Source organism: Pelodiscus sinensis, chromosome 7, assembly GCF_049634645.1.
Source record: "Pelodiscus sinensis isolate JC-2024 chromosome 7, ASM4963464v1, whole genome shotgun sequence".
Lineage (NCBI taxonomy): Eukaryota > Metazoa > Chordata > Testudines > Trionychidae > Pelodiscus > Pelodiscus sinensis.
In genome coordinates, this window is record NC_134717.1 from 11,739,716 (window position 1) to 12,316,431 (window position 576,716).

General features: G+C 44.0%; 12 protein-coding genes, 2 long non-coding RNA genes and 1 pseudogene across 52 annotated transcripts; 5 read left to right on the forward strand and 10 right to left on the reverse strand.

Annotated features, from left to right (window-relative positions):
- Positions 1 to 7,515: 7,515 nt before the first annotated feature.
- Positions 7,516 to 65,382, forward strand: LOC102457599 (TGF-beta receptor type-2-like). Of its 2 annotated transcripts, none has more exons than XM_075933186.1 (7): positions 7,516 to 7,794; positions 40,186 to 40,336; positions 49,425 to 49,627; positions 55,193 to 56,007; positions 56,943 to 57,084; positions 59,456 to 59,580; positions 64,473 to 65,382. In XM_075933186.1, the coding sequence occupies exons 1-7, from the start codon at positions 7,743 to 7,745 to the stop codon at positions 64,683 to 64,685; spliced, it is 1,701 nt and encodes a 566-aa protein (XP_075789301.1). In that variant the 5' UTR covers positions 7,516 to 7,742; the 3' UTR covers positions 64,686 to 65,382. The 2 variants fall into 2 exon arrangements, with proteins under 2 accessions (XP_075789301.1, XP_006137720.1); XM_006137658.4 differs by having other exon boundaries at positions 7,517 to 7,794; positions 59,453 to 59,580.
- Positions 65,383 to 68,284: 2,902 nt separating this feature from the next.
- On the reverse strand, positions 68,285 to 157,532 carry OSBPL11 (oxysterol binding protein like 11). 4 transcript variants are annotated; one of them, XM_075933184.1, is made up of 17 exons: positions 157,514 to 157,532; positions 157,305 to 157,418; positions 156,590 to 156,718; positions 154,369 to 154,411; positions 152,130 to 152,237; positions 110,518 to 110,586; positions 109,437 to 109,612; positions 108,536 to 108,615; positions 104,045 to 104,227; positions 94,314 to 94,515; positions 88,064 to 88,209; positions 86,280 to 86,420; positions 81,445 to 81,943; positions 79,417 to 79,603; positions 76,568 to 76,750; positions 74,145 to 74,298; positions 68,285 to 69,974 (listed from the first exon to the last, which is right to left on the reverse strand). In XM_075933184.1, the coding sequence occupies exons 6-17, from the start codon at positions 110,577 to 110,579 to the stop codon at positions 69,897 to 69,899; spliced, it is 2,091 nt and encodes a 696-aa protein (XP_075789299.1). In that variant the 5' UTR covers positions 110,580 to 110,586; positions 152,130 to 152,237; positions 154,369 to 154,411; positions 156,590 to 156,718; positions 157,305 to 157,418; positions 157,514 to 157,532; the 3' UTR covers positions 68,285 to 69,896. The 4 variants fall into 4 exon arrangements, with proteins under 4 accessions (XP_075789299.1, XP_075789297.1, XP_075789298.1 ...); XM_075933182.1 differs by lacking the exons at positions 154,369 to 154,411; positions 157,514 to 157,532 and having other exon boundaries at positions 157,305 to 157,507; XM_075933183.1 differs by lacking the exons at positions 152,130 to 152,237; positions 154,369 to 154,411; positions 157,514 to 157,532 and having other exon boundaries at positions 157,305 to 157,507.
- Positions 128,600 to 201,530, forward strand: LOC102456685 (glycerol-3-phosphate dehydrogenase [NAD(+)], cytoplasmic-like). Of its 4 annotated transcripts, XM_075933188.1 has the most exons (11): positions 128,600 to 128,698; positions 156,603 to 156,737; positions 177,047 to 177,238; positions 182,135 to 182,338; positions 186,536 to 186,713; positions 189,930 to 190,070; positions 190,817 to 190,955; positions 194,345 to 194,457; positions 196,262 to 196,495; positions 197,092 to 197,198; positions 198,908 to 201,530. In XM_075933188.1, exons 5-11 carry the CDS (start codon positions 186,606 to 186,608, stop codon positions 199,002 to 199,004), a joined length of 939 nt encoding a protein of 312 aa, XP_075789303.1. In that variant the 5' UTR covers positions 128,600 to 128,698; positions 156,603 to 156,737; positions 177,047 to 177,238; positions 182,135 to 182,338; positions 186,536 to 186,605; the 3' UTR covers positions 199,005 to 201,530. The 4 variants fall into 4 exon arrangements, with proteins under 4 accessions (XP_075789303.1, XP_006137715.2, XP_025034598.2 ...); XM_006137653.4 differs by lacking the exon at positions 182,135 to 182,338; XM_075933187.1 differs by lacking the exons at positions 128,600 to 128,698; positions 182,135 to 182,338 and adding an exon at positions 130,235 to 130,373.
- A 62-nt stretch (positions 201,531 to 201,592) lies between these two features.
- Positions 201,593 to 229,883, reverse strand: LMLN (leishmanolysin like peptidase). The gene is made up of 17 exons (XM_075933185.1): positions 229,717 to 229,883; positions 228,127 to 228,224; positions 228,019 to 228,049; positions 227,537 to 227,619; positions 226,810 to 226,927; positions 225,624 to 225,802; positions 221,760 to 221,865; positions 221,447 to 221,541; positions 221,021 to 221,138; positions 219,337 to 219,444; positions 217,535 to 217,611; positions 216,368 to 216,478; positions 213,907 to 214,039; positions 213,077 to 213,236; positions 210,588 to 210,718; positions 209,756 to 209,966; positions 201,593 to 207,938 (listed from the first exon to the last, which is right to left on the reverse strand). Exons 1-17 carry the CDS (start codon positions 229,876 to 229,878, stop codon positions 207,838 to 207,840), a joined length of 2,022 nt encoding a protein of 673 aa, XP_075789300.1. The 5' UTR covers positions 229,879 to 229,883; the 3' UTR covers positions 201,593 to 207,837.
- A 5,558-nt stretch (positions 229,884 to 235,441) lies between these two features.
- PARP14 (poly(ADP-ribose) polymerase family member 14) lies at positions 235,442 to 265,682 on the reverse strand. Its single transcript, XM_075933190.1, has 17 exons — positions 265,428 to 265,682; positions 262,009 to 262,148; positions 261,876 to 261,909; positions 260,948 to 261,196; positions 259,898 to 260,134; positions 256,387 to 258,677; positions 254,881 to 255,117; positions 254,256 to 254,477; positions 253,131 to 253,191; positions 252,185 to 252,334; positions 251,610 to 251,672; positions 249,165 to 249,332; positions 248,182 to 248,388; positions 247,481 to 248,089; positions 241,172 to 241,317; positions 239,456 to 239,630; positions 235,442 to 237,359 (listed from the first exon to the last, which is right to left on the reverse strand). The coding sequence occupies exons 1-17, from the start codon at positions 265,612 to 265,614 to the stop codon at positions 237,070 to 237,072; spliced, it is 5,466 nt and encodes a 1,821-aa protein (XP_075789305.1). The 5' UTR covers positions 265,615 to 265,682; the 3' UTR covers positions 235,442 to 237,069.
- Positions 265,683 to 266,969: 1,287 nt separating this feature from the next.
- Positions 266,970 to 320,279, reverse strand: LOC102456104 (protein mono-ADP-ribosyltransferase PARP14). Its single transcript, XM_006137650.4, has 19 exons — positions 319,987 to 320,279; positions 317,370 to 317,509; positions 317,229 to 317,262; positions 312,031 to 312,081; positions 310,382 to 310,570; positions 305,077 to 305,343; positions 303,120 to 303,356; positions 298,330 to 300,605; positions 290,023 to 290,259; positions 289,479 to 289,700; positions 288,082 to 288,175; positions 286,265 to 286,414; positions 284,013 to 284,075; positions 282,422 to 282,589; positions 280,659 to 280,877; positions 279,954 to 280,559; positions 276,682 to 276,827; positions 274,514 to 274,688; positions 266,970 to 271,508 (listed from the first exon to the last, which is right to left on the reverse strand). The coding sequence occupies exons 1-19, from the start codon at positions 320,171 to 320,173 to the stop codon at positions 271,219 to 271,221; spliced, it is 5,751 nt and encodes a 1,916-aa protein (XP_006137712.2). The 5' UTR covers positions 320,174 to 320,279; the 3' UTR covers positions 266,970 to 271,218.
- A 13,395-nt stretch (positions 320,280 to 333,674) lies between these two features.
- DTX3L (deltex E3 ubiquitin ligase 3L) lies at positions 333,675 to 341,924 on the reverse strand. Its single transcript, XM_075933214.1, has 5 exons — positions 341,695 to 341,924; positions 340,062 to 340,288; positions 337,531 to 339,039; positions 335,803 to 336,020; positions 333,675 to 333,800 (listed from the first exon to the last, which is right to left on the reverse strand). Exons 1-5 carry the CDS (start codon positions 341,882 to 341,884, stop codon positions 333,731 to 333,733), a joined length of 2,214 nt encoding a protein of 737 aa, XP_075789329.1. The 5' UTR covers positions 341,885 to 341,924; the 3' UTR covers positions 333,675 to 333,730.
- A 30-nt stretch (positions 341,925 to 341,954) lies between these two features.
- Positions 341,955 to 370,626, forward strand: PARP9 (poly(ADP-ribose) polymerase family member 9). Of its 14 annotated transcripts, none has more exons than XM_075933191.1 (13): positions 341,955 to 342,213; positions 342,308 to 342,375; positions 345,851 to 346,333; positions 347,145 to 349,685; positions 351,717 to 351,756; positions 353,621 to 354,459; positions 357,416 to 357,643; positions 357,730 to 357,948; positions 360,216 to 360,291; positions 363,063 to 363,437; positions 364,766 to 364,917; positions 366,610 to 366,784; positions 368,459 to 370,626. In XM_075933191.1, the coding sequence occupies exons 4-13, from the start codon at positions 349,593 to 349,595 to the stop codon at positions 368,869 to 368,871; spliced, it is 2,610 nt and encodes an 869-aa protein (XP_075789306.1). In that variant the 5' UTR covers positions 341,955 to 342,213; positions 342,308 to 342,375; positions 345,851 to 346,333; positions 347,145 to 349,592; the 3' UTR covers positions 368,872 to 370,626. The 14 variants fall into 14 exon arrangements, with proteins under 14 accessions (XP_075789306.1, XP_075789312.1, XP_075789313.1 ...); XM_075933197.1 differs by lacking the exons at positions 345,851 to 346,333; positions 347,145 to 349,685 and adding exons at positions 350,683 to 350,718; positions 352,352 to 352,484; XM_075933198.1 differs by lacking the exons at positions 345,851 to 346,333; positions 347,145 to 349,685 and adding an exon at positions 352,352 to 352,484 and having other exon boundaries at positions 342,308 to 342,383.
- A 144-nt stretch (positions 370,627 to 370,770) lies between these two features.
- Positions 370,771 to 382,773, reverse strand: FAIM (Fas apoptotic inhibitory molecule). Its single transcript, XM_075933216.1, is given in 6 exon segments — positions 370,771 to 371,604; positions 373,207 to 373,256; positions 375,473 to 375,701; positions 377,661 to 377,796; positions 382,507 to 382,582; positions 382,585 to 382,773. Coding segments are annotated over 6 exon segments (687 nt in total). The 5' UTR covers positions 382,631 to 382,773; the 3' UTR covers positions 370,771 to 371,454.
- A 20-nt stretch (positions 382,774 to 382,793) lies between these two features.
- Positions 382,794 to 436,099, forward strand: CEP70 (centrosomal protein 70). Of its 11 annotated transcripts, none has more exons than XM_075933206.1 (19): positions 382,794 to 382,896; positions 386,372 to 386,446; positions 390,213 to 390,320; positions 392,094 to 392,193; positions 392,347 to 392,470; positions 394,572 to 394,752; positions 395,189 to 395,358; positions 396,714 to 396,773; positions 397,561 to 397,660; positions 397,976 to 398,064; positions 400,219 to 400,293; positions 402,397 to 402,496; positions 405,240 to 405,410; positions 406,538 to 406,681; positions 407,191 to 407,359; positions 409,443 to 409,560; positions 410,418 to 410,497; positions 411,711 to 411,793; positions 435,996 to 436,099. In XM_075933206.1, exons 2-18 carry the CDS (start codon positions 386,438 to 386,440, stop codon positions 411,770 to 411,772), a joined length of 1,860 nt encoding a protein of 619 aa, XP_075789321.1. In that variant the 5' UTR covers positions 382,794 to 382,896; positions 386,372 to 386,437; the 3' UTR covers positions 411,773 to 411,793; positions 435,996 to 436,099. The 11 variants fall into 11 exon arrangements, with proteins under 11 accessions (XP_075789321.1, XP_075789318.1, XP_075789326.1 ...); XM_075933203.1 differs by lacking the exon at positions 435,996 to 436,099 and adding an exon at positions 412,236 to 413,304; XM_075933211.1 differs by lacking the exon at positions 435,996 to 436,099 and adding an exon at positions 412,236 to 413,304 and having other exon boundaries at positions 410,430 to 410,497.
- Positions 413,567 to 478,858, reverse strand: ESYT3 (extended synaptotagmin 3). The gene is made up of 22 exons (XM_075933202.1): positions 478,366 to 478,858; positions 469,152 to 469,193; positions 466,811 to 466,945; positions 465,941 to 466,017; positions 453,388 to 453,454; positions 452,050 to 452,139; positions 447,664 to 447,719; positions 443,162 to 443,282; positions 440,955 to 441,116; positions 437,838 to 437,920; positions 433,748 to 433,796; positions 433,017 to 433,106; positions 430,684 to 430,746; positions 425,733 to 425,795; positions 422,703 to 422,789; positions 422,077 to 422,226; positions 420,627 to 421,039; positions 419,107 to 419,205; positions 418,373 to 418,504; positions 415,839 to 415,944; positions 415,151 to 415,200; positions 413,567 to 413,702 (listed from the first exon to the last, which is right to left on the reverse strand). The coding sequence occupies exons 1-22, from the start codon at positions 478,702 to 478,704 to the stop codon at positions 413,666 to 413,668; spliced, it is 2,511 nt and encodes an 836-aa protein (XP_075789317.1). The 5' UTR covers positions 478,705 to 478,858; the 3' UTR covers positions 413,567 to 413,665.
- Positions 478,859 to 484,749: 5,891 nt separating this feature from the next.
- On the reverse strand, positions 484,750 to 576,337 carry CFAP221 (cilia and flagella associated protein 221). 8 transcript variants are annotated; one of them, XM_075933219.1, is made up of 25 exons: positions 576,143 to 576,337; positions 569,715 to 569,899; positions 569,154 to 569,254; positions 562,145 to 562,231; positions 561,937 to 562,032; positions 561,092 to 561,192; positions 558,200 to 558,303; positions 553,841 to 554,000; positions 553,249 to 553,372; positions 553,031 to 553,142; positions 552,641 to 552,749; positions 552,047 to 552,134; positions 551,159 to 551,248; positions 544,771 to 544,866; positions 544,050 to 544,146; positions 543,192 to 543,328; positions 540,278 to 540,358; positions 537,444 to 537,551; positions 537,170 to 537,346; positions 535,209 to 535,367; positions 534,405 to 534,505; positions 532,651 to 532,743; positions 532,340 to 532,426; positions 530,376 to 530,441; positions 484,750 to 485,236 (listed from the first exon to the last, which is right to left on the reverse strand). In XM_075933219.1, the coding sequence occupies exons 2-25, from the start codon at positions 569,851 to 569,853 to the stop codon at positions 484,975 to 484,977; spliced, it is 2,775 nt and encodes a 924-aa protein (XP_075789334.1). In that variant the 5' UTR covers positions 569,854 to 569,899; positions 576,143 to 576,337; the 3' UTR covers positions 484,750 to 484,974. The 8 variants fall into 8 exon arrangements, with proteins under 8 accessions (XP_075789334.1, XP_075789332.1, XP_075789333.1 ...); XM_075933217.1 differs by having other exon boundaries at positions 484,960 to 485,236; positions 543,192 to 543,331; XM_075933218.1 differs by having other exon boundaries at positions 484,960 to 485,236; positions 543,192 to 543,331; positions 576,177 to 576,334.
- On the reverse strand, positions 518,073 to 522,019 carry LOC142830151 (uncharacterized). Its single transcript, XR_012905130.1, has 3 exons — positions 521,917 to 522,019; positions 521,428 to 521,518; positions 518,073 to 518,801 (listed from the first exon to the last, which is right to left on the reverse strand). It is a non-coding gene; the product is annotated as an uncharacterized LOC142830151 (long non-coding RNA).
- On the forward strand, positions 551,874 to 562,130 carry LOC106732993 (uncharacterized). Of its 2 annotated transcripts, none has more exons than XR_001369226.3 (4): positions 551,874 to 551,924; positions 559,785 to 559,883; positions 560,899 to 561,006; positions 561,901 to 562,130. It is a non-coding gene; the product is annotated as an uncharacterized LOC106732993 (long non-coding RNA). The 2 variants fall into 2 exon arrangements; XR_012905129.1 differs by lacking the exon at positions 551,874 to 551,924 and adding an exon at positions 558,345 to 559,528.
- Positions 566,204 to 566,321, reverse strand: LOC142830328 (5S ribosomal RNA; annotated as a pseudogene).
- Positions 576,338 to 576,716: the final 379 nt, after the last annotated feature.

The following is a 576,716-nucleotide window of genomic DNA, read 5'->3' on the forward strand; positions in this document are numbered from 1 at the left end:
TTGGGTTGCTGTGTGCGAGTCTGTGGGGCGCTTTCTTCTGAAGATGAGCTTGGCAAAGTTGGGGAGTTGTTTGAAGACCCAATTGTCATTTCTCCAGCTATCATTTCTGCTGACACTAGCTGTCTCGATAAGAAAGTGTCATGATGCAAGGTGATTGAGTGGAAGCTTAGTGGGAGAAACTAAGATTCCACTGTGCTTTATTATTGGACAAACATTCACTGAAGAAACTTGACTACTTTACAATTACACATTTGGGGCTGGATTTTCTCTGGCAGACGCTGCGAGGTACCAATTATCCCTTTCTGTACCAGCTGATTTTCTTTGCACCAGGGGGAGGAAGAGTGATTCACATTAAGGAAAGGCCTGGCTATTCATAGATTGACCACTGAGAGCTTCTGCTAACATCTCTCACAGCTGCTCTATGACCAGTCCCAGACAGTACTGCCCACTGGGTGGTTGTCCGCTCTGATGGAGGGGAAATTGAAGCCACTTTTGCCACAATCTCTTCCAATTTTTTTTATTGCTAGCTTCTCTAGTTCCCCCAGCAGAACCCTGAACTGAACCTGGCCCTTTGTTTAAACACACAACACATTGTTTCAGGTGTCTGAAGTCTGATTCGGGTTCTCCAGTAAAATGTCTTTTAATTTTTAAGGGAGAACTCAGGGGGAAAAAAAACACTCCCACGATGTAATTTAAAATGATGCTGCAGAAATAGTTTTGACTGAGCTTTAACTCCAGCCTTCAGTATGTCCTGAGTTATGAGGTTGTCCAGACCTCTAAGAGAAGAAGAGGGGAGTTTACACCAAAAGGCATAAACAAGTCAACAATTTTAAAAAACCCACCATTTATCTCCTCCTCCCCAGTGTCTTGTTCCAAAGTTCATTGTGTTCTGTCACTGAAGCAAAGCCGTGGAACATAAATTAAAGCCCTTTGGACCAAATCCTGAAGATGTAACTCACTGAGCCAGGCAAAGCTCCCAGTGATTGTGGAGCATTTTTTCCCCTTGTATAATATTGAAAATTACGTGAGGATTTCAGCCTGGAGCTATTTGTTAGACGGAGGCCTGATCTAGTGGTTTGTGCAGAGAGCCAAAAAAGTACTGGCTCTGAAACCCATTCACTCCATGGCCTTGGGAGAGTAACTTCATCTCTGGTTCTCAGTTTTCTCATTTGAAAAATATGTGAAAAAGATTTTGCTTGTCTACACAGTGAGTTAGTGCACAGAAAACCAGGGTAGGAACCTACGTCACACGTGGCTGCAGCTACCAGCGTTGTCATGCTGTGTGGACAAGCCCTGACGGACAATCAGTAGCATCCTCTCAGCAGACATACATGTAAAATGTAGGTTATTGGAGGACTTCATCTAAGCTTCTGAAAACAAACACCTGAAAGCAGACAAAATTGTCAAGGCCACACACACTCAGGAGCAATGCAGGCTGCGGGCCCTAGGAGTAGGAGGTTTGCCTATAAAGAAGCTGTGTAGCATTGGCCACTTACAAACTGCACTGTGCCAAGAGCTAGGGAAAATCTGCATGAACACAGCATTAGAAATAGGCAGGGTAGCCCCAGGAGAAGCTGGGCCAAGCTGGATGTTGCTGGATGTTGCTTTGAGTCAGCAAGTCTTCCAGACAACTTCCCTCAGCCGGGCTATTCCACAACGCCAATTTGATCTGAATGTTATCCCACTGGAGAACCAGCTGCTCTTCATCCAGGGTCAGCACCTCCCCCCCTTTTCCAGCTGGGGAGAGGGGGTGAACTGAACCCAGCCATCTTATCCTAAAATTATATTGCATGACCATATCGTTATGTGTTTTCCTGTACGCCAAGCCCTTGCCCCTTAAATCCCAGCTATTTCCTATTTTTAGTTTGCAGAAGAGATGAGCTGAAACTGTAAAATCTGGATCTGGGCTTGGAATGCTCCTAAGCATAGTAGCACTCACAGCAGGGTTTGTTTTGGCTCATAAAAAGTTAGGGATCATTTAGATTCACATGCAGGTTCTGATTTCAAACATGCTTGTACTGTGGGGGTATTTTGATCTAGGCCTCTAGTTCAGGCCCGTCACTAGTTTCCCAGCTTCTGATCATTAAAAAAATTTAAAAATTCCATTGCTGCAATTTTGCTGTACTCCAAGCTACTGATCGTAGAGTGACCTTGTCTTGTCAGTGCCCACCACCGTTTAAAGATCTTTTGGATTCCTGCTGGGGACTTTGTTTCTCTCCAAGTTTTCCTTCTCTGCAGGAGATTCTTCCTGGTTTTAAAGAGTTTTAACATCTATCATGAATCATCTGTGACATTTCCAACAAAAGCCTGCCTCTGACTTTCACGCACACAAAAAACACACAATGCGCAAGCCTGGAAACTCGAAGGCCAAACAGAAATCCGCTGTGGCCCTTGAGAACTGCCCTAATTCTGAAATAAGAGGGAGTCTTCTCAAAAGAACCATTGGGTAAAAATTCAGTATCTCAATATATAGATTGGAGGACAATCATTCTTTTTTTAAAGGTTATTAAACCTATTAAAGCTTTTACTCAGACATACAGGGCTTGAGCCCCAGAAAACCTCAGTTATTATAAAAACTATACCAATTTACAACTGCTAATGATCTGACACAGTTTACTCGTAAGCAGGTTCATAGTCTCAAGTTTATATTTCTTGGGAAAGTTCTCCATGGTTTCAAGTATCAGAGGGGTAGCCGTGTTAGTCTTTGCCCATGAAAGCTTATGCTCCTACACTTCAGTTAGTCTATAAGGTGCCACAGGACTCCTCGTCGCTTCTCCATGGTTGTACATCTCTGCATATTTAGATATCCACCCCAAGGAAAGAATTCTAAATATTTCAGCCCCCAGTTCAAAACTTCCTTCCTAACTGCACAGATTTTAAGGCCAGAAGAGACCATAATGGTTATGAAGTCTGACTTCCTGCAGAACACAGACCATACAATTTCACCCAGCAATTCCCGAATCAAAGCCACAACTTCTGGTTGGGCTACTGCAGCATATCTTGCGGAAAGATAGCTATTGCCTTTTGAACATTTCAAGTGCTGAAGAATAATTTTTACTTCTACCATCAGTGCTTCTCTAGGATTCAAATCCACACAGCTAAAAGCAACATACCTTCTGTTAAGTTAGGCAACTCTTCATAGACTCACTCCTGCTGCATCATAAACTTTGCTTCTATGTACCTTTCCCAGGCCCCTCTCTTTATCCAGTTTGACCCCCCTTCTTCCTTTCCAGCTCTGATCCATTTTACCACTATTAGTCCTAGAGAATTCTCTGCAGTTCCTGCTGTCTCTCTAGTTGGTCAACCATTTCTATCATTTCAGTGTCTGTCAGGGTTTTTGTGACATCTGGAATCTTGATCAACAATTACCTACTCTTCCGCTCCATTATCCTACAGTTTAGCGAATACTGCATGCAGATGTGGTTGCCTCATCTCAAAAAAAGATACCCTGGCATTGGAAAAAATGCAGAAAAGGGCAACAAAAATTATTAGGGGTATGGAACAACTGCCATGTGAGGAGAGATGAATAAGACTGGGACTTTTCAGCTTGGAAAAGAGATGACTAAGAAGAGTATGATAGAGGTCACAACTATAAAATCACAACTGGTGAGGAGAAAATAAATAAGGAAAAGTTATTTGCTTGTTCCCATCACATAAGTACTTACCAATTGAAATCAATATGAAGCAGGTTTAAAACAAACAAAGTAAAATATTTCTTCACACAATGTACTGCCAACCTGTGTAACTCCTTGCCAGGGGGTGTTGTGAAGACCAGGACGTTAACAGAGTTCAAAACAAAGCTATAAATTCATGGAGGATAGGTCCATCAAAGATATTAACTAGGATGGGCAAGTATGGTGTCCCAAGCCTCTGTTTGCCAGAAGCTGGGAATGGGCAACAGCAGATGGATCACTTGATTACCTGTTCTGTTCACTCCCTCTGGGGCACTGGCCTTGGTCACTATCAGAAGACAAAATATTGGGCTAGTATGGCTGTTCTTATGTGATGGACCTTGAATGTAAAGACAAGTACAGTACAAGCTTTGTTATCTGGCATTCTTGGGGAATGAGGGTTGCTGGTTAATCAAATGTGCTGATTACTGAAGTGTTTTCAACAAAGGCAAAAATGTTTAAGAAATGAAATAATCTTACTTAACACTGCACCTTTTAACACTATTGCTGTATACAGTACCTCAATTTACTGCTCCTCTACTGCCTCAGGGTCATCAATATCAATAACTTCTACTGCCTCAGGGTCATCAATATCAATAACTTCTGTTGTCAATGATGACGGTGCTGAACCAGTGACACAAGGTGCAGAAGCTTTTTGAAGCATCTAGCGAGGTCTGCCTGCCTGAAAGTCAGTTGCTTTTTCTTGAGGAAACTGCTGTGGATAACGTGCAGCTGCATGACTTCCTAAGCAGAATAAGACGACTGCTGCTCGACAAACTTCTCCAAAGTTTCCAGACACTGTGCAGCAGTAGCCCAAGAGGCTTTGGTTTCTTCACTATGGTCTTCTTCCTCTGAACCTATTTCATCTGCAGTACAGATACTTCTCTCTGGATGGACAACCATTTCTATAATTTTCAATGTCTGTCAGGGTTTTTGTAACATCTAGATCTTGATCAACATCTATCCACTCTTTAACTTTGTTATCTTTCAGTTCAGTGATTGGGTTTGTGGGGTCACCATTTTAGAGGACATCAAGTATCTCTCTGTAGCACTCTCCTTTTCGGTCTTACATTGAAGCCTAGAAATTCATCTTCATCAGAGGACCCCTCCACAATATCACTTGTGCCCACAATTTCTCCATGCTCTCTTTAAAGTTGTAGGCTTGACAGCCGACCACACATGTGCTGCAGTAAAGACTGCAGCCTTGATGTTGTACCATGACTGAAACGCTTGGACTGTTCCTTCAGAGTTGAGCAACTTCCCCATAAAATCCCTTCTGCAACTGACTTTTAGGTTTTGAATAATTCCTTGATCCATTGGCTGAATAAGTGAGATGACATCTGCAGGCAGGAAGACAGTGAAAATATTGCCAGACATAAGCTCTGCTTCAGAAGAGTGAGCTTGACAGTTGTCTATAACCAGAATAACCTTTGTGTCTTCTGGCACTCCAAATTCTTTCGGATGCTCTTTTACAGCAGTAACAAAGATATGGTGGAACCAATACAAAAATATTTCCTTGTCCATCCATGCATAAGGCTGTGTCTTGTACCCCACTGGCAGATGGACAGTATCCTTGAATATTCTTGGCCATTTGAATTTCGAAACCACTAGCAACTTGATTTTGTGTGTGCCAGCAGCGTTTGAACATGTAAGCAGAATGATGCAATTTTGTTCCTCTTGCATCCAGGTGCACCAACCTCACCTGTACCAGCAAGGGTAGAAGATGGCAGGCAATGCCAAGAATCCTGTTTCCTCAGCACTGTGGATGTTCTCTGGGGTTATGCCATGTTCCCCAATCAACATCTGAAAAAATAAACAATATCTTTCTGCAGCTTCATGCATCAGCAGACTGTTTCTCTCCAGAAATATCAGGCCTTCTGATATCATGTCACATCTAAAAACATTCCATCCAACCATCAGAAAAAACACAGGTCTCAGTCATTTTCATCTGTTGATAAAAGTATTTGGCCTTTTCGATCAACATTGGGCCAGAAATGGGAGCTTCCTCAGAACTCTTCAAGGAAAAGCATTTGTAGAGCATGTAGTTTAACTGCTCCAATTTTGATTTGTGCAAAGTACAGCATTTCTCAATTGCTTTGCTCATCTCAGCACTGGACACAAATTTCATCAGATCTGCCTTCTGAACCTTAATATCTTAGATTGTCAATGAGAACGCCAAACTCATGCGTCACTTGGTTCTATTGTCTCCTTTCTCAAGATGCCTAATTAGGCCCAATTTCTGGCTACTGTCAGCATAACCCGTTTTCTTTTCTGTCCTTTGCCTGTTGATGGTATATTGCTAGCCATAACTGCAGCATGGGCCAGATGATATCCGTTGATGGTACTGTATCATACTCAGAAGCACAACAAGAACAGCCTTTACTGCTGCAAGTTTACAAACACAACTTCTACAAGAGCTGGAAAATTATGCCAGATGGCTATCAGATTTTTTCTGGTTAACTGAAGGAGGAATTGTATTGCAGACTATGACAGATGCTGGTTAACCAAGTTTTCTGGATATTAAAGTGCCAGATAACAAGACTTGTACTTTATAAGGACCCAGTTCTTCATTGCTGATTGAAGCTAAACTGCAGCTGCTATATATCATCAGCAACACACACACAAAATGAACTGTAAAATAGCAAGTGAAAAATCATTACATTACAGTGTATACACTTAGTACTATGTATAGGTCTTCAAATTTATGGCTGCATCACTTAATAGCTGCAGAACATTAGCCCCCGGTTAGAGTAACTTTTGGGCTGTAAAAGAATGGACATCGTTTCTCTCTCTGCCATAGTAAATTACATTGGTCACTCCTTTAGCCTATTTTAAGGGCAGTGTGTTTCAGGATATAGAATATCTTCATTTGGGGTCAGAAGACTTGAGTTTTATTCCCATTTTCTCACAGACTGCTGGTCCTGGTAACTTGGACAAGCCCGATCTTTTCTAGGTACTAGAGGAGGGGTGAACCAATAGCAGCCCACCAGCCGAATCCAGTTTGCCAGAGCTAGCTCCTAGCAGGCCCCCACTGCTATATTTACCTGCACAGCAGGTTCCGGCAACTGCAGCTTCCATTGGCCGCAGATCTCCATTCCTGGCCAATGGGAGCTGTGGGAAGCAGTTTCCCCGGTCTGCACCGCCTCCCACTGCTCCTGTTGTCCAGGAATGGTGAGTCACAGCCAATGGGAGCTGCAATCATCAGTACTTGCAGCCATGCCGGTAAATAAAATGGTGGCAGCCCACCAGGGGCGAACCCTGGTGAACTGCCACTGTGTTATTGCCCACGCTATCCTAGAGTTTTGTCATTTGCAAAGTGGGAAGAACATTGTCTACACATCATCGTAAAACAGTTTGAGAGCTTGGGAAGAAAAATGCTGCATAAATGCTAAGAATTATTACTTTAGCTTCTGATTCAGGAACGCATTTTAGTCTATGCTTAAGTCCCATTGAATCTTTATGCTTGAAGTGAGGCATGCACTGAAGTGCCCTTTCTGGTATGTTGGTAGGTATGTTGTCCTGAGTCCTGCAAGTAAGCTTTATTCAATTTACAAATGTATTGACAAAAGGACAGCTAAGGTAAGAAAAATGGTAGATTAGCAATTACTCTGTGTACCGAACTGCCACTGTGTGGGTTTTATTCGAATGAAAGGGATGTGTTGTGGTAAACACAACATTTTGATTAGATGCCCGCAAAAAAATTGAGGTGCTCTTCAAAGATCCGTGGGACGATCTGGAGCTGGAAGCAGCTGAATGTTGTCATCAGAAAATCAGACTCTGCTCTCAGAGCCAAAGCTCTTCCCCCAGGCTTCCCCCTCCCATATTTGTATATAGTCAGAGGAGAGAGAGTCAGGCTTAGTTTGTTCATAAACTCCAGTTCCTGGGCGGACCCCACACACAGCTGGATTTGAAACAGCTGGATCCGCCTTCCCTGCACGTTCAGCCAGGAGCCTCACAAGCCTGGGAGATTTGGTTTGGGGAGCAAAATAATCAGAGACTGCCTGAACTGGTGGAGGATGAATTGATCAACACTGTGAGGCTGGTTTTCCAGTTGCTGGCAGAATCCAGAGAATGGGTTACTGGAAGAGGCTGGGTCTGATTTCTCTACTGTTGCTGTCCTTCCGTAAGTAGAAAAAAAGTTTCTAGTAAGCAATGCTAAGCAGTATATTCTTAAACGTTCATTTGTGTTTCCTTCCTCTTTCCAGCAGATAGATAATCATTGATTTCTACCTTAATGGCCATTAGCTCAAAGGTTTGAAATAGAGTAGCGTACCAAAATCTGAGCTAACAGAAACACTGGCTTGGAAAGCAGCTGTATATTTCTCTTCTAACAAATGGTAAACATTTGACTTGGCTGTAAGTTTCTGCATGCATTCTCGGAACTGCTCAGAAATGTCAGTGTTTACAGTACAGAAATATATATAGGCCAGTGTTACTGGTCGGAAGGTTTTATTTTATTAGAATAGAATAAAAACAACCCAGGCAAACTGCTGAATGGTTTAACTTCAGCAGTGTCCAGAGGCTGAGATGTTTGCAGTGTAGAATATTTTTTTTTATCAGCTTCAGTTTTGTGTGTAGGATTAATCAAACTATTAAAAACAGGGGGTGGGGAGTTTCTGCAGCAACATCTGGCTATTCAGCAAACTATTCCAATGCTTGCGGAAAGATTTCTTGGTAATAAATACTCTGTCTGAGAGTTTCTGTTACACTCTTAATACTGCAGATAAACTTCCTAAACCAGGATTTGAAAATGTACCTCTCTGTGTTCTCAATTCCCTTGTTTAAATCTTAATGATGGCTTTATGATAAGGAATAGAGTTGGACATAAATGGATGTTCTATACACATCCAGTAAGTATGTATGCATGTCCCTCTGTATATACAGCACCTATATATATATGTCTCTATATAGTGTATATTTACGTATTTGCAGAGACACTAGAACTTTCTTATGGTGAAATCTTAAAAACAGAATAGTTTTACTCAATGTGTAAGTTTCACTGTTACTGGAATTGCTCTTTCCTCAATACAGTGAGACACTGGGATTCACATTTCACTTTGTTCACATTCAAGAAAACTGGATGTGGGACTCTATTTCTAAATTCCCTTTTTGTGGGTCCCCATGTCTATAGAAAAGGGAATGAAAAAACCTAGATCAATAGACAGACAAACTTGTGCATTCAACTATGACGTCATTGCAACTAATAAATCCTAGAGAGACAAGCCAGGGAATTGAGTCTATATTGTTGAAGTAAAATTTTCAGTGTTGCACAAAATATTACTTGTGATACTAACAATAATTGGACAGATAAAACCTTAAACTATTTCTATGAACACATTGGGGACAGGATGACACATTGGAAAATGACTGCTAAAATAAATCAAATTCTTAGCTGAACTAACTGAAGTATTACAAGGTATTATTTTAATCAGTGTATTGGATTATTTGTGGTAAGAAAGGAAACCACTAATTATACTTGAGCAATGCCCAATTTTAAAGTTATTCAATTCATTTTCCTCTTTAAAAAAGCAAATTTTTTATCTGAAAGGAGTCAAACCAAAGTATATTGACATTACTAAATTAATCTGAAAGGTTAAGTGGCTGATATGTCAACAAAGTGAATGTTATTCAATTAATTTTGAGTGTTTAAATTTATAGTTCTCAGCAAAGAAAAAGCCAGAATCTCTGTTATTGGGATTTAATTCAACAATACTATTTTTGCATTCTATGATGCATACAGTTATAATCAGCTGCACATTAAGGCTAAGATTTTCAAAGGGGTTTTAAGAAAACTAGTGCCCAAATCCCATTGTTATTAATCAGAACTGGGCACCTAACACCCTTTGGGTCCTTTGAAATTCCCAACCCAAATTACCAAAAAATGTATTTGATTTAAAATATGCATTTGATCACTCCTAAAGTGACAAATTCCAAAACCCACATTGATTAATTGTAAAAGGGCATCTGGATTAACTGTTTAATGACAACTGGAAAGTAACTCCTCAGCATAAATGACACACTTAAAGAAAGAAAATGGGGATTGGATTCCATATCAGTTACACCAGAGTAATCTCATGAATTTCAGTCTTTATTATCACAAAATAATAGAAATGTGGGGTTGGGAGGGACATCAAGAGGTTGTGTAGTCCACGTTAGAGACATTATTGTGGATTTACACCGGTATTGCTGAGAACCATGTTTAGTGCATTATTAGCTTCTAACTGTCCTTTTCATATCTCTTTCAATCAATCACATGGCTGAATGGTCACTCAGCTTAATTGAATATTTTCATCTGTATATGCTGAAAGCAAGGACTATAGTTTGAGATAGTTAAAAATTTAATAGAGGGTTTCCATAATTCTCACTAGTAAGTTATACAGTACAAAGATGCACAAGATTCTTCTAAAATAAATTATCTTTAACATCATTTTTTTCCCTTCTTGTGGCTGCTTTTGAGGAGTAGTTTGTTTTTTTTTAAAAAAACTGAATGTGAAGACAGGAAACTTCTCAGTGGCATGCCAGCAAAATTTTATACTAGACTACATTGTTCTGGAAACCTAGGGATCCTTTGCACATGGAGTTCGGGGTTGTGTCCAGTTCTGGAATCCAGATTTTTAAAGGAACATAGGCAGAATAAAAAGGGCTCAGAAGAGAGCTACCAAGAATGATTCAACATCTGAAGAACCTGCCGTACAGCAAGAAACTAAAGAAGCTCCATCTATTTAGTTTATTGAAGTTCAGAGACAATTAAGAGATGACTTAGTTTGTAATGGAGAAAAAACTTCTAATAGTAGAAGACTTTAACCCAGCTGAAAACCATAATGAGATCCACTTGCTAGAAACTGAAACTAAACACATTCAAAGAGAAATAAAGGGCAGATTTTGTAATGTGAGGGTATTACCCATTGGAATAATTTACCTAAGGATGCGGTGGATTCTCTTGATTATTTAAATTAAGATTGGATTTCTTTCTACAACATATGCTGTAGCTCAACCAAAAGTTATGGGGTAGATGGAGAAATGACTGGATGAAATTCTAATACATATTGTTATACAGGAAGTCAGAATAGTTTATCATAATGGTTCCTTCTGGTCTTAAAAATCTATTAACATGTTATTGGAAATATATAACTAGTGTAGTGACTTCTGCCTGCATTTGCAATTGGGCATCTGAGCAGCCCACAAAGGAATCAAGCTCAAGAAGTCCAGTAGGAGATGCGTGCCTCACCAAGAGAAAGCCAAGCTGAGCTCATACGTATTCTTGGATCTCACCGATGGCAAACTAAGCCCAAGGATTCCAGTGAGTGTGCATGATCATACTTGAAATTTCTGTACAAACGTTATGAGATTGATGAAGAATGTTGTCTAATGTGGCCAGAGCTCATTTTGTCTCTGGAACTTAGAAAAGTATCACACTGCCTTCTCCTCTGATTCAACTTGAGGGTATATTTTGGATGCTTTTATTATGAACACCACCCAGCTTACTTCACAATTGTGTCACAAAGACTCCAGAAGCAGTGTATTTCTAATACTGAGTCAGCTCAGGCTATTAATGAACTCAGACCATTTGCTTGTTTGACAGAAGACAGCATACGAGCGTATATTTTCATCCTTAAACCTATTGAAAAAGGGCTGGATTCCAATGAAAGTTGCTGATGCTCAGCAGTTCAATGCCTTAAATAATCAGGTTATTGTCATCCCCCAGGTGCATCTACACAGCAGGGCAAAACTTGAATTAAACTATGCAACTTGAGCTATGTCAATTGCATAGCTGAAATCAAAATACCTTAATTTGGCTTGTGGTGCTGTCTACACAGCAGGAAGTCGAAGGAAGAACACTCTTCCTTCGAATTTCCTTACTCCTTGTGAAATGAGGGTTACAGGAGTCGGAGTAAGAAGTCCTCCAGCTCGACATTATTTTGAAATAGACACGCTCTTCGTTATTTTGGAATAATGTCAGTTATTCTGAAATAACACTGCTATGCAGACATAACCTCAGTGTTGTCTCATGATAGTCACTTTCATGGTCCTTTCTTCTCCTGCTTAGTCCCATTTCAGTATTCTGCCTACAGTGAGTGTCAGATACATATTTTTCTTTTCGCTAACTCAGCTTTCTGATTTTAAATCTCAGCATAGTCTACGGTGCATTAGTGTAACATTTTTTATTCATTTTAATTGTGCATTTCTCTGATTTTGGTAATTTAGAGCCACATTGACCCTTACATTGGAATAATTCATATTAAAAAAAGAAGAATCAGGTCCAGGGAGTTTCCATGCTCACCTATACTAGTGTAAAACTGGCATGACTCCTCTGACCATGCTGATACCTACCTGCACCTGGTGACAGCCTGAAATAGTAACTCAGAGATGGGGCAGGGCCGGTCCTAACCAATTGGCAGCCCCGGGCGACTGCCCAGCTCACCAGTAGGGTTGCCAGATGGTTTCAAAAAAACATCCTGGACAAATATTTTGTCAAGAAAAAAAACTTGCCCTGGTCGGGGAGTAACTAGGGAAACCTGGGGGGAGGATTTGGGAGGTGAGGCCAAAATGCGGTACTGGTCCACTCCTAAGACCGGCTCTGGACAGAGGGACTTCACCTAACCATCCCAATTAGATGTTACCTCTGAAGCCTAATACCAACAGCACAAATGTCAACCTTTTAAAGTATTTCATGGATGATCACAGCATAGGATCTCCTGTGCAAGGACGTCACTCACTTGGCTCCAAGTCAAGGCACTGTCATCTGTGTAGCAGTCCTAGGTTTTACCAAGAGTCATGGGACTATTGGAACCTTGGGAAGGGGGTTTCTAGCAAGATGTTGGGTACCAAGTTAAAGAATCTGTGCGGTGCCTCCAGCTAGCAAAGCAGTCGGTACACCCCGAGTGTGCCCTTGAGTTCCACCCCCAAAACTTAATTTGCAGGGAAACCCCACACCCCACTTACATTAATGGGAGCAACCTGATTTGTGAATAAGATGCACAAATGGACAAGGGAAAGCTACAGGAGGTGGGCAGTCCACCCTGGAGGGCTTTGTATAAGGGGTAAAAAATTGAAAATAGGTTATTTTAATTTAAAAAAAAAGGCTGAATGCCTTTCCTGCACCAGGTTATTGTAGCAAACATTCGGATCTCCACAAGGCCCACCTACCTCCCACAATCACTCCGCTGAATGGGTCTCCCTTATGCAGACACACATTACAGGTTGGCTAAGCATCCTGACTATTCAATGGCAAGAAAACTATCAGTCAGAAATGTTCAGAATTGGCCTGGGTCTCTAGGCTACTGTCCTGTGGATTAGCTGTGTTTCCCCAGAAAGACCACCTAGGTTTGAGCACCTGAGTTCTTACCTTCAGGAGTCTGGATTATAGTGACCCAAAATGAAAAGTATAGTTTAATCTTAATAGTAAGGTCAAAAATGGCATAAGAGAAGCAACAAAATGTCTACCAGCAGGACTATCTTTCTGCAGACCCCTAATGTCTGGGGGTCTAGGTCTCATTCTGTTCCTCTTAACTCTCCTTTTCTTGAGTGTCTTTTAAAATCCAGCTGAGCAGCCTTTGGGCAGTAGAATAAAAAGAGCCTGTTAAACTGAGAACAACGTGGTGCGCTCAGAAGGATATTGGTGATGGAATTTTAGTGTGAAGGCGCATGCGTTGTACCTCAAGTATTGGGAGCTGTTTGACTAGCTGAAGCCACTGTTCTCTTTCCTGCCTACACACAGCCAGCTTCTTCTTGAATGAACCCCACATTTTCACATGGCAAACCCTCTTACAACAAGCAGCCAGCCATATAGAATACAGAGTATTCATAAATTACCACAGCCCTCTCCAAAGCTGTCACAGAAACATCCCTACTATTTGTTCAGAGATCTCTGGTGACCTATTCCAGGCTCCTCTCAGGCTGCTTTCTGAAGAGGAGGGGGTCTTGTTTTTATGGCAGTTGGAGCCAAAACCAGTTTTCCAATAAGGCTTTGGACACAATTTGTGCCCTGGATTCACTGTTGCAAGTTTATATGGCAACCCTTTCCCACATCTCTGCAAGGAAACACTAGCAGGGTGCACAGGCTAACCCCATCTATTCCCAGTGGCATCTCATTTTGATGCCATAAGTGAGCGGGCTTTGGGATTTAGGTGCAACTTAGGCAAGGAGATGTTTTATTTTGTAAAACAGGTTGAAATCTGTTAGTATTGTAATTATCTTAATACATTTAGCGGTATTCTCTGTCTCAGCCTGATGGCTGAATGTGTCCATTTGTACTGGCGCCCTCTATGCTTATTAAGGCACAAAAGAAGGCAAAAGAGGGATTCAAATGATTATTTGTGGATTTTTTTAAAGGTGGGAGATCAAAACAGAACCAACTAATTTTACTAATAAAGGGGTGAGAATAGTTTGTGGGTGGGAAGGAGAATGGGGGTGTTTTATTTTTGGTACACGTGAATTTGTTTTTGGTTTTTGCCAAGGGAGGTGTAACTCTTACATAGATTTGATTTGGGGGGGGGGGCTATTACATTAATACCCAGAAATGACCAAGAACAAAGTAGCACCATCAGATCTTTCAGTGATTCTTCCTTCAGGCTGCTAATAGAATAAAGGTCCAATGATTTCTGCCCAAAGTTAGCTTTGCCTTCCTGGAGGAGAAAAATATTTCATTCTAGGTGCAGCTTCTGCCCCCTCGTGAAGAAAACCTGATTCAGACTTTTCAGAAAATCTGTGTAAGAGCTAGGTTGCAACAGTAGTTCTCAGGTAAGCTAATAAAAGAAAGCAACCTATTCAACACTTCAGGAAAAAGCTTGAAGATGCCTGGCCAGATTCATGAATCCATCCAGGTTAAGACTGACTCAAGAACCAGTAGGACAACGGTAGGCAGTTCTAACTTATCTTTATGTTCCATCCTCCTTCCCCCCATTCTGAAGCCAGACATAGAGGCTATGTCTACACTCGCGTCTTCTTGCGCAAGTAATATGCAAATGAGGCTAAGCGTGCTGAGCCTCATTTGCATACCTAATGAGCCACCATTTTTTTCAGAAGAGGCTCTTGCGCAAGAAGGAGCATCTACACTGCCCCTTCTTGCGCAAGAGGGTTTTTCTTGCACAATGCCGTTACACCTATTACTTTTCAGGAAGAATGGCATTGCACAAGAGGGCTTTTCTTGCGCAAGAAGGGGTAGTGTAGACGCTCCTCCTTGCGCAAGAGCCCCTTCTGAAAAAAATGGTGGCTCATTAGATATGCAAATGAGGCTCGGCGATATTCCACGCTTAGCCTCATTTGCATATTACTTGCGCAAGAAGCCGCGAGTGTAGACATAGCCAGACTGTTTCAGCCCTTGGTATAACTTAGAGCAGCCTCAGGACTGCCCTGAATTACTCTGACGGTAATGCTTCCCTAGCACTGTTCTAATTGGCCCAGGATTGCTGGAGTGCAATTTCCTCCCCCTCCCTTATGCCTGCAGAATACCCTAGAATTGTGGGGCAGGGAGCAGGTGGTTATGTTCGCTCAGGAATTTCCCTCCTGCCTTTCTAGCTTTTGTGTTCTCTGAGCAAAGCAACACAACCAGAAACTGGAATGAGGTCTTGCCTGATGTCTAGATTTGAAGCAGGATGGTCACTACTGGTCTGTCTATACAGCAGGGCTAAAGTTGGAATAAACTATGCAATTTAAGCTACGTCAATTGCATAGCTTAAGATAAAATAGCTTATTTTGGCTTTTGGCGCTGTCTATACAGCAGGAAGTTGAAGAAAGAACACTCTTCCTTTAACTTCCCTAATTCCTCATGAAATGAGGGGTACCATGAGTCGGACATTATTTTGAAACAAAGGCGTATAGTGTAGACGTGCTCTTTTGTTTCAGTATTTTGCAATAATGTCAGTTATTACAAAATAATGCTGCTGTGTAGACATATCCTATGAGATCTTTGGAAGATTTTTTTTTCTAATTTGTTAAAAGAAAATAAAAAAATGAAGATTTTCATTTTTGTAGAAAATCTCTACCAATTGTCTCAGGTTTACAAGAAAATAAAACTCAAACCTCTATTTTTGTTTGTTTTTGATAACCAAAAACTGGAGAAAAAAATTAAACATTTTCAACATTTGCAATTAATACAAGTCATTCTTTCACCAAAAATGTTCAGACAATTCATAGTTACAATACAATGCCATATCAAACAAAGTCCATGATGTGTTTATTCCTCATATTCACTGATCATGAAATGAGCAATCACTGACATAAAAAATAAAAACGAAAAAGGACACTTCATTCTGAAGCATTGCCAACGCCTGTTGTCTACCCTGATTTATGTAGTTCCACCATTTGTCCAGTTTGTTTCTCTGGAGATGTTTTTTTCTCCCTCCTTGCAGTGATGATTCATCAACATCATGTCTGCTTTCAGTCCAGTCCTTTATGCATTTGTATTGTAATCTGGAATAAAATGAATACACCCAGTGTGGAGTGTCACGTTTTATGAGATGGGCAACGTTCCACATTGTCTTAAAAAAAACAAGTACTTCCAGTACACCTTTAAGCATAGCTCAGAAAACAGCCCTAATGGGGACAGAGGTGAAAATCAGGGTGTATGTCTCGGAACAGCCTCTGAACTACACCATCTTGCTCCTATGTTTAGGAGGTTCAGGCTACTTCTAGACTCAGGCTTCTTTCAGAAGAAGCTTTTCTGGAAAAGATCTTCCAAAAAAACTTCTTCCAAAAGAGAGCGTCTACACTGCGAAAGCACATTGAAAAGGTGATTTGCTTTTTCGAAAGATAGTGTCCACACTGAATGGATGATATCTCACATTAAAATTGTGATTACTATGAACGGAGTAGCCACCAGGGCACCTGTGCTTTTTCCTCTTCTTCCGAAAGAACTCCCTCTTCCCTGTCCATACACACCTTTTTCCAAAATTGCTCTTTTGGAAAAAGGCTTCTTCCTCGTAGAAAGGGGATTATCAATGCTGGAAAAACCCCTCTGTTCTTTCGATTTTCTTGCAAAAGAACACGATTGCGGTGTGGACATAATTGACTTTATTTGGAAAAACAGCCGTTTTTCTGGAAAAAAACCCTCTGTAGTGTAGACATGTCCTCGGTACCAAATGTGAGAGAAACAACAAAAATAAAACCTACCTCTAGGAAAGACAAGCACTTATTAGGAACCATTGACCAGCCAGCCAATGGCATTATGAAATCTGTAGCACCAAAAGAAGATAGTTGTAGCCGGACTAATGTCCCCTCTGTTACCCAGGAACTCAGTAACAATAGTACAATGTAGTTTAAACTAGGATCTGATCTTATGGTTTTTGTTCCTGACGCCAGAAGCACAGGTCCCCTGACAACTGTATCTACCACCAGTGGATTTCTTATGGCCCCAATAAAAACACAACTCAAATATAAATTTAACCCATCTATTAAAGAATTAAAACAGTATACAGCATATGGTAACACAGAACAAATTAACCCCAGTACAACCAGTAAACGGTAAACCAACCCCACAACCTTGAACCAGAAGAGAAAAGAAGATGGAAAAGAATTCCCCAATACAACAAGGTAATTTAAAATACTTTACAGGTGTCTGTCTGGCTTAGGTGACAGATGGTATTCAATGGATGTGGAGGGAAGAAGCAACCCTAGGACCTTCTACCATTCAGCAGGGGAACCTGCTGTCTGGGAGGAACACTAGGTCATCCCACGATGTTATTCAGGCTCAGGTCAATTACGGAGTCAGGTCTGGCTTACAGAGGGCTTTTACCACAGGGACCAGGCCAGGATTCCGGAATGGGCAAAGGAACCTAGGAGCTCTGCTGGGTGTCCCCTAAACACAAATCCCCACACCCTTCGGCGGAGGCTGTGAAGGGAGGCACCCACAGCAGCTCGGAGATTCCTTTCCCTCAGTAAGGCAGCCGGAGGGTAGGCCTCACTTGAGCCTTTGCCACGGAGTGACAGCAGGACAGGCAAGAAGCAGCAGCAGACCAAGGGCCGAAGGATCAAGCAGCAAGACTGTTCAGGAGGAGCAGCCCCGCCCTTCAGAGCGACAGTCCTTATATTGTTCCTTGTGCGGGAAAAGCAGCAAGGGTGCTGAGTGCACTGTCTCTGTGCCATGTGCAAAATGTCTCGTGCCGTCAGGGGCGGACTGGCCCGGCAGGATACCAGGAATTTCCCGGTGGACTGTCGTACGGTGGGCCGTCGTGTCCACACACATTGCTCCTCACTCCGAGCGGCTCCGCGTCCGCCGGACATGACGCAGGGGGCGGGGCTTGAGGGGTATGCAGGGGTGCCTGCGCCGCATGCCAGACATGACGCCGGGGGCGGGGCTTGAGGGGCACGCAGAGGTAACGTCATGGGAAGGGCCGTTCTCAACCCATTTCCCAGGTCTATTTTGATTGCCAGTATGCTCCCGCGTGCTGTGTGCAGCGTAGTGCACATCCGAGATAAATAATGTCCTTGGCGGGGAAATCCAGTTGGAACCAGTTCTGTTTACTTCTCCAGCAGTCCCGAAGACAAAATGGAGTCTATATTTTCAAGATGGAGCCCATCACAATAATAAAGAGTCTTTAGTCTTTACAAAAGCTGCGAGGAGTCCTGTGGCACCTTATAGACTAACTGAAGTGTAGGAGCATAAGCTTTCGTGGGCAAAGACCCACTTCGTCAGATGCATGTAGTGGAAATTTCCAGAGGCAGGTATAAATATGCAGGCCAGGATCAGCTGGAGATGACGAGGTGGATCCAATCAAGGAGGATGAGGCCCACTTCTAGCAGCTGATCTGGAGGTGTGAATTCCAAGAGAGCAGAAGCTGCTTTTGTAGTTAGCGAGCCATTCACAGTCTTTGTTTAATCCAGAGTTGATTGTGTCAAACTTGAAGATGAACTGTAGCTCAGCAGTTTCTCTTTGAAGTCTGGTCCTGAAGTTTTTTTGCTGCAGGATGGCTACCTTTAGATCTGCGATTGTGTGTCCAGGAAGATCGAAGTGTTCCCCTACAGGTTTTTGTATGTTGCCATTCCTAATATCAGATTTGTGTCCATTGATTCTTTTACGTAGGGACTGTCCAGTTTGGCCGATGTATATAGCAGTGGGGCATTGTTGGCAAATGATGGCATATATTACGTTGGTAGATGTGCAGGAGAACATACCCGTGACAATATGGCTGATCTGGTTAGGTCCTGTGATGGTGTTGCTGGTGTATATATGTGGGCAGAGTTGGCACTGAGGTTTGTTGCAAAGATTGGTTCCTGAGTTCGAGTTATTATGGTGCGGTGTGTAGTTGCTGGTGAGAATATGCTTCAGGATGGCGGGTTGTCTGTGGGCAAGGACTGGCCTACCTCCCAAGGCCTGTGAAAGTGAGGGATCATTGTCCAGGATGGGTTGTAGATCACTAATGATGCGTTGGAGAGGTTTTAGCTGGGGACTGTAGGTGATGGCCAGTGGTGTTCTGTTGGTTTCTTTCTTGGGCTTGTCCCGTAGCAGGGGGCTTATGGGTACACGTCTGGCTCTGTCAATCTGTCTCCTCACTTGTGTGGGTATTGCAGTTTACAGAATGCTTGTTGAAGATCTTGTAGGTGTAGGTCTCTGTCTGAGGGTTTGGAGCATATGCGGTTGTACCTCAGTGCTTGGCTGTAAACAATGGATCGTGTGGTGTGTCCAGGATGGAAGTTGGAGGCATCCAGGTAAGTGTAGCGGTCGGTAGGTTTTCGGTATAGGGTGCCACAGGACTCCTCGCCACTTTTGCAGATTCAGACTAATACGGCTACCCCTCTGATACTTTAGTCTTTACATTTCCCTAAAAATTCCTTACATCTCCTGGCTCTTCAGTTGGTCATAACTGGCCCAGCCTTGATTTTCTGCAGTTCCCTGAGCTCAGAAGAAACAACCCTGATACTGCCTGCTGCTGTCCAGAGGGAGATTAACTTTCCTCCTCCGTCTCCAGAAAGAATCAAAAAGCCCCATTACAGGCATGTTTCTGTTTTTCAAAAGGTACTTCTCTTCAGCATACACAGCACCAATCCTTCAAGACAACTGCCAAGAGCTGGTTGCCTTTCAGACGATCAGACTTGTGCGCGCTCTCAGGTCTCTCACCCTCCACGGCAGGCTCTGCTCCCAACAATTGCACTCAACAGCTTGACCCCTGGAAGCCGTTACTGCACTGCGGCCATCGGTAGTGCTTAGCTATTAGATACATCAGTCACGCTCAGCTTCCTTGAGGAGCCACAAACAGGCCCAAAACAAGCTACACTGCAGCCACTTTATCTTGGAGCAGCTGCAGCTTGGGAAATTCATTGATCCAGCTGTCCAGTGCAGTCTTCCATTTCACAGCAAGCTGACCGTCATTGTTTACATGGAGACTGCCAGTTTTAAAATGTACCTTAACCAAAATGCTATTCTTGGCAAGGCAGAAGTACGGGCAATCCGATTTAACCGGCTTTTCATCGTTTTACACAGCGCACAATTTGCACCTATTAATAAGAACAGGCTGCACTAACTATTCGAGCTACAGTGCCAGCTCTGGCAGCTGCTGCATTTCACTTCACTTTTCCACTCTTCCCTTGCTTGAGAGAGAGAGGCCTGCACTGCAATTTGACCTGCGCCACAACTTTCCGTAGAGCCTAGAAGAGTCTATATCTTATTGAATTTCTCTTGCCTTCTGTGGCTGGAGCAGTGGAGAAATGTCTCTTACCTCTGGGTGTGGTAGATGGGGCTTAGTTTCCCTCTCTCTGAGTAGTTTAATCCTCCAGCCAACACAAAAACTCCACTTTATTCTAGAGGGCATAAAAAGCAATCCACCCACAGGAGCTACATCAGCCATTCTTCGTCCTACTCGCTGCCTCTTGGGGCCAATGGCTGTCAGTTGAAGGCTTGTAGCAACCTTCTCTCGGGATCCAGAGTTTGGTGAGATATTTTCCCCTAAGTGCAGGGAAGTGAAGAGAACTTCCACCTGCCTTTCTATAGTCACATGCCAGGTCACCAGCCCCCTTCAAAGGTGTTTCAGTCACCACCCTGCTGTCAGGTTCTGACAGCAATGCCTTCTGGCAGCCCCAGAAAACTGATGGAGAACTCATTCCCTCTCTCTTCTGTTAGCGCCAGACCTGTGCCATAAGAGAGAAAGCAGCCGTCTGCTCCATGGTCATTCTATTGTCTCTCCCTCTCTCTCGTAAGCACTTACATGCTTCTCTTTCATGGTGTAACCAAATCACAAACTTTAATGTTTTCATCCTCACAACACCTTGTGAGGGATGGGAGAGCTGGTATCCCCTGTTGTACAAGGGGAATGGAGGCACAGAGTGATGAAGTAACATCTCCAAAGTTTCCATTTTCCCCAGGTCTCATTTTATCCAAACTGGTAACATCTGACTTGAGTGTGAAGGTGAATAAGAAATTCTTGTTTGGACCCGTCTCATTGACTCTCCGCAGCTGTCGGTGTGTCCTTGCCTATAACAAACGGGATGGTTTTAAAAGTTACAATGCGCAATACCTGGAACAGAAAGGTTATAGAGATTTTGACAGCGCTTTTTGTCCCTTCAATCAGTATTTCACAAACAAGGTAGCTTTACCCTGTGTTTTGCATTCATGGATGGAAAATGGGCGTAATGTCGTTAAAGAGATTGTATCACCAAGATGAATGTACACCTTGGCTTTGTTAACATACTGTATCTGTAACCTATTTCCTCCCCTTCCTAGTGCTTGTTATATAGCCTCAGTTGTCAGTCAATTGTAACATGTAAGCGTCAGTCCTGCAGCTGTGTATGTACACGGGATTACTAACACGGACAACATTATTCATGTGAAGAAATGTTTGCAGTACCAGAACTTTCAGACCGTAAATTCCTTGAGGAACCATGAATCGTGTGTGGGTTGTTTTGAAGTACCTACGATACCTTGGGGCCTTATAAAACTAATAATAATAATAATGTGCAAAGGGCAGCATTCTGCATGGATTTTTTCTAAAAAAAAAAAGACCTTCTCTGTTTTATTTTAATCATTTAATAAAATAAAAATGCACCTGCATTTGCACATGCAGAGCAAATAAATCCCTCTGTGCAAGCCAGTCAGCATTCTGCAAAATATCAGAACGTGGAAAATAAACATTTGTTTATGGCTTTGCTTGCTGGATTTGTTTTATAAGAGACTAGAAGCCAGCCTGCCAAATAAGAAGACACTGATTCAATAGTCCTTTTCACTAAGTTATTTCTCCACTCGCTCCCATCCTGGTTTAAAAGGTCCCACATTTAGCCAAACCATTTTATGACAGATAAGAGGGTCTTTTCTTTTACAAAAGGAAGTGATAATACATCTGGATTCTACCAACCAATATGTGGGTGATGAATTCAGTTCTTTCCAAATCACTGACCCATGGAATAGGCATGCACCAAAGCAAGAGCAATGGTTAGGTATCTTGTGGGAATTCAGTTTCTGTTATGTCTTTAATTTGTCAACAGGCGTCTTTCCAGGGTTTCAGGAAAATACTCTAAGACATTCCCACCAGATGTGCAGGAAGGTGACTTTCGGGTTGCGTTCCTTCCAACACACATTCAGTCCACTTCTGTATATTTGTTCTATGCCTGTGTGTTTGTAAAACAGCCTCAGTGGAGGAGGAGGAGCAAGAGATCCTATTTCCATATATCCTTATCAGCACTATCCCCAATGGCACATAAGGCCTCAGCTCGGAAAGAATGTGTTTAAAAACCCCCGTTGTTTAGTGACATATTCATTGGAGCATGTTTCAGGGATAACTTGCTGAGCAGGAGCTGGGTTAGTAAAGAAAATAACTGTTGCGGAACAGGGCCCAGGTTATGAGCTGCACCTCTGAGTGACTTAATGTGGGGATGGAGGGGAGGGGGGCAGAAGTACCTATGTGCCAGCTTTCTATCCCCAGCTCAGGGCTCCTCTGGTGGCTGGGAGGACTGCTGCTCACACATCCACATGTAGCAATCACATAGCCCAGAACACCCATAGTGTGGACTTATCTGACCATACCCCTTCCTACTTCTGCATGCACCCACCTCAGCCATGCACCTATATCAAGGGCAGCAAGACAGAGCATGCCATGCAGGTTCTGCTCCCGGTGCAGGTGCTCCCTTGTGGCTGCATCCCGGGATTAGCTCTGCCTGGGCGGATGCTCCTCTCCATCTCTCACTTCTGTCATAACTTTTTTCTAGAAGTAGCAGTGCTTCCTCTCTCAGTTGGCCATATGTCTTCATGGCCGGGCCCTCTGGCCAGGTCACTATGTCGTTTTCCCCTGCCAGGGTAACAAAGTCTCACTGGACCCACTGTCTGGGTGCCATTCCAGGCAGCCTTCCCAATCAAGACTGTGCCACTTTTCCTACGGTCAGTAGGGGAACCCAACCCCCACCCTCTACTCCAGGTGCCATCCCTGGAACACTATGCCCAGTGACCACCATCTGCTCAAGCTCTGGCCTTGCTGCTCTTTCCCTGAGCTCTTTCCTACTTCTCTTCTTTTTCTTCTGGACCCCCGCTGGGCTACCATTGGAGCGTCCTCTACTCCCTACTTCACCCTCTCTCAAATTCTTCCCAGGTTCTGCATTCCAAGGCACGATCCCTGGGCTTAAAACCAGAACATACAAGTGGCCATACTGGACCTGACCAATGATCCATATAGCTCAGTATTTTGGCCTCTGACAGTGGCTGGTGCCAGATGTTCAGAGGTAATGAACAGGGCAAGTTTTTGAGTGATTCATCCCCTGTCATCCACTCCCAGATTCTAGCAATTAAATTTAGGGACCTCAAGAGAGGAGGTCACACCCTTCACTATCTTGACTAATAGCCAATGATGGACCAATCTTCCATGAACTTATTTAATTCTTTTTGGAACTCAGATATTAAAAAACAAGAAAAAAAAAGACGTGGTTACAGACACTGTCATTCCTTGTACCTGGAAGAGGAAACTATTATCAGAAAGCAGGTGATCACCGCCATCAACAAGGGGTGGCCCGTGTGTATAGGCCGACTAGGCCGTCGCCTAGGGCGCCACATTAAATAGGTGCCCAATGATGATGTCACACCATTGAGGGCTGTGGAGGCGGGAGCCGATCGTGCATTCCACTTGGGGCGCCAGCTGCCGGCAGCCTGCCTTGGGCTGCCCCTGCCATCAACTAATCATCTGTGTTTCTTGCAAAACATGGAAAATACCGAGAACTTACTCTCTCACTGTACATCATCAGTTAAGAATATTCCACATTAAAATTGATAACGAGCAGTCCTAGGGCGTCTTATAGACTAACAAGTTTATTAGGTCATAAGCTTTTGTGAGTGAAACCCACTTCATCAGAGGAGTTGGAGTGGAAATTACAGAATCCAGGACATATGTAACAGCAAAAGAAGTTACCTGTGAATTGCAGGACCAGTGTTAATGGAGCTAATTATGTCAGACTGCATGCATTCTGATTTAGAAATGTGAATATAAATGAGAGGAAAATCTTTGCAAAAATGATAAACATTTTTTGTACGAAAATCTGAAAAGACTGAAAATATGGAAAGATTGTCAGCTTTCTTACCAGGTGTGTGAGCACATGAGCCTACATGTGAATGTTAAAATGAAGTATTAATACCAAGCAAATAATTTTATAACTGTGCATAACAGCTAAGAAGATTTTTAGGAAACAAATTTTTATATTTTTCAACTTATTGAGGCTGTTTTTTCAAAGTTAGGGTAGAAATGTATAAGAGTTTTATTAGATACAAAGAAATGGTCAGTCTTGGAACTTTCTGATAAAAATACATTTATTTACATCACTATAAACAAATAATCAAAAGGATTAAAAGATGCTCAAGTTTATGGATCACAAAACTCAACCATTAAGTCTTAACAGCTACTCCATTCCAACATGTCTTTGCTGGTTCATCAAAGTCCTCCCAACAGATGGTAAATAGAATATGAGCCAAGAATTTTCAAACACTCCTCAGGAAGTTCATCTAAATCATCAGTAAACCACTGGCACTTGAAACAGAGCAAACTCTGTTGCCCAAATGTGACCCAGATAATGTTTCTGTCATGTTTACCTATTCAGAGGCTGTCTTTAGGTTGTTGGGTTTTTTAAATTGTCCTTTTTGTTCTCTTACTCCCATCTGCTTCTGCAGAGCTAGAAAAATACACACAGTGCTAAGTTCCTGGGCAAAAAATACATAAATAGGTTTCCTAAGATCAAGGTGACCAAGGCAAAGCAACTTGTGGACCAAATACAGCTCGTTTTGCTGTGCTATTTGGTCTATTGCTAATTTTACCATCAATATGGGCAGGAGGTGACCTACAAAGTCCACAGCTCCAAGGTCAGTGTCTTATTGGGACTGAAGTTTGAATGAGGATGAGCTGATTGAGACAAAATTCTACAAAAATCCCTTTGTTGGTAGCTCATAAGAAACAAACAGAAAAACAATTAACCTTGTGCTAGCTCCTCCTTTTGCCACTCAGTTTTGCAACCTGTATCTTATCTAAGTATCTTATATGGGTCCTGTCACTAACATCCGAGTGCCTCCAACTCATTACATATTTTACAACACCCCTGCAACTCAGGGCTGTGCTAGTCTCCCCATATTACAGATGAAGAACTAAAGCGGAGAGATTAAGTGACTTGCCCAAGGTCACACGAAGTCTGTGGCAGAGCACAAAATAGAATCCAGGTCTTTCTAGTGCCATGCTAGTGCCCTAACGATTGGACTATATTCAGCAACTTCTAGACACCCTAATAGTAATTGTAGATAAAAACATTTCACAGTGTTTGCACAGCCAGTAAATTGTATTTTTTTTTCTTTTACATGGGGTCTACGCCTCAATGACCGATAATGTAGCCAATTAGAGATGGGATTATTGATGTGAGCTTCATGGGGTTGCAGTTTTTGCTTTCTAGTCATGATATAGTGACTGAGGTGTTGGCTCTAGTCTGTAAAGTCATAAATGGGCAGGGATCCTTTCAGAGCCAGCAGAATTAGTCCATGAGTATGTTGTTATTCATAGAATCATACAATACTAGAACTGGAAGGGACCTAGAGAGGCCATCAAGTCCAGTCCCCTGCCCTCACGGCAGGACCAAGCACCATCCAGCTTATCTCTGATAGATGTAAATCCAACCTGCTCTTAAATAGCTGAGATGGGGATTTCACAACCTCCCAAGGCAATTTATTCCAGGGTGTTTAACCACCCTGACAGTTAGGAAGTTTTGTCTAATGTCCAACCTAAACCTCCCTTGCTTCAATTTAAGCCCATTGCTCTTTGCCCTATTTAACCTACAAGGCCCTTCTGTTCCCTACAAATTACTCCCTTCCAGGTGGACCTGAAGGGGAGGCAAATGGCATAAGACTGTCTAGAAGGGAGTAATTGGAGAGTTTTAGGTGGCAGGGGAGGGGTTCTAGGTTTTTCTTAGTTTTGGGACATTGGTATGACATTACAATGACTTTGGGTGAGCACATATTAATAAACTGAAATACACACGAGATAGAGCATTACTCTCCATTGTGCTCCATTTATACTAAATTAGGCAACTAGAAGTATTAATACCAATACTAGACCTGGTCCTCTAGCAACTGGCAAACAGCCCATATAGCCCCCTAGTTGGACAAAATGTAGGTACCATGGTTGGTTTACATAATAACTATTCACATTTGAATTTCACAAGACTGTAATTAACTTACATCGGCTGCATTTTTAACTGGTTAGGAACAATTATCACAGGGTAAACCCACAATTGCTGTTCTCCTCCACGGCAGTTTATATTGCATGGTAATTGCTTTTGGACATATCAAATGTAATTTCACAATAATTTACAAGAGCCCATTACATGGTATTGAAAACAGTATTAAGCGGTCATGTCATTAAAGAGTCGTCATCTAGTATTTATGACCTGAGTGACTTGAAATATTACTTAAAAAACAACAAATAGTCTGGTAGCACTTTTAAGACTAACAAAACATGTAGATCATAGGTTCCCAAACTAGGGTGTGTGAAGAAACTCCAGGGGGGGTATGAGGCAACCCAGCCCTCCACCCTATCCATCTCCTCCCCCAAGAAAGAGCCCAGTCCGTCTGGTAAAAAAATGTCAGAAAATACCAAATGAAATATCCGGGCTGGCTGGGGCTGGGGGGAGGATGGAGCATCCTGGCTAGGCTTCAAAATGGCTGCCTTAAAAGGGCAACTTTTGGGGGGGGAGGGGGGCTCAACAAGTTTTGCTGCAATTTTTTGGGGGAGGGGGGGTGAGGTATGAGAGTTTCTCAAAAATCAACTGGGGGCATGATGCCAGAAAGTTTGAGAACCACTGATGTAGATGGTATCATGAGCTTTCCTGGGCACAGCCCATTTCTTCAGATGTTTTGTTAGTCTTTAAAGTGCTACCAGACTATTCGTCGTTTAAGTTCATCCTGTACAGACTAACTTGGCTACCCCTCTGAAGCTTTTGAAATATTACTGTAATTTATACCACTGTACTGTCATACAACCCAAATATGACCAGATTTTCAATGGGATTTACTGGGGGTGAGCACTTTTGGAACAGTGCTGCCTACTAATCTCATGAATGTAACAGTGTATCAGGATTTACAATCATCCATGCTTTGTAGGTTCCTGGCCAAGTTTTAGAACAATCTTGTTCATTTGATGTGTTACAGGCAGAGTGCCATCCTGTTGTAGCACTCAGGTTGAATTGTGAATTCACCCATGGCCAATTTCCACTTGCTCTCCTATTGTCAAGTCCCATATATTGAAGTAGGACTCTCGGATACCCTGATTAAATCGCTCCTTCCTTTGGATGGTGAGTTTTATTATTTAGGACCAGTCCAAGTAACTCATGAAACAGTTACGGAGACACAGACAATCATTTTACAATTATATTACCATAACAGAACACCATTCTGTTACAAGTATATTATTTCACAACTTGATTTAGGAGTTTACCAAAGAGGAATGGAATTAAGTACATGCATAAAATTAAGCAAGTGAGTAAGAGATGTGCTGAATCTGGGCTTTACTGAGTGGGAAAACAATGGCAATGACTCATAACAGAACTGCTGGGGTGCTTTGATTAACCAGGTCCTGCAAATAAACGAAATACTTGCAAACATTTCTGTGACTAATTTCTAGCAATATTCTAAAAGCTAGCATTTTGCAATGGGCCTACCTCTTTAGGAAAAAGATTTCAATCAGCTCTGTGTGAAACTGAAATATAAGTAGCTACAATAAAATTTGCTTAAACATCTACCTAGGGAGATTCCTATGAAGTTTGCCCATACTCCTGTCACTCCATGCACAAAAAACATCACTCCTGAAACAGTCTGAGGTTGCAGTTACATTGAATTAGATTGACTGGTGGCATCCGAAATGTATGTAAATTCTATACCTCTTCTTGCTTGCATTCATATCCTTTCTAGGTCTGATCCAAAGCCCACCGAATTTAATAGGTGTCTTTTCATTGACTTTCTATCAGGTCCTCTAACTTCAAATTCTCAAATATGTAGGAATTTTTTCTTCTTTTTATGTGTCTTTTTTTGTCCACTAATTGTTGCACTTACAAAAAAATTGCTTAAAGTAAAACAAAAATAATAAATTAGCATACCAGAGGTACTTCATTTTAATGAACATGAAAATGTATCTATTAAAAAGGGAAAGATTGCTCCATTACAGTAAATGGTTTTACTTTAATAATCTAAACCAAAAGAATAAATGGAGAATATTACCTTATAATTCTTGTTGCTTAATACAACCCAATTCTTCCATAACTTTATTCCTGAGGGGTAATAATTGGAGCCTGAATGAAGAGCAAGAGAGAAAAGCATCCTGTAATTTATTCTTTTGCATTTGTAAACAGATTTCAGTTCAGCCTGTTTATGACCCTTCTGCATTTACTTCCCATGAACATTTAATCAGCACAGTTTCACTATCACAAATGGTCATAGAATATGAACTTAAACTTGAACATTCAGCCATAACAAATAAATTATATATTTGATCCTAATCATCAAACTTCAAAATGCACAGTGGGCTGGTAAGCTAGATACAGCATATTAAGCCTTGGATAAATGCAAAATAAATATTAATAAACCAGTCATCCAAGCAGGAAAGAGAACCAATACCATGATTTAGGTCACTAGCCAAGACACCACAAATGCCACAGTGCATTTGCCATCCACTGCTTGTTAACGAATCACATTATGGAGAAAGAAGATTTTCAGAAGAGCCTAGGCATTTAATTCCCCAATGAGGGATGTGTATTTTTATAGATTCGGCTATATGGCCCAAGTGGGCTTCTCTGGTAGCATCCCCTAGTGGGGAGAATGTTGGAAGTGCTGTGGCCCACAAGGGAGACTAGAAATGGTTGCCACGCTGAACAGCCCCTGTTGAAACCCTCCCTTGTTTGCATGACCCCAAACTCTGTGCAGGAAGACCTTGGCTGGACTCAGCTTGTTACACCTTGTGTGCAAGAGGCAAAGATGAAGAGGACAGATAGAAAGTTGTGTTCAAGGATCCCCTAAACACAATACACAAGGGGCAGCCCTGGGAAAGGGGAAACAAGAGCTTGCTTTGTGTCTGGATTCTGGGCTACTTTGTGGGCAAAATAGCACCTGAGAGGCGGATCTAACTTATGGCAGCCTCCCCACAGCAGCCTGGAGTCCCCCCTATTTCTCAGTGCTGTGGGCACGCACCCTCCCAGCACATCATCAACTGCTGGGACAGGGGGAAAGCAATGTAGTGTTGATTGCTTTGGCCCTACTTTTCTCCTGCTCTGAAGGAACCCCTTGCAGCACCTACACGGCCCTTAGCTACCACTGCAGCAGGGAACAGAATCAGCCTTTGTATCAGCAAACCAGCCACTGGTTGTATGTATTTTGTATGGGTAATTCCCCCATGCACGCCCGATTGCTAAGGGCCTGGCTGCAGGAGATCATAGCAGGACAAGAGCAGGAGACTGCTACCACGATGGCTCTGTCTATTAGAAAGAACACAGCATGCAGTTATCTTTGGCTCTTCAATCTGGGCAAATTCTGATCTGCAGCCAACACGCCGAGTCCTGTCATACATAAACTTAAGAAGCTGCTGTGTTTGGTCATTTCTCCTCCTGGCCCTCCCAGGGTCCCCTCCCTTTCCTCTCCCATTGCCTGCCACCACACAGCCCTCTTCTCAGCCTACAACAAGCAAGTGCTCTCGTCCGAGGCCTGGTCAGCTGCCAGCCAGGCCCACTGAGCTATGCCTTCAGCTGTTGAGCGCCTGCCTGAGGAAACTGAATTGCTTACCCTTCCGAGACTCCTCTGTTCGCTGCTTAGTTCTCTGCACCCACTGGGGGGGAGGGTCCCCACACCCACCTGCCTGCCTCTTCCGCTCCCCATTACACCTCTTGCTTTGGTTATTTGGTGAGACCATTTGGGGGACTTCCTTGCATTGACGTCAAGACTCATCCCACCCTCTCAGGAAGTGCCCATCTGCCACGATTCCTGCTGCTAACCAGCTAGGGAGAAATTGAAGGGGAGGTGAAAGGGTCAATTCCTACGCTTTCAAAGTTCAAGGTGACAGTCTAAATCAGAGGTGGGGAACCTTTTTTGGGTTGGGGCCACTGACCCACAGAAAAATCAGTCGGGGGCCACAAGTGAGAAGCAGGGGGACTGGAGCACCAGTGCAGGGCTCCCCAATGTTGGGGGGGGAGGCCTGAGCCTCGGGGTTCTAATCAGGCAAGCCGGGGTGGCATCCAGCCCCCGGGCCTTAGGTTCCCCACCCTTGGTCTAAATGATGCCCAACGCTAGCTTGCAGTCAAGCTGAGTGAGCACAAGTGTATTAATTTACAGCCATGCAGTGTTTCTACAATGGAAAATAAAACCCAGAGTGCGCAAAGCAGAATCTTTGCTATTTAATGGTAGGGAAATTGCTTCATTATTTGGGGAAAAATGTGAACTGTACGTGCTGTGTGTGTATGTGTGTGTGTGTGTGCATATGAGAGAGAGAGAGAGAGACTCTGCACTGCAAAGGGTGGAACAGTGGAACCCAGAAATAAAAAAATGACTCAGAGGCTGTAGGCTCGATGAGTCAGTCTGCACGGTTGTTGTTTTCAGAAGAAAAAGGAGGGAGCACAATATGGAAAATAGTTATCAGTACCACTGTGCTGCAACCAACCTGTCATCAAGTGCAGCAGCACTCTGGGGAGACTGCGCCCTGGGATTCTAAATTCAGCATTAGGCACCTTCTTCCCAGGCAGAGGGGGGACGAACTAGTGGGAGTTCAGAAAAGGAACATGTGTGATTAAGGGGCATGGTGGGATTGGCGTCAATGGAAAGACTGAAAGAACTTAGCCTTGTGTATCCTGCAGCCCTTTCTCACGCAAGAATCAAGGGACTATTTATGTGATCAAGAGTTTTCCAAGATCAGGCTTTTATATGGGGATAACTGGCTATGTGACAACTAAGGAAGAAGGGATATGATAATTGTCTGCACATGTTCCAAGGAGACAGACTAACTGCAGTAGAATCTCAGCTTTACAAACACCTCAGGAATGATAAAGGTTCGTAACTCCGAAATGTTTGTAACACTGAACAAAACATTATGATTGTTCTTTCAAAAGTTTACAACCGAACATTGACTCCATAAAGTTTTGAAACATTACTATGCAAAAGAAAAATGCTGTTTTTAACCATCTTTGATTAAATTAAACAAGTACAGAAATGGTTTCTTTACCTTATTTTTTTATACCATACTGTTTGCTTTTTTTTTTTTTTAAACTGTTGCATAAGTGCCTATTTCCTGTTCCAAACGAGGTGTGTGGTGGACTGGTCAGTTCTTAATTTTGGTTTTTGTAACTCTGAGGTTCTACTGTATTCTGGGTGGCAGACTGGGATGAAATACAGACTAAGAAAATATAGATTTAATATCAGGAAAAGAATGCCTAACAATGGAACCTGCCAAAGGAAGAAGTGGAAACTCCATGGCTTGGGACACTTCACATTAGATTGGGCACAAAGCATTAAAAATGGTAGGATGTAATGCACGAGTGATGCTGTGAGGATTGGCTCGAGGACATGCAGTAATAGCAACAGACTACTATGTTGAGATGCACACTAAAGAATACCATCGACAGATAAATTAGATAATACATCTTTTCTATCTTTGATTTCTATGCTCCTGTGATTTCAGGAGATGGAAAACAACTGCATGAGCCAAAGAAATTGAAGCAAGACATAAGATAATTCTCACACAGCATTCTGGCCTAGCTCTTCCTTTCTGTTAACTAGTATGATACCATCGATTGAGCTGGTACTGATCGAAGAAATAGCACACAGGTTAAGATGTATGTTTTGTGACATTGCACCCATGTTACTGTCTATAACTTCAGCATATAATGATAATCTGTCTGTCGTGGCCCCCATCCTTTATGAAAATTGGTTTCTGAATATAAGTATGCATAACTCAGACACTTTGTGCAAGATGCATCGTGTAACATATTCTTTTTAAAGTTACAATCTGCTGAATCTGTATATCATATTTCTGTGCATGTATCATTCTTGTATGTGAAGTTAGAAATATGAAGTGTGAACCTGGTTTTAATTCTAAACATGACAACAAGGACCATTAAGGATACTTTAGGAACTTAATAGCTCAGTACTCAAACCAACAAACTGTGAATGGTCTTTTTTGTCCTGTAAGCCCAAACTGTGCTTGGTCTTAGAAAGACACGTGACCATGGCACCTGGTACTGGAATCCATCTTGAATCTAGTACTTTTCCATGGGGATGGGGAGACTGAACAAAGAGTTCTCTCCCTGCAGGAAGTCTGTTTAAGGAACGGAAAGCAATCAGTTCTTTGTCTTCAGAAAGCTTTTGGAAATTGCATAAAGAGACCCGGAAAGAAAAAAAACACTGTAGTGAAAGGGTGAAGGCAAAGCTGCTGGGCTCATGTCAAAAAAAGATCAATTGTGGCCTGAGATAACAGCAACTGTTAGGAAAAGAATCTTTATGTAACAAGTTTCTTAGTGTATTAGAATGAGCTGGTGTCTTTTATTTTAACTTAGTAACTTACTTTGATCTGTTTTCACTTGCAATCGCTTAAATCCTACTTTTTATACTTAACAAAAGCACTTTTGTTTCTCATCAAGCTCAGTGTAAATAATTGTTACCTGGGGGAAGCAATCACTGTGCAGCTCTCTCTTTCATTGCTGGACACCTGAGCTTTATCTGTGTAAAAGGTATTCCTAGGGTAAGATGGATTATTTGGGGTGTTTGGGTCCTTTGGGGGTAGGATTCCTGGGTGCAATCAGTGGCCTTTGAGCTGAGCTGGTTCAGTGTTTTTGTTGCTTTGCTGGGGAGCAGTAAATCCCAACTCTGTGCCTTGGCCAGGGGAGACGAGAGCTCTGACCCAGCAGGACAAGGTTGTGGGGAGCCCCATAAGGCAGGAAGGCGGGCACCAGTGGCTTCATTATCACACCGGGTGACGCTCCCAAGGGGACCTCTGTGATCCAACCCACCACACTGTCATGAGGCAAATACAACATGCAAACCTCAAGTAATTACAACGGCACTTAGATATTAGTGATTAGAAATACAATAGATAAGACACAGCCAGAGGGGAAAGAAATATTCTGATGATCTCCCCATTTCCATTTTACAGCAGTGCAAGATACACATCAGTGCTGGAACTAAAAGTACAGGTGGGGGGAGCCATGCCTTCTGGCTTGAAGTGGTTTCTATTATATGCAAGGTTTACAGTTTAGTTCAGTGGCTCTTACCATTTCCATTATACAAATTGTTCCAGCACTATCGAGCAACACCGAGATTCTAATAGATGTGCTTCACGCATCATGGGGTATCTTGGAAAATTTGCTACTGAATCTGACCAGCTCAAATAATTTGGTCTGTCCGCCACTTGATACCCATGTATATGTAAAAACAATAAATAGTCCTGTGGTACCTTAGAGACCAACAAATTATATATATATATATAGAGTAACATGAGCTTTCATGGACAAAGCCCACTTCTTCTGATAAGCTGGAACCCATAATTTATATTGGAGAAAAAAGGGGGGGAACCCTGTCAATTGTACCACCGGTGTAAATGAGGCTAAGTGAGTTGGTAGAATGTCCCATTCTTAGCTTTTGACGTAAATGAGATGTGAAATGCGGGAAAGACTGAGTTTATAATGGGCCATCCAGTTAAGGTGTTTGTTCAAACCCAGGGAAACAGTGTCAAATTTGCATATGAAAGTCAATGCAATTCTCTCTCCCTCTCTCTGTAATTGACTTGTAAAAGTCCTTTATAGAACATCTGCTTTTAAAGCCAGTAATGTGTACCCACGCAGGTTAAAATGTTCCCCAAGAGGTTTCTGTGTGTTATTTTTAATGTCTGACTTGTGTCCATTGAGCCTTTGTCGTAGAGACTGTTCAGTTTGGCCAATATACATGGCAGAGGGGCAATGCTGGCACTTGATGGCATAGATCACATTAGAGGATGTGCAGTTGTACAAGCCCCTGATCCTGATATGGTGGCTTATGTGGTTATGGTGTTGCTTGCATAAATGTGTGGACAGACTTGGCAACAGGGTTATTGCCGGGGTAGGTGCCTGGGTGAGAGTTTTAAACTATGTTTGATAATAATGGGCACTTCAGTTTAGTGGACAAAGGAAAAATGAGATCCGTTAGCTGGAAGTTGAAACTCGCCAAATTCAGATAAGGCAATTTTTAAACAACAAGGGTAATCAGCCCTTAGAACAATTTACCAAGGAGATGAAGGATTCCCCATCCCGGATCATTTTTAAATCAAGATTGGATGTTCTTCTGAAGGCTCTGCTCTTGTTCCAAGCAGTTATGGAAAAGCTTTCCTATGTGGAACATTTCTAGCTTTCTCACATGGATCAAAGAGAGACTAGATCCTCTTGGCTTTGAGAAATATTGAGAAACAAGTAACGTGTATAACTGGGAAAGAATTTTGCACCCCACATAATTTTATGAGTCGCTCTGTTATTATGTAGCTATGCCACCAGTCACTGGATGAAATCTAATTCTGAAGTCTCATCTTAGAATCAGATACGCTTATGCTCACCAAAAAGTGCCTTGAGAGGCATGGAAGCCTAGCTTTGTATTGTCCCAGTGCCATTAAACTTGTGTATCTTCCTCACTCACTTCTGCTTCAACTCCAATCTACTGTGATTTGGCCCCCCCGGGAAAGCCCTTAGCTTTGCATCCCAGTTATTTTGAGGCTATGGTCTCAGACAAGGCCTGTTAGAAACAGATACGCCTAGTGGAAATTGTTCAATTCCCCAAGTGAATACAGTAATGTGCATGAGTCTCCTCCAAACATATTGAGTAAGGCACTGCCTTGTGAATGTGTCATTTCACACAGCTGTCTGCTAACGCAAAGACCCAAACACAAAATCCAGTCCTGGAGGACATCTGGCCTCTGGACACTGGGCAGGGCCATTGTGTCGCCATTCATCAGTAAACAGCTCATACTCACATACACCTTTGAAAGTTTCACTTAGTCCATCATATGGCAAGCCCAGCTTTCAAAAGTAGGTGCATATGAAATTAATAGCATATCTCCTGTTGTCATTGTTCCAGCTGGACCATGCCTTTGGCTTCACTGGCATGTACGCGACATACTGTAGAATCCTTGCCACCCTTACTGGTTACCCCTTGAGAATGATGATATTGGGACTTTGCAGAAGATCCAGCACAGACATTACATTGGCTCTCCAGCTGGGGAGCTCATTAACTCAGACTACCAGCAGGCATAAATGCTCTCTTCTATCTACACCAAACCCAGGGCCCTGGGTGTTCTAAGTGACGAGGCTGCTGGCTGCCAGAGAACTCCATTTTAAGCTATGTGAACTCTGTCACAGGGACAAATGTAAGTGCAAGAATGGTAAAACATGGGCCCCTTTAGGCTGAAGTGAGCAATGGTACACACGTAACAGGGTAACTACTGGTAGAATGGTCTTCTATACAGGTAAAATACGAGCCGCTTCAAGCAACTGAGAAGCAAACTTTTATAGACCCTTGGCTGAGAGATCTATTCTACTGTTCCAATAAGAGATACCCCAACATTTTCTGTTGTTCAGGTCTGCATTTCAATGCTTAGAGTCAGCTCTTATCCTTTCTAGAACAGCTCCTGATTCATAGCAACCAACACCAGAAAGCATGAACCTGTTTCCATACACAGGGACACAAAAAATTACCGTGGAGGAAGACACAAAGAACAAAGTAACCCACTTATTCGTGACTTCAGACCACCCTTCCATATTGCTGTTTCATGGTAACTTTGACTAACTATTATTTTATTGGCTCGCATCACATCCTTATGGCTTTAATTTATTTTTTGGAAAATGCACCCCACATTTAATTAGTTTATAGTTCATGCCAAGTTTTGCTTATCCAGCTTTTTTTTAAGTTTGTATTTTGATGTTTAGCATTTGCCTCAGCAACATCTGGAACTCCTTTATCGAAGTGTATTGTTACTTTTACTGCTTGTGCAGCTTTATTAAATCAGCTGAGTATTAATATTGAAAGTGCTCATCTGGGTCTAATTAGGACTTCTCTGAGTGATGTGGCAGCTAAACTGTGCCTCCGAGCTAATTGTTCAGGGACAGAAAGTTCTGAAGGAACTTTTGGTGGGTTTCTTATGCTTACTTTTACTTGTTGAAAAAGAGAAGGTGTTCTTGCCATAATCACTTTCAGAAAAGATAATGGCATTCATGCGGAACACAGTACAATCTCCACAGAATTTTGACTTGTTGCAACATTATTTCTGGAGCTTATTTATGTAATTAAATTAGACATTAAAAAAGGTAGATATTTGCATTGATTTCTTCATTTTGCAATACCGATGACACTACCAAATTGTTAGCTTCTCCACATGCACTGTTACAATATTGTCTGATTAAAGAACCTGAGATCCCAACCCTGCATATCAGTAGGAGTGTACAGGGTGTCTGACTGCATGCGCTGATTTGCAGGATAGGGGCATAAACAACAAACCAAATCCTTCTTTAGAGAATGTGGTGTATGTGCATGCGCACACACAAACATACTTCAGCAACGATGACAAGTGCACATATTCCAATCACTCTTCTTTTTGGGAGTAGGGAAGAGAGCATACCAATATTTGCAGTCACAAAACAATGTTTCCAAGCAAACACGTGAGCAATGGCACAGTTTCAGAGCAACTGTATGAGTATCCGCCCTCCATGGTCCCCCTATGTATTAAGTGGCATTTTAAACTCTTATTTTGCTATTAAACTTTTATTTGCTACTAGATTCTTTATCATGTTTGATAAGATTAAGGGAACAAATCCTCTCTCTGCCATAGCAAAATAAAGCATAATTTCCCAATAGCCTCTATATAACTGTGGTGTCCTCAGCTAATTCTTTTAAAGATTACCTGACTCACTGACACTTGGCATTCAAAGCCCAGATCCTGAAAATCCATACTCCCATGAGAAGTTAGGCAAGAGGTGCCTTTAAGATCAGTGGGACTGCTCACTAGCTAAGGCTGGGGCCTTGTCTACACTGGCAAGTTTTGTCACCAAAGACTGCCCTTTGTTGACAAAACAGTGAGAATGTACACTCTACACTACAATGCAACTTTTGTTGGAAAAAACACCCAGTTTTGGTGAAAAAATCTTCCATCCCTGCAAGAGAAACTTGCGTCTTTTCCCTGCTCTTTATTGTTGACAAAGAGCCAGCGTGGACTGTTTTGTTGAGAACTAGCTTCTACCAATATCCCACAATGCTAGCTCTGAAGGCTTTGCTCAGTGTTTTGTGATCTCTGCTGCCCTTCAGGCATGCACCTCTCCCCTTTCAAAGCCCCAGCAAGTATCTAAAAGCTGATTGAGATGCTCGGTTTGGGGAACAAAGAACAAATCACTGGAATGCTTCTCTTCTGCCCTGCACTAGAAAGACAGCAGCAGGCAGACTGCTGCTGCAGAGGGAAGGCTGGAGAGACTGCAGTGCTGCTTTGACATTCCTTAGCATGGAGCGCTCACAGAGCTAGGAAGGAATCCTAAGAAACGCAAGGATCAGCTCTGTTTTCCCATGACACTGCACTGTGGGACACTTACCCACATTGCTAGCTCCCTGTCAACAGATAAGAGCAAAGCAATGTGGCCATGAAATGTTAACAATAGGAGGCAGAAAAACTGGTTTAAATGATTTTCACTTTTGGCAACTTTTGCATGTTGACAGCACTTTTGTCACCAAAGCTTAGTGAGTGGGAGTCTGCAGGATGGGGCCTTTATTTTGAAAGTTAGGTTTCAGACTAACCTGTTGGAACAATACACATGTAGACCGACACATGGTCAATATTTTCAAATCCGGGTGCCTAAAGTTAGGCTGCTAAATTAGAGTGTCCTGATTTTCAAAGGCTAAGATTTTCAGAGTCACTTAGGGGATTTGGAAACCCAAATCCCATTAGAATTAATGGGCTGTTACTATTAAGGACAAAAACCAATCACAGTCACAGCAGAACGAGGCACAGTGGGAACTGAGTGTCCAAATCTCCTTGGCAATGCTAAAAATCTCAGCATGAAGTGGAACAAGCTGACAGCTCTCATTGAAATTGACAAGGATTTTAGGTGCTCAGCGCCTTTGAAAATCAGGCTGCGGCAACTCAGCGCCTACGTTTGGGCCATTTGTTTTTAAACACACTTCTTTGATGGCTCTTTTGTTTGCCCTTTTTAAATCAAAATAAGCAGCTCTCTAACAGGAAGTTTAAATTTAGCTGAGATTTATTCCTTAACCTAAAATAGATCCTTAAGCTCTGGTACAAAAATAAATATGATTTTGTACCCAAGCCAGGTACAGCGCAGCTACTGCACATGTGCTGCCGTTATTTCTTCATCATTGTGCGTGTTTAGAATCAGGTCTCTGTACCCAACCGTATTCTGTGCCACAGAAAGGGCTGCCCAACAACAAACAAACAAACCAAACAACAAAAGGCTTTACATTAGAGGGGAGGGGCTTACCTTGGAAGATGAAATCCAGAAACCTCTCCCCTGCCAAACTCCTTAAGTTCAGAGGCAAAGGACTTGGAAGAAGGGTCGTAAATTCACTCATCTCTGAACCCCCCCAGCAAAGGGAAAACAGCCCTAATCGTTAGCTCCAATAGGGCCCTTCTCAGCTGCAGCTCTCAAGGCATCTTGTGAAGTAATTTTCTGCATCTCCATTTTACAGAGGGAGAAATGGAGGTGGCACAATTACGGTCACACAGCAGCAGGGGTGGACAGAGCATTCCAATTACAGTAAAACTCCAACAGTCTGGCATCCAATAGTTAGGCACTCCCGATAGTCCGGCATCAAAATGGCAAGAGCCTAGTGAGTGAGCTTCGGCAAAAAATGAGTTACAAGGTAACAGCGGCAGCAGCTGAACTGAGCAAAAAGGGTAAAAAAGGCTTAAAAAAACTAAAACATTACAGTATATTGTATACAATATGTACAATAAAAAGGGTTAAGAACACTTTCTATACAGTATATAATGTATACAGTGTGTGTGTGTGTGTGTGTGTGTGTGTGTATATATATATATATATATATATATATATATATATATATATATATATATATATATATATATATAACCATCTTATAGTACCTCCTGATAATCCGGCATATCTGATAATCCGGCACCACCTAGGTCCCATAGGTTCCGGATTATCAGAAGTCTCCTGTACATGGGTGCTAACTCCAAAGTGACTGCAGTATCATAAGTGAACAATAAGGACCGAGAAAGGATGGCAATAAGAGGGTCGGGGTGGGTGCGTGATCTGGTGGCAGGGCCAGACCCAGTGCAGGGCCTGCTCTGCTCAGCCAGTCCCTCTTGCTCAAGGCAGTGAGAGAGAGCTCACCCAGGATGCGAGGGAAGAGGTGGGCTGTACCTACCAGCTGCTCAGAGAGTCCCTGCCATGAGCCCAGTGCCCTGGTAACTGGGACACACAGGAGTACTGCCCCTTCCCCAGCGCCCCCTCTGGGGAATTCTGCCCTTTGGGTCCCTGACATTGCTGCACTATAATGTAGCTAGGAGCCGCACCACCACAACACAGGGCCTGGGCCGTGGAGCCATGTGCAGCTTCTTGAGCCAAGGAGCAAATGCCATTCTCCCTCCTCCAGGTGTTTTTGCATCTTTGGTTTTCCAATTTCTGTGGGTGTATTTGAACCCATGAACCCCCAGCTAAAGTCTCACCCCCCACTGCCTGATAGGTCAGTGGCAGAGCCAGGAACAGAAGCCAGGTCTCCTGACTCCCAGTCCAGTGAACTATCCACTGGCCCACACTCCCTCTAACAGCTCTGAATATTCAGCGTGGACATAAGTGCTCTCCAGCAGGACCTGCTGCCTTGATGCTCACACTGCTACAGCTGCTGCCCATGAATTCTGGCCTAACACATTAGACTGAAGAGGTCAGCAGAGAAAAACGATAAACAAAACACACGTACAAGCAGAGTCAGCTCGGGCTTGTCCCGCTGTCCTCCTGTGGTTCTGTGAATCACACGTTTCTTTCATAAGCAAACTAAGCGCCAGCTAAGACTTGAGACACGAGTGACTAAGAAAACCAATAATTTTGTTTCTATTTGCAGCACGTTCTGCCTGGGCACGAAGAAATCTGAAGACCAACTTGTGTAAATGGTGTGACTCCACCTCCCCAGCGTGCGAGGAAAAGGTGTGCTACAGCAACTGTAATTTGAATTCCTACTGTGAGAACCCCTATGAAATCTGTGTGGCCATCTGGTAAGCAACAATCCTATTACCAATGTGCTTTCTGAATGGCAAAAATCATCTGAATTATGTACAGAATAAAAGAAGGAACCATGTGAAACGATAGCCTTGGAGCATGCTATTGCTTAGAGCTATGCACATATTAAATGCACATGCACAGGGTTCATTCTCCATTAATCTTCTTTCCCACACAGCCTCAATTTGCACGGACACAATTTGAGATTTTCAGATGCACTCTATGAAGTTTCACCACATACAAGTCTACTATTGGCCAAGCCCTGCAACTGTACTCCAGCAAAACTCTCTTGGATTTAACCCTGCAAGTGAGATACTCAAATCTTGACACAGCCTGAGATGTCAAACTCTGATTTTTGTGAGAAGCTGTTGGCCACATTAGGAGACACTATGTACCGGTAATTCACTTGTGGCTTTAGCACTTGGAATAACAGAGCCATCACAAATACATGCCAGTTAAACCTGCCTCTAAGCCAGAGGTGGCCAAACTCACTAGCCTTATATGGCTCCTTTACACTTAAGTGTGGCTCAGAGCCCACCTTTCCCCCACCACCCCACACCTCACCTACTGGACTTGAGGGAAGCTCGGGACCTCTGCCTTGCAGGGGGACAGAGGATGCGGGTAGAAACTTCTGTCCAGCAGAGACAGAAGGTCTGAGGGATTCAGCCTCATGGGGCTTGTCTGCCACAGCTCAGACCTTCAGCAGGAGCAGAGCTGACTCCGTGAGCTCTGGCAGGCACCACCAGTGGGGCTGATGCCCCTAGCCCTGGCAGGTGTGTCCCAGCTCTTGTACTTCTGAAGGTTGTCTCATGAGACTCAGATGGTCAGTAAGTCTGGCCACCCCTGCTTTATGCCATGGTCAGGCATTCCGCATTTGATGCCTCTATGGAAAAACACACATTTCACATAAGAGAATGTAAAAGTGCATGGAGCCAGTGCCATTATTCAGCAGAAATTGTAGCCCTGCACAGTACACAGGATCTCAATAGTCCCACACTGGTCCCCTCTGACCCTGGGACCTATGAATCTCCTAGTCACGCTATAGGGATGTTGTGATTAGCTGGGCCAAGCAATGTGTAGTTTCATATTAGCTAGCAGGTTGAGATAAATTCTAGGTTCCCCACAGTCCTCATCTCAACCTGCTAATTAGTGTCAAAGTTACAAATTGCCTCACTAGGGGTTTCCCTGGAGTCCGTTAGCACGTGTTCACTGACACAGGGTAAACCCAGGCTTTTCCTCCTTAGTGAAGACAAGCCCTTGAAATCTGATAACAAAACCAAACAAATCTCTCTCAGGGGGATGGTCATCCCAAGCCATTTCAATCAGCAGAAATCCACCCTTGCTGAAGAAACCAAAACAGCAGCATGAATCCTCTCACATGGATTGAGACATGCATCATAGCAAATTGCTCCCCTCATCTGGTGAGGCAGTCACCTGGGGGGAGGGGGGCAGGTCACAGGATAATAGATCTTTATTAATAAATCAGTCAGGCACATTTTTGTGAGCTGTGAAAGAGTCTGTGGTGTGAAAACCTCTCATCACATAGCCTTTCCTCTCTTCCTCCTCTCCAATTGCATTGTTATTTACCAGGCGCTTGTTAGTACTTTTCCTGATCCTTCCCTGGCAGGTTGTTGGCTGGCCGTCTGCCACAGAGCACACACTTCCACTTCTTTTCATGCATCGGATGAAGTGAGTTGCAACTCTTTAAAGCTTACACATAAAACATTAGTCTATAAGGTCCTCTGGACTCCTTGTTGTTTTCACAGAATCTACACCTTATTCCATTCTGTGGAACTCAGATTTCCTGTGTGATAACCTCCAGGACACATTGATCTCTCAGGGGCTGATCATGGAAGTCAATAAAGACTCCGAGTGACTTCAAGATCCCATCTTCTGTTGGCAAAAGCACATTTAAGTGGCTTCTCCTTATCTTTTGCCAATAATTTTTTCTCCTGTAATCTTTGGGTGTAAATGAAAAGTTCATCCCCTCCCTAATACCGTCTCATTCTCAGTGACCAAGGAGGGAGAGCATGATTGTACCCTTCAGAATTATTTCCCTCAAGGTTATGGGGGGTGGGAGTCATGAAGTCCAAGATCAGATGTCTTTCGGCATTCAGGTTTCAGAATGCTAGGGCAATTTTCCACGTAGCCCAGTGATTATAGAAGAGCAGATCTGGCACCACTGACTTTCTGAACAACATCGAACAAGTCACTGAATCTCTCTGTGCCTCCCTTTCCCCATTGTGCAATCTTAGGGTAGGAGATGCTAGCAAGTGCAAGTCATCATGAGTGCAAAGGTAATGATATTTATTGTTATTTTACACAGGAACTCCCAGCACACGTGGCCTGGCCTTGTTTTTTTTCCCCAAGGTCTCCATATTTCATTCCAATGCCTTGATGCCTGGAATCTGTTGGTTAGAGCAGAGGACCAGTCCAACTCCACTGAAGCAAATGGGCTTTGGAATAGTCATTCGGTCTCTGAAGGCCTGTCTCCACTTACTGGGGAAGAACGACTCTGTGGAGATCAATCTCCTGGGGTTTGATTTAGCGGGTCTAGTAAGGACCTGTTAAATTGACCACTGATGACTCCCCCATTGACCCCAGTGCTCCGCCACCTCACAGGGAATAAGGGAAGTCAATAGGAGAGTTTCTCCCATCCATCTCCTGAAGTGGGGATGCTGCGGAAACTCAACTAAATGTACATCAACTCCAGCTACGTTATTCACATAGCTGGAGTTGTGTTTCTTAGGTCAACTTTCTCCCTTAATGTAGTCCTGGCCTTAGAAGCACATTGCCTTGACTTAGCCTGGAGAGACTTGTAGGAGGTAATTCAGTCTTCTGCACGGGGAGAGCATCCAGCTGATAACATACCCTTTGCAGGGTTTCTTTGCCATTCTTGGTGCTTAGCACAATAGAGGCCCATGTGGAAGGGTTCACCATCTCAGCTGTGGAAAAGGTGACACAGTAAAAGTGCCTGTTTTCCCTGGAGGCTGTGGAATGGATACCTCAGTCAGTCTCTGTGGCAGGCTTTGCATTGGCTTTTCATTTCCTCCCAAATCTGTGTTCTTGAAATGCTGATAAAAGCTGTTTTTGAAAGAAAAACTCAAAAGCCCCAAAGAAAACATGTCCCCTCCATTTTGTGGTTAAGCTCTTCCCCCTGGAGACCATTGTGAGTGCTCGCTGCAAAGTGCTGGGAATACCCATCTAATCCTGGAATGCAGCTTTCACGGTTACTAACAGGAAACCATTCTACGAGCTGTTAAACAGATACTGCTCCACACCATGCACACACACTCATGTGCCACCCATTAGAACTGGAACAATCTCTCCGTTATTAGCTGCCAAGCTCCCAACCTCCTCTCCTTTAAAAAAAAAAAAAAAAAAAAAAAAAAGGTCTGAGACTTGCTGAGGCATTCCAGCTGTAATGGCCATACAATGCAGTACAGCCACAGAAAGGTGTTCTATTGCCATTTGTGTTACTGTCCAACTGTGTTTACATCTGTCGTGCTACACAAAACACTATTTTGCACTTTTTGAGCACCAGCTAGTTGTGGAGCTCATGGTGCGTTCCTGACAGTTTATAATACCCATGATATGGGAAGGTCGGCTTAAGATATGCAATTCCAGCAATGTAAATGACATTGCTGGAGTTGACATACCTTAAGCTGAGCTAGGGCACCATCCTTACTGCGAGAGATCAATGAGAGAAACACTCCAGTTGACTTCCCTTCATGAGAAGGGGCATCAATGGTCAATTTAGCATGTCACCACTAGACCCACTAAATCAAATGCCGGAAGATCAACTGCTGCAGCATGGATTTTCCTAGTAATGTAGGCACGCCTTCAGTTCGGGACCCAGCTCTTCATCTTCAAAGTTGTCCACAATATTGCTCCCCTCTTACCTCTCTACTCTTACCCATCACTTTTTCACCCAAGATACCGCCTTTGTATTTTTTGCCCATATCCACCTCTGTGCCTCATTTCGTTCTGACTCTCATACCAAGAACGCCACACACTAGCCTCCAAAGCCTAGATCCTCAAAGGTATGTAGGCTCCTAATTTCCACTGATCACCTTGGAGGATCTGGGCCCAAGTGACTATCATAGCGTTCTAATCAGATACTACTGTGACGGTGTCTATGCAGCAAGCCAGACTCCTGTCCCTACCTACTCTATATAGCAAGGCTACTCAAAACGCAACAAGCGGCCCGTTTGTTTGCAGCCTGAGTTGCGGCTTGCGTTTCTGCAAGGCTCAACACGCGGCCCACAGGTGGGATCCTTCAAACATGCCTACACTGGGAACATGCTCCACAATGGCAAGTCAATATAATGGTCTTCTGTTGATGTGCATTTTAGTAGTTAAATTCCTGAACTGTCATTGCTCATTAAAAGTGCTGTCATATAGGTAGAAATCAGGTAAATATTGCATTTTATTAATATCAGCAGAACTGACTTAATTGGGGCCTGCGTGTTGTGTAGTCTTGCCTTACTTTTTGTATTCATGCCTGTCAGTGTGAAAAAAGCTATTTGCATATATCTGCAACCACACTTAAGTTGCAGCCCTCGGCATGTGCTGAGAGTATCATTGTGGCCCCCGGGGCTTCCAGAGTTGTGTTGCCCTGCTATATAGGTTCCCACAGTGTTTATCAATCTAGTTTCTGAGCCCATGGATCCTCCTCTTAAAGTACATCTCCGAACCCACGTCTCAAGGAGCATTGCATTGCTACAGCCATTGATTTTAACACAAGTCCCAGTTATTTTCTATATAGCAAAATGTGTTGCATGTTAGAAGCATGCTTCACATGACAACATGACAATCCAGAATACGAATATCAAATAAAACCTCAAGGTACAGACTATTGCTGTTATACCTATAGCCCAATACTGCCAACCTTACTTACGTCAGTAATTCCAATGAAGTGAATACAGCTTTTTAAGTGGCTTTTTAGCATCAGGTCCTTAAATATTTTTATTATTGACGAAAACACACATAACATGGGTTGCAGAAAATGCATCAATGTTTACTTAAAATGGATGATGTTCAAACAAATGCATTAATTCCACAAAATGGACTCTCTTAAGAAGTCGGTTACTACTGACATTATGATTTCTATCTTTCATCTGTTCATTGGGAATGTTTGTTTGGGTCTCCACTAGCTTTGCTGATCTCCACACTCTACTGGGGACTTTCCTAGGCAACAAAATCCACAATAAAAATTGTTTTAGGTAAGTTATGCAGAAGAGCCACAGTTTGCATTCATATTTATTTCCATCAACCACACAACAGAAAACTCCTTCTGGAAAAGGAATCATTAGTAATTTTTTTCATCACAGTATATTAGCCTTTGTTTGCAGCGACAGACATTATAGTGGATGACAATTTTCAAATGCCCAAAGTTCCATTTTCAAAAGAAATTTAGGTTAACATTTTCAAAAGATCCGAAGTCTCATTTTCAGAAGGGATTGAACCTAAGTCTCATTGACTTTCAATGAGATGTAAGCTCTTATTTCAATTAAAAGCCTAATTCATTTCTGAAAATGACACCTGAGGCTAGATTTTTAAAAAATTACTTACCTGTATTTTTAGACTAACTGAATCCACTATGGAAACATGGGCCCAGCATACACTCTGGGCATGCTCAGGGTCATATTCGCTACATGTTATAATTTTACCGGCCAAAAGACACCTCCAGCAGGAGTACAGAGTGTCCGAAGTTTAGTTATGTCCCTTCTAGAATGAAAGCCAGATATGGAATGATCATTCAAGGATAGAATGTTAAGCAAAGCAATAGCAGCGCCTAGAGATGCAGGTAGATACATAAATACCCTTAAAAATCTGATCCTGAGACACTTTTGAAAATATTCCCCAAAGTCCTTGTTAAAAGGCTAACAATCTATGGTGCTAAAAGTAAAGGAACTCTGTCCATTAAAAATGTTGCTCAACTGGAGCACTGTACAAGTCTAGGATGGTTTACATGATCACACCTCATATAAACATCATCAAAGAATTACTCCTCTAATAAGGTTTATTGCATGCGTTTTCAGGGCACTGCTCGTTGCATTACCTAGGTGTAGCTACATGGATACAAACATTGTCATTGCTTTCTGCATAGAAAACCCACTGAAAGGGAAAAATCCTCTTGGAACCCCCAAGACATTAGGGTCTCTCAATTTGCTTTTACTTATCCTATTGAGTAGGGAGAAACAAGGATATTTGCCTCCTTTAGATCCATGCCTGTTTTGAGATCTACAGATCCTTCACTATGTTCTCTAGATGTCTCTTTCCATCTTTCATTGCAGTACTGCTCCTTCCAGAGCCATTGCCCTTTACAGGCCCCCTGGCTGGTGGCTAACCCTGAAGCCACCCTCTCAGGGGATGCCTGGAGGGTAAATTCCAGGAGATAATGCAGAGAAGGGACATCACCCAAGTCTTTCAGTTCAGCAGTGACTCAGTATTATGTAAACACGGCCACAACACACATACTGGGCTCTATTTCCTGTGTATTATAAGTGTGTCAAATCAAAAGATCAAGACGTCTTTAGAAATAGCAAAGACTTGTCCAAAGACTTGTTCTGTCCCCTGTGGAATGAGAGCCAGACACTGAGAGGTCATTCCAGGAAAGCATGTTAAAACCGAGCAATCAAACCACAAACTTGGCGACCAAACTGTGGAAGAGACCAGAAAATGCCATTTATTATCTCCACCTAAACACAAAAAACCCCAACAAAATAGAAGCCCTCATTCAAGTATCTTCTTCCGAGTAGACATTTCTATCAAGCTGAATTACTGACACATCTTGGAGAACAGAGATTTGGACCATCACACTAAATATTTGTATTATGGCAGCACCTAGAGATACTATTGTTGGTCCCAGTACAGATTTCTCCTCGGCCTGAAGTTCCAGCAGGCCTGGCTTATTCCCCATCTCAGAGTTGGGAGAACCAGCCTCTTTGCTTGCAACTCTTTCCCCATCTCTGAATGACTCAATCACACTCTCAGCCTTTTCACTAATCAATCCTGGCCAGCCTCTCTCAGCTCACCCCTCCCCCTCCATCCCACCTTTTCTAGGTTCTCTGAGCTTTTTCAGCTCCCTTTGGTCCAAGCCTTAGCCTTGGGAAGAGTAAAAACCTAGCATAGATGGAGCCAGCCATTGTTACCTTAACTCCCTTGAAGATGTGCAAGAGAGGCTGACTTTCTCTGTCATTGTTTTACCTTTCCTGCTCAACTCTGTAACTTCCTCCTCTAACTTAGCTCTATGAAGCCAAACACGCTGCAGTACAAAACTGAACTGGGAAACAGTCACATCATATTTGTAAGAGATAATACAGGCATTTCCCCAGTTTTTCCACACACGGGGCAGTGACAAGCATTTCAATCCAGCAGACCTGGTGTCAAAGCAGGATCATGTAACAATAATCCTCATGATCTCATGACAGTCACCAGTAGATATCTGACCATATTAAATAGCGCTACACTACCCCTGAAATCTGGCTTACTGAAAAGTTCCCTCTTGAGGAAGACCACGCGCTGGGATAATGCTTTATTGCAAATCAATGAGTGCAGGGCACTGAACACATTCACGATGCCACAGTAGATTTTGAAACAGTAACTGGGTCAAGTCTTGGCCTCATTGAAGTTAATGGCAAAAAGCCCATTAACCTTGATGGGACCAAGATATGGCTCCTTTCACTGAAGCACAGTAAAGAGTCCCTTTGAGTGGAAGCACCAAACACCAAACACAGGACCAGAACCAAGTGAGAAGGCGGCAGAAGCTGCTCCAAACAGTAGTGATAGCAAGTACCAGGGACAGAAAAAGAAGGATTAAGCCACAGCTTGGGGAAAGAGCTACACACAGATGCACATTGTCTTTTCTACAAAAATCCTCTATAATCCTCCCTCTAAAAAAATTGACGCAGTAACTATATATACGAGAGAGAGAGAGAGACAGGTGACATTTAGTGGTCTGTCATGATGAACCAGGCACACACATGCAGATTTACAAACTGAGAGGAGTGCTGAACATCAGCAACTAGCAATGAGTTGCAGAAGTTCAGAACAACTCAGGATCAGCTCCCACCATCATGGCGAGAGTAGGTGAACAGCATTTCAAAACTCATAGCTTTGCATTGTCAGGATGGGTCCTTGGAATACTGTAGGAGTGGCAGTGTTTAATCAGCGTGTGAAGGGTGCAGCTTCCTTCTTGAACTTCTGGAATCGATGATTCTCCATCTGATGTAAACTAGCCTAATTCCATTAAGGCAAAGGAGCCACCTGATGATCTGTAGTGCAGTCTGTAGTTACTTACCGATGAGTAAGTATCAGAGGGGTAGCCGTGTTAGTCTGAATCTGCAAAAGCGGCGAGGAGTCCTGTTGCTTTTGCAGATTTTGCACTTGCTATTTTACTATAAGGTGCCACAGGACTCCTCGCCACTTTTACCAATGAGTAAGTTATTGATAACTGGTAGATTCTTTGACCCATAACCTGCTATTGAGCTCTACTGTAAATTTCCCATGGACACAAGACAAAGTGTAACTTTTTTCTACATCTCCCCACATCGGTGGTTCTCAACAAGGGGACTTGTATCCCAGGGGTATGCAGAATGTCTTTCAGAAGTACATCAACTCATCTAGATATCAGCTCAGTTTTACAACAGGCTACCTAAAAAGCACCAATGAAATCAGTACAAACTAAAATTTCGTATGATGCCGTTTATACTCCTCTGTGCCATACACTGAAACGCAAGCTCAATACTTGTGTTCTGCTTGATTTATTTTATTTCTGGTAAACATCAGAAGGTAAGCAACTTTTCAGTCATAGGGTGTTCTGACACTTTAGTATTTTATGTCTGATTTTGTAAGCGAGGCAAAACTTGGGGGGTTGCTAGACAAATCAGACTCCTGAAAGGGCATAGTAGTCTGGAAAGGTTGAGAGCTATTATTGTACATCATAACCATCACAAGCAATCCATACACCACATGGAATCAAATGAACAAGCGGCTGAGGTCGGAGATATAGTACAGGACTGTTGTATCGGTTTTGAGTGTTATCGCCTGATGCATTGTTGCGTCCTTGCATATTTGCAGGAAACAAGAGAATGACAGCATTAAGATCACCACTCTCTGCCACAACCCACAGCTCCCAGTAGAAAATGTAATGGTCCCAAATTACAACACCTCACGGTGCATCATGACCCATCAGTCTAGTGAGGAAGGAATATTTTACATCTGTGGTTGTGTGGATGAACAGGAATGCAACGATAAACTTATATTTGAAAACCACACCAATGGTGAGTATTTCTTCTTATTATTTAAATGATGGCATGTTAAAGATGTGCCACTCCCATTGGAAGCTGCAGCCCTCAGCGCTTCTGAAAACCACATTAATGACCAGATAAGGCCAGAAGGGACCATTCAATCTTCTATTGGACCTTCTGAACTGAATCGTGCACTTCTCTCTGCACGGAGTCCAATGACTTGCACTTGACTGAAACATCTTCCAGAGGAGCCTGCCTCAGTTTCACTGCACTGCCAACCAGCCCCCTCCTGTTGACAAAAAACAGCCCCCTCCTGTCGACAAAAACTCATTCTCCTCCTGAACCCCCAAGTTCCCTCATGTACCCTAAGTAACTGCCCTAGCACCGACACCTCTCTCAGAGCCAGCACTCCATCCCCTCTCCTGCAACGCAAGCTCCAGCCCTCAGCCCCCTCCGAGAGCCAGCACTCTATACCTCCTCCTGAACCACAACTGTAGTGAAAGTGAGTGAAGGGGCATGGAGTGAGTGGAGTGGGGAAACCTTGGGGTAGAGGCAGAGTAGATCTTGGGTTGCCCTTAAATTCAGGAAGGGATCTGGGATATAAAAAGGGTGAAGACCTCTGCTGTAAGGGAACTATGGGAGGTCAACTCTAGAGCTCTGACTATAGTTCTCTTCAGCCCGTTTACTTCATGGTAAAACTCTAGAGCCTTGTCTCCACTAGGATTTTAGAGCAAGATCCTAAGACCTGGGGGCAAAGCCTTAGCGGAATTGTGCAGGAGTAAATGAGAGCAGAAAACAGTTACTAACCTTTCACAAGTGTTGCTCTTCAAGATGTATTGTGCATGTCCATTCCACTCGGTGTGCACATGCTCTATGCACTGTGGATGGAATTTTTTTCCCCACCTTCTGATGCCGTGCAATGCTGGGGAAGGCATAAAGACAACCCCCAATCACCTCAGTTCCTTTTTTCTGGAAACTCCAAGGCAGAGGGGTGGGGGCAATGGAACTGACATTTCACAGAACAATTATGAGAGGTTAGTCACCGTTTTTGCTTCTTCACCTGATTGAACATATGTATTCCTCTCTTGGTGACTATCAAGCAGTTAAATAGGCACAAGGATCAGAGTTAATGTTCCCAAAGACAACCGTACAACCCTCAACCACATCTGGCACTATGAATACTTGAATACTGAATGATGGCACAATGGAGGAGGAAATGTCACAGGTTGCTTTTTTGCTAATGCCCAGGATTGGGATCTGGACTAGGAATGCTTGGTATCTTGCAAGGCAGACAGACAGCTTGTCCAGAAGAGATACACCTGCCAGAGCATAACTCACGTGGATACAAGAAGTTATCCAATATGAAATTCTCCGTGTGGAGATTGAAATACCTTTCCTTCTGTCCACTATGGCCACCAATAGTTGAGTGGGCCACTGAAAAGGGTTTGGCCCTGACTATGTAGAATGCTTGTCTTACGCCCAATATATTTACCTGTTGCTCCTCTCTGTTTGTATGTGATGTCGGGTAAAATAGAAGTACATTGACTTGTTGATATGAAAATTGGAAACCACCTTAGACAAACTAAAGACGAGAACATAAGTATCCCTTATCTTCACAGGCGCCTGTGTATGGTGGTTCGGATATAAGAGAATGTCAATTCAGAGATTCTTCTAGCAGAAGGAATGACCATTAGAAAAAAGTCCCAAGGGGGAAAGAGGTTCCCTTTGTTGAGTTCCTTAGTTCTTGAAGGAATCTAATTGTCATGTCATTAGGGAAAAAAAGCAGTTACCCAGCTTATCCAAAATGCCAGGTGAATCTTAATACAGGAAATTTTTAACAACACTAATTATTTACAAGAGAACGCAGTTCACTGAGAAAATGTTCAAATGCAAGATCAGTTCTAGCAACCATCACATATGGTAAGAAGGAACTGAAGGGTGGCTGGGTGCTTTGTACTGGTGCCAGTGATGGGCAGCAGCAAGAGAGCACATAAAACACACCAACAGGTATCACTGAGAGAAAAATTTCTAGGCACTGTGCACAGGGTCTGTGCACACATCAAGAGTGGAACACACAAGTATAATCACTCGAAGAAAAATGAAGCACATTCATTGAGGTTCATGCTAATACATGGTAAATTGAATAAGAATATAAAACCTTATCAGCAAAAATTAAATATAAGTCAATTTTGATGTCTCAAGAGGTTGTATAACTTATATAAACTTTAAATAAGTACCTGAATATCTGGAGATTCACCTGAATTTGTCACTGCTTCTGAGCACCATACAAGGAGGCTGACAGAATATTTACTAACAAAACCCCCCTTTGAATATTCATAATTTCAGAGCAACAAAATGCTGGGAACACAACTACAAGCAGGCAGCATAACTTCTCCTGCAGAGTAAGGCACACGGCATAAAACATGAATCTTCAGAGTAAGCAAATCATTTTTTACAAATGTAAATTATGCTAAATTTGCAGGCCTTTACACTTTCCAAAGCCAAATGAAACTTCTGTGGGACAGGGCGATAGTGAAGTCCAAATGCCGATATTCGTGTAGATAATGTCTCACAAAAGTGATGCCTGGCTCTTTGGAAATGCCACTGCCACCAAATATTTTCACAAGTTGCTGTGTTGCCAACCAATATATTTAAAAGTTATAATTTGAAACACTAAGGTTTCAGGGCTCAAATAGTGACATTTCTGCTTTTATTAATTACCTGAACCACCTTGCCAATGACAACCTTACAAGACCCAGACAATGCATTTCCTTACAAATTGTTTATATATTAACATCTTATTTTTTTAACCGATGATTTGCATTGTTTTCTTAAACTTTAAACATTATAGGCAAAATCTGATTTAAGACAAATAGTTACAAAGGAAACTACTAAAGCATTATACCAAATCAATTTTCCATTTATTTAGTCTTAGGCCCTGACTTCATTAAGGAAACTAAGACTTCCATTGTTGACCTTGCACTGGCGTAGAACAAAATTTGAACTGGTAATTTACTGGGACTGAGCTACAAAAAGGCAACATCTCTACATTGGAGCTCCTCAGTGATCCCATTACATGTGCAGATGTGTCATTTCCTCTCCTCCCATCCCCCAACCTATGGTGGAAAACCCCAGCCACTGGAGATGGGAATTGAAATGATGCAGTCAGAAGATGCTGTTTCTTGTTAAATACTGAGGTGGCTTTTCAGACGTGTGGTGCTGATTGATCTTGGCCTAGGCGTTCTAATTCACATCTGACAGGGATTGAACTAAACGACTGGTAATGCACTGCAATATTTTGGTTTTAAAGTACTGCATTTGTTTTCAGAAAAAGCAGAAAAGATCTACACATTTAATGGCCACGCTCATATGTGGGGATTTTGCAGTGTGGAGGGACATCATTGTTAAATAATTGACAAAAGTTATGCTCACAGCTCCAACTATTAGTTAGCAAGATTCAAACATGTAAGTCCCTAAAAAAAATTGAAAATACTTTACTCTCTCACTCTGCTTTTCCACTCCAGCTTTCAAAGAAATGATCATAACCATGGGGTAAATCCATTAGAGCTGTAGGTGATACCCAGGCCTGGTATTCTCCAAAAAAAACATATTCCTGGGTTAGTTATTGATTTATAGCCGTTGGGCTGATGTTGTGGTTTGAACTTGAGGCCTATTTTAGAAATACTTTCACAGTCTTGCAGAAATTAGCTGCAGCAGATTTTTTGGAATTTGCCAAGTAAAACAGCTAAGTGGTCCGTTTTTCCAGAACTTGAATTATAAACTGTACACGCTGAGGTCAAACAGCAGGGGACTGTGCTTATGGAATGCTTCTTATACTTCTTCCTCTCAGTTATTATACTTGGCAGAGAAATGTCTGAGTCAGATTTTACTTGAATCTCTCTACCGAAGTCAGCATTTTTACTCTAGGAACTGCAACATCAAAGGAATTGTATGTGTAAGGGTCATCTTCAAATGATCTGAAGGCTGGTAAGGATTTTAAAAAGCACGCATTCTTGGCCACTATTTGGGTAAAAAATATTTAACAAAATGTGGAAAAAAACCCATTTCAAATGGTTTTGACGGACCCTCAGCTACATGAATCCCGTTATATTCATTCACGCTAGTAGTAATGCAAGGAACTTGCTCTCTTCCCACTCCTCACTCTCATCATCATTCAGAAACCTTTACTCATGCTGACTAGCACCCTGCTGCAAAAGGAGATTCCCCGAATTCAATGGGAATACTAAGTCAGGTACTCCTCAGTTAATACAGGTCGAACCTCTCTATTCCAGCACACTCTGGTCTGGCAACATCTGTGGTCTGGTATGATTTTTTAGTTAGCTGGGTGTGGCCAAGTTTCTTTACAGCCACCCGTCTGCGCTGTTAGCTCTAATTTACAACCAAATGTCTTCTAAGAACCCAGTAAACAGTGGAAGTGTTAGTAATACAGCTAGATAATATTGACCTCCTATGGCTTGGCAAATGCTCTGCTTTGGCATTGCTCAAGTCCAACCTGTAGTGGCAGAATTTAGCCCAATATAAGACTGCATCTGCGTCTAGCTCTCCATTCCACTTTAATCCACAGCTTTATCTCTATTAACAATTTACATCAGGTTATACCACCATTTGTTTTGACAGTGTTCTGCAAAGAACCTCTACTTATAAACCAGATCCCCAGATCCAAACTGTCCCAATCTTTTAAGATCGATCCAGGTTTTCCAGCTTTGTTTCATCATTGGCTTTCAGATCACTGGGAGGTCTGTGTGCATGGTTTATAAGAAATTAGTTGTAATAGTTCCAAGATGTTGAGGAACACACAGACACACACACACGATGGAGGCGAACCAACTAACAAGATTTCCTGACATGACCTCAGTGGGATGCTGCATATCACGGCCACTTGGAACTTCACAGCAGGGATAGGACCAAAACTCTTTTTTGGTTAGGGGAGCAGTGGAAACATGCTGTCTTGTATATGCAAATAGTTAAAAGTCAAATCCCATTTTGTCTGTTACAGAGAAGGTGAATGTTCTCTCATACCTTGAAATTTGCGTAGGCAGTGTAGCCTAGTAGATAGAACACTGGACTAGGACCCAGGCTTCTTGAGGTGCTGCCATTGGACTACTGGTTGACCCGTTTCACTTCTCTGTACCTCAGTTTCCCTTACTGGGGATAACAATACTCAACTCCTTTGTACAGTGCTTTGACATCCACTGAGGAAAAGTGCTTTATAAGAGCTCAGCGTGATCATCATCTTGCAAGAAACCTCTACCATTTGAGCTAAGACAGCACAGATACTGGAACCAGTGGTGCTGCTGCACCCCCGGCATGGTTTCCATTATGTGCAAAGTTTACTGTTTCGTTCAATGACTTTTGTAAGCACACAAGGCTTCTGACACACAGTTGAGCAGTTCCAAGACCATCCAGTAGAGGGTAGTGGAGCATACACATGCACCAAGCTAGTTTGCTAAAACAGTGTGCGTTATGTCCTTGGAAATACTTAGTTAACTAAATCCCATTTTGTCCCCATGCACTACCAAAACTACATGTGGCAGGGATTTTGTAGCAGCACATTCTTACCCATTTTCCTTTCCGCAGGCTACTCCATGCTGCAGAGCAAAGAGGTCATTCCTGTAGCAGCCATAAGTCTGCTTCCCCCTCTGCTCATGGCTGTCATGATAACGGTGACATTTTACCTCTGCCGCACCCAGAAACGGAGAAAGAGAGCCAAGGACTGGGGCCAGAAGCACCCACAGCCCCAGGCTTTGCCCGAGCCAGGGAAAGCTGCTGAGGATGATGAGAAGTTATCTGTGATGACCGACGACCGTCACTCCCGCATGAGCTTGACCTGTGCCAACAGTATCAACCACAACACCGAGCTGTTACCCATTGAGCTGGACGAGGTAGTGGGGAAAGGTCAGTTTGCCAAGGTCTGGAGGGCAAAGCTGAACCACACCACTTCGGGGCAATACGAGACCGTAGCTGTTAAGATTTTCCCATGTGAGGAATATTCCTCTTGGAAAAATGAAAGCCAGATCTTTACAGATGCCAGCCTCAAGCATGAGAGCATCCTGCAGTTCCTCACAGCAGAGGACAGGGGATCTGGGCCACGGAAGGAATACTGGCTCATCACTGCCTACCACAGCAGGGGGAACCTGAAGGACTATCTGTCCCGGCACATTCTGAGCTGGATGGACTTACAAAAAATGGCCAGCTCTCTGGTGAACGGCGTGGCTCACCTGCACAGCGACTACACTGCCTGCGGCAGGCCAAAGATCCCCATCGCTCACCGGGATATCAAAAGCACCAACATCCTGGTGAAGAGTGAGTGGGAGTGTGTGATCTGTGATTTCGGCATTGCTCTAAGGCTAGACCCTTCCTTAACAGCAGATGACTTTGCTAACAGTGGGCAGGTGAGTAAATCCAAAGCTGGGTCACTGACAACTTTACAGAAATTCAAGGGGTCACTCAACAATACATCCTGAGTATGCCACAGGCTGAAAACCACATGCTGCCAGACTCAAGAAGGCCCTAGTGGGAATGAGAAGGGGTGCGTGGGGAAGGGAGGGGAATGTATGAGAATTTTATGATTTTGTCCACTTTGATGTAAAGGGGGAAGTCAAACTAGATTTGCCCAGCTGATAAATGTGCTCAGTATTAGAATGGGATATGCTGAGGCACACCAGCAAACCATGATGCTAGCTTTAAAACAACACACAACCCAGTCCAGTGTCTTCTCTATTTCAGGCGCAGGCTGGGAGTTTAGACTTTCCAGTTCACAGGATGTTTAATGCCGACGACAAATAAAATCAACCATCTACTTTAGCTTTTCTAAAAGAGCAGATGCAGGAGTGAGATGCCCATGCTAGTGATGTGTATAAAATGTGTATCTGCAAAAACGAGTTGTGGATCTCCAAAGACATAAAGCAGATATCTGCAAATTTGCAGGGATCTAGATACAAAATTTGTATCCACATATGCATCTGTATCTACAAAAATGAGCCGTGGGTAGCCGCGGATATAAAGAGGATATCCATGGATTTGCAGGGCTCCAGAGATGGGGCCCATCTGCAGAATCATTAGGCAGATAGTACATGCTCATTGTACTCCCCGTGGCTGCTCATAATGAAGCTGAACAGCAGGGAGAGAGGATGGGAAATCATCTTACATCCTCCCAGTGCTTAGCAGTGGGTGTGAGTTTGCTCCTGAGCAAGACCAATCAGGCCATGATGATATTTCAGTCTCTTCTACCGACTCACCTCAGTTTTAACATGGCAGGTGCTTACTAGGCTGCAGCTGCCCTCAGATACATCTACTAACCTCTGGCTTGCTTGTTGTTCCTGGCTAGGTCGGCACTGCCAGGTATATGGCTCCTGAGGTTCTAGAGTCTAGAGTGAATCTGGAAGACCTGGAGTCCTTCAAACAAATGGATGTCTACTCCATGGCCTTGGTTTTATGGGAAATGGCCTCCAGGTGCGAGGCTGTAGGAGGTAGGAAAACTGCACCGCAGTCCTATGTATTCCCTTCTTCCCAGACGCAAAGACAGTGCATTTTTGTAAGTGAACCACCCTCGGACGTAATCGTTTTCATGCTCTCTTTCCACTACGCAGCCACCAGGCCCACTACATCTTTCACTGATACAACCCTGCTGCTCATCTCACGCATAGCAGTTCCGAAAGGGTGCTGAGCACCAATGGAAGTTAGATTCTCCAGCACTTCCTAGGATCAGGCACACAAACTGCTAAGCATTCCCTGCTTGCTACATGCCTGCTTGCAGAATGTTCTTCAGGCATCGGTTCGCAGAAGCCATGATGATGTGCAAGGTGCACCAATGCAGATGGGAGAAAAGAGCAGGCTCTCCAGGGTTTTGGAGGCTGTTGTCCGTGGTGATGGAACACTGCAAAGGGGACGGAAAGGGAACCAGAGAAAAAAAGTGTGTCTGAAAAAGCTCCTGGGTGAATCTTAGCTCTACTGAAATCAATGGGTTTCCCTAATTGACATTTGTGGAGCCAGGATTTTATCCCATGCCTCCAAACAGGCCTCTAGCCAGCCAAGTAAACATGCCTGTGTGCACAGAGTAGAGCTATGCAAAGGCACATTCCTGGTGCACCGTATAGTTTCTAAAAATGCCATGATTTACACTAGAGCGTGATGGGATTCTAAGGGTTCTCACCACCCCCAGCCCCAATCTGAAGCACCCAGTGAAAACGTCAGCATTACACAAGGCAGATTATATGCATGAGTGTGCACACAGCAAGCATGGGAATTAACTCACTCGCCAGAGGCAAGTTATGTTCTGTTCAACTTAAACACGCAAAGCCACCGAGCCCTGAATATACACATTTCCCATCATGCAAGAACACTGCAAATGGCATTGTTAACAATGCACTCAACAAACGAACCACAGCAGACTCCCTGTCCCTTTATACAACACAATGAAGCGCATCCAGCTCCCATACAAAAGCAGTTCACAAGCTCTGGCATCCTATCCAGTCATAGCCCCATGACTTTTCAGTCAGTGTCTATTTCATTATAATATCCTTGCTCCAGTCTTTCCACGCTACAATTGACTAGGATTCCGAAATGTTCTCTTCTTCCTTCTCTGCCTGTCTCTTTTCCTTCAGGCTTACTGCTTTTGCCAGTTTTCCTTATGATTAATTCCCTCCTCCTGTTATCCAAATTGCCCCATTCACCTCAGCCCTTTCTTCTCACCATCCCGACCCTCTTCCATTCCGTTTTCCTGCTCTGCTGCCCTCCTTATATGCCCCCACAATTCACTCTACTCCCCTTTCCCATCTCCTACACCCGTGGCCAGGGAGCTGCAATGATTCCTGGAACAGAAGAGACTAATACATTGAAAAAAGGACCCATTGTTAGAGACTGGCATCGGGGAAGCCATGGAAATCCTACCTTCCTCCTTCAGGAGCTCTGCTTTCAGCAAATCCCCGTACAAACCAAGGGGATAGCAAGAAATGTCTTCCTTTGCCACAATAGTTGCCTCAGAGCCCTCCCCTCTGCTATACCAGAGTGGAAGAGGGTAAGTGCTTCCCTAAAGGGGCAGATGAGCCTGTCACAAGACAATGACTTATAATGTACCCATTGCTGTGGGATGTAAGATACCCCAAACCACTCCCCCTTTTAACTTGTCATACCCGGATATAAAAAGCACCTCAAAAATCTGAAACTTAAAGGCTAATGAGAATCACTGTATCTTAGGTCCTTCTGACAAAAGCTGAGTTGGTGAGAAGAGTTTTGCGCCATATTCTGAAGGGTAATTCTCTCAACTCCCTCGTGCCACCAGAGGGAGCTATTTCCACAGCTCTGGAGTCTCCTCAGCAACACTTCCCAGGCTCCCGCTTTCTCGTTTCCTGTCTGCGGGTGGGTCTCAGCTCCCGAGGTCACACTCTAAAGGCATTTACCTAATCTGTGATGACACAATGCTGTCTCAGGCAGACAGGAAGGCTGGAGGCCAAAAGCAAAAAATGTGTTCCAGTGAAAAGATTCTGAAATGTTTTTAAAAAAATTTTTTTTATTGGGAATGGGTGTTTCCTCCCCTTACCTTTTCATTGCAACCCCACTGATGTTAGGTACAGCAGAGGTTGCCCATATGTTTCTGCAGATTTAAATTCACTAACTTTACTAGTGATAAACCTCAACCAAACCCTCTGCTCCCTAACACTTTCTGGACTTTGAGGACATTAAGGTCTGTATATAAACTTTGTGTCTCTAGCTCAGTCTTAAAAAACAAACAAACAAAAAAAACCACACACACACACACACACTCATTCCCTTTCTGGTTCAATGCACCAGAAAATAATGAAAGACATCCAGTAACTTTGATTTATCACTTTCTTCTAGAAGTAAAGAGTTATGAGCTACCATTCGGATCGAAAGTCCAAGAGCAACCCTGTGTAGATACCATGAGAGACATTGTGCTGCATGGCAGAGGGCGCCCAGAGATACCTTGCAACTGGCTGGTGCATCAGGTAAAGAGCAAAAAAGGACAATAATAACTCAAGGGAACACTTTTGAAAAAATTCCACCCGTTTTGCAACTTAGCTAATTTGATAAATAAACTCGATGTTAGGAGCCAAAACCTCTGGCTTAGAGCATGTCTGTCACGTGTTCACACTGTGCAATGGCTCACTTAATTCACAGGGCACTGCTTCTGCCTCCTAAACAGGGGTCTTCTAAACCCACAGAGTTTTCAAAATGGCCGCACGTATGCAAAATACAATCTGAATTTTGCGTTCACTCCAGCCTCGGATTATCATTTATCCCATTTTTACTGGACAGACCCTTATTTAAAGACCTCCCGGGATCCTAACCGTTTTTTAAAAACGAGCGCATTGTCCCATATTTCCTCTGCAGAGGGGAGGGGAGAATCACAGAACCATAGAGCTGGAAGAGACCTCAGAAGGCCTTCAAGTCCAGCCCCCCCTGCTCAATGCAGGACCAACCCCAATTAAATCAACCCAGCCAGGGCTTTGTCAAGCCAAGACTTAAACACCTCTAGGGATGGAGATGCCACTACTTCCCTAGGTAACCCATTCCAGTGCTTCACCACTGTCTTAGTGAATCGTTTTTCCTAATATCCACAAGAAAACTGATGAGGTTCAACAAGGACAAGTGTAGAGTCCTGCACTTGAGACGGAAGAATCCCACGCAACTTGAAACCATTGTTCTTTGTTCTGCCATCTGTCACTACTGAGAACAGCCTTTCTCCAGCCTCTCTGAAACCTCCCTTCAGGAAGTTGAAGGCTGCTATCAAATCCCCCCTCACTCTTCGCTTCTGCAGACTAAATAGACCCAACTCCTCCAGCCCCCTAATTATTTTGGTTGCCCTCCACTACATCCTCTCCAATGCATCCACATCCTTCCTGTAATTGGGGACCCAGAACTGGACACAATACTCCAGATGTGGCCTCATCAGAGCCAAGTAAAGAGGAATAATGACATCTCTGGATCGACTGGCAGTGATCCTCTTAATGCAACCAAATATGCCATTAGTCTTCTTGGTTACAAGGGCACACTGTTGACTCGTCTCCATCTTCTCATCCACTGTAATCCCCAGGTCCTTTTTTACAGAACTGCTACTTAGCCAGTTGGTCCCCAGCCTGCAACAATGCTTGGGATTCTTCCATCTCAAGTGCAGGACTCTACACTTGTCCTTGTTGAACCTCATCAGTTTTCTTGTGGCCCAACCCTCCAATTTGTCTAAGTCACTCTGGACTCTATCCCTGTCCTCCAGCGTGTCTACCTCTCCCCCTAGCTTAGTGTCATCTGCAAACTTGCTGAGGGTGCAATCCATCCCCTCATCCAGGTCATGAATAAACACGTTGAACAAAACCAGTCCCAGAACTGAACCTTGGGGCACTCTGCTAGAAACCAACCGCCATCCTGACATCGAGCCGTTGATCACTACCCGCTGGGCCCAACCTTCCAGCCAGCTTTCTGTCCATTTTACTGTCCTCTGAAGCCTCAAACACTGGCAGCTCCTCTCCCTTCCTCACTCTACATGCTGTGGGGGTGAACATGATCCCTGCAGTGGGGCAGGATTGACGAGCCGCCGGCTCTTGGAGCTTCAGCCACTGGAGCCCTGAGTGCTGACAGCTCCCCATCCCCTGCTGCAAGCCTGAAGCCTAAGGTGCCAGTGCATCTCCCTCACTCCCATGGGGCTGAAGCCCTGAGTGCCAGTGCACCTCCCCTGCCCCTGCAGGGCTGAAGCCCTGAATGCTGGTGGCTATCCCCACCCCATGGGGCTGAAGCCCTGAGCACTGGCAAGTCCTCCCCCCGTGTGTCCCGTATTCATCATAGAGAAATATGGTCACCCTACTCCAGGCTCTCTGTAACAAAACACTATTTTTGAACCAAGAACCAAGCTGTAAACAGTGTCAAAATGAATGTGTGGTTTCTAGCTGGAAGAAAGTTTGTGGACACATTTTTGGCAATGTTCACTCAGCTATTAGACCTCACATTTGAAGGAAATTGTGAGCCCTCAAATCTCAACTGCAATATTCTTTAAATTTTTAAACATGGGGTTCAGATCTGCACCCTGCCAGCTTTTAAATAACATTTGTAACTGCTGATAAAATATGCACCCCCTTGGGTCTATGACAAGCCAGATTGCAAAGGCCTGGCTCTACCTAGATTATTTTTATTAAGCTGAAAAAGAGTTGTTTCTGATCAGGATATTTATCTTCCCCTCGCTCGTTAGAATCAGTTCTCCTAAAACACAACGTGTGACAGCCATCTGCTGGGAGGAAAACAGAATATGTGTTTTATACATTCTATAACTATTTCCCGCCCCACTAGCTCAAAGGTTCTTACTCTCTTAAGGTTTGATGCTGAGAGACTGACACAAGACACTCATCTCAATGGAGTTACAGCTCTCTCACAAAGCAAAAGTTGGAACAGGCTCTAAGTCAGTGGTTGCCAACCTTTTAAACCATAAGATCACTTTTTCAATTTAAGTGCAATGTAAGATCTACCACCTCAAGCCCAAATACCCTTGTCCCAGTACCTTCCCGCCCCTTTGAGGCCCTGCTCCTGCTCCACCCTTCTCAGAAGCCTCACCCTGCTCTCTCCATCCCCCTTCCTCACTCACTTTCACCAGGCTGGGGTAGGGGTGCAGGCTCTGCTCTTGAGTGAAGGGGTTTGGAGAGTGGGAGGGGTTCTGGGCTTAGCCCAGGGTAGGGGATTGGAGTCCAGGAAGAGTTTCAGGGTACAAGGTCTGGGCCGGAGGTTGGGTGCAGGAGAAGGTTCAGGGCTGTGACAAGAATTCAGGAAACAGGCTCTGGCTGGGCACCATTTAACTGAGACGGCTTCTGGGTGATGGGGCTGTGCGGTTAAGGCCACCACTCCTGAAAGCAGCTGGCATGTACAGAGATGGCTTCATGGTGCCATGTGCTGCCCCTCATCTACAGGCTCTGTGCCCACAGCTCCTACTGTCCCGGTTCCCTATTATTGATCAATGAGAGCTGCAGGAGTGGTGTCTGCAGGAAAGGACGGCATGTGGAGACCCCCTGCTCTGTCTCTCTCAAGGGCTGCAGGGACATGTCAGCCATTTCCAGGAGCAGCAATTATCACAGAGATAATGACTCCAGCCAATACACGTGTGTGTTGGGTCAGGAGATGAGTGAAGGACAGTGTGTGTTTGTGTGAGAATGACAGACACGCACAGTGTGTGAGAGTGACAGTGATTTGCATTGCCAAGCTCCCTCCATCCCTTTCTCTCTGTGTGGAGATAGGGTACAGGAGTGGGGGAGGCAGAGGGACACCCTGACATCAGTGTCCCCCTTTTCCCCTCCCACAACCTGCACAGTAAGCAGGGGGCTCCAAGCGAGGCAGCTCCAAGGCAGAGGCCGGGAGCAGCATGACAGTGGGTGGAGGAGCAACTGAAGAGCCAGTGCTTGATAGCTTCCTGGCCAGACCCACCTGTCAGAGGCTCCAAGATCTACCGGTTGGTGACCACTGCTCTAAGTTAATGCATTGCTCAAAATGCTAGATCGATTTGTGCACTTCCTTCATAGGGATACCTCCTAGTGAAATGAGAAACCACAAACAACATTTTAGGCGGAGATATTCACAGGCACCTATGTGAGTTAGACACCCAGGTCTGGTGCCTGACTCCCTTAGACAGCTGGAAATTCCCATTTTAACCTAAAGCTGTTAAAACAATCACAGACATTTATTATAGGATAATTAACTGGCTGTGCAGCCTTTTAGAAATTGTAACCAAAAGATTAAATACAGGTTTGATCTCCCCGTCTGGCACCCTGGGCACCCTCCCAAACATGGGCCTGGGCTTCTATCCTGACCCTGGCCGCCCTTGCTCCCAGCCAAGCTTTCTGGTCCAATAATATCTGTGGTCCTCCCAGACCATGGATGTTGTTGGACCAGAGAGTGCCAGATTTCAGAGGTTCAACCCCGTAGTCAATTTCACCATTTCAGCTACAGTATTTAAATCTGAAATTTCACCATGTTGTAATTGCAGCAGTCCTGAGGCAAGGAGTTGTGGGGTGGTCACACAATTATTGTAGGAGTTGGGTTATGCTATTGCCACTCTTACTTCTGTGCTTGGCTTCAGAGCTGGGCAGCTGGAAAGTGGTGGCTGCTGGCTGGGAGCCCAACTCTAAAGGCACCAGCAGCCATGCAGAAGTAAGGATTGCATATACTATTTCCACCCTTAACTTCTACACTGCTGCCTGCAGAGCTGGACTCTTAGTCAGCAGCTGCCACTGACTGCTCAGCTCTGAAGTAAGGATGGCATGGCATGGCATAGTATTGCCTCCCTTACGTCTGAGCTGCTGCTCACTGGGTGTTGCCTTCAGAGCTGGGCATCTGGCCAACAGCTGCTGTTCTCCAGCTGCCCAACTCTTAAGGCAGGGCAGAAGTAAGGGTAGCAATAGCATGAACCTGGCCTAAAATAATCTTGTAATCCCCCTCCCTCAACCTTTTGGGACAGGATCCCCATCTTGAGAAACACTAGTCTCCCTAGGGAAATCTGTATAGTATAGGGTAAAACACGCAAGAGACCAGATTTCATGGTCTGTGATGTATTTTTCATGGCTATGAATTTGATAATACAGTTTTGCTATGAGTCTAGATAATGCCCAGCAGAGAGAGAGATCCCATCTCAGCTGGGGGCTTTGGGTGTTCCTCATTAATGAGAATGGTAGCATTTATCACCAGTAATTAATTACACAACAGTATCCGTGATACTGCTGTTTCCCATGTACTTACAGTGGAGAAATAACTGCAGTAATTGAGGCAATTGATCACCGAAACTACAGTAATCCTAGGACTTCAAAGTGCTGATTTTCCACCTCTGTTTCTCCTGATTCTCCAAACCTAATCTCCAATTATTTTATTTCAGGGAATGCACTTTCTGTGTGACACCATCACGGAGTGCTGGGACCATGATCCCGAGGCTCGCCTTACAGCCCACTGCGTGGCAGAGCGATTCAATCTGATGGCACAAACGGACTGTGATGACATCCTCAACAACAATACAGACAATGAAGGAAGGAAAACAGCCCACCCAAGCGGAGAACATCAAACTAGTGACGGGAATAGAAATATCCAGTGATGGGAAGAAACAAAAGCCTTGTACCAAAAAGAAACTAGGAGATAAAAGAAACATGTGGCTCTAAAAAGACCTCAGATCATTTTCTGAACGAGAACTAAGAGTCTATAATTTATTTATCAGACCTTTCACCCCATTAGGTACAATGCAAAGAGCTCTGGGATCAATACTTTGGCTCAAGTGCAACACTGTATAGAAATGGATATATTTTGTACTTAGATGTACGACGTTAACACATTTTCTTTATTATTTTAAAACTAGCACATTTACCTGGTGTTTCTTAGGTCCTTAAGGAAGGGCTCGGGGGGGGGGGAATGAAAGGGGAAAATGCAGGAGTCAGGATTGGGGGGTGAGGGACTCTGGGCAGGGGTGTGTTGTGTGTGTGTGTGTGTGTGTGTGTGTGTGTGTGTGTGTGTGTGTGTGTGAGAGAGAGAGTGTGACGGGATAATCCCCCCCCCCCAATATTCATGCAACAAACTGTGCTTTACTCTCGCTCCTTGACGAAGGGGAACAACCAGCAGTATCCCCAGATGGATCAGGATGGTGGTGGGGAAACTTTAGGCCACCCCCTCACCCCATCAATGGGTACCTGAGGGCCAGGAACTGAGGCAACCCTGAATTGGGAGGGCACCCCCAGCCAGCTCCTTCCACCTGCCTAGTGATTCTTTTTTTTTTTTTTTTTTTTTTTTTTTAGAAGAAATCCCATTCCAGGCACATCCCATTTTCCTCATACAACCAAACCTTTATGATGCTTTAAATTATGATAAGAGGAAGCTGTATACTGAATTTGGTGGTCCTAGCTCTTACCACTTAGGAGTCGTCCTTGGACAAACAGACACTTTCAAATATAGAGTAGATTAATGTTTAACCTTTATTAATAAGCACCTCGATTCCACCTCTATTCCTTTACACGTTTTGTTCTTTTCACGTTTAAACCAATGAGGTTTACCCTTAATTTTCTAGTCTATTGATCTCAGATGTTAGACGAGAGCATCACCTTTCATGACACCATTCACACATCAGCCAGCCCTTTGCGTATTGCAAGGAGACCTGAAATTAGGTTAGCAAAAGCCTGATTTGCTTTTTAACACCAACACACATCTTTTCCCAATGTATAATTCCTAGGAATGCTTGACTTTTCCTGCTGTGTGTTAAGAGTACAAAGGTCTTTGGCAAAAAAAAGACCTACTCAGAGAATATGGTTCCACTCTAAACAGCACCCACCCCTTAGCCCAGCTAGGACTGAAAGGCAACAAGAAGAGTGTGGCTCCACTGTGTAAGGAAATCTGCAAGTTCCTGCATGATAAAATCATCTTCACAAAGGCAGTGTATGGGGTAGTGTTCACAGGAACATATTACCTGTAAGTCTGCAACTGCATGGATCTACTGCACAGGTAAGGGGAAGGATGGGAGAGAGCAGCAAAATGGCCGTGAGGGGTCTGTAATCCACAGGCTCTGTGTTATAGGGAGAGATTCTGTGTAAAGCCTCTGGATTTGCACCACTTCACAGGAGTGACACCCAATTTAAAGCTGTTTTTTTCCTAGATCTTCCCAGTTCTGTTTCCATCTCTCTCTCAGATTGTTACAGGGGGAAAAGGAGAGAGATTATGTGATTATACAAGTGGGTGTTACTGAAGCATCAATTCTAGGGGAATATGTTTATTGAAAAGGTTTGTATGCTGCTGGGCACCTATTTTAAACCTCCATCTCATAGCCCCAGCCACATGCAGTGCTTCAATCCTCTCCCTTGACTGCTCTCCTCCCCCACCTGGGACTTGGGACCTTTTTTCAAGTGTGTGTCTACATTTGAAACAGCTTTGCTTCTTCCATTTATCAAGAGCTTCCTCCCTTTCATCCTGCTAGCCCCATACTTCACTTCTTTCAGCCACTAATCACCACTCTGACATAACCCACTTCCTCTCTTACCACAGGCCGTACAGAGAGAGAGAGAGAGAGAGCAGTATACAGCATATACACAGGAAAGAGAAGGTAAACCTGTGACTCCCACATCTAAGGGTTGCAACAGGAGACTAATGTGATTTCTGCATTAGGTTCTACAGCACCAAGTTTGTTCCGCATAGAGTCAATTTCAAACGGTGCAACTCCCAGAACAAGTCTAAAATTAAGATGCTTCCAAAGGCATCCTGAACCCCCTCTCACACAAGGGGAGCGGTGCCTACCAAGATGGTGGTGAGGAAGCAAGACAGTTAGCTGAGAGTCACGCTTGTGTCTCAAATCCTAGAGTTGAAGTCCAATTCCTTTGCAAAGGGAGTATCTGCAAGCTGTGGGCCCCGGGCATGTGGGTGATTTTGCCTGAAAACAGGAACTTTGTTATTTACATGCCACATTGTTTTCAAGAAAACATACATGAACAAAAGGAGTAAAAACAGTTTTCAAGTTCAGAGGCCTCAAGTCAGGCATTTGAGTAATGTAGATATGCCCAGCACCGAGGGCTTTCTCTGAGTCAATCACGTTTTAGACTGAAATGTCACCTGAACTCACCCCCTTTATAAACAGGGATACAGAAGTGGCTGCAGTAGGGAACTAACTTGCTTTATCTTCATGTGCTTATGAACAGGGGACACTTCTGAAGGAGGACCCTGGTCTCCTGTTACGCTAGCTCAGGTGCCCAGTGCCTTCTGGTAGAACAACCCCAAATGGTGAGGAAGGCAGTATCGGGTACAGGAGCAGGGAAATTTCAGAGCCACACAAAGTCAGCAGAGAACTCAGATTCCCCTCCACCACAGCAGGCGCCTTGATACCATTGTGCCTTGCTGCTTACTTCTCTACTGGGGGCTGAAGCTAAAGAAGGGAGTAGGTTGCCAAGGATTTTTGGGAGGGGGGGGGGGGACAAGGAATTTTTCATAGATCCTGCCACCATCATCCCAAGGACTTTAGATTACCCTAACTGAACACTGGCAGATTTAGCATGTTGTACTATTAGCACGTGCATAAACATTTGGACAGACCCCCACAATAGCTGGGACACAATGCAGTTGGGTAAAGGATAAAGTTTCAGCATTCACTCTGATTTCTTTACATCTGTGGATTTAAAAAAAAATCCCTTGAATACTATTAACCAGTCATTAAGCCTGTTATTAACAGGCTCCTTTAAGATGCATTCATAGATGGAGCAGTGATGTATACTGACAATGAGCATAACCTGTCTATCAAAAACACTGAGTGAACAGTAAAAAACAAGCAGTAATGGCAACATATTTGTTTCCTTAACTTGGCTAGTACAAAGTGTTCATCTGTATCACAACCATTAGTCAAAATTATTAAAAAATTGCCTTTAAAATAAATTAATATTTATTTTTTCAAAAACAGGGGTGCTACAAGGTACTAAGCCAATAGTTTCAATTTTAATTTTACTTCTGTTCTAAATAATTTCCAAATCTGTAGGGAAAAATAAAGGGTATTCTGTACAATTAACTCAGGGCCTAAACCACACACCCATTTGCAGAAGGAAGTTTAATATAAGTACTAGTGGTTAGATTCTATGGCTGTGGAAATATGGCTAGACAGTCGTGAAAGACAGATGTAAATACAATATTCATCCTAATCACTTGGACTCTGGGAAAACAAACAAAACAAACTAATCATTTTGTAGTTTTATTTTCCCCCACATTTTTCCTCGCACATGGACTATGATTTATATTCAGACCTCAGTGCATTTCACAGCAAAATGTACAAGGAAATCAAATAGTTGTGCATTAACCCAAACTTTTTTTTTTCTTTGCGCTGAACAATTTACAGGTTTTTGCTGGATGTTAATATGGTTATTTAATTTTTCTTTGATGCCTTCTTACATTCTTATGCCTTCTGTGGGAAACATCTTACCAAATCACACAGTTATGAGTTCGTATGATGATGGAAGAGGCCAAGCCATTTACAGTGGCTGGTGAGTGGCAGATAATGTTATATACACTGATTGGAAGACTACATCAGAAGGAAAAACAGAGTAAGGCACCACTCTTGGAAAATTATGGTAGCTTGTAGTAACAATAATGAAAGACATAATCAGTACTATTCTTAATTGCCAGCAATTCTTAGACTTCAATAAAATACTTATACTATAAAAAATGAGGGATGTTTGTACCTGAATACGGTTTCCTGATATCTGATTGTGTTTTAATATATATCCAGTCTCAAGCAAAATAAGCCTTTTCACGTACTATGAAAAACCAAACCACAGTCCATGTGTTCAGTGGTCACATTTAACTGCTTTGTTTTTTTGTTCTGGACATATATACAAAGGGAGAAAAATCAAACCAATCCAATGGACAGCATGTAACACTGGCACTTCACCTCCAAGATGACCACATGCGCTGAGATGAAGAAATTAATACAAAAGTTTTAAGTTTGCTGTTCAGTTTGAAAGCCTTAGTCCTTGAGGAAAAGGTTGAACTACATTTTCACTGTGAGAATCTTAAACAATCACTCCAAAAGTGAGATTTAATAAAATTAGGAGCTGAAAAGTGTTCTCAATTATTCTTCCAATTCAAGTCAATTCTTTCAAGTATACTAAAATGTTTCAGAGAAAAAAATGTCTCCATGGTTACAATTCCAATCAATTTTTATAAATCCTTAAAAAAAGAAAAAGCTAGTCTCTACATAGCTCCTATATTCCTCCAATGCATGCTCACGTGCTTTTAGAAGGGAAAAAAAAATCTTGTCACAATCCAGATGATTCTTAACACTGATTCCAGGTGCAACTTCTGAATTCTCCTCTAGTTTTCCATCTGGAGGTTAATCACTGGGTATACAAGCAGCAAACACTTTTTTTGTTGACATGGGTACTGAGTATTTCACAGTTATTAAACAGAGCTCAGTGCACAGATTCTCAAAAAAAGGTTCACAAGTCACTCCAAAGTTAAAGCCTCTGAGGCAACATTTCATCTGACCTCTGCTGTTCAGAAAATCAAATGGTTTATCTCTTAGGCAGCTTTTGCATTGGACCTGCTTAAAAGAACACATTACATAATTCAGATAAAATCTTTTGGATCATACAAAAACAAGTTGGTGAACATACCTGGCAACGTGGTCTCGACACCTTTGATTATGTGTAACTTTAAAGTGCCCTAGCATTTTATTCCTTTATGCGCATTTGAATTTGTGCAATTCTAAAAAAAGGTCGCACAGCGTTATAGACTGTGTTTTGAGAGTGACAAAGATTAGAGAAACAGAGGAACCCATCCTGAAGAATCTTATCTAGTTAGTGTCCAGTTGCTGATTCTGTATGGTGGGGACAGTTTTCCAGAGGGGGTTATAATAGACCCAGCCATCTCCCTGCAATTCAAATGGGAAACGTGTTACACAGATTAATTATAAAAATTCATATAGAACAGCATTTTGCAAAGCCAAATGTCAGACTGACAGCACTAGAAACTAGAAATACACAGCTCATATATATTATAGATATCAACAGTGCAAGCCTGCCCCATAGTCTTCTGCCATTGTGTCTTAACTTTGCTGTGGAGAGGCCATCTCTAAGGATAAGAACACCTAAGAGCTTAGCATGCACTAAGTCTGAGTGTGAACAGCTAGAGTGCAAATCTATAGCACACTAGTCTGTCTCACACTATGAGCCCTACTATCATGCTCTAGAAGTTCTGTAGTGCACTTTATTAATGACCTGGATGAGGGGATGGATTGCACCCTCAGCAAGTTTGCGGATGACACTAAGCTAGGGGGAGAGGTAGATACGCTTAAGGGCAGAGATAGGGTCCAGAGTGACTTGGAGGATTGGGCCACAAGAAATCTGATGAGGTTCAACAAGGACAAATGCAGAGTCCTGCACTTGGGATGGAAGAATCCCAAGCATTGTTACAAGCTGGGGACCAACCAGTTAAGTAGTAGTTTTGCAGAAAAGGACCTGGGGGTTACAGTGGATGAGAAGCTGGATATGAGTCAACAGTGTGTCCTTGTAGCCAAGAAGGCTAATGGCATATTAGGTTGCATTAAGAGGGGCATTGCCAGCAGATCCAGAGATGTCATTATTCCCCTTTATTCCGCTTTGGTGAGGCCATATCTGGAGTAGTGTGTCCAGTTCTGGGCCCCCCACTACAAAAAGGATGTGGACGTACTGGAGAGGGTCCAGCGGAGGGCAACCAAAATGATTAGGGGGCTGGAGCATGTGACTTGTGAGGAGAGGCTGAGGGAGTTGGGTCTGTTTAGTCTGCAGAAGCGAAGAGTGAGGGGGGATTTGATAGCAGCCTTCAACTACCTGAAGGGAGGTTCCAAAGAGGATGGAGAGAGGCTGTTCTCAGTAGTGACAGATGGCAGAACAAGGAGCAATGGTCTCAAGTTGTGGTGGGAGAGGTCCAGGATGGATATTAGGCAAAACCATTACACTAGGAGGGTGGTGAAGCACTGGAAGGGGTTACCTAGGGAAGTAGTAGAGTCTCCATTCATAGAGGTGTTTAAGTCTCGGCTTGACAAAGCCCTGGCCGGGTTGATTTAGTTGGGATTGCTCCTGCCTAGAGCAGGGGGCTGATGACCTTCTGAGGTTTCTTCCAGCTCTATGATTCTATGATTGTTACTAAGTGTATGACTACAGAGCAATTACACACCCCATGTTATGTGGCTTGGACTTGCAGGGCTCGAGCTTAGGGGCTGTTCAACTGTGATGTAGATGTTCAGGTTCATGGACTCTCCATCTTGAAGAGTTCTACAGACTGGACTGAAGCCTGAGCCCAAATGTCTACATCCCAATTTAAAGAGTCCCTGAGCCTGAGCCCATTAGCCCAAGTCAACTGTATATAGATACCCTGGGAGAAAGAATATTCTGCAGTGGTCCCTTTGATTTGACTTTAGAATACCCTACAGTTTGTGGTTCTGAACCACAAGTATTTTAAACCTTTTGCTATACTGAGATAAGCAAAAAACAAAAAAAACCCAAAATGCTTTCATATTTTACCATACTGTTGCATTTGTGATCACACAAATTTCTGTCACAGTATAGATTAGGGATGTAAACGAGTAGCTGACTACTTGCATTCCCCTCCCACCCACTCCAGCAAAGGGCGGGGGGGGGGGGGAAGGAGTGCCAGAAGCAGGAGCTGGTAGGAGTCGGTTTAAAAGCTGGTTCCCCCCCAGCACCATCTCCACAGTGCAACCTTCCCCCCCGCCCTCCAACGGCTGCCTCTATCAGAGGCAGCAGCGCGGTGGGAAGGAGGGGAGAGGCTGCCACACAAAGCAGCCTCTGCCTTGGCAGGTGGATAGGGGCTGCTCCAGGCAGGCAAGCAGCTTGGCTCATGCCAGGTCCAGGACCTACCCCCGCTGCACCCCTGCAGTTTAAATGTAGGAGTCCAGCTGCCTGTGTGCCCAACTCCGACTAAATTTAAACTGCAGAGGCATAGCGGGAGTAGATCCTGAACCCGGCGTGAGCCAAGACCGAGCATTCCCCTTTATTAACTAATCGGGTAGTCGATAAAAATTCTATCGACTATTCGATTAGCTAAATACCCACCTTTTATCATCTTCAGTATGGATCTGAATCACCACAACATAAATCTGCAGAGCAGCTTCTGGTTTCTACATAGACAGGAACATCTGCTTACAGGCTATCACACCAGTAATTCTAGTCTTTTGGAGAGGCATCTTTTATAGATAACTAGGATAAAAACTAGATCATGTGCCAGCCATTGAACAAAGCTGCATTAAAACCTGAAAAGGATCTTAATGAAAACAAGCTGATGAAGATATGAGGGAGAGAGAATGTTCACTTTGACATTTCTTCCTTTTTGTTACAATGATGTTTTTGTATGCACACCAGGTACTCAGCTCTTTAGCTTCCCTTATACAGGCTGAATCTCTAAAATCCAGGACTCTTTGGTACAGCAGGACCACAGATATTGCTGAACCAGAGAGCCCTGGCTGGCCAGGTTTAGAAGTGCATCCCCAGTAGGGCTGATGACAACAGCCCTGGCCAGGGCTGACAGCAAGGAGCATAGTCCCAGCTAGGGCTGGAGGTAATGGGGGCAGTGGCCAAGAGCACAGCACCACCTGGGGCTGGCATGGTGGGAGAAACAGCCCCTGTCTGGGCTGGAGCAGGGGAGGGTAGTCCCAGTCACAGCTGAAGGCGGGGAGCGTAACCCCATCTGTGACTGGAGGCAGCAGGGTCGGCAGCCAGGAGCGTGGTCCTGGCTGGGGCTGGCGGCATAGAGCACACCCCCAGACAGGGCTGGAGTCAGCAGGGCTTGCAGCTGGGTGCAGCTCGGGCTGGTGCAGTGAGGAGGTGCAGACTCATCTGGAGTTGGAGGCAACAGATCCGGTCTTTGTCTGGGACTACTGTGGTGGGGGACGCAGCCCCAATCAGGGCTCGCATGGTATGGGGCTGGAGGCAGCAGCAGGAAGCACAGCCCCAGCTGGGAGCAAAGCCTACAGCCCGGTAGGGAGCATTAACCTCACCTTGTTGGGCAAACTCCGTTGTTCAGAACCAATCAGGTCCCGAGGGTGCTGGACAAGGGACGTTCGACCTGTATTTTGTTCAGATATTCAGTGTCTCCAGTTACTTTTAAACCACCCACAGCTTCCAAGTGTCTCAGCTGAATTATAAAACTTGTTTACTTTCAAAGAAAGTTAAGCTATACAAACACTTGCAGTTGTGGGGTCATAATTGCAAAACTAGGCTGTGCTATGAGCGAGGAGGCAATGTTCTGCATGCTAGGGGCTTGGCTGCTCTTAAACCATCTGGCTATTATACAAGGCAGTAATCCAGATTTCCCAGTAGATGGACTCTGAAGCAAAAAGCTGAGTACTTTACCCTGACAGGAAACTCAGGTTGAATAACAACTGGCACTAGAATTGATATTGTGAATATATGTTCTTACAATAGCTGGCAAAATGAGAGAAGTGCATTCATCTATATATTCCACTTTACAAATTACAAGAGAACCAGCAAGGCAAAGTAAGGAAGAGGCAGCTCCTCTCATGACACTAAGGGGATTTTTCAAATTAGATGCATAACAACCAAGTTGCTGGAACAGCCAAGAGGCAATAAATACCTCATTCAAGCTGCTTGTTATCTTAGAATAGAAAACTACTATTTTTCTAGTGCTGGTCACTGGGTGAAAAATACATTACTGCTCTAGAAATAGAGTCACTGTATATTTTTATGCCTTTTACATAAACATAATAAAAATGGAAACTGCAGCTTTTGATATTATGGGCAAGGATCTAGGTTCTTAACATTTATGTTTAGTACACAGAAGTTCTTTACCAACAGCCTTTTAGCTTTAGAGGCATCCAGTCTGGAAGGGAAGAATTACAAGAAAAGCTCTGTATAGGAATGTACTGACTGATATTTAATTAAACGTATTATATGATACAAGACCCTGTGGCAAGCTGTCACCAGCACTACCGAGCAAATCTTCTACAGGCTCATGACCGGTATGTTAATATAAATACTCGTGTGTGCTTTTACAATACATGCACCCACACACAGAAGTGACTTACTTCTTTAACAAAGTATTTTGTGCTCCATGGTGACTCTGTTTCTGCACGAAGTCTCTCTTCATTTCTCTGCCGTTCCTCAAGGGCTCGCTTATGCTCTGTTGCTTTGTCAATGTCTCCATCCTTCAGAGACTGTGTTACATGTTGCCACAGTCGCCTACCAATCAGAAGGCTATCATTTATTCATGAGTATTTTCAAAAAAGTAACTGACTGATCACGGGCAACAAACAAAAATTCATAGCCCATAACTTGTCCACAACCTTTACTATAAATATTCTGACTAAATCTGCTGCTGCAGAGGGAGGGAGACAGTGGCACAGCTGCCGGGGGCCACCAGAGCAGCGGATGCTCTGAGGTAGGGATGTAAAATCCAGCTTAATCAGTTAACTGGTTAAACATGATGTTTAACTAGTTAACCACTTAATCAGGATTCCATGGGTAGGATGTCCCAGCCCATGGCACAGTACGGTGGACCTGGACAGGCTGAAGCAGCCCCCTGCCCCTGTCGGCTACTCTGGCTGGTTAACCGATAAACATCACCCGGTAAGGGTGATGCTTACCAGTTATAATTGGTTCTCTGGTGACGTTCCTACTCCAGGGACTGCTGCTGGGGTTGCTGAAGCAGCAGCGACTCTGCTTGCTACTCAGGTGGTCCCAGGACCAGACCCATCAGCTGCCAGGCAGTCCCCAGGGCCACCTGAGGAGCAGCTGATGAGGCTGGCTGCGAGGTCATCCAAGTGGCTGGCTACAGAGCCACTCCAGCAACAGCAAATGTAGTTGTCCCAAGGGCCACCTTAGCAACAGACCCCTGAGCCTGCTTCCTGGAGGGCTGCTGTAGAAGTCCTGGAGGTTGCGAAAAGTCATGAAATCAGCGATTACTACCATGACAGACACGGAGCCCTAATCAGCAGCTCTGATTAATTTCACGTATTTCAGTGGCTTCCTGGATTGCAGTCACTTTTCTTACCAAAGCAGTGTTTAACTGGGGACACTATTTCACAATTATATTCCAATCTCTTCTCAGGCATGATAAATTAATGTTAAAAAAATAGAGCAGGATTGAAAGGCATAAGAAAAAGGGGAGCTCGTAATTTAGTCTTCCATCTCTAGGCTAGCATGAAGCTGCTCTCAACTACAAAGCTAGATCACAGATGGGCAATAAAACAGCAGTGGTCCACCAGCTGCCACTATATTTACCTGCACTTCCATAGATACCAGTTCCCGTTTGCCAAGGATGTCACTTCCCACAGCCCACATTGGCCAGAAACAGCAATTCATGGCCAATAGGAGCTGCAATTGCCTGTACTTGTGAAGGCGCAGGTAAACATAGCAGTGGCAGCCTGCCAGTGGCTAACCCTGGCAGTCAAGATCTGGCCCTCGTGCCAGTAACTGCCTACCCCTGCGCCAGACTGCACACAAATGAAAAGATGCAGGAAATTTCAGCCTAATCCCTAGTGGACTTTTGTATGCATCTTAAAACTGCCACACAAATTTTGTTTCTGCAGAGGGCTGCCCTGTTAAAGGACTGCTGGGCTTCACAGATGAATGTCTAAGGCTTAAGAATGAGGTCTTCACATAGAAGGCACAATACATATTCATAAGACAGTAACTGGCTGTGCCCTGAACATGCAGTTTTAATAGTGCAAGCAAGTGCTATTCTGAGCAGTGCTATTCATTTCTGAATATCAAAGAGCACTTCGGCTCTACTGGTCCTATATCCTACCCACAGATATTGGAGTCTGTAGTTTTCTCCTAGGCCAGGCCTGCACAACTCAGAAAGCGACAAGGGCCATATTACTCCAAAGAAAACAGCTGTGGGCTGCAAGTAGGGATGCTCTCCCAAAAAATACCAAAACACACGGCTAAAAATTTTTGTTGAGCCAAAAAAAAAAAAACCACCACCACACCCCACAAACACCGCGTGCCTCCACTTGGCCCCCTGGTATTTGTCTCTCCTTCACCCTGCCCCTTGGAGTCTTCCCCTTTCTCCTGACCTGCCCCCCTCCCCTCAGCACAAGCCCCTTCCCCTCCCCTACCTGGCTTCTGCCTTTTTTAATCCGGTGGTCGCTGGCTGTGACGTCACAACATCATGCCAACATCCTGGTGACTGCCGGCATCCTTCCCTCTGGCTTGCACCCCGCCTCCTTGCGCCGGAGCAGCACGCAGGCAGCCCAGCGGCGAGAATCACCACACTTCCCCCTCCCCAGCGGCGCTCTACTCCTCCGCCCAGCTGGCGGATTGGACGGAGCCATGCCGCCCGTAGTTGTCATGGGCCGCACAGTGAGTCCCTGCGGGCCACATGCGGCCCTCGGGCTGTATGTTGTGCAGGCCTGTCCTAGGCAGCCTGGTCTGTATGTTGAGGAATTCCGTAAGATTTATAAAACAATATATAAAACAGATGTACATTTTTATTTTTATTTTTTACCTTGACTCAAATGGCCCTTGCTTCTCTAATGGTCGTACTCGTTTTCTTGTCACTGACAGTTTTGTTAAGTCCACATATTTGGTTTCTCCATTGCTGTAGGTGAATTCAAGAATGCTATTCCATTCCCCTTGCACTCTGCAGACTACAGTGTTTGTTGCATTGTGCTTTACTTCACCTGTGACTCTGGAACACAATTAAAAAAAAAAAAAGACCACAACTGAGAATGGGCTGCAAAGGCCTGTTCTGACTGCTTTGTCATTTACATTTCATTTTGAAAGAAAACTGCAAGCAAGTCTCATACGGTCTAAATTTTTAGGTAATTATTTAAACCATTTCTGCATTTGCCTGGAGAAACTGGAGGGAGAATAATGAGAACACTGTTTTTCTATCATTCCTGTGATATCACCCTACAAACTCAGCTTTTTAAAAGCCTTTTCGCAGGAGAACAGCGAGCTGAAAAGAAACTCACATGTGGGGTCACACTACTAAAATATTAGTGCAGTTAATATTTCTCTCTTGGATATCAAGTTCGATATTTATTTACATGTTAATAAAATAATTCTCTCTGCTCCACCCTCCACTAGTTAACCGCCTCATCTTTCACATCTCTACTGCCAGCAGCAGCAATACCACAACTTCCCCTGAAATAAATGTGTGACATCCCCTCACACAGCTTATTTTTGGGTCACAATCACAACAACACTAAAATTTCAAACTAAAATAGCTGAAGTAATGAAATGTATGATTTTTTTTTAAGTCTTATGACCATGAGATTGACCAAAATGGGCCATGAATTTGGTAAGGCCCTAGCCATAATAAAATAATTACAAAGTTGAAGACACGATATATATGGTATGAATAAAAGGAAACATGCCATTTAAGTAATTTTAAAAATATGACAAATAAAAAGAACAGGTGAAGGTAAATTATCAAAATGCCCTGGAGGACATATGAAACCTGTCAATATAATTAGATTTTCATCTTCCATGTCAATCTTGATATGTAGGGACAAAAATGTGTTACAAACCCAACTACCTGAATTTCAGATTATCTGTATTAACTGCTCCTGACATATGTCCCTGCCTGCCAATTTCCGTGCTCTCTAGCACGCTATTCTGGGCAGCATGGGCCCTCAATTTTGAGACACTTTACATGTTTTATTAAGACAGCCTCCTTAAACTGATTCTCTGCAAGAGCAAATTTCAGAGTCACAATAAACTATCACAGCATATTACATTTAAAAGCCCCTACTGTTCAGGTCTATTCAACTGAACGTGGCAAAGATATGAAATATTAGGCATGGGTTTTTAATAGCACGCACTATATCCAGGGGATGGTTGAGAGATACATGTGCTGGTATCAGAAAATAGATCACAGTAAAGTGCCAGAAACTGTTTCGCTACAGGCTGAACTTCTCAAATCCAGGAGACTCTGGCCTGGCAACATTTGTGGTCCAGCAGGGCCGTGAATGTTGCTGGACCAAAGAGCCAGGGAAGCAAGAAATGGGAGCCATCCGGGAGAACGAGAGAGGCTGGGGAGCTCTGGCTGAGCCAGGTGACAGCTGGGGCACTCTTAGCAGCAGGGAGACCAGGCGGTAGTCAAGTAACCTCCAGTGACAGCAGGGCTAGGCAGCGGCTGGGTGGCCTGGGCTGGGGAAATTTGGAGAACTTCCCATGGCAGCAGCTGGGCAACCCTGGCTGGGTGGCCCCTAGCAGCAGCGCGCAGCCAGCAGCATGGTGAGCCCTGGCTGGACTAGTGTTAACAGAGCCAGTGGCAGGGCGGGAAGCCCAACAGAGAAGAACCCAGCAATGGGGCAGCTAACAGGGGAGGTCTGGGAAACTCCCTGGTTTGGGAGCGCTCAAGTCCCAATGGGGCTAGACCAGGGAGATCCAACCTACACAGGCCTCCTTGCTATATATTTTTCCTTCCTCCACCATTTGAGCCTCTCCATGTTTTTTATGTGAGTGCTCAAGATCACTTGATCTGACTAGACTATGTCGTAAAAGAGAGATCAGTGTTAATGGGCCCCCAAACCATCTAACTTAGCTCTTCCCTTGAACCCAAATGTCTGTGTGTGGAACTCAACCATTATCTCCATCACACAAAGCCTGAACAGGTGTGTGAGAAACAGAACAGAGGCTATTGGGAGCAAATCTAACCCCTAACATTGCACAGCATGCATGCATCACGTACTCAGTGTCCACTCACACCTTTGGAATGGAATAGTAATGACCACAGTGGGGCTTTGGATAACTTAGTGTTACTAATATTTACACTGATTTTAGCTCCTGCATTGTATTCACCTCTTCTCTGTATTCAACATTTCATTCACATTTTATTCAGTATTCCAGGAAAGCCCGTAAATATTTCTATACTACATATTCCTGATAATCAGACAAGCTTCCAGTTAAAACTCAGCTTGACACCCCACTCACTCTCAGGTGAAGAGCCTTGCCGGGTCCCCATTCATGCCATTTCCTGCGGTGCCTCTACCTCCTCTGCCCCCCATGGAGACCAGCGCCCGCTCCCTCCCTTGCTGCCTCTAACAGAGGCAGCAAGGGGAGCGGGGAAGTGACTAGTCACCTGTCCAATAATGTTATGCTTATCAGATAGTCAACTAGTTGTTTACATCCTTAGTGGGCAGGCCATGTAATACTGCCTCATAATTCTGCAACACACTCAATCATTTCAGGAATAGGAAAAAAAAAAGGCATCCCTGAATACAGGTTATTTATACTGACAACACAAAGCTACTCAGCATGCAACAGATGGTGACAAAGACTGGAGGCTAGGTATTAATGTACAGGGTATAATGATAGAGTATAGGAAATATAAATGAGTATACATACCGGTGTAGTTTGCCGCCATAGAACGGTTTGGTATGGAAAGTAATACTTGCAGAATACCCAGTCTTTGCACAATTAACATTGATCTTTCCTCCCAATTCTACCCAAGGAATAGTTAAAATTGATCGAGCATATGCACAAGGTAGAGAAAATGTGTATTCCTCTCCATGTTCCAGAAGACTTAAGAGTCCTGCATGCAAAAATAGGTATGTCATAAAAATGTTTCCAATGTATAATACTAAGGCAAGTGGTTGTTGAATGAAAAACATCTAAGAGTCTCAGCAACACCCTCAATTATTACAGATTCCAGATGGAATTTTTTTTTTTTTTTTTTTTTTTGTTAACCAGATCATGCCATTAGTTAGATTTTATAATAATGCAGACACTGGCTACCAATACATTTGCTGTTAGCTTTGAAAACCCACATTCCTTATGTTACACATTCAAAAGCATAACTCTAAAAGCTTTGTGTTCTACAGTCATAGTAGCAGGTAAATGTCCACTCATAACTGTTTTTCTACTATAATGGTAAAAGATCCTCACTCTCATGCTACAAGCATGAGATGCAGAATGAATAACCAAAGCTAGAGCATTTGGAGGTTGAAATTCACCTTTCCCTCCCCCATGAGCAGATTGTACATTCCAACTTTCCTGAAGGTGTTTACAGGATTAGTCCTCCTTCATGTCACTTCCTTCTTTGTTACTGACTTGCACATGAACACAACCATTTCCTGGCTACTATACATGCAACAGTCATTACAATTAATTTTAAAGTAATAACATTCACATTTTCTCGACACTCCCTGAAGGAATCAGATTTACTTATCTCTGATTCTCTCAATAAAAAAGTGAAAAGAAAGTGATTTTGTGCTGTGTACATGCCAGCTGAGGACTCCTGTAGCCTTAGGTCACTGTGCTTCTTCTGACATTTTATTTTTACAGTTTCTCTTGTATCCTGTCTTTTCCTGGTCACACTGCCCTCTGCCCTATCCTTGCCTCCTCAGCAGATGATACAAGATCCTTAATAAGGCAGCTCTTCACCTAAATAAAGCTGTGGAATCACACCCCCTATGTGAGTTAGGCACAATTCCTCTCATCTTACGGGCAGATATGAGAGGCATCAAGTTTTAAATCACCACCTTAGGCCAGACTTCAGATTTTTGAAGAACAGCAGTGCTCAAAGGAGACTTCAGTTTCAAAGTTGCCTTCCCCAGACTCAAAGCAATGATTTACCCATTCCTTGCCTGTCATCATTTTATCACAAGTTATATTCAAACATCTGAGAGTCAGAATAACTGGACAACACAATTAGGAAGCATAAAAAGCTGAGAAGGCATCTCTAATTCAAAACCAGGAAATTGGTGAGTTATATTGAGGGACAACGGAATCCTGGGATAATGAGCGACACTCTTACAAAAGGAATCCCCATTAAATGTAAAATAAATTTAAAGAATTGAATACTAAAGCATAAAATATGTTTACTTTGAGAAAAGGGAAAACTAATATTTATGTTAAGCATTTTATGTTGAATATTCCCATTTACTTCATGCTTTGGAGCCATAATTAAAAAAAATTAAGCTATGCGCAAAAACCTTTGCTTCAAAACCTCATGTTGCGTTTCTAGATAAATAGTCTTGCTTTTCTGCCATAGTGTAGCCCTGTGCAGATTTGTGATTTTATGCAATCTTTTGATTGTTTCAGCTATGCACATAGCATCTTCTATACTCCATAATCAATAAACGTGCCATCCATCATCTAACACCAGGACTTTATAAAGTTTCTCAGACCCTCTCTCTCAAGGTAAATGGAGGGGATCCAAGGCTATTTTGTTCAAAAAAAGCTACCACACTTACAATAGCCTATTAACAACCCTGCAAGGGACTTCTTTTGGAAAATCCTGTAGATGAAACTACTGAGAGTAATTCATTTGTTATTCCAACACTGGAGTTCACAGAAAACACCAGTCAGATAAATATAAAAATCAATCACCTTTCATTTCTGCAGTGTACAAAACACAGTATTTTCACTCACCTTCACCAACCATTGTTACTCCTATTGACATTCCCAAGAATTTACTTTTTGTCCAGACATGAGCATTTACACACATCTTCCTCTCTACACATTCAGCATAAAACCCTGACACAGGAGGATGATGGGAAACTTGCTCAGCTACAAATCTGACTGTATAGTAGTCTGGTTCCAGTTGGCCATCAGGCTCTTGTGAAAGATCGCCTTGCTCCGAGAGTGAGTGGGATGAAGAGTTACTACTGGTGTCAGATGCTACTTCGCCCTTAGCTATTCTCCACGAGCAGTGAAATGTTTCTCCAATGATTGGATTGTACGGTTTCTTCGCAATAGCTCCTTTGCGACCTTCGTGAAATGAAGTGAGATAATATTCAACAAAGCGGATCATCCTCTCCTCTGGGGTAGCTCCATTTGTGATTGCAATGAAGAGGTCCGGGTGAGACATGAAGTCAGCATACATCTCCAGCAAAGAACGTTTCTCTAAAATAAAAGTGGGAAGAACCACCTGAAATAAAGACAAAAAACTATAACAACTTAAACGTAAGTATACTATATATTTATGAACAAATTCTTAAAGTAATCAGATTACAAAGGGAACGGGAAATAGGGATACAATACTTTTAACAAAGATTCAAAGTCCATTCTGACAAAAAATAAGCAAAATGTTCTCAGACTAATGAGAATGGCATAAAAAGAAAGTTTCAGTGAAAGATTTTCTGAGATTTAAAACAAAAATAAAAAGTGACAAACAACAAAACATAAGAGAACTTCCTCAAAAATGGGAAACAGCCATAAAGGAAGGGAAAACTTCACTGACAAATTTTTATGAGGGGGGGGGGAATAAAAACAATTCTGAACTTAATAAATATGGAGATATACTATCTCATACAACTGGAAGGGACCTTGAGAGTCATTGAGTCCAGTCACCTGCCCTCACAGCAGGACCAAGTACCATCCCTGACAGATTTGCCCCAGATCCCTAAATGGCCCCCTCAAGGATTGAACTCTCAACGCTGGGTTTAGCAGGCCAATGCTCAAACCACTGAGCTATTCCTCCATTCTTATCAATAAGGAACAAGAAATGGGGAGAACTAAACTGAACCCTCACAGGGCAAGGGTAGCAAAAATGTAGTCTATAGGTGCTTTCATCTATAATTCATGAATGCAGCCGCCATCATGCAATTATCCATCTGGACTGAAGCAGATCACCACTCCAATGAGAGAGACCCAAGAAGCCCAATCATCTATGGGGAGGAGAAAGCCTTTCTGGCCAAATGCCATCAACTTCTGCAGTCTAAGCTTTAATTTTTTTAAATAAGTTTCTAATCTACTTGCAAAGAAGATCTCCCCATCTTCCACATGCAAGCTAAGTATGAATCAGTGGCAGCCAAATCTTTCAAGTTATGCAAAAACAGTTTCAGTGTCTCTGTTTCTGTACCATGCTTCCCAAAGCCATGCAGAGGAACAACTAAATTAGCTTTGTCAAGTTTTCACCGCTGCTATTAGGATCCCTGAGGGCAGCTGTGAAATTGAGAAGACAACCTCTAGATCAGGGTGAACAAAGGGCCCTCCACAGGCTGGATCTGGCCCACAGCTGCCCTGCCACTCCCCCACTTCTGGGCCAATCAGGGTCTGGGGGCGGGGAGCTCACATCCTTTCCCCACCCTACGTGGGGCACACAAAGGCTAGAGACATGCCGACTGTTAAGCATCTGGGTGTCTCTATAGCCACTGCGGGGCCCAGGAAACTTTATGCACTTCCTCACCCCCAGGCCTTGATTGGCTTGGGGGACAGGTGAACAGCTGGGCAGCTTTGGGCTGGAACCATAAGAATGGCCGTACTGGGTCAGACCAAAGGTCCATCTAGCCCAGTATCCTGTCTACCGACAGTGGCCAGCACCAGGTAACCCAGAGAGGGTTGACCGAAGACAATGATCAAGCGATTTGTCTCCTGCCATCCCTCTCCAGCCTCTGACAAACAGAGGCCAAGGACACCATTTTATCCCCTGGCTAATAGTCTTTTATGGACCTAACCTCCATGAATTTATCCAGCTTCTCTTTAAACTCTATTATAGTCCTAGCCTTCACCGCCTCCTCTGGCAAGGAGTTCCACAGGGTGACAACACGCTGTGTGAAGAAGAACTTCCTTTTATTAGTTTTAAACCTGCTACCCATTAATTTCATTTGGTGTCCTCTAGTAGTTCTATTATGGGAACTAATAAATAACTTTTCTTTATCAGCCCTCTCTACACCACTCATGATTTTATAGACCTCTATCATATTCCCCCCTCAGTCTCCTCTTTTCTAAACTGAAAAGTCCCAGTCTCTTTAGCCTCTCCTCATATGGGACCCGTTCCAAACCCCTAATCATTTTAGTTGCCCTTTTCTGAACCCTTTCCAAGGCCAAAATATCTTTTTTGAGGTGAGGAGACCACATCTGTACACAGTATTCAAGATGTGGGCGTACCATAGTTTTATACAGGGGCAGTAAGATGTTCTGGGTCTTATTTTCTATCCCTTTCCTAATAATTCCTAGCATCCTATTTGCCTTTTTGACCGCCGCTGCACACTGTGTGGAAGTTTTCAGAGAACTGTCCACGATAACTCCAAGATCTCTTTCCTGATTTGTCGTAGCCAAATTAGCCCCCATCATACTGTACGTATAGTTGGGGTTATTTTTCCCGATGTGCATTACTTTACACTTATCCACATTAAATTTCATTTGCCATTTTGTTGCCCAATCACTCAGTTTGGTGAGATCTTCTTGGAGTCCCTCACAGTCTGCTTCTGTCTTGACTATCCTAAACAGTTTGGTATCATCTGCAAACTTTACTACCTTACTGCTTACCCCTTTCTCCAGATCATTTATGAATAAGTTGAAAAGGACTGGTCCCAGGACTGACCCTTGGGGTACACCACTAGTTACCCCTCTCCAATCTGAAAATTTACCATTTATTCCTACCCTTTGTTTCCTGTCTTTTAGCCAGTTCTCAATCCAAGAAAGGACCATCCCTCTTATCCCATGGCCATGTAATTTACACAAGAGCCTTTGGTGAGGGACCTTGTCAAAGGCTTTCTGAAAATCCAAGTATACTATATCTACTGGATCCCCCTTGTCCGCATGTTTGTTAACCCCTTCAAAGAACTCTAATAGATTAGTAAGACAGGATTTCCCTTTACAGAAACCGGCTTGGCAGGCCATATCTGGCCCATAGAGGGGCCTTTGCCCACCCCTGGGCTTGACACATGCCGGTTTTTTTAAAAGAGCTGGCGTGTCTCTATCACGCACTCTTGTGGGGTGAGGAGACTTTGCGCGCTCCTCTGCCCCCAGGCCCTTCTTGGCCTGGAGACATAGAGAGCGCGTACAGTCTCCTCCCACTAGATGCCTAGAGGGAACTCCAGGTATTTTAAAACAGCTGGCGTTTCTCTCTAGAGGGCGGGGAGGGGGAGGCAGAGGAAAGACTTCTCACACTCTCCCACCCCAGACCAATCAGGCACAAGAAGTCTCCTAGTCCTGCATCTTTTGCTCAAGACCCCACCTGTTCCGGGGTGGCCTGGGGTCACTTCAGAAATTTTTGAAGTGGGCCCCCTTTTAAAAATTATTGCTCACCCCTGCTTTAGATAAAAGTTCTGAGGCGCAGCAAAAGTATGGATGGGGAAGAGCCAGGGGAGCAGAGACCTCTTACTACCCAGCAGTGAACAGAAAACAGAGAGCAACTCAGTTGCAGAACACCACTGTGAATGCCAGGATGCTATCAGGCTGGAAACTGAAAGAAGGAATATCCTTTCTAGCAGCCAGATGAGGGTTGGAGAAAAAGGGAACTCATATTTATGAGACACCTGCTAACCAGAGACTGCTAAAGAAGATACACACACAAAGCAGGTTCTAGTGCAGGGCTACTCAACACGTGGCCCCCAGGTGGGAGTCAAAACAAAAAAGTAGCCAATATCATGGTCTTCTGCTGATATGTGTTTTAGTAGTTAAATTTCTGGACTATCATTGCTCATTTAAAGTGCTGTCATATGGGTGGAAATCGAGTAAATGTTGCATTTTATTAATATCAGCAGAACTGACTTAAATGGGGCCTGTGTGTTGTGTAGTCTTGCCTTAATTTTTGTATTTATGCCCATCAGTGTGAAAAGTGATTTGCATATATGTATTTGCATGTATATGCAACCACATTTAAGTTCCAGCCCTTGCCATTTGCTGTATCACTGTGGCCCCTGGGCTTCCAAAGTTGAATAGCTAGATTCTAGAATAACTGTCTTCCTCTCATCCATCATTTGAGAGGAAGTTGCCAAGAAGAGAAAAAATATTGGAGAGAAGTAAAGAAACACAAAATAGGGAAAGAGAAAAGAAATGAGGAGAGAAAGGGAATGGAGAGAGAAGAAACGAAACATGAGGGGAAAAGTTAAAAAAAAAAATTGGCATGAAGCCATAAAAGAAGGCATGATGAAAGCAAGAGATGTGATTATATTTTTAAAGTTTACTAACAAGAATTATCTCTATACACACTCACAGAGTTACAGCATAAAACTGTTTCTTTAAATTATAGGAGAGGTGGCTTAGAGTGGTACAGTAATGTGTGTGTCTCATATTAATTTTACTGGCTAATAGGCATCAAATACATGCTTCAAGTCCTACAGAGCAGGCTGAAGTTGGGACCTGAAGTCTTTGCAGGCTGAAACTCTATATAAGAATAACTGCTATCAATTCCATTTTACACAAAATAGGTGTGTTTCCACAAGCTCCTGGAAAATTGCCACATGGCATTTGGCTAGACAAAGGCTAGGTGTCTCTTTTCTTCCACTATAGCTGGCTTTCACACCTGGATTACTTACTCTTGTTAAATCCATGCCAAGTTTCAGTTGAGACAGAAGATGTAATATAACACTGCGCTGTTCTTCCACTGCTCCGAGGTCATCTTCTTTGTTAACACATGTATCCTCCAGTTCTTCATCTGGATTTATTTCTTCAGGTTCCTGGTTAGAAAAATCCACACTCACAAGTGTCATTTAAAGCTCTAATGGACTAAAAAGGTAAAGCTTAGCATGTGCCTTACTGAGCAAGTCTAAAAAAATGAAAAAGAAATGTAACACATCGGGAATAGTCTCAAATGAGCTTCCATAGGCAACCACACTAAAGATGTTAAGGAGCAGGTATCTGGCTAATCAAGTAGTCAATAGAATTTGTATCAACTACATAATTAGTCGATAAGGGGAGGCACTCTGCGGAGCTGCAGTCGGGGGATCTCCTGGAGCTAGTGCGAGCTGGGCAGTACTGGCATTACTGAGCAGTACTGGCTTGCACCAAGTCCCGGACCACTGCGACTCTTACTACATTTAAAAAACAGCTTCAGCGGGGGTAGGCCCGAGACCCTCTGCTCCCCTGCACACCCCTGATACAAGTTGTCAAGTAGTGACTCAACTACCCAATAAGCATAGGCTTATCGGGTAGTCGACTACTCAAGTAGTCGCTTACATCCCTAAATCACACCCCTGTATTTCCATAAGTGTCTCACTTTTCTTTCTGCTGATGCTACACCACGTTGTACTCACAAATAAACATGTTGAACAAACCTGTCATTGTCTAGGTTTACTTAGTTCTGTCTCAGCACAGGGGGGCGGGACTTGATGACCTCTTTGCGGTCCCATCTAACCCAATGTTTCTATTATCTTATAAATCTAAGAAGCAGCCATTTAGTTATTATACTCTAACCACAGATGTAGTAATTAAAACATTAGTCATGAAGTTTGAAAAGGTGAGTTATTCATTTTAAGGGTAATTCTGCATCTTGGCCTATAGGGGGTGCTATTATGAAAAGAAAAGTCTATGTGAATTAAATACCAAGTTCTTATACCAACTCTACTGAAAGATGTTAAAAACAGAGAAGTGAGCCAAGATAATTTTACATGCATATAGAACAATTCTGTGAAACATATAATCTGCCCCAAAGGATTGTTTAGTTTCATACATCCACAACTCTCAGAAACCAAGTTGCCTAAAACCACAACTGAAAACCCTCATTTTCAAAATCTTCATTAGTCTTATATTTTACAAAAACGTTTTTGCATTTTAAAATAATTGCTAGTTTAGGTTATTGAATACAACAGGTTTGAACATCTTTTTAATTACCCTGTAGTGAAGTGATTAGCATTTTCAATCTAAAGATTTTTTTAAAAAATAGCATGCGAGACCTAAGGAAATAAGTTATTAGAAAACACTTCTATTAAGTTGAAATTTTACTTATCTATTCCATGTGGAGCAATTGTCTCAAGTAGTTTACTGTGAAAACTTGGAAAAATTCAATTTATTTAACTGAAATAATTTGTGTGCATTTAAACATCGTAAACTGATGCTTTAATTTGCTCCTTTCCCATACCTCTTAACACATACTTTATTCATATTTCATTCTACAGCTGTTTACTAGAAATAACATTTATTACAAGGCAACAAAACATTTAGCTCAGAAATACCACTCCTTATTCTACTCAAGTGTCTGTACTTGGGGGACAACCCCACTAACGTTTTCCTACATTATATCAACATGAATTGCTAAATATCTCCAGACAATCCTACAAGTGAAAACATTCCTCACAGAACTGGAACTGTCACATTACCTTACCCTTGTTTGATGGCAGGTCTCCGGCATAGACTGCTCCTCTCTGACAGATGCTGGCTTGTTTTGCTCAGATGAAAAATTTTGAGCTGCTCCATTTTTGAAATGATTTGACAAAGCTATCTTTGGTTCCAACCAACTGATTGTTGTCCCTGAAGCAAAAGAAAGTTTACGCTGAAACTTATTCATACTCTAGGAGTTAAACAAAAATATATTTTTGATTAAGCAGCTTTTTAAAAAAGCTGCAAGCAATTAAATCTTGTTCAGCAGCCACAAAACACAAAGTGAGTATACTAGGACAACCCCTTCTTTGATCATTAGCATGAGCATGGTGATTGGGCAGCTGTTAGATATGCAACTTATACAGTAAAATAAGATTGTGTTAAAACAGGTGCAATCAGACACTAGATAAAGAACTCAATCTGATTGGAATGTTATGCAACTCCTCTGGATACATTTTTCCATCAATTAAAGAAATAGTAGGAATAGCTAATTCTCAATTTCTGTCAGTTTCAGAAATCAAGTCTAAAACCAACATTTTGCCATTGTTTTCTCTGGAAAAAGTACAGTGGAAGGAATAACATGCTTTGTTGAATAAATAATAGCTGCTCAAAGAGATAGCAGCAGCACCTGGAAAGCTTTCACTCACTAATTTAATGATTCAAGGGTCTCTAGTTACTTTCAGCTAGTTATCAGAGTGGATACAATTCCTCATCAATAATGAAAATGTTCCATTCTATTTCAAAAGCAAATGTTCAGTAGACCCCAATAAAGTTGTATCAAAAACACATACAAATGCTATGATACAGGAACATTTTGGCTATAATACAAACCCAGAAACATACACATATTTAGTAACTTGGAATCTTCTATCTATAATTCAGTATGCTGCATTTATGTAAATGAAAATAAATTAGGGACACTCAGAAAAAAACAGCATGCTGCCTGTTCCTAGCCTTATACACTATCACATAAATTATCCAAACTTCCCTTATCGGAAATGGTCTCACATTTTCTAATGTAAGCTAGGGACAGGAACTAGTTTCATGTAAAGAAGGGTCAGAAAAATAGGTAGGTATCTTGAAAGGGGGCAACTTGTGTGCAGGAATGTTGGAACTACAGGTGCAGCAGCACCCATTGGTTTGAAGTGGTTTCCATCATATATAGGGTTGACAGTTTTAGTCAATGGCTTTCAGCGTACACGCACACATACACAAACTGTTCCAACGTCACTGTGTGAGATATACAGTTGTTTTGCTACTGGACTCAGTAGCACTCAACTTCGCACAGCAAAATTTAGTTTTCATAGAAACAAGAAGAATATTACCATTGCTTGTATTAGCCTCTAGATAAACAGTAATCTTTCAGTTTGCCAATCTTTAAATAATAATCTTTTTTATACTTTCAGCACGCTAATTGCCAGGATCACTGTTCCCTCCCTTTTTTAAAAAAAAAAAGAATAGTACATTTGCACCTCTTATCCTTGAGAAACCTGCACAGGTTTCATATAATCCATCTTGGTTGATTTGTATACTTATTTATTCAAATCTGACTAGCATTTCCTTTTCTGCTCTTTATAAGGTATTTTTAGTCCACTTTACTACTAAATGCAAACAGGCGTGTGTGTGTGTGTGTGTGTGTGTGTGTGTGTGTGTGAGATTTTTATTTCAAATCTTTCTCTAAATATAATTTCATTTTATCCTTTATTAACAGACTGGTTTTTGCTATAATAAGTCTCCCTCAACAAAGTCAAAGTATTAAAAAATGCTTTTATTCCCCTTAGCCAAAGCTAGACACAAATGTATTCTACATTTTGCCATTCCTCTTTTCCTTTACAAACTTTAAATTCATGCTGTGTATCTTTGTTTGATTGCTTTCGTTTTTTCCCAGTTCCAGTGCATATTTCCTTTTTTTTTTTTTTTTTACAACAATGCCTTTTATGACACATTGCCAGATGTTTCCTGCTTTATTCTTCCTCACAGAAACTGTAGTTTGTGGGCTCTACAATCTGCTTTTCTGACAACTGAGCACAATTTTACCTGATGCATTATGAATTCTTTCTGTATTTTGCAGAACTTAGGTCAACTCTTTGAATCCTCCCAATAACCGCCACATTCTCAACTTTATGATTAAAAGAGCTTGTCACTTGCAGTACCTTGACAGTCAGTCCAGACTGTTTTTGATCATGCTCTCCCCCTTAGCTTAGCCCTCAGGGTGTGCAGCAGATGCCCACTGTCATGTCTTTTTTACTCCTTGTAGTCTAATAGAACACTTATCACTATATTCACAGATTCATAGATACCAAGGCCACAAGGGACCACTGTGATTATCTTAGCTATCAAATTGCATCTTGCTGAATTTTAAGTACATTTTCCACCAGTTCTGCACTACTGCATTATGAACACCAAGCAGGTCTTTGTCTATTTAGTATCATTTCAAGTTTTTGTTTGTTATGTCCCACATTTCTAGCATTGGATGTATGCTGCAGAATGTGGACACATTTAGTCTTTTTCATGGAATCAAAGACGACAGAGTAAGAAATGGCCTATTAGATCTTGCAGTTCCTGTATTTCTAAAGCCTTCATTATTTTCTAAATCATTCCATCTTTTATTTAGGAGCTTCATCCATAGCTTAATTTGTGTGTCAAAAGTCCATAACAGATCATTTGACCTATGCAAGAGATCCTTATCCTTACATAATCAAGGATTAAAGCAGGAGTGGGAAACCTTTTTTGGGTCAGGGGCCACTGACCACCAAAAAAAATAGGGTCTGAGCTCCCGGACCCAGCACGAGCTGGAACTGAGCCGGGTTGCCTGCGCACCTGGCTCCTAATATACTTTAAATGCAGAGTTACAGCAGAGGCAGGTCTAGAACCCAGTGCAAGCCGGGACTGAGCTAGGCTGCTAGCCAGCCTGCTAAAAAATTTACAGGTAGTCCCCGGGTTACGTACAAGATAGGGACTGCAGATTTGTACTTAAGTCGAATTTGTACTTAAGTCGGAACTGGTGTCCAGATTCAGCTGCTGCTTAAATTGACCAGCGGCTGACTACAGGAAGCCCGAGGCAGAGTGGAATGAGGAGTAACGGTAGTTCGAACTAGGAAGCCTAGTTCGAACTACCTAGTTCGTGCCGCGTGTAGCCGCGCGGCACGGGATTCGAACCAGCAGAGATTTAAAAAAGGCGGCGCCCCGCTTATGCAATTGAAGCCCGGGAAATTCAAATCCCGGGCTTCATTTGCAATTGCGGTATGCCTACATTACCCCGCTATTTCGAAATAGTGGGGTAGTGTAGACATACCCTTAGAGAAAGGCTTTTTGCTGTTTGATTAATCTGCACTTAATCTGTACCTTCCACCTCTTAAATTTTAAAAAAATCCCATTTTTTTATGAGAAATAGTTTATCAGCATGTAGCAGCTGCGTTTTAACATTTTTCCCCCGGGCATAGTGACTTTCTTAGTTTCTTGTAAGTTAAAGCTACAAAAAAGAGTAAAAGTTTTAGATATGCGATTTTCACAATTCATTTCAAAATTAAGCCTTGAAGAAACAATTGCACATAGATGGTTTACCCTAAAATGCAGTTGTTCAAAGCCACATGGGCTAATTTTTTTTTTAAAAAAAGAGAGTTAAACATAATTATTGTTATTGTACAATTCAGCAGCTCTTGTTACTAAGATCAATTCAACATAGCTGGGAATCTTAAAAATATATTCCCATCGTGTAAGTAACTTATCTAGGCACTTCATTACAATAACTATCATATAATGGTAGCAGTTTAGTAGAAATTATTTGCTTACTCAGAAGCTTTTACTAACCCAAAAAAACACACAATAGATACCCTCAAATTAACATATTAATGTGCAAAGACTCACAAAATGAAAATACACATTAAACTATGTACTTTATACACAAATTAAATTAAAACAGTTTTGGTAAACATTTGTTTGCATGAAAATGAATAATTAGAGATAAACATTTGCTCTGTGCATGCACAGACACAGCATATTGTTCCATAGTGATTACTACGTGGATAAATCAGTTTTTCTAATTTAAGAGAGAAGGTAATTTTATTTTAAGATTTCTATAAGGTTATCTCTACCTTAAAAGGTTGTATAGTTTAACATCCTCTATCTACAATGCCTGTTAAAAATACATTGAGCTAAATCAAAACAGAAGTGCCTACATACAAACTTGAATGGTAAAAGTTTGTGCATGAACAAAGCCTACAATGAGAACTTAATATTTCTAGGATAAATTTTAAAATAGAAGCCATAGTCATGTCACTACTTCAGTGCTACTAGCGCTCTAAAAATAGAATAGTCATGGAATTCACTGAAGCAATCTGTTTTTACAAAAAATGAAACAGAACAATGTTCATCAAAACACCTGACACAGTTCATGTCCCAAAGAATCAGCAATCCCATGACATTTTGCCTCCACCACCATTGCTATCAAGCTTGCTATGCACGTATTGGTTTCTAGCCACATCCCAAATGTAGCCTCATTTTCATGGTGCTGTTTGCACACTAATTAACATGCTCCAAGGTCCTTGAAAATGAAAAGCAACCACATTTTTTATTTTTATATATATATAAAAGGTTATATATAAGATTAAAGGTTCAGTCTGGCCCCTTAATTGTTTGTGGTGCCCTAGGTGTTCGTGATGGCTGAGAAACAATTAAATAGATGCACGTAGTGGGTGTCTTTTAAGTGTCGGTTGTTGGTGGGAATCATGGAAAATTTCCACTATTGTTGATTTCTTCCACATCTTTTAGCAGAAGCCCTTTAAAACTAGTCATTTCCTTTTTCAGGTGGCAGCCACTTAGTGTGCTCAACTCATTTTAAATTCCCTAAAATTTATTTAAAAAATCCAGGATAGCATTGTTCTAAACCAGAATGTTAATTGACGAAAGCATAAGATTAAGAACAGTATTAAATGGATACCTATTTAATGCAAGAAACCTTAATGACATATTATTCTGTATTTAAAATTAAGATCACTGTTGTGTTTCAGACTTTGTCAAAACTTGTTACTCTCATTTCATCATGCTTCTTATTTCATGAAGTGCCTCAATGTGCAGTGTTGATATTTCATGGTGAAGTTTTTATAGTATGTCTATTTTATTTATTTATGTGTGTGTGTGTATAATAAATTATATATATATATATATATATATATATATATATATATATATAATGTGTATATATATTTATTATACACACACACACACACACACACACACACAAATAAATAAATAAATAAATAAAATAGACATACTATAAAAACTTCACCATGAAATATCAACACTGCACATTGAGGCACTTCATGAAATAAGAAGCATGATGAAATGAGAGTAACAAGTTTTGACAAAGTCTGAAACACAACAGTGATCTTAATTTTAAATACAGAATAATATGTCATTAAGGTTTCTTGCATTAAATAGGTATCCATTTAATACTGTTCTTAATCTTATGCTTTCGTCAATTAACATTCTGGTTTAGAACAATGCTATCCTGGATTTTTTAAATAAATTTTAGGGAATTTAAAATGAGTTGAGCACACTAAGTGGCTGCCACCTGAAAAAGGAAATGACTAGTTTTAAAGGGCTTCTGCTAAAAGATGTGGAAGAAATCAACAATAGTGGAAATTTTCCATGATTCCCACCAACAACCGACACTTAAAAGACACCCACTACGTGCATCTATTTAATTGTTTCTCAGCCATCACGAACACCTAGGGCACCACAAACAATTAAGGGGCCAGACTGAACCTTTAATCTTAGTATTGTAGAGAGAAGGACACAGTCATGCCTTCCCAAGAACTGCAGTAGGAAGGGTTATCACTCAGTCCCACCTCTCCAGTTTGTCCCTTGCCTGGGAAAAAAGGGCTCTTCACCTCAGGCCTAGAGATGAACATGGGATGAAGCTACGCCTTTGCCTGATCTCCACCCTGCTATGCACATAAGAAGAGAGTGCTGAACAGCACTATTGTGGTCACAAAGATAGGTGAAGGGAAGAGCATCAGGACTAGAAACGATCTGGCCTAACAAAAGTAATCATGCAGGAACATAAGAACAGCCATACTGATCAGACCTGATATCAAGTCTCTAATAGAGACTGCCTCAGAGGAAGGTGAAAGGAACCTTGCAGTAGGCAGGAAAATTCAGTAAAACAAGCATTTCAGTTGAAATCAATAAATTCTAGGCATTATGCTTCTGCCACACAGAATGTAGCCCTTTACCCTAAATCCATGACCCACCTGCTGGTAAGGATCCCTTTTGCTGCGAGGCATGTTGAAGCTGGAGAATATGGAAGCAGTCATTTAAGCAGTTCATAGTTGCCGTGGAAGTTGCTTTCAGCATTAGTAGATCTGGATCCAAGGATGTAAGGTGACCAGAGGGAGGAAGACATTCTATGCTTCTGATCAACTCTCTCTGCTGTCCCTCAGCCTGAGACATCATCTATCAAACAAAACAGTGCTGAAGTCAGAAAAGATGATAGACATTTTATGGTTTATCACTTTACTGAAGTGCTTCTCAGACAAACCTGAAAATTATTACAAACTTAATATACGTCCCAATGAATAAGAATTAGTTTTACAGGTGTCAAAAATCAAAATATCATCTTGTCACTTAAAATGCATGGTTAAAGATGACCTGCAAAAATATATATAAATTAAAAAAACATTTGTGCGCTGCATACCCCCACTGAACCCTCCATGAAATGCATGCCACAAATCTCACGCAGTTCGTGGCATTTCTTGTATTACAGTTACATAGTGAGATAACATACCAAGAAGATTTTACAAAGTGAAAAAAAAATGTGAACCAATAAATGACCTTAAGTGCTGAGTGCACTCCGTGCTTGGCTGATGGATACATACAATACAGGAAACCATCCTTTGTACAGAACACAGTAGAAAGCTCACTGCTACAAAGTATGGAACCCAACACAGTCTGTCTTGTGGCATCAATGTGGTGGGCAAGGTGGTCAGCACCTTATAGGATGTATTAAGTGCCTTAAATGATCAGGCCCTAAATCAGTGTCTCTCAACCAGTGATACAAGTACCCTTAGGGGTACTCGAGAGAAGTATGGGGGGTACGTCACCACAACTGAAGATTGGAGAAAACTGAATTTTTGTTTTAAGTTTTACAGCGCTTTATTATTTTTGTATTTTTTACACCAAAAATTTCATTGCCTGCCCAGCTACGATTAAGATGTTTAAACAAATGTGTTGCAACAGAGAAAAACAATCGTGTGTGTCTGAAAACTGTAGGTACTAGGGGAATTTTTTTTTATTATTAACTTATTTATTTTTTGGAAAAAAGGGTACTTTATAAAAAAAGGTTGAGAAACACTGCCCTAAATTACAGAGAGAATGTGGCTCAAATTTACATCCTATTATACAGATGTAAAATATGCATGATAGATTGAAAAACAAGCCTTCCTGTAGCCAGTGGATTTCCTCCCTCTTCTTTCCCCCACTCTTCCCCTGCTGTTAGACAGATCAACTTTACTGCCTGCATCATTGCTACCCCCAGTGGTGCCACAACAGTGACTAATTGTCTGACCTACATTTTGCAGTGAAGCCTAAAAGAAAGGCAGATGCGTTCCTACACACTGGTACTAAACTAAACAATTTGTAGTTTCAAAAAAATCATCAAGAGAAACTATTGCACAGATTTTCTGTGACCACAGGAACTAATGTAATCATTTTTTTTTAATTTTAACTACATCTTTTCTTGGGTACAAGCAACTAATTGAAGAAGAAGAAGAATCCTGCTGCTCTCTGGAGTCTTACAAATTTCAGTCAACTGCCTGAACACAAAAACAGAACCGACAGGCAAAGTTTCTTACATGCACTCACTTTAGATTCATGCATGTGTCTGATCTACACTAGGGGATAAATCTGAATTAAGATATGCAACTCCATCTATGTTAATCGTGCAGCTAGAGTCGGCGTAAGTTGATCTGAACTTTAGCGCCATCTTCACAGCGGGAGGCCAACAGGGGAAACTCTCTCGTCAACTTCCCTTACTTCTTGCAAGTAGGAGTACAAGTGCCAACAGGGGCACCCGCAGTGTTCAATTTAGTGGGTCCTTTCTCATTAGTTATTTGCACTATAGCACCTAATGACCCCAAGATACGACTGAGATCCCGTTGTGCTAGGTACTGTACAAACCCACAGAAAGAGATTAGTCCTTCCTCAAAGAGATTCATAGATTGCACAGCTGGAAGAAGTCACAGGATAGTTTCTAGTTATGCCTTTCATCTGACTCTTCTAGCATATGCCACCCGACCTCTGCACTCACTCAGAAGCGTACACAAAACATCCAGTAGGTCAAGAAACCTCTCCTCTCAGGCTGAATGCAGAATGACAACTGTACTTAACAGTGAAAGCATTCATAGGAAAGTACTTAAAATCACCCAGATACATCTACTCTTACGTCTTTTCAAGAGCACTCTTTCAAATATTCTAAAAGTTTCTCACACAACTAGCTTCATATACTGTAACAATTCCCACTCAGTCTAAATCGATCAACCGGGCCAAAGTACACTTGCCTTATTTCCTAGGGAAAGAGCACATCCAGAAGTACTTTTGCTCAGAGAAAAGTAGCTGCTTCTCTTAGATCACCTGCTTTGTAGTACAAACAATCACCTCAAGGTTTCCAAAACAGCAATACAGATTAAGTTGAAAGTAGGGATTAAATTGCGGTTATCTGACTAATCATGTAGTCAATACAATTTGTATTGCCTATGTAATTAGTTAATAAGAATCTCTCTGCGGAGCTCCAGGAGCCGGCTCGAGCTGGGACTGAGCACTCCTAGCTCATGTTAGCTGTAGGAACCACTTCAGCTCTGCCTTTTAAATGTAGTAAGAGCCACTGGGCTCTTACTACATTTTAAATGCAGAGGCACAGCGTCCCAGATCAGCACTAGCTGGGACTGCTCAGTCCCGCCTCACACTTAGTCCAGAAGCCCCTGTTCGCAGCGCCCATCCCTTGCCATTGTGAACAGAGGCTGCTCCAGCACTTGCTTGGCAGCAGCAGCCCCTGCCCACGGCGAGCCTCAGCCCGCCACAGGCAGAGGCTGCTTTGCAGCAGCCTCCTCTATCCCCCCGCCACCTCTGATAGGCAGCGGAAAGGAGGGGGCAGCGAGTAGACGATGCTCTAGTCAACTACTTGCTAACATCCCTAGTTGAAAGCCAAGAAAGTAAAAAAAGTTGGTGTTTTATAGCTTGGGTCTAATTATGTGAAGATTTTATACAATTTACAGGAGGACTATGTATTAATTATTTAGAAAAAATCCTTCATCAGATTCTTGAACTGAGATATATCAGGGCTTCGATACAGGCAGTCCCCGAGTTATCTGACGCATATGGGGCGCAACCGGGCTGTCCCGCTGCGGGCATGCTCCGCGGCTTTGCTCCTGGTCTCCCTGCAGACCAGAGAGATGGGGAGCAAATCCGCGGAGCGCGTCCGGGCTGTCCCGCTGCGGGCGTGCTCCAAGGCTTTGCTCCCCGTCTCCCTGGTCAGCAGACCAGGGAGATGGAGCAAAGCCGTGGGGGATGCGGGCGGTCCCACCACCCGCGTCTCCCTGGTTTGCTGGGGGAGGGGGGGTGCAGCTAGTGCCCTCCCTCCCCCCCCCCCAGCAGACCAGGCTTTTCTTGCCTACGCCTGGGGTAGAGCAGCTGGGGCGCTGCCGGGTTGGTCCCGCAGCACCGCTCCTCGGCGCTATTGGACCAACCCGGCAGCACCCCAACTGCTCTGCCCCAGGTGTCCTGATTCAGCCGCTGCTGGTCAGTTTCAGCAGTGGCTGAATCAGGATGCCTGGGGCAGAGCAGCTGGGGTGCTCTGCCCCGGACATCCCCAAGTCAGCCGCTGCTGAAACTGACCAGGGGCTGACTACAGGAAGCCCGAGGCAGAGTTGGTCTGCCCCGGGCTTCCTGGAATCAGCCACTGATCAGTTTCAGCAGCAGCAGCTGACTTGGGGACGCCTGGGTTTCTTAAGTTCAATCTGTATGTAAGTCAGAACTGGCGTCCAGATTCAGCCGCTGTTGAAACTGATCAGTTTCAGCAGCAGCTGACGCCAGTTCCGACTTACATACAGATTCAACTTAAGAACAAACCTACAGTCCCTATCTTGTACATAACCCGGGGACTGCCTGTAGTTGTAATCTAAGCACAGCATTAAGAAATGAATACATACAAGTTTATATAAAATTAGAGAAAGTTAAGGAGTGACTTGAATATAGTCCCTAATTCTCTACATGGGGAACAAATGTTTAATACAGGTTTTGCCGATCACGCAGAGAAAGGTTTAAAATCCAATTGCTAGAAGTTGACACTACACAAATTCGGACTACAAATAAGGTATATTTTTAAGAGGTCACAGTAATTAACCACTGCAACAATTTACCAAAGGTCATAGTGGAGTATCTATCATTCTCAATTCTTAAAATCAAACTCAGATGCTTTTCTAAAATATATAGTCTAGGAATTATTTTTGGGAAGTTCTTTGGCCTGTATTATACAAGATGTCAAACTAGATCACATGATCCCTCCTGGTTTTAGAATATATGAATCTATGAAGGACAGGCTATAAATTCTGACAAAACTTTTAGGTTTGCCTATCAATCAAATAAGAGTATACAGAGGAAAAAGGAAAGCAGTCTGCTTAACACTTCCAGATTAATAACCGACACAGCAAATTCCTCATCTTTATGCTTCCAGAGCACTCTACTGATGTTCCTAATGTAAATATATAATTACACCCTATCACGTAATCCAATAGTGAAACATTCCAAACCAGAAGATGAAGATTATTTTCTACAGCGCTCTCTCTGTAACCTTCAAAAAATTGTTGTGATTCACTTCACACAAATGCAAGGAAAAAAAAAATCAAAGTACAGGCAGTCCCCGGGTTATGTACAAGATAGGGACTGTAGGTTTGTTCTTAAGTTGAATCCGTATGTAAGTCGGAACTGGCGTCCAGATTCAGCCGCTGCTGAAACTGATCAGTGGCTGATTCCAGGAAGCCCGGGGCAGAGCAACTCTGCCTCGGGCTTCCAGTAGTCAGCGCTGGTCAGTTTCAGCAGCGGCTGACTTGGGGATGCCTGGGGCAGAGCAGCTGGGGTGCTGCCGGGTTGGTGCAGTAGCGCCCAGAGTGGCGCTGTGGGACCAACCGGCAGCGCCACAGCTGCTCTACCACAGGCGTCTGGAGAAAAGCCTGGTCTGCTGGGGGGGGGGGGGGTACTAGCTCTCAGCAGACCAGGGAGATGGGGAACAAAGCCAGGGAGCACGCGGGCAGCCCAGACGTGCCGTGGCTGTCCCGCTGCCGGCGTTCTCAGAGGCTTTGCTCCCTGTCTCCCTGGTCTGCTGGTCTCCAGCAGACCAGGGAGACGCGGAGCAAACCCTGTTTGTAACTGCAGATCCGACATAAGTCGGATCCGCGTAACTCGGGGACTGCCTGTACTGCTTCCTGAATGTTGGCATTTTAAGGGGGACTCAATCTAGGCCTTCATCACCATCACTATGATTCAGGTCCTCTCTTTTTTGCAGAGTGCAGTCTGACATTTAAGAATGTCATTCATCACTTGGAAGCTTAATCAAAGATCTTCAAAGATTCCTCTATCAAAAGAAAATTACTTTTCACAGACTGCAAAATAGCTCTATAAAAAAGGATAATTTGCTAAAACAGCTACAGTATAACTTTTACATGGAGACTAGCATCAGTGTCATTTATTTTCTCTTCTGCTCTTCCTGAAGTTTTCTATTTTTATGTGACTTGAGGATTAAAAGAAGCAGGTAGCGTCCACACTTACAATATGCTAAATTAGTTTTCCCCATACCAAATACATCTCCTGAAAGGAAGGGTATTTCTGATATACTGAAGAACCTAAAACAGTCTACCTTTGTAGCTTAGATATTTAAGTTTCAGCATGAAACTTGTTACAACAGGCATCAGATTAAAGGAGAAAGTGGTTTAACCAGTTCTTAAAACAGCAGAAGCCATAGGAATGCAGACTAATGTTTTTCGTGGTTCTTGAGGGCACTTCACATCTCTAACGTTATCAGCTGTTTAATCCCGCTATTACAACAAAAATATCACATGACTGGGGCACATTTTTTCCAAAGCCACTCCACTGTAAGAACATTTTACTGGGAACACAATATGCAAAAGTCTATTTCCCCCTTTAATTTTTATTTTAGAACTCATGTTTAAATGGTAACTTATCTTTTATCCACATCTTTCTTTTGCCTTCTGTACTTTACAAACAAATTCTATAAATCAAACAGATGTCTCTAATATATTTTTTGCCCTAGTTTTTAAGTGACACCTATTCAGTGTAACTGGTACCATAAGATGCAGATCCCTTTGAGTTATGCTTTATTCTACCTATTAATAATGTTCTCATCCCTCCATAATGTTTCCCTCCTTCCTTTTCTACTTTCTCTTTACTTGAATCATTTTTTGAGAAAGGGAGAGCGGGGGAAGGCATCCCTTATGTGCACCAACTCCACAATATGTGCAAGATGATCTAGAACTAACTTAATGCCTTAAACACACAACAGCTACCACGTTCTCTCACTCACATGCTCTCTTTTAAAGACATCTTGTACAGGATGGACCTCCTTAGTCCAGCACCACTGGGACCTTACCAGTCCCGAACGAGAGAATTTTCCGTACCCGGGGATGTCTCCTGCCACTGGCTCCCAAGGCTACCCCAACAGGCATCCTGCCTTGCCTCCCCCCCGCAAAGTCAACTTGGCTGGGCTGCTTGCCCAGTTACTGCCAGCTCCCTGGCAACAGAGGTTCTGACTCCTGCTGCAGGGCTCTAGCCCCACTCATCCAGGGACAGCCGTGGGGCTCCAGCCCTAGCCCTGCACTCCAAGGGTCTGCTGTAGGGCTCCAGCCCCAGGGTTTGTGTGGGGCTACAGCCTCAGCCCTGCACTCCAACAGGCTCCTCTGGGGATTCAACCCCGCGCTGCCACAGTGCTTGACTCCAGCCTCACACTCCTGGGGGCTGCCATGCTCAGGGAACTATTTCAGGGCTCCAGTCCCGGCCCCACACTCCAAAAAGCTCCTGGAGGACTCTGGTCCTGCACAGCCATGGGGTTCTGACCTCAGCCTCAAGCTCCCAGGAGCTGCAGCCCAGCGCCAGTCTAGGCTGCTGTGAGGCTCTGGCCCCGGTATCACGCTTCCCCCAGCTGGCTGGCCCTCCTGCCCTTAGGCTCCCAGGCTCTCTGATCTAGGAGCATCTGTGGTCCTGCCAAACAACGGATGTTGCTGGACCAGAGAGTACTAGTTTTTGGAGGTACAACCTGTATTAACACTCATTATGTAGCATATTGTTTTGAATATAATGCCTGCAACAAAAGATAGGCTTGAGCCAACTCATATCTACTCCTTTAAGGGCAGCCTGGCATACTGGACAAATCAATAGCCACTGGGCCACTAGGACGGCTATGTGAAGGTTTTGGTGGTGGACAACACTGTCTAGGATATGATAGGAGGAGAGAAAAAGATGAGTAAGGTTTCACATTCAGTGGACACATGTAGCTGAAGGCAAGATCCACTTGGCAGTGCATCTTCTAAGAAGCACATGAATCAGATTCGAGGCATAGGGATTGCTCACATCAAGGCAATTTCCACACTAAAAAAAAAAGTCTGGTAACTGACAGCTAAAGAAAACTCCAATGCATTTTCTATCCACATGATCCCTACTGAAACCAGGATTTTTCTCCACACTAATCTCAGCTCACTTGCCTTTCTACTCAACTGCCATAATACCTAAACACGTTGAGTCTTCACAGTAAACTTCCTTTTCTAACCCAACATATAGCCAACCACAACGTACATATCAGATTCTACACCACACACTCAGATGCACCTTAGCTGCAGCCTTATACAACCTGAATGCTCACATTGCCTGATTCCTGAGGGCCTCATTTTGCAGACTTAGCTGTGTTTAAGAGATTCTGATATGGAATGCAATAGTTGTACAAAAAAAATCTTCACATGCTCTCAGCCTGTCTCCCTGATTGAGGCTGTCATTAGCACAGAGTTGGGAGCAAAGAGATTGTAGGTTTTGTTACTGACCCCAACAATCTTCCCAAATTCATGGTCCCTCTTACTGTCCTCCAGCATCAAAAATACTCCCACACTCTCTCTAGCTATCCCTCCAACCTCCCTGCTGGCAATCCCTGACTGATGAACCACCTCTTTCTGATTTGGGATTCTTCTCTGGTGAGCTACTAAAGATCCGCTGCCTGTAGAAAGAGCTACTTAATAAGCAAATCTGGTAACTTTAGAGACATCTCTTACCAGACACCTAATTCACTGATATGCTGCAAAGAAACACAGAGAGGGGCATACGGGTATCTTAATTTTCACTTTTGGCAGTACTAGGGGCCAGATTCTTCCCTCCAATACACATGCACATCAACAGCACTCAGACCCATTCATTCCATGGCAAAATTAGTATATACTTCCTCTCCCTTACATAAGGCTAACTTGCACTAGGCTGTAACAAAATAAAACTATGTACAAATTGGTTAACCCTTCTCTAACAATATAAGAAGACCAAAGATAAAGTAAGTTCGCTCTTTTCATACATAGATCTCAGAGGACATTATGCAGACCAATCTTATGAATTGCATTAACCTTACTTCCACTGGGTAGACCGCCCTGGTCCAGCACCCTTGACACCTGCGTGGTCCTAAATAAGGGATTTTGCTGGACCAGGGGAAGTCATTTTTGGCCCCCTGCCACTGGCTCCTTAGCTCAGCTCCACTCTTGGCATGGGGCCACCAGCCCTGCTGCCCTACCACAATAGCTTAAGATCCTGCCGGTGGGGCTCCCAGCCACACTGCTGATGCTTGCGGCCCTGCCACAGTAGCATCCGCACAGCCCTACCACAGCAGCACCAGCTCTGCTGCCGGGTCTCCTGACCCTGCCTGCTGTGCTGCAGCAGCCTGTGGTCTCACCAGAGCCCGCTGATGTTCCAGTTGCTCTATCGCTGGCTCAGCTGGACACCGGCTGCAAGGCTTCCGGCCACTGATCCCCCCTGCAGCCAGTTTAGCTGGGTTCCCAGCTCCTAGAGGGTTCCTGCCTCTGGCCTGCCTCCGGGACTCTGGCCCTATTGGACCACGGATGTTGCCAGACCAGTGTGTCCCAGTTGAGAGAGGTTCAGCCTGTATTAGAAAATAAACTGGAGGAGAGCTGTTCGTTCATGGACCATAACTGCCTAGGAATCAGCACCTCTTCCCTTCACAATTTTTTTCCTGCTTTCACAACTCTAGTGCATCATGGTGCTTAGAGGAACGGCTGAACCTGTCAGCACCCAAACAGAATGCAAGTATTTAAAGGGACCAAACCCTGCCATTTCCATTGTGTTCCCTGTATTTTCATCTCATAAAACCAGAACTCTGTATAAATAACTTTCTGTGGCCCAAGTTCTCTCAATTCCATGGGCTAAAGAAAGTAGTGCAAAGTCTAACAAAGGAAATATTACTGGTTGGAAATCTGCGTCTTTTGGGAAGTGCTGTGCAGTGAAAACTACAGCTACCAGGAGAGATCCTTGTCGAAATACAAGCACTTCAAGGTCCCTTGTTCCTTTAAAATCAGCATATTGTATAACAGGTAACAGGCACTGAAGTCACCTCCCATTCAACAATTTAAATAATATAACATAACATATATATATAAAAAAAAACCTTTAATGCCAAAGCACTTTACATATCTAAATTGAAATAGAAAATACATTCTGATCACTTCCACCGCCACTGAAATGCTGCCAGCTCTGGAATGGGAACACTACAGGTTTTTAACCTCACACAACAGCACACCTGTATAGTTTAGGTCTATGTAGGAATTCTATATCCAACTAAAACTATCGGGGTTTCTGTCTCATCCAAAACAGTAAGGACAATACTGTAATATGTTGGTGCTCTCAAAGTAACATTTAAATTTTGATTCATACAAACCTCTCTAACATCTACTAGGTGGTCGGGCTGCAGAATAGGCACTCTCTTTCCTGTTGCCAACTTGTGATGTCCAACATTAAAAAAGGAAACTGGATTTTGGCTGGGTCTTCTCTGAACACCGGGAGAGTTGCTACTTCCTTGAGAAGCAAGAGAGAAGCTGCGAGATTTCAGAGGAGGATTGTTCTAAGTAATAAAAAAAGCAAGAAATTTAAAATTTCTAATACCCAACAAACATTTAATTATGCACATAAATAAATCAGAATATAAAAATCAAGATTTAAATAAAGTGAGAGTGGACAAGGTAACTTAATTCACTGTTTTTTCAGCAAATCTGGTAATTTCAGAGCACAAACTGAGGATGTTTCTGTTCTTTTGTACTATTTCTGATTGTCTTGCTAAACTGCTTACAGTTAGCTTGTGTTTGCTAACATGCAACCCAGGAATTGAGATGAAACATTTATCACTTTATATGATTAGGCAGTAGGCCCTTCTAATCAAATTTGGCTGTGTAGGAAGACTGACATGCAAACTGACAAGTAACAGCCTACACAGGGTTGAATCTGACATTTAATAGAGAAGAATTTCATTTACAACAACATAGAAGACAAAATGAAATACTTGTAGGACTTATCTAGGATTACACCACAGCAACACTTAGTGAAAATACTACTGATGCGGACAGGAAAGTTTCTCCCATTGGCACAGGTACCCCATCTTCCTGAGGGATGGTAACTCTGTTGTTGGGATAATTCCTCCCACTGTCTACACCAGGAGTTAGGTAGGTATAACTATATTGCTCAGGAGCATGGATTTTATACCATGATTATAACTTAAGTATTGTAGACCTAGGGCACGGTCTCTGGATGATAGAAGAGTAAGAGCCAATCTTGAGGAGTTAATCCTGTTTTAGAAGGACCTTAAGAGTTTTAGCCCCCCACCCCTCACTCCACCCCAAAGTTGAGGTTAAGTGAAGCAAAAATTAAGGAACATATTTCTAACATACAGCATTCACTAAAGCAGCAAAGTGATTTGTGAAAGGAGCTAGCAGGCCGTAATAGTCTTCAGCCTTTCTAGAAACTCATCTCAAGGAACATGGATTTATGGAGGCTTTTTAAAATCTAATTCATGCAAGTTAATTTGGACACAAAACATTTTTTTTTAACAAGCCCAGCAAAAAATGAAAATTTCAACTGGAAATCTGAGCTATAATTCAAAACTCAAGTTCTAAAAAACTCAAGAAATTTAGCACAAAAAGCTGTATTCAGTATAGCTGCACACTTCCAGTATTTTTAAATATTGAAAAGCTACCTACATAGCAAAACTTTAGTAGAATGTATTCTGGGGACAAAAACAGCCGTATCATAATTGGGTGGAACTGACTTCTTGTGTTACAAGAGAACAGTCAGCCTTGCTGAAGCAAGATATCCTTATCAAATGAAAGAACATGACCTCCCACAAACATTTTCACCTTGATGAATGTCTGCATTGTATCACTGCAATAAATTAACTCCTAGTGCACTCAGGGTCACACCTTGAAAATGGACTTGCTAAAATTAGTAATAGCATAACACAGTGAACAATACCTTTTCATCAGATATCCACTATGCTGCACTCAAACTAGTCAAGAGCTCAATACTGGAATTTTACAAAGCTTTAAACACACACACACCCACCCACCCACCCAGGGTTTTTTTAAATTAACATTTCTAGAAATTCTATGAGTAAAAGTAAAATATTGGTTTTAAAATCACTGAAAATAAATCAGATTTATCGCATGTTGTAGCAAAATTGTATTGAACATTTCAGGTTAGGACACTTAACATTAGTTCAAATCACTAAACTTCAAAGTTCCATCCTAAATGTACCTGTGAAATGCACCTGGTGTGAACAACCAAGGACGGAGAAGTTAACTTCCAACCACTAGTCCTTTTATAGTAATAGAAATGTAGCTGTGTTAGTCTGGTGTAGCTTAAGCAAAATACAGGACTATGCAGCACTTTAAAGACTAACAAGATGGTTTATTAGATGATGAGCTTTCGTGGGCCAGACCCACTTCCACTATTTGATCTGAGGAAGTGGGTCTGGCCCATGAAAGCTCATCACCTACTAACCCATCTTGTTAGTCTTTAAAGTGCTACATAGTCCTGTATAGTCCTTTTATGGCCCTCTCCTCAGGGCTCTGGAGGCTCGCCCACAAAACAGAAGCAAAGGAAAACTTTAATAAACCTGAAACTTCAGGTGCCCCTTCCTTTTATACTCTGTCCTAGCAGCCACATGACCAGCTGGGACCAGGCTGCAATGCCTTCACCATTTTATGGTACAGTACCTCATTATATACTAGCAGTTTTACCAAGTGCAGTTCAGGTGCATGCTGGAGGGTGGGGTAAGGAAGTGCACTGGCCTCCTGCCAGCACACCTCAGGCTGGCACAGGGTCAGGTGGAAGCAGTCTGGCATTTGGCAAGGGTACCAGCCCAGGGACGGGGAGGGAGGGACCAGCCTAGTGTGTGGGGAGAGCAGCTGGGATGAGAAGGGAGTGAGTTGGGGGCTTGGGCTGGGGAAAGGGAGCATGCAGGCCTCCCCAATCAGTGCTCCCTGGGCCAGGAGGGGGTGGGAGAAAGCCACACAAGCCTCCACTGGCAGCATTCCCCAGAGCCAAGGGGGAGGGAGGGTCCTCACAGGCTTCCCCCACTGGCATTCTCCAGACCCGGCTGGAGGGGAAGGGGGGCCATGCAGGCCTCACCCATCATGCTCCCTGGTCCAGTCGGAAACGGGTGACTGGGCTACAGTGTCCACTGCTCAGCAGTGCATGCAGGAAGGGCCCTGCCAATGGGTCCTGGGGGGAGCAGCTGGAGCTGAGCTGACCAGCCCCAGTGGTGTTCTGGGGAGAAGGGGCGGGGGGGGGGGGGGGGAGAGATAGGGAGTTGGTAGTGGTGGGAAAAGTTTGTGGTAGGAAGGCCATTTACCAGCAGCAGGCAAAATGGAGGAGCCCCCAGTGATCTCTCTGCAGGAGAGCTCCCCCCTGGATTTGCTGCCCTCCAGTGGTGAGTAGGAGGATTCCCTTCCCCTCCTCCCTTTCCAGGTTATGGAAAACTATCAAATTCCAGGCACATCTGATTTTCCTGGAACAACCAAACCCTGACCTTGCTTTAAGTTAGGATAAAAGAACGCTGCACACCAAATTTGGTGGTCCTTGCACAAGGGTGGGAAAGAGGTGGCTAGCAGGCCGGATCCAGAGCACCAAATCCAGTCCATGGCCACCTTGCCAACACCCTTACTACAGAGCAGGGACAGCTGTTTTTAAAGAGCAGGCTGCTAACTGCTCTGCAAGCTGGGCAGGGAGGAGAAAGCTTCACATTGTTCCCACCCACTAACAAAATCCGAGGTCCCACTGGCCACTTTCTGGCCAGTTGGAGCTGAGAAATTTTGCTGAAGGCAGAGGCAATGAATGAAGCCTCCTCACTCTTCCTCCCTCCCTCTCTGTGTTGGAGCAGAGCCACATGGAGCAGCACTCTCCCCCACCACCACCCCACACACAAAGGCATGGAGCCTATCTCAGGTTTGTACAAAACTGCTGGCTGGGAGCCACGTAGGTAAGTGCCTCCCAGCCAAAGCCTGCCTCTGGTACCCCATCTCCTCTCCACTTAACTACCTGCCCCAGGCCACCACCCAAACCTTCTGTATCCCTTCTCCCCATCTCCTCGAGGTCACAACTCCCTCCAAGATGCTGCACTCCCTCTTACATCCTTCCCTCATGCCAAAATCCTCTCCTGCACCCATACCCCCTCCCTGACTCTGCACCCTATTCTCCTGCCCCACATCACCACCCAATCCCTCTGCGTCCCCTTCCCCCCCCTTCTCCTAGATCACAACTCCCTCCCAGACCTTGCAACCCCCCTACACTCCTCCCCCAGGCCAGAATAATCTTCTGCTCTCATAATCTCTCCTGGACCCTGCACCCCAAATCCCTGTCCCAGAGCATAACCCCCTCCTTCATCCAAACTCCCTCTCAGACTCCACACTCCCTCCTGCATCCCAGTCCTCCATCCCAAGCTCCCTTCTACACCCCACCCGCCGTCCCAGCCCCCTCACTCTCTCCACAGAAGTGCAGCCCTTGACCTCTTACCAAAAATCTTGGAGTGACCCCCACCCCATTAAAAATTATTGCCCACCCCATCCTAGCTCTTTACCATTTAATTTGGAGTTCTTGACCCATAGACAGATATGCAGACAGAAACCTCTAAAATATAGAGAGATTTTTGGAAAAGACCATTTCTATTACAGACTATAGGTCAAGTGTACGCAGCCACCTGGTCATGTTTTCTTCCTAGGTTTTGGGAAGTGTTCAGGTTTCTACCTTAATCTTAGCTCATGATTTAGCCGAATATATCAGTTTTCAGTTACTTTTACCAGAGACCTTAACCATTCAAGAATGTGAATATTTTCTCTCATGTTTTTATTTAAAAAAAACAAACATTAAAATCATGCAGTACCTTTCCAATTGCTTCTGTGTGATGCTGCGTGCATATCTGGAGTCTACTAACCCAATGCTGCCGTTCTTTAGCATCAGTGGCTGATAAATAGCAAACAAAAAGAATTTCGTACAGGAACAAAAACTGAAGTACAGGCAAGAGTACAGATAATTTTTCTTAATCCTTTAAAATAACACTAATGTGGCACTTGAATACAGTAGGCTCTCTCTTCTCTCTGGGTAAAGAGAGAAACCAAATAAAACTATTTACAATGCATGGAACCAATAGTGTATCCTAGTTTTATTGTCCTTCAAAAGGAATGTACAACTTCCTTTTTGCTTAACTACATCTAAGACAAGGAGACACACAGGTCAGGAAGACTGCAGTAGTGAGCCTCCAGAAAAAAGGAACAAACACAATTAGCCCATGTTTCCATAAAAGTTATTTTCTATGGCTCTAGACTAAGATGCTTATAGAGCAGTGGTTCCCAACCACTGATTCAAGTATCAGTACTGATACCTTAAGCTTCTTTCCATGGGAATTATTGGCTGGCTATCTTCCAATCAGCAATCAAATTTTAAAAGTGAAAAGTCTAATATTAAATATTAGTCTAGTGTGGCTCATATTGAAAAGGCAGTGCAACATTGTTACCTACCGTAACTTATGAAACACTGAAATACAGAACTTAAGGGACTGCCTACTGAGGTTCCTTCTCAAATAGAATTTATGGTCTTGGAAACAAAGACACCATCCCAGAGATATTGGGGCCGCTCACTATTACATTATATTCTGCGTGTGTAGTTTTGTTCATCTGTTTCTAAAGCAAACAAAGAGACAACCAAATGCAAAACTACAACTAGATATAGCAGGTAGGAGTGTCCTCTAGTGGAAAAAATCTTCTGTCCAAGAACTTAAGTCATACCTCTTAGTTTATACTGCTCTCCACTAGCTGCATTAACCGTGAAGGTATGAGAGTCTTCATCACTGGGTGAAATTACAGCTCCAGCTAGCTGCAAGGTACCTCTGGGTTTTTGATTTCTAGACTGTTCATTCACGAAGTACTCCAATAGGCCAGCTTCATTGTTTAAAACAAAAAATCTGTGATTGTGATAAAAAGTCCATTTATAAAATAAAACTAATGCACGTCATTTTAACATAAGTCACCACCACCCAACCAAGACTATCTCCATCTAAGTTTGGGAGAATTGGTTTTAGTTTTAATTGGACCATGAGACACCAAATGTATTTATGCAAATACAACTTGTCAGCATAACCTCAGTGCACATACTAACTACAGCTTAAAATTGCACAAGATGAAATTCATACAATGACTATTTCAAGATCACAACTTTGCACGGTGTACATGAATTGTTGCTAAATAAATTAAAAGTACATTTATGATACTTCAGGAATGTAGTCTTGAAAGATTTAGCAATGGGCATATGAGAAACTTTAGGACACAGCAAGGACAGCCACAAAGATAGGGGAGCGCAATTTATACCTCTGGACCAATGCTAGTTAGGAGGAAAACACCTTGGAACTTGTACAGCACACAAAAGAAGGTATTTAAGAGGTATCCTTAGCTAAATCTCTGCCACTAGTGTTGTGCAACCTGCTGCAATTAGACAACATGTGCCTCCAACTGCAAAGCTGGTTGCATTGTTGTGGTGTCATATGAACTAAAGTTTGAGAAAGTGTTGCTGAATGCCCTCCCTTACACTCATACATCACAACAAAAGGCCATTTAAATTCATAATACTCTCACTCTGCTTTTCATTAATCTCTTAGTCATGTACTAACACAAAATGTTATTCCTAAAATTGATGTAGCAGGTCCATTTCTTATCTACTTGGTGGTTTAACCCAATATTAAATCTGAAAAATACATAAGCATTTTCCACTATTTTAATTGCTTAGCGGAAAAAAATGGCTGAAAAACATACTGATTTAGATAATATCAACCAACCTTATTAAAAAAAATTCAACAACAACATTTGGACTTACCGATACTGCCAGCCAGTGACGAGATTGGTATATTTCATTAAATACCCATAAATATTTTCCATGTGATCACTGTCATAAAAACAAGACAAAAATCAGTCACATAAGACCAAATTAATTAATAATTAAATCCCTTACAAGTAGAAGATCTATAGCATCATTTATGCAGTCTGAAGTCTATTTGCAACAAACTGCTCAACATTTATTTTAAGGAGAATGTGTTTGACTGTTTTTGCAGGCTTACTGCAGAATAAATAAGTTTTTAGCAGACTTACTGGGCAGTTGATATAACTAAAGAATGAGAATTTTGAATATGATAGAGACACTTCTAGACATTTAAAATGCTTCAACATTAAGTGCTCAATATACTATTTTGATTCCTGACCACTAGATGTGGGTAATAGAATAGTCAACTAACTGCATAAATTGTTAGCAGTTAGTTGACTATTCTATATTCCCCAGGGGTGGGGCTGGTAGCAGCGCAGGGTGACAACAGCCTCTGTTTGAGGGAAGGGGGGGTCCAAGCTCCCTGCAGAGAGAAGCTCCTGGGGGAGAGGGAGAAGGGAGGCTGCCTGCGGTGAGCCAGGACCCACCGTGAGCAGAGGCTGCTTCCTGGCAGACTCCCCTGCACCTCCTCCCCAGCAGCCTCTCTGATAGAGGCAACCGCGTGGAGGGGAGGGGCGGGGCGGAGCAGGCAATACCACAGAGCCAGTGCTGGAGGGCAATGAACTATTAAGCTGGCTCCCCCTGGCACCAGCTCCTGCTCCCCCCCCTTGCTGCCTCCGATACAGAGGCGGGGGGGGGGAAGAATGCGAGTAGTTGAGAAGATTAACCAATAAGCTTAGGTTTACAGGTTAATCATCTACTCGATTACTCATTCACATCTCTACTGACTATCACCCTTCTTCTCTCAAGCAGGTAGTTCTGAAGTTCTACACAAAAATAGTTTTCATCACCTTAAAAAAAGACCTGTATTAATCTTACTAATTAAAAAGAAATCCATCATTAGTCACTACTAATTAAGGATATAAAGTTCTATTTATGTTGAATTTCCAGGACATCAACAACTACACTAAAACTGCCTTGTTACAAATAGAGAAGATGCTCTGAGAAGCCCCAGATATAGTTTAAGATCACATTAACATTAAGGTATTAAAATGTCTTCATTTGTTCTATAACAATTTGGCACAAAAATGAATAGACTTCTCTTCTGGGGCCAAAATCTGTAAATAGCGCAACATTATCTCCCACTGAAGACAAGAGGCACATGGAGCAGCCAGCACTAAGCAATACTAAGCTCCATACACAGAACGATTAGCATTTATTTTCAATTAAACTTTTGCCAAAATAGTCAGTTACTCTGAATGTACTGGTTAGTGGGTGTCTTCTTATGAGAACAGCTCAGAGTTGCCTTATAGCAGTTCCTGGAGGCCCCAATTTCATAGGCACAATACACAGAGAAGAGGGTACAATCCAAACAGACAAGACAAGACGGGGGGAGGGAGGAGAGTTCTCAATTTTACAATGGGGAATTGAGGCATATAAACCATCAGTGACATGCCTACTGTGATGGGTTAGATCACAGAAATCCCTCTGGGATGGTCCCCCCCCTACTAGGGATGTGAAGAACTAGTCACTACCCCACCCCTTCCCGCCTCTCTCAGACAGAGGCAACAAGGGGGGAGAAAGAAGGGGAATTTCAAAGCGACACTACCACCTGAAGCCTGGGGCCAGATCCTGGGCTCTACATGGCACTGCCATTTTGAAACGCCGTGTGCAGCCCAAGACTAGCTGGGCAACCCCAGGCTGCATGTAGCATTTCAAAGCTGGTGACTCCCTTGCTGACCCTGGGTTCCACGCCAGGCTTTCACCTTTGAAGTGTAGCAACAGCAGTAGGGCTATAGCTACACTTCAAAGGCAGAGGCGCCCTATTGACTAATCGAACAATCGATGCAAAATGCATTGACTATTCAATTAGTTGATACTTAACATCCCTACCCACCACCACTATCTGACTGAGCCACCTATACCTACCTTCCTGCTCTCTGGCCTCTCTTCCACCTCCACCCCCACCTGTCCTGCAGGGCCAGAAGCACTAATCTCCCTTAGCAGAGAGTTTGGATTACTGCACCCTGCAGAGCAACACAGACAATGAACCACTTCAGCTCTGGGAGAACTTAGCTATAAAGCTGCTGAAAGCAACGAGGAACCAAAACTCCCAAATCAATGTGTTTTACCCTGAGTCAAAGTTTTACACAGAGAAAACTCAAAGATGTCCACCTTCTTTAACAACTGAAGAGAAATATGCACAAAGGTTGCTCACCTTGTAAGATTTACAATGGGCTTGCTAATAAACAGAATGTTTTTATTAAGTACAAAAATTAGGATTTTAGTGGTTGCAAGTGAAAACAGATCAAAATCTTACTAAAACAAAAGATATCAGCTAATTCTAATATACTAAAAAACTTGTTACATGTGAATTCTTACCCTATCTAAACAGCTTATCTAAACATCTTTTTCAGAAGCTAAGCATCCCCTAGCTTGGGCCTAATCCTTCCCACTGTTCAATCTTAGATGTTTCATTTAGGCATCTTAGGTGGTTAAGTGGGGAATCTCCTGGTGTCTGGCAACTGTCCCATTATTTGGTTTTCCCCTCTTATAGCCATTTTGCCCGAGGCAGGAATTCTTTGTGCTTAGTTCAAACTTCTCTTACTTCAAGTGGAAAAGTACAAGATCCAAAATGGGTTACAGCATCAGATGGCCTTGCCTATGTCTTTCTAGGACCAACCATAGTTTGCGTGTCCAAGAATAAAATCATTCACAGGTTGTTGGCTCGATCACCAAGCCATTTAAGTTTCCAGAGCATCAGTAATGGCCCTCATTAGCACTTTTAGCATTCTAACCAAATTCACACTTCATATTTCGAACTTCACATACAAGAATGATGCATGCACAAAAATAGGATAAACAGATTTAGCAGACTGTAACTTTAAAATAGATATGTTTCATGAAGTATTCTGTTTAAAGCATCTTCAACTCATGCATATTCACAAGCCAATTCTCATAAAGCATGGCGGGACCCATAACATCTATCATCACAGAGGAAATATGCAGCAGAACCAGGGACTGAACCCCAGTTTCATGCAACTGCAATCATTGGCTTTAATGACAATTAAATATAGAGAATTATAAAGATAATACTCTATACATATTTTCTTCATAGTTAGCTTCAAATTAAATCTCAAATCTTTGCCTTATTATAACAGTTGATGGTTCTTACATTTTACAAAATTCAGTATATATGGGAACACCTTACCTAGGTAACTTACTTCAGGTAAACAAGCTTCTCTTCGCTACTAAAAAGCACATGCTGGCAGAACATGGCTACTGAATCGAAGGGATTATTGTAAAGTCCATTCATTAACAAAGACTGCTAAAGCCAGCAAGTATCAGACACAATGGAAAAATCTTTGTGCCCACAAATAAATCTGTTGCCTATGTTTTGTTTACAAAGGGTTTCCCTAACATAACAATGTTAACTGTTTACATATGTGAAGTTCTGAACTATTTAAACATTACGCAGAAAAATATATCAAATTACATCTTAAAGCCTTTTTTATGACATATCGAACAGGACATTCCAAAGTAGATGCTCAATTACTATCCCATAAGAGGTCTTGCTGACTGTCTCTAAGAAGTATACAGACAGCTTATTAATTATACTCTAATTTTTTGCAGTGGAAACCAAAGCAAGTGGCACTAATTTTTACCCAATCATAGTTAAGGATGTTAAATAGCGGTTATCTGACTAATCATGTAATCCAGGGGTGGGGAACCATTTTTGGTCAGGGGCCACTGATACACAGAAAAATCAGTCAGGGGTCACACACAAGAGAAGCAAACACACAAAAAACAACCATCACCACCCTCACCATTGTGGCCCCTGTCTGAGAAGGAGAAAGACACTCCCCACATTCCCCATGCACACCAGAGCCTAGGGGGGCCCAGCCTAGTAGATATTGTGTGCTCCAGCCCCACAGAGGGACAGCAGAAGGGCTAGAGCACCAGCATGGCCTCCTCAATGCTGGGGGGGGGATCCCTGAAGCCTTGGGGGCCGGATCCAGACAGGTCAGGGGCCACATCCCGCCCCAGGTTCCCCACCCCTAGTTGACAAGAGGGCCCTCTTATGGGAGCTGGCACAAGCCCGGACTAAGCAGTCCTGGCTCGCACCGGCTCTGGACCGCTGCAGCTCTGCATTTTAAATGTAGTAGCCACCATGTTCTTACTACATTTAAAATGCAGAAATGCAGCGTCCTGGATCGGCATGAGCCAGTACTGCTTGGTCCCGGCTTGCACCAGATTCAACAGCCCCTGTTCAGGGTTGGCTGCAGGCAGGGGCTACTCCAGCAGCAGCAGCCTCTGTCCGCGGCCAGCCCTATCCATGGTGAACAGAGGCTGCTCCTCCCACTGCGAACAGGGGCTTCTAGATTTGGCACAAGCTGGGACCACACAGCCCTGGCTCACACCAACCCAGGATGCCACATTTCTGCATTTTAAATGTAGTAAGAACCCAGTGGTCCCCCCAGCACTGGCTCCTATTCCTCCTCCCCCCCCCCCCCTTTGCTCTGCATGAGAGGCAGTGGGGGGAGGAGGGGAGAGCAAGTAGTCAAATACTCCATTCAACTATTCATTTACATCCCTAATTATAGTACATAAAATGGCATATCTATAGCACAGAGCTTTTAAGAAAAAAAAGGCAATTTAATTTTATGTAGTTGGTACCACAGCATATTGAAAACTAGCCAAAAATGCCATAAAAATTGCACATCTTTGGTACACACTCATGACTGACAAATTGCATATTTATTTACATGTAATTGCTATTCTGTCAATTTCTCTGTGATAGACATTTTACTATCACAATGTGCAGATTTGTAATAATTGTGCCAAGTGATTGCAACCTCCAGTGACTTTTACGAGTGTTGAACACTTCTGAAAATCAGGGCTTTAACCGCATTTTTACATCCCTAAACTAAACAGTTAAGTCCAAGCATTATTAAAACGTGAAACTATTTTTTCCACAACTTACTATGATTACGCCATTTGTATTGTTACTGTTGGTCCTCAGTCAAATGATAGTACAAGTTGGACCTCCCTAGTCCAGATGAGGGATTTTGCAGGACCAGGGGAGGTCATTTCTGGCCTTCCTGCTGCTAGCCCCACCCCCCGGACCTGCCCCTCCACTGGGCTTCCCAGCTCCCCCCCCATCAGAAAGGGGCAGCAAGTGGCAGGTAGGGGGGGGGGAAGGGATACTTCAAAGCAGCAGCACTGCTTGAAGCCTGGGGCCAGACCATGGGCTCCACGCAGTGCTGCCGCTTTGAAACACTACATGCAGCCCAGCACCAGCCGGGGTATTCCCCGGCTGCATGCAGCATTTCAAAGTGGCAGCACCGTGTGGAGCCCGGGATCAGCTGGGGATTCGTCCGCTGACCCTGGGCTCCCTGCAGCGCTGCCACTTTGAATCGCCACAGGGAGCCTGGAGTCAGGGTCCTTGCAGTGTTTTAAAGCAGAAGCACTGTGTGGAACCCGGGATCAGTGGGGGATTCCCCAGTTGATCCCAGAATCCACATGGCGCTTTTGCCTTTGAAGTGTGCCAACAGCCGTAGTAGGGGCTGTTGCTACACTTCAAAGGTGGAGGCACCCTATTGACTAATCAAATAGTCGATGCAAAATGCATCAACTATTCGAATAGTCAATTTGTTGATATTTAACATCCTTAATGCAGACCCCCTAATTCAGGAATTTCAATAAAAAACACCAATGCCCAATTCCAAGAAGCAAATACGCTTCAAAAATTGACCCTAGTAAGAGATTAAAGCAGAGACACCCAAACTGCTTGCCACAACTTTCCACTAAGGATGTTAAGAGGTGGGTAATTCGCTAATCTTGTAGTCAATAGAATTTTTACTGACTACACGATTAGTTGATAAGGGAAGACATGTTCAGTCCCAGCTCACACTGGGTCTGACAGCTAACTCTGCTGGTTTGCTGCCGCTAGCGCAGCCTCCCCTTGCTGCCCCCAGCGCTGCTGCCTCTGATAGAGCTGCAATGGGGATAGGTCCCGGACCCAGCGCGAGCCAACGGGGGGAGGAAGAGGAAAGGCAGCACTGCAAAGACAGTGTGGAATTGGCTTTTAAGCCAGCTCCCTCTCCCCTCCTTTGCTCTTTTGATACAGGCTTAGGCTTATCAGTTAGTTGTCTATTCACTCACATCCCTATTCCCACCAAAAAAAATACCTCCAAAAGTTACTAAAAATTAACCATAATCCAACATTTCATCAGACTGAGAAGTGCTGTGTGCTAAGAGAAAAGCTGCAGACTTAACAGCAAGGTCTGGTGACCCCCCCATCACAACATATTTATTACAGGACAGTGCCTGAAAGCACTGCCAGAATCAGGGTCCCATTGTACTCAATTCTCCAGGAACACTTAGGAAACCAGCCTCCTCCACCAGGAACTTCAATTCAATTGCAACAAAGTGAGTAAAGCAAACAAAAAGCAGAAAAGGGACAGAGGAAGAGAATTATACATAGCAAACAGGATGCACAACTCCATGTTTTTAAAAAATGTAAACCAAGTTATTGTTTTAAAAATTCCTAACTGAAAGGCAATAACCCAATCTCAACATCTGCTCATCTAAAAATCTCAGAAAAAGTGTGAGATTTTATAATATATGCTTGCTGCATATATTCATTTATTCCTCTTTTTCCTGGACTAGTCAGAAGTTTCCATCTACATAGCATTATTACTTCTCTTTTTTTTAAACAAGGGAACAAAACAAACCCCATAACTTCCTCTCTCAATAAGTCCTTAGTACTGTGGTACCAATCCCATATGGTTCTGGGAAACCACCAAAATCCTAAGAGTTCTACTCTCCCTACTGCTGTCTTTTGGGCATGGCTGGGATCCTACAGATATCTAGTGAGAAGGGGCAGAACTCACTTGATCATTTTAAGAGCACATATTGCAACATACTTTGGGTTTTTTTCCTAACTAGCTTTTGAGGGGGAAAAAAAATAGGAAGATTCAAATAGTTCAATTCACTAGTACAGGCAGTCCCCGGGTTACGTACAAGATAGGGATTGTAGGTTTGTTCTTAAGTTGAATCTGTATGTAAGTCGGAACTGGCGTCAGCCGCTGCTGAAACTGATCAGTTTCAACAGCGGCTGAATCTGGACGCCAGTTCTGACTTACATACGGATTCAACTTAAGAAACCCAGGCGTCCCCAAGTCAGCTGCTGCTGAAACTGATCAGTGGCTAATTCCAGGAAGCCCGGGGCAGAGCAACTCTGCCCCGGGCTGACTTGGGGACGCCTGGGGCAGAGCAGCTGGGGTGCTGCCGGGTTGGTCCAGTAGCGCCGCTCCTCGGCGCTACTGGAGCAACCCAGCAGCACCCCAGCTGCTCTGCCCCAGGCGTCCTGATTCAGCCACTGCTGAAACTGACCAGCAGTGGCTGAATCAGGACGCCTGGGGCAGAGCAGCTGGGGTGCTGCCGGGTTGGTCCAGTAGCGCCGAGGAGCGGTGCTGCGGGACCAACCCGGCAGCGCCCCAGCTGCTCTACCCCAGGCGTAGGCAAGAAAAGCCTGGTCTGCTGGGGGGGGGGCACTAGCTGCACCCCCCTCCCCCAGCAGACCAGGGAGACGCGGGTGGCGGGACCGCCCGCGTCCTCCACAGCTTTGCTCCGTCTCCCTGGTCTGCTGACCAGAGAGACGGGAAGCAAAGCCTTGGAGCACACCCACAGCGGGACAGCCCAGGCGCGCCCGGGCTGTCCCGCTGCGGGCGTGCTCCGCGGCTTTGCTCTGCGTCTCCCTGGTCTGCAGGGAGACGGGGAGCAAAGCCTTGGAGCACGCCCGCAGCGGGACAACCCAGGCGCGCCCGGGCTGTCCTGCTGCGGGCGTGCTCCGCGGCTTTGCTCCACGTCTCCCTGGTCTGCTGGTGGGGGCTCCCCCCCCAGCAGACCAGGGAGACGTGGAGCAGCTTTTCTCGCCCCGGAGGACGGGGGCGGCGGGACTGCAGCGCATCTGGGCGTCCCGCCGCTCCAATCCTCCAGGGCGAGAAAAGCCCCGTTCGTAAGTCGGATCCGCGTAACTCGGGGACTGCCTGTATTTCAATAGCAGTTGATTCAAACAGCAGATTTGAGGTGTTCAAGCTCTGGGAGGGAGAGAACAAAGGGGGAGGAGTAGGGACAGAACGTGAATCAGCAGATTTGTGGTGCTCTGAAAGTGCTGGGAGGAAGGGGAAGGCATAGGTAAGTGCAGGACCCCAGTGCGCGAGAGGCGCATGTGGGAGGACGACCGACAGGGTGTGCACAGGCTGCATGTGGGCTGTGTTCCCCACCAATGACCTAGATAAGAGGGTTATAAGAAGTAGCCAGGAATCATGTAAAAATGAGCCTCATTTCTTTCTTTGACTGAGTTACTGGTCTAGTGGATGGGGGCTGGGAAAGGGAGGGAAGCAGTAGATAAAATCTATCTTGATTTTGGTAAAGCTTTTCCACAGTTCCACATGCAAACTAGGGAAATGTGGTCAAGATCAAATTACTGTAAGGTGGGTGCACAACCTGCTGAAAGACTGTACTCTCAAGAAGAGGATATTAAATAATGACAAATTCAAAGTATTTCACATAGGAAGGAAAAAAATCAGATAGCTACAAAGTGGAAAAAAAATCACTGACTAGCCATTACTAACACTGCTGAAAAGAAGCTGGGGGTTATAAAGGATCACAAACTGAATATCAGTCAACACCACGATGCAGTTGTGAAAACGCATACAGGTGTGAGGTGTATTAACAGCAATTTAATATGCAAGATACGGGAAGTAACTATCCCACTCTATTTGGCACTAGTGAGGTCTTAGCTGGAATACTGTGTCCAATTCTGGGCACCACACTTCAGAAAGATGTGGACAAATGGTGAGAGTCCAGCAGAGAGCAACAAAAATGATAAAAAGTTTAGAAAATCTTATCTATGGGGACAGTGTAAAAGTTAAAAAATTGGATATGGTTAGTGTGACGGACCCCGCCCCCTCATGCTTTATGAGGTGGACTCATGGACATGAATATACATAACTCAAAGGTGGTTTGAGCAAAATATTTCATGTAACCCATCAATCTTCATGTCATGATCTGCTGGTTCTGTTTACCTTACTCTGTTATATGTACCATTTGTGTTTAGAAAATTAGACACATGAAGTGGGGAATACTTGGTGAGTTCCAAATGTGTAAATGGGAGACATGGAGGGTGTTACCTGCAACTTCTAGATGAGCCACTGTTAAACAATCTTTTGTCCTTAAGTCTGAGCAGTGGTTGGTAGGGAGTGTCCTCAACTCCTTAACAAAAGGAATAAGAAAGCAGAAGCCTAGGTCTTTTGGCTGGGCTGCACCTGAAGGAAGGGGCCGGAGACCCCAGGGTGGAGAGACAGCCCTGGTTTGGAGGGGCAGCTGGAAAAGAGATTTTAGGGTGAGTTTGATTAAGTTTGTACTGAGGTTTCAATGTAGAATTAGCCAAGCGGTTTTGTTTCTTGTGATTTGTAACCCACTTTGCTCTGCCTGTCTTCACTTATTACTACTTAAATCCTACTGTTTCAACTGAATAAAACCATTTTTATTTCTATCAAACCCAGTGTAAGTGATTGTTACCTGGGGGGGCACCAGCGTGCACATTCTCCCTTTCATTGTTAAAGGTGGCTTACCTAATTCCTTGAGGTCTGATCGCATCTGGGGAGTGCTCTCTCAGGAGGCTGTGCCCTAAACTGCACTCTCCTTGGACCTGAAGTGGTTCAGTGTCAGTATTGCTTCTCAGTGGGGGCAGGGACCTTAGCTCGGGGCCTTGGCTGAGGAGACCAGCAGAGCTGGCCTAGCAGGACCAGGCAGTGAGGAGCCCCAGAGAGCAGGAAGGCAAGTGGCAGTGGCCGTTTCACCACCCCAGGGGGTCATCTGTGACCACACCCCGTCACAGTCTTGAGAAAAGAACCTCTGGTAAGTCTTCAGACCCATGAAGGGCAGAGGTAAAGAGGACAGTCATCAATCATTCTCCACGTCCACTGAAGGTAAGACAAGAAGTAATAAGCTTCTTCAGTAGCAAGGAAGATTTAAGTTAGATATTAGGAAATATCCAAAAATAGTTAAGACCTGGAATAGGCTTTTAAGGAAAGCTGAGGAATACTTATCATTGGAGGCTTTTAAAAACAGATTGGATAAATATGTCATGGATGGTTTGGATTTACTTGGTTCTGCCCCAACACAGGAGACTGCACTTGATAACTTCACAAAATCCCTTCCTTATTTTTCTACGATTCTGTAAGACAAACACACCAATAGTTTGATAAAGTAAACCTCTAGAAGTGCTCCAAGAAACTTATTTCAGTGAGACACACTGCTTACCCCTTTACTTATATAAATGTTTCATGACACAACCGATGACCTACAAGAGATCATTCCTCTTTGTTCAAAGTTCAGAGAGGATTTGCAATTACATTAGGCTCTGGGTCAGTAACAGCAATCTTTGCAGCAAAGCTCAAATCCTAATATATTACAAGATATGAATATATCTGTACTCACTGAAAGAGCCAGCATGCACAGAGAGAAAAGTATTACTCCACATGAAAAGTTACTGTCAGAGGGAATTTTAAATCAGCAAAGTGTTTTGAAATACCATTCTGCCTGAACTTGCAAGGGAGGGGAGGAGGAAAGAGATGCATAGTAATGCTTACTAGCCATACTAATGAAACTGTGAGGCGGTTGACTTCACTAACTCTGGGAAAGAGCAGAAAGTTGCTAACAGAATGAAGATACAACACCTTCTGAATAAAAAGTAAAATACTGCTCCCTCTGGACAGCTGTAAAATGGCCTAATTGAATTGCCATTTAGAATGCTTTCTAGTGCTCAAAATAGATCTGCCTGCCAAGTGGGTGTTTAAACCAAATTTAATTTCTGCTTACATTAATACTGAAACTACTCTGTAAATACATCTAAATTTAGCAAAGACTCTTTCCATATACACATAAATATGTATGCCAATTCAAAATGAAATCTAAGTAAATATCTGGGTGACGCTGATTTACGGTATCACAACAGAGGTAATTTTAGAAGCCTCAATAATTAATGCTCAATTTAAAGCATTTTAAAGACGTCTAATTTTCATAGGGCACATTCTCAGCACTGTCTGCAAAACAGGGTTTATTAAAAACACTCAAATTGATCACCTAAAGATGGAGATATGCTAAGCTGTCTGTCCCCCTCTTCCTGCAGCTCAGTCCACCTGCTGCTGTGTTCCTAGTGCAGGGAGAACAGAAGCAATCCTTGCTCTTTCTTTGTCCCCCAAACGAAGAAGCACACTCAGGTATAAGATATTTGACAGAACTTTGAAAGGAGAAATGCCCAAGACCTGCTTTTTCAATATAAATAGCACAATAAGGCATTTTATATGTTCAAAGCACAGCTCCTATTGACTTCAGGTGCAGCTGTAAATGCTCAGAACTTCTGAAACCCCAAGCCTCAGAATTTCAAGTCCAGATTGGCAATCACTATTGAAAAGTTTGGTTTCAAGTTAACAAAGACTAGCATCACACAGAAGCTCTGTGGCAAAATCAGGGATGGAGCATGCCTGGTGTAGATTAGGGATGTAAGAGAGTAGTCAATTAGTGTACTACCTGATAAGCTTAAGCTTAAACTTGTCAAGTAGTCAAGTTGACTACTCACATTCTCCCCCTTCCTTCCCCATGCTGTCTCTATATTAGAGGCAGCAGGGGGGAGGGAGCAGGAACCAGTGCTGGGGGGAGAGCTAGCTTAAAAGCAGGTTACCCCCAACACTGTCTCTGCTGCCTTCCCCCCCACTTTCTCCTCCCTGCTGCCTCTATCAGAGGCAGTAGGGGATGGGGGTGGGGGAGGAAGGGAAGGGAGGCTGCTCCAGCAGCAACCCGTCTGCAAGGGGGCCCAACAGGAAGTTGGGACCTCCTGGGGACAGAGGCTGCTGCCCAGGAAGCAGCCCCAGTCAGCAGGGATGCCCAACTTCCCACTGGGACACTTTGTGGACAGAGGCCACTATCAGCTGGGCAGGCAGCCCCATGACCAAACCTCTGTGTGTCTCTACAGTTTAAAAGGCAATAGGAGCCGGGCAGCCTGCCCCAAGGTTCCTACTGCATTTTAAATTGCAGAGCCAAAGTGGGGTGTGGTCCTCGACCTGGCACGAGCTAGATCTGAACTGAACTGCCTGCCTGCTTGTCCGGGTCGGGGTCCAAACTCCACTGTGGCTCTGCAATCTAAAATGCAGTAGGAGCCAGGGGGCAGGCTGCCCGGCTCCTACTGCCTTTAAAATTGCAGAGCCACGGCGGGATTTCATCTCGGCACAAGCCAGGAGTAAACAGGGCTGCCTTTCCCGGTCAAGTAACTGAGTAGTTGATAAAAATTCTATCGACTACTCAATTACTAAAATATCCTCAATTTAAAATCCCTAGTGTAGATAGAATCTCTGAGGTATTTAACTGATAAAATCTAAGATGTCTCTACAGAGCATCTGCACACTGCAATTTTGCAAAGGAATATAATTTGACAAAATCTGGGCAGATTTTCACAGGGAAAGTCAAGGTCACCTGACAACGGTCATCCCTTGCCAAATTCTCATGGTTCTGCTCCAAAACATGGGGGAGCAAGAGCTTTTACAAAGCAAGTTTTTCCAGAAATTTTTAACCTGGGCAAAACAATGTATTTTTCTCTAGCCTCGTTTTCAAATGGCTGAACTCCCGAAAAAAATCTGCCTCGGGCAGCCACTAAGCATAGAAAATTTCAGCTCAAATAGTAAGCTTGGCAAAGTTACAAGGAATTAAAAACCAGGCCTTATAATAAGAAGTGTTAAGCAATCTTAATGATAGGTGATGCTACCTGCCCCACACCTATAATCAAATGAATCTGTACATGCAAATGAGAGGAAAGTGTGTCATGATAGAATGTGTAAGAATCCGGTATACGTGCCCAATTTTCTAGGGGACTATTCTGTTCTTTATATGTTCTTATAATGTACCCGAAATAGTCATGTGCTTTCTTGTAGAGTATTACACGATACGACATAAGGATCTGCCGTGCTGTTTGTGCTCCCCAGGCGGAGAATTTCATAAACTGTATGTGATGGAATGTTTTGTTATGGTAGGTTTTTCCTTACTCTTTTAAGAGACATGTAGTTATGTGTTTATGTAAGAGAAGCCAAGGCTGAAGTCTCTCCACTTGTGGTGAAAGACAATGGAATTTGTTATGGCTGTTGGCTCCCTCTGGAATTCATTCCACAGTGAGCCATGAACAGCACAAACGATGTAATCTCTCAATAAGGTATGTTAAGGACATTTCCCTGTACATATAGTTTTAGTTGTGGATGCACATTTGGGATCAAATCACTAAGACAAATATGCTATAGTCAGTACTGAGTCTTTTGAAAATTCCTGCCCCAATGGGTTCTACAGCTTTCCCTTACATCAGTTCTCAAATATTTTGGCCCATGACCCACCCCACTCAACACAGATCTTGCCAGGGACCACCAACCAACCGCCCATGATGACAAAATGGATGCAAGACTGGACTGAGGGTGGGAGGTCTTAGTGGAAGGGAGGCTGCAAGAGCAGGTGGAGGGTGGAAGGTTCTGGCTGGAAGGTTGAACGCAGGAGCAGACTGGGAGTTGCGGGTCTGGCTGCAAGGTTGGGTACAGGATCAAGATGAGGGTTGAGGGGTCTGGCTAGAAGGTTGGGTGCAGGAGTGGGGTGGGGGTGGAGAGATCTGGGAAGGGTGCATGCAGGAGGGTGGTGGAGGTGCGGGATCTCAGTGGAAAAGGGTGCATGAGGGGCATTGGCATGTGGGATCTGGGCATGAGGGAGACGAAAGGGGCACTTACCTGTCTCTGTGCCTCCCACCGCTCCCAGACACTGCTCTCCTACCCACCCCCAACTGCTCCTATTGGCCGTTATTCTGGCCAATGGGAGAAGCAGGGAAAGCTTCCAAGCAAGCAGTTTTCTTTGCTGCCATTCCCCCAGGTGGGGGAGAGGGAGTGGCAGTGCACAGAACCCCTTCTTTCCCCAGTAAGCTGGATCCAGCCTACAAAGTTGCTCCGACCTTGCGGGGATGGGGGCTAAAGTGCCAGTGTGGACTCTCCGCTGTGGAGGTAGAGAGCCCCAAGCCTGCAGCTCACCTGAAAGACTGAGAACCATTGCCTTACAGGGTCCTCCATGATGAAAATGCTCCATGGCATCAAGACCTGGATAACATACTGTTGCATAAATTGCAAGGTTTCGTCCCCTTGGAGGCTAGTCTGATTTACCCCAAGAAGAGAGTCACACTTTCAGGCTGGGTCCAACTCAAGTTTATTGGTTGCAACCAAGGTACGGCTAAGGAACTCAATGTTCAGATCAGAGCCGACCCCCAACATCTCATAGGCAGGGGTTTTTATAGGGTTCACATCTTTCCTGGTTTAGGTGCCTTAACATGATAGGTTACTTCATCTTTGACATTTAGCATTCCTATAGGTCAGGTTAATTTTCCAAATGAGGTTAAATACAGTGCCTACTTGCTGAACAATGGGCAAGCCATACTTCCCTTTTTCCTTTCCTGCTTGAGCCGGTCACAAGTTTAAAGGATGTGGAATCTATCCATATCTCCACTTAACAGAAGACTGGTTTCACTTCCCCTCGTCTCCTTATTATAAGTTATTACCTGTGACAGGCCTTGACCTTTGTCATGTCTTACTCCTATACAAATAGCAAATATATCTAAGCATTAGCAATGTATGTATATTGTACGTGCCCCTCATAGGGGAATCAATGGCTCCGGGGGATTTGACTTCCCTTTTACACATCAATACTTTAAAGTCCTGAAAAATCAGTGGATGAAACAGTGAGAGTGTTTACACTGCAATGCAACTTGTTGGGAAAAACACCCAGTTTTGGTGACAAAATGACACTTCCAACCCTGCAAGAGACTTTTGTCTTTCCCCTGCGCTTTATTGTTGACAAAGAGCCAATGTGGACTTTGCTGTATGTTTTATTGAGAAAACTGGCTTCCGCTTCCCACAATGCCTGCCCTCATAGCTCTGCTCAATCCCTCCCCTTTCAAGGCTCCGGGAAGTATCTGACAGCTGAGTGAGCTGCTCCATTTGGGGAACAAAGAGCAAATCATTGGAATGCTCCCATTCTGCCTTGCACTAGAAAGACAGAGGCAGGAAGACTGCTGCTGCAGTGGGACAGCTGGAGAGATTGCTGTGCTGCTTTGACATTCCTCAGCACAGAGAGCTCACAGAACTACGAGAGAATCCCAAGAAGCACAGGGATCAGCTCTGAATTCCCACAACACTGCACAATGGGATGCTTACCAAAAAGGGAGCTAGCAATGTGGTCATGAAATGTCAACAATGGGAGGCAGAAAAAAGAATGTGACCAGTTTTCACCTTTGGCAATTTTTGCATGTCGACAGCACTTTAGTTGCCAAACCTTCCCAGTGTAGACATAGCTAAACTAAGTGTCTGCCCTTACTCCTTTAACAGTTCTTTTCTAGTTCTGTCCATTTCTTTAACACCAGTGAGGTTACCTGCTTATATGCCAACATCCTATGCTACCTTCCCTTTATTCCCTAGTTCTTGGTTGATGTATAAAATGTGACAGGCTTGACTATATTGGGAAAACGTTTTCTTTCATAACATTTGTTACCACAATATTATACATGCAAGTAAATAAGAATGGCTGTTTTAAAAATCCTCTCTCATCATATCAATAATTGTGAACCAAAGATGGACCTTAAGTTCCCTGTAAGCTGCACGGCTATTTTCTGAGCTCCACTCAGAAGTTCAAAGCTCCCGCGCAGGCAAGGAGCTCATCTGACCAGGGGGAGGTGGGGCATTCTCTCGCTATGCAGGCAGTTAACTGGAGCTGCTCTGTGCTAGAAACTGAGCAGCTCCCAGAGCAGGTAAAAAGCAAGATAAGGGAATAAGTGGCTGGGGAAATGGAGGGAAGGAGGGAGTAATTAATTAATTGGCTGAGGGGGAGTCAGAAGGGAGTTTGGAGAGATAGGCAGAAACTCATCCCTCTCGAGCCTCCTGGGACATGGAAGATAAGAGACTGACTGCATGGTGTAGATGGGGGAAAAAGAGGATGGATGGAAGCTGGCATTGGGGCAAGGTGGAGGCAGGGGGAGGGAGTTTGTGCTGTGAGGTGGGGGGAGGTATGGATAATTTGTTTGTGCTTTAGCTGGAGTTAGGACAAGGCAGACTCCTAGTTCCTGCTAGTTTGAGATGCAGGATTTTATCCCAATCCCCACCTGGGCTGGCGGAAGCAGACTGCACAGGGGTGAGGAAAGAGGGTGGGTGGGTGGGTGCTGGCATCTGTGCAGTGAGGTGAGGAGGTAGGAGGGAGTTTGTTTGGGGTGTCCCTGTCTCACTTGCTGCGGTGTCCCCGTCTCACTTGCTGCAGAGTCCTCTCTGTCTCGTTGGGTTGGGGCAGGGGGGAAGAAGGGGAGAGAGCAAGCTGAACGGAGTGGGTGTGTGCCAGGACATTTGCATGATTACATTTCAAACAAAGTTTACACTGGTGCTAATGGCTTTAAAAGAAAACAGGTTTTTTTTAAACAGAATTTTTTTGGAGTGCTGCAGATATCTAAAACTCTGATCTTAATGATTTTTTTAAAATCCGGTGTTACTAAATTAATACATGGTAAATTATATTGCATTAAGGCCAGATCTTTGCTATGTGGTAGAGTTCTGGCTCTTATGAGTCAGAAGTAGCAAGTATTACGTGTAATACTAGTTGTTTTGTAGAATGAAACCTTATTTGCAAGCTCTTTGAAACATGCATCTGTCTACAAATCCTAAAGCCATGTATAGTTGTTTCTAGTGGTGGTGCACATCCACACACTACCTCAATATTAGTGTTACACATAAGAAAATTCAACCCACCCAAGGATTGAAAACACTACCCTAAGGTTAACCACAACCAACTAAATTTTAAACTCAACAATCCTCGTCCATATTGAGTGCTAAGTTGTGCTTAACTCATTTGTTAATATGTATTATAATATAATGCAATTACTCTGTATGGAGAAATCCCAAAAAGAATAAACAGCATCAGGCACTAAGGCTTTTCAAACATCCCCACTGACAAAACATAAAGACTGCATGTTAATGCAGTGCCCCCTGCACCAGATTTGCTGTTTCAGCTCCCAAAAGAAAATGTTTGAACAAGTGGTACTGTAACTTCACCCTGGTATGTGTAATTATCTGCTGATCACAGGTGCACACTGTTCCTTACAGACTACATGAGTGTATTACCTTGTAAATAGGTCAATTAATTTGCCTTTACTTTGAATTAGTTTTTATTGGAGTTTTTTTAAATAAAAGATTTATTAACTTTTGCATGATCCAGGTCACGAGTCTATTGTACCATAGAAGAGATTGGTCCTGAAAGCATCGACTTCTCAGAGATTTCAAGGAGAAGAAGGTCATTGGATACATACAGAACTAGAACAGTAAATCTGTAGCAGGCATGGAGTGGACACAAAGAGGCACTGAGCTGCACATGGGAAGAGACTTTTGGGAACCAAAGGACTGGCACTATGCAGGAAAACAAAGCAAAAAATGGAAAGGGGAAGAGAAAGGAGCTTTAAACAAGGCAGAACATATACTAATTTTAACTTTATTATTAAAGGATTATTAAAAGAAACACACATTAAGAATTAAAGGCCCAAGTTTTCAAATGACTAATTGGACATCTCAAGTTTTTGGTTCCCAACTCGAGTCACCTTAAAGGGCCCCAATTTTCAAAGGCTAGGGGATCAGCAATTTCTGAAAGCCAGATACCTTTCAGACATGTTAAGATGAACATCTAAAAACTGAAGTATCCAAATGTCTAATAATTTGAAAATCAAGAGCTAAGGAATTTAACCAATAAAAAAGCTGTATGAATACACAAGAAAAGTAAAGGTGAAAGGAGAGAGAGAGGGTGATACCAATTGGTTTCTGACTTCTTGATGTCATAATTCTAGCACCAAAGTTTGAGTGTTTTAAGGGCATTGATAACAGAAAAATTACGGGAAGAGGAGGAAGAAAAGTAAGAAAGGGGCAGAGGAGAAGCAAGCCTGCCAGCTCTAAGACAGACTTATCAGGTAATTGTCATTTTGCCTCTGTGGACTGGCTGCAGCAAAGTAGTTTAGAATGATAATTTGAAATTACCACCACCAAAAAAAACCCACGGATAAAGAGTATAAGAAGTTTTACTTTTAAATAGAACAGAAAAGAGAAGATGATGAGAGAGAGAACAGCTAGGGAGGCACCGGAAGAGAGGAGAGTGAAAGTTACATAGAATAGGCCTAAGAAAATTGGCCACTAAAACAGACGCAATTAAACTTCCTTACTCATCACAATACTAGGGATCTTGACTTTATTCTCAAAAATCCAATCTTAATCAGATCAGATATTACTAACTATGCAATTCTGAGGCACAGCACAGCTAAAACTTAGTTATATTGACTTAAGTATATAACAAAAAGAAAAATCAGAGTTAGGAATTAAGGATGAACTTAGCGCCAAGGTTAGAGAATAACCACCCTGGGCTCTCAAATACTACCGTATTTTCCGGCGTATGAGGCGACTGGGCGTATAAGACGACCCCCTAATTTTTTAGTTAAAAGATAGGTTTTCGTCTTATACCCCAGAGCCCCTCCGCCTCCCCGGCTTTGCTCCCGGTGTCCCTGGTCTGCTGGAGACGGTCCCCAGCAGACCAGAGGCATCGGGAGCAAAGCCGCAGCAGCGGCGGGATCCTGCGCCTCTGAGGCTTTGCCAGAGCAAAGCCTCAGAAGCGCAGCACCCCGCCGCCGCTTCGGCTTTGCTCCCGGTGCCTCCGGTCTGCTGGGGACCGTCTCCAGCAGACCAGGGACACTGGGAGCAAAGCCTCTGAGGACGCCCCGGCAGCGGGACAACCCCGCCGCACCTGGGCTGCCCCGCCGCGGCTTTGCAAAGCTTCGGGGGAAGCCGGTGGCGGGGCATCCCAGGCGCGCCTGGGCTGCCCCGCTGCCTGAGCCCCTCCGCGGCTTTGCAAAGGCTTTGCAAAGCCGCGGAGGGGCTCCGGCGGCGGGGCAGCCCAGGCGCACCTGGGATGCCCCGCCGCCGGCTTCCCCCTAGGCTTTGCAAAGCCGCGGAGGGGCTCGGGCGGCGGGGCAGCTCAGGCGCGCCTGGGCTGCCCCGCCGCCTGTATACCCGGTGTATAAGACGACCCCCGATTTTTGGGGGATGTTTTTTAACATCAAAAGTCATCTTATACACCGGAAAATACAGTATGTGTGCTGCAATAATTTAATTTATTTGGTTTCCCAAATTTAATGCACAGCATTAGTAGCCAGACTTATGAGGACCTCTCTCATTTCTCAGATTAACTCCAACTCATCCAAACTTTACTAAGAAGGATTATTACTAAAGCCAAACCCAAGAGGCAAATCACCTCAATTTCAAAATGCTGTTAGTTAATTTTAGATCTGATTAAAAGATTTTTGTAAATGTATTTCATGGTCTCTCAACTGTCTTACAGAGTTTATTTTTCCCCACTCAGTCTGAAATGTAAACATGTTAACTTTAGTCTCCTTAAAATGTTACTCCAAATCAGGTGACAGCAAGGCTTTTATTTTCTGTGTCCACTGCCCTTTAGAATTCACATCCCACTGTGTTCCTCTGAAGTCCCTACATTGTGCACATTTTAAATGCAGAACATATATTTCTTCAACCACAAGTTCCATGTCCTTAATGCCTGAACATCTGCTCAATGACAGAAGCAATCCCCATGTCAAGGTCAGTACAGTTAGTTTACAATATATAATCCATTAAAATTAAAAAAAATTCTTTGCAAAAAATGTGGATAAAAGATCTACCCTACTTGACCAATATTTTCTATGCCCATCATGAGACATTTTGAATAGAGTCATAATGCTATTCTCATGACTTGGAACCATCATCTGCTAGCTACAATGGTTAGTTTATATGAGATTTAGTTATCTATTAATTTGCCTTGTCTTAGCCATCCTACTGCAACCCAAATGGAACTGGAGTCCTCTTTTCCAGCAACAGAGATGGTCTCCTCTCTTTCTCTAGCGGTTATGATCACAGTAGATAATCTAGTAATAAGCAAAATCAGCTCAAAGAAATAATCTTCCTAATGCCCATCAACAGCAAGAAGGGGGAGTCTAGGCAGGCAAAAAATTGCACATCTAATAGGTAAGAAACTACTTTCCCCTGTTCATCTTATGCCATCTTACACAAATGAGAGTTCAATAGCAAAATCTAGTAACAGAAACAACAGACTATCTAGAAATGGCAGGGTGTCCTGAAAGCAAAATCCTGAGACAATGTCATTGTTCATCCATAGTTTTTCAAACATACATTGCAACATCCAAGTGGGCAGTATCAAATAAGTAGGTGCTGATAAAGTGAAGAACAAGAAACCAGGAAAGGATGGCTTACTTTGAAGAGTTCTGATTAAGAAAGAAATATCCATGGTGGTAATAGTAAATATGCAGTTTCTCTCTAACTTTATCTATTGTCTGAAGTAGCAAATATTGTACAGGTTGAAACTCTCTTGACAGGAACTTTCTGGTCTAGCACCATGGATCAGGACCAGAGTCCCAGTGGAGGGCTAGCGCCTCAGAGCCCTGCAAGCTAGCAGGGCAGTAGGAACCCCACATACAGTTGCAGGGCTGTGGGAGCACCATGCATGGCAGCAGAACCCCAGTGCAGAGGCTGCGGGGCTGCCCAGAATGGCAACAGGAGCCAGACTCTGCAGCAGGAACGTGGCATGGCACTGAGAGCTCTGTGCATGAAGGCAACGGGGCTTCTGGGCACGGCAGCAGGAGCCCGGAGTGTACAGAGGTGACAGGGCTGCCTAGTGCAGCAGTGGGAGCCCGATGAGCAGAAGCTGGTAGGGCCATGGAGGCTGACAGATTAGCAAGAGGGGGGAGCCAACTGGGAGGGCAGGGGTCGAGCCAGGGCTGGAGGGGTCTGGTGGCATGGGAGGCAGAAATGACCATCCCTGGTCTGGCAAAATCCTTCATCCAGGACCGGTCAGATTCCATGGGTGCCGAACCAGGGAGCTCCAGTCTGTACTTACCTTTTGAATAGGCAGAAAAAATTGTCATTGTAATTTTGTACTATAAAACCATCAGTCACTGTTCCTCTTAACGCACTGAAGTTGCCACACTCATTTGCTCATTTTATATGTGTGCAACTGATTGTCCTTATTTAATTTCATTCTATGTACCTCAGACCATTTCTCCAGTTTGTCCAGATTACTCTGAATTATAATTCTATCCTCCAAAACAATTGCAACTCCTCCCAGGTTGATTTAATCCACAAACTATATAAGTGCATTCGCTATGCCATCATCTAAATCACTGATGAAGATAGTGAACAGCACTGATCACAAAACTGATCCCTGTGGAATCCCACTCATTATGCCCTTCCAGAATGACTGTGAACCATAACTACTTCCTAAGTGAGTGCTTTGCAGCTGTCTTTATTGACTCTCATTCTGTTTACTTCAGACCATTTACCCAGTTTGTCCAGATCATTTTGCCTTTTAATCCTGTCCACCATAGCACTTGCACCCATCCAAGCTTGGTATCTTCCACAAAATTCAGTGTATTTGTATTCTCGTTAACCATAAAATGTCATTCTAGACACCTACTGCCATTTAAATGTATTTATACATAGATAAATACAACACAATTCTGATTGATGCTAATTAGTTAATTCATTCATGTGACCTAGTTTTGGCCCAGACAAATCCAAACTGAAAAATACAGTTGGGCTCTTTATTTATGTTTGGCCTATGCATGGTATAATTTATAGGGCTGACTAACCCATTATAACTCCCGTCATTTGAAGAAGTAGGCTGTGCCCATGAAAGCTCATACCACCATCTATCTACATGTTTTGTTAAACTATAAAATGCTACCAGACCATTTGTTGTTTTTTAAGTTTAACCCATTCCAGTAACTTACTGTCTTTTCAGTGAGAGGCACAGTAACTGAGTCTTCTTTCTAAAACTCTTGAATTTTTATTTACTTAGTCTATGCATATTAAACTGCATAGCACTATGCATGACATGACAAAGCTTTTTACTATAAAGAGCAGAATATTTAGGAAGCTGAGCTCTAAGCAATGATCAAATTCAATTTACTTAAGGTAAAAGTTGCAGTGAGAATACAAACCACTATCCACTCTTTCCATTTCTTTGCCTTACAACTGGGCTGTCTACACACTGGTGCGATCTTGCACAAAAGCAGCCACTCTTGCGCAAAAACTTGCTGCCTGTCTATACTGGCCGCATGTTCTTGCGCAAGTTAAACTGGCGTTCTAATGTATGAAATCAGGGCTTCTGGCGCCAGAACTCTGACGCTCCCGCTCAGGAATAAGCCCTTTTGTGCAACTGTTCTTGCGCAAGAGGCCAGTGTAGACAGGCAACATGAATTTCTTGCACAAGAAAGCCCTATGGTTAAAATGGCCATCAGAGTTTTCTTGCGCAAGAGATCTACACTGGCATGGATGCTCTTGAGCAAAAGCACATCTCTTGCGGAAAAGCACATGCCAATGTAGACACTCTCTTCTGGAAGAGTTTTTGCAGAAGAACTCTTCCGCAAAATAGTTTTTACGTGAGAACGCACCAGTGTAGACGTAGCCTTGATGTTTAAATATCCACCCAGCAAAACCCCAAAGCTTAACTTTAAGCACACTGAAAAGTCTTGCTTAAAGACTAACAAAACATGTAGATGGTATCACGAGCTTTCCTGGGAACAACCCACTTCTTCAGATGAATGGAGCTATTAAAGGTCCGGTTTCTAAATAAATGGGGGGGGGGGGGGCAGAAATAGTCAATTAGAGAGTCCATGCTACATGAAGCTGATAGAGAAGATACTAATTGTTCTTAAGTAGCCATTGTTCTTTTTTTGTGTCATCAAGATGTAGAATGTAGAGGGCCATTCAGCCAATGTCTCTTATCTTACCTTAGTGACAGAAATCAAACCTGTAAATGAAGTTAAGTTCTAAGGCTTCCCTGTGTAGTTGCCTTGTGGAATTGGCCTGAAACAATATGGTGACTTTGAGAACCATTAATGAGTGCCTGGGCAAGATAAAATGTTCCCCAACTGGTTTCTGTGTTTCCATTTCAGATATCTGATTTGTGTCCATTAACTCTACAGAAAAGAATTAATGGAGACAAATCAGATATTTGAAAAGGCAACACACAGAAACCTGTTGGGGAACTTTTAACTTACCTTGGCACTCTTTAATAGATCTCCAAGTCACCGTATTATTTCAGGCCAATTCCACAGGCGATTATTATTTTTTAAAATTGTATATCCCCTTGTCACAGTAGAACTTCACATCCATTAGCTGTCTATGCCATAGGCCCTGAGCTGATGGCCAAGGAAGTTCCTGAAGCAGCAGGAGCAGCCGCCGCCATCACACAGCCCTGGCAGCCACCCCTGCCACGTGGCCTGGGTCACCACCAAAGCAGCAGCATGGCATCTGCTAGAGCTGGAACCGGGGCTGCAGTGAGGCTGTTCCAGCAGAGAAAGCCTCACTGTACCCTGGCTCCAGCCAGAGCAAAGGGGGGGCAGCTGACCACCGTCACACAGCCCAGCCAGAACTTACCAGACTTATCACCACCGCTAACCTTCCGGTTCAGCAGGAAAGCGAATCGTGGTCAGTGCTGCTCTGCAAATGAGGTGGGCAGGCCTAAAATTTCTTCTGCATGGCCACAAAGGTGCGCAGCTTAGAGGGATCCCTGCTGTAGACCCATTTATTTGTCCCATAGTTTATAAGCCAGTTTTAAAGGTTTGATTAATCAAATCAATAGATTGTGGTCATATACTTTATAATGTGCAGTTTTACTTCTATAATGGACTTAAATTCTGAAACTGAACTTCTGGAACCCAATACTGTTGTATTATATGGCATGAGATATCACTCGTCATCCTCGTCTATGAGCCAATTTTCTGTAGAGATGGAAGAAGTCTAACAATCTATCACGAATTCTTATCAACCTTCAATTCAATAAGCCCAATAGTTTAGATCAAGTCAATTAAATTTAGAATACTGATTCCTTTGTCATTTAGATTTGGCATTCTAGTTATCTTTTTTTATTTTTAAATGTCTTTGACAAACTCCCTCACAAGAGTCTCAAATAAGCCAAACAGTCATGGGGGAAGAGGTGAAATGCCGTCACGAATTAGAAACTGGCAAAAGACAAAACAAAAAGTACATCTAAATCATACATTTTCATCAGGGAAAAGGATTCACAACTGAGGTGCCCCAAAAATACATATAGTGATGGTATAGTTAAACATACTTAAAAATGATCTGGAAAAAAGAACAAAAAAATAGGGTGTGAGATTTTGCAAGTAACAAAGTTGTATATTAACCAAATGCACGGTAGATTAAATAATTCAGAGTCCTAATGAAACTAGCAGAATTTGAAATACTGTGATAAATTATATAGTGACAAATGCAAAGTAAAGCATAATGGAGGGAATTACATGAACTATCCATAGACTCTAAAATAACAGTAGGTCCTCAAAGCAGACATTAGGCATCCATGGAACTCAACAAACTTTCATTCTGTGCGCCACAACACTCAAAAAATAAACAAAGCAATAGGATAAAGTATTCTAATGCTCTCATTGACTGACTATGGTATTCAATTGTGACCACTACTTCCAAAATGTATAAGTAGAAATAGATGAGGCACAAAAAAGGTAATGAAAATGATTAGAGTTATGAAAAAAATTGTATACAAAAAAGACTGAAGATGCACAGTTTGTTTCACTTAAAGCAGATAGTGGATAAGAGGGACCATGAAAAAGATAGTGGAAATAACAAATAGCATGGAAAAGATAAATTGGCCACACCTATTTACATTCATCTACAAGAATAAGAGAATGAAATTAAGAAAAAAAATTCAAAAGTTAAAAAAATTAATGTGTGTAATTCACTTAGGGAACTCACTGCTGCAAAATATTATAGATGCCAAGGGTTAACAGGATTAGATAATAGAAGAATATGTGCAATTATGTTAGACAGAATTGGGGCAAAAAAATATGAAGGTGATTATGATCTGACGTGTGGGGGTTTATAAGACAACCAAGGAGTTAAAGAAATTTTCCCTAAAGGCCTTTATTCCATAAACTGTCAACTACAGGGTTTACCGTAAACTTCTCTCTCCAGTACCAAGTACACTTTCCGAGACAGATTGGTTCAGAGTAACAGACACCTACTCAACTAATTCGACTTTCTTCATTCCTACGTAACACACAGAGATGAACAATCGAACTCAGTACTCTCCTATCTCCACATGTTGTAAAGGCAGACAGATTTCCATGTAGGCATGTAAAATCCAGTTTAACTGGTTAACCAGTAAAACATGTTTAACCAATTATAACCAATTAAAAAAGGGGAGGAGCAGGGCCAGGCCTGCCACTGACAAGGGCTGCTCTGGGCCCCACAGAGCTAGAGCAGCCTCTTGCCCAGGGCAGAGAGGGAGCTGCTCCAACCCCTGGTTAACCAGAACCAATAAGCATTAAGATGAGGCTTACCAGCTAACTATTCACATCCCTGTTTTGGAGAGCATTCTTTCAAATGGTCAGTCACTTTCTCTGTTTGTGAAAGTGTTACAAACAGCATTATGGTTATTTAGAATTTGTATTACAATTGTGTGTAGGAAAGGTACACCAGACAAGGATCAAAGACTTAGTGTACACATGAACAACAAAGATGGTCCCTATCCCAGACAGCTCAGAAGCTACATGTAGTATAGGATGGAATTAAATGGTAGAAAGAATATGAATGCAAAGCAAAGCAAAACAAAAGTGCAGAGGGACTCCAGGGCAAACGTAGGACCCAAAGTAGAGTTGTTAAATTTTGATTAATTGACTAATCGAATAGTCAATGCAATTTGCATCGACTATTTGATTAGCTGACAGGACGCCTCTGCCTTTGAACCTCCACCTTTGAAGTGATGCTTCAACACTTCAAAGGCAAAAGCGCTGCAGGAAGCCCGCTGGACCCGTGCTCTCCATGGCGTTTCAAAGCAGCAGAGCCACGTGGAGCCCGAGGTCAACTGGAGAGTCCCCCGCTGACCTCGGGCTCTGTGCGGTGCTGTCGCTTTGAAACACCGCAGGGAGCCCAGCGCCAGGCTCCATGTGGCATTTCAAAGCGGCGGCACCACACAGAACCTGGGTTCAGCGAAGGAGTCCCCAGCTGATCCCGGGCTCCACGCAGTGCTGCTGCTTTGAATTGCCACGTGCAGCCTGGGGACACCCCATCTGGCCCTGGGCAGCACTTGGTGTTTCAAAGCGGTAGTGCCGCATGAAGCCCAGGGTCTGGTCCCAGGCTCCAGTCCCAGGCTCCATGCAGCGCTGCTGCTTTGAAGCATCCCCTCCTCTCTCCCCACCTTACTGCCTCTGATAGAGTCAGTGGGGGGGGGGGGGAGAGGGAGGATGCGGGCGGAGAGAGTGGACAGACTAGTCAACTAGCCTTTCAACTATCCGATAAGCATTTGCTTATCGGAAAATCGAATAGTCATTCACATCCCTAACCCAAAGCTATTTTTATTTAATTGTTTTGTGCATAAAATTTCCAAATTTCAACTGGAAACTGTCTATACAATAAAAAATAATTTTCCCATCCTGCCTCCACTGAACACCGAATTTACCTGTTACAGTTTAATTCATTGTGCACACTGGTGAACATTTTTTTTAAAATGGCATAAACTTATTGTTCTGTTGAATATTAATTACATCAAATATCTCAACATTTGAAAGAAAAAAGTCGGAGTTTTGTGGGTGGAAACTACCTCATTTCCCCATCACCACTCAGTGAAAATTATGCTGTTTGGATTATACAGGTTTCAGTACAACTGTTCTGGTCAGATTTATTTACAGTTACAAATGTACAGTTTAAGTTTTGGGAGGCGGTGAGGAGAAAACAACCTTTTTCAAATCTAAAGACAAAAAGAAATGTTACCATGTTTTTATTTTTTTTAACCAATAAACATTATCTTATCGCATTTGCAACTCAAATAATGCAGCTTTGTGCTAAAGCCCAAGAATTTAAATATATAATTGACTGGAAACTAATCTATTTTTATTTTCCAAGCTGACAGAAATGCTAAAAAGTGAACAGCTTAAACACTCAACAGCTGATTTTTAAAAATCTTTTTAGTTTTCAGAGAATACTATAGTTCATAGTTAATTTAGGTTAATATTTCTAACAAGCATTGAACTATGCATCAATATTAATACAAGCCTAAATAATATGTAGATGCAATAAAATTAAATCTATGGCCATATTATTCCACGCAAATGTAATGATTAGTTGTGATTTTCATCTCCCTTTTCATAAATTTTACAATACTGTTGGCAATCATTTTATAGACTTATCATAACATGTGTAAAGATCATTTTCTGAAGATCAAAAGAAGATTTACAAGTGGAAACCAGCAGTATCCTTATTTTGCAGTTGCAATAGACAAATGTTACAGATTACATGTTGTTGCCATGAAACAGATGTATAAAATTTAAGAACAGCACAAATAAGGTAAGTGTTTTCTCTCTGCAAATCAACAGATTTCACCAGGGTGACTTCTCCAAGAAAATTAATTCATTTAATAGAAACAAGGAACTGATCAGACAGATTTCTAACCACAGAGTTACCTTTTAAATTCTAAATGTCATGGTAAGATCTGAAACCACTCAAATAATTAGAAGTGTAGGAGGCTGAAGTGATTTGGGATTAATTCCCATCTCTCTCAGTCATCTTTATAACTTCAACTTGTTGATGTTTTTAATTATCAAGCTACAACAACGGATTTATATGTAGTCCAATTAAATATGCGGCCCTACAACGAGATAATATGTTTGCCGGACTTACACTGGGATGTCAAAAGCATTGATTCTCAAGTGTCTCCTCTCTCCAGCCTCCTTTCCTCTCCTGTTCAATTGTGTCTCGGACCTTGGAGGCAGGGAAGGCCTACGAGGACCGAGGGGCTCCCCTCTCCCCAGAGGAAGGGTGGCTGCCCCCAGATCTTGTCCCCTCTGGTGTCCTAGTGGGAGCTCACAGGGCAGTCGGAGTGGGGAGGCGGGGCGGGCTCGTCTCCCAAGGGAGATGGAGCCGGGTGCCCGGCCTGGCACAGCCGGCTGCCCGAGCGCAGGAGACACAAAGGCTGCCTCTGGGGATTGCCCTCGGGGGAGGGGGCACCTACCTGTATTGCCAGCCCTTGGTGCTGCCGCCTCGGCTGCCGGGGCTCCGGCTGCTGTTGTGGGCCGGGAGCAGGACTTCCAGCTTGGCTTCGCTCTCGGCCACTCTCACGGCGGCGGCCGGGGCCGGCTCCCCACTTTGCATGGCAGAGTTTCTACGCCGCCCGAGGCCGGCGGGAGCCGCAGGGCGCTAGCAGCACCCCAGCCGCGGCCTGGCAACGCGGGGGACACTGAGCCGGGGGCGGCGCAGGCCCCGGGGTGCAGCCGTCACCGGGGCAGAGGAACCGGCTGGTGCCCGACGTGGGGGGGCGGATGGCGCCGGGGCCGCTCCCCTCTCTCGGCCCCCTGGGCCACAGGCGGCGCGGGAGTCACCGTCCCCGCCCTCGCCAGGCCGCGCGCGCCTCCTGCTCCCCACGCCGCGAGCCCCTCCGGATCAGCGGGCGGCGGAGACACAGAGCCCGCCCCGCTCGGCTGGGCCGGGCCCGCCGCCGCCACCGTCCGCTCCGCCCTGCGCCCGCCAGCGCCGCCCCGCCTTCCGGTCAGCCCCGGCTGCCATCTTTGTCACGGGCAGCGCCGCGCCCCCCGTCCTAACCCCCCCTGGAGAAGGGGGTAGGGAGCAGCTCCCTCCTCCACAGCGCCCCGGTCCTGCCCCCCCCCGGAGAACGGGGTAAAGGGCACGTCCCTCCTTAGTGCCCTGACCCCCCCCCCAGGAGAACGGGGTAAAGGGCACGTCCCTCCTTAGCGCCCTGACCCTACCCCCCCCCAGGAGAACGGGGTAAAGGGCACGTCCCTCCTTAGTGCCCTGACCCTACCCCCCCAGGAGAACGGGGTAAAGGGCACGTCCCTCCTTAGTGCCCTGACCCCCCCCCAGGAGAACGGGGTAAAGGGCACGTCCCTCCTTAGTGCCCTGACCCCCCCCCAGGAGAACGGGGTAAAGGGCACGTCCCTCCTTAGTGCCCTGACCCCCCCCCCAGGAGAACGGGGTAAAGGGCACGTCCCTCCTTAGTGCCCTGACCCCCCCCCAGGAGAACGGGGTAAAGGGCACGTCCCTCCTTAGTGCCCTGACCCCCCCCCCAGGAGAACGGGGTAAAGGGCACGTCCCTCCTTAGCGCCCTGACCCTACCCCCCCCAGGAGAACGGGGTAAAGGGCACGTCCCTCCTTAGTGCCCTGACCCCCCCCCCAGGAGAACGGGGTAAAGGGCACGTCCCTCCTTAGTGCCCTGACCCCCCCCCCAGGAGAACGGGGTAAAGGGCACGTCCCTCCTTAGTGCCCTGACCCCCCCCCCAGGAGAACGGGGTAAAGGGCACGTCCCTCCTTAGCGCCCTGACCCTACCCCCCCCAGGAGAACGGGGTAAAGGGCACGTCCCTCCTTAGTGCCCTGACCCCCCCCCAGGAGAACGGGGTAAAGGGCACGTCCCTCCTTAGTGCCCTGACCCCCCCCCCAGGAGAACGGGGTAAAGGGCACGTCCCTCCTTAGTGCCCTGACCCCCCCCCCAGGAGAACGGGGTAAAGGGCACGTCCCTCCTTAGCGCCCTGACCCTACCCCCCCCAGGAGAACGGGGTAAAGGGCACGTCCCTCTTTAGTGCCCTGACCCTACCCCCCCAGGAGAACGGGGTAAAGGGCACGTCCCTCCTTAGTGCCCTGACCCTACCCCCCCCAGGAGAACGGGGTAAAGGGCACGTCCCTCCTTAGCGCCCTGACCCTACCCCCCCCAGGAGAACGGGGTAAAGGGCACGTCCCTCCTTAGTGCCCTGACCCTACCCCCCCCAGGAGAACGGGGTAAAGGGCACGTCCCACCTTAGTGCCCTGACCCTACCCCCCCCCCAGGAGAACGGGGTAAAGGGCACGTCCCTCCTTAGCGCCCTGACCCTACCCCCCCCAGGAGAACGGGGTAAAGGGCACGTCCCTCCTTAGCGCCCTGACCCTACCCCCCAGGAGAACGGGGTAAAGGGCACGTCCCTCCTTAGTGCCCTGACCCTACCCCCCCAGGAGAACGGGGTAAAGGGCACGTCCCTCCTTAGTGCCCTGACCCCCCCCCAGGAGAACGGGGTAAAGGGCACGTCCCTCCTTAGTGCCCTGACCCTACCCCCCAGGAGAACGGGGTAAAGGGCACGTCCCTCCTTAGTGCCCTGACCCTACCCCCCCCCCAGGAGAACGGGGTAAAGGGCACGTCCCTCCTTAGTGCCCTGACCCTACCCCCCCCCCCAGGAGAACGGGGTAAAGGGCACGTCCCTCCTTAGTGCCCTGACCCTACCCCCCAGGAGAACGGGGTAAAGGGCACGTCCCTCCTTAGCGCCCTGACCCTACCCCCCCCAGGAGAACGGGGTAAAGGGCACGTCCCTCCTTAGTGCCCTGACCCAACCCCCCCAGGAGAACGGGGTAAAGGGCACGTCCCTCCTTAGTGCCCTGACCCTACCCCCCCCCCCAGGAGAACGGGGTAAAGGGCACGTCCCTCCTTAGTGCCCTGACCCTACCCCCCCCAGGAGAACGGGGTAAAGGGCACGTCCCTCCTTAGCGCCCTGACCCTACCCCCCAGGAGAACGGGGTAAAGGGCACGTCCCTCCTTAGTGCCCTGACCCTACCCCCCCAGGAGAACGGGGTAAAGGGCACGTCCCTCCTTAGTGCCCTGACCCCCCCCCCAGGAGAACGGGGTAAAGGGCACGTCCCTCCTTAGTGCCCTGACCCTACCCCCCCCCCAGGAGAACAGGGTAAAGGGCACGTCCCTCCTTAGTGCCCTGACCCTACCCCCCCCCCCAGGAGAACAGGGTAAAGGGCACGTCCCTCCTTAGTGCCCTGACCCTACCCCCCAGGAGAACGGGGTAAAGGGCACGTCCCTCCTTAGTGCCCTGATCCTACCCCCCCCCCCCCCAGGAGAACAGGGTAAAGGGCACGTCCCTCCTTAGCGCCCTGACCCTACCCCCCAGGAGAACGGGGTAAAGGGCACATCCCTCCTTAGCGCCCTGACCCTACCCCCCCAGGAGAACGGGGTAAAGGGCACGTCCCTCCTTAGTGCCCTGACCCTACCCCCCCCCAGGAGAACGGGGTAAAGGGCACGTCCCTCCTTAGTGCCCTGACCCAACCCCCCCAGGAGAACGGGGTAAAGGGCACGTCCCTCCTTAGTGCCCTGACCCTACCCCTCCCCCCCCCAGGAGAACGGGGTAAAGGGCACGTCCCTCCTTAGTGCCCTGACCCTACCCCCCCCCAGGAGAACGGGGTAAAGGGCACGTCCCTCCTTAGTGCCCTGACCCTACCCCCCCCCCAGGAGAACGGGGTAAAGGGCACGTCCCTCCTTAGTGCCCTGACCCTACCCCCCCCCAGGAGAACGGGGTAAAGGGCACGTCCCTCCTTAGTGCCCTGATCCTACCCCCGCCCCCACCAGGAGAATGGGGTAGAGGGCACATCCCTCCTTCACAGTCCCCCGGTCCTGCCCACCCTCAGGAGAAGGGGGCACCTCCCTCTTTCACAGCACCTCGTTCCTGACCCCCACACCAGGGGCACCTCCCTCTATCACACACACCCCACACCCTCCGCCGCCCCATCCAGAGGTATTAGAACTACAGTATTTGTATGTGGAGTTGCTGAGAGCCATTGAACTAGGGGTGAACAATAAGCAGCCTGTGGGCCTGATACTGTTCACTAGGGTTAACCCCTGCGGGGAGGCACAAGGCACTTCATTCACCTGGCCGTCTGCAGGTATGGGGTTGCTTGCAGTTCCTGTTGGCTGCAGCTAGCTGTTCCTGGCAAATGAGAGCAATGGGAAGCCATTGTGCAGGTTCGAGTCACCTCCCGCAGGTCCCATTGGCTGGAAATAGTGAACTGCAGCCAACAGGAGCCACAAGTGTCCATACCCTTGGATGCACAAGTGAATGAAGCATTTGGTGGCCCACTGGGGGGTAACCCTGGTGAACCCTCCAGCCTGTAGGCGGATTATTGCCCAGCCCTGCATTCTGAACCAAACTGTAAAGCCTATAAGATGGAAACCACTTGAAGGCGGGAGTGGTACTGCAGCATCCTTAGCACCATTAATTCACTGGTCTTGTTCTCCCCACCTTCCGCCCAGCCAAGAGAAGTGGGTACCTTCCTCTTTCACAGCCACTCTTTGTGGTGAAGGGAGATGATCCCATTCTGGGACAGGAGCCATCTCTGTGGGAAGTGGTTTGAGGGCAAGAGGTTGGAAGAGCTTTGGAGGGTGTATTTCAGTCAGATGGTGACACTCCTGTGTTCAAGCTGTCACTGCAGGGTGGAAACCTGTTTGAGTGAGTCTGGAAGCCAGCCCTCTGACAACATGCAAAATTGTCCCTGGGTCATGATGTCAGTTCCATGTCAGCAAGAGCAAGTTTAACCTGTACATCAATCTGCTAAGGTGGCAACTCTTATCTATGGTACTAATGCCACACACACAAGTGGAAGCAAAATAAATGAAAACCACACCTCTCTGACCTGGAGAGAAGAAGAAAAAAAACATCCTTACAGACATGGCCCCCAGCTGAGAAGCAGGAGAAAAAAGACATACCATGTGGGTAGCAGGGCACTGAGGCTCAGGACTTATCCTCAGGGCCGGGTTAACTCTTCTGGGGGCCCAGAGCTAGCAGATTTTGTGAGGGCTCCCTATGCTTTGGGGTGGAGCCCAAAATCAGGGGTTCAGTGTGCAGGAAGGGGCTGCCAGGGAGCGGATTGCTGGGAGGTCTGGGCGAGAGGTAGAGTGCAGGAGTAGGCTGGGGTAGGAAGTCTGGCTGGAGGCAGGTGCAGGAGCAGGCTGGGACTGGGGAGGAGCAGGGAGTTGAGGTGCTTACCTGGCACAGCTCTCAATGGGCACAGGTGGCCCCATACCACCCTGTGCATGCAGGCACTGCCCCATACCACTGCCATTGGCACCTGATTCCTCGCCAGTGGAAGCAAGGGGTGGTGGAGCCTGCAAGCAAGCGCAGGGACAGAGCTTCCCTGCACTGCTGTTCCCCCAACCCAGGAATAGGAGGAACAGCAGCAAGCAGAGCCGCTTCCTCCCCAGGCCAGGCAGAGCTCATGGGTCACAGTTTTCCCATCCCTGTCCTAATGTATTTATTATCACAACATCTCTGCGAAGTAGGGAAGAGCTATTTATCCCCATTTTACAGATGGGGAATAGATGTTAAATGATTTGTCTAAAGTCACACACGAAATCTGTGAAAGAGCAAGGACTTGAATCCTCATCTTCCAGGCCTACCTGAGTGCCCTAACTACTAGCCCATCCATCCTCTGTCCCACTGAGAGATAGGGGCAGGGCTACAAACACTTGATTTAAAAGTTACCAATAGAGCTATACCACAGACGTGAGGTGATACCCATATGGTAAACCACAGGTGAGCAACCTGCAGCCTGTTGGTTGCATACGGCCCACTGGGGCTCCACCTGAAGCCCATGGGGCCCCGGGCTGTTCCCCTCCCCCACACACCTCTTGCACACTGGGGCACCAGAACTCCACACTGTCTATTCAGGCCCCTTCCCTCCCAGAGCTTTCAGAGAAGCCACAAATTGCTTGATTCACGCTCTGTTCCCACAGCTGATTTGTGGCACTCCAGCTCTGGGAGGGAGGAGGAGGAGTGGGGAGGGCAGGCATGTCCAAAGTCTGGCCCGCGGGCCAATTGCGGCCCGTGTTCCGGTTTAATACGGCCCCACAGGTAATTTGGCAATATCTATCTTTTATGGCCCCCAACGAATCCATATGTATTGAGATGAATACATTGTAAAATCTCAGTTAATGTCAGTTGGTCTAAATCAGTTATAAATATATTTGGACACAACATGTATACTTGGTGTTATGTTCCTGTTCATATTTTTTTAACTTAAAAGTTGACAGACAACCTTTATTACCAATAATATGTAATGTACTTTACAATGTTCCTGACATATATTTCAGCTTCCTGGATTTTTTTTTTCATCTGGCCTTCAGATATGAAAGGCAGAGTGATTTAACACCTGTTTAGATTTGTCATCCATGTGACGAAATGAAAAGTATGCCGTTTGCAATAAACTTTGCATAAAATAGTTAATTTGCATTTAATTTTAATGGTTCAAAGAATGTCAGGCAAAATGGTCGGCCCTCACGCATGTTCACTTCATCAAATCTGGCCCTCTTTGAAAAAAGTTTGGACACCCCTGGGGGAGGAAGTGTGATCAGGCAAATTGCATGCTCCGAAAATTCTGGGAGGGAGGGGGAGAAGTAGGTAAGTGTGGAACTCCAGTGCCCCAGTGGTCGAGAGAGACGTGATGGAGTGGGACAGATGGGAGGGGCTGCAGGTGGTACCCCAAGAGGGCCGTGGTCTGCTGCAGACCACTGAGGTGAAGGGAGGGCCACTTATGTGGTCCATCCACTATTCGTGGTTGCCCATCCCTGTAGTTAACTATATAGGGTACATCTACACTGCAACACTGTTTCGAAATAACTAGCACTATTCCAAAATAACTTAGTCCGCATCTACACAACAGGCAGTTATTTTGAAACAGTGTCAAAATACTGTCGAGCTAGAGGACTTCTTACTCCGAATCCTGTAACCCTCATTGTTAGCTCAATTTGCGTAGCTTCAGTGTAGACACACCCTATTAAACTATTTGGCAGATGCATTTGATAGTCTGATTGCCTGACCTGCTCTCTGTCTGTCCTTTTTTTCATCAGCATGGGATGCCCTTTCTGATCTGGTCCCCAACTCCCTCCGCCTTTCCTGCCCCAATTCTACAAGAGTCTTCTAAGCACATAGTTATCAGTTTCACGTATACATATGGTGGGAGGAGTTTGAGCATTGGGTGGATCACACAAGGAGAATTGGAACTGGTGTGGAAGAAAGATAAGGGCTGAATAGAGGGACAGAAGGCAGCTTAGGGAAAGTTAGTGCGTGTGGCTTTAATAGAACAGCAAAGCAAACAACACTAATGTATTAGCAAGACTTGTGACTCTTACCATTAAGAGCATTTTAGTTGGGAAAGCTTTGTCTTTTTAGATTGTATCCCCATTCAGGACAGGGAATATGTCTTCCTCTGTGTTTGCACTGTGCCACCACACTTGGATTCTCAAGAATTAAGTCAAATCAGAGGGTTTATAATTAAGCTAGCTATTATTGTGTATGTGTTACAAACCCTATATTGCTAAGTGTCAAAGGAAAATCTTAATTTGTTCAATTAGTAGGGGCTTTTGCTTATGTAGCAAGGGGTTCTGTCCCTATTGCTGCTGAAAATATGGCAACAGCCATGGTATTCAGAGATGGGGAACCTTACGCCTGAGGGCCAGATGTAGCCCCCGGCTTGCCTGGATCTGGCCCACGAGGCTCTGGGCTCTCCCACCATTAGGGAGCCTGTGCTGGCACTCCAGCTTCCCTGCCACTGCACTGTGAGGCTGGAGCACACAAAATCTACTAGGCTGGGCCCCCAGGCTCTGGTGTGTGAGGGGAATATGGAGAATGTATTTCTCCTTCTCAGTCAGGGGCCACATCAGTGAGAGTTTGTTTTGGGTTTCTTTGCATCTCACTTGTATGAGATCCTGGAGTGATTTTTCTGCAGGTCAGAGGCCCCTGATCCAAAAAAGGTTCCTTCCCCCCCTCCCGCCCCCAATCCAGTCGAGGATAACAACAATCATGAAGCCCATAGTGGCCACAAATTTGCTCTACTGTTGGGAGTTTTGAGATTTGAACTCCTATGAATCCTAGACACTCCAGAGCAGGTTCTGTCTAATAAGGAGATTATGTGCTCTCCCGTTATGTTTGTTGTATCTATCCATTGCTTCTCTTCTTATACTTACAACATTAGTTCTTTGGAGAGGTGACCATATTTTTATGTGTGTACGGTTCTAGCACACTAGGTTTGTTCTTTTAGGCACTACAGCAATACAAATCATAGTGATGGACTCGCTAGCATGGATGTGTACAACTCTTCTAATTAATAGAATAAAAACTATTTAACTGTGTCATATTCTGTCAACAGCTAATGGAGCTTCTCCTTTAGCTGTATTGGTAAGGGTTTGTTCTTTTGCAGTAGGACGTGCTGAGTTTCTTTGCCATGAAGTCCCAAAAAGCCACGCTATGTAACTCAGTGACAATTGTAAATGTCTACAAATTTGGAATGCCATTTTAATTTTATATGAGTGCAAAAGAAACATCTGAAGTTTTTTAAGCACACAAAAAAATTGAATTGTTTCATCCTTTCCAAAATCTTTTAAATAACATTTTAACTACTTATTTTTCAAGCCTCTTTTTTCCCCATCCTGTTTTATGTCTGGGTAATCCATTGGCGACCCCTCAAAGCTGAGGATGATCTCTTTCATGGGTTTTACTTGTCATGGGTCCTTATGAGATTGAGCTGTCCAATCCTTGAGCCACAGGCTCAGTGGCAGACAGTGTAGGTGATGGTGGAAGACAGAGTTGGACCATGACTTCTGCATAAAAGTTGTATTTCCTTTCCTTTTCTTCTTTTTTTTTCTAGCATTTTTCTTCAACCATGGCAAGGTGGTTTTCCTCAAAAGTGGACGTTCTTTCTCTGACACATCTTCACCAGTTATCCCTGTCTTGGACGGCTGTTGTGTCATGCCACATCTCTTTATGTTTATACTGAGGGTGTCTTTCAAGCATTTGTTTTGCACTCCCCATTTCCTTTGTAAGTTGGTTGCACAGTGGTTGTTTTGGGAAGTGTATGTCAGGCTTGAACATTCAGTGCCCACCCCACCTCGGCTGGTTCTGGTTAATCAGGGCCTCATCACTGAACACGATGGCTTCTGCCAGTACAATGAGTGCAACAACCCTTCCACGTTAGGTTGAGGATCTTTCAAAGAAAGTGTTGAGTCTGATCTTCCAGGTGTTTTCTGTAGGTTACCCACGCCTCACAGCCATAGAGGGGTGTTGGAATTACAACCACTTTGTATACTAAAAGTCTAGTGTGTGTTCAGATGTTGTGATTGTTGCACACCAGGGCTATGTCTACACTCGCGTCTTCTTGCGCGAGTAATACGCAAATGAGGCTAAGCATTGAATATCGCCGAGCCTCATTTGCATAACTAATGAGCAGGCATTTTGTGGAAGAGGCTCTTGCGCAAGACGGAGCTGTCTACACTGCTCCTTCTTTCACAAGAAAAACCCTTTTGCGCAATGCCGTTCTTCCTCTCAAGTAATAGGTGTAACGGCATTGCACAAGAGGGTTTTTCTTGCGCAAGAAGGGGCAGTGTAGACAGCTCCGTCTTGCGCAAGAGCCTCTTCCACAAAATGGCTGCTCATTAGTTATGCAAATGAGGCTCGGCGATATTCAACGCTTAGCCTCATTTGCATATTACTCTTGCAAGAAGATGTGAGTGTAGACATAGCCCAGGTGAAACAGTCTGCTGAAAGCAAGGCTGGCAAACCAGATTCTGTGCTGAATCTCAACATCTATGTCTGTCCTCTGTGAGAGATGGCAAAGTGTTCTACAATTTCCAGTTCTTCTTTATCCATGTAGATCTTCCCTTCTGGGTCAGACAATTGACTGGAGACTAACTGGTGGAGAACTTTTGTTTTGTAAGCTTCAGAGAAGCAATTAAGGGCTGCTGGTAGATACTCCTTGGAGCATATGTCTACAACACGGCCGAGTTTTTTCGGAAAAACGGCAGTTTTACCAAAAAAAACTTCACTTATGTCCACACTGCAATCACATTCTTTTGGGAAAAAAATCGAAAGAACAAAGGGGTTTTTTGGACATTGGTAAACCTCTTTCTACGAGGGAGAAGCCTTTTTCTAAAAGAGCTCTTTTGGAAAAAGGCGTGTGTGGATGGGGAAGAGGGAGTTCTTTCAAAAAAGAGGAAAGAGGAAAAAGCACAGGTGCCCTGGTGGCCACTCTGTCCATAGTAATCACAGCTTAAAAACAAGATAGCGTCCATTCAGTGTGGACGCTATCTTTCAAAAAAGCAGATCGCTTTTTCAATGCACTTTGGCAGTGTGGACACACTTTTTTGGAAGAAGTTTTTTCGGAAGATCTCTTCCGGAGAAGCTTCTTCCAAAAGAAGCCTGCAGTCTAGATGTAGCCGGAGTGTGCAACTACAGCATAATCATCTGTGTACTGGAGTTTGGTTATTGTTGCTGATATTTCTTTAGTTGTGGCATGGAGAGGAGAAAGAACGAAGAGTTTGCCATCAGTGCGATACTGAATGCCAATGTCCAGTGGCAGACAGTCTTGGATTAACGTTTTCATAAGTGCTAAGAAAATGGAGAAAAGGCTGGGTGCCAGCACACAGCCTTGTTTTACACCTGTTCGGATGACAAAGGGCTCAGAGGTAGAGCTGCTGCACAAGGTAGAGGCAGTCATCTGGTCATGGACAAGTCTTATGTAAAGGGATGGAGGGAATGGTCCAGCTGTCGAGGGGAACTTTCCTGGCTTCTACACTGCCCTGGTGATATGGCTGGTGAAAGGATCTGAGTCCAACTCCCACTTCCTTTAGCCAGATGCCTTCCTGACCTCAAGGGCTCCCCTTCCACTCTCCTGTGAGGCAGGGTCCTTGTAAACCCAACAAGGCTGAGCCCAGAATTCCTGGGCCTCAACCCCTAACCTTGTCATGGTCACCTAGGGCAGGTCATGACATTTCTCTGACCCACTGATGATTGCAGACAGTACAAGGCAAATACTACGTATTAAAGAGACGCCAATTACAATAAAATAAGAAACCAACGGGAAAAGTTAATGGGAAACCTATCACTCTGCTCTGTGTCACAGGGACTTCACAAACAGTGTCGCTGGACTATAAGGATAGTTCACAATCTGTTCCTTGTAGGTCCCAGGCCGCCTTCTCAGGCCCTGGCTGGGCTGCAGGGATGCTGCAGGTCAGATACTTACTCTGAGTGACAGGACCCTTCTCCTGAGTGTTAGACCCTCCCCCCCCAAGCAGGGCCTGCAAGGCTTCTTGGCAGGGGGAGTATCCCTGTGCTGGGCCTTTACTCAGGGTCCCCCCTTGTTCTCCCCTGCTGCTCACTGCACCCACCTCCAACTTGCTCCAGCCTCAGCTCCACTCTCTGCTGTGCTGCCTCCAGCTCCCAGGCTGCTTCTCTGGCCCCTCTGGCTCTGTGGCTACAGCTTTGCCCCCCACATGGATTTACTCTCTGTACTGTGTGGCAGGCTCTGTGGCTGTAGCTTTCTTCCCAGCAAGGATCTGCTACTGGGTTGTGTCTCTGTCTCTCTTTGGCGCACATGGCTCTCCTCCCCAACTCAGCACTGGCCCCTGCTCTCTCCTGAGGTTGGCCCCACTCTGTCTGACCCAGGTAAATCCAGCTCACATGCAGGACAGCACCCCTTGGCCTCCTGTCTAGCTTGCCCAGCCCCTCAATTAGGGTGACCTGGAGAGCTGGCCTCTTCCCATTGTTCCTAGGCTCCCAGTCTCAGGGTCCTGATTTCTCATCTGCCCTTCCCCTTCCTTTTAGTACTGGGGGACTACCCAGCTAAAACCCCCCACTGAGTTTTAGTAAAGAGCCAACAATCTCCTTACACTTTTAATAGTGATAAATTTGCTTGGATAGCAAAACTTTGACATGGTTTTCCACAGAGCCTCATAGTGGACAGAGTAAAAGGCTTTGGTCAGATTGATAAAGACCATACTGAGCTCCTGGTGTTCTTGACATTTTTCCTGGATCTGTCTGGCTACAAAAATCATGTCGGTGGTGCCCTGTGGTGCCACACAGGGACTCTGAAATACTTCCTCTGCAAGAGAGAGCAGGCGATTCAGTAAGCTTGTAGAAGGCATCTTCCCAGTGATGGAGAGAAGGGCAATGCCTCAATAGAGCCCAGGGTGGCAACTATCTCCAGGTTTGAAAATGGTGATGATGTTAGCATTGCATAAGTCAGCAGGGGTTTCTTTGGTGCACCAGATTTTAGTCAATGTTTCTACACACACGCACGCATGCACATCCTGGTGCTTTATGGTTATTAATTTGACAGTTTTATCAAGATCAGTGTAGAAGGATTCTTTCTGTTCTTCTTCAGCGTCAAGTGTTGGTGCATATGTACTGTATTGACCAACTGAATGAGAAGAGTCATAAGGTGCTCTTTGATCGCAATAGGCCATCTAGGCAGTTGACTAGAAGGTTCTTTCAAAGCAAACACCAGGTAGTCACCTGTCACTTGCTGGTTTTCCTTTCCAAAAGAAAAAACCACCGTCCTCTTCTCTCAAGTGGCCTTCGTCTGCACATCTTGTTTTGCTGCGAGCTGCAATGTCAATGTTGTACCTTGAGAGTTCTCAGGCAACCATTGCTGTTCTGCATTTGGATCTTTCGCTTTCAGATTCGTCTAGTAGGGCACGGACATTTTAAGTTGCAAGAAACATTTTTGGTTTTTGAGCACACTGGGAGTGATCTTGCTGGATGCAGTTATCCAGTCAGGTATGGCGGGATAGCCTATGTGTGGGGTACCTTGTCTAGCCCTTTCCCTCATCCTTTCCTGTATGGGGTGAGTAGAGGGATTTCTAAAAAGGCCTACTCAGTCATGCCTGCTGCTACCCACAATGACCCTTTATCTCAGTCCAGAGGTACATGATGACCATCTTGCAGTCATCACTTGCATCAGAGTCCGTGACTCCTGATGATCCTATCACCTGTCCCCTTCAGCAGCGGCGGATATAGGGCAGGGTGAGCGGGGCGGCTGCCCCGGGCCCCGCGCTTCAATAGGCCCTGCGCCAGCGCCGGTGTTTTTAGATGACATCACATCTCTCACCCACTTCCCTGGGGAGCCAGCCTCCCACCACCTTTGTGCTAGGTTAAGAGCAAAGCTGAAGCGCAGACACAGCCCCCGGGGTCAGCCGCCTCTTTCTCTCTCACAGCCTCAGGCTCCCCTCCCAGGTTGCCAGTTCAACTTGCAAGAGAGCGCAAGGGGAGCAAGGAATCTGCAGCGGCTGCAGCCACGCAGCACTGCCACAGCCCGGCCATGGCTGAGCCTGTGGAGCGAGCCCCCCTTGTGGCGGCCCTTTCCCCTCTGCTCCGCCGGGCAAACTTCTCCCAACTTCACTTCTCCCGGCCATATTTTGCCCCCCAAAAGGCAGGCGGGTGGTATCCCTCTGCCGTACTGTCAGCCGACGGTCAGGGCTCCCTATATCTGTCCCTTAAGACCGGCTGAAGTTCTTTTAAATTGTGCTTGGTTCTATTACAGCAACTGAAGGAGTCAGGTTAAAACTTAAACAGTTACAGGTTTATTAAAGAAGCTTATAAATCATATGGTTGCAATGGCTATTGTTCTATTTCTTAACTACTAGCAAAATATAGATCTTTAAAATGGTTACAAAGAAGATAAAGATAGAAAAATAGAAATAATGGTACCAAGTAACAGCTTACTCTTTCTATGTGTACACTTAAGACAGAGGACCACATCCAGGTACAATTTTTACCCCCTTCTGTGCCTCTCGACTCCAGCATGTCAGGCCAGGGCCGGTCCCTCAATTCCTAGGAAAGACGAAAATACGAGGTGGGCGTCCCCATAGAACCTCGGGAGGTCAAACACCTAACCCGACCAGCAGGTAGAGGGTAGAATGACACTCAAAGTGAGTGTGTGCTGGACCTATCTTTTATACTCATGGGGTCATGTATTTCTCTTTCTTGTCTGTCATGCCAAATGGGGCTGGTCTGTCTTTTGTGAGACCAGTTCTTACAAGGGAGTTGTGAACTTAATTTATACTTGTAAGAGAGATAACTAAATTGGAATTACTGGGGATTCTTTTCTCAGTGGGAAATTCCTCTTCCAGGGACTGTGTGTGTGTTCGAATCAACATAGGTGCCAGCCGGGCACTCTCGCATATCCTGATCTCTCATCAAAGCAGATCAAAGCTTAATGGCTATGCTGATCTTCTTATTGTTCCTTCTCTGCTCTGTATACAGACATCTCAGAGGGCAAGCAAGATTGTTTGAGATGGGGGGAGGGGCTGCCTGGCTACACGTACTCTAACCTCGCCGGGCTAATGGGCAACCTGGAGAGAGGGCCTGTCCTGGGGCAGGCCTGCTGAGAGCCCCTGTTAGGTTAGCTTTGCTCTAGCAAGGGTTTCCTTCCCTGTTCCAGGGGCGGATGCTTGTTCAAGCCCGCCTAGGATAACAAGATATGAGGGTCAAAACGGCGGCCTGGCTACTCTGTTTCAGCCAAAATTACAATATAATTAAATGAAAATTTGTAATTATTAATGCAGAATTTTGTTTAACAATGAATTACAATATAATTAAAATAAAAATTATCCAACTAAATTAAGTTTATCAAATGTATCCAATTCACATTTAGTATGAAAATAGCCTTCAATCTGAGCATTTGATGCTTTTTTCTATTTTTTCTCCAAAGGGGGCCCCGCAAAATTGTGCTGCCCTGGGCCCCGCAAAACTCTCATCCGCCCCTGCCCTTCAGCACTCACCCGTCTCCACACAACTTTATTGGTAGGGGTGGGAGGAAAGTTCTTCCTGGGAAAAAGCCTGCACACAAGTAGTTTAATGTGGGGGGAGCTGTTGTGCACCAGCAGCTACACAAATATAGCCAGAAGAGGCACCTGTGTCCGGTGGCAAGGAGACCAGGGGGTTCTCCTCCATTGCAGTCTTTGTTGAGAAGTAATCCTGCTATTCAGATCTTATATTGGGTTGTGTTGAAGACTTCCCATCCAAGACTTCCCATCCTGTGAATGTGTCATGCTGACAAGCAGAACTGAACCTGGGACTTCTGAAGCTTAGTGCATGAACTTCTATCTCTTGAGTTAAAAGTCAGCTGGCTCTCAGCTAAGGCTGTAGAGCAAACTCATTCTTTCTCTCTGTAAGTGGTCTCAGTGTCACTACATGGGGCAATGAACCACACCCAGAAGGTCCAGGTAAATTCTTGGGACGGGGTTCCATGTCTATACAGTAACTAGCACAATGGAGCCCTGATATATACAGTGTCTAATAATACAGTATCTGTAGGCACTACTGTAATATAAACAATAGCAAAAATGTGACATTAGCACATATTTTAAATTATTTTGCCCTCCAAAAAAGTTTCAAGTTGTTTTGTAAGGGCAGATTAAATAAGGGCTATCAGTTTTTGCATTCTTCAGCTTAGCAACAGCATTTCTGGTTGGTTGTATGATTTAGGAGACTCTTAGTAGATAGGGAAAGTAGACAAGAATATGCAGTCTTTCAGCCTTACCAACAAAAAAGCTAAATTCAAGTGCTGTTTCTGCTTGGATGTTTCAGATCTCTTGAATTCAAAGAATGACATTTCTTAAACTAAATATATTCCATGTGGCATCTATCAGAGTCACTCTTTTTACATCCACTTAGGTAAAAGGCCTCACCAGATTTCAACCCTTTATAAGACACTCTTCTAGGCTGGCTATGACCTGTATACAGGAGGAAATATTTTGCCTGGGAGGAAGCTACTGTTTTTTGTTGATCAGTTGGTGCCCTCTAGTGAAAGATGAATGTTAAAGAAAATTGGATTTCCAATCAAGTACTATATCCCCAAGTCAAGGTTGATAACAGTGAAGTACCAGGTACAGTTCTTACAACAAAGAGCTTATTAAATGGCGTCAGAATGAAAAAGCTATACTGGACTTAAGAGACTCACCTTTTCCCCACAAGCCAAGTAATCTCTGGGAACAGACATCTTCCTGTAAAAAGGCAACAACCATACCTCTCCATAAAATTAGCTCTAACTAAGAACTCTTCGGGTTTGTCTACACTACCACCCTAGTTCGAACTAGGGTGGTAATGTAGGCAACCAGAGTTGCAAATGAAGCCCGGGATTTGAATTTCCCGGGCTTCATTTGCATAAAGCCGGGCGCCGCCATTTTTAAATGTCCGCTAGTGCGGACTCCGTGCCGTGCGGCTACACGCGTCACGGACTAGGTAGTTCGGACTAGGCTTCCTAGTCCGAACTACCGTTACTCCTTGTTTCACGGTAGTTTAACAGTAGTTAACGGTAGTTTAACGGTAGTTCAGACTAGGAAGCCTAGTCCGAACTACCTAGTCCGTGACGCGTGTAGCCGCACGGCACGGAGTCCGCACTAGCGGACATTTAAAAATGGCGGTGCCCGGCTTTATGCAAATGAAGCCCGGGAAATTCAAATCCCGGGCTTCATTTGCAACTCCAGTTGCCTATATTACCATCCTAGTTCGAACAAGGGTGGTAGGGTAGACATACCCTTCGTTAGTAACTTGCACAAAACAAAGCCTCAGCTTCTTCCAGACCTTGAGAAAAAAAGATTTTCCCCACTTTGCAACTAGTTACTTTATGGAACTAAGCTGAGAGGGACAGAACTAGGGCTAGTTGTAGGGCTTGTGTTTATAATCTTTTAGATCAGATTTTGCTTTTGGAGAACCAATGTTAGAGGTGGCGATGACTTTTTAATCTGCTAACGTTTTGGGTGGGACCAGAACTTGGATAAATTAGTCTGGTTTTGCCCCATCAGTGAGTTTAAAAAAGAGATTGGCAAAATCAGGAATGCTTTTGGCTTAGCAAACTCTCAGCAATCATATTTTGATTTGGGGATTTTTTTGGAATAAAAAAAAAGAATGGTTCCTCTCCACATCCCAGGCTATGTCTAGACTGCAGGCTTCTTTTGGAAGAAGCTTTTCTGGAAGAGATCTTCCGAAAAAACTTCTTCCGAAAGAGAGCATCCACACTGCAAAAGTGCTTCGACAAAGCAATCTGCTTTTTCAACAGATAGCATCCGTTCAGTGTGGATGCTATCTCACATTTAAGCTGTGATTACTATTAACAGTGGCCACCAGGAACCTGTGCTTTTTCCTCTTCTTTTGAAAGAACTCCCTCTTCCCTGTCCACACACACCTTTTTCCAAAAGAGGTCTTTCAGAAAAAAGGCTTCTTCCTCATAGAATGAGGATTACCATTGTCGGAAAAAAAACCCCTCTGTTCTTTCAATTTTTTTCAAAAGAACACGATTGCAATGTGGACGTAAGTGAAGTTTTTTTCAGAAAAATTGCAGTTTTTCTGAAAAAAAAACCTCTGCGGTGTAGCCATATCCCTATTTTGTCTGTGCCTTAACTGTTTACAGGCAGGAAGATGTCTGAATAAATTATGATAGTTTTGTCCCATCTTTGCCTCAGCATACCTATGGTACTCTGTGTACATGTTATAAATGTTTAAAATACTTGACACAAGTGACTGCATCATCTATACAGGACTATGGATTTTGTGAGAGCATTTACCCCAAAGACAAAAAAATCTCGGTACATAATTCTGTCCCTTTAGAACTGAAAGTAACATTTCTAACTAGCAACTGGCTTTATACAACCATAAGGCCTAATGGGGCAACATAGTGAGATTGGACCTTCACTGATATCAAAGGGAAATTCTATAACATAATTTTAGGACCAAAACCTTTTCACTCACCAAAAGCCTGAATGGAATGACCCTATGTGAGGAGGATTCACCATAGTAACTGCCGTGCACACAGACTGAACATATTGTGGCAGGCAGAGATGCAAAAATTCCCTTGTTCTGCCTCTGTGCGGCCTCACCCCTCACTGATGGTTGGGGTTGTTGTTTTTTTTTGTTTGGTTGGTTTTTTTTGGGGGGGGGGGGGGGTTGGTTTTGTGAACCTATGAAAGATTGGGCTGGAGAACCATACATTTCCTCTAAAGAAATTCCCTGCCACAAATACAGAACTAGCCCTCTCTCTGGCCCTTTATTTTAAACATAGGTACATAGTAAGCATATTTCCCACAACAGGAAACACAAGAACTAAGTCAAGAATGTCAGGTCCCTGATTTATTTCCTTCTGTCTGCGGACAACTGCTACCAACAGCAACAAAACAACTTTTTACCTCTTTCCGCTAGGCTCTTTATACTTGCTGCTGCACTTGCACTGGGATGCTAACTCTGCCTGCAATCTGTTACAAGTGCAGGACCAGTGCTTCCTCCTGTGGGTATCCAGAACCTCTCAGGATCAGGCCCTGAATAACAAGAATATAAGTAAGTACAGATTTGCTTTCCTACATGGTCAATATTAGTTTTTACTTATGTTATTACTTGTAGTACCATGGAGTTCCATAATGTGGCATTAAAAAGATGCATAATTCCATCACAGTGCAGGCCACAACATATCTAAAAAGCGATAATCTTCTGTTATCACACAACTGCCAATCATTTGTAATCTGGTCATGAAAAATAAATTACCCAGATATGATCCGGATCACCCCCCAATTACCCGTGACTTAATCTGAAATTAGTAGGAGTTGTGGGGTGGCTCCATACCTCTCTGACTCAGTTTTTCCTATGGTCCTTACTGAGGACTAGCCACATTTAGGGTTGCCAACTTTCCCAGTTGGACAGACTGGATAACATTCGCAATAATAGTGGCTAGTCAGGGAGAGCTGGCAACTCCAGCCACAGTCAAAGTTTGAAGTCTTAAAATTCATCTGAATTTTAGTTATTTGTGCCCCCAAAAGTCTTGTTTTTTAAAAAAAACATGCAAAATATTTTCCCCATTCACCCACAACAGCTCAACAGCTATATCTCCAAATTTAAAAAACAAGTTACCTTTGGCCAAGTCCACTTTTAAACACATTGGCAAGTTCATTGCATTCCCCTCCAGTAGCTTGTCTGCACAGAAGACAATGGTAGAGAGAGATCTGTGCTTTGGTGCATAAGGTCCTGCAAGAGAAAAGGGAAGAGCAGAAAGGTACTTCACCTTCCCCACACTGAATTTTTTATTCTCAGGAGTGCTGGTGAATTAGATAGTTACTCACTGAGGGGAAAATGGAGGCAAGTTAGTGGTGTTCATTGCCTTGTGTTTGTAATCTTTGCAATGATTGACTACTAAGGTTAATCACTTACTCAGAGCAACAGACATTTAGTCTATTAATAATGTGGGAAACACATTTCTTGCTTCTTGTTTTTCTCTGCCTGATTGACCACATAAAGTAGAAACTGGGTGCAAGGGGACCTTTTTGCTGAGCAATAGTTAAAGGGCCAAATTCTACTCTCAAATTTTGTTAAATGTATAAAATGAACTCACTATAAAGCCTTCAGGTGCTGCAGGCATAAAAGGCGAAAGGAAAATATAATTAAAGGAACAGATTGTTTCTTAAAATAGCTTGCATACCAACTGGTGTTCCCTGCCCTCGTTTAAAAACAGCTAATGTGCTGGAGTGAGTGTAACACAGAGCAGAATTTGTCCTGTTATGTTTTACGTTGCTGAAACGGACTGGTGGAATGTCTAGGTTTCTGACCTATATAGATTTTACAGTACCATTGGGTTTGGATTTACTGTGCATGTCAAACACTGCTCTATGTGATATATAGGTTAAGGGGCTTGGTTTTATTTGGCTACTGCTAGTTCTTCATGTAGCTTTAACAGGCCAAGCCCTTTTGTAAGTTATTTTTGGTGTTTAGGAGCTTCCCGTTTTCTCACAATTGCCTCACTTTTCTTCCTTAAACCCTGTCTTAGTCATATAGACATAGGGCCAAATTCTGTTCCCAATTATGTAACTGGGTGGCATGGCAGACTTTGTCCAGAGGTGGCAGCAGTCCACTCTGTATCTGAAACTGACCACTTTTCCCTGTTCCCCTTTTACCTCCTTCAAACACAAGTTCTGCAATATTTCCAGCTCTGCTCAGTATTAGTCATCAACATGCTCTGTGCACCGCAGCATCAGCACATGACTCTTGGATAAAAATATACATGGGGCCTTATTAAATATGGTGGGAAACCTTGCCACTATCTGAAGCTAGTCCTTCTGTGGGATTTCGTGCTTGGCAACTTAAGTAGCTTTCCCCAACCAAAAAAAAAAAAAAAAAAAAAGCACAAATTAAGCAAATGGGCCATTCCCCAGAGTCTTAGGTAGAGACTGGGGGCAAAAGAAATCCTTTCTCCAGCCTGAGGAGCAACGACCTTATCACTGCTGTTGCAGCCTCTGAGGTAACAGAACTCCCACCATGCGCATGTGCATGTTTGGGGAGATTTGCTCCTGGAACAACACGATGATCAGGCCCACCAATGGAGGGAGGGGGCAAAAGGGGCAACTGCCCCAGGGCCCAGCGATACAAAAGGGCCTGGAGCTTCCAGCCACTGCCTCTGCTGCTGTGGTAGCAGCAGCGGCCAAAGCCCTGGGTCCATTGAATTGCTGCCGGAGCGTCACGCAGTGTGCTCTGGGCAGCACCGAGGGCTTCCTGAGAGAAGCACGGTGCACTCTGGACAGTGTGAAGGGCTGCCTAACCCCAATCCCGCCCTTTCTGTCCAAAGGGGACTTCTGGGGGCATGGAGTAGCCCCCCCCATCTTGCCATGGGGCTTGGAAAGGCAGTCGGCCCCGCTGACAGTGATGATGGGAGTTTGTTAATTTAGACCTCAGGCATTCCAATAATGATTTGCCTCAGACTATGCAATTTGTGTATCGAAAGGGGTTAATAAGGTAATGGTCTCCTTAAAAGGGTCTATCAGAGTATTACCAGGAGGCTTGTCTCTGACCCACAGAGGGCTCCGCACAGCAAGCTAATCTTGCTAACCCTTGAAAGGACACGGATACAGCCTTACACTGAAAGGATTGACAATCAGGCAGAGATTCTTCAAAATCAAAGGATTTTTTTTAAAAAAAAGGATAATCTGTTACATTGAATTCAGTAAAATGAAACAGAATACATTATACAACATAAGAAACATTATTAGCGCTTACTCAGAAATCATACGTTAAGATGGCACATCAGACTAAAAGTCAGATTCCATGGAATATTTCTATATTGGATATAGAGACTATAACAGATACAATGTAACAGTAGAGACACACAGAGGGCCTGCATGTGTATGTACAAAAGCCCATAATGCAATGCTGCTCTTGTTATCGGATCTAGTGCCCTACCAAATCCACAGCCATGCCAAATGTGTATGAAATCTGGCCGTTGGTGTGCTTTTCCCAGGTACTATACAGATTTCACGGAGACCAGTGTTTCTCAACTTGGGGTGCTGACCCACTCAGAAACAAGCATCCTTCCAGCTTTATTGACAGACACACCAGGCACTCCTTAACAGGAGATAGGAAAATCACACTTACACTAACACCCAAAATCCCTCTGACTCATGTGAGGGTCCTTCTGCTTTGTCAGTATCAGAGAGAATAGCCTCTGCACTTGGAGATAATGATTGCTGCTGCCTTTGGCAGGTGTGACAGCCTGTCTCAGGAACAACAGAGGCTGGTGTGGTAGTGGTGGTTGTCTTTACAGTTTTTCAGTGGCTAGTATCCTAACAGCCCTAAAAGCTGCTGCCTTCTAGAAGGTTCAGTTGATGTCGCTCCTGCAAGCTGCGTTAGAAGCTGCTGCCTTCTGGAAGGTTCTGCTGGTAGCTGCTTCTTGGCCTACAGAAACCACACACTGTGCCCTACACAGTACTAGTCAACTGCTGCCCTTATGCCTGACTTGCTCTTAGCAATACAAACATAAGCTTACACTCCTGGAAAACTTGCCACATTACAGGACTCTGATCTGATAATAATGTTCTCTTGCTAACAACATATTCATGTTAAAAGTTGATTAGTGGCAATACTGTAAACTGCTTTCATGCTTGGTTCACCCCTGGCCTGCTGGTCCAGCTACAGTAGGGGAGATAGATGGAAAGGTGTGGAACCCCAACATCCATTTCTTGGGGTGAAGAGTGGCAAAAGCTGCAGCAAGCCCTCAGTTCAGGTCACACTACTGGGCACCGTCACCAGCACCATAGTGGTAGGTTGTCTGTGTCTCACAACTATATAGAAGTGTTGTAAGCACAACTGCCCAATAGACATGTAGCTTAAAGCATGTTGTGATGCCTCTATCATTCTGTAGGTCTCTTTCAGTTTTCTTTAAGCTAATTCTAAAACCAAAATGGCTGACTTCATGAGCAAAGTGGTCAGTCACAAACCGAGTGTCATCGAGTGAGCTACCAGTCATCAGCAAATAAAGGCTTCTTAATGAGTAAGTCTGTCATTTTCATGTCAGCATGGAAGCATTTCACACTAAAAAACTTCCCTGCAGTCCACAATTGGATAAATACTTCTCTGTCAAAGCCATGAAATTCATGCATAAACATAACTGAAAATAAAGGATGGAGAAGAGTGTTTGGTGCCATGAGGGACTAGATAGGGATGTGATGCTTTGCTATTTTCCAGCACTCTGGCCATCATCTCATTATGGAAAGACCAAATGACAGGCATTCACTGAGGAGGGCGTCCAGTGATAAACAAAATGTTGACAGAGTCCCTCATGGTTTACAGAGGTATACCAAACATCGAATGAAGACCCGTGGTTTGCTCCTAGTACTTTTCCTGAGGCTGACAGGATGTGCGGATCATGTCTACAGTGCCCTATCCAGACCAAAGTCCATGCCGAGACTCCAGGAGGATGGTTTCCACAAGACAGTGTTAAGTTATTGAGTATGAATTTTCCCACTAAAAATGCCACGATTATCACAGTTTGCTTTACCACTCTTACTTTTACAGAGGTGATCAATGTTGACATTCTTGAAATTCTATAGCACCAACTCTTGGTCCCAGGTATTATGGAAGAGACAATTGAAGTGTCTTGCAGTGTGGTAGCCACCCTGCTTATAGAGATCTCAGCTGGGATGCCACCTGGTTCATCTGCTTCTTTTTTGACATTTGCTTGATTGCCATAACAATCTCATGAGGGGAGGGCTAGTGCAATCGCTTCTTCATGGAAGTTGGAGAAGAACATTAATTGCTTCCTCAGAAATGTTGCAAGGGAGATTGAGAAGGAAACTGAAATGTTCCATCCATTGGTGAAGTATTTCTTTTTTTGTCTATTGAGTCCATTTTCATCCAGGGACAATACAAGGGTTACCCCATTGCACTCGGAGACATACACAGCAGAGAGCCCAGCAAAAAAGGTTTTGATCTTTTTATGTTCTGCTGCCAGTTGTAGCTCTATACTTTCTTTTCCCGCCACTCATTTTTCATTTGCCATAGTTTGATCTCAGCCATCTTTTTGGCTCAATACTCTGCATCTTCCTAGCTGCTGAATCCTTGTCCACTCTGTAAGTTCTATACGTAATTCACTGTGAGTTCAAGACCATTTTTATCAAATCCACTCTGATTTTTCCTCTGAATGAAGCCAAGAACGTCAGCAGCAATATTATATGTTGTGTCCCAAAAATGTTTCCAAGCTGTCTCTTCACTCACTGAGACTTCTGTAATTGAGGAAAATTCTTTCATGAGTTTCTGTTGGATCTTAAACTGTTTGTTGGAGTTTTCTAGGCTAGAAATTTGATTTTCTTCACAAGTTTGAGTTATTCTCTATGTTGCTTGAGATCTATATAGAGGAATATTTCATTTCTCACAAGTCTATGGTTCTGATTAGCAGTCAGGCCTCTCATGACATGAGGGAGGCAGACCTCCCTGAGATCCCTTCACATACAATAAAACAGTGTTTCTCAACCTTTTTTATAAAAGCCCCTTTAAAAAAATTATAAGTACCCCCAGTGCCTACAGTTTTCAGATACACAATTTTTTTTCTACCGTTGCAACACATTTATTTCAACAACTTAATCATAGCCGGGTGGGCGATGACATTTTTGGGAAAGTACAAAAAGAATAAAACACTGTAAAACTTAAAACAAAATTCAGTTTTCTCCAAATTTCAGTTGTGTTAACGTACTCCCCAGACTTCTCTTGAGTACCTTATGGGTACTCATACCACTGGTTGAGAAACACTGCAATAAAATAATCAATCATATGACAGTGATTTGACTGACGGAGTAGTCAGGTCATCACACCTGTTGGCAATAACTAGATTGCAAGCAGTTAGAGTACATTATTATTACCTATTCTGTGATGACCTATCACATTGCCCCATGATGCATAGTGCTAACCAACAGTAGCATTGACATCGCCTAAGATGTTAGGCTTGTGAGCAACCTGGTGACGCACATGCACTGATGATAGAAACATAATAATAACCTTCAGGGCAGGTTTGTGAGCCGTTGAACAGCCAGTGGCAAATCCCGCCCCACAGCATCTGCGTTCAGCCTCAGATTTGCTAATCTAGTAAAAGGTGTAACAAGAACTTCCTCCTAGCTGTGACTCGCCAGCAAGTCATGTTGCACTAAGCGAAGGTAATAGTTATGTTGCACTGTGCCCAGCTATGACCAGGTCCGTCACCTCTATCGAGGCAGAGGGGAAAAAAATCCAAGTTTCAAAATGTATTTGGATTTTCTTTATATTTTGACTGCAGCAGAGCGATGCAGCACTCTGTGAGAGTAGAGTGGAACAAGGGTCTTTTAGAAATCTGTTTGCAGTAGGGATGTAGTATGTAAGCATCACCTTCACTGGGTGATGCTTATCAGGTAACCAGTTAACTGGCAGCCTGCATAGGCTGGAGCAGCTCCCCATGGGCTGGGCCCACAACACTGAGCTGCATCGCAGGTGGGGAGCACTCCAGCCTGGCCCTCGATAGGGCTGCACTGACACTCAGGGTGGATAAGAATGTGGACTCTGTTTCAAGCTGTGATAAATGACCATCACTCTCTGGCCACCTATGTGCAGGATTGTGACAAAATCCCTCCTGTAGGAGCCTCTGCCTGCCCCCATCACAGCAGTATTTAGATTAAAAGTCAGCCTTGTGCTGCTGAATCATCGGCAGCGTGGTTGGGTTACAGTGGAAAAGAGGGGGGAAGCTGCCAGACTGGTGCAGAAATTGCAATGAGGAGGTTGGCCAACCTGGGTGCAGGTGTGAGTTCAGAATTCCTTCTCCCTTCAGGTTGTAACTGGTGGCAGACTTATGGCAAACTGTTCACTATGTCCGGTAACAGCTTTGGGCATTTGTGGCCTTTAACAGGGCAGCAGGGCCTCCACCGGGCACTATTGGCATTGCCCTCAGATCGTCTGCCCCATCTTATGCAACAGGTTTCCCTGCTTATATCATAACTACTCACTGCATTTAGAGAGCGCACTGCCCTGCACAACCTGCAGATGCCTTCAGCAGCCCTTGATGCTGCCCGGAGGAAAGTCACCCACATCTCATATTTGCAGCTCAGCTGATCATGTCCCTGCCTGTCTCAGCCCCCCTAGATGTGCTGTCATGGATGCAGCCTGTCAAACTCAGTTGCACATGGCATGTGAAATGCATACAACCCTCCGGCCCCGGCTGCCAGAATAAGGCCCCCCCACTTACATTAAAGAACCTCACAGCCCTATTGCATCTTGCAGAGGCAGGATTTCGGGGTGACATTTAGGCCCCCTCTGCACTACAGTTCCAATCTGGTGACAGAAACACAATTGGGGGCTCTACAGCCATTAACCATGTTTTCACTGGGTTAGGGGACAACTCTGCTGTGGACAGATCCCTGCACAGGGCAGTAGCCAGTCTAGATAAGACCTCCCACGTTGGCAAAGAACCTCCCCAGAGGCCAGCAGTGATTTTGGAAGCAAGCCCAGTTTTTAAATGGGCGCCATGATGGCGCTGTTGTTAACAGCTAACTGTGCACACTGTCTTCCTTTTGGCTTCCAGCTTCTGCTGGTTCCAGTCACACAGGAACCCTCCCCTGCCCTTTTCACTTATGCACATGCATTCAGCGGCTGCTGGGGGTTTCCCAAGTCTCCCTTTGTGTTGAAAGTCCAAGGCACTCTTGCACAATGCCAACGGGTGACTGTCAGCTGAATGTGCTAATTTTGTACACGCTAAGGAATTTGCTGCAGCCTTTCTCCTGAACTTTGCAGCTCACAAAATGACTGTTTCCCTTGAGGCAAAGGGATCACTTTCTTCCATGATAGTAAGCTCTGTAAAACGCTTTCACGGAGCAGCGTGCTGTGAGCAGCTGCTGCTCAATCCTGGCTTTAGCTTCTGCCACTAATTATCAAAGGATTTTGAGCAAAACATTTTTCAGCAGGTCTGAGCACCCTCATCTGCAAAAGCTGGCAAAGGCAGCGCCTCTGCAAATGAGGCCATTGGAGCATAAAGCTGAGCCCACTACAACTGAAATGGCCAGGATAAGAAGTGAGTCATAGTGACTTTGGCCTGATCCTGCAAGTTACTGAATGCTCTCAGCTCCCACTGAAATCCATGGAGAAGCAAAGTTTGTATGCAGTGAGATTGGAGCCTGCTTGGCATCTCTTGGGGCTACTTGGCACCTTGCAGGATCAAGCCCAAAATCTTTGTTAATTCACCCACCTGCAACATGGGACACCTTAGCAAAGAAAAATGTGTGATGTTGCCTATCTGCAAGAATTCTGCAAAATTTGAAAGCCAATGCACTTTCTTAGTGGTACTAACCCATTGTACAGTGATACTTAGGCTATAGCTTGGGCGGGTGTCCTATGAAGTTATGAGCTATGTTGGTTGAACAGACCTCACATCTACTAATGAATGCAGCTGGACACATCTGGGCTGTGTCCAGACTCAGGGGTTTTTTCGGGAAAAGTAGCCTTTTTCCGAAAAAACTTCACCTGCGTCTAGACTGCAGCCGCGTTCTTTCAAAATTAAATCGAAAGAACGCGGCTTTTCTTTCGACGGCGGTAAACTTCATTGCACGAGGAAGAACGCCTTCTTTCGAAAGTGCTTCTTTCGGAAGAAGGCGTTCTTGAATGTAAATAGGGCTTCTTCGAAAGAGAGCATCCAGACTCACTGGGTGCTTTCTTTCGAAAAAGCGGCTTGCTCTTTCGAAAGTTCCGCGTGCAGTCTAGACGCGATCTTTCGAAAGAGGCTCTTTCGAAAGTATCTTTCGAAAGAGCCTCTTTCGAAAGAGGCTTGCAGTCTAGACATAGCCCTAGAGATATTCAGCATTATTAACTGCCAAAGCATTTTATAAACATGAACTAATATATACTCAGAACTGTGACCCAGTGTACCTCAGTATTCCTACCGTACACCAGTGATGGGCAACCTGCAATCCCTGGGCCACATGTGGCCCTCAGGGTTCTGTGTGTGGACTGCGAGACATTTTGTTTACTGTCACGCACACGTAGGGATGCCAGATTCCGCTGCTTTCCATCCGCATAGTTGTCTCCCCCCCTTACTAGTATGACTAAAATGACATGCATGTAAAGCAAAGGTTTGGGAAATGAGATGTGTGCTGATTGCACACAACATTGACTGTGAAAGCCTGGCACTCCTTCTGCATCCAGTCAACTCACTACTATGGTTCAATCGGCAAACCCCACAAATTATAGGTATGCAAGCCTCCACCACAACCTCCTGCCACGACCGCAGCCCTTCTTGCATTCCAAATCCCTCGGCCCCACCCCCAGCCTGGAGCCCCCTCTTGCACTCAAGCCCCTCATTGTCAGCCCCACTCCACAACCCACACCAGAGCCCTCACCCCTTCCTGGACCCCAACTACTATCTGCCCCAGCCCAGAACCCCCTCTCCCCCAAACCCCCATTTAGAGCCCTCACTCCAAGCCCCTGCCTCAGCCCAGTGAAACTGAGCGAGGGGAGAGAGCAAGCGTTTGGGGGAGGGGAAATGTACTGAGTAGGGGAGGGGCCTCAGGGAAGGGGTAGAGAAGAGCCAACATGGCTTCAGGGCAAGGGCGAGCCCAGGGTGTTCAGTTTTGTGCCCATAGAAAGTTGGCAACCCTTGATGAGGAGACTGTGCAAGAGAGAACTCTAATTTCTGGAGCTAGCAAACACGTCAAGAGAAAACAAAGGCAAGAGGATTTTTGCTTGATGTGTTTGACGTTTTCCCCAGAAGGAAAATTCTTCTTTAGAAGTTGATCCTGCATAGTGTACAGAAGGCGTGACCCTGAGTAGACAAGGGGACTTCTAATCCCACAATAACACTGTGTGGCCAAGTTGTTTGTCTTCTAGCAGGAAGAAGGCAAGAAAAGGGAATATGTAACTTCATTGGCTCATATGTTCAAATGCTGCAAACATGCCCACTCTCCCGCTACATGCCACACATTTTTCCCTGGCACTTCTGAGAGACAGTGGGGGCAGGATTTACAAAGCAATTCAGGCATCTAATTCCCAATAAGCACTAAGAATCTAAATGGTTTCACAAATCTGGCCCTGGGAACACAAGGAACTGGAGAATTACTTCTGAGCCAGTACAGTAATTCCTCATTAACACTATACATGCATTTCTGAAAATGTTCATGCTAAGCGAAAATGTTCTAAGCAGGGTCAATTTTTCCATTAAAAATAATGGAAAAGGTGGGGGGGGGGGGTGTTTCAGGTGGTGCAGGCAAAGTCGGTTTTTTGTTGGTGCTCGGTCATCAACGTCAACATTAGATATCTAGCAACACAAGTTGCCGTGGTTTGTTAAAACACAAAGATAAACATGAGTGAGAGGAGCGCTGTGACCACGTGTATTCATCCGCTCATGCATATTATCGCTGTTTTCACCAATTTATACTGCCACATGAAGTAGTCCACCACTGGATTATTTTCGTGTTAGTTCGGGGACGGTCATGTTATTCAAAAAACGTTCCCTAAAAAAAATTGTGCTATTGCAAAAACATGTTAAGCGGGCACGTGTTAAATGAGTAATTTCTGTAGTGCTACCTTGCCTTTGCATTGGAGTACCACAATCTTGCATACCCATTTGTGCACCAAGCAGGACTTTCAGAATTAATAATCTAATACCCAGAAGCTGAGGAGCCATCTCTACATCGATGACTTAACAAGGCTGAGAAAAACTGCAGTTTGAGTTTCAGGCTGTTGTGATAGCATTCTTCCATTTCCACCCTCCAAGGCAGTAGCTCTCCACCTGTCCAGGCAACAGGACCCCTTTGAGGAGTCTGATGTGTCTTGCATAACCCCAGGTTGCGCCTCATTTCAAAACTGCTTGCTTACAAAAATCAGACGTAAAAATACAAAAGTGTCACTGCACATTACTGATGAAATATTGCTTACTTTCTCATTTTAATCATACTGATAAGAAATCAACTGGGAGAGAACTATTGTACTTACATTTTGGTGTAAGCAAAGTCATTCATTCTCTGTATGAAATGTATGTTTGTTTTGACTTTGCTAGAAACCTATTGTAAAACTAGGCTATTTGCTAGCTGAGGTGGTGTATCCCCTGGAAGACATCTGTGCATGCCCTAATTGAGAACCACTGCTCCAAAGGACTGTCCAGCACAGGGGGAGGCAGCAGATGATGTTTCTATGTACAAACCAAGCAAAAAGAAAAAGTCTGTTTAAAAATTCTGCTTTGTCCCAGGGCTTTCACTTTTGTGTGCATGCGCGCACACACACAGCAGGCCACGTGACCCAGCTGTGGTGCTGCCAGATCTATTTATATCTTTTGTGAGTTCTGTGATTTTTCCTGCACTTCCTCCTGTGCGCTCTCAGGAAGATTCTAACAACTCAGCAGTTTTGGCTGAATTACAGTGGGTGCTTCAGTAGCCTCTGCCACAGGGGCAGGTGGGAGTAGCTTGAGCTGCAGGTGCTGAATCTCATTCAGAGGGTCTTTTCCCCTCCCCTTCCCTCCCTTCTACTCCCTGGTGTCTTGTGTAAAGCCAGGAGGTAGCAACCCATTTCCCCCCCAGACTCCCGTTGGCCTTTTACCTTATGCTCCTGCATAGTGCTACAGAGGAAAGAGAAGGCTGAGAGCAGCTAAGGGGAGCAATGAGGTCTTTGCAGAACAGAGCAGAAAGCTGCCTTCTGCGGCTAGGAACAGTTCTAGATTGTGCACTAAGTGGGTGAAAAGTTAAGTGTAAAAACTTAACAGACTCTCCTTTCATTGATATGAGGAACACCAGGCCCCTTGCAAGGGGAATGCAGCTGGAACGCCACAGTTCAAACACTGAGAGTCTGGTTCCCCTCCCAGTTACAGCAAAATGGGGCCCTACATCTGTTGTGTAACCTCCTCCCTTGGGTACCTCTGCAGGAAATGGGGTTGGGAGTGAACCACTTCATGAGGCTGCTTCCTAAGTCACGGGGAAGCAATAAAAGACAAAGACCCTTTCTGTTTTGAAGCCTGGATCTCAATCTCTTTGAAAGTTAATGCATTTTATTAATACCTAGATTACATTTACCAGTCATTTAGCGAATTCAGCTGCCTCAGTCACGATCCCTCCTTCCCAAAAGCATTTAATGCCTTGCTTAACTCCTACACACTTTTGTGGCATGGTTCCTATGACAATGTCGATATTTACCCATTTGCTGTACATCTTCCATTAGCTCATTCGTCCCCACGTCACCTGTGTTTCAGTGCAATTTCTAGGTACATGACAACAGCCAGGTCCTTTTGGAAAAATCCACTAAAAACCAATGATAGTTTTGATAAAGAAAGGCTGGTTTTCATGCTCAACTGATCTATCAGCCCAGTTTAAGGGAAGGCTAGAGGCCTTGTTTCTTTCTTCTCCTTGCCCTTATCAGTTGAAGTTGTAACTGCATCATGATGGGTTAAAACTGTCCACTCTTCAGTCTCATATGCCTGGTGCTGCCTGCAAGCTTTTTGGGCTCAGATTCTGTAGATTCTGTGGCAGTCTCTTTCTAATCCAAGCAGCTGTTTCATCAGCTTTTCATTCATGACTATGGAACATAGTGGCTGTGTCTACACTGGGCCACTTATTCCGGAAAATCAGCCGCTTTTCCAGAATAAGCTGCGAGCTGTCTACACTGGCCCTTGAATTTCCGGAAAAGCAACGACGTTGAACTGTACAAAATCAGCCGCTATTCCGGAAAAACTATTCTGCTCCCGCTCGGGCATAAGTCCTTATTCCGGAACACTGTTCCGGAAAAGGGCCAGTGTAGACAGCCCAGTAGTCTTTTCCGGAAAAAAGCCCTGATCGCGAAAATGACGATCGGGGCTCTTTTCCGGAAAAGAGCGTCTACATTGGCCACAGATGCTTTTCCGGAAAAGGGGCTTTTCCGGAAAAGCAGCCTGCCAATGTAGATGCTCTTTTTCCGGAAATACTTATAACGAAAACTATTCTGTTTTGAGCATTTCCGGAAATTCATGCCAGTGTAGACACAGCCCCATGTGTAATGCTGGCAGATGGAACCAACCCTGGTATCTCTGGAGCTTAGTGCATGAGTCTGTATTGCATGAGCTAAAAGCCAGCTGGCTCTCAGCTAACATTGTAGGTTAGAACAAACTCATTCTCTCCAAGTGCTCTCAGTGCCACTAGATAGGATAGTGCACCCAGAAGGTGTGTGGATTACACTTGCTCTCGCGACATTTTCCTGGAAAAGCCATAATATTGTTCTTTCTTTTTAATTATTTGTACAGAATTCTATGTTGAATAAAGAATTAGCTTAGGTTACTTTCCCATCCTTGTGGCTATTTTCTAAATATTTCTCTAAGCTCTGCAATAGCGCAGTAATATTGAACTTAACTTGTCTTGAGCAAACATCAACATAGCACAACTCTAGCTTCTATTCTACTCTCACTTTTTAGGTTACTTATTTTCTCAAAGAAAAAGTCTTAAATTTGGTCTTCTCTACAGAGATACATTTTGGGGAACCATGAGAAAGATTAGAAACCGGTTTTGAACCAATCAGGTGTGAAAAAACACATTCCCCATATGTTTCAATCAAAACTTGAGCACCAGAGTGTCTAAAATGAGTGAAGCTAAAATCTTCAGACTGGGTTTTTTAACAGATCCCATTTGTTCTTGACAAAAATCAGTTCAGTAGTTTTAAAGTTACACAGGAGCTATCTTTTATTTTGTATTTGCCATGTACCTATCAGGATGGAGCTTCTAACTAATTGCAGCATTTAGATAGTACCACAATATAAATGTTTAATAATAATCTCTCTATATATAAAAAAAAGTTTTTCCTGATGGGTGACAGAATTACATCATCATGTCATCAGCCTCAACAGGTTCTCTGGCTGCAAAAGTGGCCAGAGAGAGGGAGGATGGTGAGTGTAGCGAGCAGACGGTGCAGCCCCCTACTAATAATTTAAAATCATGTCTAACTATTAGAGCAGAATCAAGTTATAGAACCTTCATGCATCTTCACTCTCTCCTATGGGAGCCTTTGCTGGAAGTGTTCATTTCAAAATCACATTTCAAGTAGATATGGTCAGAATTTTTAGTGCAAAAATATATCTACCCAAAATATGGTTAAATCAAAATTGAATTTTTTTCTAGAAAAAAAATCAATTCTGATGAAAAATGTCTGCCCACAAGAAGTATGGAAATGAAAATGTTCATTTTGAATGTCATTTGTGGTGTCTTCTTGTATTAAAAACCAAACAAAGCAGGATTGGCAATGCCAGCTCAAAAATGTTTTTAATTTAAAATTTCTTGCGGGGCGGGGAAGGGAATAGCTAAGCAGCTCTCTAATTTCAAGTGCATATTTGTTAAGGGTGTTCTTACATTGTCGCTGAAGCTATCAGACTTGTAAGGTCTTAGGCTAAATAGGTCCCTCCCTATCAGGCCCACAACATTTTGGCACCTGAGGCGGGGAGCTCAAATGATGCACCCCCCATTCTCCCTTGCTTGGGCCAAAACTTTGAAAGGTCTCAATTCTGCCTTCTTGTTCTACTCCTCTCATGGTACTGTTCTGATACCTACATATGCACCAGCAGCAGACACAATTTTCTACACTCTGGGTCCTAGTGGCACCCACCCAGGCTGTGTCTACACCGGCACCCTTTTCTGTAAAAGGGATGCTAATGAGACACTTCGGAATTGCAAATGCCGCGGGGATTTAAATATCCTCCGCGGCATTTGCATGAACATGGCTGCCACTTTTTTCCAGCTTGGGGTTTTGCTGGAGAAAAGCACCAGTCTAGACGGGATCTTGTGGAAAATAAACCCTTTTCCAGAAGATCCATAAGTCATGACTCCATACAATGTGACATGTAATACAGACAATATGGGACAGATTCTCAGCTGGTGTAAATAAGTATCTCTCCTCCCTGCTGATTTCAGTGGGGTTACAATGATCTACACAAGCTCAGGGTTTGTTCCTAAGCGTTTTTTGTCTTTTAACCCAGAGTGTTAGTGTTCATTCGATCACCAGTAGGTGGCAGCAGAATCTAGCAGTGCCCTGACTATGCAGTTGTTTTTTTCCTCCTACCTTTGTGGAAGTTTTCAACTAATCTCCCAGTTGTATTAAGCATCTGTAAGCACCAGGGTTAACCTGCAGCCCTAACCTTCCCTATACTCACCTTGCCTCAGTGACCCTAGTGCCAGTCATCATCTAGCCTCTGCCTCAGGAGCAAACTGCGTCTGAAATGGCCACTCATCATAGGCAAGGGGGTGTGGACTTGCTGCCTGCTCAGTGTCCTGGTTGCCTCCCCACAGGCCTTGCCTCAAGCTCTGTAGCACTGCCTGCCTTTCCCTAGCACTACTTTGTCTCAAGGAGCCTCTAGCTTCCCTAACAGCCAGGTCCCTTCTGCTCCATACCTGGAGCCCTTATTTATACAGCCTTCAGCTGGGCCCTAATTGGCTGATATGTGCCACAGCTGCTAGGCTCCACAATCTCAGCCCTGTCCCAGGACTTGCTTTTCATAGCAACCAGCCTGAAACAACAGTTCTGAATATAAATAGTAAATAGTCCTGATCATCTCTGTGGATGGGTGACATCACAACCAAAAGATGACAATTCAAATGTCAACATAGTTAAGTATTTCACTGATTACTTTAGTAGTAGCTTGCAAGTAATGTGCTTGCCCCCAATCTCAGACTGCCACCCCGTGTCTTCCCAGATGTTAGCTAGAAGTTCCAATGATCCCCTACCTTGCTGCCAAAACCTACAGCTTCCCCCAAACAGCTCCTGTGCATCTGCTGAATCAGCAGCATATTGAAAGTGGAAATGCAGGGCTGCATAAACATAGGCACTACTGGACTGGCTCTGTTGTTCATTGTTATGGTAAATTAAAAGCTGCCTCCTTTTTAATTTAAAAGAATCAGTCACAGAATTTCCTGTGTGCTGCTCCAGAGTGCCATAGAAACTAGGGAATTTGTTAAGTTGCAGGTTCAGATTTAATAAGTCATGGCATTAAATAAATAAAACTTCAACTGAGTTAGTTAAGACAGACACCCAAGCAATACTTAATGCTGTATGATGCAGAATATAGCAAAGGAAACATATGTACCATATCTGAGAGCAGAGAAGTCAGACAGCCTACTCAAGTTCACTTCTGACTAATTCCCTGAAACTCACCTCTTGTAGACTGTTCAGAACAAAGAAGAGTCCTCTCATGCTTGCTCTTATTTTGAATCAACAAGGCAATTATATTTGTAATTAATTTATCACTGCTATGACCACAGTTAGCTCTGTGATTAGACATGAATCCAGACCTTAATGTTTTTCTGAGACATTGATAAAAGAACACACTTGCTATACCACATGACCTAGTTAATTTTGTCAATTACAAAGTTTATCAATTACAGAGCACTTAAGAGCATCCCTTTTCAATTACATCATTTTGTCCATTACCATATATATCTATGATTATAGGCATCTCTTTATATGCTATGTATGTTCACAGAAAAGAGACCACAAACATGAACTATTGACAGAGGACTTCTTCTGGTAGCTGGTTTATAAAATTGCTATGCTAAAAACATCAATTAAACAATACACTATTTTATCCATTACAAAAAAAACTATAACCAAGTTATGGATACATCTACATAGCAACATTATTTTGAAATAACTGGTGTTACTTCGAAATAACTTAGTCCACATCTACACAGCAGGCAGTTATTTCAAAATAGTGTCAAAATGCTGTCAAGCTGGAGGACTTCTTAATACTCTGACTCCTGTAACCCTTATTGTACAAGGAGTAAGGGTGCTCTATTTTGAAATAAGTGCTGTGCAGACACTCCCAGAATTATTAACATAGCTCAATTTGCATAGCTTATTTCAAGTTAAGCCCTGCTGTGTAGATGTTTCCTATGACAAAAATCATCTGGTAGAGTAGTTAAAATATCCTTCGATACATTATTATTTTATAGCACCTGCTTCATGTCGGTTGTAGGTAGTTCCTTTCTAAACATCTGGACATTTCCCTAAAGATCAAAAGTTTAAACTGTAAAGGACACACAATCCATTATTTAATAACATGCTACAGTCCAACTATAGGTCAGCTTATTCATAACACATTAGGGTTACCTAAAGTTCAGAATACAAACAGAATGCATAATAATGAACAGGCCTACTAGGACAAAAACATTCCTGTGTCTAAAACAAAGCCCACTTCAGAGTTTAGCCAGAACCTTTGGCTGACAGAAATGATTCTGGGATTCTTGGTCAAGTAATCATGAGAGTTAAATATTAAAAAAACAAGTAAAGTATAATATTTGCTAATATTGGCTAGCAGTTGCATAGTTTAGATCCAGCTTGTTACAGAGAATGCTATTGTTTTTATTATCTTAATGCCAGGGATCATGTCATATCAGGGCCCCACTGTGCTAGCAACTGTGCAAACCTAGAGTACTAGACAGACCCTGTCCTGAAGACTTCGGAATCAAATAGACGTGATATACACAGGGTGGGGAAAGGCACCACACAAGCAGAGTGAACAATGTGATGGCAGCAAATATTTAGGTCCACATTTTGTTAGTGGAGTGGATTAGTTAGGACAGGATAAACTAAATGGAAGGCAGAAGAAGAAAGAAGGGGACAACAAGGCAAGTGAGAGGAGGGAAGGAGAGGAGGATATGAGTTGCAGGAGTGGAGCAAAGCTGAGGAGAAGAGACTGAAAGGCAGGGGGTAGGAGGAAGTAGGAGCAAACATCCAGAGTATGTCTTCATGCTAGCTGGGAGGGAGGTTTAATGCTTAGAATGAGTTGTCATCCATAGGTAGAGCCCTGCAAATCTGTGGATATTCGCTCTATATCTACACCTGCGGACTTGGATGCAGATAGCCATGGCCCATTTTTGCAGATGCAGATAATAAATACAAAGTTTTGTCTCTGTGCAGGGCTCTGTACATAGGCTAGCTCTGCTTAAGCTAGAACCTAAAAGCAGCCATGTGGCTGTGGCAGCCCAGTCAACAGCTCAGACTAGCCATACAAGTACAATCCCACCCACCCTCTCGGTACATACTTGGGGCTAGCCTGACTGCTGTTGCGATCACATGGTTGTTTTAGGTACTAGCTCAAAGTGCGCTAGCACATGTGTGGCTGCCTGTGCTGGGAATTACATCTCCCAGCTGCTGTGCAAATGTATCCCCAGCCAGCCCAGCACTGAGAAAACCGATGTGGGGTCTTGACAATAATTATAGTGTTACACATGGCTATAGTGTTATGCACCTGTGTATATGAAAAGGTGGCCATGTATTTCTGCTGGCCGTCTGTCAGTTTTGTAAAGTCTAGTGTTTGTCCTTATTGGTGTAACCCCAAACAGATGCACCAGCCTTTTGAACTAGTGCTACTGGCAGCAGGGCTGGCTGAGCATATGTGTATGTCAAAGACCACCCACAGGCCTGTCAAATGTTGGCAGCCTATCTTCCCACTGTGAGTCATTGTAGCTGCCCTCCTTGGCAGACAGAGCTAGAAATTCACTGACTCAGGACACCGCTGCAAAGGCAACATAGATTGTCAGATGGGGGGCAGGGAGTGGGCCATGCCTGCAGCCCCCTGCACTACAGGGAAGCACGGGATGTGTAGGACAAAGATAAACATGCAAAGTCCATGGAGATGAGAGAGAGAATGAAACAGAACTTACAGGAGTAAGTGAAGGACAAAGCATGCGAGGTACACAAACCATGAGAAGTAACTTGTGGCAATTGTATGAGAAGTCAAAGGTGGTCATATCTGATTACAATAAAGACACTAAAGAAATATCAAATTATGGCCCATCTTCCCTGGAAGCTGTGCAGTTGAATCACTCAGGAGAGATTCAAATGCCACCCAGCTGATGAGCAGAGCACCCACAGATAGGTTGTTTCTACTGGTGGTGCACATTCACATACACCTCAGTGCAAATAAAAAGGTTTTTTGCACATGGATGAAAAGCATCTGCGCACAGATGGAAAGGATTAGAGGGAACATTGGTCATGATATTGCTTTGTATTCCCAAATAACCCTTCTAGATCCCCTGTTAACCTAAAGAATAAGAACAGACCATGTATAATGATAGGTCTGGACCTAGACAGAGAGATTATCTGCTGAACCCAGTCCTCCAAATGCACACACCATCTTCTATCTGAGTGAGAAAGGAAGCAGATCATGAGCTCTTGACAGAATTAAAGCTGTGAGCAAGTCCTGCAGTCTAGCCCTGGAGAGATGTAACCTACCACCCGCTTTTTACTGAGCCCACAATTTAAATCTGCAGCTCTTACCAAGTCTGTTGTTATATTTACCCACTGAGTGTCATGCAGAAATCACAGAATCTAACACAGCAGTTTTAATAGGAACTTCTCCATGGAGGTCTTAAGGCAGCAGTTTGCACTAAAATCTGGGTAGCTCACCTGCAAATGCAAAGCCAACTAGGCTGAAATTGGCAAAATGGAGTGGTCTCTTGACTAGACTAGCCAGGTCTATACTAGGGGAGAAGGTTGACAAGATTCGCAACTCCAGCTAGGAGGATAGTGTAGATGGAGTCGACACACCACTATAAGAGAACTCTCCCAACAATTTCCCTTATTCCTTGTGACCTGGTGGAGTACGGAGTTTGACGGGGGGTGCTGTCAATGGTCAATTTAGCAGGTCCTTACTAGCCCCACTACATTGAACCCTGGAAGATCCATCTTCATCTCTTGGTAAGTATAGACAATGCTGGGGGTTTGTTCTGGATTCCTGCACTCTGCCACTGTCTCAGCACGCCTGTTCTTCAAGAGCCACTGAATCATTCAGTGCCTCAGTTTCTCTACCTATCAAATGGAAATGACACTGACGTACTATATAATGGGGGTTATAAGACTAAGCCCCCGGTTTACATGGGAAAGCTTTTTTTGGAATGACTTAAAGTCTGAATTGAAGCAGACAATTCCGCCAGTGGAGCAGTGGCTTTTCTTGGCTTAGCGTACGTTGCCTGGGAAGGGATTTATGCTCCAGGAGTCAGTGCGTTCCCACGGGGCGTTACACGCCGTAACGGGCCATATATACCTATATTAGCCCTTTCCTGTTTAGGTAACGCCGCCGTAAGGCACGGCCCTCCGGTGCTCGCAGCCCCCTGCCCGAGGAGACGCTATAGGCACGCGAAGAACGAGCGTCACGAACACTGGGCAGCCTGGTCGCAGCCCGGCTGGTCCCAGGCTGCTCTCGCCCTTCGCCCGGGCGTTACAGCCCCTGTCCGGCGCGCGCGGTTCCGGGGCCGCTCTTCAGCGCTTGCACCTAGCGGGGCTCGGAGAGGAGCGGCTCAGATCCCGGGGCTTCTATCCAGGGCCCCGGGACAAAGGTGCAGCCCCGCCCCTCATTTGCATCCGCTCTCTCCATTGGTCGCCAGGCAGCCCCCGGGGCCCCAGCGGGGAGCGTCCCAACCTGCCTCCCGGCCGCTGGCGCTGACAGGCAGAAGGTTGGAGCAAGTCGGGGGTCGCCGCTGCTGCACCGCTGAGCTGTGCCGAGCTACCGAGCAGCCACCGGGCGCGGGAGGCACCATGCCGCCTCTGAAGGTCTGCATCGTGGGCTCTGGGAACTGGTGAGTACCGGCCCCGCGGGGCTGCGAGCGCCGGGCAGGGAGCGGGGGTGCAGCGGGTGCCCGGCGGCCGGAGGAAGAGAGAGGCATGGGGCTGCACGAGAGATTTTGGCTGGAGTTGGCGAGGGAGGGGGGCAAAGCAGAGCTCAGGCCCCTAACGCCAGGCTGCCCCCTGCTCAGCTCCTTCCCCTGGCGCTTTGCAGGCACCTCGCGCTGGCGCAGGAGCGAAGGTTTCACAAAGCCCGGCCGGTTAGTCCCCGCACCCCAGTGGCACCCGAGAGCCTTGTGTCCCCGCCTGTGCAAAGCCACCCGCGAGACGGACCGCTCCAGGCGAGTGTGAGGCCGGATTCACTCCGCTGGTCCGGAGCCAGAAGCCTGGAGCAGAGCAGAGCAAAGCGCTTCGTGGCAGGCACTGACCTTTGCTAGATGCTTGTCCAGCACAATAGGGACCAACCTGATTGGCCTCTAGGGACTGCTAATAATAAACAATGGGCCATAGTCTGAAAGCTTGTGACTCTTGGAAGGAGCTGTTCTTCTCCTTTGGTTTCAGGATTTTAGTGTTGGGTGCTAGGAGAACCCAATGGTAGTCCAGATGAGTTTCTGGATTTCACACATCCAGGTATATCTCCATCAGAAGCTGGTGGCTCACAGAAGAGGACACATGCCAGTAAGAATAGCAGAAAAGCAATAGAAATATGAAACACCGGATACCTATTAGTAAGAATACTAATGGCATTTTCATGCTCCACTCACAAAGCTTTGCATAAGTGTTCTTCCTGTTTTTTAGCAAGGGAACTTAAATGGCTTGCCCAAGATCGCATAGAGCTGTGGTGTTCAATACACTAACCGCAGGTGGCTATTTGGCAGTAACCACTTTAGGGTATGTCTACACCGCAGTATTATTTCAGAATAACTGACATTATTCTGAAATAGCATAGTCTGTGTCTACACTGCAAGCAATTGTTTCGACATAATATCAAAATACTGTTGAGATGGAGGACTTCTTGCTCAGACTCCTGTAACCCTCATATTACTAGGAAAGTCGAAGGAAGAGTACTCTTCCTTGGACTTCCTGCTGTTGCCTACCTTATTTCGGCTTTATCCCTGCTGTGTAGACGTGCCCATAGTGACTACTGCTTCAGAACTGGACACTATGAACATGGAGTAAGTAGAACAATTGGGAACAGAATCGAGGTTGGCTGATTCCTTATCCTGTGCCCTCTCTCCTCAACTGTGTTCTGAGGGGAAGTATGTATACATGGCAGATGCCTCATGTAAGAAACATACTAAACCCTAATTGTAGCAAATGAGTCCTCTGAGCCTTGGAATTCTGGTGGAGGGACAAGAGGAGGATTCCATGGGGCTCCCAGAGAGACTGGAGTGATCTGTGTGCCCTGACTAACTGAAATAACCTCGTGCTCACTTGTCTTCACAGGGACTCTTTTTGCAACTTTCAGGTTCTAACTGCAACTGAATGCAGATTAAATTTCCCCTACTTTGATATTTAGTACTGTTACCTCTGCCTGGAAATGGCAAGTGCATGCAATATGCTAGAGGCATCACCAGGTTTTCTACACGCCCTATGAGTTTGGTAAATAGTTCTCTCTCTCCTCAGTTGAAGCTTTTATTTTTTAGTGGCAATTTCAAGCTATGCCCCTCAGTGAATTATTGCAGAGGTGCTTATGTCTGCTAATGGAAGAGAAAGATGAGGGGCTTGATTCTACAGCTGTTGTACAAAACAGTAATTCCATTTACTTTAAAATCTGGATCAGCATATGTGCACTGGTTCTTTACACAGATGTCAAAAAGTTCTACTCTAAAAAGGGATATAAATTTGAGAACATGGAAAAAAGTGGGGGTATGCTACTAACACCCATGTATCTCAGAATATTAAGCTTGTTCCTTCTAAAAAGATCACAGGGAAATATTTACATTTTAATGTTAAGTCATTAGGTTTCAGAGTAAACACAGAAATGAATGGACTTTAAGTGCAGTTCCTTAGAGTTGAGCATTATCTGCAGACTTAGGATAGTATTGGGTGAGTGTTCTGATCACTGTCTCAACAACAGTTGGGGTAGACATCTTTAAACTGAAAGCTTACATTCTGCAAAAGCTGATGGTGCCCCCAGAGAAGAATTGAAAGATATAGCACCATATACTGGAACTGTTCAAACCCTGACAGATAGGTCTGAAATCTGATACCTCTCATTAATATGTACAGACATTTTAAAACATGTCTCTGCCCTCCCCAGCAGGAGAACAGAGTTTCTTCCCTAAGGGCCTGTTTACACTGGGATATAATATCATGTTTTGTCAAGAGCAGTCCATGTATATTCAAATCTCTAAACTATTATTTTAGTATCCAGCCTGGGCATTAAGGCAAGGAATGGCTCTCCAAGATACACATTATGTAACATCTGCATTTAAAAGGAACATTGTCTCACACTAGAGACGATAAGTCAGATTTTGAAAAGCAGCTAACTGAGACGCTCAAAACCTATTTTCAATCAATAGGATTTGGGCTCCTAAACATCTAATTCATCTTTGAAAGGGAGAAAGGGTGATTTTGAAAATCCCCCCTAGCAAAACAAATTACATTGTGTGTTTTAATATCAATATACTTCCCTATCTGCATACCCCAGGGAAATAACAGCATTGCTGCTCTAACTATGATGGGCTGCCCAGAGTTAAAATTCTAGCTCCTAACTTAGGCTACCCAAACCACTATGTGGAACTGGATTTGCTGCAACTGCATACAATAGGGGCATGGGTGTCAGCCTGCCCCTTTATTCACTCTAGAGTCTTGTTTGTGTGGTCTATTGTACCAGACCAGACTGGAAAGCAAGAAGCCTCACTTGTACTCACAGCACTGCCAGGAATTTAGTAGCTTCAGGCAAATCACTTTGCTGCTCAGTACTTCCAACTACCCACCTGTGAAATGGGATGATTGATATTTACCAATGTTTGTAGCACAGGTTAATATTTATAGAGGAAATCCCAATGTGGTAAGCATTGTCAAAGCATTTTAGGGCTTTGGTCCTCTGAGAAACTGAGCACCTCTTGCTTTCAATGGGAGCTGAAGGTTCTCAGCACCTTGCAGGATCTGGCCATCTCATTTCATTCCCTGTTTGGCTCAGAAGGGGAACAAAGTGTCACTGTACCATGTAGGGGGTAGGACTAATACTAGTAGTGTGTAAGTCTTCATTTAACACCCACCCACACACAGATTTAAAACTGCATTTGCATTTTCCAATAAAGTATTTTAACACCTTTCCCAGGAATCCACTGTTCTCTAGAAAGGTGCTGATAGACATTCGGCCTTAAATGGGTTTGTTGCAATCATATAAGTGAATGTTGTGCTACCATTCTGCTCTCCCCATTCTTGTGAATCAGAAGGATGTTGAAATGGGCAAGAACCCAGATCTGGAAAGCTCTTTAGATGTGATCCATAACCACTGAAGTCAGTAGGTCGCTTTCCTCTCAGTTCAGTGGACTTTGGATTTTGCTTTTCTTCTGGTCCACAAGAGCAGAGTATGAATGAACAGCGTGGCATGCACACTTTTCTGTATGCACGTCTGATCCAAATCTCTCGGTGGTTCTTTTGATTGTTTAAGCCCCAAACTGGAGGGCTGAGGGTAGTTGCAGCTGGTGGAATCACATTTTAAAGAAGAAAAAAATCATTTTTATTTGGGGCAAGGAATGTTTTTTGAGTTTGTCAAAACTGGAACAGTGTTTCTTTAAAATGAAGACATAACAGTGAAATGTTTACTGTTAGCAGACAGCTCATTGCTTCTGTTGGCCTCAAACTAGATATTTAGGTAATAGTTCAGGGATCATTTCAGAGTCTCAACAAGACAGTTGACACATGACACAAATGTTTCAATAACTTCTCCCTGCTGCCCAGTGGATCATCCTGACCTTTATTATACCAACTGTGTTAGAAGCCTTATTGCTGATTTGATTATGTAAATTACCTGTCAAATCAGAGGAACAATAGGTTTTGTTAGTAAGGGTTCTGCTATTTGCTTTAAAAATACAGATTAATTTCTAAATTACAGTATCTGTGAGCCCGATCCTTAAAGCTGATGAATGCCTTCCAGTCTCCTTCACTACAGCAGAAGTTGAGGGTGCTCTCAACTTTACAATACTGAGCATGTATTAGTAGAGGAGCAAGTGTCTATTTAATGTAGAGAGACACACACACAGTCTCTCTCTGTGAACTGCTATTCGTCTCCCCTGGTTAGATTGCTCCAATTATTCAGTATAATTAAACCATTTCAATTCCACTTGTACCATTTCCTATGTGGACACAATTATTCCAAAGTAAGAGTTCTTTTTTCAGCTTAACGTAAACCAGTTTTAGAGTGACATTGGTTAAACTTAAAAAAAACCCACTTTATTCCAGAATAAGTGTGGTCACTCACATGAGGCGTTATACCAATATAGCTATGATAATGTAACTGTAGTGGTTCAAACCCTACCTCACACTGATAATTTTCCCAGGTAGCCAAACCTATACATTGTTCAGGGCAGGGGCTGTCTTTTTAGTCTGTTTATTACACAGCTTCACACAATGGAACCTTCATGCATGACTGGGATTCCTGGGCACTATTGCAATACAATTAAAGAAAAAGTCACACAAATATTAATTTTAACTTTAATATTAATGAGCCATCCTGCCCTTCTATCAAAGTTACTGGTAGAGTTTGTCACTGGCTTCAGACAGAACAAGGTTGTTTCATTGCCATCCAAAAGTTCTGCAGCCCATTAATGCTAAGAGTCAGCACTTGAAGCATAGTATTATTATTATTGATCTGTCTTGGATGAAATGGTTTAAGACTGAACAGGGACAACTATTTTGTGTTGATTTTTTTTTTTTTTTTTTTTTTACAAATCGAGGGTTTCTCTCTACCCGTTAATGGTATCTAACTAAACGAGCAGCCTTCTATTATCTCTAATAATTTGACCTTTGGAAGATAAATGAGGTCAAATGTTGTTTATGTGGGAGTGCCGCTGGGCTGTGTTTGCGTAAGAGAACCTTCCCTGCCACGCTGTATGGTCTTTTCAATGCTGGTTTCACAGATAAAGCAATTCTTTCCAAAGGTGGGTTACTGCTGAGCTATGAATTTAAAATAGAGCACCAGTTTTTGAGCTCTTTATGTTCAAGATTCCCACTAATTCACAGGGAGAATCTTTTTCCTGCTGACTGATGAACGTGGCCCTAAATTTGCTTATTTAGTAACCTAGATTCCTTTGTGTTCTAGTCTTGTCAGTTTCAAAACTGCTCCAGTAGAATCTGAGCACCTCTGCTAGGAAGGCTTTGCTAGTAAAGCAGTCGGGTTCTTTGAGAGCTGCTCATCCATCATACACTATTAAAGACTTTAAAGAGCATGTGCCAGAGACAATCTTTCAATTTAAAAATAATCTTGGATTGCATAAAGGCCAGAACAAGCCATTTCACTTAACGTTTAGTGTTACTTACACAAACACAATCAGCATCATGTTTTTCTGCTGGAGTAATTTTAGATTCGTTATTGTTGGCTTGATTTGTAAAGAATCTGTAGTTTCCATTGATACCAACAGGATCTGCAGATGCACAGCAGCTATGAAAATCAGGCCAATGTTTTATATTACAGTAGCACCCTGAGGCTCCTGGTGAGTTGTGGGCCTGTTTGTAATGTAGTAGATACTGTATATACATTTGGTAAGAGAGAGTCCCAGACCCAATGGCTGTGTCTACACTGGCATGAATTTCCGGAACTGCTTAAAACGGAATACTATTCCGTTTTCAGTTTTTCCGGAAAAGGAGCGTCTACATTGGCAGGCTGCTTTTCCGGAAAAGCCCTTTTCCCGGAAAAGCATCTGTGGCCAATGTAGACGCGCTTTTCTGGAAAAGAGCCCCGATCGCCATTTTCGCGATTGGGGCTTTTTTCCGGAAAAGACTACTGGGCTGTCTACACTGGCCCTTTTCTAGAACAGTGTTCCGGAATAAGGACTTATGCCCGAGCGGGAGCAGAATAGTTTTTCTGGAATAGCGGCTGATTTTGTACGGTAGAGCGTCGTTGCTGTTCCGGAAATTCAAGGGCCAGTATAGACAGCTCGCAGCTTATTCCAGAAAAGCGACTGATTTTCCGGAATAAGTGGCCCAGTGTAGATACAGCCCAAGAGTTTACAAGACCAACTAAGGATGGGCCAGGTTCGGGGGGACGGACATTGTTATCCTCATTTTAGGAATTGGGAACAGAGAGATTAAATCATGTATCCAAGGGCACAGATAAACTATGTAGCAAACCAGGAACCCCTGTGTCCCAGGCCAGTGCTTGCACAAGAGCAGCCGTTCTTCCCAAAGCATAATCACTGCACTCTTCCACAAACCTTCAGCCTCCTTTCAGTCTCACATTCTGATGGGAGGGGCACAGAACTGAAATAGAAATTAGGTATAAAGGTAGTTATAAATACAATAGGCCTCATCTGTTACCAGAGGGATTTCTCATGCCCCTTTAATGAAGCTTTCCCCCTGAAATGTTTACCTCTATACTTTACATTTGTAAATGGCTTAAAAATAAAAAGAGAGTGTCTTCATGATAAAAGGTCTCACAACAGCCCCATAGTCTTTGGGTAGCCTGGTAGTACTGCATATCTTGCCACCTATCCTGCAGCCAATACTCTGGCAAAATCCGAGTTGATTTCAATCAGACTTTTGAATGAAGGCGGTGAGATAGAGACCCTTGTTCTGTTATCACTTATTGAACAATTGGCCTTGTACAAGCTAATTTAAGTTAATACCATATTTGAGTGAAAGGAGGCAGTTACCACATGGTTTCCGTTTCCCTCTGTCCCAGTTGCAAAGCAATTATGATTTGTAGTTTGTACAGTCTCTAATTGGACTTTGATAAAACCTCGTGTTTATCCATTACAGATAGCTGGCTAACACACAAATTATGGCCTGTTCATGCTTCTGATTGTAGCTTTATTGTAACTGGGTCAGGGGACAAGAGTTTTATAATCAGATCCTCTGACTCAAAAGTTGTATTTCTAGTGTGAGCAAGTTCATAATAGTTTCAGAGGGATAGCCTGTAACTGAATAAACTTCAAAAACAACAAACAGTCTAGCAGAACCTTTAGTCTAGCAGCATGTTAGAGACTAACAAAATATGTAGATGCTATCATGAGCTTTGGTGGGCACAACCCACTTCTTCATTAATCCTCGTAGACAAAAAATTAATGGACACAAATCAGATATTCCAAATGGTAAAACACAGAAACCTGTTGGGGGGAACATTTTAACTTGCCCAGGCACTCACTAATGGATCTAAAGGTGACAGTATTACTACAAGGCAATTTCAAAAACCAACTGGAGAGAGAAGCTGCAGAATTTGATTTCATTTACAAGTTTGACACCTGCAATAGAGGTTTAAACAAAGACCTTCACTGGATGGCCCGCTACATCCCACACCCTACTGACATAAAAGGACAAGCACCAGGAACTTAGAATCCATTCTATCAGCTTCATTTACCATAGACCCTCTAATTGACAATATATTTTTCCCTTCTCTTTCCCTTCCCATTCCCTCTCTTTCTTTGCTATTTATCTGTCCCCTGCACTCCTTAATTTCTTTCATCTGAAGAAGTGGGTTGTTCCCACAAAAGCTCATGATACTGTCTACATGTTTTGTTAAGCCTCTAAGGTGCTGCAAGACTATTTGTTGTTTTTTAAAGATCCTTAGTCAAAGTAGGGACTCAAAATTTTAAGTTCTTTCTTAAAACTTGAAGACCACTAACCCCTATTTTCATTTCAACCAGAAAGGACACTGTCTCAACGACTTAATTACCTGCATCCTGCTCCAGAAGCCTTTTAAATCTGCACTTGAAAGGGAATCCTCTGAACTGTCATTCATGCTAAAATTCGACACTCTACGTGTCGGACTCAACAAAGACACTAACTATCTTACCCATTACAAAGATAGCTTCCCCAATTATCACCTCTAATACCATTAGCTCACAGACATTTACCTTCCTGTCCCCCTCCCCCCGCATCTCCTTTCTGTTCTGAAATGTGATTTGTCCCTTTCATATGTGTTCACTTTTTTTTAATTGTATCCTTTGGTATATATGGTTGTGACTATTTTCTTCCACTATTTGATCTGAGGAAGTGGGTCTGGCCCACGAAAGCTCATCATCTAATAAACCATCTTGTTAGTCTTTAAAGTGCTACATAGTCCTGTATTTTGTCCCTATTTTCATGGTAATCTTTTACAGTTTAATCAGTTACAATTTAAATATTTTTCCTACAGTGTACATAACTCAAACATGGCAGTAATATGCTGGTGCATGAGAAAATGAAATCAAGGAAAATGACTAGTTTAAATTCACTGTCTCTACCAGTAGTTCTGAACCTTTGTGGGCTGTCTGCGTATTATGTATGGTCCTGAGTATGTCACATGGACTGCAACTGTGTGCTGAGTGGCCTGTGGGCTATGGACTGAGAACCACTAGTCTAATCTGACAGAAAAGCAAATAAATGCACAGCAGGAATGATGACATTTCCCAATTATCACCTCTAATACCATTAGCTCACAGACATTTACCTTCCTCTCCCCCTTCCCCCGCATCTCCTTTCTGTTCTGAAATGTGATTTGTCCTTTTCATATGTGTTCACTTTTTTTTAAATTGTATCCTTTGGTATATATGGTTGTGACTATTTTCTTCCACTAGATGACTACAGTTGTTTCAGCTTTTAATGATCTAAGGTCTTGTTTGTCAAATGGTTAGACTTTAAAAGTGATTTTCAAACCTGACTGTGTCCCTTTAGCTAAGCTAGACCACACCTCAGGCAGGCCTCCTCCCCTTGGAGTGCAAGTATTCAGCAATTGATAGTATCAGTTTGATACTGATTTCAGGTAAGATATATAGATTTTGCTACATACAGATTGCTCAGCATCTTCTCACTCAGGTTACCTTAAAGAAGCAAAGAAAAAATATCTGAGAAGCAAAAATATAGTAAAAGTTCAAAATTAAAAACCAAGATATGTTAACCCTTGATTTCTGAGCACACTTGTATTTAAATTAGCATCAATTTTCTCTGTATCTTGAGAGGGTATTTTCTGGGAAGAGCTTTCTGTTGGGCTTAGTGAGCATATGAACAGTATCTGTAATGAGGGCTTTTCATGAGGTAGAAGTATTTTGCTCACTGCAGTTTGTGTTTCTGTTGGAACTAAGGTTACTCAACTTTCCTAAAGGAGATTGTATCAAAACAAATATACAGAATACTGTTACTAAGTGTTTTATTTTGTTATACAGGGGGTCTGGTATTGCGAAAATTATAGGCAAAAATATCCAGAAGTCTAACAGGTTTGATCCTATTGTGAAGATGTGGGTGTTTGAAGAAATCATAAATGGGAGGAAACTTACAGAGATAATAAACAAAGAGCATGAAAACGTGAAGTATCTTCCAGGACATAAGTTACCTAAAAATGTGGTAAGTTGGCTAAACTGAAATGTTTTTTCAAAGCTTTCAGACTGATGGGGGTGGGGGCAGACTGAGAATTTCACAATCCCTGGTTTACTTTAAAAATATCCAAACCTTTTTCCTGCCGTACACCTACCTACCTACCTACCTAGAAGCAATTTAACACTAGGGAGAGATCATTGGTTGGGTGAAGGGAAGCTACACTTCTTTGTTTAGACCTTAATTCTTCAAATGGTATCCCTATTGCTTGGATCACTTACAACTAGACATTAAAGTATGAATTAGAGGGCCTTTAATCCTGCTTTCACTGCAAACCTTATCTGTGGAGTTACTGTCTCATCCTGTGTACATGCCAAGTATTAAGGTTACTTCCATCTCTTTTCTACCCAACTTTAACATTTGCATTACTTCTGAATCTGGCCTGCTGTTTGCATTGCATATGACTGTCTCATCTAAAGGACATACAACTTCAAACAAACCAGCTATATTTGTGTTTCTGTACACAAAGCCCAAGAGCATGCCCTGCTGTAAATCAGCATATCTCCACTGCATTTATAGAACTGTACTGATTTACACCAGCTGTGTGAGCACAGCATCCACCCTAAACAACAACGCCCCCCCCCTTCCATTTCTAGCTAAAAATTCAATAGAAAAGCTCACAGCTCTGGAATATAACAGAATGAATAGCATTGCTGTAATTGCATATGTGATTTCAGAATAGTAATACTGAGGCACTTTAATTGCTAATGCAATAAAATCTACCAAAAGCAAAAACTATAACTTTCACAGCCCCTTGGAATGTGTGATCATACTAGACAATTTATAGTTTCATAAACTTAAAGAAACGTGATCATTTTAGATTTATAGCTACTTAGTTTAAAACAAACCAGATGACATTTTGTTTGTTCAGGAGCTTGCCATATGGCAGTGTTTTAGAAAGGAAAGAAGCTAGCACAGCCTTTACAGAATAGCTTTTAATTTGTGCAAACAGAAATTAACATGCTGTATGAGTGGCCTCCTTCATTACTTTTTCTAAATTTAGTATCATAATTGCACGTTTGTACACACATGGTTTGAAACTGCCATATGTGGATTTGTTCTTCTGTGTCCAACACCAAGTGAGACATGAACAACCTTGATTATTTTTACAGTGACATGACAGGAGAAAAAGCCAGTCTTTTAGTCCTGTCAAACTGACCTACGCTTGAAAATTATACCGGCTAAATCGGCCTTTCCCTAGCACAGCCTGGCAGATATCCATGCTTAATTTAGTCATTTATTGACAAAACCAGTTATTCCTCTTTTTGGAGGAACATAAGTCCCCGCTGATATAGTTCTATCAGCACAGTGGCAGAGTCAATGCACATGAACCTGGACTGAAATAAGAAGTTTTCCACTTTCATTCCCCTAGTGCAACATACATTCTCCGGCAGCACTTTTGAACTCCTCTGCCCATGGGTCAGCCTTACTTCTAAATGCCAATGCCTACCTTCATAACCACCTGTCTTCCTGTTATCAGCTACCTTTTCACTGAACTCACAGCTCCTTGCTTTTGGTCTCATGCTGCCTGCTGGTTCAGGGGTGAGTGTGCGAAAGGTGAGAAAGCACCTTCCCCTATGGTCCCTCAAGTAAGCATGCTCCAGCCAATCAGGGGAAGGAAGGAGCGGCACACCAGCCGGCTGCCCTCCCCCATTCCCTGGCTAGCTGGGGGAAGGCTGGGACTGATTTCCTCACTTACTGGGGAGGTGGGGAGGGGCATGAGGTTGCATTCACACCCTTGCAATCCACATTTTCAAAAAAAGCATCTCCCCCACAGAAATTTCCTGCTTATGGGCCTGAGAATGGAGATGCTAGATTTCCTTGCACTGTGGGGCAGGAGTGTGTGCAGGCTTCTTTCCTCCTGCTGGAAGAATAGTTACAGGGATGTGGTGAAGCTCAGATATTTACTCCAAAGAAGAATCCCAATGCTACACAAAGGGAAAGGAGCTAAGGGAATTATACTGGAAGGTAAAGGACACCACTAGGCATTCTGGAGCCTCCTGCATATTTTGTGCCTTTTTTAATCTGCTGGATTCAGTAATCAGCAGAGACCCTGTCACTCTACAGTAGATATTTCCCATGCTGGGGTTTGTATCACCCTCATCCGTGCAGAACATACACGTTCACCTTGGATGGACAAAGCTATGGGAGAAGAGCGCAGCAACAATTTTCTAGGAGGGATTGTTTTAATTAGATACAAATCAAAAACAAATCCTGTTTTTGATGGCTGACTTCACTCCACTATGCTCTATGACAGGGTGGAATTTCCCCATTCATGCAGGTCTGACTGGCTTAGGCTAGTTATTTTAAAAGAATGTGAAACCTTGACTTCGAAGGAGCTGATGCAGAGAGCTACAGTGTAGCTGTGGGATTCGTATTGTGTGGGACTGAAAGTGCTGTTGGATTTCTACTCAGCTCAGACTATGGCGTGTACCTCACACTTAGGGGAATATGTTCTCTTATTATTATCAGTAAAGCTACTGGTAGCTGTGGCAGAGTGAAATTCAGCTGCTGCCTTCTTTATAAGCCCTGGTTGTTTTGTTAATTCCAGCTGGAATGGTTTATGCATGGGACAGGGTTGGGCTTGCCATCTCCTTGGCATATTCATGTTAATTTTTTTTTTTTTTGCAAATATTAGTGATTTGGCCTATCTCCTGCAGTAAAGCCTGATTGGGCAGGATAGCTATAAAGATCCTTGGCAGACTTTCTCCCTTATCATTCCATCAGAGGGAGAGTAACCTTCTGCATGCTCACAAACCCTCAAATCCCTATAGGCCTTGAGACAGTCACAGGTGATCAGAATAATCTAAAGAGCGGCCTTAGGCCTCCAGTTCTTGACAGTATAGCTCCAATGCAACTGTATTACCGAGGTCACTTGGGAAGGTAATGCAGTTGTAGGCTGTTTTATACTTCCCATCTTATCTCCATGGGGTTAGTATGAGACAGTGATTTAATAAATTAGGATATGCTGCCTTCATGGACATTGTCAACTGAAATACAATACCTGCTTATTAAAGGCTAACACTTTTACAATGTTAATTAGTTTAAGGATTCCTTTATTTTTAGTCTATATAGATTTCTATTTTAATGCCCTTCTGTGATGGATTAGGTATACAATTATTTTGTAAGTATGCTAACTCACTCATGGTACAGGGATGGTTAATTTTTTCTTCGCTTTTCTTCTAGGTGGCTGTTCCAGATGTTGTCGAAGCATCGACTGGGGCAGATATTTTCATCTTTGTTATACCCCATCAATTCATTACACGAATTTGTGACCAAATTGCTAGTCACATAAAACCTAGTGCAATTGGCATTTCACTGATCAAGGTACTTTGTGATCTCTGCAGTCACTTTGTATGGTGTGAAGCAATACGTATGCATTATGGGAAACGTGGGGCTAGATTCAGAAACTCTGTTTCTCAGCCCAGGATAACAGCATTTACGTTAATGCTGAAGAGCTACGAGTCTCAAGCCTTAATGCTTATTACATATACTCTCTCCATCCAAGGCTGTTTTCTGAGAGCCCCAAAAAATTGGACAACAATAATTATTCAGAGTGGAAATGATTTGCAGTTGGAATTGGGGAGGCTATATTAAAAAGCTAAAGAAGCTAGCGACATTGTAATCTGAAAAGGAAAAAAATATATATTAAGAGTTTCAGACTTACAATTCTCCAGCTGTTGCCTTCTCCCCTTTTAAGATTCTCCTGCAACCAGCAATATAGGGGGGAGGGAGCATACCACACTTTGATTTTTTTTCCTTATATAAATACAACTGGAGCTATGCCCTTCATAGGATGTGTATTGTTTAAACCTTGCATGAGAATATTTTTAAACTTACACTACATGAAAACTTGATTGTACAACTACAGGAAGTTTAATACAAAAGCCAGACTCACCATAATGTAAAATCTTGTGACATAGTGTGGTCATGTATCTATGTCCTGGCATTTAACATTGTAGGGAGAACTGCTAGCAGAGGGCTTATATTGCATGAGGCCTACATTTCACACACACACGTGCTTAGTAACCTCATTTCTTTTCTTTTGACTTTGAATATTACCTTTTAACCAGGGGGTTGATGAGGGTGTTGAAGGCTTGAAGCTCATATCAGACATCATTCGAGAGAAACTGAAGATAGACGTCAGCGTGCTCATGGGAGCCAATATAGCTAATGAAGTGGCTGAGGACAAGTTCTGTGAAACTACCATTGGTAATTATCATTCAGGGAAACTTACAGTCAAGAGCTCTGATTGGTTCTACTACAATTCATTTCTACTTCTAGCAGTCCCTGGCACAGGAATAGGACAGCATCTAAAGATAGAAACAGAGTATAATGTATAACAAAACATGAAAATCTTGGAAGGTTTTCTGAATAGCATTGCATATACAGCATATATTAAACTCTGAACTCCCCTTCCCTTAAAGCAGGCCTGGGTAAAACAAATCACCAAATCTGACCTGTAGATGCATTGGGAAGCCTCAGGCAGGCTTCCCGCCTACCCTCCCCCGACACATTGCTGAGAAAAATGACTGCTGCAGGGCTCTGTTTGAACAGCTGTGAGCCAAGCGGAGGGAGGAGAAACTTCACGCACTGCTCCCACCTCCAGCACATCCTATTGGCCGATTTCTGACCAATGGGAGCTCCCTGTTGTCAACAGGCAGCTTGCGAAGCATCCTTTCCCACTCCCCTCAGGCTTATAGCTGTTCAAAAACCACGTGGCCCCTGTAACCAGTGTGGCGGGCAGGGAGTGTGCTTGAAAAGGCTGCTGGCTGGGAGTCAAGCAGGTAAGTCTCCCAGCCAAAGCCTGCCTCTGAAACCCCAACCCTTTGCCCCCTACCTCACATAACTCAAACCCTCTGCCTTCCCCCTCCTGTGCCCATATCCCTCCTAGATCCTGCACCCTGATTCCCTGCCTCATGTCACAACGCCAATCCTCTGCCACCCCTTGCATCCATATCCCCTCCCAGATCCTGCACCCCCATCCACTGTCCCAGCCCAAACTCCTCCTACGCTCTAGTCTCTTGGTCCAGGTCACAACTGCTTCCTTCACCCAAATCCCATCCCAGCCAACACACCCTCTCCTACACTCCAGGCCCCTACTGCAAGCTCCCTTCTGCATTCGGCCTCCATCTCAGACCCCCCACCTCTTCCATTAATATGGAAGACTGAGACCCTTGACCACTTTGCAAATTCTTGGAGTGACCCCCCCCCCATCAAAAATTATTGTCCACCCGTGCCTTAAAGAAATGGCCACATTTCCAACAATCTCCATGGAAACAGGATCAGACTCAAACGGCAGATGCTAGTAGATGCAGCTATTAGCTAAACTCTTCCATTAAAAAATTAAGGCTCAATTCTCCGCCTATAGGAGTTAACGTGAGATGCCATAGTAATGTCAAAGAGTTCATGTCAAGTCTTTCAGCAGCTGACATGCAGTAGTGCAACTAGGGGTGCCAACAGGATCTCTGGGTCCCTTGGCAGTGTGTGGGGGAACACTCCTGGAAGGGGCATGACTGGACAGCCAGCGCTTGATGCCGCCCAGACAGTGCAACCCCCACTCGCCCTCAGAGCTGGCTGAAGTGCATGATCTAGGGCTCTGGATGGCACAATGCATGCTCCAGCAGCAATTCTAAGGGGCCCCCACCTCTCCCATCAGTGGGCCTGAGTGCACCTCTGCCCCTAGTTTAAATTTCTCAACCCTCCCACCTCTTTGCAACTGAAATTGTATCTCTCACTATTGTGTCTCTCAAAATGCCTACCTGAGCACAAACTGTTTCAGGGGGGGTCCCTTTCCTTTCCATTTTTATAGTAACTCTACATCTGTTGTGAAAATTGAAAATGCAGCTTTAATTTATCACAGCTTGGGTGGCTGTTTCGATTCTATGTTCAAATTTCAAACAGCTCATTCCTGTGCAGTGGGAATAGTGAAAACTGTACCATCTTGGCAACTTTCGCTCTGTGAGGAGGCTACTCGACATTAATACGAACAACAGCTGAGCAATATTATTGTGGTAGCTCTTTGAGGGTATGGAGGTGAGCTTAGCACCTTCATGTTCTTAAGTTTTAATGAAGATTTTGAGGCTTCCTGTTTAGAGAGAGTTTCCCTCTTTGTTCTCCTGCCCTTCCTCAAAGTGTTTCTGCCACTTCTGTTTGGGAGAGAACCTCTTGAAGGGCTATCTTAGCTGCGAGACAGGCCAGAGGGCCTTGTCACTTCGGAGCAACAATGCATTCCCTTTCCACATGCCAACTCAGCTAGAGAATGAGGAATCCAAAGGAAGCTTGTGAGCCAGTGCACTACACCCAAGGGCTGTGGGACTGAAACAGCTCAGACTTGTTCTGATATTTAACACCACAGAGCCTGACTGTCAGAGGTGCTGAGTATCAGAACTCCTGCTGGAACGGGGACTGCTGGCGTTCAGCCCACTGAACATCAGGGCCATGTAGTTCTTATGAAAACAAAGGCCAACGTCACTTGCTAAAAGCCAGGTGTAAAACTTCATTCAAAGATCTCCACATTGCTCTCTCAACTGCACTGCCCGCCTCCTATAAAATGACAGTGTTTTAATAGTGTGATACCAGCCACCCTGAGGTTGTGTAACAACACTTTTTCTAATAGTAGTGCAAATACTGAATCCCTCTATAAGCAGGAATGCATTTGGTGTTATGAGATGTTTGCCCCAGCAGGTTAGCAATGCTTAGCAATGATGCGGTTATATTTTCAAAGCAATGTGCAAACATTAGTTGATCCTGACCCCACCCTGCTAAGAGGCTAAGTGTCTTGGCCATACCCAAACTGTGAGTCAGCAGCTGAGCTAGGATTATAGCTAAGGAATTTAACTCAACCCAGTGCTCAGTCTTTTCTAGCCCTCAGGGGGCATGTCTACACATCAGGGCTAAAGCTGAAATAAGCTATGCAACGTTAGCTACGTAGTTGACGTAGTTAAAGTTGAAATAGCTTATTTCAGCTTTTGGCACTGTCTAGACAACAGGAAGTCTGAGGTACAGCACTCTCCCTCCGACTTCCCTTACTCCTCATAAAGCGAGGGTTACAGGAGTTAGAATAAGAAGTCCTCTAGTTCGACATTATGTCAAAATAACTGCTTGTAGCGTAGATGCAGACTATGTTATTTTGGAATAATGTTATTTCAGAAAAACGAACACTGCCATGTAGATGTACTCAGGCAGGGCTATGTGAGCTGAAGCATCTTTGTGTAAATCACTGCTTTCACTTGTAAGAGTCTACATTTAGACTAGAAAACAGCATTTGACAAGGTTTGGAATTATGAAGTCTAATTGCACCTGTTGGGTGGAGGTGAGTGATGGAAACCATCCAGCTGGAACCATTCGAAGTGTTATTGGATAAATGTTTTGCTAATGCGATTTGACTTATGTGGTTAATACTGGCTACCAGCTGCAAGAGTTTGTATTGGTTCACTAATCCCCCTTTAATAATGTCTAATTATACAGATTATAAAACCTAACTTAAACCCTTCCCTCCAAGTCATCCTTCTACTTCAGTATTTTATAAACATATCCATTTTGTCCACCCTGCAACTTGAGTAATAAGGAATGTGTAACTCCCATCCTTCCTTCCACAGGGTGCAAAAATGAAAAGCATGGGCAGATCTTTAAAGAATTAATGCAGACCCCAAATTTCAGGATTACCGTGGTGGATGACTGCGATACAGTGGAAATCTGCGGAGCCTTAAAAGTTAGTGATTCCAGAAAAATCAAATAATTTTTTTTAGGGCCAAATTCTACCCTCACGTCTCGTTTCAAGATTCCATCATCTAGTACTGGCTCCGCCACTAAAGCTGCTAGATGGCCTTGAGCAAATCACGTGGGGATATTGATGTTCTTCATAAGTATTATAAAGCATTCCAAAACAAATGATACAAATGCTTTCCTTTTGGTGGGTGTGCATGCCTCTGAGAGCAGAATTTGGTCCTCGGTACAGGAAGCCCTCGCCATTTGTGGTGGATGTGTTCCTGCATCCGTCATGAATGGCGAAATTCGCAAATATTCGGAGCTGTGGGAAGCCAGGAGCCGTGGGGAACTTCTCGTGGCTCTACGCAGCAGAGGTAAGTTCCCTGCTGCTCCCTCTCCCCGTTACAAGAGGCAGCAAGGGGGGAGGGGGAAAATGCGTGTAGTCGACAAGATTAACCAATAAGCCTAGGCTTATCGGTTAAACATGTAGTCGACTACATGTCAACATCCCTCACGTGTATAGGCATTGCCTAGCACAATATTATCCTGATCCTATATGGCGCCTTAAGGCACTCCTGTAATAGAAATAATCGTAATAGACTATATCATCCAAGCTATGACTAGACATGGAATTTAACTTAGATTTCTTCATGCAAAGGCATTTTTATTTAAAGAGGTGGCAAAAGGACTGATAGTCCTCTTTCAAGCAAATGTTTTCATTCCACAGTTCAAATAACTTATAAGGAAATAACAGACTGTAGGCTCTGTGGGGTAAGAACAGTGCCTCCTGCTGGTTCTGTGATGCATTTAGGAATAGGGGCACTCCAGTCCTGATTGAGACCTCTGTGTACAACTGCACAGCAACTGAGAAATAATATTGAAATTGAAGCATGTTCTGAGCAGCACTTGAGTAAGATGATTCGTTTGCTTCAAAACGTTGAAAAATGTATTCCAGCATACAGTTCAGTCATCTATATTCATATCATTCACCTTCTCGTGACAAAATGCATTGTTGTTTTGAACTGAATTTGTGTGTGGTTTAATAAATTAGTTATTTATAGACACGGACGTGTAGCCCAGGCAATTTTCCGTCACACAGTGGAGTGCTTTTGTGTATAGAGATAGCTCAGGCCTGCTCCTGCTGAAATGAGAGTTTGAGTGTATGTGCAGAGAGCAAAACTGAGGCATGAGTATTTCTGGGTAGCCACTCTGACATCTACTACTCTAATATATTGTGAACTGTCTGAATACTAAGCATGGAATATTTTTGATTAAGCATTCGATTAGGATTCCCGATGAACCTCTTTTAAACTTTTTATAAGGAGGGGTAATATATTACTGTAAGCATAGGCCAAGACTGAGCTCAATAAGCATGAGCTCCTGCAACCAGTGCCTGTTTGTGGAGGTAGACACCCAGGATAGACAAAGATTCAATTAAAGGCAAGAAGAGAAAGGTGCCCAGATCCCAATGCCAACCTGACAAAAAGAGGAAAAAAATATTCTAGATGCACTATATGGACCAAATTTTTAAAACATCCCTTCATTTTGCAACCTGAAATAATAGTGGGAACTTTTTTTTCCGGTCATAGAAGTCCAACTACTTTACATTTGAGAGCAATTAAACATTTAAGTGGTATGAAATATGCTCACAATTATTTGGAATTGGAATACCCGAGAGAGTTAAAGTGAAAACACGTTTACTCCTACTGTGTTCTTTTACAATTAGCATATGCTGCCAAAGAACTGCACATCATATCTAACTTGGTGTCCTCCTCTCTTTTGCACCTTTTCCAATCCACTGCTTTTAGAACATAGTAGCTGTAGGAGCCGGATTCTGCGATGGATTGGACTTTGGCGATAATACAAAAGCAGCAGTTATTCGTTTGGGTCTCATGGAAATGGTAGCCTTTGCAAAGCTATTCTGCAGGGGTCCAGTATCAATAGCTACTTTCCTGGAGAGTTGTGGCGTTGCTGATCTAATCACTACATGCTATGGGGGACGCAACAGGAAAGTAGCGGAAGCCTTTGTGCGGACAGGAAAAGTAAGGAACATTTTTGAGACATCATAAGTCCATATGTTACATAGTGATTTACATACACATCAACAGTCATCTTCCTGATGGAAGGTTAATACTGGCAGCAACATTCCCTCTGATCTGAGAGGGGAGTGTTCAGACCTGACTCTTACCTTGCTAACTGCAAAGACTCTTTTGGGGATTGGTGCAGCACATATTATTCCAAGAGTTGAAAGCTCTGGCCTGCAGAAAGTTGGACTAATATAAATTGGAAGAACAGAGAATAGTATCCCACAATTCTAGAATAAATGAAAATCAGCTTCCCGCTTGGAACAAGCACGTCGGGTGCTGCTTCCTTCTGCGTATAAAAGCAAAGGTTATATAATATGGACTGTATGCCTCAGCCACTGCTAAGGGACCCAAGAAAGAATCTATTCCAAGCCTCCCACTGCCTTCTGTTCATTAATCATTTGGCCTATAACAAAAGTGCAAAGCAGGCGTGGGCTGCAGTTTAGTCACTGGATTCTTTTGTCTAATATTTTCAGAACCTTTCTGCCTGACACACTGTTTGGTTATGCAGCTTCCTTATATTCTACTTGTGTGATCACTCTCATTTCTTCTAGTCAATTGAGGAGCTGGAAAGAGAGATGCTGAATGGACAAAAGCTACAAGGTCCTCAGACTTCAGCTGAAGTCTACAAAATCCTGAAACAGAAAAACATGGTTGAGAAGTAAGTAGTTTTTTTTTTTAATACTGAATTGGTAGACTTGTTATGGTCAAAAGTTATTACTAGCTCACAACTGTGTAAAGGTCTTTATGAAACAAGAACACCATCAAGGACAGGTGTTCACAACTCCAGGCACCATCACTAAGGCTGCAAGTCTGTCATGGATTCCATTACTTTCTATGATCTTTGACTTCTGTAGGGGCCAGTACAGCTGGTCTGGATGCTGCCTGAGCAGATTTGACAGCTTCTGGACTACTGCTGGGGTGGTCTTGGGCCACAACACTCCCCCTCAGTTGTAGCAGGAGTTTGGGTGTGGGAGGGGTCTCAGGGCTGGGGTTGGGGCACAAACTCCAGGTGGCTCCCCAGAAGCGTCAACACATCCCTCAGCTCCTAGGCAGAGGTGCAGCCAGATGGCTTTGTGCACTGCCTCCACCTGCAGGCTTCACTCCTCAGCTCTTATTGGCTAGGATTCCCACCCAATGGGAGCTGCAGAGCTGGTGCTCAGGGTAAGGGCAGCACATGAAGCCCCCCGACAATGTTCTGCCTAAGAGCTGAGACACACATTGCTGCTTCCAGGGAGCCACTCAGAAAAAGGTAGGAAGCCTACCAGGCTACCAACCCAACGTCTCTTGGCTGGCCCCCCCAAAATCAAGTTTGAGGTATATAGTACAAGTCATGGACAGCTCACGGGCCGTGAATTTATCACTCGTAACTTGTCCCTAACTTAAAATACCCACAACTATATCTTAGCCTTAATCATCACTATTCATATAAGCCTGCACCCTTACGGTCAGTATCTGCAGAACAAGCCAAAGGCTGAATGACATGCAGAACAAAACTACTTGACCAATGATCATTTCCACCACAAAAAGGAAAGAGTTTGAGGCTCTGGCCAGGAGGCACCATGTTAAGTACCCCTTTTCTCCTCCCCCACGCTCATAGCAGTCAGTTCAGAGCAGCACACATGGCCCCTATAGCTGCTCTGAGCATGTGCAGGGACATGAAGTGCAGGGACATGAAAGGCAGGGGCCCTGGCTAAGGAATCTGCTGGGCTACTGGCCAGGAGCCACACAAGTAAGTGCCTCTTGGCCAGAGCCTCCTTCTGCCACCCTAACTCTTCCCTTCCCCCCCACTGCTGTCCCATATAACCCAAACCCTCAACACCCCTCACTCCTCCATCCATATCTCTTCCCAGAATCCTTATTCTCTTTTTTTCTCCTCCTCCAGGTCACACACAAAAATACCCCCACAATAGACCTAACGAAACCCCTATGACAACCTACTTCCTATTTATTTACCCCCTTTCTTCACCTCTCCCCCAGAGCCCACCCATAGGGCCCCACTTGCCCAGGTAGCTGCCTCCTCAAACTCTAGAGCCCAAAGATCCAGAGCGAGAAGCAGCCGGATGCTTGGTCTCAGACTTGCACAGAGTTTTCTTTGTGCCACCCTTTCCTCCCCTCAGGGCATGCTGGGAACTGCATCTGCCAAGAACCCTCAAACTCCCTCTTCCTCCATCCAGCAGTCTATGTGCAAACTGAGCTCTTTAGCATCCAGCAGGCCCTAGTGGTGGCTAGCAGCTCTGTAGTCTAGTGGGAAAATAAATTGTCAGCACGTTAATTTCTGCACAATTCTGCATTGCGTAGTGATGCATTGGGGCTCTTTTCAGGAAGTAAGCTTTCAAAACCATTTTAATTACTTTATCCTTCTTTTAGGTTTCCATTGTTCTCAACTGTCTACCAGATCTGCTATGAGGGTAGGTTGGTCCAGGAATTCATTTCTTGTCTGCAGAATCATCCCGAACACATGTAAGAATTTCAAGTGGCTCATCTGGTTGTGCATTCATCTCTTTTTGGCTTCTCTCCTCTTGGTAGCAAATAAAAACAGCCAAAGTCGTCATGTGGCACAACTTCTTGTAAAGGCAAAGCAGATTTTTTTTTTGGTAAAGTCAGCCTGAATATTTCAATATTCTCTCCAAGGAATGAGGAAGGATACAGGATTTAATAACCTTAATATGGATTTGACTTGAGGCTGATTCTGAAAAGACCAACCCAAGAGAATTATTTTCTTTCCTGTTGATTGTAAGTAGTCCCCATACTCAGCTGCCCCTCAAACCACATCAAATCTGATTCTCATGCATCTTATCACTTTGCCGACTAATATTTCTCATACAGAAATGGTTCAAAGATGCATGTAAACTCATGAAAAACACTGGAAAAATAAATGAAAATTAACTTTTCCTTAAGAAAAACTACCTCTGCATCATCAAATAAAGAAACAAGGGTATTATACAGTTCTCCTAAAATACAACTGCATTTCAAAAGCAAGGTGTCAATGCAATATTTTACTCAATTTGGTTTCCTAATAGAAAACTCTTGTGAAAAAATATGATTGTTAGTCTGTTCAAACATGACTGACTGAACTGCTTCATTTGTGTATACTGAACAAGATAATGAAAAACCTTACCGCTGCAGCTTCCAAGTGTCCTGGTGAGAGATTTTCATTCATTTATTAAAGTACAAGGAATTTGGAAGGACTAAGTAACACTATGAAATGCATGTGTGTTTAGCATCAGTATTTCTCAACATCTGATGTCTAGTAATTATAATTAATCAAGAAAGTAAAATATATCTAAGATTGAAAATTCAGATCCACGGTTCACCCTCACCTATATTTTGTGCAATGTTGTTGATTTCAGTGGGGTTACAAGTGTGCAAAGAGGGTAGAATTTGGCCAGGGAAGGTACAGCTCTTGATGTTTCGCTGTTACACGCACAAACTAACTGCTATAACCACACAGACTTCCTATATGTTTACACTGGTGAATGAGTATGGCTGCATTTTAACTCTAGGTAGGAAACTCTACTAGAGGCAGTGCAATTTCATCCATCATGCAATAGACAGCAAGCATTACAAACACAGCCTTGTTCCTCCTAGAAGTTAAATCAGCCATCTCCATCATGCATTCTACACTCAAATATCCTTACATCACTTCTGAATCTTAATGACATTATGCTAACTTGTGCACCAATATTTTAATTTGCCACAGTTGGCAGCCAAGTTTCAAGGCTGTAATTTAACATTTTAAACACTGTTTTGTAACTATTTGGGTAACTTTGCACGTTTGATGTTTTCCAGGGTTAAAAGCCTATGAATGATTGTGGTACTTCATTTTCCAGCCTTTCTTCATTGAGAGAGGATGGAACCTATACTTTCTGCAGGTACTCCACAGACATGCTAGGCCATAAGTCACAGAACTATAGAATACTAAAAATGGAAGGAACCTTGAAAGGTCGAGTCCAGACCCTGCCCTCAAGCACCAGCATTCCTAACAGATGCCTATCTAACCTGCTCTTAAATATCTCCAATGATGGAGATTCTACAACCTCCCTAGGCAATTTATTCCAGTGTTTAACCACCCGACAGTTAGGTAATTTTTCCTAATGTCCAACCTAAATCTCTCTTGCTGCCGTTTAAGCCCGTTGCTTCTTCTCCTATGATCAGAGATCAAGGAGAGGATTTTTTCTCCCTCCTCTTTGTAAAACCATTTTAGATACTTGAAAGCTATCATCATGTCCCCCCTCAGTCTTTTCTTTTCCATTCAGTCTTCTCTTACAGGTAATGTTTTCTAGACTTTTAATAGTTTTTGTTGTTCTCTGGACCTTCTCCAGTTTCTCCATCTTTCTTGAAACGTGGTGCCCAGAATTGGACACATTACTCCAATTAAGACTTTAATCAACACAGAGTAGAGCAGAAAAATTACTTCTTGTCTTTTTCACAACACACTTGTTAATCAAATCAAACATCAAATGTGTAAAGTAACCATTTTATAAATTCTTTATACAAAGACTATCATAAAAATAATTTTTCTTGCACATTTTACAAGAACCCTGTTAAATTCTTGATATAAAGTTGTTTTGATTAAAATATAGAACTGTGGAAAGAAGCCCAAAATCTTGACCTTAACCAGGATCAGGAAGCAACTCCCATTAATCTCAATGGGAAGTGTATGTCTAAATCCTCTACTCAGCTTTGAATACCTCAAGCTAAGTCTTTTCAATACTGAAAGTAAATATGCTGTATGATTTCTAAATGGAAGGCATGATTGTGGGTTTGAAGTTCTGGGCCCTTTCTTTGGTCTCCTTAGGCAAGCCAAACTCCATTTGAAGTTGTTTTATTATATAGCATTTTCAGGGTTGACAATGTACATCAAGTCTGAGTTCATATAAGTATAAGCGATTAACTCTGCTAAATTTATAAGTATTTGCTGTAATTTCACTTTTTCAAATGCACTGTTAAAATAATTGACAATTCTAATACACAAATTACTTTCTCCTTGTTTGTGTTTCATGTTTGAATTTACAGTGTGTGTGTCATTCTCAGAGAAGCACAAGACTGAGGTTCAATTTTCTAAACAAGTGTTTATTGATGTACAATGATTTGTTTCATTATTTTAAGATGGCTGTACCTTACACTAAAACAAAAACTTTCACTCAGAACAACACAAACAAAAGTTAGCCCTTAATCCTCAATTCCAGTCTCAAAAACAATGTAAAATTTACCCTTACATTTACATTCTGTATTAAAACAGGAAACACATACTCAAGGTTACAGTTCATTTTCTCATCCCAAATGGTTCTTTTGTTTTAAGAATAAGCTTTTTATTTCAAAAAGCTGACATTTGTACAGAGATGCCAAATGCTCTATACCACACAAACATATCACTTAATGGACACACATTGACCCTAACCCTACAAAGTGATGTATGCATACAGACCCTTGCACCCACAATGTCCCATCAATCTCACTTTGCAGAGTCAAGGTCTTATATGTTCAGCCACAGTTTGCCAACTTGACATTAATAGGAACTTCAGGGAAGAAAGAACATACACCTGTCCAGCTGCACTGAGATACATTAGTGTAAGAAAACATTTCAGGACAGAAAATATTTGAAAACAGGCACTCTCCCTCCTAAGTAAGGGCAGCCGATTCAAGATTTGAGATTAGATATTTGTTCCCAGTTCATTAGTGCACATCAAAAAGATAAACTACATTGTACCAAATCAGTAAAACACTAGAGCAAAATTATCCTTTGATCCTCCTGCAATGAACCCAGACTCCCAAAGATCCAGGAACTCATCATTTAGGAGAACAGAACGCTGCAGTAATAGAACTGCCTGAAGGTTTGGAGAATTTTGCTCATTGCATACCATTTGTCTGAATTATCCCTATCCCCTCTCCCTGTAACACTGCTCTACAGCCAAAATGCTTCTGAAATAAATGTAGTCAAACTTTACTAATTCTGGGTCACGGAGAACAAAAATGATGCTTAAAATTGTTGATTGGCTCTAGTTTTCAAGATATGCTATTGGGTCAGTATATACGACCCTTGACTTGCAAATGGCGGAGGATAAGTGAGTTATAAAGGGAAGGGATCTCAATTTAAACCAGAAATGACTAAAATACATCTTTGACTGGATCTATGAATAAATCTATGACTGGGTTTAGACAGTACTTGCTTTTTAGGCAAAACAATGAATGATGCAATCTGAAACTGCTATTGCGTCATACATGATATGAATTGCATCATGTTATTCCTAGAAGTCATGGATGTTTTTCTGCATAATGGCAATGTTTTGCCATCAATTCCAGTTGGTCATGCAGTCCATATGAAGGAAACCTATGACAACATGAAACAACTTTTGAGGTGCATAAACTATGACCAACATCAGTGGCAGCTTTGTGGCGATTTGAAGGTTGTTGCTCTCTTGCTTGGTCTGCAGACTAGATACACAAAGTACTGCTGTTTTCTCTGCAAATGGGATAGTCGTGCAAGAGATTCCCACTACATCAAGATAGATTGGCCACTCCGACAGTCATAGGAGCCTGGGAAGAAAAGTGTTCAGCATCCACCACTTGTTGAATCAAGGAAGATTTTGTTACCACCCTTACACATCAAGCTGGGTCTGGTGAAGAACTTTATCAAGGCCATGGACAAAACACAAGCAGCTTTCAAGTACCTCTGTGGAAAATTTCCACGGTTAAGTGAAGCTAAGATAAAGGAAGATGTCTTTGTTGGTCCTCAGATTTGTGAACTTCTTCGAGATGATGCATTTGACCATGCACTGTGTGGCAAGGAAAAGACGGCATGGAAAGCCTTCCAGTTAGTGGCAATAAATTTTCTCGGAAACAACAAGGCAGACAACTACAGGTTGTTGGTGGAAAACCTCCTCAAGGCATACAAAAGCCTTGGTTGCAACATGTCACTAAAGATACATTTTTTGCACTCTCATCTAGATTTTTTTCCACTGAACTACGGAGCAGTGAGTGACGAGCACGGCGAGCGATTTCACCACAACATTGCAACAGTGGAGAAACGCTATCAGGGCAAATGGAACCCATCAATGCTTGCAGATTATTGCTGGACAGTGACAAGAGATGCTCCATTTAATGAATACAAGAGACAAGCCAAGAAGCGCCGAGTAGACACTGAATAGGACTAAACTATGTACATAATAGTTTTTTTGCCTTTTGTTTCATAAAAAAAAAATTTATATATATAACCCTTTTGCTGATTTTTAAAGTGTTACATAAACAGGACAGGTGAAATATTATCATGTAAAGCAACCATAAACACATGAAAAAAACCTAGGTTTACAATTTATGATTAAAACTCTACTATCTACACAATATACATAGATGTAATGTAAAAACTTAAATATCTTGGAAACAGTAGCCAATCAGTTGTTTTAATTGTCATATTTGAATTCAGCACATCAAAATACATAATAAATAGCACATTTTATCTCGGAAGCAGACGACTTCTAAAAAAATTGTAGACCAGTGTTATTTGAGACTATGCCACTATTGCATTCCTCAAATCTAAGTCACCTGACCTGTCAGTTGCCATTTTAGATTAAAAGTAGGAAAAAAATGTGAAGTCTCAGAAGTGAGACACTTTTTTCCTATAACAAATATGTAATGCTTTACAAAATAAATATTCTATTATATAAATCAGGAAAATTCACCTACAGCAAGTCAAGTAACTTATTTGCTAGTCCAGAAAGCAAGCTAGCTTGGTAATACACATGATGCGGTAATAAGTACATCACAGAATAAACGCAACTAGGAAACTAAAGTAGCTTCCTGCAGGTTATTTTAGAAAAACAACACTGACAATTTCATTAGGTAGACAACACTTAGAGCTGCCTAAATGATTGTTTAAACTAGGATTTTCAACTGTATATTCTGCATGCATTCTGAAATGGCTTATACTTCCTCCTCTAATTCTGCTCTTAAAAACCTGAGATGTTTTTACTTGTTCAGCTTGAGTTGTGGAAGTTAACAGTAATGTTGAATATTTAAATCTAAGACAGTATAGAAAACTGAGGTAGGCAGTTTTATTCAATTATTCCTTCTGAGATGAAAAGGGATATTTCCATTGAATTGACAGCCACCGTTCACTCTCACCTTAAAGGTGACTTTGTTACCAGCCATCATATTGCTACTACAATAGGGCTACCTGTCATTAGCTTACTAATATAAAGTGTTTAAACTTGTTCAAACAATTTGTTTGCAAATATCTGGAAGTCACTTCCAATTCTACCATTCATAGCTGGATTCTTGACTGCTGCATGTTCTCACAAAAGTCATGACTGAAATCTCAGATTATTAAGACTATTATATTTTTACTTCACTGGGTTAAAGGAACTACTCAATTGCTATGTCTACACTAGTGGCTTCTTGTGCAAGAACTCTTGTGCAAGAAAACGTCCACACTGCCATGTGCCAGCTGTGCTTTTGCACAAGAGCATTCATGGCAGTGTGGATGCTCTCTTGCACAAGAAAGCTCCAATGGCCATTTTAGCCATAGGGCTTTCTTGTGCAAGAAACCCCGGCTAAGCGTCCACACTGCCCTCTTGTGCAAGAGCTCCTGCGCAAGAGGGCTTACTCCTGTTTAAAAAAAAGAGTGTAGCTCTTGCGCCAGAAGCCCTCTCTTACCACCCCGTACTGTAAATTTATTTGCACAAGAGCGGGCAAGCCATGTGGATGCTCTGCGGATTCTTGCGCAAGAACTGCCATACTTGCGCAATAAGCCGCGAGTGTAGACATCGCCAATGAGTGCAGTTAAATCTGCCTCGAAGTGTGCTGACAGGTAAGTGAGTTCTCTTTCTACAATGCATAATTGCCACTGTCACTGTATAGTACACAATGCACATATATAGAGCACTGACTTTTCAAACTACTTTGCATGTTTTACTAAATTCTCAGAGGAAAGACTGAACAATTGGGATAATTGTTCAGCTGAAGATAGGATTATTCATTCAAAGACAGCAAGTTTCACATTTGTACAGACAGAAGACTAAGATATCAAATGTCAAGTGCAATAAATTAACACTGGTAAAAATGCTTAACACATCTATAAAGATAATCAGAAAGTTGCAACAGTGCAAATATTTTTCATTACTAAGAAAAAATAACCAAGAACATTTTTCAAGTATAAAAAGCATCACTGCTGAATGATGCTACTTAAATTCTATTATTGCACAACAGATAAGATACACTATCAACCTCTGGGACCTAAGAAATCTTCTCAAAACCTTTATGGATTTTCAATAAACCATTGCACGCTTCTGTTGCATTGTGTATATATAAAAATTACCAGTCTATTCGTTATTTTAGGGTGTCAATCCAAAATTTTATGCATGTTATCCCTGTTATTGGATTTCAAAACACACATTTAGGGCTCATAAAATATAAAGCAGTGTACATAACTTGAAACTAGCCCAAGGCAAAGAATTCTCAGTTGTGATTCCTTAGGGCAGCTGTGTAGCAATCTGGGGGTTCAGTGACATTGGCCACATTACAAATACCCTATTTTTACAAGGATAATGTAAAACAAAATGCAGTAGGCACACACAGATTTTTCTTTAACACACATACAACAATAATAGAAATTCTCTCTTATTAATGGATAAGTTCATCTGTGATGAAAGGATTTTTATTCTATATCCTCACCCTTTTTCCTTGCAAAAAGGGAGCAAATCCCTGACAACTCCATTGCCTTATAGCAGGCTAAAAGGAGGTTAGAAGATATTTATTCTCCTTGTCTTGGTATATTCTGGAAACACTGGGCACTCCTGATTCTTTACATCTGTAATGGAAACCGTTTTCTGAGAATCAGAACTATGAGAATGAACAGAGCAAGCAAGACTTATTTGTAAGTCCAAAATGGTCAGATACAGGCACGTTTGCACCTGTAAATGCTCCCAGGAGCAACCATCCTGTAGAGACAGCATTCTACACATTTATCTAAATGTAGATGTTGTTCACCACCAACTTGTGCTTCTTTATAGCACAATATGCCCCAGTTCAAAAATATACCATTTAAAAATAGCTGTTTTCATATCAATGTTTTAAATCTTCACATATTCAGTATCATTTTAGAGAGCAGCTGCATGTCCCTCAGAAGACCCAGCCTGTAGCTTTCTTAGTATGTTAGTCTTGTTTTGGCCTAAAGTAGTCAACATTATCTTTGTCAAGACCGCCGCCACCACTATTTTCCCCCGCAAAGAAAAGTCAAGTTAAAGTATAAGTGTTATGCGTTCACATTATTTATGCAGAATAGAACTTTTTGTTACGTCACTGCTGTTTAGGTCTAAATACTCAAAGTTTCTTTAAAAAAAAAAATCCACCTCACCGTAATTCTGTAATTTGAACACATGCATTGAAGGTAAAATACAAAAACTACTGTAGTGAAGTGAAATATTTTGACCATCCCATCAAAAATACATCAGTGTTCCCTTTCTGTAAAAATACCTTGGCAAGATTCAGATATTTAGTGTATTAATGTTCATATAACTGGCACACATTAAATGAAAGTGGGCTTTGAAGTAGGATTCCTAACATTTTTTCTTTGTTTAGAAAAAACAGAAGTTCGTTTTGTTCAGCTATTAGAGCTTAAATAAATATAAACAAACAAATTTTATGAAAATACACCATCAATTCATCATAAGTTCAAAGTACAGAATGGTGTTTTGGCAGCAATGCCTTATCATTTTGTGTGTGTGTCTGTCTCTCTGTAGCTGAAATTGCAAGACTCAGTAAAAGCCGATTTCAGCCCAAGCTCCTAACAGTGATGGCAACTGATTTTTACATGGCTTTTGACTAAAGAAACATTGAGATATATTTCCAGTTTGAGGATGCTAAAAAAAACCACTCTGCTACCATTTACAAAGAGAATTTAGCAAAATAAAGTCCAAGAAGGGTTCTTACCATTTCATACATATATATCACTAGCGATTGAGATGTCAGTTTGCCTAATGCAGCTAGCACATTTGATCCCCCAGTTATTACTGTTAAAAGTAAAGGCTTGAATTCAGAAAATACTGGCACTTCTTGAGAAAACATAGTAAACTTTGCATCCTCTGAAAAGCTAGCTGCTGTTGTCAGTCAGCACCTTCTTGGCTACCAGAAGAAGTACTAATTGCCATGAGATAGACCAAAAGGCAATCATTCAACGTGAGACTGCTGTTGCAGATATTGCACGTGAGACTGCTGCAGATATTGCACTATGGTAGTGCTCTTGACTCGAGGGATGCAGCATGATGGTGAAGTCTTGGAGTAAGTACATTTTTTACCCACATCTAACTCCACACACAAAGAAGAAATCCTGCCAGCAAAGGGATCAAATTAGCCATCAACAGCCAGAGAGTTATAACCAGGCTGGAGGAACAGGAGCACAAATCTGAAGTAAAAAATAAAAGATAATACAATTTACAAAATACAAACCTAAGATACAGAACAGAGAACAATTTAACAAGCACATATTTCAGGGGAAAAAAAGCATGAATATGTACAAACTTCACTTGAAATACTGTTTCTGTTAGTGCAAATTAGCCTCTCAGGGCTAGGAACTCTGCAGCAGTAACATGATTAGGCCTTAGGACAGGAAGTGCTCTGTGTCGCTTCTACAGTTGCTTCAGGATTAGCAACTAGGAAAATGGTCAAAAAATAGATGAAAAAGTCATGAAAAGGAGAGCCAGAAGTGTAAAAGTGGGGGGGGGGGAGGGGAAGAAATCAACATTTTAACTGTCTCAGACTTTCACAAGAGTTTTTCTGAATAACTCTGATCTAGATTGCCAAAAAAGCAGAACATTGAAAACCAAAGCACAGAACTGAGGTGAAATAAGCAACAGCAGAACTGAAAGAGGGGGCTGCAAAAAGAATCTGCCCTTATAAGTTCTCACTGAATGTTTTTCTACTGATTTATAAGAAGGTGGGTAATACTAACATAACCGTGGGTAATACTAACATAACCAGCAGTTTCAGAGACTTGAATAATCTCTATACCTAAGGAATACAGGGTATACTGTGTTAGATCTAAACAAGTCCAGTGGCACTTTGAAGACTAACAAATTCAGGATATTTGAGCATAAGCTTTTGAGCTACTTCCTTAGATGCTGAAAAGAAAAAAAAGACTTAAAGCAGATACTAGAACTCAAGTTAATTTACCTTCTATTAATTTTTATAGTTCTTTTCACCCTAGAAAAACTTTACAAAACTATACTCTCTAATTTCTTCTATAGCCACTGAAATCTGACCACTTCTAGGATGGAACAAAACAGATATTTTAATAGTTTGCAACAGAATAATACAAAAATTTAAGGACTAGAGGTGAAAATAGCATATTCAGCTGAGTCTAGAGGGCAGGTTGAGAGAGACAATGTAGTTAACAAAGCTGGACTATGGCTACCATATCTAAGAACTAAAGAACATTTTCAAAATTATGGGAAAGTAATATACCATTAGTATGAATTAGGGAAGTGCTGTGATATTTTTTGCTAACAACTTTCATTTTAAAAAGTGGCCAGGAAATCAAATTATTAAAAAATGAAAGCTCCAAGTAAGTAAAGGAAGACCACCAGTTATTAAGAAATGACACATACAGTCATAGCTCTAGTTATACATGTTCTGTGTTATTTTAGTCCCATTAGGTCAAGTTTACAAGTGAAATTACAAAAAAGTGTTAATTCATTATCCCACTGGGGTCTACTAGGAGGAGTCCAGGCCTGTAGAGCTTGCAAGAGAGTCATATAACCCTGCAAACACACATGTCTTGTGGTTTCGTGGAAGCTTCATAGACTGCAGACACATCTCTGGGAGGGCTACCAGAGATTATACAATGTCAAGTGGTTGATCTCAAGCCATATTTCTTCCCCTACACTAGTGGAAACATTACCATACAGTATTAAGGTACCACCACTATGGCTCTGCTTTCTTCCCTCTCAAAGTTTTTAGTATTTTGCCATAGAGGGGAAGGGAAAGATTGCCCCTCCATTTTGATTTACTTGATAGTCAATATAGTCTCTCCACAAAAATGGGATAGAAAATATGTTGAATTCCAATCTAATCAAAGTAAAAACTTTTCAAGTTACTTAAGAACAGTTACACTGCTGAAATCCTATAGCACTTAGTATTCTGCAACAACCAACAAAATCCTCTGAAGTTCTCAGATGTTTTACTTACCTTTATTTCACATACGCAAATCATAAGGAAACCTACCAATTGATGGTGCTCTTGTTATGTTAGAAGCTGGAGGATCCTGTTCAGGTGGACAAGAATCACAGAAGTCCCAACAAGCTGGACAAATTAGATTTCCAGCATGTACCCAACCATTCATCTGAATGCTGACAGTTAACACTTGACCCGAGCGGCTGCACAAATATGCTGTGTCCTTGACCCAAACATTTAACCCTTCGGGAGAACAAGAAACCTTAACATAAAGAAACAGTCTGTTTATTATCCAAACTTGCTTATATATTCTTCAAAAAAGTAAATATTTTGTTCACAAACTGGCTTGGAGACACCACAGATTTACTGGAAACATATTTCTAATTTTAGAACAATTAATTGTTTTAATCCGTTATTTGTTTCAAGATTTGGTAATTTTTTTCTATGCAATTACTAACTGAACCACTGAATTAAGAATTACTATAATCATCTCCATTTTATACAAGTGGATTTTCAGTTGTGCAAAGAATATTTTTGAACCCGTTTTTAAGTAGTACAGCATAGATGATGATGATGATAAAAAAATAACTTGCATCAAGGCAGTGCCTTCTATCTAAACTCAATGGGACTCACAAATAAACTAAGTTAGACGTATAGAGAAGATAACAAAAGATAAAACATCACATATTCCTATTTTATAGCTGGAGAAATTGAGGCACAGACACAACCTTGGACAAGTAATTAATCGGAAATCTGTAGAAGAACTAAATATAACATCCACAACTGTTCTCTAGCCATGTTCTTAACCTCAAGTTCTCTGAGTTTTTATAAAAGCTGTGATTTTTGTCAACAGTTTCTAATTTATTAAAAATATTATCCCTACCTGATAACATCCACTGCCCCAGTCAGGGTAACTAAGTTTTTTTCTGCACTGTGCCATGACAAATGCTGATTTCTGAATGACACACACAGAGTTTGGTCCATATTTCTCTGCACCATAGTTTTTAAAAGGATCTGAAAGAAAGAGAAACACATTTTTGAAGAGTTTACTCAACTTCGTTAAATAAACATCAGTAAGCCTCTATTCAAATACCGGCAGTCCCCGGGTTACGTACAAGATAGGGACTGTAGGTTTGTTCTTAAGTTGAATCTGTATGTAAGTCGGAACTGGCGTCCAGATTCAGCCACTGCTGAAACTGATCAGTTTCATCAGCGGCTGAATCTGGACGCCAGTTCCGACTTACATACAGATTCAACTTAAGAATCCCAGGCATCCCCAAGTCAGCTGCTGCTGAAACTGATCAGCGGCTGATTCCAGGAAGCCCCGGGCAGGGGCTTCCTGAAGTCAGCCACTGGTCAGTTTCAGCAGCGGCTGACTTGGGGACGCCTGAGGCAGAGCAGCTGGGGTGCTGCTGGGTTGGTCCAGTAACGCCGCCGCTCCTCGGCGCTACTGGACCAACCCAGCAGCACCCCAGCTGCTCTGCCCCAGGTGTCCTGATTCAGCCGCTGCTGAAACTGATCAGCAGCGGCTGAATTAGGACTCCTGGGGCAGAGCAGCTGGGGTGCTGCCGGGTTGGTCCAGTAGCGCCAAGGAGCGGTGCTGCGGGACCAACCCAGCAGCGCCCCACCTGCTCTACCACAGGCCCGGGGCTTTGCTCCACATTTCCCTGGTCTGCTGGGGGGAGGGGGGCACTAGCTGCGCCCCCCCGCCCCCAGCAGACCAGGGACACGGGGAGCAAAGCCGCAGCGGCAGGGTCCCGTGCCTCCCCGGCTTTGCTCTGGCAAAGCCTCAGAGGCGCGGGACCCCGCCGCCTCCCCAGCTTTGCTCCCCGTGTCCCTGGTCTGCTGGAGACGGTCCCCAGCAGACCAGAGACACCCGGAGCAAAGCAGCAGCAGCGGCGTGGTGCCGCGCCTCTGAGGCTTTGCTCTGGCAAAGCCTCAGAGGCGCGAGACTCCGCTGCCGCTTTGCTCGCGGTGCCTCTGGTCTGCTGGGGACCGTCTCCAGCAGACCAGGGACACCGGGATCAAAGCCGCAGCAGCGGCGGAGTCCCGCGCCTCCCCGGCTTTGCCACAGCAAAGCCTCAGAGGCGCGGGACCCCTCCGCCTCCCCGGCTTTGCTCCCGGTGTCCCTGGTCTGCTGGAGATGGTCCCCAGCAGACCAGAGACACCCGGAACAAAGCAGCAGCAGCGGCGTGGTGCCGTGCCTCTGAGGCTTTGCTCTGACAAAGCCTCAGAGGCGTGGGACTCCGCTGCCGCTTTGCTCCCGGTGCCTCTGGTCTGCTGGGGACTGTCTCCAGCAGACCAGGGACACCGGGAGCAGCTTTTCTTGCCCCGTTGTTCAAGGTGGTGGGACCGCTGCGCTCTGGGCGGTCCCGCTGCCTGCTAGCTCCGGGGATAGAAAGCCCCGTTCGTAAGTGTGGATCCGACATAAGTCGGATCCGCGTAACTCGGGGACTGCCTGTAGTAAACTAATTTATAGGACAAATCCAGCAAACAAACTAAAAAGACAAACACACACAAAACACACTTAACTCTTCAGACTGCTCATAGGATGTTAGACTAAAATGCCAGGACACCATTTCCAAAATTTGTGAACATTATTATATTACCTGAAACAGCTTAACCTCCTTTGGAATAAATCAACTTCTGTTAACATTAATCTGAATTCATCTTCCACCTGACTGCAAAAGCAAGTGTATGTCTGGCCAGCCTGTAGGTACAGGTTGGACATCCATAGTCCAGCACCCTCAGAACCTGAGTGGTCCCAAACCAGAGCTTGCTGAAGTAGGAAAGGTCAAATCTCCAGGGTTGGTCGTCAGCCCTGCTGTGGGCTCTGCCTGTCTGGCAGAACTCATGGGTACTGTTTCCCCTCCCTCCGCTGGGGCTCTCGGCTGCAGCCTCGTGGTCACTGCCAGCCCTTCTGCAGCCCGTCTGGCCAGAAGCTTCCTAGCTGCTGCTGGGCTCCCAATAGGCCCCAGCAGCATGCAGTGCTAACATGTAGTGCTAATTTACCAAGCCAGTAAGGCCACTGAGTTGCCGGCAGCATAAAACTCAGAGTATCAAATAAGGCAGGAATGCAGCCAGAGAATCCAATGGTAAATGTTCAATATAATTTACTCCACCCATTTGTATATGATAAAAAAACCTAAAAGCAAAGCATTGGGAGTTGAAAAGGAAAAAATAAGCTGTCGCTGAAACCAGACAATAGAAAGTGAATTGAAAACTTCAAAGAAACTTGTGATCTAAAGAACGCTCTTCTTAACTGAAAATGTATGGGTATTCAGATAAGACCATAAGATGATCCATGTGAATAAAGCAAAAAAAACAAAAAAAACCCACACACTTTGAAAATGTACTTCACTGTGAACTGACCTGGTTGATTTTCCAATATTCTACAATCTGAGCTGCGCTGAAATTCACCACTTAAATGCCAACTAAATTCTTGACTGAAGGGACAATAATCAGCAATTTCTACTGAGCCACCATAATAAGGCAAATCTTCTGACGGTACTCCATTAAGACTGTCAAAGTACTGAATTAAAAAAAAAGAGAAGGCAGTGAAATAGTTTGTGCAGCAAGTACAAGTGTACATTTAGCTTTTATTTAACCTACAAACATTACCAGTGCTCAAGTTGGAAATTTGTAACAGGAGTCTATGTTTAAGTAATGCCTTTGAGCCAGATAGATCCTAAAACACTTTAAACTCTGCATGCATATACATATATATGCACACATTGTATAAATCACTTTTCCTACCAAATCATAACTTTGTCAGGAGAGAAACGACACTACTTTACCAATGACCAGCATATCAGGCAGCTGTTTAGGTACAGAATTGAAGGAATACCATATATAGAAAAACCTTCCAAGGAAATTTATGAAAAAGTGTGTAATGACTTAAGATGGAATTTGTTCAGAGTTATTAAACATCTTTGTTCTTTCAAAAGAGACCTACATGAGCTTTCAAATGTCAGTTGCATTTCTTTTAAACATGGCACTTTCAGCAACATTTATTGCCTTCACATATTAGTTCAGTACCAAATCAGAGGGAACAAATGCTACACCCTAAACCTTTGGAAATCTTGACCACCCAAAATCAATTCCCCTCTCCCACACAATTTTAAAAAAATCTTAAAAAAATAATTGGTTTACTGGATTTGCTTTACTGAAGAGCTATATCCATAAAGTAAGATGCATTGTACCTGATACTCTTGAGGTAACCGCTTTGGGAATTTCTGTAAATTGCACACTGCTACTGCCCTTTGGTCCTGTCTACAAGTTAACTGCAGTGGATTACTCCTCAAAGTGTCACAGTATGGACTCACCAATTGCCTCCTTCAAAAGAGCAAAGAAAATCTTAGCTGAATTAGATCATATTTATAACAATTGCTTTTGCTAGGCAATTCTATATGGCCTGATCTATTTTTCTCCCTCTCATATTGTCCATCATGTGATTGGCACTGGTCTCTTGGTTGGCTGCCAAGTTTATTATTGCAATTTGTTTAGTTTTGAATGTCATGGAAAATACATCCATATGTTTACCAACACAATAGTCTCAAAAGACTAATCTAGGACACACTTACTCATCTAGCAGATCTAATTTTTTGCTATTTTCTTCACAAATATTTATGCAGGTAAAAGAATTAATATTTGAGAAGGCCTGCTAACAATATTCCCCCATCAGTAAGAACAATGAGCTCCAATGGAGTATCTAAAACAATACTAGAACTAACATAAACCAGGCCTGTATTTGAAGAGGACCTTAAGCTACTCTCCATTGTTGGTGGTGCAATCAGATATTTAAACTTTTAAGAATACTGTCATTTGCACTTCTAATTCAATGGAGGCACATAAGAGCATGGCCACTATTCAAGATCAGACATAAAAACAGAGTAAAAGCAAGGATATTAGTGATGGAAACCAATAAACTATTATTTTTGCACAACCTAATAAAAGTGAGTTGATGGTCTATACAACAGAAGAGAAAAATGTACAGTAAACTTCCGATAATCGGGCACCTTTGGGACCCAGGGGGTGTTCGATTATTGGATATTCCAGAGTACCGGAAGGGGAGCTATGAGGGGTCAGGAACTGCTCAGGGTGGGCAGCACTCCAGCTGCTCTGACCCTGGCTTCCCCAAGTCTGCCACTGCTGAAACTGACCAGCGGCGGACTTGGGGAAGCTCTGTCCCCGGCTTCCCCAAGTCTGCTGCTGGTCAGTTTCAGCAGCGGTGGACTTGGGGAAGCCGCAGACAGAGCAGTTGGAGTGCTACCGGGATGGTCCCGCAGCGCCGCTCAGTTGAGGGGTGGCGCTGTGGGACCAACCCAACAGCACCCCAGCTGCTCTGCCCCTGGCTTTCCCAAGTCCGCCACTGGTCAGTTTCAGCAGCATAGGACTTGGGGAAGCCAGGGGCAGAGCAGCTCCAATTGTCCAGCAGGCCAGAGCACTTCTGGGTTCCAGTTGGTGCTGGACTATCAGGAGTACCGGACCACTGGATGCCGAACAACTGGAGTTTTACTGTAGATGAATACTGAAAAAGCACACTGCAAGTTCAGCAGATTTCAAAACATCCTATTGTAAAACATGCCAAAGAGGAAACATTTACAGAGGATACAGGCAGTCCCCGGGTTACGTACAAGATAGGGACTATAGGTTTGTTCTTAAGTTGAATTTGTATGTAAGTCGGAACTGGCTCCAGATTCAGCTGCTGCCACTGAAACTGACCAGGGGCTGACTACAGGAAGCCGGAGGCAGAGTTGCTCTGCCCCCAGCTTCCTGGAATCAGCCTGATCAGTTTCAACAGCTGCTGAATCTGGAGCCTGGGACAGAACAGCTGGGGCACTGCCCGGTAGGTTCCCACAGGACCAACCCGGCAGCACCCCAGCTGCTTTACCCGAGGCGTCCCGCAACAAAAGCCTGGTCTGCTGGGGGGGGGGGGGGGGGGACACTAGCTGCGCCCCCTCCCCTCCCAGCAGACCAGGGAGACCCGAGCAAAGCCGCACAGGCGGAGGGACCCCGCCGCCCATGTGGCTTTGCTCCTTTGCCCCCGAGCAAAGCCGCCCAGGCGGCGGGATGCCGCCTGTGCGGCTTTGCTCCTGTCCCCCTGGTCTGCTGGGGGGGTCCAGCAAAGCCGCTGGACCCCCCCAGCAGACCAGGGACACCCGAGCAAAGCCACCGCCTAGGCAGCTTTGCTCGTTTGCCCGGGAGCAAAGCCGCCCAGGCAGCGGGACCCCCGCCGCCTGGGCGGCTTTGCTCCTGTCCCCCTGGTCTGCTGGACCCCCCCCAGCAGACCAGGGAGACCGGGAGAAGCTTTTCTTGCCCCGGAGGACACGGGCGGCGAGAAAAGCCCAGTTCGTAAGTGCGGATCCGACATAAGTCGGATCCGCATAAGTCGGGGACTGCCTGTACTTATTGTCAAGGCCATCTGTCCTCTGCTGCAAGTCAAATGATTCTGTAGCACTCCAGTGAGACAGTCTGGAAATTTTGTTGCAGCTAAAATTGAACTGTCTTCCAATTTAAAAGCTACCATGTGTTGCAATGAGTGGGACAGGCATCAGACTTGTGGCTCACACCACTAAACAGCCATACATTTTTTGAAATGTATAATGAGTAAAGACAAACAGAGGAACATAAACACTGAGTTCTTAAAAAGTTTGTTCTTACTTCTCTTTCTTTTGGTCAATCCAAAATTTACAGCTTTTCATCACAAAGTCACAGCCTTTATCTCGGCCCCAGTCTAATTTCTCTGCCATGCTGTAATTGGCTTTATACCAGCTGTAAAAATATTTTAAAATGGAAACACAAATGAGAAACTGATCTTCTCACTACTCAGCAGAAGACAGTTAAAAAAAACATGATAACCTACATTGTTAACATGTTCAGTGAATGAACAAGATGATTAATATCCTCACAAAATATGTATGTCCTTGAAATACCTATCTATACCAGTGTTTCCCAACCAGGTTTCCACGGAACCCTGGGGTTCTGCAGACCATCGTCAGGGGTTCTGCAAGAAATCGTGGAATAAATAAATAATTTTTTTTCTTACAATGTAAGCTGACTATATATATATATATATATATATATATATATATATATAAAAAAACAGATCTTTACAAATAAATTTTCTTGACAATAATTTAGCAGTAATTGAATTGCGCTCCCCGCAGTCAACTTTTTCTGGCCAAGCAAATGTTTTCATAGGTAGGGGTTCCTCGGGATATGAAAAATTATTTTAGGGGTTCCTCCATGGGAAAAAGGTTGGGAATCACTTATCTATACTTATCTATTGTTTTGACTTTACATTAACAAATAAGGCAACTTTTTGCTTTAATTCACTGTCTGTAGTTATCATTCAGCAAGGGTAAAACATGCCAAAGAAATATGAGTAATTGCCCAAAGGGCTTACATATATAAAGGGAAAATTCTGCTCTCATATCCACAGGTTAGACCTTGACTGATTCTTCCGTCCTAGCATGCACAGAAATTCTATACCTATAAGAAGAGCTGAATGACAGTGAAGATGTGCTATGTGTTTCTTCAAGGAGATTTTTACCCTAAAGGAATAATTTGATTATACAAACCAGATACACATGAAAGCATAGTTTTTATGGCCAAAGTAATGATATATGGCATTCAAGAGAAAAATGAAGATAACAAATAGTGCTGTACAAAATATCTTTAGTTCTGAACTTCTTACATAAAATAAGTTGCATCCATGCTACATCTCTATGTGCATGAATTCCACAGTACTTTCATTGTTTATGGCTTGAAAACACACAGGTCCAAAACTGAAGACTGATAACATTTGGTGTTTTCAGTAACGCTTACCCTGTATCCTCCATTAATGCTAAGGTAATCCGGGAGAAGACCCTGTTCTGTGTGTGGGATCCAGTCATTGCCTCATTCTGAAAATTACCAGTAACTGTTAGCAAGTTTCTGAAAAGTGATTTACAGAGTTGTCAGGCAAAAACATGTTCTGGGAAGTATTTTAAAGTTATTTTCCCACATAGATAAAGTTTCATTGCAAGTTAAGAAAAAAATTTAATATTTTTTGAAAATACCTTGGTGTGTCCTAACGACTTCCCTAGAAAACCTTGAAATTTAAATTTGTTCCCTTATTGCTTATCTCCACCAGCTAACATTGCTTTGATATTGTGGCTTAACCAAAGACTATGAAGTATCTAACATCTGTACTATAAAAAGGAACAATGTTGCATAGATAGTCTGATAGGCTAAATCAGTGTTTCTCAATCTTTTTTTGCTCATGGCCCCCTTCTGAACCTCATTCATCATACGCCTGGCAGTTAAATTTGGGTGGCCCCCTAATGTTCTGGTTTTTTCCATGTGGCCCCCTAGAAGTAAGGCGTGGCCCCGAGGAGCCATATGGCCCATGTTGAGATTCACTGGGCTAAATGACCATAGTCTTAGTGATGGAAGAGTCAATTGCCTTGTTCAGAGAAATTTCTGTGCAGTGGAGATGGCAAAAGCCAGAATGAAGGGAATCATGGAAATACAGATGAGTGCTAAAATAGGTTATGTAGGGAAGAGGTAGATCCAGGTCCCCTATTACTGAAGGTTTTTTGTAACAGGTCAGACCAATTGTTCCCAAACTTTTCAGGGTCAAGCCCAGGCTACGGCTCTTGTGCAGGGGAGGACACGTGGACAGGATAAGGTGGCAAAGAATGGGGTCTCAGCTGCAGGGTCAGGGCAGAGCTGTGGCAGGGGTGGAACCAGAACCATGGCTGGGATATAATGGGGGCCAATAGCCAGGCCCCCAAAGCTGGATGCTGCAACTGGGTGGCAGTCAGGGGCTGATCACAGGGCCACAGCTGAAGCAGAGTTGGGGTTAGAGTGGGGTTGCGTAGCGCTCCCTCCATGCCTCCCGTGGGGGCTGGCCTGGGCCTTGCTGTGCCCCCCAAAACACTCTTGTACACCCCTTGAGGGACACACCCCATAGTTTGGGGACCACTGGGTTAGACAAACATTTTTCAGGGATGTCTAGATATATTTTATCCTGCCTTAATGCAGAGGGAGGGGCTAGATGGCCTCTCTTTTCACAGCCTTACATTTCTATCATTTTATGAAGTCGAGGCAGTGACTAAACTGCATTATCTAGAATTAGAGACAAAAAGATGAAGAAAGAAAGGATGACAAAAAGATAAATTGGCTCAAAGGAAGTTCTCCCTCCCCACATACACTCACTTAGTAAGCAAAAACTAACTTAAAAATGACCTTAGAAATGTAGTTTTCCTATGAAGAGGCTAATTTGTTGTACAAACTAAAGTAGGATCACTCCATATTACACATAGTGCTGTATTACACTAATACACTCTAAAGGGCAAGATGTGGAAAACAGGTAAAGAACTACAGAAACGTGAACCTCCAATTATCATTTGATGCAGTCTTTCTAGGAACTGGTGAACCTTGCACTCTGAGAATTAAGAGTTTGGCCAATGGTACAGAGGTTGTTTGGGAACAAATATAAATAACTCTAAGCTGTGCTGTAATATATTTCAGTTAAGCTAACACCAGTGGCTTTCCAATAGACCTATAGATACATTTGAAAAATTGAAAATCTGTCCCTTTCAGTGATAACATAAGTATATTTAGAGTTATTTACCAGCACTAACCTCCAACAACCGCTTTTCCCAGTGATTGAGCTCAGTACCCATGCCGCCTTGGTTTTCAAGCTCCATTCCCTCTAGGATTGGACAGTCAAAATGCTTCCGAGCTTCCTCCTGTAAACAGCACTGTTATTACATTGTTTACAACCCCCCTCTCAAAATACTAAGAAACAAACTCAGATATGAACTTAAGTTTTTTTTTAAATAGAACTATTTTAATGTCTTCCTTTTACCACAGTCTGCAATTTTCCTTTGAATGCAGAAGAACTTGTTCTTGCTGAACCTCTACCAAGCTAGTGAATCTCCCATTACTGAATCTAGCAATCTGGTTGTTAGCAAGTAATAAGTAACATACCATACTATTTACTTATTACAAGTTCATGTCACCTCCATCTGAAAACAATGTTTCACAAAAAAAGAAGCTGTATTCAAATAACCACCTTTCACAGTTAGGTATGTTTCAGAATTTCTAAACAAAACATCATTTTTCTAATATGAAAAAGTTTTGTCAAAATAAAAATTTTCCATTGGAATTTTCCATCAGAAAAATCAAAAAATACTTCCATTAGCTAACAGGGATCACAATGTTGCTTAAAATTTGTGGCCTACCTCCCAGCTCACACCTCACAATGTAACGAGTAACCAGGATAGGCAGAAGCCCCTTACTATAGTTAGTATTGGTTAGACCTCCCAGGTCCTTCACCCTTGGGTCATGACCAGTCCCAGATGAGAGGATTTGCCAGACCAAGAGAGGCAATTTCTGGTTCCCCTGCTACCACAGCTCACCCCAGCCCTGAACCAGCTGACCTCCTGGCCAACTTCTCCTTGCCACCAGCCTCACTGCTCTGCTGGTCCCCCACCACCTTCCCTGCTATGCTGGGTTCCTGGCCCCACCAGGCAGCCTCGCTGTAGTGCACTAGGCTCCTGGTCCCACTGGTCAGCCCTGCTGCAGTGTGTCGGGCTCCTGGCCCCACCAGGTTGCCTGGCTGCCCAGCTGCTGGTGAGTCCAGCTGCCAGCCCTCCACCAGGACTCTCTGGTCCTGGAACATCCGGATGTTGTCAGACCAGGGAGTACCAGATTATAGAGGTTCAATCCATAGTACATCTTTAAATACCAGCTTTAGGATTTGGGCTACAAGCAGTCATTTCAAATTTCCTGAAAGTAAAGGTTAGACCAGAAATTCTGCAAAAAGGCTACAATACCAAAATTAATGTGTGTGAAAGTACTGTTGTTGTTCTGTCTCATTTTTAAACTGGTTTCTGGCCTCAATTTCCTTAAAAATAAGTTAAAATTTGAGAAGAAAGACTGGATCAGAGAGAGTGGTGTAGAAGGAGCATAGAAGAGAGGGTCTCAAAAGTCCCTGAATAATTTCTAAAACAAGAGGAAAGATGTGATGAAATTTTTCAACTGAGACACTTTATTATAGCTTATTATTTGTCCTCTTAAACCTCAAGGCCAATTAACTGTTTATCTTATTTAAATATCCCTCAATTAACTACAAGTATAATTTTCTTTAAAGTCTGTCCCAAAGCAGATTATATTGTCAAATATTATTTTATATAATTCCTTTTAGTATCCAGTAAATTAACATTTTTGTTATCAATTAGATGGTAATGACTGAAGTTCAAGTATATGATCGTCATCAGAGCAGATACACTGTGAAAGAAGTTTAATTTAATCAGTACTTACAACGACTCGAGGTGTTATTAAAAGAAATACATCATGGCGCAGCATCTTATTACCGCGTATATCCCATAACCTTACTGCTTTACTGATGACCTTATTGCTCCACTGATACAAACCTAGACTGTAAGGAGAGTTTTAATTAGAGTAGTTTTATCAGTATCTAAGCAATAAACCTACGCTATGCTCCCAAACTGAAAATTATCTTCCATAAATGAACAGTACTCAGTATCCTCTGAATATGTATTTTAAATCCTTGTAGAAAATGAAGTAGTCTCACTGGACATTTGTCCTCCTTTCTAATATTATTCCTGGTTGTAAGCCTAACAACTCTGACTTTCAAGAAGCTAAAAACCAGAATATATTTCTTACAAAAATGAATGGCCACTGTCAAATTAAAAAACAACAAGATTCAGAGATTTAAAAATATACCTGTCATTAAAAGGTGGGAACCCATCTGCATATCTTGCTGTCAAAGGATTTCCATCATCATCATGATAAAATGCAAATAGCCCAGCAGAGAAACCCTTCAAGATAAATAAAGAAAAATTTAGACAATACCAATAATCCATCTATAATAGTAAAAACCACTAAAAGATCAATATACAACCCCAAATATATATGCTGAGAATGTTAAACTTACATGCAATTAGCACAGATGTTGATAGATGCAAACTAAACCTTTTATATAAAGTAGCTGAGAGGATGTAAAGAAATAACAATATGTTAAAATATCAACTCTTACCAGTGCATGAATAATTTCATGTTTTACTGCAGAAAGCAGTCCAATAAATTCCTGAGCTTGAGTAGAAATCATATTTGGACACAAATTAGCATATCCTGCTACTGGCCTGCAAGACAAACATTGCTTTGTTTTATAAATTGGACTTTGATTAAATGCTGGGTGATTAAAAAACAAAACAAAACCTCATTAAATATGAAGGTAAGATGTTAAACCTAAAATGCACTAATCTGACTTAATGCAGATATCCCCCAAAGTGGGTGAAAAGTTACAGTCATGCCATGTAATATTTTCCCTGACTATACAGATCTGTGGTGTCCAACCAGTTCTGAAGTTCTACAGTGGCTACCGCAATAGCAAACTAGCCACACTCAACCGGCCAAGTAGCCATATGTGGCTAGCGTGTTGGACACCAAGGATATAGATTATCAGTAATACCATATATCTAAATAGATGTTAAACATAGCATACAAAAGTTACTGGAGTCCAGTAAGTTAACTCAGTGATTTTCAAGCTTATTTCATTTTCAAATCCCTACAATATTTCAAATCGAGGTGTGGACCCCTTTGGAAATCTTGACCACCCAAAATCAATTCCCCTCTCCCACACAATTTAAAAAAAAAATCTTAAAAAAGGAATTGGTTTACTGAATTTGCTTTACTGAAGAGCTATATCACACAAGATCGGTATTTGTTCTTAAAAAACTGACTTGCTGCAGCAGAAACAAAAGTCTTCTTTCTTCTACCACAAGGAATTCTAGGTAATCTGTTAGCAAGCCCATGGAGTCGTGCAGATATGTGAGTTACACGAGTATTCAAGGATTATTGCTAGGTTAGTTTGTATCCACTGCTGTAATCTATTTTAAAATAAAGATATTTTCATTCTGCTTAAGCTTGTAAAACTCCAGGCAGCAGCAGAGAGATAGGAGCAAGCTGTCTTCATGAAAATTTAAAACAAAGTCCATCACTGAGATCAACTTCCACAAGGCTTCAAGCAGGTGATAATGGATGCAAATGCAATATCACAGTGTACGTACTTTGCAGATCAGGCCCAATCCTACTCTCATTTGTAGCAAGACGAAGGCTTAAAGCATAAACCCATAGAGCAAAGTACAGTAATAGTTGTCAGTAGACTCTACTGAACCACTACACATATACAATTTGTAACAATGGAATGATTCAATCCGTGGGAAATTTTCACTGCCCCCTAGATCATTCAAAGACTATCCCCAAGACGCTACTTTATATATAGGTACAAATAAATTATACGTCACTCCTGACATGTCAGGTTACCAGCCTCTGATGCTATTTAGGTATCACCCATCACCCTGTACCTTGTGGTTTGATTAGATCATCTCAATCTATCATGCAGTCATTTTAGACCCTTTCCTGAACCTGGGTCTGTATCTGTGGGGAGTGTCTTTTTTAATGAGCTGGTAGTACCATGTGCTTTAAACTTATGACCAGTACCAATTACTGTTTTGCAGTCAGTACCTAGCACTAATTACTGGTCTACATCTGGTCCATTACCTATTAGTGTTTTGCACTCTCAGCCCTGTTATGTGTCAAGTTCTGTGAGCAGGGGCCTCTTGCCGCACAGCTTAGCTTTGCTTTATATTAGCCATGTTTTGTCTGTTGTTAGCTAGGCTTCAGGTCTAAAACCAAGCCTGTGATACATGGGCTTATGTTTTAGGCCTTCATCTTTCTACACCATTTAAATTAGCAAAAGTTTTTCCATTTACCTCAATAGATGCTTTCTCCATTATGCATATTAAGGAAGGAGATTTAGCTTGGATTCCGAATTTCCCAGCTTCTCTAGAGTTCAGTGTTTGTTGTTGTTGTGGATTTTTGTGGGTTAAGAACAACATTTAGGCTAATTTAATAAATACTGAAAATGTTTCTGTTGTCATAATTTATACTTGAAAAAATATTTAAGGAAAATATTTTGTTTTGCAAAATCTCAAAGTGGACTTCATGACTACTGACCAACAAAGAGAAAGAAATGAGAATGAATGTTTTCTTAAAGTGTAACCTATCAGCACTACCTGTTCCACTGCAGTAGAGTCATTTGAAGGCCAGAAAGAACCATCTAGTCTGACCTCCAAGCTACCAACATCATCCAACATCCACATGCGAAACTCAACAGCTGAAATTAGACCTACATATTACAGGTCACAGGAGACTGAATTGTTATATGCTATAAGTAGAGAATAAGAGGAAATGAAGTGAACCAATGCCTGGAAAAAATATATATGCACTTGGATCATACTGCAAATGATGTGCAACACTGCAGCAGAGGAAGTTACAAGCCTCCAAAGTCACTGGCAATCTGACCTGGGGGGAAATTCCTTTTTAAACCTACATATGGCAGTCAATTAGAGCATGAGCATGTGAGCAAAAGGGAGCCAGCTGAACTTAGAAAGAGAATGTTCAGAGCTACATCAGGCACCACCCCACCACAGCCAGTGTCCCATCTCCCATTGTGACCATCTCTGATGCTTCAGTGGAAGGAAACCAAAAACCCAGAATACTTAGTCTTCAGTGTAAGTCCCTTCCTGACCACTGCAGGTGACCTGAAGCCCTGAAGCATGAGATTTTAGGAACATAAGAAATAAACAAACTACAGGCAGTCCCCGGGTTACGTACAAGATAGGGACTGTAGGTTTGTTCTTAAGTTGAATCTGTATGTAAGTCGGAACTGGCGTCCAGATTCAGCGGCTGCTGAAACTGACCGCCAGTTCTGACTTACATACAGAATCAACTTAAGAACCCCAGGCGTCCCCAAGTCAGCTGCTGCTGAAACTGATCAGCAGCTGATTCCAGGAAGCCCGGGGCAGAGCAACTCTGCCTCGGGCTTCCTGTAGTCAGCGCTGGTCAGTTTCAGCAGAAGCTGACTTGGGGATGCCTGGGGCAGAGCAGCTGGGGTGCTGCTGGGTTGCTCCAGTAGCGCCGCTCCTCGGTGCTACTGGACCAACCCAGCAGCACCCCATCTGCTCTGCCCCAGGCGTCCTGATTCAGCCGCTGCTAAAACTGACCAGCAGCGGCTGAATCAGGACCTGGGGCAGAGCATCTGGGGTGCTGCCGGGTTGGTCCAGTAGTGCCCAGAGCGGCGCTGCAGGACCAATCGGCAGCACCCCAGCTGCTCTGCCCCAGGGTCCAAAACAAAAGCCTGGTCTTCTGGGAGGGGGGCACACTAGCTGCGCCCCCTCCCCAGCAGACCAGGGACACGGGGAGCAGAGCCGCAGCGGCAGCGGGGTGCCACGCCTCTGAGGCTTTGCTCTGGGAAAGCCTCAGAGGCGCGGGACCCCGCCGCGGCTGCCGCTTCAGTCCCGGTGCCTGTGGTCTGCTGGGGACGGTCCCCAGCTGCTCTGTCCCAGGGTCCAAAACAAAAGCCTGGTCTGCTGGGGGGGGGGGGGGGCACACTAGCTGCGCCCCCCCCCCCAGCAGACCAGGGACACGGGGAGCAGAGCCGCAGCGGCAGCGGGGTGCCGCGCCTCTGAGGCTTTGCTCTGGGAAAGCCTCAGAGGCGCGGGACTGAAGCCGCAGGGAACCAGAAGCGCGGGAACCAGCCCGGTGCCCCTGGTCTGCTGGAGACGGTCTCCAGCAGACCAGGGGCACCGGAGCAGCTTACGAACGGGGCTTTCTCGCCCCGGAGCTCGCAGGTAGCAATCCGCCACCTCGACCTCCGGGGCGAGAAAGCCCCGTTCGTAAGTGCGGATCCAACATAAGTCGGATCCGCGTAAGTCGGGGACTGCCTGTATCCATTACATTAAGAAATACAGACCTACCTAGTGAGTTCAGCAGTGAGTCCAAAGACACCCCTCCAAAAATATTACTGGAATAAAATTAATCTAGAATAAATTTTTACCTGTCCATTTCTGCTTCCAATTGGCAGTAGGCTGCATATGCAATAATATTTTCCTGGCCACATCTTTCAGTAGTAAGAGCACTAACGTAAAGTACAAAATCAGCATCTCGAACTCCTTCATGGTCTGTTAAGCCAGCAGGTCCACAATGCCATTCATTTTCACTACATGCCCTACATTGCTATGACAATGCAATTAAAACAGGAAAGATACGAAATAATTAGATAAATAACTTGAGTTAGAAATGTAACTGGATTCAAGACTTAGCATTTCTTTGAAGCCAAGTAAAGATTAGAAACCCTACTGTGGATTGGGTGAATACACTAAGGTCAACGTTTTTAAAAGTTATTGGTGACTTTGGTTCCTGAGTTTGAGTGTCCAACAGGAAATGTACTTTATAAAAAGGCCTTATTTTCAGAGGATAAGTAGTCAGCATTTTCAGAGTCAGATCTTTTATTGGTGTCTCCAAGTTGCACACCCAAAAACTGATGCACCTACCTCACTAGCGGTTCAGACTGTATTTGACATTAGTCAAATTCATTATGATTCATTATAATGAAATTTAATTATTTTAAAATAAACGGAGTCAAAGTGTTACACGGTTTATTTGAAAAATGGTATTAAGAGTGTAAAGCTACAATGATCAGAACAAATCAGAAAAGTACTAATAATGTATTTTAGTATGAATCAAAATGCCTACGAAAATATACGGTGTCAATATGTTTTCAGTGGAATATCTGGGTGGTAGAGGACTTCAAAACTGGATCCTATGATTGTAAATTCATTCTAGAAAGTTGGATACACTGAATAAATATTATGAAATGGCTTTAGCACTCTGGCAATAGCTGGGGCTTAATATTCAACAATGTCTTTTCTGAACCTATTTTCATTAGTATTTGTATAAATTCTGTCATATAATATAGATACACACTCCATGCCAATGCATTGTAATGCAATTGCAGCTATTTTTGTAAGGCTGAATTCACTGGACTTTTGGCCCTATCATATAATCAGAGAAATTCTGCTATTGTCTCTGATTCTATTGTGTCTTAATGCTCAAGCCTGATCACCTCCGACAAGTACAAGCTACATATAAAAAGCTCACACATATTAATATTAACTTCACTGGTAATCTTCACAAACCATAAAACTTTGAATGCTAAGTAGAAGTCACTTGGTTTGAACTACCTGTAAGTGTTCCTCAGGAACTATAACTGGGCCACATCTTGTGTGTTCTGCACAGGTTCCTCGGCAATATCTATGAGGGTCGCCTTTCTTCTTTAAATACTGGTTTGTTGCACATTGCCTTTAATTAAAGTCAAGAATTATTTTAAAACTGAAAAGGCAAGCTATAAAATAATTCATAGCAGCTAAAGATATGGAAATAAATAGATGCTACATACGAACGGCCATACTGAGTTAGATCAAAGGTCCATCTAGCACAGTATCCTAACTTCTGACAGTGGCCAATGCTAGGTGCCCCCAGAGGGAATTAACAGAACAGGTAATCAAGTGATCCTACCCATCACCCATTCTCAGCTTCTGGCAAACAGAGGTTAGGGACACTATTCCTACCCATCCTGGCTAATAGCCATTGGTGGACCTATCTTCCATGAATTTTTATAGCTCTATCTTGAACCCAGTTAAAGTCCCAGCCTTCACAACATCCTCTGGCAAAGAGTTCCACAGGTTGATGGTACACTGCATAAAGAAGTACTTCCCTTTGTTTTAAACCTGCTATCTATTAAAATTACAATACTATTACTAAAGCCTTCCACGGTTATACTGTATGAAAAATATTACTTGCAAGAAGTTATTACTTTTCCACTATAGTATAAAACATTGTTCCACATTAATATTAAAGTCCACTCAAAACTATTTTAAATATTTATATATCGAACAAATTTTCACTCACCTGCTTAATGAAATAGTACCTGTTGGTTTGCGAACTTGAAAAGTCTTCTCCAAATAAGAAATAGCTTGTGGAAAAAGTTTGTTCTAAATTTAATGAAAACAAAAATACAAACAGTGGTTTCCTTGTTGCAATACAATTACAGATGCATGCTAGGAGCACTAACTCTCAAATAATAGGGCATTTGTTAAACATGAATGTACAGCAGTGGAATGTATAGCCTGACATGAAGACTTGCTGACTTAAATGCAGCTAAGCATAATAGGGCATGGCAGTCTCTGCAATAACATTGACAGTAACATACAGGTTATGCTGAAAGATCCCAAAGTGTTTTACAAACTATACACAAAATGCTATTGGCCACCAGACATTTTTTGAACAAAAAATAACAGACAACTCATGTACAGTACATTGTGGAATAGCTTCTGGGATAGCAAAATGCCATATATACAAACAAAGAGAAAGGGAAAACAAGTGTAACATACTTTTATAAGGTGTCGTTTCTCAGGAAGCAAACTAGAAAAAAAATGAAATATTTTAATATAATATATTTTTACATTTCAAAACTGTAGAAAAACATCAGATCTACTTACTCCTCAACACTTCTGTCATATATAGTCTTAATTCTCAGTTTTTGATCAACATTTCTCTTGAGAACATGATTTTCTTTAAGATAAACTTTGTAGACAACCTGATAAAAACCAGAGCAGAGAAGGTAATTTGACAGGTTATATTTACATTTCTAAATGACAGGTATTTACAAATTCTGAATGCTCCCATATTGGAAAGACTTTTGATTTAAAATAAAATAATCATTCTCACCTTTCTATTCGGAGGTCACTTAGTACTCTAGACAGCATCCCAAAAGTCAATGTATTTACTTCCACATACATCTCTCCCGTTATCTCCTCTTACTTGTATTTATTATAAATTGACTAAAATAGCCTGAATTTTTTTAAAGAGTTTCATAAGCGGCTAAACATGTAATTTTGACTACAGCAGAAGCCCTGTCCATTTACTCTCTTGAATTTCTGGTTATTTCCAGAAAGCTAATTCAAACATCTTCAGCAAGGATCCAACAGATTACAACCAATGCATGTAACTCTGAAAAGTCATAATAAATAAGCAGTTTTCTTTGCAACACATTATTTTAGAATGATCTTGTTATTTTACATCTGTTTGCTTTAGTTTGGGGTAACTTTACAGAGCTTCGCTGAGCCATTTTACAAAACTCTGGCATTAGTGAGATACTGACACCTCTCACTGGAGTGCTATTACCCTCCAACATCCTTCCACTACCTGACTCCTAACATAGATACCTATGAAACCTACTAGGGATGGGAAAGGTTAACTGGTAAGCATCACCCTTAACGTGGGGTGCCCTGTGTGTAATGGGTTGGGAGGGGCATGGGATGCCCTGTTTACAGCATCAGGATGGAGCAGGGAGTAGGTATGGGGTGCCCTTTCTGTAAAGAGGTGGTGGAGGGATGAAGAGAGGTGAAGGGGGGAACACAGTGTTCTCTTTGTAACACTGTGAGAAGGGAGGAGACTGTGTTTAACCAAATTACACCAGATTTTACATCCCTACAACCCACCCACACACTTCAGTAGCCTGGTCCTCACTTCTCCCATCCTTTGACATATCCTCCTTACCCCATGCCACCCGTGCCCCTCTTCGCCCCATATGACACCAGGCTGCTCTGATATCCCCATATCCCATCCCTTACACCACCTTCCTCTCTGTCTGTATGCAGCGAGCACCCCAAACCCCGACCCAACCCTTACAAAGAGGGCACCCCAAGCTCCTCCCCCCCACACACAGGGCACCCCAAGCCCCTCCCCCCACGCACAGGGCACCCCATACACCTCCCCCCCCACGCACAGGGCACCCCAAGCTCCTCCCCCCCCACGCACAGGGCACCCCAAGCCCCTCCCCCCCCACACACAGGGCACCCCAAGCCCCTCCCCCCCCACGCACAGGGCACTCCATACACCTCCCCCCCCACACACAGGGCACCCCAAGCCCCTCCCCCCCCACACACAGGGCACCCCAAGCCCCTCCCCCCCCACGCACAGGGCACCCCAAGCCCCTCCCCCCACGCACAGGGCACCCCCCCCCCGCTGGCCTCCCACGTCACGCAGCCCCTGCAAACCCCGCCTAGGCCCGGGCGCCCCGCCCTCACCTCTCCGTCGCCGGGAACCCGGTGGTGACAACTGGCGGCGGCGGGGGTCGGGCTGCAGCCCAGCAGGAGCAGCGCAGCAGCGAGGGCGGAGAGCGGCGGCGGCCGGCCCCTGCCCCAGCCCCAGCCCCAGCCCCAGCCCCGGCTGCGGGGCTCGGCCGCCATCTTCCGCCGCGTCTCCATGGAGCGAGTGAGTGGCAGCGCGTTTCGTCCCAAGCAGCCAACCGCGAGCAGGAGAAGGCGGGGCGCTGCCGAGAGAAGCGGCTGATTGGCTGTTATGGGCGATACCCAGGGGGCGGGGTAGACGCGGGAGCTGCTTTGGGCTGGGCTGAGTAGAGCTGCGAGGGGCTGGACTAGGCAGGGCAGGGCTGGGCGAGGCTAGGCTGGGACAGGCCAGGGGAGCCTGGGCTGGCTAGTCCAGCTCTAGACTGGGTAGGTCTGGACTAAGGTGGGCTGGCTAGTCCAGGCTGAGGTGGACTAGATTAGGCTGGGCTGCATTCAGCTGGGCAGGGCAGGGCAGGTCCCTGGCTGGGTGCTCCAGGTTGAGATGAGCTGGGCAGGAGTAGACTTGGGTGGGCAGGACAGTCGGGGCTGACCTCTTTGGAGTGATGCTGAGGGATGAGGAAAGCAGGAAGGCCTGCAGGGGATTGGCTTGACTAATAAGGTGGTTGGCAAGTCCCTTACTGAGCGAGCTGGGAATCTCCACCAGTAACTCTGTGGCCTGCCAGGTGGTGGAAATCAGGCTTTTATGCATTGTCTGATACATTGCCCTGCCCTGCGCAAGCCTGACCAGCCCTTATTTTGACACTTGCTTTGCATGCATGGCATGGTCATCAGGTAACTCCTGAATTATGAGCTTCAGAAGCACAGACTTTCAGTGAACTAAGGACTTTACTAATGCAGCAGGCAGAAGAAAGGCAAACACACAGGGGCTGCATCTAGACTGGCATGATTTTGTGCAAATACTTTTAACGGAAAAGTTTTTCTGTTAAAAGTATTTGCGCAAGAGAGCGTCTACACTGGCATATGCTTTTGCGCAAAAGCACCCGTGCCAGTGTAGACACACTCTTGCTCAAAAAAGCTCCGATGGCCATTTTAGCCATCGGGTTTTCTTGCGCAAAAAATTAACATTGCTGTCTACACTGGCCTCTTGTGCAAGAATACTTGCGCAAGAGGGCTTACTCTGATGCTCCCGCCCAGAGATATTTGCACAAGAAGCACTGATTTTGTACATTATAATGTGTAGACAGGCGGCAAGATTTTGTGCAAAATCTTGCCAATGTAGACACAATTTATTTTAATTATGATTTAAATCAGCGAGCAGAACACCCTGATTTAAATAATTGATTTTAATCATATTTTGGTTATTTCCCTAAAGAAAAGTTGATTCTCTTTGGAAAGCATTAAAAGATATTGATTTGCAACCAAATATAGCCTTTACACTGAATCTGGTGCTTCTTTTTGCTATCCAGAAGGATACGTTACATCTATACACATTTATTTAAGCCATTACATTGCTTAACTTATGTTTATTCTAGTTCTAGTGTAGACTCTGCTGCAGCCCTAGGCATAACTAACAGTGTGAACCAAAGGCTTTGAACCAGAATTGGCCTGGTCTAGGCAAAATAATAACATACTGGTACCGAGTAATAACATACTAATAGCCAAGTAAGCACATTCCTGACCTGAGAGGATGGTACAGGAACACCTAGAGGTATTATGTAACTGCATAAGCACATTTCTAGGAGAAGGTACAGGAACACACTGATCCCAAGTAAAATAAAGATGGACTGACAAGATAAAAATGGGGATGTTTTATTCAAACTAGTACAAGCCAGGACATGTATAAGTGTGTTACCTAACCACATCAGGAGTGTAATATGCAACTTATTTCTATCAATATATAAAAGGAGAAATCAGAAGTGGAGCTCTTTTGTCCAGCTTGGAAGACAGCCTGAGCTGGTCCATCGTCATAGACATGTTTTAGTGTACCTGTAGCTCTTATAGCACAGGTGGGCAATTATTTTGGAAGGGGGAGCCACTTCACAAATTTTGGAAGTGGTCTTGAGCTGACCTGGAAGGGGCAGAGCCTCCGGCAGAAGTGGTGGGGTTGAGAGCTATCCTGCTGGGTATGGTGACCTTATTTTCTGAACCAGCTGCAGCTAGTAAGAACAGTTTAATTTAAATTATGAAAGAGATGAAGTGTTTTAACTTTCTCATGTTCGTTTACCAAACTCATTTTAAATAAAGTAAAATATTATGTCCAGCACAAAAGATTTCAATATTTTCTTTATTTATGGGAAGGTGGGGAACCCTTTTTGGGTCTGGGGTCACTGGTCCACAAAAAAATCAGTTGGGGATCACACAAGTGAGAAGAAAAAAAACTCCTCCAACCCCCCCCAACACTTACTTATGTGGCCCCAACTGAGACACCTCACTCCTCCGGTGCCCCAACATCACGGGGTAAGGAGAAGGGAGAAACTGAGGTCCAGGGCTTCCCATAGACCAGATTTACTTTTCTTGGGTTCTAGAGTTAGTGGATTTTACTGACCTTCTTAGACTCTGGGGTGGGGACAAAAATGAGGGGTTCAGTGCACGAGACAGGGCTGCCAGCAAGTAGAATAGGAATGGGATGCAGTATCTGGGAGGGAGCTTGGGTGCAGAAGCAGGCTGGGAGTATGGTGTCTGGCCAGGTGGAAGGAGCAGGAACAAGGGAGGGTGCAGTGTGTGGCCAGGAGAGAGGGTGCAAGAACAAGGGAGGATGTCAGAGCAAGCTGGGGGTGCTGGGTCTTGGAGGGGGAGGAAAGTGACGGGATTGGGGTGGGAGGTCTGGCCATGAGGGGGAACCTTACCTGGCTTAGTTCCCCCTTGTCACAACCTTTGCAGCCATGCTGTCCCGGAGGAAGGCCTCGCTGCTGCGGCCATGCAGTCCCGGAGGCCAGAAACACTGCTGTCGTGGCCGTGCTGCCTACCTCTGGGGCCAGCAGCCACAGGCTGCCCCAGAGGTGCTACGGCCCAGGGCCGGCCCCGAGGGCACCACTGCCGCGGCCACGTGGCTTGGGGCAGGCCCCAGAGGCATCACAGCCAGGCGGCCCCAGGCCGCTCCAGAGACTGAAGGCGCTGCTACCAGCTACCACAGCCATGCAGTCTGGGGCCACCCATGCAGGTGCTGTGGCAGCGGCGCCTCAAGCCTCCGGGGCCAGCCCCAGACTGCATGGCCCTGGTATCAGCGCCTCCGGAGTGGTCCTGTTCAGGAGCCTCAGCCCCAGCACTGCCTCTCTAGCAGCAGTGCAGGGGGTGGAGGAGCAGGGTTGAGCTTCTCCCCCCCAACCCCAGGGGGGGCCTGTAATTAGGGGGTGGGACCTGTAATTGCCTCATGGGCTGGATCAAAGCCTAAGGCAGGCCAAATCTGGCCCACTGAGAGGCTTTTGCCCACCCTGTATTAAAAAGTACTGGTACGTCCTGTGGAAAGCCTGTATGTGTTGTACACTACAGCTACTGTACCATATGCCTCCTAAGAGTTACACTGTAATCCAGCAGGCTCATCTCTTTGATGGGATTCTGGGAGAGGGTGTATTTAAGCTACTGGGGTCAGCAGTGGTTTTGGGGCCTGAGAATGTGGGCTTCCATTTCCATGAAGGAGTAACAGACTGTGAGTCTATGCACAGGAAATGAACTAGTGAGGCCCAGAACAGGAAACAGTGCAGCAGTCTTTTGAGACCCAAGGAAGCTTAAAACAGCTGGGATCCAAAGACTGGGATTCCCACACAGCAATATGGAGAGCAGCCAATATGGTTTTTTTCCCTTTTTTTGTGATGTGCCAGTTACACATTGCTCTATAAATAAAAAAAGATCATTTTACTATGTTAGAAAAGATGGAGACTCTGAACCTGATGGTCCCCTCATGTTGCTCTTTGGGTATGTCTACACTAGCCCCCTAGTTCGAACTAGGGAGGCTAATGTCGGCATTCGACGTTGCAAATTAAGCCTGGGATTTAAATATCCCACGCTTGATTTGCATCTTCCCGGTCGCCATTTTTTAAATTTACAAGTTCCGACTAACTGTCCGCGTCTACATGTGTCAGGGACCCGGTAGTTCGAAATAAAGCCCTAAATCGAACTACCTGTTAAACCTCATTCCAGGAGGAATAACAGGTAGTTTGAACTAGGGCTTTATTTCGAACTACCGGGTCCCTGCCATGTGTAGACGCAGACAGTTAGTCCGGACTTGTAAATTTAAAAAATGGCGACCGGTTGGAAAGATGCAAATCAAGCGTGGGATATTTAAATCCCGGGCTTGATTTGCAACTTCAAATGCCTACATTAGCCTCCCTAGTTCAAACTAGAGGGCTAGTGTAGACATACCATTTCTTACCACAACAGTGTGGGGATGTTCTTGTGGTTCTGCTGTAAAAAAAACCTCATCACTAGAGTAAATCTTTGGTACATCCGCAGCGGTTCTCTAGCAATCTTAAGGAGCAATGCAGTATTTTAACAGTTTCTTCAAAGGACCAATACAATAGAGCTTCATAAAATCCCTAGTGTACTGCCAAGGAAATATTGACCATGGTCTCTGGGAAGCATTATTCACTTTGATGGAGAGCTTCTGCACCAGCTCAGGGGAGAAAACTAATGGCAAAGAAGAGAGCCAGTTTTGTAAACTGTCCTCATCTCTTCAAAGGTGATGAAAAGTATCAGTCAATTCCTGTTCAGCAAAACATTTAAGCTTGTACTCAGTGCATTACTGGATTGGGGCAGATATGCACAGTGCTCTCAAATACACAAAATGAATACACCGAATAAAGAGACTATTGTCTCCAAATTCTTTCAATAATAGCCAGTCTATATATATATATAACTTATAGCAGATAAAAACGTTTAAAGTTTCATTGTTAATTGATTGTGTCTCTAGTATAGGACTGGGAAAAATATGGACCGCAGGCCAGATGCAGCTGGCCAAGCCACTGGATCCGACCTGCAGGCGCAACAGGAACCTCAGTCATGCCCCTGCATGCCATTCAGAAAAGCACTATTTGTCTGTGAACAGCTGTGAGCCCATGCGGAGGGGAAGAGAGAGGCTTTGCATGCTGCCCTAGCCCTCAGCACAATCTTGCAGCTCCCATTAGATGGAAACCATCCAAAGGGAGTTGCCTATTTGAAGAACAGCAAGCTAAGTACCCCTCCTTCCTTGCCCTTGGGCTTTCAGCTGTTGACAGATGCACATGGTCCCTCAGCTGGAGCTCTGGGCGACCTAACGGAACACGGAAGAGTCACCCAGGTAAGCATCTCCTGACTAGAGCCCACCTCTGGCACCTCAGCCCCTTTCTCTCTCCAACCCTTTACTCCCCCATTCCTGCCTTCCTACCTCACATAACACAAACCCTCTGCCCTCCCTCCTGCACTCTAATTCCCTGCCCCAGGTCACAACCCCCTCCTACTCTAGGTCACAACCCAACCACTGCATCCTCTCCTATACAGTCCCCGGCCCCAGATCACAACCCCCTTCCTTCACCCAAAATCCTTCCCAGATCCCCCACCCCTCTGCCTTACCCCAAGCTTCCTTCTGCTCCAGCCTGCATCCTAGTCCTCGCACCTCTTCCATTAATATCATGGAAGAGTGTGGCCCTTGACCACTTACCAAATTCTTGGAGTGGCCCCCCATCACAAATTATTGTCCACCTCTGCTCTAGTAGTTGTATGACGAATGACTTCATAATACACCATTAACTAGTCAGAATAACTGACAGCTTTATTGAGGAAATCATAAATAAGACCTTGTGATATGAGTGGCAGCATCAGAAGTTAATATCACTGTCATCATGAATGTAACTAATTTTCAGAAGTCCAAATATTGCAATAGACCAGCTCTGTAATGCTTAGCAAAGTAATTTATCAGTAGGTAGTTTTTCAAGCATTTTCTATATTTCAGTAATTTAACACATGCCCAGTGGTTACCATCTATACAAGGTTATATTTTTATAGAAAAATGGCTTATGCTCAAGACTGTCTAGAAAGAATGCCAGCCATTTCTACATGATGATCATTATGAATATTCCAAAAAGTCTGATTTTATACTTTTGTGTTTTGATTCTGCAGGATGCTGAAAAAAAAGGGGGGGGGGAAGTTGGCACTCTGTGAGGCACCTGGAAAGAAAGGCATCTGGATAATACAGAGAAACGAGCAGAATTATAACCATATAGATGGAAGCACTAGTATCTGAGAAATGAAAAATGGGGCAAAAGTAATCTACTGAATGCAACTACTGTAATATGCTTATATTTTTGCAATTTCCTTGAAATGTAAGCTTACCAGGAGCAGGAGTTTGCTGACATATTAAGAGGTATATTGGGGAAAAAACTAAGATCAAGGCTCTGTGTGATGGGGTGTCTGCCCTGCACTGGCCCTTTAAGAGTTAAAACCCAGTCTTAGGAGATGGCTGAGAACACAGAGCCTACAGTTGAGGCAGAGACAGCCAATTAGGGGCCAGTGGTGGGCTGTATAGATATGAGCTCCTAGAGGAAGGAGAACAGACACTCTTGCTGGAGAGCAGGAGGGACCTTGCTGGGGAGCTTTGGCCTATCCTCACTCCCAGGCTGCAAGGCCTAGAGTACTAGGGCTGCAGGGAAACAGCCAGGATAGGAAAAGGCAGCAGGTCCACACCTCCTTGCCAAGGATGAGTGGCCATTTCAGACTGTGGTTTGTCCCGGAGGTAAGGGGCTAGATGAGGACTGGCAGTGAGTCACTGAGGCAAGATAGGTATAGGGGGATTGGGAGGAAAGACCCCAGTGTGCAGGGGCACTGACCTAGGACAGTATGAGGAGGAAAAGGCACTGTGGGCAGGAAGGAACGTGGGGCTGAACCAGCAGAAGGCCTGCAACAGAGGCTGGGACACCGACCAGCAGTGGGTTCTCTGAGATAGGAGAGCTGATTCCCGAGTGCCCAACTGGAGGCACCGTGGTGGTGAGTGCTCGCCCCGTGACAATCTCCAGCTTGTGGCACATGTTTGAAGGTTTGAGAGACACTCTCTCTCTGTCGGTTATTCAGTGCCTTATGATGTGTGACTGGGAACAGTATCCTTATTGGTATGCCAGCCTCTGTCATAAGTATTGAAACAAGGGTTGCAGGAGGTGCTGTAGTACCCTCTGATTTGAAGTGGTTTCCATCATGTACAACACTCCCACTATACAAATTGTTCCAGCATCCCTGGAGCCAGTTTATTTTAGCTGGAGGGCAACAAAAAAAAGTCACATCCAACAGCCCTTGTTATTAAAATTTCTGGTTACAAAATTATCCTTGCAGTATTCACAAAGTTAAGGCACCCAAAAAATCTCTTCCATTATTATTAAAAAATAAATCTTATCTTTTAAAGGTAATAAGGTATTCTGGATATGCTTGAATGTCATTAAATATGACAAACATTGATGGACGAACCATGTTGTCAGTCACACTGTCATAGAGGTCAGTAGGATCTGCAATGTTTTTTGGTGGCGGTGTGATGAGTCCTCCTCTTCCCTGGCAATACATGCCAGTGAGAACTCGAGCAAGGTACACATATTTTCTGCCAGTCCCATCAGGTCTGGAGTATGTATCCTGTGCAGAATAACTGGCATCAACAGCAAAATAGGTTCCATTTCCAATGGCTGCAGCTGTGATCAGAAAGACAAAGATATGAAAACTTCTTAAAGAACAAGACTTTCATTTTTATGTAACTTCTAAAATGTGCAACCTTTTCTTCTATCTGTGAAAAAGGATCATTTGAGATTAAAATTAAGAGTTTGACAGCTTTGTTCCAGCCTCACTTGGAATAGGGACTTTTACCAAAATATCAATCATGAGTTTATTGAGATGATCACTGAGTGACTCATGCAGACTTCCATTGCCTTTTCTTATGGGGAAGATTGTTAAACTGTTTTTCTCTGTAATCATTGTATAGTTTTCTATCTAACAAATGGCAAACATTTAGAATTTTTTAATTGTAAGATTACATAACTAATTATATTTTTCTAATTATTCTTCGCAGGAGGCAAAGGAGTCATGGACCTTCACTTGGGACCTATTTCTCTTTTCTGAAAGTGGGAGAGAACTTCTGATGCAAATAGTCAAAAATTAGGCAAGGAATTGAATCCTGTTGCTAAAGATTTTCTTTCCTCACCCTCTCTGTTCTTTGCTGTTCATCACACCTGTCCATTGTGTCATGTCTCAGATTGTCCCTGATCCTGCAAAGTATATATTTTCTGAGTACAGTAAACTTCCGATAATCCGGCACCTTTAGGACCCAGGGGGTGCCGGATGATTAGATATGCTGGTACCCGGAGTACCGGAAGGGGGGCTATCAGGGGCCTGGGGTGGGATCGGCGGGGAACTGCGCAGCGTGGGTGAGGGCAGCGCTGCGGTACCAACCTGGCAGCACCCCAGCTGCTCTGCCCCCAGCTTCCCCAAGTCCACTATTGCTGAAACTGACCAGTGGCGGACTTGGGAAAGCTGGGGGGCAGAGCAGCTCCAATTGTCCGGCTTGCTGGAGCACTTCCGGGTGCCAGTTGGTGCCGGACTATCGGGAGTGCCGGATCACTGGATTCTAGACAATTGGAGTTTTACTGTAATCTGACTGAGTTCAATGCTTACATCTAAGTAATAGTACGAGTCTTTGCAGAAGCAGGGCCTCAGATATTGTATGTAGGACAGAGACTGTCTCTGGATATTACAAAAGAAAACAACTGCATGTCCATGTTAGAAGTTCTGGATAAAACAGGATTCAAAGCCAGTGCAGAACATATTCAATTTATATTTAACAGAGCTATCCATCACACTTAGTTAAAGAGGAAGAATATATCTATTAAATGAAAATTAATTTAACTCTTGTGAAAAGTGCCAGATTGACTGGTGTCACGTGATAATCCCCAAGAACAGATACAGCACAAGCAGCAGTGACCAGACACCTCTCCATACTGCTCAGCCAATTTGCCTCATCTAATCTAAAGGCACCACTTTCCAGGTGTGAAAGATAATTCATTTTGTCTCCATGTCAATTCACTCTGCAGTATTGAATGTTGACAAGGAAGCCATACAGGGCCATTCTGATTAACAGTTTTTGTGAGCTAGATAATACATTTCACAATTATCAACTTTAACAAAGGCCACCAAAGTTTTAAATTATTTTAGATTTGCAAAGTACACTGAGCTCTCTGTACTAATTTGCAGTTGATATTGTACATGGGCTAAAAGATTACCACTTGACATTGATAAACTCCTTAGTCTTAATCACAATTTATAATTTTTAGACAAAAACACAGCACAAATAAACTGAAAATAAAAGCCTAGAAATTAACGAATAATGAAATCACGTTAACTGGCTAGACTTAAAAATCCTCCAAAACATAAGAAAAGCCTTTGGCTTGAGGAATGATCTGTCTGATAAAACTAACCAGCTGCATAGTTCAGAGACTATACCAGCACTGGTATATTGGAACTCATTAGCAAGACATTTCAATAACTGAATACAATAGTGAACTTCAGAACTTGGACAGATGTTTTCATATGCTCACAGCATGCACAGAAGAACCTAGTAGGTCATCTAAACCTTCCTTCCTTCCAGGCAGAATTAGTCCCTATATTTACAAATTCTTTGTCTTTTTCTCTGACCTCATGCCTCACCATGCACTGTGCATATGACACCATTATCTTACCTATTTCATATTCACCCATTCCCTATTTAAAAATTAACATGCTTTAAATAATAATTTACCATTCTTTCCAGCAAAACCACGATTAAACCCATTGTAATTAATTGTGCTCAGTGAGGAACTAATTGTTCCATGGAATAGGAGCATCTCATTGTTTGTGTTGCCATTCTTTTTGTCTAGAGACTGTTTTTTGATTTGGTAGGTCTGCCACAGGTAAGGATTTTGTACTCGTTCAATCTGTAAAGTTAGAAAATGAAGCACATCAGTATCGATGATGACAGCAAAGAAGTCATGAAGAACAAATATAAATTATCTAGTTTTCAGATCACTCTGCCCATGTAGTATCTAGTTAGAGTTGGGACACTAGAAATACAGACATTATACAATTGGGAATAGTGATAGAAATGTAGCCGTGTTAGTCTGGGGTAGTTGAAGCAAAATGCAGGACAATGTAGCACTTTAAAGACTAACATGATGGTTTATTAGATGATGAGCTTTCGTGGGCCAGACCCACTTCCTCAGATCACAAAGAGAAAACAGTTTCTTGCCACTTTAACCAGAAAGGACACTCTCTAAATGACTTAGCCACCTGCATTCTGCTACAAAGACCTTTTACATCTGCACTTGAAAGGGAATCCTCTGAACTGTCATTCATGTTAAAATTCAACACTTGCCAACAAGGACTTAACAAGAATTTGAACTATCTCACCCATTACCAAGACAGTTTCCCCAATTATCACCTGTAATACCATTAACTCACAAACATCCCACTCTCCCTACCTTTAATATCAGCAATTCACAGACACTTACCTTCCTTCCTCTCCCTCCCCGCCCCCCCCTCCCCCGCATCCCCCTTCTGTTCTGCAATGTGATTTGTCCTTTTCATATTTGTTCATTTTTTTAATTGTATCCTTTGGTATATATGGTTGTGACTACTTTCTTCCACTATTTGATCTGAGGAAGTGGGTCTGGCCCACGAAAGCTCATCATCTAATAAACCATCTTGTTAGTCTTTAAAGTGCTACATTGTCCTGCATTTTATACAATTGGGAGTGTGTCTGGGAACTGGAGACCAAGATTGGGGCCAGAGTTAAGGCTAGTGTCAGAGCAGAGCTAGTGTCAGAGCAGGGCTGGTGGTTCTCCCTCCCTCCCCCTCATGAGGCTTGCTCAGGCCCTACCATACATTCCCAAATTATCCTCCAGGCCTCCCAAGGGGCCCCACAGTTTGGGGACACTGATCTAATAGTAGATAGCCACTGTCAGATTCTGTTAGAATGGAAAATGGCCGTAGATGTATGACCTCAGTGTGTAGTGTTGGGGAAATAAAGAACTGAAAGGGGTGATTACAAGTAAATACAGGCAGTCCCCGGGTTACGTACAAGATAGGGACTGTAGGTTTGTTCTTAAGTTGAATTTGTATGTAAGTCAGAACTGGTACATATTGTAGGGGAAACTCCAGCCAAACATTTCTCCAGAGCTCAGTTTTATTCTCCCACACCTCACTTCCCTCAGTCCTTTATTCTCAAGCTGAGGTGTCTGCTGAGAAAAGCTGCTCCGCGTCTCCCTAGTCTGCTGGGGGGAGGGGTGGGCGCTAGCTTCGCGTCTCCCTGGTTTGCTGGGGGGAAACAGCTAGTGCGGGGTTGTCTCACCCCATTTGTAAGTAGGGATCCGATGTAAGTCGGATCCATGTAACCCGGGGACTGCCTGTACTCAATAAATGATGAAAGTTTTTACTTATGTTTTAAATAAAAAACTTCATTCTCTTCATGCTACTTCACCTTTTCTATTTTGAACATAGAGCAGGTTTTTAGAAACTTCATCTGAACATCCTGATATTCTTGCTGGGCTGCATTTAGGGTAACCATTTTGATACGTTCTTGATTCATATCACACCACTCTTTCGGGAGTGTTACTGACTGTCTTTCTGCAAAGTAAACATTTTGTTAATACAAGTAGATATGCCTCTGCTTATATAGGTTTATGCCTTATCAAAAACTGAAAAGAGCACCTATTAGCCAATCATTTCATAATTGATCCTTCCACAAATTCTTTGGCAAGCCTATTTTTCCCATGTATACTCCATGGCTTTTGTAGCACAGATTAGAGTTTCTATTTTACTACCAACCAGAGCTCTCATGGACCAAAAACATTAACTAAAGTAAGGCTTAGAAATATTGGGAAATTGTATTAGTTATTTCTGAACCACTCACTGTTTTCTTCCTAAGTGTACAAACAATGTCAATGGGACAACTCGCACGACTAAGGACAATTTATGTGAGTAAAGACTGGCAAGACTGGAACGTTTATCCTTTATACCATGGAATGGTATTTGCTTCTGGCTTTTACAAGTTTCTATTATATTGGTAATAGGGTTGCCAGGTTTTTTTGCTCAACAACTTTGCCCCTTTTTTTTCGCCCTTCAACAGAATTTTTTCCTGGTTTTTTTGGGGGGATGGGAGGGGGTGTTCGGTATTTTTGTTTCAACCATCTGGCAACCATAATTGGTAAATCAAATGATTGACTGGCAAAGCGAAGAAAGATTACAGCTACAGCTCATTCAGTCTTCTATCAGTAGGAGTATGTCTAGACTACATCCCTTTTTCGATAAAGGGATGTAAATCAGACATATTGATATTGCAAATGAAGCCAGGATTTAAATAACCTGAGCTTCATTTGCATAATGGCAACCGCTGCTTTTTTTTCAAAATGGGGTTTTTTCCTAACTAACCAACCAACGCCCCCCCCCCCCCCCCCGGCAGTTTAGATGGGAATCTTTTGAAAATAAAATCCTTTTTCAAAAGATCCTGTACTTTCAAAAAATGAGGAGTACATAGTTCTTTAAATTTTATATTTTGAAGTGTAATCAGAGTAAGTAAAACAGTCTGAAACCTTAGACACTTGAGCTACAAACTTCTCCCCATAATCTTGCCAACTTCCTCTGACTATATCTCGATTTGATTTATGGAACTGCCTGGTAGATCAAGTACATTGGAAAATCTATGTGAGTTTTCTCTAGACACTTAAATGTAATGGATGCTTAGACTCAAACTCTGTGATGCAATCCAAGCTTGGAAACTGAAGGGATTTTTTTTAAAAAGCAAGTTGTTTTGGGATAATGGAAAATGACTGCAAGCATACAAGAAGCCAGACTTTAGCAAATTTAGGGAGTTGGTAGTTAAGATCCTGTGGGAAGCAAGAGGAAAAAGTTCAAGAGAGTTGGGAGTTTTTCAAGGAGACCCTATTAAGGACACTAGGAATGTAAAGTCCCTGATTAATCAGTAAACCACTTAACCATTAGATTAACCTAATGTTTAACTGGTTAACTGACTAAACAGGGTCTCAGTGTTCCAGTCCCCCAGACCCCAGGGCTTCCAATCCCAGCCCTGTGCTGGGACTGGGACTGCTACTGGCTCCCAGCCCCCATGCTACAGCTGGGGCTGTCACCTGTTTCCAGCTCCCATGCTGGGGCTCGGGCAGTCTGCTGGCTCCAAACCCCAGCCACCAGCCATGCAGGGCTGGCTGCCAGGGCTGGTGCACCTCTCTTAACACAGCAGATTTTCAATTATTGGAAACTCAAAAAAGAATCCTATATAAGTGGAAACTAGGTAAAATTACAAAGGTTTATATTAGCAAATAACACAAGTTTGTAGTCACAAAATTATAAAGGCCAAGGCACAACATGGACTAAATTAGCTAGAGACATACAGATAAGAAAACATCCTGCAAATACAGTAGAAGAAAGAGGGGGTATGTCTACACTGCCACTCTAGTTTGAACTGCAAGGAGGTTTAACAGTAGTTCGAATTAGGAGCTTTAATTCGAACTACCTAGTCCGTGCCACGTGTAGCTGCGGGCAGGTAGTTCGAACTACGGGCATATAAAATGGCGCCCGCCCGGGAACATGCAAATGAAGTCTGGGATATTTAAATCCTGGGCTTCATTTGCAAGTTCGAATGCCTACATTAGCCACCCTAGTTTAAACTAGGCTGGCAGTGTAGACATGCCCAGGAAGACCAAAGGCAGCACAGGTCTGTGATTCTATGGGGTGGGGTGAGTGGTTGAAGAACAATAACAGAAAATATGGGAATATGGAATAACAGCCAAATATGGATATTTGACTCTTTTTCTTTCAGTTTTCATCCTAAAGTTTAGGAGTGATCGGACATCTAACATAGTGAATGCCAGCGAAAATGAGATTGGATCAGAGGTTAAAACAGGGAAAGAACTCGTTGGATACCATCAAGCCACCAGGGCCCGATGAAATACACACTAGAATACTCATGGAGCTCACTGAGGAGATATCTGAGCCATTAGTGATTATCTCTGAATAGTCATGGATGACAGGAGAGATTCCAAAGGACTGCAAATGGGCAAATATAGTGCCCATTTATAAAAAGAAAAATATGGACAATTCAAGGCTGTGGGGACCTGGCAGCCACTTCTTGGGTGCCACAGAAAGTACTACCGGGGCCTGCACCCTGAAACCCCTTCTGCACCAAACCCCCTGCTGCAGCCCCGAATACCCTCTGCACCTGAACTCCCTCCCAAAATCTATGCCTGCATCCCCGCACACTGCAATCCCATGCCCCAGCCAAAGCCCCCTGCTGCACCCAAATCCCTCAGCTCCAGCCCCATTTGAGAGTGTGGCCTCCCAGATAAAGCCTTCACCCCCCTGCATTGCAAGCCCCACCCCAACCCAGAGCCCTCTACAGCGCACTGGATCACTCATTTCTGGCCTACCTAAAGCCTGCATACCCAGCAGGAATCCACACCACCCTGCACTCGAAACTCCTACCCCAGCCTGGAGCCCCTCCTACACATCAAACCCCTCATCCCCAGCCCCAACCAAGCGCCCATCACACCACCCAGAGCCCTCACTTCCAAACCCCAACCCCCTGCCCCAGCCACTCCTGCACCCCAAACCCCTCATCCCTTGTCCCACCCAAGGGCCCACTCCCTCAGCCAGCACACTCACCCCATCACACAACCCAACCCCCTGCCTCAGCTGGGTGAAAGTGAGGGTGCTGGAGAGGACTGACTGGGAGTGGAGATAGAGCGAGTTGGGGCCCAGCCTCAATGATGAGGCAGGGTAGGTATGTTTGGGTCTTGTGTGATTAGAAAGTTGGCATCACTAGTGGTCACCCACATCACCACTCATAAGGCTGGCACAAGTCTTTGCAGAATTAGGATGGGAGCGGGTGAGGGGGCACTCCAGCCCAGCCAGAGTAGCCCCCATAAACATAATGTTAAACATAGGCTACGTCTACACTGGCCCCTTTTCCGGAAGGGGCATGTAAATTTCATGAGTCGTCGTAGGGAAATCCGCGGGGGATTTAAATATCCCCCGCGGCATTTAAATAAAAATGTCCGCCGCTTTTTTCCGGCTTTTAGAAAAGCCGGAAAAGAGCGTCTACACTGGCCCCGATCCTCCGGAAAAAGCGCCCTTTTCCGGAGGCTCTTATTCCTACTTTGAATAGGAATAAGAGCCTCCGGAAAAGGGCGCTTTTTCCGGAGGATCGGGGCCAGTGTAGACGCTCTTTTCCGGCTTTTCTAAAAGCCGGAAAAAAGCGGCGGACATTTTTATTTAAATGCCGCGGGGGATATTTAAATCCCCCGCGGATTTCCCTACGACGACTCATGAAATTTACATGCCCCTTCCGGAAAAGGGGCCAGTGTAGACGAGGCCATAATGTTTAGTTGCTTAACTCATTAAACAGGATTTTACTTTAAAGGTATTGCTGCCACCAGCAAGTAAGAATGGCAATACCTCAACCCCCCCACAATCGCCTGGCGACTCCTGTGCCGGACTCACTTTTGGGTTGGGATCCCCTCGGTTACACGGTGAAAATTCAGTGTTTAAAATCTGAAACTGTGAAACTGAGCAAAATCAATTGTGATTTTGGTAGGGCCCTACTTAAGAGAGAAGACTGAAAAAAATGTGTTTATCTAGTTTGAAGCAGAAAAGACGGAGACAGGACATAACAGTTTAAGTACATAAAAAGTTATTCTCATTAACCTCTGAGGGAAGGACAAGAAGCAATGGGCTTAAATTGTAGCAAGGGAGGTTTAGGTTGGACATTAGGAAGCACTTCCTAACTGTCAGGGGCTACGTCTAGACTGGCCCCTTCTCCTGCAGAGGCATGCTAATTTCTAACTTTGGAATAGGGGAATCCGCGGGGGATTTAAATATCCCCCACGGGATTTAAATAAAGATGTCCGCCGCTTTTTTTCCAGCTTGGGGAAAAGCTGGAAAAAAGCGTCTAGACTGACGCGATCCTCTAGAATAAAGCCCTTTTCCTACCTTCAGGTAGGAATAAGAGATCCTCCAGAAAAGGGCTTTATTCTGGAGGATCGCACCAGTCTAGATGCTTTTTTCCGGCTTTTCCCCAAGCCGGAAAAAAAGCGGCGGACATGTTTATTTAAATCCCGCGGGGGATATTTAAATCCCCCGCGGATTCCCCTATTCCAAAGTTAGAAATTAACATGCCTCTTCCGGAGAAGGGGCCAGTCTAGACGTAGCCTGGATGTTTAAGCTCTGGGATATATTACCTAGGCAGGTTGTGGGAGTTAACAGCAGTTTAGACAGATATCTGGCAGGGATGGCCTAGATCAGGGGTGGAGAACCTCAGGCCTGGGGGCTGGATGAGGCCAAGCTTGCCTGGATCCCCCAGCTGGTGCCTGGAGCACTATCACACTCCAGTACTGGGGAGCCCATGATGGTGCTCCAGCCCCCCTGCAGGCTTGTAGCACACAATCTATTAGCCTGGGCCCTGGTGTGCAAGAGGAATGTGGGGAGTACCTTCCTCCTTCTCAGCTGGGGAGCCATATTAGGGAGGTGTGTTTTTTGGGCTTTTTTTTTTCTTCTCACTTGTGCATGGTCCCCAGCTGACTTTTCTGTGGGTCAGTGGCTTCTGACCCAGAAAAGGTTCCCCATCCCCGGCCTAGATAATACTTCGTCTCCTGCCATGAGGGCAGAGGATTGAACTAGACCAGTGTTTCTCAAAGTGGGCTGTGGGCCTGCTATGAAAAAGCAGTTAGCGGGCCTGCAATGCTTTGTTTACTTAAAAGGCCCATAGCCACAGAGCCTTGCAGCTCCCATTGGCTCTGGTCCACTGTTTCCAGCGAAGAGGATCTGTACAAATTGGCGGCCTGGACCATGCCACCTCCCGCATCTCCCCTTGGCTGGAAACGGTGAACTGGAGCCAATGGGAGCCATGAGGTAGCCAATGGAAGTCTTTAGGTAATCAAAGCAGTGCAGTCCCACTAGTGACTTTCCCAAAGTGGGCCCGCATCCCACTTCAAGGAGAGCTGGACTAGATGATCCCCTAAGATCCCTTCCAGTACTACAGCTCTATGTTTCTAAGAAACTCAGCATCAAATAATGTGCTGGCTTTCTGACACAGTTGCAGTTACATTTCAAACTAAAGTTACTGAGTGGAGTCACTGACCAGTGGTTAATACCTAGCAACTGAAAATGTATGGCAAGAGATAGGTTTACTTCTGGGAACAAGGCCTTGTCTCTACTACGCAGACGCAGCAATTGATCAACCAGTGGTCCGTTTATTGCATCTGCTTAGAGGTGATAAATCGAACGCTGAGTGTTCTCTCATTGACCACAGTACTCCACCAGGACAAGAAGAATAGCTGGAGTCAACAGAAGAGCAGCCCCCATCAACTTTACTGAGTGGAAGATACCATGATAGGTTAGATTAAAGGGACTGTAGACAATGCCTAGTCTTCATCTAGAACCACTGTTGTTGGATGACTGAGAGCGCCTTTTTGGCACATCCTAAGAATTTTGATCAGTCTGTATTGGGCGATGTCCTCAAATTCTGAAATCTCTTTATACTTTTACATTGGTATAAACCAGGAGTAAATTTACTGAAGTCAATACTGTTATACTAGTTTAATACTGATGGAAGTAAAAGGAATATCAAGCCCAATATGTTTAAAAATAATTTCAGAATAATCAACATTTTTTAAGAAAATAGACTAGCACTATTTAGAATTTTTAATTATATGAATGAAAAGGTGTGTACTTTGTCATAATAAAGCTGTGAAGATCAGCTCCAGAAAGTTTTAATTACCTTCATCCTTTGGGATACGTTGAATGATTACAACTGTTCCTTGTTCATCTGTTGCTTGTAGAGTTTTCATGTTTACTTTGTAGTCCTTCCTGAGGAGTTTGATATTAATGTGAGCTTTTCTAGCTGCTTTAGCATCTTCTAAGTGCATATTTGTCAGAGGGTCAAAGTCTGTGAAAGCCACTTTATTTATGGAGTACTTCCACTGCACTAAATTGCTCACAAGTTTTGCCTTCATTTGTTCGTCTTGGGTATCTTTAATTCTTTTGATCATGTTTTGTATTTTTAGGGAAGCTTCATAGACATCTCTAGTCATACCAGAAACTCTAATAAAAGGAGGAGTTTCCCTGGTTTCCACATGAATCGTAATCTGTAGGCTTTTCTGGAGTTCACTCAGTTTCTTAGCTTCCGGTTCATCAAAGCTTTCAATTAATTCATCTGGAATAGTGTTTTCACACTGTTCTTTTAAAATCAGATTTTTTATCCAGGATTCAGTGGCTTCCACATTTTTTTGGCTTTCACCACAAATCTGAAACATGGCTAACTCAATTTTCTTCTCCAAAACAAATTCATATTTCTTTCCAGTAGGTCGTTTTTTGCCCATAAAAAATGCTGTAATGAAGGACAAGGTCTGTCATTTCTTATTTTTTATTTTGGAAAATATTTACTTTTACTTACCCATTTACAAAACACTCACTACTCACAAGTTATCTTAGAAAGCCATGATCCTGACGTTGGTGAAATTGTATCTCCTTCTCTTTTCTGCATACTTGCATAAAATGCATTTTGCATCTGTGGCTGGAAGATGACTATTTTAATTTTTTTCACATGCTGGACTGCTTTACTTGCAAAGTCAACTACCGCATCCATCATATCCTCAGCTACCTTAGCTGGATTCTGCCCTGCCTGACCTGTAACAAATATGTTAAAAAATATATATATTTGGTGGTGAACAGTATGTGAACTGGGATGGTCTCTATATCAAAGAACCTCCCATCCCACCCCTTAGTTGTACTGTCTGAGCAGTTTTGGCTGATTTTTTTTCCTAAAGAAGTTAAAAAAAGATTTTTTTCAGCCATTTAGAAACAAAACATTGTAGCTTTTCCTTTCAAAATGGAGTGTTGCTTCAAGATACAGCTAACTGAAAAAAATGTGTAAAAACACAAAATGAAATAAAAAAATTATTTGGGGTCAAACTAAACATTTTATTCACTTCAAAACAAATATTTTTCTTTTTGCTTTTATGTTTTTATTTTGGAAGAAAAAAATATCAGTTTTGGTTAAAGCCAAACTGTTTTTCCCCCAGAATTAAAGTTCCGCCTCTGAGAGAACCAACTATTTACAAAGCTCTGGTATCATTAACTGGCATCTCTCCTAGTCAAGTCACTTTACATGATCGCATGCTTTTTCAACATCTTTTCACTGACTGCAGCCCCTCCACCATACAGTCACTTGCCAATGTTCTGACAACACAACTGTCTATAAAAAGGCACCTGAATCCAGTAATTAGGCTACTTTGTGCCAGAATACGCTTCTGCTGAAACCAGTAAAAGGAGTGTCAAGCCTTTACAGACTAAATTAAACATGTTAGTTTTAAGCCACCCTGTTGGGTTGACTTTGGGTGTAAGCTGACCACAGTGATCTTGATATTGCTTTTCCTTTCAAAGTCTACTAAGAAAAAACAAACCTGTTCCAATCGCTGGGAAGGCGACAGATGTGTAGTTTCTCAGTTCACACTCCTGGAGTACTTTAGAGACCTGCGCTTTGACATCTTTATGATGAACAAGGTGAATAATTTTATCACACAAGAGGTTTCCTCCTTGTGTGGTTATAAAGCCTCTGTGAGGCTGCAAGGCTGGAAGACAGACAAAAAAAGAGAGACACAAAAAAACCCCACTGAGATCAATGCTTTATAATAACAAAGGACTAAACTCTTAGGTTACATCTACACTACAAGTTTTCTTGGCAAAAAATATGCTAATGAGTGACTCATTTGCATGAGCTGCAATCTCATTTGCATATTTTCTGCTAATCTGTTTTTGCACTAGGGGTTTTTGCACAAAACCAAGCAGGGTGGACGTTTTCTTTTTGCGCAAAACCCCCTTTTAATCCACACAGATCTTGATATTCCATCAGCTTTATCGAATTAATATTTTTGCTGCTAACATTCTATGTTTAAAATTTCTTTAAGTGGATATCTTAAATTGGGGGTGAACTTTATATTTGCGCAGAATTTCCTGTTTTAATTATGAACGAAATCCGTGAGCTCAGCAAATAATAGTTTACTACTTAAAATAACTAACTTTAATGTATATTAAATCATTTATACATTCAACATTTCTTAAAATATGTATCAATGGAATGCACACAATGCCTCTGAATGAGAAAGCCCTTATATTTATGTCATTTGCCTTCAGAATTCTCCAATTATTATCTAGACTAAACAAGAAACCAACTGATTTTAGGGAACTGCAAGGAAGCAGAGGCACATATAAATCCATGTATTTAAAGCTTTTAAAAGTGTATGTCAATTAAAATGTTATAGTTGAGTTATAAACACATAAAAAGTGCTTACACTGCAAAACACTGATGGACTCATCAGTGCAATGGGACAAATATCTCTATTAGGCAGAAAGGCAGCAAATCGACTGTGAGATTATGCACTCATCCTACTCAGTGCAGAACACACACAGCTCCCATTGGCTTGGGAGCTGAGGGCACTTGGCTCCATGTGGAAGGCACTCAGCACCTTGCAGGGGCAGCCTAATACATGGGGAGAATCCACAGACATTCCAAAAATTTGAAGCACAAGGTGCAATAGTGGAACTCAACTGCCAGAACCGTGGGGGTGCTAATTCATCTGTGATTCAGATTGTTCAGTAAGGATATTCCTTGCATGAATGGGTGCCAATCACAGTCGGCAATGGTTTAATTTCGGCACTGGTTTGGCAGAATCCAAAGACCGAAGAAGAGCTCCCAGACAGCATTTATGGGGTTACAAAATTTCAATTAACAATAATTATGCACTTTGGAACACAAACAAAAAGACACTGATAGTCTCTAAGATGGGGTGGGCAATAATTTTTGCAGGGGGGACCACTCCCCAAATTTTGGAAGTGGTCACAAGCCACCCCGAAAAGAGAGGGGCCTTGAGTGGAAGGGGGCTGTTCCTTCTAGGAGCCTCTGGTGGGAGGAGGAGACTAACTGGCCTGGGGGTGGTGGAGCGAGCAAAGTCTTTGTCCCCTCCCATCTCCACCCTGCCAGGGGTGCGCAACACCTATAGAGAAACACCAACTGTTTTGTACAGTGGAAGTAGGACATTTTGTGTGCTCCTCTTGCCCCCAGGCCAATCAGGGTCCGGGGGTGAGGGAGCATGCGAAGTCTCTCGCCTCCCATGCCACCTTACAAGGGGCGTGGGACACCTAGAGGGAACTGCCAGCTGTTCTGAACTGATGGCAGTTCGCTCTGGTGCCATGCACCCCTGGTAGGGGAAGGAGACTTTGTGCCCACCCATGACCCCAAGTCTTGATTGGCCTGGGGGCGGGAGAGTAGCAGGGTGGCCAGGGGCTGCGTCAAAGAGCTTGGTGGGCGAGATCCAGCCCACCAACCCCATCTTGCCCACTATTGCTGTAAGAGATTGATCCTACACCCACTGGAGTCTATGGCAAAGCTCCCATTATCTTTTCCAGGAGCAGGATCAATTCCCAAATTGTTATTTGCCTGAGTTCAAGCAGGTACTATCAAGTATGTGCCTAACTTTAAGCAGGTGAGTTAAGTCACATGATCTTAAAGTGATTTTGAAGCCAGCGGGTTTCTTCAAGTTTTGAAATTAAGCATGTACTTAAGTACCTTCATGAATAGGAGTCTAAGGTTGCTCTACATCCCATGGACTCATGAGGAGCAACTTATATCTTCCAAATTATCTTCCTTTTGCAAAAATAATACATTTCCCAAGTGGCAGCCACGAGAGCAGGATTTTCAAAAATCAATAAAGCCTGCACAATTTTATTTAATGCAATGTGCCTCCCTATTATATTATCCAACTAGGGCATTGTAGGGGATGAATAAGCATAAACAGCCATTCACATTTACAAGAATAATGGAATCAGAAAGAACCTATGTTGCATCATACCCAGCACAGCACATTCTTTCGCAACCTCGGGTCCAGCTGCTTCCATCACTGCTTTGAAGACACCTTCAATAAATGAGAAAGCACACCAGTGTGCTAAGTCAGTTTAACTGTTGCACTCACAGGCTGCAGTTTACAATGTGGGCCACTGTGTCAAAAGAAGTCACAAAATAACTGTTGGGATAGCCTGATATTATTTTGTTTCATGTCACTGTATTGATATGTGTTGACATTGTGCTACTATACTGAAACATCCCAATGCAATGTCAGGGCAGAATTCAGCCATTATTTATTAGCTTTCTGGGATTCTTTTGGACAGAGAAGCTCTCAAACAATGCAAAACTGGGTACCAATGGCCAAAATGATACATTTTACAATGGAAAATTACCATTGGGAATAGCACCAAAAGCTAGAGGACCACAACCCAGAAATGAAAGGACAAGATCGCTGGCCTTTAATGTAACAAATAAACATAAAGTGCAGATGTTATAAAAGATTTACATATTGAAAATGCTGCCCCCATTTCAAGTACGAGGCAGTGAATTTATCATTAAATAAATGTACATTTAATAAAGTACCTGATTTGGCATCAAATGATGAGTTTGATATGTTTACAATCACATCTGTATTTTCCTTTGTAATGTCTCCAGTTGCTACCTGGAATGTAATGGAACCAAGCTGCATTTCATGAACTCCTAACTCTGGGGTTGAAACATGCCCAAAGGAAACTGCAAGGAAACAAAAATACATTAAGAATGGTCTGCCTTAGTAAAAGTGCTATTTCCTTAAGGTTTCGTATGCTTTGCAAATTTAGTACAGAGCTCGCAGATTGGGATCCCTAAACATAAAGTATCTTCGACTCCAATATTATCTAATCCAATTTTTTGCTTCTGCTTTTCATTATTCAGTTTATAGAACCCAGGAAACAGAGAACTCTTCCCATTTAAATACCATAGACCCATGTTACGCCCACTGATGTTGATGGAATTTTGCAATAAATGTCACCGGAAGACGGGATAGGTTCTATATACTATTGAATGACTCTCGTTCATGGCACGTTGTTCGGTCATATATTGTGCTGGCAGAATTTCCCTCTTGCAGATTAATGGACAGAAAAGAACTACATCTGCTGGGCACCTTTGTATGGACCATTCAGGCTACAGAGATATGGGGGAATCTTCACAGATGGCCTAAAAGAAGGGAAATCATGTTGAGCGCCCACCCATTCTCGTTGTCCTTATGGGGTATTATCTAGGGTTCGCTTGGCAAGGTGATTGCATCTTTAGGATCCCAGCCACCACTGCAATCTCTTGGTATAATACCGGTGGATTCTCTTCCATGTAGTAACGCTGGCAGCCTACCTGAACAGCAAGAATGGCACCATAAAAAATAGTTTTCCACCTCCTGGATTTAGGAATATTACTTCATTAGCCTGTTCTCCCTGCTGACATTCTCCTGCCAACTGCATATTTATAAAACTTCTTAAAATCCCATCCCAACCCAAAACCAAACAAACAATCTTACTTGGGCTTGATGATGCAGCCTTAAGATTCCCAGTCCTAGATTCTAGTTCATTTGTAAATGCCTAGAAAGAGAATCAAAGGCATTGCCAACAAGGTTTCAGAGATTTGCCAGCAGAAATAGTTTCAAACCTGACTATTCTCATAAGTAAAATTAACAGCTATGACTCTACATTTGAGATATCTCATGCAGACAGTGTTCACCTTACAGAGTCTCAGTGTCAGGAATAGTAATGGGAACTTTTGTGGAAACAAGGTGCTACTAGTTGCAGGTATTTTACTACTATCATCTAGAACTGCTCTGATCAGGGTTAGAAAATACACCATTTAAAACGCTTACAAGTCCAGGAATCGTGTCTATATTAGTACAACATTTCTACCAGAAGTGGAGCTGAGCCAGTAACAGCAAAGATGAGAAACATTTTAGGAGCCTAATGCAGACTGAATGTTAAAATATGAGCTTATTGAAACTTTGCACTGCTAAGCAGTGAATTTGTTCTGAATTAATTAGCTGCTTTTTACCACCATTAAAATCATGCCATCTAGTTCACCACCTGTAACTTGCATGCAGAAGCCCTGGTGCTTAAGAAATATGCATGGAAAATGCATATCCACAAGTAGGGAATGAGGTCTGAAAATGAGGAACTCGGGTCAGTACGATATTGAATATTGAATGATTTATCAACAGAGAGTGAAATGATGGTTCCAATGAAGTGAATGGACAAAACTCCTTTTGACTTCAGTGGCACCATGATTTCATCTACCATGTCTTCAGATTTCTAAGAGGAAGCAGCTGATCATTCAGAGCACAATCCTATAATCCTCAATGGGTCAAATCCTGAGGTCCTCACTCACTTTTCATTAAATCTTCACTAGAGCAAACTACTATTAAACTACACAGTATCAGTTTCAGAATCCAAAATATTGAGATCAGCAGCACCTCTCTCATGAACATGGATGTCGCATGTAAGGATCACAGGATCAGATCCACTGAGACATCAGTGCTAATCTGTCATCAAAATAATTTATAATGAAAATAATAAATTAAGGGTTTAAAAAGATTATCTAAATCATTGATGATAACTAAATTAGTGTATAATAGGAAAGACATTAACATGAAAGAAATTACCTGAATATTATCTGTATCTCTTGGGTGCAACAGAAAATGAACTTCCTGAAGAGACTGCAAATTGTGTTTACTACTGAATTTGAACACTTCATCGAACATCAATTTAGCAACAGCGGGTTTAGGAAACCCAAACCCGCCTGTTCCGATTGCGGGAAATGTGATAGAATGTAGAGACAACTCTTCGGTTTTCTTCAGACATTTTTTGACTATGTCTCTTAGCGTCTGTATAAAAAGACAGCAACATTTGTGTTTGTCAACACAGTCTTTATTCTTTAATTCCAAATAGTGCCTGTTGGTCCTAAGAAAAACCCAGCTCTCATCATACATCCCACATCCTGAGATAGTTCAAACCAACATAAATGGAGCTGAAACAAAATACAGGACTATGTAGCACTTTAAAGACTAACAAGATGGTTTATTAGATGATGAGCTTTCATGGGCTAGACCCACACCAGACTAACCGGACTAACACGGCTACATTTCTATCACTATAAATGGAGCTGACACTCCCTGCTCACTACTGTGTCACTACAGTGCTGAATCCACATTCATACCATTTCCTGTTAAACCAGGAGCACATCCAAACAAACTCCATGCTCTGAAGAAAACTGATAAAGACTGTTACCGTCATGGCAGTGCCACTTCCATGATCCCATGCGGGAACGACGGTATGGAGCAGGAAGCGGCAGGCCAGATCACATCCACTGGTTTGGAACACGGACCCCTCATTGGGTGCGTTTCTTTGGCTTTCTTTATTGAATTCTAGCTGGAGTGTTGGTCCAGCCTTCTGCAGCAAACATTGAGAAAGTGGCCCTACACCAAGCCGCAGATCCGTGCCCACGCTGCTGACAATCACATCCGTCTGAAAGAAAAACCAACCAGAAATATTTCAAACAGGATCTTTAATGGCAATGTTTCACAGCACCAAGAGGCTGTGCATGTAAGAGGTAATGTGTTGACACAGACATGAGGCTCTGCACAAAGAGGTGCCAAGCGCCATGGGAGCCCAGGAAACATGCATTTTGTTGCTTGACATCCCCTGCAGCATTTGCTAAATGCCTTTGAAACAACAAAGCACAATTTTTTGTTTAAGTTTCTCTTTAGCATTAATACAAAGAGGTATTTGAGTTGGCTAGAGGGCTAGAAAGGGCTGTTACTGCACTAGAACTTACCAATATAAAGCTTTTAAAGAGAGCAACTGCATAAACCACAGTTTATGAAGCAGCACCATAATTGTCTGTAGTGAGTCTCGTGTGTGTGTGTGTGTGTGTGTGTGTAAAATAAAGAGTCACAATGGACTACACAATGACAGTCCAGATAAGCCCGACTGAAATGCATCAGCTGAATTCTGGATAAGCAGAAAGTGTGAAAGCCAAAGTGCAATTAGCTCAGGTTTCCAATGTGCAGATCCACCCTTCAGCAAAAGCAAATTAAGTAGTTGCTTCTGGTCTTGCACTTTCAAAGCCCATGACCCCTGCAAGCTGCACAATCCAGCACTGTGGCCTTCCCCAGTGAAGAGAAACTCACAGGCTCCTCCTTGTACAATAGCAAGACCAGAGAGAAAGGCACCTTGTGGCCTGGATTTCCTTCTGTCAGCTTAGAGCACTATGAATAACAGTGTGAACCCTTCTAATTTCAAGCCAGTGTGTTCAAAAAGCTAATTATTTTGTATGTTGGCTCTAAAGGTGGATCCAAAATCATGCTCAGCTTTGATTTCAACATTATGAAATTGTGGCAGTAGGGGAAAAACTGGGGTTTGGAACCCACAAACTGGGGGCAGTTATAGTAGGCTGAACCAAACTCACAGAGCCAAATACCCTAGAATTTCTGATTGTCTGAAATTCAGATCTAGAGGTAAACTCTGAGGCTTGGGTTCCTCTCTCATGCATTGATAGAATTAACACATCATGTGCTCATCATCTGATGAAGTGCTTTTTACTCACAAAAACTCATGATACTATCTATTTTTGTTAGTCTTTATGGTGCCGCAAGACTACTCGTTATTTTAAGTTACAGACTAACCCGGCTACCCCTCTGAGACTTTTTTACATCATATGTTTCATTTTGGGATACTCATTTTAACTTTGACAAAATGTTTACATGAAGCTGAGTAATAAATTAGAACACCTACTGTAGCATCCTGAATGTCTTTTGTCTCCAATATGACACTCAGACCTTCATCAGTTGTTACCATCTGGAGACCCTGTCTGTTCTGAACACCTTTCTTTTCTTTGGCCTGGTGGCCTGTTTTGGACTGAGGCAATAAATTGCGTTGAGGTGATTTTTCTGTAAACACTTCTTTCAAGGCATCCGTGAGAGCCTGAACAGTTTTCTCTGTAAAGTCCACAAGATGAATCTCCTTTAGGCAGCTTTCTCCTGGAGACTCTTCCAAGGTTTCCTTGATGGATTTTGCAATTGACAGCGCACACAGTTGTAACGGGAACCCAAAAATTCCAGAGCTTAGAGCAGGGATGGCTATGGAATGATGATTGTATGTTTCAGCCAGGCGTAGGCTTTCCTTTACTGCTCTTTTTAACAAGTACATGCACTTTTCTACTTTATGATCCCTCCACCTGGGCCCAACGGCATGAATCACCTGTTTACATGGGAGCTTCCCAGCATCTGTAATAAGAGCACGACCGGGCTGCAAAGGGCCTCGCTTCTGCACAATACGGTCACATTCTGTTTGTAGTTCAGGCCCTGCAGCTTGTGAAAGTGCCTCAGCAAGGCCACCGATATGCTTCAACTGCTCATTTGCTGCATTCACCACCACGTCAGTTGGATGACTGCACAAGTCCCCTTTATAAACTGCTACTACAACCCCATCTTGCAGGGTTGTTTTATAGCGAAGCTGGGTTTTTGTATCATTTTTAATTTCACTGTCTTCTCTTTGCTCTTCTCCATCTTCCTGCAGCCTAATCAGACAATTAAACTGATGCTTTGCCTCACTAACATGCAGGCGTTCTTTGTCTCTGAAAAATGCTTTAGCTCCCGGTTTATCAATTAACACAGTTGTAGAATATAGGGATGACAGAATTTGTTCAATCAGGTGGACACCCTTTAATACTTCTACTTTGGGTCCGCTCAAGGAAATACTTTTACGTGACGTCTTAGTGCCAAAATTAACTGTCACATCTTTCTTTTTCAATTCATGACAAATGTGGCATTTTTCCTTCTCTATGAACTGTACAACTACCACAGACTTCACTTGGATTAACCTTTGCACCTGCGTGTTTCTATCTACAAAATCCAAAAGCTTCCGATAAGCTTCTCCTACTGCTTTAGAATAGCCAGCAATAACTACTCTCTGATCTCCCTCCAGAGGGAGCAGGTCATCCAATATTAGAGTTTCCTGGGACGCATTATATCTGTTGTACAAAGTATTAGTGAGTTCCCGCCATTCTTTCTTTGCGATGACTTCTCTGTCTTCCAGAGGAATGCATTTATAGTCTAACTCTGTCTTCATTCGTTCTTCTGCTTCTAAGAGTACTTTAGGAGAGTCTCCTATGAGCAGTACAGTATCATTCTTAAGCTGATAAAAGGCATTGACTTGATTCGTCACAAATAAACTTTGCGACAGAGTTTCATTATCAATGTGCTGCAGGAACTGGAAAATCTGAGGATGAATAGTCACTGATTTCTGTGCCATGTTATGCACTTTTTCCAGTATGTCACTTTTGACTTTAAATACTTCTGCAGCTATTCCACACAGGCCAACTGTCTTCTTTGCAGCATCATAAGAGATCTTCAAGCATGGGTACTCCTTGTGAATATTCTTCTCTAGCCCAGCGTTGTGTAAAATGGCATACTTTTCTGGGGGAACGGACATAGCTATTTCTATACTTTGCTTTTCTCTTTCTGTTTCTCTCACAGCATTTTCCATATGTTCTTTCAGTTCTTTCTCTGCATCCTCTACAGCCAGCAGATCACCTGCTATGATAACCCGCTCTTTAGAAATATCAGGTATAGTCAAAACGCCATCCTTCACCAATGTGTTTTTTATGGCTTCCCAAACCACTGCATTTACTGTACACTTAATAGTCTTGTATTTTGATAGGATACATGAGAACTTAGTGGATGCATCCTCTTTCCAAGTCTCAATCAACTTAATCATTGAGCTTCTCTGTTTAGACAAAGTTGCTGACGGAAACAATGTTATTTCTGGGTATGCACATTTGGCTTGGGGCCATTTTAACTCACAGTGGCAATTTTCCATTTCCTGATTTATTTCTTGGATTACTCTATCATGGCTCTGTAAAAACTGCAAGATGTAAGGATCCACTGGGACTCTGATTGGTTCTGGTAACTTTATTAGTGGTCTCTTCTTTCCATAAAGAGCTGTACCCAACGAACTGTAATATGGCTGTACAGAAATTGGTGTTTGATTGAGGGAATGCTGCTTTTCCAAGACAGTGTTGAGATCTATAAGTGAAAATATACAAAGAATTTCAATAAAAATAAATAAATCAACACTATTAAACAGGATAGTAATTTGTCTTTTGGGTTTATTTCTTTGTTTAGTGACTTCCAAAACATTGGCTTGGGAGGGGAGGGAGAGAGAATAAGAGCTTTGTTGTCAACTTGTTTAATTAAATACACTTGTGCATACATTAAACGCTTTACTATAATGCCTTATTGAGAGATGAGCCATATCAAAAGGAGGAGAAAATATTTCTTATTCTAAACTTTATCAAAAGAACTCTTAAGCCTGCAGAAAGTTAAGTCAATTTGGAGGGGAGCATTTTCCTGCAATTTTAGATGCGATAGACAATGCAAAGGAAAATATGATTGATGAAAGTAAAGAATGCAGCACTGCCAAAAGCCAGGTTACACATCAAAGTCTAACATGCTAAAACGTCTTAAGCAAGCATTTAGCATGTTCTACCAAAATAAGTCACTTATCAGAGGTCTTCAATCAAAAGTCAAACTAAATTATTCTGGAAACCTTGGCACTCTGAATATAAGAAGTTATTTATTAAAGGTGGCCATTATACCAGGACAGGACACTGGTTTTGTGCTGACTCAAAGGAAAATGTTGCAACCTACAAAACTATCCCACTTAGATGTCTCCCTTCCAGATGCTGAAGAAATTTGATCCTGCTCAGCATATGAAATCCAAACAGATCATCACTCAAACTGGTTTAAAGAACCTACTTTCCCTATCCTTATATATAATTAAATTATGGTGAAAGACCATGGATGTGCTTATATTAGGAGATCCATCAATGCATGTATAACAGAGATATTAAAGGCCATATAAAAGTCTAGTGTACACAGGATAGAAGGGCTCTGGAACCCTGAACATGTAACAGATACACATGGGAATTTCTAGTCACCCAAATCATGAGGTCATACTTAAGAGTCTATTAATCCTTATTTAGATAAAAACTTTCATTGGGTCAAGTTATGAGATGTTGAGAACCTGCAAGTCACATAGAGACCAACATTGTGCTATGTCCTAGAAAGAACTCAACATCTTGCTGGGGTAGGGCCTAAATACCTAACTTTTATGACCCCAAACATGGATATTTATTAGTACCCCAGCCATCTACTTTCAGACAGCAAGGTGGTTAACCATTTTCTAAGACTATCATGTTCACTTTCCACTGAGAAGAAGTATTGAACATAAGATCACAAATTACCTTTGTGATCAAAAAAAGTAATAATAGCTGACTTCTCCTCAGGTAACAGTTGAACGTCTAATACGGGGCCACCTCCACACTTTGGACTTTCAAAGTAGATTGTTATATAATCTTTAGAAATATCTGATGGGATGTTTTCAGCCTTGATGCTCTGTGTCAGTTCAAGAAGCCTGGCGGTAATTTTAAAGTTTTTAATTCTGTAGTTTTCTGCACATTTGTCCAAAAATTCCATAATATCTGAAATGACAAAAAAGGCATTCATGAAACATTTTGTACTGTAACATTCTAAGGCTCAGCTTTGATATCTGGAATGCTATTGAATATGGTTTGGTTCTCTTTACACTTAGAATGAAAACATTTTCAGCACTGGGCATGTTTCCTAGTGTAAATACCACTGTATTTTGTGGCAGTGGATTCCACAGGCCAACTGTGTAATGAGGTATTTATTTATTTATTATGTAATGAAATATTCCCTATAATTACTTTTCAATTAGCTGTCTTTCAATTTCATGGGTTGCCTCTTTGTTCTTATATTATCATAAAGGTAGAACAGGAGCACTCAATTTGCTTTCTCAGTGCTATGCCTAATTATATTTCTTTGACATGTCTCCTCCTATTAATCTCTTCTTCAAGACAAGTCATTCTAATCTTTTTAATCTCTTGTCATATGACAGTCTCTCCATATTGCTAATATTTTCAGCCCTCTCTGGATGCCATCCCCTCCTATTTCTGTTAGATCTTTTCTGAGATGGAATGGCAAGAATTCCAAGTAAAGTTGCACCATCTATTTATGAAGTTGGCATGATAATATTTTCAATATTATTTTCTCTCAAAAATCTTTTTACACATTCACATTCTGGTTGCTTTTTTGATGATAGCTGCACACTGAGCAGATGTTTTCTGGCAACTGTCCAGGGTTTTTTTTTTTTTTTTTTGAGTGATTATAGTCAATTTAGATCCCAATTGAGTATTCAAATTTCTTTTATAGATCAAATTTTAATGAATTAAAACTACATATAAAAATTACTGGCAGTGTACACTCTGTCTTACCTATACTTTTAATAAAGGTAACTACAGCAGCATTTATTTCAGGTATCATTTCCATACTGAAGTCCTTGTCTCCCAATAAGCCACTGATATTCTCCAACAGCATCATTAGCATGCCTTCTGTGACAGACTCTTCTACATTTTCAAGAACAACTAGAGATAAAGTTGTTTGAGGTTGTTCTTGAATATTCTCCACAGGAGGTGCACTATTCTGCACTGAATTTTCCTTCTTTTGCAAGACTTCTTGAACATCTAGTTGGATAGAAGGACAAATAAAAGGATGTCATTGAGTTATACAGCTGTAGACCCTCAATAGATTTCATGGACCAACAATACATTTCAAAAGTTTGGAAGATTTTTAATATTTGGAGTTATTTGGGAGCCCATCTCCAGCATGAACTAATACAACATTCATGCCAAATTTAAGTATGCATTGTTAGAAGCAGGGGAGAGCTAAGAAGAGAAGCACTCCATATATATTCAGCTAAAGACAGCTATTTATTGCTATCGTTTGTTGCAATGTCTAAAATAGGATTGATGTTCAATTTTGAGAAATCAAAAATGTCTATAAAAATAATTGTAACAACATAAGAATTTCCTGGTTAACTTAATTTCCTTAACCCGAAGACTGAACATTACCTTTTCATTGCTGATCATTAGTTTTGATATCCAAGATACTGTTCTCTAGCTACACTTCAAATGACAAAGATTGTCATAGTTCTGCTAAGAGGCGGGATCTAAGTTAGCTCATTACCATATTAATGAGATGTACAGTTTTTCATAACAACATTAGAAATGAACCCTTTCTAGTTCTGCAACAGGATCTTCCACTATGTTTTTTCAAGTTAGCATCACAACTTGTGACTGCACAACCTCACCCGAATAAGGGGCATCATGTCAGAGAACCACAATATTATGATGGACACTTTACCTTGCTCCTCGGTTCTGCCTGCTGTCTTTAAAGCCTACAAATAAAATGACAATAGAATGTTGAAAAATTACCTGATGTTCTTCCGATTGCTTTAAAACTCTAGAGGCTGTGGATTACTCTTGTAGTTATTTACCTGTTCAGGATCCAACTCTTCTGGACACACAGTTTCTTCGGCGGCACCTGTTGTTTCAGGCCATGTGACAACCAGCTTTAATCCTCCTTTCTCTGGCAAATCAAGCTCATGGATCTTTTTTTCAAGAACTCGTTGCCTCACTAAAATACAAATAAAGAAAACATATAACCTTTGGAAGAAAAGACAGTCTGCACGTCTATGCGTCACTCATATCTAGGATGCTACTAAATTCACAATTCATTTTGGTCAGTTTCATGGTCACGGGACGTGAATAATCGTTAATTTCATTAGTTCGGCTATTTAAATCTGAAATGTCATGGTGTTGTCATTGTAGGTAATTGTAATTAATAAGGTAACGAGCTATCTGACTAGGGTTGTAAACACAGTCCTGTTTTTTTGTGACATCAGATACTGATTGCGTCATGAAACCTGAGTAGGTTTAACTTTCTTTACGATGTTTGTGGACCACTGGCTCCATCTAGTGGATATTTTGGGGGGGGCTTTGTTTTTGTTTTTAAGGCCTGTTCGAAGACACAATCATAGAATCACAGAATACTAGAACTGGAAGGGATTTCAAGAGGTCGTCAAGTCCAGTCCCCTGTACTCATGGCAGGACCAACTACCATTTAGAGATCATCCCTAACAGAAGTTTTCTCAACTGCTCTTAAAAATCTCTAGTGATGGAGATTCCACAATCTCCCTAAGCAACTTATTCCAATGTTTAGCCACACTGACAGTTAGAAAGTGTTTCCTAAAGTCCAGTCTAAACTTCCCTTGCTGCAATTTAAGCTCATTGCTTCTTGTTCTAATTGGCAGGTTTGTTGTAGGGACAAACAAACAGATTTACTCAACCATCTTAAAATCTCACTTAAAAATTACAAAACAAAAGAATTACTCGTATCAGAGGATCAGAAATCTAATGAATCTAATCAGTGTGGGATGGGAAAAGTGGATATATAGAATAACTAGGGGGCTAAGCCCCCTGCTCACTACATTCGCCAACCCCCTCTCACAGAAGTAGGCAACCCTGGCTCTTCCTCCAACTACTAGGAAGGGCCGGCTAAGGCCTCACCAGCCCAGGCCCCTTCTCCTCACCTCTCCAACCACATCATCCCAGGCCCTTTCTCTTGATCCCCACCATACCAGCCCGGGCCCTTTCTCTCTCCCTCTCTCATCCCTCCACAGCCTAACCCTAACCCCCTCTCTCCCAGAGGAGGCTACGCCAGGCCTGCCTCTGTGGCCAGGGAAGGTCGGGCTGTGGTGCGCCAGGCCAAGCCCAGTCCTGCCCTGGCAGCTGGGAAAGGCTAAGCTGCAGCCTCGGCATGCCAGACCAGGCCTGGCTCTGTCCCCGGTGGCTGGGGAAGGCCGGGCCAGATTGGAGCCATGGCACATCAAACCAGTTTCGGCACTGCCCCCAGCTGCTGAGGAAAGCCAGGCTGCAGCGTGCCCGGCCAGGCTAGGGTTGCCAGGTGTCCAGTTTTGAGAAAATAGAAATGTCCGGTATTTTCTAAATAAGATGTAATGTAGATTGTGATGTAATGTCAAGTGTATCCGGTATTTTTGTTGAAACCATCTGGCAACCCAAGGCCAGGCCCGGCTCTGCCAGAAATTGGCAGAGAGGCTCAGAAGTACACATAATACCTGAAACTACTTGTAACCTGTTTTGCTTTTTTAATCACTAAATTTCAAACTGATCATATCCTTTAAGGACAGAGGAGGAGACTCTCCTATTTAATGAATCAATGACTCAATAAGGCAAAGTTAAAGAGAAGGAAATTACACTGAAATACATTTGCCTGGGACCACAGGGCTGGTGCCTCTGCAACTGCTACACACCCCTAACTCCAGCAAAATTGCCAAGGAATCTTTAATGGTCCCAAGAAGTCATCATCTCATTCTTATATCACATCTGAACAACAGCAGTGCTGGTTCCCTACTGCCTTTCATTTTCTGTGCTACTCTGCAAAGTCAGTACAAAGTGGTGGCAATATATACCTATTATACACCCATGGAGAGCAGTGTGGTCCCAGGACCCCACACCAGCAGTATCGGCTGTTCCACCTTTCAGCCCCACCCACAGCCCCGGTGTCTCCTGTTTGGGGCTGCACACCAGGAAGAGATGCAGCACGCACAGGACACTGGCTCTTGAACGTGACAGGACCACACCTCTCTCTGTTGGCTGCAGTGTCTCTTGGGAGCAGAGCCCTGCAGATATAGCTGCAGACATCTGCATCCACGGATAGATAGTGGTATCTGCACAGGGCCCTAGATATAAAACTACAGTTGTGATTCTATCAGGTGATTAGGCAAGAGAGTTGCTTTCTGTGCAGATACATTTCACCAGAGAAGATGACAGTAGAGAGCTTAGGACTTTAAACATTTCCAGTGCTGGAAAGTTGTAACAGGTTTTCTGAAGAATCCTATATGAATTGTTATTAAAAAGGCAGGAAATTCTTGCAACAAATGCTCCCAAAACCGTGTGTTTTGGGTTTTTGGTTTTTTTTACATTTTGTCATTTAAAAAAAATCTAAGCATTTGCAAGGAGATAAGGGGCCCATAGCTCCAAGCTCAAAGTTGCTCCCCCACTAAAATCTGAAATGGTGCTCCTGCCCCATAAGTTCATGAAGGGTAGGCCCATTAATGGCTACTAGCCAGGATGGAGTTCCTGGCCTGTATCACTGAGATGGGGAACCTAAGGCCTGGGGGTCAGTTGCAGCTCCTGGCTTGCCTGGATCTGGCCTCCAAGGGTCGGGGCTCCCCCTCAGCATTGAGGAGCCTGCATGGGTGCGCCATCCTCCCTCCCTCCCCGCTGTCCCTCCATGGGGCTGGAACACACCAAATGTACTAGCCTAGACCCCCCTGGGCTCTGGAGCGCCAGGGGAATGTGGGGAGTGTCTTTCTCCCTCTCAGCTGGGAGCCACCTCAGTGAGGGTTGTTTGTTTGTTTGGGGGTTTTTCTTTTTCTTCTCATTTGTGCAAGGCCCCCGACTGTTTTTACTGGGTCAGTGCCCTGGCCCCAGAAAAGGTTCCCTGCCCCTGCTCTATGCGAATGGGCCCCAGGGGTGAGATCGCTTGATGATTCCCTGTTCTGTTCATCCCCACTGGGGCTCCTGGGTGGCAGGTCACTGGGCTAGAGGGACCCTTGGGCTGACCCAGTCTGGCCCTTCCTACGCCCATCTCTGCCAAAGGCCGGGCCAGCGCCCCGCTCCTAACACGGGGACGGCGGCGCTGGCTCCCGGGCGAGATGAGACTGGGGGGGCACATTTCAGAGGCAGTCCCTGGGGCGAGGGAGGGGCCTGAGCCAGAGACTCTCTTGCCCTGCGGGACCCCCCCCCCAGGTTCCGGACACACATGTTCGGATCAGGCGTTTGTGGCCCAAACTCCAGCAAAACGACCCCCCCCCCCAGCCGCCGCTCCTACCTTCCTGCTGGGCGAAGCAAACCAGGACCTGGCCGGGCCGCTCCTGGATCTCGCACTCGCCCCCTCCGGATCGCTTCGCGCTCTGGAAGTAGCACAGGAGTTTCTTCCGCAGGCTCTTGGGGAGCCCCGGGCCCCCCCAGTCCGCCTCCACCCGCACGGGGAAGGGGCACGGTGCCGCCCCCGCCATGGCCGGCGAGTGCTGAGCAGCCGGGGCTGGTCACAGTCTTGCAGAGCCAGTTTCACTTTCATTTCAGGAGAGTCTCCTCCCCCCGAGTTTCTTTTCCCTTCCTAACTTGGGGCAGGGCTGCAGGGAGGGCGGGAGGCAGAGCCGGGGATCCAGCCCCTCCCCAGGGAAGCCAAGTCTCCCTCTGCTTCTGCTCTCACATCCAACCCCTGGCAGGCAAGTCCCCTCCCTCCACCGCCCTACCCAAACCTCCTGCCAGCGCTTCTCCCCCGCCTGGCTGTCACTTCCCATCCCCCTCCACCAGACATATCCCCCCCCCCACACACCCCTCGTGGGGTCCTGGTACTATGTGTTTTTGAGTAGAAACTATGTGCCTGAGTGATGCACTGTCGGCCACAGAATGGCCTTGAGAGTATGGCGAAGTCACGAGAGAGTGAAACAAAATACAGGACAATGTAGCACTTTAAAGACTAACAAGATGGTTTATTAGATGATGAGCTTTCGTGGGCCAGACCCACTTCCTCAGATCAAGTGGGTCTGGCCCACGAAAGCTCATCATCTAATAAACCATCTTGTTAGTCTTTAAAGTGCTACATAGTCCTGTATTTTGTTTCAGCTACACCAGACTAACAGGGCTACATTTCTATACAAGAGAGTGAGGCACTGGTGTATATCACAGTGGCCAAGAAATGCAGCTTTGCACGGTGCACAGTGTCCCTTGGTTAGTCCAGCCCTGGCTGCCACTGTTTTGGTACTCTTGTTTACACAGCATAATCCAGTCAGGATACTGTACAAAGCAAGGAGAGAATAAGTGTGGAGAGCACACAGCTGGTTACTCAGTAATCTGGTGTGATATTGTGCCCATCTTTTATGTTCTTCTGCCGTGCAAGGCTTGCACCCTCCCGTGTTCCTGCTCCCTCCACCTGGCCAGACACCCTATTCCCAGCCTGCTTCTGCATCCTACCTCCCACTCAGACCTTGCAACCTATCCCCCTTCTGCATCCCACCTCCCTCCCAGATCTGGTACCCCATCCCTATCCCACTCACTGGCAGCCCTGTCCCATACATTGAACCTCTCATTTTTGTCCCCACCCCAGAGTCTAAGGGGGTCCATAAAATCTACTAACTTCTGAAGCCTAGAAAAGTAAATCGGGCCTATGGGAAGCCCTGAACCTCAGTCCTCCCTGTCCCTTCCCTTCACCCTATGGAGCTGGAGCACCTGAGGAGTATCAGTTGGGGGCCACATCAGGGAGGGCTGGGGTTTTTTGGAGATTTTTTGCTTTTCACTTGTGTGGTTCCCAACTGATTTTCTGTGGGTCAGTGACCTCTGACTCAAAAAAGGTTCCCTACCCCTGCCATAAAGAAAGAAAACATTGAAAACTTTTGCATTGGACATGAATTCTTTATTTAAAATGAAGTTCGATAAACTAACAGGACAAAGTTAAAACACTTAATCTATTTAATAATTTAAATTAAACTGTTCTCCCCAGCTGAAACACAAGCAAAATGGCTTGGGCATAATTATGTTATGTATTAGCAATTGTAAGTCTGCTGAAAAGTTTACATTGATCCAGGTTGGTCACAGGACAAAAAATTTGAGAACCAGTGCCATAGAGCAAACTCATTCTATTTCTTTCCCTGTAAGTGGTTTAAATGCCACTACATGGGACAGGGAACCACACCCAATAAACACATCAGCAGGGGAATTTCTAATACACACCCTGGAATATCCCATCACTTCCTTCTCACTGTGACTAAGAGGAGAGTTTGTCTTTATGAAGCTTCTTATCTATAATTGACACTTTTAGGCCTCCTGCTGGGAGCAGCCCTCTGGTGGGAAGTGCATGTGAGATATAAAACTGCTATAAAACTGGGAGCCCAGCCAACCTCTGAAAGTGTCTTTCTCCTTCTCAGTCAGGGATCACAACAGTGTGGGTTTGTTTTGTTTTGTTTCTCATTTGTGTGTGACCCCCAACTAATTTTTCTGTAGGCCAGTGGCCCCGACCCAGAAAAAGGTTCACCACCCCTAAATCAGTGATTCTCAACCAGGGATACGTGTACCATTGTGGGTATGCAGAGGTCTTCCAGAGAGTAAATACATCAGATAATCCAGATAGCTGCCTAATTTTACAACAGGCTACATAAAAAATACACAAATTGCGTAGCTTATTTCAAGATAGTCTATTTTGAAATATGGCGCTGTCTCCTCAGTGCCAAATTTTGAAATAGACCACTATTCTGACAAGTCCCCTAATCTTTTTGGAACGAGGTTTACAGGGATGTCAGAATAGCATGCCTATTATTTCCATTACATTTTGAAATAATAGGCGTGCTGTAACAATGTAGAAAATGCTATTTCAGGATACTAGACATATCGCAAAATAGCGCTGCAGTCTAGACATACTCTAAGAGTGTAGTCTTTTGCTTATTTGGGCCTATTAGACATAGGTAGAAAATGTGGGTGGTTAGGCGTTTAGTAGATTACTTCCCTGTAGCTGTACACATGAAAACATTGCAAAACAAGCCAATGATTTAAAACATGCATATTAAGCGGCGAGGAGTTCTGTGGCACCTTATAGACTAATAAGTGTTGGAGCATAAGCTATCGTGGGCAAAGACCCACTTCATCAGATGCATGTAGTAAAAATTTCCAGAGGCAGGTATAAATATGTAGGCCAGAATCAGGCTAAAGATAACGAGGTGAATCCAATCAGGGAGGATGAAGCCCACTTCTAGTAGCTGATCCTGAAGTGTGAAATGCATATTAAGAGTTCCCTGTGAGCTGAGTGCTTGGGTGCTCACCCAAGAGAGATTCAAATGCTGATTAGCAGAGCTAGCTGCCTGGCAACTCTCCCTGTCCCAGGCAAACTTCCACACCAGGGTCAGCAATCTATGACATACATGCCACAAGCAGTACATGAGGTGGGAGCTCTGCCTTTCCCCTCCTCCCCCCATGCAGCCAGGAGCCTGTGACACTCTTCCCTTAATGTGTACATCTACACGGTGATGTACAAAAAATTCTACTCTAAGCCCACTCACCTCTGCAGCAGCACTCGCTTTCCTCCTGCTCCTGGACGGTGAGTGGCATGGCTGCACCCACTGGCAACGGTGGGTGCAGGGCCTTGTTGGAGGGAAAGACTGGTTGAGGACTGGGGGGCATTGAAGCTGCAGGTGGGTGCATTGCTGCAAAAGATGTGTTGAAGCCGTGAGTGGGTTGGGGACTGAGTCAGGCCCGGAGCCGAATTCGAGGGTGACTGCTTGGGCTTCTGCTCTGGCAGCCATGGCCATGTTGGTGGCCCGTTGGGGCTGAGGCCACATTGTGGGATGGCTGTTGCTGGCAGTTTGGGCCTAGAACATGTGGTGGTGGGGGGGCAGATTGCTTCCATGGCGTGCTGAAGCTGTGGGTGGGTGGGCTGCTGCCAGGGGCACATTGATACTGCGGGAGGGTGGATTGGGAACTGAAAAGCATTGAAGCTGCAGGCGGGTGGGTTGGGGACTGGGACAGGCCCGGGACTGCATTGGGGGTTGGCTGTTTAGGTGGCCACGGCCACATTGGGGGTTAACTGTTGCTGGGGCTGAGGTTGCATGTGGGGCAGTTGCCACTGGCATTTGAGCCCTAGAACATGCGGTGGATGGGAGGGTTGCTGCCACAGCTGGGTTGATTGCTGCCAGGGTATTGCAGCCACGGCTGGGCAGGTTGCTGCCAAGGGGTTGAAGTCATGGGCAGGCTGCTGCCAGGGGTGGGAGAGTTTTTGAAGCCCCAGGCTGGCTGCTGCTAGGGGAAGGGTTTGAAGCTATGGGTGGGCAGGTTGCTGCTGGTGGGAGGGGGGACGTCTGAAGCGATGGGCAGGCTGCTGTTAGGGTTGTGTGGAAGCCACAGGAAGTGAGGTGCTGGGGCTTGGCGCTGCGGGCAGGTAGACAGGGACGAGCCCATGGCCACATGGGGGAGGGGCCGGAAACGGAGAGTGGCGGCGAGTTGGGCAGCCGCTCTGGCATATGCTGTAAGTTGACAAAACCTAACTCAGAGGATCGTGTCCTGCTTAAGTATCATACTACAAGCCTGAGATCGGTGAACACTACAAGGCAAAGTAAAACCAAGGATCACACTAACTGGTAAGATCTGCATCTTAATTTATTAGTGAAGCTAGTGTAAGGACTATTAATTTGACTTTAAAAAGCATCACCAGCATGCTGACCTGTAAACAGAAGCGAGTAAGTTAAATCTTAGCACACCACTTCTGAAAGGGTGCTGACTCCTGTTCCACACACTTCTATATCCCTTCCTCTCACCCATGACACTGACTTCCAATCTTCCTCCCCAGCACTTATCCTCTTTCATTCCTTTGCTTCCAATTCCACTGTGATTATTTTCAAAAGACTTTCCTGTAAATCAGTAGCTTCGGGGGGGAGGGGGGGGGGCGGGAGCCAAGTTAGTCTGTTACAGGAAAAAACAACAACAAATGATCGGGTAGCACTTTATAAACTAACAAAACATGTAGATGGTATCATGAGCTTTCAGGGGCACAGCCCACTTCATCAGATGCTATCTACATGTTTTGTTAGTCTATAAAGTGCTACCAGACCATTTGTTGTTTTTTTTCCTATAAATCAATGTTTCTCAAAGTGGTCTGCAAAATTACTTGGAGAAATCTGTTAAATAAACACATCTGAGTCGCCACTTACCAGCACTGTGGCCACGGAGCCTCCTGACTCCAGTTCACCCTTTGCAGCCAAGGGGAGCAAGATGTCTAAGACTTCCAAAGACACAGGCTACAGTCAGCCAGGGCCATATGGATCACAGGGCTGAAAACCACTTGTCTGTACAAGTGGAAAAATCCTCTGAGTAAAGTTGTTTTACAAATCCAAAACCTAACATCTTCACATTCCATATTTTGTTGCTGAATGATGGTAACAGTAACAGATTTATAACAAATACAAAATACTGCTAACATTTTCTTAGAGGTATCATACAACATGCAATATCCATTTATTGCAACTAACTTAGTTTTACTGCAAGCACTTATTAATAGGATGTGATGACAGCTCGAATGAAGATACAGAGTAAAATTGTTCTGTAGTACAAGTGTTCAATATATTAGCATCATAAGGCTTAGGACATTCTCTTATTAAATGCCAGTATTCCAGGTTTATTTGTACTTTGATTTACAATGTTAGACTCTGGATGTAAAATATAAAACCTCAAGAACTGAATGCCTGGCTTCCAGAATTATAAATTGTGCACAGTCATAATTCTGCATAAGAAAGGCTAATAATTAAATTGTGTTTGTATACCATACAAGATTTTTTTCATTTAGTTGATATACAATGCAATTGAGCAGTTTGATGGAAAACTGCACTCAAAACTTAAAGCAGCGTAAATTGTTATTACTGTTCTAGTAGTTGCAAATATTTTTAAAAGCAGGCTCTCTTGTTTTGACTATTACAAAATTATATTTAACTTACTGGGCATATCAAACTTTAAAAAAACCCTAACATTTTATTATGTTTTACTATCCTTCATTGCAATGTTTCTCTCTTTAACTTATTATTTTGTATGAATACCTTAAACATAAAGATTAAAAATCCCTTCTGTGTAACCAAGAATGCTTATTTAGTGAAAGTAATAAGATATTCTGGGTAAGCCTGAATGTCATTAAATATGACAAACATTGATGGATTGTTTATCTTGTCAGTTACACTATCAAATTGATCCGTAGGATCGGTGTTGTTTTTTGGTGGTGGTGTAATTAGTCCTGTATTTCCAACACAATATTCTCCAACTAGGACTCGGGCCAGGTACATATATTTTTTCCCATTTCCATCTGGTTTTGAGTAGGTATCTTGGGCAGAATAATTGGCATTGACAGCAAAGTAGGTTCCATTCCCATAGCATGCAGCTGTGAGCAGAAAGAGAAAAGTTTAAGAATTTTTCTATGACCAACAATCATTTGTCTTCACTTTGCTATAACCCAAGATACATACAACCTTTGCCAAACCTTGCCATGAATAAAAAAAAATGAACATCTGAGGGGGTGGTAACCTGGAGCAGAGAGTTGGGGTGTGGGAAGGGGTGGGGTGCCAGGTGCAGGCTCTGGATGAGACACGCTTGGCTAGGCAGCTCCTGGCCAGCAAACCAATGGGATCCTCAGGCAGGCTCCGTGCCTGCCACAGCCCTAGGTTCAAAGCAGACCACACGTTGGACTGAAAGGCTTGGCAGGCTGGATTTGGCCCGCGAACTGTATCTTGCCCACCCCTAATCTATAGCTATACAGCAGAACTATCAATTATTTAAACTGCAGTGTGTGATGTTGTACAAATGCGACATTTAGAAATATACCCCAATTGTGAGCTCATCTGTAAAAAGTGGGGAGTTTCATAAAATGTCACAATAGCTTCTAATAATAAATATTGATGGGAAAAGTATTTAAAGGTGCACGAACAAAAAAAAAGAGACTGAATTAGTTGAAACAAAAAGGTCTTCATATATAATTCAAAGATTGTATTAAGATCTTGCCCAGCAAATAATTGTGGGATCAGAAATCAATAAACCAAAACTGACATGTAGAACAGTAAGTAAGTAATTGGTGATCAAAATAATAAGGGGGTGGGCTATTCTACCCAACACTCCATTTTTGGGTTCATAAAAAAGATACTTGGGGAGAAGGAGCATTTCCTTCCTCTGATTCACATAGGTCCTCCTATCACACAGAACAATGACTTGGGACTGTGTGTTGGTGACAGGTAGTACCCTGCGGATATCCGTGGATCATTTTTGCAGATCAGGATACCAATTTTGTATCCACAGGTAGTGACACGATTCACACTAGGGATGTAAATAATCATTTAATTGGTTAAACTGTTACACAGTTAAAATTGTAACATTTAACCGGTTAACCGCCTGTCTGGCCTGAGTTGATCCAGCATGGCTAGGGTAGAGGAGAGCCCTGTCAGCCTTCCTGGGCTGAGTCAGACTGGCCAGGATAGGGGCATGGCCAGTGCCCCCACGAGGGCCAGAGTCCCACCAGGCTGCTTCCAGCATGCGCCAGTTATGGCTGTGCTTTGGGCTCTGCAGAGGCTTATTCTGCAGAGCCTGCAGTGTGGAGCAGCAGCCAGCTCTCCAAGAGCGGGACCGGGAGCAGGCACACATGGGGAGGCAAGAGTTTAACCCATATCAGGCAACCGTTTAAACGGTTAAACTCTTACCTCCCTAATTCACACCATATTTATTAATAATCCTAGAGACTGGGAGCTGACTGCCATACACATACCTATATGCCAGTCTACTTAGGCAATTGTACTGTGCCTGTAGATTGTTTTTGCACAGCAAGTACAGAGAGACAAGAACTGCAGGATCGTACCTAGACAGTAGGCCTGGTTGAAAATTTCCATAAAACCATTTTTTATTAAAAAATAAGGCTTCTGACCAAATGATTTTTTTTCACAAAGAATGTTACATTCTGCCAGAAAAAAATTGATTTTTTTTTTAAGTCAAAAAACCCCAAATGCATAAAAACAAAGTTTTTGGCATTTGGCTGAAAAATGAAATATTTTGGGCCAAAAATTAAATATTTTGATTTGGATATGCTGCCACTGTTGCCTTCCTCATTCTCCTTTGTGTACCAAGATCTGCCCCCCCCCACACTACATCTCTCATGACACACCGTGACCAGAATATCTCACGATGTAACTCCCTTCTGTAGAAGGCGACTGATGAATCATGGGAGATGCAGTCTGACCGGGAATCTCCGTCTTTGGGGAAGAATGAAACATGGGGCATCTGAACAGCTGCTCCCATAAGACACAGCAGCAGCATTTCCAATTCAAAACATTTCTGTTGTCCAAAATATTTCAGGTTTTGATTTTTTTTCCCCCCACTAAAATGTTGAACTTTTCTGGAGTTAAGCTCTGAGAACAAATCTATTTTTCTCATTTTCATCATAATTTGCTGTGGATCAAGAGTCAGTTTTCTGGCTCTCTCAACTGACTTTGGAGATGGCTAAAAAAAGCTTTTCTTGGCCCCTAAACATACTGCTCAAAGTGACACTAAGCCATACGAAGAGGATATATCCCCCTCAACCTGCTCTCTTCACAGTGACATGCCCAGACTTTGGCTAGGCCCCTAGCCATACCAGCTTACTAGCTAGCTGCAGTTGTTCTGCATGCTGCCTGTGGTCCTTGGGTTTCTTAGCTGCCATTGCAGCTGACTGCAAAATGCAACTGCAAGCCATAGAGCTGGAGCAAGTTAGCAGGCAACACTGAAAAACTCAGCCCAGACAATAGGGGGTTCCTTTAAACTGACAGCTTTCCATACCCACCAGTCAGTTCCCTGGGGCGTGAGGCAGCAATATCTATGCCCAGTATCACAAGAGGTGCCATGAAGGAAGCAGCAGCCCACGAAGCACCAGTGAGGCAGGTAAGGGCCAATGGGGTTGTGGGGATGAAGTACGGAGAGGGAGGGAAGGAGAGGCATGGATCTCAGACAGCAAAAAGGAGCAGATACTTGTGGGTGCGGTCCTGTGCCCTGTGGGTCAGACTGGACAAGAGATCTGGGGAATGAGGGCTCTTGGGACTGAGGAAGGAAGAAAATGGGGGGAAGTGAGGATCCCTGGAAGAAGCGTGGCAGGGGAAGGAGAAGAAAATATTCGGAGACTACGAGGTGTTTGCTCTGAGATCTTCTGATGAAAGGAAGTGTAGAAATGTTAAGAATCATTACTGTATTACTGCTTCCAAAGAACAGTTGAGGCACATAAGGATTACAACTTTATACAGCAATGAATAGTCTCCAGGACCAGTACGATCATTGTGCATGAGACAAATATATAGGCAGCATGATAACCTTACACCTTGTCATCCTGTTTTGTCCCAGGCTCATGAAAACAACAAGCTGTACATTTCACATTACCATTGATTCCGGCGTAACTGCGATTAAATCCCTTGTTATTAATAACGGTTAATGAGGTACTCGTTGTTCCATGAAACAGAAGCTTCTCATTGTTGGTGTGGCCATTTTTGGAATCCATCTCCTGCTTTTTTATTTGGTAGGCCCGCCAGTAGTATGGATTTTGTATCCTTTCAATCTACAACATTAGAAAAATGAAATATTGATCATGTCTAATACCCTTCACGGCATCAAATCAGAAAAACATGATGATTAATTATAAAGGGGGACTTTCTACACTATTTATAGTGATATTCCCCTTGAATAGAGTAATCCCCACTAAACAGTGTAATGCCTCCAAAGTGACATGGGTATAATTGATTTTGTGGCTGGCACTGATTGTGTGATGGTGATTAATTATGATAAATACAGCACTCGGTATTACATGAAATTGAAGCCTCTTGTTATTTGTGCTGTCATATTTGAAATCCGTTACCTGCTTCTTTATAGACAGGTTTCAGAGGGGTAGCCATGACAGCTCATGATACCATCTACATGTTTTGTTAGTCTTTAAAGTGCTACTAAAATATGTTGTTGTTTAAGTTTTTATAGACAGGGTTGCTATTAAGTAAGGATGTGGTATGTGGTACGCTCTCTATCTACAACGTTAAACAAATGAGACGTGATACTGCTAATGACCAACATCTTCAATTAAAGCACATTGATATAGGCATTGAGAGCAGCAGCTGGCCCACAATATGACAAAGTATTCCACTTTCCGAGCTCCTGTAACTTGTCTTTTTTTATAGCCGGTTAGGAGGATATCAAAAATATACAGACTATCCCATAAGAACAAGCAGTAGCAGGGAAGCAAAATTCCATTTAATTGGTCAACCGTTTAAACAGGTTTAACTGGTTAAATGATTAAAGGGGGCATGGGAACAGTCCCCGACCTTGCAGCCTGGCCAGAGCAGCCCCTGCCTGTGGGGGCACCCGGGCTTCCCATGGACAGAGCAGATGACCAGAAATGAAGAGGATGTAGGGGGGGATGAAAAGGAAGGACAGCACATCCACTGCTTTTTAGCAGAGAAAGGCGGATCTGTGCTCCTGAACTCTTCCTTATTTTAGCTTCTAGCTTGCTAGAAATTTAACAACAATGCATTGCTATACTCCACAAGCATATCATGGAGTAGTCAACTAGACGATTAACCAATAAGCTGAGGTAAATGATGTACCACTAGTCACGAAAAGCAACCGGTGAGTGCGATTGCACCAATTACACATTAGAAGATCTCAGCAGAAATGTGGAGGTTCTAGGGGAAATCTCCATCAAACAGTAAAAGTTTCTGAAAGGGGTGTGCTGGCCATTCCCTAAAAACACTCAACAGGGACGGGGCCATCAACCACCTCTTACTTACGACACTAAGGTGGCGAGATGATCTGAAAGCTTTTAACGGACTGATGGGCTTTCCTCTCAAGAAGACCCAGAAACTCAGCTGATATAAACTGACATAAATCACCTTGGCTCCATTGAACCCAGTGAAGTTGTGTCAGTGCTCAGATATAGGGGAAGAAAGGTAGTACGGATAACTTTCCATAACTAGCCACTATTCTCAGCATACCACTGATTAGACTTATTCCGAGAAGCAATCTCACTGGAAGGTTGAGCAGATTGACTTTACTAATCTTCTGAAAACTGGTGCTACATATGTGATAGTTTAGCTTCCTTTTTGAGCTTCTTTGTTCAAAGCAATATCAAAATCCACATGTATATTATAAATAAAGACAGATTAGGAAAGGATATTCTCGGCTTTATCGGCTCAAAGCTGGGCAAGAAGGCATACATTTGTAACAGTGAGGGAAATTAACAAATGGAACAATTTACCACTTGTACGGGTGGACTCTCTCTCACTGGCAATTTTGAAATCAAAGTTGGATGCTTTCTAAAAGATCTACTCTATTCAAAATTAATTGCTTTGGGGAAGTTCTATGGCCTGTGTTACACAGAAGCTCAGACTAGATGATCACAAAGGTCCCTTCTGATCTGAAATGAGAGCGTCTATTAACCATTCCTGTCCTATCAAGGAATTGTCCAAATTTAGAAATCTAAACCAACTCTTCTTGCACCCTTCGTTATTATCTAAAGTAGTTTCAGTCACCAAGATATATAGGCTCAGAAACCAGTATTTTACCTTTTCAATTTTGAAATTTGCACATGTCTGTTGAAACTGTGTCTGAACATCCTGATATTCTTTCATTTCTGGATGTAGCAGCACCACTTTGACACGTTCTTTTTTCATATCACACCAATCTGCAGGGAGAGCTACTGACACATTTCCTGAAAAGTAAACATTGTGTTAACCTTATTTACACTCGGTTCCCCAGGTTATGCAGTCATGTGCCATATTACAAACTCTTTCGGAAAACAGAACACTCATTTATTATCCAATCCCTAACTAATGTCATTCTTTTCAAGAACATGCAAAGTGCTCCACTTAGGAAGGAACAATCAGTTCCATACATACAAGATGGGAAGCGACTGTGTAGGAAGGAGCATGGCGGAAAGGGATCTAGGGGTCATAGTGGATCACAAGTTAAATATGAGTCAACAGTGTGATGCTGTTGCAAAAAAAGCAAATATGATTCTAGGTTGTATCAACAGGTGTGTTGTAAGCAAAACTCGTGAAGTCATTCTGCCGCTCTACTCTGCACTAGTTAGGCCTCAGCTGGAGTACTGTGTCCAGTTCTGGGCGCCACATTTCAAGAAAGATGTGGAGAAATTGGAAAGGGTACAGAGAAGAGCGACAAGAATGATTAAAGGTCTAGAGAACATGACCTATGAAGCCAGGCTTCATGAACTGGGCTTGTTTAGTTTGGAAAAAAGAAGATTAAGGGGGGACATGATAGCGGTTTTCAAATATCTAAAAGGGTGTCACAAGGAGGAAGGAGAAAATTTGTTCCTCTTGGTTTCTGAGGACATGACAAGGAGTAATGGGCTTAAAGTGCAGCAGGGGAGGTTTAGATTGGACATTAGGAAAAAATTCCTAACTGTCAGGGTGGTCAAATATTGGAATAAATTGCCAAGGGAGGTGGTGCAATCTCCCTCTCTGGAGATATTTAAGAACAGGTTAGATAGACATCTGTCAGGGATGGTGTAGACGGAGCTTGGTCCTGCCTTGAGGGCGGGGGGCTGGACTTGATGACCTCTTGAGGTCCCTTCCAGTCCTATTATTCTATGATTCTGGATCAGATTTACTGATGCACCCAGGCTATATTCTTCCCTTCTGGTGGCTCAAAGTGGCCATAAACCTATATGAAGGTTCACAGGTAGCCCACCAGGGGTGCATCTACACAGCAACATTATTTCACAATAACTTAAAGTCCGCGTCAAGCTGGAGGACTTCTTACTCCGACTCCTGTAACCCTCATTGTACAAGAAGTAAGGGAAGTCTAAGGAAGAGTGCTCTATTTTGAAATAAGTGCGGTGTAGACAGTCCCAATTTCAAAATAAGCTACACAACTGACCTAGCTCAATTTATTTCACTTTAAGCCCTGCTGTGTAGACATACCTTAGCTTCTCCTGTGCCACACGCCTCCCTGGGCCAAGTGGTGGCTAAAGGAAAAGGGGTGAGGATGGTTTGTTCCCTAGCTGCTAGAACTGGAATCAAGAGGCTCAGAACTGAGGGAACTGTAAAGGTGGCTCCAAGTTTTCTACTGACCCCAGCTCAGCCAAAGTGGAGAATATGATCCAGAATTTTCCACTTTGCTCCCAATCTGTTCCATCCCTTAATCAGATACATTTAACGGAGGTTTGGGATATTTCAAAAAGTGCTTACTCTTAGCCAGACTCCACTTTGTCATCGTCATATTTTTCCATATTTGTATTGTGGTAGTGCCTAGACACTACAAGGGAATTTGTTTGTTGTATTTAATGTTTTCATTACATCAAGAAAAGAAAGATTGTGCAGACCGAACAATGATCAAATTAAGGACGGCAGCCCAGTCTTCCAACTCTAAATATTACTCTTCAGAGTAATACAGGGCCTACAGATTTGGCCCTCCTTAGGTTTTTACTCAGCCTGATTGGGGACTCAAACTCATATTAAACTCACTGGAAATTTAGCTAAGTGAGGACTGCATCAAAATTAATAGCAATGTCAATACCATATCCATATTCCAAGGACATTAAAGGGCCACACTGATACCATTGCTCAGTTTCCACACAATCCTTAAATAGGTAAGCTCCCATCAAAGTAAACATGATTTTAGCTGACTATAGACTGAGTAAAACCTGAATAAGGACTACTGTATTTTGACACACTCTTAGATTAATCTATATTAGGGAATACTAAACTAGTCTGCAATGCACTTATTGCTGAAGAAGAGCGTTTCACAACCCCTCCTTATGAATTCATGACATGGGGTGAGCAGAAATGTCGACTATGGAAAGGTTTGGAAACAGACATAGCCCACCCCCTTCACCCTTTTCTTGGCTCTGTTTCTGGAAGTGATGGGGAATGGGAGACAGCCACAATTAATCCTGGCGTCAACAGGCATCTGGGAGAAAAAGAAGGGGGTTTCCTTATCAAACTAAATATGGCTTCTCTTTCCCTCAAAATATAAAGCCCAAACGCCACTGCAGCTGCCTTTCTCTGTTTTTGTCAAAGAGGCTAAGATTTTAGCTGCATTGTTAATTGGTGTGAAACGGACCTGCATTTAAGGCAAAAGATCCCTCTGTTTAAATCCCCCTCAATCATGTCTTTTCAGGAATGATAAAGATTACATTAAAACCGAAACTCTCTCCAAGAGGAACAAGAATAGAAAAGAAAAGCAAACCAGAGTCTTCTGAGAGAACAATGATCACCCTTCATAACTGTAATTATACTATTCTTTAAACAAAGGAACATTTATACTAGTAGGGACAGATGATGAACAGCTCCCCTTAGGACTATGTCCTTATTATATATGCTACAATACTTAGAGGCTACAATGCCACTGTGCTACACACACTACATATTTAATAGAAAGATCGCTCCTGCCTAGAAGCATTGATATAATCCAAATTAAGATGCGAGAACAGATGGATACAACTGAAGAGGCAATCTCAGGATAAGAATGCAGTGACTATGATCTATGCAACATGTGGTGGTCATAGCACACCAGGTTCCTAGTTGTGTTCTTTGTAGACATTTATTTTCTGTATTTCTTACAATCCAAGTGTAAGAAGTTCATCATCCTCATCTCAACTCACAATCCTGGGTTTAGCAGGCCAGTGCTCAAACCACTGAGTTCTCTCTCCCGCTAGCACTTTTCCCAATTCTCCAGTATATGGCTGGCTACTCAGAACTCCAGATGTGCAAAGGAATTGCTACTTTTTGTGTCCCTTGTACATTCCCCCCACAGCTCACCCATGGTAGGTTAGATACAACACGGCCCTAAATAACACCAAAGAGTTTTTATTCACCTTCATCTTTTGAGACTCGTTGAATGGCCATCACTTTCCCTTGGTCATCTATAGCACGTTTTTTTACCACATTCACTTTGTAGTGTTTATTCTCAAAGGTAATGTCAATCTCTTTTTGGTTTACTACTGAAGCATCCTCTAAGCGTAGATTGGTTAGTTTGTCAAAAGGCAGGTACTGGTTATGTTTGAAATATTGCCACTCAACTAGATTGCTGAGAAGTTCTGCCTTGGATTGTTCTTCTTGAACCTCTCTAACTCTTTTGATCATGTCTTGAATTTCCAAGCTAGCACGCAAGACATCTTTGGTAACACCAGAAATTCGAATGAAAGGCACAAGCTCCTTGCATTCCAGCTGAATGAGTATATGCAGTTTCCTCTGGAGTTCGGCCAGTTCCTTACATTGCCGTTCATCAAAACTTGAAATCCATTCATCTGAGATCATGTTTTCATCCTGTTCCTTTAAAATCAAGTTTTTAATCCAGGATACAGCGTCTTTCACATTTTTTTGGCTTTCACCACAAATCTGAAAAATGGTTAGCTCAATTTTCTTCTGCAAAACCACTGCTTGCTTTTTTTCTGTAGTACGTTTTCCAAAGCCCAAGAATGCTGCAATGAAGTATACATACTTGCAGTTACTTAGCTGCTAAAAGTTAAAATCAAGCTTATGTAGGTCTCTACTTAGAAATGAACAAGACCTCTACTTACAAACAAATTTTGACAACAAGGACTCTGATGTAGATGCTTCAGGTACATTAGTAGTACCCTCTCTTTTCCGCATACTTGCAAGGAACACACTCATCAGTTGTGGCTGGAAGATGATAATTTTAATGTGTTTCACAGACTGAACTGATTGATCACTTGCAAATTCAACTATAGCATCCATCATGTTATTAGCAACTTCTTCTGGGTCAATACCTGCTTGACCTGTAAAATATAACAATACAAAAAAACCCATATAATTATTACAGTGTGTTGAAAGACACTGCATGCAGATATAGTTTTCTTCAAGTGATGGACCCATGCACAACTAGATCGTAAATACAGGGCCAATCCTTCATTCTTTGGTTTCGATTATTCTCATTCATTTGAATAAATTTTGGATACTAAAGGAATGCAGAAGCAGGCCTAATGAGAATAGGCTCATATCCCATCCATATATACCCTCTTCCTGCTCCTACCAACAACAGCTGAAACTCTCATGGACTTCAGTCAGAATAGGGATAGGTACATGGATACCTTCCAGAGGGATGTCCATGAACATCAGGCTAACTGAGACTAGCATTCATAGTTGTCTCGATAGTACAGGTTGAACTTCTCTAGTCCAGAACACTCTGGTCCAGAAACATCCGTTGTCTGGAATGATTGTAGTTAGCCAAATGTCCACTTTTCATGGGAATAGCCAAGTTTCCTGCAGTCCCATAAAGTTTGTTTACAGCCACCAGTCGTAACTCTCAGTGTTCTACTTACAAACAAATTTTGACAACAAGGACTCTGATGTAGATGCTTCAGGTACATTAGTAGTACCCTCTCTTTTCCACATACTTGCAAGGAACACACACATCAGTTGTGGCTGGAAGATGATAATTTTAATGTTTTTCACAGACTGAACTAAGGGTACGTCTACACTTGCTCCCTAGTTCAAACTAGGGATGCAAATGTAGCCGACCGAAATTGATAATGAAGTCGGGATTTAAATATCCCGCACTTCATTACCATAATCTCGCCCACGCACTATTCCGCTCACCAGCTGATTCGAACCAGAAAGTGCGCTCCAGGACGTGTTAGTTTGAATCAAACCCTTTGGTTTGAACTAACATTACTCTTCATTTTTTATTCGAACTAATGTGTCCTGGAGTACACTTCCTGGTTCGAATCAGCTAGTGAGCAGAATAGTGCGTGGGCGAGTTTATGCTAATGAAGCGCGGGATATTTAAATCAATTTCGGTGGGCTACATTTGCATCCCTAGTTCGAACTACGGAGCAAGTGTAGACGTACCCTCAATGTCCCTAAATGTCCTCTTATCAGCCCAGGAAGCAGTGGAAGTGCTGGTAATGCTGCCAGCCAATAATGATTTTCTGTGATCCAGAAAATTCTCAAGTTTGAAACTGGTCAGGTCCACAAGATGCCAGGCTAGAGAGGTTCAGCCTGCAATAATATATGGTTATTTTCAAGTCACTAATGTTAAAATATAGCAGCCTTAAATCACCTGGTATGGGTTTTCATATTTAAGCTAACAATAATGATTTGCAGCTTTCTTATTCCAAAATCCTTGCTGACTGCTACTAGCCATTATTTAAATGTTTCAACACCACAACAATTTTCTTAATTGGAGAATAAACTTAATAGGAGAATAAACTTTTCAGGTAAATCTCATCCTTGGCACAATGATGTCAATGGAATCACACAGGATGAATGTGGTCTCAAGATGGCTAATTGGTTTTAGTTTTATTTTCTAAAGAAAACAAACCTGTTCCAATTGCTGGGAAAGCAACAGATGTGTAGCTATTCAGTTCACACTCCCGGAGCACTTTGGAGACCAAAGACTTGGTATCATTCTGGGCAACAAGATGGATGATTTTTTTGCACTTCAGGTTGCCTGGTTGCGTAGTTATCAAGTCATTGTGAGGTTGCGAGGCTGTAAAATGAAAGAAAATATATAAGGCATGACAAAGTGATAAAACCTTCACAATAGCACAAACCCTTCTACCTCATCCTCACCCCACCTGCCTGTATTACCCTTTCCTTACGTCCCAATCTCCTTCTGTACCAGATTCAAACCCTCCACCCCCACTTTCAAGGCCACAGCTCATCTTCTGTCCACCTCTTATCTGATTTTTGTCCTCAGCTTATTCTGTGCACTCAGAAAACTTGCTATAATTCAGCGTTGTACTGGTATCCTACCGCAGCTTGGCACCTTTTCTCTTTCAACCCCTTCACCTGGACTCTCCTCTCTGGTTCTGTGGACTACACAGCCTCAGTCCTCTTCAACTCTCCCATCAGCCCACTTCCTTCAGCTGCCTTTCAGTGCTAACCTACACATTTGCCTCTTCCCTGACTTTTTTCCCCTCCAGTTGTGTGTACTTAAACATGGAGCTCATAATTTGTCAGATCTTTATCTTCTAAGTGCTGTATTTCTCATTTATTGATGTATTTATGTCTAAAATTAGACATAATACAAGTTCTACTGAGGTGGGAACTTTTTTACTTGTCTCTGAACCATACGGAATATGTAGTGGATTGCAGATATAGGCACCAGGATTATTTTAGAGCATTGAGGGGCAAGCTATGCTAGAGAATGGGCTGCATGGGTGGCCCTCCACCTCAGTGGGCCACAAGATTTTCTTAACCAAGACATCTCCTGTCAACTACACTTGTGTACCTAGCATTTGTGGGATGTGCTGATAGAACCACAGCAGCGCTCTGACTGGATGCAGAGGGTTCTTACAGTCAATATTGTGTGCAAGCAGCAAGCATCTCATTTCATGTGTCCTTGCTTTAAGTGTGTATTACTTTTGTAATACTTGCAGGAAAAAAAACTATGAAGATGAAAACCAGCAGAATTTGGCAACCCTGCGCATGAACAAACGTAAACAAAATGTCTCACGGCACGTAAACAAAATGTCTCACAGAACCCCAATCGGCCTCATGGGGCCCTTCGGCACAAGTTGCCCACCTCTGCATTAGAAGCACAAAGTCTTATGAAGTTGCTCCTGGATGGTGCAGCTTATTTCCAAAGACACCCTCCAACCCTTTGTTGGTTGCCCTGTTTTGAAAGGTATGACAGGCAACAACAATATGAGAGAGAGTGAAGAAGATTCTTTTAATTTACTTCTATGCTGGCATCTTTTAAGGATTTTGCTTTATACTTTATTTTAACATCTCTGAAGATGTTTTACAAGCATCATATTAATTAAGGAATTGTGAAATCATGGATAAACGCAAGTACAATAGCGGGTTAATTTTCAGCAGTAGTATGCACCCATCACTCCCACTGCCTTTAGTGGAAACTGGAGGTGCTCAGTGCCTTAGAAAGTAGGTCAAAAATATCATTTTTATACCTAGCTCAGCACATTCTGCTTCAACCTGTGGTCCAGCACTTTCTAGAACTGCCTTGGAGACACCTTAAATAAGAAAACCCACATTAGTTTGACAAGTCACATTAATAGTACTGTTAAAGTCTCACCTAGGTTAACAGGACTAAGTACCCAATCTCTCTTACTTCTGGCAACAGAATAGGCTAAATTTTTTTTTTTTTTTTTTTTTTTTTAAACAGAAGCCTACATCAGATGCCTCTTAAGGCATCTGCCTGTTCTTCAAAAGTGCAGAGTACCCAACAGTTGCCAATGGGCAAAAACTGTTGCTTCTTTATAGATAAGGCCTATAAAATTTAATAGGGGAAAAAACCAATAGGTTTCTACATAAAATTTAAGTTTATCATATGTAAAAGAGAAAGATTTGCTTTCTATGGAACGTTTAAACCTTATGCAGATGATAACTGGGTCACAGTAGCTTGCTCCTTGAGGGCTGCAGAGCCTAGGGCCAGTGAGCCCTCATTATTAAAAAGCACACCTAGGTTGGATTAAACAACTCCCAATTTAGGCAGCAAGTGGCTGCATTGAATGAGGAAACTCATGAAACTACAGGAAATAAGGAACCTAATCCCAAGAAGCCACCACAGTAAAACTCCAACGGTCCGGCATCTGATGGTCTGGCACTCCTGATGGTCCGGCACCATCAGGAACCCGGAAGTGCTCCGGGCAGCCGGACCATTGGAGCTGCTCTGCCCCCAGCTTCCCCGATTCAGCCGCTGCTAAAACTGACCAGTGGCTGAATTGGGGAAGCCGGGAGCAGAGCAGCTGGAGTGCTGCCGGGTAGGTCCCCTAGCGCTGCCCCTCGGGGCTGTGGGACCAACCCGGCAGCACCCCAGCTGTCCCCGGTTCAGCTGCTGCTGAAATTGACCAGCTGCTGACTCTAGGAAGCCAGGGACAGAGCTGCTCTGCCCCAGCTTCCTGGAATCAGCCGCTGATCAATTTCAGCAGCAGCTGACTTGGGTACACCTGAGGCAGAGCAGCAGAGGTGCTGCCAGGTTGGCCCCCGCAACGCCGACGTTTGGCGCCACCAGACCAACCCAGCAGCGCCCCAGCTGCTCTGTCCCAGGCGTCCGGATTCAGCTGCTGTTGAAACTGACCAGCGGCTGACTCCAGGAAGTCCGGTGCAGAGCGGCTCTGTCTCGGGCTTCCTGGAGTCAGCCGCTGATCAGTTTCAGCAGTGGCTGACTTGGGGACACCTGGGGCAGAGCAGCTGGGGTGCTGCCGGGTTGGTCCAGTAGCGCCAAGGAGCGGTGCTGCGGGACCAACCCGGCAGCACCTCAGCTGCTCTGCTGCAGGTGTCCCCGATTCAGCCGCTGCTGAAACTGACCAGCAGTGGCTGAATCAGGGACTCCTGAGGCAGAGCCGGACTATCGGAAGGGGGGGCTATGAGGGGGTTTGGGGTAGCATCCCCCCACCCCACCCCAGAGCCCTCATAGCCCCCCCTTCTGATAGTCCGGCATATCTGATAATCCGGCACCCCCTGGGTCCTAAAGGTGCCGGATTATTGGAAGTTTACTGTAATTGGAAGCTCCAGCTAGATCAAGCCTGGGAACAGCTTGCCAAAGTGGGAAAGGCCCCTGGCAGGAAGGCCTGTAGAGTGAAGTGGAAACTGCTGGGAGCAAGCAGGCTCCAGGAGAAAGACTTGGGATGTAAGGCTTCCCTACTGAGGCTACAGGCAGGAAAAGTTTGGGAATGATCTGACAAAAGGGTAAAACAGATAGACTGCATTTTGGAACTCCTTCATTTAGATGAATAAACTTGGACCCCTGAGAAGGGTGGCAAATGGATCAGAAATGCCTATGTGGAGTTTGTTTCAAAAGCCTTCTGAGGGAGAAATTGTTAGTAGGCACCACAGAGCCACCCGGTTATGGAGGGGTACATGGAGGCAGCTACCCTATTACAAAGAACATAACAGATAATGATATCCCTCCTATAGAATTGTATAGGGAAGTTTAAACATTCTAGAGAAAGGATCTCATTTTTATAGCATTCTATAAGATTTTTCTAAACACTGGGGCAAAGAGTATTGTATTTATAACAAATTATTTCAAAATACAGATACTTCGTAGTACAGTTTTCCTAGTTTGAAAATGCCAGTGCACAAGGAATTTTAAAAAAATGGCTTGTATAGACTGAAAATTCTTCCCACATCCTATTACACATGCACTTAAATTACTCAGAACGTATTTCTCATTGATTTCATTCACTAGATAAAGTACCTGTTTTGAGGTTAAACAATTTATTTGAAATGTTTACAATGACATCTACTTTTTCCTTTGTAATGTCTCCACTTGCTATTTGGAATATAATGGAACCAATCTGCATTTCATGCACATCCTGTCTGGGGGCTGTAACGGGCCCAAAGAAAGCTGCAAAGGAAATTCAAGAAATTAAAATGGATAAATGAGTATCTCAACAAAGGTTCTATTCCCTAGATTGAGGGACTCACCTGCCTCTATGTGCATTTAATGAAGAGCTCGTTGAAGTCTGATTTTTAGTCTTAGTCTGTCACATTTTCATGGAGAAGACTACAAAAATACCCAGTTGGCAATATAAAATGAAATCACATTCCCCCAGACAAAGCTCAGGTAACTCAATGGGAGAAAGGTGGGACAGGGAAAAGAGATCCACCCCTGATCTGGGTCTAAGGCACACAGCTTCAAAACAACCCATCCTGCCGCAATTGCTGCTCCAATAGTAGCTACAGCACTTCACTACCAGTCTGTTGGAGCCTCTGCTTCTTTATAAATGCAGAATCCCTGGACTCTGTTTTTACTGTTCCATCACTGCCCTCCAAGCTGGGTTGGCACAAAAAAACACTGTTACAGTGAACATGAAGTGGAGATGATCCCAGCCTGATTGTACACTCATCCAACAGTGGGCCAATATGGAGTATTTGAGTGAAAATGTGATTTAATATGAAAATAAGCCAACTTGCAGGTTCTCATTTTTTTCAGTGGCCTTTGGGCAGGTTCTCTGCTCCAGGACAGGAATTCCTTATCTGTATATTAGACTTTTTTACACATTGAATTAAGTGTGCAGTATTTATCCTGTTCTTTGTAATTCTGTCTGGACAATGAAAAAAATATTTTGTTTCACATTGTTTTTTGGTCAGTCTTACTTTCTTATGGAATGTCCACTGATTTTAATATGAACAAGACTGGCCCCATGGGATGTATGGTCCAGTAATTCACCCAGCTTCACAGATGGTAATAAAACTGTTTACACCTGCTCAGAAACTGTGTTAGTTGGTACGGTAGTAAAAGTACTTGTGCCCTATCATACAACAACTTCCAAATGCTGGTATGACTGGTGGTGTATCATGGGAAAGATTTTACTAGTGTACACAAACCTACTGCTGGAGTGAATGTCTCACTTGTAAATGTAATTTTCTGCCTTTATTCATATTTACTAATAGGATTATCACTGTCTTACTCTGAACAGTAGGACTAACACATTCACCAAACCAATATTCAAAAAATATATTTGAAAAAAAAAACAAAAAACAAAAAAAAAACCTCTTAGAATTGTCACCTCTCACTAGAACAGTGGTCCCCAATGCGGTGCCCGCGGGCACCATGGAGCCCGCCGGGGCATTTGTGCGCGCCCGCCGACAACCTGGGCCGGCCCCGCCCCCAGCGCGCGGCGCACGGGAGGTGCCAGCCCCAGGCACGCGACATACACCAGCGCCGGGTATGCGGCGCTCGGGTGGCCCCAGCCCCGGGGCACATGTGGGTGCTCAGGCGCACGATCGGCACTGGTGCTGGCCCCAGGCGCGGGGCTCGGGCAGCGGCGCCGGCCCTGGGCCCACGGCACAAGGCGCTCGGGTGGCCCCAGCCCGGCCCTGGGGCACATGCCGGCGCTGGCTGCAAGGGCATCCCGGTCCCCTGGCGTGCCCCCGGACACGCGGCTCCGCCCCTGGGCGCCTGGCGCGTGAGTGGCCCCACCCCCCGGGCGCCCGGGAGCCTCTAAAGGTTGGGGACCACTGCACTAGCATATTGATAAAATTTACAAAACTTTAACCATATGAACTTACCTTGTCCTTCCTGGGTACTTTCTGGCAGAGTCTTGTGCACTTTAACACTGGTAATATTTCCACTTGCTCTATTTTGCAGTTCATCTGAAAATGCCTAAAGGGAGAACCACTATCACCACCCATAGGCAATTGTTTACAGTTTTGACAGTAAAATACAGATTTGAAAAGTACAAATTAAATGAAAAAATATTTAGAGAAAACTAAAGGTGAACTAGCTACTGTCCACTGAGCAATCGTATTCAATACAGAACAGAAATAGTGATAAATTGGAATAATAAAGGAATCATGACTCCTTTAAAATTATGAACAAGGGAGACAATTTGGCAAATTGCTTCAGGTTTAACATCTTCAGGCAGTACAGTGAAAGTCTAATTAGCATTTCATAGAGTGTATAGACAGAGGGCTTATTCCCAACTTGAGTGATAACTCACTCCTGTCCACACAAAAACCTTTAAAGCTTAAGTTTAATGGTGCTTTTAACTCCAGTTGGATGGTCCATCTGGGAGGATAGGCAGTGGCTCTAGCTGCACATCTCATCAGCTGTGAACATAATAACTATAGGACTCTTGTGCCGCACAGGGTAGCTGCTCTCACACAAGTAAGCTCAAGAGGAGTTGAAGTGTAGAGAACTTGAGTTAACTATTCAGGGAAGACAGAGCCAGAGAGGAGGGGGGGGGGAAGAGAATGCTACCTAAGGCTGTACATGAAAGGTTCACATGACTCCATGGGCTAAGAAATATTTCAGCAGTAACCTGTGCCAGCTCCAGCAAAGGAGAAAAAAAAGTGCGCAGGAAAGACAGGTGACTGTGCATGGAAGAACAAAAGGGCAACTTTACATTCTATATTCCAAGGGTAATTCTATCAGAGCAGGAACAGTAATTGTCTCAAGACGGTGCATGAATTATCCAGACGGAAATCCATGGATACTCTCTTGGCTTCTGTGACAATGAGCACTTTTACTCCTGCCCACGTCCAAAGAAGCATAATTTAATGTCCTGCAGACCAAAGGGGAATCTGACACTCGACAGTGACATGACACACACTGTCTGTCTCCAGTAGTGCTTTTGCTCATAATGCTCTGGCACTAGTGAAGCACTACCAGTGGTAGGCATGGTGGAAGCACAAAGTAGATTGGCAACTCATGTTTCTGCCACTCTATCATTTAGCTTTCGGTAGTAAAAATGCCTTTGATTGGCTTGCACTAACACATCAACTATTGCTACCAGTAGCGAAGCTGCACTGGTGCTAGACAAATAGTGGAAGGAAGATTGACTATTCCTGGTGGAGAGGCAGCAGGGAAATAAGGATGAGACTTCAGGAAACTACTGACAAAACCAGTGTAATCCATTCCTTAAGCCCACACATAACAGAAAGCACAGTAATAGGTGACAAATTACCTTAATATTTTCTGTATCATTTGGATGCAACACAAAGTGAACTTCCTGAAGAGACTTCACATTTTTGCTACTACTGAATTTGAACACCTGGTCAAACATTAATTTGGCAACAAAGGGCTTAGGAAATCCTAAATTCCCAGTTCCAATTGCTGGGAATGTGATGGTATTTAAAGACAGTTTATCAGCAATCTGAAGACATTCCATGATGATGTCTCTTAGGAGCTGTTGAATCACAACAAAGTTCACATTAGCAAATGCAATTCAATATTTTTACTAGTATTTTCATACAAAATACATCACAGTTCAACATGGATTCACATATATGAACAAAACAATGGCCATACTGGGTCAAACCAAAGGTCTATCTAACCCCGTATCTTGGACTAGATTCATCATGAGCTTAGTCACATCAAAAAATTAAGAGAGCTGACCACAAGAAATACTCTAACTGATTTCAATGTTGGATTCACGTTAAATCTACATTACTGCCAACTGAGAAGCCCATTCAATCAAATGAGGATTAGGAAAATAAAAAGCCTTCTACCTTCTGTCCAGATTCTTGCCCGTTTTTCCATCCAGGAACAATGGCATGAAGCACAAAACGGCAGCCCAGGTTGCATCCATCTGTTTTGAACACAGACCCTTCACTCGCTACTTTTTGTAGGCCTTCTTCAGACAGTTGTGCTTGGAGCTTTGGGCCTGCCTTGCTCAGCAAGGCTCTAGAGAGTGGACCTTTATCAAGCTGTAGATCTTGGGCAACACTGTTTACGATGATATCCGTCTTAAACAAAACCAAATACCCGTTATAAAATTAAAACCTGAAACATTTAAGGCCAAGTGACTATACCAGCACCTGCAGATTTAAGAAATAACAAAGCTAATTTAAAAGTAGCAATCTGGAATAAAGCAAATCTTTTGGACAAACTGTATCAATGTATGCTCACTTACACCTACATCACTGCACTGACTTTTGTGGGGCAACCTGGGTGTACTAGAGTGAAGTTTGTCCCTTATGTAGAAGTTCATATTTTACATAGAATTATTGGAACCCCATGTTCTTACCCTACTCTCATCTGAAAAAAAGCTATATACAATACTCCTAATTCACATTCTCATAATGATCCTGCTCATGGCTGCATCTCCATCCAAAGAGTAAAACCGACATGATGGACTACTGAGTTTCACATGCCTTTCTGCTCCTGTGTAAATTGGTATGAGCAGAAGCAGCCACATGGGTGTAGTTCTGTGGAAAGGGAAGTGAAACAGGAGTTATAGAAAAGCAAGAAGGAAAATAAGAGAATGAATTAACGGAGGGAGAGGAAGCAGACAAGAAAAGGATTCTCTCACCTGCCCCTGCCCGCCCCACCGTGGTCAACATGGGTTATGAATGATGACCAAAAAGCAGTCAACCCCAGACAGGAGGAGCGTGGTACATCATGCTCTTGTAAATCTCTCTGGCCAAGAGAGATGTTTCATTTACAGGCCAGAACTCTTAGGATGGATAGTTGGTTGTCATCATGTGGGTCCTCTAAGTGGCAATATAAACGGGGCACAATAAGGATCCCGAAGGCGTTCTCTGCCTCAGATAAAAAAGGAGAGGTTGCTGAATCAAAGAGCGTGAAAAGGAAAGGTTTAAAACAAGGATAAGAAAAGGATAGAACTAGAGTGTGGAGAGGGGAGAGAAATGCATCAACTTGAAAACCACAGGGAAAATACAAAAAGACTTCAATGAAAAAAAAAATGCAGGACAATGTAGCACTTTAAAGACTAACAAGATGGTTTATTAGATGATGAGCTTTCGTGGGCCAGACCCACTTCCTCAGATCAAATAGTGGAAGAAAGTAGTCACAACCATATATACCAAAGGATACAATTTAAAAAAAATGAACAAATATGAAAAGGACAAATCACATTGCAGAACAGAAGGGGGATGCGGGGGGGTGGGAAGGGGGAGGAAGGAAGGTAAGTGTCTGTGAATTGCTGATATTAAAGGTAGGGAGAGTGGGATGTTTGTGAGTTAATGGTATTACAGGTGATAATTGGGGAAACTGTCTTGGTAATGGGTGAGAAAGTTCAAAGACTTGTTAAGTCCTTGTTGGTAAGTGTCGAATTTTAACATGAATGACAGTTCAGAGGATTCCCTTTCAAGTGCAGATGTAAAAGGTCTTTGTAGCAGAATGCAGGTGGCTAAGTCATTTAGAGAGTGTCCTTTCTGGTTAAAGTGGCAAGAAACTGTTTTCTCTTTGTGATCTTGTCTGATATCTGTTTTGTGGGCATTAAACTTCGCCAAAGGATTAATGCCCACAAAACAGATATCAGACAAGATCACAAAGAGAAAACAGTTTCTTGCCACTTTAACCAGAAAGGACACTCTCTAAATGACTTAGCCACCTGCATTCTGCTACAAAGACCTTTTACATCTGCACTTGAAAGGGAATCCTCTGAACTGTCATTCATGTTAAAATTCGACACTTACCAACAAGGACTTAACAAGTCTTTGAACTTTCTCACCCATTACCAAGACAGTTTCCCCAATTATCACCTGTAATACCATTAACTCACAAACATCCCACTCTCCCTACCTTTAATATCAGCAATTCACAGACACTTACCTTCCTTCCTCCCCCTTCCCACCCCCCCGCATCCCCCTTCTGTTCTGCAATGTGATTTGTCCTTTTCATATTTGTTCATTTTTTTTAAATTGTATCCTTTGGTATATATGGTTGTGACTACTTTCTTCCACTATTTGATCTGAGGAAGTGGGTCTGGCCCACGAAAGCTCATCATCTAATAAACCATCTTGTTAGTCTTTAAAGTGCTACATTGTCCTGCATTTTGCTTCAACTACCCCAGACTAACACGGCTACATTTCTATCACTATTCAATGAAAAAAGAAGAGATAGTTAGAAAACAGAAGGAAATATGGGTATGTCTATACTACAGCACTACTTCGAACTAACTTTATTTGAATTAGTTAATTCGAACTAAGCTAATTTGAATTAGTGCACCTAGACCTAAAAACTAATTTGAATTAGCGTTTTGCTAATTCGAACTAGCATGTCCATGTTGAGTGGACCCTGAACTGAAGTTAAGGCTGGTCAGAACCAGTGCCGGCAGGCATCAGATTAGGACTTAAGAGCGTGGAGCTGCTGCCTCTGGCTAGCCGAGGGCTGTGCTTAAAGGGACCCAACCCCACCCCAGACAGACAGTTCTCAGGGTTCCCCGTTTGCTTGTCTACCTCAATGAGGGACAGCAAAGCAGTCCTGGCTTGGAGTGCCAAGCGCCCACACTCGGCACATCACAGCACTCGGCCATCAGCCCGGCTGCACTTGCCACAGGCTGCCATCTGGGGGGGTTAATCGGGGGGCTGTCAGGATCCAGGAGGCCCTGCAGGAGAGTTTCCACCCTGAGGAGTTCGCAGAGCCACCCCAGTCCTCCCCATCAGGGGCTCGTGCCCCATTCCTCCCTCACCTCCTTCCATTTACCCCTCCCTAGCCCCCCTTCCTGATGTAAAAAATAAAGGACACGTGTGTTCAAAATTAGAAACTCTCTTTATTTAACAAAACTGGGGGTGGGGGTGATTAACCTCTGGGGAGACTGGGAAAAGGAGGTGAGAGGGGAAGAGAGAGGGTGGGAGAGGGGAAGGGAAAACCTGGGAGGAGGAGAAGTATAAAACTATGGTATGCCATATCTTCAGTACTGTGTAAGATGTGGTCTCCTCACCTCAAAAAAGATATTTTGGCCTTGGAAAGGGTTCAGAAAAGGGCAACTAAAATGATTAGGGGTTTGGAACGGGTCCCATATGAAGAGAGGCTAAAGAGACTGGGACTTTTCAGCTTAGAAAAGAGGAGATGGAGGCGGGATATGATAGAGGTATATGAAATCATGGGTACGTCTACACTACAAAGTTAATTCGAACTAACGGACATTAGTTCGAATTAACTTTGATAGGTGCTACACTAGCGCTCCGCTAGTTTGAACTTAATTCAAACTAGCGGAGCGCTTAGTTTGAACTAGGTAAACCTCATTGTACAAGGACTAAGCCTAGTTCGAACTTACTAGTTCGAATTAAGAGGCGCGTAGCCCCTTAATTCGAACTAGTTGGAGGCTAGCCCTCCCCAGCTTTCCCTGGTGGCCACTCTGGCAACACCAAGGAAACTCGTCTGCCCCCCTCCCGGCCCCGGAGCCCTTAAAGGGGCACGGGCTGGCTACGGTGCCCGTGCCAGGTGCAAGCCTGCCAGCACCCAGCCAGCAGACCCTGCACCTGGCACGGCTCGAGCCACCCACCCGATGCTCCCCAGCCCTCCCCCTCTTCCCGGGACCAGGCTGGCGGCTACCGGGAGCTTGCCCAGGACCGTAAGAGGCGGGCACCTGCCTGGTCCAGTACAGACATCGTGGACCTCGTCCACGATCTCCGCACTAGGCACAGGAAAGCAGCCGTCTAGGGCAGGAGAGCTGCCAGCCTGGCCACCCAGGAGCAGGTTTGCATGAAAATCAAGGTGGTCCACTGAGACCCCCGACCCTGAGCCCTGAGCTTAGAATGGCCGTACTGGGTCAGACCAAAGGTCCATCTAGCCCAGTAGCCTGTCTGCCGACAGCGGCCAACCCTAGGGACTCTGGAGGGGATGGACCAAAGACAGTGACCAAGCCATTTGTCTCGTGCCATCCCTCTCCAGCCTTCCACAAACTTCGGGCAGGGACACCACTCCTACCCCCTGGCTAATACCACTCCATGGACCCAACCTCCATGAATTGATCTCACTTCTCTTTAAACTCTATTCTAGTTCTAGCCTTCACAGCCTCCTGCAGCAAGGAGTTCCACAGATTGACTATTTGCTATGTGAAGAAGAACTTTCTGTTATTAGTTTGAAGCCTGCTACCCATTCCTTTCCTTTGGTGTCCTCTAGTCCTTTTATTATGGGAACTAATGAAGAACTTTTCTGTATGCACCCTCTCCACCCCACTCATGCTTTTATAGACCTCTATCATATCCCCCTTCCATCTCCTCTTTTCTAAGCTGAAAAGTCCCAGTCTCTTTAGCCTCTCTTCATATTTTTGAACACAATTGTCCTTTATTTTGTACATCAGGAAGGGGGGATAAGGAGGGGTAAGTGGAAGGAGGTGAGGGAGGAATGGGGTACGAGCCCCTGATGGGGAGGACTGGGCTGGCTCTGCAGGCTTCTGGGGGTGGAATCTCTCCTGCAGCCCCCCAATTGTCCCCTCTCCCCAGATGGCAGCCTGCGGCAAGTGCAGATGGTCTGATGGCCGAGTGCTGTGATGTGCCCAGTGTGGGTACTCCGGGCAATCAAACCCAGGACTGCTTTGCAAGCGGGGTACCCCTGAGAACTGTCTGTCCGGGGTGGGGGTCGGGTCCCTTTAAGCACATCCCTCGGCTAGCCTGAGGCAGCAGCTCCACGCTCTAAGTCCTCATCTGATGCCCTGCCGGCACTGCTTCCGGCCATCCTTAACCCTGGTTCAGGGTCCACTGTGTGAGGACATGCTAGTTGAAATTAGCAAAACGCTAATTCGAACTAGTTTTTTTTAGTCTGGATGCATTAGTTTGAATTACCTTAGTTCGAATTAACTAATTCAAACTAAGTTAGTTCGAATTAGCGCTGTAGTGTAGACATACCCCATGAGTGGTGTGGAGAAGATGAATAAAGAAAAGTTCTTCATTACCATATTTTCCGGCGTACAAGACGACTTTTGATGTTAAAAAACATCCCCCAAAAATCGGGGGTCGTCTTATACGCCGTGTATACAGGTGGCGGGGCATCCCAGGCACGCCTGGGCTGCCCCGCCACCGGCTTCCCCCGAGGCTTTGCAAAGCCGTGGAGGGGCTCCGGCGGCAGGGCAGCCCAGGCGCGCCAGGGCTGTCCCGCTGCCGGGGCGTCCTCAGAGGCTTTGCTCCCGGTGTCCCTGGTCTGCTGGAGACGGTCCCCAGCAGACCAGAGGCACCGGGAGCAAAGCCGAAGCGGCGGCGGGGTGCCGCACTTCTGAGGCTTTGCTCTGGCAAAGCCTCAGAGGCGCGGGACCCCGCCGCTGCTGCGGCTTTGCTCCCGGTGCCTCTGGTCTGCTGGGGACCGTCTCCAGCAGACCAGGGACACCGGGAGCAAAGCCGGGGAGGCGGAGGGGCGCTGGGGTATAAGACGAAAACCTATCTTTTAACTAAAAAATTACGGGGTCGTCTTATACGCCCAGTCACCTTATACGCCGGAAAATACGGTAGTTCCCATAATAGAAGGACTAGAGGACACCAAATGAAATTAATGGGCAGCAGGTTTAAAACTAATAAGCAAAAGAAGTTCTTCACACAGCACATAGTCAACTTGTGGAACTCCTTGCCACAGGAGGCTGTAAAGGCTAGAACTATAACAGAGTTTAAAGAGAAGTTAGATAAATTCATGGAGGTTGGGTCCATGGAGTGGTATTAGCCAGGGGGTAGGAGTGGTGTCCCTGGCCTCTGTTTGTGGAAGGCTGGAGACGGATGGCACGAGACAAATCGCTTGGTCATGGTCTTCGGTCCATCTCCTCCAGGGCACCTGGTGTTGGACACTGTCGGCAGACAGGCTACTGGGCTAGATGGACCTTTGGTTTGACCCAGTACGGCCATTCTTTTGTTCTTATGTTCTAAGCTCAGGGTCAGGAGTCTCACTGGACCAACTTGATTTTTATGCAAACTTGCTCCTGGGTTCGCATGTGGCCTCTGGTGGCTGGGCTGGCAGCCATGCGGCTGTAGACGGCTGCATTCCTGTGGCTAGTGTGGAGATTGTGGACGTTGGAGGCCTCCCCCCAAACCTCAACGAGATCCACCATCTCCGCACTAGACCAGGCGGGCGCCCGCCTCTTGCGGCCCCGGGCAGGCTCCTGGGAGCTGCCAGCTGGGTCCTGGGAAGAGGGGGAGGGCTGGGTGGCAGCGGGTGGCTGGCTCATGCCGTGCCAGGTGCAGGGTCTGCTGGCTGGGTGCTGGCAGGCTTGCAACTGGCACAAGCACTGTAGCCAGCCCGTGCCCCTTTAAGGGCTCCGGGGCCGGGAGGAGGGCAGAAGAGTTTCCCTGGTTTGGCCCAGAGTGGCCACCAGGGCAACCTGGGAAGGGCTAGCCTCTAACAAGTTCGAATTAAGTGGCTACACAGCCCTTAATTCGAATTACTTAATTCGAACTAGGCGTTACTCCTCGAAGAATGAGGTTTACCTAGTTCGAATTAAGTGCTCCGCTAGTTCGATTTAAATTCAAACTAAAGGTTTGTATGTGTAGCCCCTATTAAAGTTAATTCGAACTAACATGAGAGTTACTTAATTGGAGTTTTGACTGTTGATCCGAATAACACAGTTAGAAGAATTCAATGCCTGGCAATTTTCAGATTCCATCAGCAAAGTTAACACTGCATGGAATATGCAAGATCCAGTCATGACAGGTACCTGAGATAATTAATCCTTCCCAGGTAAAGATCCTTTGAGCAGTGCAATCCACAGCAGCCAAAGTGCCACTAAAACACTGAGATACTGCAATCATGGGGGCCATGTAAAACAACAGATAGAAGACAGCTCAGAGTTACAGGTTCCTATGCCACTACAGCCAAGTTTCAGTGGGATTTAAGGTGTCCAGGATCAGCAATTTAATTTTTATTTAAGTATTAGAAGTTCTGCCCCTCTCTCTCAAGGAGACTATAGGTAATTGCTAACAATTTCCACTATAGACTAAGAAATAGGTATTTTCACACAGCTGGTGAGAGGATAAGAGTGCAAAGGTCAGCTTGGCAGTACTAGCAGTCCTGGATTCACAGCTAGCTGGAGCTCATAAACAAGGAACAAAGCCATAAATAAACAGTGGAGGAGAAAGACGGGTTTCTGACAATGAACGCAGTTCAAATAAAAGAGTCAAAGTAGGGATGTAAAAGAGTTGTTGATTACTCGACTACTTGCATTCCCCCTCCCGCCCGCTTCTATATCAGAAGCAACAAGGGTGGGGGAGTGGAGGGAAGCAGGAGCAGGTGCTGAGGGGAGCCGGCTTAAAAGGCAGCAGTGCAGGGGAGCATGGGAGGCTGCTCTGGTAGGAGCCCCTGTTCGCAGAGACCCCCCCCCCAGACGTGGGCTGTTGGACATGGTGCGAGCCGGGACTGAGCAAGCCCGTTTCAGTCACGGCTCGTGTCAGGTCCAGGAGCTACCCCCACTGCGGCTCTGCAGTTTAAATGTAGTAACAGCTGGGCTGCCTGCGTGCCCGGCTCTTACTACATTTAAATTGCAGAGCTGCAGTGGGGGTAGCTGCTTTCCTTATAGACTAATCGTGTATTCAATGCAAATTGTATTGACTACATGATTACCCAATTACCTGCCTCTTAACATTCTTAGTCTAAAGTGTGTTTGTTCATCTCTATTTCTGTATAAACAGCATGAAAAACTCAGCTACTACAGGTTGGACCTCTCTAGTGCGGCACGCAAGGGACCTGACTGGTTCCGAATGAGGGATTTTGGCAGACCAAGGATGATCATTTCTGGTCCTCTTGATGCCAGCTCCACCCTCTGCCCTGCCCCCACACAGGCTTCCCTGCTCCCCCCAACAACTCAGCTGAACCATGCGCTGCCGCACCCCCCACCATCCATTGTAACGCCAGCCCCACCATCCATTGTAATACTAGGAGACTCTGATGCTGGAAAAGACCAGCGAGTTCCAGTTTATAGACAGGGAATCTGTAGTTCATTTGCCTAACCTATACAATTTCACAAACAATCAATTATTTGTGTTAGTATATTGCATGTTTCCTTATTAATTATAATTCAAAATTTTGGTTTTTAATATATTGAAAATAAAACTTTACAAGTTAGAGAACATTAGATAACATAAAATGCCTACCGTAGCATCTTCAATGCCTCCTTTCTCTAGTATGACGCTTAATCCTTCATCTGTTGTTACCATCTGGAGTCCCTTTTTGCTTTGAGCATTTCTGCTTTTTCTGGGCTTAAAGGCTGCTTTAGACTGCGTTGATGAACTGTGTTGGGGTGATTTCTCTCTAAACACTTCTTTCAAGGCATCAGTGAGAGCCTGAGCTGTTTTCTCTGAAGAGTCCACAAGATGGATCTTCTTCAGGCAGCTTTCCCCTGGAGACTCTTCCAAGGTTTCCTTGATGGATTTTGCAATTGACAGCGCACACAGTTGTAACGGGAACCCGAAAATCCCAGAGCTTAGAGCAGGGATGGCTATGGAATGATGATTGTATGTTTCAGCCAGGCGTAGGCTTTCCTTTACTGCTCTTTTTAACAAGTACACGCACTTTTCTGCTTCATGATCCCTCCACCTGGGCCCAACAGCATGAATCACCTGTTTACATGGGAGCTTCCCAGCATCTGTAATAAGAGCACGGCCGGGCTGCAAAGGGCCTCGTTTCTGCACAATACGGTCACATTCTGTTTGTAGTTCTGGCCCTGCAGCTTGTAAAAGTGCCTCAGCAAGGCCACCGATATGCTTCAAGTCCTCATTTGCTGCATTCACCACCACGTCAGTTGGATGACTGCACAAGTCCCCTTTATAAACTGCTACTACAACCCCATCTTGCAGGGTCATTTCACAGTAGGACTGGCTTTGTTTCTTATACACATTACTAACTTCATCATCTTTTTGTTCGTCTCCTTCAGCTTGCAGCCTGATCAGACAGTTAAATTTTTGTTTCACCCCTGTAACATACAAGAGTTCTTGTTCTTTGAAACACATCTTGGCCCCCGGTTTATCAATTTCCACATTTTCTGTATATAATGACGACAGAATTTGTTCAATTTTGGGGACTGCCTGAAACACCTCCACTCTCGGTCCTTTCAGGGAAATACCTTTGTGTGTATTTTGTGTGCCAAATTCAATTCTCACGCCTTTCTTTTTTATTTCAAGCCACACATTGGACTTTTCCTTCTCCACAAACATTACAACTGCCACAGACTTCGTCATGACAACTTTTTGTACCTCAGTGTGTTTATCCACAAAATCAGAAAGTTGCTGATATGCTGCTTCTACTGCTCTGAAATGACCAGCAATGACTATTTGATCCTCCAACTCATTAATTATTACTGTTTCCTTGGAACAATTATGTGCCTTATAAAAATGGTCCTTTAGCTCCTTCCATTCTCTCTTTTTGAGGATTGAATTGTCCTCCAGGTCAATGCATTTGTAAATCAAATCCTTCTTCAATTCTTCTTCTGCTTCTAGAAGAACTCCAGGAGAACCTGCTATCAGCATTATGCTATCAGTGACAAGCTCATAAAAGGCATTAATTCGATTTGAAATAAATAAGTTCTGTGACAAAGTTTTATTATCTACTTGTTGTAGGAACTGGAAAACGTAAGGATGGACATGGATTGATTTGTGCGCCATGCTGTGCACTTTTTCTAGTATTTCACTTTTGACTTTAAATACTTCGGCAGCCAATCCACATAGACTGATACTTTTTGATGCTGCATCATAAGATATCTTCAAAGAGGGGTACTCCTTGTGAACATTCTCCTCTAACCCAGTACTGTGTAAAATTGCATACTTTCCTAGGTCAAGTGACATAGTTTGTTCTATGCTCTGCTTTTCTCTTTCAATCTTTTCCCTGGCATTTTCTATTAGCTCCTTCACTTCTTGCTCTGCATCTTTCAAAATTGCTGAGTCACCTACTAAGACAATCATATTCTTGGGAATGTCAGGTATAATCAAAACACCATCCTTTACCAAGCTGTTTCTTATGGCTTCCCACACCACTGAAATTATTTCACATTTAATGGCCTTGTACTTCGATATGCTACATGAGAACTTTTTAGAAACATCTTCATTCCATGTCTTGATCAACCTGATCATTGATCTTTGTTTAGATAAGGCATTGGAGGGACACAATCTTACTTCTGGTTTTGCACAGTTGGATAGAGGCCATGTTAGTTCACATTTGCAATCTGCCATTTCATGATTTATTTCCTGGATTAGCCGATTATCTGTCTGTAAAAACTGCCAGATATAAGGATCCAGGGACACTGTAATTGGTTCTGGCATCTTTATTTGTGGCCTTTCCTTTCCATATAAAGCTGTACCCAAAGAACTGTAGTATGGATACACAGAAATTGGCACTTTGTGGAATGAATGCTGCTTTTCCAAGACAATATTTACATCTAAAAATAAAATAAAATAAAAATTACCCAAGTCAAATCAATTAACTGTAGCACTTCTAAGCTAATCCTCAGATTTTTGTTTTTAATGTTGCAAGTCAAGAGTTACTGTATTTATTTTGATTCTGACAGGAGTGCTTTTTAGGTTAAACAAGAATATTTCCTAGTCAATGAGGCCGTATCTACACTAGACCTGGAAAGTCGGCTTAAAGTACACAACTCCAGCTACACAGAATATGTAGCGGGAGTCAGCTGACCTTAAGCCAAGCTTCGCGCTATCTCCACTGTGAGAAGCCAACTGCAGCAAACACTCCTGTTGACTTCCCTTACTCCTCACAACTGAGAGGAGTACGGACATCGGCTGAAGCTGCCCTCAGGGTTGGATGTATGGGTCTATTCTAGACCCACTAAATCAAACACCAGAACGTTGATCTTCAGTGCAGTGAGTGAAAGGATACTCTGACAAGTGACATTTTTCTAGGGACTCAAGGGCTTCTATATAATTGCACTTAATTATAAGAAGCAGAAAGAACTTGACACGTACAGCATGTCCGTGGTGTGAAAAATGAACAAGACTCTCATTAAAACAGGTGTAATTTATGTGATTGCAGTCAGATCCTATATATTGTAGTCCGATTCCTAAGAGAAGAGTTAGATTTATGGCATTGTGATGTAAGGTGGATTTACGGAATTATAATGCACACAGTGTTCCACATGGAAGTTTTAATGCAGACATTGGTGTTCTATACTTTAAACCTTCTGGAGCCAAATGCGGCTTGCCTTACCTATATGTAGTGTCTACCTATACATAGGCTTGGTAGGATTCAATGATCAATTCCTGTAGATAAATGTCTGTTTCAGCTGACATGCTGAAATCCAAGACAAAAAAAATCTATGGGTGGGTTGGTGTGCCCCCAGGGATCAGGTGTGTCAGCTCTGTTGCAGCACAGAAGCTCTCTGCAGCTTTTGGGAGCAGCTCCATGCCAGAGGAGCTGAATGCTCTCCCATGGCACTGGTGACACCCAATCCTGCGGACATAAGCACACTGGAGGGTGTGTTGTCCTAATCCAACAGAGTAGAATCCTCCGGACAACATTAAGGAGCAGGACGAGCCCCAGAAGCAGAGGAGTCCACCCTACAACTTAACAGTTTCTTGCAGGGGACAGCTCCCACACTCCCAACTGGTGAGCGAGAGCCAAACCTACTTATAACAGATCTTCGTCTGGAGTAAATAAATATCCAAGTTGCTGAAATGTCTTGCACGAGAGAGACTTCGCTCGCAGTTGTTTGATTATAGCTACAATACAGACCTACACCTTGAAACATTTTAGGAGACTGGTTAAATTGTAACTGGGCAAATAGATATTATTTTGAAGCAGGGTCTCAAACTCACAGCCTGCGGGCCATCTATAGACCGAGCATTTTCACAATCTGGCCCAGGAGTCCCAGCAGCCCAAGGGGTGTGTCCCTCTACTCATTCCCAAGCCCCACCCATTCTGGATGCTGCCTCCTCTTCCTCTCCCCCCCACTGCACCCCTTCCCCGGAGGGACGAAGCCTCAGGGATTACTGGGGGGGGAAGGGGGGAGTGGAAGGAGTTTGGCGCAGGGCAGCAGCAGAGGTCGCCCCCCCCCCCCCCTTGCACTCACCACGGTGGAAGAAGCCATGGGGAAGGAGTAGGCTTGTAGGAAGAGTATGAACACTTCCCCCCCCCAAGACCTTCAGGACGCCTGGGCTGGACTGCAAAAAATGTTCCAGCCACTTGAGTTTGAGCCTCCCCCCCCCCCCCCCCCCGTTGTAAAGGATCTGTCATAATTATAGCCAAAATTATTATTACCTCAGAATTCATTCTGAAGTTTCCAGATCAGAGAGGTCCCACCTGTACTACTGTAATATCTACTGCACCACTCCCGTTTAAGAGTTTAACTGTTTAACTGGTTAAACAGGATTTTACATCCCTAATATGAATGGCCTTCACATGATACATTAAAAATTGCTACTCCAGTTTCTTATGCTCGAGAGTTCTATGTAAAACTGCATTCAAGTGAGCACAAATTATTTGGTACATTCTACAATGTTGTTCTCAATAATGACTGATGGTCTGTAATTATGGATCCTGTTGCATCAATGCCCCACATTATTTTTACAAATAGATTAGGTAGAATTTTATAGAATTTTAAAATATCGTGTGCAGAATTTGTAATTTTGGAAGGGGGGGGGAAAGAAGAGAACAGAATTCCTCTCCAGCAGTACTAATTTAAGAAGCAGAAAAGAAAGAATCCTCATGCTGCCTCAAAAACACTTCAAAGATTCTAACAACAAGATGTCCACCGGAAACTAAGGGCTTCATATAGTAATATCATATTTAGTCCCAAATCTAGGTTTCTAACCGCAAAGAGTAACAACCTGCGGAACCTTTGAACTCTTTTCTGAGCATAAATTACTCATTTCTTAATATAATCATGTTCATGTTGAGCTTTTAACTGCAAGATTAAATTAATGATACATATTTATGTTACCTTTCTGATAAAGGAAAGTAATAATAGCGGAATTTTCTTCTGCGAACAGCTGAACTTCTGACACTTGTGCACCACCATTTCTTGGACTTTCAAAGTAGATAGTTATATAGTCACTAAGTGTGTTAGGTGGTACATTTTCAGCCTTAATGCTGTTTGTCACCTCAAGATGCCGTGCCATAATATTTTGTTGCTTTGCTCTACGGTTTTGGTTGAACTTTCCAATAAATTCCCCTATATCTAAAAACAGAAAAGAAAAACATTTACCAGATAATTGTTACCATTATGATGTTAGGAAAAAGAACATAAACCATGGGTGTAATGATAAAAATGTTCCATTATACATAATTAATCTTTATTAACTAGCTTTGCAAAATTCTACTTTCCCATTTTCTTGAGTGAATTTTTTTTTTTTTTTGACAGGGAAACAAAATATCATTAGTTTTTCCACTATCATTGGCTATTATGATAGAAGGTGGATGAGTAGCGTTTGTTCCTGGTCTTGTAAATAGCAATTTTACAATTACAAAATTATTCTCCGCAGGCTACCAAAGCCAAGATTAGAGAATTCAGACATTCCTGACTTCCAACTGATGCTACTTCTAATAGACCACACTCCCCTAGAGATATTTATTATATAGGATACTTCTTTTTTAAAAATCAAAGACATATTGAAATGCTGTATAGCGATAGTACTGGATTCTGTAATTAGTCTAAAGCTACCACTCAAATTGAACCCCACTGATAAGAAGGTGTTACTCCCTTTACTGCCACAACTGTTGTGCCTTCTTATACCATATTTGAATTTGGTCATGTGTATGGTGGCTATTGTTCTCCATCCAAACTGATCTGGTCTGTTAATAAGATCAAATACAGCTCTTGTTCAAGATAAATTCACATACACGTCTCACTAGTATGAAATATAAGGGAATGCCAGTCTCCTGGAATGTATATTATTATAATGTTCCCAATCATATATACCTGATGAGAGTCTCTAATCCAAATTAGAACATTAAAGGTTGAATCTCTCTAGTCTGGCACCCATGGGATCTGACCGGTGCTGAACCAGAGAATTTGCCAAACCATGAGGAGGTCAATATTGCCTAGCAGCAGTACCAACATTTCCACTGCTTAGTGGGCTCTTAGAAGACATTTAGGGGTATATTAGAGCTGGATAACGGCACAGAACACTGAGCACCAGGAGTGGTGGCTGTAAACAAATTTTATGGGACCACAGGAAACTTGGCTACATCCATGATAAATGGATACCCAGCCAACTAAAATCATGCCAGACCATGGATGTTGCTGGACCATAGTGTGCTGGACTAAAGAGGTTCAACCTGTATATAAAATAAGGTAATATATCAAATATAGAGTACGCCATGCATGCTATATATATTCACAGCTTGGCACTCTGAGAATAGTTTTATATTGGTTTGGAAAAAAACTGTTACTGATCGTTCATAACGTAGGATCAAATAATTTTCCCATTGAGATCAATGGCAAAACTATTACAGTGATTTTAATGGAACAAGGATTTGGCCCTTAATGAAAATTTTAGTATGTTTTCTGGCTTAATAAACAAGCACCATTCCATTAACAGTTTTGCTGAAAAAGTGATGGCACAATATGGCCCATAATAATAATTCACCAGGCATAAAATACTATTTTATATGATTTGCAATAATTATTTTTACATACTGCCAGCTGTGCAGCACTTGTATACACACAACTATAATTTACAAATGACTGTAGCTCCCCTTGCAGTTACAGGACACACTAAATCTAATTATTCTGGTATAACTCCTTTAGAGGAGTTACTCTTGATGTTAATGAGATTGGGTTTTGAACCTTGTGACAGAATATGTAGCTCTGTTTTCCAGCTCAGCTGAAGTGTTACCTGAATGGCCCCTTTTAAAGCCTCAAGTGAAAAGAACATACCGTAAACATCCCATCTTACCCATATCTCTGATAAATTTAACTACAGCAGCATTTATTTCAGGTATCATTTCCACATTGAAGTCGTTGTCTTCTTCTGACAAGCCACTGATGTTCTCTACCAACATAGTTAACATATATTGTTTTGTAGTTTCTTGTATATTTTCAAGAACAACCAGAGATGAGGCCATTTGTGGGAGTTCTTGGATATTCTCCACTTGCCATGGTTTCACCTGGAGCGCAATTTTCTTTACTGAGTGATCCTTCTTTTTCAAGACTTCTTGTGCATCTAGTTCCACAGAAACACAAATACATGGAGATCACTATTATACACACTCGTAGTTACTCAGAATGGATCAACATGTTAAGTTTTAAATCTCTGCAGTGGATTCACACCTCTTATTATAGAAAAGATGAAAAGACACGTGGTCAAAAGTTATGCTCAAGATGAAAGTTCTTCTACAGCCCCATAAAGGGACATCCAGAGTAACATCCTTTTAAAACATGCAGTTACTCCTACTGCTAAATAATATGACGCTACTAGTACCAATTAGTCCTTGAATGCCAAATACTGATCTCTAGATTAATTGTGAAATGACAACAGTAAGTGAGGGCTAATGAAGCGAATTAATTTATTAGAGAAATGTATTAATTGATTATAAAGGCAGTCCCCGACTTACGTGGATCTGACTTATGTCAGATCCCTAGATACGAACGGGGCTTTTCTCGCCCCGGAGGACTCGGGCGGCGGACCACCCAGTCCCGCCACCCGCGTCCTCCGTGGCGAGAAAAGCCGCTCCGCATCTCCCTGGTCTGCTGCACAGCTAGTGGCCTCCCCCCCCGCAGCAGACCAGGGAGACGCGAAGCGGCTTTTCTCGCCGTGGAGGACGCGGGCGGCAGGACCGCTCGCGTCCTCCGCGGCGAGAAAAGCCTGGTCTGCTGGAGGGGGGATGGCCCACTAGCTGTGCCCCCCCCCCAGCAGACCAGGGAGACGCGGGCGGCGGGACCACAGAGAGGCGCCGCAGTCCCGCCGCCCGCGTCCTCAGAGGCTTTGCTCCGCGTCTCCCTGGTCTGCTGGGGGGGATGAGGGGGCGCAGCTAGTGCGCCCTGCCCTCCCCCCCCCCCAGCAGACCAGGGTTTTCTCGCCGACGCCTGGGGTAGAGCAGCTGGGGTGCTGCCGGGTTGGTCCAGTAGCGCCGAGGAGCGCCCCAGCTGCTCTGACCCAGGTGTCCAGACTCAGCCGCTGATGAAACTGATCAGCGGCTGATTCCAGGGAGCCTGGGGCAGAGCAGCTTTGCCTCGGGCTTCCTGTAGTCAGCCGCTGGTCAGTTTCAGCAGCAGCTGAATCTGGACGCCAGTTCCGACTTACATACAAATTCAACTTAAGAACAAACCTACAGTCCCTATCTTGTACGTAACCCGGGGACTGCCTGCATATGTGTACATGTAGGACCCCATGTAGCAAAGCACAACAGGTAGATTAATGTCTATCATGTTATTCAAGCTGGGATTTTCAAAGAGTTAATGCCCAAATTCCTTTGGCATTTTAAATAGGAAATGTGTCCTTAATTTTCCTAGACTCATTTGAGAATACTAGTTTAATTGCTTTACTAGATCTGGGTCTGAAGTTAAGAGTTAAATATCACCCGTGTCTCTGAAATGCTCTTCACCATTATTTTTACAACACCTAAAATGACTAAGATTAGAGCAAATATGTTGTTCCATGTTTTCAGTCTATGTGGACAGCACTTTGTGTATAGCCAGTTTTGCCAGCTCCCCTGAATTCTCCTGCTTGTTTGGATCCCTCACACAGTAACAAGCAGAGAAAAGAATGTTAGAATATATGGAAATGTGACTCTAAAACCATGGGAAAAGTCAAAAGGAGATGGGGGAGTAAATGTAAAACCAGCGGCTACTTTAAACTCAGTTTTTGAAATTGGTTAGCTATTGCTCCATTAACCTGCCTCTGAACTATGGAATCAAGCAAATATTACCTAATAAAGCCATTTTTGATGGCCTTAAGCCTATGCCACAAGAACACACTCCTGACCTGCCAGCCACAGGGCTTCTCTTATCTCTATGTCATCAGTTCCCTTCTGGTCTCCTGGTTTAAGTATTCAGGAGAATACTTCTGTTGCATCATTAATTACCATCTAACACAGGGGCCTCGCAAGCCACCTGTGGTTCTTTAGCTCTGAAAGTGCAGCTTGCGAAGCCGCCCCACATGCCCCTATATTGGTTCCGGCCCCCTGTGATTTCTGGGTGCAGGGGAGCCGTCCGGTGCAGCAAAATGGTAGTGGCGGATGGAAGCCTGATGTGGCCAAAAAGCCTGCTCGCAATTTTTAAAGGGACAGCATCCTCTCCCCTCCCCCCCCCGCTCAGCAACTCTGGCTGGTGGGGAGCTGGTCCTTCCCCCCCCAACAATTTCGGTGCGGCTCTTGGCATATTTTCCGCAGCTGTTTTGGCTCCTTGTTTAATGGAAAAAACAACAAATGGTCTGGTAGCACTTTCTAGACTAACAAAACATGTAGATGGTATCACGAGCTTCGTGGGCACAGCCTTACATGTTTTGTTAGTCTATAAAGCGTTACCAGACCATTTGTTTTTTTTTTTTCCTGTAACAGACTAATTTGGCTACCCCCTGAAGCTTTGTTTAATGGGTTGGCAACCCCGATCTAACGGTAAATCATGCAGGGTGAAGGGTGGGCATAACTTGAGGCTGTGCAGAGCCTCACAAGAGAAGAGCCAGCACAGCCTGGGAGGGCAACAAGCAGCTAAGGAGTTGTCCAAAAGGAAGACAGAAGACTGGTGCGCCACTTGTCTGTTTGCCTAAAATCCTAGGAAAAGAAAAATCTGAAAAGCTCCCCTGAACACATTAAAATTTAAGACCTAATTTTCCTTTACTATAAAAGTTTCAGGTAAGAAACCAGAAATATGCTAAGAGTTAATTTTCCACTGAAGAACTGTGAGTTTCAACCATTCTACACGAGAGATCCATTTCCTGGACACCACCGTACAAATCAACAATGGAAGATTAGACACCACTCTCTACAGAAAACCCACCGACTCATACAGTTACCTACATGCATCCAGCTCCCATCCAGAACACACCACACGATCCATCGTCTATAGTCAAGCCCTTCGATACAACCGCATCTGCTCTAACCCCACTGACAGAGACCAGAAGCTTCAGGATCTCTACCAAGCATTTATAAATCTCAACTACCCACCCAGAGAAATAAAAAAGCAAATTGAAAGAGCCAGACGAATACCTAGAAACCATCTACTTCAAGACAGACCCAAGAAAACCAACAATAGAACACCACTTGTCATCACCTAGAGCCCCCAACTTAAACCTGTCCAAGACATTATCAATAAACTACAGCCTATATTGGAACAGGATACCATACTCAAAGAGGCTCTGGGAGACAGACCCATAGTCTCCTATAGACAACCACCTAACCTCAAGATGATTCTTACCAACCACCACAGGACATACCACACTAATACCAACCCTGGTACCTTCCCTTGCAACAAACCCCGTTGCCAGCTTTGTCCACATATTCATTCTGCTGATACCATTATTGGACCTAACCAAGTGAGTTATAAGATCAAGAACATATATTCCTGCGCATCCAGAAATATAATCTATGCTATCATGTGCCGAAAGTGTCCGTCTGCTATGTACATTGGACAAACATCTCAGACACTTCGCCAAAGGATTAATGCCCACAAAACAGATATCAGACAAGATCACAAAGAGAAAACAGTTTCTTGCCACTTTAACCAGAAAGGACACTCTCTAAATGACTTAGCCACCTGCATTCTGCTACAAAGACCTTTTACATCTGCACTTGAAAGGGAATCCTCTGAACTGTCATTTATGTTAAAATTCGACACTTGCCAACAAGGACTTAACAAGACTTTGAACTTTCTCACCCATTACCAAGACAGTTTCCCCAATTATCACCTGTAATACCATTAACTCACAAACATCCCACTCTCCCTACCTTTAATATCAGCAATTCACAGACACTTACCTTCCTTCCTCCTCCTTCCCCCCCCCCCCCCCGCATCCTCCTTCTGTTCTGCAATGTGATTTGTCCTTTTCATATTTGTTCATTTTTTTAATTGTATCCTTTGGTATATATGGTTGTGACTACTTTCTTCCACTATTTGATCTGAGGAAGTGGGTCTGGCCCACGAAAGCTCATCATCTAATAAACTATCTTGTTAGTCTTTAAAGTGCTACATTGTCCTGCATTTTGCTTCAACTATCCCAGACTAACACGGCTACATTTCTATCACTAAAAGAACTTGACTTTGGCACCCAACTCAATTATTCTACAGAAAAACAATTTCCAAAAGCCACACAGATGCCCGACATGAGAGATTTATTTACTTTATCTTAATCTCTTTGTCCTATGCAGCAATTTGCAGGAGAGTCAAACAATGAGTTAGGAGATTCTAATTTCTCTTGTAAGATATATATGGTATGAATATTTTTGGTTTCCAAGGTCAAGATCTCCAATTCAAGAAGGTACATAATGATCTTTCAGACTGAGTGCCTAATTGTAGAAGAGGAGAAAAAGACAAGATCTTGTCTTGTTGTTTTGCCAATTGCAGATGAGAACGTAACTTACATGCCCGAGATAGTAACTTGGTTCCAAATCGCTTTTCACTTCCTTTTAAATTCTGTTGAGATTCCATATTAATCGGGCGAATAACTACCTACCACATCAGGACAAAGCTAAACTAACCTAAAGAAAAGCCATCTGAATCTTATTTATGACTATAACCCCCTTCATTGTCTCTTGTCTGTTTTAGCTACTGCCATGTAGTTTGTATCCAGAACTTTCAGCAACTCCTGAGCCAACTGGTAAATTTTCCCCCACCAGACTGACTATAATATGAAGAATTTTTGACAAACAGCGGTAGGGTTTTTCATATGGCATGGAATCTACTGCCTTATTTTACCAACTCTCAAAATCTGAAAAAAGGGATCTGTGTGGAACAATAGGTCCAAAGGAGAATTTACCTCCTATATGCAGCCAGTATGTACAGCAGTTCTCCACTTGCTACTTTAGCTCAGGTTGCCCCACCATTTACCTTACACATATATGAGATCTGCATGGATCCCGTGATTTTCCCTAGTATTCTTTCCTTGCACTAGTGTATTTATAGCTGGCTTGAAGCCCTCATCTCCGGTGCACAGTGGGTATCGGTACAGTTACTCTGTTTACACCCAATCATCCAGGCATAACATGGCATTTCAAAGACCCATTACCAAAGAGGTCATATGTTTGAGAAGTATGCCTATATCGTACCTTCAGCATTTTCAAAGGTGATGATTATTTGCTGATTATTTCTGACACAGGATTTGATGGGTCCTCCACCTGACCGTATTTTATTTTCAAAGTACATGCTTACAAGTTCATCATCAATTTCCTCCCCTGGTGCAGTGACGATTGCTACAGTGGATTGCTCAGAGGATGGCATCTCTTTCCCCAAATTCTCTGAAGAGGATGAAATTAAAGATCAGAAATCTGATGGCTTGAACAAAATTAAAAAGAAGAAAAAATGGTCTTTTACCTGTCTCGGCATTAATATCAAGCTTATCAGCACAAAAATCAGGACAGAAGAAAGGGAATCAGAGCTATTTCTAAAACGACTAATTTATTTCACAAAATTATTTTAAAAAAAACTACATAAACTAAATGTATGCTAATGAAAGACTGTGGATCAACAATTCCGGAGATAATGTCTCCTCCACAAAACCAGAAAAGCAGAGGAGATGGCTGTGCAAGCTGCCCCACAATTCTTAGTTTGGCTCATTGATGACAAAGAGGACCATAATAACATTTTGATTACACAAGATATTTTTCTCTTACTTTTCTCACCGTTGTCACCACCAGTGCCAGCAATAAGGGGACCTCTCCCGTAAGCAGGTACTAGGGTTTTAAACCACTGTGTCACCTACAGCCATTTAGAGCAGTGTGGGATAACAGGATGTTTGGGCTATTGCTGAAAGTGGTGGAGATGCCCGGTCAGAGGCAACAATGGGAAATAGGTGTAGACACAGCCACCAATGAGAGAGGAAGTCAGTATTCAGGCTTACAAAATTAAGTCCTCGTAAGTCGATGTAATGTAGACAAGCCTTGAAACAGGATGCAAGCAGTGTAGGCTGGTTCTCCCAATCAGATGGGGAATAAACCAGACCTTCCCGTGCTGTGGATATACATGCAGATGTCTTTGTTGCTTTTAAATCCACTTTTCTAAGTATTGTGTACCTCCGGGCAAAAATATATCACACTTTGTTCTGAAGAAGTGATCTGTGTGTCTGTGAAAGTATGCTGTCCAGGTTCCCAAAGAGAAACCCCTGCAGGTCCAGTCCCAGTTGGGCCTACTGCATTAGTCACAGTTGATACCAAAGGGCCATAATCCAGGCTTTGGTCTGAGAGGACGACAAACTGAAATTCTGCCCTCAGAAAGGTGAAGGTTCAATGCTTAAAACTTGCGAGGGGTTAGCCAGAGACACCAAGGAGAGAGAAGATAGCTTATCCAAGAACTGTGCCAGCTTAGGCCTGGTTTACACTACATCAGAAGGCTGACGTAAGATACACAACTCCAGCGATGTAAATTATATCGCTGGAGCCAACACATCTTACATCACATTTCCACTCCTGTCTGCTTCCTTTACTCCTCGTGAGGTGCAGTGAGGGCGCCCTTTGAGTTTGATCTAATGGATCTATATTACACACGCTAAATCAAACCCCAGAAGATCAACCGTGGCAGCATCGACCTTCCACATAGACATGTAAAAGAGAAAGACTATATTTTTCAAAATGTGTAATTAAGTCTACACTGAATTAAACAAGCGTCACAAGCCATGTTATAGTTTAAATTTCCATGAAAACCATCAATTAGTGCAAAAGCAGAATTTGTGAGTGTCCTATTTAACAAGTTGCATACATACCCGTCCTGTTTTCCTGCTCTGCACATGTAGAATTCCCATCATCAGAGCAGACTGGAAAAGATACATAGAATTAAATTAACTGAGAAGAAAAAAAAAAACCCTCCATGAAGCTAAATAAATGTGATTGCTTGGTGATTATTGCAGTTGGAGGAACGCTGTCACTGTTCAGAAATGATCTAGTTTGAGTGTGGCGTCCTTTGATACCACTTACCTTAGAATTATTCCTTGTGATATATATTTTTATTTCAAGTAAGGCATTATATCTCACAAAATAATCAGTATCCTCTGTAAGCTCTGCACTTGTGCAACTGTTCAGGAGAGATTCAAATGCCACCCAGCTGATCAGCAGAGCGCCCACAGCTATGTTTTTTGTTTTTACTGGTGGTGCACATTCACACATGACTTGGTTCACATAATTTTTTTCCCCACACATAGATGGAAAAATTTAGAACATTGCTCATAACCTCAAAAATTAAGATGTATCATATTAAAAACAAGCCAGTGCCCAGACAGCCTGTTCAACTGTATCCATCCAATTTATCAGAAACATGGCTAATAGATCCTGCAATCCGTTATAGCACTTTAAAGTAAACTCTGGCTCACATGAAATGGATGCTGCTGAACAAGAGATCTGCGGGACACAAGGTTTTTGTTGTAAGCAGCATCACTAAGGCCCCTGATCCAGAGCAGGGCTTCTAGGCACCACTGAAATGTAAATAAATAATAGAAGCATGGAACAGTGATGACAAATGCTGCTAGACTGTGTTTATGGCTTGAAATTTTGGCCCCTCTCTCATATGTGCAAGTAAGGATTACTCAAGTAAGCACTTATCATATAGGGGTATGCAGAAGAAGAATAGGAAGGGAGAGTCTTACCCTTAGCTAAAAATCCTGCAACAAAAACGGCATACCAGATGAGTTCTCCAGTATTGCAGCATAAGGGGCTCCTTAATTTTCATTCCATTATGGGAGATTAGTTAAGGAGGTGTATTTTATCAAATGGGAGGGTTACTTTTTAAGACCTCAATGAGGTTAAAAAAAAAGTTTTATCTTTCTAATTAGCCCAAGAAAATGCAGATATGCATACAATTTAAAGAATCCTACAAGCCAAAGTTTACATAGATATTTCTGATGATTGTACAAGTCTTGAAGAGAGGATTCCACCTCGCAATCTGGCCTCGAAATGTTGCTGTGGGGATACGTGTAAGCCTCAAGAGGCTGAAGGTAGTTTTATATCTACAACCTCACACTGAGAGCCTAGCCACAAGGACACTGATTACTGAAATACTAACTCATCTTGAAAGCAAAGCTAACATCATCCATTCATAGTATTCAACGAACAGTTCTTTTAACAGACAAGGGATCTGTTTTGCAGAGATCTGTTTCCTCTATGACTCTTGCTGAAATCGAGCGTTAAGGGGCGGAGCTAACAAAATAAATATCATAGAGCACAATACAAGGGGTTAGAGCAGTGGTCTCCAACCTTTTTACACCAAAGATCACTTTTTAAATCTCAGAACAGGTGAAGATCTACTGCCCCGCCCCTTCCTTGAAGCCCTGTCCCTTTCTTGAAGCCCCGCCCCTTTCTAGTCTCCTCCTGTCCATCACTTGCTATCCCCAGCCCTTACTTACACACTCTGATAAACAGTTTATTTTTAAATTATGCGATATATAAAATTAAAATCACGTGTTTATAGTTATGAAATAAATGGTATGTTTTTTATTCATGCTATTTAAATCTACAATGAAGCATTTATAATTGTACATTTTGTGGGGACAGAGTTCTGCGGCTGGGGGCAGGGGAGAGGGAACAGGGTGCTGGGAGGGCAGAGGACAGGGTTCTGCAGCAAGGGACAGGGTGCCAGTGGGGACAGAGTTCTGTAGCTAGGGACAGGGGAGTGGAGTCTGGGGAGCGGGGACAGGGTGCCAGTGGCAGCAGAGCCACCTGCATCTGCCTCCTCCCAGAATTCTCCCCCCCCCCCGCAGGAAGCCAGCACATGCCTCCTCCAGGCCCCCCGTGGCACAGGGAAACCCCGAGCTTGCTTGCCCCGGGGCTAACCCCCGCCTCCCGCGGCAGGGCCAAACCCCCGCAGGAGCCTGTCTCGGGGGCAAACCCCCCATTCCGCGGCGGGGCCAAACCCCCGCGGGAGCCTGCACCAGGGGCAACCCCCATCCATCCCGCCGCGGGGCCAAACCCCCCTTCCGTGGCACGGCACGGCCCGGCCCCTCCCCTCCCACAGCGCGGCCAACCCCTGCGGGCACCTACCCCGGAGTCAAACCCCCCTCCAGCGGCGCAGCACGGCCAACCCCCGCAGGCGTCTGCCCCGGGGTCAAACCCCCCCTCCCACAGTGCGCCAACTCCCTTCCCTCCCACAGCGTGGCCAAACCCCGGGGTCAACTCCCGTGGCGCAGGGAAACCCCTGCGCCCAACTCACCCCTCTGGCGCCAGCAGCGCAGAGAAGCCTCCGCACTCCTCCTCTAGGGCCAACGCCCCCACCCCCAGCACGCAACAGAGCTGTGGGAGGGGGAGCAGCCTGCACACTTCCGGAACCCCTGGAAGTGACGTGGGCTTCAGAGAGGGGTGGGAGGAAAATGGGGGGCAAGGTTGCCTGAACGCCTCGCGATCAACTGCTCGAGGCCTCGCGATCGACGGGTTGGTGACCACAGGGTTAGGGTGTGAGTTGCATGTTAATTTTAATTGTAAGGCTAAGCAATTTTGATGGTGTCCCTCTTAAGTGACACAGCTTACTTTATCTTTCATCATGCCTCCATAAAAATACATTTAACTTCAGAACTGCATTAACAACTCTGATATTGTTTCTCCAGGGCAACTTTTGTTCTGTCAATGTTACACTGACGCATCACAGATGATGCCTGAGTGTTGCTCATGATGAGTGGCACAGAAGGAGCATAACACCTGGAATGTTCAGAGGCAATCCTTGTATGTCATGTAGTTGTAGCCATGCTGGTCCTAGGATATTAGTGACATGAAGTGGCGAGGCAATATATTTTATTGGACCAACTTTTGTTGGTCAGAGAGCTAAGCTTTCAAGGTGCATAGAGCTTCAGGAACAAGAAGAACTCGATGTGACTCAAAAGTTTCTGTCTCTCACCAGCAGAAATTGGTCCAATAAAAGATATTGCCACACCCACCTTTTCTCTCAGTTACAATCAACTAGTTAAAGGAATAGGCTATGGTTGCTGCTGTTGAGTGCTAGACTAATGATAAAAATTGGAGGAGAAAAATAGCTTTCACAAGCTTAACATATTTAAAACTTTCTGCAGGAATTAGAAAGGCTGAGCAAAACAGGTGCTGATCCAACACAATTAAGCATATGCTAAACTTTAAGCAGCTGACTAGCCCTTTTGAAGTCAATGATATTACTCACAATGCTAAAAATTAACCAGGTACTGAAGTACTTTGCTGCACTGGGACATGACAGGAGCCTACAACAGGAGATAGTAGAATTCACTGATCAAATCCAAAACACTCCTTTGTTCTAAGGTCATGTCTGCACTGGAAGGGAAAAATGTAAATTCCAGCTTGAGGAGACATACCCATGCTAGCTGTGATCGAGCTAGCATACTAAAAACGGAAGTGTAGCCATAATGGTATAACCACCCCAAGAACATACTTATGGTTTTGGAAGGCATCACACACAGAATGGCTGGCTCCTTCCACCATGAGTGGATATCCTTCTGGTTTTAGCAAGCTAGTTTCATCACTTCTTACAGGGAGAGGGATTGCTCAGTGGTTTGAGCATTGGCCCGCTAAACCCAGGGTTCTGAGTTCACTCCTTGAGGAGGCTATTTAGGGATCTGGGGCAAAATCTGTCAGGGATGGTACTTGGTCCTGCTGTGAAGGCAGGGAACTAGACTCAATGACCAGTCCCTTCCAGTTCTAGGAGATAGGTAGTTAACTTAGGTTATATATACACACAACAATAGGAAATTGGAAATGGAAAAAAAATGGAAATGAATGGAGATGCCTTGCTGAATAACTATATTTCTGTGGTCACCAACAGGTCGATCGTGAGCTACTGGTCGATCGCGAGGCCTTGACCAGTCGCTCACGAGGCATCCTGTCTGCCCCGCCCCCATTTCCCTCCCACCCCCAAGAAGCCGCACTACTTACCTCAAGGAGGGGGTGAGTCAGCCCCGCATGAGGCGCACAAGGGGCTTCCCAGCATGCGTGCGCGCGCGTGCGCGGGGGGGGGGGGGGGTTTGGCCCCAGGGCAGGTGTACACACAGGGCTTCCCTGCACGGGGGGGGGGGGGGGGGGGGGTTGGCGCCAGGACACGTGCATGCGGAGCTTCCCTGCACAGGGGTGGGAGTCAGCCCCTTGGGCAGGCGCCTTCGGGGCTTCCCTGTGCTGCGTGGGGTCGGCCCCGGGCAGGCACGGGCTGGTTTCCCTGGGGTGAGGGGAGAATCCTGGGAGGAGGGAGATGCAGGGGACTTTCCGCCTCCACTGGCACCCCAGCGATAGAATGCTGTCCCCACTCTCCTGGCCCCAGCTACAGAACTCTGTCCCTATTCCAATCCCCACTCCCCGAACTCTGTCCCCTGCTGCAGAACCCTGTCCTCTGCCCCCTCCCTTGCCCCTAGCACCAGAACTCTGTCCCCACAAAATGTATAATTATAAATGCTTCATTTTAGATTTAAATAGCATGAATAAAAACAGACCATTTATTTCATAACATCTGATTTTAATTTTATGAATCGCATAATTTAAATATAAACTGTTTACCAGAGTGTGTAAGTAAGGGCTAGGGATAGCAAGTGATGGACAGGAGGATAATAGAGAAGGCGGGGCTTCGAGGAAGGGGCAGGGCTTCAAGGAAGGGGCGGGGCAGTAGATCTTCCCCTGTTCTGAGATTTAAAAAGTGATCTTGGGTGTAAAAAGGTTGGAGACCACTGCTATATTCACTCAGGCTGCAGAACCCAAATCCAGGCAGAAAAACCACATTTTAGAATTTTTGCTGAATACATCTCTACCCAGAAAGTAGTTCAGCTTCTCCCCCCCACCGACTAGATTGGGCCAAGAGCTAGGAGTCACTGTGGAAAGCATTTTCTCTCCCTTTTGCAGTTTTCATCTTAGCACAAAAGAAAAAGCTTCATTTCCCACAAATAATAGTTTAGAATTTTATAAGCAGATTCAATATTTCAGATTTGTTTTTTTGTTTTGAACAAAATCTTACCTGGTTCTTGGAGTTTGCTTGGTGTCTCAGACTCCTAAAAGCAAAGGACAGTCAGCTAATTAAAAATAGCATGTGACATTCTTGTTATTACTTCAAAACGCCGAACACTGCAGATTAGGATTCTATTATATATTTATTTACCTCCTTAGGAGCCGGTACTTCCCCAGGCACATCTTTTTGGGTTGCACCTGTTGTTTCAAGCTGTGAGACAACCAGCTTTAATTTTCCTTTTGCTGCGCAGTCAAGCTCATGGTTCTTTTTGTTAAGAACTCGCTGCCTCGCTAAAGCAAAATAAAAAAAACTTTTATAATCATGGCAGAAGGGATATTAGTCTTTACGTCTATGCACCATTATAAATATCCTAATGCTGGGTTACATACTCTTCACTGTTGAGCACTGTTAAGAAATCATACAACAAACTCCAATGAAATACGCACATTTTAAAAATCATGGCACTAGACTGATGGGCTAAACTTCATTCAATAAATCTGCTCTTGATTACCTCCTATTTATTTTTCTTTGTTTGCATGTTGCCTAGTTAAGGCTAATTATGCTCCTCACTGACTTCAGAGCAAGGCAGATTATGCCCTTAGATTGCAGGCAGTTTGGAGAAGGGAACTTGTCACCATACCAGTCTCTAGTGATGCTGTTGGGGCTATATAAATAAGAGACTGAATAATTAATAACACATGCCCTATGAGTTCTCTCAGTTTCCTTTCAATTGTTCAATTAGTAATATTGGGATTAACAGAGACATGAACCTGGGAGGGTGTTTGGCCTCCTAAGCCCATGCATTGTGAGGATCTTGAAAATCTGCAGGAATATGGATTTTATACAAAGCTCCTTGGGTTATCCTTTTCCCTGTGGCAGCATGGTCCCCACTGGGTGATCCTCCAGAGCCCTCCTATGAAGGAATGCTGAATAAATATATGTGGGGAGTTATTCACCTTAACCAGCAGTAACTTCTGAGGGCAAGAGAGCAGAGAAGAGGAAAATAAACGCAAATCTGCTATTTGTACTATAGTAGCATCAGAGACACTGATGAAATCAGGGCTCCATTGCAGAGTGCTTCACAAACAATACAGCATCCAATTTACTCACATCAGTAAGAGTCTGCACTATCAGGGCCTATGACTGTAACTTCTTCAGTGCAAGGAATGCCTCTTATTATGGGTTCATTTGTCATGAAGTGTAACTGGGCCTCAATGTGAATGGTTTGTAACACTATTAGCACTACGCAAGTAGGTAAGTTAAGCATGAGCATAAATATTGGCAGGTTTGGGGCATTAGGTGGATCTGATCAAAGCATTACAAGGGGAGCCCAACCCAAAGAATTTCCACTGTGTATAGCAATGTAAGTATCACAACATCATTCAAAGCACATTAATCCATCCTGCATATTGGATACAGAATGTGCCATGAAACCAGAACACATTTACTTCCAAGTACAGTGTTTTTGCATAACTGACTCTACCTACTATTTTTTTTAAGATCTGTTCCAAGTAAAAGATATATGTGTGGCAAGATTCTAGTAACAAACGAAAAGTCTTAAAATAAAATACACAAATATGCACTGCCTTGTGGGGTGAGGTTCACAAGTTACAAATGGACATGAGAAATGAGCATCAGAAAGTCTGAGATCTACTCAATCTGATGTGTGTAGGAAGGGAAGAGTGGGCATACAATGATACTCTCTCTCCATTCTGTAGATATGGCTCATCATTAGCAGGTGTAAATTCTGTAGAGGAAAAGTTTGTAATAAATAGGAAGATATAACTGGGCATTTTTAGCACAGCACTTTCCTTCCAAGCGCTTTACAGAGTTAGTGGTAGAGACATTCTGTCCAAACATGGCCATGCAGAGAAGTGTGGGAATTTTAAGGTTTATTCCACACCTCTATGCAAACTGTCCTGCTCCCAAGTCAGGCATGTGGAGGCCAATACAACCTCCTGCTTCTCAGCAACCAGGTTGCAGAATGGTTGAGACAGGCACAGATAGGAAGGGGAACTGTAGCTCCAACCCTCATAAAGCTTCAAAGAAGCAGAATTGAGCTGACAAAGCAGGGAAGTAAGTTATGCCCTGTAAAAAGCTGCAGTAACTGCCCTTATTCTCCAGATCTGTTTTCTTTCCAAGACTCCTGATGGGGCAATGTGTGCACACACTGCCCCTTCCTAGGTGCCTGGGCTCACTGGTTAATGTTCATGCTTACACACAGGCATCTACTTATCGGTTAATTGTTTAGCAGACTGCACTATCACATCGCTAGTTCACAGTAGGGATGTGAATGGTTTATCAGTTATGGTGGAGGCTGGCAGGCAGTGGAAGCCCGGTGGAGCCTGAAGCAAAGGGAGGGGGGGGGACAAAAGGGGAGGCCGTTCAGCCCAGTCAGGGCGGGTGGGTTGGCTGGGGAGAGAGATCTGCTCCAACCCACATGGGCTGGAGTTGCCCCCCCCCATTTAATCAGTTAAGTGTTTAAACTTAACGTTAAACTGGTTAATTAAACAAACAGGATTTTACATCCCTACTTCACAGGCAGGGAAGGGGAACAGCAACAGAAGGGGAAATCCCAGACGGGGCGGGCGGGGCTTGGCTAGCAAGAGGGGCGCTCAGGGGAGGAAGAGACGCAGCAAAGGGGGAGGAGAGGATCACGGATATTGGGGGGAAGATGCGCGGGAGGGGAAGGCAGCGCGAAGCCGGGTTGGGGCAGCCCCCTCCCCAAACTGCAGACACGCCCGCGAGGAGACCGGCCCGCTCCTACCTTCCTGCTGGGCGAAGCAAACCAGGACCTGGCCGGGCCGCTCCTGGATCTCGCACTCGCCCCCTCCGGATCGCTTCGCGCTCTGGAAGTAGCACAGGAGTTTCTTCCGCAGGCTCTTGGGGAGCCCCGGGCCCCCCCAGTCCGCCTCCACCCGCACGGGGAAGGGGTACTGCGCCTCCCCTGCCATGGCCGGCTAGAGCCGCGCGGTGATTGAGGAAATCTGCCGCCTCCCGTGGGGACAAACGCCCCGGCTAGCAGCTGGTTTCACTTTCATTTCCTAGATAGCTCCTCCTCGCGGGGTTTCTTCTCTGCAGCGTGACCCAGGGTGAGCTAGGAACCGGCAGGGGTGGGGCATAGGCACCTCCCCGCATTGCAGGGGGCCCTGAGCGGGTCTGAATTTGGGAGAGCCCTGTGTGAAAGCGTGAAGTGGTGTCCTATCGGCCTCCTAAAATTAGCTGCATAAGTTGGTCAAGGAGGGCGTGCATGCATGCTCCAGGGGAGGGAGACACCACACAGCTCCCCCTGCACCAGCCCAGCTGCAAGAGACAGAGAGTCTAGGCTATGCTGGCGCTTCTCAGGCAAAATTATTTTGCAGAAGAGTTCTTGTGCAAAAAACTCTTCCAGAAGAGAGCGTCTACACTGGCATGCGCTTTTGTGCAAGAGCATCCATGCCAGTGTAGACACTCTCTTGTGCAAGAAAGCTCTCATGGCCATTTTAACCATCGGGCTTTCTTGCACAAGAAATTCATGTTGCCTGTCTAAACTGGCCTCTTCTGGAAGAGCTCTTGCGCAGGAGGACTTATACCCAAGCGGGAGCATCAGATTTCTCATGCAAGAAGCCCTGATTTTATACATTAGAACGTCAGTTTACTTGCGCAAGAACACTCGGCCAGTGTAGACAGGCAGCAAGTTTTTGCAGAAGAGCGGCAGCTTTTGTGCGAGATCGCACCAGTGTAGACACAGCCAGAGAGTAAGAAGAATATACAGAATAATGAAGAATGAGAAGGGCTATTAAATACTGACCCATCACAAACTGTTATATCTTTTCGCAGTAAAGGGACCTCATGGCATTTAGCTAAAAGTCAAAATATTGCAAACAATATTTTCAGTCCTACACATGCATCTCTGGGGGTTCTCGACAATCCTTTAGTCTTAGCCACATAGTTCTGCTTTAAAAATAGGTTTCTGTCCCCTGTTGCTGTGTGAAACAGAGGTTCTCAGACTTTCCAGATCTCAGTGCCTGATGCCAGAGCCCTACTGCCTGGGGCTGAAGTATGTAACTTAACTTCATGGGGCCCTACACAATTGCCCTACTTGCCATCCCCAATTGACAAGCCCTCCAGTTCCAATTCCCTCACTCACGCTGGAAGAGGGGGTCAAAAGGGGTAACTTCGTTGGGGCCTGGCAATTCAAAGGGCCCATGGGGGTGGCAGAGGCTGGAGTACCACACAGCACATTACAGAGCCCCAGACAGCACTGGGAAGCAGGGTACAGTTGAGGTGGTGCCAAGAGCCAGCTACCTAGGCCCTGCTCCTTCTGCCTGTGGCCCCATCCCTTCCAGGAGTGCAGAACTGCCTCCCCCCTCTCCTAGCCTATGGGCCTGGCAAGTCTCTTGCCTTGCCTGAATCCCCATAAACCAGTCCCATGACCCCGAGGTTGAGAAATACTGTCAAGTTAGGAAGTCTCAGAGGGGTAGCAGTGTTAGTCTGTAACATTAAAAACAAACCAAAATGTATAGAATCATGAGCTTTTGTGGGTAAAACCCACTTCATCAATGAAAGCTCATGCTTTTCTATTTTTTAATTAGTCTCTAAGGCTACGTCTACACGGGCATGATTTTCCAGAAATGCTTTTAACGGAAAAGTTTTCCATTAAAAGCATTTTCGGAAAAGCGCGTCTAGATTGGCAGGACGCTTTTTCCGGAAAAGCGTCCGTGGCCAATCTAGACGCGCTTTTCCGCAAAAAAGCCCTGATCATCATTTTCGCGATTGGGGCTTTTTTGTGGAAAACACTACTGTGCTGTCTACACTGGCCCTTTTCCGGAACAGTTTTCCGGAAAAAGTCTTTTGCCCGAATGGGAGCAGCATAGTTTTTCCGGAAAAGCACTGATGATTTTACATTAGATCGTCAGTGCTTTTCCGGAAATTCAAGCGGCCAGTGTAGACAGCTGGCAAGTTTTTCTGGAAAAGCGGCTGATTTTCCGGAATAACTTGCCAGTGTAGACATAGCCTAAGGTTCCACAGGACTAGGGCTAGGTAAGTTAACATACCCCCTGGAAGATCTCTGCAGACCCCAGGCATACTCATACCCTTGGTTGAGAACCACGTGATTAAAAGGCCTCCACAAACAACAGATAAAACTGACTATGTGAATTGCAATTCACAGCAATGTAAATAAACTTGGGGGAAAAGCAATGTTTTCCCCTACTCTCATTCACTTATAGTTATCTTAGGTATTGTTTGTGGTAAGTGAAGTATTTTCAGTTTTAACTTGATGGTATCCCTTTGAAAGGATATTGCTAGCCTAAATTTAGACCAAAATTTAAATTTTTTGAAAACAAACTTCTACAGAAATCTAATATTTTCCACTATTTAGAAAATAATTCTAATACAAACAGTTGTTTAGCTTCAAACAATTAAATATTTCTCTGCATTGTTTGGATGTAAATTAAGTTTAACTGGAACAAGGTACTCTTATTCCAGAATCTGTGTGTGCACATGAAGTTATTCAGGGATATTTGTTCCTGAATATCTATTCTTGAGTAGATATTTCTGAATAATTCCATGTGTAGACAAGCTCTAAGTCTAGATCTGATTCCTGAAAGCAAAACTGAATGTATCAGGTCCTCAAATGGAAGGTCATGACCCCTAAGCAGCTTGTAGTCCCATTTTAATGGGGTTGCCAGGCATGGTGTTAGACTTGACAAGGTCCAGGGCGAAAGCCAGAGCACCACCACTCAAGGCTGAAGCCCAGGCTAAAGCTCTATAGCCCACTATTTGAAAGCCCAAGGGTGGGTGGGTTACCGGCCACCCACTTAGAATAATAGAATACTAGGATTGGAAGGGACCTCGAGAGGTCATCGAGTCCAGTCCCCTACCCCTATGGAAGGACCAAATACTGTTTAGACTATCCCTGATAGATATTTATCTAACCTACTCTTAAATATCTCCAGAGATGGAGATTCCACAACCTCCCTGAGCAATTTATTCCAGTGTTTGACTACCCTGATAGTTAGGAACTTTTTGCTAATGTCCAACCTAAACCTCCCTTGCTGCAGTTTAAGCCCATTGCTTCTTGTCCTACCCTCAGAGGCCAAGATGAACAAGTTTTCTCCTTCCTCCTTATGACACCCTTTTAGATACCTGAAAACGGCTATCATGTCCCCCCTCAATCTTCTCTTTTCTAAACTAAACAAACCCAATTCTTTCAGCCTTCCCTCATAGGTCATGTTCTCTAGACCTTTAATCATTCTTGTTACTCTTCTCTGGACCCTCTCCAATTTCTCCACATATTTCTTGAAATGTGGTGCCCAGAACTAGACACAATACTCCAACTGAGGCCTAACCAGTGCAGAGTAGAGGCCTTCTCATGTCTTGCTCACAACACACCTGTTAATGCATACCAGAATAATGTTTGCTTTCTTTGCAACAGCATCACACTGCTGACTCATATTCAGCTTGTGGTCCACTATAACTCCTAGATCCCTTTCTGCCATACTCCTTCCTAGACACTCACTTTTCATTCTGTATGTATGAAACTGATTGTTCCTTCCTAAGTGGAGCACTTTGCATTTGTCTTTATTCATCCTGCTTACCTCAGACCATTTCTCCAATTTGTCTAGGTCGTTTTGAATTATGACTGTATCCTCCAGATTAGTCGCAACCCCTCCCAGCCTGGTATCTGCAAACTTAATAAGCATACTTTCTATGCCAATATCTAAATCGTTGATGAAGATATTGAAGAGAGCCAGTCCCAAAACAGGCCCCTGAGGAATCTCACTTGTTATACATTTCCAGCAGGATTGTGAACCATTAATAACTACTCTCTGGCTATGTCTACACTCGCAACTTCTTGCGCGAGTAATATGCAAATGAAACTAAGCGTGGAATATCGCCAAGTCTCATTTGCATATCTAATGAGCCACCATTTTTTTCAGAAGAGGCTCTTGTGCCCCTCAGTGTCTACACTGCCCCTTCTTGTGCAAGAAAAACTCTCTTGCGCAATGCCGTTCTTCCTTAAAAGTAATAGGTGTAACGGCATTGCACAAGAGAATTTTTCTTGCGCAAGAAGAGGCAGTGTAGACGCTTCTTCTTGCGCAAGAGCCTCTTCTGAAAAAATGGTGGCTCATTAGGTATGCAAATGAGGCTCAGCAATATTCCATGCTTAGCCTCATTTGCATATTACTCGCGCAAGAAGCCGCGAGTGTAGACATAGCCTCTGAGTACGGTTATCCAGCCAGTTATGCACCCACCTTATAGTAGCCCCATCTAAGTTGTATTTGCCTAGTTTATTGATAAGAATATCATGCGAGACTGTATTAAACACCTTACTAAAGTCTAGGTATACCACATCCACCGCTTCTCCCTTATCCACACTTCTAAAAGCCCCTCCCCCAGCCTTGCAGGAGGGATGACAGGACCTAGGGATCCACTGATTCCGGCAGACAAATAATGAAAAACACAGTCAAGGAGTGCAGGTTAAAGCTCCACAGCCCAGAGCTGAAGCCCAAGCACTGAGGACTTCACCCCTGGACAGGGGGGGGCTAAGGTTACATACCCACTGTCCAGAGCAGAAGCCCTTGGGAAAGTTTGGTGTGCCTGCCCAGAGTGGCGAGGCTTGGGTGGGCTGGGGTTTGGTCCCCTCTCCTAGGGTAATCCAGTATTTTTTTGTTGTCAACAGGGGATCACAGTGCAATGACATTTGAGAGCCTCAGAGTGTATTTTTGTGTGAGATGAGAAATGGAATAAGGAAATATATTGATGTAAAGTAATCTGTATTTTACAGTTATTTCAGTTGTGTTAATGAGTAACATAGGAGAATAAATGTATTGGTTTATAAGGTAAAAGTGAAATCCTGGCTTGACTGAAGTCCATGGCAAAACTCCCATTATCTTCAACATTTCACAAAGTTGACAATGTTCCTCAGAACACAATATTTTTCTTCTGCATGCTTAACCCAGTGGTTCCTAAACATTTTTTCACCAATAACCCCTTTGCACATGACTAAATTTCCCAGACTCATTTCATTTTTTGTTTTGCATTGTCATTATTCTATCATTATTCTATGAGATTTACAAAATCTTTCTTTGGAATTAAAATAAGACTTAGAAATGAACCAAATGTGAAAGCCTTCAATTACTAGTTATGTATTTATTACAACTATTAAACTGTGTATCAAACTTTTAGCTGGTGTTATCATTAGACTATAACGGAAAATAATTGTCATATATGATTACTTAAAATTATAAACACAGATTGATATAAACAAAAATACTATGGTTGAATTAAATTTAAATTTAAAACTGAAATAAAAGAAACACTGGGTTATTCAATGTGATGGAAGGACCTGCTTGTAACACAATTTTGTCACATTCAGTGCAATACATGAAACATTCAACCTAAGATGTTATTCTCCATACATCTTGTCTTTATTTTGATTCTAACAAGATGAGTGTTGAATAAATAGTTTCACATAAATAGTTGTTGAATATGATTATAAATGCCTCAGCTCTTATAGTAATAGATATGTAGCTGTGTTAGTCTGGTCTAGCTGAAACAAAAAACAGGACTATGCAGCACTTTAAAGACTAACAAGATGGTTTATTAGGTGATGAGCTTTCATGGGCCAGACCGACTTCCTCAGATCAAATTGTGGAAGAAAAATATGGCCATGCCAATTTTCTCCCACAATTTGATCTGAGGAAGTGGGTCTGGCCCACGAAAACTCATCACCTAATAAACCATCTTGTTAGTCTTTAAAGTGCTACATAGTCCTGTGTTTTGTTTCAGCTCCGATAGTCTCAGATACTCTGACTTCTACTGCAGCTAGAACTAGATCAACAAGAGCTTTTTAAAGTCCATCTTCAAACCTCCATGACATGACAATTAAATACATTCCAGCTGTTCTTCAATATTAAAATCCTTAGACAATTTTGTTTCTTTGGCAGAGGTGGTCTTAAATCCAGCTGTGGGCATCGTCTGCACAGGAAAATATTATTGGGAGAATGCTGAAGAATGTTATATTTTACATTTTCATCAAGAGTTAAATCATTTTCACACAAAAATGAATCTAATAAAGGCAAACAGTCACAACTGTCATTTGTCATATGACATGACAACTAAAGCTTGTATTTCATGGCTTCTGCTTTGTCTTGCACATCAAATATGATTCAAGATATTCCCTGGAGACTTAAATTCAGTTCATTTAGCTAAGAAAATATGTCTGCCAAGTATGCCAGCTGTGAAAACCATATTTTATCTTTAAATCAATTCAAAATTTCAAAAGGATAATCAATGGAAGACAACAATATCTCTGAAGTGTGAAGAAATGGGCCAATAGCATCCCCCTGGGATAACTAAGGACATCAGTTAGTACAACTAATATTGAGTGTTCATTTCCAATGTCACTGAAAAGAACGTTGGCAATTATGTAGCTACCTTCGTATGAAGCTTGAGCACGTTATTGTTGGCATGGGTTGTTTCAATAACACATAGTTTTCCAGCCTTCAATTCACTTAATTTTCATTTGAAAAATTCTACAGGCTTATGTGATGTTTTCTGATTATAATATGGCCATGAAAACCATTGTTGATACAGCTGTTTATATAATTGAAACAAATCTTATGTCAGGTATGACAAATGACCAGAAAGGGTTAAGAATTCTGCCGGCTTATTGTCAGCTTGTAGAGACATGTTGGAAAAGTATATAACTGGTAATTGGAACCATTCAGTACTAGAGAGGCTAGAACTTTGAAATGCAAACTTAATTGGTGTGTTTATATATCTTTGTAAGAGGTTAGCCAAGTAAACACACACATACACATATAAATCATAAGCTTTTGTGGGCAAAACCCATTTCCTCAGATGAGCAAAGTGAGAAAAAAGGGGGGAATGTCACAATTTATAACAGAAAAATAAATGAGGGGGAGAAAAAAAAGCTGTCATTTATAGTGCCAGTGCTAATGAGGCTAATTGAGTGGGTTGAAAGCGTCCCATTCTTAGCTTTTCATGTCATTTGGGTGTTGAATATAATGGCCCGTCCAATTCAGAGGGGTAAAGAGTTTGTCTTTGTTTAAGCCATGTTCATTACCATGGTTTGGGAAGGGAAGGTTACATCAAAGGCCTATTGTTTGCTCAGTACTGTGTGATCAAGAGGCTATCAGGAAGTTCTGAATTCCCCCCCATGGCCTCTCAGCAAGTAATGTATAAAAACACTACTTTCATAAACTGAAAATGCACTCTCCCCTCCCCACAAATGAGTATAGCAGCACTCTCAAATTCTTGCTTGGAGAAGAACCATTGGATTTGATACATTTATATTGACATCTAGGCAGGGCCATCCCTACCAATGCTAGTGCCCTATGCACCCCAGAACTGGCACCCCCGTGCAGTGGTTCATCTGCTTTGCAGGGGATGAGAGAAGCTGCAGGGGCAAGAGCTAGGGTTGTCAACGCTCCTGGACCAGATGGAATTTGCTGCAAGGACATCCAGTCCATCCGATCCGTGAGAATTGGCAGCCCTGGGCAGGAGCAGGGTAGGAAGGGAGGTGAGGGTAGCAAGAGTGCAGGCAAAAGGAGCAGAGAGCAGCTATGCAGCTGGCCAGGGAAAAGCAACACTATGGAGGGGAAACCCGCTGTTTCTCTCTAGCTATCTTGCTGCTCCCTACTACTCCTAGTCCTCCGGCATGTACTCATGCCGTTCGCTGCCGCCTGGTGAAGGGGGGATGAGCACAGTCCATGAGGGGGAGGTGGGGAAGGTTTAGGGATGTGGGCCAGAGTTAGTACAGCACCCACAGGTGGCAGGGCTCAGCTGAGGCTGGGGGCTGCTGGCATCCATACACAATATCCAATTGCATGGCTACCATGAACTTCAGGGCATTTTGGTATCCCAAATTTTGTGGTGCCCCACAGCATTGCATGTTTTGCATATCAGTGGGGACAGCCCTGCATCTCAGTTGCAGAATCTTCTGGGCTCTCTGCTCCCTTCTTTCTCTTTTCTTGTTGAGGCTGGAGTGAGGAGGAGTTAGTACTAATTACCAACTGATTGGTGACATAATTACAAGATCTGAAATATTCCAGGAAAAATATGATGGGAGAAAGAATAATGTAGAACCCTGCTATTTTACATTGTTAGACTTATAAAGCAAACACAAAATGGTAAATCCTCTGCAGTCCTAGACAAAGTATTTTTCACCTAGTATCAGGAGGGAAAGATAAAGAGCTTGCTTTTGACCATGTTGAGTTTGTTAGCAGTGGGGAGATGTTAGAAAGCTTGGATTAAAATGTAGTTTGTCTGGAGGGAGACAGATCCACAGCAGAGAAGTAAACATGGCTGAGAGATTCTGCATTAGCAGATCTTAATGCAGGATCTGACTTCACTTGCATTGGTGTTTTTCTATTGTAAAGCATTTAGGCTGCTTCTGTAGATAAGGATTCAGGCTTTAGTGAATGAATACTGGATTTGCATGATCACATTTCAAGCAAATGTTTACATAGATGTTAATAGTTTAAGGTAAGAAAGAAAAAGATTCTTTTAACAGTCTTTTTTAGAGGATTGTAATATCAAATTCTGATCTTAATGATTTTTAAAATTCTGTGTTAATATATGGTGAATTGTGAAAATTGGAAGAGCTTTACTATGGATCCTGTTTGTTTGGCCTTTCAATTAAATTGGGTTGCAGACAGGTGATTTCATTAAGTTTTAGAATTTGTATGGAGAGGGTATTAGCAAAAATCTATCCTTAATGACATCTGGTTTATGGAGAGGGTATTAGCAAAAATCTATCCTTAATGACATCTGGTTTAGTTCTGGCTCTTATGAATCAATGGGTGTATTCAGAAGTAGCAAGTACTATGTGTGAGGCTAGGGGTAAGTCTACACTGCGGGCTAACATTGAGTTATGATACACAACTTCAACTACATCAATCGCATAGCTGAAGTTGAAATAGCTTAACTTAGCCTTAGGCTCTGTCTACACAGCAGGAAATCGAAGGAAGAACACTCTTTCTTCAACTTCCCTTACTCCTTGTGAAATGAAGATTACAGAAGTCAGAATAAGAAACCTGTTACTTCAAAATTATTTCGAAATAACGGGCTTGCTGTGTACAGATGCACTCTGTTATTTTGAAATAACTTGAGTTATTTCAAAATAAGGGTGAATGTAGACGTAGCATTTTCGGAAAAGCATGTCTAGATTGGCAGGACGCTTTTCCGCAAAAGCACTTTTTGCGGAAAAGCGTCCGTGGCCAATATAGAAGCGCTTTTCCGCAAAAAAGCCTCGATCTCCATTTTAGCCATTGGGGCTTTTTTGCCGAAAACAGCACTGTGCTGTCTACACTGGCCCTCTTGCGCAAATGATTTGAGATCATCAGTGTTCTTGCAGAAATTCAAGTGGCCAGTATAGACAGCTGGCAAGTTTTTCCACAAAAGCAGATGATTTTGCGGAAAAACTTGCCAGTCTAGACACAGCCTATGTGTTTTGTAGGATGATCTTATTTGCAAACTCGGAGGCCATATGTTAATGTGTTCTGGGGCTTCTACTCTTTGAGTTGATGACACACACAATGTGAAACTTTCAAACCAGGAGAACTTTGGTCTGTTTTATATGTCTCCGTTTCAGCCGAAAAAATGGATCCTAAACAGTCATTTAAAATATCCATAACTAATTATCTGAAATTTTACTTCCCTATTTTCAGTGTTGTCAATTGTTTGTTGATTTGTTTGCTGTGTTGCTTTACTACTTATTTTTTCTATGTTTGTACACTATTAATCAAATTAAGAATTGATATCCCAAAGAAACTATTTAAGCCTGAGTGAATGATTTTTACTCTCCTTTCCAGTGTCAGTAAATACTGTATTACTATTTGTAGGGTGAGCATGACTATTTCTAGTTTTCTGATAGATTTGTTTAACATCTTAAAGCTGAGCTATGTGTGGATAATATGCATGCAAAAGGGATAGTTTTGTGAACTGCAAAAGTTGGCAGCATGCTTGTGCTTTGGCAGATACTTTATTCTTTGAGAGCAGTTTTAGTGGAGATTCTGAAGATTTAGTTGTCTATGGGAGACGGGAGTAGGTTGTTAAATTGGGGCTTTGGTGCATATTTTTTTATGCTTTTACTTAACGGCCATGTCTTTGATTTATTTATAGAGCTGTTTTCAGTATGCCCCATTTTGGTGTGTTTACTAGACTGAGTTGGTAGGATGATAAAGTGGTAGCACTTTAAAGCCTAACAAAATTTGTAGATGGTATCATAAGCTTTCGTGGGTACAGCCCACTTCTTCAGATGAAGAGTGTGCCCACGAAAGTTCATAATACCATCTATATATTTGTTAGTATTTAAAGTGATACCAGACTATTTGTTGTTTTTTAAGTTTTTCCTGTTACAGACTAACTCGGCTACCCCTTTGAAGCTTATGTGTTCAAAAGGTAGTGTTAATTTTCTTTATTTGATTTCATATTACATAAACATGTTAAGGCTAATTAACAAGGTGCAATGCTTGTTTTAATATTTTTCTTCTTTCATACCTATGAACTGTTTAAAATATACATTTATACCTAGGTTTTTTGTTTGTACTGGTGGTGCACATCCACACACAATCTCAATATTGGTGTTGCACATAAGAAAATTCAGCCCACCCAAGGATGGAAAATATTAGAACAAACTCTGCTTGGTGGCCTCCTGAAATCCTGCCTGTGGCCTCTTAGGATTCCTATTTGAAAACCACTGCAGTAGAAGACAAAGGGTACGTCTAGACTACATGCCTCTGTCGCCAGAGGCATGTAGATTAGGCTACCAGACATAGTAAAATGAAGCGGCGATTTAAATAGTCGCCGCTTCATTTAAATTTACATGGCTGCTGGATCAGCTGTTTGTCGGCTCAGCGCGATAGTCTGGACACGCGGGTGGCGACATCAAAGGTATTTGTCGACCACCCAGGTAAACCTCATCCCAGGAGGCTTACCTGGGTGGTCGACAAATACCTTTGATGTCGACACCCGCGCGTCCAGACTATCGCGCTGAGCCGACAAACAGCTGATCAGCTGTTTGTCGGCTCAGCGCAGCAGCCATGTAAATTTAAATGAAGCGGCGACTATTTAAATCGCCGCTTCATTTTACTATGTCTGGTAGCCTAATCTACATGCCTCTGGCGACAGAGGCATGTAGTCTAGACGTACCCTACATGGCACTGCAGAGACAAAATGAGACAGCTGAAGCAGATCGCATTTTTCTTTGCGAAAACTACTTAGCTAATAACAATCGTCAAGTGCACTAAAATCAGAGCCTTATGTTTTATAACTGTGTAAATTGAAGAAAATTTTGTTCATGTAAATTACCAACACTAAAATTTCTACATCAATCAAATGTGTATCAGCAGAGAGTATTTCATCCATGTACTGGAGGATAAATTGTGATTACAAGCAAAATAAAATAAAAAGCTAAAAGCAGTTTATAATGAAATGCCTATAGGCTTGTTGAACATGTAATCAAAGACTCAGAACTAGGGCCTGATTTTTAGAGATACCAGGCCCTCCCAGTTTCCAATTATTTCAATGGGAATTTTGGACACTGAACACTTCTAAAAACAAAGGAACAAAATCCTGCTGACCAGAGAACTTCACACATCAGCACTACCCAAACTAATTATTCTTCTATGCCTTCATTAATATAAAAACAAGGCATATCATATACATTAAAACTCCAAAACACCATATGGCATTTTCTCTTGGGGAAGGAAAGAAAGGAAGAATCACATGTGATAGATTAGTCACCTTGCTTAATGTTGGGCTCTCAGATATCATGGTGAGGGGGTGCACTATAAAAACCTCAACAGAATATATTCTGATAATACTAAGGTTGTATAGAGAGGGTATGAATCTGTTAGCTATGCATTCATACAAGTAATCCTTATTTACATGTATAACCCTATAAGAATTACTCAAAGGGTTTGTAAGATTGGGCCCATATTAGGGGGTCAAATATGTCTTCCCCTTAGGTGATAATTCCTGTTCTTGCAACTGTAAAAGAAAAGTGCACATTTATAAATAAAGCAATGTGTGCTTTTCTTGGAAGAAATACTCTAACTTTATACATGCATCTAATCAACTGATATGTTGAAGTAAATGTATCAGGGGTCTGCAAACTATAGCACATAGGAGCTTTGTTCATTGGCATGTGGCTGGGAGCTCTGTTCTGGCCCACCAGCAGAAAGCCTGCACTGCTGCTTGAGTCTCACAGCTGATTGGCTAGGGGCAGGGCATTGTCAAGCAGCTGCTAAATGAAGCTGCTTGGTACTTGAAATGGAGCAGCAAGATAAGGAGGTGTTAATGGCCTAGATGTACAAACTCCTAAAGAGACAAATAGGTGCCTAATGGGATTATTTTCATCTGACTTTCAATGGGAGTTAGACATCTGGGGTTTTCCAGAATGCAAAGCAGGTTAGGCATGTATCTGCCTCTTCAGGCAGCCAAATACCTCTGTTTTTCTGAGTCTAGATCTAAAAAATAAAGCTAAAGGCTCTAATGGAAATTGTTAAAGTATAACTCATGATTTTTCCCTGTTACCAGAATTGGCTGAAATATGATTACCTATTTTCACAAGGGGGGGGGGGGGAGGAAATGTATTAACTTATGAATTCATTTTCATTTCAAGGTGTGCCAAATGGATCTATTTATTTTATTTTTTTCTCCTTTTTCAAAATGTCCTACATCTTTTAAATTTCCTCCTGCCCCCCCAAAGAAGTTAGTGAAATTTTTCCTTTACAAAAAGCACCTTCAAAAACTGGTGCTAGCTAGTTATAAAAGACTTTGAAGTTTGAGATAGTGACATCTTTTACACAATAGGAACCATTTTGACAATACCGACAGTTTGAGATGAGACAGTTTCGTTTTAGAAAGAGTCCTTTCCTGCTCCCTAAAAGAAAAAAAAACACTTTAAAATGTTCTTCCAGCTCAGTGTTACACTCAGACACTTGGGTGCTTCTTCAGCTCCCCTTAGTACTACCAAGAGGTGTGTGCTCCACACCTTACAGTAGCGAGTTTTTAACTGTAGTGCAGACCTACCCTCAGCACACTACCTCAGCTAAAGGTAGTGTGTGTGTATGTCTCCTTGAGCTGTAATTTGCACCTCCAGCTGTAGTGTAGATGTACCCTTGGGGGGGTTACCTGAGCTCACTCAAAAAGTCTGTGATGGAGCCAAGAATTAAGCCTGTGTATCCCAAAGTAAGAAAGAAAAAGATTATTTTAAACAGGTTTTTTGGAGCGTTGCAGATATCTAAAACTCTGGTCTTAATAATTTTTTTAAAATTCTGTGTTACTAAAACAGTAAGATCTGCATCTTAATGTATTTATTAATGAAGCTGCTGTAAGGAGAACTATTATTGACTTTAAAAAGTATCGATGGCATGTAGACCTGTAAATAGAAGTGAATAAGTTAAATCTCAGCACAGTACTTCTGAAAGGTTGCAGACCTATGTGCTATATTGTATTCTGAATGCAGCTTAAGAACAGCTGGCAAATACATGTTTTTATTCAATTCCTTTTGCTTTCAGTTCTTCTCGAACACGTTTCAGATACTTAGGATCAGGAAAACCAAACCTAGAGGAAAGAGAGAATACTTGTTTGGGCCATTTACATTATGAAACAATTTCCCAGTTTTACAGTATCTTCCATTAAAAGATCTTAAAACACTTTTACGAACATTTGCTTTGTGAAACAAATAGTCCCTCATTAACAGATGAGAAAAGTGAGACACAGAAAGGTTAAAGCTTAACATTTTAAAAGCGGCCATTCATTTTGGGTGCCCAAACTGTCACACCTTGAGCTTGATTTTCATAGCTGCTGTGCATCTAAAATTCCACTTGTAATCTATGAGAACTGTGGCTGCTTAGCAACTCTGAAAATAAAGCTCTAAAACGAGGCCCAATGCTCAGCAGACATGGTAGTGCCATGGGATGAGGTTGCAAAAGTGGTGTCTTCCCACTCTTCTGCTTTCAGGTCATCCAGGAACCAGTGTGAGTGCTAGTACAAATTAGAGCATCCTTAGGGTCACTAAGTAATGCAGTGGGGCTCTTATGCTAACTGGAGGGAACACACCCAGCTCCCTTACCAATATTTATGGATATTTCAGATGATTTACAATAAAACATTTCAATTATAGGACCTTATTACAAAACTACCAATATCTGATAGCAGAGCCGGCCCACAACATTTTGGCACCTGAGGCAGGGAGCTCAAATGACACCCCCATTACCTGCTCGCTTGGGCCAAAACTTGGGTCTGGCACCTGAGGCGGCCGCCTCAGTTTGCCTCGTGATAAGGCCAGCCCTGTCTGACAGCATGTTATATTATAACTATCCAGTTATATCATTCCTTTGAATCTTTTGTCAAATGATTTAACACAAAACCATAACTTGATGTGATTATATTTAACCATTAATATTATAATTTTTGAAAGCTTTATTAGAAAGCTGAATGTTTTTTGGGGAGGGGAGAAGGAAGTCATGTGATAAAACCTAGGGGAAAGCAGGAGGTATTTAATGTCAGCAGGACCTCAGTTCTATAATAAATGGAAACATGTTTGTCCCTGCCCCAGCTTCCCAAGAATGAAACCCTAAGTTGTCTCTAGGGTAGGGGTGGGCAATAATTTTTTACCAAGGACCACTTCAGAAATTTTTGAAGTGGCCCCAGGTCGCACTGAAACGGGCAGAGCCTCAGGCGGAAGGAGCGGGGCCAGGATACTTCCCTGCTTCCCCACCCACAGACCATGACTGGTCTGGCGGTGGGGAAGCGCGTGAAGTCTTTACCCCCGTCCCCAGAAGTTCTCCCTAGGCGCCCATGCCCCTGGCGCTGGGAGGAGACTTTTCACACTCCCCCTTCTGCCCCCAGGCCAATCAGGGGTTGGAGGATGGGGAGCACACAAAGTCTCCTTCCGCCCTGCCAGGAGCACATGGCACTTCTAAGTGCCGCACGCTCCTGGCAGGGTGGGGGCAGGGCAGAGCAAACTGTGTGCGCTTCCCCCCATCCCCAGTCCCTGACTGGCCTGGGGGTGGGGGAGTGGCAGGACCTCTGTGGGCTGGATTCAGCCCACAGAGGCCCTTTTGCCCACCCCTGATCTAGGGTACGTGCCCGCATGAGCGCGCACAAAGAATAAGAATCCTGCCCACCTATTCAGCAGAGCTGCGCAGCAGCACGTACCTTCTTGGAAGGTAAGCTACTGGTGGTGGGCTCGGTGGGAGGACAGAGTCACATGGTGGCTGCCCAGCTGCTCCCAGGGTGGGCTGCATGGTGGGCGGCTGCCCCATGTGCCCAGGCTGGAGCAGGAGTTGGCTCCAGCTCCGGTAAATGGGGCAGCTGTCCACCATGCGACCCTTCCTCAGGAACAGCTGGGCAGCTGCCTTGCCTGTAGCTCTAGCCTTTTCCCAGGGATGAAGCTGTTGCCAGGGCTGGCCACAGCTCCAGCCCTTTAGTGTGGGGGCTGCCTACCTGTTCTAGTGGCCGGGGCCGCTTCGGCAGCTGGGGCCACGTGGTTGGTGGCTGCTCCAGGGACTGGGGCTGCTTGGTAGACGGCTGCTCCAAGGGCCAGGCTTAAAATACTCACGTTTCAGGTCCCCCATGTATGCTTGTTTTATGGTGAATATCATTCCAGGTGATAACATCCGTTGCACCAGAAGTACGTGATTGCCCCACAGTGAAGATCAATCGTTGGTCAAAGGCCCTTCTAAGCAGCTTCAAAATTTCTCTTCCTTCCTTGTTGTCAGGTAAGTATGCTGTTCGACTTGTTGCATAATATGGTCTGCCTGGGTTTGGATGGCTTTTCTGTTTTGTAAAAAATACAATGAAAATTCACTGTATACTCAAGGCACTTCATTTTTGGCTTGTTTTTTCCCCCCTTGGAATTCATCAGTGTTTATTACAATAAACAAAACAAAACAAAACAAAACAGGGAGTAGGGTGGCAGAGGGGGAAAAAAACAGGAAAAAGCAAAACCGATGGGTGGCACAATGCAGTGGGCAGGTTAACCGGTTAAACATATAATTTAAACAGTTAACATTTTAAACATGATTTTATATCTGTAGTCTCTGCAACTGGGCAGTCTCAGCTGATGGGACCCAGCTCCTTGCCCATTTCTGAAAAATTCCTGGGTTCCAAAAAGCCAAAGTTTGGGTAAAAACAAAACAAAACAAAAAAAAATATCCCCGAAGAATGGCGTTTTCAATATCTCAAAATTTTTCAAAGAAAATCAGTATATGCCAAAACTAAAGGGCCACACGTATACCAGATATACTAAAAACATATGAAAAGTAATCTGACACCTCAATTTTTGCAATGCTATTTATTCCCAGCTCTCCAAATCCATTTTCTAACTCCCCCAGTTTGTTCTAAATCACATAGCATGCTTCATTTTGACTCTGCCTTTTTTATTTACACATCTTTCACTTCTTCTCGGGTTTTCTGTGTATCTGAAGTGTCACTATTCACCCTCACTTTCAATAGTTGTCACACAACCTCTCTCTGTTAGGACATCTTATCTTTTCTTTTCTCCCTGCCCATCCCCTTCTTTCAGTTTCTTATATTTTCTTACTTAGAAACAGCCATGGATGAATTAATTGTGTATCATATTCTTGCTCTCCTAGCTCTCTGGAATGCTTTCTTTCCCCCTTCCTCTTTTGTTTTTTCTCATTGATGTTACTTGAAAGGATGATTTGGCGTGCAGTAGTAATTAAAGAGTCCTGATCAATCTATTTTGATAGTCTCAAGGGCTAGCCGTGTTAGTCTGTAACTGAAAAAGCTTTAAAAGTTTTTTGTTTTTGTTTGGTGCAGTTTAAACAACATAACCCAAAGCCCTTAAAATAATGTCCTTTCCCCAGTGCACTATACACTTCATGATTTTCCTCTCACAGCACTTTTACACCAGTATCACTTCACTGATTTCAACGGAGTTACTCCAGATTTACACCCACATGGTGGGAGTATCAGACCCACTGAGTATAAAAGTGAAGATTACCATTTGGCTTTATCTTTCATTTTATTTATTAATATTTTATATTTTTGTGATTCCTTTGTAGCTGTGACACAGCATTGGATGTTAGCATTGCATATTAATGGCACATCATAAAGAAATATAATAAAATGTGATGTGATAGAAGACTCTTAGGAAAACTGAGATTTGCAATGCATTGCCAGAGCCCCGGAGCCTAACAAAAATATTGGAATAAATATCTGCAGAACAAGAAAAACCACTCTAGAATACAAGAATGGGAAAATACTGGATTCTATATTTGAATACTGTTTAGTTAAACTTTTACACACTTTCAAATATACTTACAGTCTGAATCCCACCTCGCATATTATAATCAATCTTAATAGTCCCACAATGAGGATAGCCAGGGAGTGAATAATTCATATTTAAGGAAGTCATTGTTCCATCTGGTTGATTTCCTTTTAGGAGACCATAAAATGTATTACAGACAGGGCAGACTGGCTTATACTTCATTGCCTCTTGGATGCATGCTTTGCAAAATTCATGTTTGCACTTTAGTACTTCTTTTTGATGGATTTTATCCATGCAAATAGCACACTGGTCTTTGGCTTCCTCTCCTCCTGCTATCTGGGGTCTAGATTGTTCTTTGAGAGGAACCCTATTCATTTTCTTATCATCTGCATTCCAGGAAGTTCCTGAAGCACTTGCATAGCTGCCACCATAAGTGAGAGCTCTCTCTTCTTTAAATGATGCAGGGCTTTCAAAGTTAAGAGAGCGCCCCATGTGCTTTCCATCAGCATGCACATCTGGTAAACTTTGTAAATTGAGTTTCTTCTCCTTTTCCTGTATTGTAATACCTGCATTTTCCTGTTGTAGATTATTAAAGGACTTGGTCAGCTGTTTTTTCTCTTCTTCATTTATTGCTGCAGCTTTCTGAAATGCAGTAATGAAGCTTTCATAAGCATGTGCAGACATATCTAAATTTTTGGTTTTAGGTTTGAATATGACAAATACTGTCTGACTCTGTGGATAGCCCTTGGTCTCCATTATAGTATCAAATTTTTGATTTATCGCTTCAATTTCTTTGTTGAATATTGTTTCCAAGAGTCTAAGTCTAACAGAATCAACTTCAATTCCATTCCTAAAGGAGTAAGCTTCAGATGTTATTTTCACAGGATTTTCAACTGGGCTGTTTGTATTTTCTTCTTCAAGAAATTTTTTTGCTGCCAAAATCTCATTTGCAGGACCACGCAGTATTACTGTATTTCCTTCATTTTTGGCAAGAAGACGCCTAAACTTAGTATTTAATTTCTGTAGTGTTTCATTTAACTGGGAACGGTTTGACAGCGTAACTTTTTCTTGTTTTAAATCTGCTATTCCTTTCTGAAAATCATTGATAAAAGACTGACGAGCTTTATCTGCTAATCCAGACTTCTCAACAGATATGAAACATACTGAAGTGAGTCCATGATCATTCTCTTTGCTTTTTATTTTTACTTTAAAACGTTCCTGTAATTTTTTAATTTGTTCTTCAAAGACATGGTTAAAGTATTCATAAAGAGCTGATGGAACTTCAATATTGTTCACTTCCTCCAAACCATTCCTAGTCATCTCTTTCAACTCATTCTTTCGTTCAGAGTATGAAAAATCAGTGTGCTGGTCATTTTTTATAAGGAGATCATCAAAATAGTGATATACTTTTTCAATATCTTCATAGTCTCCTTTCACTTTCTCAATGCCATGGTCACTAGATTTTTGTTCTATTTTTAATTGTGGGCACAGAACGATCACTTGTTGTCTTTGCTGTTTAGTGAACAGGTTGGTATTCAAGGTTGCAGACACATGGAGAAAAATCTGAAAACGAAAGAACAAGAAAGATGATTCGTAGCTTTCTTAAAACTCTGAGTTTGTTCTTTCAAATATTTAATACAGGCTGAACCTCTCTAATCTGGCACTCTCTGGTCCAGCAACATTGGTGGTCTGGTATGATTTTAGTTAGCCAGATATCCACTTACAATGCATGTGGCCAATTTCCCCAATGTCCCAAAAAGTTTGTTTATAGCAACCAGTCCTGGCTCAGTGTTCTGTGCTGTTATTTAGCTCTAATTTACCCCAAATGTTCTAAGAGCCTAGTAAACAAACAAACAACCCTAAACTCTACCAAACCCTACCAAAACAAAGCACTGCATTAGCTGTCCAATTATCCTCCAGAGAAGGTAAGTGAATGAACTACATATCATATGCCGGGGTAGCCGAGTTAGTCTGTACAGGATAAACTCCTATCATCTGAAAGAGTGGGCTGTGCCCACAAAAGCTCATGATACCTTCTGCATGTTTTGTTAGTCTATAAAGTGCTACCAAACCATTTGTTGTTTTTTAAGTTTATCACATATCATATATTACTCATGTTGCCTAATTTAGTAATGGAATGTGCTCCTATTGTATGATGACAAGTATAAGAAACTATTATGGAACAGACTGATTATGTTTATTAATTTCTTTGAAAAGCTTCCTAAATGTGCCTCAGTAGCAACCGAGGCATACAAGCTGATTCTGAAAAAAATATACATGTTCCTGTATTTCAGGGGATATGGAAATGTCACAAACATAATTATGACTGCAAATCCATACCATTGCATTACAAGTCACCATGCCATACTCTATGTTTATCAGATGTATGGACATGTCTCCGTGTTTACTGAACATGGAAATTTATAAATCTAATGCGGAGTGACAATTTCTAACTCTTCTATTCTGGCTAGGTGAAATGAGCTCTCTCTCTCCAACAAGTGTATGGATGCAGAGCTGTACATGTGTAATTCAAGGGGCCTTGAGAGCCTGGTGAATTATTGTTTTCTATTTTATAGTAAACATACCTTTTCAGTAAATGCTCCAGAAGATGAACTGGCATCATGTTTTTCCCCAAGCTGTTTCTTGTCAGATTTCTTCTGAAGCTGTGAGGTGCTAGTCAGGCCCAGGGATTGTGTTGTAGGCTGACTTTCTCTAGGATCCTCTACCTCTGAATCTGCCTGAATAAGTATCTTCAGATTTTTGCCATCAATTTCTAGGGCATGGTGTTCACGTGATTTCACACTGTTCTTAGCTGTAGTGAGGAGGGAATAGGAAGAAGGGTGGAAATCAGGAACTTCTGTTTATTCTTGTGTATCAATGAACACTAAACAGTCAGGTTCGCCACTGCTTTGCCCCTTCTGTTTTCATTTTCACGAGTTCAAAATGAGTGTAAAAGGCTAACATTCTGATCAGGCACACCCATTTTGTAACCTGTAAATGATTACACAAGGGGGAAAGAAGAGGAAAAACAATCCTCAAGGAATTCACACATATTAAATATGCTGTGAATTTTAAGGTTTGAAACTAGATGTATTTAATCCACTTTTGTACTGTCCCTGTGATGGAGCCTGTAATGCTGGTCCAGTTCATGGCACAAATTAGAGCCCACCACCTGTTAAATAGCACTTTTCATTTGTGCATCTCAAAAAGATCTATGCTGGCTGTCAGTGGCCAGCAAGATCCCCATACGTGTCTCCTTCTCCCTGACCATGCCCCTACATCAACAACCAACATGTGGGTGACATAGGGGCAGTTATCGAAGTTGTACATCACCCAAAATTTGCTCTACCCAGAATATCAATGCTGGCGTGTGGCACAGCTAGCATATCACTGACACAGAGAGGTTCACAGCTGGCATGCTCCCTAAGGACACAGCACGTATACCCTCTTCCCATCCACATTCCCCTAGGTGGCTATGACTGATACACTGCCACCCTGCTCAACGTCGCAGCTGATACACCTTTGCTCTTGCTGAGCAGCAGCATGTGAAATGCCAACATGCTTCCAGTGGCACACACTGCTGCCTGCTGAGTGACACAGCTGCCATGCTGCTGGCAGGCCATCACATGGCATAAGTTGCACACCATATCCCTGTGGCACAACTCTCATGCTGCTGAGTAACATGGCTGGCCCTCTGAACCGCTGGAGACACGGGATGCACACCCTGTCCTGCATTCCTCCCCCTGCAGGATATATACTAGGGATGTTAGTGTATAGCCATATAAATGATTAACCGATAAACCTGGGTTTATAAATTAATCCAAATGACAACACATGCCCCAGCGACCATCAAATAACCATGTAACTATAAGATTTGGTGCAGCTCCACGATTATTAAATTAAACAACTAACATCCCTAGGACATACAGCTAGCACGCCTACGCGGTCCCCTCATGCCTGGGACACCCAGACAGGGCACGGCTGGCACCCTGTCCCATAGCCTTCGGGTGATGACCAGATACCCATGTTTATAGGACCAGTTTGGCTATCCAGGGCTCTGTCTCACAGAGGCGCCTATTCCCCCCTCCCCCTCCTGATCTATCACACTTGCTCTGGTCACCCTACCCAGTGGCTCGCACCGGCCCCGTTGGCGGGCACACGAGGGGCGTCCCCCTGCCCTGGAGCGCCAGCGAGGGCCCTGCCCCCCCCCCCATTCACCTTCCTCCAAGACGAAGCGCACCAGGTAGGTGCCCGGCTCGGGGCCCGGCTGCACCTCGCACTCGCCTCCCCCGGAGCGCCGGGGCGACTGGAAATAAGCCCCCAGCTTGAGGGGCAGCTTCTCGGCGAGCTGGGGGCCGGGCGCGGGCCAGACCCGCACCAGGAGCGGGGCCGGGGCGGCGGCGGCCATGGCAGCGGGGAGCGCGGCTGCACTTTCGCTTTCGATTCCCGGGCCGGGCGTGTCGCTTCCGAACAAGAGACACTCCCCGCCCCGCCAGGTCCCGGGGCCGCGCCGCTTTCGGGGCACAAAACCCGCCCCTGCCCGGGGCGCGCAGAGAGGGCAGCGCCAGGGGTAGAGCGGCGCGTTCGGCGCGGGGTGAGCGCAGGGGGCGGCCCGGGGACAGTTGCGGTGCCCGATTCTGATCTCGGTCCCGCCCGGTGTAAATCGGAGTGACTCCATTGCCCAGAGTGAACGGAGACCGGAGCGCGTACCGCCAGCGTAACTTGAACTGCGGACTGGTACTCGCGTACCCCCCCCCCCCACTTTGTCAATAGACGTAATTCAAAGGGGTAGCCGGATTTTCCGATATTAACACCGTTGTATTCCTATTAGGCTTTTTTAAAAAGTGCGCTTGCGGTGTAACAAACGGAGCCCTACGATACACGAGCTCAGGGCAGGAGGTAAGGAGGTGGGGGGGGGGAGTCACACCCTTCAGGGCTAGATTCACTCTTCTGCAGGCCCGCGCCCAGTAGCTGTTGTGGGGCCACCCAGTGTAGATCAGTCTTTTTCTAATTTAAAACTAAAGGATGGAGCACATGCTGCGGGGGGGGGGGGGGGGGGGAGAAGCTTGGAGCCTCCCCTGGAGACTCTGAGATGGGGTCAAAAATGAGGGTTCCGAGAGTGGGAGAGGCTCCAGGCTGGGGCACACGGTTAGGCTGGGTGGGAGGGAGAAAGTTCTGGGGGTTCAGGATCTGGGCTGGGGCTGAGGTATTTGGGGTGCAGGAGCAGGCTCAGGACAGGAGGTTGGGGTAGGAGACCAGAGAGGGAGTTAGGGTGCTGGAGTGGATTTAGGCTTGGGGCAGGGGATTGGGGTGTAGAATTTTTGAATTTAGGACTAGGGCAGGGGTTTGGGGTGTAAGGCGCTAACCTTGGGCAGCTCCCTTTTGGAGCTGCAGCAGGGCTGAGAGAGGCTCCCTGCCTGGCCTCACCCCCTGCTGCTCCTTGGAAGCTGCTGTGGGAGTGACCTTGGCTGAGGGGGAAGCAGGTGGTTCTTCCCCTATAGCTCTCATTGGCCATGATTCCCAGCCAATGGGAGCTGCAGGTGAGGACAGATCAGCGCATGGACAGGTGGAGTTTCTCTCCTTGTTCGTGACGAGCCGGTGCACACATCTCCAAGGGGGAGGAGAATGGCAGTGCGCAGAGCCACCTCCTCATTTCCCTGCTAGGCATGGACGGATTACTATCACAATAGTGTCAATGGCTGTAGCTCAGGGCCTCGGGCGAAGGTGGGACCTGCAAAAAGATCTGCACATTTGGCAGCCCTGAGATCTTTTTGCTTTAGGTATCCACAGTGGGGATGTTACACGAATAGTCGTGTAACTGCATGTAACTATTCGATGGTCCCTGGAGGTGGGGCTGAAACGCAGTGTGCTCCTGGAGCCACTCCCGGAAAGCCCCCTGTCATCCCGAATTGCTGGCTCTGTATGAGAGGCAACAGTGTGGGGTCACTGGTGGGAGCTGGTCTATGAGGGGAGCCAGTTTAAAACCCAGCTTTACGAGCAGACTGGCTCCTGCCTGCTGCCCCATGCTATTGCCTCTGATACAGAGGCAGCAGCGTGGGGTGGCAGCAGCCTCTGTCTGCGGGGAGCTTGGATCCGTCCCCCATGAACAGGGGCTGCTGTTACAGAGCAGCCTCTCAGCAGCAGGCCTGGGCTCGCCACAGACAGGCTGCTCTGTGGGATGCCAGAGCAGCCTCTGTCCGGGGAGGCCAGGCTGCTGGGGACAGAGGCTGCTCCGTGGCTGTCTCCCCAACCCCCTCTCCCACCCATGCTGCCGCCTCTGATAGAGGAGCTCTGGTTCCTTCCTGCCCCCGTTCCTGGCTGCCTCTTTAGGAGGCAGCAAGAGTTGGGGCAGGTGGGTCCACGGAGCTGGCACGTGTGGAAAGCCATCTCCCTGTGCATATAGGCTCCTGCCTGCCCCCCTCCCGGCTCTAAAGTTTAAAAATCAGAGGTGCAGCATTTGGGACTGAGCGTGAGCTGGGAATCAGCTGATTCCAGGCTCGCGCCCAATTCCAGCTACACCTCTGCCTCTCCTGCCCCCCCTGATGGTGCTCGGGGGAACTGGCTTTTGAGCCAGTTCCCCCCATTACCATCTCCAGCTCCCCTCCATCCCCCTGGTTGCCTCTCACTGATAGAGGCAGCCAGGGGGGTGGGTTGGGAAAGCGACTAGTCGAGTAACTATTTGAATACCAGATAAGTATATGGTGGGGTACCTTTTTTGGGTCAGGGGCTGCACACTAGTGAGAAGCAAAAAAACCCCAACAAACCTTCACTGAGGTGGCCCTTGACTGAGGAGAAAGTCACTCCCCACATTCTCCTCGCACGCCAGAGGCTGGGGTGTGGGGTCCAGCCTCGAAGATTTTGTGTGCTCCAGACCCATGGAGGAGCAATGGGGGGACTGCAGAACTAGCACAGGTGCCCCAATGCTGGAGGGGAACCCTGAACCTCCAGGATCCAGACAAGCTGGGGGCCGCATGTGGTCCCTAGGCCTTAGGTTCCGTACCTCTGCTTTAGATCCAGTCATCAGAACACTTTTCTAGAGCAAGGGTTAGAGTTTTTGTAGGGACATAACAGTGGCTCAAGGGGAACCCTGGATTTGTTTATGGGTAAACAGATGGTTCAGGGGAGTACAGGCAGTCCCCGGGTTACGTACAAGATAGGGACTGTAGGTTTGTTCTTAAATTGAATTTGTATGTAAGTCGGAACTGGTACATATTGTAGGGGAAACTCTAGCCAAACATTTCTCCAGAGCTCAGTTTTATTCTCCCACACCTCACTTCCCTCAGTCCTTTATTCTCAAGCTGAGGTGTCTGCTGAGAAAAGCCGCTCCGTGTCTCCCTGGTCTGCTGGGGGGGGGGCGCTAGCTTTGCGTCTCCCTGCTCTGCTGGGGGGAAGCAGCTAGTACGGGGTTGCCTCACCCCGTTTGTAAGTAGGGATCTGATGTAAGTCGGATCCATGTAACCCGGGGACTGCCTGTATTCTAAAGTTTGTTTAGGCAAGCAGTAGAAACTGATCATTTGTGGCTACCTGTGGTTTTCCTTGAGAGAGCTCATAATGCACAGCTGGTCTGATAATTACTGATTTGGGTGTGAGCAGGCATGGGTTCATTAGCATCTGGAGCAGAGGTTTCCCACCAGGCAGTGCTTTTCTGCTTTCGGTATCCCATAGTTCAGTGTGGTTCTTGCTTTGGAAGTGTTGTTCTCCATTCTGTGTGCTAACGTAGATGGCTGTGTGTCCTATCTTTGATGCAGATGAGGCAAGGGATGTTTCTTTAATTCTATCACCCTTGTCCACAGGGATTTAGGGGTGTCTTCCCCTGCCTTTTCATTGCTTTGTCTTTGGTTCATCCAGAGGCCTTGGGTGCGGGTGTTCTCCATGAATATCATGCCCTGGCTCCCCAAGAACACAGAACTGGGAGGAGACCACAGTTTGGTCTGGAGAGGCATGTAGGTCTGCTCCAATCTGGAGGGTTGACCTGGCCTTTTGGGAACACAACTGGTCCTGGTCCTCGTCTCTGGCCTTCTCTGCCTGGGGACAGGCAGGAAGGACTACCGGTAGTATGAATAAAGACACTGCAAATAAAATGTATTACAGTGTTTCATATTTTTTATTTTTAAAATGTTTTAAATCAGTTTTAAAACTGGGGGGGGGGGGGCATAGTCCATTAGAACTTAACGGGGCTTAATTTATTTAAACTGGTTTTAATAAAATGCATGTAGCAAGTTTTCCAGAACTGTAAGCTTATGTTTGTGTTGCTAAAGGCAAGTCGGACATAGAGGCACCAGTTTCATAATGCTGCATAGGGCCCCATAAAGGACGACCTTGAGTGTTCTCCTTTCATCTGACTTTCATTTGCTTTCTTTCTTCATCCTTCCAGACCTCTGTGCTGCTTTTCATACGGTCAACTATGACGTCTTTCCTGATCGCCTGGGACCCATTGCTGGAATCTCAGAGAACTTGATTGCTTGATTTTGCTTTCATCTGTCAGGGTCCTCTCTTGTGCAGCATGTAGCAGAGAGAGGCTGGTTCAGTAGACAGGGAGCTTGCCCTGAGAAACCCGGGTTCTGCTTCCGTCCACCCCCAATGGACTGCCAGTTTGACCTCAGGCCAGTGCCTTAGGGACAGAATTTCAAAGGTTTTTAGGCATCCAAAGATCGCAGCTAAGCAGCTAGTTGGGTTTACAAAGCACCTACCTTTCTAGGTGCTTGGATTTTTTAAAATCCAACTAGGTGCCTATGTACTTTTGCAAATCTGACTAACTCTCTGTGCCTCAGTGCCCCATATGTATGGACAACAGAATTTCTCTAGTCTATGCCACTGCTAGCCCTTCCCTAGAATTTGGCCCCTTCTTTTCACTTAGGCCAGGGGTGTCCAAACTTTTTTCAAAGAGGGCCAGATTTGATGAAGTGAACATGCATGAGGGCCGACCATTTTGCCTGACATTCTTTGAACCATTAAAATTAAATGCAAATTAACTATTTTATGCAAAGTTTATTGCAAACGGCAAACGACATAACACCAACTATACATGTTGTGTCCAAATATATTTATAACTGATTTAGACCAACTGACATTAACTGAGATTTTACAATGTATTCATCTCAATTGAAAAAAAAAACTTGCCTACACTAATGTGAAGGGTGAAACTGAGATCTGGACTGCAGTACATAGGCTAGGTCTGGTTCAAAGGCAGTCCCTGATCTCAGCAGCTGCGGAGTCCGTCCCTGCACTCTCAGCCCCAAGGTAGAGGGCTTGCAGGGTCAGAGGCGGGTGGAGAGCGCAGGGCACGCTGGCCTCACGGCGGCCCGGGGGCAGGGCGAACCCGTAGCCAAGCGGGGGAGTGGGGCTGCGGACGTGCCCTACATGGTGGACTTTAGGACCGCAGCGGCCGCCATGGACGGCAGCAGCGCGGCCGGAAGCGGCGCCAGTCAGAGGAGCGCCGGGGAGCCAGAAGAGGGGGAGGAAGCGGGGGCTGTCCCTGCACTCTCAGCCCCAAAGCGGAGTGCAGGGGCAGGGTTTGGGACCGCGGCGGCGGCGGCGGCCCAAAGCGGTGCGCTGAGCGTGCCAGTTAAAAAAAGCACCGGGGAGCCGGGAGAAGCGGGGGGCCGTATTAAATCTGACCGCGGGCCGCATTTGGCCCGCGGGCCGGACTTTGGACATGCCTGACTTAGGCCTCTCACATCTTCCTCTTTTCTGAATGTAACTGTGAGTCAGAGGGCGTGGCTGGCTTTCTTCTGAGTCCCCTGCATTCTCTCTTCAGAGGGAATTTCTGTGCTGAGCCACTAAGAGCTCTGACTGAAAGCACATCTCCTGTATGAAACTGGGTGGGGAGGAAGGGTGGCTACCTAATTGGCACCCTTGCATACTTGGTCTGTTAAATGTGTTCATATAGAGATTTCACTTGATTTAATGAAATCATTAAAATGACAGAGATATTGCAGTGAGTCAACGCCCTGTGAATTAGAAAGATGTGCCTCTTTAAACAAAAGCTGTCACAATAATTGTTTTGTTTCTGATAACTACATGGCAGGAATCTGTTAAATTTATTGAAACTTCCTAAACAAATACTGGGGTATTTTTTAAAGAGAGAAATTAGGGCCTGGAGTAACATTTGGATTTTTATTGGAACCCCTCCAAATTGTGGCTTATCTAGATGAAAAGATTTGATCTTGGGAAAATAAACAGATGGCATAAGTTATTGATCTTGCTAAAAATAGACTTCTGCTCCAAAAGCACAGCCTGTTAGCCCTTGAGTGAAATGAGAATGTCTGAACCTGCTGGTAGTAACTTACATATCGGCTACGTTTAGACTGGCATGATTTTCCGGAAATGTTTTTAACGGAAAAGTTTTCCATTAAAAGCCTTTTTGGAACAGAACATCTAGATTGGCACGGACGCTTTTCCGCAAAAGCACTTTTTGCAGAAAAGCGTCCGTGGCCAATCTAGACGCGCTTTTCTGCAAAAAAGCCCCGATCGCCATTTTTGTGAGCGGGACTTTTTTGCGGAAAACAAATCTCAGCTGTCTATACTGGCCCTGTTGCGCAAAAGTTTTGCGCAAAAGGGACTTTTGCCCGAATGGGAGCAGCATAGTATTTCCGCAAAAAGCACTGATTTCTTACAGTAGGAAGTCAGTGCTTTTGCGGAAATTCAAGCGGCCAGTGTAGACAGCTGGCAAGTTTTTCCGGAAAAGCGGCTGATTTTCCGGAAAAACTGGCCAGTCTAGACACAGCCATCCAGTATATGGCCAAGCTAGTAAAGGGCAACACATCGTCTCTCCTTCCTTCTCCCTTGCAGATATGAATGTGCTCGTATCACTGCATTTCAGTCCAATGACTCCAAATGGGCACTGATTTTGTTTAATCCACCTTAGTCATAGTGAGGAGTAGGGACGTTAGAGTTTAACGACTAGCCGATAAGCTGATGCTTATCGGTTAGTGGTGTCTGTTAAATTCAGGGCAGCGAAGCCTCCTCCCCAGAATCCGCGGGGGGGGCTGGTGGCCCTGCTCCTGGGGCGGCTTTGCTGCAGGCTTAGCAGTATAAAGCTAAGCTTTCTGCTGCACAGCCCACTGCACATGCAAGCTCTGTGGTTTTTAGCAGCTACATGGTTACCATATTAAACACTTGCATCCCTAGTGATGACAGCAGCTGGTTAAACCTAGTCTTTATGTTGTGTCAGAAGAAACAAGGATTTGATAAGAACATAAGGATTAAGCCTCAGAATTAACTAGCACATTGGTAATGGATGTGATAATGTAACATCTGTCATGCTGATTTCCAGTTGAATATGCTTTGTGGGATAAGGACTTTTGAAAGCTGCAGAAGGTGGCCTTTGCCTTGCTGAACTTTTCATACAGAAGAAGTAATAGAATCTCACCTGAGCATGAATGCTAAGAGTTCCTATAGCATTTATCTCTGTGGGTTCCTTGATTGCTTACAGATCTGTACTGCAAGCCCTATGTCATACACAGAAGCCATGTATTTAGTGGCCTGGGCAGAGATGATGCGTAACTGTTGAAAATGTGTAGAGGGTGTATTTTGAACCCACTCTGCAAAAGAAATAAAAATATAAACAGTTGTAGAAGTCTGGAGGAGGTGCGGGACCTCACAACCCTCCACACCTGTCACCCTTGGGTCTGGGCACAGGACTGGGAGCCAGTAACTCCTGAGTCAAAATCAGCTGCTGACGCGCTCTGTAATCTAAAACAGACCAACATTTTCAAAATGAAGTGCCTACAACGAGGCACAAACACATATTGAGGCACCAACACAAATGGCTTGATTACCAGTGCGAGTGTCCATGAGTCTGTGGGAAGCTAACCAGACAATTTATAACCCTTGGCTCTCCCTCTTCTTACACTGTGCTCCGTTCCAGCAGCGTGATGAGGCCCCCAGGTTTGAAAATTTTGAACCTCTAGTCTAGTCTATGTTGTCCAAGCTGCAGAATGGGGGAGGGGGGAAAATCCCCTCCCTCCTATGACCATATTTACCACCCGGCAGGTTGTACACAATAAGATGCTGAGTCTGAAGGTTCCTGTTGACAGTGGTCTGGGGGCACCATGGCAACTTGCCTGGAGGGTTCCAGGGAAGTTAGGAAAAGTCTGTTGGGGAAAGGCAGTTAGATGGGCTGGTGCTGGAGGTGGAGGGAAGAAGAGGGCTCAGTGGGTGTGGGGAGGAGAAGGGTTTTTAAGATGGGGAACATGATGAAGATGCTGGTAAGTGACCAGGAAGAAAGGAGAGTCAAAGAATTATTCAGGGGAGGGGGCCAAAGTACCCAAGTCAGTATTTAAGGGCAGGAGAAAAGATATTGGAGGGATGGCTGATTAGACTGAAAGAAACAAGCAGCATTGTAGCCAATAGGTGGTACTGTCCTCGTGTGTGATCTGGCTTGACGGCCAGGGAAATAAACCAGGTGCCTGCAGAAGGAGATGATTTGTCAGCTGATAGTGGCCTGTACACACAAGGTGGGGGACTGCTGTAAAATTTACGTCATGTCCCTCTCTGCGCATATTTCAGGGCCAGAGTTGTGGAGAAGCCCCTTCATTTGGGTTTGGGCTCCTGCGTTTCAGCCCTTCTCCAAGGAATACTCCCCATCAAATCCCAACAGAGATTTTCCTGTTCAAATCCCTGACGAAATTTCAAGCCAGGCACAAACTGGATTTTCTGGCCAGCACAGCTCCTGATGTAGCCATGTGGTCATTAGTGACAAAGGCCTGAGGAGTGCCCCTCTTCTCTTTCCCTACTGCCCCATCTTCCCCCCTCCCTGAAAGCCCTTCATCTCACACAAGTGCCCTACACTCTTCATATATTGGAAAATAGCTTTTTGAGGCTCCTTACCTTCTCCCATAGTTAGCCCCAGGGAGAAAAGAAATATCCAGAAGAACATAACATTGACTTTGTCTTGGTTACTTTATCCTCTTCAGGAAGCTGTTATTTACCTGAAACTGAAACATGTCCCACATGGGAAAAACAACCAGCATGGGCCAGGGAATGTGCTGGGTTGAATCTTGCAAGGCCAAATTCTTGCAAGGCCTTGAAAGATTCAATCCAACATGTTCCTTGGGTTGTTTTTCCCTCAAGGAATGTTTTAGTTTGGGGTAAATAACAGCTGCTGGAAGTAGATAATGTACCCCAGAGAAAGTTAATTTGATGTTCTGGTCATTGATGTTTTCTCCTTGTTATTTGCTATGTCTTTTTTTTTCTAACATGGAGGGGCAGCATCCTTCAGTACTGTGTTACATTAAATGTGTAAGTAGTGTATTGTAAGTATATTTCACATTTTTTATTTCTCCTTTTCCCAAAGTAAATGCTCCATGATTTTTTAATGACACATTTGTGTGTATGTGCGTGTGCACATCAGTTTGATCATAAGTTGAATGACAGGAATCAGTTCACATAAATGTTTTTGAACACTGGTTTGTAGATCAGTATTATTCATTCTGTATAAATGATTTTCAGCCAAAATGCTGAGCCATATCCAAGAACAAGGCAAGGGAACAATACATTACCTTTTAATGTATTGAATACATTATTGTAATGTTAAGAAAATTCAGGTGACCTTCTCTTTGAAAAGCTACAGGTCTCCTAGGCCTTGGAGCAGGGACTTGAAATTTGGCAGGGAAGTGGTCTTTGTCCTTTTGCCATCCTTGTGAAAATCTGTCTACATTTGGCTAAATTATAAACCTTTGACACGTCTTAGTTTGCACATGCTCACTAGAGTATATATTTATATATGTCTGTGATTTAATATGAGTATTCCTGTGGCACCTTAGGATATGTCTGCACTTCAGAGCTATAGCTATTGGGCGTCTATTGAAGCAGCCCGTTATTTCGAAATAATGGGAGGCTTATTCCGGCATCCTGGTAACCCTCGTTTCACGAGGGCTAAAGGGGCATTTGGGAATGGGAAGTTATTTCAAAATTTGATACTGGGTAGACAGCACCAAATTACAAATTAAGCTATTTCAAAATACACTCGAAATAAGCTCCGCAATTTGCATAGTGCAAATTGCATAACTTATTTTGAGCTAAGGGTGCTGTGTAGATGCTCCCGTAGAGACTAACAAAAATATATGTATAGTATCATGAGCTTTTGAAAGTTCATGTTACTATATGTGTGTGTGTGTGTGTGTTTGTCTCTAAGGTACCACAGGACTTCCCTTTTTTAAAATTACAGACTAACATGGCTACCGTTCTGAGACTGTAATATAATATGTTTACTTTTTCCTTTTTGTATTATTACTCAGACATCCAATCCAGAGACCCTGGGGGAGGATTGCTATTCAGGTAAGATGCTTTCTATTTATGTTATGAAGCAGGTTAGAATTTATGAATTTATACCCTTCTTCTTTTAACTGAAATTTCACTGCAGATGGAACAAGTATATTTGAAAGCATGCAAATGATTTAGTTGAAACAAACCAAATCGTAGGGCTTGCTAAGGATGTCAATTTTATGTTTCGCTAGTTTTATTTGGTTTCCTCGCACCTTTAAAAGTACATTACAGGTGTGCTGAAGAAAAGTTGTTTGATGGAAAGCCATTTAAATTCAGTATATCTTACTAACAAAGGGATGCAGAACGGTCTTATTTTTAAATTTTAACTGTGCAGAGAAATAGGTATTGTAACTCAGCTGTAAAGTGTGGTAAACTCATGTAAATGGTAAGGATTTACACAAACAAGTTAGCCAGGTGCTTATTGTATGTAGTTTTATAAAAATCTACTGACACAGAAAAGCGTATATCTTTGGGGGTTGGTAATGGTATAAAGATCTTTGCAACTCTACATTGCTAGCTTCTGGGAGTCTGATTAAAAAATGTTAAACTGACATCTGTTTGGTGATTTATGTGAAGCAAGTTGGTGGCCCATTTTCTTTTCCTACAGTGCTACTTGAAGTTCAGTCTTTAGGGAGAATGTGCCTGCGGTGGGCTCAAAGGGTGGGCCTGTGAGAAGCTGCAGAACTAAAGAGTGAGCCTGTTGGGTGAGAACATGGGACAGGAGAACCAAGTGCTCACAGGTTTGTAGGAAGAGGTAGATCTCTGGCTGCTCCACAGTATTGATGCTGAACTTCCTTTGTTCCTCACAATCGAACTGGACTCTCCATGCTGTGGTAATGCATAAAGGATTGGAAGGAGGGAGGATGTGAAAGCCTGGAAAAAGGATGGGATGATGGGATCTCTCAGACAGGGAAGTCCACATGGACAGAGGAAGGAAGAAGTGCTCCTCCTGGGATGTCAGGGAACAGCATCGGATTGGAAGAAAGTGTAAGGGTGTAAGTGTAGCCTGGTATAAGGACAAAATCATTACAGGCTGCACATTGAATTAGGAGACAAAGAATTGACCTGGTTAGGGTAGGAGGAGAGTGAAAGTCATAGCATTTAACAAGTGAATGAGCAAGAACAAGGACAGGCTGGGACTTATAAAGGAAGCTTTCATTTGTAAGGTCTTTGTCTCCTTTCATTATTGGTAAAGGGAACCAAAAATTGTCCTTACTGGTGTTCCTTCCATGAGCGGAGTGAATTTTGGCCCATGTACCAATATTGAGGTCATGTGCTGGTTTGGATGTGTGCCATCATGGAACCCAATTTATTAACACATACGTGTTCCCGGCCACGGGAGCAGAAACTGCCTCCCCCCGCAATGGAGCATTCCAGAGCAGACATCTCCCATCCCTTACTAGGTGGCAGGTCCCGTTCCCGGCCCCAGCTGCCAGAACAGTATCTGGTTTTCCCTGCCACATGGCATCCCTGGCCACTGGAGCAGGCTTCCCCCCATGAGGCGGCTGCGGCAGGTCCTGGACCCCGCCCTAGAGACTTCCTCACCACGCAGTCTCAGCCAGCCCCACCCACTGGAGCAGCCGCCTGCTGTGCAAGTACTGCCATGAGGCTCTTCAGAGAAGGTGGGCGGGGGAAGAATTTTTGTGCGTGGCCATGCAGGTGCGCGCCTTAGTGAGAACTATGATCCTTACTATGTCTTGAAGGTAGAATGAGAGAAGAGCAGACTATGACAAAAAGAATGTTCAGTGAGTAATTTCCCTTTATCATTTCAAGTAAATTTAAAAAATAATGATTGAAAGCTTTAAAATATGTTGTGCATTAAAAATGTGTTAGATATTGGATCACAGCATTTCTCGTAATTTGTTTTATTATCTAGTATCCAGCATGGATACAGAGGAAAGCTTAACAATTCCCATCAATAAAGATTTTTATGAAATCCTCATGAGACAAGAGAGCTGTCTACGTGACCTCATTGAAAAGAAGTTTGGGTGTATATCTCTGCTTAAAAGTATAAAATGTCCTCTTGAAGTGTACAGGAAAAGCCTGAAAGAAGGAATTGAGGTATCTGTTTGGATGGATGATATGACAAGACATACTGCTGATGCTTTGGTGAATGCAGCCAATGAACATCTGGACCATATTGGAGGCCTAGCACTTGCCCTGGCGAAAGCTGGTGGGCCAGAAATTAAACAAGAGAGTAAAAGTTACATTGAACGCCATGGAACACTTAACACAGGTCAAATAGCGGTAACAGGTGGAGGCAGGCTTCCGTGTAAGAAAATTATTCACGCAGTAGGTCCACGATGGTCTGTATATGAAAGTGAGAGATGTTGTCAGAGACTTGAGGCAGCCATTATAAGTGTCCTGAAATATGTTAATGCTCCAGAGAATAATATAAGCTCTGTGGCTATCCCTGCAGTGAGCTCAGGAATTTTTGGGTTCCCATTAGACTTATGTGCTCATGTGATCGTACAGACTATTAAGAATTTTGTTGAGCTAGCTCCGTTATTTGGCTGGGTCAAAGAAATCCGCTTGGTGAACATTGCTGAGCCCACAGTTGCAGCAATGAAAAAGGCCTGTGAAGAGTTTCTGGGCAGGAGTGACTTCAACTCAGTTCAGGAGACTCCGCCAGCTTCAGCAAACCAGCTTCTAAATTCCATCACAATCAGAGGTCTTTGCCTACATGTCGTAAGAGGACACATTGAGGATCAGCAGGTAAGTCTTCACGGTGGAGTCTGAGGGCTTTGTTCCTGTGAAGTGCTAAGCATGGAGTTCCATCCCAGCACTATGCAGGATTGGATCGTAAAAGATCAGGGGGCATGATGTATTGATCCCGTAAATATGTGTCTTTCCTTCTTGCCTTCAGCTACCCAACATTAGAATTAGTAGATCAATACAATATATACCCACGTGTCATCTTATTATATGGCTATTGAGTTTGAAAAGCTTTCTGAGTGAGTAGGGCAGGGCAATCTACATAAGAACAGCCATGCTGGGTCAGACCAAAGGTCCATCCAGCCTAGTATCCTGTCTGCCAACAGTGGCCAATATCAGATGCCCCAGAGGGAGGGAACACAACAGGGAATCCTCACGTGATCCTTCCCCTGTAACCCACTTGCAGACAGACAGTGGCTAGGGACACCATTCCTACTCGTCCTGGCTAATAGCCATTGATGGACCTAAACTCCATGAATCTGTCTCACTCTTTTTCCTTCACTGCTGCAATTGACGCAGCGGTGTTGATTTAGTAGGTCTGGTGAAGACATGCTATGTCGATGGGAGAATATTTCCCATCGTGTGGACTAGGGATCTGAATGGTTAATCAGTTAACTGGTTAACCGGTAAGCATCACCCTTAGTAGGTAATACTTTCCGGTTATGGTTAACCGGTGGCCTGGCTGGAGCAGTCCCTGCCAGTGATGGGCCCAGCGTAGCCAGAGAAGCCGACCGTGCAGTGGGCAAGGGCACCCTAACCTGACTGGAACAGTCCCTGCCCATGGCGGAAGGCCACTCCAGCCTGGCTGGCCTGCTGTACCGCAGGCAGGGGGATGTTCCAGCCTGGCTGGCTTGCCTCTTATCCACCCCCGTGGAAGCAGTTAACCAGTTAAATACGTTTAATTAATTACACAGGATTTTGCATCCCTAGTGTGGGCACTGCTGTAAGTTGACCCAATTTACATTGACTTCAGTTACGTAAGTGAAGTAGTGTAATTTAGATCAACTTATAGCATTGGCATAGACCAGTCCTCAGTCTCACCATTCTGGCATTCAGTATATACTACAACAGCTGAAGATATTTTCTAAAACCAGTGTACATATCATCTTTAACCAGCATGTGATTTAAACAGCCCTATTTTATTTATTATAGCTGGAAAATCTGGTAAAAAAATGGCTATCCTAGTTATGAGCAAACCAGAAAGGGTGATTAGATTTGAAGCTGTGTCACCTGATAGTATTTCACAGACTATATTTCACAGAATTTTCCATATTTTGTTTGTTAAAGAAACAGCTGGACTCCTTAAGAAGTTTGTTTTTATAGAGGTGAAAATAAAGAGTATCAATTATGGTGATTGTAACTCAAGTTACAGTGGGGGAGGTCTAGGTTGGATATTAGGAAAAACTATTTCACTACAAGGGTGATGAAGCAGTGGAATGGGTTACCTAGGGAGGTGGTGGAATTTCCATCCCTAAAGGTTTTAAGTCTCAGCTTGACAAAGCCCTTGCCAGGTTGATTTAGTTGGGATTGGTCCTGCTTTGGGCAGGGGGCTGGACTTGATGACCTCCCGAGGTCTCTTCCTGCTCTGTGGCTCTATGATTCTATGGCCATTGGTTGGCTGACTATAGAAAGTTATATTTCTCATGAGTGATTAAATGGTAGTAGTTCAAAGCCTCGTATTTTTAGCTACTCTTAAACAGTCAAGCTAAGGTTAGACTCAAGTTTTGTGTTTCACAAATGGAGTTTCAAATTGCAGGAGCCCTAGGGAGTATGTGATTGGCAGAAAGAGAAAGCTCAGGGATTTCCATCCTCCCAAAGCGCTCCTGACCAGAGGACTGTTTGCATGGCCAGTAGAGCTTACTGTTCTAAGGCTACATTGACAGTATACACCGCTCATTGTGGTATGTAGGCTATGTATAGCTACATGCTACAGTGCCTGTTGCACCTACTGCCGTTGTAGTTACTCATGTCAGAGAACGGCTTTGGCAGGGGGTAGGTTAAGTTTCAGAAGCTCCTTGCTGGCCTAGCCTTTCATTGCAGCAAGGAGAGTTTCTAGGAACTGAACAGGTCCCCTGCCAGAGCCTTTCCATGCAGAGGGAAAGGGCTCCAACAGCAGAGAGCTGATGGATCCTTTCTCTGCTGTTCTTACCCCTGTGTTGGGTGCTGGAGCCTTTCTTTGCCCTGGGGAAAGGCTGCATCAACAGGGAGTCAGTGATTCTATATTGCTTATAACAGCAGTGTAGATGGGGAGGCACAGGAGTGTAAGCAATGTATTCGTATACCTAAGCACATTCTTCATCTGTGCATTTATTTGCCTGAGCTTTGCCTCACCCGTTATACTGCTGTTGAACCCTTGTAGAGAGCTACGCTGTTATATATTCTGCACATCGAAAGACACTTGTGCTACGTCTAGACTGGCATGATTTTCCGGAAATGCTTTTAACGGAAATGTTTTCTGTTAAAAATGTTTTCGGAACAGAGCATCTAGATTGGCACGGACGCTTTTCCGCAAAAGCACTTTTCGCAAAAAAGCCCCGATCGCCATTTTCGCCATCAGGGCTTTTTTGTGGAAAACAAATCTGGGCTGTTTACACTGGCCCTTTTGCGCAAAAGTTTTGCGCAAAAGGACTTTTGCCAGAACGGGAGCAGCATAGTATTTCCGCAAGAACACTGACAATCTTACATGAGATCGTCAGTGCTTTTGCGGAAATTCAAGCGGCCAGTGTAGATAGCTGGCAAGTTTTTCCGGAAAAGTGGCTGATTTTGCGGAAAAATTGGCCAGTCTAGACACAGCATTGTAGTATAGGTGTCCCTTAAAAGGGGGAGTTTCTGGAGTTTAAGAAAAAACTCTGCAGGCTGCAGAGGGACATTTGAAGTGAAGATCTAACAGTAGTGCAGGTGAAATATGCATTTACTGAAGTGAAATATACAGAAAGCTTGTGTTCTTGTCTTCCAGACTGCGATTATTGTTAATTCTGTGGTCATGAATGATCTGTCAAGAGGAAGCATTTCAAGAACAATTCTGCAAAAAGCAGGCTCATCTCTTCAGGAGGAATTTCAGTTTCAGTTACAAAAATTTCCTCCATATTGTGAGAAAGTCATAATGACAAAAGGATACAATCTGGCCTGTAAGTCTGTGCTGCACGTAGTATGGTCATCACAGAGCAGCAGTGATGAACGCAAGGTGATGTTCTGTTAAACAGGGTTTTCATTCCTCTTTCTCATGCCAGAAAGTAAAATAAGGGCTAAAACTCTCCCTATTTTCTGCAGACGCTAAAAACTGCAATGTCAAGATGTTTGCTTCAGATTCAGGAGTATCGTTTTCCTTCAGTTTCCTTCCCAGTAATTGGATTGGGAGTATTACATCTGACAGTGGATGAATTGGCAGATACCATGATTGACGAAGTGTTAAACTTTGCAAAGGAACATCCTGGGATGAAGTTAGATGTGTATTTTGTGATCCATCCAAATAATAGTTCTGCCCATAAGGTAAGAGGATTAGCATTAACTGTAAGAACTCACAATAACTATGAAGAAAGTTTTTGTGTATTTTTACAAGATAAAGTACTTTACATACCAAACTATATATCCACTCAAGCTCATCTGAAGAAGTGAGTTTTGCCCACGAAAGCTCATAATACTATACATATTTTGGTTAGTCTCTAAGGTGTCACAGGACTGCTTGTTGTTTTTAAAGTTACAGATTAACATGGCTACTCCTCTGACTTTCAAACTATATATAACATTTGTAAAAATGGATAGTAATGTATCTTTTTAATAAACCCAGGGCAAGCTTAAATCTGGCAAGATTGGACTTGTAGTCTGATTGACATTTCCTGAGACAATAAATGGCGCCCTGGCAGGGAACAGGAATCAGCCTATGTGAGAAACAATTCCTCTAGAATGTGTATGCTAGTGTGGCATTGCAGAATGCTAGCCCCTCTTTTGCCCAGTTGGCTTTCTGTAGTAGACAAGGATGTAAACACATGAGGCCAACTTCTCTGCTGGTGATTTCAATTGAACTTTACCTGTTTATGCCAGCAGAGAATTTAGTCCAGGTTATTTATACATGGCTATTTTAGGTATCTATATATTACAGAATAGAATGATAAATGACAAATTGATGTGGTTCTCGTTGAACCCAAAACTCTCATTGTCTTAAAAGGTGAGGTGTGAGCCTATAGACTAGCAAAAGTAATGGGCTGCATCTAGACTGGCATGACTTTGTGCAAATACTTTTAATGGAAAAGTTTTTCCGTTAAAAGTATTTGCACAAGAGAACGTCTACACTGGCACGGATGCTTTTGTGCAAAAGCACATATTTTGCGCAAAAGCATCTGTGCCAGTGTAGGCGCTCTTTTGCGCAAGAAAGCTCTGATAGCCATTTTAGCCATCGGGCTTTCTTGCGCAAGAAATTAACGTTGCTGTCTACACTGGCCCTCTTGCGCAAGAATACTTGCACAAGAGGGCTTATCCCTGAGCGGGAGCATCAGAGTATTTGCACAAGAAGCACTGATTTTGTACAGTACAAGGTCAGTGTTCTTGCGCAAATACTCGCGGCCAGTGTAGACAGGCGGCAAGATGCAACCATGGAGTATGGGCTGGTAAAAAGATTACTTTATGCTTTTGCTTTTGCTTTTGCTTCTGCTCTGAAAGGCTATCCTGGACTATTGAATCATACTCCTGACCAAATTCAGATGTGAAATGTAATACAGTATGTATCAGTAATTGAGAGTAAGGAAATCCAAGCATAACTTACATGCTGAAGAACTACAAAAAGGTATAGACACTCCTACCTTCTTGGTTCTTCCTGTTAGTTGCTTTTCCTGATGGATCATCTCTTCCATGCCATTAATATGTAGGTTACATCGATATTGACTCCTAGAGTCACATAAACTGACTTATACCCACTCATTGACGTGTAATTTATACCACTATGCATGTAAATTCTGATGTTGTCCCTTTGTTTTTGCAATACCTGCAATAAGAATGTCCAAGTTTAATAGCAATGACTTTTGCTCACTTATGCTTTAGATTTACTGTTCAGTTTCTTCATTTTTTGTCAGTATAGTTCAGTGTAAAATCTTATTTTCTAATGTTGTATTATTTTGCAATGTATTTTTTATGGTGTTTGAAGATGGTTTTTACAGTTTTTCTATATGTCAGAACTCTGACAAATTACATTTGGTTATCATTCGTCTCTGTGTTTTCTTGGCCCACACGGCCAGTTTTTTCACTAACTTACCAAAGCCTGTTCTCTCTTCACCACAGGCCTTCAGGCTAAAAACCCAACATAAATTTTTACTGCTCAGTCTGCAGGAAGCCCAAACCTGCTGCACAGGCACAGAGCAGTGCTCCTTAGTGGCTTTCCACATGAGATACGGAGAGGTGCTTTGTGAGTTAGGTAGGAGGATAGTTAGTGCATCAGTGCACAGCCTCGATCCATCAGTATAAAACTGCAAGCAGGAGAACTAGGCAGCTTCTGTTTCTGCCCATAAGCTATAATAGCAGCCACAGCCTGGTCATATGGATTCCCCACGTATTATCCCCAGATGGAACTGGAAGAATGCCTTCTATGTCCCGTACAAAGCTCTGGAACAAGGCTTGGCACTGGGAACCAGCATTAGGTCTTGTGTGAAAGGAAACTTTTAAAATTGCTTTCCTAAGAGAAATCTGGCGAAAGAGACTCTGTTCATTTGTTAGTGCTTTGACACATAACTGGTTGTAATGTGATTCTAAATCTTTTTTTCCTCAAGATTTTCCAAGCCAAGTTTGATTCAGCAAAAAGCAAACTGAGAGTAGATGTGGCATACAACAAAAGTGACAATTTGAGTAAGTAAAGTATACAAAGAGTGAATAAGGTTCTGAAAATTATACTCTCCTGATAAAAATCTATTGTCTAGGGGTGACATGACCACCTAGGCATTCTGCATTTAATTTTTGACTCTGTTTTGTTATTTGTCAGGCAGAGGTGAAAAAGACAACATTGGTATAATGGGGAAGATGTATTACCTCCTCTAAAATTGTGTTTTGCAAAACTTGTATTAGGGTTATGGTACTGAATTAGTCTGCTTTTGACTTATCAGATTCTCATTCATGTAAAAAAAAAAAAGTAATTGACGAACTAACTGTTCAATTCTTCGGACACCTTGCAGTCTTTTGCCCCTTGAAGAGCCCGTGTCATTGACATTGCTGTTATCAGGAGTTAGGGTTGAGTGCAGATCTTTGGGATTGCTAGTTCAAAAGCAGGATTTTTTAAAGGTGAATGTAGAATGGAGGAAGCTAAGCTTTGACATTTATCATTTATTCTCTCCAATCAATCATCTTCATCCCCATTCCTTTCATTTCAGGAGCCACTGGGTATGGTAAACTGTTGGCAGTGGTAGTTCTAACTGCTCTGCTTTGGCATCTTCATTCCAACTCATGCAAACAGATTCAGAGCACAATCAGCACCAGGGATGTAAAATCCCATTTAATGAGTTAATTTAGCGTTTAACTGGTTAACTGGATAACTGGGGTGGGCAGCGGGGAGCGTTTCAGCCCACTGTTCTAGCCCGGCTGCTTCCGACCCCAGGCTGGGCTGCGGGCTTGCAGGCCGGGCATTGGCAGCCTCAGGTGGAATGGCAGCCGGCTACCTCTCCACCCCACCCCCGCCACTTCTGTTCCACAGAAGGCTGCCAATTTCCAGGCTGCAAGCCTGCACAGAGTGGGAGCCGGCAGCTCTCCTCCCTCCTCCTGCCACTTCCACACCTCCTCCCCCATGCGAGGCTGCCAACTCACAGCACTCACAAGCTAGGAGCCAGCAGCCCTCCACCCACGTTAGCAACCCTACCCATCCAACCATTCACATCCCTAATCAGAACCATCCTTCTGTAGAACACAGGATTTGTCATGTCCGACTCAGGTCCTTGCTGCCCCATCCGTGTTTGGGTAGCTGATGCTTCAAAGGAAGATGACCCTTCTGGCCTCCAGTAACTCACTTGGCCAGTTGTGCCAGTTGTGCCTTTCTGGGCAAGAGGAGTTCCTGTCCAATGTACAAGTTTTAATCCTCCTTCTGTATTCTGGCTTGAATGGCTACAAGTCTAATTATTGACCATGAAATTATCTAACCCATCCTTTATGCCTAATTAATTGTCATTGATCCAGTGAATGAAAATAAACTTCAATCAGTTCAAATCAAGAGAAAGACCAATAGGACCCTTTAACTTAGGTGTGGTGGGGGCTTGATTCAGTCCCTGAGGCAGCCACTCTGAGGGAGGGAGAGAGAGAAGGTGCCCCCTGTACATATCTCTGGATTATGCTATTGGAAACAGATACAATCCAGGCCTGAATCATGCCCTGTATAGTAGTTTCTAATTAATCAAAATGAGATCCAAGTGAAAATCATCACTGGTTGATTTGAGAGAAAACTCGTCTTTCATCTAGATTGTAATAGACATCTTTATCAGAGGCCACCTGCTGAGAGGACATGAATGCAGCTGTCCCTTTTCAATGTGGTGATCTTGAAAGTTGTTTCCTTATTCCCCCCCCCCCCAAGTTTTCCTAGAACCATGCCCAGAATTTTAATACATCTGACTAACTTTAAAAAAATAATTAAACTTTGGGGACCTAGGCATTTTAGATACTATAAAGTTCCAGAGCTTATTGTATAGGTTTAATTAACAGTAAAACTTACACCTGCAGTAGGGAGTGCCTGGTCTTTAGCCACTACTTTAAAGTTTCCAGTATAGTTTTGTTCAACATTTGGCATAGTCCTGTGAGATGCTGAGTATTGTCATTACCATCAGTAGGAATTGATGGAGCAAAGTACTTTGTGTGATTGGGTCTCAGTGCCAAAGGGTAAAATTTCAGTTCAAGACAATGTCCTGGGTGGCATTGCTTCCCTGCCTGTAGTCAGGTAAGTTGTATTTGGATTGTGCCTTTTATGTTCACATGATTGCAGGGAGCACCCCAGCCCACTACCATTTCCATCAGTGGACTCTTTAATGCAAGTTGAGAATGTTGTCATTTGAAACATGTTCCAACTAGCTAATGCAAAGCGAATGTGAGTGAAACACCGATTTGAGCACCGATTTACATCCTACTTAAAAAAAAATCCAGATGTAGTTAAGGTGCAAAAAGTACTTTATTTTATCCATAGCCAAACACCAGAAGGGATTTAAAAGGGCTCCTTTGTGAGTAGGACAGTGCCATCTCCTTCATTTCCCTGTAGAATTAACATGTATTCTCTGAACATGAAAACAGTCTTAACTAGAGACTTAAAAGCAAGATTTAAATTTTCAGTTTGTATAAACCTTTAATTTCATCATCTCCAGTGTCTCCCAAAATAGCAGCTGCAGCTTAAACCACATGTTAGAAGAATGTGGAAAAAGATGAAAATGAAAGAAAAAGTTTCTAAATGGCTCACAGAAGAGGAACTGCCATTTCATTTGACTTCAATCTACTCCTTTGAGTCAGTCATAATATTCACATTCTGAATGTATCATAAGGGCAGCAAGGTTTCTTTGTGATGCAAAGTCTCAGGCTGTATATAGAAACTTGTGACAGCACTCGTGAACTTCTTAGTCTACCAGTTGCACTTATATAAGCAGTATTTCTTTCAGGATCACGCTCTGAAAGACAGGCTGAAACTGAGAATACAAACACTGGACCAGCCATTGAACTTATTGGAAATCGCTGTGAAACATTGGAAGCAGCAAAAATATGGATCAAGAACATAATGCAAGTCCAGGAAAGTCACCTTTTTGTTATAGAAAACAATCACATTTTTAACCTAAGCAAAAAAGATCATACAGAACTCTCTCGTCTGCAACGTTTTGGTGTGTCCATATCAGAGGAAGTGATTGGTGGAAAGGCAAGATTAGAGATTCAAGGTCCTCCTAGTGCTGTGATTGATGCAGTGTTCGTGATTGAAAACTTACTGTGTGATGCGCAAGAGAATAATAGAGCCAAAGAAGAGGAACTGCTGCTGTCAGAGGGTCAGTGTGGTTAAAGGAATAAAAACAAATATGAAGCAGAGAGTATGTATATGTACTACTGGTATTTAGATAAGCTTATATGTGCGAATACAGTAGAATCACATTAATCTATGTGCTTATATACTACGGTAATAGGCACTGTGCAAACCCTTGAAAGACTGTGTTGACTTTAATTGATCCACTGGGCAAGATTGCAGTGTGTTGCAATTTATCCCACTCAGCTAGCCATGCGGATGTGGGTAGTCAGCCCTCATTCTGGGAGTTCCTCTAAGAAAGGCAGCCTGAAGGGCCAGCTAGCTGAGGCTCCCTGGGAAATGTGCTGCATCAGTGCGTACCCTTGCTGAACTGGTGCTGCATGCTTTATAGATTGCTTGCTGCAACTCATCTTCTGGCAGCAGACCTAGTGCTATGAGGGTCCCACAGATAGAGTTGCTGTGGTGGGAGTGACCCAGGCCCTTGGACTTTAGTATAGAAATTACTGATGTCAGTTAAGTCCATTAATTGTTTTTAACAGTGTTACAATAAGAGTGAATCTGAAACCTGTGCAAAATACCACCTCAATGGGCAACTTCTTGTCTTTGAAATATCATTGTTTTCCAGGTTAGTTTTATATGCCCTATAGTTAAAAGCCAGTCATTTTTCCTGGTCATTTAACATGGATTCCACTGTATAAAATATAGATATGCAAATACAGAGATACATAATGGAGAGGTTACATCCTGTATCTCTTGTTTCTGACTTTTCATCGGTTCCTTTAGCAGAATTTGATTTAACAGACATGACGTGTTCAACAAATTTAAATGCAAGCTATAATGTCCTTAGCAGAGTTGAATCAGTTAGAGACTTTCTAGATCTGGACACGAAGTTGCCCTGTTTAAATGTACATGAGTGTAGAAAGATGCTGTAGTATCCATATCCAATGATTATTGAACTCAATGGAAGTCTTTTCATTGACTTCAATGAGCTCTGGATCAGGGCCCAAATATCCTTCATGTTTTTTTAAAATAGAAATATTAAAATTAAAACTAATTTAGCAATAAACTCACGACTTACTGGAAATAACCAGTTGACCCATAAAGCATGAAAGGATAGAGTATCTCAGCCTCCCTTAACAGAACTCTTAAGTCATTACTGCTTCAAAAATATGTGGAAAGGAGGAGCCTTGATCCATATGCCCCAAACTGCTTGCTTTATGTAACATTCTTCTCTTACCTGAGCAACCAAAATAAACTCTTAACTTCTTCCTCCACTGACTGTTGCATTTAGGGTGAATTTAACAAGTGGAAAGTCTTAAATTATTATTAATTTAGTTTGCTGCTTGTACCCAGGCCTACTGGAAACTGGTTATCCTTCAGAAAGACTTCGAGGCAAGACAAGGGGTACCAAAATGCATTACCAGATCTCTCCAGTAGAATCATACTGTCAGGAATTCAAGGACCGAGAAAAACAGTTTGAAAAAGCTGGGCTTCGTGTTCTTAAGGTAAAGAGTGTCCTTGTGAAAGAAATCAGAAGGAATCTTAAGAGCAGTCATTTACAAGAATCTGGATGGAGTTAAGAAAGCTATGCTGTTTAAAAAAGAATAAGTGCAAAATCAATGGGCGAGGGTGGCTCCTGTGGCACAGGCAGAGGCTGCTCCATCCTGGCTGCTTCTGATCCAGTGCTGGGCTGTCAGCTGCAAGCCCGCATGTGCTGGGAGTCAGCAGCCTCCAGCAGGACAGAAGTGGCAGCCCAGGGTTGGGAGGGAAAGGCTGCTACTTCCAGCCCCATGTGAGGCTGCCATCTCCCAACCCTGTGTGCTCCCAGATAATGGTTAACCCTTATCTGGTAAGCAAGCATCACCCATTAAGATTGATGCTCACTGGATAAACAGCACAGCTTCACAGGTGATTAATCAGGCCCTTTCAGTGAGTCAGCTCCGCCTCTGACTGGGCGAGGCTGAATAATTACCTTCAAACTGTGCTTTTGAGCAGTTTACAGGGAACACTGCTGTTCACATCCCTAATTTAAAACAGGATTGCATAGGTCTATGGATATTAAATCTTTCATGGTTCCAGTAGATAAGATTACTTTTTAAAAAATTCAGATACCTGAAGGGGCATAAACCATCAAGCCTCAGGACATATGCTAATCTCTAAGGCTGTGTCTACATTGGCCCCTATTCCGTAATAGGGATGCAAATGTAGCACTTTGGAATAGGCAAATCCGCGGGGGATTTAAATATCCCCCGCGGCATTTGCATTAACATGGCTGCCGCTTTTTTCCGGCTTGTAGATAAGCCGGAGAAAAACGCCTGTCTGGCCGCGATCCTCCGGAAAATAAGCTCTTTTCTTACTTGAAAGTAGGAATAAGAGATCCTCAGGAAAAGAGCTTATTTTCCAGAGGATCGCGGCCAGACTGGCGCTTTTCTTCGGCTTATCTACAAGCCGGAAAAAAGCGGCAGCCATGTTAATGCAAATGCCGCGGGGGATATTTAAATCCCCCGCGGATTTGCCTATTCCAAAGTGCTACATTTGCATCCCTATTACGGAATAGGGGCCAATGTAGACACAGCCTAAGTGAGTCAGAAACTTTTTTTATGGACAGGTTATTCCATAACTGGGGTTTTTGTACCTTATCCCAAGACATCTAGTATTGGCCGTTATCATAGTCAGTAACCTGGTTTGGATGGACCAGTGGTCCATCCATTCTGATATCTCATATGTTCCCAGACACCTCTTCCAAAGGTATTGCAGTACCCAATCTTCCTAAAAGTTTGTGATGCAGAACTGTGACTGAAAGGCACAATTCAGTCCAAAGACTTCTCAGCATGCACTTGATTCTGTGAGAGATTGAGTGACTAACTCTTACTGAAGTTAGGATCCTCACAAGATACCCTCAGCCCCTAGCTGGATCAGGTCCTAGCCACATACGCATTGGCATTTATGGCAGATACCTACATCCGTACAACACGAGTCATCCATTCAAAAATCACTGGAACAGGGCACAGTGGTTTTCTAGTTGACTTCCGTGAGAAGCACCGGGGCCATGTTTTTTCCCACACTTTAGATATATGTTGGCTATTCGAACTAGATCAAAATATATATAAAAAAGGCCTTGTTAGATTAAAGACTGTCACAGCATATGCTTTCAAAAGTATAGTTTTCATTCTACACTACTATTGTTTATATTACAGATAGAAAAAATATACAATTCTCTTTTATCAACTGCCTTCCAACGGATTAAAAAATATGTAGAAGGAAAAAATATTGGCAAGCAGGTGTGCCACAGGCTGTACCAGCGTGTTCCTGCTCAGTTCTGTAGCTTGGTATGCAGATCTGGATTTCAGAGAACATACTCCCCTCCACCAGGTAATTTACTACTTGCCTCTTTACAATGATGTTGAAAGATTTCAGAAACATGCCACTAATTTAATAGCTTTGATATAATTCTGCTCCAAACAATAATGTAGCCATTTTACCCATGTTTGCTAGAATTGTTTCATGAAGAATAGTAAGGATTGGACCAATGGTTCTCAACCCCGGGGTCACTTGCAACCCAGTCAGTACCCAGCTGAAGCCCATGTGACATTCTCAGGGCCAGCCAGACAGTGTGTATGATATTGTGTGGATGCATCCCACATAACACAGAGCTGTGTATGGAAGTCAACAATAGTAAATAGCTTGGGAACCACTGGACTGGATATTTGGTATTTTTAGCTGGACTGTGTATTTGGTGATAGAAATACAGGTGGGACCTCCCTGGTCCAGCACCCTTGGGACCTGACCAGTCTCGAATGAAGGATTTTTCCAGACCAGGGGAGGTCAACTCCTGCTGCTCTGCTGATGGACTCTAAGCTCTCCTGCTGCCGCGAAGCAGCCCCTGTTTGTGGGAACTCCCAACTTTCTGCTGGGACCTCCTGTGGACAGAGTGGAAAATCAGGCCCAGCATCTTTTCACTTGAAAACTGAACAAGTTTGATATAAACTAATTTCACATATATACAAGGATCCATCCATTGGATTTTTGAATATGTAAGATGCCTCTGCAGTAAGCTTGGTGCTTCCCAAAATGTAATTGTAGAAGAAAACAGTCTCCAGACTAGTGAGTTTACAGTCTTGACAGACAGTATCTCTTAGTCAAGTAATTCAGAAGGTGGATTTGTCACGAAGTCCTTCAAGCTTAGGACCAGAGATGATGAGGCTAGGCTGAAGTTTTTTAGAATGAAGCTGTTCTGAGTTCACCATTGGAGCAAGGCAGATGACCTCTTCGTCTTCAGCACACACAAGTGTGTGTTCTCCACACACTTCTTCCTTTTTGGATATTGCTTCCATTGGACCCAGCCCTGATTTCTGAAAACTACAGTTGCTTATTCCTCCCCAATTTCATTTAAACAGCCTAGATATTTCTTAGATCACCAGGAAGAGTCTTGTTCAAAAGAGGTTTAATATGTGCTCTTAAATAGTAGGAAACCATCTACCAGTTCTGTTTACTTGGTGAACTGGAAATGATTCTTTGTCTGGTTCACACAATCTAGAGTCTTGCTGATACAGTCTTTATTTGAGCATATCTTGAGGTTCAGTTCTTAGAGCCAAGTGCCTTGAAATAAGCTACACAATTTGAGCTACGCAAATTGCAGAGGTTATTTCAAAATAGTTTATTTTGAAATAAAGCACTGATCTGGCATCTTCCTTAATCCTTGTGCAGCGAGGTTCACACTAAGCTGGAATAAGAAGCCCGTTATTTTGAAATAATGGGCTTCTTGTGTAGACAGTGCAGAACGCTATTTTGAGATAACCAAAATAGAGCAGCTTTGAAACAACAGAAAGTTCTTCTTGAGGTCTGGGTGAAAGGGGCAAGCTGAAGAAGAGCTCTGTACAACTGGATAGCTTTCCCTTTCACTGACAGAAATTGGTTCAGTGGAACATATGTCCTCACCCCCTTTGTCTTGGATATCTTGGGAACAACATGCCTACAATACTGCAAACCCTAATAAAACTCATTCATTGGAGTCTATCCTTTTCATTTTCTGTTTTTTCTTTGCAGAACAAAAATACGGAGCTGGCATCTACTTTGTCAAGAGCCCTGGAACCCTAATGCGGGATACTAAGGAAAAGTGTGAAATGGACCATCTTATTTGTGTGTTTGAGGCTGAGGTAGTAACAGGCTTATACACTGAGGGCAGACAGTCTTACATTGTGCCACCAATAATTGGAGATGGTATGAATGCATATGACAGCGTAGTAGATAATGTTCATAACCCTGAAACTTTTGTCATTTTTAACAGTAATCAGGCTGTTCCACACTATATATTGACATGTTCCCAGATTTGGGCTGAGCAATCAGTGCCTTATGGGGCAACCAGAGGTTCAGTAAATGAGAGATCATCAGAACCATGGGACTTGGGTATTTCCCAGAACCATGAGCACAGAGGCTCCCCCAGAACAAAGAATATCTGACCATACTGCAGTCGGGTGGTGAATGCCTCACCTTTGATAATCTTGACACATCCATGTTGATATATACAAGACTTTAACCACTATGATAATCTAAAAGTTAAAACTTATCTATAGTTTTGTATCAGAAAGAGGTACTAGACAGAGTTTAGTTGACCGTTCCTGTAGTGGTTAAAATATATAGTTTCCAAACTATGCAGAAATTTTATTTTTCTCTAAATAGCCACAGTATGCACCCTATGCATTTTATTTTACTAAGTTGCTTGAGATGAGTAAATATATATTTAGTCACAGAAGTCTTTGATAAAAATCTGAAACGATATTTTATAAATTAAAAGAAAGTCACACAAACAAACACCATCTAATCCAAAGTAATCCATTTATATTAAAACACATATTTTGCTGTTCATTTATTTTAAATTCTGCTTTCACTTGTTTAGCTAATCTTCGAGCATAAATGCTCTCATCTTTAGAATTGCTATTTTATAAATGTTTACATGCTTATAAAAGTGAATTTATTTGCAGTGTTAGTCACTATAATCGTGTTTATTAGCTGTATGATGTGTCAACCAGTAACATGTTTGAGAAATAAAAAAATTGCGTGACCAAAAATCAATCAATCTGTTGATTTGTTCTGATTTTTCTTTTCCTCTGAACAGACACTAAGATTCCTGACTTTGACAATAGCTGAGACTTGCCTATCACAGTATATTCAACATGGCCTTCTATGAAAGATTTTATGAAAAAAATAAAGCATGAGTTCACAACCTGTAGCTAGCAATCATTGGAGGCAATATACATGCTTCAGGGGAGTTATGATCTTGTTTTATGGTTAGTTGGGATGTGCCCACGGTTTGAAACTTTTTCATTGTAATTTGCAGTCGTGGTATAGAAAAAGCTGTGAACTGAAATATTATTTAAAAAAAATCAACTTAGCTATATCCTCAGATACGTCTACAATTGTCTTATTAATAAAGGTCATTTAAATGTAGCTAGAAGTACAAGCACAGGGGGTGAAACCAGTTGCTGGAATGGGACTTGAACTGAGGGTCCAAGGAAAAAATTCCCAAGCACTGCTTTACATTCATGTTTTTCTGTAGATCAAAGTACTGCAGTCTGCAACATTTACACACACCAAAATCTGCTCATAGTTACACCTGGGCAATCCATTAACTTCAATGCGCTGATAAAATAAAGAACAGAATTTGACCCAGTCTTTATTTCCTGATCAGTTATGGCCATGAAGAATTACATGTGTGTCTACTAGGAAGTTTTAATTTAAAATTGGCTTATATACCTGCAGACCAAAAATTACCAAATTTTAAAAAGTATCTTGTGATATTGTAAAAGTACAGCAAAAGTTAAAGGGATTATCATCCAATGTAATATAAGCTTCTGGCTTGAAAAGAAGTACGTACCTAGAGCCAGAAAAGATTTTAATTTTTGTTACAGTTTAATATAATATAACAGGGCGTGGACCAAAAGACATCCCAATCATAACTATTGCAATGCATTAGTGAAACCTACAGCACAAGGTATCATCGCTTTATATAGCTATTGTGTCTCATAAGAGGACTTCAGTGCAATTTGAGTTAGCACATCTTTAATGTACTCTAGGCACACTTTCAAATTTTCTTTATATTTTAATAAAATTAAGAGTTTAATACCATCCTATAAGCTTGAAAACACAAACATTCCACTCCTAATTTAGCCTCTCCACTTGGCCAACAGATTTCCCCCTCCCCTTCATTTCCATTGATTTTTATTACCTTGTTCACACACCAATGTAGGTTTAAGTTTTATTCAGCCAAGTTTTGTTCAACCACATTAGTCGGTTTTCATCAAAATGTTCCATTTTGAAAGTGTCTTGGCACCCCAGTGAATTTTAAGAAGTAAATAGTGTTTCCATTCCAAGTATTTAATCATTACAACAGTTTTAATATACAGATTTTAGACAAACTAGTGAGATGCATGTTCCCTTTGTGTTCAATACACTTCTTACTCCTTCACTCTTAATAAGAGTTGTATATATTAGTACAGTTGCTGTAAATATAGAATATCTAAATTTTCAATACATTTTGTTTTAACTGACATAGCTATTTATTTCCCTAACTGCAACCATAGGAATTTTAAAATGACATTAGCATGTTACAATAAACATTTTATCAATAAAAAAATAACAGCTTAGGTGGATGTACTATTGTAAAAATTGTGCAAAGTAAATCTATGCAGAACATGAAAAGAAATCACATCAAGTTAAAAAAAACCCTCAACATTAAATATTACACTACTAATTTATTTTCCATTTTATTTCTGTAACAAAACTTTCCTTGTTAACAATTCCTACTTTAGTCCACCTTCCCCTTCTTAGTGTTATATATTTATATAGTTTACAAAAGAACTGCCAATATCTGAGGCTGTACATAATTGGATATTTACATCTGTTCCTCAAAAAGATTATAATTTCATATACAATAACCAGGAAATAAGAAACCTAAATGTACCTAGAAGTACATATTAAAATAATTAATTACCACAGTAATTGAGAATCCCTGATCTTTATTTCTATAACAGATTAACTCTAGGCTACTCTAAAACCTCTGGGATTTCTCTGTCATCTACAATAAGAGTATGAATTATTCCTTCCCTTCGCTTTCCACTACTGACAGCCTTAATGCAACAGTCATGATTACCAACACTGAAGTGAGTTTCTGTTCCATCTTCTACAAATTCACCCTGTGATGGGGAGACAAAATATCATCAAAAGAATATAGCTGACTAACAAAATACTAGTGTTCATAAAGCAGCTAAGATCTGATTGTCAGATATTATGCACTTGTAGCTCCAGTAATAAGAAAAAACCCAATAAGCATTTGGTAGCTAAAAATATGGGACAAGATGGAAAATGTAAAACTGAAAATTCCCGAAAATAGATTATTTAGTCATAGTATTTGATTGTTGAGCAGTTATGATTTATTTATGTATTCATATAGGTTAAAATCAAGTTGTTTCCTGGTCAGACAAAAGTTTTGTAAAATATTTTGTAGGTGGTGACATTTGAAAAATTTCAGCTACCAATGTCACTGATAAGTTAATTAAAACAGGACAAATTAGGTTCTGGTGTAATTCTACTTGAAGTCAATTAACTTGCACTGGTTTCCAGCATAGTCTGTAGCTGAATTTGGCCATAAATTAATTCATAAGACTAGAATAAGATTTTTAACACAAGACTTATGGGGTCTATATGGTTTAAGCAAAACTAAGTTGTGCAAAAGGCTTCATGTGTGCCCTGAACTACCAATGATAATTCTGGAGTATATTTGCACTGCAGATACTTAGAAAATTCCAGCTGTGTTTTGGACTATGCCATCTTGGCCAAACTGAGTTTTAAGTCTATCTTTTCATACAATGAAAGACCAGAATGCTGTCCTAACATGTAAGCACAGTTTGGTAGGCAATCATGCAGGCTCACTACCTGCCGGAGTTAATATGTTAAGAACCCATGCACTAGGTATAAGTTCATGGGTTCTCAGTCTAGTGGTTGCAAACTGGTTTCAGGGGGATTCAAGTACTCTCTCCCGTTCCTTTGTGGCTAGTCACGAGAGGGAAATTCGAAACCTTTTTCTGTTATAATGGGGAAATAGAGTTGGAAAAGATTGAGAATGGTTGGAGAGTTTGTGCTCCAAGGGAGGCAGAAGGTTGTACTGTTAGCAGCTTGTGGAAGAGGAATTCTTGGGAACATGGTGAAAAATAGTTTCAAAATATAGCAAAGTTAAGACCAGATTTCCTTACCCTTTCTAATTTAATACAGTCATCAGTGTCTTACAGTATCAGATGCAGGATCAAATGTCTGTTGAGGAAATAGGTTTTGCAGTCCTCTGCATAAGTCCACAGACTAATTTTCAGTAACAGTAAAATTTCCAAACTGACAGATTGAGGATTCATTTTTATCTACAGGAATAGGTACCACAAGGCAAACTTCTCTACACCCTGCATCTGTCAAGATGCCTAAACATTAAATTGGAGGGACCACCTGGAAGCATGAAAAGGTAATGTGACCTTTATGCCACTCTGAACATCAGGCTTTAAATGTTTACTGCTCAGTCACTGTGGACAAAGGTAAATTTGAATTGGCTGGCTCTCTAATCCACAGAGCAATTCAGTCTGTTCCCCATTCCTCCTCCACAAAACACTTTACTTAAAAGCCCCACAGCTATTCTCCACAGTATCTGAATTATTTCACTGATACATAGTGTTACTGTTCTAACTGGGGTGTGTTCTACTTCAGTTGTAAAATCAGAATAAGTCTCTTAAAAGCCTTTGTAAATGATCACATACCGCTGTTTCCATTTTTTTACCGTTGCACCAGACATCCATAGTATCCTTCTCTGAAAAAATGAGAAAACAGAACAAAAGTTGCATAGAATACCAGAATTGGAAGGGACCTAGAGAGATCATCAAGTCCAGTCTCCTGCCCTCACAGCAGGACCAAACACCATCAGACCTTCCCTGATAGGGGTCTGTCTAACCTGTTATTAAATATCTCCAGCGATGGAGATTTCACAACCTCCCTAAGCAATTTATTTCAGTGTTTAACCACCCTTAGTTTGAGGAATTTTTTCCTAATGTCCAACTTAAACCTCCCTTGCTGCACTTTAAGCCCATTGTTTCTTGTCCTATCATCAGAGACCAAGGAGAACAATTTGTCTCCCTCCTCCTTATAACACCCTTTTAGATACTTGAAAACCACTATCATGTCCCCTTCTCAGTCTTTTCCAAACTAAACAAGCCTAGTTATTTCAGTTTTCCCTCAAAGCTCATGTTTTCTAGATCTTTAATCATTCTTGTTGCTCTTCTCTGGACATTCTCCAATTTCTCCTGAAATGTGGTGCTCAACCCTAGACACAATACTCCAACTGAGGCCTAATCAGTGCAGAGTAGAGCAGAAGAATGATTTCTCGTGTCTTGCTCATAGCATTCCTGTTAGTGCATCCTAGAATCATGTTTGCTTTTGCAACAGTGTCCTACTGTTGACTCATATTTATCTTATGGTCCACTATGATCCGTAGGATCCCTTTCTGCAGTACTTCTTCCTAGACCGTCACTTCCCATTCTGTATGTGTGAATGTTCCATTTTGCATGCCTTGTTATAGACCAAGACGACAGAGAAATTCCAAATGTTTACCATGAAATTTTAGCTGTAACTTCCCATGTGTGTTCTAGATAAACAGTAATATTCTAAATTACAGACTGGTTTCACAATGAGAGACTCTCTTATAAGCTTGCAACCAGCTTCTATTAGAGAACTCCACTTTTGCCTCAAAAATGGTTTAGTCAATGCCAGGATTTTCTGAAACTAAAAATGTTTCTGCAAAGTTTGAGAAAAATTATTTTTGAGTTACTGAATAATAAATAAGTTAACGTTATTTGAAATTCTGACTCTTTTGCCTAATTTTTCTGGGAGAGCAGGGCTCGACAATCTATGTAATCTACTCACCTGTGACGAGTAGATTACATCCTGGAAGAGCCAGGTTTGGGTGATCCGCGCATGCACAGAACGATCCGCGCATGCACAGAACGCTGGATAGCACGGCTGGCGAGTGGGAATCGCCGTGGCTCGGCGAGCCCTGTGGGAGAGTGTCCCTCTAACACATCTTATTAATTATCCTTCAAACTTTTCATGTTCTTACATCTCTGAGAAATCTCATGCATCATCTTCATCAGAAGAAAACAGGTTGCAATTAAGTAATTATTAATAATTTGTTTCTTCTAAAGCACTGTTTTGATTGCATTACCCAACATAACGTCCTAGAATATGTTCACTCTAGATTTCATATTTCTGAAACTTCCTTTGTTTGGGAGTGGTTAGTGTCCTAGGACCAAATCCTGCTTGCCTTTCTCATGCCATTTAAATCAAAAGGAATTAGGTATGTCAATAAAACTTGCAGAATTTTGCTCATATTTATGGATTCCCTTTTCATCCTACTTAATCTTAGTACCACTTTTGGTATTATTAGTCATTCCATCCTGAACCTGTAGAAGAAAACATGTCTCCAGACCTGTCCTCTTCTAGTCCTGATCCTGCATCATTAACCAACTGATAGCTATGCCACTGACTTCAATGAGAACAAGGATCAAATCCCTAATGAGAGCTTTCTGGTATTAAAATGTGGGAGGAGAGTTATTTATATATACGTAAATATCAAGGTCAAATTCAAATATAAATACATATCCTTGATCCAAAAGATTTCCCATGTTAATTAAAAAGTTAAGACAATTCAACCATAGGAAGAACTAAAACATATAAAAAAGCCATTTTAGAAACACACTAGCTGTTTAAATTAACACATTAAACAAGACAAACTTAGGGTAACATTGTTACCGACCATCAGTTAAGAGTTATTACCACTGAGAGTAGGCACTGAGATTTCTTTGCATCTACATCTGTAGGTTATAAATACTTTTGAAAAAGTGACTTGACTGAGGTCACATAGGAAGTTTGTGGTGAAGCAGAGACTTGAACCCAGACTTCCTAAGTCCTTAAAAAGGCATATAAGATTATATAAAAAGCAGTGATGAGAAAACGGACTCAATATTAACTTACCTAACACAACCCTACAATCCACACCATCCAAGCTTAATACCCAAGTATTTGTAGTTTTTGACCGATTCTCCATGTACTTCTTGAGGCTTTTCCCATTGATCTCCAAGGTATACTCATAGGCAAAACCACTCACTGCATCAATGTTAATAGTAGCCTTTGTTTTGGCTGCACCAACTGTAAATGTTTCTTTACCCACTAGTTTGAACATCCACTCTTTTCTTATTTCTTCCTGAAAAAAAAAAGGAGGAACTGAGTGTTAATAAACAGTCAAATATAGTTAGTAATCCATTGCCCTAAAATAACTAAAAAAAATTAAAACTACAATTAATTGCAATCAATCAACTGTTAAACAATAGAATACCAATTGATATTTATTTAAAAAATGTTTTTTCCTACATTTTCCAATATATTGATTACAAATACAACTCAGAATACAACATGTTCAGTACTCACTTTAAATTATTTTTTATTGCAAATATTTGCATGGTAAAAGAGAGAAACTAAAGAAATAATATTTTCAATTCACCTCATTATAAGTACTGTAGTGAAAGTGTATCTTACAAATGTAAGGTTTTTTCTGTTGCATACTGCACACAAAACGAAAGCAATGTAAAATGTTAGAGCCTACAATCTACTTAATGGCTGAACAGGAGGTAGGGCTATCTCAGACAAACAAGCTTGTCTACTTTTACAGGAGATAATGCTGCCTGCTTCTTATTTACAATGTCACCTGAAAGTTATAGAAATGTAGCCGTGTTAGTCTGGTGTAGCTGAAACAAAATACAGGACTATGTAGCGCTTTAAAGACTAACAAGATGGTTTATTAGGTGATGAGCTTTCGTAGGTCAGACCCACTTCCTCAGAGCCCATGAAAGCTCATCACCTAATAAACCATCTTGCTAGTCTTTAAAGTGCTATATACTGTAGTCCTGTATTTTGTTTCACCTGAAAGTTAGAACAGGTGTTTGCATGGCACTGTTGTAGCTGGCACTGCAAGGTACAGTTTGGTACCTCCCTAAACTGAGAGTCTATGGTCTGATAGAACTACAGATGTTCCTAAACCACAGAGTCCAAGAAAAGAGAGGTCTGGTGGCAGGATGGCAGTGTAGCAGGGGGGCCGGCGATTCAGCCAGGAGCCTAGGGTAAGGGTAGCGGAGGGCACGGTGATGAGAGCTCTGGCAGCCAAGGAGCTTGAGCCCCATGGTAGCGGGGCTGGCAGCAGCCAGGGAGCTCCAGCATTCTACACATGAAGCAGACAGCATTATCTTCCATAAATGTAAACAAATTTGAGCAATTAGTTGAACAAGAAATAGGGCTGAGTGGACTTAATAGACTCTAAAGTTTTACACTGTTTTGTTTTTGAATGCAGGTTTTTTTTTTATTTATTTTTTTTTTTTAAACACAATTCTACATTATAAGTTCAATTCTCATGCCTCTGTGGGAGGCAGCAAGGGGGGAGTGCGTTAGTCGACAGAATGAACTGATAAGCCCAGGCTTATTGTTTAGTCATATAGTTGACTACACATTGACATCCCTAGAGTGCATGGCAAGTGTCAGACATCAATCCCTGTATTTCTACAAACTCATAAGATGGGGTGATAGATTAATTTCTTGCTCAAGGTACAGTCAAAGTCTAGACTACAGAGAAAATAATAAAGATAAGTAAGTAAAAGGATTTCATGGTCTGTTCAAAAGCATCTGGCCTGCAGTTTGCCTATTAACTACCACTGCTACAAGACAAACAAGTTTAGAGAGAGACAAAAGGACAGCAAAGTGAATAGTGCTGTGCCCTTCCTATATTGTGAAAACATCAGTAAAAGACAGTAGAAGTACTACCAGAGAACAACCTCAGGTATTGGTAGAGTCTAATGTTAGTATTGGACACTAGATGCCAGAAGCCATGCCAACAATTCTCATGTGTAATGCAAGCAGAACTACTATTTCCCAGTAAGGCAGCAAGCTTTCAGCCATGCTGCCCCAAAGGGATAATATCTGTGAGAAGAGGATTGCAAACCCAGAGTACAATAGTGCAGCCTGAAATACATTATTGTAAGTATTAGTCAGTTAACCTTGTTACAAGTGTAAAAACCATGTGTTCTACTTATTATTGCATTAAACTAATCATAGTACTTTCCACACAGAGATACATTTACATAAGTACTGAGTGTTTTGAACTTGTTCATTTTACCTTTCCATCTACATATACAACACGTTTTCCTGATGTGGTTCCATGCTCAAATTCAATTTTGTGAACACCATCACTTAAAGCAACCTCCCAAACAGCCACCAGATCTGTCATCTTCTCCAGGTGACCGTACTGAGACCTGAGGGAATAATAATTTGAAGAGATTTATAATTCTTCTATTAATGTATTATATTCTTCAAAGTGTTAATAATTAAAAATAAAATTCCTGATCAAGAACTGTATGAGAGATTGGTTTAGCATTTATTTATTCATACACAATCAAATATAGCAAAAAAGTTTAAAATGAAACAAATTAAGAGGTGCACAAGGAAATTATGTTGACCACAAAAATTAGAACAGATATGAACATATAGGCAAATATATTGTTTTACTTTGACAAATACTATATGCATATACATTTACATTAATGTAAATGCAAAAACTTCTAACTACAGAGGAATGCTAGTTACAAAACACCTAATTCCTCATACTCATCAGTAAATTATCTTGTTTGTTGGCATCTTCTAACATATAGTAAATTGAGTGAAACTGAGTGACCCACATTACAAATCATTTTAGATTTTTAAAGTTTGGAGAATTTATATAACCATTTGATATACTAGCCAATTAGCCTGTCATAAGAGGGATTTTCAGGTCTCTCCTCCATGTCGGTCTTCTCTCCTGAGCCTCTGGTCGCTCTCTCTCTCTCTCTCTCCCCCCCCCCTACTGCCTTCCCCCTCTCTCTGTCAGCTCTCCTCCGCCTCCTGCTTCACTCTGTGTCTCTCTCTTTCACTTCTCCTCCCCTTCCTGCCTCTCGGGGGATCGCGGAGCCCAAATGGCCATTTGGGCTCCGTACTCCCCATGCTGCATGGGAGGGGCGCGGATCCCAAATGGTCGGTTGTGCCGCTTGCTCCCACACAATGGCCCGGCTGAGCAGCGCAGAAGTCAGCCGAGCGCCATGGCGGGAGGCGAAGGGGGGCAGGGTGGTGAAGTTCACGGCTAGGGGGCAGGGCTTGGAGCCGCTGTCATGCCACACGTCACCACCCTGCCCCCCCTTCGCCTCCCACCATGGCACTCGGGTGACTTCTGCTCTGCTCAGCCAGGCCGCCACGGGGGAGCAAGCGGCGCAAGCAGCTGTTTGGGCCCCGCACTCCCCATGCAGCATGGGCCGCTCAGAGGGAACAGCCAGTATTTCAGTAACAGTGCCGCCCAGAGGGAACAGCCAGCATTTCAGGCAACAGCGCCCCCCCAGAGGGAACACCCAGCATTTTGCGTTACAGACTCACAGACAATGGGCTACTATATATATGATTATACTGTAAATCTTTTCTAGTCTATTAAATTCAATCTTAACAGTTAAATAAATATCATATAATTGAGTAAATTAAAGAAACTGCAGTTAGTTCAATGATTTTCTAACTTTTGTCTGCAAACCCCTAGAGGGCTGCAGACTATGTCTAAGATTTCCAAATGGTTCTGTGCTTCCATTTGACATTTTTAGGGGTCTGCATCTGAAAAAGTGTTGAAAACAAGTGGCTTAGGTAATATCTAATGTGTGTCTACATGCATGTAAATGGTGCATGCATGTATTATGTATTCATGTCAAGAAAATAATATGCACATCTATAGATCTTATCAGAAATGACCATTAAATTTCAGATTGCAGACATTTCCAGACCAGTTTATACTGAATTGAATGTTCTGGCATTGTTCCTTTTTACCTTACTTCATCTTCATAGAGAGTAATCTCTTCACGGGATGCCATAGTAACCAATACGGCCTTAAATCCAATTAGCAGCAAGGAAAGAGAAAAGCAGAATAGCAGCAAAGAAAATGTCGAGTACTGCAGTTCCTCTTAATTAAGAAGTAATCCTTTTTCCAATTTAATATCCATTTTCCTCATTCTTTACATTTAACACACAGGGATATTTTCACAAGAACTTCCACTAACCCTAACATAAAAAATGTAATATATTTCTACACTTGATACAACACAGGCAAATATAAATCAGTACCTGAGCTGAATATTTCACTTAATTTATATTTGCAATTTATCCACAAAGGTTAAGGGGACATAATGGAAGACCTTTTGATTAACTTCAGGTCAAAAGGCTAAGATCCTCTGAAAGAGATTCACTCCAGATCAAAGTTTTGTGTGTCAAGCATTTTTCCCTTTGAGATATGTCAGTTGAGTATGTAATCGTAGTGAAAATTCACAGGACAGCTATACCAAAAAACAGAATGTACATAAAAACGATACACAAAATGCAGGGAACTTGTAGAGAATGTAGTCTCAAAGAAAAACAGGAAAAGAGCTTAACACAAGAGGAACCTGGGAGGATATGAGGCTTAATGTGAAAGATACTTCAAGTTCTTCATTCTCGTGATTATTCCAGAACAAGATATTGAACAAGTACTATGGACTCCAGAACATTTATTTAAGGCTACATTGCATTTCCAACAGATGTGGTGAGTTGCCAAACAGCCACACATCAGCCCTTCACACATCCTCTATACCTGTCAAAAATGCATATGTTCTGGAACACCATAATCAGTGCTTAAGGATGTTAAGTAGTAGGTAACTGACTAATCATGTACTCGATACAATTTGTATCGAGTACACGATTAGTCAATAAGGGGCACAGTTGCAACTGCAGTTTTAAATATCGTAGGAGCCAGGCATGCAGGCAGCCCAGCTCCTACTGTATTTAAACTGCAGAGCCGCAGATGGTGTAGGTCCCATATCCAACACAAGCTGGGACTGCTGAGTCCTGGCTCATGCCGGGTCTCGATCTTACCCTGCTACAGCTCTGCCTTTTAAATGTAGCAAGGGCCAGGCAGCTCTTACTACATTTAAAAGACAGAGCTGCAGTGGTGGACCCGACGAGAGCTGGGACTCAACAGTTCTGGCTCACACCAGGTCCCTGACTACTGCATCTCTGTCTCCCCTGCACCACGAAGACTGTGCTAGGGGGAACCAGCTTTTAAGCCGGCTTCCCCCAGCACTGCTTCCCCTCCCCTGTTTACTGACTCTATATTAGAGGCAGCAAGGGAGCGAGTAGTCAACTCGACTACCCGATAAGCCTAGGCTTATCAGGTAGTCCACTAATCAACTACTATTTTACATCCCTATCACTATTTTCCCTTCTCCAAGCTTCTGCATTGTATCAAGGCATTTCAATTAATCTATCATTTTTTCCCATTAATAGAAATGCTTGGAAAAACGATAAGGATATTTGATCACATATTAAACTATAACATACTTTTGAAATTTAGTACATATTAGTCCGCAATACTCCTAGAATGTTGTCACTTATTTATCTATTTTGTTGAATTTTGTTTTTCTATCCTATTTCCATTGTGTCAATGTTTTATATACGTTCTGTTAGTTTTTTTAACCTAGTCTTTAATGTAAAATATAAACATAAGTTAAAAAGACCACTCAGTATGTCCCTGCTGCTGCCCCTCCTCTATGCCATCTTTAGAAGTCCAGAAAACTTGTAGCAATGGAGTCAGATTCACACTGATGTTATTTCTTTTATATTCTTGGTTTAGGGAGAGAAACCACATTGCTACCAAGCTTATTACAACATGGGATGCTGATTTTAATGACAGTGCAACTGAAATATGTGATGAAGCAGAATATTTCTGTTGGAAGGAAGGGGGCTGAAGGGAACAAAGGTCTTGCCCACATCAGCTCCTTCCGCAGTTATGGCAACTAGCCCGAGCCTCATGTTGTGGAATAGAAAGCTGCAAAGGCCACTGCCTTCCTCTCAAGAGGACCACCAGAGTCAAGCTCTATTTGGTATGTTACTAGGCTGGTTTACTGAAGACCCTCAGCACTTCTCATCAGCATGTTAGTAGTTGAACTTGACCAACTAAACTTAGGAAGTACATTTATGACAAATCACCTAAACAGCACCCTCATCTCAAAATAATCTATGAAATTTGCGCTACACAAATTGTGTATCTTATTTCAAGGTTATTTTAAAATAGTTTATTTCAAAATGTAGTCCCTTAACCCTTGTTCCACAAAGGTTACAGGGATTCTGGAATAGCGCATTCGTTATTTTGAAATAATGGGCACCTTTAAAGACATGAAATTGCTATTTTGGGATACTTCCGGTATCTCGAAAAAGCGCCACTGTCTAAACGTACCATTAGAGACTAACAAAAATACATACAGCTTCAGAGGGGTAGCCGAGTTAGTCCGAACAGGATAACCTTAAAAAACAACAGATAGTTTGGTAGCACTTTAAAGACTAACAAAAGATGGAGATGGTATCATCCAGCTCCATGTTTTGTTAGTCTTTAAAGTGCTACCAGAGTACGTGTTGTTTTTTAAGGTTATAAAAATACATACAGTATCATGAGCTTTTCTGGGCAAAACCCACTTCCTCAGATGAGATGATCTCGAGTGCCTGGGTTTTGGCCAGGAAAGCTGGTGATTCTCTGTAGATGTTGTCTAGGCTGGCGGCTCAAGACGCTGGTTTTTTAAGTTACAGACTAACAGGACTTGTTCCCGGGAGAGCGCCAGTCCCAAAGCGCGAGGGGCGGAGTTGCCCGTGTGTCCCCCACCGCCACCGGGATCTCCAGGGCGGCCAATGAACAGGGGCCACTTGAATAAAGCAAAGGGGCAGAGGGCTCCGAGGCGCTCCCCACGCGGGATTAGCCCGGCGCTCGGGGCAGTGACCGCGGAGCGGGGCGCTGCAGGCCAGGCTGGGCGGAATCGCAGGGACCGGGGGGGGGGGGGTCAGAAGCCGCCCAGGCCCCGCTGGGCTCTGGGGTGCGACGAGCCGGCAGCGCCCCCGAGGAGGAAGGGCGCCAGCCTGCCCGGGGCTTCTCGTACCTGGGCGCGTCTCGCTGCACACCGCTCCCCGCCGCCGCGCTCCCTCCGGCCCCCGCGGCCAAAATGGCGACAGGGGCAGGGAAGCGACGCGCCGCGCATCGATCAGCGCGACCGCCCGGCGCATCCACTGGCAGCGCCGCTGCCGCCGGGCCGGGCCGGGCCGCGCGCGCCCTGGGGGCGGGTGGACTCTAAGGCCGGTAACGGGCAGCGGGCCAGGCGCGAGCCAGGGCGCTGGGGGCGGTTCCCTCGTGCCGGGGCCTGGGAGGGGCAAGCTCCGCCTCCGCCGGGGCGGGGCCAATCGCCGCCAGCAGCGTCCTCTGGCTCCGCCCCTCCTCAGTTGTAACGGTCGCGGCGGAGCGTGTGGCGGCCGGAGGCTGAGCTCGGGGCCAGGTGGGGCGGGGCTGGTGGCGAGCGGGGTGGGGGCGGGCGGAGCCGTGGCCCTACCGGGACATCCCCCCTCCCCGTGCCGCGTGCGCGGGTCCCGGCCGCTCAGTGGTTCCGTCCTCGCCAGGCCCGGTGCAGCGCCGCCTGCGCTCCCCTCCCCTGAGTCTCCTCGGCTCCCTTGCGGGCGGCGGCTGGTGAGCGGGGCCAGGCCGGCTCTTGCGCTGCCCCTCCCCGAGGGCCAGTGGCAGCGCCGGCCGGCGGGGTGCCGGGCTCTGGGGGGCAGGGTCTGGAGAGCGGGTGCTCGGCGGAGACCGCAGCAGCCGCGGGGAGCGGGGCAGCATGGCCGAGGCTGGGTCGTAGGTCGGCAGGTTTTGCTGGGTGAAGGAAGAGGGGTTTTTAGCCAGTCAGTGAGTGTTAACAGCAGGGGGCTAACGCAGGCATTTAACCAGCCGCCCTTGGCCAGAATACCCCCTCATTAAATACCCATCGTCTGCCCTTGTGGCCGGCAGCCGGCCTTGCAGCTGCGCTCCAGAACAGCCCTGGTGGGGATTGCCAGGTTTTGGAGCACTCAAAATCTACTCGCCTGGGCCCCCCAGGCTCTGGTGTGCAAGGGCAGTGTGGGGAGTGTCATCTCTGGGCACAAAATACGTATGTGCACCCAGCTGACTTTTCTGTGGGTCAGCGGCTGCTCATTGACATCAGGTATGTAAGGTGGGGGAGGACTGTGCCAAAGCATCAGGCATAGCCCCGTCCACACTCCGCTGTAAGCGTTCTGGGGGCGGAGTGTTGCTTCCCCCTGCACCAGCACTCCCAGTGCTCCAGGGTTGGGGAGGCCAGGCTTGGCTGCATGGCATGCTCTCTTCCCTCCTTTGGTGTTCTGGGACTGGACAGGCTGAGCTAGACTGGGCTGTTCCGTGCAGCATGGCCTGCCTCCTCTCTCCTCCAGTGCTCGAGAGGCTGGGCTCGGCCAGGCCACGTGGCATGTTGCGCTTTCCAACAGTGCTGGGGAGGCTGCGGCGACTGCACACCTCCTCCCCTCGGTTGGAAGGGGGGAACATGCGTGTGGTGTGCCATCCTGCCTCCTAGGAGATAAGGAAAGGTTGGGGCTGGAGGGGTTCCCCATCCCTATTCTGGAGGCTGCTGCAATACATGGGTTGATCTGTATCACAATCGGCTAACTACGTTAGTGAGTGGGCCGCATGAGTGGTCCTCCTTCATCTTGGTTGCAAGATTATCATAACCAAGATGGCCTCCCAGAATAGTGTAGTTTTCCTAACCTAGTTTTGCATACCTAGCATTTGTCAGGTGTGCTGACTGAATTGTGTGGTCCGTACTCATCTCTTTTCACGTGCCCTTGCTTTATGTGAACGTCACTTTAGCAATATCAGTCGGGGGAAAAAATTAGATGGAGACCAGCAGAATCTGGCAACCTTGCACTTGGGCAGTGGTGAACAAAATGTCTTGCAAGCCACACATTGAACTTGGGATGTTAATGTATAGTTGGTTACACAGTTAACCGATAAGCCCAGGCTTATTGATTAATCATAACAACTACATGCAAATTCCCTCCCCCCTTACCGCTTCTGATATTTCAAAGGTGGAAGCCGGTGTCTATAGGAAGCCAACTTTTAAGCTGGGTCCTTGTGCTTGCCGCCTCCCACAGAGCCATTTGCCTCCCACAGAGGCAGTAGCGTGGGGGAGGTGGGAGCTGACTCCCCCCTGAGCACTGGCTTCCCCCCCGCGCTGCTGCCTATAATAGGCATCAGTGCCCGAGGGAGAGGAAGAGCAGATGGGAGCTGATACACACGGGGAGCTGGCTTTTAAGCTGAATCTCTGTGCATGCCTGCTCTACAAAAGCCCCCACCTCCCTTTGCTGCCTCCCACAGAGGCAGCAGTGAGAGGGAGAGGGGCTTCTGCATGTCCACCTCCTCTCTCCCCATGTTGTTGACTCTTTGGAAAGTGGCGGGGCAGGGCGTCACGAAATCCAGCATGTGCGAAGAGCCAGTTTAAAAGCCTGCTCCCCATGCATGTTGGCTCCTGCCTGCTATGGCCCCTTGGAGCTGGCACGTAAGGCAAGCCAGTTTTCAAGTCAGCTCGCCACTGCTTCCCACAGAGGCAGCAGCGCTGGGGGGGAAGTAAAAGGGGACCAGAGCTCAAGAGATCCAGCTTAAAAGCTGGCTCCTGACAAGCACTGGCTCCTAGGTAACCGCCTGCTCCTCTCCCCGATGCTGCTTGCTCTTTATCGGGGGCAGCTGGGAGCTGGTGCTTGCACCTGTCCCCCTGCATGTAAATGTGTAACTGCTAAAATTTTCAGGGGTTAGACATTTACACAAATGATAGTTAACATTCCTACATTGAACTCTGATGGGCCATAGGTTGCCCACCACTGGTCTGTATTGCATCTTGCACTGTAATATAATGGTACAGGTTGAACCTCCCAAATCTGGGACTCTGGTCCGGCAACATCCGTGGTCTGGCAGGGCCAGCGATGTTGCTGGACCAAACAGCCCTGGAGCAACATAGGGCTGGGGAGCCCCAGTTGGGCCAGGCTGCATTTCGGGAGCCCCTGTGCTGGCCTGGAACCCCCAGCATCAACAGGGAAAGCCAGTGGCTTAGGACCCTTAGCCCCAGCCAGGCTCCTGCCCAGGCTGGGGAAGCCCCCGTGTTAACGAGGCCACATGGCTGGGGAGTCCCGGTGTAACCCTCTACTGAAGTGGGGCTGGCAGAAGCGGGCAGCCGGAATCCCCAGCGATGGTGTGGACCTGGCTGGGGAACCCCCAGCGGCAGGAGGGCCGACGGTGGCCGGGTGGCCCTAGTTGGGAACTCTGGAGAACACCTGGCGGCAGTGGGACCAGCAGCGGCCAAGCGATCCCCGCCAAGAACCTTGGGACACCCTGGGGCAGTGGGTGGGCAACAAGGTGGGGAGCTGTGGCAGGCAAGCTTTAGCAGGGCCAGTGACAGGGCGAGGAGCCCAGGAGTGGGGCAGCCAGCAGGGTGGGGATGACTTTCCCTGGTCTGGCAAACTCCCTGGTCTGGAACAGCTCAGCTCCCAAGGGTGCTGGACCAGAGAGGTCTAACCTGTATTTGCGGCGAGGAGTCCTGTGGCACCTTATAGACTAACTACTGTGTAGGAGCATAAGCTTTCGTGGGCAAAGACCCACTTCGTCAGATGCATGCATCACGAAAGCTTATGCTCCTACACTGCAGTTAGTCTATGAGGTGCCACAGGACTCCTCGCCGCTTTTGCAGATTCAGACTAACACGGCTACCCCTCTGATACTTAACCTGTATTTGTTTACAATTTAAGATGTTTGGTATATTTTTGTGATGCAGTATTGTGACTTCTGGAACCAAAACTCTTCTGCATAATACCTATAAATGTCATTGTTGGCAATGAGAGGATTGAACAAAATATGTAGTGCAGGGCACAGTTCAGTAAAATTTGACTTTTGTTGTTTTCTTCCCTTTAATACTTGAACAGCTTCAGATCAGAGACCATTCCGATATTTTTAACAATCTGGCAGTGAAAACAACACAGGAGTAAATTATGACTGAGGTATAGTACTATTCATGTAAACTGTATTTTGCACCGTAGAACAAATTTATTAAAGATATACCTTCTTTGTGTTAATATTTCTGGTAGTAGTAATGTGGCAAGCCTGTCAAACAGTATGCTCGCAATTTGACCTGAAGTAACTTGATCATTTTGCAAATAATCTCTTGTTTTTCCACTTAAACAAAAAGTTAATACATTGCGAACTTAGCACATGATAAAACCAAAAAGATGAATAATTTCCCCATACAAACTGTTGTATGTGCATCCACTTCTAGTGGTATGGTAATTCATTAAAATATTTCTGGGCTTGACTTTCAAGAGGATTGAACACACACAACTGCCATTCATTTCATTTCTAAAATCGGGCTTTATCTGTATAAATACGGCTACTATGGCTAGCTACAAAATGAAAATGTAGGCAATTGTCACCATAGGAAAGAGGCAAGAAAGCAGTGAGTTAATAGAAGTGTCCCTGGCCCACACTGTTGTAAAATTGCTCATAATTGCTTTACTTCTAAATTAAGACTCACACTCAAATATATTTTGAATGGGTGATTCTGGCAAAGATTTTAAATAATAGAGTCCAGATTTCAAAGACATTTAGGGGAGGGGTTCCCAAACTTTTTGACACGGGGACCAGTAAATCCATTCCAATCCATCCAGCTTTTGGAGGACTGGTAACATATTTGCATATTCATTAAGCAAATTATGACCCCTCCCCCAGCCAGCCTCACTGCCCCTGCGAGCTGGTTCCCACCCCCGTGATCTCCCCTGGCCAGCCCCATTGCCCCCTCCCCTCCCGGCCAGCCCTGCTTCTGCCAGCCATTTCTCTCCTTCCCCCCTGCCGCGATCTCCCCTGACTAGCCCCACTTCCCTCCCCCCCCCCCCCCCGCTAGCCCTGCCCCGCAATCTCCCCCAGCCAGCTTCACTGCCCCCGCCAGCTGGTTCCCACCCTCACGATCTCCTCTCGCCAGCCCTGCTTCTCCCGGCCGGTTCCCCTCCCTGTCTCCCCTGGGCATCTCCACTGCCCTGACCCTGCTTGCCCCGACCCTGCTTCCCTGCGGCCAATATCCAACCCCACCTCCACAGCCAGCAATAAGAGCTTACCTGGTAACCCTCACTATGCCTCTGCTGGGAGCCTGAAACATACGGCTGCATCCGCCCAGCCCGGCTGAGGGCTTGGGGAACCCAGCGCTGCATGGACAGTCCGGGAGCCCAGAACACGCTGGCAGCCACACTGAGGCCCGGTATTTTTTTCCCGCGGCCCGGTTACGGGTCATGGCCCATAATTTGGGAAACGCTGATTTAGGGTAACTTCCATTAAAATCAATTCCTAAATAGATTTTGAGGATCTGAATTTCCACTGAAATCAGTGGAAGTTGGGAAGTGGCCTAATTTTCAGAGGAGCTGAGGAATGAACATTCCCCATAGACTTCAGGCTTTAACGTTCTTGGCCTTTTACTAATGGTTTTCTGTAAACGGAATTAAAAAAACATAATTCATGTTTTTCACATGAAGAAAGACTATAGTATTTAAACACATTACTAATGAGAAAAGTCAGTGGTAGAACCATTATTACACCTTTTGCAGCTCTTCTACCTAGGTCTGAGTGCTTTGTGTACCATATACAAGCCCCATTGTTTTTTATTTTTATTTTCTGTTAGATTTTCTAGGAATGTTTTAATGTTTATAACAAAAAAATAAAAATGGAGGAACATTGATTCAAAAAATTAGCATCACAGCATTCTGGTTACCGTAAATATCAGGATTAATATTAGGGCAATGGGAGGATAGAAAAAAAAACACAACATATAGAGAAAAGTGGGCCCAAAAGAGGAAGGGGTGAAGGAGCCATCTCCTGCTGCTGCTTCCACCTCTTTTAAAATGGATCCAGAGGGAGAGATGGTAGCTTTGTTAGAAAGGCTGCTCAGGTTACCAAGCCACCGTTTCTTTTCAGGATGGAGAGCAGCATCTGGGGAGTTCTGACACTTATTTTTTTTCTCTGTGACTGAAACAGTGATCTCTATTCTTGTATGAGCTTGTGTATTTTCTGCATCATTGCCTTTATTTAACTGACAGCCTCACATTAGGGATGTTAAAATGCGGTTTATTGACTAGTTAAGTAGTTGATGGAATTTCCATCGACTACTCAACTAGTCGATAGGTACTTCCGCATTCCTCCTTTCAAATGTACAAGAACCCCCATGTGGCGGGCCCCTCCTGCCTGGGTCCCCAACCCCTTGTGATACAGTCTCACCCTGGCCCTTTAAGCCAGGCCAAAGGCCCTCTGGCCTGAGTCCCCGAAACAGTCTATAGCTGGCCCTTTAAGCAGGGTTAAGGCCCCCTGGCCGGAGTCCACAAAACAGTCTATAGCTGGCCCCTTAAGCAAGGCCGAGTCCACAATGCAGTTTGTCGTTGTAGCAGGGCACACCCCAGGTAGGGGGACCCGGGCCCCCCCTACTCCACCGGGTCCCAGCCCAGGGCCCTGTGAGTGACCAGGTACCAGGTCACACTCTCGGCAGAGCCACCCAGCCAAAACACGCCGAGGTTCTCGGGCTGGGAGCGGCGGCTCCTGCTCCTGCCCTGGGCCACTTCCTACCTGGACCCCCGGGCTTCCTTCCTCTGGACTTGCCCAGCTGGCTGCGATCTCCAGGCCAGCGTCCCCTCGGCAGGCCGTCTCTGGGTTGCACCGATCCGCCTCCGCCTTCCTTCTGGCCTCTCCTGGAGTCCCTGGCAACCGCTGAGGGAGAGCTCCCTTCTCCTTCGGCTGCCTCCCCTGACTGAGTCCTGGCCCAGGCTTTTATAGCCCTGCTGCAGCCTGGGCATGCTCGGTAGGGCTGCGGGGGAGGGGCCTCTGCAGCCAGGTAACCCTGGCTGGGCCCTGTAGGTTCAGTGTGGGGCTGCCTCGCCCCGTCACACCCTGCTGTAAATTTCAAAGGAGGAATGTGGAACTCCACGTACAACCCAGAGCCAGCTAGAAATCCTGCTGACTCTGGGCTGCATGCTGGTCGCTGCTTTGAAATGTACAAGAGTCCCCAGCGGGGGCTCTTGTGCATTTCAAAGCCATGCAGCCTGGGGTCAGTGGGGAACTCCCCAGCTGACCCTAGTTCCCTGCCGCATTTCCCCAGAACATGGGTCGGCTGGGGACTCCCCAGCTGACCCTGGGTTCCAGTGAAACACCATGAGGAGCCTGGGATCAGCTGGGAACTCCTGGTTTCACGTGGCATTTCCTTGGAATCTGGGGTCAGCTGGGGAATCCATAGCTGACCCTGGGTTCTGGGGAAATGCTGCTCAGAATCCGGGGTTAGCTGGGGAGTCCCCAGCTGACCACGGGCTTCACACGCTTTGGTGTTCCCCAACTCAGCTGTGCTGCACTGCTGCTTTGAAGTACCTCTCCCCCCCCTTTTGCTGCCTCTATTTCATAGCGGCAGCAGGGAGGGGGGGAATTGACTAATCGACAGACTATCCGATGAGCAAATGCTTATTGGAGAGTTGACTAGTCCTTAACATCCTTACCTCAAATTTATACTTTGACTAGTTTAATATTCACATAAATATGTCTATTTAATATTCTTTATTTGACTGTCTTAACAAAATCAGTATTTTCATGTATTTGAGTGGTATTCAGGTTAAAATCAATAAAAATCACACAGGCTTTTGTAAAACTCAGAATATTTTTGATAAAGATGGAAAACAAAAGACTTGACTACATAGCAAAGATTTGAGGGCAGTCACCATATAACTATTTTATTTTGTTTGTGTTCAGGTCCCACGAAGTTATGCATTGTCAAGTAATGCCCCAGCAGGCTCTGTGCCAGTGAGTCCAGCACAAAAGTCCACTGAAACATGGAGCTGGAATGCAGTAGGGTGTCAGGTAAGTTCTTCTTTCTTTAAACAAATAGTGTGTAAGTTTGCAACACTTCTCTCTCCTACCCCTCCCCCCCCCCCCACCTTTAAAATGTGGAAATAGATTGTTTAGAGCAGTGGTCCCCAACCTTTTTGTAGCCAGTAGCACATTCATGTTTTCAGAAGAATGTGGCATTGAAGGCTATTTTCATATTAAATGTGAATTGGGTAAATTTGATAGAAACTTAATTTAGTTGGCTAAGTTTTATTTTAATTATATTGTAATGTTTTTTTTTAAAAATTCTGCATTAATAAAAAGAGGAAGATGTCCAAATGTTGAGCAAAAAAAGCAACCGCCTCCCCCCCCAAAAAATCACGGCACCTCTACATTTCACACTCCCTTCCACATGGCAGGGAATGTCCCAAGTGGCTTTCCAGCTGAGAAACTGAAAATACCAGACATTTTACTGGGGGGGAGGAAGGGGGAGTCAGGCCAGGGTTTTGGATTGTGCCTCAGGGCAGGGGATTGGGTGCAGGGTCTGGGAGGAGAGTTCTGTGGGTAAAGATATCGGAGTGGGAGTAGCTGGGGGGCCAGACACTTACCAGCGAGATGCACTGCTCTTCTGATTCTCCCACAGAACCTGCCTGGCCATGTGCTTGGGGACTGGTAGGTTCCCACAGCTACCATTGTCCAGGTCTGGCCAATGGGCTTGTGCGGGCGGGGGGTGGAGGAAGCGGCAATGGGGGTCCTCCCCTGCTGGCTCGCAGCTCTTGCACCACAAAGGGCCCCGCCACGGCTGTTTTGCGTGGGGGGGAAGAGGGGAGACCCGACCAGCGTGGGGTTTGCTCCGGTTACTGACGCGCCTGTGCGGGCTGCCTGCTGCGGAGAGGGCGGGGCTCAAGCCTCCAAAGCGCCGCGTTGAGCTCCCTCACGGGCCTCAGGCTGCTGACCCTGCTGTAAGCAGGGGTGAATGAGAGTAGTTTTAAAATGCTGGCGTGGGCGCTCATAAATGCACCCGCAGGTGCCATGGCGCCCGTGGGCACCGTGTTGGGGACCACGGGTTTAGAGAGTTAGGATACAGTATTTAATATAGAGTTCGGTGCATTTTTCTTTCCTTCTTGTAGATCGTCACTGAAGGTGAACTGAAAACCTTTTAAACTGCCAAGAGTGAGCTTGGGTTCTGAATTCCTTTTGTAACTAAGGCATGTTACTGTGTTTCGTTAGCTTTAGAAAAAGCATTCAGTTGTGCACACAACTAGGCTTCATCTACACTGCAGGGTTTTTGCACAAGAAGCCTTTTGTGGAAGAGATCTTCCGCAAAGAGTTTTTGTGGAAAAGGGCATCCAGACCTCAAAGAGCATCGCAAAAGCGATGTGCTTTTGTGCAAGAGCGCGCCCACACTGCATGGATGCTCTTGCATAAGAAAGTTCTGGTAGCCATTCACAGAATGACCATCAGAGTACCTGTGCTTTTGCTGATAGGGGTTTTTTGCACAAAACCCTCTCCGGAACATCCACACCTGCCTTTTTGAGCAAGAGCTGTAAGCGCAAAAAGGAGCTATTCCTCGTGGGGAGAGGAATAACTCTACCGGCAAAAGCCCTCTGTTCTGCTGATTTACTTGCGCAAAAACACACTTGAGGTGTGGATGCTTCGCCAGTTTTTGCGCAGAAACAGCCGTTTTTGCCAGAAACCTTGTAGTGTGGACATAGCCTTAGAGGGAATAGTAGCATTGTTTAATACTGTTAGATGACTCTCAGAATTCAAAGTTTGTTTCTCTTCTACCTCTCTTCCCACCTGAAGCAGGAGGAAGCAGAGTGGGAAAACATAAACAAGTTATTAGTGCGACATGGCTTAAAACCTGTGTGTCTTGCTAAACCAAGAAACAGCAGAAATGTTTCAGGTAATGATGTGCTGTTCTCTAGCAATTTTTTTTATTTAAAACTATGACATTTAACAAAATATCTTTTGATTTAACCTTTCACTTCCAAATGTTTATGGAGGTGCAAGTTGCACCTCCTTTTATTACTTTCTTTTCTATCTTAAATGTCTACAGATATGATTGTTTTAGACAAGCACTCTTCACTGGGGATAAGACTTGCATTAAAAACACTAGTGGAAGACACTGAACGACAACAGAAAATGATGCATGGGCTTATGGAGGCTAATCGCCAGCTTAGGTAAGACTGTCAGTGAAAAAGGGTTTTTCACAAATGTAAAAATGTGTCCTATAATTAGGCAAGTAGCACATATAGTAAGATGAGGACCTGAAACATAAGCCTTTGTATCATAAGTGAGGCCTCAGGTCTAGGCCATAATGATCAAGATTTTGCTAACAGAAGTATGCCAGAATAGCTGATATTACAGAAACAGTCATACCTAAGAGGTACTAAGCACAAGCTGTAAGAAGATTCCACAAAGGTTGTAAACAAAACATCTTGTGAAGAAACATCTTGGCATCAACACACTCCCCACAAATAATAGACATACTGATCCAAGTTCAGGACAGGGTTTAAACTGATAATATGATAGCGTTCGAACCCTCATGTGCAAGGTAATGGATGGTATCTAGGTAATGTTAGAAGGTGGCAACGTTCTACATCAGGAGGGATGTGTAACTTGTTTATACCTATGTATAAAAATGTACCCCAAGAAAGTTTTGTCCAGCTAAGGGGGTAGTGTCGCATCCCTGTCACTGACTGATCTGAATCCATTGTCGCAGGCATATGTTTGTAGACATCTAATCTGGGGTAGCTATTACTGTACTTCGTTTACAATAAACTGGACTGGTGCCTTTAATCCTTATTAAGGATGTTAAATATAGTTTAATCAACAAATTGACTAGTTGATGGATTTTCCATCTATTAGTTGATAAGCAGGGGAGCTGCAGTGGGGCCTGCTGCGGCTCTGCCTTTTAAATATATTGAGAGCTGGCAGGCTCTTAATACAATTAAAAGGCTGAAGCGCAGCAGGGGGGGATCCAGCATGAGCTGGGTCAACTGATCACTGGCTTGTGCTGGATACCCCCCTGCTGAGCTTCTGATTTTTAAATGCATTAAGAGCCCGCAGGCTCTTAATATATTTAAAGGGCTGGTGCACAGTGGGTGCGGATCTGGCACAAGCCGGGAAAACTGATTCCCGGCTAGTGTCAGGTTCGCCCTGCTGTGCTTTAGTCCTTTACATGTATTAAGAGCCCGTGGGCATCGTCCCGTTCTCTCACCCTCCCTGCCTCCCTCCGCTGCTGTGCTTCTGATTTTTAAATGTATTAAGAGCTGGCGGCCTCTTCTATGTTTAAAAAGCAGAGTTGCAGCGTCTGAGACTGGGCATGAGTCAGGAGTCAGCTGAGAGTCAGGAATCAGCTGATTCCCAGCTCAAGCCTGGTCCCCACTACTCCCCTGCCCTCTGCAGAGACAGTGCTGTGGGGAACAAGCTTTTAAGCTGGCTCCCTTCAGCACTGGCTTCTTACACCCCCTCCCTCCCCACTCCTCTTGCTGCCTATGCTAGAGGCAGGGGGGGGGGAAGCAACTAGTCGAGGAACTAGTCAACTAGTTGCTTACATCCCTAATCCTTATCTGATTTTGTGGTCTTTGGGGGGCTTTGGAGTCTGCTGTATTGGCTACTTGTGCAAAGCCAGCACAGTTCATAGAGGGGCCGCCCACACAGCTGAATGATTATCATTGGGTGAAGGAAAAAACCTGTAAGGACACCACAAAGATGACTTCTGACAACCAGAGCACAAAAAATTAGTTTAATTTTTTGGTAATTTTGTTTAACTTTTCTTTTTCTGAGTACAGCCGCTCCCCGAGTTGCGAACGGTCGAGTTACAACCGTTCACACTTACGACCAAAGCTCCCATGGAGCGGTCGTAAAGGTGGTCCCTGAGTTACAAACGTGACCCGTGCTTACGAACAGAGCGGTCGCGTGTAATTCTGTGGGGTCTGAGTTACAAATGGATCGAGTTACAGCCAAGTGTTTAGTCCGTAACTCGTTCGTAACTTGGAGAGAGGCTGTATTGGAGTTTTTATTCTCACCTAAGTCCAAATCCTTAGTTCTTTTGCATGGGACATGTGGGATTTATGGGTCATTGTATTAGGCTACTTTGCCACAGATGTTCTATAAGGGGGTTCTGGCCTGCCTTACTACCCTACTTTCACAGGCTGCTAAGAGTCCCCTTTGTGTCCTGCCTTTGGGGCTTAACTTCAAAAGTACCAATGCATCAGTACATTACTGAAGTGAGTTTATAATAAATGAAGGTCAGGCTCAATTTTTTTTTTTAATTAGAGATGAGGTACGCCAGGAGAGAGGTCGGGCATGTCGACAGGAACAAAGAGCCAAAGATTTGGAAAATGTTGTGGAGAACATCAAATCCAAAATTTGTCAACTGGAAGATGAGTGTATAGCTAAAGTTTGCCAACAACAGAATCAAGTGAAAGAACTGCAGAAAGATCAGCAAGCATCACAGGTGCTTCTAAGAGTAATTGTTTGGGGATTTAAACCACAAATGTTTTTGACTGGTTTAAAGGGCTACTGAAATATATTCAGTGATTGAAATAACGGATGTGAGTGTTACCGAGTTTAAGGCTAAAAGGGACCACCAAACCATCTAGTCTGACCACTTGTAAATCACAGGCCACCAGTACCCATGCACTAAATCCAACAGTCACTATAAATTGTTATACTGTCTATTTATGATTTTAAATACCTACACGATTCTTTGAAGAAAAAGGTGGTAATGAAAGATAAAATTAATTCCCCTCCCCCATCCTCCCACCTGTTCACTACAGGTAGAAAGGATACATTTAGATTTTGTGAAATTATTGTAGTTTGCCAACTCTGTCTCTTGTTTTACACACCATGTGTCCTGCTCCTTTTAGGAAATTCCTATTATGTATTTGCAGACAAAGTACCAACAACAAAAAGAAAAGTTGCAAGACCAGGAAGAGACTATTGCACGTTTGCAGAAGGAGCTCCATGAAGTTGGGATGGAAGAGCAGCAGCGTGTTGCCACACAGAACAAAATGTTCTGCCAGTTTTGCAAGCGAGCCCCAAAGTCTCTCTTGGATCAACAGTAAGGAACTCTGAACCATCATGGTCATAAATGAGAACCTAATAATGTAAAATGAAGAAACAGTTTTTAAATAACTAGTCATTTAGAAATTGCAGGTCTTATTTACATATATATTAATTGGGTAAGTAATTTCATAGAGAAGAAAAAGAATTTCAGCCTTTGTATGCTAGGTGGAAGCAAAGGGAAAAAAGTGACTCACTTTCCATAATAAATAGAATTATATATGGAGACATATAAAGTATATTATATAGATACATCCTAATTTTTAGATATCCAGAATAGGGATGTTAAAATTAGATTAATCAACTAATGGAATAGTCGATGGAAATTCCATCGATTAGTCGATAAGGGCACTTCCACTTTGAAATGTAGCAAGAGCCTGCCCAGCTGTTGCTACACTTCAGAGGCAGAAGTGCCACGTGGCAGTTTGCCTTTGAAATGCTGCATGGAGACTGGTGCCAGCGGGGAGTGCCTTGCTTTCCCCGGGCTCCATGCGGAGCTTCTGCTTTGAAATGTACAAGAGCCCCAGCGGGGATGGGGATGGCTTTTAACCCGGGAGCTTTCAAGCCAGCATTCCCTCTTCTTTTCTCCCTCCTTGCTGCCTCTTTCTGATAGAGGCAGGAGGGGGTGGTGGGGAAGCGACTAGTTCATTAGTTGCTTACATCCCTTATCCAGAATGGATCGAAGTCTTAAACCCCGCTCCCTCCTCCCCCCACACACAGAGCCTCTGCAGCCTATCCATAAGCATCTGAGGCAGTTTGTGGAGGCTGCTCTCTCTTTCAAAAGTGGTGTAGGGGATTTCATCCTCTCCCCCCACAACCAGTATCATCTGTATATTTCTGATAAATTAAAATGTCTCACAGACTGCTGTTTTCACAGAGGCCTTATTGTCATAAGAATTCAGTTGGCAAACTCTGAGCCAATAACTTTCTTGTGGCACTTTGTGTGATCAGAGTCCCCTCATTTGGATACTCTAGTCCTAGGACTTAAGGAACTTTTTGTCAAGCTGTTAACCTTCAAGGGGCTCTATTTGCAATCTGATATGTGTATGAAGTACTCTTTATTGCCACAGACTTGTCTTTTAACCCTGCACAGTGAGCCTTCTTTTGAATGACTCTGCCAATTTTAGCCTGATACAGGTCTCGCTAGTTCCTCTGGTATGCATAGCTCAGAAAGTTACGGCTTTTTAGCACTGCATTCATTGAAACAATATATGGGACAAATGGATATTTGGGATATAAGATATTGCATTGTGACTTTGGTTACAATCTTTTGATCGTTATATTTAAAATTACATAGAGTAATTGCTTATGGAATATTTTTAAAGTTTAAAATATATTTCTTTCCTCCTTCAGATTTCTTAGTCTGATTGATTATTATGAATCTCAGATTAATCAAATGAAAAAGGACCTAAGGTAGGATTAATCTGTTAATTATTAACTCTATTGTATTTTTGGTATATAAAGTTACATTACGTGCTTCTCTGGCTGAAGTCAATAGGAATTTTGCCCTGGACTTCAATGGGAAGGCATCCTGAGCTAGATGTTGAGGGAGCTCAGCACCTCTTGGTGGGCACTCAGCATATTTCAGGGTTTCCCCTAGTTGAAAATTAAAGTGGTTAAATGATACATATGTTCCAAAAATCACTAGCATGTCATAAGCAGCAAGGAACTACAATGGCCATGAAGTTTAGATACTGTGCTCTGATTCTGATCAGCATCCAAGATGGAAGAATGAAAAGTACATCGCTTCTTCAGGTGTTAGATCATGGGGAGATCTGTCTTCCATCTTTGTTTATGGCATAAACTAGAGTGGTTCAAAGATACTTCTGCATCTGGCTGCCCAGTTAGGATGCTATTTTGCACTCTGGAAGAGCACAGCCTGTACATGCCTATCCATGTTCCATTTGTCTCTGTCCATGGCTCTTGGCTAGGGTTCCAGAGATAGAACTGCTATGCCAGGGGAGTTCTAGCTGGTAGTGCAAAGCATTCAGCATGTAACTGACCCAAGAATCTGAGCTAATGATTGGTAATTGAGCAGTGTGATCTGCTTGCATTGGCATTTGATTCAGTAAATGAAATGCAGCCTGAGAGATGGAATTCTGTCCTGCTTTTCACTTTTCATTTTGTGTTACTTCCGTTGCATTCACGTGTGTTGAATTTCAGTAACATGGGTTTTATTTTCCCCCTTCTCCACCCAAAGCAGATATAAAAAAGATATAGATCATGTACAAGGAGAAGGAAAAGGCAAAGAAGAATTCTTGAATCTAGACGCCACACCTAACTATAGAGCACTGCTTACGGTATGGAACTGCTAGATGTTAATAAATGCAGATAACAAATAATGGTTATACTTGAGGTAAAAATAAATACTAGGTACATATGTATTTGATTTTTAGTCCTTTATTCCCATTTGTGTCATCTTGGATTGTATGTTCCTAGAAGGTAGGTTTGTTGTCATCTTAGCTGTCTAGTTTTTGGCCTTGACTAGGATCTGTACGAGCTATCATAATATACATATTAAAATCCTGATGTTATGGTTTTGTAGATGTAAAAGGGCACACATTGTTTAGATGGGTTCTTTATGTACTGATTGCAAGACAGACTTGTTTTTCAAGTCTTTCCAGAATCAGCTCACTGAGACAAAAGCCAGAAATGAACAACTTATTTGTGAAAATACAGATCTCAAGAAAGATCTGGAAACAAGGTAAGAAGTGAAAATTTGTCTCTGGCAAAATCTTTTCAACAGACTTTTTCTTTTATTGTAAAGCTGTAGATACCATCACAACACACCAGAAATTATAGAAATGCACCAAGAAGTTTGCTGTTGAAAATAATGCCTAGAATTATCTAAGATGCTTCAGCAATAATTTGCTTTAAGCTGTAAAGAGAACCATCAGCTACTGCATTGAGCATCAGGGTGGATTGATTTAAATCATCACAAAATGTCATTGATTTAAATCAAGTTGACAAATTGACAAATTTTGTCAAATTGACAAGAGAATGTCAATTTACAGCTCAGCACAGCATTTAACAACATCTAAGAGGTATACTTTGTGTATTTTTTTTTAGATAAGTTGATTTTTATTAATTTAGGAAATAGTACATAATACTTATTGCCTGTATCAAGCTGGATTTTTAAAAAAATCAAAATACTAAATTTCTAATATAAAAATGAGATTAAATTGAAACTCTTATCACAACATGCTATACCTACACTTAGTCTCCTAAAAATGAATTAATGGTTCTCATCTGTCCAGCTTAAATATCAGATCTTGCTTCTTGAAAGTTCTCGGCTTTCAATTTGTTTCAGCAGACTAACGTGTGCAAAGACAGACACAAGTTAGACAGGACTCTTTTTCTGTGCTTATATGGTAGGAGACCTGGGCCAAACACAGAAGAGATAGTTAAGATATTGTCTAAAGACTGAGACACAATATATAGAAAAGGATGGAGACAGCATAGAAAGGAACAGTAGAGAGGACTTGAAAGAAAAAGGGAAGACATTATTCAGCACACAAACAGCTTCCTATATTCCCCCACACTTTTGCCATAGAAAAACTGTCATGGCTTCTAAGTGTAAAAGAGACCCTGTCTGAGAATATTTTGAAGAAATTCATTCCCTAGGCAAAAAGGAAAATGTCACGTGTAAGCAGTGCAAGAAAAAGATTTCAATTTAAATTAAAAAAAATCACTGATTTTTATCCATCCTGTTGAATATTCTGTTTGACTGTCCTGTTGAGTACTTGCCCTTCACTTTGGCATGTCTACACAGCTACATTATTTCAGAATAACGGACGTTATTCCAAAATAACATAGTGTCACATCTACACTACAAGCCTTTATTTCAAAATAATGTCAAGCTGGAGGATTTCTTACTCTGACTTCTGGCAACCCTCATTTTATGAGGAGTAAGGAAAGTCAAAGGAAGAGTATTCTTCCTTCGACTTCCTGCTGTGTAGACAGAGCCAAAAGCCAAATTAAGCTATTTCGACTTCAGCTACGCAGTTGACGGAGCTGAAGTTGCATAGCTTAATTCGACTTTAGCCTTGCTGTGTAGATGTACCCTCAGGCTGAGTCTACGTTGGCACCCCTTTCCGGAAAAGGGATGCTAATGAGACCAGTCAGAATTGCAAATGCCACGGGGGATTTAAATATCCCCCGCGGCATTTGCATGAACATGGCTGCCGCTTTTTTCCGGCTCGGGGTTTTGCCGGAGAAAAGCGCCAGTCTAGACGGGATCTTGCGGAAAATAAGCCCTTTTCCAGAAGATCCCTTATTCCTAGTAGGGCTTATTTTCCGCAAGATCCCGTCTAGACTGGTGCTTTTCTCCGTCAAAACCCCGAGCTGGAAAAAAGCGGCAGCCATGTTTGTGCAAATGCCACGGGGGATATTTAAATCCCCCGCGGCATTTGCAATTCCGACTGGTCTCATTAGCATCCCTTTTCCGGAAAGGGGTGCCAATGTAGACCCAGCCTCAGTGTTCAGAAGCAGAGGAAGTGCAGCCATTCACATGTGGGAGCCAGAGACTCCCTGGATCGACTAATTGCCAGAAGCAGCTTGTAAGAATGAGATCTCAAAACTAGTAGCATTGTTATGCGAAGGCCTAATCTGCACTAGAAGAAAATTGCTGATGTAGCTCTACCAGCAATCCGCCTCATGTGAACATAGCTTATACCAGCAAAAGCGCTTTCATACCAGCAAAACCACAAAAAGACCGTGTAGAGAGAGTTTTGGAGGAAATAGAAAAACTGCAAAACCAATCATACTCCTGATAAACTTTGTTACACTAAAAAGAGTTCCAGTATAGTCCTGACTCAGAAAATGGTAGTTTGATTATATAATATTTTCTTTCCAACAGACCAACTGTACAGGAATTAAAACTTTACAAGCAACAAGTAAAGAAACTGGAGAAAATATTGAAGAAAAATATCAAGTAAGTATATTTAACTTTCCAACATAGTATAAACTTTACTATCTCTGATTTTTGGATGGTGAAGGTGTTCCAGTGTGTACGATATATATGCTGGTTTATGAACATGTTCCATGTTGTCGTTCATGAGACTGTGGTTTATGACCAATATTCTGCTGTGCATATGGAGAATGCTGGTGCATCTCTGAAATAATGGGATGGTATCCAAAGAAGAGAGCTGACAATACATCTCTGGACTCCATTTACTCTAGGTTTAAAACAGTGTTATTTTGAACACAGTTTCAGACAACATGAAAGTGATCAAACCATTCTGGTGTTTTGAGAAGTTTACAACTATTATTCCTATCCCAGTTAGGTCACATCCACACTGAGGGTATGTCTACACTTGCACCCTATTTCGAAATAGGGATGCAAATGAAGACATTCGAAATTGCAGATGAAGCTGGGATTTAAATATCCTGCGCTTTATTTGCATATTCGCGTTATGGCGCTATTTTGAAATAAAACACGCGGTGTAGATGAGTTATTTCGAGAGAAAATCCTTCTCTCAAAATAACTGTTAAACCTCATTTTATCTACACAGCACATTTTATTTCAAAATAGCGCTATAATGCGAATATGCAAATAAAGCGCGGGATATTTAAATCCCAGCTTCATTTGCAATTTCGAATGTCTTCATTTGCATCCCTATTTCGAAATAGGGTGCAAGTGTAGACATACCCTATTTGAATGAACTGTTGGATACCATATTTGTTGCAACTCTATGCATCTGAGGCAGTGGTTTTTACCCATAAAAGCTTATGCCCAAATAAATCTATTAGTCTGTAAGGTGCAACAGGACTCCTGATTGTTTTTGCAGATACAGGCTAACACAGCTACTCCTCTGAGACTTGTTGCAACCTTGTTAAGTAAGAGTCTTAAAAGTGTTAGAAACCTGGCGTAACTGGAGGAGGTTTTTATTGGTAACATTTTCTCATCTGTTAATTTTAATAAATAATATGGATAATGGATTTATAGTGATAGGCTTCTCAGAAGTGTATTTGAAGAGAGGTTGTTTGTCTCTCTCAGTGAAATAAGGTGATCAAGAAGCAGTATGTAAGGAAGGTACTCTGCTAATATGGCAATCAATGCTATAAAAATGTCCGAATGCCTATAAACACAGAAAGGACCAAATTCTGTGGTCCCTACTCAATTAAAATTCTAATTAATTTAACTTTTTGACCACTGTAAGAACTACAAAAATTTCTCCATTAAAGGTGGGGAATGCTTGAAAAGAGCAGGTGTGCCTGAATTTAGAAAGGTATTACAGTGGAGATGTTGACTGGAATACAATTGTGAAGTACCTTGAAGATTCAGAGCAGAAATTTCTGGGGCTAGATTATGATACTCCAGTAATGTCTTGCTGCTCAAATAGTTCATGTCAGTGGGACTTAATGTATAGCCAGATATTGCTGAACATAATGAGGATAATACACTTTAGCCCTTGCTAAGCCATGCTAAACATAGTTTAAATATGGTTGTTGTGGGACATGTTCATCCCTGGTTACCTTTATGCTGTTGTAGTATACTTTGCATATTGACTTTCAGCATCTAATCACAATTGGGGAATAGCATGTTAGTAAGTTCAGTGTCAGCTTTGACCTTTGAACTTTAATATGTTCAGCATTTGTGGCACAACTTTTAATTTTAAAACTTTGTTTAATATCTGATTTCAGTAATAGGATAAAAATGAAAAAAAAATGTATAAAGTAGGGATGTGAATGGTTAACTGGTAAGCATTACTAATTATGGCTAACCTGTGGGCTGAAGCAGCCCTCACCCACCTGCCGCAGGCAGGGGGCTGCTCCAGTCTGGCGGGGTCCACTGTGGGTGGGTGTGTTCCAGCCTGGCTGGAGTAGGCCTTCCCTCCTTCCCCCTCCTCCCCCCAGTTTATTCCATTAACTGGTATTTTACATCCCTAGTAAAAAGCAGCCTGCATAAATATAAGACTAAAAAAAATGGAGATTTTTAGCTGTAAGTGCCAATGTATTTTTCCTTAATCACCTTGAAACTAAATAATGCTATTAAGAGACCTTGTATGAAATACTGTATTTGTTTTGCACTTAGATCACATGGGATTATTTGCGGAGAAAAGATAAAAGAAAATGAATCTGAGAGTTTCACAGGAGAAGATAAGCTACAAGCAGGTTGCAGGAGATACTTACAGGTACAGATACAGATTTTGAATGGCTTATTTTTAATTATAGCTAACTTTTATATTGAACCATAGAAGACTAATCTGATATGACTATTTAAGCTTAAGCATGTGGTGTTGTGAATCAGTTTTCATGTGTAGACCTATGCATTATAGTTCCTAATAGTGAGCATTTTTGCACTAAGGATCAGGCTGTTCATCATGAATCTATTTTAGTGTAAGTTACCACTTCAAATTGCAAGTAGGCAAAGAATGGATTGACGGAGCACAGAAGTTGTCACTGTCTAAAATGTTTTCAAGAACAGATAGTCTGCTCACTTTGCAGTACTTAAGCTACAAGGCCTTAAGAGGTGTGGAGGGACTGAAGGGGGTAATGCTTACTGGTTCTGGTTGACTGGTAACAAGGAGGGGCTGGAGCAGCTCCCATCTGCTGTGGGCTGGAGCTCACCATAGACAGGAACTTCTCTCTCCAGAGAAGCCTCTACCCATGGTGGGCTACCCACACTGCAGGCAGGGGCTGCTCTGATAGCAGCTGGGAGCCAGCAGTAGCTGCAGTCCCAGTGCTGGGCTGGCAGCCCCACCTTTGTTGTTTAACTTGTTAAACGCTAGGCAGACCTAATGTTTAACTGACTAACCGGGATTTTATATCTCGAATACAAACACTTATCCCATGGCTGTTAATCAAGTGCTGCAAATATTTCTGAATAACTCAAAAAGTGATTGGTAATGTCTAGCTACTGTAAAGAACAGAATTATCAGACATACAGATGAACATGGTATGTTGAGTGAAGAGTCAACATGGCTTTTTTAAAAGGAAAATCATGCCTCAACAATCTATTAAATTCTTCAAGGGAATCAGCGAGGATTTGGATAATATACTGGGTCACATGTGGGTGCCAGGGCCTGAGATGTGCTGCACTGCTCCCCACAAGGTTTGTGTGTGTGGTGGGGAAGGGCAGGGAGCCCATTCACCAGCATCCTGCTATGCCCAGATCCACAGCCTGCAGGTGAGGGTGAGCCCTGGGCAAAAGGCTGGACCTGTCAGGGAAGTGACTCTGCCCCCCCTCGCTCCAGCTCTGCTCCTGGGGGCTGCGAGTCCCAGTGCTTACTCTCCTGCCAGTGAGTGTGCTAAAGGAAACAGGGATGTGCGGGTAGGAGGGGGTGAAGGAGGATGCAGGGGGAGGATGGCAGGTGGCAGGGGCTGCACTGCAGAGGGATGGGGTGATGCGAGGGGATCATGTTGTGGGGGGAGAGGGCGGGGATCATGTGGCTGAGGGGAGCAAGGCTGAAACAGATGGAAGATGTGAGTGGGGATACAGATTTCCTTTGCAGAAGCTGCACTTTCCTTTACTCCCCACTCTTTTGCCTCCCGTCGCCCATCACAGCACAATCCTCTTTGCATTCTATGTCCACACCTCTAATACTGCAGGGAATTCTGGGTACAGAGAGGCAACAAATTATTAGGGGTATGGAACAGCTGTATGAGGAGTGTTTAAAAAAACTGGAACTGTTCATCTTAGAGACTAATAGAGGATATAATAGCAGTTGATATCATGAATGGTGTGGAGAAAGTGAATAAGGAAGTGTTATTTACCCTTCACAGAACACAAGAACCAGGAGTCATCCAATCATTGACTAGGCAGCAGGTTTAAAGCAAAAGGAAGTACTTTTGCCACACAACACACAACCTATGGCCTTTTGTCAGAGGATGTTGTGAAGGCCAAAAATATAATAGGGTTCAAGAACCATTAAATAAATTCATGGGGGATAGGTCCATCAGTGGCTGTTACTCATGATGGTCAGGGATGCAGCTCCATCTCTATGCATCCCTAAACTGCTGATTGCCAGAAGCTGTGTTTGGACAGTGGGATGGATCACTTGATGATGGTCCTGTTCTAACTGTTTATTGCCTCTGAAGCATCTGGCACCAGCCACTATTTGAAGAAAAGATACTGGGCTGGATGGACTATTATTCTGAGCCAGTATGGCCAATCTTATGTAGTTTTGCTTGGTCACAGATGATACATTCTATCACCTGGTCATGTTCAAGGCAAGAAGTAATGCTCTAGAACAGGGCAAAGACATTCACTGTTAGCCTGCAACATTGCTTTTACTGCTTCTTTTTTCTTCTCCAAGCCTGTGTGTTGCTCATTACTCTAATAAACCTCAGTATTCCAAACCAGCTATTTGTCTTTACCTCTTCCCCCCATTTTTATGGATTAGTGTGTTACTTCTGTTCATTTGAACAAAATACTGTAAGTGCCGTGAATACAATTTCCAAAGGAATCAGGGTTTTTTTGTTTGTGTTTTGTTTTGGGTTTTTTTGTTTTGTTTTTTTGCAGTAGCATTGCATGTAAGTATTTTGGCTAAAATTTACAAATTTAGTTGGTTGAATTTGTATCTGTGTAGTACTGTTGAGACATTTTGTATGAATACCAAATTTCCATGAGTCTGTCCCTTTATGTATAACTGTTTTGAGGGCTTTTTTAAAGCTTGTCTTGTAAGATTTTTCTCTAAACCTTCTTTGTGAACTGTGCACTCTTTTTTACGGTTAGTGAAAGTTGTAAGTAGCTTGTTAATGGTAAGGTGACTGACTAGGTCTTTGTCTTCTAATCAGTTACATAGATTAGTATTCAAATATACAGATACATGTTCACACTGTTCAATAAATATTGAAACTAAGATATTTTCGTAGGCTAAAAACCAGAGCATTGTGTAATTATTTGAACATTAAAATATTTATTTGGTTGTACAGGTGCTGTCCAGGATTGATTCTACTATTAGTAGTCCAAGAGCTCCTTTGGTAATATATAAGCGGAGTAAAGGACCAGTCCAAAATTACATGAAAGAGAATGGACAAGAATGTGGTTTTGAGCACCTTCCTCCTACAGTAGAAATGTGGGCAGACCAGCTAATGTCCCTAAAGGTAATAAATTATTGTACTTAGCTTAGTATTCCTGAACTTATGACCAAGGCTCAACAAATAATACAATCTACTCTCCACGGGAGAGTAGATTGTAACCCGGGAGAGCCGGGTTTGGGCGATCTGTGCATGCGCAGATCGCCAGACAGCGCAGCTGGCGAGCAGGGCTAGCCGTGGTTCGGCGAGCCCTGCTTATGACTCTCCCTTTCTTTCCATGTTTTATGTTAGCATATGTAGCTTAGAAAAAGAATCTTGTGCTGTTATTCCAGTCACTTAATTCACATACCCCTCTAAAATGTAGTATTCTGGATATAGCTAGGCAAATTTTTTCTTGGAAAATAGAAATTCGATGACACAGAACCACTTTGCAAATTCATGTCTTTTGTCAGATAGTTCATTAAAAAACCCCTTTCTCCAAAAAACATAATCAAATGTTTTGTTTCACTTCAAAATAGTGTTTCAATTTTTCAGTTTGCAACAATAGTTTAAAAATTTCCTGTAATTTTATTTTTAAAAAATTCAATTGTGTAAAAATGGTCAAAAGTGAAATAAAGATTTTAATTTGACCTGAAACAATTTTTTAGAAACTTTCTGAACTTGCCGATGAATTGAAAAATCAATTATTCACCCTGGTTAGGTCCTGTGATATGGAAAAGGGTTACATATATTCCTCCACTCAAATATTATATCATACCACATATTTGGATTACTCTTCACATAATTTGAGTCACTGAAATAACTGTAAGATTTATATTCTGTGTATTTTATGTTCTGGTGTTCTGTTGTCTTTCTTTCCAGACTATTTGGGGGTTTTTTTTGTGTGTGTAAATAAAGATGTTATGTTTTAAGCCATTCCCACTGAAATGAACTGTTAGGATGGTGTTAAAGTGTTATTAGCTATACTTCAAGAAAAAAATCACACATGCACATTGTTCTGCTTGAGACTTAGAATAAACAAAAAGCTTCTGTTTACTGGTTTCATGAAAAATGAATCTACAATCTGCAACACTGGATTATGCATCTTGCACTAAATTAGTCTAATTCTTATTTATAAAATAATTAAGTTCCTGGTATTCTTCTTTAAAATTTGAGCAGCCTTTAATAGTTGAATTATTTATCTGTTACAAAAGGACTTACATAGATCCCTGAGAAAGCTATCCCTGGAATTGGTGCCCTGGCACACAATAGACACATGTAACAGTGAATGCATTCGTGTAGAAGACCTACAGTTCATAGTAGATACAATTTTGGAAGAAGTAGAAAATAAGGAGAAGGTAAGTTTTCAGAAGTTTGTTTTCTATATCTCAAACTTCTCTGAAATTCATGTTTGTATTCTTTGTATATTAATTTAGAGTTGTGCATTTCCAAGCCTGTACAAGGCTTCAGAGCAAGATGCATGAAAATAAATATGATGGTAAAACTATTAATATTGTTTAATGCCAGGTATAACTTTAATCAAAGGAATTAGACAAGGCATGGATTTGGCTTAAAGATGTGTAATCATCATTTTAGCCCTTATCTTATTTTGTCTAGTTCTAAATCAGAAATGAAAATCCTTACATATATTCTCCAGTCCATTAAAAGTGAGGTTACCCTAATCTCAAAAGAACATTGTTGGACATTTCTGGCTAAGCACTTTTTTAAAGAATGTCTTGTCGGAATGAATTCATTCCTACTGTTGGTCTAATTTTCTTCAGAGCTTAGTTTACATGTGGTTCATTGTTTAAAGGGTATTGCTAAGCAATAATTTTTTCTAACAAGTTATTTTTTGTGCTTGCTACAGAATGGCCACATGCCTTCTTTACAGACATTATATGCAATTGTGTGTCACTTCCAAAAGTTGTTTGATGTGAATTCTCTGAATGGAGTTTATCCACGAATGAATGAAGTTTACACAAAACTTGGAGAAATGACCAATGCTATGAGAAACCTCCATGATCTTTTAGAACTAGGTAAAAACTTACTGTTTTTCAGCCAGTTTACATGTATCTAAAAGTTGTCTGAGAAGTAGTTGATCTTGACCTAAGAGGAGATGATGCACTAGCCATATGAAATTATTAGTCAGTTTGTGAATAGAAAAATAAAAACAAGGCAGGGTCACCATCCTTTAGTTTGAAGAGGGGAAACTCGTGCAAAGATGCAGGATTGATGCTATGCCCCAGCTTTTAAACAGTCTCCTGAAGGAACCCCTATCCTGTATGAGGCTCCCATGGACTCCCATTCTTCTATTAGGGTAAGCACCATCGCTAAAGGCTCTGTACTCCAGCACACCTGTTTCTTACCATGAGCTCTGCCCAGTGAGTCCATTTGAAATAGGCTCTCTGTAGAAATGTGTATGCTTTTTAGGGACTAATGCACCTCAGCAATTAAAGCAAAGTTTGTTCTGGCCAGGAATAAACCACCAGTTAAATTATAGTAGGTTCCATTTTAGGCTCTTCCCTCTTTAGTCAGCCCCGTGAGAGAGCAGCCAGCCTCTTCCAGAACCAGAAATCTGAACTTACCTTCTGCTAGTTACATTCTAGTCCTTTGTTTTTGAACTGGAGTCTTTTCTGAGTTTCCCTGCAGAATGTGTCAGGGCATAGAATCTAAAAGATAGTTTTTGTCTGCATTTAGAGATCTTTGGGCATTTTTTTTCAGTGTTACAACTTAAATAACTGAATCTGTCCTCAAGACCAGCCTTTGTTTTTCCTCCACTCAAGCTCATTTGAAGATGTGTGTTTTGCTCATGAATGCTCATGATACTATATATATATTTGTTAGTCTTTAGAGTTCCACAAGACTGCTCATTGTTTTATATGCTATTGTAGACCTCTTTCATGATTTCTCTTCAGTGATTTTGTTTTGCATGGCCAATTTTGTCTTTTTTTTTTCCCCCAGAGCTTGCCTGCTTAACTTTTTTCTCACTTGTATTTTTTTTAAAAGTGGAACGTCAAAAGCAAATATGTGCCACTTTAGAGAATACGCTCATTACTCCTAGGAAGGAACAGCTACTTTGCTTTCTGGTTTTTCTGTGATCATGGACTTGCCGCTGGAAAACACTTTCCCAACACACTTCCCATTTGGCTTACCAGTATGGACTAGTTGTTTGGCTGCTCTGGAGGTGACTTCTGCGAGAATTCTGCATTCCTGCATGTGCGCAGAATTCATGGCACCCACAGATTTTTTTTTTTTTTTTTTTTTTTTTTTTTGCTTCCTCACAGAAAAATGACTTCTGATGGGGAAGCCTCAAAAGCAGTCACATGTCTCTGTCCAGGTCAGTTTGGGTGCCCAGAATAGCTGGAAGAGATGTAAAATCACTGTTGAGGCAGCAGCGCTGGGCAGTCGTGTGTGTAAGAGGAAACACACTGTGCTTGTGGCATGCATGATGGAGGGAATTAATGTTACAGTGAGTGACTGGGAAAAATGGAGTTTCTGTTGGATCCTTGCTGCAGGTTAGAAGATGTAGTAGTACAGCATACTTTATTCTTTAGTCCCATGTGATTTGAACTGAATTTGAATCTCTTGTCACATGTGCTTTTTGAACCATTAAGAGATTCCTCGCTCAAACAGCCTTATTGATCATTGGATTCTCAGTTAGGGCTAGGGCTAAAGCTAAGCTATGCTATGCAACTTGAGCTACGTCAATTGTGTAGCTTAAGTCCAAATGGCTTATTTCGGCTTTTGGTGCTGTCTACAGAGGAGAAAGTCTGAGAGGGAGCACTCTCCCTCCAATTTTCCTTACTCTTCTTAAAATGAGGGTTGCAGGATTCTGAGTCAGCAGTCTTCCAGCTCAACATTATTTCAACATTGTCGAAATAACGGCTTGTGTAGACATGGACTATGTTATTTTGGAATAACATCCGTTATTCCAAAATAATGCTGCTGTGTAGACATAACCTTAGTGAAGTAAAGAGTTACAAGTTTTACAGTTGGTGTATCCTCAGAATACTGAGATGTGGTATATTTAGAAAAGGTGTGAAAAAGTTAATGAAAGCAAGAATAGTAGAATTGCTTCATGCACAGAATACTTCCATGTTACATATTTATTATTTCTAGATCATTCAGCCCCACCTGCTGTTTTGGTGAACACTGTTGGAAAGCTATGTAGCGTAATTAATGAAAATGTGACTGGACAGGTAGAGCAGCTGCTAGGAACCGAAGAAGACATCCAAAGGTATTTGGGCTTTTGTGACCTATATAAGCGCACATGATATTCAACTTACGAGAACCAGTTAGGATTTTTCTTTAACTTTCAGCATCACCATTTTAAACTGTGTTGTGGAAGTACAGGCATGATAGAATATCCAGAATAAATGGACTGGAGAACTTGACTCAGGAAAATATGGTTCTAAGGCTAAAGTCAAGATAAAAAATTTCTGTATTTTACTTGAAAATATAGTCAATTTAAACCAATATCCTATTAGTCGGTTGTGAATCTTACAAGGGAGACAAAAAGTATATTGAGTGTGTGTGATAGCAAGAACTATTATTACAGGTGAAACATCTTAATAATCATTGGGAAATTGGTTGGTTGATTTCATTGATCAGGTGACCTTAAGCTCCCTGTAAATATTTTTTAAATGTCTTTCTGGTTCATAATGTTTTCACTTGTGCCATATGTGCCTAGCTTCAGGGCTTGTTTGTGTTTGAACCCTCAGTGGAAAAGAACTTTAGAGGCGGCAGCTGCAAGTAGATAGTGGTACATCAGGCTCTCCTCTTTATCCCCAAGACATTCAATGAAAAGCATCAAAGTTAACTGAAAAATCTTTTTCTCACATTATAGATAGAGAAAGGAGCTTGACAGGAAATGTATACAGCCAAGAACAGCAAGAATCAGTAGTATTCCCCTTCTGCAAGATTTTACATCTTCCTCTGAAGCAGCTGCTATTAGGCCCTGTTAGACAATATTCTTAATTACATATATGAACCACTGCTCAAATCAAGTCCTGTAAAGAACAAAGCCATGCTATTTACTATTTCAGTAAGTTTGCACAGGACCATAAACTTAAAATTACAATTGACTCATTTCAGTATTATCAACAGACTGGAAGAACATGAAGACTTCTTTCCTGTATTTCAAGCACTTATTCAAGATTTACTTTGTGTTTTAGGTAAGTTATGTTTACAACATGGTTTCAGCCCTTTGCACTCAACCCACAATGACCTTCAGTAGAAATTTCAATGTGTTGCATATGTGCACAGTCGTGATGTTCCCAGGCTTTACTTCCAAACAGGGAGTGGAGTCAATAAATGAACTTCTGCCTTCACATTGCTAGCATGCTACACATTGCTTGTTGCAGGGCATTGGAATGGGGAATCAGAGGAGCCTCAGTGCAGGTGGAATAGAACAAGTTTATTCTGGATCTTAATTAGGGGGTTTGCAGCAAAAGTATTACTGTGTGCCTAGCCAGAGTTAACTTGGACTGTTTTATTTCCCTTTGTTCCCCACACCATCCCATCCACTCTGCTGGGTCAAGTTTAGTAATGCTTATCTGGAACTGTAGGCTAAAACGCAGGGGCTGGTAACCTACCCGAGCAGCTTAGTCCTTATTCACTACAGCTTACGTGCTACATTCTACAATTCTCCCCCCACATGCCCATAAACTTATTAGGAAAATCAGAGCAATTCTACTTACTGCCTTAAAGAATGAGGTGAGTGAGTGCACTCAGTGTGGCTGCTCATTCAGACCAGTCAGTGGGTAACTCTTCCCAGTGCATTCTTGGATCATACTTTAAAAAGCAATTTTCAATTGCTGAAGTATATAGTGAGTCATACCCAAGGGATCTGTTTGTCACTTAACTGCAAGTAGGTGAAGAATTTAGCTAATAGGCCTGCATGTGTGTGGGATGAAAACATCTAAGTTCTTGGTAGTCATGTAAATAAGGGCTTACAGGTTGGCTTTGAGCTGCACACCATGCAAATGGCTACATGTTAGATTTTTACTCATTTTTAGAGGTTCACAGTCTGAAAAATCTTCTTTGAGAATGTTATACCTCTTGGGAATTGTTAAAATTGTAAGGAAACAATTAGTAAGATGTTTACTAGTAACAGTAGCACAAATGAAACAAGTAGCAGCTGGATGCCTGGAAAAAAGCAGCCTGACTGACTTGTTACTCCCAACTTCAGGTATAGGGAGGCTGGATTTGCATCAGCACCCTAAAGAACTTGACCAAACAACCCATTCCCAGAGAATTTAAGTGTAAAGTTTATTTGCTGTAATAACATGTGTCCTAACATTGAAGCTAAAATTTCTACTTGTAGACAATACCACTATTCTTCCTGTATACAAGTGACTCACTGCTGTGCTTTTAACTTGGTTTCAGAAATCAATAATGTGGATGACATTGTACCTACTGTGCAGAATCTCAAACTGCTAGTTCGATGAAGATGTTAATGTAACTCAGCTGTAAGTAAAATCTAATTTACAGCTACCTCCCTCGTGTTTGATCCTGATGTACAGTTTTTTATAATTTTTTTTGACTAAAATAAAAGTTAGTTAGCAAATCTTACTATTGCATTTTTATTAGTCCATTACCAGGTTAGAGAAGAGATCATGTTCCTGAAAATATATAGATGAGTTAACTTCAGTCCATCCTACTCTACCAAATCCAGACAGGCATGGTGTTAAAATGATTGATCCTTTTGGTATTTATCTCTGCTGTAAAATCAGTTACAGTATGTAGAGCTATGCTGCCATAGATGTTAAACACAACTTCTATGGAAAAAGTACAATGAAACACCTTAGCCATTCACTTACATTATTTTCTGCAGTGATTTATTAGATTAGAATTCATGAATAAGATCCAGTTCTAGTTGTATGAGTCAGTGACCCATTTTATCTACTGCAGGTTGAATCTCTCTAATCCGGCACCCTTGGACCTGACTAGTGCTGAACTACAGGATGTCAGTAGTGGCTAGCAGCATTACCAACACTCCACTGCTTCCTGGGCTTTTAGACAGTTAAGGGTGAATTAGAGTTAAACAACAGTAAACACCACAGAGCCAGGACTGGTTGCTGTAAACAAACTTTATGGGACTTGCTGATAAGGGATGTTGCCAGACCAGAGAGTGCTGACTAGAGGTTCAACCTGTACTGGACTTGTGGCTGGCTGCTGTAAAAGTTTTTTGGGATATTGACAATTAGGATTCTGGGGAACAGGATGTGGAAGTTCTGGAATATAGCCGGACTAGACTGTTAGATAATTGAAACGCGTTAGCTTTCAAATGCAGATTTAGTGGCAAGCCTGTTCTGGTATTTTGAACCAGCTATGCTACTGAGAGCTAGATCTTGGCTCAGAGGTTGCATTTGTTTCACAAGCAAGATTAAAATTGCCTTTTTAAAATGGTTTATTGTACATTTTGAAATTTTAAAATATACTAAATTCCTGGAAGTAGTTTGCCTCATACTTAAAGTCTGTTATAAAAGTAAAGTGGACTGTGCATTCTTAGCAATATTTACAAGACTTTAGAAATAGTTAAGTACAATAATAAATTCAACCTTAAGGCATCAGATAAATCCCTGCTGATAATTTGGCACAGTCACCCTACTTTGGTGGCTTTTACGTGTATGTGTATATATATATATCCAGGGCTCGACAGATTATACAATCTACTCGCCTGTGGCGAGTAGATTGTATAAACCCGGAAGAGCTGGGTTTCGGTGATCTGCGCCAGACAGCGCGGCTGGCGAGCCCTGTATATATCCATTTCCAGATGGCATCTATAATCTGCTTTATAAAAAGCTCCTGAATAGTTGAATTGTAACAGTAGTATTTAGACTATTCTAAATGGATTGCAATAGCTTCTCTTTGAGCTCTTTGTGTGAAGTGTTGAAGTCTGTTCTGCAACTGCCATAGTTTTAAAGCATTCTGTAGACAAGAGATACAGACAGCATAGAGAAGTGACATCTATCTTTTTTTTTTTAAATAAGTCAGACCTGCTGTATTCTTGGGGCTGGAAGTATTCTTAAGTAGTGAATAATCAAATATGGAAAGTAAAGTTTTTGAAGATGTGTCTTGTAGGACCTAATGCCTGTGTCTTTGTTCTTGGTTTAACACCTCCAGAGCTAGTCTAAATCTGAAAATTTCAATTTCTACCTTTTCTAAAATGATAGCCAGCCATTTGAAAAGGGTAAAATATAAACACATCATCTCACAACTTGCTTTGTGTACAATATTCTGAAGTTTTAAAAACAGATTAGTTACAGAATATACATATATACACACCCCCCCATATAAAGAATATAAGTCATTGCATGTAAGGCACATGGTACAGGACATCATCTTCTGCTTTGTCTGTACGTTCTCAGCTCATACCTGCCGGAGACAGCAAATTAGTGTGTGTCATGACTACCTGATTTCAAAATGCAGAATTACAAGTGATTTTAAAATTTGGAGCAGGTATTTTTAAATGTTTGACATTGCTGTGGTTATTTTTTTATTCTGTTGCCTGACCATGATCACTAAACTTTTCAAATGTGAAATTAGACAGGCACAATCTTGAACACTACAATTTAACAATTCCTATACATTAATACTGTAATTAAAAAATTGTCAGATCAGTATTGCTGATTAAAACTTAGCAAATTAAGATTTTCTGTCTCCCAGGTTATTAAACTAAGAGCATTTAAGCAAATGATACCCCATTAACTATTGCACATTAGTCTGCAAATAGCATTAATATACCTTCTTAGTTTAACCCCTTCTGAGATTATTAGTGCAGGCAGTCCCCGCGTTACGTACAAGATAGGGACTGTAGGTTTGTTCTTAAGTTGAATCTGTATGTAAGTCGGAACTGGCGTCCAGATTCAGCCGCTGCTGAAACTGACCGCCAGTTCTGACTTACATACAGAATCAACTTAAGAACCCCAGGCGTCCCCAAGTCAGCTGCTGCTGAAACTGATCAGCAGCTGATTCCAGGAAGCCCGGGGCAGAGCAACTCTGCCTTGGGCTTCCTGTAGTCAGCGCTGGTCAGTTTCAGCAGAAGCTGACTTGGGGACGCCTGGGGCAGAGCAGCTGGGGTGCTGCTGGGTTGCTCCAGTAGTGCCCAGAGCAGCGCTGCAGGACCAATCGGCAGTGCCCCAGCTGCTCTGCCCCAGGGTCCAAAACAAAAGCCTGGTCTGCTGCGGGGGGGGCACACTAGCTGCGCTCCCCCCCCCCCCCCCCCCCAGCAGACCAGGGACACAGGGAGCAGAGCCAAGCCTCAGAGGCGCGGGACCCCGCCGTGGCTGCAGCTTCAGTCCCGGTGCCTGTGGTCTGCTGGGGACAGTCCCCAGCAGACCACAGGCACCGGGACTGAAGCGGCAGCAGCGGCGGTTCCCCGCGCTTCTGAGGCTTTGCTCTGGCAAAGCCTCAGAAGCGCGGGTACCCGCCCGATGCCCCTGGTCTGCTGGAGATGGTCTCCAGCAGACCAGGGGCACCGGAGCAGCTTACGAACGGGGCTCTCTCGCCCCGGAGCTCGCAGGTAGCAATCGCCACCTCGACCTCCGGGGCGAGAAAGCCCCGTTCATAAGTGCGGATCCGACGTAAGTCGGGGACTGCCTGTACAAAACTAATGCTTGAAATGAAAATAAATTAACCATTTAAATTTGGTTCCTTATTCAAGCGAATTCAAGTTAATTGTACATTTGCAGTTTAACTATTCACTCAAGTTACAAAACACATGCCCATAATTTTGGAAGTCAAGTAGCACACTTATAATAAAAGGTGTTTCACTTAAGATACAGCTTATTTAGCAAGCTTTGAAGCTGTAAAGACAGACTTACCATTGAGAGAAGCCTTTGATTAAATCTTCCTTTGACAAGTCAATCAGCACCTTTTAAAAAATGCCATATTTTATAGTCAGCATTAAACTTGCAAGAGTGAGCAAAGCTTAAATGTATAATTAACTTCTTATCCAGTCAAAATTCTACAGCCAATCAGTGCTTCTGTTGCAAGGAACTGAGCTTCAAGCATTCTGTTACCATCCTCAGCACTGAGGACAATTTCTGAGCAGCTGTCCATCAGAGCAAGGGGTAGAAAATTCACTCTTCTGCTTGGGGAGATTTCACTTTTGCCAGAAAACTTCCATCAGAAAGTTACTCAAGTTGCAAGGGGAACCCAGATTCATTTGCAACCAAGGGCCATATTTTTGAAGTGAAAATATTTTGCTCTTTACTAAAAGTAGTATTGCAGAATTTCAGTTCCACAAAAGTTTGAGTTTGTGGCTTTTCATCCTATTTTGTCGTACATTTTTTCCAAACATGCAAAACTTTTTAAATAAAAATTATTCCTTGGCTAGCCTGAGCTGCTGAAACTCCAAGTTAATGGCAGAAAGCTTTAATCGCCTGTGATACTAAGGGCCAGAAAACAGTTTAAAAGAAAGTTTTATACAAAAGAATATGAACAGAGGTACAGTCAGCTTCCATGGGAAAGACTGTTTAAAACTGAATAGTACTTCATAATTTAACTTACTTTTCCCAATTCCCTTCTTTCACGTGAAATAAGCGATCTGCTATTTTTGACTGCAATGTCTAGTGTCCTTTTCTTGACTTCTTCCAAAGATTCAAAAAATTCAAATCTAAAAAAAAAAAAAAAAAATGTAAGTGCATGCCAAGAGACCAGAAGCAAAGTCAAACAGTAATAATAAAACAAAACTTCACAGCCACTACTGAACAAACTAGTATTGCAGGAGTGTCGTCATAGCTGTGCTTTCTGGGATAAGGTACAGTATACAGTACAAAGCAAAATGGTAAAGGTTGAGAACTTCACTATCCATTTGAATACAAACATATAACTGCTGTTTTGGACCCTAACATTTGCTCAGAGCAACTTGCACCAGTCTGAAAGGCTCATACCCTACCAGTTCACTAGAGACTAGATCCCTCTACTTGTCTGTGGTAATATTTCTATAGTTTAATCGTATTAGTTGTTAAACAGATCTCTTCTAGATAATCATTTGAGGGCTGATGAGCACTCTTCAGTACAGGAGAACAATGGCAATACAGAAGATGTGTGTTTTGGAATGATTTGCTATTTGTCAGTTTCTTCCCTCACATGCAGAAGCAAAATAGCCATAACACACAACCATCAGCTGGAAGTAGCTCACAATCCAATTGTCACACGTGAGGGCGTGTTTCTGAAACAAACTTAGCCTATGAAGGAAGAAGTGTGGTAACTGACTTCTTGGTCACAATTCTAGCATATGCTTAAACCAGAGGACAAAATTGCTGAGGTGCTATAGAGGAAGCGAGTTACTATTTAGCAATGATGAATTTCCAGAAGTCAGATTAAGGTGAAGTGTTTTGAGATAGCAAATATGTATTTCATGAACAGCATTATAAGTAGTACAGGACAATTGATGTTGGAAAGAAGAGTGGGAGAGAAGAGGAAGTGCTCCTGATAGCAGTGGTGAGAGTTTGAAAGAACAGACACACATATACACAGCAGTCATCCTTGGAATAAAAAACAGCAGTTCCCCAGCTTTAAACAAAAACAAGATTTTTAAATAGTTACTGGTTGTGTGCCTACCTAAGCGGTCTCTCTTGATTTTCAAAAAGCAATGAACAGCTCTGCAGTGTCAAGGTGTGGGATTCCAAAAACTGAGGCACTCAGTCATTTTAAAAAATGTTGGCCAAACAGTTGAGTAGCATGTCTTACTAATGTGCTAAGCACTACTGTGTGTGACCCTATGCAAACAAAGTTACTTACACATTTTTAAACTTTGTGAAAGCAGTCAGTGGGCTTCTAAGAAAGGGTCTGATTAAAGAGAAAAAGGTTGGTTTGGTGTGCCACAAGAAAGAGATTAATGCCGAGAGAGACCAATAGGGACACAGAATACAACAGGCACATACACAGTAAGAGTCAAGCAGCAGCATTCAGCATTACTTGAACTTTGGGAAGGACGGCCTTAGAGTAGTGGTGGGCAACCTCTGGCCCATCAGGGGGCTCTCTGTATGGCCAGTGAAACATTTTGTTTACTGGTGCCTATGGACAGGATTGCCAGATTTCACTAGTTTCCACCTGTGACTTAGTATGGGTACCTTGCTGGTTGCTAGACTTGGGTTGTGAGTGACCTCCACTGGCTGCAGCAGGGCAGGGGATGAGTCGTCATGCAAGGGGGCTTCAAACCTGTCTGAGTTCTCCCAGGGAGCGGAACAATGGGAAGAAGGGGAGTGGAGCCCTGACTGGGGGCAGGGCTGGAAGTGGGTTAACAAAGTTGCTGTCTGGGAAGCAGGGGAGAAGGAGCTAGGGAGTGGGGCTGGGACTGAAGGGCCCAGCCACCCCACCCCCCATCTCAAGGGGGGCGGGGGCACTGAGGCCTCCTAGCCCCAGTTCCTGTAACCAGATTACCTCTGTGCTGTATCCTGGAGAAGCAATAAACTCCCTCTATTCTACTGGAGTCTGTTCGTGCCACTACAGGGGTGCAGGAGACAGGAAAACCCCAATGCGCCGTCACACCATCCACAGTTTTTCTTACCAGTATTACTAGAGTGACACACACAGCCAGGGCAAGGAAGTGAGGTGCATGCTGATTGCACTCAACACTGACTGGATGCAGAGTGTGCACGGCTATGTCATAGCACGGCTATGGTTCAGTTGGCACACCCTAAAATTCTAGGTACACAAGGGCAGTTAATCTCTTGGGTTAGGACAGTTTTGCTGTCTTGGTTATGACAATCTGGCAGCCCATTGAGATGGAGGGGCACCTCAGGTAGTTCACTCACTAGCCTCAGTTGCCCATCACTACCCCAGAAATACAGGGAAGACTGGTGTATGCGGGGAAATATCAAACCTTAATTACAAGCAAATTCCAGTCCCCAACAAAAACCTATTACAGCTTTTCCTATAGTCTTTGCATCATAGTCCTTTATGCATGACAGATGCATACAGCTATGCAACCTATTTCACTGGGTAGGGAGTGCCTGCTAAAGAGCTTTAGAATAACCAGTTTAATTTTTTCTGTCCATAATATTTCAGCACTAAGTGATTCTAAGTTTTCTACTTACTTTTCATCATAATGGGGGTCGAATGTTTTTTTCTTAACAGTAGTCTTCCTTCTGCTTGCCCGTCTTTTATCTGGAAGCAGGTAGACACGAACATATGGATCTACTCCACGATTAGAAGGTGGCATCAAGTTTCTTTTAAAAGAAGACAAGTCTGTGTTGATACACTAGAGAAGCTCTTTACTGGGTTTATTCTAGTAATAAGCCAAACTTAGGCTGTCGGATAAAATAGTCTTGGTGGTGGTTTGTAAGCAAGGAATGATTTGTGGTATTCCAAATTCAGTTCTATAAAGTTTTTAGACTTGCTGACTACACACTGCTTTTGAATAATGAGGCCACTTAGAGGTAGCTAAGTATAGGTATCTATTCTTGAGAATCAAGGCAGGTACCCCTTGTGTTTCAGGGCACATGCCAACCATTAGTGGTAGTAAAGATACTGTATAGGCACATAATTCCATAATGTGTCTATATAGTAACACATCTGATAGGACATTTTCCACTGAACCTGCTGTACCAGTCATTGTCAGACTGCTGGATTGAGATGTGGCAATTAGTTTTCCTATGCCTAGTAAAATTAGAGTTTGGAGTCGGCAAGTGTTTCTTACAGCAGTGTTAGCACTGCTGTGTTACATATGCTGCATGAGATACACATACTGAAATGAAGCATTAACTTGTACAGGAAAAGCTAGTCTCATTTAGATTATAGGTAGATGCAAACAACAGTCTATACGTGTTACCTGCAGCCATTTATCATCACAATGAGACTGCGTCGCAAAGAGGCGTATCGCACAGCGAGCTGGATCTCTCCCAGGGGCATTCCAGTTAGATTTGTTCCACTGTAAGAAAGTTACATGTTCAGGATTTTCAGCTATTTAGCATCTGGATGCACACACAAGATTAGTACACACTGTGCGCTAGGAGATACAGGGGGTCAAGGTACATTTTCAGTTAGGAAAAAAGGTCAGTGGGGAAAATCTACATAAAAATGCATTGAAATCAAGTGTCTCATTGAATCAGTCATTCACCAAAACAGATCTTGCATTTCAACTTCAGAAATGGAAACCCAGGTTTCAAAGCACAGCACTTACCTGTTTCTGGTATTCTCCATTTGTTCCTACAAATAGAAACCATGAAACCATGCTAATTTTAATGTTGAAGACAGTCATTTGATTTATTATATTGGTATCTTTTCTTGCTATTAGTGTAGCATAAGGATGACAGCAAATGCTTCCATAAAGAATTTAAATGCTTGATTATTGTAAATGCTCTTTAATAAGTTACAGTACAATGTGTAATCCTCCATTTGTGGATTAGTTTGGTATCATGTCTTTGTACATCACCTGGAATGCTAAATGGTCCCTGAGACATAGGCAGTGTCCTACAGCAGCAGAGATTCATAAGAATTTTCTATTTTAATTTGCCTTAAATAGCTGAAATTGGTTTGATGCCTCTACTTGTTTGACAAATTTCTGTGCTACTTTCAGTTCATGTAAAAGGAGTTAATTATACAGAACCAGATGCATAGGACTCCCACTGACTCCTATGGGTCAGACCTTACCTAATGGCAGAACTGGCTCGTACACAGTTTTCCAGCCTCGTAATGAGACCATCCATGCATTGATGGTGAAAACCATTCAAAGTTATTCAGTTTTCAAAACTGGGGGGAAAAAAAGTCAGCCAAACCTACTTGACGTTGAAGCTTCAAAGGAGTAGCTAAGTTAGTCTGTAACCGGAAAAACTTAAACAATGAATAGTCTTGCAGCACCTTAAAGACTAACAAACATGTAGATGGTGGTATGAGCTTTTGTGGGCACAACCCATTTCTACTTGATTTTGTCTGTTTGCATCACAAGGTTCTGCTTTAGTATATGTAACACCTGAAGTTCTATCCTTACCTGTAACCCCAAAATATGCTTATTGTACCCAAGGACAAGTGTACTTCTCAATGATGGGATGTAGGACTTGCTATGTGAACCATGTGGAGTGCCTTAAATGCATAACCTTCATGTAAGGAGATGCAATTCCCCTGAATATATAAAGGCAAGGAGCTGCATCTGCTTACACAGATTTGAATTTGATCTCAGAAGCAAATAAGCTTCTGGAGAGCTACTGACTGAAATGTTTACAGAAGTTCCTGGCTAAATCTTTGGAATTGAAACCTCAGCCCACTACTGACTTAAATAGTCGTGTACATGGTGGAAGCCTATTAAAAAAAAGGATGACAAGGTAAAGCACAATTCAAATGTAGGATACATACTTAAGAGCCAGGTTGCTGTCTAATTCAAAGCATGAAGTGGCAAAAGAGCTCAGTGAAGCAACACTGGGAGCAGCACTGTGTTCCAGTTTTCTTGTTGGTAGAGTCACCAACGGGTGTGGTTCCAGATATTGTGAACCTGCTGGTGCATTAAACTCAGCAGAATTCTCATTTACAGCAGATCCTGCTGGGTGCTCAATTACAGTAAGGCCTGCAGTGCTCTCTTTTTTAGTTCCTTTGGCTTCAGGCACTCCAGAGTCTTTGCTCACATGGGATACTTTGGAGGGTTCTATTTTTGGTGGGAGGGGACTTTTGCGTTGGTTTCCACCCTTCTCTGCAGCAGGTACAGGAACTTGCTTCAGAGCTTTGCCACCAGTATTGTTGCTTTGTGGATCAGGTTCCTTGATGCACAAGACCTAAAACCAGGAAATACAGAGAATATCATCCTTTAAGTGCATGTACATTCTGAGTAGCACAGTACTCATTTCCTGTTAGTAACCTGGAAATAGTCAGTGTTTTTGAAATGAGAGTCTCTGGTTTCATAAGAGAAGATAGGAAGTAAGCGCTTTCATATGCACACTAAGTGATTAGTCCCTGCCTGACTGGATCTACCTAGCTTAATAGTACCCCAATTCCTGTTGGTCTTACTGGTCTCCTTTCCTAACAAACCATTGTCAATATTGGGGCAGTTTGTTTATTGTTAGGTTACTGAATGCAAATTTAGGCCTTTTATTTTATATATGTGGCCTAGACAGCCATTGGGGCTCCTGGGTGTTTCCCACTTTTGTAATCAGGTCACTTATTTAAGTGTTTAAATATTCATTTTAGCAGCCTAACTTTAGGCTTTAATTAATACTGGCCCCTACCTTCAAAATTCTGACTTAGCAAAATTTCCAGGGGAGGAGGGAATGAGACCAAAAACACACACCAACTGAGATGAGATGCAGCATATATTTCAGAAGGACCAGTTTTTAGGATAAATTAAGTTTGAAACTAGCATCTTATTTTAATGTTAGAGCTGCTACCACTGCTATATTATTTTACACCCTAGTCTAGCAGTTAAATGATAAAGCGAGGAGAATGTGAAGTGTTTCTCTTAAATATACACAATTTGTAAAAAAAAATCCTATGCTAGTGGGTAGGGCAAGGACATCCAGTACATGAGTTAAATCTTATTTAGTTCTTCTGTATGTTTGCATTAACTAATTTAGGAAATCCGATCCATTTAGCTTGGGTGTTATCTTTCTGGACAGATTCGTGTGGTTTTTATTCAGGTGCTGTTAAGCCTAAATATAATTTCATTACTTCTAGCAATTATTATTTATTGGGGTGCACAGATTTAAAACTTTATCCACTCCATAGCCTGTGTAGAGATTTATCTGTTTATTTCAGTAACATTCAGGCTTCTGCTAGGACAGTCAGTAAAGAGAGTATATAGAAGACTAAAACATACCCGTAACACAAGTTTCATCTTAATAAAACTGTCTAAACCAGACTGATCCAGCTGAAATCTCTGATCCAGAGTCATCTCAGAATCCTTTAGCAAGTGAGAGAGAGATACAGCCAAGGTTCCCAGCACATTCTGCCGATCCTTATCTTTTATCTGGAAAAGAAGGAGGTTTTAATTGGAAGGCAAAATTGCTATATATGTAATATACACCAAAGCTAGAAGAAGTTTGGAATAGTCTAGCAGACCAAAAACCCGGAAAGAAGAAGAGGTTGGTCCACTGTAGGACCTACTAGAGAATATGGTTGCATTCGAACAGGACCATGCCAACATTCCAGAAAGCACAATCAGTTAATATACTTTAAGAGCAAATCCCATACATCTAAGTAGAGAGGGACCCAAAGCAGCAGAACTGGCACAGACATTTCTGCAGGGACCAAAGATTTAATTAATCCTTTAGACATTCTTCCCCAAAAGGGAGCGCACACATCCAATGACTGCTTGCATTCCAGCTTAAACACAAGTCCCAGCAAGCATGTATAGGACGGAATCAAGGCCGTATCCACCGTAACTAGACATCAAAAGGCAGACCATACATTCAGACAAAGAAAGGGAAGCACATCCGTTCTCACCTCCAAATGAAGCGACTGGGACTGGGCACTGTGGACGAAGAATGTGAAAGCCTGGCCCCACATCGGATCTTTATTGAATTTGCAGGTCTGTAGAAAGAGCAGGGTTGTGGAATTTTAGTTGTTTGTTCTCAGCTAAGTGTTAAGTTGGGGTTATACAGGCAGTCCCCAGGTTACGTACAAGATAGGGACCGTAGGTTTGTTCTTAAGTTGAATTTGTATGTAAGTCGGAACTGGTACATATTGTAGGGGAAACTCTAGCCAAACATTTCTCCAGAGCTCAGTTTTATTCTCCCACACCTCACTTCCCTCAGTCCTTCATTTTCAAGCTGAGGTGTCTGCTGAGAAAAGCCGCTCCGCGTCTCCCTGGTCTGCTGGGGGAGGGGCGCTAGCTTCGCGTCTCCCTGGCCTGCTGGGGGGAAGCAGCTAGTGCGGGGTTGCCTCACCCCGTTTGTAAGTAGGGATCCGATGTAAGTCGGATCCATGTAACCCGGGGACTGCCTGTACACAGAACAATGATGTAGGAATGGGCATGCCTCCAGTACCATGTTTTAGCCAAATGCTCTATCCAACCCATAGGCTATGTCTACATTGCAGCAGTTTTTCAGAAGAAGAAATGCAAATTTGCTCCTTTACAAGTCTCGTGCTCTCATTTGCATATTCTCTTCCGCAAAAAGGATTGGAAGAGATTTTTGCGGGGGGTGGGGGGACCCGCAGTGTAGACAGGGTAATTTGTAGGAAAAAACCCTTTTGCGCAAGATCCCTTGTTCCTTAAAAAATGAGGCTTACAGGATCTTGCGCAAAAGGTTTTTTTTCCCTGACAAATGGCCTCATCTACACTGTGGGGTTTTTTCCCCTCAAACACCTCTTCTGCAAAAAGGATCGGAAGAGAAAATGCAAATGAGAGCACGAGATTTGCAAATGAGCGCTTCATTTGCATTTCCTCTTCCAAAAAATTACTGCAGTGTGGACATAGCCATAGAGAGAATGAAATTCCCCAGTCAGACATGTACACAAATGCTGTCTCTGGCTGGCAAAGCCAGAACAAGCGAGTGCCAAGATAGGTCAGCCAGGTTATAATCCACTCTGACTAGCATTCCCACAACCTGCAGACAGCAGGATTCCTTTGTGTCTCCAAAAAGCAAACAAATTGCTTCTAAGTGGAACCTCCCAGATAACAGGAAGTGGCTTTCACAGTCACTAGCACTGAATTCCACTGGGTACTAGCCGGTAGGAATGAAGGATAGAGGCTGGAGCAGAGATTCTCAGGCTGGGGTCCACAAGCCCACGCAGTGGTCAGTATGTAGCTTGCCACCTGCCAGATCTGGCCTGCTGCCACCAGTCTTGCAGCCCAGCAGGAGCTTTGGATAGGATCCTAGTCTTCTGAGCCCCCCACACCACTCAAAGTTTCTGGCTGCAGGGGCCACGTGTTCTACACACTGTGAGCCTCTCAGGGGCAGAGGCTTTGTGCACCCCAGCACAATCTTGCAGCTCCCATTGGCTGGAAGTTGGTCAATGGGAGCTGCACTCAGAACATATGGACCCTGCAGCTGGCCATTTTGAGTGGTGGTGGTGGTGGTGGTGGTGGGAGGGCATGGAAGGCAGGTAGCTTTCCTAAAGGTCTTGCTGTCCCAGGACACAACCCAAACCTGCACCCCTATCCAGGTCACAACCTCCTCCCAGACCTTGCATCTCCCTCCTGCACCCATATGTCCTCCTGGATCCTGCAACCCCAAATCACAACCCCCTCCCTTCACCTTAACTCCCTCCCGGATTCCACACTCTCTTCTGCCCCCCTACTCTATCTCTTCCATTGACATCAAAGAGTATGGCCCCTGACCACTTACCGAGTTCTTGAAGTGGCTGCTCATTAAAAATTATTGCCTACCCCTGCTCTAATCCCTTTTGTGAGACCATTTCAGGCAATGTCTACACTGCAGTTCTTTTTCAGAAAAAGGTACGCGAATTGTGCGCTGCACGGGGGAAATGTGGGAAAAACCTCCTCTTTCAGAAGAGCCCTTATTCCTCATAAAATGCAGAGAGCTGGGACTGCCAGCAGGGTCTTTGCTGAATCTGCTCCATCAAATGGACTGCCTCTGCCAGCCCCAAAAGCACTGTTGGCAGGGCACTCTGGTTGGGGATGGGAGAGGAGCATCAAGGATGCCTGAGAAGGGAGAACTGATGAGGAGGAGGAAGATGACTGAAGTGAGAATCTGGGAAGGGACTGAAAACAGCTAAAGGGGCAATGATTAGGGTAAAACCAAAATTTCACTGGCAGAGGGAATGGAAATGATAATGGGAGAATATTTCAATTTCAGTGCAGGCAAATTGAGCTTGTGTGTATGAGAAATGGGATTCACTTCAATTTGAAGGTGAGCAAAATGTACTTGTGATAAAAGTGATTGTAGGGCTGTAAGCAGAATGGAGTTAATGGGTGTCTGTCAAGGTGAGAACTGATTAACTGAGAAGAAACTCATTGCAAAGAGTAAATAGATCGAGGAGGAGAGCGGGAAAAAACATTTTAATTTGACAGAGTGAAGGCAAGAGATGGTGATGGGAATTTGTTTCAAATATAAATAGAGAGGAAAATGTATTTGAACAACAGGGGCCAATAGCAGCCTGGCACTCATGAAAAGGGATGTGGTTCATGTGATGACACCATTATGTAAGAGTGAGCTGAACCACTCTATGAAAAAAAAAAATTGAGAAGCCACTGCTTTTGGCTCTGTGTTCTAGTAACAAGCCAGCATTGGCCCCCGGCATCCAGTTAAACCACCACATAAAATGTGTCTGTACAACAGGTACTTAAAACCACACCTAATACTTCTATATTCAAGCTTTACTTGAAATACAAACCAAAGCCATGCGTGAAGTAGTGCAGTCCTTCTATATGTAATCTGTGTGCCACACAACTCTGTCTATCTAATTCCAGTTACCACTTTCACTAGTTGCTTTAAGCCAGCTAAGCAGCAAACATATCTTCACATAAAAAACCATGTTTCCAGACCACAGGAGTATTCAGCAGCCTCTCACCTTGCTTTTCAGAGTTTTGTTACCCACACTGAGCACGACATAGGAGGAAGCATCTTGGTCCATCTTCAGTTTCCCATTTTTTAGTAAAAGGAGAGAAGACAGTTATTAGTCATGTTCAGCCAGCAATACAAAACCACTTCTGCTTTAGTTAATCTGCAATATTTAGCTGGGGTGGGGTTGGGACAGAAAGCGGGCTGAGATTTGGGCAAACTATTTCTATTAAAATTAATAGGAATTAAGCAGACATCGCCTAAATCCAAGTCGAAATGTTTAGAAAGAAAACTCTATTTTGGGGTGTTCCCCCTTGACGAGAATGGTTACCAGCAAGTAGCATGGCCACCTCCTTGCACCAGATATTTTTGCACCATCTTATCCAATTCAGACAGGTGAGTATGAACTCAGTAATGTTGCAGGAGGAGACAGCATAAGCAGTAAAGAATGAACAATGATATGAAGGCATCATCCAAATCACATGCTATTTGAATATCAACACAAGTTACATTCTGAACCATTCTTAACTAACTTAAGTTTTGAATTTCCATGGCTACTACACTAAGCATCATATTTTGATCTTGCACTAGCCAAGGTTCATATTTAAGTCAAACTGTTGTGCATTATGGATATAAATTATAGTTATTAATGTGAAGTTCATCAGGAGGGAAAAACAGATAAAAATACTTCCTCTCAGCAAAGATTTCCATTTTCATATAGCTGCCCAAATGATTCACAGGCCTCAATCGAGGGGGATTTCCTAGAAATCTGGAATCACTGTAGACAGAGCTAGAGGTACAGCCCTTGAAATTTCATGACAAGATGCACTTTCCTACTGCCCAGGATGGATAACACTGAGCTTCCAACAGAGACAAAAAACCCCACAGGCCCCGTATGCGCTATCATTTCCACCCAAAAAACCTACAGCAGTACTATTAAGGAAATAATATATCCCTCATGTCAGCACCCTCTCCCTGATGCTGAGGGGTACTTGGACGATTCCATTTAAACTCTTGGGCTGTGTCTACACTGGTACGTTCTTGTGCAAAAACGGCTGCTCTTGCGCAAAAACATGCCGCCTGTCTACACTGGCCACGCGTTCTTGTGCAAGTAAACTGACATTGTACTGTAGAAAATCAGGGCTTCTTGCACGAGAACTCTGACGCTCCCTCTCAGGAAGAAGCCCTCTTGTGCAAGAGCTCTTCCAGAAGAGGCCAGTGTAGACAAGCAACATGAATTTCTTGTGCAAGAAGTCCCTATGATTAAAATGGCCATCAGAGCTTTCTTACGCAAGAGAACGTCAACACTGGCATGGATGCTCTTGCGCAAAAGCACATGCCAGTGTAGACGCTCTCTTGCGGAAGAGTTTTTGCAGAAGAGTTCTTGCGCAAGAAGCTGCCAGTGTAGCCCTATTGAAAGGCTGTGCAAGACACCCCCCAGTTGTTGTGGTATATGTCAGTATTTCTCAAAGCTTGCTGCCTTCCTAAGCTTTGTCAGGTAGATCTCAGAGTCCAGTTCTGGTCCACAGATAAATCATTGTAAACACTGGTATCTACGATGTATTTATCTGAGATTGTCCATCTATCCATCTGTTAAAGATATTCTTCTCAACAGTAAGAGCTAGGACCACCAAATTCAGTTTATAGCTTCCTCTTGTAAGATAAAGCTACGCAAGGGTTTTGTTGTGCCAGGAAAATGGGATGTGCCTGGAATGAGGTTGCTTCTCTGAAAACCAGAAAAAGAGAGACAAAAATCACCAGCAGGAGAAAAGGGCTGGCTGGGGTGCCTCCTTCACCCTCATCCAGGACTGCCCCAGTCCTGAGCCTCTCATCCTCCAGGTGGCCTTTAATGGATGTCCTGAAGTTCTCCCCTCCCCCGATTCATATGGTGAAGTTGTTGGCTGTTCCCTTTGATCAGGGAGTGAGGGGAAAGTACACAGTTTGCTGCATTCTTCACTTTAGCTGGGGAGCACAGAAGGCTGCCAAACCTGGATTCACACCAGCTGGGGGAATATATACCCCTCTTCCAGCTGTGCCCACTGGAGTTGCAGCAGGCATAGAGAGGTACTTCTCACCTGGGCCTAAGCGGCAGTGGTGAGAGAGGGATGGGCAAGTCCTCTCCCCTAGGGCAGCCCGCAAACTGAACCCCTCATCTCCCGCCCCACCCCAGAGCAATGATTTAAATGAAGCAGGTACATTTTCATTTTGTTTTCCAAAAAACAAAAGTTAATTGAGATGAGGATCCAAGCAACACAGTAAATCTTCTGGTAGGTAATAAAATAAGCATAGGAAGGGGAAAAAAAACAAAAGGATCTACAGGATCTACCTCCCATTAGACTGAGAAAATGGGTGGAGAAGATGGGACTGCTTTTCCCCATCTAAATGTAAGACAATGAAAAAATAATAGCACGGGATTGAGCAAGAAGGGAAGCAGGATTGAATACAATGGGCACAGTAACGTAGACCTCTTAGTTTATGTTGATTAATTCAGCACATCCAAAGTCAACCAATCAGAAACACGACTGACTCAAGATTCCGTGGGATGGATGTAGTGTCAGTTTGAAAGAAGAGTAAGTGGGTATAGTTGAAGAGATGATCTTGGTCTGATTACATAATGCCAAGAGATGTAATTTGTCTACAGACACACACCCTCTGAATCACACTAGAGGCAAATATAATATGAGGGCATAAGTGGAAGGAAATAAAAGGGAGGTGCTGAGTGTGGAAACTCCTCTAAACACTAAGGCTGTGTCTACATTGGCACCCCTTTCCGGAAAAGGGATGCTAATGAGACCAGTCGGAATTGCAAATGCCGCGGGGGATTTAAATATCCCCCGTGGCATTTGCATGAACATGGCTGCCGCTTTTTTTTTTTTTTTTTTTTTTTTGAAAGTAGGAATAAGGGATCTTCCGGAAAAGGGCTTATTTTCCGCAAGATCTTGTCTAGACTGGCGCTTTTCTCCGGCAAAACCCCGAGCCAGAAAAAAGTGGCAGCCATGTTCATGCAAATGCCGCGGGGGATATTTAAATCCCCCGCGGCATTTGCAATTCCGACTGGTCTCATTAGCATCCCTTTTCTGGAATGGGGTGCCAATGTAGACACAGCCAAAGGGCATGTCTACACAGCAAAGTTATTTCGAAATAACTTTACCAGCGTCTACACAACCAAACTGCTATTTCGAAATTAAATCAAAATAGCTTATTTTGAAATTGGTAAACCTCATTCCATGAGGAATAGCACTAATTTCGAAATTGCTATTTCAAAATAGGGGGCCTCCAGCCCTTCCCAGGGTGCCCTGGTGGCCACTCTGGGCACAACCAAGAAAACCCTCTTCCTTCCTGGTGCTCTTAAAGGGGTAGACTCTGGCCACAGTGCCTGTGCCAGCTCCAAGCCTGCCAGCCCAGAGCCAGCAGTCGCTGCACCTGACCCAGTGGCTCCAGCATGAACCAGGCAGTCAGTGCCAGCCAGCCCTCCACCGCTCCCCCCAGGACCAGTCTGCCAGCTCCTAAGAGTCTACCAGGGGCCGGAAAAGGTGGGTGCCTGCCTGGTCCAGTGCGGAGATCAGGGACCTAATTCAGGTTTGGAGGGATGCCTCCAACGTCCATGATCTCCACACTAAACTGAGGAACGCAACCATCTACAGGTGAATAGCTGCAGCCTGGCCACCAAAGGCCATATGCGAACCCAGGAGCAGGTTCGCATGAAAATAAAGGAGCTGCGGCAGGTGTATGCCAGGGCCACAGGGGGCAGCTCCCAACCAGGGGCAGACCCAGACCCAGACCCCTGCCCCTACTTTGATACCATTGACTGCATTCTGGGGGGACATGAAGGTCTGTGCCCCCAGGGGGTCATCGACCTAGGGCAGAGCTTGCTGCCTCCTGCTGCCTCCCCAGCTACTGCTCCTCCTCCTTCTCCCCACGCCCCCAGGGATGCTGAGGCTTCCGCACCCGCAGTGCTGGGAGACAGTTGGGCCAGCGAGACCCCCCAACTCTGAGCCCTGAGCTTCTCCTCAGTGAGGGCAACCAGAGCACACAGAAAAAAAAATGCTTTGGTGTCCCTCAGCGAGGTAGGCAAGCAAGCAGGGAAACCTTAGATACAGCTGTCCAGGGCTGGGGGAGAGGGGCGGTCCCTTTAAGCACAGGTCTCAGATAGCCTCAGGCAGCAGCCACACAAGGTAACTCCTGACCTGATGCCCTGCTAGAACCGGTTCTGGCCTGCCTTAAATGCGATTCAGCATCCTATCTGTGAGGATGCGCTATTTTGAAATAGCAAAATGCTATTTCAAAAATGCATTTTGTGTCTAGATGCGTTATTTCAAAATAAGCTATTTCGAAATAACACTGCAGTGTAGACATACCCTACGAGAAGAGGAGTTATGAAAAGCAAACAGGACGCCAGTGACCATTTCTGAGAAGGAAGATGCCCATTACTCCACTTGGGGAAGAGAAGAAAGCCTTACAGCAGTGGAGATGAGGATATGGATTAGTCCCATGGCAGGATTCTTGTATTGTGTAAGGATGGTGAGGGTTTTGGTTTAGTTTAAGACTGTAGTTGAGTTTTGTTTCTCATTCCCTTAGTGTGAAAATGAAATCACAGAATAGCAGTGGGCTGCATCTGTTAATGGAGCCTGTAGAATGATACCAGGGATAGTTCCGTCCCACCAATGTAGAGAACAGTGGTTATTCAGACCCAATTCCTGACATGGCTGAAATGTTTTCCTTTAATGGAAGCCAGCCCAACCGGTTAGATCTTGTGTCATGTAGCTTGTCTTTTTATGGTGTGTACAGAAAATAGATGCATTTACCTTGAGGTATTTCTGGGTTTTGAACTTCTTTACACCACAGTCACCATTTGAGTATTCAAAGTGATTTCTCTGTATCTTTGAAGAAGGTGTTAAAAAATAGCAGCACTAACTATTGTTAGTTAGAAGCCCAGGCTGCTTCTTTCTACAATTACTTACCGAAAGGTTGCAAGCACTTTCCAAATAGACTATTAACAATGCGGTGGCTAGGCCATTCTTATCCTGTAAAGATTAGCAACAAAAATAAACTCATCAAGGACGAAAATCACAGTAGAGCACAAATGCACGGGCTACTTACTGACATGCTGCTAGACTGAAATGATCAGTTTTTCAATCTGCTCCTAAAACCTGGCATTTAGGGGCATGCAACTCAGTCCCTTTTGAACAGGTAGGCATTGAGATCATGTAACCAGAAACCAAGCACTGTATGTTCCAATCCTGCTCTCATTGAAATCAATGTGTGTTTTGTCACCGAAGTCAATGGAAGCAAGATTGTTTTCACACAGAGTTAGATCCACATCTCATAAGCAGTATGGAGGGGTGTATGAATCTGGGTGCACAAATTACATTGTGGAACAAGTGCTGTTCAGGTCAGAGGACAATAGACTGAGAAAATCAATGACTAGGGTTGTTGGCCACCTTCAGTTTCTCCCAACACGGCTAAAAGTGACTTGTATCACTCATTCATTGCGGTGTCATCCAGGTATAGATTATATAGCTCATGAACTAGCCAGTGAAGCTCTGTTCTTCATATTTTCACACCTATCAATTGATAGGCCGCATTTCCCAGATGCCTTTCCTTATCAGATAGTCCATGTGCATATGTAGCCACAAAAATATACACATCAGTGAGATAATACAATCTAGTCAAACTACAAGTCTCAGAGGGGTACCCATGTTAGTCTGTATCTGCAAAAACAGTGAGTAGTCTGGGCTCCTCCTAGATGAGCCAATTAGTGGTGATGGAAGTTTTAAGATGTATACCATGTCTCCAATTACAATTTTTCAGAAGTAGAGTCACTTTGAACCTTTCAACTTCATTTTCAATTAAGTGTTAAGGGTATTAAAATTGTAAGTGTGGTCAATTAAGTTTTAGTCTTCAATGTTGTGACCTCAGAGTTAGCCAAGTCCTTCACTGGGGAGCTGAGCCCCTCATTCAGCAAAGCACGTAAGCATCTCCTCAACTTTCCACATGGGCTCATCTCTCTCTAGTCAGCAGTGGATCAAATTCCATTGGCTTCTCTGGAACTGAAGTGTATACTTAAGCCCTTTGGTTGAATGTGGCAAAAAGGGAACCCTTTTAAAAAGGAGAGATGCAGACTAGCGCACTGAAAGAGTACGATGGTCTTCTCTAGCCTCAGTCCCAAACTAGTCTCACTATTGGAAATCAGTTTTTGCTCCATGCAGGGGCTCAGATACTGCATTACATACATCATTTGGGTGTGGTAAAAGGAAGCAGGGAGAAGAGAAAGACATTATTGGACCAATGCTGTCAAATGCTACCGTAAACTTCCGATAATCCGGCACCTTTGGGACCCAGGGGGTGCCAGATTATCAGATATGCCGGACTATTGGAAGGAGGGGCTATGAGGGGTCTGGGGTGGGGAGTGGGGATGCCACTCCAGACCCCTCATAGCCCCCCCTTCCAATAGTCCGGCTCTTCTCCAGATGTCCCTGATTCAGCCGCTGCTGAAACTGACCAGCAGCGGCTGAATTGGAGACGCCTGGGGCAGAGCAGCTGGAGTGCTGCTGAGTTGGTCCCGCAGCACCGCTCCTCGGTGCTACTGAACCAACCCGGCAGCACCCCAGCTGCTCTGCCCCAGGTGTCCCCAAGCCAGACGCTGCTGAAACTGATCAGCGGTTGACTCCAGGAAGCCTGGGGCAGAGCAGCTCTGCCTAGGGTTTCCTGGAGTCAGCTGCTAGTCAGTTTCAGCAGCGGCTGAATCGGGGACACCTGGGGTGCTGCCCGGTTGGTCCCGCAGCCCCGAGGGGCAGCGCTAAGGGACCTACCCGGCAGTGCCCCCAGCTGCTCTGCCTCTGGCTTCCCCATTCAGCCGCTTGTCAGTTTTAGCAGCAGCTGAATAAGAGAAGCTGGGGGCAGAGCAGCTCCAATGGTCTGGCTACCCGGAGCACTTCCGGGTTCCTGATGGTGCCGGACCATCAGGAGTGCCGGACCGTCAGATGCCGGACCATTGGAGTTTACTGTACTACTTTTTTCTTTTCTTTTCTTTTCTTTTCTTTTTTTTTTTTTTTTTTTTTTTAAAGAAAGGGTTTGCATCATTTTTCTTATTTTAACCTAATCAGGAATTAGATGAGCTCTCCTGATTCTAAACACATTCGGTCTCGGGGAAGTTTATATCTAATCTCCTTCAAACAAATGTAAGTTCTAGGTAGATTATTTACTTAATAGTTTCGTTCATAGGCTCCCTTGAAGTATAATGTCAGACTAAGTTATTCAGACATTATATATCTATCAAACAAATAAAACTCACCTGATGTAGTTTTTCTTGGTCAGTTACTAATGAAAGCCACTCCAGCTTTAAATGCAAATGTCCACTTTCAGTCTTACTTAAGGGAAACCACTAAGTGAAGAGAATTAAAAAACAACCTGAGAACTGCTGGCAGAAAACAAACATTCTGTGTCACAACTGTACTGTGAATTATGCACAAGTGCCAATTTAAATTGCACTTTATGAGCTTGAATTTTAGGCACAAACTGACCTACTGAAGTGTATTTAGAAACTAAAGACTTGAAACATTAACATATTAAATTAGGTACCGATCATATAGAACCAATCATACCAATAAGCACTGGAAACTGGGAGCAGCCATCTGCACGGGGTTGATTTCCAGAGCAAAAGTTTTTTTGCCCATGACACAAGTTATACTAAGACATTTTTAACTAGGATTTATTGAGACACTTGTACAAACATACATTCAGGACACACTATGCACATGCAACACAAGTGCAAAATAGCACTTCAGAGTCACTTGAGTTTGTACTGTGCTGGCAGGAATCGCCTGTTTAATCGAAGAGCCATTCCTTTGGATATTTCAAGTTCTATGAGCAACAGGAACCACCTTATACTTCTCTTTCCCCATGATAAAATTGTTAAAGTAACTAACAAGCTGCAAGTGTGCAGAATCATCATCCCTGAACGTGCAAGGTCCATACTATAAACAGTAGCCAGTGCCACATGAACATAGACCATAACTTTTTTACCTTATCAACAATTCCATCATTCATTACATCAGTAAGGTTTATAAGTAAGCTGCAAGACAAAAAAGCAAACATGTCATAATATCCACTACTATACTATCAGTTTTTGCGAACGGCATATTATAATTCATGGACAGGAGGGATTCCCTATAGATAGATGTTTTGTGAAACACTCGTGTATAGAAAAAGTTACGTTACAGGCAGTCCCCGAGTTACGCGGATCCGACTTATGTCGGATCCACAGTTACGAATGGGGTTTGCTGCCCGTCTCCCTGGTCTGCTGGAGACCAGCAGACCAGGGAGACGGGGAGCAAAGCCTCTGAGGACGCTGACAGTGGGACAGCCGCAGCGCGTCTGGGCTGTCCGCTGCCTGCGTGCTCCGCGGCTTTGCTCCACGTCTCCAGCAGACCAGGGAGACGGGGAGCAAAACCACGGAGGACCCGGGCGGCGGGACCGCGGTGCGTCTCGGTCCCCGCGTCTCCCTGGTCTGCTGGGGGGGGGGGGGCGCGCAGCTAGTATGCCCCCCCCAAGCAGTCCAGGCTTTTCTCCGGACGCCTGTGGTAGAGCAGCTGGGGCGCTGCCGGTTGGTCCCGCAGCACCGCTCTGGGCGCTACTGAACCAACCCAGAAGCACCCCAGCTGCTCTGCCCCAGGCATCCTGATTCAGCCGCTGCTGGTCAGTTTCAGCAGCGGCTGAATCAGGACACCTGGGGCAGAGCAGCTGGGGTGCTGGTGGATTGGTCCAGTAGCGCCGAGGAGCGGCGCTACTGGAGCAACCCAGCAGCACCCCAGCTGCTCTGCCTCAGGCGTCCCCAACTCAGCTGCTGCTGAAACTGACCAGCGCTGACTACAGGAAGCCCGAGGCAGAGTTGCTCTGCCCCGGGCTTCCTGGAATCAGCCGCTGATCAGTTTCAGCAGCAGCTGACTTGGGGACGCCTGGGGTTCTTACGTTGAATCTGTATGTAAGTCGGAACTGGCGTCCAGCTTCAGCCTGTTGAAACTGATCAGAGGCTGATTCCAGGAAGCCCGGGGCAGAGCAACTCTGCCTCCGGCTTCCAGTAGTCAGCCGCTGGTCAGTTTCAGCAGTGGCTGAATCTGGACGCCAGTTCCAACTTACATACAGATTCAACTTAAGAACAAACCTACAGTCCCTATCTTGTACGTAACCCGGGGACTGCCTGTACTCTTAGCATGCGTAACTGAACATGTTTGGCGTTTGTTTTCTCTCTCTTCTGATATGTTTATAACACCACACATCTGAAGGGCCCTTTGAAACATATCCCTCAAGTGTTCCTCATTTTAGGAATCACCACTTATTTTGATGTTACCAGCATTCCATACAAATTCAAGGGCCCATCACTTTTAGTACTCAGTTATTTGCAATCAATCAAACTCAAAACACTGAGGTTTAGAGACAGAATTATTTAGATTAAAAGGAATTAATCCCTCAGTGTTAACATTTCCTGCATCCCTTGGCCGTAACAACTGGGTCTACACGTTTACTTCAGTTGTGAGCTCAACGCTAAGCGAAAGTTAATTAAAATGTCACACACTATAACAAATGTTAATGGGAAAAGGTGAAAATGGGAGACAGAACTAGTACAAACACAAAGACCTATTTATATCACTCAAGGACTCTTAAGATCATGCCTGATAAACAGGGCCATCCCTAGAGAGACATGGGGCTTGGGGCAATCCCTCCCTCAGCATCCCAGGTGTGGGGCCAGGGCACCCCCACCCAAGTCCCACCATGATTCTGCTCCATCCCTTCCCACAAGCCTTGTCCTTGCTATGCCCGATTCAAACGGGAATTACATGGGCCCAGGTGCGGGGCAGTTGCAGAGGTCCCTCCCCTGCACTCATCATGGCAAAGGAAACTGGGGCGGCCAAGCAGCCTGCTTGGCCTCGCCCCATCGCACCACCCTCCCAGCCTACTTCACTTTGCTCTTCCACAGTAGCGGGAAGCTCAATGCCCTGGGTGCTCTGCTTCCTGCTGCTGCAGAGAGGGTTTGCACAGCAGGCTAGGGGGGTGGCATGGAGCAGGGCAGGCTGCTCCAGCTCTCACCGCTGCAGTGAGTGCAAGAAAGGGCGACGCCTGCTGCCGCCTCACGCTAGGCCTGTCCATAGGAAGGCTGAAGCAGCCGCCATGGAGCCTGGGGTGGCCCGAACCATTCTATGGACAGGACAGCGAACAGCTCAACAAGGTAAGTGTGAAACTGGGAATCACCATCAACTTTTTCTCTCTCTTTCAGAAGACTCCGAGGCATGGCATGGCCATCAGTTTCCACTATTTATTTTGGTCTTGTGCTGGACTGTTCAGGTTTCAGAGGGTCATGTGGATGGATTTGGCTCTCCCCACCCTTCAGTTCCCCTCTTTCTTGGGGTATGTCTACACTACCCCGCTAGTTCGAACTAGCGGGGGTAATGTAGTCATCCGCAGTTGCAAATGAAGCCCGGGATTTGAATTTCCCGGGCTTCATTTGCATGAAGCCGGCCGGCGCCATTTTTAAATGCCGGCTAGTTCGAACCCCCGTGCCGCGCAGCTACACGCGGCACGGAGTAGCTAGTTCGGATTAGGCTTCCTTGCTATGGCTAATCCGAACTAGGCTTCCTAATCCGAACTAGCTACTCCGTGCCGCGTGTAGCCGCGCGGCACAGGGTTCGAACTAGCCGGCATTTAAAAATGGCGCCGGCCGGCTTCATGTAAATGAAGCCTGGGAAATTCAAATCCCGGGCTTCATTTGCAACTGTGGATGACTACATTACCCCTGCTAGTTCGAACTAGCAGGGTAGTGTAGACATACCCTAGGTGATTTTCATACTGTCTGTGGCATCCTCAAAGCATGTCCTAAATACATCCTGCCTTTTCACCATATTCAGTGCCTTAGATTGGGTGGCTCTACTTACAGTTTCTGATGTTGCAAGAAACTGTTGCCAAGGGACTTGGAAGGTCTTCTACAAGCATTTACTTTGGAACGAGTGGATCACATATTAAGTAGCCAGATGCAAATTTGCAAAGTTTCAAGAGGGGCTAATAAAGGACCATGTGCCCTGCCTGGGTATCTCCAGCAGTGAGAAAGTCAACACCAGAGACAAAAAGATGCATCTTGTCTGAGGTTCCTACCATTGTGTGTGTGTATGCACACACGAGAGCGCACGTACGCACGCTTGTATAGTTGACCCTTGTTTTGTTTCTAGAAAACAGAATCAGGCTTTAAACAGCAGTTACAGCTCTAGCCCATGTCAACTAACTTGCTTTTTCCTAAAGGGACAAATATTTTTAATGCTGTCAAATGGAAGGATTGAAAGGAGGGGGCTTCGCTCTACTAACTATGCAGCTTAAAGAAAAAAAAAGGAGGATGTTTAAAAACCCCTCACCTAATACATCCCACTTCAAGTGTTTTAATGACTTTTTTTCCCCACATATCTTCAATAAAAGGTGAAAGATTTCTAGTTCGCCGTGGTTGTGAGCAAGCTAAGGTCTGGATACCAAACTATCTTTAAAACCATTTTGAGTCGGATGGTGACAGGCTCATATTAATAACTTTCATTCTTTGGGCCCAGTCATTCCATGAAAATTAAACACAAACACTTCGTTTTGGATCTTAGTCACATCCCATGTTGGACAGGTACTGTTAATGAAGTAGCAAGTTTGCCCTTTGGTCCTGGCTTGCAGAGCTCAGACTTAAGGTCATTGCCAATTCTTGGTCTCTAATAGAAAGGCCAAAAAAAAAAAAGTGCCAACAGCAGTGACTATTTTTAGGACAGGGATCCTTCTCCATTAGGAACCTAATTGAGAGCATCACATTGGTTTCACATACATCAGCGATCTGACAGCATCCAAATGTAGGGACTTTACTACCATGATTAGTTGAGAATGGATCAGAACTAGTAACCTAGAGGAAGTAGTCTCCACCCCCATCTACCGCCAGTTGTCTTACAAGAAGTAGCTACATTTCACATATGATTTACATCTCGCACTGAACAACTAGCATTGAACTGTCTATGCCTTTATTCTTATGGAGGATTGTTTTTTAAAAATTGAGCACACACATACTATTGTAAAGAAGCGGGGGAGAAATTATGTGCATCACCTGCCCAGAAAGTCATCTTTATCCGTATCTTCATCATACAAGTCCACTTCTAAATCCTGACCAGGCAATTCATGAACAACAAACTGCAGTGGGGAGAAAAGGGGGGGGGGGGGGAGGAAGAGAAAGAAAGTTATAGGAGTTAGACAAATATTCACGGGCTAGTGTCAAGAATGCAGCACTTCCCGGGGTCTATTGAGGAAATACTGACCAAACAGCTCACCTTAACAAGGAAACTTGGTTTTATGGTAATGTAGGGTCAGCATAAGCATAATGTGTTTGCATCTTGTCTAAAATCTATGTGTACACACAGTTTGAAAACTGGTATGGTAGTTCAGGGACCGGGATCAAGTTTGCAGGGCAAACATCAGCTCATAAGAAGTTCCAAAGATACTGGTTAAAAACAGAATGTTACCAACTCAACTGTCCAATTATCTGCTCCAATACAATTAGGCCAGGGGATCACAGATATGTAGGACTGGGAGGGGCCTCGGAAAAAAAAAATCAAGACCAGCTCCATGCATGGAGGTAGGATCAAGTAAACCTAGAGCACCCTGACAGGTGTTTGTGGAAGAGATTCTTAAAGACCCAGAATATCTTACTGCCCCTGTATAAAACTATGGTATGCCCACATCTTGAATACTGTGTACAGATGTGGTCTCCTCACCTCCAAAAAAGATATTTTGGCCTTGGAAAGGGTTCCGAAAAGGGTAAGGGGTTTGGAATGGGTCCCATATGAGGAGAGGTTAAAGCGACTGGGACTTTTCAGCTTAGAAAAGAGGAGACTGAGGGGGGATATGATAGAGGTATATAAAATCATGAGTGGTGTGGAGAGGGTGGATAAAGAAAAGTTATTTATTAGTTCTCTAAATAGAAGAACTAGAGGACACCAAATGAAATTAATGGGTAGCAGGTTTAAAACTAATAAAAGAAAGTTCTTCTTCACACAGCGTATAGTCAACCTGTGGAACTACTTGCCAGAGGACACTGTGAAGGCTAGGACTATAATAGAGTTTAAAGAGAAGCTATATATTTTCATGGAGGTTAGGTCCATAAAAGGGTATTAGCCAGGGGATAAAATGGTGTCCTTGGCCTCTGTTTGTCAGAGGCTGGAGAGAGATGGCAGGAGACAAATTGCTTGATCATTGTCTTCGGTCCAGCCTCTCTGGGGCACCTGGTGCTGGCCACTGTCGGTAGACAGGATACTGGGCTAGATGGACCTTTGGACTGACCCAGTATGGCCAGTCTTATGTTATGTTCTTATGTTGTAAGATCTCCAATGATTTCGATTCCACAACCTCTCTCGGAAAAAACTTATTCCAGAGCTTAGGTTAGATGTTAGGAAAAACCCTAAACTCTCTCTCTTCCAGCAGATTACACCCATTACTTCTTATCCTACCTTCAGTGAACTCCAAGAACAATTGAACCCCGTCCTCTTTATAACAGCCATTAACGTATTTGCATATAGTCAGGTCCCCCCTTAGTCTTTTTTTCCAAAGACTCACCATGCTTAGTTTTTTTTTTTTTAAACCTTTCCTCACAGGCCAGGTTTTCTAAACTTTAATATCTTTTTTGGTCTCCTCTGGACTCCCTCATTTGTCCGCATCTTTCTCAGTGAGGTGACCAGATTTAGACACAGTGCTCCATATGAGGCCTTAGAAGTGCTGAGTAGAGCAGAATAATCACATCCCATGTCTTACATACAACCCCCCGGCTAATACATTCCAGAATATTAGGCACAACTGTAATCACATTATTGACTCATTCAATTTGAGACCTATAATCTCCAGATCCTTTTCTGAAGGACTATTCTCTAGTCCCATTTTGCAGTGGTACATTTTTCTTCTTAAGGGAAATATTTTGCACTTATTTTTATTCAATTTTTTGTTGATGTCAGACCAATTGTCCAATTTAACAGTTATTCTGTATTCGAATCCTGTCCTCCAAACTGTTTACAACTCCTGCAAGCTTGGTATAATCTGCAGATTTTATAAGAAACTTTTCACTCCACTGTCCAAGTCATTAATGAAAATACTGATTAATACCAGCCCCAGGACGGAGCCCTGCAGGACCCCACTAGATATGTTCTCCCAGTAGGACAGCAAGTCATTGATAACCAGTTTTTAAGTGACATTTTTTCAATCAGTTGTGTACCCACTTTGTAGTAATTTCATTTATACTATACTTTCCTGTGTCAAAAGCTTTTCTTAAACCAAACAAAATCACATCTACTGCTTCCCCTTATCCACTACGCCACAAGGTCAAAGAAGGAAACTAGTATCGTTTGGCATGGTTTGTTTTTGACAAATCCATATGGGCTATTCCTTTCAATCTTATTATCCTCTAGGTACTTACTAGACAATCAGTTTGTAATTTGATTGCTAGTAAGATAATGGAATAAAGTTAGGATGACTTGTCTATGATACCTCAAACCCCTTTTATACCTGTTTTTAAAAAACTATTTGCCATTCTCCAGTGGACCTCACCAATCCTCCATGAAAATGGTTCCTATATTGCTTCAGGTAGTTTATTACATACCCAAGGATGAATTTCAGCTTGCCTATTTGTAGACTATTTTGATAAAATTGATGTATTCCCTGTTCTTTTCCTATTTTGGCTTGCATTCTGCCACTCGTTAATATTAACTGTACTGAGTGTGGTCACACTAACCTTTTTAGCGAAGAGAGAAACAAAAATGGGCATTAAACATCCAAACATTAGCTTGCCTTCCCTGTTAACCAATATTTCTCTTGCTCCTAATGTATTTAAAGAATCTCTCATTGCCTTTTATGGCGCTTGCTAGCCCCTCATTCCTTCCTTGCTTTGGAATCAGGAAAACTATCACTTCACGATCATGTTCACTGAAATTGCCTTCCACCTTCAGATTTGCTTCCAATGGCTCTTGTTGGTAAGAATAAAGTCTAAAGGGCTGTCCCCCTTGCTTATTTCTTCTACCTTAAAAAAAAAAAGTTATCCCTGATACCTTCCAAGCATTTATTGAAGGGCAGCAAAAAAAAAAAAAAAAAAAAAAAAAAAAAAAAAGGTACCCAAATCAAATATAATCCACATATGCAGACAACAACAACTTCATATGGTTAGAAAGATCAATAGATTCTATACCTCATACATTTCGTTCCAGATGGGATTAAGATTTCGTTGTATGGTCTTGCTTCGGAACTGCACCAACCCAACTCGAAGATTAGCATAAGGGTCAGACTTTCCCCGGAAGTGGTCTTTCTGGACAAGATTTTCAGCTTGTAGGAGATGAACTCTTACTACTCCCTGAACAGATCAACATGAAAACATGGGCCTGTTGATAATTGCAATACATTTCCTTGTAAAATAGTTATTTCAGGGGTTGATTCCAACCATCTTATGTAATAGATGTAAAACAGGAAACATCTGTAATGTGTAATTTCATTTACTTAAAAGAGAGTTTATACAGATGCACAATCTACTATATATGTGAGAGTCTGTGTGTTTCTTCAAGAACTCCTTCTAAACGGTAAGAGCTAGGACCGCCACACTCAGTATAGAGCTTCCTCTTATCACAACTTTAAGCAAGGTAAGGGTTTGGCTGTGTCCGGAAAATGGGATGTGCCTGGAATGGGATTGCTTCTCATAAAACCATGCAGAAGAGACACAAATCACCAGGCAAGTGAAAAGGGCTGGCTGAAGCACACGCAACCCTCTGCCCCACTCCCCCGCCCAGTCTGGGACTGTTCCAGCCCTGAGCTTCACATCCCCCAGGCACCCCCTAGGAAGGGCAGGGGGGCTGAAGCTCTCCCGCCACAATTCATAAGGGAACGTTGCTGGCTGTTCCCCTGTGTCAAGGAGCAAAGTGAAAGTGCAGTTAGCTGCATTCCTCACTCTGGCTAAGGAGTGCAGGGGCCAGATGAACCTGGACCTGTCCTTTCCTATGCAGTGGCCATGGAGAGGTGCTTCTTACCTGGCCCCAAGCTGCAATAGTGAGAGTGCAGGAGTCCTCTCCCCAGGACAGCCTGCATACTGAACCCTCATTCCCTGCCCCACCCTAGAGCAATGATTTAAGTGAAGTATGTACATTTACATTTCACCCCCCAAAAAATTCATTGAGTTAAGGACATGAGCAATGCCAGGTAACTCGTCATGCATGGTTATAGATCAGGCAGGAAAGGCCTCCAGTTGACATTACACAGGGAACGGAGCATGTTCAGGCCTTTCAGGGAGTGTGCCTGTCCCCCAGAGCCTGAAAGCACAAAAAGTAGCCTCCATGGTAAGGCACAGTGGCAGGATGCTTTTGAGTAGTTGTTGCAGATGTGGCCATTCAACTTGCTTTTGGTTACTACACGTAGGTGACCGAGGAAAAGGCATAGATGGGTGGAAAACACTCACCCAACAGCTAGAATATTTATAGTATATTCGAGAGTGAGATTTGCATTTGACGATGTTTTGAGTGAATTTTTGCAAGATATTTTATTTAGTAAAATGATTTCTGACTGCATGCCTTCCTGTTCTTTAAGTGTCTCAGAGCATTATTTAGTGAAGAATTGCTGGGTGAGCATACAAATCAACCACAAATTGGAGAGTCAACATATTCCTTCATTAACCTAAAGCTTTCACCTGGGAAGAGAGATCACTGATTGATTTCTTAAACAAGCCTTATTTACTATATGTATAGGATATATAAAGACTAAGAGGAACAGTTGGACAATATCTGCTTTTGTACCTTCAAAATACTGGGGATACTCTATGAAGATAAAAACACGACTAAGTAGAAGATATTGCTGCAGTATAACCCGGTGTCAGGTTAGAGATTGAAATTACCTAGATACCATTGTGATGGGTTCACTACAAATACCCTAGATAGGCAGAATACCTCTCCTTTCACCCTCTGGACCTCTCATCAACTACTACTGTCACAGGATTCAGTATCCTCCATCTTCACCTTTTGCTCAGATCTCTCCTACTTGTTTGAGCTGACTTAATTTAGTTTTAATAGACACAAATGGGAGAAAACCATTGGTTAGTATTATATATGGCATGGGCAAGCTTCCTCTGAAGTTGTGTGTCTGCCCCAGAGTTCAATATTGCAGTAACTTGCATTTTCAATCTGAACAGATACCTGCTACCATGCTTCAGTTTTGTTAAGTGCCTATGTCACCTCGGGTCTTGTCCAAAAAACAACCAAACTTGTGACAATCACCCTACTTCTCACCGTTTAGAGGTTGATGCATTAGCCAACTGTGCACACACTCCTCACCACCACCCCTTCCAATCATAGCGTACGGCATATTCAGCTGATTGAATGTCCATATATCATGTCACCCTGTTCAGAAAACACTCACACGTGGGATAGGGAATCGCAGTTGGGAAATGTTCATGTTCTTTTTCAGTGGAATTGTGATTCTGTTTGGTAACACCAGCCGTGAAGCAATCAGGTCTTGGATTAGTGTGTCTGACATTTCACTGAAGGGAAAATTTAAACAAAAAAAAAGTTAGCTACAGCAAGTCATTGCAAGTTTTAGCCTTCTCCTTGCCTTGAAAGAAGATGCCTTTCCCCCGCTGCAAGTAAAGCATCAAGATCTCTGTGATCTTGCTCATCCATTTGTGTGTGCAAGGGCACAAAATTTAAGTTTGCACATGCATATCAGAGTTGTACGTGTCGTTCCAGATGTGCCCATCCAAGTGACTATTTGCATGCACGTTAAAATATTGCCATTACAAAGGCGGGCTGGAAATCTGACCTTAGAGTATAAATGAGGGAGAGGATATAAAAAAGGCCAGTTAGATGGGGAGAGTAACCGATTCATATCAGAGGTATCGTTTACACTACATTGGGAAAACACCCACCACAAGCTCTGGCAACAGTCAATATGGGCAGAGAGCGTGCACCTTCATAGTATCAGAATTTTGGAGTATTTTATTTGGAGAACTGAAAATCAGGAGACCCAACTTTGTATCAGCAGAAAATGATCACATTTGACCTAAGACTGGTGTATGAGGCCATGGGTGATTTCAGTTAGAGCCTGTGTATAGAATTTGATCCCAGCTTAGCCTTACCTTGAAAGCTGTTGCACTGACAGCCCTAGAGATGGATATCCTCTATGAAACCTTAGAATAAGCACTGCATGTATAGCAATGTGAGCTTCTCCCACTCCCCACCCCCTTTGCCTTCAGCTAGAACCTCAAAAAATAGCCACCCTTAGGCAATTTAGCTTCCATTCTCCATTCACCCCTGGGCAGCCTTACTAGAGAAGCTAAGAGAGGGAACCACTCGTGAGGGTGTATTGTCCTCACTGCCACAGGCAGCTCCGGTGAGCTCTCCCCCAGCACAGCCCTCTGCCATGAATACTGCCTTTCCCATCCCGTCCTCAGCCCCCCACATACCAACCCCCTACCCCCACACCCAATCCCCTACCCGAGCCGCTACACTCCCTGCCTTGACTCCTGCAGCCCCACTCCCTCACCACACCCAACCCCCTGCCCTAATGCATGCACCCCCTGACCTCTGTCCTTAGGCCCCCTCACACACTTCCTGGCCCCCTGCACCCTTCACACCGTGACCTGACTCAAGCATCCCCATCCCCAAAAAAGAGAATCTGAGCAATGTCGGGGACATCTGCAACTATTTTATAAGTAATTAAAACTAAAAGGCTAAAATCCCCCCCCTCCCCCAACGCATTTTATGACACCTTTGTAAGCAAATGGTTTGAGGAAGATCATATGTTTGATCTCTGCTTTACTGAGCACACAGGGAGTAGGGGGGAAGCGTTCTCCTTGGCCTCAGAGGATAGGACAAGCAGAAATGGGCTTAAAGTGCAACAAGGGAGGTTTAGGTTGGATGTTAGGAAAAACTTCCTAACTGTCAGGGTGAGGGTCAAACACTGGAATAAATTGCCTAGGGAGGTTGTGGAATCTCCATCACTGGAGATATTCAAGAGCAGGTTAGACAGACACCTGTCAGGGATGGTCTAGATGGTGCTTAGTCCCGCCCTGAGGTCAGGGCACTGGACTCGATGATCTCTCGAGGTCCCTTCCAGTTCTAATGTTCTAGGATTCTATGATCTGTTGTACACCATAAAAAAAAAAAAACCACACAGGAGCTGCAGACTTAAGGCAGCAGCAATGGTTCATTTCATGTACAACTCTAGGAATACAGGACTTTGCAGCTAATCCATCATCAGAGCTGAATTTGCTGGGTTTTGTTCAACAGTAAGACCTAATGTCTGGAAAGAAAAGCTAGACAAATTCTAATCAGAAGTAAAGTAACCGAGATGTAGTGGTGTTAGTCTGGTCTAGCTGAAATAAAAGACAGGACTATGCAGCACTTTAAAGACTAACAAGATGGTTTATTAGGTGATGAGCTTTCGTGGGCCAGACCCACTTTGATCTGAAGAAGTGGGTCTGGCCCACGAAAGCTCATCACCTAATAAACCATCTTGTTAGTCTTTAAAGTGCTGCATAGTCTTTTGTTTAATCAGAAGTAAGGCACACATTTTTAAACAGTGAAGAAGGTGGCCCATGGGGACCAGGGAAGTAATAGATTCTCCATTTTGTCAAGTCTTCACACCAAGATTGGATGCCTTTTGGAAAAAATTTGCTTTAGCCCAGGGGCTTTCAAACTGTGGGTTGTGGCTTGTAAGGGCAAGCCGCTAGCTGGCTGCAAAATGCTCCGTTCACCTGCGCCTCTGCAATTATGGGCAATGGCAGCCCCTGTTGGCTGCAGGAACAGGAAACAGTGATCCACAGCCAACGGGAGTTATGATCACCCATACCTGCAGAGGCACAAGTAAACAAAAAGTCTCGTAGCCAGCTTGCAGCTTGCCCTTACAAGCCATGACCCAGAGTTTGAAAGTCCCTGTTTTAGCAACAGTTCTAGACAGGGTTTACTAGGTGCAGTTTAGTGGACTTTAATATACAGATTAGACTGAATGATTTGGTCTTAAAAACTCTATTGAATCTATGAAATGCAGTAAAAAAATCTTTCAGGTTTAGCCTCATATTTGGCCCTCTACTGCTTTATTTGCACAACAGGCATTTGACCTACTTCCACATAGCCAGAAGCATGTAGGACACATAGGCTACGTCTACACTGGCCCCTTTTTCGGAAGGGGCATGCTAATTTTGAAAGTGGGAATAGGGAAATCCGCGGGGGATTTAAATATCCCCCGTGGATTTAAATAAACATGTCCGCCGCTTTTTTTCCGGCTTGGGGAAAAGCCGGAAAAAAAGCGTCTAGACTGGCCCAATCCTCCGGAATAAAGCCCTATTCCGGAGGATCTCTTATTCCTACTTTACAGTTTAGGGCTCTCCATATACTGCTTTCAACAAACAGCAGTTTGGCATGAGTAAGTCTATGTCTACATGAAAGAACAGAATTTTAAAAAGAAGAAAAACAAAACAAAACACATCACTCCCTCATCTCATCCCATTGCTCATAAAATGTTAGTGAAAAGAGGAATAGCCTTATCCAGCATAATCCATGATCTAGATGCAGTGCACAGTTTGACTATGACAGAGTTCTGGAATCCCATGCAACTGCATGTAGCTTCTAACAAACAAGTGAGTAGGCAGGATTTTGTATTTCTTTATTCTTCCCCCTCAATCAGTCATTTTATGGAAGCGTTCTGGCTCAACCTGTCTCTCAGCCTGTTTCACAACCAGGCATGTGTGTTTATAAGTCAGTCTCATGATCAGAGTGCTTCTAAAGTTAAGTCACTACAAGGGAAGTAGGATGGAGTGAAGCAGTCAGGCTCTAACATTTTGCAGAGAACCAAATGAATTGTTGCTTTTAGGGCCAGGTCTTCACTTGCCATGCCGGAGATCGAGCTGCTAGTGCTCAATTTAGTGGGTCTAGTTAAGAGCCACTAAATCAAATGCTGAGTGAGGGTGGCCAGTACTCCTCACATTGAGTAACTTCACAGTCCCATTTGATTCAGTACAGTAAGCGGCTACTCAACATGCACAAGAGCATCTGGTCCTAAGTGTTTTTCAGCATGTGGTGGTGGGAAGAGACAGAAAACCAGCCCCCAAAACAATTTTTAATTTAAAAATGACTTGTGAATAACCAATGTGTAGTTTCCTTTTCCTCTTCATGTCACATGAAGAGTTTTCTGCTACGCTGAAGGAACTCAGAAGCAGGGAATGAATGCATCTTGGCTCCTAGTAAATAGCTTGAAAATCCAGAGTAATGAGGCCAAACAGCAAGATGTCCACATTCACTGTGTAAGTTTAACAAACAGGCATTTGGGAAGGGCTGGCATAACTTTGTTGCATTTTTGGGAATCTGAGGGGGTGAGGATAATTTCTTGTGAGAAAAGCAGGGATACTTCTGCCCTTTTGGATTTTGTGGTTGATTTAAAAATAGGATTCCATGATTAAGAAAACTACAAAGGAGTACACAAAGCTCAGGATATATGGCTTATATTTCACCTCAAAATAAATACAGTATGCAAATCCCTTAATTCTGGATGTCTGTCATCACAAACCATCAATGCAAAGTAGTTTTTGCAGGTGCAGAAAGGAAAGCCAGCTTTTTAAATGTAGGCCTTGTTATGGCCCCAGTGTCTTTTGCAACCCCACATGGAAGTGTTATGGCTAGACAAATCTTCTATTGTGAGCCTCAAATATGAAGAGATGATAGAAAAGCAATTCTGATGCCTGCAGTAAAACGTAGAGTTCAGATTTTGCAGGTAGTCCAGATATATTTATGGTCAAGGGTAAAGTCCTATGATACATAGTTCTTGAAAATCTTTTGGCTCAGTTTCTAGAGAAAGGGGTTTCATTTCTATACCATTCTCCCTCCCATTGTTTAAAAGCAATAGAAAGAAGAGAAGTGAACACTCACCTAATTCCTGGGGCATCAAGGAGGTTGGTCAGTCCTACCCAGTTGATTTCCAAATGCTACAGTAAGGAGGAGAAAAAAACCCCAAAGTGAACCATATTAATAAATTTGCAACAAATTAATGAACCTAAAAAACACACAAGGCATAGCCAGCTAGGTAATGAAAACAATTCTGAACTAGTAACTGGATTGCGTTTACACCTAAAAAACCAATGGCTGAGAAGGAGTTTCCTTTATCTGAGCTGCCAAGTCCTGGAGCTAGTGCTTCTTTGAATCTTTTCTTCCAAAAACTTAGGAAATGGCAGTCCCTACATTCCTATTGGAGCAGGATACTGGCCAGTCCAGCATCCTGTCGTAGCCATTGCTGGGTGCTTCACAAAAGATGTAAGGAATCCCGTAGTGGGAAACTGTGGGGTAGGTCGCCCACCGGGGAAGTGCCCTCCTAATGCTGTTGGCTAGCTGTTGCCTGATTCCCTAAAGCATAAATATGTCTAGCTGGTCCAAACTTATGTCGTTTATATTTCCAATTACACATGGAAGAGATTGCCACAACAGAATGTAGAACCATAGTTAACTGATCACTGACTGACTTCCCATGGACCTATTCTAACAATCCAAATGCCAGAGCAGATTCAGAGCCGTATTTTTTTAAAAAACTCCCCTCAGGATGTCAGAGTATTGTTTCCTACTTCTATGCCCCAGTTATTCCGCTCCGTGACAATCACCATTTTTTCTTTACATAAGTCACAGCTTTAAAACGCACTACTTTCTGGCTCCGAATCAGAAATGTGGAATTTCTTTCCTTTTGGGATAGGTAGAAAGAGCTGTTTCAGTGGGACCAGAGCCAAATAACACAATGGGCTTTACGTGAAAAGGGATTTTTTTTAAAAAGACCATCCCTTAACAACCAAGGAACTAAATGAGTGACCCTGAAAATATGGCCCAATATTTTTAAGGACTCAAACTATTATAGCAGTGTCTTACAGATCCACATGTGGCAGCGACAGACCATGGGACAGGGCAACACAGTACTGAGGTTTTATGCAGGTGATCCCAAATAAGCACTGATTACTTACACACGGTGAACATGTGACTCACCACATGACAATCACCCCGCACCATTCTGATTTCCATCCCCACACATTAACCAGCATCCACAACTGGCCTGTCACTGGGGATTTAGCCAATATCCTTCTGAAGGGAGAGATCAGGGACTTTGCACACTTCCTTTGCCAGACGCTTACTAAGGAATCAAGTCCCGCACCCCCACACCCTGGAGCACACCTCATTCTCCAATTGTGCCATGCCAGCTAGGGCAGCTTGAACAAGAAATGCTCTGGGAAAGCACGTTCCCCGGTGGCTAGGGTGACTCAGCAACGTCACACAACCTGCAGCGCTAAATGGAACCCAAACACTCGATCCAGAGTAGCAAGACTAACGGGCTCAGTGCAATAACTCCGGACCCACCTCTCTGGAAAGGCCTTTGTAAAACCAGTTTTCATTGAGCCCAGAGAGGGCTGGAGCTTCATGAATCCTCATACAAGCTCAGACTAGACCAAAGCAGCTGGTTTGGTTTGTGGCATGACTAAGCTCTTCTCTTTTATCTGGAGCAAAAGATTTACAGGCATTTGAACTGATTGTTTGCAGTTAGTCCTTAACAACAGCTGCTACCAGCTCCCATTCTTGAATCAGAAATAGGGCATTTACCTTGTCCCTCTGCTGAGAAAGTGATAGTTTGGAATTATTTGAAATGTTAAGTCTAGCACTTCCTCCATGTCACACAGTGCAACTTACTTTCCTCTGCCTTGTTCTTACTACCTCCCCGCCCCCTCTTTCCCTTGCAGCCAATATGGACTTGAACCCCACAAAATCCCCAAAGCCAGAGACCTCCATTTCTTGTTATTAAACTTGCATTTTACTAGCCTATGGCTCAGCGTTTCTTAAACTGTTCCATGGCACACCAGTGTGCAGTGGAGAACGCTAGAATTCAAAATGGCCAGCCTTAAAGCGGCAGGTGACCTCTTTTTTTTTTTTGCTCAATAAGCCCAACCCTTTTTTATCCTCCTCAATAACTTTCCCCTGATCCTCCCCCCAACCAGCACCACCCCTTTTTTGTTTTTGCGCTCAACAAGAAAATCCTTGCTGTTTCTCAAAAAAAAAAAAAATTGCTTGGTGTTCCTCGGTCTTAAAAAGTTTAAGAAACACTGCTATGGCCACTTCCTCTAGTAAGCCTCTACTCCAGGATCCCCAGCTCATGTAAAGTGAAGTCAGTGGAGCTACATGGTTTACATCAGCTGAGGATCTTACCCCGAAAACTAAGGCTAGGTCCACACTACAGCCGAAGGTCGTCTTAAGGTACTCAATTTCAGCTATGTAAAAAACGTAGCTGAGTCTACACACCTTAAGCCAAGTTTCGGCATGGTCCTCACAGCAGGAAGTTGATCGAAGAAATGCTCCCGTCTACTTTCTGTACTCCTCACATGGAGTACGAGTTCCAGTATCGATGAAGATACTCTCAGCATTCCATTTAGCAGGTCTTTACTAGACCCACTAAATCAAACTCCAGAAGATTGACCACCATAGTATCAAAGCGAAGTGAAGATGTTGTCTCAGCAAACTAAGACAAAACCCTCATCTATGCACTAATCCAGCTGAGTAACACAAGGACCTTTAGCCATACAGGGATTTTCAGCAGAAGAGTAGATTTCATTTTTGCTGCTTTGCATTTCAAAGGGGCAGTGCAAGCAGAGCCCGGGATCAGCTGATCCCAGGCTCCTGTGGTGCTGCCCCTGGCGCGGCATTTCCAAGGGGCAGAACTGCATGGAGGGGGACTCCAGCTGATCCTGGCCTCCATGCAGTGCTGCCTCTTTGAAACGCTGCCACAGTATTTCAAAAGGGCAGTGTACACGATTAATCTTTTTAATCACTTGACAGCCCTATTATATTTTTTATATATATATATATATATATATATATATAAAAATAAAATGAATATGATATTTGTTAGTAACTGGTGCGTGCAACAGTGGCACACATCTGAACAAGCACACAGGATCTCAATATTGGTGCACGAGACAAAACTCACTCTGATCATGGAAGGAAAAGTCTTAGAGGGAACACTGGTTATATTGCCTGAAATAATTTAACATTGGTAAAAAACACTGGTGTATTGGTACACCCTCTCCAGCAATATGGCCAACCTCTACAGTCACTAATGGACTTGGAACAGAATCTGCTTTAGTTTGGGACTACAACAGAGGCACACAGTAGCAAAAGTTTCATCAAAGTTAATGTAGATCAGAAATCCATCCTCAGACGTCAATATCTATATTCACCCTCCTCCCCACAGCTCTGTTCTTCTTAGCCTATACTGGAGATCACTGGATAGTCCCATGGTCTGTGCCATGAATCCTTATAATCTCAGAATGCACAATGATCAAATGTATCCTATTGCAATTATGCCGCACACTAAATTCAGTGCAGGAGCGCGTGGGCAGCAGAATTTTGTCTAAATTTCTACTGTGCTATGAAAAAAAAAAAAGAAAAAAAAACCAACAACAAATAGTCTAGTAGCACCTTAAAGGCCAACAAAACATGTAGATGGTAGCATGAGCTTTCATGGGCCTTCAGGAGTGTCATCTGAAGAAGTGGGTTGTGCCCACGAAAGCTCATGATAGCATCCACAAGTTTTGTTAGTCTGTAACAGGGAAAAAGAAAGACAAAAACCAAAAAACAGTCTAGTAGCACCTTAAAGACTAACTCAGCTACCCCTCTGAAGCTACTGTGTTATGCTCACTAGGAACTTGAAGTATCTTCATTACAGTCAATGCTAACTAAAGGGCAATGCTTCATGGAAGGATTTATAAGTGTGACCCCATACTTTGTGCATTTGGTCTCTAATCACTTTTACACTCAATGCAGAAATACATAAAAGGAATGAGTCATGTTCTAATCTGTGCCTAGGAAGAGAAAATGCTCCTCCTAGGATTCAGTGGAGTTGGGATTTAATTTACAACAGGTGGTATAGACAAGTTTACACAATTAGGCCTTTAGTGCAAAGGATAACACAGGCTGGCACCTAAGATGTCTGCATTTATTAACTGCATTAATATCGGGCAATAGTTTTAAAATAAAAGGCATACAGAGCCTGTGCATTCAGAGGAGAGCAAATGCACAAGAACATCATTCATAATATTATCTAGATCACTGGAGAGACACACATTCCTCATTTTTAAAGCTCCGTTCAAAACTCTGTTTAAGTACTGAATATCAGGCAAGGAAGTAACCAAGTTATGACAGACATATTTAAAAGGCGAACTGGCCCTCACCGTCATAGGAGCAAAGCTCAGGAGTCAAGCAGGCTGCAGGTTGAATTCACTACAGACTTACCGGTTTCTGCATAAAAAATATTGTCAGGGCGCCAAAGAAAGGCACATCTGGGAGAAGTGGTTCCAGTATCATCCGTAATGTTCCGTGTAACTGAAAAGGACAGAGGAGGGGAACTTTAGTTTGAAGGTAACAGCCAGGATAAGTCTGAACTGCTGCCTCATTCAGATTGTGTGGCCAAAGCTCACAAAGAGGACATGGAAATCCAGAGTTCAAGCTCTGACATCGGTACCCAATATTGTATGATACATTTCTTCTCAATACCCAGCCTACCACCAGGGTCCCAGATCTGCTCTTATCTGAGGGGCAGTTTCATAGAGCATTTATCTTCCCTTAATTTGGGGCTGGAACATCTGCGTAGTTTGTAATGAGTTATGTGAAGAGGCAATCTGAAGCGGAACCATTTTCACTGGAATTTTGAAAAACCCACCACAGACATTGAACATTTCTAGCAGCCTTTCACTAGAAATTTATCCAAGTGACTTAGGACCTCAAGCCCCATTTTCAGAAGAGACTGAAACTCAGGCTCCAAATGTTTAAGTCACTTCTGAAAATAGGGCTTAAGTGCTTGAGAGCTTTATCACTTACATTTTGTAGATGGTTTTCACAGACATTGACATTTGGCGCCTAAATCTATCCCAGGAATACCGGGATTAGTTGTGACCATGTGCAACTGCCCTTTATTGGACAGAATCGGCACTTCTCCCCTGTGCACCTGAGATGACACATTGCTAATGGTGCCAAGTATCAGAGGGGTAGCCGTGTTAGTCTGGATCTTCAAAAGTGATGGGGAGTCCCGTGGCATCTTATAGACTAAGATTTATTTGAGCATAAACTTTCATGGGCAAAGACCCACTTCGTCAGATGAAAGCGTATGCTCCAATAAATCTTTTAGCCTATAAGGTGCCACAGGACTGCTAATGGTGAAAGTCGAGATTTTCAAACAGGTCGAAGGGAGCTGCTTATCTAACGCTCCTTTGAAAATCCCAGCCTCAGCATGATGCCCAAGCAGCACAGGGTCTGTGCTTAGACTGGAAGGGAAGGGGGGGAGTGGGTTAATCTTCTCTCTGCAGTCACTGAAGTTCCAAGAGGTTTAATAGCTCCCTATTTTATTGCACTTTTTGCCTGCAAATCTCCGAGCTTTCCAGGAGATGGTATTTTACACCTGAAGACTAGGAGCCGCAAGGCAGTGCAGCGACTTGTCCAAGGTCACTCAACAGGCCAGTGGCAGTATCAGAAATGCAACGCAGGTCTCTCTGCCGCCGTCTCCTACCCTAACCACAGGGCCATGCTGCCTCAATACAAAATACAGCATCAAGTGAACATTTGTAGTGTACCCACCTGTATTCCTTTCACTCCTCCTTTGAATTTTGATATTTCCATGTGAATCTCGCAGTCCCCTATATAACTGAGAGAAAGTTCTCACATTATTCTAATGTTTGCAATACCCACACTTGAACAAAATGGAGTTGTAAAAGGGGAGGGAAACGAGCACATCTGCTCTAACACGACTTCACAGAACCAGAGGAGCGTGCACGCTGCTGAGGAAGAACAGATTAGCTTCTTAAACCAACAGGCTGGAAGGTTTAGTTACCGTAAACTGAAATATCAAATGGAGATGTGGGCAGAGCAGCAACATGGAACAGCATTTTCATTGCAAGCTTAATGCCTCATTCTCAGGTCTGGAGAGGACAGTGTGCACATTCCTACTCAGGGAATAAATGAGAGTTATTGGAGTTCAAGGGAGTTAAGAAACAGCATGATTCTCTCTCTCAGACACTAAGGAGGCTCATGACTTCCGGTGCAGGATCAGAGAACAGACTCCTTTGCCTATGCAGAGACCCACTGAAATCAGAATCACAGCCTCATACACTATTCCACTTTTCTTGGCTCATAGCAGGCTGGGCCAAAGATGCCCAATAAAGGGCGGGGGGCCAGCCTTAAAATAACTCAGTGGCCTTGAGGCTGGCCCATAAGATAGACAATATGTCCACTATTGGGCCGTTACCAATGAGTGAGTGTATCAGATTGAGAATAAAATGAACGTGGAGTGCAATAGTTTTGCAAGTTAAGAACAACCTGAAAATAAACTAACTTCTTGATTTTTAAAACATCGCTAGCTTGTGTGGAGTGGTTTTCAAGTAGGCTACCAAGATTCTGTTTAGCCTGATATTGTAATTACATCCCCAGATGTCTTTTTATTAGGCAAGTTCACAAGAGAGTAGAGAATCTAAAGAATACTTATTTGGTGTTGTGCATGTACAAGACCGAAGCACACAGCCTATTTAAATCCTGATGAAATTTGGGGAAAAAAAATCCATGCAATGTATTTTTCCAAGGGAAAGGAAGGAGGTGGGGGGGCTCATTTACCAGACTAAGAGGTTTATACTAATAAAAATTGAAACTCCAATACTGTAGCATTGCAATTTTGCATGTCACCATACAAGGTATACTTAAAATTAATACTGGTTAATCTTGAGCAAGAGTCGCATTACCAGATAGAAGACACAGCTTGGGTTTATAAAAATCCCTTGGCTTTCTAGAGAATTAGAGAAACTCTTCCAATCAGTCACTAATGCCTTTTACTTTTAGCAATCACTTCACTGCAGAACAATGTTTAATATTCTCTCCAACAGAGAGTCATAAGATAAGTTCCCATGTGGAACATTCAATGTGTCGTCAGACTTAATTATGATTAAGGCCATTCTAAGTCAGTATTACACAGGAATTGCCATGTCAGGTCAGATCAGAGGTCTACCTCACCCACTGTCCCATCTCTGACCATGGCTGTACTACGTGCTTCAGGAAACAGTGCAACAAACTCCATTATGGAGAGAGATGCTTAAGAAATATCTTGTCCGAATAAGGAGTTTATTACCAATTTTCTTCAAAGGTTGGTTCATGCCCTGAAGCAGAAGGGTTCGCAATCCTCCAAAAACAAAACAAATCACCGCTAAACCTGTTTTTTTCTAAAACGACACAGACTGGCAATATCTTGAATTTCCTGAGCATACATTAGGGAATTAAAATAATTTGATGAATCATACTGAATTAGGCTTTGATAGCTTCAGCGTATATGGTATTAAAATGCAAATTGGGTGCATCTTCTCTAGTAGGGTGGGTGGATGCTAGCAAGCTTTTTCCTTACTCATCTTTGTGTTTCTCTGGGGATGTACACACACACACACACACACACACACACACACACACACACACACACACACCCCCCCTCCCTTCAAACTGGATTCTTCAGAGAGCCACACAGAAAGCCACACTTTTGGTCCACTAGCCTCTGGTCCTTCTTCCTGATCCAGGAAAGAGGCAGGCCCAAGGATGGCCCCCAACCTTTAGGGAAACATTGGACAGACTAGGCCTACGGAAGCCCCATAAGACTTGGCAGGTTCTAAGCTGAAGCTTGATGAATTTGCAACTTCAGAGAAACCCCTCTGGTGGGGTTGATGCCTGTTATGCTTATTAGTACGTGTGTAGGTTCTTTTATTGTTTGAATGGGTCTTCTCTGGAATGCCTTTAACAGTGTGGTAACTAATAGCTGTAGCCAGGGGAACCCACAGCTTGGCTAGGACCCATGGCAAGGTGGGAGGGCCCAGCTCTGCACCGCTGGGAGGGGGGCTGAGCCCTCTGTCCTCAGAGTAGAGATGTAAGTAACTAGTTGACTAACGGATAAGCAGGAGCTTATCAATTCGCACTAATCGACTAGTCACATCTGCCCCTCCCCCACTGTGGTTCTGCATTGCAAGGGACAGGGGAGCCGGCACATGCTGCTATAGCAAACTAGCCACGCGCAACTGGCCAAATAGCCACATGTGGCTAGCGTGTTGGGCGCCACAGGACTAGATGATCATAACGATCTCTTCTGGCTTTCAAGTCCACGAGTAAGGTTTGTAAAGGAGAAGGCCTTTGCTGGGAAATCGGCAGTGAAGGCAGGGAACTGTACACTCTGGACCCATCCTGACCAGAAGGCAATGAGATGAGTCTCTCCATGCCAGCTGAGGAGCAGGAAGCCTAAGATTGGGTGCCCTCATTGGGCCACTAAGGAGAAAATACAGGAGAGCCTTTTACTTCAGGAAACAGAGCAGAATCAGTAGCACTGGGGCGTTCAAATGAAAGCACATCCTCCTTAGTACAGTTTGTCAAAAGTCATGAAATACTGAAAGTCTTTAAGCCAGCTTCTACAGTGGGTGAAATTTCTGAAAAAGTAAGTCTCTCTACCAAAAAACAAACAAAACAAAAAACAAAAAAAATTCAGTGAGCTCTTTTCCCAACAATCCATCAATTACCCTTTTTAGAAGGATGCAACAGCCTGTGCCAGCCCCAAGATAATTCCTTCATTGCACCTAAACATCACCTCATACTGTTAGTTTGTCACAGGAGCTCTGCGGCGTATTTCCTGTCTGTACACATGTGCATTTCTTCACTCTGTTTTGCAGGAGCTGAGTCTATGTCATACCCTGCTCTGTACCAAACTGGTTTGTTGAGTTAGTAACAGATGACACATTTGCTCACTATCATGCAACTTTCAGACATCAGCTGAGCAGCCATGGAATCCTATTGCTGAGATCTGGGTCTCACCTCCCCCAACCCCTCTTTTGCCTGACATCTCATTTTGTCACATCAGCTCTTCAGGTAGCCATTATCAAAACTATACTGTAAAAAAAAAAAAAGCCTTCTTGATTTCCTTTTAAACACATGGGTGTGCAGCATCTATTGATGGGACTGGGGGGGGGGGAGGGAGGGGCAAACCTGCACACCATGCCTCTCTTCCAGCAATCAGGTTTACTATAGTTGTAATCATACCCTTACAATGCAGTGGCTGCAGAAGACACAAACAGGTATGTGAACAAGGGAATCCATAGAGTGATTTCTCTTCTGATTACATTACAAAAAGGTTTAATGCAGCTCAGAACCCTACACATCCTTTGCTTTCTTCAGAGCCCTTCAATATACTTCCCATGGAAGATCCTTCCTCTGAGTGAAATACTTTGCACATCTATAAACACCTTTCCTGAGCACTGTAAAATGCTTTACAAATGATATTTAACTCTTGTAATCTTAGGTGGCAGGTGTTTGAGCTTTTATTAATATTGGATACCGAAGAAACTGGCAGAGAGACTAGGCTACTTAACTAAACTAGAGGAGTCTGAAATAGCAGCCAGACTGGCTGCTATTACCATGCTCTAACCACTAGGAGAGGCTCCCTTGTGTGAGCCTATCCTAAATGGCCTTGAGCAGAAAGCTTGCGTCTACACAAGTTTCAGAGGCCAGATCAACTGAAGGAACCCTGCATTATGGGACTAAAAGCAGTAGTGTTGGTGTTTGTGCACTTGGTGGAGCCTAGTCACAGAGCCCCTCCTTCCTTGTTGGGTTTCAAAGCCAGGGCTCTAAATGAAGCCTGGATATATACACGGCATTGCCCTTAACCCTGCAATATGAGCCCAAGTCAATTGACCTAGGCTCAGCCCTGCTGCATAGTTATTCTTTTGCTGTGTAGACAGACCCTACGGCAAACTTCTAAAAGAAGAATTTGGTTTCCTAAGTGGTGCCATGTTATCAGTCAGCATGGCTAATGCCACACTCCGGCAAGCAATAAATACTTTTGAAGGCAGCTTTCTATAACCCTGCTATTGAGAACAACAAAGGATGCTTAGAGAGGCTGGCTGCTATGTACTGTAGCAACTAAGCTACACAAAACTTAATTTTCTCTCTAAGTTGAGCTATGACACATAGGAGAAGGTTTTAATACAAGAAATGGATATCAAATAGGCAAATAGTAAATAATCCAGGAAGCCTCACTGGAAAGATTATAGTACTGTAGTGTCAGACTAGACTAGCACAATGGAAAGCAATTCGGTTCCATGACATACCTCCTGGAGGGAGGCACCGATTTCTAATATACAGGCAGTCCCCGGGTTACGTACAAGATAGGGACTGTAGGTTTGTTCTTAAGTTGAATTTGTATGCAAGTCGGAACTGGTACATATTGTAGGGGAAACTCTAGCCAAACATTTCTCCAGAGCTCAGTTTTATTCTCCCACACCTCACTTCCCTCAGTCCTTTATTCTCAAGCTGAGGTGTCTGCTGAGAAAAGCCGCTCCGCGTCTCCCTAGTCTGCTGGGGGGGGGGGGGGGGGCTAGCTTCACGTCTCCCTGGTCTGCTTGGGGGGGGGCGCTAGCTTCGCGTCTCCCTGGTCTGCTGGGGGGGAAGCAGCTAGTGCGGGGTTGCCTTACCCCGTTTGTAAGTAGGGATCCGATGTAAGTCGGATCCATGTAACCCAGGGACTGCCTGTACCATGTTTCTAATGGGTATGAGCCAATAGTTTGCAGCATCTTAAACAACTGAAGGATTATTCTGAAGAAAAGCAGCTGCAGGATGTAAAGTGGTGGTGTTTGAAAAAAATGTATCAGTTTGGAGATTATTGCTGGAACCAGTTTGGAGATTATTGCCGGAACCAGTAACCTCTCAACTTGGAAGATGCTTTATATAGCCTATTGTTTATGCCAAAAAACACCTGCCACACACCATGGCCAGATATAAGATTAAAATCTAACTTTTAGTTGTTTAGGGAACCTAGGCAGTTCTCCCCCCCCCCGTTCCCACTCAGTTCTCCCAACACTTTGACAGGTGGTCCCTGGAAGAAGTTTGTATCTTCTGGCCACCTGCAGAAGACAGATTCCCTCCCTAAATTAAGTTTGAAAGCTCTATTATTTTACAATAAACAAATGGGATCCATAGATCTGGGATTTAAACTGGATAAATAAAAAAGAAAACACACTTTGTACGTAACTTGAAGGGCTAAGAGCAAGCAGTGATTTTACTCAATGTTTCTTCCTGATTCCTGATCACTTGAGCCGTTTTAAAATTTACAACAGCTTAAAGTATTTTAAGATTTGCTTTGACATTTTAACCTGAACACTTAGGAATATGGTTTGATGGCCAGAGCATAGAATTGGGAAAGATGACCTTTAGGTCCCATTATCGGCTCTGCCAGAGATTTCATGAGAGACCTGTGGGCAAGTGAAACTGTGCCTCAGTTTCCCCATCTGGAAAAAATGGTTGTATGTCTCAAGAGCGTAATGAGACGTAATAAGACGTAATGAGTTAGCGTTTAATCAAAGCCTTTGTCATACTCTGATGCAGTGTAAATGGAAGCTATTATTAACATTTAATTTGAGCAACATTTCTCAAGCATCTGTTGTTTCCTTTGGCAATTATGAATAATACCAGAGACCATTTACTTATGGATCATACCTGTTGTCTACTGAGCATACACAAGCCACTGAGCACTTTCAGGCTCAAAAATGGTAATAAACATCACTGTCTGGCGATTTTAAAACTTAACTAAGGAGGAGGTGTAAACTATAGCTAAGAAGGGTCCATCCACACCCAGGCTTGGGGTCAGGAAACTGGTTCCACTGCTAGTTCTTCTGCAGATCTCAATCTGTCCCCGCCCAGCTACCTCTGGGTGTAAAATGGGACAGAAATCCTGCCTTGTGGGGATTCTGCAGAGCCAAAATTTGTTAGTGAGTACAGGATGCTCCAAGACCTTCAGTGCTACTTAGACACAAGTGCATCTTACAGCATCAATGGCAGTGCCTGAGCAATAATCCAGGGGAAAGGAATGATGACGTCCCTGAATAATTTCTTGCAGATATGAGTTAAATGCCAAAATAAAAGGATCATGTTTATAAACTCAGAGTCACTCATTAACACCTAGTCATCCTTCTAGTAGGCCAAATGACTGGTGCAGATGAATGATAATTCTCTTTATGCCATGCAGAGTCCCAATGCCTGAAGTCTGCATGTGCACAAGCATACACCCTTTTACTCTTTTCAAGAGCCTGGGTTTGAACTTCAAAGAGCAGGCAGAGAAGGTACATTTTGCCATCAATTTCTAATCAGTCATTTGTGAATGCACTCTGAACCCACAGCTTGAGGCTGAAGAGATACCAGACTACCATAACATTACCTACAGCAGGGCTCCTCAGCCCACGGCCTGTCTGCATGCCGCCCGCGGTGCGGTTTGAGTTTACGTGGGCCTTGCGGGGCCGCAGGGTGATGCCTCCATCCCCCCGCCCTGCCCCAGCATGCCTTGAGCTGCTCGGCCGTCGAGTCACGATGCTGATACACAGGCACAGCCTGTGACCTCCAGCGGCAGCGCCTTGCCGCTAGTGGAGCCAGACTGGCTCTTGCCATGGAGCACTGCAATAAGCAGGGCCACCAGTCGGCACATGCGCAAGAGCCACAGGCTGTTTGGGGGGAGGGGGGGGGAGGAGGGTGGCAGCAAGAAGCAGCAGCACTGGGCAGTGAGGCGGAGCAAGAAAGGTCTGAGCTGGGGCTTGGGCTGGATCAGGGTCCATTCAGGCTGGGTCCCTCCCCAACCGATGCTAGGAGGGAGAGGGGAGCACCTTGTCAGGCCAGGGTGGGCTGAGGACCTGGGGTCCATTTTATTCAGGGTATAGCCTGAGGATGGGGTGGCGCGACCCTGCTGCATTGTGCCCCCCTGCCCTCTCCCAGGCTGCTATGATCTGCTTCCCTGTTACTGCAGAGTGGAGCCGGATGCTGGGTCACTACAGCTCCTGGCAGCAGAGAGCGTGCAGAGGGCTAACTCCTATTGCCGCCCCTTGCCAGGCCCCCTAGAGCCCAGCAGTTCCAAAAATACAGTTGAGGCAGCCACCCTGAACTCTTGTGTCTGCACGTTGGAGCACTCGGGATTAAACTTCTTCTGCGTAAAATCACTCCAAGAAATGCACAAACTTCTCCCTCCGCCCCCCCCCCCGGGGTCACTGAGCATACAGTCATGTTAATGTGCGTTTTAGTAGTTAAATTCCTCGACAGTCTTTGCTCATTAGAAATGCTGCCATATGGGTGGAAGTTGGGTCAATATTGCACTTTATTAATATTTATTAAATAGGGCCTGCATGTTGTGTAAAGTCTTGCCTTAATCTTTGCATTCTTGCCTGTCAGTGAAAAAAAAGCTAGTTGCATATTTATTTGCCTGTGTATGCAACCACACTTAAGTTGTGGCCCTCAGCATGTGCTAAGAGTATCATTGAGTAGCCCTGGCCTACAGGCTGATAGCCATTAAAAAACAAGCTCCTTGTGCATTAGTAACCTCTTATGACTCCAAGTCTTCATTTCACCTTCTCTTATAAACTTGATGGAAATACCTGGGCTCTTCCTCTGTAGGGACACAGCATCTTGTGCCCAACTGACATCTTGCATCCACAGCAACAATATGTGCTAGAGCTAAGCCCAAGTGCCATCTCCCCCTTAATGTCTATTTGAAACAGAATTCCTTGGATGAAGAATTCTCTATACATGATCTTATTATGGATGTTAAAAATAAATTTAAAAAAGGTAACCATGTAAGTGTTAAAAAAAACCCTAATGGTTAACTATTTTACCCGGAGATGTACAACCAGTAGGACTAGAGAGGGAAGGATGGTGGAGGGAGATCCCCATGGCTCTTAGATAGCCAGCTGCCCTGTGCTGCAGGCTGTGCAGTACAAGCTGGCTGCCTGCCCTGCCCCTAGGGAGTAGAGCCAGGAGCTGACTTGTACTGCAGAGTCCACAGCGCAGGGCAGCTGACTCCCGGGGAGGGCAGAGTTAACCAGGAACAGAAATTGATAGCCAATAAGATGATGCTTAACTGGTTAAAGTCTTACATCCCTCTATGATCTCAGCCCAAACAGTTGAGTGTGAAGGAAGTCTGAGTGATACTGTTTCAGTTGCTTAAGGTATGTGAACAAGAAAAACCAGACACCAACATGCCTCCCTATCACATACAAACACGTTTGGCCGAGAACTCAACTGCCTGACTACAAAGAGAAGTGAAGCTAGAAACTTTTGACGTGTATTATGTTCTAATTAGGAGAGAGGGCCAGGTTCTGCAAGCAAAGGTAGAGGAACTGGTGCAGTTTTACTGAATGAGGGGTCCCCAGCTATGAAAAGATCAGCCAGAGCAGAGTCTGCTGTACTGCATGTTGAAATGGTGTTCTACAGCATCTCTTCATGGCACTAATTTGGGAACAGGGACGGATATGGCCAGGGATCTGTCACTACCTGGACCACTTGATTAACACCTCACCAAGAGATGGGAAGCCTAGGGATTACTCATGCTACTACAGTTCAGAGCATCAGCAAATGTGAAAGGGCAGAAGATATATCTGAAGGAGAGACAACTGTAACCACTTTCTAAGCAAGCTGCATGTGTCAGCTTAATAACACTGCTGATGGCTAAATGCCAGTCCTGCTTATTTTCACTCAGGTCTGTTCCAAAGTCTGATTCCTTTCCATTGATACCCATTTGACTTGGCTTGGCTCGGCTCTCAGCTCACAACTCTAAGCACACCTAGCCTGAATATACACCAAGCCAGGATTTCCCTTGACTGCCCAGAGACAAGAACTCTCACTCACATAGCCATGCTATCTAGGTGCAACCGACTTCTTCAGTCTTAGTCAGTTGTGTTAAGATAATGGAGACACTCACACAGTTCAAATTGGTTTCTCCTTTTTAATGGGCAGCTCTGACAATGCAGAGGAATTAGCTATGAACTCAGACTCACTTGCCAACGATGGTAGCCCTTAGCAGCAGCATTCTTTGGGGTGCATAAATGGTCTTTTTTGCCCATCTGAATCCACCCTTCATGGAGATATGTTTTTCTTACATTTAAAAACACATGAACACTCAAACCGTGTCACGGACAGGAGGACGATTGTACCTCCATCCTAGCAGAGACCGAGTTATGCACAATGGAAGCTCCTGGTAAGCAGTTATCAGCCTCACCCATTTTCTTAGCCTTCCTTCTGCATCCTAGGGAAACCCCCACAAAGCAGAGCAGCATAGCTTATTACGCTGCTTCTCATCACCACCCCTTGTGCACTGCATCCTGAAGCACTGTCCAACCCGAGACACTGGCATTGTTTGAGAGACAGCTGTGCATTTCTTATTTTTAGAGCATTTGGGTGCACAGTACAGTGCAGGACACAGAAGAGACAGGTTGCCTGACCGAAGGAGATCGCAGTCTAGGATGACCTTGCAAGCCTGACTCGACAAGACATGATAGGTGATCCCATGACAGCTTAGTTATGTTTTGGTCAATATGCTATTGTAAGACCTGACTTAGCAATGCTGAAAGGCTTAATGGAAGCAGCATGTCTTCAGGGGACCTGGATAAGGAGCAGGTGCCCAAGGTGTAGATCTAAGAAAAAGCACAACTGAACCAGTGGGAAGATTCAGATAGAGCAGGGAAAGGAGGCTTAAGAGCTGGGAGGAGTGAGGCAAGCAGTAGAAATACTCTACTGAGCCTTAAAAGGCAGGCAGGAAGCCTTGACCTTGCTGTGGAAGGCACGAGACCCAAATACATGAAACAAAGACTTGCTACAGTCTTCAGGGATGACTGTAACAAAGGGAATTCTACAACTGTTACATCAGAGAGCATGTTGTATCAAGACTGACAGTGTTACAAGAGGAAACCCAGCATGGAATTTTACAGTTTGCTAAGGGAGATGCACATTTCCTGTTGGATCTCTGAGAAACCTCACTACAACTAAGGTAAAGGTAGAGTCACATAGTGTCTGATCAATGCTACCATCCACAGCACAGCTTGCTCTTTGGTGCACACTGCTGTTGTGGCATTACCAGGCAGGAAAGCTTCTTGTCCTAGGTGTCTAGCACCCTACAGAAGTCCCAAGAAAACATTTTCCTCTATGAGCCAGCTCTTTTCAATGAAACTGAGGAAGGAGTTTTAAGTACGAACTATTTGGTTGTTAGCTGCTTTCTCTCATTAAAGACCGCCAGTCTTCTAGAGGACTGAAGGGTAGAAGTGCCCCTGGATTTTAAAAAAAGCTCTATGGGCGATTCTTTGCTCAGTGTACAGCTGCAGCTAAAAAAAAAGTAGCAAGCAAAATGGATTATGAATATTACTACAATGTTCCATTGATTTGTCTGTAGAAAGGCGGTCTCATCTGGAATTATGATCACCTCTTTCTAAAAGAAGATATGGCAGAACTAGAGGGGAGGATAATAAGGAAGAAGAGCTTGGAAAAACTTAGATTGAGTTCGCATTCGTTAGGAAGGGGATGAACAGATTAATCAATGGCACAGATGCTAGATCAGGAACTGGAATCCTCTCACCTCCTACAAGAGCAAGGAAATATTTTTCTGCATAGCATGATTAAACAGCGGAACTAGGTGTCAAAGAATGTCATTGAGGACAAGAATTTAACAAGATTCAAAGAGGAACTGGAGATTTTCTATGGACATCCACCATAGCCAGAGAGATAAAATTAAAGATAGACTTTTGTGGATGGAACATTAAGCTTCATGTTGCAGGGAATAAGCCAATCACTACCTAGAGGAAGTCAGGATGAGCCTTACGGGAGGGGGGGGGGGGGGAAAAGAGAAGAGGAGGAGCAGCGGGTGTCAGATTATCCCATACTAGCTGGGTTTACTCCAGTTTCCTGAGCAACATTGGGTAACAAAATTCAGGAAAGGAGGGGATCCTGAGCCAGGGGACCCCCAGAGCCACAGATCCTGGGGGCTGATGGCTCCTGGCCCACTCCTGACCCTCTGAGAGCAGCAGGACCCTCCTCCCCCCAGGACTGAGCAGTCAGCCCCCAGGAGAACAGTACACAGTCATGCGGCCAGTAGCAAGAGGACTTCTCTTTGCAAGGCTGGCTCAGGGATCCACCTGCCCTGCTTTGGCAAGCAAAAGCTCAGAGCTCACATCTAACCCTGTGTCTGGTTCCAGCCATAGGAAGAGCCCCACTCACAGTACGAACAGCAGCCAGCTGTCTTCATAGCAGTGTAACTCCGAGGGTTTAACCCAGCCCCTCCACCCTGTGCTGCAGCAAACACACGGATTCCTTCTGCTCGGATAAGGCCAGCGAGCGGAGCAGAAAGGCTGGCTGGCTTTGGTTTCCGGAAGGGGGAGGTGGCAGATGGGGAGCAACCCCAGGTGGAGGGGAGGTTACACACAGGAGGGGTGCTCCAGCTCATGCCCAGGGCTGCAGGTGCCATGGGTGCCCGGGAGTGGGGAAGAAGAGGGTCAGTTATGTAACCTCGCAGGCAGGAGCAGGTGAGTCCCAGGAGGCCACACGCGGGAGGGGCGCCCCAGCTTGAGCCCAGGGCTGGGTTAAACCTCGATGTGGGTCCAAAAGTACCTTAAAACCTTCTCCCAGAGGAAAGGTTATCCCATGCAAAGTTTGGTTGCTGTAGCTCTTATAGTGCCAAGTTTTAGTGCACAAACTTACAAACAGTCTCCTTAACATATTAGATGGGGCGGTAATTGGACAGATGTGGTGGAAGAAAATCAGATTCTCTGTCTATGGGGGGCACATGCTGGAAGTTAGGGAGGTGGCGGGGGAGGAGTGGGGTGACAGCGTGCAAAAGAGCCAACCCTACTCCCCCTTCCCCGTTCTGTCTGGCCCAGCTCTGGTTTTAACCGTCAGTGCCCTTTTCCACACTAGCGTCCCTGCTCTTCCCGGGTCCACCTGCCTGCCGGTTTACATACCGACTGAGGTGCACCTGCACTGTGCAGAGGCGGCACGCAGAGGACAGCCCTCACAAGCACCACAGGCCCAGAACAGCAGTGGCCACTGGTACCTTAAAACCTTCTCCTGGAGGAAAGGTTACTCCATGGAAAGTTTGGTTGTGGTAGCTCTTATAGTGTCCAAGTTAGAGCACAAACATTCTCCTTTATATATTAGATCTACCTATTGCAGGATTCGTATTTTACTCTGACGTTCCATGCAATGGCCACCAACAGACAAGATGGACCTTAGCTCTGATCCACTGTAATCATGGCTATATTCTTACAGAACCTCTTGAAGGGCAGCATGTTAAGAGCATCTGATAGAAATAATTTAACTTTACCTTATTTGCACGTCCAAGGTCACTTGTCTTCTATCAATTTCCTTGGTATAAGCCTTTACTCCATTGATTTTAGGGCACTGAAATAAAAAAAAAGACATATACAAGACAAGGCAGTTAACATCTTTTAAATCAGAATTCTTTAGTTGGCCCTATCTTCTTTCATTAACAAAGTTCTGTTGACAGTCTAAATTAGTGAGTGAACTAGAAACATTGGCTCAATTAAAAAAACAGTTTAAAGGAAGATGCAGCACAAACCTGTACAAGTGAAATATGCACTCCACAAATTTAATTTTTGCACATTTTTTACCCTTGATTTTCTACAAAAATCTAGGCTGAGTTGCACAGCTAGATCTAGAAGCATGGAAGCCTCAACAGTACAAGACTGCCAGTCTCTGTACTAGTCTGCAAAATTAATATGCGAGTGCAAGTCCTGCTGGGCAATCCTGACAGTCTCAAACAAGCCTGGTTTCAGATGAGCCAAGCAACAGTTCAAGGCTTGTAAGGAAACCTCCTTCATTACAAGTTTAAAGGATGGTGATAAGAGAGCCACCTTTATTGCCTAGCATCAGTCAAGTGGTCTGCCAGGACAGGATTCAAGTCCCTGAGAAGGTTGAGTGTCCTCCCCCAAAACCAGACAATCTTTCTTTTTGGTTACATAGGGGCGTATTTAAAATCCAAAGCAAACCAAGGATAGGAGGAGCAATTGAACAGAAGGTCTGTGTCTGCTGAATTAGGACCAATCCTGTTTGATTTCTAGTATTCTGGAAAGGAAGGAACTGTAGACTGGAATCCCAACCTAGCCCCTTTCTCCAGTTGGGGAGCAAAGCAGAACAGGATCAGTCTGTAACCCAGCACTGTGACTTGACCCACCTTTTCTCCAAAGTCGAGTTTGGTAAAGGTGCACGTCCTCAGGTGCACGTTCTTCGCTCTGATCTTTGGTTCTACTTTTTCTTTAAATGCTTTTTCCATGACTGCCCCAAAGTATGGCCAGGCTTGCACAACGACCTACAGAAAGCACAAAAAGCCACAATAAAGATTATTTGCACAAAATGCACCTAGCTGAAGAAAAAAAAAGAAAAAAAAAAAAACACAAACCTACAATCCTTAACTCTATTCTGTTCAGCACATGGCTATTAGTCACTCTACTTTGTAACAAAACTTGTTTTTATTCACACCTTTGAGAGGATTTATTCCAGTTTCCTAGAAGATGGTTGAAAGATTTAACACATAGGCTTCGTCTACACTGGCCCCTTTTCCGGAAGGGGCATGTAAATTTCACCAGTCGTCGTAGGGAAATCCGCGGGGGATTTAACTATCCCCCGCGGCATTTAAATAAAAATGTCCGCCGCTTTTTTCCGGCTTTTAAAAAAGCCGGAAAAGAGCGTCTAGACTGGCCCCGATCCTCCGGAAAAAGTGCCCTTTTCCGGAGGGTCTTATTCCTACTTTGAAGTAGGAATAAGACCCTCCGGAAAAGGGCACTTTTTCCGGAGGATCACGGCCAGTGTAGACGCTCTTTTCCGGCTTTTTTAAAAGCCGGAAAAAAGCGGCGGACATTTTTATTTAAATGCCGCGGGGGATATTTAAATCCCCCGCGGATTTCCCTACGACGACTGGTGAAATTTACATGCCCCTTCCGGAAAAGGGGCCAGTGTAGACGAGCCCATACTGTTTGTGACAAATATCATGGACACACAAGAGCTTTGAGACTATTCTAGCCACTTTGTGAGCTACAGATTCTACTCCTGCTCCATGGAGAGTTACAGGAGTTCTCAGTGACTTTTAGTTCCTGCAGGGAACTGATTAATACAAATCCCTAGGCAGGTAACCAGTCTGGAGAAGCCTCACCAGAGTCAGGGGGGAGGGGCACACCACAGAAACTGTTTTAGCTGATTTGTTAGCCAGACTTCTCCAAAGACCGAAAAAAAACCTGTCCAGGGACCACCCAGATTTTGGAGGGGAGAGGGTATAAGATATGGGACTAACCACATCCAAGCACTAATAGGACATGACGACTAAGGGGGTGAGACCCAGCAGCACTGTATCCCAATCAGAGTCGCCATGTTGAAGGTGGGTGATCCTCTGGTCAATTAAGACCCGCATAGAAGCTGTTCACTATAGAAACAGCAAGATAAAAGCATGAGAGAGAAAGAAGATTTTCTGAATATACAGGACTTTGCTTTATGCAGGGTGGCTGGTCATTGATTTACCTACCCCCAAAAGAGACCAGAGCTGCAGATGCCCAACTAAACTCCAGCCTGCTGGGACCACGGTGCATTTCAGGAGGAATAACCACCTAAGTTCCTGGTCTAGAAGAAGAGAATTGTGGGACACTGCCATAAGAGGACAGCCCCACTTAGGTCTCAGGCCTCTAGCTATTTCCAGGAGGACACAAAGGGGTCAAAGGTGCAAGTTCAGAGCGTTGCAGTTCCCGAGGTATGTGTGTCCTGCCTAGAACTGGTTGTGTTCCTGATCCAGGGGCTTTGTTTCACACCTTTGGACTAAAGCTTCCCCATCTGATTAGGGATCAGTGGTGTCCAACGTAAGACATCTTACAAGGTGCTTTAGCTTCAGAAGTTTCTGAACATGGATCTTCTGGAGATCTGGCCCTTTCAAAGTGCCTCATATTGGGCCTTAAAAAAAAAAAAAAAAAACACCCCCACACACACACTTCTGAAAATTCCGGCCTTGTTCTACTTCTAAATATTAACTAAACAAGCAAAATATGGCTTCTCCTCACAAGAGCTAGCAATTCAGAGGATGAGACAACAGTAAAGGGCGGGGGAAGCACTGGATGTATGGTAGGGCAATATTACACCAAAAAGATCACGTAATGAATTACTGGTATACAAGCATGTTTGTTTCCAGTATTTAGGTTTTAAGCAGCATCTAGAGTGCAGTGCTTAGTGAAGGAAGATGGGACATCTGAGGATTAAGGAGGGTTTTCTGGTGTTCGATGAATCTGGAGTCACGTTTTCCAGGAGAGAAGGCACAGTCCTTACTAACCAGACAAGCACACGGCTCAGACTGAATCTGCACAGACTCCGTTTGCTCAAAGGTTTAAGCACAGGCATTAAATGTAAGCAGTCTCTAAAGCAGCAAGTTGTTATTCTCATTATATTTGTATGTTAAGGTCTTGCTAGAGAGGTAGCTCCAGAACAAACACAGTTCAATAGAAAGTTTCAAAAAGACAGTGCCATGAAAACCTTCTCACCTTGTTAAGCCATTCCACCCGTTCAACATCAGGGAAGTGGACCTAGTGGCAAAGAAAAATAAAGTGATTTCATCAGGCCAAGAGCTCATTACACATAACTATACAGCTTTATGTAAAAGTAGCCAGGATGTGGAAACTGAGCTTAGGTTGGGAGGCATTCAGTCCTTTGACACATGCTGTATTGCACATAACCTCATGTCCCACTTGTCTTATTATATTGCTACTTCTGAGAGGACACACATTCAGAAAACAAACAATTGGAAGATTGGTTTGAAATCAACAAGATTAAGTTCAATAGAGACGAGGGATGTTTGAGTAGAATCGATTCACCATTTAACAGATGCTCAGCCAGCTCCCGGGGAGCATCAGTGTGTGTCAGTGAAGCCTCCTCCCCAGGAACTAGGCAGGAGGGCCCTCTTCCTGGGGGGCTTTGTGGCAGGTTCTGCAGTATAATGATAAACTTTATACTGCAGAGCCCACAGCGCTTGTAACTGTGTGACCGTTACGGTTTTCTTTAAAGTGGTTACACGGTTTCCCTATTACACGATTTTTAACATCCCTAATGATGAGTGCAAAGTACTTCACTAAAAAAAAAAAAAAAAAAAAAAAGAATCAAATCCCTATTCTGAATTTGTGCGATAACTGGCTATGTGGCAGTACTGTTGAAAAGAATCAGTGTTATAATGGAAACCACAAGCTACATAATTGCTTAAATAAATGTATCTAGTTATAGTTTAATCTCCTAAGGTACATCTACACTTGCTCACTAGTTCGAGCTAGAGATGCAAATGTAGGTGACCAAGATTGCTAATGAAGCAGGGATTTAAATATCCTGCGCTTCATTAGCATGATCTCGCCAGTGTGTAACTCCGCTCAACTCGTTATTCGCCGGTGCATTCCTCAAAAAATTAGAAGTAATGTTAGTTCGACTCAAACCCCTTGGTTCGAACTAACGTGCCCTGGAGCGCACTTTCTGGTTCGAATCAGCTGTTGAGCTGAGTAACGTGCTGGCGAGATCATGCTAACGAAGTGCAGGCTATTTAAATCCCTGCTTCAGTACCAATTTCAGTCACCTATTTTTGCATCCCTAGCTCAAACTAGGGAGCAAGTGTAGACATACCCCTAGGTAGCAGCAGAGAGAGACAGACAAGCAATGGGCTTGAATTGCAGCAAGGGCGATTTAGGTTGAACATTAAGAAAAACACTAACTGTCAAGGTGGTTAAGCACAGGAATAAGTTGCCTAGGGAGGTGGTGGAAACCCCCTCATTGGAGAGGTTTAAGAACAAGTTAGACAGACACCCGTCAGGGATGACTAGATCTGGGTGGGCAAATACTGGCCCACAGGTGAAGCTGCAGATCACCATTCCTAGCCAATGGGAGCTGCGGAAAGTAACACGGATCAGGAGACGGCTTTCTGTAGTTCCCACTGGCCACACAGCTGCAATCCCTGCACTTGTGGCCGTGTAGGTAAATGTAGTGATGGCAGCCCACCAGGGGCTAACCCTGGTCAACTGCCACTGTATTTTTGCCCACCCTACGTTAGATAATGCATGGTCTTGCCATGACTGCAGGGACTGGACTTTACCTCTCTAGGACCCTTCCAGTTCTAGTATTCTATAAAAGCCCTATTTAGTTGTAAGTCAATATATTTTAATGGTTATGTCAAGAAGTGAAGATGCTGCCTTTGAGAAGTTAACTGAAGTACAAATGAAAAAGCTGATTAAAATATAGGATTTCCAATCAAGGCTTTTCCTAACATGACTGACTTAAGTCATCCCACCCATAAAAAACTGGGTATGGTTAGTCTTGAGACTGGAGACTGAGGGCAAATCTTACAACTGTCTTCAAACATTGTAGGGGCTGTTAAAAGGGATAGTGGTAGACACGGATAACTGAAGGTATGATAAGAAGCAATAAGCTTAATCAGCAGGAAGGAAGATTTAGGTTACATATTAGGAAAAGCCATCCAATTATCCTCCTGATAATTAAGGTGTGGAATCATCTTCCAAGGGAGGTTGTGGAATCCCCTAACTTAAGGTTTTAAACAAAACAGAGTCAACAAAACTACCAAGGATGGTCTAGATTTACTTGTTTCTGCCTCAGTGTAGGGGAGTGGACTGACTTCAAGGTTCTTTCCAAACCTACATTTCTACGATTTTTTTTATACATGCTGCATAGCTTCTGGGCCCATTTACATGATTCCTGTAAGACCGACATACTACTGACAATAAAGCAGCATTAGCAAAAAGAGTTCACATTCATGCATTGGGAAACTAGGGATTTTAGATAGTGTCACTGAACAGTCGTGTAAGTGTCACTGAACAGTCGTGTAACCGCATCAAATGTTAGCAGTTAAACAGTAGTCCCCAGGGTGGGGCCGAAAGCCTGTGCACTCCTGGCCCCACTCCTGGGGAGCTCCTTGCCACCGTCTCTATCAAACCAGCTCCCTGTGCAGACCAACTCCTGCCTGCTGCACCACACTGCTGCCTCTGGGGGGGGCCTGAGCTTCCTGCAGACAGGAGCTGCACTGGCATCCCAAGGAGCAGCCTCTGTCCATGGTGTGCTCAGGTTACTCTGCAGCAGCCTTCCCTCCCTTCCCCAAAGGAAGCAGCGAGGGTGTGTGCATGAAAGCAAGTGGAGTCAGTGCTCTGGGGTAGCCAGCTTAAAAAGTCCTCCACAAGCACGGACTCCTGCCTGCCCCCCATCTGTCTCTGTGGGAGACAGCAAGGAGGGGGTAGGAGACTCCATGGAGCTGGCGCACACAGAAAGTCAGCTTAAAAACTGGCTCCCCATAACTATTGGCTCCCATCTGCGCTCCCTCACCCTTTGTGCTGCTGCCTCTCTATCAGAGGCAGCAGTGTAGGAATGTGGGGAGCGAGGGTGAAGGCAGCTCCATGGGATCTGGTGCTCTTGGGGAGCTGGCTTAGAAGCTGGCTCCTCATGGTACTAGCTCCCACCTTCCTCCCCTCTCACCCCCCTTCCTCCCCCACCTTGCAACCTAGGATACAGAGGCAGCAAGGGTGTGTGTGCGCGTGCGCATGCGCACAGTCGATGGGATTAACCAATAAGACCAGGGTTATCAGTTAATAGTGTAATCGATATGTAGATGACATCTCTATGGACACCTGAGGGACTAAACCAGTTCTGATCACAAAATGGCCACAGTCTATTAAGGGGCTGGGAAGGAGGGGGGGGAGGGAGAGAGAAATCAGTTTCAGACATTTACTTTGTGGTTCGTGACTAGATCAGCCCATTGCCCCAAATGAAGTAATCCAATGACAGACGTAGTAGAAACAAGAAACTCTATCTGAACAATTGTGTGATGCACATTTTTATACTCACAGTGCTTCAGAGCTTTAAAGATGCCACCTGAGTAACTCAGACAGTTAAAAAAAACACAATGGAGAAGTCTATTGAGCAGCCTGGATTTATGCAAAAAACTCCACTGGGGCATTTTCTCTCAACCTTCTGAAGAAGTCAGCATTTGTGACAATCAAGAAATGCATACCAGGCTCAGTGTGACACACCAACTTGACTTTTGAACAGACATTTAACATGAAGGCAGATTACAGGGAGAAGATGATCTCCTCCTTTGCTGTCAGCATGCCTGGAAAGGTCCTTGGAGAGCACGGTGGAGTCAGCCAGTGGTCAGCTCCAAGGCTATAGTGAGGTACACAATTGCTCATATTTAAAGCTCCAGTTGAATGGATGAAGAAGTTTGTATTTGTGAGGCAAGCAGCATCTCCAGAGGACACTTGAGATGTGTCAATGGGGTGGCACTGGGAAGCTTGGATTGCTATTGCCCTGTGTTCTGAAGATGGAGAGAACCTCAGATCACCACTGCTGCCAGCTGACGGGAGCACATATATCTGAACATTCATGCCTTCCCCATCCCCCACATTTGCACTGACAACACTGGCATTGTTTCAGATATGGAAACAGGGGTTGTCTGGGTGGCATGGGCCATATAGCCGTAAGTCATAAGAGACTAAGGGCATTAAAGAGGAAGAATTCCCCAGTAGTTAAAGCAATCTGTTCAAATACTACATGATTAGGGTATGTCTACACTACAGAGTTTTGTTGGAAAAACCATCTGTTTTTCCAACAAAACCTGAGTTACATCCACACTATAATTGTGTTCTTCCAAAAGTAAATTGAAAGAACAGAAGGGGTTTTCTGGTGTTGGTAATCCTCTTTCTTTGGAAAAAGGCTTCTTCCCCATAGAGCTCCTTTGGAAAAAGGCGTGGGGTGTGTGTGGGGAGAGGGGGGAGTGGTGTACGTGCACACAGGTGCCCTGGTGGCCACTTGATCCATAGAAATCACAGCTTAAATGCAAGATAGTATCCATTCAGTGTGGACCTCTCTCTTTTGGAAAAAGTTTTTTTTTCGGAAGATCTCTTCCAAAAGAAGCCTGCAGTGTAGACATAGCTTTGGTGAATTATCTGCCATTTAACATCCTCAGTTTATATCAATTTCACTCATCCAAAAAATAAAATCTTACCTATCCTGTACTACCATTAACCTTCAACCCACATATACATAATTCTCTCCCTTTATAAAAGAAATGTTTAATAAAGTTACATAAGGTTACGATATACAAAAAAAACCCAACTACAAACAGGCTTTTATATTTGTTACCAATTTCTAATTTATTCAACTTGAAATGCCATAAGCCTAAATGCACTCTTAACTGTGTGTGTTTTTTGGTGGCTCATTGTCTGCAAAGTCTCTGGATAATGAAAATGTTTAGTCAGTTTCTCTTGGCCAGATACTGTTATGTTTGCTTACATGTGCAACACAGGGATGTTTTGTCCTTTAGAAGATAAATTGTTTCCATTTCTATTGACAGAATAATAAATAGAGGCATTTCCACTAATAGAAACGTGTAGCAAACTGTAATAAAAGGCTACATGTTGGGGTTGTAAATTCAGCTGACAGTGGCCCATATCCTGGAAGACTCTGGTGGCTTTCACCTCTCATTGCCTTCAGTGAGAGAGGAAAGTGCTTAGTACTTCACAGAACCAGGTCTGGTGCTTTTTAAACAAAGCGAATACTTCCTCCCTACAAGGATTCTCTGCCTCTTCTATTGTCCCCAGCATTCCATTTGTATGGTGGGGTTTCTGATTTACTTCAAACCTTTGCTCTTAGGAATACAGCATGATAGATTAATAAATGCATTGTTGCCACCTATCCCATTACCATGAGTCTCAGGATATTTGTGTCTTAGGGTCCTAGCTGATGGAACCAAGAGATTCTCACATAGTATCAGCTAAGCTGGCTTTGCTTTCTGCATACAGTGATGGCTGTGTACCAGCTTGCTGAAATCGATGTGTAGGAAACCCTACCTGCACACACATCTCCCTCCCCACACCTTTTTCCAAAAAGAGCTCTATGGGGAAGAAGTCTTTTTCCAAAGAAAGAGGATTACCAACACCAGAAAACCCCTTCTGTTCTTCCGATTTACTTTTGGAAGAACACAATTGCAGTGTGGATGTAACTCAGGTTGTGTTGGAAAAACAGATGTTTTTCCAACAAAACTCTGTAGTGTAGACATACCCTAATCATGTAGTCGATAAAGTGATCGGCTACATGATTAGTCGATAAGGGAAGCCTTGCTCAGTCCTGTTTCACGCCACGGGACTATCCCCGCTACACCTCTCCAGTTTAAATGCAGGAAAAGTCGGGCACACAGGCAGCCCAGCTCTAGTAGAGAAGCAAGCAACTAGTCGACTACCCAATAAGCCTAGGCTTATCCAGTAGTCAAGTCACTATTCAGACTCACTTCTCCCCTCGCTGCCGCTGTATCAGGCGAGGCAGAGGTGCAGTGGGGGAAAAACATGAGCCAGGACTGAGCAGTCCCAGCTCACGCCCGGTCCCAGATGCTGCAGCTCTGCTTTTTCAATGCAGTAATAGCCTGACAGCTCTTATTACATTAAAAAAGGAGAGCCACAGTGAACACCCTTATCGACTAACCGAGCAGTCAATGGAAATTCCATCGGCTGCTTGATTAGCTTCCTAGTTTCTATTTAACATCCTAGCTCCTTCTACATTTAAACTGCAGAGCCACAGTGGGAGTAGCTCCTGGACCCAGCATGAGCTGGGACTGAACCAGGCTTCCTCAGTCCCGGCTCGCACCAGGTCCGGGAGCCCCCCTGGACAGGGGCTGCTGCTGGAGCAGCCTGGGTCCACTGCAGAGGCTGCTTCACAACAGGCTCCCCTATCCCCCTCCACCATGTTGCTGCCTCTGATAGGGCTGCAGCACCAGAGGGGGGGGGGGGGGAAGAGAGAGAGAGAGAGAGAGGAGAGAAGGGGAGGTGGCACCATGGAGACAGTGCTGGGGGAAAACCTGTTTTTAAGCCAGCTCCCCCAGTACCAATTCCTGCTCCCCCACCCTGTTGCTGATAGAGGCAGCAACCTGGAGGGGGGAGGAGGAGGAGGAGCAGCAAGTAGTCGACTCAACTACCCAATAAGCCTAAACGTATTGGATAGTCGAGCACACCCTAATAGAAACATACCAGAAACAACATACCAGAGCAAAGATTTAATGATATATTCCATCTATTTCAATAGTGCATATGTGAAACAGGATTCACAGGGGAAGGGGAAGAGATGCATCATCCCACACCTGTTACATGTATCCAAACAAACATTTATGGAGCAATGCATGTCTTACATGAATATTAAAGCTTTCCAATTAATATTCACTGTACATAGTAATTAAGTGATTTTTTTTCAGGCCTAAGCAGCTGCCGGTGCCTTTACTTCACCTCACAATTCAATAACCTGATACATATTCCAGTCTGCTTAGTCAAGCATGAGAATGTCCAAATATGCAGATTCAGCAACTCTGTGGACAACAAACTCGTATTTCCCCATGTGTTGCAAGCAAGCTAACACCTGATATTTATAAAGGGCCTCAAAGTTGCAGCACTCAGTCAAGAAAGAGGATGTATTTTGCCAACATACTTGGGGCTAGCCCTGCTTGGAACACAGGGTTGGACTAGATCAGTGTTGCTCAACCAGTGGTCTGAGTAATCTCAAGTACCCCTGAGGGAAGTCGGGGGGGGGGGGAGGAGTGGGCCCACGGGGGAAGGAGGGGGTACATCAACAACTGAAATTTGGAGAAAACTGAACTTGTTTTAAAGTTTTACAGTGCTTATTATTGTTGTACTTTTTACACCCAAAAAAGTCATCACCCGCCAGACTATAATTAAGTTGTTTAAACAAATGTGCTGCAATGGTAGAAAAAAAAATGTGTGTGTGTCTGAAGACTGTAGGTACTGGGGGTACTAATAATTTTTAAGAGAGGGGTACTTTCTAAAAAGAGGTTGAGAAACACTGGACTAGATGACCTCCTGAGGTCTCTTCCAACCCTAATCTTCTATACTTCCTGTTGCAGACTCCACCATATGTAAATAACTTGAATAGCTGCATAAAGGCAAAGCCAGATGCTCCCACATGATGCAATAACAAGGAGCACTTTAGAGAGGTGTTTCTCAAGTGTGGCCACAGCTTCCTGATGGGTTATGTGGGGGAAGTGGCCTCTCCACCATGTGTGCAGGCCAGGGTTGAGACCTGCTCTCTTCCCCCTCTCCCCCCCCCCCACTGGAGCCAGACATTAGAGGAGCAGGTAACTGGTGAGAGTTCCCCACATTCTCAAAGACAGAGGGGTTCTGGGTTTTAGTTTTGGATGGCAAGCAGCAGGATCCTGCAGCTGAGGGACAGAGCCCAGCCATAGGGTTTTGGCCCTGGGTTCACTCCCTATTACCTTTGGTCCACACTGCCAATCCTGACCGCTCACCCATTCCCACTGCCTCCCAATCCATCTCCCCATCCAGAGCGTAATTTGTCTCCTGTCTTCCCAGAGCTAGAGCAGGTCTGCTGTGACAAGTGATCTCTGCAGGTTTGTTAATATCACTCCACTGCTTTCTAACTAGCTAGCCTTCTGCGAAAAGTGAGTTTGTCAATACTACATTTTGTTGCAGAAGCAGCCTTACTAGCTAGAAATCTTAAAAAAAAAAAAAAAAAACAATAAAAAAAGGAAAAGGAAACAATAGAGCACCCTACTGAGGTCTCTATTGGTCCAAAAAGGAAGAGAGACAACTGTACATTATTTAGTCTGGAAAAAAAACCCCAACACCTTACATAAGTTACAGTTATGGATACACACACACTTGTTTCTCCTAAAAGTATGTTAGTTTTTTCCCCTATCAGAGCAGCCACCAACAAGAATTGGTGGCCACACCAAGACACCAAAATTGTGTCACAAGAATCCCTGCTTTTGAGAGAGAGTGAGAGCGAGAGAGGAAATAGACATGCACTTTAAATACCATCAAGTGGGAACTAATTGTTTTGGTAGCTGCCACCCAAACCACTGCATAAGAGATGCACATTACAGGCAAGGAATTTTACAACTGCTTCTGGTTTTATAAGGAGGAATCTGATGATTAAAAAAATAAAGTTACTCAGGACTGGTCAAGTGACTGAAGTCTCACCCATAGGAAACCCCTTCCAAGGAGCAGATGTGGTTCATGGGACATCAGCAACTTAAAAGTCACATTAGCAACTGAAAGTGTTTTACTTACTGTTGTACAAGGAACACAAATTTGCTGAAACTGAAAGCCTCAAGAGAAAGTATTTATTTTGTTCATTCAGAGTACCAGTGGATAGCCAGTTTTGCTGTTTTCTCTGTAGTTAGCTTAACCAGTTGTGTATGTGGGTCTTTAAAGATGTTTTAAACATCGGGACCTATTTAAAGCCATTACAATGCTCAAGAAGGTTTAATGGCAGATACATATGGATCTAAACAAAAAGTCATTAAGGTCAGGATCGTAGTGTGCCTATTTCAGAGCTGAGCAAGCCAGAGATAGCAGGGAGGGGTGTCAAGACACATCTGTTGTGTTACAAGACCACGTAAAGGATGGAGGTCGGGCAACAGCTGGGCCTACCAGAGATGAATCCCCGGCAGAACTGATTTGCCCGGTCCCCAAGTGCTTTATTAAAGACCCTAGAGGCCGAGAACGAGCAGGAGTTTCAATAGAAAGTTTCCGAAGAGAGACAACAGCCCCTTCCTCACCGAGCCTGGGTCGCGCTGCGAAAGAAACAGCCCCCGGACTAAGGAGAAGGGTTCGGGGGCACTTGGGGCCAGGCTGCCGGGACCCAGAGGGGCAGGGGCGGGGCCCCCCTGCTACCCACCCCCCGTCCCGCACTCACCCAGGCGGGCAGCTGCTGGAACGAGCCGCCCTGGCGCATCCGCGCCGCCTCCTCCTCCTCCGCCAGCAGCCCGAAGGCGGCCGCCAGCCGGGAGCGCTTCCCGCGCCGGTTCCGCCGCCAGCACAGCCACAGCCCCACGCCCGCCAGCAGCCAGCTCGCGCTCAGCCCCAGCGCGCCGGCCAGGTAGACCGGCCCGAGGCACAGCAGCACCCTGGCCGCCAGGGAGCCGAGCTCGCGGAGCAGCCGCAGGGTTTCCGGGGGCTGCCCGGCGAGGGCGCACGGAGCGTGGCCGCTGGGCTTGCCCTGCCCGGAGTCCCCGCTGGGCTCCCCCGGGGCCATGGCGCCTTCGCCGCTCAGCGCCGGGCCCGCAACTCTAGCGCCGCTGCTCCCGAGGGGAGAACCGCGCCCCGCTGCTCCCGACTGCCGGCTCCATCCCGGCTCCCTGCGCGGCGCCCTCGGCTCTTAATCGGGGCGGCAGCCGCTCAGGTGCGGCTCCCCTGCGCCCCGCCCCGTCCGTGGCCAGCGGCACCCTGCCCTCTGCCGCCCCCTGCAGGGGAGTCTCGCCCCCTGCTGGGGAAGGATGGGAGCCAGGGCCGGACTGAGACACGCTGAGGTCAAGTTTCAAAGGCCCCGTGGCCTTACCAAAGCCCTGGTCTAAGAGAAAGGGCCAGGAGAAGAGAAGTGATGACGTTTTATATTTGCAGCTAGGCGGGCACATAGGCAAGAATGCAACTAAAAACTAGTATTTGTGTAGCCCTAAACCAGGAGTGGGCAATCATTTTTTTGCCAGGGGCCACTTAAAAAATGTGGGCCACACCAGAAGGGTGGGGGCCAGGATGCTTCTGGCTTCCTTACCCACAGACTATGATTGGTCTGGAGGTGAGGGAGCTCCTCTGCTCCTCCCTTCCTACCCATGCCCCTGGTGGTGGGAAAGGACTTCCTGTGCTCCTCCATCCCCAGGCCAATCAGGACCTGGGAGTGGGGGAGCACACAAAGCTTCCTCCCACCCTGCCAGGAGTGTGCTCCTCGCAGGGCGGAGGAAACTTTGCACCCTCTTCCCACCCCAGAGAATGGTAGGGCCTCTGTGGGTTGGATCAACCCACTTGGCGGGCCGGATCCAGCCCACAGAGGTCCTTTTGCCCACCTCTGCCCTAAACTGTAGCTTACTTAGTCTGTGCATAAATCTGGCCCCTGGAGCTGCTGGGGAAGCCAGAGGAGAAGGAAGCAGGAAAAACCAGAGGACAAAAGCGAGCAGGTGCTTGAGCTGGGAAGAAAGAGGAGCACAGGAGGGACAAGCCTAGTTTAAATAAAAGGAGGCAATTGGGGGAACTGAAAGAACCAGGGAGATCAGGTGGCTGCTGGAGTCAGGAGGGGAGTAAGAAGAAAATGAGGGAAAGAGGGCAAGACGAAGGCAGAGGAAAGTTATCCCTGGAGGGAGGAAGAATGTAAGGAGAGGAAAGAGGTTTGGGAGAAGGAAAGAGCTTGAGGAAGAGCAGGGAAAGAGAAATGGGACAGGGAGGGGTCACACAGGATCAGGGTGCTGGAAACATGTTCCTAGCGGGGGGGGGGGACAGGTGTGTGTATGTGTGCAGAGAGCCCCTTAAACAAACGCTGAACCCTGTCTATGATGGAAACCACTTCAAGTCAGGGGCTGCGGCAGCACCCCCCACACAGCTGGTTTCCAGCATTGCTGCACAGGATTGCCAGAGAAAAGAGAAAATGAGGAAAGTGAGAAAAAAAGTACCTTGGGAGGAGATGTAACAACTTCGGGGGAAACATACTGAGGAACAAGAAGCTGGGGCAGAAATACAAGGAAGTGGAGAGAGGTGGCAGGACAGGTATGGAGCTAGAAGTACCCTGACCCCTCCTGGCCTCAGTACCGGGTGTAATTGGTATAGGGTGGTGGATGGGCAGCTCCTTTCCTCAAAGATAATGAAAGCTAGCCCCTCCCCCTTCTGCTTAGCCTGGCACAGACAGTGCTCTCTCACAGACAAAAGATGTCCTTCCCATCCCCAGCCTGATCCACTGCTGTACATGCCATCTGCTTTCAAGAGTGGTGCAGGGCTAGGGCAGGAGTGAGCCTGCTTTAGCCCCACTGCTCCACTACCTGGAAGCCTTCTCAGTTACACAGTACCCAGCCAGAGCCTGCTTCCTGAACCCCTGTCCCAGCCCTGAACCTCCTCCCACACCCAACCTCCTGCCCTAGTACCCCTGCACCCAAACTCCTTTCCAGAGCTTGCACCCTGAACCCCTTCCTGGACCCCAATCCCCTACCCTGGGCTAAGCCTAGAGCCCCTCCCACATTCCAAACCCCTTGGCTCAAAACCAGAGCCTGCACCCCAACTCTCTACCCCAGCCTGATGAAAGCAAGTGATGGGGGGGGGGAGAGGGAGGTGGAGTGAGCAAGGTGAGGTCTTGGAGAAGGGGTAGAGCAAGGGCAGGGCCTCAGAGAAGGGACAGGAAGGAAGTGGGGCAAGGGTATTTGAATTTGAGGTAGATCTTAACATTGCACTTAAATTGAAAAAAGTGATCTTGCGGTTAAACATGTTGGAGACCACTGAATTATAGAGTATCCTGCAAGGCATTTTTAGGCATGCAGTCTTACACATTGATGGAAATGCAAGCTTCATAAAGAAGCAGCCAGTCACTGGGCTGCAGGGCTGAAAGAGCTGCATTTATGATTGGTAGGCATTGTATATTCTGTGAATTGGAAATAATAATATGTGCTCACATAACTAAAAATGATGTCCTAATACATATACACAAAAGGACAGAATTACAGTTGTATTGATTTAAAAAAGAAAAGAAAAAAAGAAAAGAAAACAAACTGGAGGTCCCAAGCAAAATTTGAACCCTCCAAAACCCAGCAAAATCAGAAGGGGATAAAAAGTTTTACTCAGAGTTTTCCAAAATCAGCAGTTTTCAAAAAGTGGAAATACAGAACTGTTTATGCTTTAAACCAGTAGCTCTCAACCTTTTCAGACTTCTGTACCCCTTTCCAGAGCCTATGTTTTGTGTGCACAAATTGCACCTCATTTTAAAATGATTCACTTGTAAAATCAGACAAAAAATACAAGTGTATCACAGCACACTATTACTGAAATGTATTTATTTTCTTATATTTGCCACATAATTATAAAATAAATCAATTAGAATATAAATATTATACTTGCATTTCAGTGTATAGTAAAACACAGAACAGTATAAACAAGTCATTGCCTATGTTAGGGATGTGAAGATGTACCCGTGTACGTGGTTAACTAATTGCGGGGGAGCCTGGACTACCATCTTGGCAATAACTGGTGATGTCTGCCTTGTCCAAAGTGCAGCTTTCTGACCTGTTTCAAGTCTGGTGTAACAAAGCGTGCAGGCAGGGTCAAAGGAAGCTGTGAGAGTCAGTACATGTTTTTCAATAACAATGCAGATTACGCCTGGTACACGAGATCACATCAAGAACGCAGGACAAGCAGCCTTGTACTGGTACTGTTTCTGATAAGCAAAAAGTACAGATGCAGCCATACAGCTGTCAACTGTGCACATTGCAGCAACATCCTGAGCAGCAGGATGTACCCCAGATAGGGGCATTAGGCATTTTACGTATCCTACACAATACATAATCAATTGATAAATATTATTAGAATGAGCAAGTCTCTCTTTGCTATAAAGGGCCTAGTAAGAAGAATAGATGGGAGGGAATGGGCAGGATTGACACACATGTCCTGCTTGATGTAACTAGAAATGATTAGGCCCTTCACACCGGCAACGTCAGTGGTGGCGTTACTATGAGTGGGAAAAGATGGAACCATGACCTCCTGCCTGGCACTGTAGGTAACATACGGGTGCAGTGTAAGTGAATTAGGCTTTATCATTGTATATAGTAGATATTTTAGTAATTGCTTTTGCATTGGTTTGCATTGTATTAATTGCTTTAGAATTTATAGTATTTAAGGTTTACATTGTATAGTAATTGTTCTTAAGGCTTGTCAAATTTAAACAACTGTATTAACTGCTTAAAGCTTGCAATAAATCAGAAAGTGGTTAAGTAGCCCTGAAGTGTACTGGTTTCCCTTGGATCTAAAATAAAGCTAACCACACGACACTGATGAACCTAGGCTCATTTGTTAATGTGCAGTTACATGCACCTGCCCTTCCCCCCATGCTGCTGCCTCTGTATCTGAGGCAGCAGGGCAGGAGGTGGGAGGGGAGGCAGGAGCTGGTATGTGCGGGGAATCAGCTTCCAAGTCTGCTGTCCCATGACTAGAAATTAGACCTATAACCACTATGTTTTTAATAATCCAATGAAAGCATTTGTGCTGTCTGTCTATGAGACACTGCACTACAAAATATGCAATGGTTTTGAAAATGTATTAGTACTAATTTTGCTGTTGCTCTAAAATTGGCCTATCGTAACAGAAAATGTATTTTAAAGATGCCGGGTTATGAAAAACCATTGCCAATGTCTTTCTCTTAAATTATAGAAAATGCATAAAGGTTTTTTTTATTAAAATGTACGCCCTAGGCAAAATCCATGCTGATAAGAACATAAGAATGGCCATACTGGGTCAGACCAAAGGTCCATCTAGCCCAGTATCCAGTCTGCTAACAGTGGCCAATACCAGACGCCCCAGAGGGAGGGATCACAATAGGTAATCCTCACATGATCCCTCCCCTGTCTCCCACTTCCAGAGAAACAGGAACTAGGGACACCATTCCTACCCATCCTGGCTAATAGCCATTGATGGACCTAACCTCCATGAATCTATCTAGCTCTTTTTTGAATCCTGTTAAAGTTCTAGCCTTCACCACGTCCTCTGGCAAGGAGTTCCACAGGTTGACAGTGCACTGAGTGAAGAAAATCCTCCTTTTGTTTGTATTAATTTATTAATACAATAAATTTAATTTGCTTATTAATTTAATTTAGTGACCCCTAGTTCTTATATTGAGGGAATAAGTAAATAACTTTTGCTTATTCACTTTTTCCACACCAGTCATGATTTTATAGACCTCTATCATATCCCCCCTTAGTCTCCTCTTTTCTAAGCTGAAAAGTCCAAGTCTTTTTAATCTCTCTTCATATGGGACCAGTTCCAAACCCCCAATCCTTTTTGTTGCTCTTTTCTGAACCTTTTCCAGTGCCAATATATCTTTTTTGAGATGAGACAACCACATCTGTACACAGTATTCATGGTTTTATATAGAGGCAATAAGATGTGTGGTATAAAGACTCAATTTGGGATGATTTCTATAACTTATTCATGGCTTCACTGCTTGAGAACAATGTGGCAATCCCAGAATTAAACCTAATAAATACTTCACACACCTTGTTATCTTCAACTAGTTTCAGTATATACCCAGCAGTTCATCTCCTAGGCGCCTGATGCAGCGTCTAAGATCAGGGTAAAAACCACGCTCAGTATGTTAACACAAAGACTGTCTGAAATGAAAAGGGTTTCAAACATGTTTTAAAAGGCGCTAGCTCCAACATCCTCGCTTGACAAGTAGTTATTGTTCAGTTTCCTCACAGGCATCTTATAGATTTAACAGTTCCCCTCTACATACTACTCACCCCTTTGGAGTGAGGTTTGATCCAGATTCTAATTGTCATATTTCAAAGACTTGGGACCTGAGCCTACTGACCTTCTTTTAATTAAAAAAACCCCACCACCACAACAAAAACAAAGCACCACCAAGACCTCTCTCTGAATGCTGGGAGTTTTACCTGAGTAAGGACCGCAGCATCAGGCCTGCTGTATTGTGCTGTGTTGTGGAGGAATGCAGCGCAAGCTGTGCACAAACCTTATGTCATCTTGTGGATTTAGAAATTTTTGCCAGAAGTGGTGCACTTAGGTGGTGCTCATGAAAATAATGATGTATGTGCCAAACTTTATTTTTTGTGAATGGTCCCATTGACTTGAATCAACCCTAACTCTAGCCCAGAACCACTAACCAGTCCCAACCCCGGCCCTCATCAAGGGTAACCAACCGGCCTTAACTGTAACTTCTGAAACCAGTGGGATTCCTCACATGCATAGGATCAGCAGGACCTATATATGTAACTTTATGTTTCTAGTACTGTCCTGTCTAGTCTTCCTTCAACTCTCCTCCTTTGAGTTCCACACTTCCCTACTGATGTCCCTTGTCTCTGCCTAGATAATTGCTTTGGGGGTAGAGACTTTATTTTACTGCATGTTTGTACAGCACCAGACAGCACAAGGAGGCCCTGACTGGTACCTCTAGGCACTACTGGCATATACATAATAACTGATTTGTTTCACTTGTCTACTTCCCCTGGTTAATGAAGCATGAGCTTTGGAGAGCAGCAGAGCAGCAGCAAGTGCCATCCTTGCTACAGCTGGGAAAGCGCAGTGTGTGTCTAGCTCCAGGCAGACACAGGGAATTGGGAGGAGTCTCCGCTGGGCACATGAACTGGGTAATTAACAGTAACCAAGCACAAGAAAGTGGAATTAAAAGCATCAACAACTAGGATCAAAATGCAGAGAGAGAAGGAAAAAAGCTTTCCAAACAGTAAACAACACAATAAGAGGGGTGTCATCTACCAGTGGTTAAAGATGTAATCAAAGTTGGGGCTAGTGGATTCTGGTTCTGTTCCTAGCTTCCTGGGTGAGAAGCAGTGTTGTAGCTGTGTGTGTCCCAGGATATTAAGAAGAGCTGTGTGTCTGCTTGAAAGCTTGTCTCTCTCACCAGCAGAAGCTGGTTCAATAAAATATGCTGCCTCACCCACCTTGTCTTGTTGTGTGACATTAGCTGCTCTTGTCTGACCAGATACCTAGCCACTCCCACTTGACAAAAAATCAGCATGTACCAGAGTGCCTTGTTTTTTCTGCATTTTTGGGTATGCAGGTGGTGCCATCTGCTGGACAAAATAGGTATTGCATTAATATGCTGAAAAAGAAAAAACAACAAATGGTCTGGTAGCACTCTATAGACTAACAAAACATGTAGATGGTATCATGAGCTTTTGTGGGCACAGTGCACTTGTTATTTTTTCTGTACAGACTAACTCGGCTACCCTCTGAAGCTTTTGAAAAAGAAGGCAGATATACAGGAAATACTGTGCCAAAATATGTTCTACGTCAGGGCTACTCTTTGCAAGCATTGGGGGCCACAGTGATATTCACAGCATGTGCGGAGGGCCTCAACTTAAGTGTGATTGCATATACTTACAAATATATATGCAAATATATGCAACTAAGTTCTTTCACACTGACAGGCATGAATATAAAAATTAAGACAAGACTACACAACATGCAGGCCCCATTTAAGTCAGTTCTGCTAATATTAATAAAATGCAATATTTTAATAAACAATGACAGTCCAGGAATTTAACTTCTAAAACGCATATCAACAGAAGACCATTATATTGACACTTTTTTGTTTTGGCTTCACAACAGTCCAGGAATTTAACTATTAAAACACATGTCAACCCAAACCACACTGTAAACCGAAATTGCATCGTGGGCTGCAAACAAACAGGCGGCCTGGGGGCTGTGTGTTGCGTAGATCTGTTCTACGTGAATACTAAGACAGAGGTAGTTTTCCAGTTGCCTGTGAGTTTGAAAGGTACTAGAGTTGAGTTTTGGGATTGACTATGAACATATTTAAAATTATTTGTGGAGAACTGGTGTGAGGGTCTGTGCCTTATTCTCATTTGCCCAGTACTCAGGTTTGGTAGGCACTTTTATCTGTACCCAACATTGCTAATCACAGAAGCAGAGCCTGTTAAACAACCTTCTTTGTTTCCATTTCTCCATTTATGAGATGACTGATTTGACCAATCTTTTAAAATTGAAGGATTTGTGGGCACAGAGCCACACATGTTGCAGTCTAGAAACAGTTAAAGGCCTTTTTCTTGTTGCAGGACAAAAGCTTCTTGGTAACCTTTGTTGATCCTTTCAATAAGAAAAAAATCTTTCAAATGACTGTTCTGCTTTGTTGACTATATAAACAGTCACCACACATGTTGCTCCTTCAAGTTTCATTTGTGTACTTTGCTGTGCATTTCTCCATCACAGTTGAGTCTGATATGGAAAATACAAGTCCAACCCCTCCAATGGGAATTTGATCCTTAAAAAGTAAATAAGAGCCCTGGCAAGAGGTGTTTTAACAAAAGCACCAAACAAATTAAGAGCCAGCAGTTTCTGTGTTGCTGACTATGCAACATCTCCCAGGAAGTTCAAGGAAAGCTGTGATAACTTAGCAACTCAGAAAATCAGGCCTTAAGATTTTAAGGCACAAGTAATGTTCTGTGTATTGTGTGGCACACGGCACCTAAATCCTGCTTTGTTTGCAGCAAGACTAATGCTGAATTGAAATTGCTGTGGCCATTCCAGTACATCCCAGACAGAACTTTGTAGGAAATGATCTAGAACTAGTGAGTTTCCAAATGGGCATGCGGCATCCTTTCCACTCCCAGCTTTTCATGAGCAGTCAATGTAGAAACACCTTGGACAGTGTAAGTCCAGAATTTAAAGGAATTACGTACTCTAAAAATAAATCACCAAGAAGTCAGAGTCTGATATCTTTACATACCCTGGGCAACTCCTTCCTCCACAAACAGGTCCCCACTGAAGCCAGCAGGGCTTACTCATGGAAAAAAAAGTTCTGCTCAGTGTGGGGCTATGTCTAGTCTGCAGGCTTCTTTTGGAAGAGGTCTTCTGAAAAAACTTCTTCCAGAAGAGAGCGTCCAAACTGCCAAAGCGCAGCGAAAAAGTGATCTGCTTTTTCGAAGAGAGCTTCCACACTGAATGGATGCTCTCTTGCATTTCAGCTGTGATTTCTGTGGATGGAGTAGCCACCAGGGCACCTGTGCTTTTTCCTTTTTCCTCTTCTTTCAAAAGAACTCCCTCTTCCCCGTCCACACACGCCTTTTTCTGAAAGAGCTCTTTCGGAAAAAGACTTCTTCCTCGTAGAAAGAGATTTACCAATGTCAGAAAAACCCCTCTGTTCTTTTGATTTTTTTCTGAAAGAACGCGATTGCAGTGTGGACCTAAGTGAAGTTTTTTTTTGGGAACATGGCCATTTTTCTGAAAAAAACTCTGTAGTGTAGACATAGCCTGAGATAAAGGATCCAAATCTGGGCCTGTTTTAGTGCATCTCTTGAGATTTCTCAGACCCCTTTGATGGTACATGCATCCGCTGTTTGTTTTAACAGCCAGAGGGACACAGCTGAGAAGCTGACAGAGTAAGAAGCCCTCATAGATCATTAACATGAATCCCTCATTATTAGACAAACATGACTAGGGTACGAACTATACATGGGAACAAGGCTCATCCCAACCCCGCTCTGCCCGCTAGCACAAAAAACGTTCTGATACCCATTATTGATCCCTATCTGAGTGACATTCATATCATGGGCCCATTTTTTGCAGGGTCTGAGTTCTTGTTGCCATGAAGCCATAGCTGTTGACTCCATGGATGCTCCAGGGCTCAACCACTCACTGGGGAAAGAAACAGGGTGCTCAGCACCCACTGGACTGGAATAATTTTTGCAGGCCCTACACCTGGACTGTGGCTTTGCCCCGATGCTCCACCCTAAGGATATTAAGTATCAGGTAATTGACTAACTGAATAGTCGATGCATATTCGATTAGTTGATAGGGCGCCTCTGCCTTTGAAGCATAGGAAAAGCCCTAGGGCTGTTGCTACACTTCAAAGGAGAAAGCGCTGAAGCCCAGCATGGCGGCGTTTTTAAGCGGCAGCTCTGCATAGAGCCCAGGATCAGCGGGGGAGTCCCTCCGCTGATCCCGGGCTCCAAGAGGAACTGCCACTTTGAAATGCTGCAAGGGGCCTGACGACGGGCTCACTGCGGCAATCAGAGCGACAGCACCACATGGAGAAGCTGATCTGTGCGGTGCTGCCGCTGTGAGGTACCCCCTATTCTCCACCCCCTTGCTGAGGCAGTAAGGGGGGGGAAGCGACTAATCGACTATCCTATCGGCTATCCGATAAGCGTTTGTTTATTGGATACTTTACCAGCTGACTAGTCCTTCTCTACCCTGGGACCTCAGCCACATTCTGCCTCTTTCTCCAGGCTCTGCCCCCTGACCCCACTCCCACTCAACTTCTTCCCCCCAATACCCACCCACCGCTCATATGGAGGGAGGGCAGAGAGGAGCACCCTCAAGCAAAAACAAAAGTCAGCGCCTGTGCCTCCAGGGGTTGATGGTCAAGATCACAACTTTCCTATAACCTGGGATTGGAAAAATCGATGGGACTGTCTTTGTACCAGCTATACAAAATTGCCTAGTATGGTTTCAAGAAGTCTTCCTCCAGTCTGTGCCTCCCTGGGAATTTATCGCTATTCCCTTTTTATAGAGATTTCCTCTCTGTTCTTGCTGAAAGTCGTCACTGGCAACTACTGGGCAGCTCCACGGAGCTGAGACCAGTGGCAAGAGCAACAACATTTAAAAAATCATTGGGAACTTGAAAATCTTCACAGACAAAGGAGAGAAAGGATGAATTTATTTATGGGGTAAGTGTAGAGATCAGTTTGATTCAATGCCAACACAGGTGCTGAAAAAACTGGCGCTAAGAACTGATGAAAAGAACGTTTACCATTGTATCTAGCAAAGGACTCCACTTTCATTCAAAGCCTATCAACTAATTCTCCACTGGTGCCAATGAACCTGTGAAACTTCTGATAGCTAGTCATGTTCTATCAGGGCCTTTTCTGATTGCTGTTTCTGTGAGCTTCTCATGGGAGTTGACTGGCAAGTACTAGAAACATCTGATGTAAATTAACTTTGACTTATCAGTCAGATTGGGAGGTATAGCAAAACCCAATCTAGAGAAATGCATGAAACTGAGACCATCCACTGAGAGGCTAAGCAGCCTCAGTTGTCTGTGAAGCCAGTGGGAATTGGGGATATCCGCATCCCCAATCGGGCTGGATATGCCAGTACTGTGCTTTTCTCTACGTGCGTTCTCCTCTTCCCTCACATACAATGTAATTTGTTCCAGTGCACCACTCAGACCTTTAACATGGAGCTGAAGCGGTTCCTTGGGTCTTGTGCCTGGAGAGTATTTCACGTTTAGTGCAAACAAAACAAGCAACAGCTTTTATACTTAGCACAGAGAGGTAGAAGGAAAAGTACAGAGTCTGATCCTCAATTGATGCAAATCAGTGTGACTCCATTAATTTTAATAGAGCCACATTGATTTATGCCCATTGAAGATGTGGCCTGTAATTTAATTCACTGGCTCTCAGCCTTTCCAGACTGCTGCTGTGCCCCTTTCAGGAATCTGATTGGCCTTGTGTGCTGCAAGTTTCACCTCGTTTACAAACTAACACAGCTGCCCCTCTGAAACTTAACGACTACTTGCTTACCAAATCAGAGATCAAAATACAAAAGTGTCCCAACCCACTACTACTGAAAATTTGCTCTCATTTTTACTGTATAATGATAAATGAAATCAATTGGAATATAAATATTATACTTACTTTTCAGTGTACAATATACAGAGCAGTATAAACAAGTAGATGACTATATGAAATTTGTTTGTACTAACTTCACTAGTAACCTTTTATGTAGCCTGTTGTAAAACTAGGCAAATTTCTAGGTGAGTTGATGTACCCCTGGAAAACCCTGGTGTACCCTATACAGACAGTCCCCGGGTTACATGGATCCGACTTACATTGGATCCCTACTTACAAATGGGGTGAGGCAACCCCACACTAGCTGCTTCCCCCCAGCAGACCAGGGAGACGGGAAGCTAGTGCCTCCTCCCCCCCCCCCAGCAGACCAGGGAGACGCGGAGCGGCTTTTCTCAGCCGACACCTCAGCTTGAGAATAAAGGACTGAGGGAAGTGAGGTGTGGGAGAATAAAACTGAGCTCTGGAGAAACGTTTGGCTAGAGTTTGCCCTACAATATGTACCAGTTCCGATTTACATATAAATTCAACTTAAGAACAAACCTACAGTCCCTATCTTGTACGTAACCCGGGGACTGCCTGTACCTTTGGATTGGGAACCACTGATCTTATAGACACAATACTCTCGTGAGGTAGGTATGCATTATTATCCCAGATTGAGAGACTGAGGCAGAGAGGTTAAGTGACTTGCTCCACAAAGCTGGGTGAGTCAGATCTACGACAAACTCTAGTTTACTTTTTCCTGGGAGAGAGTGAGGGAGCCATAGAGAGCTAGGACATAATGTTGGAATTACTGACAATGTTTAACTGCTAGATTGCACCATTGTACCACATGGGGTCGCTGTTTCCCACACTGTATCCTACCAATCTCAGATTTTTCAAAAACTCTGTAACAACTAAGCATGTGATTCATTCTTTGTCATTTAAAGAAAGACAACTTCTGGCAGAGCATTTGGCAAGTACTTTGAATTAATCTTTTCTCTGTTAATTTCACTTCAGAGATAAAATAGCACCAAAGAGCTTCAGGCTAAATTCAACTGCAGCATGTGAAAAGTTTAACAACATTGTGTTTAGAAAACAGCAATTTAGATCTTGGCCAGCTGGCGTTCTAGATATTGATAGCTCATGTGTTTCTTGCATATGCTTATACTAGGAAGACATATCTGTCTAGAAAATGACATCATGTCAGCAGCTTGTTTTCACCATCTTGTTTCCAAAACGTGTTGCAAATTCTTTAGTTATGACCATGTTCCTATGCTGGGACGAACTTAAATACACATGTGAAATTTACACACACAAGATAATTTTCACTGAGAAAATATTTATTTACAAAGAATGAACCATCCATCCCACCCCTAATCCAAACCTCAGAAAGCCAGAATAAATGGCTTTTGGGTCAGTAGCTTAGCAGGAAGCGAAAGTCATGCAGTAATGGTGGTGAATCATAGAAGGAATCACTTTCTTCTGACAGTAAAAAAGGAACTTTATTAGAACAGGAAAAACAATATCATCCCTTGACGTTATTGGGCTTAATTCTCCATTCCCTTACAAAAGCATTCATGACCAATGTGACAATAGGAGCCAAGTCTGAGCACACATGGCAACCCCAAGGATTAGTTCCTTCCCCTCCCTCCTTGCCCCTCATGCCTGCTGTTACCAGCTATTCCATGGAGTGGAGGAGGTGCTGGAAGTAGAGGGGCTGACAGAAGTGCCAGCCCCAGGGCAAGCTGTGGGAGGGGGCAGCTCCATGCTCCCTGAAGAGGCATGTCCTCAGGTGGAAGGGACACAGCTAGGGGCTAGCCTCTCCCCGTCAGCCCTTCAGCAATGCCTGGAGCATGCTGCCTGGGGCTCTGGAGGTTATTTAAAGAGCTAGGGGCTCTGGCCCCCACAATAGCAGCAGCAGTAGCAGCAGCAGTGCGGGAGCCCCCCTTGTGAATCACTGGGCCCCAGGACATATGTCCCCTTTGCTCCTCTCCTTTCCCCAGTCAGCAGGCAGGAAGGAGGAGATGCAGGGCAGGAAGAGGTGGGGGAGGGGAACAGAATGGGCTGGAGTGAATGGGGGTGGAAAAAGGCAGGGCAGAAGGGGAGGAGGTCAAGCACCATCCAGGAACTGTGCCTATGAATATGGCCATTCCAGATTCTTGCCTTAGATATCACACCCATCACATATTTTACAAGTTTGTCTTCCTATGGAGTCCTGTAACAGCCAGCTTGGAAAATGCCAGTATTCTAAGGGTTAATAGTACACACAGTCACAGAGAGGTATAGGAAACACACACTGTAAGCCAAAATGCATTGGACCTAGGTGACACGTGAGCCTGGCTATTGTGCACTGCTCCACTGGCACAAAACAGCTGTAAATGTGCCTATGGGTGCGTCTACACAGTACCCTACACTCGAAATAAGCTACACAATTTGCACTATACAAACTGCGTAGCTTATTTTGAATCTATTTTGAAATTTGAAATTTGGCATGTCTACACAGTGCCAGATTTAGAAATAACGTGCTATTTCGAGCCATCCCTTATCCCTCATGCAAGAGGTTGACCGGGATGGCAAAATAGCGCGCCCGTTAATTCTAAAAATATTTCGAAATATTAGGCGGCTTGTGTAGACACAGGGTAGCTATTTCGGGATAGCTACCTCTGGTATCCTGAAATAGCTGTGCAGTGTAGACGTACCCTAATCTGTGCCTTTGAAGGTCCTGTTACCAATGGGTGGTGGTGTCAAGCCACTGAAGCAACATTTGTATCATTCCCCTACTTTACACTCCTGCTGCCCTGGTGAACCCTGACTGCCAGAATGGTCACTGGGGACCAGAAGGCGGTGGCACAAATTATAGCACCCATAGGCTACTTTACTTTAACCAGATCTAGTCTTGGACGGAGCCCAACTCAACTGACCAGAGAACCCAGCCCCAAGAATGAAGGGCAATTAACAGGCCTTGCATCTGGAAAGTGAAGTATGAAAAGAGTCATCTGATGACTTGAAAGCTGGAAATAAAATGGAGAACTTCCTAGGTTACAGCAGAGCTGTGGGAAACCTCAGTCCTGCCTGCTACACACATTGCTCTGTTATTGACCAATGACTCCTCCTAGGTTTGCGGTTTGGAGTTAGTTTTGTTCAGAGTAGACACATTCTCCTTTTCATAGAATCACAGAATACTAGGACTGTAAGGGCCCTCGAGAGATCATCGAGACCAGTCCCCTGCCCTTATGGCAGGACCAAATACTGTCTAGACCATCCTTGATAGATATTTATCTAACCTACTCTTAAATATCTCCACAGATGGAGATTCCACAACCTCCCTGGGCAATTTATTCCAGTGTTTGACCACCCTGACAGTTAGGAACTTTCTCCTAACGTCCAACCTAAACCTCCCTTGCTGCAGTTTAAGCCCATTGCTTCTTGTTCTATCCTCAGAGGCCAAGATGAACAAGTTTTCTCTCTCCTCCTTATGACACCCTTTTAGTATCTGAAAACTGCCATCATGTCCCCCCTCAATCTTCTCTTTTCTAAACTAAACAAACCCAATTCCTTCAGTCTTCCCTCATAGGTCATATTCTCTAGACCTTTAATCATTCTCGTTGCTCTTCTCTGGACCCTCTCCAATTTCTCCACATCTTTCTTGAAATGCGGTGCCCAGAACAGAACACAGTATTCCAACTGAGGCCTAACCAGTGCAGAGTAGAGCGGAAGAATGACTTTGCGTGTCTTGCTCACAACACACCTGTTAATGCATCCCAGAATCATGTTTGCTTTCTTTGCAACAGCATCACACTGCTGACTCATATTCAGCTTGTGGTCCACTATAACCCCTAGGTCCCTTTCTGCCATAGTCCTTCCTAGACAGTCGCTTCCCATTCTGTATGTATGAAACTGATTGTTCCTTCCTAAGTGGAGCACTTTGCATTTGTCTTTATTAAACTTCATCCTATTTACCTCAGACCATTTCTCCAATTTGTCCAGATCATTTTGAATTATGACCCTATCCTCCAGATTAGTCGCAACCCCTCCCAGCTTGGTATCATCTGCAAACTTAATAAGCATACTTTCTATGCCAATATCTAAATCGTTGATGAAGATATTGAACAGAGCCAGTCCCAAAACAGACCCCTGCGGAACCCCACTTGTTATACCTTTCCAGCAGGATTGTGAACCATTAATAACTACTGTCTGAGTACGGTTATCCAGCCAGTTATGCACCCACCTAATAGTAGCCCCTAAGTTGTATTTACTTAGTTTATTGATAAGAATATCATGTGAGACCGTATCAAACACCTTACTAAAGTCTAGGTATACCACATCTACCGCTTCTCCTTTATCCACAAGACTCGTTATCCTATCAGATTGGTTTGACATCATTTGTTCTTTACAAATCCATGCTGGCTGTTCCCTATCACCTTGCCACTTTCCAAGTGTTTACAGATGATTTCCTTAATTACTTGCTCCATTATCTTCCCTGGCACAGAAGTTAAACTAACTGGTCTGTAGTTTCCTGGGTTGTTCTTATTTCTCTTTTTATAGATGGGCACTATATTTGCCCTTTTCCAGTCTTCTGGAATCTCTCCTGTCTCCCATGATTTTCCAAAGATGATAGCTAGAGGTTCAGGTACCTCCTCTATCAGCTCCTTGAGTATTCTAGGATGCATTTAATCAGGCCCTGGTGACTTGCAGGCATCTAACTTTTCTAGGTGATTTTTGACTTGTTCTTTTTTTATTTTACCTTCTAAAACTACCCCCTTCCCACTAGCATTCACTATATTAGGCATTCCTACAGACTTCTGGGTGAAGACCGAAACAAAGAAGTCATTGAGCATCTCTGCCATTTCCAAGTTTCCTGTTACTGTTTCTCCCTCCTCACTGACCAGTGGGCCTACCCTCTCCTTGGTCTTCCTCTTGCTTCTAAGGTATTTATAAAAAGTCTTCTTGTTTCCCTTTATTCCCATAGCTAGTTTGAGCTCATTCTGTGCCTTTGCCTTTCTAATCTTGCCCCTGCATTCCTGTGCTGTTTGCCTATATTCATCCTTTGTAATTTGTCCTACTTTCCATTTTTTATATGACTCCTTTTTTATTTTTAGATCATGTAGATCTCGTGGTTAAACCAAGGCGGTCTTTTGCCGTGTTTTCTATCTTTCTGACACATCGGAATAGCTTGCTTTTGGGCCCTTAACAACGTCCCTTTGAAAAACTGCCAACTCTCCTCAGTGGTTTTCTCCTCAGTCTCGATTCCCATGGGATCTTACCTATCAGCTCTCTTCAGGGCCAGACGGAGGCATGGGAGAGCTGGGCAGCTGCCCAGGGCGCCAACCCACGGGGGGCGCCTGATGGCAGCTGTAAGGGGCATGCAGCATCCTTTACAGCTGCCATCAGGAGCCGCGCACCTGGCTCCCGCAGTGCCAGCCCCACGGTGCCAGAAAGAAGTGCCCTTGCCCCTATGGCTGCGGGGCCATGCACGGCTCGGTGTGTGCGCTAGAAGCGCTGGCCGGGCTGGGCCGGGCCGGGCCGGGCAGTGCACGCACCGTGCGCCCCGGGAGCAGGCCCCAGGCTGCGCACCAGCGGCCATGGCCGGCACGCGCATGCACCGTGCGCCCCTGGGACGGTGCCGCACGTCCAGGCCCAGGGTGCCAAAAGGGCTTGGGCCAGCCCTGGCTCTCTGAGCTTACCAAAATCTGCCGCCTTAAAATCCATTGTCTCTATTTTGCTGTTCTCCCTTCTACCCTTCCTTAGAATTGTGAACTCTATGATTTCATGATCACTTTCACCCAAGCTGCCTTCCACTTTCAAATTCTCAACTAGTTCCTCCTTATTTGTTAGGATCAAATCTAGAACAGCTTCCCCCCGGTAGCTTTTTCAACCTTCTGAAATAAAAAGTTGTCTCCAATGCAGTCCAAGAACTTATTGGATAGTCTGTGCCCTGCAGTGTTATTTTCCCAACATATATCTGGATAGTTGAAGTCCCCCATCACCACCATATCTTGGGCTTTGGATGATTTTGTTAATTGTTTTAAAAAAACCTCATCCACTTCTTCCACCTGGGTAGGTGGCCTGTAGTAGACTCCTAGCATGACATCACCTTTGTTTTTAATCCCTTTTAGCCTAACCCAGAAACTCTCAACACTTCCATCTCCTATGTCCATCTCCACCTCACTCGAAGTGTGTTCATTTTTAATATATAAGGCAACACCTTCTCCCTTTTTTCCCTGTCTATCCTTCCTGAGCAAGCTGTACCCTTCCATGCAAACATTCCAATCACGTGTATTATCCCACCAAGTTTCTGTGATGCCAACAATGTCATAATTGTACTTATTTATTAGCACTTCCCGTTCTTTCTGCTTATTTCCCATACTTCTCACATTTGTATATAGGCATCTAAGGTCTTGATTTGACCTTGTGTGACGGCGCGTTGGGGTCCCCCGTCTCCTGCACCCCGAAATGGCACAAACAGACTGCACCAGCCGGTGGAATAGAGGAAGTTTATTGCCTCTCCAGGATACAGCACAGCACAGATGTAGTCTGGTCACAGAGCTGGGCTAGGATGCCTCAGGCCCCCTTGAGTTGGGGGGAGACTGGGCCCCTAAACTCCAGCTCCTCTCCCTAGGCTGTCTCCTCCATCCTCACAGCCAGCCAGCAACCAACTAACTAACTTCCCTTCCAGCCCTGCCCCCCAGTCAGGGCAGCATTCCACCTTCCTTTGTTCCTCTCCATGGGGGGTGTCTGGCCACTGGTTCAACAAGTTTGGCACTACCTCTGCCTAGCGAGGTTTTCCCTGCTGGGTCTTGCTCCAGACAGCAGGGGTCACCACAGCCCAGCAAGTACCCCCACTACGTCACAGTTCTCCCCCCTCCGAGAGCGAACTGAGCAGGGTCACTCCGCTCGTGACCTAGGGAAGTTCGGGTCCTCTGCGTGGGAACCCGCCCTGGGGCCATGGGTGCTCCCCTTGACTCGGGCCGACCGTGGCGAGGCCCCACATGAGCTGGCTTTCCTCCGTCCACTCGCCACCCCACTCCAGGGCGACTGGCCCAGGCCTGTCCTCGGGGGTCACACCCACCCTTCCGCTGGCCTTGATCTCTGGCCAGGGTCTCTCGGGTCGGGGCCATGAGCCCAGTGAGCCTTCTCTGGACAGCCAGGGCGGCTTCCACCCCCGAAGCTCCATCCAGGGAGGTCTTCCCCTCCCATAACTCTCTCAGCAAGCCCAGAGGGTCTATCTGGGGTAGAGACCCCCAAGCCGCTTTCCTCCTGTCTTGGGCCTTCCCGCCCCTCTGGCAGGAGTCGCAGGACCGGCAGTACCGCTGCACGGCTGTAAAGATTCCCGGCCAATAGAAGTGCTGGAGCAGCCTCAGCCGGGTGCTCCGGATCCCCCGGTGGCCCCCAACGGGGACATCGTGGGCCAAATACAGCAGCTGGAGGCGATACTTTCGGGGGACGACCAGCTGCCGCTGGACACCCCATGCCCTCACCTTCCTGGGGGGAAGCCATTCACGGAACAGGAGTCCACGCTCCCGCAGGAATCTCTCCTGGCCACCTCTCCCCCGGGGCTGAGCTGCACGGAGGCCAGCCTGGTCCCTCAGCCTCTGCAAGCGTCTGGCAGTCCTGGGACCTTGGGGCCCATCCGCACTTGGCGCAGACGGTACCCCGCCGGTTCTCCGCTCTGCCATGGCCAGCTCATGCTGTCGCTGCCTCTCTCGATCTTGGCGCTCCTTCTCTCGGTCCTGGCGTTCCTTCTCTCGGTCCTCTACTTCCAATTCCCTGATCCGCAGCTGGATCTCCAGCCGCCGCAGCTCCGCTGGGCTGGCCCCTGCCCTAGATGGGCTACAGCTTGCAGGCCTCCCGGGAGACGCTGTCTCATCTCTCCGGTGGGTTCCAGCGCTCCTCCCCCTCTCTGAGCCTGACACACTCTCAGGGGGGGTCTGGCTGCTTCCCCTGGGGACAAGATCCTGGCCCTGTGGCTGGTCATTCTCTTCCAGCTGGGCAATCAGCTGGGCCTTGGTTGCTTTCTGCACATGCAATCCCCTCTCTCTGCACAGCCCCACCAGCTCTGCCTTCAAGAGTCGGGCGTAGGCCATCTGCCCGCTGGGTCCCTCGGTGCAGACTCACCAGTCTAGTGCTGCAGTGCCCCACGATTCCCAGGAACCGCTTCGCTCTGTCTCCAGCACGCCTGGCTCCAGGGCTCTTGCTTCTACTGCGCCTTGTCGCTTGCTGCTGGAAGCTCCATCCACAGGGTGCAGTGCATCCCACTTCTGACACCAGTGTGACGGCGCGTTGGGGTCCCCCGTCTCCTGCACCCCGAAATGGCACAAACAGACTGCACCAGCCGGTGGAATAGAGGAAGTTTATTGCCTCTCCAGGATACAGCACAGCACAGAGGGTATGTCTACACTACAAAGTTAGTTCGAACTAACTTAGTTCGAATTAGTTAATTCGAACTAAGCTAGTTCGAACTAACGCATCTAGAACTAAAAACTAGTTCGAACTAGCGTTTTGCTAGTTCGAACTAGTAAGTCCACATTGAGTGGACTCTGAACAGGGCTTAAGGATGGCCGGAAGCAGTGCCGGCAGGGCATAAAAGGAGGACTTAGAGCATGGAGATGCTGTCTCAGGCTAGCCGAGGGCTGCGCTTAAAGGGTCCCGACCCCCACCCCGGACACACAGTTCTAAGGGGTGCCCCGCTTGCAAAGAAGTTCTGGCTTGGAGTGCCCTGAGTGCCCACACTGGGCACATCACACCACTCGGCCATCAGCCCGGCTGCACTTGCCGCAGGCTGCCATCTGGGGAGAGGGAGTAATTGGGGGGCTGCAGGAGAGCTTCCACCCCCAGAAGCCCGCAGAGCCAGCCCAGTCCTCCCCATCGGGGGCTCGTACCCCATTCCTCCCTCACCTCCTTCCACTTACCCTTCCCTAGCCCCCCTTCTTATTGATGTACAAAATAAAGATAACGTTTCTTCCAACATTGACTCTGTCTTTATTGAACAAAACTGGGGGAGACTGGGAAAAGGAGGTGGGAGAGGGGAAGAGAAAGGCTGGAAGAGGGGAGGGCAACTAACATGATCAGGGGTTGGGAACAGGTCCCAGATGAAGAAAGGCTACAGAGACTGGGACTGTTCAGCTTAGAAAAGAGGAGACGGAGGGGGGACAGGATAGAGGTCTCTAAAAGCAGGGGTTGGGTGGAGAGGGTGCATTCATAAAAGTTCTTCCTGAGTTCCCATAAAGAAGGACTAGAGGACACCAAAGGAAAGGAATGGGTAGCAGGCTTGAAACTAGTAAGAGAAAGTTGTTCTTCTTGACAAAGCAAATAGTTAACCTGTGGAACTCCTTGCTGCAGGAGGCTGTGAAGGCTAGAACTAGAACAGAGTTTAAAGGGAAGTGAGATAAAGTGATGGAAGTTGGGTCAATGGAGTCCTATTAGCCAGAGGGTAGGAGTGGTGTCCCTGCCCAAAGTTTGTGGAAGGCTGGAGAGGGATGGCACGAGACAAATACTTGGTCATTGTCTTTGGTCCATCCCCTCCAGGGTCCCTAGGGTTGGCTGCTGTTGGCAGACAGGCTACTGGGCTAGATGGACCTTTGGTCTGACCCAGTACGGCCATTGTAAGCTCAGGGCTCAGTGTCGGGGGTCTCAGTGGACCCCCTTGATTTTCATGCACACCTGGTCCTGGGTGGCCAGGCTGGCAGCTCTCCTGCCCTAGACGGCCACTTTTCTGTGCCTAGTGCGGAGATCGTGGACGAGGTCCACGATGTCCGCACTAGCCCAGGAAGGTGCCCGCCTCTTGCGGTCCAGGGCAAGCTCCCGGGAGCCGCCAGCCTGGTCCCGGCAAGAGGGGGTGGGCTGGGGGGCATCGGGTGGGTGGCTCTGTGCCGTGACAGGTGCAGTGTCTGCTAGCTGGGTGCTGGCAGGCTTGCACCTGGCACGGGCACCGTAGCCAGCCCGTGCCCCTTTAAGGGGTCCGGGGCTGGGAGGGGGGCATAGAGTTTCCCTGGTGTTGGCCAGAGTGGCCACCAGGGAAACCTGGGGAGGGCTAGCCTCCCACTAGTTCGAACTAAAGGGCTACACAGCCCTTAGTTCGAACTAGCTAGTTCGAACTAGGCGTTAGTCCTCGTAAAATGAGGTTTACCTAGTTCGAACTAAGCGCTCCGCTAGTTCGATTCAAATTCGAACTAGCGGAGCGCTAGTGTAGCACCTATTAAAGTTAGTTCGAACTAACGTCCGTTAGTTCGAACTAACTTTGTAGTGTAGACATACCCAGATGTAGTCTGGTCACAGAGCTGGGCTAGGATGCCTCAGGCCCCCTTGAGTTGGGGGGAGACTGGGCCCCTAAACTCCAGCTCCTCTCCCTAGGCTGTCTCCTCCATCCTCACAGACAGCCAGCAACCAACTAACTAACTTCCCTTCCAGCCCTGCCCCCCAGCCAGGGCAGCATTCCACCTTCCTTTGTTCCTCTCCATGGGGGGTGTCTGGCCACTGGTTCAACAAGTTTGGCACTACCTCTGCCTAGTGAGGTTTTCCCTGCTGGGTCTTGCTCCAGACAGCAGGGGTCACCACAGCCCAGCAAGTACCCCCACTACGTCACACCTTGCCTCCCTGTTTTGCCCTGACCCTCCTTTCTCTCTGCCATTGTAGCCCACGTTCCCTCCCATGTCCGACCCATCTCCCAGGTCTCCATGTTCTCTACTTACCTGTGGGCTTTGCTCACCTGTCCCCGTCGAACCTAGTTTAAAGCCCTCCTCACTAGGTTAGCCATTCTGTATCCAAATAGGGTCTTCCCCCTCCTCGTAAGGTGGACGCCATCCCTGCTTAGCAGTCCTTTCTAGAATAGCATCCCATGGTCGAGGAAGCCAAAGCCCTCCTGGTGACACCATCTTCGCAGCCAGGCATTCACCTCCAGGATGCACCTGTCTCTGCCCGGGCCTCTACCTTCGACAGGAAGGATCGAAGAGAATACCACCTGCGCGCCAAACTCCTTCACCCGTACCCCCAGAGTCGTGTAGTCACTCTTGATCTGCTCAGTGTCACACCTCACAATATCTTTAGTGCCCACATGGATGAGTAGCATGGGGTAGTAGTCAGAGGGCCGGATAATCCTTGACAATGCCTCCGTAACATCTCAGATACGGGCCCCCGGCAGACAGCATACCTCCCGAGATGAAATGTCAGGGCGACAGATGGACACCTCCGTCCCCCTCAGAAGAGAGTCTCCGACCACCACTACCCTCCGTTTCCTATTCGCAGTGGTGGCAGCAGATCTCCCAGCCTTGGGGGGTACGGGGCTTCTCCTCCTCCAGTGTAGGGGGTGATTGCTTATCTCCTCTTTATACAGGAGATAAGCAGTCTCCTCTTTTGGATGCAGATTAAGATTCCTACCTTCCATGTGGCCAGAAGGACATTATTGTTTATGATGAATTGTTTCTGTCCCAGAATAACGAGGAATAATGAAAAAAGATCCAGCTGCTGAGCTACAAACTGTCCTGTATCACTTACATGGTCATTCTGCCCTTACGCAGAGGATGTATTCTGTGCCCCACGTTTCATTCATTAAATGCAACTTCAGTTCTTTTGCTTTCCCCTATTCAAGGATGCCTGTTTCTTCGGCAGTTAAACAGGGAGCAGCCTTAATTAGTGGTGCCCGACGGATTCAGGGCAGGGGTGACTCTTATTCAATCAGTTTGCTACTGAAAGCCCTCCCTAATTCAAAATTATTGTAATTTTCCATGAAGTTATGAAAGTGACCTCGTACCCAGACAGTGGCATGCAGAAAGTTATAAAAGTTGATGGCTACTGGCCATAGTGTGTCATTAATTTTAAACTCTTGTTTACCTTTTCTCATAATAGATGAGACAGTCTAACGAGCTTTCAATCTAATTTAAGACAGACACGACAATCAGGTGTGCCGTACAACAAAAATGAGTGAAACACGCAATAGTTACCTCAGTCCCCTACAGGAACTGCTAGATGTTTGTGAGTCAATTAATTTTGCATGAGACACCATTACAATAGATATCAGAAGTTTCTATCAGGAATGTTAAATTGCGGGTAATCAGCTAATCGAGTGCTCGATGAAATTTCCATCGACTACTTGATTAGTTGATAAGGGGGAAAACTGCAGAGCTGCAGTGGGGTTAGCTGCTTGGTGGCTCTTAATACATTTAAAAAGTAGAGATGCGGTGGGAGGCCAGGAGTGAGCCGGGACAGCTGATTCCCGCTGCCTGGTCCCCTCCACAGTGCCTCTGCTTTACAAATGTATTCATAGCCTCCAAGCAGCTAACCCTGCTGGCTCTTAATACAATTAAAAAGCCAACGCTAGGAATCAGCTGATTCCCAGCTTGTTCCAGTTCCCTGCTATGGCCTTTGCCTCTTTTGCCCCTCCTCCCTGAGATGGTGCTGGGGGAACCAGCTTTTAAGACAGCTCCCCCCAGCACTGGCTCCTGCTCCTCCCCCCCCACCCCTGCTGCCTCTCTCTCATAGAGGCAGCAAGGAGTGGGGGGTCGGGAAGTGACCAGTTGAGTCACTAGTCAATAGTTGCTTACATCCCTGGTTTTTACAAAGTGGGTCTTGACAGGGGTAGGTAAATGGCTTTATCAAATAACTGGGGGAAGATATTCCATGCATAAAACACTACAGCTGTGTCTACACTGGCCACTTATTCCGGAAAATCTGCCGCTTTTCCGGAATAACTTGCCAGCTGTCTACACTGGCCCCGTGAATTTCCGGAAAAGCACTGACGATCTACTGTAAGAAATCAGCCGCTTTTCCGGAAATACTATGCTGCTCCCATTCGGGCAAAAGTCCTTTTTCCGGAAAACTGTTCCGGAAAAGGGCCAGTGTAGACAGCACAGTAGTGTTTTCCGCAAAAAAGCACCGATCACGAAAATGACGATCGGGGCTTTTTTGCGGAAAAGCGCGTCTAGATTGACCACAGACGCTTTTCTGGAAAAAGTGCTTTTCCGGAAAAGCATCCTGCCAATGTAGACGTGCTTTTTCCGGAAATACTTATAACGGAAAACTGTTCCGTTTTAAGCATTTCCGGAAAAGGGTGCCAGTGTAGACATAGCCTACAAGAGTGAAGGAACAAAGACCATAGTGGGAAAAGTGGACACATGGGTTACTGAGATTGATGCTGTTGGTGGAGAGGAGCAACCAGAGAAGAGCTAACTTGTGAAAGGCCCTAATGGCAAGGACAGTAAATGAAATTCTGGCAACTTTGAATCCATGGGAGTTTTGCCCCAGACTTCAGTGGGTCCAAGATTTCACCCAAGTAGTTTATCTTGGATGCAGTGCAGAAGGGGAAGCCAGTGAAGGGCAATATATAATATAGCAATTCCTATGTCCTTAACCAAATTCCCCATTGGACTCAGGGGAAAGCTAGGCTTAAAAATTGCTGTCTCTATGTGGCTCCTTATTTTATAAATGAAATGACTCAATAAATGCAGTGCCAGATATGCACCAGTCCAGGATCTGGCCCAGAATATCCGAGCTGCACCGCTGAAGGAACTGGTGCTGAATCGCCAGCCCTGCATCTACTCAACTGAGTCAAACTTCACTGAGGTTAGAGAGAGAAGAATTTGGCCCAGATTATTGATGACTGGTGGTGGGTCCGATTTGTCCATAACAAGGAGTGCTATGATTGCGAAGAGAACATCAAAGCCGCTAGGAAACAATGGAAAATTATGTTCAAAGCTCTGGATAATAACTTGAGGTTCTTGTGGACTATATGTACAAAAATATTTTGTGACTTCTACTTTTCATTTGGTACAGTAAACTTCTGATAATACGGCACCTTTAGGACCCAGGGGGTGCCAGATTATCAGATATGCCAGACTATCGGAAGGAGGGGCTATGAGGGGTCTAGGGTGGTGTGGGGGGGATGCTGCTGGTCAGTTTCAGCAGCAGCTGAATCGGGATGCCTTCGGCAGAGCAGCTGGGGTGCTCCTGGGTTGGTCCGGTAGTGCCACCCCTTGGCACTGCGAGATCAACCTGGCAGCACCCCAGTTGCTCTTGTGGCACCTGCGGCAGAGCAGCTGGGGTACTGCTGGGTTGGTCCAGTAGTGCCGCCCCTTGGCACTGTGAGATCAACCCGGCAGCACCCCAGCTGCTCTGCCCCAGATGTCCCCAAGTCAGCCGCTGCTAAAATTGACCAGCGGCTGACTCCAGGAAGCCCGGGGCAAAGCAGCTCTGCCTCGGGCTTCCCAGAGTCAGCCACTGGTCAGTTTCAGCGGCAGCTGAATCGGGGACAGGTGGGGCGCTGCCGGGTTGGTCCCGCAGCGCCGAGGGGCAGCGCTACGGGACCTACCGGCAGCACTCCAGCTGCTCTGCCCCCGGATTCCCCAATTCAGCCTCTGGTCAGTTTCAGCAGCAGCTGAATTGAGGAAGCCGGGGGCAGAGCAGCTCCAATGGTCTGGCTGCCCGGAATACTTCTGGGTTCCTGATGGTGCCGGACCATCAGGAGTGCTGGACCATCAGATGCCGGACCAATGGAGTTTTACTGTAGTTGCATCAGAAACACACGGCAGATCTGCCGATTGATTTCATGAATCACTGTAAACTCAGCTTCCAATCTGTCCTGTTATTTCTTGATTTCCAAAATGCTATCATCTCCTGCTGCTAGATGAGCATAAATTAGAAGAATGTAAATAAAATAAAAAATACACACTTTTTGGCGCAGTCTTGTGGGTGTCCTTAGACTTGTAGCTGTAATAGCCAAATACTGCATCATTTCCCTGCATGATATATAATTCTTCCCTCTTCTTTCCTTCTTCCTCTCATTTGTTCAGTTTTCAGCTTCTTGAAAGGTTCTAAATCCACTAATTCTGTAAACTAATAGTTTACAGAATTTGCCTGTTACACCAGAGAAGACCCATTATTTCCAATATAAAACAGCAATTTCTTCCTTCTCCCTAAAACCTCTCTCCCAATACTCAGATCTTTATACATTGTAAAGACATCAAACAAAAAGACAGAAACTTTGTATGTCACTTTTACAATTAAATGGCTTCAGGGAGATCGTGTTTTTGGCCTCAGTTTTACTAAACACAAAGATCCTTTGTTTCCTCATCAGGAAACCCAGTCATAGGAGCTGCAGGCTCAAGGTAGCAGCTATTGTTCATGTGTTAATCTCTAGGAATAAGCGACTTTGCTGTTAATCAATAACAAGAGCTGAATGTGCTGGGAAACAGCTACAATTCAAGAACTAAGAACATTAGATTCAGTAGAAATTAAGAACCAATGACTTGAAGCTGAAGCATGACAAATTCAAATTGGAAATAAAGTCCAAATATTTAATTGTCAGGGTGATTACCCATTGGTAGACCAGTACATGGATACAAAATTTGTACAGATTGAATCTCTCTAGTCTGGCACTCTCTGGTCCGCAACATTAGTGCGCCAGCATGAGTTTAGGTAGCCAGATTTCCATTTACCAAGTGTGGCCAAGTTCCCCATGGTCTCATAAAGCTTGTTTACAGCCACTAGTCCTGGCTCTCAGTGTTCTGTGCTGTTTTAGACAGCAGATGGGAACAGAGTCTTTGACAGATGAGAAAACTGTCCATTGGTTTCAGGGCTGAATGTGGGAGGATGGGCCACACCCTGAAGGAGAGGCAGGCTTGACAGGAAAACACTGACTGAGGAGGAGACCAGCTGGCAGGGAATGAGGATAGGAAGGAGCTGCAGTGTGGAAGCCTGTAGTCATGCTGAGGGCCTAGGGAGGGGAAGGAGGAAATCTAGGAGATAAAGCATAAGCTCTTGGAGCCTGGCGGGAGAGAAGAGTTTATTCAGGAGGGTGGTAGATAAGGAAGCCTGACAGACAGAGTAAGAAGAGGCAGCAGAGAAAGGAAATAATAGCAAGTTCTGGGACAGAGCAGAACTTAGCTGTAGGATCCCTTGGCTGGTATAAAGAGTAGTGGGTGGGCCCATGTTTTCCTACTGGTCTGGTCACTAGAATAGAAGACTACCTGAGACAGTGATATTTTGATACCCTAGAAGGGAAAATTACAGTGACCAGGCTGGAGGGTCGAGCCATGAAGAGGGAGCACTTCAGGCTACAAAGAGGGAGCACAGCAAATTCTGAAGCATGAGAGAAGATGCAATGTGAATGAGAGACAGAAGGGGGCATTAGGCCAAGTGAAGCTATTTCCACAAGAAGGTGACCCAGTGGAGAGCAGAGGACCCCTGACAGGGGGCTAATGTCAGAAAGGAAAATGAAAAATGATTTTTAGAATTTGTTTATAATCTGTGCAGCTGCTGTTAGTTTAGCTAAAACAGAGTGAGTGGAAAATCACTCAATATATATCAGGAAATAAGTTTTCTTGACAAGTACGTAAGGGGTTGAAAAATAGCTGTCTTCCTTTGCGACGGAAACTGGAGGAGTATCACTTCTTCCAAGTAAATGAGGCAGAAAGCAAGAAAGAACTAATAGCTTTCTAAGAGGCATTAAAGAAGTTTTATTGCAAACAGAATTGACATACCATAATTACAGGAGTTGTGGTAGAGAAGTGCTAGGTTTTACACCTATAAATGAAGGGTAGATATTTTGCTGTAGAAAATAATATTTTTAAACGTTGGTATGGTCAGTATTTGTAAAATGTAGTTCTGCGTGCTCTAAGCTCATAATGAAGGTAACCAAAAACAACACTGCTTAAATAGTGGACGAGATAGAAAATACAGAGGGGCAGATATTCTGCAGGTGTAAATGGAGGCAGTCCTTTAGAAGCAATGGAGCTATTCTGATTTACATGTGCTAAGGGCCTGCTCTCTTTGTACTACAGCTAAACGGAGGCTCTTATCAAATACAGTCCTACAACTAAATGTGACTAGTGCCCTCTCCCAGAAGCCCCACTCTTGCTTATGCTCCAACACTTCAGTTAGTCTATAGGGTGCCACAGGACTCCTCGCCGCTTTTGCAGATTCAGACTAACACGGCTACCCCTCTGCTACTTAAAAGTAGGAAAGAGGCAGATGTTTATATTTGTGTAAATATAAAGATGCAAGAGTCCAGGCACATACAGAGCTTTTCTATTGTTAACCAATATTATAATGATTGTAAAATGACTGTAGTTCTGCTTATGGGCTATGTAGACAATTATTTTATTTAATCTTAATAGGAGAGAGACTGCCAAATTTATCTCTGGATTTCTTGGACTTTTGTGGACTAAAATTGAACTTGGAACATTATTTTCCCAAACTTACTAATTGTGAGATTTTCCTAAATTCACAGATTTTAAAGTTCAGCAAGGACTATTATCACTGTCGAATCAGTCACCTTTCAGAACACAAGCCACAGAATTTCATGCAGTAACTCCTGCAATAAGCCCAATAGCTAGTGGTTCAGCTAGAGAGTGTCAGTCCTCTACCATAGCCAAGATCTGCTCTGTAGTTTTATTTTCACCAGCATGTTGTCAAAATCAGACTGTATGATGCCTTGAGGCCCTTTTGGAAAACATTTCTGAACAGAAAACACAACAACAAATGGTCTGGTAGCACTGTATAGACTAACAAAACTTAGAGATGGTATCATGAGCTTTTTGTCTATAAAGTGCTACCAGACTTTTTTTTTTTTTTTTTTCCTTCTGTAACAGACTAACTCGGCTACCCCCTGAAATTTCTGAACAGGACAGTGTGAAGACCTTGCTTCTTCTCTCATACCATTTCTGTGAGACTTTACCCCAGGTAATATCTATTTTAATGTAAAATCCACCATAGCAACAATGTGCACTGGACTCCAAACTCTGGAATGGTAACTGCAAATGGTCCCTTTAATAGTAAAACACAACACTTTTTGTCCCCTAAGTGCATTATCAACTTGTAAATAGTTAAGCTTAACATATGCCTTGTGAGGTGATGTTGTTACTGCATTTCACCCTGGGAAACTGAGTCAACAGAGGTAAAGTGACTTCCCCAAATGGGAGGCAGTGGATAGGGCATTAGACTGGAAGCTTGGAGACCCGAGTTGTATTCTTGGCTCTATAAAATGCGGATGTGCTTTGATATTTACAAATAGAAAACTCAGTACAAGAGCCTTCCAGTGTCGTCTACACCAGTGTTTCTTAAACTGTGTTCGGCGGCACACCGGTGTGCCACGAGGCAGTTGGAGGTTGCTGCGGAGAACAACAGATTTAAAAATGGCCACCCTTAAAGGGGCAGGTGACTTTTTTTTTCCCTCAATAAGTTTTCCCCACCCTTTTTTCTCCCCGACCCTTTTTCCCCGACATTTTTTTTGCTCAACAAAAAAATCCTTGATGTTCCTCAGAAAAAAAAATTATTGTTTGGTGTACCTCGGTCTTAAAAAGTTTAAGAAACACTACACTGTCAAACAGAACAAAACAAAAATACAACCCAGCATCAGTGAGTCTCAGAGCCCAGACTTGTGCAATGGTGCTAGTTCTACCACCTGTGAAATGCAGCGGGCTTCAAAGTCCAGTCTCCCGCCTCAGCTGAAACATCTACATGGCTATTTTAACGCTGTGGCATGAGCCTGCATCGATAGCCCTGGGCTCGGACAGACTCACTGCCGTGGAGTTTTTTACAGTGTAGCCATACCCAGTGTTGCTCCCACACAACAGAGCCTTAATGTTGATTGGAGCATTTAGGCATTACCAGAAGACACATATTTACTACTAATGAAGTATTCTTCTTGGATGTAAAGGCTGGAATAGAAGCGAGGCATTCCTGGTGCTCAATGCCCCACAGAGGCCATTACCCCTTCTCTCACGTTTGACAAGTGAAGAAATGGCCTGAGTGGTTACCTGACATTGTGGCAGGGTATACTTACCCCACACTGGTTCCTCAGGGGTTAACGCCATTCTATGGGCTGAAGAGGCCACACTCCTTACCCCTACTGGGCATGCTCCAACTGGAACCACAGTATAAAAGGGAGTGCGACTCAGCTCATTCTGGGCTGTCCAGGTAGGAGATGAGGGGTGTACTGCAGGCACTTACCGGGAAGAGTCCCAGGCTGCAGAAGCCAGTTGGGCTGGGACACTCAGCCAACTGTGGAGGCTGTGAGATTGCTGTTGCTGGAAGCCAGCATAGGAAGTGGCCCTGGGATCAGGATTGTAGCAAGGAGAGATTGAGATTGATCCCAAAAGTACACGTTTCTCAGGGTCTGTGGTTGGAACCTGGTGGAGAGGAATGGGCTTTCCTGTCAAAGGACACTTACATAGACCCCGGCAGGGCTCTGAGATGAAGACAGGGCCTTCTTTTGCCTGGTGTGGTGGTTATTGTTATAAAGATTGATTCTACATTTCAGTTCCCTTGAGATTTGATTGGGGGGGGGCAAAAAGAGTGATAGCTGAGGAGAGATGATCTATATCACGTATTGGAGTTTGAGAGGTTCAATGAGGGGAGCCTCCCCTCTCTGAGCCTCCGGGCTGCTGTGATCGCCTCTGGAATCTTTTCCATGGGGCTCCAGCAGTGCCCACAGGTGCTCGGTGACCTGCACAGGCTTCTTTTCAAATGGCTGGTGACTGTCTGAGAGGCTTCTCCTTTGGGGATTCCTCCCATCTGTGCTCAGTCCCAAAGCTTCTGCATGCCCATATGATTTCATTCTGTGGACCGCCGGAGAGAATGGACCAGGTAAAAGTCACTTTCAAGCCCAGGATCCCCTCCCCATCTGGAGATTTAAAATCTGTTTGAATCAGAGCCTACTGTTCTAATGCCAGCTTGTATCAGCGGTCACCATATCACACAAAGGGTACGTCTAGAGACTCTAGACTACAGGCTTTTGTCGACAGAGGCTTTGTTGACAGATACTGTCGACAAAGCTTCTGTCGACAAAGGGTGTCTAGACGAAATCCAGTTCTGTCGACAAAGCAAGACGCTTTGTTGACATGACAGTGTAGACGCAAAGGACAGTTTAGATGCAATAACGCCTTCTGTCGACAGAACTCTGTCAACAAAAGGTGTTATTCCTTGTTTTGTCGACAAAACTCGGTGGCAGTGTAGATGCAGGTATAGTTTTGTCGACAAAAGTCCACTTTTGTCGACAAAACCCTGTAGTCTAGACACACCCAAAGAAAGGTGCAAAGACCCAAACCATCTCAGATCTGGAGTACACTACTACAGCTTTGGAACAATTGTTTAGCATTGCAAGAGGCACGGGAGACTAAAAGGCATTAGCGACTAAAATGTTTCCCTTCCATTACTGTCAGTGACAAAACTCCCATTGTTTTCAGCAGGGTCAGGATCAGAGACAGAATCCAGATTGTTAGCAGAAAATTTAGCAGGTCACTTTTGTAAAGCTAACTTTCCTAAACATCTTTATCTGCCTGTCTATATAAACATATTACTCTAAATAAATGTGACAGGATAAGGACTCAAAAGATAGCCAAACACAACTGTGTTTCTCCAGTGTGTACAATTCTAGTCTGATAATCTAATCCAAATCAGAGAGGAGGCCCCAGGAATTCCTTCCGATCGACACGAAGTTTGGGTCTCTAATACCAAAGGGCAGAAAAATAGCTCTAACCTTAACATTGATTCTTCTGTTTATTTCTTTTACTCCCTAAAAGAGGTGTTCAATGTACAAAGCAGGCCATGTTGTTCCCTCGTCTGGTCTTCTTCTGATTATGAAGACTCAAGGATGAAAGCCAAAATTCCCTGGAAGAGATGCCAAATGGCAATGAAAGACTAACTACGCCCAGACATGATGACTTTACACTGACTTAATAAATTCCCCAAGACACAGGGCCAGATCCTCAGCTGGTGTAAATGGGTACATCGTCATTGACTTCAGTGGAGTTTCAGGATGCCAACACTAGCTACTTTAATGTGAGTCTCATGATAGTGTTTTTCTTGAAATCCCAGCTCCTGGAGTCAGGTGACTGTGAGAATCTCAGCTTGCTTGCTTGCTTGCTTTCAATAGACTCCAGAACTTCCTACGTGAGTGCTAGCCTTCCTTTCCTGCATCACCCCTTTTAGTGCAGGAAAGCGTAATTCTACTTTATTGCCTGGTATTGAAGAATGCAGAAGTTCACCTGAAATAGTAAACTCAACAATCTGAACTTCATTAATCAGCAATAAACCCGGAGAAACAAAAGGCAGCCACTGAAAGTGCCTGATAGGGCTCTGTACTACTGCATGCCTTGGAGGCGCATGGCTTTTACAGCAGACTTAGCCAGTTGGCCAACATAAAGATCAGATTAATGCCGTGGTAAATCACATACCGCATACACTCAACAGCCGTCTATGAATCACCCCGCCTTCCTGCAGGAGTGGAAGCTGCTCCACTCCCTGAAACAATTAATCCCTTAAAAGAAATAGAGGGACAGAACCTGACTAGGTGTAAGACAATGTAGTTCCATTGACTTCAATGCAGCCATGCTGATTTATGCCACCTGAGGATCACATTCATGCACTTCGGGGGCTGGGAGAGGATGATGCAAATGTAACGTTTGTGTGATGGATGAGCCAAGCCAGTGACGTTTGCAACTTAATATATGGCAGCCTTAAAGAAAGAACATATGTAAAGCTCCATGGGAACAAGAGAGAGCAAACACACAGTGAGTGATTCCTTTGGACATTCTGCATGTGAACTGAGACACAAACTGGCAGCAGCCTCTACAATGGGAGAGTAGATGATGCTAAATTTAAAGGAGCAGTATAAAGAGTGAGATCTCCTTTTAGGGCAGTGGCATTGCCTTAGCTGACTATATGGACTACTGTGGATACGTAACAGTTGTTATCAGATAACTTCTGTGTGTAGTTAATGGGAAGCATTGTGAAAAGGTCAAGCAAGCTATTGCTATGATCAGATAGGCTACTGTTGACAGTGAATAAGGTGCTGGCTTTCACTAGCAACAATAACATGGTTTGTTGTTGACCCTAGGGCTACGTCTACACTGGCCCCTTTTCCGGAAGGGGCATGTAAATTTCAGCAGTCGTCGTAGGGAAATCCGCGGGGGATTTAAATATCCCCCGCGGCATTTAAATAAAAATGTCCGCCGCTTTTTTCCGGCTTTTAAAAAAGCCGGAAAAGAGCGTCTAGACTGGCCCCGATCCTCCGGAAAAAGTGCCCTTTTCCGGAGGCTCTTATTCTTACTTTGAAGTAAGAATAAGAGCCTCCGGAAAAGGGCGCTTTTTCCGGAGGATCGGGGCCAGTCTAGACGCTCTTTTCCGGCTTTTTTAAAAGCCGGAAAAAAGCGGCGGACATTTTTATTTAAATGCCGCGGGGGATATTTAAATCCCCCGCGGATTTCCCTACGACGACTAGTGAAATTTACATGCCCCTTCCAGAAAAGGGGCCAGTGTAGACGTAGCCCCCGAGTATCAGAGTCAATATCTGCAACTCTTCAGATGCTTGGGTGAAAAATAAAATCATTCTCTGCTTCATTGTTCATCCAGAAAGGAAGCTAACAGGGGAATAAGGTTTAGAAAAAGCAGCAAAGTGGGAGTGCTGGAGTTGTTCCTGTTTGACACCTGATGCCTTACAAATAACATTTATAACTGGGAAAATCAGCCAATGTTTGTTGGTGCTAAAGCAGTCTGACTAGAGTAAACATTTCCTGCTCTCCTGAATACAGAGCTGGTCTGTAATTAAACTCTCACTAGACGATATCTTTGGTTTAAGCTTGTCAGCAGCATGTATTAATTTATATTTAAATACTATTAAGTGATGTTTTTTCAGTTAAGATGAGATCTGACACAGAAAGCCTTCATCTAATAGTCCTGAGAGGTAAATGTCTGGATGCTCTGAACTCTGCATCGACCTCTCCCTGTTGGTGTGAGACAGACAAAGGTTATGCCTATACTGAAGATCTTACAGTGGCACAGCTATACAGGCAGTCCCCAGGTTACGTACAAGATAGGGACTGTAGGTTTGTTCTTAAGTTGAATCTGTATGTAAGTCGGAACTGGCGTCCAGATTCAGCCGCTGCTGAAACTGACCAGCGGCTGACTACAGGAAGCCCTAGGCAGAGTTGCTGTGCCCCGGGCTTCCTGGAATCAGCCGCTGATCAGTTTCAACAGCGGCTGAATCTGGATGCCTGGGACAGAGCAGCTGGGGCACTGCCGGGTAGGTCCCCGCAACGCTGCACCTCGGCGCTGCAGTGACCAACCCGGCAGCCCCCCAGCTGCTCTACCCCAGGCATTCCCAAGTCAGCTGCTGCTGAAACTGACCAGCGGCTGATTCCAGGAAGCCCAGGGCAGAGCAACTCTGCCTCAGGTTTCCTGTAGTCAGCCGCTGGTCAGTTTCAGCAGTGGCTGACTTGGGGACGCCTGGGGCAGAGCAGCTAGGGTGCTGCTGGGTTGCTCCAGTAGCGCTGCTCCTCGGCGCTACAGGACCAAACCAGCAGCACCCAAGCTGCTCTGCCCCAGGCGTCCTGATTCAGCCGCTGCTGAAACTGACCAGCAGTGGCTGTATCAGGACGCGTGGGGCAGAGCAGCTGGGGTGCTGCTGGGTTGGTACAGTAGCGCCAAGAGCAGCGCTGTGGGACCAACCGGCAGCGCCCCAGCTGCTCTACCGCAGGCGTCCCGAGAAAAGCCTGGTCTGCTGGGGGGCGGCGGGGAATGGCGCACTAGCTGCACCCCCCCCCCCCAGCAGACCAGGGAGACGCGGGCGGCGGGACCGGGATGCGCCGCGGTCCCGTCGCCCAGGTCCTCCGCGTCTCCCTGGTCTGCTGGGGGCCCCTACAAGATTCGAACTACCTACTCCGTGCCGCGTGTAGCCACAGGCACGGAGTCCACACTAATGGGGATTTAAAAATGGTGGCGCCCGGCAAGATGCAAATGAAGCCCGGGATATTTAAATCCCAGGCTTCATTTGCAACTTCGAATGCCTACATTTGCCACCCTAGTTCGAACTAGGGTGGCAGTGTAGACATACCCTAAGTTTCTGCAAGACTATTTGTTGCCTTTTAAGTTTTTCCAGCTACTGGTGAAGTGATCCTCCATGTACAATTATATGTAATGTGACTCCCAGGGGTGGGTCCTTGGGGTTGGGGACTGAACCTCTGGATTTAAGAGGCCCAGATCTGCGTAGCTTTTTTCGATTCTTTTGTTGGAAGAGGATTTTCTGACATTTGGCCCATCTAGACTGGAACGAGGAATATAGCGGCTTCCGAAATAGTGTGTTTGCTCTTCCTCAAAAAAAGCGGAAGAGCAAACGCGTTCCCTGGACACGGAACAGTTCTTCAGGTATCCTGGAAAAGCTGTGTAGGGTAGCCGTACACTTTGAATGAGTGATTCCATGGATTTCACTTGGATTGTTTATTGGGATGCTCTAATGAGGGCTTGTTTGTATCTCAAAATTGACTGGAATGGCCATTCCAGATTAGCTCCCTTTGCGGATAGTTACTTTTGAAGTGCATTAATTAATCTCGAAAAAAATCACTTTTGTTCCCAAACAGAATGACCACATGGAGAGCTGCTCTGGCATACAGCTGTTCTGGAGTTCTGATCAATTGCTTTGTGTAGAAAAGGCCCCAAGTACTTGGCCATACTGGGGCCATTATTTTTAAAGAGCTTTGAGATCATTCAACATGAAGGGTGCTATTGGAATGTAGCCCTTCCTCACTGTGGCAGGGCACACCAATGCATCTGACACCCACGCCTGTGGTGTTGCCAGAAGCAGTTTGTCCAAACACTGCACTGATTGCAGGGACAGAACAGCAGGCACAATGGAAGCACAGAAGGAAAAGCCTTGATAATAATGGCAGATTGCAGTTCTGATGCATGAGGTCAATTTTCAGAGCAATACACGGGCATTCAATAGGCAATCCTATCAAATAATGTTAATTAAACCTTTGCTTCTTCACTCACTGCCCTGAAAATTCACTCAAGGATATATGCATCCAATATGATTGCAAAGGCAAATTATTATTGATTTGTAGGCAACACGCCAACTATGGGAGACCAAGCTGGTGAAATTGTATGTTTTTAATAGGGCAGAAATTCATTGCTGAAGTAAGCGTAATTTGGTTAAGAAATCTGATGCCACAGCTACAAATTTAATCAGCTGATTTAAAAAAGGGCACATTTAAGTACCAGTAACTTGTGCAATTAAAATCTCTCCTAGCAAATAGTTGAAAAGCTTTTCTCGCAGCCAAGAAAAGCTGTAAAAGTGGGTGCCCAAAACTGATCACATGCAATCCATAGGGCCTGGAAATTGCAATCTTATTAAAGTTAGTGGAAACAAGTGGTGCTCAGCACCTTGCGGAATCTAACCCTTACTTTACTAAGGTGCATCTGAAAGCTCTCCTTTGTAAAACATGAATGACACTGGCTCAAGATGGTATCTGACAAGTGAATACCTCACATGAAGGCATTGGTAAAGTATTTATACTGATTCTTGGCATTCATTTAGTGTCTCTATTGTTTGGGGGGACCAGCACTTGCAGTTGGTGACAGAGAATTACCGAATACTTGTGAGAATTTGATCTCACGTTTGGAGCACTCATGGAGGTGGCAGACACCAACTTGTCACTTGACCTTAGTGACCAACTAGCATCTGATTTTGTGGAAAAACTTGCCAGCTGTCTATACTGGCCGCTTGAATTTCCGGAAAAGCACTGACGATCTCATGTAAAATCATCAGTGCTTTTCCGGAAATACTATGCTGCTCCCGTTCGGGCAAAAGTCTTTTTCCAAAAGACTTTTGCGCAAAAGGGCCAGTGTAGACAGCACAGTACTGTTTTCCGCAAAAAACCCTGATCGCAAACATGGCGATCGGGGCTTTTTTGCGGAAAACTGCATTTAGATTGGCCACGGACGCTTTTCCACAAAAAGTGCTTTTGCGGAAAAGCATCCTGCCAATCTAGACACGATTTTTCCGAAAATGCTTTTAACGGAAAACTTTTCTGTTAAAAGCATTTCCGGAAAATCATGCCAGTGTAGACGTAGCCTAAGCCCTATCTGGTTGGGCCCTGCGGAAGGAGGCCTGTGGCTCAGAATGTAAACATGGGAGATGTGGATCTGAGTATCCCGTCTTTCTTGGAGGACGGGGGCTGCATCCATGCAGATCTTTAATTAGGGGCTAATGGCAAAGCCTGTGTGCGCTCTGTGCTGTGGAATAACCATCAGTTATTTGCTGCTTTAAAACCCTTTCTCCCCTCAATAATTTGTTTCTACCATTACAAGAAACAACAGTCTAGTTTAGTTTATGGAGTGGTCTGATGTTCTGAAGAATTGGCTGTGCCCACAAAAGCTCATACCACCATCTACATTTGTTTGTTAGCCGCTAAGGTGCTGCAGGACCATTCGTTGTTTTTTTAAGTTAGATCACTGCAGGTTACTTGTCGCGCACTCGGGAAGGAAAGCACTGCCACTGAGGGCGCTCAGTGACACATGCAGGGTAAGCATGCCTCGGGCAGTGTGTTCTAGGGCATTGTGGTATTCTACCCTCTGGGACAAGTGAAGGCAGGAGGCCTGACATCTGAGGGGTGCACTTGGAGACACCAGGGAAAGGACAGAGGTGTAGGTAGTCCTACTGCTGTGATTTTTTTTAAAGGAAAAGTTGAAAATTTCTGAAGGGGACCCACCGACGCCATCTACACACCCTTCACCCCATCTACACACCCTTTAAAAAAAGCTGGGTCTTAAAGGCCTTGGACACTTCAGCATGCCAGCTGTTCTTTCTCTAAGCCTGGGGAAATCATGCCATAGGGTGTCTGAATATGGGTTTAGGGGCTCAAGTACTGATACCCACATTTGAGATTTTGAGCTGCCAATTAAGGATCTCTCTGATTGGTGTCCCCGGGCTGATATATGGGGCCCAATAGGTTAATGATTATACAACAGTTTGAAGACACAAATGGTGAGAGCTGTTATTTTACATTCAAAAGACAATGGCTTAAAAATTTTCACAAGTGTATGAAAAAAATCCTGACCACATGCATTTAAATGCTAAAGCCTTCTGTGTTTGAAATATATGTTCATACACGTCTTAACTTAGGCCTATGCTGCAGTTTCCCTCTGCAACCCTATATAGGTCATTCAATTTAAAAGATTGATGCCTTTCTTTTTACCCTTATGAACAAAGTGTCTAGCATTCTAGCCCAAATATGATTTGCAAATGAAAACGTTAACTGTCTCCTAATTTCTAAAATGCACATTTTAACCTGATTTAGTTTTTAAATGTTCATTTTTTTTAGGTAATCACAGGGGTAAGTGATAAAGCAGGATTCAGAATTTCAATATGTTAGCCCACTAATGAGACAGGCATTTACTAGGAAAGATGAATACACCTTAATTTACCAGCATAATGAAGATTAATAATTTAGCCAAATAATCTTTTTCAAAGGAAGGAAGAGGCACATTGACTTGTCTCCAAGGGGCACAAACTTATCACATCCTGGTTATCAATTTACATGTTCCTGTGCCATGGAAATGGATGGGAGGTGAGCCTAAGTAAACAATGTACTGAAGTTTGTACTTATATGGTCATGACCTCTCTCTCTTTTTAGAAATCAAACCACATATTAAATACACACATAATATTATGGGGCTAACACTACAAATTTCCCAAAACTAGAATTCTTAAGTTACTTTCTTAAAAGGGATATTAGGGCAAGGAAAGACACCCACTATAACAAAGTGTTCTTAGATTGTAAATGTATATTTTTATGGCCAGCGCTTGGATAGTCTAATTTTAATTTTAAGCATCACGGATATAGATCTTGGACAACAAAAAGTGCTGTAAAGGAATTAGTCTTGTTAAAAGTACATAGGTGTAGAAAAGAGAAGAAAATGCACCAGCTGCTAATTTTTAATGGCCTCATTGGAGAAAAGGAGGCAGGAAACATTTAAAGTCACATTTGGATATTCAAAATGCTTCTCTTTAACAGCAGAGTTTTCCTCGGACAGATTTTGATCATCCCTTTGGTTGGGAGGGCTGGCTTGTTCTTCGGTGATCAAATGTGAACCTTTGGGAAATCTTTCCAATTATGGAGAAGGATCCAGTGAGTGAAACTGCCTTGTTAAAAATGGCTGCATTTATTCACTAGCTAAATATATCAGTGGTATGTTTAATTTTTTTATAATTCTGGTATGTGCCTCAGTTTCCTGTGTGCTGTGTTATATTGGGGATGAAAAAGGACTGTTTTCTCTCAGAGCAGCTAAAGAGACATTAAGATGGGTGTTAGCTTGCTGACTGGAGTGTAGGTCCCACATCAATGGGACTCTTGAGAATGCAATGGCAAATTCAGTTGTCTGGAAATGACATGTATATCTAGCAATCAACAACCCGGAGAGCTATAGACTTCCCCACCTGTTCTCAGGGGAGCTGAAAAGCTCTTCCTCAGCACAGGGACAAAGAACTGGAGATATAGGAGGTGTGGGGACAAGTGCGGGCTGCTGGAGGCAGTCAGCCTCTGACCTGGGATTTGGCTCAAGTAGGTCAGATGGATGGAGAGATGCAGCTTGAACAACAGGGTTCACTCTAGCTTGGCTGGGCTGGGCCCTGAACTACCCAAGATGGACTGTGCTTTCACCTTCATTCCTCTGTGCTAACTTAAGGACCTTCCCATATTCCACATGACTCATAAACCCCCTTGTTTTGACCATACTGTCTGTCACTGCAAATGCTTGGTGAAGTGCATTCATCCCTAAGAGTGCACCAGTATCCACCAGGGGCCTGAGTCACTGAATGGAGCACATGGTGTGAAGCAGGAATACTGGATGCCCAGAGCTCCAGGCTGAGGCAGTAAATTCACATGGCTTATTCTGTAGGAAGGGTGCTGTGGCACACTAACTCTGGATCTGTGACCATTATCTGTCTGACTTCTGATGGTTGAGATCTCAACATAGCAAAGCACTTACGCCTGTGGTTCTCAACTTGTGGTCCATGGTGACTTTTTCGGTGGTCTACAGGAACATTGTTCCAAGTCACATGGCATGAGCAGGCGCTGCCATTAGGCTGTTTTATGCCGTGTTCACAAGCACGCAGTGCATCATCCATAGTGTCACCTAGGACGCAACCGCGTTGTGTTGCCAGTAACTTCCGTCTGAGGCTCTGAGTATCAGTGTAGCTGCCGCTGTCGTGCTGAGCTGTTGCTGTGTCGTTCGTCCTGTGCTACATGTGCTGGAGGTGGTCCACGAACATTTTTTGATTGGCTTTGTGGTCCATGGACTGAAACGAGTTGAGAACCACTGACTTAAGCACATGAATAATGCCACTTCTTCTTAGCATACTGCAATGGGTTAAAATCACCAACATCCTGTTGGGTTGTCCCCTGGCAGGCTGATCATGCCACTGACACCTGCCTTTCTGCTCCCTGGGGCTCCCCGCTATCCTGTCCTGCTTGGCCACATCCTCTGGTCTCCCCATCCAAGACACAGGGTTGGGGTTACCATCCCCCTGCAGAGCAATAAAGACACTGAACCAGTTCAGTGCTAGGAGGACTCAGTTCTAAGGGCTCAGCCCCCAGGAAACCAACCCCTGAAAGGATTCTGTGTTTCTCCAGCAGGTGATTTAGGAGGCTTTGCCTTGGGAAACTAAATGTACTCATTGTTTTTGAGATACATTTTTAAAAGTGTTACTATTTTATTTACCAAAATAATATTTAATCATAGAAATAAAAATGTTTTGTGCAGGCCAGAAAACTTCTGCATTTCGTGACTGACACACTTCAAGAAGCACTTATAATTATGTAGGCAAATTTCATGTTTTTAAGCAAATAACACATGGGCTAAGGCAGGGGATGCACAGAGTACAATTAAAGAAGAACACAGGAAGCTAAGTAGAGCAAGGTGGGGGGTTGAGAGGAGTGGGTTTCCCATCTCATGAATTCTGTGGAGGATTCAAAAGAGTTTCCTGCTCCACTGGGACCAAACCAAAATCCTTCCAAATCAGGTACAAAAAGTGAGAGAATCACTGTTAAATAGCCAAGACCCAAATGGTTGGGGCTCTAAATCAGGTTTCTCACAACCCAGTTCTGAATCCAGCACAACAAAGGTCTGATGCTGAGTTTCCTGTATCCCAAGTGAATGCCACTAAGCTATTGTGGGGTGAATCTCTGAGAGCTGAGAAACCTTCCTGACAATAGTTTAATTGAAACCGATACATTTCAATGAAAAGTTTTGGTTTTCCCCACAAGAGAAATTTCACTGAGAAATTCCTCCACCCATGGTAATTTGGAGTACTTTTTTTTTTTAACTGATGTGGGATTAGCAAAACCAACATGCATATGCCAGTATGATACAGAACAGAACTTGGAATTATATATTGATCACCTTCCATAATCCAGGTAACCCAAAGTAATTTGAACTAGTCAGACACTGCATAGCAAACATTTGGCAGCCTTTGAACGAGTAGATTCCAAAGATGTGGCAAGTCAGTTTGACCAGCTGTCGTGTGTTGCAGAAACACAACTTCCCATAACTGAAGAAACTGCTACATTGCAAAAAGGGGAGTCATTCCTGGGGACACAAAAGGTACAATAGCTGACCTAGTGCTCCCCATGTTCCCACTGCACAAGGGGTCACCCTGGGTGGTGTAAAGTTGCTTTATAGCAGGGAACCTTTTTTAGCCAGGGGCCGCTGACCCACAGAAAAAATCAGTTGGGGACCATGCAAAAAAGCCACCTCACTGACATGGCCCCCGACTGAGAAGCAGAAAGACACTCCTCACATTCCCATTGCACACCAAAGCCTAGGGAGGCCCAGGCTAATAGATTTTGTGGGGGGTAGCCCTCAGGTTCCCCACCGTAGGTTCCCCACCCCTGCTTTATAGGGATAGAAAGTATGGCTGCTAGACCTCCTCTGTGCTGTGGCTGCTGGAGTTGTCCCTGGGGGCTGTGGAAACAAAGAACCTCCTCTCGGCAGGCTGATCCCTGGCCCTACAAACCTTAGAACACAGGAGCAAGGTGCATCACCTTGAAGATCTATTGAGTGGCTCTGGGTTCTGTTGAAACAACTACTACAATTCCACTGGTGAGAACAGCCCTCCGATGAGAGCTGTTTTATCATCTCATTCTATGGCTGCCCTGGCCCCATCCCTTTTCAAACCCTTCCTCTACCACCACCTGTAAGTAAAATCTTAGCTGCTTTATGCTGCCTCATTCTGGCATACTGCTATCAACCCTTTTACTAATCTTTGCTCTGGAGAACAGAATCCATGCATCACATATGTCCCCAAATTAGAGTATTAGACAAGTCCATCTAGACTTGTTGCTCAGTTTCCCTCAACAGAAAAAAGCAGCAGCATGCATCTCGCCTATTTAAACACTCATTGTAATAAGAGAAAATCTGAAGACACCCAATACTGTGCAACTTCCAGGTTTACCTTGGTGGCAACTGTGTTTTTAAGCAATTAGCTGAAACCTACTCTTAGCCTCTCTGAGACAACAAAGCTAAAATAATTGGCTGGGAGTAGCTACAGCTGTCTGACACACAGAGAAGAAAACCACAAGGAGTCCAGTGTCACATTAAAGACTAACGATTGTATCGAGGCATATGCTTTTGTGAGTTGCAACTCTTGAAAGTGTATGTTCTCATAAAACTGTTAGTCTTTAAGGTGCCACTAGACTCCTTGTTGTTTTTGCTGAAACAGATTAACATGGCTACCCTCTGAAACCTAGGGGAAAACAGGCTCCCTTTTTGCACCACTCCTTGCACCTGGGGATTTTGGTTGGTATCAGCATTTATCTGTTCTGACTCCAACTTGTTTCCTAAGGGGCTGCATCTCAAGGAAGCATTTCTGGCATATAACACAGGTCCTAACATGCAATGGGGATTTCAGCATTTCATGACCTTACCTGACAGAGGTGCAGTCCATAGGAATCAGGCTTTTTACGGTCTCAGCTTTAGAAAGCTTAGACCATTCTTTAAATTGCCTAACCAGCTCTCCTAGGATAAACCAAACACACAAGTCAACCCACTACTTGCCCACAACAAAGACTGACTTTATGACAGTTGCTTGGCACTAGGAAAAGTTACATGCATCTCAGGTAAGGGGGCACTATACTTAAAACTTCCCCCTAGAATAACCCCACCTTAATTAGTGTTCCAAAGTTAAGCAAGGATGTGTCTGTGTGGTAACACCCTGGAGCCTGCTTTCCTCAGGGGAGAGGCGACTGCGAACACACCCACCCACCCCAATTCCAAGGCAGACTTTCACACAGAGCTTTTCTCTCAAATGTTTGTCACAATAACCTTGCATGAGGCAAGCTTTAACTTGAATATACCACAATGTAGAGAATAAACAAGCCCTACTCAAGCTACTGCCAAGCCAACCCCCTGCTAACCTGTCACAGAGTTCCTGAGGCACCTTGGCATTTCCCCTTTCTCCTAGTAGTCTATGAAGTCTGTTCACTAGAAACTTCTCCTTTCCCTCATTCAGGAGCTTTCTCTCTCTCTCTCTCGTTACATCTGGATCCATTCCACCTGCTTGGGAGCGGCCTACTTGAGCAAAGTGTTAACTCCCTCACTACTGGATGCTGGAGGGGACTGTACACCAGTGGACCTTGTCATCAGCTGGGGATGGACAGCCAGCCACACACAGGGTAGGCTTCTTCCCCGTTTTTCAGGGCTCTATTTACTTTCTTCCCTAGGGCTACATCTACACTACATGTTTCTTGTGCAAGAAGCCTTTTGCACAGGAGTTTTTACGATTTTGTGCAAGAGAGCGGCCATACCGCATGAACGCTCTTATGCAAGAAACCCCTCTGGAGCATCCACACATGCCTTTTTGCGCAAGAACTCTTACGCAAAAGGGAGTTATGCCTCGTAAAAGGAGGTTTACGTATGGCAGAAAAAGCCCCTCTGTTTTCCTTGATTTCCTTGTGCAAAAGCACATTTGAGGTGTGGATGCTCCACGGGTTTTTACACAAAACCAGCTGTTTTTGCGCAAAAACCTTGCAGTGTAGACGTGGCCTAGGAAAACAAAGTGCACAACAAAAAACACAAACAGTTTCATAAGGGGTTTAGACTGGGCTCCTCAGCTACTGGGTAGGGCCCTTTCCAATACCAGGAGCCTCAGGGGAGGAAGGAAAAAGCTGACAGACTCAAGTCTATGTCTGGTTTGCCCCTCCCTGCACAGAGCTGAGTTTGCCTTTATGTTGTCCTGGTGAGAGTGTGGCTCACACATGAAGTGTTGATCACCTATGTCAGCTGATTCCCAGGACCTGTCTGCTAGCCTGCTTGCTGGGCAGAGGGCTGCTCCCTTTCCACCCCCGCTTCCCGCAGCAATTAAAGGAGCAGATTGCCTTGTCACAGGGTCAGTGCCTGTTGTTTAATTGTGGACAATAACAGGACTTAAGTCCCCCCTCCCAGTACCAACCAGGAGTGAATAGCTTGGGTGGAGACTTAGAGTCAGGGCATGTCTACATTTAAAATGCTACAGCAGCACAGCTGCGTCTGCCCCCACTGTAGTGCTTCAGTTAGACACTCGCTACAGCAACAGCAGGGGTTCTCCTGTCACTGGAATTCATCTGCCTCCCTGCGGCCATGTCTACTAGCAAGCTTACAACGGCAGAGCTGGACTGATCACTTTTGCAGCTGCTCTGTGGCGAAGGGAGTGCCTGTTGGCAGAATACAACCACTTCCATGAGCAGAGGCAGAGAGGCTCTCCAGCCGACATAATGCTATGCACATGCCTGCTTGTGCCAACAAAACACATGTTGCTCCAGGATGTGTTTTTTCACATCTGAGTGACAACAATGTTGCCAATATAAATAATAGTGTACACATGGCCTCGGAGGCAGTAGCTAAGCTGACAGAAGAACTCTTCCATCACTCTAGCACTGTCTACGGGAGTGAGATCAGCATAACTGCATCTTTTAGGCTATAGATGTGTTACACCCCCGAGAGGTGTAGCTGTGCTGAGGTAAGTTCCCAGTGTAGACTAGTCCTCAGTGACGCACCGGAAACCACTCATGGACAGGCCCCTGGGCTGTACTGCAGGCTCATCCACGGAGTTTACTCTAGTTTGTGAGCAAAATCTATATCAAAATAATATTGAAATTAGCCAAATCCAAACAATTTCTTCATAGAGGTTTTTACATTTTATTTGAAAGCAGCAGACACTCTCAGACAAAATGCATATAAAACAGTACTTAGTGGCAGAGAAAAGATAGTCCATTAAATAGGTATGTGTGTGCGGAAAGTTGTATATAAAACTACAAACTATTGATGCGCTTGTGTAATTCTCCAGCACTTAACCCCAGTGCACAATGAACAAGCATATAGGGAAGGAATCCCTCACAGAGAGGTCATTCAGCTCAAATACAATATATACAGTAATGACTGTAGTCAAGATTGTACAAGAGGGGGTTTGTGCCTTTACAGAAATCTGTTGCTTGCTGATCATAATTTCATACCTGTTCTGCACAGATACTGAAGTCCTGAACCGGCAATATTGTGGGGCTGAGATACAGCATGTTAGTGTAAAAGAAACAGGGACTGACTTGAGGAATTTGTGAACTAGCTGTTATTCCAGAATGAGGGTTTTGTTGAGTGCTTTCTGCTTCATTTTCTCCAGCCTCTCTCTGAGTTTGCTATTCTGGGATTGAAAATACCGATCCAGATGGTCTCTTGGGTCTCTGCAGGAGATGGTGAAAGTAATTTATAACAAGGTAAACTGTTACAGAAAGGTGATAAAACCAAAGCGAGAGCCATTCATGCCAACGTGTCACATTCACTTTGTTTTTAGAGGCAGGAGATATCTTTAGGAAGGCCTATTTAAGTGCTGTTCTATATGAGTATAGACAGTATTAAAAAAGGTAAAATGGACTGTGATGGGGGCGTTTCCTCTGAGCTCAACTAACTGCTTACTGGAGAGCTACTAACTTTGCAGCAACAATATGTTTGGAGAGATTTCAAGAGAGTGAAAAATAGAAATGGTATAATCCAGTAAAATACACACACACAATACTGCTAAAAAGTCTCAGAGGGGTAGCCATGTTAGTCTGTAATTGAAAAAACTTAAAACACAGCGAATGGTCCGGCAGCACCTTAGAGACTAACAACAAATGTAGATGGTATCATGAGCTTTTGTGGGCACAACCCCATTTTTCAGATGAATGGAGCAAGAGATCCAGGGGTACAAATAAACAGCAAAAAAAGAAGGGATAGGGAGGGAAAGAGAAGGAAAAAAAACCTTGTCAATTAGAGTGATCATGCTAAATGAGGCTAACAGAGTGGGCTTAAGTGCCCAATACTTTACTTTTGATGTCTTTAGGGTGTTGAAAGTAGCAGCCCATCCAGTAGTTCAGACCTTGATCACAGGTGTCAAATTTGCAAAGAAACGTAGGTTCCACAGCTTCTCTCTCCAGTTGTTTTTTGAAATTGCTTTGTAATAGTATAGTCACTTTTAGATCCATTAGAAAGTGCCCGGGCAAGTTAAAATGTTCCCCAACAGGTTTCTGTGTGTTACCACTTTGAATATCTGACTTGTGTCCATTAATTTTTTGTAGTAGAGACTGTCCAGTTTGGCCAATGTACATGGCAGAGGGGCACTGCTGGCACTTGATGGCATAGATCACATTAGTGGATGTGCAGTTGTATGAGCATCTGAGGTGGGGGCTTATGTGGTTAGGTCCTGAAACAATGGTGGACAGAGTTGGCACTGGAGTTTATTGCAGGGGTGGGTTCCTGGGTGAGTATGATGGAGATGTGCTGTGTGGTTGCTGGAAAGAATTTGTTTCATGTTAGAGGGTTGTCTGTAGGTGAGGACTGGCCCATCCCCCAAGGCCTGTGAGAGTGAGGGATAATTTTCCAGGATAGGTTGTAGATTGTTAATGATGTGCTGTAGGGGTTTAAGTTGTGGGCTGTAGGTAATGACCAGTGGTGTTCTGTTATTTTGTTTGTTAGGCCTATTTTGAAGAAGATGTCTGGCTCTGTCAATCTGTTTTCTTCATTACCCTGGGTGGGTATTTAAGTTTTAAGAATGTCTGATAGAGATCCTGTATATGTCTCTGTGGGCTTGGAGCAAATCTGGTTGTATCTTAGGGCATGGCTGTAAACAACTGATTGTGTGATGTGTCTTGGATAGAAGCTCGAGGCATGTAAGTAGGTGTGACGGTTGGTAGGTTTCTGGTATAAGGCGGTGGAAATGTGGCCGTCATTTAATTGTAGTGTCAAGGAAGTGGATCTCTTGTACGGACTGTTCCAGGGTAAGGTTGATAGTGAGGTGGAAGTTGTTGAAATCCCTGTGGAATTCTTCAAGGGTCTCTTTCCCATAGGTCCATATGATGAAGATAATATCAATGTAGCGTAGGTAGAGTAAAGGTGCTAGGGAGCGAAACCTGAGGAAGCATTGTTCAAGATCAGCCATAAAGATATTGGCATAAAGGGGTCATGCAGCTGCCCATAGCTGTGCTGCTGACTTGAAGATAAAAATTTTCCACAAATTGGAAATAGTCGTGGGCAAGGTTCAGGTCACAGAGCTCTGAAACCAGGTGTGCAGTGGTATCATTGGGGATAGTGTTCCTGATAGCCTGTAATCCATCATCACGTGGAATGTTGGTGTAAAGAGCTTCTACTTCCATGGTGGCCAGGATGGTGTTTTCAGAAAGGTTCTGATGTTCTGTAGTTTCCTCAGGAAGCTGGTGGTGTTTCAAAGATAGCTAGCAGTGCTGGCAGCATAGGGTCTGAGGAGAGAGTCAACATAACTGGATAATCCTGCTGTAAGTGTGCCAATGCCTAAGATGATGGGACATCCGAGATTTCCAGGTTTGTGGATCTTCGGGATTTGAGTTTTTTAGTATAGACGTGGTCCCAAGTTGTATCAGGGAGTTTCATGAGCAGGTGATTTAGGATTTATTGGTATTCTTTAGTGGGATCAGAGGAGAGAAGCCTGTAGAATGTGGTACTGGTGAGTTGTCTGGCAGCCTCCTGTTCATAATCTGTTCTATTCATGATGGCTACAGCGCCCCCTTTGTCAGACTCTTTGATTATAATATTAAAATTGTTTTTAAGGCTGTGTATAGCATTGTGTTGTACATGGCTGAGTTATATGTCACATGTTGTTTGCTGACAATGTCGGCCCATGCACATTTGTGGAAGCAATTGATATAGAAGGCAAGACTCTCATTACGACCATCAGGAGGAGGCCACATAGAGGCTTTCTTCTTGTGGGGTTGGCAAGTGGGATCTTGAGGGTCAGTATGTTGTTCGTTGGTGTGTTGGAAAAATTCCTTTAGATGGAGGTGGCAAAAATAGGCTTCCAGATCACCACAGAATTGAATCATATTTGTGAGGGTGGCGGGCAGAAGGAGATGCTAACAAGCCTTCTGTTGGGAATTCAAGCAACTTCCACTGGCATCAAAAGACACTAGATTAGGTCTTACTTGTTTGTTAATACAGTCTGGAGTCCGCCATTTTAAAGCTCAAGCAAATAGGAAACTTTTCCCCAAATCTGTCATGCAGGAAATGCTAAGCCTGTATTATGGCTGTATTATTGCCTACTTGCTTTAGCAGCAGCTACTGTCTTGTGTCCCCTCCCCCACCAATGAGGATTGTGACCTGTGGATTTATGCAGTTTCCAGACTCACTGGCCACGGGCTCCCATTTCTCAGACTTGTCCTCAGTCCCGTGTGGTCATGTGGAGAGAGCAACTGTGGAAAACTCAGCATTAGGATGAGAATCACGATTTTTCTTAAAAACAGCGAGGAGTCCTGTGACACCTTAAAGACTAACAGATTTATTTGGGCATAAGCTTTTGTGGAAAAAGACTCAAAAGTTTTTGCTCAAATAAATCTGTTAATCTAAGGTGCCACAGGACTCCCCATTGTTTTTGGAGATATACACTAACATGGCTACTCCTCTGATGCATGTCACAATGCAAGGCACTGAATTTTTCTTTTTTCTTTTCGTTGTTTTGGACATTGCACCACAAGTTTCTCTGTAATCAAGACACAGAGCCTGTATCATTGCACAATAAAGTGTCCTGAGAATAAACTCAAACTCCACATCTCAGTAGCTGCAGGGAGAAGCAATTTCATAGCATTTAAAGCTGGCCTGGGCAAAATATGGCCTGCAGGCTGGATTTGGCCTGCCAAGCCACTGGATCTGGCCCACTGAGGCAGTGGGGAGCCCCAGGCAGGCTCCCCTGTTTCCCCCGCAGCCCCGTGCAGAAATGCAATTGTCTGCCTTCCTTTCTGTTTCAAAACTGGAGGTGAGGAGGGAAGTTTCAGGAGCTGCTCCACCCCCAGCACATTCCCATTGGTCGGTTTCAGGCCAGAAACCAGCCAATGGGAGTTGCTTGTTTGAATAACAGGCAGCCAAGAAGAACCACACCCCCTCTCCTCAGCTCAGTTATTCAGCTCAGTTATTCAGTGAAGCACATGGCTCGGCAAGCAGGCAGGCTGGCTGGCTGGGAAACATTTTAAGCTCTGCAAGCCTTAGCTCTGCAGGCAGGCAGGCTGATTTGGCTGCTAAGTCTCCTGGCCACAGCATGCCTCTGGCACCCCAGCCCCTCTCTGCCCCAACCCTCTGCCTCCCCCACTCAACATACCCAAACCCTATGTCCCCCTCTTGCACTACACTCCCTCCCAGATCTGGCACCCCAATCTCCTGCCCCAAATCCCAATCCCCTCCTACCATAGGTCACATCCCAAACTCCTGCACGCCAGTCCCCTGCCCTAGGTCACAACCACCTCCTTCACCCAAACTCCTTCCCAGATTCCAGTCTCCCTCCCACACCCCAATCCCTTATCCCTAGCTCCTTTCTGCACCCAAACTCCATCCCAGACCCCACATCTCCTCCATTAATATCATGGAGGAGTGAGGCCCTTGACCACTTTCCAAAATTTTGGAGTGGCCCCCTGTCAAAAATTATTGCCCATCCCCGTTTGAAGTCAGAAAATGTCATTAGATCATCTAGTCTGACTTCCTTTATGTTGCAAGCCCTTAAATTTCACCTGGATACCTCTGTGCTGAGCCCATGATTTTAGTGAGACCAAAACGTGTCAGTCCTCAGTCAGTAACACCCGAGGCTCCTGCAATGGCAGGGAATTGATTAGCTTAGATATGCCCAGATCATCCTAGCAGGCGATCCATAGCCCAGGCTGCAAAGAATGATGGAAACTTCCAAGGTCCCCAACTAGTTTCCCATTCCCCAACTAGTGATCAGTTTGACCCTGAACATGGGAGCAAGACACAGCAGCCCAGGGTCTGAGAAAGAGGATTCCCTGTTCTGGTCTACCTCCCCCTGTGTCCCATCTCCTGCCGTGACCAATCTCTGATGCTAGGAGGGTAAAAATCAAATAAAACCAAAACCAATCCTCACAGTCATGGTGGCAGAGATACCCTAAGAATGGCAAAAAAAAAAAAAAAAAAAAAAAAGCAGCAATATATTCTCTAGTAAATTTTACATTTTAACCTGCCTGGTCACTCAATCCTGGATTTAAAAGTAGCCATTCTCCTACAAAAGAATTCCACAAGCCAACTATATACATATAAAGAGAGTGGGGAATTGAGCTCATAGGCAAATTTGACACTGTTTCCCTTGGCCTGAACAAAGACATTAACTGGGTGGCCCATTATAACAGCTGCTTTCCCTAAATTTAACACCTCACTGAGATCAAAAGCTAAGTATGGAATACATCCAGCCCACTCAATTAGCCTCATTAGCACCAGCATGGCAATTGACAGGCACTTCCCCCCTCCCTTTTTCTTCCTGTTATAAATTCTGAAAGTCCCCCCTTTTTTCTCCACTCGACCTCATCTAAAAAAGTGGGTTTTTCCCCCATAAAAGCTCATGATATTTATATGCAGGGCTCGACAACCTTTGTAATCTACTTGCCCGGGGCAATCCGGAAGAGCTGGGTTCCGGCAATCTGCGCATGCGCAGAACACCGGACAGCGCGGCTGGCGAGCAGGGCTCACCGCAGCTCGGCAAGCCCAGTTATATATATATATATATATATATATATATATATATGTTAGTCTCTAAGGTGCCGCAGGATTACTTTTTTTTTTTTTTTTTTTTTAAGTATCAGAGGAGTAGCCGTGTTAGTCTGGATCTGCAAAAGCGACGTGGAGTCCTGTGGCACCTTATAGACTAACAGATTTATTAGAGCATAAGCTTTTGTGGGTATCTGACGAAAAGTGGGTCTTTGCCCACAAAAGCTTATGCTCCAATAAATCTGTTAGTCTATAAGGTGCCACAGGACTCCTCGTCAATTTTTTTAAGTTACAGACTTACACGGCTACCCCTCTGAGACTTTCTCTAGTAGATGTAATCACTGGTCTACAACTAATGCTAATGGGAGTAATCTAGCCAACACAGCCTCCTCTGGCTAGTGCAGAGGTACCCAAAGCTCAATGAATAGAACATTTCTAATGCAATATTCTTTTCTGTTCAATAGACGCTCTTATGCTGTGCTCATTACCATAGTATATACGCACCTTCCAGTCATGCATTAAATTGTGTGACTAATACCTGTCACATCTGTTCTTTCATCCACTCTCCAGGGGAGAAGTGTGAATAGGGAGTATTTTGTTTTGATTTTTTTATAACACACACACATGGACACAAAATTATTTGTTTGTTAGAGAAGGCCAGGTCAAAGAAATGTGCCTTGCATTAGAATGAAAGATGGTGAGGTTTGTGATGGTCTTTAGTTACTATGTGAGTTTGTTCCAAACCCATGGGCCAGGCTGTCTCCTGAGCCAAGATTTGTTTAAAGTAGGATTTTTTTAGCTTTGTAGAAAATAACAGAATTTTAAAAGAATGAATCTTAACAGTCACCCATCTGCTTACCCAGAAACAGGAGCAGAGGTATCCACTATGTTGCTGGAAGCACGTTTAACTTCTAGTGCTGTATCACTAGGAGAAAAAGACCATTCCTTATTAAAACAAACTATTCCAAATCCTCATGTTCTAAAGAGCAGAGTGAGAGGGAACAGAGAAAGCAGGACTGAGACACATAAATAAATTCAGGTGCTTATGTACTGTAAATTACTGTAAATTGACACCACAGAGATTACAATACTATAATTAGCACTTCATTACAGTCGCCATAATGCTTAGCATTTATATAATGCTTTATGTATGATATGCTGCTTAGGGGTTTGAAAACTCAATTCCTTTTTGAATGCATGGGAATTAGGTGGTTATGAAAATCACAGCCTGCAAATTCAAAGCTGTTCTCTCAGCAGCTTTGTGAGGGAGGCAGGCAAACATGATTACCCCTATTTTGCAGATGGCAAGACTTACCATGGAGAAGTGAAGCAGTTGGCCCAAAGCCACACAGTGCATCCGTGACAGAGTCAGGGTTAGAACACAGGATTGGCTCATACCTAACTCTACATTTGTTTGTATCAGACCACATTGCCTCTGGCCAAAGCCTCACTGCTTCCACAATACCATGCTCCCCATCTTACTTTACCATCTTAGCCCCTGATCACCTTCCTTGCCCTGCTCAGCCTCCCTCACATCCTCCTATGACTCCCCACAAGTGCACTTGCCCCCACTCTCCAGCCCATGGAGTTGCTATCTTGAAGCCAAGACAATAGAGTTAGCCATCCTTGCCTGCCTGCTGCTTAACCTACAAAACCCCTGTCCATCCTTCAGAGCCCTCCCTGTCTCCCCTCCGCCCAGCCGGGCTCCCCAGAATCTCTGTGCTGAGCTGTGGATGCAATGCAGCCTAGCAGTACTGGAGAGGAAGTCACCAGCAGAGCCTGATAGATCTCCTGAAATGTTCCCTCTAATCTTTTCCATCTGTGTGTGGATTTTTTCCATCCATGCGCGGAATAATTTTTACATTCACTGTGGCATTTATGGATGTGCACCACCAATAGAAACACAAAACCTCACAGTGCATGCTCTGCTAATCAGATGGATGGCATTTAAATTTTTCCTCGGCAGCTGCACAAGCGCACAGCTAAGAGGGAACACTGGTCTCTTGGCTTTCTAGCAGAGACCAGATTACATAGGCTCTGGCTTCCTCCAGGCCCGAAGAGTGCTCAATTCCCTGTCCACCCAAGGCTCTGCCCACCTATGCTCCCTTTCCCCAAGCCCCCACCCTCACCCCAACTCTTCCCAGTTCTGCCCCTACTCTGAGTGTGCCCCATCCCTGCTCTTTTCCCTTCCCCTCCAACACTTCTTCCGTGCTGTGAAACAGATGATCCCAGCAGGTGGGAGGCTCTGGGAGGAGTTAATCAGAGGGGACACCTGTAGACTGGAAGGACTGGGATTGGGAGGGAAGGTGGAATTGGCTGCTGTTGGGTGCTAAGCACCCACTAGGTTTTTCCATGGGTGCTCCAGGGTGGCTATGCCAGGTTATAACAAAGAGCTAATCCCCTTTTTTGGGTTTATATATGTGACATTTAAAAAGCAGCGTATGTGCAAGACACCATGGGAATGACTGTATGTGGGAAGCAATCTTTAGCTGGGGCAACCTAAAACAAACATCATAATCCCAAGGGAAAATTTCAAAGGACTCATTTCCTTTGCCAAAGTCAGTAAATATCGGACAAAAAACCAACCAACCAACCACCTTCATGGAAAATTCACCTGGCCCAAGAAGAGCCAGCGTGTTTTAATGTAGAGATTAAGTTCAAACTGTGAAGTATGAAACAAAGGGACTCGGTCCTGCCCAAAGAGCACAATTTGAACATCATCTTAATGATGGAACCACAAAGGGACCTCAGCAATTGGCCTGTCCATAATCCTGAACATCCTAGCCAAGCATCTTCCCTGGATTTAAAAAAATATCCATTTACCTTCCATCTTTTCCTGATTCAATCTGCGGAAATTCGGCTTTCAGCATATCTGGGGTAAGAACCACTTTTAACTCCGATTCACTCTCACTAAAAATGAATATGTTAAAAACATTTAGTTTTTCTGTAGCAGTATTATTTCTATCCATCCTATACTTTTTAGCCTGGGAAATCAAAAGGATACTTTATGCAAAAAGAACCATCCATTTTTTTTGTCACTGTGTACGTGTTTTATGTAAATGCTATATGCACTCACATAAGTGCTAAAAGTTCACTGTAAATTATATTAAATAAAAAATAAAGAGGAAACTTACTAGCCAGTTATATTTTCCTTGTCTCTCTCGGGTAAGTCATCCAGCATAGGTGGTACCTCTCTTGGAAGCATATCTAAAGTGTAGGGATCACTGCTGTTGAAATGACACATAACCATACAGTTATGGCATAGGATAAATATGTTCAAGGGATCTTCAGATTCTGGAAAATTCAGATACTTTGGAAAGCACATACATCAGCTATCTATAGATACACAAGTCAGCAAAGCACAGTTTTGTTCTTTAAAGTTTTAGGTCCAAAATTGATAGTTAGGCACCAGGGTGCGTGTTTAGACACTTAACTAAGTAGTGTGATGGTCAAAGTAACTGCTCATCTGCAAATTCTTGGTGAGCGCACTTCAGAGGGAACACTAGTCGGGGTGTATGAAGGGTTCAGGGCAGGGGGTTGGAGTGTGGGACAGGAGGCAGGGAAGGGCGCTGGGGGTGGTAAGTAGAGTATGTGGGGGGTCAGGGGCCAGATTACTTTACCTGGCTGGGGCTGGGCTGCTGCATCCGGGCAGCAGTGATTGGATGCTCAGCACTTGTGAAGGTCAGGCCATTTGTTTAGGTGCCTGCATATCTGCATAGGTACCTACCTACCATCAGGTATTGAAATGGTCACAGGAAGGTTTTCATTCAGCTCTGAGGCTGTGTCTACACTGCACCCCTTTTCCAGAAAAGGGATGCAGATGAGACAAGTCGGAATTGCAAATGAAGCGGGGGATTTAAATATCCCCTGCTTCATTTGTATAAACATGGCTGCCGCTTTTTTACGGCTCGGGGCTTTGCCGGATAAAAGTGCCAGTCTAGATGGGGATCTTTTGGAAAATAAAGCCTTTTCCGAAAGGTCCCTTATTCCTGATTTTAAGAGGAATAAGGGACCTTTACGAAAAGGCTTTATTTTCCGAAAGATCCCTGTCTAGTCTGGCGCTTTTCTCCGGCAAAGCCCCGAGCCGTAAAAAAGCGGCAGCCATGTTTATACAAATGAAGCAGGGGATATTTAAATCCCCCGCTTCATTTGCAATTCCGACTTGTCTCATCTGCACCCCTTTTCCGAAAAAGGGGTGCAGTGTAGACACAGCCTGAGTGTTTTACACTGCTAATGCAGACACTTGTAGCAGGCACTATGTTCTCAGTTCAGCAAAGCACTGAAGCACGTGCTAATTGTATGCACCTAGTTATACTTCGCTGACTTCAAGGGGAGTTAAGTACGTACTTGAGCATATGATTAAAAAGCTCCCATTGATTTCAGTGGGCTTCTGGTCAGGGCCTTGATGAACAGGGATGGATTCAAGTATGTTTTGAATTGAGGCCTAAGTGCTACTTCTTTCCCTCTGCTGAGCAAGGACTGTGGGAGCAGGATGAGTAAAGAAGCAAAGCTGGCAGTGGAAGGGAGAGGGGGAATGATATTACAGTCAGATGCCTGGGCCTGTCATGTGTCCTGCTGGCACCCTCACACAAGCAGGATATGCTGAGCTGAGTTGCTAGGGCCTCCCCGAAGTGTCTGGGCATAAGGTCAGCTCTTATTAGACTGAAATGCCACTTATACTGCTAGATTCTGCCCCCCTTACTCACCCTGAGCCTGATCCACTGCTCACTGGCTTCAACGGATTGGACCCAGTGAGTAGTAATTTACTCTACGCCTTGTTCCCCCGTTTCCCTGGGACAATATGTGGAGCTGGTTTCTGGTCGATAGGAGGAAAGGCGACAGAATCTGGCCTGGAGGGAAGGTGTTGTATGTTCAAACGCTTTCTTACCAATGAGGCATCATTGTGCTTGTCAGAGAGGGAGCATTAGACAAGGCTGAATAAACCACTGATGGGAATCGTCTCCAGTATGTTACTCCTCGAATGACTTCCTGAAACGACAACAGTGCCATGCCCGTGAAATGCAATGCTGTAAAGAGAGCGGAGGGTGGGGAATGCCTTGCTTTGCTTGATGAAAGCATGTGTTATCCAGGCAGCTGACAGCTTCCACAAGTTCCCAGGCCAGGTATGTGTGGGGCCAGCTCTGCGTCCTAGAAAGGGCTAGTGCCTCAGGCACCAGGGATGGGACTGTGGGCCCTCAGCGCTGCCTGGAGCATGGTGCTGCCCTCCCTTCCCCCAGCTCTCAGAGCCTGGGCGGTAATTTAAAGGGTCCCAGGGCAGTAACAGCAGTGACAGTGAGAGCCCTGGCCCTCTTTGAATCACCCAGCTCCGGGCAACAGCCCTTTTTGTCCCCTGCCATCCCCCGTTGACAGGCCTGTGTTTACTAAGCTTCAGTTCTCTTCGCCTGAAAAGCTACTGGCTCTAGCACAGGGCTCTGAAGATGCAGTTGAAGGTTTAAAGAGAAACAGGGAGGAGAGCTTCACGGCTGCTGAAGAAAAGACACGGAGAAGCCCTGGGAAGCACAAGGTGCATCCAGTGAACAACCACATTTACCTGCAGCAGCATAAGCCAATCAGAGCTTAACACAGCTTCCCTTGAGGATAAGCGTTTATGTTCTTTTAGAGTCTACAAGGCAAATTCTCCGCCAACTTATACCTTTTGCAGCAAATATTTCACTGAAACCAAAAGCTGTACCTTGTGATGCAGAAATTTCTTTTGTGTAATTGGGATGCTGGATCCTGTGGGATATTCTTTGGTGAATTTATATTTTGGATGAGGACAAAGATGATATTCAATGTTTGTTTCTGAATAGTCCAAAGGCTGCAGAAAGACGTACAGTCCTGGAGTAGGATTCTGAAAACAGACAAGAGAAAGAGAGTTCCAAAAAATAATTATGAGCCCTTTGAGGAAATCTGCAAGTGAAAAAATTCAGTTCTTGTTACTACAATAGACTTCCGATAATCCGGCACTTTTGGGACCAAGATGTTGCCGGATTATTGGATATGCCGGAGTATCGGGAGGTACTCTGGCAGGGGGCTGTGACGGGTTTGCCGGACCCGCACTGCATCCAGGTGGTGGGCGGGGAATGGCGCGGCAAGGGGCGAACTCTCTGTCATTGCAGGAAGGCGGGGGAAGCCCCATGCCGCTGCCAAGAGTTTCTGGGAGGGGAGGGGAGCGGGCTTCTCACACCCCAGACTGCAGTAGTTATCCCTGAGCAGAGGGGTGAGGGGCGGTGCTGTGGGACCAACCTGTCAGCACCCCATCTGCTCTGCTCTGCAGCTTCCCCAAGTCCGCCGCTCATCAGTTTCAGCTGCGGCAGCGGTGGACTTGGGGAAGCGGCACGGAGCAGCTCCAATTGTCCAGCTGGCCAGAGCACTTCCGGGTTCCAGTTGGTGCCGGACTATCGGGAGTGCCGGACCACTGGATGCCGGACAATTGGAGTTTTACTGTAATAAGACCAGGCAAACTCCACACCACCTTGATCTCACTTTTCCGCCCTTGTTCAACTCAACACCTCACCTCTCCTTCCTTCCCTCTACCCCAGGTCTACGTCTGTCCTATGATCCCCTCTGAAACACAACTAGCAAAAAACACGACCCAGGACCACTCCTGGCCTACTGATTTCAATGGGTGTTAGGCACTTTTAAAAATCCCATTAATCTTAGCATCATGGAATCATAAAATACTAGAATAGAAAGGTACCTCGAGATGTCATCAAGGCCATCAAGGCCAGTCCCCTGCCCTCACAACAGGGCCAAGCACCATCTAGATCAGGGGTGGGCAATAATTTTTGCTAGGGAGCCATTTCACAAATCTTGGAAGTGGTTGCGGGCCACCTCCTGAAAGGGCAGGGTCTTGGGCAGAAGGGGTGGGACTTTGGAAGGGGGTTATTCCCTCTAGGTTATTCCCTCTAGGTGCGGCTTGCCCCTGGTGAGAGGAAGAGACTTCACACGCTCCCCCGCCCCCAGGCCAATCAGGGCATAGAGGTGGGGGAGCACATGAAGCCTTTGCCCCCCACACTCAGCCTGCCAGGGGTTCACAGCACCTAGAGAGAACCACCAGCCATTTTGAACAGCTGGTGGTTTCCTCTAAGCGCCACGCGCCCCTGACAGGGGGAGGAGACAACACACACTCCCCCTTCCCTCAAGCCAATCAGGGCCTGGGGCGGGGGAACACGTGAAGTCTCACGCCCCCACCTCACCAGGGAAGGGACCTGCCAGCCATTTTGAACTGTGCTGATATGCAGATGAGGACTGGCATGCAAGTGTGACAGAGCCCTTAGCTTCTGTTTGTCTGGAAATGGGTGACAGGAGAGGGGTCATGTGAGGATTATCTGTTGTGTTCCCTCTTCTCTGGGGCATCTGGTATTGGCCACTGTCGGCAGACAGGATGCTGGGCTGGATGGAGCTTTGGTCTGACCCAGTATGGCCGTTCTTATGTTCTTACAGAGTGTGGTGTGGTACATGCTGCGGGGGCTCTGAATGCCATTCAGCACTTACCTGTTGCTCCCTGCTCTCTAGGCCTGTGGCACACACTTTGTATCTATAAACCTAAGGAAAGTAATTGGGAAGGTAATTCCTTCCCAACCCCGTAATGAAGCAAGGTACATTTCCCTCCACTATGTGGAGGTTTTACTAGAATGGAATTTTACTTACAAATATGCGAAGTGGGTGACTGTCTGGAGGCTGGAGTAACGCTTTGGGAGCTGCCAGGTTTAAAAGTCCTGTGACCCTTTCCAGGGATTTCTCTCCGGGGTGTTTGTGTAGATCCCCTGGGGGTGAGGGAGGACTGAGCTGTGGCTCTGGAGAAGTTACTACTGAGATCAGCTCATCCTGGAACAAGTTGGAAGACAAATGTTATCAGAGTACAGAGGGAGCTTTGGTGTAAAAAACACTGTAACAACATGAAACCAAATCATGGACATTTTACCTCAGCTCCCTGCTTTAGTGGTCGGGAAAGTTTCTGAGGTTTGTAACTTGTCGATGCATGGTGTGTGCAAAATGGCTGGTACCTCATAATGCTGAAGTGCTGAGGAACCTAGGTACAAATGAAAATGATTTGTTACAATACATGCATGTAGAGGTCAGTGTGTTCTAACTTTCCAGCTCTAAGATGAATACTTCACAAGGTCTCTTTCTGTAATAGATGCTTGGACCAACATTTAGTGACAATGACATGTGACAAAAACTTTGGCCAGGAATTTTTAAAAGCCCTATCCTGGCAAATGAATCTGTGAAGGAATGTTTTCACTATAGATGTTTTCTGCACAGCATCATGTGTGAAGTAATACTGTTTTGCATAAACAGAATGAAATTGATGGGCTCTTTGCGTAATACATGTAACACGGGTATGTGAAAATAAAATGGAATGGCGGCAAAGGTACACACAGGAAAAATAGTTAAGAGCTCCTTTAAAGCAATGTTGCTTCTATGGCTATGTCAACACTGGGAAGGTTTGGCAACAAAAGTGCTTTCGACATGCAAAAGTTGGAAAAAGTAAAAACTGGTTAAACTGTTTTTTCTGCCTCTCATTGTCAACATTTCATGGCCACATTGTTAGCTTCCCTGTCAACAGATAGTGCAAAGCAGTGTTGTGGGAAGGGAGAGCTAATCCCTGTGCTTCTTGAGATTCCTTCTGCATTCTCCCACAGCCGTCTCAGCTGCTGGAAGTGCATCATGAGTAGTTCTTTAAACTCTCCATGCTGAGGAATGTCAAAGCAGCACAGCAGTCTCTCCAGCCTTCCCCTTCTAGCAGGGCAGAACAGCAGCATTCCAATTATTTGCTCTTTCTTTGTTCCCCAAACGGAGCAGCTCACTCCGCTGTCAGATACTTCCTGTAGCTTTGAGACGGGAGGGGCATATGCCTAAAGGGCAGCAGAGATCACAAAACACTGAGCAGAGCCACCAAGGCAGGCATTGTGGGATACTGGCGGAAGACAGTTCTCTTGACAAAACAAACAGCAGAGCCTACACTGGCTCTTTGTCAAAAATAGAGGGAGGGGAAAAGACAAAAGTCTCTCACAGGGCTTTGTTGCCAAAACTGGGTGTTTTTCCTGTCCAAAGTTGTATTGTAGTGTGAACGCTCTCATTGTCTTGTCGCCAAAAGATAGTTTTTGGCAACAAAACATGCCAGTATAGACAAAGCCTATGCTTGTTGCAATCAACAAAACAAGGACAAGATCAAATTCAGCACTGATTTAAGCCCAGTGGAATCTCCTGACTTTAGAGGGTGACAGAATTTGGCCTTTTTCATTTTCTAAATTTTGAAGGAAAAGGGGGTTAGATGTCAGAACGTAAAAATAGGTTCTGGATTCACAAAGCTTGAAAACCACTATGATGTAGTTGAAGATGGAGACATACATGAATATGTATTTACAATCTAAATTGATGGAATACACAGGATATTCTACAGTACATAGAAAAAAATCACATCTTTAGTTTTTGTAATTTTTATCGAGGGAAACTGGTATTTGCTTTGGGGGCTCAGATCCTACATTCCTTACATGCTCAATTCTTTAATTCAGTGCATAGCAAATATGTGAGAAATGTGAGATTGGGCCCCTTAGATCAAAAGACTTATCAGTCTAAATCATATCTTTTCTCAAAGGCAGTCTTCAGCCTCATGATTTAGGAAGCTGAGAGAGCAGAAGACTGGAGACACTTTTCCCTGGAGAAGCAGAACCTTATATTTATGATGTGGTCTTCAGCAGTTTGGTGAGCACATGGACTGACAGCGAATATGGAGAGTCTCAACCTGCAAACCCTTACTATGTCACTAAGTCACTAGCTCTTACCCATGTAAGTAGTCCTGTGTGAGGCCAGGTCTACACTAGGGGGCAATGTTGAACTAAGGTACGCAACTCCAGCTACATGAATAGCATAGCTAGAGTCGAGGTACCTTAGCTTGAGTTACTGTGGTTTCCCCACTGCAGGGAGTCAACAGGAGAAACTCTCCTGTTGACTCCCCTTACTCTTCTCAACCCGGTTGAGGATTAGAATCAACAGGAGCGCACTGAGAAGTCAATTCAGCAGATCTCTACTAGACCTGCTAAATCAACCTCCAGGAAATCAATCTCTGCAGAGCCAATCTCGCAGTAAGTGTAGGCAAGGCCTAAGAAACCATAGCAGCTGTATCAGTAGAAATCTGTTTGTAATGGTAAGGGTTTGCAGGTTGAGATTCTCCATATTCGCTGTCAGTACATGTGCTCACCAAACTGCTGAAGACCACATCATACTAGGATGGTATACTTCTGCATTACCCCCATTGCTCACTCTCTGGTAATGTGTGGGCTCATTTGTGGTATGTCTACACAGTAGCGTTATTTCAGAATAACTGAGATTATTCCAAAATAAAAGAGTCCATGTCTACACAGAAAGCAGTTATTTCAACATAATGTTGAAATAATGATGAGCTAGAGGACTTTTTACTCCAACTCCTGTAACCCTCATTTTATGACAAGTAAGAGAATTTGGAAGAAAAGTGCACTTTCTTGGACTTCCTGTTGAGTAGACAACAGTTCCAAAAGCCAGAATAAGCGATTTCGACTTAGGGTGCTTAGCATATTTCAGCTTTAGCCCTGCTGTGTAGACGTGCCCTGAGGGAGCTAACAAAAGGCAAATCCCACAGTCATTACTCCTATTGACCTAAGCAACAGGGTCTACTCCTTCATATACAAAATGTGATACTGTATATCTTTTGTCACACTGTCCCTAATGAAAGAAAGCAATATGACATAGGTGAGTGACTAAGCTGTACTGTCTCACCTTTAAATCATAGAACGGGTGAACGTGCTTGACTTTCATGTCTATAGGCTTGACAGGAACTGGACCAAGACCATCGGGAGCCTAAAACATTAAAGTATTTCAAGACACAACAATATACTGCACATTTTTTTTCAGCTGAAATAAGTCATCCATACAACTAGTTAGAAAAAACAGAGAAAGAAATTGGAAAACATTTTGTCAGCATTTTCTTCTTGGGTAGTTGAAATTTTAATGAATATATTTTTCCATGGGGAAAAAAATCAAATTTCAACCAGCAGTCATCACTGCATTATTATGAACATGAGGACAGTAAAGGGCAGTAAATAAAATGTAACACTTTGTTTTTTCACTATTTTGCCTATTCTTATAATACAACTAATGTCTGAATTAACAGTATTTGGTATTTTATTGTTCTCATATAGCCACCATGATATATCTGGTGAGTTCTCTGAGCTGGTACCTGCATTGCTGTTGGAAACCTCATGGATTATTGATTGTAGGGATTTCAATGTACAATGGATATCAGCTCAGGTGGGTGCTTAGATGTTCTCCTGGAAGTGAAAGATCCTTTGGGCTTTAGCTCAGTAGGCTAGGGAAACCAGCAACAAGATTGGCCACATACCTGATTATGTCTTTGTCTGACTGTATCAGGCTTTCAGGCCATTAGTACAGCCATTTGTAAGACAACTATCACTCACTGCAGCATCTAGAAGGGAAGCCACGTTTCCTAATGGATAGAGCACTGGACAGGTTTTAGGAGATGTGCATTCTATTCCTGGCTCTTGCACTGGCCTGCCAGGTGACTTTGGGCATGTCACTTTGCCTCTCTGTGCCTCCTTTTCCCCATCTGTAAAACTGGGATAAAGACACTAACTTCCTTTCTAGAGCACTTTGAGATCTACCGATGAAGAATGCTATATAAGAGTTGGGCTTCATCATTAATGAGGGTGCATCTAGACAGTGGCATGATTTTGGGATACATCAGCTATCCTGAAATAGTGTTTTCCACATCTTAACAGCACACCCATTATTTCAAAATGCAATTGAAATAACCGTTTTGCTATTACACCATCCCAGTAAACCTCGTTCCATGAGGATTAAGGGACTTGTCGGAATAATGGTCTATTTTGAAATTAATTTTGAAATAGACTATCTCAAAATAAGCTATGCAATGTATGTAGCGCAAACGGCGTACCTTATTTCAAGCTAGCACCGCTGTGTAGATGCACCCTACGTATCCTGTTAGATTGTCTCCCTACTCCATTGATTCTGTACACGGGGATTAATCTATATCGACATGAGAGATAATCTATTTCTTCATATGATGTTGTTGTGTATCTCTTATCCCATGCACCCTGCAAGATCAGTCTCTGCTCTGGAGGAATCCTGACCATTATGAGCATGAGGACTCCATTTGTATGGTTTTTCTGCATCTGTCCCTCTGCAGCAATTCAGAATAAAGGGCATGTCTTCAACTACTCTTCAAATGGAAAAAAAGGCTCAAAGCCCACTTCTGCCCTCACTTATAAAGTTGCAAATCTCAGTGAGGTCAATGGGATCCTTACAGTAATCTTGAAAGAATCTTACACAGTGAAACCTGTCTTAAGGGACCCCTCAGGTGATGAACAAAACCAGGTGATAAACAGAAGTTGCAGATGGTCTGAAACCTCTGGTTCATATGCAGTGTGTAAACCAGTGGTCCCCAAAGTGTGGGGTGTGACATTCATAAGGGCATGGCAGCCCCACCTTGTCCCCAGCGATGACCTTGGCTCCCAGTCCAAGCCCCAGCCTCAGCTCCCAGCTTCGGCTCCTGGCTGTGGCTCTGCTCCTGGGCCCACCCTCTGCTCCCCCAAGCTGCAGCTCCATTCCCAATCCTGGTTCCTGGGTCTGGGTGGACAGGGGTAAGGGAGGGCGTGATGTGAAAAGTTTGGTGACCACTGGTGTAAATCCATACAATGATCATGTATTGCAAGGATATCTGGAGTGGTGCTACAGACTTGTTGAACCATATAGTTTTCAAATACAAAACACATGGTCTTAGAGCAGAGCTCTTTAAAGAGCACTTGCCTTTAGAGATCTCTTCCTGTTTGAGGTAAAAAATTAATATGAGAAAGGGAAATGTCTTGTTTGTTATTAAGGATGCACTGACTCTTCTACAATGTGGGGAGTCATTCTTCATAGCAAACAAGTCTAAGGTGTGTTACTAAGTAATACCAATATTCTTAAGTATTTTCAGTAGCCACCTGTCTACTGAATGTAAATTCAAAACATGTTGAGGAATAATAGTCTTTAACCAGATGACTGGGGCAGGGACCTTGCCTTCATACATTTGTAAAGTCTTATGGGTTTATATAAAGAGCATGGTATCTGGTATAACAGAACTAATACAATGGTGTTTATACTTCAAAGTCCAGATCCTAAGCTGGTGTAAATTGTAAACTTAAAAAACAACAAATAGTATGGTGGCACTTTAAAGACTAGCAAAACACGTAGATGGTCTTTAAAGTGCTATCATATTATTTGTTGTTTTTTAAGTTTATCCTGTACAGCCAGCCGCCTTTCTCAAGCTGTGAGTCCCAAATCCCTGGGGGATCATGAGCAACTTAGAGGGGGGTCATGAGCAACTTAGAGGGGGGTCACGGTATCACAAAGTTTGAGAACAGTGTACAAACTAACTTGGCTACCCCTCAGAAACAGGTGTAAATTGTCACAGTTCCATAAACATCAACGGAACTTCAGCTACAGCCTGAAAATCTGAATCCAACCTTTCAAGCTAATACTATTTTATTTTACTCTGAGCATTCACTTTGCCGTTTGCTCCTTCAGAGTGCGGTAAAGTGGCCTTAGTGTAAATGAGAATCAGACACTTCATTTCTAGTAATTGATTTGTTACCAGTGGTAGCATGGGACGTACCAGTTCATCAGACCACTGAGGCGGGTAGTAGGCCGGGAATGTGAAAGGTAATATGCGATCTACAGATAGGTTGAAAGTGACACTCTTCTGTTCTTCACTCATAGCTCTTGGGCTGATGGTTTTCAAACTGCTGTTTTCTGCTATGTGGAGAGAAAGAATCAGGATAAATGAATTATAATAACTGTAAGATATTCTCTCAAAAAAAATAAAGCCCAAACACAACACAGACTTTAATTTCTTCCTATGTCAAGATTTGCTCAGCCATTTTGATATAAATCATAAAGTATTATTATTTCACAGGGGCTTTAGAAACCACTTTTAAAAGTAGTCTTAGAAGCATTAGATGTTTATAGGTAAATGTTGGTAAACATCAGTTTCACCAACTACAAACCGACAGAAATATTTCCATCAATAATGTTTTAAATGTACAGCTAGGAGAAAGAAAAAATGTTGATTGAAAATATATTAGTTTGATTTAAGCGTATTTACTTTTGACCTGTGATGACATTTGAACATTTATAAAACTTTAACTTTTCTGAATCTCAATGTCTACTGTCATTAAATAGTGTATCTGTATCTGATTAATAATTGCCCAACTAACACAGGCTAAGCTTCGAGGCTCTCAAGAATAGTTAAGAGATTTTTTTTAATGCATACATATTATGTGTCTCAAAATCGTACATATTTTGACTGTGGCTATTTCCAGTCCCCATCACATTCCTATACTTTTTGATTGCAAGCTCTTTGAATGGAGTTGTCTTTGTGTGTGTGTTGTATCTAAAATCTTGTCAGTGCTATCAGAATAACCACAATACACTGTGCTTAGCCAAAATGCAAATGTCTTGTCCTAAACTTTACCTGATACAGAGCTTTCTTCATTGTTTTGCCTTTTGACATCTCCCGTTAGTTCACGAAACAAAAGTAATACACGATTTAGCCGCCACTGAATCAGGACCTACAATAATTATTTAAAGTTTTCAATTTAATATTAATTGAATACTCTACTATTTTTATTTATATTGATATCCAGTACCGGCAGGTTTATTTATTCCAGAGGTCACTTGGACTGCAAAGAGTTTTTTGATATGCTGCATAATTTTTGTCCTAGGGTATTTTTATTTGCTTTTTGGGAAGTGTGGCAGCATGCATGTGTAATACGGACAGGCAGAACCAAACCTGGGACCTCTGGAGCTTAGTGCATGAGCCTCTACAGGTTGAGCTAAAAATCACTTGGCTTTCAGCTACGGCTGCAGAGGAGACTCATTCTTTGTCTTTGTAAGTAGTCGAATTGCTACTACACGGGACAGTGAACCCACCCAGTAGGTGTGTGGGTTACACATGCACTAGCTGCATAATATTTGGACTAAAGACTAGCTAAATGTGACATTCACATATAAAATAGAAGATCGAACAGAAGAATTGAAGTGTTTTTTTCTGGAAAGGCTGTAACATATCTATGACAAACAATGAAGCCAACTGGCTAAGAGTGTAGGTTCCTTGAAGATGGCAAAATAAGTGTATGTGTTTTATTGTGGGTTTTCTAAGACATGTTGTTAATACTGCATTTCATTTACATTACCTTGCGAGCTGCTTGCTGAAACCGTCTTAAAATCCGGTGTCTGTTTTCCCAAGGGTCATTAAGGAGGAGGTCAAACTTGGGCTGGACACTTGGACACTGCACAACACACAAAAAGTGAAAATGTAGGTTTTAATTGTTTAAATTAGACAGTGGAGGAATATTTAGCAGTCATTCCATGGACTGAACCCACCCACTGTTTTCTAGCATTGAGATTATACCAGGTAAAATGTCTAGCCAAATAATAAACTAATTCTGTTCCTAGGCCATATCACTCCATCAGTTTTTCAATCGAAATCTTCATTTATGGGTCCATTGGGAAGCTATTGTTAAATATTCAGAGACACAATATATTCTCCTGTTGTGCTAGTCTAAACCTGAAGTTAACTCCATTGAAGTAAGGTATGAACACTACATAAATGTGATCAATTAGTGGTAGAACAGGAGTAAAGATAACTAGTCACATCCAGAGCTCCTTGCAACTGTGTAAATCTAAACTAACATAATTTACCTTACCGATGTTAGAGCCAAAACCTGGTGTCGTTGAAATCAGGCCATGTCTACCTCATGAAATAAAGTCAAATTTATTAAGGTTGATTTTTTTAGCAACTGATTTTGTAAAGTTGAAGGTGCATGTTCCTACTGTGCAAAATAATTGGATGCAGCTTGATGTAGCGCATCCCCAGTAGGGTGGCTACCACTGACTTTGAAAGCGATGCACTGTCCCACAGTTCCTGCACCCCTTGGCATTCTGAGTTATACTCCCAGGGCACGCTGGGACCAAAACTGTGCAGCGGGTGGTTCTGGGTACATGTCAGCGTCCCATAATGCACTTTTCTCCTCCCTCCTTCCTGCTTGAAAGCAATGGTAAACAAGTCTCTTTGCACCCTTTCCCCCTGGTTATCCACACAGGTGCTACAGCAGCGTAAGCACGGAACCCATTGTGGATCCCTTGAGCATCAAAGCATTATGGCAATCATATTAACCATGGGGAGCTTTATGCTGGAGTATATCCAGAGGGATCCAGAGTCTGCTGGAACAAGGAAGAATCTCAGGAGGCCATGAACAAACTCTTTTGCAAAGCACTTGAGTTGAGTGACTGGCAAATGCTGCCAGCATTCGATCCTCTGGACATAGTGGAATGCTGGTTCCGATGCTGTCAGACAAGCACAGACTAGTGGGACCACATAGTTATGCAGATATGGGATGATCAGAAATGTCTGCCAAACTTTCACATGCGTAAGGCACTTTCATGGAAGTTTACACATTGCTTTTCCCTGCCCTGAAGCTCAGAAATACCAGAATGAGACCCACTCTGACAAAGGAGAAGCGAGTGGCAATTTCCCTGTGGAAGTTTGCAATGCCATAGAGATATCGGTCAGTTGCGAATCAATACGGAGTGGGGAAATCTTCAGTGGGGCTGTTGTGATACAAGTAGCCAAAGCAATCAATACCCTGCTGCTACGGAGGGTAGTGACTCTGGGAAATGTGGAAGACATAGTGGAGGGCTCCGGTGGGGTGCCAGATGAAATGCACATCCCCAGCAAGGCATACCTTGCTGAAGAGTACATAAACCACAAGCGGTACCTCTTGATACAGGCGCTGGTGGATCACAAGGGCTGTTCCACTGACATCAATAGGAAATGGTTGGGAAAGATACATGCCACACACATCTTTAGGAACTCCTGCCTCTTCAGAAAGTTGCAATCTGGAACTTTCTTCCCGGACCAGAAAATTAACATAGGAGGCATTGAAATGCCAATAGCCATCCTTGGTGACTCAGCCTACCCCTTTGTTCCTGTGGCTCATGAAGATGATACCGGCAGCCTAGACTGCAGTAAGGAGCAGTTCAACTACAGGCTGAGCAAAGTGCAGAAAGGTGGCAGAATGCGCTTTTGGGCATTTAAAGGGAAGGTTCTGCTGTCTACTGACTAGGTTAGACTTCAGTGAATGCAACATTTCCATTGTAGTGGCAGCCTGATGTGTGTTCCATATTTGTGAGAGCAAGGGGGAAAGTGGCGGAGTGGGGGGTCGAGGCACAGCACCTAGCTAGTGATTATGAGCAGCCAGACCCCAGGTGAATAAGGAGAGTACAGTGAGGGGCAAAGCCAATCAGAGAGGCTTTGTGTGGTGGGGCGTACCAGTCCCACACTGGAGAAGCTGGGCCTAACCAGGCTCACCTGGTTGAGGAAGTCCTGCCCCCGCGACCCTGCTGGGCAAGCTTGTACTACAGCTCAGGTATACAGGCCTGGAGACAGGCTCAGTCTGGGCTGGCTGCTGAGGAGGAAGGAGGCATGGCCAGAGCTCCTGCAGGCAAACCGCCAGAGGTATCAGACCTGGAGACCAGCCTGCAAGACACCAGGGCCGCGGGAGAGGATCTGGAGAAAGAGGTCAGTGGAGAATTGTAGGAAGTAGCCTGGGGCGGGAAATTGTACTCCATGGAGCTCAGGGTGTTGAGGTGGGAGTTCCTGCTGAGTAAGCAGTGGCCTGTGCCACTGCTAATAGGGGCATGGGCTGGGACCCAGTGGAGTAGGGAGAACTCAGGTCCCCCTACCACCTCCTCAGTCCCCCAATACATGGGTCCTGCACCTGCTTATTAATGACTTTGGCTGCTAGGCCGCACTTCCCCCAGTGGGGTGTGAATGTAGAACTGCATGAGAGTTCCAGGACATGCAGGGTTGGGCGTGGTTCCAAGAATCCCCAGAGATGCAACAGCTTCCCTGCCCCGGGGATAGAGATGAGTGTGTTACCCCATGACACTTTTAAAGTCAATTTTATGAATGGCCAGATCTGAGAGTCATGAAAGTTGCTCTCAACGAGGTGTCTGTGCATTTAGTAAATCCCTGTTTCAACACAAGTTATCAAGAGACTGTTGTTCAGAAATCATGCACTATTATTTAGGGCACACAGCAGGGAAAGAAAAGGAGTTCATGTTGAGAGCTTGGAGGGATCATAATTGTGAGGACAGCCTTTTGCGTAGGGACACATCCCTCTGGGAGTTGAGTGTGATGCCTTGATATCCCACCCCCTCCAACTTGCAGGGCCTTTGAGAGAGGAAGCTATGGAGTTCAGTGAGGAGGGAATGTGGTTCTGCAAGGGCAGGAGGGGTGTTTGTGCATGCAGCCGTCCTGGAAGGCCACCATGCAGGTTCATCGCATCTCCATGGTCTTCAAGACTCTCTCCTGGTTCTTCATGTTCAGCTCCCCGCATGCTCTTCTGTCCTCACACTCCACTTTCCTCTCCAGGAGCAGCGTATTCCTCCACTTGCTTACATGCTCCCTGTCCAAGTGGGCAGACTGCATTTGCTCCTTGAACATGCCCTCAGTAGTCGGTTTTCACCTGTGGATTTGTGCCAGCTGGACACCTGACATAGCTGGGAGAGTGTGTAGCATACTCGCTGCTGTTCCTGCTGTAACAAAAAGTGAAGGCCAGACTTCTCAGGAGATACATTGTGAAGGGTAAAACCTAATCTGTTAAAATAAAAGGAAGCTCCGTCTAGAGACCATAAGGCTGTGTTACGTACAAGGCCACAGTTACGCTTATAAGCAGCCAATATGCAGCAGGTACACCAAAGTGTTCTTGGAGGAGCAGCTGAACTAGGTTTGGTGGCAGGCATGGTAGGAGAAAGGCCAGAGCTCGAGACTGCCAGGGCCTGGCCATGCGGCAGAATAGGGGATCACACGGTGTTCTGTGTGTTTGCCACTCCCTGTTTTCGGGGAGAGTGCAATGTTCCCTTCCCACAGGACAATGTGGGCAAGAGGGGGTAAGGGTTTTAGTGTGGCAGCAGGGCAGGGGCTAACATAGTACCCATGTGTTTGGAACCTCCTGTTTGCCAGGGGAATGCAACTTTCCCTTCCTGCGGGTCTATGTGGGTGGGAGGGGGAGGGTGTGCAGTGGCAGGACAGGGCAGCAATTGAAACCATGCTTCATTGGAGATGAGCAAATAGAAGTATAGTGCTAATAGCTTCCCCTGCTTCATCTAGGTTGCCATGCGAGATAACAATCTTCTCCAAATTACACAGATACTGACTGATGGTGGCCAGAAACCTGCACCGTATGCTGCAGTGATGCCAGACCAGTGTTTCTCAACCTTTTTTTTTTTTTGTAAAGTATCCTCTTTTTCAAAAAAAAAAAAAAAAAAAAAAACTGTAAGTATCCCCAGTACCTACAGTTTTCATATACACAAAAAGTTTTTCTACCGTTGCAACACATTTGTTTAAACAACTTAATTGTAGCCGGGCAAGCAATGAAATTTTTGGGTGTAAAAAGTATAAAAATAATAAACTGCTGTAAAACGTAAAACAAAAATTCCATTTTCTCCAAATTTCGGTTGTGTTGATGTATCCCCCAGACTTCTCTCGAGTACCCCTAAGGGTATTCGTACCACTGGCTGAGAAACACTGCTCCAGACCACTGACTACTGGTTTGGGGTGGGAAAATGTCCTACCGTGGAGGATGGAATAAGTTAGGTCTCCTCAGAAACCTTGTGAGAAGGATGAAAGAATTCCTCTATGAGAGCTTTATGGAGATGAGCAGGGAGAATTCCCACTCTGTGTCCAGAAATGTTAACAAGCTATTCTGGGGACCCCCCGTTGTGCAGACACAGTGGCTGCCACAGGTCACACCCAATTGCCTTAACCAATTTCATGATGAAAAATGTGAACTCACCAGAAGCACCCTCCCTGGGATTAGTGCCCAGCTACGAGAAGTCCTGGGAGGAGAGTTATAAAAAGTTATAAAAAGATCCTGGCTGTCATTGACATTGGTTATCCCACTCAGTGGCTAAACACTCTTCTCCTTCTCTTCCACATCCATGCTGTCCTCCATACTGCTGCCTGAGGCTGCCCGAGGAGTGTCTTGGGAGGAATCTATGAGCTGGCTAGGGAAGCTGGGCTGAGTGCCCCTCTAGGATCACATGCAGCCGCTCATAGAAGTGGAATATTTGCAGCGATGATCCAGACTGTCTATTTGCCTCCTTTGTTTTCTGGTATGACTGCCTCAGCTCCTTTATATTCACGTGGCACTGCTGGGTGTCCCTGCTGTTTTGTTTCTCCTTCATGCCCCTTGCAATCTTGGCATAGAAATCTGCGTTCTCCAAGAACAGCTTCCTCTCCTGACACAGAAATGACGTCTAAGATCTCCTGCATGCTTCATACTGGTGATCGTCTGCAACCTTGGGAACTCATGGCCAGGTGTGCTGCTCAGGTATGCAGCCTTCTCTGAGGTCTGTTTGCCATGCTGGCCACACAGGAAATGAAATTCAAATGTCCCCAGAGCTTTTTCTGTTCACCTGGAGAGCAACAGAGTTGAAAGTCCTAGCCAAGCAGTCACTGTGGGCCACTGTGGGCCATCACCCTGAGGCTAAGAACTTCAACTTTCACAATGCTAAAGCGGCGAGGAGTCCTGTGGCACCTTATAGACTAACTGAAGTGTTGGAGCATAAGCTTTCGTGGGCAAAGACCCACTTCGTCAGATGCATCTGACGAAGTGGGTCTTTGCCCACGAAAGCTTATGCTCCAACACTTCAGTTAGTCTATAAGGTGCCACAGGACTCCTTGCCGCTTTTGCAGATTCAGACTAGCACAGCTACCCCTCTGATACTTTTCACAATGCTGTGTCTGCACTACCATAAAATCAACCATGCAAGGTCAAATTTTGCGTTACTCATGAAAAGCAGGAGTACCAAAATCGACTTTAACAGCCCTTAAAGTCGATGAGTGGGCTTAGTCATATGGAGTCACTGTTTACAAATTTGACCTAATGTGGCTATGTTCAACCTAAACTCCCAGTGTAGACCAGGTCTCAGTGACAAAATGCCTTTTCAGTTCAGTGCAAGATGGTTTGGCCTCACTCCAGATTTAAACTGGCGGAACTGAGATCAGAATTTGGCCTGATACACTACTGTAGATCCTACAAGAGTACAGCTTGGGCTGCACTCAAGAAGCGGGGAAAAACCCCTCACTGTGGCTCCCAAATGAGCAGGAGAAAGACCCTCCTCTCATTCCCCTTGCACACCAGAGCTTAGGGGGACCCAGCCTAGTAGATTTTGTGTACTTCAGAGCCCACGGGGAAGCTAGTGGGGGGGAGGTTGAGCCTCGGAGGGCAGGAATCAGGCAAGCTGAAGGCTGCATCCGGTCCCCGGGCCTGAGGTTCCCCACCCCTGCTTTACGGCAACAGCAGTATATGGTTTACAGCAGATGCATGTGCCTGCTTATTTGCGCATTCAGTGTTTCATACACAGTGCTGTCCTATCTGAGACAGTGCTCCTTTAGTAGAACTGAAAATGAAACAAACATTTTTAGAGCTCTCAAATTAATAACAAAAGCAAACGATGCAGAACAATTAGGTATGCAGTATTAGCGTAATAATGAAGAATTACACGTAGACATACCTGTTCAACAGACCGGATAATACGTGTGAAAGAAACTTCCACTTGATCCCTTTGAAACTCTCTCTCTGTAATAGGATCTCCTCTTTTGATCTAGTTTGCCATCAGCAAGAAGGTCCACATTAGTGCAATGTAGTCTATATGCTCTTTCATCACTTACAGTTAATTACAACTATAACATTCTACAGTGAAACTGACAGACAAAATGCAGCCTTTGTACATTTCAGGGAGATGGTGATCACTGCACTTTAGAAAGTCAAACAAAGTAACATTGATGATTCTCAAATTCTGCTTCTGTAGACACTAAGTCACTGGAGCATCCCCTGAATTCCATGAGCGTAAGGACGTGGGAGGATAGGTCCCTTTTCAGGATTAGGGCTGGGGGCTCCAGGCCTCTTGCATGATCATGCATCAAGGAAGTGAGTTGGGCCCACTGCCTTCTCCCATGCAAGGTGCCTTGTCAGCTGCGTGTCCGCACAGTTGTTGGAATAAGCCCCTGTGTGAGACAAGGAACCTTGCTCAGGACCATCTTCTCCTAATCTCATGTTCAATTATGTTTCCTTAAATTGGCTTAAATAAAACCTTTGACGGTATTAAACAAATACATATTACAAAAAAGAGAGTGAAATCAACAAGATGAACATAGCTAATAAAGCAACATGATTTTATATTGTTGTGTGCCTCATTTTACTTCCTGTTTCTCTTTTGTGTTCATTCAGATGTTTATGCCTGAGGATAGGACATGAACCTGCAAACACATGTGAGTAATGTAAGTACACAAGAGGTCCCATTGCAGACTATTAATGAGAGTAATAGTTCATTAGTCAGTTTTATTTAGGCCAAAAATATAAATTGGATTTCAAAGTTGCAGAATAAACAGTGAAGGCTAACCTTGTATTGCTCTTCTTCCTGCCGTCGTTCTTCGATTATCTCTTTCTTAAATTTCATTGAAATTGGATCTTTACCTGTATGAACTTGCCTGCATTTGCAGAAGAGATGAGAAATATCCTTGAAAAAACATGCTGTTTGCTTTATTTAAAAGATAATGAACCTAAGTCTCTTCTTTTTCAGGCTTCTATACAGCTAATCCTTTACCTTAAATGGGACTACTCATGCATTTTAAAGACTTAGTTTAACTTTGTTTGAGCTTGATTCACACTGAAGTGAATAGTGAAGCTCCCGTTGACTTTATTGGCACAGGATGAGGGCCAATAGAAGTAGAATCTAGACTCTTTTCAACAGCTTTCTTTCTAAATGTCAGTAAAAATAAAATCACTATGCTGATTGCTTACTACTACTAACGACTTATCAGATTCCTCTCAGGAAAAAGAATGTGTATAAAATAAAGGCAACTTATTGATAAATTAAAGTTGCATGATATGAAATGGTGGTTTCAAACATGAATAAACTTTCCTTGATTCAGAGAAGTCATATTCAAACCAATCTTACTGCTGTCTTATAAAAAAATGTATAATTAACTCTCACCACTTAAGCTGATTTGCTTCTTCTTCCATAGTATCTTGTTTGACTTTTAGTTCGAATACAGCTTCCCTCATTTGTCTTGTTTTTGCACCTTCATTACCTTGGCACAGGACTGTAGGCAAAAGAAGATAATTATTCTACCACATTTAAACAGAATTCTGTCCAAAATGAAAATATGTTGGGTTTTTTTAACTGAGAAAACCTGATTGCTGCAACAACTGATCCAATTAATACAGAGCAAGATTAAGGTGACACTTTCTTCAGAATTTAGGGTCATATTATGCCATCAGTTTTGAACGCAAGCTCTCCACCTCATATTGTCATGGAGTTCCACTCGAAATTAAAAACAAGGCCCACAAGTTTATTTTATTCTGGATCATTTCATTATGTTACCTTCTTTCAAGTGTTTAATCTTTAATTTGCCCGGTTCTTGAATCAAAACAGATGCCACAGCATAGGGATTTGATAAATCTGCTGGGAACCATAGGTTTTGGTATTCAATCTCCTGTGGGATAAAAATTAATAGGAAGAAATAAATTGTGTGGGTGAGCTTTAGGTAAAAGGAATTGTATCAGCCCCAGGAGGTACTTTTGGTTAGCAGTTCTGTGTACCTTTACTTTCTGAATTTGGCTGGATTGTGGAGGCTTTAAATGGTCTTTTCTCCGTACCACCTGTTTTCCTAGTGACACTGTTTTCTTCTCTGAGGTAGTTTTCTGTGTTTTGAATTCTTCCTTTCTAGATTTCAGAAGACACAACTGTAATCAGGGTTCTGTGAGCTGAGCCCACCACATGCCTTTATGTGCCTTCTAGATATACAAGAAGATTGTGATGGTGTCTCTCAAATTACAATAATGGGCATGTAACTACCTAATCTTGCTACTTCACAATTCCTCGGAAGGATGAGAGATGTTCCAAAATATCTTATTGCCCACTTGATTCCGAAGGCCTTGTGATTAGAGTGCTGATTGCATCTCAATAGGTGGAACAATATGCAGTGGAATAGGTTATTTTTAATTCATTAAAGTTTCACTTAATGCAGTCCAGCTGCACTTTCAGCAGAATGAAGTGTTATCGAGATGCTTGGTGCATTTGAATAATACGATTTAAATGGCATGGCAATGTAGCAATGAACTCTTGTTTTATGAAGGCATTTTTAAAAGAGAAATGGGCAAAAATATTCAAGGATAAATTAGTCACACATACATGAAACCCCCTTTCGGTGTGGATGTTCCTGTGAATACACATACATAGGGTTGAGCGTTAAACTGTGAAATCCTCAACTGCATTTTCATCTGTGCTGTTCCATATTCAAATGGTGCATATTTAACAACCACATCCACTTTCCCATTGCCGGGAATTATTCCTGTAAATGGGAACAAAATACATTACATTTATACTGAAGTCATAGGAGCACTCTACTTCTGATCAAGACTAATCGTGTGTGCTGAAATGGATCCTGTTCCACATTTTTAAGTGATTCAGTTGTGCCAATATCCAGATGCCCAATATCTGGATGGATAACCTGAGATGCTTGAAAGGAGTTGTATTTTCAGAAAGTGCTGTGCTCTAATACCAATTCACCACTCACTACTGAAAACGTAGGCCCATGTCTTTATCGCTCTGTTGGAATTCTTATACCCTTGCATTAAATCCTGACTCCATTGAAGCCATTAGGAGTTTTGACATTGATGTCAGTGTGGCCAGGATTTCAACCCTTCTTTGTAAAGCTGGTTTCCTTTATATGGGATCTGGTGCACCATTCCTGCTCATGCCTTTAATATCTCAGGCATTTTGCCAACTGATTTGCCCAACAAAATGTAATTGTTGGTCATTTGGCTGGATCTATTTCAAGAACTGCCAATCCCCAGTCAGCTAGCAATATCCTGAAATGATAGAGAGATGAGGCACAACTACCATAGCAAAATTTACAACTTCTGCAAAAATGACAAAAGATCATTTACATTTTTAAAAACCTTTACTACTATTTGCAACTCTCAAGTCCTCTGGCAATTGCTGCTGTTTTAAGCAATGGGGTACAAATGGATTTCTTCTTTATTTCCCAGATCTGGGAATTCATCTGGGTTGGATTCATTCTCTGCTTCCAATGGTTCTAAATTCCTTTCTATCTGTGCTAGTGTTTCATAAAATGCTTCTAACACTTCAATTTGCTTCCACAACCATTGCCTTTTCAGAGATCGGCCCATTCAGAAATGTTGATCTGGATAAAATAGTAATACTCAGATCCAATCAGCTGGCCTCAAAATTAAGTTGATGAAGATTTGCAAAGTTTAAACCCAAGCCATCCCATCCCTGATTTTGCCAATCTATAACATTTTCCACCTTTGATATAGTATGGGTATTGGTACTTCCTGCAAGCTGACAGAAATAAAGCAAGAACACTGAAAGAATAACCCAAACAAGGCAACAGAGAAAAGGGTCTTCTTTTTCATCCACACACATGCTAGAATCTAGGATTAGCTTTATCTGAAAAACCATCCAAGTCAAGTAATTTTTAGAACCATTTCACAGTTAATACTGAGCAAGTCAGAAATACAGGGATTATAATACACTTAGGGCTGGTATTTACTGGGAAATTAAGTTATGTTAGATTAGAACATGACCTTTAGGAGTCATGTTAATTAAAATGTTAAATATAAATTAGCAGTCAGGGATAGACAGAGACTTTCATGCCTACAAGGCTCATGGGTAAGCCTTATTGGAAACAGAGTTAAATATGTCCATCTGACACCATGCTTAAACAGGGTTCTCCCTATTTATACCATGCTTAACATCATGTTGTCTAACATGACTCCACAAGGAATGTCGTAACATGACCTAATTTTGTGGCGGAGTGAAGCCTTATGGGTATGTCTACACTAGCTCCCACAGTGGGGCTCAGCTGACTTCTGCGCCGCTCAGCTGGGCTGCCGTGTGGGAGCAAGTGGCGCAAGCGACCGTATGGGATCCACACTCCCCATGCAGCACGGGGAGCGCAGTGCCCAAATGGCTGTTTGGGCTCTGCAGTCCCCCAAGTGAGAGGCAGGAGGGAGAGGAGAAGAGAAAGAGAGAGACAGAGGGAGAGGCAGGAGGGGGAGGAGAGCTGAGAGAGAGAGAAGGAGAGGCAATAGGAGGAGGAGAGAGAAAGACACACACACACACACACACACACACACACACATGGAGCGAGAGACCAGAGGCTCAGGAGAGAAGACCGACGAGGAGAGACCTGAAAATCCCGTCATATGATGGGCTAATTGGCTAGTATTGAAGAGTAATTAGGTAAATTGAGGAGTAGGGTGCTACTCAATATGGGCAAGGTGATCAAAATCTGTCCCTAAATTTGCAAGGTGTTCCCCTTTATCATTCTACAAGGCAAGAGCTAAAGTTATTTGAAAATTATTATATGAAAATTTTCAGTCGCCAGCTGAGCCTCTGCCCACTTAGCTCCTATTCCTACTTTCATTTTTTCCATTTGCAAGGAGAGAGCAGCAAACTCTGCCCCTCTGGATTTCGAAGAGCAAGGCTTTGTTGCTGTCATATTGTAACTAACACATATTTTGGATCTAGTTCTAGTAATGGAAAACAGTTTAATTCCCTTGGAATTTATTCTACACGGCACCGTTGGGAACAAATACAGACCATCTGTTACATTTCCAATACCCATTTGTCTGACATGATGCTTTTCTCCACTGGGAAGAGATGCAACAAACAAATGGATAATTAAGTAAAGAAAAAATGCTCTTTTGTTGGAGCCTCAAGTAGTGCATTTAGAGAAGAGAAGCTCTAACTTACCTAAATGCCTAATTGAAAGCAGTAGATGTGACGCTACACGTGATTCAGATGGTCTAACTCGAAGGAGTTGAGTGGTATCTCCTTACTGTTTCCATTTATGAGTTGTATTAAATTGAATATTCATCAAGATGTAGGATTCATTCATATCATAGTATAAAGGGCTCATTCATATTATAGTAGAAAGGGAGATGACTACATTTTTCAAAAGCACCTAAGTGACTTAGGAGTCTAAGGCTCATTTTCAAAGTGACTTAGGCACCTAGGGCCAGATTTACAAAGACCTTTAGCTGCCTAAAGATGCACATAGGTGCCCAGCGGGATTTACAAAGGCTCCTAAGTGAGTTAGGCATCTGAGTCCCATTGAAGTTCAATGGGAATTGGACATCTAATCCGTGTATGTGTTCTTTGAAATCCCACTAGGTGCCTATTTGCATCGCTAGGCACCACACAGTATGTATAACCTCATGCTACAGTTAAGCCTATGGCATCTTTGTCCGACTTATAACAGCCTTCCTCTTCTCCATAGCCACATTCATGAAAACATATAATTAAATGACATCTAAATTCTGTGTAGCCAGCAATTGTCTCCTGTAAAACCCATAATACCCGATTCCCGGTTATGCCCTTTTATACTACTCTAGAAATACTAAGGGCTGAAGTGGCTCTAAATTACACTGCCATTCCATGATGCAGCCTTGTATATTATGCAGATGACTAGTTTTGTTACTGACTTGGAATATTAATAATCGTATTGAGCTTTTCCAGATCCTTTGGGCAAACAGTGTTTTCTGAAACTTCCCCTCAGGAAGTGGGTCTGGCCCACGAAAGCTCATCATCTAATAAACCATCTTGTTAGTCTTTAAAGTGCTACATAGTCCTGTATTTTGTTTCAGCTACACCAGACTAACATGGCTACATTTCTATCACTATAGTGTTTTCTGATATTTTAAAGAAGCAAAGATAAGCATGGCTTGCTCCCTCTCCCTCTCCCTCTCTCCCTCCCCCTCCTCCTCTCTCTCCATCATCAATAATATCAAAAGCCATGTACATGGTCTTCATAAGTGGCCAGATTTCTTGACCAGGACTAACTAATTATACATTGGAATTAGTGGTGTTACACTACAATATTAACATCTCTGAAAACTTGCTGTAGACCAGTGTTTCACAATTTTATTTGGCCATGGAACCCTTTTAAATTCGAAAGAATTTTGCGGGACCCCTAATAACAATCTAATAAATGGAGCTGAAAAAGTAGACCACCAATACATAAGGATAATAATAAACAAATGCTAAACAAGGTCATGAGATCAATATTTAGTTTAATTGCACATATTTAAAAAAACACAATTTTTTTTAAACCATAAAATGTTATTGTAATGGAATTTTCTCACAGAACCCTTATTTTCACGTCGCGGAACACTATGGTTCTGCGAAACACCATTTGGGAAACACTGCTGTAGACAAATCTTCCAAATCCTATCCATGTCCAAATTGCCCAAAGAAAATTGAAGGACTTATGCTACAAAAGAAAGATACCTACTAGGAGCATAAGAGTTCAAACTTCCATTGAAGCTCCCTGTTTATTTTTCTATACCTGTGTATGGGACTATGTTTCAACAGCACAGTGTGGGTTTAACAGCAAATATTTTCGGGGTGGAGACTGTATCTTTTTATGTGCATTTCTGAACAGCGCTGAGCACACAGTCATAAATAATAGCACTCAATGAACAATTATTTGGATATTTAGAGCTTTAAACAGAGGTGGGCTACCTGAGGTTGGCTGAACGGTAAAGGCTTTATGAGGCTGAATGTACTCAATCTGGAATTCAAAATCAATTGGACAGCTGCACTGTAAAGGGACGACATACTTCTTGCTGCAAAGGAAGAAGTGAAGATTCATGAAAGAAAACAAAATAGCAATGAGACTCACTGTCCAGAGGCTCACATCTAGAAAATTATATTTTCTCCAGGTGTCACAGAGATGGATTACCTAATTAAAAATAATAGTAGTTTTCCATACTTGCACAACTAAGTTGTTTTAGAAAACCTTAGGTATGTCTACACAGCAGTGTTACTTCAGAATAACTGACCTTATTTTGAAACAACAAAGAGCACGTTTACATAGCAAGCGGTTATTTCAAAATAATGTTGAGCTGGAAGACTTCTTACTCCGACTTCTGTACCCTCATTTCACAAGGAGTAATGGAAGTCGAAGGAAGAGTGTTCTTCCTTCAACTTCCTGCTGTGTAGACAGCACCAAAAGCCATATTAAGCTATTTCGACTTTAGCTACTCAACTGACATAGCTAAAGTTGCATATCTTAATTCAACTTTTGCCCTACAATGTAGGCCTACCCTATAGGCCTACCCTTTCGGATTAGAAAATAAGAGTAAAATATGACCTTAATTGGTTTGCTGCTCCCCATCTCCTACTCTTAGTTTCTCTTATACATAACTTAAATTTACTTAGTTTCATTTTTAAGAAGGTAATTATTCTTGTGTGACATCACATGTATGTTTTAGAAATGGTACCATCTAGGAAGCACTAACATTCAAATTTAGAGCCCTACTGGATACACAAACAGAAATCTGTCCAAGCTCATGATACCACCCACATATTTTGTTAGTTTTTAAAGTACTACCAGATTGCTACCCCTCTGAAGCTTTCACATAATATATGTCAGGTATGTTGCATAGTGGAAAAGCACTCAGATGCTATTGGGTTGAAGATGGTGTCAGAACCTATACAGGACAGAATCAGTGAATGCTATTCTCCTACCTACTCTACATCTGTTATTCCAGCTCAGAGGCAAATAAGTAACAAGAATCTGGTAGCGCTGTTACATATTTTATACTGCTGTAAATATGACCTGTCTCTAACGAAGGAACTACAGGCAATGAATTATTACTGGAACAAACTCAGAGCTGTCACAACATGTTGGCTGCAGTTCAAAGTACAGGCTGAAAAAGGAAAATCATGTTAGAGAGTCCACATGTCAGACAAGAGGCCTCCTTTCTCTCAGTGGAAAAAACATGATATAGTTCAGAACTAAATAATGCTTTTTTTCTCGTATCACCTGGAGAACAGAAGTTCCTGTTGGTGAGTAGCCCTGCCCGTGCCCATGCCCATTTCCATTGTTTTGGACAATTGTTGACAAAGGGATAGCTAGGAATTTGGGACATCTAGGCTTCCTTCAGCTTTGTATTCATTTGGTGTTTTTAAAAGGAAATTGTTAGGTTAAAAAATAGATATGAACAAAAATGTTTTCTTCTACAAATAATATCTTAAAAGTGAAATAAATATTGCAGTCTAATTTGTTTTTCAATGTTTACAATAATTTTTCTGTTTCCCTCAGCTTGGACACTGAACAGACTAAACAATTTATCTCTAGTTTCACATTTGCTTCTCATTTGTTATGTACCAGCACAACGATGCAAGGCTTCAGTTGAGAATAGTGAGTGGAGTGTTTACTTTACATCCTGTTTCCACTGGAATTAAAAAAAAATCATATAAACATTTCTATTAGGCGTAGGTTTTATTAAAGCTTATTTTTTACCCAATCTAAATGTGGGGGCTTAGTTGAACTGTGTTTTTAAAATATCTCTAACAACTGAAAATAACTAATGTGAATTTGTTGTTCAGTTTTCATTCACAAAAATCGATAACACAGTTGCTTACGACTTGGGTCATTGGGAGCGTTTTTCAAGGGGCCACCGACAGAGCTGGTCTTAGGGGAGGGCCGTGACCGCATTTGGGCCTGATCTCTGGACTCCTCCATCCAGGTTTCTCTGGTTACTCCCCGACCTTTTTTTTTGTTCGACAAATTTTCCCCAGCAGATTTTTTGTTTTTGCTTTTTTGCCTGGGGCCGCCAATTGGTTAGGACCGATCATGCAGATACCCACAGATATAAAACGGATATCTGCAAATTTACAGGTTTCTAAATACAAAATTTGTATCTGTGTCCGAATCTGCAAAAATGGGCTGTGAATGTCCACATCCATATTTGCAGATGTGGTTATCTGTGGATATAAAGTAGATATCCGCAGATTTGCAGAGGTCTACTCATGTACATTAGAAAGTTGTACCCTTTGACCAGACCAGTGCAAAGTGACACAAAACCCCTACAGGGGTGAATGCAGCTGTACTGGTATAAAAATGGTTTATACTGTTATAATGTATTCCTGTATGGGAAGTGGAATATACTGGTCTACTGTTGTAAGGGTATTATTACTATTTCAGCTAAAAAAAATCATACTCATAACCAAAATAGTTCTACTGGTACAAAAACAGCACATAGATCAGATCATTACAATGAATTTCTAGATCCTCAAAATCTTAAGTAGTACATAGACATATGCTGATTTTCTGCATAGGGAGAATTTCACTCTTACAGATAAATCAAAGTTAGATTAAAAATGTATCAGTGCCAATTGATAGTAGCTGAGGTTCTGGCCTTATGTCTCTACAGATGTTTAGTTTATGCAGACTTCAGTCTTTCATGAACATACTCTTGAAAACAGTCTATGGGAGTGGTGCTGCATCCTATATGGTCGGTGACTTAATGAAGGCTTCTAAGGTTTGTTTAGAAACAAAATAGATATTTTAATTTTTGCAGGCTCTAAAAAAACCAAAACCCAAATTGGCTGACATTCTTTACTCACCTCTGCCCCAGTGAAACATCTGATAAGCTTATATATGATGGAAATTCTACAACATTCATAGCAGGGTAGCCGTGGATAGGAACAAGCAAAGTGTCATCTCCCTGGAAGAAACAGGGGAAAGTACTATTTAACAGAATGAATTAATGTTATATTTATGGGGGGGGAGACTAATTTAGAATCACGCTTCAGGAATCAGTGCCTATCCAGGAGTCCCAGAACCTAGAAGTTAGCAGTTTGGCAGCATGAGAAACTCATCCTCTAACAGTCCATAGATGGAGGCCGTAGAAAAGTTGTTCCTTTAAATAACCCACAGCTTCTCTCTGCCTCGAGAAGTTATGTTTGGAGCTCCCCTGCATCTGCTCAGCTAACACATTACCACAACACTATGAGATCTGCATCAGATACAGTCTGACTTGTGGATTATTGGTATAGGCTGAGGGCCCACAACTCCACGACATTTTTCGGAGGGGGGGGTGGGGGGGTCTTCAGACTCTATGAATAATCTAGAGTAAAGGATGTTGGGTGCCTAAATTTGGGCACTTATGCCCATATTTAACCATCTATATCAAAATATCGCTATAGTCAGTGTTTTTTCTGGCTTTGTGCCAGGCCTTTGACAATATTTTAATGTATTTTTTCTGTGAATATTATTTTGATTGGCACCGGGTCAAAAAGTAAGGTGGGCTATACTGGGCATACTGAAAGAGAAATCGATGATAAAGCAAAGGGTACTGTGGAGTTACATGAATATTTGTTACAAATGTTTGTTTTATTATCATACTCTGTAAAGTATTTTTATTACATTTCAGCCAAAAGGATGTACTTTTATTTGAGACACTTCTTACCTGACAGTGAATCCGGATACAGTCATAGTAATATCGCCACTCATCAGGACAAAAATCAACTGTAACTGCAAATGACAAGCCAGGGACAAGCCGATGCTATAAAATGACACAGGATATAAACCAGGGGGCACTTAAATACTGTGAGTGTGCAATGTTATCAAGTGCAAAATCAAATATGAACACACTGGTTGTTATTTTTGACACTTACTGTTTTGTTGTATTTGATCTGAAAGTATTTTGTCTGAGGTGGTATAATGTGAAGATTTATTGCATCACCGGAAATATTTATCAGATTCTGTAGAATTTAAAAAAAGTTATGTTTATGAAAACATTTGGGAATATTGTAAAGCTGAATTTTCTTGAGTCTATACATAACAAAGCAAGTCTATAAAATAATGAAATAAGAGACTGAATGTTGACAGAGAAAATGTTAAAGACGGTTAACTATCATTTGAATGACTGTAGTGACTCAGAACTTTGGTTTTGGACCAGGAGCCCAGTTTGCTAGGCACTGTACAAACAAAGAGGCAGTCCTCTCCAGAGAGCTTATAGCAGGGGTGGGCAAAAGGGCCTCCTCAGGCTGGATCCGGCCTGCCAAGTGAGTGGATCCAGCCCACAGATGCCCTTCCATTCTCCTTGCCCCCAGGCCAATCAGTGTGAGAAGTCTCTTCCCACCCTGTCCCCGCCCTGCAAAGAGTGTAGGATGCTTAGAAGTGCCATGCGCTCGTGGCAGGGTGGGAGGAGACTTTGCGTGCTCCCTCTGCCCCCAAGCCCTGACTGGCCTGGGGGTAGGGGGGGCGTGTGCGAAGTTTCCTCCTCAGCTGGTGGTTGACTCTCAACACAGCGCTCTCTTGTAGGGCGGGGGCAGGGAGCAAGACTCTTCATGTGCTCCCCCTCCTCAGGCCCTGATTGACCTGGGGGCAGCAGGGGGAGCATGCAAAGTCTCCTCCCACTGCCAGGGGAATGGGTAACCTGTTCAGAACAGCTGGCGATTCTCTCTGTGGGGAGGTGGGAAGATTTTGCGTGTTCCCCCACCCCCAGATCAAACAGGGTCTGAGACCAGGGAAGCACAGAAGTGTCCTGTCCCTGCCCCTTCTACCTGAGGCCACACCCCTTCTGGGGCAGCCCCAGGCCACTTCAGAAATGTTTGAAGTGGCCCCAGTCAAAAATTATTGCCCACCCCGGCTTATAGTCTTGTTCAGAATTTCAAAATGCAACACAATAACTAGTAGTTGATTTAAAAAATAATTCTTTGAGCCTTGTGTGCAGAATTTCTCAGTCACAAAGGACTAAATCCTAATTATCTTCGGCATGATGAGTTGTGCCTTATTCCACAAGTAATCTCATTGAAATCAGTGGGACTACATAAAATAAGATGCCGTCAAATCACAATCTGGCCCAAAGTGTTTTTCCCTTAAATATAAAAGGATCAGAAAATGAAATTACTAATTTATAATTATGTTTATAGAGGCCTTTCAAATAAAAGGAAATAAAATGACTATTGTCTGGAGTTTTCATTTACATCACAAAACTCTGAACAGTGATAGTTCTGCCCGCAAAGATCCAAGGTTATAGTAGCCTTCTTCCCAATTCTAAGCTGCATTAGCAGCTCTTGTTATAACAGAATAGCTTCCCCAAAGGAAGGATGCTTGCTGAGCAGCTGTTCAGGGGCTCAAAAACTGGGTAAAGCACATATGCACTTGTCAGGGCATCAGGAGTTCACTGACCAAACCTTCGTAGGCAGGATATTGTCATAGAATCATAGAATCATAGAATAATAGGACTGGAAGGGACCTCGAGAGGTCATCGAGTCCAGCCCCCCGCCCTCAAGGCAGGATCAAGCTCCGTCTACACCATCCCTGACAGATGTCTATCTAACCTGTTCTTAAATATCTCCAGAGAGGGAGATTCCACCACCTCCCTTGGCAATTTATTCCAATATTTGACCACCCTGACAGTTAGGAATTTTTTCCTAATGTCCAATCTAAACCTCCCCTGCTGCACTTTAAGCCCATTACTCCTTGTCCTGTCCTCAGAAACCAAGAGGAACAAATTTTCTCCTTCCTCCTTGTGACACCCTTTTAGATATTTGAAAACCGCTATCATGTCCCCCCTTAATCTTCTTTTTTCCAAACTAAACAAGCCCAGTTCATGAAGCCTGGCTTCATAGGTCATGTTCTCTAGACCTTTAATCATTCTTGTCGCTCTTCTCTGTACCCTTTCCAATTTCTCCACATCTTTCTTGAAATGTGGCGCCCAGAACTGGACACAGTACTCCAGCTGAGGCCTAACTAGTGCAGAATAGAGCGGCAGAATGACTTCACGAGTTTTGCTTACAACACACCTGTTGATACAACCTAGAATCATATTTGCTTTTTTTGCAACAGCATCACACTGTTGACTCATATTCAACTTGTGGTCCACTATGACCCCTAGATCCCTTTCCGCCATGCTCCTTCCTAGACAGTCGCTTCCCATCTTGTATGTATGGAACTGATTGTTCCTTCCTAAGTGGAGCACTTTGCATTTCTCTTTATTAAACCTCATCCTGTTTACCTCTGACCATTTCTCTAACTTGCTAAGGTCATTTTGAATTATGTCCCTATCCTCCAAAGAAGTCGCAACCCCACCCAGTTTGGTATCATCTGCAAACTTAATAAGAGTACTCTCTATCCCAATATCTACATCATTGATGAAGATATTGAACAGTACGGGTCCCAAAACAGACCCTTGAGGAACTCCACTTGTTATCCCTTTCCAGCAGGATTTAGAACCGTTAACAACAACTCTCTGACTACGGTTATCCAGCCAATTATGCACCCACCTTATCGTGGCCCTATCTAAGTTATATTTGCCTAGTTTATCAATAAGAATATCATGCGAGACCGTATCAAATGCCTTACTAAAGTCTAGGTATATGACATCCACCGCTTCTCCCTTATCCACAAGGCTCGTTATCTTATCAAAGAAAGCTATCAGATTAGTTTGGCATGACTTGTTCTTCACAAACCCATGCTGGCTATTCCCTATCACTTTATTACTTTCCAAGTGTTTGCATACGATTTCCTTAATTACCTGCTCCATTATCTTCCCTGGGACAGACGTTAAACTGACCGGTCTATAATTTCCTGGGTTGTTCTTATTCCCCTTTTTATAGATGGGCACAATATTTGCCCTTTTCCAGTCTTCTGGAATCTCCCCTGTCTGCCATGATTTTTCAAAGATCATAGCTAAAGGCTCAGATACCTCCTCTATCAGCTCCTTGAGTATCCTGGGATGCATTTCATCAGGACCTGGTGACTTGCTGACATCTAACTTTCCTAAGTGATTTTTAACTTGTTCTTTGTGTATCCTATCTTCTAAACTTACCCTCTCTCTGCTTGTATTCACTACGTTAGGCACACCTCCAGACTTCTCGGTGAAGACCGAAACAAAGAAGTCATTGAGCATCTCCGCCATTTCCAAGTTCCCTGTTACTGCTTCTCCCTCCTCGCTAAGCAGTGGGCCTACCCTGTCCTTGGTCTTCCTCTTGCTTTTAATGTATTTATAAAAGGTCTTCTTGTTTCCCTTTATGCCTGTAGCTAGTTTGATCTCATTTTGTGCCTTTGCCTTTCTAATCTTGCCCCTGCATTCCCGTGTTGCTTGCCTATATTCCTCCTTTGTTAGTTGTCCTAGTTTCCATTTTTTATATGACTCCTTTTTTATTTTGAGATCGTGCAAGATCTCCTTGTTAAGCCAAGCTGGTCTTTTGCCATATTTTCTATCTTTCCTACACAGCGGAATTGTTTGCTTTTGGGCCCTTAACAACGTCCCTTTAAAATACTTCCAACTCTCCTCAGTTGTTTTTCCCTTCAGTCTTGCTTCCCATGGGACCTTACCTACAAGTTCTCTGAGCTTATCAAAATCTGCCTTCCTGAAATCCATAACCTCAATTGTGCTGGTCTCCCTTCTACCTTTCCTTAAGATCATGAACTCTATTATTTCATGATCACTGTCCCCTATACTGTCTTCCACTTTCAAGTTCTCAACTAGTTCCTCCCTATTTGTTAAAACCAAATCCAGAACAGCTTCTCCTCTGGTAGCTTTTTCAACCTTCTGAAACAGAAAGTTGTCTCCAATGCAGTCCAGAAACTTATTGGATAGCCTGTGCCTCGCTGTGTTAGTTTCCCAACATATGTCTGGATAGTTGAAGTCCCCCATCACCACCAAATCTTGGGCTTTGGATAGTTTTGTCAGGCAGGATACTGTTTACTTATTAGAATCTAACTGCCTATGGCACCTGGGATTCCCAGGGCGTCACCCATCCAAGTACTAGTCAGACCCGGGACAGTTTACCTCCGAGATTGGATAAGATTGGGGGCGCTCAGTCTGGTATGGCCATAGGCCTATTTGGATCTACTGAGATAAGTATTCAGTGCAACAGAGAGCCTAACAAACACAGTCATTGTCTCCCTCTTTCCCAAAAAACAAATCTCCGGGACCGGATGGCATTTATTCAAGGGTTCTAAAAGAACTCAAATGGGAAATTGCTGAACTATTATCTGTGGTTTGTAACCTATCCTTTAAATCGGCTTCCGTACCTAATGACTGGAAGGTAGCCAACGTGACACCAATATTTAAAAAGGGCTCTAGAGGCAATCCTGGCAATTACAGACCGGTAAGTCTAACTTCAGTATCGGGCAAATTAGTTGAAACAATAATAAAGAATAAAATTGTGAGGCATGTATAGAAGAACATAATTTGTTGGACAAAAGTCAACATGGTTTCTGTAAAGGGAAATCATGTCTTACTAATCTATTGGAGTTCTTTGAAGGGGTTAATAAACATGTAGACAAGGGGGATCCAGTAGATATAGTATACTTAGATTTTCAGAAAGCCTTTGACAAGGTCCCTCACCAAAGGCTCTTGTGTAAATTACATGGCCATGGGATAAGAGGGAAGGTCCTTTCTTGGATTGAGAACTGGTTAAAAGACAGGAAACAAAGGGTAGGAATAAATGGTAAATTTTCAGAATAGAGAGGGGTAACTAGTGGTGTCCCTCAAGGGTCAGTCCTGGGACCAATCCTGTTCAACTTATTCATAAATGATCTGGAGAAAGGGGTAAGCAGTGAGGTGGTAAAGTTTGCGGATGATACCAAACTGTTTAGGACAGTCAAGACAGAAGCAGAGTGTGAGGAACTCCAAAAAGATCTCACCAAACTGAGTGATTGGGCAACAAAATGGCAAATGAAATTTAATGTGGATAAGTGTAAAGTAATGCACATTGGGAAAAATAACCCCAACTATACGTACAGTATGATGGGGGCTAATTTGGCTATGACAAATCAGGAAAGAGATGTTGGAGTTATCGTGGATAGTTCTCTGAAAACTTCCACACAGTGTGCAGCGGCAGTCAAAAAGACAAATAGGATGCTAGGAATAAGACCCAGAATATCTTACTGCCCCTGTATAAAACTACGGTACGCCCACATCTTGAATACTGTGTACAGATGTGGTCTCCTCACCTCAAAAAAGATATTTTGGCCTTGGAAAGGGTTCAGAAAAGGGCAACTAAAATAATTAGGAGTTTGGAACGGGTCCCATATGAGAGTGGTTAAAGTGACTGGGACTTTTCAGTTTAGAAAAAAGGAGACTGAGGGGGGATATGATAGAGGTCTATAAAATCATGAGTGGTGTGGAGAGGGCGGATAAAAAAAAGTTATTTATTAGTTCCCATAATAGAAGAACTAGAGGACACCAAATGAAATTAATGGGTAGCAGGTTTAAAACTAATAAAAGAAAGTTCTTCTTCACACAGCATGTAGTCAACCTGTGGAACTCCTTGCCAGAGGAGGCTGTGAAGGCTAGGACTATAACAGAGTTTAAAGAGAAGCTAGATAATTTCATGGAGGTTAGATCCATAAAAGGCTATTAGCCAAGGGATAGAAATGGTGTCCCTTCGTTTGTCAGAGGCTGGAGAAGGATGGCAGGAGACAAATTGCTTGATCATTGTCTTCGGTCCACCCTCTCTGGGGCACCTGGTGTTGGCCACTGTCAGCAGACAGGCTACTGGGCTAGATGGACCTTTGGTCTGACCCAGTATGGCCGTTCTTATGTTCTTATGGTATGCTGTTCCAGGCCATACTGTCACAAAAAAAAGCACTGGGAACAGACATTAAATGACTTGCCTAAGGTGATTCAGAAGGCAAGTGGTAGAAATCTAGTATGCATCCCAGACTTCATGATTCCCAGTTTAGCTCCTCATGCACCAGATCAAACTGCCTCTGGAAGAGGGCCAAGAGCATTTTCAGAGTTTCCTTTGATTGATGAGCACACGTACAGCCAAATGCAATCATAGTGATCTAGGAAAGCTTTGACCTGGATCTCCACCACTGGCTTTATGGCAAATCAGTCTATTAAAGGATTGGCTTGAGGTCACATTGGCCAGGACAGAAGATGGTTGGGCAGTTGTCATGATTATGAGGGTTAGCCAGCAGCCTGGGGATTAAGGGGTTAACTACACCTAGCCAGGTGGAGTGACCAATAAGAATGTAGGTGGGACTTTTCAAACTGGGACAAAGGAATTTGGTTTTTTTTTCCTTTCTCCCTTTTGCCTCTTTGGGTGAGTTCTCTGCAGCTACAGAGAGGGACAAGCATGTCTCTCTCTCTCTCCAAGACACCATTCTTCATTTTCTGTAAGTAGGGTAAAGTTTAGGCAGTTTTGTTAGGTTTTATTGTTTTAAGGATTAGGTATGGGATCTGAGATCTGGCACTGTTTAAAAGATGTTTTGGCTTTTCTTTGTAACTAAGTTCTAGGCCCATGGAGTTTCTCCATGAGTATATTTTGTTACCTCCCTATCTAGTCATTATGTTTGCAACAGGAATATTGTTGTAATAATAAAGGTTCTTTCTTTTCTTTTTATTAACCTGGCAGTGGTTAATTGTGTGCCTTGATTTTTATTTTAGGGGTAAGATTTCCCAAATGATCTTTCCCCTGATTTCTTTATCAACATTTGGGTGGTGGCAGTGGAAGTTTTATTCCCAAGATCTAGGTTTTTAAGATCTTGGGGGGAAGTTTTATACCAAAGCCTGGTAGATAAGGCTTTGGGGTACACTTGCTGGCCCCCACTTCTGCATTTATCAGGCCAGAGTGGGGAAGGAGCCATGACAGCAGTATGCACAGTGTACATGTATTATCCATTTACATTGTATTAACTGTTTCCTGCCTCAAGACTTACCAGGATCTGCTGGTGATGTTTTTCAATTTCATACCCTCCATAATGCAATACGGCTGGCTTAGCCTGTATGACATTGTTTCTCAGGAGTTTTGCATAAATCTCTGCAATGAAAGATAAGCAAACATGAGAGAAGGAGCCTGGGCTACCTAAATATCATTTATTGTTAAGTATATTTATTTAACATTTGTATGTAGCACCAAAACCATGCATGAGAGAGCGAACAAAGATGCAGGGCTGCATCCTGCTGAGCTCAGGGAGGACAGTAAAAATACCTTTATGCCACCTATGCAGATTCATAATCCATAGGGTAGCCGTAGCTGGTGGAATATTAAATTACATCTGGCAGCCAATGGCTCCAAGGGCCACTTATACTACAAGTACACCCCTTTTCCCATGACCATCCCTCTACATCTAGGCCAGGAGGTAGGTAGAGTTGCTCTGCCACAGAAGGGGACTTCAAAAAGAGCAGGACTGGGTCCCTGAAAAATAAATGACTAATAATGTTCCTGGACGTTTAGTTTGCTTCCGGCCTGCAGAATAGTCAGACAGCAGACTACTTACTCGACTCTAGCAGGTGATCGGGGACCCTATTTCTCTTGTCAGGCTCCTCCACGAGGCTGTCCAAAAGGATGGTGGGTACTTTCTTGAACGATTTTTCTGCATGACTGAATTCTGAAGGGGCTGACTGAACCACCTCCATGTTGGGATGGAACTGCAGCCCCACAAGTACCAAAATATGTCATTACCTATGATCAAGCACAAAATCATAATCTTAACACAAAAATATCATATTGATTGGTACAGTCTTATTATCTGTTTGTAAGTGTTGCCTTCTGTCTTATACTTCGATTGCAAGCTCTTTGGGACATGGACTGTTTATTTCCTCCTGTGTCTGTACAATACCAAGTGCAGTCAAGTATTGGTCCATGTCTGGGGTGGCTCCTAGGCACTACAATAATACAAATAATAAATAGTAACAATAATAAAATAGCTAACAGAGCATATAGAAGCTGAATGCACTTTAGCCTAAAAGCAAGGCCTCTGGATGACTTAATGATGATTACAAAATTATGATATAGTCACTGACTGATAAATCCAGAGTGGAAAGGGAACCAAATGAAATTCTCTGATATCCAAGTGATGGGGTATCAACCAACTTGACAGGTGGAGATAATGTACTCTGCTAAACACCTAGCATCTACTATATATTTTAGAAATGTGCGTCTATCTGTCTATCCGTCTTGTGTCTGTTCAAAAACTCCTCCCTAAACGGTAAGAGCTAGAACCACCAATTTATCTTTTCCTAACTTAACACAAGGTCAGGGTTTGGTTGTGCCAGGACAATGGGATGTGTCTGGAATCTGACTGCTTTCCATAACACAGAAAGGGAGGGATCAGAGAGCAGGGTAAGTTATGCTCTGCAATGACCACAGGGGGGTAGCAAGTGCAGGGGATAGTTATACTGAAGAGTGACCAAAGGAGGGCAGCTGCACCAGTAAGAGAGTGGACAGCTGGGGATGGGGTTCTCCATATCGCAGGCCACCAGCCTGAGTAAGTGCTGCCCTGCCCCAAAGCCTCAGACAAAACTCTTGTCCCCAGCGCTGGATGGGGGTGGGGGAGCCTCATCACCCAGCAGCCCCACCAGCCAGTGGCCTTGCTGCCATGGCCCTCATGAGAGGAGCTGCCACCAGAGCAGCTCCACATTCACCACCACAAGCAGCCCTGGGAAGCCTCCTTGACTGCAGCTTCCTGCCCTGAGCCCCCCACTCTTACCCTGAGCCCCCATGCCCTGACTCCTAAACCGTCCCTCCCTCTGCCCTGAGCCCTTCACCTTCCACTCCCTATCCTAAGTCCCCTGTCCTGAGCTCCCTACCACCTGCCCAGAGTCCTGCACTTCCCAGCCCCATACTCTGAGCCCCTAACCCCTGCCCTGACTCTTGTACCCCCACCTCCTACCCTGCACCTCCCAGCCCCCTGCCATATACAATCACTTAAATACAGCATGTGTATTTTCCTCTTAATTTCCAACAAGAAAAAAAATTCAAACATGACTACAGTTAGGGACCTGAACAATGCTGGGTACATCTGCTAGGGGCCATCCGGCTTCCCGCAGGGGGCCTGATGCCCGCAGCAGGGGTCTGTCTCCCCGCACAATCATTGGCAGTGGTGGTGAAAGTGAAGCAACGCGGCCCCAGCTTGCTCCATTCTCCTGGGAGCTTTGCTTGGGAGAGGGGCGGGACTGCCCCCATACTCACCAGTGGGAAGGCTGGGGGAGCAAAGCGAGCTGGAGCCATACCGCTCCACTTTCCCCAGCACCGCTGGTGAGTGCATGGGGGGGTGGGTCTCCGCTGCCAACACCAGCTTCCCTAGTTTCCTGGGCCACTTTGGTTGGGGGAAGAGGCAGGGTGGGGATGAGGAGAGGTGGGGCCTAGGGCAGAGAGGGGTTGACCTGGTCCTCCTCCAGGCTGCGGGGGGTCACATGGCTGGTGGCCCCCAGCTTCCTTCTCACCAATCACCCCTGATAGAGAGATTAATACGCTCCTGACCACTGCTAATACCTGAGTTTCCACGTGCTGCTCATAGAAACAAATGACTCTTGCACCAAGCAGCCTACCTCCGCTAGGACTGGCTCCATCAATAAACAGATGCTCCAAGGAACAGACAAGATTATTTACTCATTTCCCTCCTCTTACTTACAATACCTTTGAATTACTGGACTGAGCCTTCAACAGCAGTGTCACATCCGGTTATGACCCAGAGAGAGAGAGCCAAAGTGAGGGATAGCGCAGTCAGGAATTATGACGCATGCCCATAATACGCTGCCACTGGACTACAGCCCTGACCTACAAAAACCCAGAAAGGCTATCACCCGTTCTTGTAGAAAACAACTGATGGGGGTAGGATTAGTGGTTGACAGCTGGCTGCAAGACTGGCACTTGAGACATCCTGATAGTATGCCAACAAGTGGGCATGCTACGCCATGGGCAGGATGTTACTAACTTTCTCAGTAGGAGCAATATAGTCGCCCCAAAATCTGCTGGCTAGTTCCCACTGCTGCTAGCAGAGCATGGTCGAGGCATCTAGGGGTCCTCTTCTACCTGACCATGCTTCTACTGGGAACATGGTATGTTCCTTAAGAGACAGACTCATAGATTTATAAATTCTATTGCAGGGATGGCGTGAGGGGAATGTGTGGAGTATCTTTCTCCTTCTTAGTCGGGGGCCACTTCAGTGAGGGTTTGGGGGGGTTGTTTTTGTTTTTGCTTCTCACTTGCATGCAGCCCCCAACTGATTTTTCTGTGGATCAGTGGCCCCCAACCCTAAAAAGGTTCCCTACTATTGTGACCATCTAGTCTGACCTAAGGTATAACACAGACCATAGAACTGCCCTAAATTAGTTCCCAGATCTGATCTTTTAGACAAACATCTAATCTTGATTTTAAAACGGCCAGAGATGGATAATCCACCATAAGCCTCCGTAAATTGTTCCAATGGCCGATTACACATTAACATCTTAAACATTTACACCTTATTTACATTCTGAATTCATCTAGCTTTGACTTCCAGCCATTGGATGATGTTAGCGCTAGATATGATGGACCAGCGTCCTTACCTGTCCTTGACAGGTCTTACCATGCACACTCCAGTATCTCCCAATAGAGATATTCTAGTATCTCCCAAAGGAGGAGGTAGATGATTGTGTCTATATAGAGAAAGAGATTTTATGTTCCTCTCAATGACCTCTAGCACAAACAAGGGCAGAAAGGGTCTTTTTGACATATGAATTGCCCAGATAGGTTCTTCCAGTATCTGATGAGTATTTAGGTTTAGGGCATTAACTTATAGCTTCCTCTTTAATTGTTAAATATTAATAGGTCAAATTATAGAAGTGGTATTTAAATCCTTTGTTTAACTAGTGTTTGGATAAGACATTTATTTAACAAAGATAAATGCACATTTAAGCAAGCCAAGGGGCTTATGGATCCTATTTAACTAAACACAGTTATCAGAACAGAAACTTGTCTAGAGACATGCCCGAAATGTTGCACAATAAGAAAACTAGACATAATCCACATGGAAATTTGCTCACAAATATGGCATAGGCCCTTTGCTCCCCCACCTCCTGCAACTGCTAGGTGAAGGAGAAGGGAAGACAGCCTTGGCCCAAGCATGGAGAGGAAAAGCCATTATGCCTAAAAGCTTCCCTCCCTCAAGGAGCCTCCTTTTCCCCTTCTCCACAAATGTTCTTCTAGCCCAAGAATGGAGGTGGCCAGGGACAGTGGTAGGGTTGCCAGATGGTCCCCCCCAAAATACCGGACACGCGGTATTTTGGTCAAGCAAAAAAAAAAAAACCCAACGTGCGTTTGGTCCCAGCCCTTCCCCCCATCCCCATGGCCCCGCCTCCCAGCCTGGGAGTCCCAGCTGCGAGGTGGGGCCATGATCAGCGCTGGGAGCCTGTGATTGCGCAGAAGCCTTGTTGGGGTGGGGAGTCCCAGCCACTCCCCCTGCCCCCGCCAGGCTTTTGTGCAATCACAGGCTCCTAGTGCCGATTGTGGCTCCACCTTCCAGCTGCTCCCTGCGCCCACGCCAGGCTTCCGTCCAGTGTGCAGCTGGAAAAATCAGAGAATACCAGACATTGCACATATCCGGTATTCTCTGATTTTTTTACTGGACAAAGCGCAAATACCGGACTGTCCGATAGAATACCTGACACCTGGCAACCCTAGACAGTGGAGATGGGGGCTATGTTAGTAGCATGCACTGGATCCAGGTTTCAAAACAATCACATACTTGATGCAACATTATTTCCTGCCTATGAAAACACCTACTCAAGGTGGGGCTCTGTCCCGCTCTAGTAATAGTGATAGGTGATAGGAGTCTTTTAACTCAGACAGCAGAGCTCAGATTTCACCAGAGGTCCCACATCAAACTTCACTGCCAACAACCCATCCAGGAATGTGGCATTATACATGCTCTACAATTCTTACACTCGCTTAGATCCTACTGCTACAGCTACTGGCTACAACTAAAATGGTTAAGGAAGAGCTCCACTATAGAAAAGACCTTCCACAGAGTGAGCTGGAGATCTGCTGATCTGAGAAACAGAGACTCCCAGATTCCTGGTACTTTGTTTTGTGGTTCTATGTCCTGCATTCTGTTTGTCTGGACTATGTGCTTTTTGAGGCAGAGACTGTGCTTTTCCTCCCTAAACATGTAAAATGCTTCTACTGATTTCTGGGTCCTGTGTGATGTTTCTTAATAACTTAGCATGCTTCAGTTTTACAGGTTAGCTCTTCTGAACTCAATAGTTTTCACAAATCAGGACGAGAAAACAAATGTATTGGGAAGGACAAACATGATTTTATACTGGTCCCAACAAAAGGTTCACAATTGCATGTTAAAACAATTACAAATACTGGGCTACTTTCTCTCCATTTGTGTTAATTAACTGCTAACTTTATACTTTGGAATTTAATTATAGATTGAATGTCTCTAAACTGGGTCTCTCTGGTCTAGCAACATCTATGGCCTGGTGGAGGGCTGGCGGCTTGGAGACATGTGGGCCGGCTGGGCAGCAGGCTGCCAGGAGCCTGACATGCCTCAGCATGGCTGTCTCGTGGGGCTAGAAAGCTTAGTGGGCTGGCAGGGCAGAGGGGGCCAGCAACAGGCTTTGGCCAGGCCAGGGATAGGGGAGCCAGTAGCAGAGGGGCCAGAAATGGTCCAGCAAAATCCCCGGTCCAGCAAAATCCCTCATCTGTCACCAATCAGTTCCCAAGGATGCTGGACCACGGAGGTCCAACCTTTATAAAATCACCATACTCATACTCTTTGCTATGGTTCCACAGTAAGTGTAAAAGGTGTGAAAAGCAGGCGATGGAACTATATTAGGAAAATACTTTTCCATATAGGTTCATATCAGTGACTGACAACAGCAATCCTCCCTCCCCCAACCCATCAACATATTATTCATTCCCAGTATATCTGCATCTGCCTTTAAGATCATGATCCTATACTTACTACTGGCCAGGACTATCAATTTAACTACTCTGTGTAATAAACATTACAGGTGAAATATTGGCCCCATTGAAGTCAATGGCAAAACTCACACTGACTTAAATGAGAGGCTTTTACTCTACGTTTATTAATATTTGAGCCATTAGATCTTTCTGTATCTTGTAGAGTACCAAGCACACTTCATAAATAATAAGTGAGGTGAGACTCTGAATGCAGATTTATTCAGTGGCTTTAAATAAAATTTCATTTTTATTTTATGAAGGTAAAGGCGTCAATATTTTATTGACTATCTTAAAAAAAAAGTTAAAACACATTGTTTTGAGACTGACTGCCTTTATTATTAGCCCTGGACTATGTCTTCCCCAGGTAAGAATTTGAATAGAGATTTAAAATAATTCAGCATTTGATCATAAGGGCCAAAGTTTCAATGTTCTTGCCTCCACGGCCCATATCCTTGGCATGCACAAAACCCCACACAGTTGTATTTGGAAGCCATAGCCCTGATATGCAATGGGCTCAGTGTACACAGAGACCATGCGCGTGAAGCTGTTTGCAGGCTCAGAACCACAATTAAAATCAACAGGAATTGAGCATCTAAATACCTCTGAGGAGCTAGGCCTGGGGTGCTTAGGTATCTGATTGGCACGCACACATTCAGGTTTTTGCATGAACGTTGGATTAATGTGCGCTCAGAAGGATGGCCAGATACACAATCGTCTGACTGGCACCTGCAAACAGGACACGCCTGCAAATACTTCACCCTTAAAACGGTGCCCCTCGATGTGTCCCTGAAACACGGGAACACGTGGCAAAAATCCCTGCCACCCCCAGCAGGAGAGGCTCGTTTATAGTGAAGTCCCAGGAACGGAGGATCCCATGAGATGTAGGGCAGCAGGTCTGTTTGCACAGGGGGTCCTGTATTCAGCACCAGGGGCCCCGGGCACCCACAGCAGGGCAGGCAGCCAGCAACTCACCTGTGCTCAGCCTGCAGCCAACTTCTGCACCTACCTCCCTACTCCGCCCGCGGGCCACTTCCTAGAGCCCTGGCCACGGCTATGGGGAGGGGGAGTGGAAGGGGGAGCAAGGCAGCCCAGCCTAGCAGCCTGCCCCCCCTGTGCCCTGCAGGGCCAGCAGCATCCCCAGCCCAGCTCCTCTCCCCTGGTTGCTAGGCTAACATCAACTCAGTTCCAAGACAAAGCCTGCAGCGGGCCGTACCATGTTCAGCTCTGGCGCAGGGGGAGAAGTGGCAAAGTTTAAGGGACAGGACTTAAAGGAAAACACCAGGATTTTTTCCCATCCCATCTAAAAAATGTTTTTCTAATATTTACAGTGTATTGTGAAAGGTTTTTTGAGGGGAGCCAGCTTAGTCTTAGACGGTACCACCAGTGAGTTAGAAAGGGGTAGACTGGGAATATGCAGAACAGAACAGCTGGGTCCTGTAAGTTAGGTCAGTGGTTTTCTCATTTGTAACCCCCCCCTCCCCCAAGCAATTTTGATTGGAGGCATGTCCGCCTTTGGAAATCTTAGCCATAGTCCATGGAGTTTCAG

Excerpts from the sequence above, each read along its gene's own strand:
- LOC102457599 (XM_006137658.4), top strand. The coding sequence starts at position 7,743 with ATGGGTTACTGGAAGAGGCTGGGTCTGATTTCTCTACTGTTGCTGTCC. Across the intron at positions 49,628-55,192 it reads ATTTGAAAACCACACCAATG|GCTACTCCATGCTGCAGAGC; the intron begins GTGAGTATTTCT and ends TCCTTTCCGCAG. Across the intron at positions 56,008-56,942 it reads ACTTTGCTAACAGTGGGCAG|GTCGGCACTGCCAGGTATAT; the intron begins GTGAGTAAATCC and ends GTTCCTGGCTAG.
- OSBPL11 (XM_006137655.2), bottom strand. The coding sequence starts at position 138,974 with ATGCAAAGTGGGGAGCCGGCCCCGGCCGCCGCCGTGAGAGTGGCCGAG. Across the intron at positions 108,616-109,436 it reads AGAGCAGTATAAACTAAGAG|CCACTGATGCTAAAGAACGG; the intron begins GTATGACTTAAG and ends GCTATTTATCAG. Across the intron at positions 104,228-108,535 it reads ACACAGAAGCAATTGGAAAG|AACAATCCTCCTCTGAAATC; the intron begins GTACTGCATGAT and ends TTTATTACTTAG.
- LOC102456685 (XM_006137653.4), top strand. The coding sequence starts at position 177,198 with ATGCCGCCTCTGAAGGTCTGCATCGTGGGCTCTGGGAACTG. Across the intron at positions 190,071-190,816 it reads TTGGCATTTCACTGATCAAG|GGGGTTGATGAGGGTGTTGA; the intron begins GTACTTTGTGAT and ends CCTTTTAACCAG. Across the intron at positions 194,458-196,261 it reads AAATCTGCGGAGCCTTAAAA|AACATAGTAGCTGTAGGAGC; the intron begins GTTAGTGATTCC and ends CACTGCTTTTAG.
- LMLN (XM_075933185.1), bottom strand. The coding sequence starts at position 229,878 with ATGGCGGCCGAGCCCCGCAGCCGGGGCTGGGGCTGGGGCTGGGGCTGG. Across the intron at positions 227,620-228,018 it reads AGAAACGACACCTTATAAAA|AACAAACTTTTTCCACAAGC; the intron begins GTATGTTACACT and ends CATTAAATTTAG. Across the intron at positions 219,445-221,020 it reads TAATAACACCTCGAGTCGTT|GAGGAAGCTCGGAAGCATTT; the intron begins GTAAGTACTGAT and ends TGCTGTTTACAG.
- PARP14 (XM_075933190.1), bottom strand. The coding sequence starts at position 265,614 with ATGGCGGGGGCGGCACCGTGCCCCTTCCCCGTGCGGGTGGAGGCGGAC. Across the intron at positions 254,478-254,880 it reads GAAGTGGCACTGCCATGACG|ACGCTAAGAGACATAGTCAA; the intron begins GTAACAGTCTTT and ends CTTTTTATACAG. Across the intron at positions 248,090-248,181 it reads ATGGCTTTCTAAGATAACTT|CATTTTTTATGGGCAAAAAA; the intron begins GTGAGTAGTGAG and ends CCTTCATTACAG.
- LOC102456104 (XM_006137650.4), bottom strand. The coding sequence starts at position 320,173 with ATGGCAGGGGAGGCGCAGTACCCCTTCCCCGTGCGGGTGGAGGCGGAC. Across the intron at positions 300,606-303,119 it reads TACTTTCCTTTATCAGAAAG|ATGTAAATATTGTCTTGGAA; the intron begins GTAACATAAATA and ends TTTTATTTTTAG. Across the intron at positions 274,689-276,681 it reads CAAATTTCAAAATTGAAAAG|ATTGAAAGGATACAAAATCC; the intron begins GTAAAATACTGG and ends CTAATGTTGTAG.
- DTX3L (XM_075933214.1), bottom strand. The coding sequence starts at position 341,884 with ATGGCCGCCGCCGCCCCGGCCCCGCTCCTGGTGCGGGTCTGGCCCGCG. Across the intron at positions 339,040-340,061 it reads CTGGAGCATTTACTGAAAAG|ATTTTTCTCCATGTGTCTGC; the intron begins GTATGTTTACTA and ends TTTCGTTTTCAG. Across the intron at positions 336,021-337,530 it reads TGCGAGGTGGGATTCAGACT|AAAAGCCATCCAAACCCAGG; the intron begins GTAAGTATATTT and ends TTTACAAAACAG.
- PARP9 (XM_075933191.1), top strand. The coding sequence starts at position 349,593 with ATGGGCTGGTGCTGGAGGTGGAGGGAAGAAGAGGGCTCAGTGGGTGTG. Across the intron at positions 351,757-353,620 it reads GGGGGAGGATTGCTATTCAG|TATCCAGCATGGATACAGAG; the intron begins GTAAGATGCTTT and ends TTTATTATCTAG. Across the intron at positions 360,292-363,062 it reads CAACAAAAGTGACAATTTGA|GATCACGCTCTGAAAGACAG; the intron begins GTAAGTAAAGTA and ends TATTTCTTTCAG.
- CEP70 (XM_075933206.1), top strand. Across the intron at positions 398,065-400,218 it reads AAGAAAGATCTGGAAACAAG|ACCAACTGTACAGGAATTAA; the intron begins GTAAGAAGTGAA and ends TCTTTCCAACAG. Across the intron at positions 400,294-402,396 it reads ATATTGAAGAAAAATATCAA|ATCACATGGGATTATTTGCG; the intron begins GTAAGTATATTT and ends TTTTGCACTTAG.
- ESYT3 (XM_075933202.1), bottom strand. The coding sequence starts at position 478,704 with ATGGCCCCGGGGGAGCCCAGCGGGGACTCCGGGCAGGGCAAGCCCAGC. Across the intron at positions 452,140-453,387 it reads GAGGAGTGAAAGGAATACAG|TTACACGGAACATTACGGAT; the intron begins GTGGGTACACTA and ends TGTCCTTTTCAG. Across the intron at positions 421,040-422,076 it reads AGATGAAACTTGTGTTACGG|GTCTTGTGCATCAAGGAACC; the intron begins GTATGTTTTAGT and ends TCCTGGTTTTAG.
- CFAP221 (XM_075933217.1), bottom strand. The coding sequence starts at position 569,853 with ATGGAGGTGGTTCAGTCAGCCCCTTCAGAATTCAGTCATGCAGAAAAA. Across the intron at positions 534,506-535,208 it reads AGAAATTTCTGCATCACAAG|GAAGTCATTCGAGGAGTAAC; the intron begins GTACAGCTTTTG and ends TTGTCGTTTCAG. Across the intron at positions 532,744-534,404 it reads AGCACAATGATGCCTCATTG|CAGTGATCCCTACACTTTAG; the intron begins GTAAGAAAGCGT and ends TCATTTCAACAG.